The sequence below is a fragment of the Pristiophorus japonicus genome, chromosome 20, assembly GCF_044704955.1.
Source record: "Pristiophorus japonicus isolate sPriJap1 chromosome 20, sPriJap1.hap1, whole genome shotgun sequence".
NCBI lineage: Eukaryota > Metazoa > Chordata > Chondrichthyes > Pristiophoridae > Pristiophorus > Pristiophorus japonicus.
In genome coordinates, this window is record NC_091996.1 from 38397374 (window position 1) to 38852034 (window position 454661).

The window sequence follows — 454661 nt, forward strand, 5'->3', positions numbered from 1 at the left end:
GAGGGCGGGTATTACTACAACTCTAGAGACCATGAGTTTGTGGTAGATTTGAGGGCCTGGTCTTCAAACACTCTTTTCCTTAGACGGCCGAAGGCTGTGCTGGCGCACTGGAGGTGATGCTGAATCTCCACGTCAATGTCTGCCTTTGTTGATAAGAGGCTCCCGAGGTACCCTATAATAGATTGAAGAACAAGGTCAGAGAATGCGGAGTCAGGGGACAAGTAGCAGAATGGAGAGCTAGCTGGCTACAAGACAGAAAGCAGAGAGTAGGGATAAAGGGTAGCTATTCACTGTGGCAGAAGATAGGTAGTGGTGTTCCACAAGGATCAGTGCTGGGATCACTGTTGGTCACAATTTATATTAATGGTTTAGACTTTAGAATCAAAAACACAATTTCTAAATTTGCAGAAGACACCTAATTGGAGGGGTGTGTGTGTGTGTGTGTGGTGGGTGGGGGGGCGGAGCCAATACTGAGGATAACTGCAACAACTTACAAGAAGACGTTAATAAACTTGAAAAATGGGCATATAATTGGCAAATTAAATTCAACACAGATAAAAGTGAAGTATTACAACTCGACATTCAGTGCAGTACTGATGGTGCTGGCAGGCTGCAGGTCTGCTCTTATCAGCTGGCATACCTCAGTGATAACCTCTTTGTGGAAGCGCAGTCTCTGAAGGCAGGTGGGTGTCAGGCAAGTCGAGGTAAGACTGCTTCTCCTTGTACTTGCGGGGTTGTAACGTCTGGTCCTCCTCATCAGTCTGGCACATCTTACATTGGGCACATAATGCAGTGGAGCGTACCTTTGGCGATCTCGAGTCTGCTGCATGTAATTGGTCATCAAGAGAGGGTGAGAAAGGACAAGTCCCATTGCAATAGCGCTCTGTTTTCCACCGATTGGTCACAACCAATGAATGTCCTGACGAAGACACCTATTAAATTCCAATCGGTCACAGTATGGTCAAGATGTTTGGAGAGATGTTCACATCAACTCCAACGGCCTCTAGAGTACATCCGAACTATCCCGAGGTTGAAGCAGAGCAGCCTTTTAAAGGATGCGACATGTGATTTAGAACATGGCGTCCATAACGCTGTGATTTGTTCCGGTTAGTTCCACTTTTTCTGGGTGGTTTTTTGGGCGAGCGATATTGTGGGAGATGTGTGCGAGATGGTGAAAGTGACGTTGGGCGATCTCATGGCCGCTAGTTTCACTAAATATGCTCTTTACAACAAAAAAAGTGGGTGGCCGGTATTATTGAACCTCGGCGATAATTCCGTACGGAAAGTAATGCTGGGCGATATTATGGGCATTAATTTTCGCCCATTCTGATGATTCCACCCAAAAAAAGTGGGCGGGCGATATTATTTTTTCCCGGCATTACGCACATGGGGAAAATATCGTTTGGCGATAAGTTTCCAAAAAATGCCTGTCAATTTCCATTTTGTGCCAAAATGGGCGATATTTGGGTGTTATACGCCATTTCAGCGGTAAAATGGGCGTTAAGTGGGTGTTAAGCATGCAAAAATAATGGAAAATCTAGCCCTATGTCCACTGCATTTAGGGTTAGCTTTAATTTCCCCTATGTGGAAATATCCTCTCTGCATCCACATTGCCGAGCCTTCTCATTATCTTACATGTTTCAATAAGATCACCTCTCAGTCTTCTGAACTCGAATGTGTATAGGCCCAACCTCCTCAACCTATCTTCATAAGTCAAACCCTTCATCTCCAGAATCCACCAAGTGAACCTTCTCTGAACTGCCTCCAATGCAAGTATATCCCTCCTTAAATACGGAGACCAAAACTGTACGCAGTAGTCCAGGTGTGGCTTCACCAATACTCTTTACAGTTGTTGCAGGACTTCTCTGCTTTTATACTCCATCCCACTTGCAATAAAGGCCAACATTCCATTTGACTTCCTGATTACTTGCTGTACCTGCATACTAACTTTTTGTGTTTCATGCACAAGGATCCCCAGGTCTCTCTGTACTGCAACACTTTGCAATTTTTCTCCATTTAAATTATAATTTACTTTTCTATTATTTCTGCCAAAGTGGATAACCTCACATTTTCCCACATTATACTCCACCTGGCAAATTTTTGCCCACTATCTTAGCCTGTCTATATCCCTTTGCAGATTTTTTGTGTCCTCCTCACAATTTTCTTTCCCACCCATCTTTGTATCATCAGCAAACTTGGCTACATTACACTTGGTCCCTTCACTCATTCCTGGAGGATCTTTTGCTAGGAGATCATTTATTAATCCTGCTTCATTACACAGTATCAAATCTAAGATAGTCTGCTCCCTGGTTGGTTCTGCAATGTATTGTTCAAGGAAACTATCCCGGATACACTCTATGAACCCTGGCCAATTTGCTTTGTCCAATCAATATGAAGATTGAAATTACCCATGATTATTGCCATTCTTGTATTACAAGCCTCCATTATTTCTTGATTTATACTCCGTCCAATAGTGTAGCTACTGTTAGGGGGCCTATAGACTACGCCCACCAGCAACTTTTCCCCTTTATTATTCCTTATCTCCACCCAAACTGATTCAACATCTTGATACTCTGAGCCAAAATAGTTTCTCACTAACGCACTGATCCCATCCTTTATTAACAGTGCTACACCACCTTCTTTTCCTTTCTGTCTGTCCTTCCAAATTGTCAAATACCCCTGAATACTTTCTTTACATGTTCTTATATGTAACTAGAGCGTAGGACCTTCTGTGCTTGCATTGCTGCATATCACACCATGTGGTGTATTTATATACTGGTTCAGAGGTGCTATCGTCCTGCAACTCCCTGGCTCCTAACTCTGCCTCATGTCTGTACCATGTTTTCTCCTTTACTGCCCTCCTGGTTCAGGTCAGCTAATGGGATTCGATATGGAAATCTTCCTGATCTGCACCCCTCAGCCATTGGCTATGTTGAACAACTGTCAGTGTCTTTTAAGTGGGTGTGAGCATTCTAGTTCAGCAGTGAGGCGCTATGTATATTTTATTTCCGTATAGATTAACAATAATAGCTAGCTATAATACAAAATTGTCACTTATTGTTTATCAAAACAACACACACCTGCAATATAGAGTTCACAGAAAAGCTCCACAAGGGCCATTTCCCTTGCAAATAGTGACTGGATAGACCTGTAAGGTGAAGACTGGGTGACTGAATAATTAGGTGGACTGAAATCCTGCTGTTTCAATTGGCTGGCACCCTGTTGTTCATCAGTTACATGGTTGCTCAGGTAACGAAGGGTGGAGTTACTGCCTTTCAATAAAAACCGAGCAGCATAAAAGTCCGGAGGTGATTCTAGGCAGGTGTACACAAGGGTATGTTTCAGCTGTATTAAAGATATCGGTTCCCATTAACAGCAGAGTATGTGTTGAGCGCAGCAGGTTTCATTTTCTTGTTGTGAATTGTGGCTTGATGCAAGTTCAACAGGTATTTGTCAGGTTGAACTTTACTGTTCCGGGAACATCTGATGTGATTACTGGGGCAAAATTATTGATATTGTAGACTCCAGCATATACACAACTGACAGTGAAATTGTTCCAGTGCTCTGTGTTGCTAATAAGGTTTTTATTTGTTCAATAAGCTTGCATCCTGTAACGTTTACTTGTAGCTATCAGTGAGGGCTGACTAATTGTCCTTTTTAAGGCAGTAACACAAAGCTGACTGTTAAGTTTTGTTTCCCACAGGTTGAATCCAAGACCCAGACATAGTCAGATTGTGTGAGTGTTATCAAGGACACGATACCAGGTAACTTGCTGATAGAAACGGCACCCGCCAACAGTGAGTGCACGAAGGAGCAACATGGTCTGAACTGTCATTAATGGTAAGATGCTAGGGTTTCACCTTATAACTTTTATCATTTCATTTAATCTGAGGCAGGCAGAAAATGAGTGCTTTTTATTCACTGACTGCGATCGTTTCCTGCTGTCCCAGGTAAGTGCTGAGTCATACAAGGAAAGTCTGTTTTAGAAGTGGATGTTTTTTATTTAAATGAATTATGTCTTTATTAGAATGTGCAACATGTATTTCTAACTTCATGATGTCAGTAAAGTAACTTTCAGTGTTGATAAACAATAGGGATTTGTGTGAATTTATAACAAGCCTTTCATCATCATCATCACAGGCAGTCCCTCGAAATTGAGGAAGACTTGCTTCCACTCTAAAAGTGAGTTCTCAGGTGACTGAACAGTCCAAAATGGGAATTACAGTCCCTGTCATAGATGGGACAGACGGTCGTTGAGGGAAAGAGTGAGTGGGACAGGTTTGCTGCACGCTCCTTCCGCTGCCTGCACTTGATTTCTGCATGCTCTCAGCGGTGAGACTCGAGGTGCTCAGCGCTCTCCCGGATGCACTTCCTCCACTTAGGGCAGTCTTTGGCCAGGGACTCCCAGGTGTCAGTCTTTAGTAATGTATTAGACGTACAGTGGTTTTGTGTCTTGGTTTCCAATCCACTGCAGAATGCAATGCCACAATATGGGTTGACACTGGCAATTATCCATGCTGTTCTTCTGAAGCTCAGTGAAGGGAAATTGGAGAGTAAGTCAACCTATGAGACTGGCACAGTCAGTTAAGGAATGTCTTGGGAGCAAGTTACCTGCCTGCACTCTACTAATGTCAGATGTATGATGTCAGAAAACCAAAAAACCAGATGAAAAATTAAAACATGTGTCCAGAAAAATAATAAATTTACAATAACGGAAATAACTGTTAAAAGACTTTGCATCCAGTATAGGACGTCAGTTTAAATAGTTGCAATTATTATCATTTCAATTGAGGCACAAATACGCTTTTGCTTATTTGTCCTTTTTCCCTCAGTCTGCTTACTTTCCACAGGGTGACATTGTGTATTTTGTTTTCCTTTCTGTGCCTGTTAAACCTGGTTTTATCATGGAACACTTTATTGCCAAAAGTAATATCCTGTTATGGGAACGGAAGCATCGAACAAATCAGTACAGGTGCCCAGAGGTGAAACAAAAAAATGATTTCTCCTAAAATAATTCACTCGTCAACTGGCTTCATTTGTCATTTTTTTTCTCTCCCGAAGCCTGCAGCTATGTGGCCCGGAAGATGTCTGCCCTTTGTGGGCGAAAGGTACAAGATGAAGTGGCATCCGTGCCGGCACCAGCTTCAAGCCAACAGGCAAAGTGTATGTATGCAGACAACCTATTGTATCATTGTGATGTCTTCGGTACGATCTCACAAACACACAGGCTCTAAAATGGCTGATAACTTCAGGAACCTTTAAGGAGATATTTCACAACTCTCAAGAAAAATATATTCCAGTGAGGAGGAAAGGGTGCAAGAGAAAAGATAGCCATCCGTGGCTAACTAAAGAAATAAAGGACGGTATCCAATTAAACACAAGGACATACAAAGTGGCCAAAACTAGTGGGAGGACAGAAGATTGGGAAGCTTTTAAAAGCCAGCAAAGAATGACTACAAAATGATTAAGAAAGGGGAGATAGACTATGAAAGTAAACTAGCACAAAATATAAAAACAGATAGCAAGAGTTTCTATAGGTACATAAAAAAAGATAAGAGTGGCTAATGTAAATGTTGGTCCCTTAGAGGACGAGATCAGGGAATTCATGATAGGGATCATGGAGATGGCAGAAACTCTGAACAAATATTTTGTATCAGTCTTTACGATAGAGGACACAAAAAAAAACCCCAACAGTGGATAATCAAGGAGCTACGGGGGCGGGGGGTGGGGAGGAACTTAACACAATCACAATCATTAAGGAGTGGTACTCAGTAAGATAATGGGACTAAAGGCAGATAATGCCCTGGATCTGATGGCTTGCATCCTAGGGTCTTAAGAGAAGTAACGGCAGGGATAATGGATGCATTGGTTGTAATTTACTAAAGTTCCCTGGATTTTGGGGAGGTCCCAGCAGATTGGAAAACGGCAACTGTAATGTCCCTATTTAAAAAAATGAGGCAGACAAAAAGCGGTAAACTATAGACCAGTTAGCCTAACATCTGTGGTTGGGAAAATGTTGGAGTCCATCATTACAGAAGCAGTAGTAGGACATTTGGTAAAGCATAATTCGGTCAGGCAGAGTCAGCATGGATTTATGAAGGGGAAGTCATGTTTGACAAATTTGCTGGAATTCTTTGAGGATGTAGGGTGGATAAAGGGGATCCAGAGAATTTGGTGTATTTGGACTTCCAGAAGGCATTTGACAAGGTGCCAAATAAAAGGTTACTGCACAAGCTAAAAGTTCATGGGGTTGGGGTAATATATTAGCATGGATAGAGGATTGGCTAACTAACAGAAAACAGAGAGTCGGCATAAATGGTTCATTCTCTGGTTGGCAACCAGTAACTAGTGGGGTGCTGCAGGGATCAGTGCTGGGACCCCAACTATTTACAATCTATATTAATGAATTGGCAGAAGGGACTGAGTGTAATGCAGCCAAGTTTGCTGATGATACAAAGATGGGAGGAAAAGCAATGTGTGAGGAGGACACAAAAAATCTGCAAAAGGACTTACAGGCTAAGTGAGTGGGCAAAAATTTGGCAAGTGGAAAGTGTGAGGTCATGAACTTTGGCAGAAAAAAAATCAAAGAGCAAGTTATTATTTAAATGGAGAAAGATTGCAAAGTGCTGCAGTACAGCGGGACCTGGGGGTACTTGTGCATGAAACACAAAAGTTCAGTATGCAGGTACAGCAAGTGATCAGGAAGGCCAATGGAATCTTGGCCTTTATTGCAAAGAGGATGGAGTATAAAAGCAGGGAAGTCTTGTGTTATGTATTAATGCTTGGGGGTCACCAGACACCAGAGGGCGCCACAGTCGGAGGTCATCGGGCTGTATGCATGTAGCATGTGTGCTTGGTCACCTGTATATAAGCTGGGTCGGCGTCTTTGTCACGCTGGCACTCTTGGGCTGGAGTAAAGATGGATCAGGTTGCACCTGAGTGAGTTTACAGTGACCAGACTCTTGAGTCATTACAATTGGCAACGAGGTAATTTAAGATCCTACGCATGCACAATGGGCACTGTTGGAATCATGGAGGGCGAGGATTGGGCGAATTTTGTCGACCGCCTGGATCAATATTTTGTGACCAATGGCATGGAGGCAGAGGCCTACGCAGTTAAGCGCAGGGCAGTTCTCCTCACGGTTTGTGGTCCGAAAATTTATAGCCTCATGAAGAATCTTCTCTCGCCTGTACATCCAGCGGAAAAAGGATAGGAGGAATTGTATACGTTGGTGGGTAACCATCTGAAGTCAAAAGAGGGGATCATCATATCACGCTACCATTTCGACGCGCATGTCCGTGCTGAGGGCCAGGTCGTGTCAGGATTTGTCACTGAACTGCGACGTCCTGCTGAGCCGTGTAAGTTCAGGAACATGCTGGAAGACATGCTGCATGACGTCTTCGTGATAGGCATCAGCCATGATGCGATCCTCAGGAAACTGTTGGCTGCAGAGACGCTGAATTTGAAAAAGGCCATCGCGACTGCCCAGGCATGCATGACGACGGATGATAATCTGAGGCAGATATCATCAATGAGTCGGAGTTCCACAGTAAGTACTGTAAACCAAATGCCATCATCTTCGGGCAGAGCTGCTTACGCGAAACCTGCCGCTGCTCAGAGCCCGCCAACTGGTTCGATCCAGATTTCACCCTGTTGGCATTGTAGGGGCAATCATCGGCCTCATCAGTGTCGAGTTAGACAATACTCATGCAATGGATGTGCGAAAGTGGGGCATCTTCACAGGATGTGTCCACAATGGAGCAAGCGTGGTGCGGCTCACCACATGGTTGGTGAGGATCAATTCAGTGATGGTCCGGATATGCAACCCAAGGAGGAAGTGAATAGACTGTATTCGTTCCTGAGCAAGAGCCAGCCGATAGTCGTTGATGTGAAGCTGAATGGTGTGCCTGTATCAATGGAGCTGGGCACGGGTGCGAGCCAGTCGATAATGAGCCAAAGGACATTCGACAAGCTGTGGGACACTCAGGCTGCAAAACCGAAGCTGAGTCCAGTCAATGCCAGGTTGCATACTTACACTAAGGAACTCATACCGGTGCTCGACAGTGCAGCAATTGAGGTGTCATATGACGGTGTGGTTCACAACCTACCATTATGGATCATCCCACGTAATGGTCCAATGTTGTTCAGCAGGAATTGGCTCGAGAATCAAGCTGAACTTAAATGATGTCAAAATGTCAAGATGGATGATACTTCATGTGCTCAAGTATTGAAAAAGTTTCCTTCTTTGTTTGTTTGAACTGGGAATTGGTAATTTTATGGGAACCAAGGTGCAGATTCACCTGGACTCCAATGCAAGGCTTGCCTATCACAAAGCTTGTTTTGTTCCGTACATGAGGAAGAAGGTTGAAATTGAGCTTGACAGACTCCAGCGTGAATTGATCATATCACCTGTCAAGTTTAACGAGTGGGCTAGTCACATTGTTCCTGTGTTGAAGAGTGATGGCACTGTCAGGATTTGTGGAGACTACAAGGTTACGATTAACCGATTTTTGAAACAGCATCAGTATTCATTACCGAGGACTGATGACCTGTTCGTCATGCTCGCTGGTGGAAAGTCGTTCACGAAACTGGATCTGACATCGGCCTATGACCCAGAAGCCAGCTGATACTTCGAAGAAACTCACCTGCATCAACACCCATAAAGGACTGTTCGTCTACAACAGGTGTCCTTTTGGGATTTGTTCGGCTGCAGTCATATTTCAGAGGAATATGGAGAGTTTATTGAAGTCCGTTGCTAGAACTGTCGTGTTTCAAGATGACATTCTGGTCACAGGTCGTGACACTGCTGAACAATCTTGAAGTCCTACAGCATCTGGACAAAGTGAGACTAAGGCTGAAACTTCGATGTATGCATTCATGGCACCTGAAGTTGAATTCCTCAGGCGGAAGATTGCAGCTGATGGCATCAGACCCACTGATTTGAAAACTGAGGCCATAAAAAATGCACCTAGGCCTCAGAATGTGACAGAGCTGCATTCGTTCCTTGGGCTACTCAACTACTTTGGTAATTTCTTACCCAGATTGTGCACTTTACTAGAGCCACTGCATGTGTTACAAAGAAAAGGCGACAACTGGATCTGGGGTGCGTCTCAAGATAGAGCCTTTGAGAAAGCCAAGAATCTGCTATGTTCAAACAAGTTGCTTGTTCATTATGAGCCATGTAAGCGTCTTGTATTGGCCTGTGATGTTTCATCATATGGGGTTGGCTGCGTACTCCAACAAGCAAATGAATCGGGCAAGCTACAACTTGTTGCGTATGCTTCGAGAAGTCTGTCTAAAGTGGAAAGGGCTTACAGTATGGTAGAGAAAGAAGTTTTGGCCTGTGAGTATGGGGTAAAATAAATGCATCAGTACCTGTTTGGTCTTGTTTTGAACTAGAAACGGATCACAAGCCACTCATTTCATTGTTTGCATAAAACAAAGGTGTTAATACCAATGCATCATCCCGCATTCAAAGGTGAGCGCTAACATTTCTGCCTATGATTACATCATCCGTCATAGACCTGGTACTGAGAATTGTGCCAATGCACTGAGTCATCTGCCCTTACCCACAACTGAGATGGAGACGCCTCAACCTGCAGATCTACTGTTAGTAATGGATGCTTTTAAAAGTGAAGGAACCCCTGTCACTGCTCACCAAGTTAGGATCTGGACCAGCCATGACCCTATTTTATCGGTTGTGAAACGGTGTGTACTCAGTGGTGACTGATCTGCCATACCTATGGAGATGCGTGAGGAGACTAAACCTTACAACCGTCAAATGGATGAGCTGTCCATTCAGTCAGACTGTTTACTGTGGGGTAATCGTGTAATCATGCCTAAGGTAGAGAAAAATTTGTACTTGAACTTCATAACACTCATCCTGGTTTTGTCATGATGAAGTCCATTGCTAGGTCTCATGTATGGTGGCCTGGAATTGACTCTGATCTGGAATCATGCGTGCATCAGTGCAATACTTGCATGCAGCTAAGTAAAGTACCAGCGGAATCTCCGCTGAGTCTTTGATCGTGGCCATCCAAACCATGGTCGAGGATCCACATTGATTTTGCGGGCCCGTTCCTAGGAAATCTGTTTTTTGTCATAGTAGATGCATATTCTAAATGGATAGTGTGTTATTATGTCATTCAGCACGTCCACAGCTACCATTGAGAACCTTCATATCATGTTTGCTACTCACGGTTTGCCTGACATTGTTGTGAGCGACAACGGATCTTGCTTCACAAGTCTTGAATTCCAGGAGTTCATAAAACTCAATGGCATCAGACATGTGAGATCAGCTCCATTCAAGCCTGCTTCTAATGGTCAAGCAGAGCATGCTGTTCAAACGATCAAGCAAAGTATGAAATGTGTAACTCAGGGCTCACTGCAGAGACGGTTGTCATGTATATTGCTCAGTTACAGGTCAAGACCTCATACACTTACTGGGGTTCCTCCTGCTGAACTACTGATGGAGAAATCTCAAGACCAGGCTTTCTCTTGTTCATCCTGTTTTGAATGATTGTGTTGAAAACAGACGTCAAAGTCAGCAATGGTGTCATGTTCGTGTTGCCGTGTCACGTGACATCTCGGTCAACGATCCGGTTTATGTACTGAATTGGTCAAGGTCCAAAGTGGATCGCCGGCACTGTTACAGCCAAGGAGGGTAACAGAGTGTTTATTGTCGTGCTCAAGAATGGGCAAACATGCAGGAAATACCTTGACCAGTTTAAACTGCGGCACATGGATGAACTGGAACCGAGTGAGGAAGATGCAGTCAGTGACCAATCAACCATTGTTCACTCATCAGAGGACTCTGCTGACATTACTGACTCTGAACCTTCAGTCTCTGATGTGGTCATGACCACTCCCATCAGATCGGCTACTCAGCCCTCAGTCTCAACGGACTCAGAACGCTCGCCCAGAGCCAAAGTTGAACTGAGACGACCAACTCGTGAGAGGAAAGCCACAGACCGTCTTAATTTGTAAAAAGACTGTTGTTAAGATTTTAAAAGGGGGTTGTTGTTATGTATTAATGCTTCGGGGTCACCAGACACCAGGCCGGAGGTCATCAGACTGTACGCATGTGGCATGTGTGCTTGGTCACCTGTATATAAGCTGGGTGTCTTTGTCACGCTGGCACTCTTGGAATAAAGATGGATCAGGTTGCACCTGAGTGAGCTTACAGTAACTAGACTCTTGAGTCATTAGATCTTGCTACAGTTATACAGGGTATTGGTGAGGCCACACCTGGAATACTGCATACAGTTTTGGTTTCCATACTTATGAAACATAGAAACATAGAAAATAGGTGCAGGAGTAGGCCATTCGGCCCTTCGAGCCTGCACTGCCATTCAATAAGATCATGACTGATCATTCCTTCAGTACCCCTTTCCTGCTTTCTCTCCATACCCCTTGATCCCCTTGAGCCCGGATAGCTCAGTCGGTAGAACATCAGACTTTTAATCTGAGGGTCTAGGGTTCAAGTCCCTATTCGGGCGTTGCTTTTAAATCAAAATTCTCAGTTCCCTCTTTCAGACAACACCACAAAAGACAAGCCTTTCACGCTGATCTCATTCAAACTCAGGGGCACAGCCTTAAAATACAGGGGAGCCAATTTAAAAGTGAGTTGAGAAGGAATTTCTTCTCCCAGAGGGTTGTGAATCTGTGGAATTCTCTGCCCAAGGAAGCAGTTGAGGCTAGCTCATTGAATGTATTCAAGTCACAGATAGATTTTTAACCAATAAGGGAATTAAGGGTTACGGAGAGAGGGCGGGTAAGTGGAGCTGAGTCCACGGCCAGATCAGCCATGATCTTATTGAATGGCGGAGCAGGCTCGAGGGGCTAGATGGCCTACTCCTGTTCCTAATTCTTATGTTCTTATGTTAACCGTAAGGCCATATCTAACTCCCTCTTGAATATATCCAATGAACTGGCATCAACAACTCTCTGCGGCAGGGAATTCCACAGGTCAACAACTCTGAGTGAAGAAGTTTCTCCTTATCTCAGTCCTAAATGGCCTACCCCTTATCCTAAGACTATGTCCCCTGGTCTGGACTTCCCCAACATCGAGAACATTCTTCTCACAACTAACCTGTCCAGTCCCATCAGAATATTATAGGTTTCTATGAGATCCCCTCTCATCCTTCTAAATGCCAGTGAATAAAGGCCTAGTTGATCCAGCTTCTCCTCATATGACAGCCCAGCCATCCCTGGAATCAGTCCGGTGAACCTTCGCTGCACTCCCTCAATAGCAAGAACGTCCTTCCTCAGACTAGGAGACCAAAACTGAACACCATATTCCAGGTGAGGCCTCACTAAGGCCCTGTACAACTGCAGCAAGACCTCCCTGCTCCTATATTCAAAGCCCCTAGCTATGAAGGCCACCATACAATTTGCCTTCTTTACGGTCTGCTGTACCTGCGTGTTCACTTACAGTGATTGATGAACCATGACACCCAAGTCTCTTTGCACTTCCCCTTTTTCTAGTCTGCCGCCATTCAGATAATATTCTGCCTTTGTGTTTTTGCCCCCAAAATGGATAACCTCACATTTATCCACATCAAACTGCATCTGCCATGTATTTGCCCACTCACCTAATCTGTCCAAGTCACCCTGCAGCCTCTTAGCGTCCTCCTCACAGCACACACTGCCACCCAGTTTAGTGTCATCCGCAAACTTGGAGATATTACACTCTATTCCTTCATCCAAATCGTTAATGTATATTGTAAAGAGCTGCAGTCCCAGCACTGAGCCTTGCGGCACCCCACTAGTAACTGCCTGCCATTCTGAAAAGGGCCCGTTTATCCCGACTCTCTGCTTCCTGTCTTAAACCAGTTCTCTATCCACGTCAGTACATTACCCCCAATACCATGCGCTTTGATTTTGTGTACCAATCTCTTGTGCGGGACCTTGTCAAAAGCCTTTTGAAAGTCCAAATACACCACATCCACTGGTTCTCCCTTGTCCACTCTTCTAGTTACATCCTCAAAAAATTCCAGAAGATTCGTCAAGCAGGATTTCCCTTTCATAAATCCATGCTGATTCGGTCTGATCCTGTCACTGCTTTCCAAATGCGCTGCTATTTCATCCATAATGATTGATTCCAACATTTTCCCCACTACTTATATCAGGCTAACCGGTCTATAATTACCCGCTTTCTCTCTCTCCCTCCTTTTTTAAAAAGTGGCGTTACATTAGCTACCCTCCAGTCCATAGGAACTGATCCAGAGTCGATAGATTGTTGGAAAATGATCACCAATGCATCCACTATTTCTAGGGCCACTCCCTTAAGTACTCTGGGATGCAGACTATCTGGCCCCGGGGATTTATCGGCCTTGAATCCCATTAATTTCCGCTCTGATAAGGATATCTTTCAGTTCCTCATTCTCACTAGACCCACTGTCCTCTAGTACATTCGGAAGGTTATTTGTATCTTCCTTTGTGAAGACAGAACCAAAGTATTGTTCAATTGGTCTGCCATTTCTTTGTTCCCCATTATAAATTCACATGAATCCGACTGCAAGGGACCTACATTTGTCTTTAATATCTTTTTCTCTTCATATATTCATAGAAGCTTTTGCAGTCAGTTTTTATGTTCCCTGCAAGCTTCCTCTCGTACTCTATTTTCGCCTTCTTAATTAAACCCTTAGTCCTCCTCTGTTGAATTCTAAATTTCTCCCAGTCCTCAGGTTTGTTGCTTTTTCTAGCCAATTTATATGCCTCTGCCTTGGTTTTAACAAAGGATATACTTGCTTTGGAGGCAGTTCAGAGAAGGTTCACGAGGTTGATTCCGGAGATGAGGGAGTTGACTTATGAGGTTGAGTCGGTTGGGGCTCTACTCATTGGAATTCAGATGATTGAGAAGAAATGTATAAGGTTATGAGGGGGCTTGACAAGGTGGATGCAGAGAGAATGTTTTCACTGATGTGTGAGGCTAGAACTAGTAGGACATAATCTTAGAATAAGGGGCCACCCATTTAAAACTGAGATGAGGAGAAATTTATTTTCTCAGAGGGTTGTAAATCTGTGGAATTCGCTGCCTCAGAGAACTGTGGAAGCTGGGACATTGAATACATTTAAGACAGAGATAGACAGTTTCTTAACCGATAAGGGAATAGGGGGTTATGGGGAGTGGGCAGGGAAGTGGAGCGGAGTCCATGATCAGATCAGCCATGATCGTATTAAATGGCGGAGCAGGCTCGAGGGGCTGTGTGGCCTACTCCTGCTCCTATTTCTTATGTTCTTATGAACCTGTCCGGTGACCTGTTCTCTCTTTTTTTTTGTTGTAAACTGCAATGGCTGCATTACCACAGTAGTCCACTGGGTGGAGCTATATATATATTGCAATCATATTACGCTCTATAAACTGTAACGCATGCTGAACATCTATATTACTAGGGGTCAAAATTGCCCCTTATTGTGATGCCAGTTAGCAACTCTGGGGACACAAAACTCTACGCCCAGCGGGATGTGGGGGAGGGGCGTTACCGGCCCGGCACTCCGTTTTGGGTGTCGGACTTCGGCCTCAGCCGCCCTGGTGGCCTAGTGGAGGCCATCAGAGGCCGTGTAGAGTGCGCAGCGGCCCTCGCCTTTAAGCGAAGGGGAGGAGCGCTGAACCACTCCGGCGCGACACGAAGCATTCACGGAGCACTGCTGATCACACCCCAGCATCACCCCGGGACTCACCCCCAACAGGAAGTGGAGTGTGCGAGATTGCTCTCCACTTCCTCTGAGGGACAGTAATCGCGATTCCGTGGCCCGGGCGCGACTTTGGCGCCGGGTGCAAGAAGTCCCGCCCCAAGCGGGTTACCGCCCCCAGTCGGGATGCTGGGGACTTTCTCTCCTCTAGTTTAATTTTGGGCAGTCTCCTTAATTTGTGGCTTCCAATGTTTCCCTTAGCAGAGGGGTCAAAATACAGGGGACATAAGTTAAAAGTAATTGGTAGGAAGTTTAGAGGGGATTAGAGGGGAATTTTTTTCACCCAGAGGGTGATGGGGGTCTGGAACTCACTGCCTGAAAGGGTGGTAGAGGCAGAAACCCTCACCACATTTAAAAAGTACCTGGATGTGCATCTTGAAGTGCCGTAACCTGCAGGGCTACGGAACCAGAGTTGAAAAGTGGGATTAGGCTGGGGAGCTCTTTGCTGGTCGGTGCGGACATGATGGGCCGAATGGCCTCCTTCTGTGCTGTAAAGTTCTATGATTCTGTGATTTTTATGTTTACTGTAAATGCACAGGTTTTTGAGATTCCAATGTTCTTGGAATCATCTCAACAAGCTGCCATGGAACATTGGGACAATTAATCAGATGACTATTTAACTGTTTGAGCAATGTTGCTGTCAGCATGACTTTGCAGTATTCTGTTCTTTATAACAAGAACAGCCGGTTCAGGATGACTTTGCAGTGTGTTGTTGCCTTCCATTACTTAAAATAGATTAGAAACTTCTGCCAGTAACGTCTGGTCCAGCAACTGAATCATTTCTGGGAGAGAAAGGTGGAAATTATGCCTCAAAGCATTCTGATATGGAACATTAATTTTGTGATTATATTTGCAGAATTGGCTTACATTGTTCAATTAGTGGTGAAAAGCAGTGTTCGATTTAAGGAAGAAGGAATAGAGTAAATCAGCCAGCTTGCCTTTAATCTCGCAGTAGCAGTCTGACTGTGAAATGAACAATCAGATTGGAGAGTTGACATTCACTAATTCATTAGTCATCAGAGATACTACTTTGACATTGACCTCCCGAAGCTTTATAGGAGCTAAACCACTATTAAAATCATTGAACTTCCAGATATCCAAACTAGCTGAGCAATTTATTAAATCCTTAATTTGCAGTAATACTTTTTTTTTAATCCATCACTCTGATCTCTCCCTAACATTACCAACACTATTTTGGAAATGAAGGGGTATATTTTGCTCTGGAGGCAGAAATTTACAAAAGATCTGTAACTCTCCCTCACCAAGAGCAGTTAATCAGGATTTATAGCTTTATAATCTTTATGAAACAGGCCAAATTAAACATAACTCCAAGTAGCAACAGAATAATTAATTGTGCATTACAAAATATAACACTCGCATCATTATAAAACACATGATCCTTTGATTTACTGTGGAAAGCAACCTGGGGAATCTGCTAGTGCATGTATGTAAACACTTTGGCCGTTGATATTAACATGCTCCTGCCCCCACACACACCGTTCGTTTATTGTAATACCAACGGAGACCTGCATGTTTAAAATAAGAGATTTAACACTTCACTTTCTGGTTACTATTTCCACCCCATTCTTTCTCTTTCTCCATTCTTTTCTCCAACTTTTATTATTTAATTATTTTTTTCTGTTTAACCTATCTAAGCTTTTTTCTCAAACAATCATCATTGATGTTGTGGAATCAAACAGGCATATTTCCCACATTGTCTGGTCAAATCACGCGTGTAACTGAACCATTCCTGTGAAACAAGTTCAATAATTGGATAATAGAAGTGATCGATATTGAATTTACATCTATCAGGATCTGTCAGTTTGGTCCTTATTCTCTTCTCACGTAAAACTTAAGACAAGATCATGTTAATATTTCCAAAGGAACATATATTGACCTCTTTGGAATCATTCTGAACAATGTGGATAATGCATCTTGGAGATTTTAGAGTTTAAAATTGCCAGCTTATTCTTTCAGCTTTTTCAGGCCTATAAAACTTCTTGTACCTCCCCACACAACAGCAAGGTTCGCAGAACTACTTCTGCCAAATGGAAGAAAAGCTCAAGTTCTTGAAGCTCCTAAGATGTATTGAACAACTGTAAGGGATTCTCGGGGAGTGTTGTTGTGCCTTGGGTGTCTCTCTCTGGGCTTCTGCCCTCACAGCTTATGCCTGGCTTGTGAGGTACCCTGAGTGCTGCAAGAGCACCCCTGGAGAGACTCTGTCCACAGCTTATGAAGGGGGTTTTGAGACTCGTGCGTCCCCACAGCTTACGCCTAGCCTGTGAGGCACCTGTGAGTGTCAAACACTCCAAACACCTTCTTCCTAAGCCTGTGACACACAGTTGAGCGTTTTCGAGGCGCTCCTAGCTTCCCTTACACTGTTCTGACATAAGACTCACAATCAGGAGATGTAATACAATAGAATTGAGACAAGGTGATTCCAAGAGGAACTTAGACTTCCAATTTATTTGACAAGGTGTATCTCAACAAACAGCCATACACCAACAAAACAATCCCCCTAAATCCCACTAAACGGACACAATGGAAATTTTTACACCAGTTTAGCAGTACAATGCCCAATCTCCCACCTTTCCTGGCCTAACTGAGTTGGGAGTTCTGGGGACCAGAGGTTATACTCACTACTGTGCCTTTTGCAGTCTGGTGGTTTGTTTCTTCTATCTTCAGTGTCTTCAGACACTGGTTGTCCTTCAGTGTCGAGAGGCTTGCTGGTTGTTGGATCACGAGAGCAGAGAAGCAGAACACACAGTGGGTCAGAAACCCCTTATTATCAGTCCACCTCTCGTGCTGAAATCGATCCTTCCCATTGGTGGGCTTTGTGATTTTGAAAAATGCAGCAGTTTTAGATTATTGCGGGTTTTTTCCACTGCTGTTAACCTACTCAAGGTTTGAGTAGATGTTGATTGCTTTGGCCTCCTGTAGCTATTGTGTAGGCCCTTGGTTTGTTTTGGGTTCCCTAGTTTTCTGAAGGTCTGCATAATTTCCCTCCATAGTGTAAACATGGGGAAGACAGTAGTCCGATAATGGCGATGAATCAGTCCCACAGTTTTCGAGCAAGTGCTCTCCCATTGGCTTGAAAGCCCCATGCTTCGGGCTGACTCTGTCCCACCATTGGCCCTCCGGTGTCCTCCCCCGTCCAATCACTGCTCTGCCAAGATCAAACCGTCTCGGTTTCAATTCACATTGCAGCACAGACAGATCCCACAGCTTTTTTCCTTCTGGTAAAATGAGGGTTTTTTCGTCCTCCCCTACATAATCCCCCATCTGACACCACTCGAGTGTGTCAAAGTTCAGGGTGGTGAGAAAACCCTAGGTCTCCCAAATTGCCCAACTTTCCCCAATTTAACTCTAAACTGATCCCGTCGACATATATCATAATTCCTTTTAACGCGGTACAAAACACAGAATCCAACAGGTTACAATATACGACAGCAATATACATATATGTACTTAAGGTTACAGTAGTAATTGTACATTGAGTCTCATTTCAGTCTTAACCGTAAAACAAAGAAACCTGCCCTGCAAACTCCCCATGTATGAAAACGCAGTCATCGCTGGGAATAACAAAACCGCTGAAGTGTCGCAGTCAAGCTTTGTTTACATGCCTTGAGTGTTTAGCAACAGCTCCTGTCTGTGTAGTAGCCTGAGGAACTGCTTTCTTTTTCTTTTTCTCCTGAGCTTACAGCTTGTAACTAGCAGATATGCTACAATCAGGAGTTGGCCGATTACTAAGGCATGCGATCCCACCCGGATCCACGTAGGTATGTCTGCCCGTATCCCCAAATCCCACCATGCTGGGGGTTTAATCTGGGCAATCTCCCCTGCTAGAATTTCAGTTTTCTGCTCCATGGTGTAAAAATGTTTTTGAGACAAATCCACTGTCTGGAGGAGGGCTGTAAGTTTCTCAGGTAGTGGGGCAATGGGATAGCCAAAATGGGCGACATATTGTTGTAGGTGGCTGAGGTTGTTTTTGTAAAGTCCTGTCCCCTCAGTACAGATTCTCACGAGGCATGTAGTGAAGTCAAGGTCACTCTGGACCTGCACCTTTATTTCACAGCTCTGGAATGCTGCACTTGCCTGAGATCTGTCCTTATATACCTGTCTCTTCCAAGTGCACCCCTGGTGGTAAGGTATGCTGGTGGTTACAGGTCATATCTTCTTAGTCATGTATAGCATGTTAGAATACAGTTATATATAATAATGTAAGATACATGACATCGCCCTCCCCCAAGGTCTTATTGTCTATATAGGTTCAGTCTCTCATGTGGTCTACGCTCTCGCGTGGAGCGTCTGAGTTGTGGTTCAGTTGTTTGCCTTGGTGTCTGTTTTTCTTTGGGTGTGGTTGCTGGTATCTCGCCTGGGCTGTCTGTTTCGATTGGTGGTGATTGTTGTTGACTCACCTGGGCTGTCTGTTGGGATTGCCCTTTCCTCAGGTTGTTCCCTCTGTCTATCCACCAGGTGTGGTGCGAGTTCCACATTGTAGTCTGCCTCTGGTTCTGCAGTGTTGTTGGTAAATCTGCTTTTGATTTGACTGGATAGACAGAGGGAACAACCTGAGGAAAGGGCAATCCCAACAGACAGCCCAGGCGAGTCAACAACAATCACCACCAATCTACATGCCTCCAGCAGGTTTTGCCATTGTCCATTTGTACTCACCAGTAGCCTGTTTCCTTCCTTGCTCGTTACTGTCCCTGCAAGCCATTTGGGACCCCTGCCATAGTTTAGTACAAACACTTTGTTCCCTATCTCATTCCATCTCCCCCTCGAATTTCTGTCATGGTACTCAGTCAGCTTAAGGTGCTTTGCCTCAACGATTTTGTGCATGTCTGGGAGGATTAATGAGAGCCTAGTTTTTAAAGTCCTTTTCATCAACAGTTGCACGGGGGGGGAATCCCAGTCAGTGAGTGCGGACGAGATCTGTATGCCAACAGCAGTCGTGACAGGCGACCCTGCAGCTTGGGACCTTGGATTTTAAGCATGCCTTGTTTAATGATTTGCACTGCTCTCTCCGCCTGGCCGTTGGAGGCCGGCTTGAACGGTGCCGTCTTGACGTGTTTAATGCCGTAGTCAATTATAAAATCTTGGAATTCTGCGCTGGTGAAGCACGGACCATTGTCACTGACCAATATGTCAGGGATTCCGTGTGTTACAAACATGGTTGCGAGGCTCTCCACAGTGGTTGAGGTTGTGCTCGAGTTTAAAATGGTGCATTCAATCCACTTTTAAAATGCATCTACAACTTCGAGGAACATTTTGCCCATGAATTAGCCCACATAGTCTACGTGCACCCACGACCACGGTTTGGTAGGCCAGGGCCAGGGGCTCAGGGGAGCCTCCCTGGGGGCATTGCTGAATTGAGCACAAATGGTGCACCGTCGGACGCAGAGCTCCAAGTCTGCGTCAATACCAGGCCACCAGATGTGGGATCTGGCTGTGGCCTTCATGAGAACGATCCCCGGGTGCTCGCGGTAGAGCTCCCGGACAAATGCCTCTCTGCCCCACAGAGGCATGACTACTCAGCTGCCCCACATCAGGCAGTCTGTTTGTAGTGATAGCTCATGCATGCGCCTGTGAAAGGGTTTTAATTCCTCGGGGCAGGCATCGCGAGCCTCTGCCCAGTCACCGGTTAGGACACATCTTTTTACTAAGGATAACGTGGGGTCGCTGGCCGTCCAGGCTTTGATTTAGTGAGCCGTCATGGGCGAACCTGTGGACTCAAAGGCATTGATTGCCATGACTATCTCACAGTCCTGTTCGTCAGACCCTTCCGTGGTCGCCAGGGGTAGCCTGCTGAGCACATCGGCACAGTTGTCTGTGCCTGGTCTGTGCCTTATGGTATAATCGTAGAACCCAGCATGAGTGCCCACTGTTGAATTCGCACCGCGGTGTTGCCGTTTATTGCCTTGCTCTTGTATAGGAGTGACGTGAGGAGCTTGTGGACGGTTTCTAACGTGAACTTGGCCCCGAAAAGGTATTGGTGCATCTTTTTGACACCGTAAACGCACGCGAGCGCCTCCTTCTCTACCATTCCGTACCCGCGCTCCGCCCGTGAAAGTGACCTGGAGGCATAAGCTATGGGTTGTAATTTGCCCGCACTATTGACATGTTGCAAAACGCACCCGACCCCATACGCTGACGCATCGCATGTGAGAACTAGCTTTTTAACTGGATCAAAGAAAGTCAAAACACTGTTGGAACACAGAAGGTTGCGTGCCTTATTGAAGGCGCGTTCCTGGGCGTCCCCCCAAAACCAATCGCAACCCTTCCTGAGTAGCACTTGGAGAGACTCCAGCAGTGTGCTTAAGTTCTGCATAAAGTTCCCAAAGTAATTGAGTAGCCCGAGAAAGGCGCGCAGTTCTGAGACATTCCGGGACCTGGGTGCCAGGTGAATTGCTTCTGTTTTGGACTCTGTGAGGCGGATTCCATCAGCGGCAATCCTTCTGCCCAAAAATTCAACTTCGGGTGCGAGAAACAGGCACTTGGAATTCTTGACTCGTAGGCCTACCCGATCCAACCGCTTTAGTACTTGCTCCAAATTACGGAGATGGGAGTCGGTGTCCCTGCCCGTGATAAGTATGTCGTCTTGAAATACAACCGTCCCCAGGATGGACTTGAGCAGACTCTCCATGTTGCGCTGGAATATGGCAACTGCCGACCTGATGCCAAATGGACATCGATTGTACATGAAAAGGCCTCGATGTGTGTTGATGGTGGTGAGTAGCTTGGATTCCTCGGTCAATTCTTGCGTCATATACGCAGATGCGAGGTCTAGTTTTGAGAAAAGTTTACCTCCCGCCAGTGTGGCAAATAAGTCCTCCGCTCTGGGCAGCGGGTACTGGTCCTGTAGGGAGACTCTGTTTATAGTAGATTTGTAGTCCCCACAGATTCGTATGGATCCATCAGGCTTCATGACTGGGACGATGGGACTTGCCCAGTCACTAAATTCCACAGGTGATATAATGCCTTCCCGCAGAAGCCTGTCTAGTTTGTGTTCAATCTTTTTCCTTATCACATAGGGTACAGCTCTGGCCTTGTGATGGACCGGTCTAACATCCTGTGTGATGTAGATTTTGACTTTGGCCCCTTTGAAAGTGCCCACACCTGGCTGAAAGAAATGTTCAAATCGCTTTATAACTGTTGAGCAGGAGGTCCGTTCCTCTAATGACATGGCATGGACATCATCCCATTTCCAGTTTAGTTTTGCCAGCCAGCTTCTCCCTAGCAGTACTGGGGGGTCTCCGTGGACAATCCAAAGGGGAAGTCGGTTCACTGTCCCTTTGTGTGTGACAGAGAGCATGGCGCTGCCGAGGACTGGTACGATTTCTTTGGTATAGGTCCTTAGTTTGGTGTCGACCCTTGTGAGTTTTGATCTGTCTCTTTTATGCGGCCACAGTTGTTCAAATTGTTGAGCACCCATGAGAGATTGACTCGCTCCCGTATCCAGCTCCATGTTGACAGGTATCCTGTTGAGTAGGACTCTCATCATTATAGGAGGCGTCCTGTTGTAGGAGCAGCGGCCATTGATCGTGTTGACCCACTGTACATCGGTGTCCCGGGTCCTGTCCCCACCGTCTTCTGGTCCGCTTTCCGACCCATCCGATTCGTATACCAGCCGAGCTGCCGTTTTTTTTGCACTTGCGGGCCAAATGCCCTGTATATTCACAGATCCTGCAAACAGCCTGCTGAAATTGACATCCCCTTGACGAGTGCCCACCCCCACACTCCAGCACAGACTGCTTGCAAAGAATGAGCTGCATCTGGCTGATCTCTCTTGAGCTTCTCTCAGTTTGTAGTTGATTGCTTGCATTGTGGGTTGATGAGGTGTGAACGTCCATTCCTGTGGCCCTTGATGGCTTCTGACGCCACTGCCTGCTGTCGAGAGCCTGTTCTCCCGATTTTGTCTGTGTGTGGGGGTAGCAGCTTGTTTAATGCTGTGAACTTCTTGTTTCGATATTTCGTTAGTTGTCGTACCTGCTTTGTAAATCAACCTCGTTTCTTCTTCCCCTACCAAGAATGTCTGTGCAACCAGTGCTGCTGCCTCTGAGGTCAGGTTCTTGGTCTCTGAGCTTTCGGAATATGCCTGCGTGACCTATTCCTTCAATGAAAAAGTCTCTCAGCATTTCTCTCCTCAGTTCATCGGAGAACTCACATAAACTAGCCAACCTCTGAAGTTCCGCCACGAAGTCGGGTATGCTCTGGCCCACACAGCGTCTGTAGTTGTAGAACCTGTGTCTGACCATGTGTAGGCTGCTCGCTGGCTTCAGGTGATCTCTTACCAGTGTGCTCAATTCTTCAAACGACTTGCTTGCTGGTTTCTCGGGTGCCAGCAGATCCTTCATTAAAGCGTATGTTTTCGAGCCACAGCTGGTCAAGAGATGGGCTCTTCTCTTGTCTGCTTTGTCGTCTCCTAACCAGTCTTTGGTTACAAAGCTTTGCTGGAGCCTTTCTATAAAGTCCTCCCAATTGTCTCCAGCATTGTACTTTTCATCAGATCCGTTGTTCGCCATTCTGTGGATTCTGTAATCCCGAAACTCGTCGCCACTGTAAAGTCCTGTCCCCTCAGTACAGATTCACACGAGGCATGTAGTGAAGTCAAGGTCACTCTGGACCTGCACCTTTATTTCACAGCTCTGGAATGCTGCACTTGCCTGAGACCTGTCCTTATATACCTGTCTCTTGCAAGTGCACCCCTGGTGGTAAGGTATGCTGGTGGTTACAGGTCATATCTTATTACAGTCATGTATAGCATGTTAGGATACAGTTATATATAATAATGTAAGATACATGACAGTTTTGTACCATGAGGTGAATCGTGGAAGGTTCAGGGATGGGTGTGATTCTGGTGTGTACCACTTGAACCTCTGCCCTGGGTTTAAAGCAGAAGCTGCTGTACGGTATTGGACACCACCTTCCCGGTCCGTGTTCATACCGTTGGGCACTTGTGGTGACACAATATGTCCCACTGCCTACATATGCTACCTGTGGAGGCATGTGCTTAGGGGCCATTACCTCCATTGTGCAATTGATGGGCTCTGCCCCAGCTGAACCCGCATTGTGGCCTTGCAAAAGCGTTCAAGTGCTGGGGGCACAGGATTACCTGTGCTCCCCTGCTCCCACATTGTGACATAAGGTGGGACCTCTTGGAATCGAACATGCACCCCTCCACGAATGACTCCCACATTCTCCACTCGGTACAGGGTTACTGGTCGTGGGGACGCCCCCATCACGGGCATCCTGACCACCACACCCATGATGGTATGGTTTGACTTTCCACAGTCCACCGGTACCGGGTAGGCTTCTGACGCTACACGAAGTTGGCAAGGATTCAAAACATTATCATAAGGGTGCAGTGCTGCTAAGTGCTGGTTGCTGATCCAGGAGGGGACCTTTCCTGTCTCAGATCCTCGAGGTTACTCCATCCCTCTCCCAGCAACCAGGCCCCATAGAGCACGCACACCTCATTTTGGGCGATTTGATCGGAGGCGTTTCTATCCTCCCGAATCAAGGCATTTACAGCCCTGGCCTGTGCCTCCAATTGAGAGATAATCTCCTTTTAAGTGAACTGTCATTGCCACCTCTTCGTGGAGCGCGGATCCCACTACGGTATTCTTGTCCCCCAGGATTTTGCGCAGCTGATTCTTTAACCCATTTATCTGGAGGGCCAGCTGCATGTTATCCAAACTGTTTATGGCGGACGCCCCGGTGTTAAACCCCGTGAAAAAGTCATTTAAAGTGCCACGCCTCTGCCTGCCCGGTTCGGCCCTATCCCACTGTTTATACAAGTCTGTCACTTTGACATTTCCGAAGTCTAGTTCATAGAACTTCCGGAACATCTCCCGCAGCAGAGCCTGGTATAACAGCTCGGTTTCCCAGGGACACCACGTAGGTAGGCGGACTTCTGTCAGATTTAGCACCACTGATGCCACTGCGTAGTGTACCCCCTGATAAAGTAGTTTCTCGGTAGGGACCAACACTAAACCATTCCCCGGCCCTCTGGTTGTTGTCGGGCACCTGTGTGGGACGGTGGGCTTGCCCGTGGGTGGGGGTTTTCTTTCCCGAACTACAAGTTCAGTGGCGTTTACTGGTACCCGGGGATTGGGGATCACGCACGTCTCCCCGCTGCGATCCCATACCACCCCATCCCCGACATCCTGCCACCACCTATAGAAAGCAATGGGGACCCCCTCTGAACACACGCGAGTGGATCCCCACAAACACAAATAAATTCCTTGGTTATACGCCCACCATTTCTCCCAGCACACCGTGACCCCGCCAGATGAACACATGATGGTTCGGTAGGTATCATTATCCAGACGTTCCCAGTCCGAGTGTCGGTCTTCCACGTCCTCTTGAGCTTTCTGAGCCACCACCACCGTCCCAGAGGTATGTCCCCTTGGCAAGTTAGGCATACCTTCCTGCCTTCTGTCACACTCACTCTGGAAGTGTCCACAGTGATCTCCGGGCAGGGGATGGAGGCTTCTCCGTAGGTGAAGTCCTTATGGTTGGAGTACTTGATGGAGTTCGATCCCAACCACCCAGGCCATCTCCCCTTGTGGGAGTAGGTGACCCGGCCATCCGCCGCCGGAGTCCCTTCTCCTGTGGTCACTGTCGGCGCTCTGCCCCCGGAGCATCCGAAAACTAGGGAGTCCTCGGTGTCCCCTCGGTGCCCGCTGCAGATCCTTAGCGATACCAGCATCACTAACGTCCAGTAGGGAGGTGTTGACATCTGAAAGGCAAGAAGAACATGGCTTTGCCTTGAGAGACCTCTCCAGGCTCGGCCCGCGTAACATGTTCCGAACACAAAAATGCTGTACCCAACCGTCACTGCCTTACCTAAACACATATGCACACAACACAAAGTAACAAAACAGGAAAGGAAAATATATACACCGCCACCCGTCCCCGGGTGGCCAGGCTACATCCGGTCACTGTACAGGCATCGTCGACCACTCGGCTGACCGTACCCTGGGGACCAGGATGCCCTCCGCTGAGGGGCTCGTATAGTCCCCCTTAATGCGTCTTGTGCCGCCCTCCAAGGCCCTCCCGAACCCCGGATAATCGGTGGGAGACCCTTGCTAGCGCAACAGAGCACCCTCCCTGTTGTCTTTCGCCTTCTCGGTCTGGGGCGGGGAGCTAAGTAAACAGGGGACCACGGCGCCCTGGGCTGTGGCACTCTGTCACTCCTCCTTACTGTCGGTGCAGAGTCCCACGTTATGGGCTGCAATGCTATCTCCTCCACCTCCTGGGTTAGCCCCGGCTGATCCACCATGGGAAGTTCAGCTTCCCCTCAGACCTTGTTAATGGTAGAGCCTTTCTCCCTACTTCTGTTAGTGGGCTGGGAACCTCTACCCAGTAAGATAGCCTTACAGGAGCAGTGAACCATCCCCGGCTGTAGAGCTTTGGGGCCCGCTGCCTCCTCCGGAGCCTCCAAATCCACCGGGGCCTTTCTTCCCCCAGTGCCTGATTCCCTTCCCTTGCTCGTCCCCTCTGTTTTTTACCTCTTTTAGGGTCAAACAATTTGCACTGATGTGATACCACTTCACCCGGCGAGGCAATCGAACCGCATAGACCATAGGGCTAGCCTTGTCGACTATGCTGTATGGTCCCATATACAGTGGTTCAAATACCCCGACCTGGTCACCCACCTCCCAATCATGGTGACTGTGGGGTTCCAGCAGCAGCAGATTGGCACGGTGCTGTTTACCCATGTTGTTGGCCGCCTGCCAGTGAATCTGTTGAAGCTGTTCAAACAGATTCCTGACGAAGCGGTCCCAGTTCACCTCTCGAAGCTGCCCTTCGGTGAGAACCAGCGCCAACACATGCACTGGGGTTCTCATGATCTGGCCAGTCATCAGCTCATGGGGTGAGTACCCTGTGCTCTTTGACTTACTGGCCCGGATTCCCAAGAGGACCAACGGTAAGACCTCCACCCACTTGTTCGGTGAATCTCCCGTCTCCTTGCGCAGCCTTTCATTTAGGGTCCGGTTCAGGCGTTCTACGGGGCCTGAGGACTGAGGGTTGTAGGCGACATGCCATTTGGCTCTTATCCCCAACACCTTTAGGGTGGCCTACATCACCTGGCCGGTGAAGTGGCTTCCCCGGTCGGACTCCATGATTTGAGGTAGACCCCACCGAGAGAACACCTCCCTCACCAGGATTTCTGCAGTCCCCACCGCGGTAGCTGTTCGCCAAGGGAAGGCTTCCACCCACTTGGAAAACACATCCACCAGGACGAGGCAGTATTTATAACCTGGTCGGCCGGTACGGGTCCGATGTAGTCGATCTGGATCGACTGCCATGGTCCCTCTACCCGCCTGATGTGTCCCATAGACACCTTCCTTTTCTGAGGGTCTGGGTTGTTTGCAGCGCAAACCAGACAGCCCACACAGAAGTCGCGGACGTCTTCCCGGAGGCCTGGCCACCACCCTGCCTTTTCTACCCATTGCCAGGTAGATTCCGGCCCAGGGTGTCCCGCACCTGGACCTTCATGGGCCAGCTGAAGGAATTCCCTCCAGTGTTGTGGCGGCACTACCCATTTGTCCCCTTTAAACAACATGCCTTCCCGCACAGCAATATCTGCAGCACTGTATGGGCCCTCCGCCTTTTCCCCCTTTTTGATAGCAGCCAAGGCAGCCTTCAGGACCGGATCCTGCATCTGGACTACTTTAAGGTCCGGGGCTGCAGTCGCCCCTATGCTCCCTTGTGTCCCTGGCTTGCTTCTTGCTGCTGCTATCCTGCCTGCCTCGTATGGGTCCCATGGGCGACCTGTACGAGCACCTCCCCTTGCCAGCAGGTCTGCCTGCTGGTTATCTTCCCCCCGTGGCTCAGTTTTGGAGTGGGCCTTTACCTTATGGATAATACATCCCCGGTTTCTCCCACTGCAGCCATGATCCTTTCTAGCAGGGGTTTGGTCACAAGGGGCTTCCCATTCACAGAGGTGTACCCCCGGCGTGACCAAATCGCCAGATACTCTGTACATGAATTGCAAGTGAACATGCTGTCCGAGCAAATCGTGTGTGGGGTAGGGAATTCCTTGGGGTGTGTGACCACATACATCATCACCGAGAGTTCCGCCTGCTGGGCGCTCAGGGTGCATGGGAGTTTAAGAGCCAAGGCAATCCCTGCCTTGGGATCCCAAACTCCGCAGCCCGTGAGTCTTGTACCCGCGGACACTGAACTGGAGCCATCAACATAGATCTCGCAGCCTGTGGGGTGTATCCCTGCCCGAAATCCAAAGTTGATGTCCCATACCCCCTCCACAGAGCATCTATGCGGCTGCCCTGGATAGATTAAATTTGCTGCGAGCCTAGGCTCGCAGAGGCCCTTGACCTTTAAAGTCATCTGGGAGAGGAGGAGGGTCCAGCGAGTGATTCTAGCACTGCTCACTGTCCCATCCTTAATCCTCCCGTCCAACAGCATCTGCGTCGGGGTATGATGGGTGAGGAGTGTAATGGGGGATACCCCGGTAAAGATCTGAGCTCTCTTTACTGCCCAGTGGGTGGCAAGCAAGTGCCTCTCACAATTGGAGTATCCCTTTTCTACCTCCGTGAGGACCCTGGAGGAGTACACCACTGGTCTCAGCTGACCGTTTCGCTCCTGGAGCAACACTGCACTTAAGCTGTCGCTACTGGCTGCCACCTCCAGGAAGAATTCCTCCCCCCCATCAATTGCCCCTAGGGCTGGTGCTACCTGCAGGTTTCTCTTAAGACGGACAAATGCTGCCTCACAGCCCTCGTCCCATTCCCACTCGACCCCCTTGTGTAGGAGTCTGAGCAGAGGGGCGGCAGTGGCTGCATAGTCCTCGATGAAGTCCCTACAGTAGCCAGTGATTCCCAGGAAAGACCTTACCCCTGACACATCCCTAGGGACAGGGAGTTCCTGCACTGCCTTTCTTCTAGCCTCATCAATGGCCCTTTCTCCTGCCCTTATCGTCAGGCCCAGGAATTTTACTTCTCCTAGACCTATCTGGGCTTTCTTGGGGTTAACTTTAAAACCCCTTCCTTCAATAAGACCAGCAGTTCAGCCAGCAGTGAACCATGTTCCTCACTGCTGTCTGTGAACAACAACAGGTCGTCCACATACTGGACCAGCTGGTGTGGTTGGCTGAAGCCTTTTAAGCAGTTCACCATGCATTGGTGAAAGATGCTGGGACTATTATGAAAGCCCTGTGGGAAGCAGCTCCATGTATACTGCTGTTCCCGGAAGGTGAAGGCAAACTTGTACTGGTCTTCCCTCCGTACAGGGATAGACCAGAACCCGTTGGATATGTCCAACACTGTGAACGTGGTTGCGGATGCAGGGATTTCCCCTATCAGATCCGCAACCGCCGCTACTGTGGGGGCACAAGCTGGGGTGTTTTTATTCAGCACCCTATAATCCACCATAGCCCTCCAAGAATTGTCCGGTTTCCTAACCGGCCAAAGCAGGGAGTTGACATGGGTGGCTATTGGTCTCTTAACACCCTGCTCGACAAGTGAGCTTAAAGCTGTCTCCAAGTCTGCTTCTGCCTCTCGGGGAAAGTCATACTGCTTTTGCGGGCAGGCCATGGGATCCCCATCTATTCTAACCTCCACTCCTGTGACTCTCCCACAATCGTGTTTATGGGTGGCAAATGCTGCAAGATTTGCTTGCACATAGGCCCGGTACTCAGCCGGGGTGTTACCGACCAGAACCTCCAGGTCGTAACCCCCTTTTGGCTTCATTGTACACAGAGTCCCTTTTCCCTGTTTCTTATCAATAACCATGACTTCTCCCTCTGCTCCCGTGCCCACTGTGCCCCATAGACAGTGATTCCTCAAGTGTGACTAGGATCTGCCGAGCGATGATGAAATCAGCCCCCAAGATCCCTTTTCCTACCTGCTCCCAATTCATCAGGACGCACTTCCATTGTGTTTGGAGTGCTCCTAAACGAACTGCGAGCGGGACTGAGAAAAACCCAGCCTTCTCATTTCCTGTGAGCCCAATTAGTTGATATGGCACCCCGTTTGATAGAGGTGAGGTTGCAGGGTCCTCCGAATGGACTATCGTGCTGGAAGCACCAGTGTCCAAAAGGTAAGTACCCAATACACCCTCAACCTCCATCTTGACCCAGGGTTGTCCCCAGGGGTCGTATTCTAGTGGGCACAGGTATGCAGGCTGGGTCTGGGCTAGTCACGGCCTCTGTACTGGCAGGGTTGCTGGTGCTTCCCTGCCTGTTGCCGTGGCTACCTTCCCAGTCCCCTCCAGCGCTGTCCTCACTGCAGCTACTATCTCATCAAGGGATGGTGAGGAGCTCCCTCCACTTCCCCAACTCTGGGCGGCTCCTGAAGGACTTCTCCCCCCATATCTCTTTACTGGGCTCCTGCAATCCCTTTTAAAATGCCCAGCTTTCCCGCACCCGTAGCACACTCCCTCCTTATCAGACGAGCGGCCACCCTCCTGGTGCCATTCCCTTTTAGGAATCAAGTTGGGTTTTACTTCATTTACCCGACCTTTGGAGGTTTTCTCCTCCTCCCCTCCTCCATTCCGTTGGACCAGTGCCAGTTGCCTGACCACTGCTTCCTCGGTGAGGTTGGGGTCCCGGGAATCGAACCACAGTTCTGTCCTGGCCTTGAGCCAGGGCAAGCAGTTTGCCACCAGCATCCTCAGCCAGTGGCCAGTCTGTACCGCGGAAAGATTCGCCCAGTCGAGGAGCTCCCCACAGGCTGTGTGGTATACCACCCACAGCCTGTCCGCAAACGCCTGCGGGGTTTCCCCTGCGAGCTGCCTTGTCCTTTCGACCCGTTCGAAAGGACTGCTGTCATCGAAGCCCATAGCCTCAAGGATGGCCCTCTGGACCTCAGTAAATGTGCGCTGTCCCCTCCGGCATTCTGCCAGTAGGGCCTGGTACAATTTGCTGTCCAGAGAGAAGAGCAGCAGCTTGGCTGTCTCTTCCTCGTCGCACCCATTAATTTCCCCTGCCTGCATCACCTCCATGAAGTGGATAGACGGGTCCTCGCTGCGAGTGACTTTGACCAAATGGGCCACCATGGCCCTGAGTGATTGAACGCCATGGGGAATAATAAAGTCGCTCTCCAGCGCTCCCTGACCTTGGCCACCTCCCTGTGGAGGACCGTACTTGCGCTGCCTGACCGGGCACATCCGCCCTGGTTTAGGATCTTTCTGCGCTGGTCCCACTACCTCCAGCTGTCCCACCATACCCGGTGCAGCAGACAGTGCCTGGTCGCCTGATCCAGTCCTTAACCGACCCTCGGCGGGAGCTTCACATCCCTGCTGCTGAGCGGGACACATTGGTCCTGCCCCCAGCACTGGGTATGCTACTACCTGTGTGCCCCGCTCTTCCTGGTACCCCACCGGACAAACCATGGGTGCCTCAGGAGGTGGTCAGGCGTCTCTTGCCTTTGGATTCTCCTCTACCCCCCAATACTCTCCTTTGTCCCCTGTGGACCCTCCAGGTCCTATCAGGACGACCATCCCCTTTGCCTGGGATAGAGCGTGGGTGAAAGTTTTAATCCTCTACTGGCAGGGACCGTGATCTGCAAACTCACTGCTACTGGCCACTTTATAGGCTGCCTGTAAGTCTTTTAATTTATTCTCTAGTTCCCAAATTTTCTGGGTGTACCAAGAGTTCTGTTCCCGGAGGGACCCCTCACTACCCTTGGCCTCAGTGACCTGACACTGAAGATAGTCCCGGCTATTTCGGAAGGTCTCCTCCATCTGCCTCTTCCCTTGCTGCTCCTCAGCTAATTCGGCCAGCAGGTTGTCCCCAACCGCAGCCCGGATAGCAGAGAGCTCCTCTGATTTCTGAAGACTCTGTTCCAAGTCCTTCACCCGCTGGTCGAGCTTTCGGACTTGGCGGGTGAAGCAGATAAGCCAGATGGCCTTTTCCACCCTGCGGTTGTGGTCCTTCCCTGCTGTCCACTGAGCAGCAGCATCCACTGGGCGCTCTGCCCGTGTGAGGGCTTGCACCCAAGGTTTGGTGAGGTTCACCTTGCCAAAAATGTATGAGGAAATTCTCTCCTCCATTTTAGTTTCCTCTCATCACCTCATCTGTTATATTAACATCTTCTGTTTGCTTATGTCCTGCTGCGGTCACCATGTTCTGTAAGGGGTTCTCGGGGAGTGTTGTTGTGCCTTGGGTGTCTTCTCTGGGCTTCTGCCCTCACAGCTTATGCCTGGCCTGTGAGGTACCCTGAGTGCTGCAAGAGCACCCCTGGAGAGACTGTGTCCACAACTTATGAAGGGAGTTTTGAGACTCGTGTGTTCCCACAGCTTATGCCTAGCCTGTGAGGCACCTGTGAGTGTCAAACACTCCTAACCTCTTCTTCCCTAGCCCATGACACACAGTTGAGCATTTTCGAGGCGCTCCTAGCTTCCCTTACACTGTTCTAACATAAGACTCACCATCAGGAGATGTAATACAATAGAATTGAGACAAGGTAATTCCAAGAGGAACTTAGGCTTCCAATTTATTTGACAAGGTGTATCTCAACAAACAGCCATACACCAACAAAACAATCCCCCTAAATCCCACTAAACGGACACAACAAAAATGTTTACACTAGTTTAGCAGTACAATGCCCAACCTCCCACCTTTCCTGGCCTAACTGAGTTAGGAGTTCTGGGGACCAGAGGTTATACTCACTACTGTGCCTTTTGCAGTCTGGTGGTTTGTTTCTTCTATCTTCGGTGTCTTCGGACACTGGTTGTCCTTCAGTGTCGAGAGGCTTGCTGGTTGTTGGATCACGAGAGCGGAGAAGCAGAACACACACTGGGTCAGAAACCCCTTTTTATAGTCAGATTATCCAGTCCGCCTCTCGTGCTGAAATCGATCCTTCCCATTGGTGGGCTTTGTGATTTTGAAAAATGCAGTAGTTTTAGATTATTGCGGGTTTTTTTCCACTGATGTTAACCTACTCAAGGTTTGAGTAGGTGTTGATTGCATTGGCATCCTGTAGCCATTGTGTAGGCCCTTGGTTTGTTTTGGGTTCCCTAGTTTTCTGAAGGTCTGCATAATTTCCCTCCATAGTGTAAACATGGGGAAGACAATAGCCCGATAATGGCGATGAGTCAGTCCCACAGTTTTCGAGCAAGTGTTCTCCCATTGGCTTGAAAGCCCCATGCTTCGGGCTGACTCTGTCCCACTATTGGCCCTCCGGTGTCCTCCCCTGTCCAATCACTGCTCTGCCAAGGTCAAACCATCTTGGTTTCAATTCACATTGCAGCACAGACAGATCCCACAGCTTTTTTTCTTCTGGGTAAAATGAGGGGGTTTTCATCCTCCCCTACAGAATCCAGTGGTGAATGAATGATACTGTGACAATTATTTGTTTGCAACATGAACTGTGACATGTATGTAACCTTCATGTAACTGTAACCTTCATGTAACAATACTGCATACTGTATACACCTAAGAAATGCACACCTTGACCACAGAGGGTGAACTTGTGGGAGACACTCCTCACCTGGTCATCCAGGTATATAAAGGGAGGTCCCACACAGGGTCATCACTTCTTGGTCCTGTGAATAAAGGTTCAGGTCACAGAGTGACCTTGTCTGCAGAATGTGCCTCGTGTGAATTTATAGTAGTGTGTAAGGACATTACATTTGGCGACGAGAAACGGGAATCAACATTCATGAGAATGGCCACCGGTAGCACAGAGGAATGGTACTGTGTTGGTGAGGACTGGGTACGACTTTGTTGAGAGGCTCCCGCAGAGTTTTGTCACGAAGGACTGGCTGGGAGATGCAGCAGCCGACAAGCGAAGGGTGCATCTGTGGACCTAAGACATACACGCTGATGAAAGACCTGCTCACACCCGAGAAGCCAGCAGACAAAACCTTTGAGAAGCTCAGCAAACTGATCAGTGAGCACCTCAAACCGGTGAGCAGTATACAAATGGCCCAACACTGATTCTATACACACCGACGTCGGGAAGGACCGAGCATACCGGATTCACTGCGGACCGTCGGCGCTTGGCCAGCCTCTAAGATCACAGACGCCTGCAGGGGAGAAATGTTAAGGGATTTCTTTATTGAGGGCTTTGGTCATGCCGGGATTTTCAGAAAGCTAATTGAGACCAAGATCTTGACCTTGGAAGCGGCGGCGTTGATGGCTCAGACCTTCATGGCGGGGGAAACCAAGATAATATACGCTCACAACTCTGCTTCCAACGTGGCGATGGATCAGGGAGTTAACATTGTAAATGCAACTCAGAACCCCGCAGGCAGGCAAGGGCAATTCAACACCACCCAGGCAGCAACAGACTCTAGAGTGGGTCCTCAACAGAGACAATGGCAGGTTGAATGGACATTTACACCATCACAGTGGATAATGCGTCCCGGGATGGGGCCATTGACACCCACTAACAGAGTGCTCAAGAGTAATCAAAGAGACAATCAGAGAGGAATGCCTGGTAACAGCTCTTTTGTTCACAACAATCTCAGCTCATGCTGAAGGTGCAGGGGCAGACATGCTGCAAAAACCTGTAGGTTTCGACAATTCATCTGTAGAAATTCAGTGGACATTTAGCCAGCGAGGCTAATTTATGAGGCAGATGAACCAGAAGAGGGGTCTGTAAGGCAGGTTGATGTTTGGGACAAAGCAATGGATACTGAAGTTCAGCGGGTTCATGTGGCAAACATCCACAGCTCATATACCAAAACGCCACCTAATGAAGATGAAAGTCCTATTAAACAGCATCCCGGTACACATGGAGCTGGACACAGGGACCAGCCAGTCACTTATGAGTGTCCAACAATTCGAGAAACTATAACCACTCCGAGCTAGCAGACCTAAACTAGAACACATTGACACACAATTACGGACATACACCAAAGAGATTATCCCAGTGCTAGGCAGTGCAATGTTGGTGGTCACACATAATGGATCAGAGAACCGGCTGCCACTCTGGATTGTCCCGGGTAATGGTCCCGCGCTTTTGGGGAAGAGCTGGCTAGCCGAGATGAACTGGAAATGGGGGGATGTGCACGCCATTTCATCTGTGGAGCGAAGTTCATGCTCACAGGTCCTACAGAAATTTGAGTCACTATTTCAACTCAGTGTCGGGACTTTCAAAGGTACCAAAGTAGTGATACACATCACCCCGGGCACCAGACTAGTGCACCACAAAGCCAGAGCTGTGCCGGATGTGATGCGGGAGAAAATTGAGAGTGAGTTGGACAGGTTGCTAAGAGAGGGCATAATTTTGCACGTTGAAATCAGCGACTGGGCAAGCCCCATCGTCCCTGTCCTAAAAACGGATGGCTCGGTCAGGATCTGTGGGGACTACAAGGCCACTATTAACCGAGTATCACTACAACACCAATACCCGCTTCCGAGAGCGGAGGATCTTTTTGCCACACTGGCAGGTGGCAAACTGTTCACCAAGTTGGACCTCACTTCAGCCTACATGATCCAGGAACTGGCGGAAGAATCCAAGCTACTGACCACCATCACCACGCACAAGGCGCTGTTTGACTACAACAGGTGTCCGTTTGGCATTCGATCAGCGGCCACTATCTTTCAAAGGAACATGGAAAGCTTGCTCAAATCCATCCCTGAAACAATCGTATTTCAGGACGACATCCTTATCACGGGTCGAGACACCGAGGAACACCTACACAACCTGGAGGAGGTGCTACGCCGACTAGACGTGTAGGCCTGCGACTAAAGAAGTCCAAGTGTGTGTTTTTGGCCCCAGAGGTCGAGTTTTTGGGCAGGAGGGTTTCCGCAGACGGGATCCAGCCTACCGAATCCAAAACGGAGGCAATTCATCATGCGCCCATACCCGGCAACACATCGGAGTTGCGTTCATTTCTGGGACTCTTGAAATATTTCGGGAACTTTCTGCTGAACTTAAGCACATTGTTGGAGCCGCTACACATGCTCCTGCGTAAGGGTTGCGATTGGTTTTGTGTGGACTGTCAGGAACGGGCTTTCAATCGGGCGCGGAACCTGCTTTGTTCTAATAAGCTGTTGACCCTGTACAACCCCTGTAAGAAATTGGTTTTGACATGTGATGCATCATCCTATGGGGTTGGGTGCATGTTGCAGCAGAGTAATGATGAGGGCCAACTCCAACCATGCCTTATGCCTGCAGGTCGCTCTCCCAAGCAGAACGGGGATATGGGATGGTTGAAAAGGAAGCACTCGCATGTGTCTACGGGGTGAAAAAGATGCAACAGTACCTTTTTAGCAGAAGGTTCAAGTTCGAAACGGACCACAAGCCGTTAACATCCCTGTTGCCAGACAGCAAAGCTGTCAATGCCAATGTGTCAGCTCACATACAGCGATGGGCTCTCATGCTGGCTGCGTATGACTACACCATACGGCACCGGCCAGGCACCGCAAATTGCGCTAACACGTTCAGTGGGCTTCCACTGGCCACCACTGTGGAGGCAGCGGAGCAAAACGCTGAGGTGGTCATGGCTGTTGATGCCTTTGACAGCGCAGGCTCCCCCATCACAGGCCGCCAGATCAAAATCTGGACAAATAGAGATCCCCTCCTAGCCTTGATTAAGAAATGTGTCCTGGCTGGGGATTGGGCACCCGCACACGGAGCATGCCCCGAGGAGGTCAGACCGTTTCACAGAAGGATGGATGAGCTCTCCATCCAAGCCGACTTTCTACTATGGGGCAGCTGGGTAGTCATGCCCCAGAAGGGAAGGGAAGCATTCATGAGGGAGCTCCACAGCGAGCACCCAGGCATCGTGCTAATGAAGGCCATTGCCCGGTCACATGTATGGTGGCCGGGAATAGACTCAGACCTAGAACACTGGGTTCGCAGGTGCACAACGTGTGCCTAGCTGGGTAATGCCCCCAGGGAGGCCCCACTCAGCCCCTGGCCCACCAGGCCATGGTCACATATTCACGTAGACTACGCGGGCCAGTTCATGGGAAAAATGTTCCTCATAGTCGTTAATGCGTATTCAAAATGGATCGAGTGCATCATATTGAATTCGTGCACAACATCCACCACTGTGGAGAGTCTGTGTGCAGTCTTTGCCACGGCCTGCTGGACATCCTGGTTAGCGACAACGGCCCGTGTTTCACTAGCTATGAATTCCGGGAGTTCATGTCGGGTAATGGCGTCAAACATGTCCGAACAGCACCGTTCAAGTCGGCTTCCAATGGCCAGGTGGAACGTGCGGTCCAAGTCATAAAACAGGGCATTCTCCGGATTCAAGAACCCTCCCTTCAATGCCGCCTATCGCGCCTCATGCTGGCCTATAGGTCCCGACCGCATTCGCTCACGGGAGTCCCACCCGCGGAATTACTCATGAAACGTACACTTAAAACTCGGCTGTCCCTCATTCATCCAGTCCTGTCAGACATTGTTGAGGGCAAGCACCAGTCCCAAAATGAGTGCCATGACCGTAACTCAAAGGGGAGATGTATAGCAATCGATGACCCTGTATTTGTTCTTAATCACGCTTTGGGGCCCAAATGGCTTGAGGGTACTGTATTTGGCAAAGAGGGGAATAGGGTCATCGTGGTCAGACTTAACAATGGACAGATATGTCGCAAGCATCCAGACCAAGTAAAAAAAAGGTTCAGCATGGACACTGAGGAAGATCATGAGATGCTGCCCACACCACTGCCAGTGAACGAGCAACAAGAACTTTCAGCAGCATGCACAGTCCCTGCGGCCAGCCCAGACAAGCCGGAATCACCACAGGTGACAGTGACGCATACCAAGGCTCAACAAGCAGAGCCCCAACTGCGGCGCTCCACGAGAGAGCGTCGACCGCCTGAAAGACTTAATCTTTGACCCCATAAGACATTGGGGGTTGGAGGTGATGTCATGTAACAACACTGCATACTGTATACACCTAAGAAATGCACACCTTGACCACAGGGGTGAACTTGTGGGAGACACTCCTCACCTGGTCACCCAGGTATATAAAGGGAGGTCCCACACATGGTCATCACTTCTTGGTCCTGTGAATAAAGGTTCGGGTCACAGAGTGACCTTGTCTGCAGAATGTGCCTCGTGTGAATTTATAGTAGTGTGTAAAGACATTACAAACTGCTTCACCCTTATTTTGGTTTTCACTTCTGTTTAGATCCGAATGTAGATCCTGGAAAAGTGCCACTCCCAAACAAGTCTATCGACAAAGGGATGCCTCCTTATGAGTCTTCAAATGTAGAACCTGAACCCTGAGGGTAAAGAACGGCTCGGTGTAAAGGGCCTCATCTTCAGCTTCTTCCTCAGTACATTTTGGGAATTTGGCTGCTTTTCCAACAGTAAACCGTGAGAGAATCTGTTATTCTGGTACAGTGATTGATGAGAACATGTTCACAACCTCTTACTGCAGAAATGAACGTGTCTGAAAATTTGCCTGTACCTCTAAAACGGCAGAATCCAGAAATCCTCACAAGATATTATTAATCTTCTGTTACCACAACAAAGAATGCAAGTATTAAACACAGTTACATATATTAGACCTAATCACTGGTAATATACAACAAAAATTGTTTCAATTAAGTTTTAAATCGATTCATTAGCCTGGTCCACGTTATTCATACATCACTTCTGTCTTATTCAATCATCGCTTCTTTGGTGAAGTAATGATCTCGTTCACTGGGGCTTGTGAAGTCAGAACCTTGCCTCTTTTAAAAACCATTGCGGAGTGCAGTAAAAGTTTAACTGGGCGCCATAGAACTTAGTTTACAGGAAACTTTTGAGCAAACATTTCTGTCACTAATTTGATTTGTTTATAGCATTGCTGCTTTTCCTGTTTAACTATTAAAGTCAGTGTTTGTTAAAACACTGAGAACATCCTGCTCATCCACTTGGTGCAGCCATCTGTGCATTTTAGTCATTAGATTCTTTCTCTGAACCAATATGAATAGCCGCCATCACCACCACCTCAAGGAACAGAAACATTTCAAAACACTCATTCCTCCCCCCCCCCCCCGCCCCCCGGCCACACCCAACATTTTGTGGTGACGATAAAACAAGCATGGTGGTGATGATAATTTCTTACCAGCTCTTCTAATCCTGATCTTACGGTTCTGAGCGGTATGCCACAGCTGGAATTGAATTGTCCCACTCACTGTTCAGCCCAGCATAACACTGAAGGCTTGCAGGCTAAGCTCGGCCAAATATTGAAACTCACTCTCTCAATTTGTAACCAATGTTAAGAGCACTCATAATCTTAACCACTGTAACTTACAAAATAAAATGTATTTTAAACTCTTGCACTTTTAACTGAATCAATGCTTTGTTGTCTTATTTTCTTCCTGATGAAATTCTGGCATGGCCATGCAAAAACAGGTGGGAAACTCAGATGAGCTAATTTACATAACGTGAGATAAATTTGCATTGTATTTGCTTTCGTGTGGCTTTTATTACAATTCATTTCTATTTGATGTTTTTGTGCTTCTAAGGCAATAATATGGAGAATGGGCATCTGTCAGTAAACTGCATGGCAGTAATGTAATCAAGCAGTTCGAAAGCTGTCATTAGAAACAACATAGAAAATAGGTGCAGGAGTAGGCCATTCGGCCCGTCGAGCCTGCACCACCATTCAATATGATCATGGCTGATCATGTAACTTCAGTACCCTTTTCCTGCTCTCTCTCCATACCCCTTGATCCCTTTAGCCATAAAGGCCATATAAAATCCCTTTTGAATATATCTAACGAACTGGCCTCAACAACTTTCTGTGATAGAGAATTCCACAGGTTCACAACTCTCTGAGTGAAGAAGTTTCTCCTCATCTCGGTCCTAAATGGCTTACCCCTTATCCTTAGACTGTGACCCTTGGTTCTGGACTTCCCCAACATCGGGAACATACTTCCTGCATCTAACCTGTCCAATCCCGTCAGAATTTTATATGTTTCTATGAGATCCACTCTCATTCTTCTAAATTCCAGTGAATATAAGCCTAGTCGATTCAGTCTTTCTTCACATGTCAGCCCTGCCATCCCGGGAATCAGTCTGGTGAATCTTCGCTGCACTCCCTCAATAGCAAGAATGTCCTGAGTTGGGAGCAGCGTCGGAAGTGCGTGGTGAGGCCAATAAAAGGCCGTGAGGTCGGGCGGTGCGTCGCTGAGTCGGGAGCAGCGTCGAGGAGGTGCGTGGAGAGGCGTCGCTTGTGCAGCTACAGGGAGAAGGCAAAAAAGAAGTAGAAAGAAATAGAAAGGTGACGTCACAGCCAAGGGGGTAAGTGATTGGCTGGTGATTGGTGAGTAGTTTTTCTTTTTTCTCTTCTATAACAGTGAGTAAACTTTAGCATTGTTGTTGCCAATTTAAGTGTATCTAAGTGTTAAGTCATGGCAGGAGAACTCGATCACGTGATATGCTCCTCCTGTACCATGTGGGAACTCGGGGACACTTCCGGTGTCCCTGACGACTATGTGTGCAGGAAGTGTATCCGCCTCCAGCTCCTGACGGTCCACGTTGCAGAATTGGAGCTGAGGGTGGATTCACTCTGGAGCATCCACGATGCTGAGAATGACATGAGTAGCACGTGTAGCGAGTTGGCCTTACCGCAGGTGAAGGGCCCACAGCCAGATAGGGAATGGAAGGCCAGCAGAAAGAGCTGTGCAAGGAAGGTAGTGCAGGGGTCCCCTGCAGTCATCCCCCTGCAAAACAGATACACCGTTTTGAGTACTGTTGAGGGGGAGGGCAGCAGCAGCCAAGTTCATGGCACTGTGGCTGGCTCTGCTGCACAGGAGGGCAGGAAAAAGTGTGGGAGAGCGATAGTGATAGGGGATTCAATTGTAAGGGGAATAGATAGGCGTTTCTGCAACCGCAACCGAGACTCCAGGATGGTATGTAGCCTCCCTGGTGCAAGTGTCAAGGATGTCTCAGAGCAGGTGCAGGACATTCTGAAAAGGGAGGGTGAACAGCCAGTTGTTGTGGTGCGCATTGGTACCAACGATATAGGTAAAAAACGGGATGAGGTACGACAAGAAGAATTTAAGGAGCTCGGAGCTAAATTAAAAAGTAGGACCTCAAAAGTAGTAATCTCGGGATTGCTACCAGTGCCACGTGCTAGTCAGAGTAGGAATCGCAGGATAGCTCAGATGAATACGTGACTTGAGCAGTGGTGCAGCAGGGAGGGATTCAAATTCCTGGGGCATTGGAACCGGTACTGGGGGAGGTGGGACCAGTACAAACCGGACGGTCTGCACCTGGGCAGGACCAGAACCAATGTCCTAGAGGGAATGTTTGCTAGTGCTGTTGGGGAGGAGTTAAACTAATATGGCAGGGGGATGGGAACCAATGCAGGGAGACAGAGGGAAACAAAATGGAGACAGAAGCAAAAGACAGAAAGGAGATGAGTAAAAGTGGAGGGCAGAGAAATCCAAGGCAAAAAACAAAAAGGGCCACTGTACAGCAAAATTCTAAAGGGTCAAAGTGTAATAAAAAGACAAGCATGAAAGCTCGGTGCCTCAATGAGAGGAGTATTCGGAACCCAGGAGAGGACTCTGAGCTAGTTAGAGTGGGTGAGAGCTCAGATGAACAGGACCCCAAGAAAGAATGCAAAAGGCAGGAGGCAACAGAGCAGAGTAGCACTGGGGTAAGTGTAAACCACAAGGTGATAGGAAGGGACAATATGTATGAATATAAAGGAGCTGCAGGAGGGGTCAAAACTAAAAATCATGGTTTAAAAACTAGTATTAAAACACTCTACCTAAATGCACACAGCATTCAAAATAAAGTAAATGAGTTGATGGCACAAATCATTACAAATGGGTATGATTTGGTGGCCATTAGAGAAACATGGTTGCAAGGTTGCCAAGACTAGGAATTAAACATAAAGGGGTAGCTGACAATTCAAAAAGATAGACAAGAAGGGAAAGGAGGTGGGGTAGCTCTGTTAATAAAGGATGATATCAGGGCAGTTGTGAGAGATGATATTGGCTCTAATGAATAAAATGTTGAATCATTGTGGGTGGAGATTAAAGATAGCAAGGGGAAAAAGTCACTGGTGGGCGTAGTTTATAGGCCCCCAAATAATAACTTGGTGGTGGGGCGGACAATAATCAAGGGAATAATGGAGGCATGTGAAAAAGGAACGGCAGTAATCATGGGAGATTTTAACCTACATATCGATTGATCAAATCAAATCGCATGGGGTAGCCTTGGGGAGGAATTCATAGAATGCATACGGGATTGTTTCTTAGAACAGTATGTTACAGAACCTACAAGGGAGCAAGCTATCTTAGATCTGGTCCTGTGTAATGAGACAGGAATAATAAACGATCTCCCAGTAAAAGATCCTCTCGGAATGAGTCATCACAGTATGGTTCAATTTATAATACAGATTGAGGGTGAGGAAGTAGTGTCTCAAATGAGCGTGCTATGCTTAAACAAAGGGGACTACAGTGGGATGAGGGCAGAGTTGGCTAAAGTAGACTGGAAACACAGACTAAACGGTGGCACAATTGAGGAACAGTGGAGGACTTTTAAGAAGCCCTTTCACAGTGCTCAACAAAAATATATTCCAGTGAAAAAGAAGGGCGGTAAGGGAAGGGATAACCAGCTGTGGATAACCAAGGAAATAACATAAGAACATAAGAACATAAGAATTAGGAACAGGAGTAGGCCATCTAGCCCCTCGAGCCTGCTCCGCCATTCAAAAAGATCATGGCTGATCTGGCCGTGGACTCAGCACCACTTACCCACCAGCTCCCCATAACCCTTAATTCCCTTATTGGTTAAAAATCTATCTATCTGTGATTTGAATACATTCAATGAGCTAGCCTCAACTGTTTCCTTAGGCAGAGAATTCCACAGATTCACAACCCTCTGGGAGAAGAAATTCCTTCTCAACTCGGTTTTAAATTGTCTCCCCCGTATTTTGAGGCTGTGCCTCCTCATTCTAGTCTCCCCGACCAGTGGAAACAACCTCTCTACCTCTATCTTGTCTATCCCTTTCATTATTTTAAATGTTTCTATAAGATCACCCCTCATCCTTCTAAACTCCAACGAGTAAAGACCCAGTATACTCAATTTATCATCATAAGGTAACCCCCTCATCTCCGGAATCAGCCGAGTGAATCGTCTCTGTACCCCCTCCAAGGCTAGTATATCCTTCTTTAAGTAAGGTGACCAAAACTGCACGCAGTACTCCAGGTGCGGCCTCACCAGTACCCTGTACAGTTGCAGCAGGACCTCCCTGCTTTTGTACTCCATCCCTCTCGCAATGAAGCCAACATTCCATTCACCTTCCTGATTACCTGCTGCACCTGCAAACTAACTTTTTGGGATTCATGCACAAGGACCCCCAGGTCCCTCTGCACCGCAGCATGTTGTAATTTCTCCCCATTCAAATAATATTCCCTTTTACTGTTTTTTTTTCCAAGGTGGATGACCTCACATTTTCCGACATTGTATTCCATCTGCCAAACCTTAGCCCATTCGCTTAACCTATCTAAATCACTTTGCAGCCTCTCTGTGGAGAGTATCAAATTAAAAACCAATGAGTATAAGGTGGCCAAGGTTAGTGGGAAACTAGAAGATTGGGAACATTTTAAACGACAGCAAAGAATGACTAAGAAAGCAATAAAGAAAGGAAAGATAGATTACTAAAGTAAACTTGCGCAAAACATAAAAACAGATAGTAAAAGCTTTTACCGATTATATAAAACGGAAAAGAGTGACTAAAGTAAATGTTGGTCCCTTAGAAGATGAGAAGGGGGATTTAATAATGGGAAATGTGGAAATGGCTGAGACCTGAAACAATTATTTTGCTTCGGTCTTCACAGTGGAAGACACAAAAACCATGCCAAAAATTGCTGGTCACAGGAATGTGGGAAGGGAGGACTTTGAGATAATCACTATCACTAGGGGGGTAGTGCTGGACAGGCTAATGGGACTCAAGGTAGACAAGTCCCCTCGTCCTGATGAAATGCATCACAGGGTATTAAAAGAGATGGCGGAAGTTATAGCAGATGCATTCGTTATAATCTACCAAAATTCTCTGGACTCTGGGGAGGTACCAGCGGATTGGAAAGCAGCTAATGTAACGCCTCTGTTTAAAAAAGGGGGCAGACAAAAGGCAAGTAACTATAGGCCGGTTAGTTTAACATCTGTAGTGGGGAAAATGCTTGAAGCTATTATTAAGGAAGAAATAGCAGGACATCTAGATAGGAATAGTGCAATCAAGCAGACACAACATGGATTCATGGAATTCTTTGAGGATATAACGAGCATGGTGGATAGAGGTGTACCGATGAATGTGGTGTATTTAGATTTCCAAAAGGCATTCGATAAGGTGCCACACAAAAGGTTACTGCAGAAGATAAAGGTACGCGGAGTCAGAGGAAATGTGTTAGCATGGATAGAGAATTGGCTGGCTAACAGAAAGCAGAGAGTTGGGATAAATGGATCCTTTACGGGTTTGAAATCGGTGGTTAGTGGTGTGCCACAGGGATCAGTGCTGGGACCACAACTGTTTACAATATACATAGATGACCTGGAAGAGGGGACAGAGTGTAGTGTAACAAAATTTGCAGATGACACAAAGATTAGTGGGAAAGCGGGTTGTGTAGAGGACACAGAGAGGCTGCAAGGAGATTTAGATAGGTTAAGCGAATGGGCTAAGGTTTGGCAGATGGAATACAATGTCGGAAAATGTGAGGTCATCCACCTTGGAAAAAAAAACAGTAAAAGGGAATATTATTTGAATGGGGAGAAATGACTACATGCTGAGGTGCAGAGGGACCTGGGGGTCCTTGTGCATGAATCCCAAAAAGTTAGTTTGCAGGTGCAGCAGGTAATCAGGAAGGCGAATGGAATGTTGGCCCTCATTGCGAGAGGGATGGAGTACAAAAGCAGGGAGGTCCTGCTGCAACTGTACAGGGTATTGGTGAGGCCACACCTGGAGTGCTGCATGCAGTTTTGGTCACCTTACTTAAGGAAGGATATACTAGCTTTGGAGGGGGTACAGAGACGATTCACTCGGCTGATTCCGGAGATGAGAGGGTTACCTTATGATGATAGATTGAGTAGACTGGGTCTTTACTCGTTGGAGTTCAGAAGGATGAGGGGTGATCTTATAGAAACATTTAAAATAATGAAAGGGATAGACAAGATAGAGGCAGAGAGGTTGTTTCCACTGGTTGGGGAGACTAGAACTAGGGGGCACAGCCTCAAAATACGGGGGAGCTAATTTAAAACCGAGTTGAGAAGGAATTTCTTCTCCCAGAGGGTTGTGAATCTGTGGAATTCTCTGCCCAAGGAAGCAGTTGAGGCTAGCTCATTGAATGTATTCAAATCACAGATAGATAGATTTTTAACCAATAAGGGAATTAAGGGTTATGGGGAGCGGGCCGGTAAGTGGAGCTGAGTCCACGGCCAGATCAGCCATGATCTTGTTGAATGGCGGAACAGGCTCGAGGGGCTAGATGGCCTATTCCTGTTCCTAATTTTTATGTTCTTATGTCATTCTTCAGATTCGGAGACCAAAACTGTACACAATATTCAAGGTGAGGCCTCACCAAGGCCCTGTACAACTGCAGTAAGACTCCCTGCTCCTATACTCAAATCCTCTCGCTATGAAGGCCAACATGCCATTTGACTTCTTCACTACCTGCTGTACCTGCATGCCTACTCTCAACATAGAAACATAGAAACATAGAAAATAGGTGCAGGAGCAGGCCATTCAGCCCTTCTAGCCTGCACCGCCATTCAATGAGTTCATGGCTGAACATGAAACTTCAGTACCCCCTTCCTGCTTTCTCGCCATACCCCTTGATCCCCCGAGTAGTAAGGACTTCATCTAACTCCCTTTTGAATATATTTAGTGAATTGGCCTCAACTACTTTCTGTGGTAGAGAATTCCACAGGTTCACCACTCTCTGGGTGAAGACGTTTCTCCTCATCTCGGTCCTAAATGGCTTACCCCTTATCCTTAGACTGTGACCCCTGGTTCTGGACTTCCCCAACATTGGGAACATTCTTCCTGCATCCAACCTGTCCAAACCCATCAGAATTTTAAACGTTTCTATGAGGTCCCCTCTCACTCTTCTGAACTCCAGTGAATACAAGCCCAGTTGATCCAGTCTTTCTTGATAGGTCAGTCCCACCATCCCGGGAATCAGTCTGGTGAATCTTCGCTGCACTCCCTCAATAGCAAGAATGTCCTTCCTCAAGTTAGGAGACCAAAACTGTACACAATACTCCAGGTGTGGCCTCACCAAGGCCCTGTACAACTGTAGCAACACCTCCCTGCCCCTGTACTCAAATCCCCTCACTATGAAGGCCAACATGCCATTTGCTTTCTTAACCGCCTGCTGTACCTGCATGCCAACCTTCAGTGACTGATGTACCATGACACCCAGGTCTCGTTGCACCTCCCCTTTTCCTAATCTGTCACCATTCAGATAATAGTCTGTCTCTCTGTTTTTACCACCAAAGTGGATAACCTCACATTTATCCACATTATACTTCATCTGCCATGCATTTGCCCATTCACCTAACCTATCCAAGTCACTCTGCAACCTCATAGCATCCTCCTCGCAGCTCACACTGCCACCCAACTTAGTGTCATCCGCAAATTTGGAGATACTACATTTAATCCCCTCGTCTAAATCATTAATGTACAATGTAAACAGCTGGGGGCCCAGCACAGAACCCTGCAGTACCCCACTAGTCACTGCCTGCCATTCTGAAAAGTACCCATTTACTCCTACTCTTTGCTTCCTGTCTGACAACCAGTTCTCAATCCACGTCAGCACACTACCCCCAATCCCATGTGCTCTAACTTTGCACATTAATCTCCTGTGTGGGACCTTGTCAAAAGCCTTCTGAAAGTCCAAATATACCACATCAACTGGTTCTCCTTTGTCCACTTTACTGGAAACATCCTCAAAAAATTCCAGAAGATTTGTCAAGCATGATTTCCCTTTCACAAATCCATTTTTTTTTTTTCATTGCCAATCTTTCCAATTCTTTGTCAAATCACAAATGCCAGAGGTCACCTTGCACACATCAAGGATCACTCTGCGCCAATGCTCTTAGCCAAAAGGCCTAGAGCCACTGCACCGTTCCTGGAAGTACTACAATATCAGGTTCGTGCCATGGAGGTGGATGGGTCAGGCCCCCCACGCACCTCCGTGGAGGTGGATGGGTCAATCCACCCCACCCACCTCCTATTTCCAAAAAGCATAGGAGAACCACCTTCCTGATCCAGGGAGAGCCACTTTGGGGTCATGGTTACTCCCCTGTCAGGTCAGTTACGCATGATCTTAGCCAAAAGGCCGAGAAGCCTTTCACAAATCCATGCTGACTTGGACCTAGCATGTCACCATTTTCCAAATGCGCTGCTATGACATCCTTAATAATTGATTCCATCATTTTACCCACTGCTGAGGTCAGGCTGACCGGTCTAAATTTCCCTGCTTTCTCTCTCCCTCCTTTTTTAAAAAGTGGGGTTACATTGGCTACCCTCCACTCGATAGGAGCTGATCCAGAGTCAATGGAATGTTGGAAAATGACTGTCAATGCATCCGCTATTTCCAAGGCCACCTCCTTAAGTACTCTGGGATGCAGTCCATCAGGCCCTGGTAATTTATCGGCCTTCAATCCCATCAATTTCCCCAACACAATTTCCCGACTAATAAAGATTTCCCTCAGTTCCTCCTCCTTACTAGACCCTCTGACCCCTTTTATATCCGGAAGGTTGTTTGTGTCCTCCTTAGTGAATACTGAACCAAAGTACTTGTTCAATTGGTCTGCCATTTCTTTGTTCCCCGTTATGACTTCCCCTGATTCTGACTGCAGGGGACCTACGTTTGTCTTTACTAACCTTTTTCTCTTTACATACCTATAGAAACTTTTGCAATCCGCCTTAATGTTCCCTGCAAGCTTCTTCTCGTACTCCATTTTCCCTGCCCTAATCAAACCCTTTGTCCTCCTCTGCTGAGTTCTAAATTTCTCCCAGTCCCCGGGTTCGCTGCTATTTCTGGCCAATTTGTATGCCACTTCCTTGGCTTTAATACTATCCCTGATTTCCCTAGATAACCACGGTTGAGCCACCTTCTCTTTTTTATTTTTACGCCAGACAGGAATGTACAATTGTTGTAATTCATCCATGCGGTCTCTAAATGTCTGCCATTGCCCATCCACAGTCAACCCCTTAAGTATCATTTGCCAATCTATCTTAGCCAATTCATGCCTCATATCTTCAAAGTTACCCTTCTTTAAGTTCTGGACCATGGTCTCTGAATTAACTGTTTCATTCTCCATCCTAATGCAGAATTCCACCATATTATGGTCACTCTTCCCCAAGGGGCCTCGCACAATGAGATTGCTAATTAATCCTCTCTCATTACACAACACCCAGTCTAAGATGGCCTCCCCCCTAGTTGGTTCCTCGACATATTGGTCTAGAAAACCATCCCTTATGCACTCCAGGAAATCCTCCTCCACCGTATTGCTTCCAGTTTGGCTAGCCCAATCTATGTGCATATTAAAGTCACCCATTCTAACTGCTGCACCTTTATTGCATGCACTCCTAATTTCCTGTTTGATGCCCTCCCCAACATCACTGCTACTGTTTGGAGGTCTGTACACAACTCCCACTAACGTTTTTTGCCCTTTAGTGTTCTGCAGCTCTACCCATATAGATTCCACATCATCCAAGTTAATGTCTTTCCTAACTATTGCATTAATCTCCTCTTTAACCAGCAATGCTACCCCACCTCCTTTTCCTTTTATTCTATCCTTCCTGAATGCTGAATACCCCTGGATGTTGAGTTCCCAGCCCTGATCATCCTGGAGCCACGTCTCCGTAATCCCAATCACATCATATTTGTTAACATCTATTTGCACAGTTAATTCATCCACCTTATTGCGGATACTCCTTGCATTAAGACACAAAGCCTTCAGGCTTGTTTTTTTAACACCCTTTGTCCTTTTAGAATTTTGCTGCACAGTGGCCCTTTTTGTTCTTTGCCTTGGGTTTCTCTGCCCTCCACTTTTCTTCATCTCCTTTCTGTCTTTTGCTTTTGCCTCCTTTTTGTCTCCCTCTGTCTCCCTGCATAGGTTCCCATCCCCCTGCCATATTAGTTTAACTCCTCCCCAACAGCACTAGCAAACACTCCCCCTAGGACATTGGTTCCGGTCCTGCCCAGGTGCAGACCGTCCGGTTTGTACTGGTCCCACCTCCCCCAGAACTGGTTCCAATGCCCCAGGAATTTGAATCCCTCCCTGCTGCACCACTGCTCAAGCCACGTATTCATCTGCGCTATCCTGTGATTCCTACTCTGACTAGCACGTGGCACTGGTAGCAATCCCGAGATTACTACTTTTGAGGTCCTACTTTTTAATTTAGCTTCTAGCTCCTTAAATTCTTTTCGTAGGACCTCATCCCTTTTTTTATCTATGTCGTTGGTACCAATGTGCACCACGACAACTGGCTGTTCTCCCTCCCATTTCAGAATGTCCTTCAACGACTGATGTGCCAGCATTCAAGCAGTATATGATGGTCATCTGAACTTCTTGATTAGATTCTAACCTCACATTCACCTCCCGTTTCCTGCTATTAATCACGTTTGACATTTTGCTTTAGCTTTGCACCTATCATTGTCAGTTTAGACTAACGTGCAGCATAGTGCATTAGCTTGATGCAAAGCAACATTCATGAATGAGAATTGTGTTAAACCCTTTCAAATTCATGAAGTAAAATTCAAGTCCACTGCTGATTATAGAATGATTACATCTTGTTAAAATACATCCCCTTGGGAAGCTGGACCAGGGATATGCTGCCCACATTCTTTCATTAGTGAGATCCTCCTTGATAGCCTACATAGGTTCATTTTAAAACTGCAGCACTTTTTACAAAATCATAGAAACATTTTGGTTTGTTCTGCTTCGGAATAATATTTTAAGGTCATGCCAAATAGTTCAAAAACAAAACTCCAATCATTCTCTTCACACCTGTCTAGATTTCTTAGGTCACTTGAGGTAAATCACCCCGTTATATTCTCCAAACATACATGTGGAGAAACTGCTTTTACCCACATAGTTCCTCTAATTAAATTTCACTCTAATTACATAAAAAGTGATATAATTGAAGAATGCTAGGTGACTGGGTGTACAAAAATAGGATGTGTTTATTTGTATTGCAAAAATGGCCATCATGCTCCACCCTTTGTTTCTGATTGGTCCCCTTGGAGGGTAAGCCACACCCTGAAGTTTCACAGGAATGTGTAACTGGAACCACCCATCCCAAGGTCTCACTGACTTTGCAAATTGCAACTCGATCCACTTTGACTTCCTGAAGCGACAGAGGACAGAGCTCCCCAGAAGACAGCAAGGGCCGGCCAAAGTGCCTTACCACAGTCCGTGCATCCCTCCGCCGCCCCCCCCCCCCACACCATAGATGGAGCAGGCATTGTGTACAGAATGTTAACAGGTTTATTGGGTATGAAGTGAATAGTGACAATGTCGTGACTTCTGGATATCATCCACTCCAACAGGGGTTGGAAGAATGTGATCCGTCTTCCTCCCACCATGTCTTTCTTCCCCCCACCTCACCCCCATGTCTCTCTCTCTCTCTCTATCACCGCCCAGCTCCTCTCTTCCCCTCCTCCCAGCCTCTCTCCCTCCCTCCCCAGCCTCTCCCTCTTCCCCTCGCCCCCCCCAGCCTCTCTCCCTCTCCCCCCAATCTCTCTCTCTCCCCCATCTCTCTCTTTCAGCACCCCCCTCTCTCTCGCCTCTCTCTCTCTTTCGCCCCTCCCCCCCAAGCCTCTCTCTCACCCCCCATCTCTCTCTCTCACCCCCCTCCCAGCCTCTCTCCCTCCTCCCTCCCCCCCAGCCTCTCTCCCAGCCCTGCCATCTCTCTCTCTCACCCCCCCCACCTCCAGCCTCTCTCTCCTTCCCCCCTGCCTCAGTCTCTCCCTCTCCTCTCTCCCCCTCCAGCCTTTCTCTCCTCCCCCCCCAGTCCCTCCCTCTCCTCTCCCCCCCCCAGCCTCTCTCTTCTCCCCCCCCCCCAAGCCTCTCTCTCCACCACCCCCCCCCCCAAGCCTCTCTCCCTCTCTTCCTCTCTTCCCCCACCCCCACTAGCCTCTCTCTTGGCCCCGCCATCGGGCCCACGCTGGCCGGGGAGGAGAGAGTCAGACCCTCAGGTGGGGGGGTGGAGTGCTGGAGTTGGACAGATTCCTGTCTGTCAAACAAAGTGCAGTAAAATAGTTACATTGGCAAAAAAACTGCTTTTCCATCTCTGGAGCCGTGAAATTCGACCGTACACAAAACAGTTGTCCTTTCTTGACGGCTGTTAAGAGCTGAAGTGATTGACTTTGTGAATTCTCAAACCAGTTGCTTGTTGACAGACATCTTCAGCACCAAACTGGTTTTACTTTTGACGCATTTGGCACTAACTTAATCTCAGGAGAGACAAAGGATGTGGGAAATGCAATATTAGTCCACTTGGTGGTGCTCTTTCAATAGTCTGTAATGTGATGTGAGAATATTGAAGAGAAAAAAATAATCCATGAATCACAGAATATTTCCCCACAAGACAAAGGAATGCTGATACAGTAAAGGCAATTGAATAAATTTGTTTATATATGGGTCATTGATCGGGAGGATTGAACTGAGGGACATATATCTTTATTAATTCATATTTCATTACCTATGCAGTATCTCACACTCCCTGTGCGGAGACTTTGATCTGATTAGTCTGAGATAGATTGAACCTCAGGCCTCAAAGGAAGGTGCTCTCATCCACCACACCACCCAGTTCCAAAAGTGCACAAACGCCAAGTACTTGCCTTAGCCCAAGTACCCATTTACATTGCTGTTATAGTGGCCGGAATTTTAATCTGGGGGCGGGTCGTGAGCGGAGGGGGCTAGAAAGCATTCGGGAAACCCAGTGGAATGAGTTTCCTGCAGGACCTGCCGAATTTAACGGCAGGACCCGAGTAACATTTCATAGCCCTGTTTCCCACCCGCTGCCAGCCAGATGGAGAGGGAGAGGCTGCGGACGGGTAGGCCCATTGCACTAGGCCGCAGAGAGGAGGGGGTTGGTTGAGGGCTGGAGGACTGGGGCCGGACGAGCACCGTGGGGGGGGGGGGGGCGGGGAGAAAGGATCGGGGGCCAGCCAGAGGAGCATCGAGAGGTGGGGGGGGGGAAAGAGGACTGGGGCCGGAGGAGCATGGGTGGGGTGGCAAAGTTCCTAGTAATGCTGTTTTGGCCCTGCGCGGCCCCTTTAAGGGGCTGCATGCCAATCAAAATACTGCAGTTTTTACATTGAAACGCCAGCAAGCCGGCAAGCGGGCTGCATGGGTTCTCTGGAGCGTTGCGTGGCCGTGTAGCTTAAAGGGAACATTGGGGGTTGGTCAGGACAAGGAATCCGGAGGAGCATCGGGGCTGGAGAGACGTGCCCGTGAAGGTGATCGGGGGGCGGAGGGATGATCAAAGTCTGGTGGGGGGATCGGAGGCCTGGTGGGGTATGTCCAATCAAGGTGAGTGGGTGAGGCAGGGAAGCTGGATCCAGCAGGTAAGTGCAAAGATACTTACCTCCTGGAACCAGCAGGCCTCGCCTCCCTTTAGCTGACGGGTTCCCCAACGCCTGGACAACCCGACCAGCCAGAGCTCAATTTTGTAATGGTGCTTAAATCTGAGGCACGCAGCCTCATAATATTGAAATGACTACCTGCTCCCTGGGAGCAGATTGGTTGCCCGCCCCCGTGCTCCGCCCCGCCCCCTGCCCTCGCCCTCCGCGCTCTGCCCCCCCGCCCACTCCCCTATCACCGCCTCCGTTAAAACTGGAAGTAAGTAGGTTGTGGGGTCAGGATTAAGTGTTGACACTTTAACATCACCCACGCCCCCTGCCCTGCTCCCCCACCCCCACCCCCAATCCCCCTATTTTGGGGGCTGAAAATTCCCCTCCTCGTGTTTCCATCCCTTGATTTTAAAATGTTTCAGTGCTTTAAAATTGTCTGTAGCTTTTATTTCAAGGTACAAATCTGAGTATGAATATCTTTTAAAGGCCACACTTCACATGGAACAGAAACCTTGATTAAACTTTTCACGTGCAACCATGGTGTGTGCATTCGGTATAAATGACACAGCAGCTAATCACACGGATAACTTCATGCGGTAACTTCGAGCTTTAATGTGTAGGTTTATTTTTATGCCCAATGCATTCAAGCATTCCGTTTATTTTTAGTGGTTTGGCCTCTTCTTGGTATTCTTGAGGTTCGGTGTACTGCTCTGTATAAACTGGCAAAGACATGGCGCAGGGCTCTGAGCAACATGCTGAACTGCAGGCGATGGGGGCAGCTGACCAGTCACTAGAAGCCTGACGTAAACTCCACTGTACGTGATCAGCAGCTGCTGTGCCATTTCCTGCAAGGCAAGGTCAAAATAAAATGGGTTAACAGTGAGACCATGTAACCCTCATGCCTTGAAAATCTGACCCTTGAAGCCCAGGTAACTCAGTCCTATTTGTGCTTACATTTCTTGTTCACTGGATTGAATTGTGCATGTTTGGAAGGGGCTCTCCATAGGACAGCTATCTTACTGCTGGTTCAAACCAAAATCAGAATAACTAAAGATTTGCATTTATATAGCGCCTTTCATGACCACTAGACATCCCAAAGCGCTTTACAGCCAATGAAGTACTTTTGGAGTGTAGTCACTGTTGTAATGTGGGAAATGTGGCAGCCAACTTGTGCACAGCAAGCTCCCACAAACAGCAATGTGACAATGATCAGATAATCTGGTTTTGTTATGTTGACTGAGGGATAAATATTGGCCCCAGGACACTGGGGATAACTCCCCTGCTCTTCTTCAAAATAGTGCCGTGGGATCTTTTACATCCACCTGAGAGAGCAGACGGGGCCTCGGATTAACGTCTCATCCGAAAGAATACTAAGACCCATTTGTATCAGAAAATGCAAATTAACAGGAACATATATTAAATGTTAAATGTGTTCCTCACCACCTGACTCCATAGTATGGACCTGGATGATGTATGAAGCAAAACGCTTCACAACCTGTGCTGTACAGCTTACTGTGGCAGAAATAACTTGGAAGGAGAATGAAAGGAAAGAGGTAACCTAATCCCGCTTTGTATCCCAATGTAATAGATGTAATTGGATTCTACGCCTTTCCATAACACAAGTGCAATTTTCCCCACTGACCACGATTAAACCGTAAGGGAGGAGAGATGGAATTTTCACCGTTGCCAATCAACAGTAAAGCAAATTTAGCTTTCACATTATGAGATAAGAGCGCTTGAAATTAGCACCTGCGTGAAATCCTGGATGTGTTAATAGAGTCTCAATGTCACATTCTAGTTGCAGTAGGCCCTGAATGTGTCTGAAAGCTACAAGTACTTCCAAGAATCCAAACTCATTTGAATTTGTGTGTAATATATGAACATTGTAATAGAACTCCACGGGAAACATTCTGCACAAACCTAAGATTGATGCTGGGAGTTTTGTTTGAAAAGAAAGGTGCAATGAAAGGTGTTCTTGATATATTTGTTGAAAAGGTTGATCCAAATAAAATAATCCACTTTAACTTAATTTTGAAAGTCCGGTTTCTGCCGATGTCATTTACACTAACGTCAAACTCATCTCACTTACACTATCTCTAGCAAATTTAACTTATATTTCAAGTAACTATAAAATGGCAAGAAAATTTGTAAGTGTTTTTGTTAAGCTTAATATGTCTCATGTCCTGCTGTGTAAATGTCTACATGTGCTGTGCTACGATGGTTTAACATATGGATCACAGGTCGCTAGGAGGAGGATATCTGGCCTATGTTAACTCCTCGACTGGAGCTATCTATTGCAATCCTTTTTTGCTTGATTTTCCCTGTATCCTTTTATATTTTACCTTTTCAAATATTTATCCAATTTTCTTTTAAACGATATTATTGTCTTTGCCTCAATAACCACTCCCCCAATCTTGAGTCAATGACCACTTGGTGCCAATTTGCCAATTCGAGAAAGCAATCTCTCATTATTTACCCTCTCTAATTTTAAAACCCTCTTGTCCCTGATCTTCTCAGGTCCAGTGAAGTTTTCAAGCATATCTTCAAAAATGTAACCTCTCATTTCTGACATTGTTCTCATCAATCCTTGCTGTAATAACCTTCCTATAATGGGGTGCCCAAAAAACTGTGGCCTAACCAAAGTTTTATACAAACTCAACATCACATCCTTGCATTTATATTCAACGTGTCTTTGTTTAAAATCCAGAAACCCATTTGCCTGGTGAGCTACAAAGAGATTCAGATTTGTGTGGGACATCAGTAAAGGCAGAACAAACACAGCAGGCTGCTTTTTAATTAGAGGTATCCATCCCAATGCCTTGATACATTCCACATGACACTTCTATGGTAAGATTCTGGAGAATACTTTTGTTTCTGCCATCGCTGAATTTATGAGCGCCGGACTGGTGGCAAATAGTTACGCATGAAACCTGGAACCTTGCTACATTGCAGGTCATACTGGAGATGCAAATATCTCGAGCTAATAACAACAAACCTCAGTGTTCAGTTTTCGGATTTATCTTCCAATGAAGGAGTCGCGCTGAGAACAAACCTTTCCAAACTGCTAGTCTCGCACAATTCAAATGGAAGAAACAAGCAGAATAAAATGTAAACACAATAGAAGTGGAGTTGTCTGAGTGTTGTGGGTGTGCAGACTGCATATGGATCATGGTCATAGTTTGGAACACCAATAAATTACATTTATATAGCAGCTTTAATGCAGGAAAACATCCCACCGAACACCCTAACATAGGCCGTTCAACCTCCAGTTAGTCCCACTCCCCCGCACTTTCCCCACTGCCCAAGGGGCAGGTAAGGAAGGGTATTATTCAATCTGCTTCCATCACCCTTTCCGGCAGTGCATTCCAGATCATAACAACTCACATCACAAACATTTCTCAGGATGGGGAAAATATAAAGCAAAAATTAAATTAAAAGATCCATCATTCCTGCTCCACTAGCAATTCAGGATAACAAACAATAATATTACCTCAGAGGTCCCTTGAGGGACGAAACCGGTTACTTCACTGAAGGTAGCCTGAGATTTACGATTCTTGCTATTGCTGGGTAGCAGGGGTCGTTCCTCAGAGGCCACAAATATCTGGCTCTGGACGTCCCCGTGCAGAGTCTCAGTGTGTCCTGGTATCAGGTACAGATGGTTTAGCTGTTTTTGCAACTCTGACTGAAAATCAGACATAAAATTAGGATTAAAAGCAACTTGTGCAATATATCACACAAAGCGTGCTTGACTACAACTTGAAATAAAGATTTGCCGTACAAGACAAGGCGACTGGAAAGATTAGCATTGTATGACTCATTTAAAAGCCGCAGATCTGATGGAAGCACTTTTAAATGTTCGCAGAGATGAATGTTATTCAGTTATCTGTACGTGTGTCACCACTACCAGTCATTGCCAACTGAAATCACTACCAGACCACAAGTTAAACAAAGAATGGAGATGGCACACTAAAGGGGCAGGTAAATACACTTTCAGATCTATTACCCATGTAAGGTTCATGAATTTGTATATCTCAATCAAAGGATTAACAACAATCTGCATTTATATAGCGCCTTTAACATAGTAAAATGTCCCAGGGCGCTTCACAGGAGCGTTATCAAACAAAACTGACACCGAGTCACATAAGGAGATATTAGGGCAGATGACTAAAAGCTTGGCCAAAGAGGGAGGTTTTAAGGAGGGTCTTAAAGGAGGAAAGAGAGGTGGAGAAGTTTAGGGAGGGAGTTCCAGAGCTTGGGGCCCAGGAAGCTGAAGGCACAGCCACCAATGGTTGAGTGATTAAAATCAGGGATGCTCAAGAGGGCAGAATTAGAGGAGTGCAGACATCTCGGAGGGTTTTAGGGCTGGAGGAGGTAACAGAGATAGGGAGGGGTGAGGCCATGGAGGGATTTGAATACGAGGATGAAAAGTTTAAAGTGGGAATGAGTGAGCGGGAGTTACAATGCGAGCAGTAGAGTTTTGGATGAGCTCAAGTTTATATAGGATGGCAGATGTGAGGAGAGAGCTGGAATAGTCAATTCTGGAGGTAACAACGGCATGAATGAGGATATCAGCAGCAGATGAGGGGCGGAGTCGGGCTATGTTAAAGGGATGGAAGTAGGTGGTCTTGGTGATGGAGCAGATATGTGGTCGGAAGCTCACTTTGGGGTCATATACAACACCAAGGTTTCATTGGCTGATGAAGTGTTTGGAAATGCAAATTCTTCTCTCTTACCTTACATATTCTCGTTAGCATGATTTTTTTCTCTGTGAGGCGGTTGTTCATGATATTGCGGACATAATTTCAAATTCAAACCAAAAAAAGAGGCAAAGTAGATAACATTTAAAAAGGGACTAATACAGCACAGTTCACCCGATGCTTGTGCTTTGGGAGTAGGTTTGGGCTGAGCAGCCAAAAGCAGAGACACGATACACACATGGTATTGACAATGTTGATGAATCAGTTGTCAACACTGCCTGTTCATCATCTCAGCTAAGAACAATGTGTGAGGTTGAGTCACTGTGAATGAGGAGATATATAGGAAAGCACAATAAGTACTTGCTTGAATGACTGAGTAGCACAGCTGACATGAGACATGGATTCTGTTCCTGACCTTAAGTCCTAAACTGCCCACGCTCTGGCACTAACTGCTGCCAAAGTGGCAACCTCTGATATGCAGCGAGACCCGAAGGATGGAAAAATGTCAAACTGATGCATAAGGGAATTGGGTTTCTGTACTCTGCATTTAACTCTGGCAGTGGTAGATGCTGTCATGGAGGGGAGGAGAATTGTTCTATTCTTCAACACTAACATCTCTTGATTCACTTCGAAATAAGTCAAACATACATATATTACCTGGAAGAAGATATCCATCTTCCTTTGCTCTAGTAGGGTGGTCAGTATTTCTTTGCACTCCTCAAGGTTAAAATATATGAACAATAGCTGATGAAAATTGTTAAGGTTCACACTGACAAGTCGAGTCAGTGCTTACAATGTAATGTCATCGGGCCTAGTGAGGCATCACAGGCATTAATAGAAAATTATATTGGGAATTGATGTATGGGGGCCGAAATTCAGGCACGGCAGAAAGCTGGGGGCACCAACGATTTGTTACCTGGGCTTCCCGCCGGGAGCGATGGAGCTGCCTTCGGATCGATTTTCGGCACTTTGCTATTTTTTTGATGTCGGTCCGGAAGTCGGTCATAGTGGGGGCAGAAGTGCGGCGGTAAGTCCTGCTGAGTGGTGGAAGTTGGGGCAGGATTGAGTCTTCACTGCTGTCACTCAGCAGCGGAGTGATGGTGACGTCACAGTGCATGTGTTAAAGGGGAGAGATTCGGAGATGTTTTAGCTTCGACCACTGGGCCACCAGGGAGGGTTTCTGCCGGGCCAGTGGCCTGGCACCCAAGAGGGGGTGCCAGGCTGCCTGTTGGCGGCCCGGCCGAAGTCGGGGCAATAATTTGCCGGTCAATCGGGAAGTCGGCCGACAAAAATAAAAACATGGCGGCCGCGGCAGTGCGCCCTCCCCTTGAAGGGCCACCGTGCTGCCGGGCCACACTCAGTCAGGAGAAGGTGCACTGACAGAGAAAGCTGTCGGGGTCACCGCACGGCGGGGCAATGACTTTTTGAGATGAATTTGGGTCGGAGTGTTCTGGAGGTGTGGGAGAGCAGTGATGCGCACTTTGATGACGCGCTTGTGGCGGTCGGCAGCAGCGGGACAGAAGTGGTGATAGGCCGAAAAATCCCCGAGTTAAATTTGGGTCGGAGTGGCCCATCGATTGCAATAGTAAAAGATCCTCTCGGAATGAGTGATCACAGTATGGTTGAATTTGTAATACAGATTGAGGGTGAGGAAGTAGTGTCTCAAATGAGCGTACTATGCTTAAACAAAGGGGACTACAGTGGGATGAGGGCAGAGTTGGCTAAAGTAGACTGGGAACACATATTAAACGGTGGCACAATTGAGAAACAGTGGAGGACTTTTAAGGAGCTCTTTCATAGTGCTCAACAAAAATATATTCCAGTGAAAAAGAAGGGTGGTAAGAGAAGGGATAACCAGCCGTAGATAACCAAGGAAATAAAGGAGAGTATCAAATTGAAAACCAATGCGTATAAAGTGGCCAAGGTTAGTGGGAAACTAGAAGATTGGGAAAGTTTTAAACGACAGCAAAGAATGACTAAGAAAGCAATAAAGGAAAGATAGATTACGAAAGTAAACTTGCGCAAAACATAAAAACAGATAGTAAAAGCTTTTACCGATATATAAAACGGAAAAGAGTGACTAAAGTAAATGTTGGTCCCTTAGAAGATGAGAAGGAGGATTTAATAATGGGAAATGTGGAAGTGGCTGAGACCTTAAACAATTATTTTGCGTCGGTCTTCACAGTGGAAGACACAAAAACCATGCCAAAAATTGCTCGTCACGGGAATGTGGGAAGGGAGGACCTTGAGATAATCACTATCACTAGGGGGGTAGTGCTGGACAGGCTAATGGGACTCAAGGTAGACAAGTCCCCTGGTCCGGATGAAATGCATCACAGGGTATTAAAAGAGATGGCGGAAGTTATAGCAGATGCATTCGTTATAATCTACCAAAATTCTCTGAACTCTGGGGAGGTACCAGCAGATTGGAAAGCAGCTAATGTAACGCCTCTGTTTAAAAAAAGGGGGCAGACAAAAGGCAGGTAACTATAGATCGGTTAGTTTAACATCTGTCATGGGGAAAATGCTTGAAGCTATCATTACGGAAGAAATAGCGGGACATCTCGATAAGAATAGTGCAATCAAGCAGACGCAACATGGATTCATGAAGGGGAAATCATGTTTAATTAATTTACTGGAATTCTTTGAGGATATAACGAGCATGGTGGATAGAGGTGTACCGATGGATGTGGTGTATTTAGATTTCCAAAAGGCATTCGATAAGGTGCCACACAAAAGGTTACTGCAGAAGATAAAGGTACGCGGAGTCAGAGGAAATGTGTTAGCATGGATAGAGAATTGGCTGGCTAACAGAAAGCAGAGAGTCGGGATAAATGGGTCCTTTTCGGGTTGTAAATCAGTGGTTAGTGATGTGCCACAGGGATCGGTGCTGGGACCACAACTGTTTACAATATACATAGAAGACCTGGAAGAGGGGACAGAGTGTAGTGTAACAAAATTTGCAGATGACACAAAGATTAGTGGAACAGCAGGTTGTGTAGAGGACACAGAGAGGCTGCAAAGAGATTTAAAAAGGTTAAGCAAATGGGCTAAGGTTTGGCAGATGGAAGACAATGTGAGGTCATCCACCTTGGAAAAAAAAACAGTAAAAGGGAATATTATTTGAATGGGGAGAAATTACAACATGCTGCAGTGCAGAGGGACCTGGGGGTCCTTGTGCATGAATCCCAAAAAGTTAGTTTGCAGGTGCAGCAAGTAATCAGGAAGGCGAATGGAATGTTGGCCTTCATTGCGAGAGGGATGGAGTACAAAAGCAGGGAGGTCCTGCTGCAACTGTACAGGGTATTGGTGAGGCCGCACCTGGAGTACTGCATGCAGTTTTGGTCACCTTACTTAAGGAAGGATATACTAGCTTTGGATGGGGTACAGAGACGATTCACTCGGCTGATTCCGGAGATGAGAGGGTTACCTTATGATGATAGATTGAGTAGACTGGGTCTTTACTCGTTGGAGTTCAGAAGGATGAGGGGTGATCTTATAGAAACATTTAAAATAATGAAAGGGATAGACAAGATAGAGGCAGAGAGGTTTCCACTGGTCGGGGAGACTAGAACTAGGGGGCACAGCCTCAAAATACGGGGGAGACAATTTAAAACCGAGCTGAGAAGGAATTTCTTCTCCCAGAGGGTTGTGAATCTGTGGAATTCTCTGCCCAAGGAAGCAGTGGAGGCTAGCTCATTGAATGTATTCAAATCACAGATAGATAGATTTTTAACCAATAAGGGAATTAAGGGTTATGGGGAGCGGGCGGGTAAGTGGAGCTGAGTCCACGACCAGATCAGCCACGATCTTTTTGAATGGCGGAGCAGGCTCGAGGGGCTAGATGGCCTACTCCTGTTCCTAATTCTTATGTTACTTATGTTCTTATAACATGTCGACCACTTGACTCCACCACATGGCTGCCGCAAGATGGCGGTAACGGGCCTTATTCAGACCCTGAATTTTGGTCCCATGGTGTTTAACCTTGTACTCTGTAGTTTAGTGTGTTCTTATGTGCCCGTTCATCAGTTTATGATGTTTCAGAAGAGAAGCAAGAAAAAGATAATTGACTTGATTTGCCAGGAGATGAACTGCATGCTAAAAGGTTATCTTAAACCACACATTCAATGCACTTAATACTTAATTTCCTCTTTCTAAGACATGAGGATTTATGCTGTGTAGTCTTCGTTTGCTTGGGTGAGATTTTCAACTCCGCTTGAGACCGTTCAAAATTGAGCCTCGGGCCTCATTCGCATGAAACTGGTTTAGTGCAGATGCCAATCCGGAGTCCCAGTGCTGCTTGCCAGTTGGGGTTTTAGGAATTTTGGCCAGCCCCAATGTCAAACTAACCTGCAGATAGGTTCTGGCAGTGGGCCGGGGTGAGTGAGCAAAGAGATGGGTGAGGGAAGAGAGTTGTGCGTGAGCCCAGGCTGGCAGCAGCCCACAATATTTTAGCGGAGCTGGGAGGAGGAAATAATAAAGTTTGCTTGCGTTTTTGTGGGCAGTCTCCAGATATTGCTTTAAGGACCACCGGTTAGACCACAGAAGATCCGTTATAACTGCGCCCAGTTGCGCACCAATTTTGCACTGGGTCCTAAATTTGTGTCCTGTTCTCTCCCTGCCCCCAACATTATTTTTTCATCCAAAAATCTGCGTGAAATGGGTTTGAAATTTTACCCGCTTGTGTTTGCCTTTATTATCTTGTCGGAGAATTATGAGGGAAAGGATAAGGACAATCCGTTATATAAGGATCTCAGAATTCTTTGAAATATGTTTGGGGATGGTGTCAGCGATCAGCAGGGGGCAAAAGAGCCAGATATATCCTCAGTACAATACATATATTAAGGGTTGATAAGTTTGGATTGAAAGGAAATGCCCAAATATTGGTGCAGAGGTACAAGAGGGGCTTCCTTTTGAAGGCTTTGATATTGGAGTGTAAACGAGGCAACTCTACCTCAGACTGTCACCAAGAGAATGAAGAAAAAGAGTAACACAGGAGAGACAGATTGTTTGAGAAGCCAGAAGCAAGAAAGGAACAGAGATCTGATTGCAGGAGAGATCAGCATTTTAAAGGAATGTTGGTCTGAAAACCAAAATAAAACAAGAGACTGCCACAAACCATTGGTCTTTCAGAGAACGATTGCATTTCCTCACTGTTTGCAATAGTTACACGATTGATTCCAACCGAATCCAAATGTAGATCAACTCAGATCGGCACAAAAACAAAGTTACCTTAAGATGCAATGGATTTAAAGGGTTAACCAGAAAAAGACAAAGAAGAAAATATCTGAGGAACCAGGAATAAAGTAGATGGCAGTCAACTTACTGGAGACGTAACCTAGATATTGGATCGCAGACAAAAATGGAACGGCTGGACTGCAAGATTAGTTCAACCTTGCGACTGCCTGATTGGAGAGATAACACCATTTTATTTCCATTATAAATGTTGCCACAGGAAACTGACTGTTTTTGGATAAAGTGCCAATACTGAAGCCCCAAAGTGGTGCCAAGAGATGGGTGCCATGTTACCAAATACGGCACTGACTTTAAATCAGGATAATTGTCACTGCCACCTGAACAAAGCTGAGTGACTCTGTGCTATTACAATTTTGATAACCAACCATTTTTTGAAACTATGTGCTAGAACCTCCACTTTTGTGGTTATCGCCCAATATTTCCGGCGTGGGCGGTAAAAAAGGGTTTTCAGATTGCCGGCTTCTTGTCCATTCTCAAAACACCTCGTTTCCATTTTTGAAAATGGACGTTATCGCGAGCGATATAAAATGGGTGGTAGCGTTAAATTTTTTTGACCTTCTGCCGTAAAGTGTGGCCGTCCTTAACTATGGTATGGCAACGCCCGATTCCCGTGATCCTGGAGGCCAAGGGTCACCATGACATGTGCAGAAGAGGAGACAGAGAGAGAGCTCAGAGGGACTGAAGGCATGGCTGGGTGTGGTGTGGCTGCTTTGAGAAGAAGGAGGGAGACTTTAGAGCTTCACAGCAAGTAGGCAAACAAAAAGTAGGTGTTATCAACCACATATTTGACCAAATTTGGCCTATAATGGAGTGAGAGGAGGAGGCATCACAGCACGCTGTGGAGACTGACGGTGGGGAGATGGGAGAGGAGCACATTGGAGCCCGCAAAAGAGCCAGGAGGTTCTCGGACGAGGCAAATGCCTCCCTCCTGCAGGTCGAGTCACACTGGGTGATTTGATACAGGGAGGGTGTGGGAAACCCACCCCAAAGGCCTACCAGAGGATATGGACAGAGATAGCAGAGGTGGTCTCGTCGGCGACCAACGAGGTGCGTGAGGGCAACCAATGCCACAAACGATGGAACGACCTTGTGGGATCCGCAAGAGTAAGTATTACATTGATTTACATGTACTTATGTATTTATATAATTTGATTTGTAACAGTCATGAGTGACTATCAACAGGTGTGAGGTCTTGCACTTTTACCGGGAATGTTTTACTCAAAGCCTGCGGTCACGGTGTACGTCTTTAGGTAAAGAATGATAATTATCATAATAAGCATGATTACATCTGCCGGTTATGTGTTGCATCATTCTCTGTGGCAGTACCTAGCAATGATCTCATCCCATGTTGTCCTGTCATCTTTTACAGAAGAAGCTATCGATGGTGAGGTCCGTAACAGAGGCGAACGGGTGGGGGGCCACCAGTCCCCAGCGATATTACTGAGATGGAGGAGCGGGTGCTCACACTCGTGGGGAAGCACCCCTGGACAGCCACGGACGCATCTACAGACCCTGAAGTGATGCCACGTGAGTAAAGCTTACACCATTGCATGATGTAAAGTCTATAGATGCCACACCAACTCATATTCGAACAATCATGATTTTTAAAATAGTCATAGAAATAATGCTGGCCTAATGAAAATCATTGCAATGCACAATGTGTTGATGGTCATGAAATGTGATGTCTGTGATGATTTTGATAGCGGTGGTGCTTTTGTCGTGCATATGCTGTGTGTAGCGCTGGACTCACCTTATCACCCGAGCACCCACTTCTCCTCTAATAACCTCATTTGTGTCTTGCGGCTCAGCCAGCAGCATGGCTCCAGGAAAGACCACAGAGTCCAGAAGGTGGGGGCACGGGGCAGGAGTCAGCGGATGATCCTACTACATCTTGTGCTGAGGAGCTCCGATTCTCGCCTGTCAATCCACTGGGTCTGTTCTCCACAGATGAGAACGCAGACTTCGAAGAAACTGCATCGTCATGCTCCAGAAGCCATTCCACCGGAAGACCATCTAGTGGTCCTCCGGTCATTCCCGCCTCTACTCTGGAGGTACCAGCCCCAAGCACCTCACCACAGGGCACCCCATTTGTCCCCAGGACGGCGCCGACCCTGCGGAGGCCTTGTGGACGCGGCAGGTCTGTTCCACGAATGCGACATCAGAGCGGAGAGATGGTACAGATGTCCAGGAGGACTGTAGACATTGGTGACAAGCTCATTGAAGCATTGGGGGGCATATCCCAACAGCTGGCCACCATGACCAAGTACATTCTACGCATGGCGGAGTCTCTGGATGCGATAGCCAGGAACACTGCTGCCACAGGCCTCCCAGTGGTCCCCGAGCATGACACTCCACCCCTAAGTTCCGCACCACCACTGCGAACAACAGATGAGAGCAAGGACTAAGATCCTGCTTCTGCATCAGAGAATGTTACCCCCTCAGCACCCCCCGCTCCCGTACCTGTGCAACCAACGCATCTGCCTTCATCCCTCCAATGAGGCACTGCCTGACGAGCTCCTCAGCCAGGTGCCATGGAGCGAGGAGGGGAAGGGGTAGCGGTGAGGAGAAGGAGAGGGAGAAGGAAAGTGAGGTGCATGTGCGCAGGTGATGGCTGTGTTATATCTCCATCTGCGAGCATGCAATTTGTTGTAATGTATGGGGCTGGGGCCCACCCTCCTGCTTTGCCTTTGTATTCTGTGTTGCTGGATGTGTTGAACATGTGGTTTATGTCAATGGTGGAAAAAGTGGGATGTGGGCGGGGTTTGGATGTTTTTGCCTGTGATACTTATGATTTCAGACCAATGTTGGTATTAAATTTTTGTTATTGAACATAACCTTGTTGCGCATTGTCTCAGATAGCTGGACTGTTACATGCTGGTGATTCCTTACCATGAAAGGGTTAAATACAACTTAACATCAATCAACGTAAACTTTAACTGGCACCAAGGTGATGGGCACCATTGATGTCTGAGCTGCATACACACAGCAGTGTGTCAGCGTTGTCACTCACATCAGCGCTCTTTCAGGAAAATCTTTCCAATATCAGCTCCTCACATAAGAGTGGGATTTAACAAATGCCAGCCACACCATTGGCGTTCATCCCAGTTAGTTCCACTTTTTGTGGGCGTCTTTTTGGGCGAGCGATATTGTGAACAATATGTGTGCGAGGTGGTGAAATTGACGATGGGCGATCTCCATGGCTGCTAGTTTGGGTAAATATACTCTTTACAACAAAAAACAGTGGGCAGGCGTTAATATTGAATCTCGGTGTTAATTCCGTGTGGAAAGTAACGCTGGGCGATATTATGGGCGTTGATTTAATCCATTCTGCTGATACCGCCCAAAAAAAGTGGGTGGGCGGTAATATATTTTCCCGCCGTTAAGCACATGGGGAAAGTAACGCTCGCCGATAAGTTTCCTAAAAATGCTCGTCAGTTTCCATCTTGTGCTAAAATGGGTGCTATCTGAGCGTTATACGTCATTTCAGCGGTAAAATGGCCGTTGTGAGCATTAAGCATGCAATAAAAGTGGAGGTTCTAGCCCTACAACTTTTATAATTACATTATATTGCGTGTACAGAAATCAGAAAATAAAGTAGTTAATCAACATTACTGTCGCTCACATGGTCCTTAATCTACTAAAATGTCAGCTTGGCGCAGTTGGTATCTCTGATTCAGAAGGTTGTGGATTCAATCCCCTTCACAGACTGGAAGACATAATCTAAAACGACACTTCAATGCTGCTCTGCAGGAATGCTCTATTTCAGATAAAGACAGTTTAAGTGGTTTTGAAGACTCCCATGGCAGAGTGCAGGAACTAAACCAACACTACTAGAATATCTCATTATTCATTCACTGCTTAAAGGACCTTGTTATGCACAAATTGGTTGCCACATTTGCCTACATAAAACGAACTAATTTGATATAAAGTCTTAAATGAATGTCAATTATTTTCTTAAATAGTTCTTACCCAAAGCTGCACTTTATTCTGCTTGCAATTGAGAAGTGGTTTAATTAATAATAAAAAATTGTATTATATTGGACAGTTTGAAGCAAGCTAAATAAATATGGCTTTTTATGGTAAATCCTAGACATAAATGGTTAATCCTAATATTTATTTCCTACTTAATTGTAGAGATCACCATTTCATTTTTCTTACAATTTTGAGTATAGATCTGTTAATGACAAGTGTTCACAACTAAATGGTGAAAGGGATACTTGAAGTGTATTTCTGAAACCCTCCATGGCGTCTGTGACCCCCACCAATAGATTGTGGCTCAATAGCATTTCATTCACAGCAGCGAGACGCACATCACTGTTTAAATTTACCTGGAAAAGAAACAAATTTAGTGACTGAAGACCATAAACGCAAATCAAATCACTTATATGTTAAATGATAGCTGAGAAAGGAATCAGTGAGCTGGGAGGGTTTGCAAATTGTCCTTTCATCACTGGGATCTGCATGTGAATCCAGCCCAGACTGACGATCTCATCCCTCTGGTCACTGTGAAATGATGAAGTGAACTGAATTTAGTTTGTGCCAAACCAGTTCCCAGTGAGCACAAATCCAAGAAAAGCCAAATTCCCACAATTCCATACCAAATGGCAAACTCCGAGATTGAACACAAGGCTGGTGTTAGAAATGTTAAATTCATACCGTCAGAGGTTGGGGTTAAGGCACATTGTTGGGAGCTTCATCTTCTATTGAACCTATGTTGTACCTGACCTGGGAGTGCTTCCCAGCAATGATACCCCTCACCCTGACGAGCAAAAGATTGACCAAATATGAATACAAACGTAAAAAGCAACGACTGCAAAAACTTTTCAGCTGCATGGATTGTAGCCTAACCTGTAAACATTGGAGTCATAAACATCGCCCTTAAAATATAATAATAAAGTCAATATTTCGCCGATGAAATTTCAGGTTTTACTTAAAAACTACAGAATGACTCTCTGGTAAACTGCAAGATTTACTTTAATTTCAATTTCCTTCTCCTTGCAAGTCCCACAAGCCTTAATCAAAAAGCTGAGAGATGTGGACCATATACAGTAGACACCTCAAATTGCTGGAGAAATACCACCAATGATGTCTCCGCAAGATCCTGCAAATCCCCTGGGAGGACAGACGCACCAACGTTAGCGTCCTTGTCCAGGCCAACATTCCCAGCATTGAAGCACTGATCACGCTCGACCAGCTCCATTGGGCAGGCCACATTGTTCGCATGCCCGACACAAGACTCCCAAAGCAAGCACTCAACTTGGAGCTCCTACACGGCAAGCGAGCCCCAGGTGGGCAGAGGAAACGTTTCAAGGACACCCTCAAAGCGAAAGCCTCCCTGATAAAATGCAATATCCCCACTGACGTCTGGGAGTCCCTGGCCAAAGACCGCCCTAAGTAGGGGAAGAGCATCCGGGAGGGCACTGAGCACCTCAAGTCTCGTCGCCGAGAGCATGCAGAAATCAAGCGCAGGCAGCGGAAGGAGCGTGCGGCAAACCAGTCCCACCCACCCTTCCCTTCAATCACTGTCTGTCCCACCTCTGACAGAGACTGTAATTCCCATATTGGACTTTTCAGTCACCTGAGAACTCACTTTTAGAGTGGAAGCAAGTCTTCCTCGATTTCGAGGGACTGCCTATGATGATGAGGCAAGTAACCGCCGATGAGGCAAGTAACCTCCTATGAGGCATGTACAGATGCTGCCCTTCGCCCAGTGGACAAGAGGTGTGTCTTGCACTGGTCCTGGGGGTCTCAACCTCCAACCTCCCCTGTGAGGAACCAGCGAGCTTCCACCTAGAACCCTCACCGGGTGGTGTGGATAAGATTAGACATAGCACGTTGGATGATCATAGAGATGCCTCTGCACTGCAAAACCAAGCAACAGCAGTTTTCTTCCCCATACCTTCCTGCTGTATCTATCAAGGAGCAGTATAATGATGATGGTAGCAACAGTTGCACCCAGGCTCACAAGCAGGTAGAAGATCAGAATATGCATCTTGAGTTGGTGAAAAGTGGAGTATATGTTTCCCCAGGCAGTCAAGTAGAAAATCTGCAAAAAGAGAAGTGTACATGTACATAGGGAAAGTGCCCGTATCTGTGAAATCTAAACTTTGGTGAGATCATTATTACTGTGGAACATTCAATCAAAAAATTATCACATCGATTATACAGAGGTTCAAAAATGTTGGAAAGGTATATAGCAGGGAGATACCTTTCTAGCAAGTCTGCTTAACATTGGTGATACTTGGTTTATTTTGTGCAGACCTTCTTTATCAGTTTCTGTTGAATACTTTTCAATCTTACTCCAGTGCTGTCAGTGAATCAAAGTTAAAGACATAGTTAAAGAAAACCATTTAATGAAATGGCATGCTTGAAAGCTGAGGGCTGTCTTAAAGTGGGTTTAATACTTTCTTAGTAACTAATAAGTAACACACATGGGATGCTGCAGCAATTTTTGTTCATTTATGTTTCGATGTGTTTATTAATCTGTGACGAATAACTACGTCCTCTCAAACCAACCTCCTCAGCCACAGTGCTTCAGTCCAGCCATAAAACAGTACACATGATATAAGCAGTTGCACACAAATTTATGTCAGCACTGTTCAGGCAGGAGTGGAAATGGATTTGGAGCATCCCTTTTCATGATCATTTTACCCAGCGATCCAAAGAATAGGAGGCGGCACACACAGAGATATCAGCAAGGTGCAAGGATGGTGTTTATGCTTGAACACCAAAGATGTCTAGAGAGGGGACAAAGGTCAGGGAGTGGTGGAGGGATAACTTTAAATTCCTCGCTATATTTTGGCTCTGTTTATTTACTCCAGGTGGGCTATCCCCAAAATGATTTTCAGACAATATTGGCCTGAAAATTGCGGCCTCTCCAGGTGCATACGATGTCTCTTGACAGATCGCATGTATCCCCGGGAGAAGAGCCTTCGCGGGCGGAGATTTGGGCTATTTGCCCAACTCTTGCCCAGCAAATGCCTTTCAAACTCTTACGCCTGGTTAAAGCGGGCATATAGTTTACTTTTACTAGCATAAGAGTTTTAAAACATAGAAAAATTAAATGTTATTATTTATTTTTATATTAAAAACCCTGTCTATGAAGGTAAGTTTATTCTGAACATTATTAAAAAAAAATTTTATTTCAAAAATAAAAAATTCTCTCTTAAAACATTTAATTAAATGGAATTTCTATTAATTTTTAAAAAGTGTGTTTTTTAATTTATGTTGGTATTTTTGATTTTCGGGGTATTCTCATTGATAGTAATGGGAGCTCGGAGCTCCCATTACCATGAAAGAGAAAACTACATTGTAATTGATGGTCCATGCCCACGTGATCCCTGGATACGCATACACTCCTGGAAGACATGGGCCTGTACGTCGGACTGTGCAACTCGGCCTCGGAGCATAATTCTTCGTGGCTCAGGGACCACCAGGTGTTTTCGTTAAAAACATTTCAGTCGGAGGCATCCGCCTGCAGGAAGCCTCCGACGACAATGTTCGGGCCATTACTTCCTTCTGCTGGTGACAGAGTCTGACTGAGCTCCTGTTCACACTCCTTGTCTGTATCTTTCTTCTGTACACATTACTGTGAGGACTTTATGTAGACGTGATGATTTTATAATCATCAACATTTAGAATGTCAGCTGTGGCTCAGTGGGTGACACTTGCCTCTGAGTCAGAAGGTTGTGGGTTAAAGTTCCATTCCAGGGACATAGGCTCAAAAATCTAGGCTGACACTCCAGTGCAGTGCTGAGGGAGCGTTGCCCTGTCAGACGTGCTGTCATTCGGATGAGACATTAAACTGAAGCTCCGTCTGCCCTCTTAGGTCGACATAAATGATCCTATGGCACTATTTTGAAGAAGAGCAAAGGTATTGTCCCTGGTGTCCTAGCCAATATTTAGCTCGTAATCAACATGACAAAACAGATTATCTGTTCATTATCACATTGCTGTTTGTGGGAGCTTGCTGTGTGCTAATTGGCTGCCATGCTCCAACAACAGTGACTACACTGCAAAAGTACTTCATTGGCTGTAAAGCGCTTTGGGACATCTGATAGTCGTGAAAGGTGCTATATAAATGCAAGTCTTTCTTTATTTAAACAGTTTTAATCATCAATCAATAATGAGAGCAAAATTTGGAATTCCCTCCCAATAACTGTTCACATGTTTCTCTGGCTTTGGATTATTTTTAACAAATTTAGGATTGGCCTTGCTCACTGGACACATTTATAATGAGTAACTAATTCTACTTTGGAAGCTCAGAAATTTACAAAAATTTGCCTGTTATGAGTTTTATTGACGGTGTTGTTTCTAACTGGATTTAAATAAGCAGAGTGTGACCAGGTAGCGAGTCAAACGTCTCAAATAATATGGGAGCCAGACTACAAATTCCACATAATAGTGAGCATGACAACAACTTTGAAATAAGCAGTGTCAGCCTCACTGCTCTTGTGCTGAGAGATATTTACATTTAACAGTCCCTTGCAGTGGAATTTCTCATCCACTTTAAACATTCTCCCAACATTTGTCATTCAGAAGAGTCATTGAGTCCTAGATGTAGGAGACAATCATTTATTTCCAGTGGCTCTAAACGGTCGTGTGACCAAGTCAAAATTCAGAATTGGTGGTCCAGGCATTCCAAAAATCTCGTGAGAAAACTGTTTCAGACTCTCTGAGGGTAATTTTGTCTTTGCGCGATGGTGAAAAACAGGCGATAGTGAGTCGGCTGCCCAATTTACATCACTCCCGATTTTTATTTCCATTGACTTCGGGATATATGTAAATCAGGCTGCCAATTCGCTATTACCCATTTTACACGATCGCACAAAGAAAATCAGTGAAATTTTGATTGTCCTCATGAAAAACAAATTTGTTCAATTTCATATTACAGAATTTAATTTGCGTGTTATAAGGCTACTGGTCCATTTTGACAACTTCTCGTGCTCAAAATAATTAAGAGTAATTTTACTGAAGTATTACTGCAGGAATCCACTGCTTTTTTTCTTTATGCTGTGGCAATTTATAATTTCTCTTTCCCAATGCAATAAAACTTACCACAACCAGCACCAGCCTGAAGGCCCGAGAGTTAAAGAATATGTATCTTCGTACTTCTGAATCCATTAGTGATCTCTCAATTTGATTCCTGCATTCATCTGATATCTGTAACTAGGACAAGGGACAGCTTTAGATCAACGGTGAATACCACAGTTATTGAAGCAGATACATCATCATCATCATCATCATCATAGGCAGTCCCTCGAAATCGAGCAAGACTTGCTTCCACTCTAAAAGTGAGTTCTTAGGTGGCTGTACAGTCTAATACAGGAATTACAGTCTCTGTCACAGGTGGGACAGACAGTCATTGAGGGAAAGGGAGGGTGGGGAGTCTGGTTTGCCTCACGTTCCTTCTGCTGCCTGCGCTTGATTTCTGCATGCTCTCGGCGACGAGACTCGAGGTGCTCAGCGCCCTCCCGGATGCTCTTCCTCCACTTAGGGCGGTCTTTGGCCAGGGACTCCCAGGTGTCAGTGGGGATGTTGCACTTTATCAGGGAAGCTTTGAGGGTGTCCTTGAAACGTTTCCTCTGCCCACCTGGGGCTCGCTTGCCATGTAGGAGTTCCGAGTAGAGCGCTTGCTTTGGGAGTCTTGTGTCGGGCATGCAGACAATGTGGCCCGCCCAACAGAGCTGGTCGAGTGTGGTCTATGCTTTGATGCTGGGGATGTTGGCCTGGTCGAGGAGGCTAACATTGGTGTGTTTGTCCTCCCAGGGGATTTGCAGGATCTTGCGGAGATATCGTTGAAGCAGATACAAAAGGTTGCTCTTCATTTTTGTTACTAATCCTTTTCAAATGTTGTGTAAGAATGATCACTGTACTCCACAACAGAGATTTGCATTAAGAATTAAATGATTAAGCGAAATTGCTGCAAACCTTTTGGCCCAGATTTTATTGGGCCGATGACGGCGTATGCTCAGAATGGCCCCGCAAGTTCCAGGTTTCCTCATGTGCTGAGAACGCGCGAAAACCCGGATCTTGCAATCTGTCAAGTTTCTCCTTTACAGATCGCCGCATGCGCCCCAAAAAACACTTCCACTGGCGGAGAGATGAGCTATTTGCCCAACCATGCCCAGCGAATGCCCGCGAAACCCTTATCCCTGGTAAAAGCAGGCGGAAGACGTGCTACTCCCAGTGTAAGGGTTAAAATAAACGTTAAATGATTAAAACATACAAAAACATTTAAAATTCGTTCATGTAAATTTTGGGCAGGAACAAAATGTTTTTATTATTCTTCAAAAAAATGAAAATTTTATTTTAAATGCTTAATCAAAGGAGCTTTTAATTTATTTTGAACATGGAGATATTTATTTTTATTTGGGGATTTCTCATAGGTTTATGGGGATTCTGTTCGTAAATGGAATCCCCATAAGCTTATATGAGGAATCCCCCTTTTAAATTGGTTAGTCTGACCCACCTGATCCCAGGGACGCTTCCGACCCGCCTGTGCCCCTGGGATCCGTGGGCCTTTATATAGGCGTACGCCTGAAGGCCCAGGACACGAAGACTCCAAAGCTCCGGAGACACCAGGTACTCTCGGATTTTGTTTCGGTCAGAGGCGTTTTCTTCTGGTGCGCCTCCGACCGCAAATTCAGGGCCAATAAGCTGGACCTTTGAAACCAATATATACAGAGCTAGAAACCAGGCCATTGACATTCAGCACTTGTTATATTACAAGCTCTTTACTCCCCTGTTTAAAAAAATATCTTGCCTTCCCACTTGTTTGCATTTCCCTGTGAAATTCCCTTTTTAAACTGACATATACTTGCATTGGAGGCAGCTCAGGGAAGGTTCACTTGGTTGATTCCTGAGATGAAGGAGTTGTCTTATGAGGAAAGGTTGAGCAGGTTGAGCCTATACTCATTGGAGTTTAGAAGAATGAGAGGTGATCTTATTGAAACATATAAGATTATGAGGGGGCTTGACACGGTAGATGCAGAGAGGATGTTTCCCCTCGTGGGGGAATCTAGAACTAGGGGGCATAGTTTCAGAATAAGACGATGCCCATTTAAGACGTGGATGCGGAGGAATTTCTTCTCTCAGAGGGTCGTGAATCTGTGGAATTCTCTGCCCCAGAGAGCTGTGGAGGCTGGGTCATTGAGTATATTTAAGGTGGAGATAGACAGATTTTTGAACTTCAGGGGAGTCAAGGGTTATGAGGTGCAGGCAGGAAAGTGGAGGCTAAGATCAGATCAGCCATGATCTTATTGAATGGCGGAGCAGGCTCGAGGGGCCAAATGAGACCTACTCCTGCTCCTATTTCTTATGTTATGTTATGTTCTTAAATGAAAATGTTCTTGGTTACGAGGAAAACAGGTTAGTATTGGACAGGGCACTAGTTGTAATACAGTACTATACCTGAAATCCTAATCCTTTAAGTTTCCTAGCACAGGCATCCATATCAAAACCTTGGGACCAGCAATAGTTGTTGCTGGCTAGAACCAGAATCACTTGACCATTGTGAAGCCCTAAAATATGAAAAATTAAGATGTCATTAAATGGTAACCAAAGTGAGCAACATGAGAAGTCTGTAACTTATTGCTGCCCAGACACACAACTTATTTTACATTCGATGGGCGCATCTACCTAGTTCTACTTTTTATTGATCTGCATTATCTATTTATCATCTGATCACCTATGGCTGTGTTTACATGATAGGTACTCCAAAATAGTCCCTGGAACTATCAGTCTAAGGCGTATAGCAGTACGCTGTTGCAAGCCGCCATACTTTCCAATCTCAAAGATGTCAATCCAGTGATTTTAAGCCTTTCATTCTTTCATCAACATGCATTGTAATTTGGAGCCACTTGCAATCGATTGGAGACTTACATCGGTACCAAACCCAAAACTCCTTTGTACGACAACGACTATATTGGTGTATCAAACTGTAAGTGAGATTTTACAGTGACATTTTAGTAACAGGACATGTCCATTTTATATTAAAAACAGGCCTGCCTATGATAGAGGCTACTGGATTCTAAATTAATACCATGTAAACCACTGAGCTCTTGAACTGAAGCTAGCATTTATAGTACCAGCAGTTTAATTACCCATGTAGTGTTAACAATCATCTAACAAACATACACAGGGCTTGGGAACATCTACAACCCGAGTGTGTGTGTGTGTGCGACAGTGTGGCTACTCACCAGCTCATCCAGCGGTCCAGCTTTAGAGAGAGATATGCGATGTAAAGCATCTTTATGATAGCTAGGTGTCATCATGGATCGGTGCAGTGACAGGCTGACATTCCCGTCACAGGAAGAAATGTTTCAAGCCCTGAGCTCTAGAATTCCCTCCATTAACCTCTCCGCCTCTCTACCTCTGTCTTCTCCTTTAAGATGCTCATTAAAACCTGCATCTGTCCTAATATCTCCTTATGATGTGACTCGGTGTCAAATTTTGTTTGATAACGCTCCTATGAAGTGCCTTGGGATGTTTTATTATATTAATGACGCTATATAAATGCTAGTTGTTTTGTTGTATATACATAAACATTGCCTTGTTGTCCAATTGATTGAGAAGCCATATGATTTAGCTGCGAGTTTAAGAATTTTATAGTTCCAAATAGTTCCTGAAGCATAGCGTTGATCACAGGAAGAGAATGTATGGCAGAACATTCTACAGGGCCACGACTGTGGAAGGAATGCGTTTGTTGCTAGGAGGACAGCAGTCCTTGGACTAGATAGAAGTCCTTTGCCAGCCATTAATTTTACCTGTGGGATTGTTTATTCTTGGTATAATGGTGTGGCACGTAAGCTGCAGTTTCAGGCCATAAATAGGGGGGCAGTTAGTGGGCAAGTTGAGTGTGCAACCCTGGGACAAGAAAGCTGATGGCAACAGTCAAGGTTGAACCTCTTCTGGCGCTTCCCAGATTGGATAACTATCAACCTGTTCAGTCTGCGGATACATCTTGTTGGATGAAGAAAGTTAGCACATATATTGTTTCAATATATGAATTTTTTACTAAGTCAATAACTTTTGTCATGTATCTTATGTATGGTATACGATTTGTACTTGTTTTAGCATGTGAATTATATTACAGTGGAATCGACATTTTAAAAATAAAGAGGGACTAATGTGTGGAGTGTTTCATTGAAAGTTTCAAGCCAGGATACTAAAATACAAGTAGACCTTTAAATTAGCCGAACAAAAGCCACAGCTGAACGGGTGCCGCTCCTACCTGGGACCGATGTTCCCGTTAAGCTGCACGGCTGTGCTGCGCTATGAAGGTCCCGCTCAGCAGGCTCACCAGCTTTTAAATGGAAAAACCGTGCATGTGTGGCATGTTGAATGGGCCACGCAGCCCGGTAAAGGGGTCGTGTGGTCCAAAAAAACAATTAGAGGGAACATTGTCTGGGACCATGAATTTTTGACTTCTTTTGGATGCAAAGAGCCAGAAGCAAGACATCAAGATTTGACCTCAAATAAAACATAGAAACATAGAAAATAGGTGCAGGAGTAGGCCATTCAGCCCTTTGAGCCTGCACCACCATTCAATAAGATCATGGCTGATCATGCACTTCAGTACCCCATTCCTGTTTTCTCTCCATACCCCTTGATCCCTTTAGCCGTAAGGGCCACATCTAACTCCCTGGGTTTTACCCCAAAGATATACATGTCCGTTGATGTAAAAGGCACTAGTCAGCAGTGTGATGGAATACTCTCCACTTGCTTGGATGAGTGCAGCTCCAACAACACTCAAGAAGCTCGACACCATTCAGGACAAAGCAGCCACTTAATTGGCACCCCATCCACCACCTTCAATAATCATGCCCTCCACCACCGACGCACCGTGGCTGCAATGTGTATCATCTACAAAATGCATTGCAGCAGCTCGCCAAGGCTTCTTCGGCCCCAAACCCGCAACCTCTACCACCTAGAAGGACAAGGGCAGCAGGTGCACGGGAACACCACCACCTCCACATTTCCCTCCAAGTCACACACCATCCTGACTTGGAAATATCTCGCCATTCCTTCATCGTCGCTGGATCAACATCCTGGAACTACCAGCACTGTGGGAGGAGCTTCACCACACAGACTGCAGCGGTTCAACAAGGTGCCTCACCACCACCTTCTCAAGGGCAATTAGGAATGGACAATAAATGCTGGTCTTGCCCACATCCTATGAATGAATAAACAAAGAACTTTGTGTCATTTTGCACTGCAACTTCATGTCAATCTAAACTACCTACCAGAGCTGGAGTGAGTTGGATCACGTGGCCTACACCTGACCTTAAAGATCCAAGGATCTCAAAGAGAAAATCAGCCAGGGTTCTTGCCTGTTAGAATGTGAGCAAATGTGAATGCTGAATAAGGACAAAATGGGCTCAGCTATGCAAACTGGTCTGCATTTTTTGCACTCCTGCCGTTTTAACTTCTGTTCAAAATAGCAGCAAAGAACGAATGGTGCATTCATGCAATATTCAGTAAAGGGCAGCACTGAGGGGAGCAAATAACAAAGTGCATCTATCTTAAATTGGCCTTACCAAGCTTGTTAGTGTGAAGAAAACAACATTTACATTTTTGCACCTAGACACCTACAATCTCTGGCTGTGCAATTTGCCATTATTGCACAATTTGCCATTTTTCTCTGTTAGATTTAGTGACTATGGCAGTGGATTCTTTCTGAAAAATTCAGTGAAGAACTTGGTCCATAGTCTTCTACACTTTGATTTTCTTTGCCAAATGACAAAAATATTTGTACTTAGAAAATCATCCCATAGTGTGTTGCATTATGTTCCACAATTGCTATCACTAGCCAAATTCATCTGTTATGATTTATGGCCCCTATGAATTTAGATTGGGTGCAGGTTGTCCCATACCTGTTTGATGCTCGAAAATCGGGCGCAATGCATAATAATTTCTGCTCCAATGTCCCTATGGTTTTTCTCCCAGGCTAATCGCAGTAGTGTCCATGAGATTAATCTTTAATTCCAAGAAAATCCTCGAGGGACGGCAACCCTAGTTTTCAAATCTGGAAAAATAGATTGCATGTATTTTTTTTCTACGTGACCGTCTTCTTTTGACAAATGAAGTAATGCATTTTTGATAGCTTGGTGTATAATGTGCAGTTTCACAGAACAAACATTGGTTTGGTGACAATGCATAATGCTAAGAACATAAGAATATAAGAATTAGGAGCAGTAGTAGACCATTCGGCCCCTCGAACCTACTCCTCGTGGCTGATCTTCAAACTCAACTCCACTTTCCTGCACTATCCCCATATCCCTTGATTCCCATAATATCCACAAATCTATCGATCTCTGTCATGAATATACTCAAAGGCTGAGCCTCCACAGCCCTCTGGGATAGAGAATTCCAAAGATTCACCACCCTCTGAGTGAAGAAGTTTCTCCTCATCTCAGTCCTAAATGGCCAACCCCTTATCCTGAGACTGTGACCCCTGATTCTAGACTCCCCAGCCTGGGGAAACACCCTCCCTGCATCTACCCTGTCGAGCCCTGTAAGAATTAAGTATGTTTCAATGAAATCATCTCTTACTGTTCTAAACTCTAGAGAATATAGGCCTAGTTGACTCAATCTCTCCTCATAGGACAATCCCCCCATCCTAGGAACAAGACAAATAATATATACCAGTTCTGTCACAAGGTCATCGACCTGAAACATTAACTCTGTTTCTCCACAGATGTTGCCTGACCTGCTGAGTATTTCCAGTATTTTATTTAAATAATATACAGCTTAGGATGGAGAAAGTTTTCTTTTCCAGTGATTGTTGAGGCCATAGTCCCGTGAGGTGAGGTAACTGTGCTACCTTTCTCAAAGATGAGCAGGGGAGTTGTCCCTGGTGTCCTGGCCAATATTTATCCCTCAGTCAACATAACAAAAAAACCAGATTATCTGGTCATCACATTGCTGTTTGTGGGAGCTTGCTGTGTGCAAATTGGCAGTAGAGTTTCCCACATTACAACAGTGGCTACACTCCAAAAGTACTTCATTGGCTGTAAAGCACCTTGAGACATCAGGTGGTCGTGAAGGGCTCTATATAAATCCAAGTCTTTCTTTCTTTTTCTTTACTTCGATTTGTTAATAGGTTGCACCCAGGGCCTTTTTCAAACCATGGGCCCAATTTCTCTGGTGATTTGCACCGCTTTGTTGGCGCACGCTGCTTTTTTTGTTGTAAGTTTTTAAATTAAATTTTCCCCAAGGAATCTGCGCCAGCGTAACTGAGTTAGTTACGATTTTTTTAGACATGTTCTTTTTTCGTCATGGGGGCGTAACCCAATGTTTGTGCCAGTTTTTGTCAATTATGTAAGTTTGCCCAAATGCCATTTCTCTCAGGTCGGCGTATCTGACCACTCCCGAAAAACCTTCTGGCGTGTTAAGAAAAACCAGCGCACATTGAAAAATCGGCACAGAAAGACACTATTGTTTTCCAGCGAAGTTTTGGAGGAAGTCAAGAAGACTTAAATATACATAATAAAGATATATTTTTTTTAACCTTATAATGCAGTAAATGGAAGTTTGATGGAATTCTGTAACTTTTCATATTCTTTCAACTGACACGTCACCATCGAACATCTGCAAACATGGCTGGAGGGTGAGAGCGTCGGCCGGCAGAATCGGTCCCTCGCCCGGACACAAGGGCTTGGTGCTCGGCTGCAAAAGAAACCCGGGGGGGTGCGGGAATGTGAGGTGGGGGCTGTGGAAGGCGATCGGAAGGCATCACAAGACTGCACTACACATCAAATGTAGCCCGGGATGGCGGGGTGGGGGGGCGGCAGTGTTCCCGATCTGGGTGTGGTCCATACAGACCTTGGGGAGAGCGAACAAAGAACCTTGTCCTGCCTGCCTGCCATTTTGAGCTTCTTGCAAAGGTAAAATTTAAGCATGGGGGCAATACTGACAATGCCATACCTTGTGCAAGCTTTTGCATCATGGTGCTGCGGAGGAGACAATTGATTCAACGTCATCACATCAGGAATCTCAGAGCCCATAGCGTGATGGGCAGGAGGCCTTACCCATGTCCGCAAAGAAGTTGTAAGTGAGATCTGAGATTGGTGAAGGCAGACCTGCAACCTAGAAGCATCAGGAGAACTGCTTTGTCAGTTGAAGTGAAGGTTACAGCTGCACTTTCATTCTATGCATCCAGATCCTTCTAAGCTACAACTGGGGATGTGTGCGCCATATCTCAACATACAACATATGTCTGCATTCGGCAGGTGACTGCTGCACTATATGCCTAGAGGAATGACTACATAAAGTTCCCCATGACCACCCAAGCAATGCATGAAAGGGCTGTGGGCTTCTCCAGGATTTCTGGCTTCCCAAAGGTACAGGGCTGCATTGATTGTACCCACATCACCTTGCGAGCACCTTTTGAGGATTCCAAGATGTACAGGAACAGAAAAGGCTTCCACTCCATTAATGTGCAGCTCGTGTGTGACGACATGCATTGCATCATGTCAGTTGATGCGAGATATCCTGGGAGCACCCATGATGCGTTCATCCTACGCGAGAGCGCTATATCTGCCATGTTTCAGCAGCAGCCAGAAGGGCAGAGCTGGCTACTGGGAGACAAAGGGTACGACCTCGCCACCTGACTTACGATGCCCCTACACATAACCCGGACGAAAGCTGAGCGGGAATACAAAATTTCGCACATTGTGATGCGCAGCATAATAGAGAGGACCATTGGCATCATGAAGCAGTGTTTCTGATGCCTGGACCATTCCAGAGGCTACTTGCAATACTCCCCTGAGATTGTTGGTCAGTTCACTGTTGTGTGCTGCATGCTGCACAACTTAGCCATCATGAGGCAGCAGCAGCTGGTAGTAGAAGACCCACCTGCGGTGAGAATGGCTGACAATAATGAGGAGGAAGGTGCAGATGATGAGGAGGAGGAGGACGAGGCCAAGGAAGCCATGTAACTTGTAACCATATAACCTGAACCCGGAGCACAACGGCGGAGGAGGGCGGGCCGTCGTGCCCCTTTAACGATTGCTTGAGCCTTGCGCCAGCAGCTCATCCGTGAACACTTTGCTGCCTGAAGGCTCAGCGACAACTATTCCACATAGACCATGTTTACTGTTTGGACCTGTTCTGTAAAGTTGTGTTGTGTTGATGTAACAAATAATTGAAATGATTCTTGTTTACTTCAAAAGTTGTGTTAATAATGCAACAAATAATGGAAATGATTCGGTTATCATTTAAAATATATTTTATCCAAAAGTTTAACAGATATTTATACTCAACTTAACTTTAATAAAAAATATTCTAGTATCAAACTTTAAAGTTTTCAGTTAAGATCATTTACAAACTTTAAGCTCACTTACTAACTGTTAAACTTGTAAATTTACATAACTTACAAAAAACTTTTAATTTGAGAACAGTTACAACAGTAACATTAATAATAACAACAACAGCAACAGCAAAGAAAGACTGCACACATCTCTCCTCCAGCTTATTCTCAGAACGCCCGCTACACTTGGTCTTGGTGACTCCACCCCTGCCCGCAGGCGGTGGCACAGCGTTTCTCGGGTTGGTACCAAGCTTATTCTTTCGAACATCTCAGGTAATGCGCACTTCTTGATGGGGGGCGTGGGTTGACGGTAATGTGGAAGGCCTGGCTTGGGCCTCTTCAGAGGCTGTTCTAGGGATTGGAGTGTGAGTGGCAGTTGATTCTGTCAATGGGCGCGGGGTTTGGGCGTGTTCCCTTATTGCAGCAGCTAACTCCGACATTCCTTCTCTAATGTGCCCTGACCGTGTATCAACTACCTGCAACATCCACTCCCTCATGTGCACCAACATTGTATCCGCTGAAAAGAGACATTCCCTCCCGGACAGTGATCCCATTTCTCGTGAGAGTGTTGTTAATTCTCCCGACAGTCCCTATACCTCATCACCCACCCCACTGATTGTGCCCAGGAGTGATAGCATAAGGTCAATGCTCTCCACTCTCATTGCCATCATCTGAACCACATCTATTAGATCCTTCACCTCAGGAGTGTGCTGTCGAGCTCTCCTTCCCCTCCTCACCCTGGGTGTGCCTCGCTGCACCCCACCACTGGGACCCACAGCCTGGGACGGTGGAGTCATGGGTGTGCCTTGCTGCACTCCACTGGAATCCCCAGCCTCAGATGGTGAGAAACCATGGAATGTCCCATCAACACTCAAAGCACTAGTCAGGGAAGGGTCTGGCACCTCAATGGGCGGCATCTGCACCTCCTCCAGAGTGATTACAACAGTGAGGGCTTAATCCATCCTCTCCCCCTCCCCCTCACCCCCATACTCTTGGTCTGGAAGGTGGGATTGGAAGATGTTCTCCTTTCCAGGCTCATCCTCATCTGAATCTTCTTCTGCATCGTCAGGGTTGGCCTCAAGTTCTGCAAAATATAACAGAACAGACAAATGGTTAGTAGCAGAGGAGGGGGCAGGGTGGGTGGCATGAGTAGGCTCACACAGTGCAGGCAGCAGGCTGATTTGAAGGACCGCGATGAATGATAGCACATTGCATCAACCGAAGCGTAGCTGACGGACACATCCCCATGAACCGAAGCATGGCTAGCCCGTGCTGTACTTAACATTTAGCAAAGCCAGACTGTGGAATTTGCAGGACTTACCCTCTCCCTCGAATGTGGGCCCAGCTTGTGCAGTGGTGGTTGCTTTTCTCCAGGCAGGACCCATCAAAGCAGTGACCCTGTCTTCCAAGTGTGTCAGTGGGTGCAGATTTGCCGGGCCTCCTCCTGTTCGAGTTCTTTCCCTTTTGTTATGTGCCATCTTCCTCTGCAAAAATGAAAATACAACTTTTTAGGGAGGGTGTCTTTCTGCTGGGTGGGACATTTACAGCTGGTTACATTTCCATTACAATTGAAATTGTATTGAATAAATGAAAATATTACTTACACTAACTACTTGACCAAGGTCCTGCCACTTCTTTTTGCACTGGCCTCCAAATCTCGACATGGTCATCAATTGCACAGTAATCTTCTGCAAGTTGGTTCCAGCGTTTCTTCATTTCTTTGAGTGGAACTTTTATGTGACCTCTGCTGGTGTCCTGCTCGTGCCATTTGGTCTTAACCACAGTAAATAGTGCTTCCACTTTATCCTGTAAGAAATTCTTGGTCCTGCGTTGCATCTTGTATTGCAGCTCCGATGTTTCCAATGATAATTACAGTTCTCACACAGCACTCAACACTCTCACACACATAAAACTGGCTCTTTAAAAATGGCCAATTGCAGACTGGGAGCGGCACTGGGCATGCGCGCCCATGGAAATCGCGTCAGAAACGTCCTTTTTTTTCGCGCATGCGCAGAAAGGGCAGCATCGTTTTTTCGGCGCAGTCTGTAGGCTCCACCCCCGAGGCGACTAGACAGGCTGCACGGCGCCAAATTTGAAAAATACAGCGGGGAAACGTGGCAGATTTATTTTTGGAGTAGTAGACAAAGGGGCGTAACTCTGGCAGTATACCAGAAAATGGCTTTGGGCAAAATTGAGCCGCATAACTTGGTTTGTCATCTTACTTGTTTCTTTATCTGGGAGGCTGGAGCGATCTGTCGTTGTGGCAATCTCTGGGTTCTCGCTTTGTGAAGACTCTACACTGGTGGAAATAAAATGCGTAATCAGTATATTTTTAATTTTATTGTGCAACGTTACCCTCTCCTTTCTGTAGCACAATTAACAGCCAGCGCTCAATTCTGAATGGCACGAGTCTGCCAGAAATTACTATCAGAACTTGATTTGTGTTTCAAGGAGATGAATGCCTTATTTTATATTCTTCACTTGAACCCTTGTTCTACAAAGAATAATTAAAACATATTTCAAATTAAGTTTTCTTTTATTAAGAATGTTTGAATTACGTACCAATAATTACAACATGCAAGAAAAAATAAAGCAAACATACAAAGAAAAATAAAATTATCTAAAATAACAAAAAGAGAGGTTATTTTTGCATTCTATACAGCAGAATGGTAGAGGTTGAACCTCCCTTATCCAGCGCCCTCGGGACCTGGCCTCTCCCAAACGAGGAATTTTGCCGGATGAGGGGAGGTCACGTGTTTGGATGGACTGCGCCTTTAAGTGCTGTTGCTGGGGTAAGTTTGTGTGCGTGCTGATTGGCTGGACCAGCTGTCAGTCAGTCAGTCAGCCAATCAGTGTGCAAGGGACTGAGAAGAGTCAACGCCCCCAAAGGGAGTGCTGTGAAGAGGAGCGGCCCAACCCCTTAGAGGGAGCGCTGTGGGGGCAGAGGGGGGGGGAGAGCGGCCCAAGCCCCCGGAGGGAGTGCTGTGGTGGGGCGGGGGTGAGCGGCCCAACCCCCATAGAGGGGGAGCACTGTGGGGTGGGGTGGGGGGGGGGGAGCGGCCCGACCCCCCCGGAGCGAGCACTGTGGGGAGGAATGACTGGACCGAGGACTGTGACTGCAGGAGTTCCAGCAGGCGATGAGGAGGAGGCAGTTGGTCGAGGAGAAAGATTATATTTGTGAGTAGGGTTTTGACGGGTCGCGTTCTGCGCATGCGCCACCCGGCAATGGTGCCGGACGAGGGGTGGTGCTGGGTAAGGGGGTCCCGGAGAAGAGAGGTTCGACCTGTACAATGGCAACATTCAAATACAAATTCATTCATAAGAGCCAAACACTTGAGGCAAGGTTAAATCAATGAAAAATAATGGGAGGCGGTTTTGCGGTGATGCCCTTGACAAGGGTTAAGCCACAAGTGGCTTCTTTAGGCCTGATATTAGCAGCAATAATTGCAAACAGCACAAGTCATTTAATTTAAATTAGGAAAGATCTTGATCATTATTTTTAGGGCTCCAGAAGATAAATCCAACAAGAGGGAACAGGTATTGGAGGCAGACAACAAACATCATACCAGTAGGAGGATATAAGTAAGAAATAGGAGCAGGAGTCGGCCATCTGGCCCCTCGAGCCTGCTCCGCCATGTGACGGAAATGAATAGCTTACATTTATGCTGGTAATGTGAAAATTTCCCAGCGTGCCTTAAAGTAGATGTTGGGAAAATGATTCCCTGAGAAATGTTCTAGAACTCCAATTTCCTCTCCTCTCCTAATCCATACCCTTTAATCTTCTCCAATAGTCTCCTGTGTGATACCTTGTCAAAGCTTTTCTGAAAGTCCATGTACACCCATATTCACTGCATTTCCCCCATCCACCATCTCCTCAAAGAAGTTATTTGAGTTGTAAAGCAGAATCTGCGTTTCTGAAATCCACGTTGGCTGCTTCTAATTATTTTCTCTTCATCTAGATTTTTAGTAAGGACCTCTATAAAAACAAATAGGCAGGAGCGTGTAACTTCCAACCAGGGTTGAAAACTGGTATCTCACGTTTTAAAAATCATCATCATCGTCATCATCATCATAGGCGGTCCCTCGAAGCGAGGGTGACTTGCTTCCACGGCAAAAAGGGATGAGTTCACAGGTGTTTCAATGAAGGACCTAATATTCCAGATCCCGAACTACATGTTGGAGGGTGGAAGGTAATGTAGTTTTAATTGATACAGGGGAGAATTTCAACCCCTAAAAAGGGATGGGTTTGGATCAGGTGGGAAGAAAAAATGTAAATAAATCTCAAACCTGAACCCAACCCATCTCAAACCGGCCCACATCTGGTTTTAATGGAGGCGGGAAAAGGTGCCAGGCAACCAATCCGCTCCCAGGAGGCGGGCCCTCATTTAAATGTTTTAATGAGACTCCGTGCCTCAGATTTTTTTTCTCTGTTCCAGCTTTAGCACTGGCCGGCTGGGTTTCCAGGGCCTCGGGAAACGTGGCACCTAAAATGAGGTGAGGCCTGCATCAAGGAAGAGGGAAGTGCTTTTCCAGCACTGCTTCTGGGCCATGTGGAGCAGGAGTGCATTCCCCCGACCCACCAAGCTAACTTATTAACCTCCCCAGTGATCGGATCGCCCACCCCCCAACCACAATCCGATGCCCTCCCAATGTCTTTCACAGCCTCCTGCAATCTTCTAGCCTCCTGCCCCGATCTTTCCAACCTCCATCAAAGTTCCCCCAATCTCTCCAACTCCCCAATCGATGGCCCCCCTGAACCTCCGATCTCTCCGCCCCCCCCCCAATCAATGCACCCCAACCCTGATCTCTCGACCCCTCCCCAATCAATGTCACCCCCTTCCCCCCAGATTTCCGATCTCACCGGTTCCCCCCTCCATTGAAGTGCCCTCTTGATCTCTCCGGCCTCCCTCAATGTCCCCCTGACTTCTCCTACCCCCCGACTTCTAATCTCTCCTGCTTCCCCCCTCACCCCACCATTGAAGTTGCCCCTCGATGTCTCCTGGAACCACCCATCGATGTCATTCTCTCCGCTCCCTGGCTGCGGCCTGGTGTCACAGGCCTACCCACCCAACAACCAGTCCCTGAATCGGCTGGCTGCGGCAAGGAAACGGATTTCAAAAATGGTAATGAGGACCTGAGGGGAACCCATTCTTCCGAGTTTCCCGACCGCAAAACTGCCCCCTGCTCCTTCCCTGTAAATACTGGAGCCATAGTTTCAATTTTTAGACATTATTAACATTAGCAACTCCTTTAACTGTTCATCTGAGATACAATACATCGACACTGTATATAATGAATGTTAATAAGCTATTGAGTAAAGTATTGATTATAAAACAAATGCTGCCAGTACTGTTTGGGAGTTAATTGTTCACTCAAGGGGAACTTCCCGAAATCGAAGACAGGGACAATCCTTCTATAACCCTATTGGTAGTGATTTCCCTGAAATTGAAAATTCAAAATTGTTACAGGAAGGAATATCCCATTTCTCAACATTGCTGTCTGTCTAACTAAATGAATTTTAACAAGGAACATGGGTTAATTAAAAAGAAGTGCCTTTCAAATTCCCTGGGTAGCTCAAAGAATTTCACATCTATTGACGAAAGGTTACAGAGCTGAAGTAAATTCTGTTTCTCTCTCCACAGTTGCTGCTCGACCTCCTGATTTTCTGATTTTATTTCACAGCTAATGCATTACGATGTAGGCAAATATGCCAGGAAGATCCCACAAACCTTAAATTAAATAAATTACCTGTTTCATTGGTGCTGGTTGAGGATTGAATGTTGGCCAGGAAAACTTCTTTGAAGCATAGAATCGTAAAAATTTTCGGCACAGAAGGAGGCCAATTGGCCCATCGTGTCTGTGCCGGCCGACAAAGAGCTACCCAGCCTGATCCCATTTTCCAGCTCTTGGTCTGCAGCCCTATAGCTTACGGCACTTCAAGTAACCATCCAAGTAAAGCATGCAATGGGATCCTTTATGTGCATCTGAACAGGCGGCTGGGAACTTACCTTAACAGTTCATCCAAAAGCCCTCCAACAATGCAGCACTCTGAATACAACACTTAAATGTCAACCAGGATAATGTACTCGGGTCCTAAAGCCCCAACCTTCTGACTCACTAATGAGAGTCCTCCCTATCAAAACACGCTTCGGATTACATTCAGTGATATTTCTGAGGGCAATTTCCAGCAATAAAATAAGTTGTGAGTAGTTTGTGGTAAACCGCGAGGTTAACGGCTGACGTCCCTGTTCCATCGTCCATGTACAAGTTACAGCCCCTTTATAAACTATTGCAAATTCGTCGGAGAGCCCGAGACTCAACAAGTAGCAACGCACTTTGCATTCCTGAATGCTCAATACCAGAACCCAATAGTTTTCATTGAGTTTTGCCAGTCAGTTACACAGACAATTATCTATCATTGTTACATTTTACGTAATTTGGCCAGACTTAGACACAATTATCTACACAAAAAGTGTCATGTTTTGAAAATAGATTGAACTTCACTAACTGATTTAAGTGCTGATATATCCAAGTTCTTTAAACAGGTCTCAAGTGCGGGCTCAGTGATCTAACAAAGTTTGCGGACAGTGTATGATCTGACCTTTCAGCCACCGGCCACCGCGGTCCTGCTCCGCTGTATTGCGGCGAGGTGCCTCGGGTAACAAGTGCCCAGCAGCGAGCCCCGGTCCACACGCTCCACACGCCATGAGCCTCTGGGATGTGCCAGGACCCTCCCCCACTCACCCTCCCCACTGCCTGGGCGCGTCCTCTCCCAGCCACCAACGGATTGAGAGTTCACTAACCCACAACACGCCGAAATCAATCACGCCTACGCAAAATAACGCAGAAAATAACACTAGAACGCCTCTTGATGAATCAAACTTTTAAAAATAACATTTCAATAAAATGGTTTGTGACATCTGTGCATCTGTGTGTTGTTGCTCGCGTATTTTCACCCGTGGTTCATTCTTAACAATATAATTCCATCAATATCTGTTTATATTTATTTCACATGATACCTAACTCAAACTTTCATCATGTTGCATTTATTTACCCAATGAAACGACAGCAAACCTTGTTTTTGAAGAATCCAATGGCTAGATCTTCCCTGGTTACATTGCATCTACTTGGTTTGGTTAAAAGAAAATTCACTTATGTTAAGAAATAAAGCCCAAAAATAATTAACTGTAATTATCTTCAGCAAAAATATGAAAGTAAAGAAAAATCTAATTAAGGAATTCAATGGTATTTTATAACCAAGAAGCATATAAGATTCTGAGGGGGATTGGCAGGGTAAATGCTAAGAGGTTGTTTCTCCTGGCTGGAGAGTCTAGAACTGAGGGGCATAGTCTCAGGATAAGGGGTCAGCCATTTAAAACAGAGATGAAGAGGAATTTCTTCACTCAGAGGGTCGTGAATCTTTGGAATTTTCTACCTGAAGGGACAGTGGAGGCTGGGCCGTTCAATATATTCAAGGCTGAGATAGATCGATTTTTAGACTCTAGTGGAAAAGGGGTATGGGGATCGAGCGGGAAAGATCAGCCATGATTTTATTGAATGGTGGTGCAGGCTCGAGCGGCCGTATGGCCTACTCCTGCACCTATTTTCTATGTTTCTCTTCCTGAAGGTGAACTCCCTGATATAAGGAATCAACACCCACCCGTATTGTATAGCGACCACGGAATCACACAGACGAAATCTCGGTTAACTGTTTTTTATTCGAGCATGCCTGGGAAGGTCCCGATGAACACTTCCCCGATCAGAAGTTTTACAATTACATTTATATAGGTTTCTGAGGTGTGCAACCCTCCTACAAAACCACCGATTGGCCGACTGCTCAGACTGGCTCTCCCCCACCTGTCCATTTCCCATGGTGTCAACTTTGCCTCAGTTCCTCATGACATGTGAATTGACCTTGCTTCCCACGATTTGCTACCTTTCTATGCTGTTGACTCTCAGTACTGAATAACAAGGGCAGTGGACTGTATGTGTTATGTTTTCATCTTCTATCAGTCTGTGCTAAGGATCAATGCAGTGTTGACTACTTATGATGGTTCATTAACCATCAAGCTTTGCAACATAGCAAGCTTCGCTGCTTCCCCTTCTTAAAACCCATTCAAGCAAGTGTATAAGCGTGCTTTACATACATAAGCGAGTTTTACATACAAATGTTATGTATGTAAACATTACCAATGTGTAAGACTTGCCACCAGGGGGCGCACCTGTGTGAGACCCAAGGGTCACCTGCACACCCTGGGCAAGCAGGTATAAAAAAGACAGTCTACCATGCTGCTTCCTCACTCTGGAGATACAATAAAGAGACCAAGGTCACAACAGTTTGAGCTTAAGATATACAGTCTTGTGGAGTTATTCTAAATGTAACAATTACAATCGCTATAAAAAACAGGAACTCCCAAATCCTCAGAACCTTCTAACACTGATAAGCCCTACAATTCAGTTCGGGTATCGGTTTTCCTTCCCTTACAATCCTAAAGTAGGCAGTGCTGGATTGCGAATTCTTGGGACCCTTCCATAACCACCCTTACACAACCTCCCCACCCATCCATTAAAACACAAATGTATAGTAAAATGTATGAAGAAATACCATAATGCTACATTAATAAAGCAAATCATATCACAGCTTATAGATCATTAGACCTCTTTTGTATAATATACATATGCACAGGGCTCCATATTTGGCTGGGGCCTTGTAGGCCCACGCATTAAAGTGCTGCTGAGAGGGTTGTGGAGAGGCAGACGGGTTTAAGAGAATTCCACAGCATGAGGCCTAGGCAGCTGAAAGTATATCTGCCAACGGTGGTGTGAAGGAAGGGATGCCACAGTCTTGTCAAGTCCAATCCAATCAAGAACTCTTGGAAGTGCTGCATACTATTATGTAGGTGGCAGCCCATTTACCCAAGGCAACATTCCACAAGTAGGAATAAAATGGTGGTGCTTGGTGAGGGTGGAATGTTTCACAGGACACTGGAATAACCCCTTGCTGACACTCTAGTGCAGTACTGACCGAGTGCTGCACTGTCAGAACTGCTGCCTTTCGGATGAGACGTTAAACCAAGAACCCCATCTGCTCATTTAAGTGGATGTAAAAGATCCCATGGCACTATATCAAAGAGCAGGGGAGTTATCCCCCGGTGTCCTGGCCAATATCTATCCCTCAATCAATATCACTAAAACAATTATCTGACCACTAACACTTTGCTGTACGCAAATTGCCTGCTGCATTTCCTTTCTTACAACAGTGACTATACTTTCAAAGTATTTCATTGGCTGCAAAGCACTTTGGGATGTCCTGAGGTTGGGAAATATAAATACAAGTCTTTTTTTCCAAATAGTGCCATAGAATCTTCAAAATCCAGCTGAACAGCCAAACTGGGCCTCAGCTTAATTTCTCAACAGAAGGGCAACTCGACAATACAATACTCCCTCAACACTGCACTGGAGGCACTCCTCAGACTCTGTGCTCAGGACCTACTAGTCTTTAATTCACAGTTATGTTACTTGTTCCTTGTCTATTTCTTTCATTCATTGATAGTTGTTGCTACGGAATATAGCTGAAGTACTGGAGGCAGAGTGTTGGGAACAAATGCAATCAAGAAGAATGAAAGCAATTTACACATTTCAGAAAGTAAACAATCTGATATTTTCCCTGTAGCTGATGTTAGCTAGTTTTCAGTTGGAGAATCGCTAATAAAGTCAGCAAGCAACATCATTTGTCCCAACTTCAAACTCACTTCATCTCTTGCTGACAAATCCAAATCTGTCTTCTGGTCACAACAGGTGCCATTCATCTCCATCCTGGCATCTTTCAATTACCGCCAGTCAGCAATGCATCATTTTTCATCTCGTCCCCACGCCCTAACTCATTCTAAACTATGCGTGTAAAAAAAAAATCAATCCAAAGGACAGCTTCTCTAAGGAATTACTACAGGTTGCCAGCATTACTCAATGAGATTTGTGCAAACACAGATCCGAGATGTTATTGTTTAGCTCGTTATCTTTCTAAAGTGGAGTTGCAGCTGTTGTTCAGTTAATAATGTTGGAAAGCAGTTAACACAACATGGTTCTTATCTTGCTGGAGTGCTGGAGTCATCATGCTGATGCATTCAGAAGTGCTCTTGTGAAACTGGCATGAATGTACTTTGAGTAACTGTAGAGTGGGTTTGATTCCAAACCAGGGTGTATTTTACTAGACGTAAGAAATAGGAGCAGGAGTAGGCCATTCGGCCCCTCGAGCCTGCTCTGCCATTCAATAAGATCACGGCTAATCTGATCATGGACTCAGCTCCACTTCCAGAACCGCTCCCCATAACTCTTTACTCCCTTAAATCGCTCAAAAATCTGACGACCACTTCCTTAAATATATTCAATGACCCAGCCTCCACAGCTCTCTGGGGCAGAGAATTCCATAGATTTACAACCCTCAGAAAAAATGTCTCATCTCAGTTTTAAATGGGTGGCCCCTTGATCTGAGACTATGTCCCCTAGTTCTGGTTTCCCCATGAATGGAAATATCCTCTTTGTTGAGCCCCTCATTATCTTATGTTTCAATAAAATCACTTCTCATTCTGCTGAACTCCAATGTGTTTAGGCCCAACCTATCTTCATAAGTCAACCCCCTCATTCCGGAATCAACCTAGTGAACCTTCACTGAACAGCCTCCAATGCAAATATATCCTTCCTTAAATACAGAGACCAAAACTGTACGCAGTTATCCACTTTGGTGGTAAAAACAGAAAAACAGAGAGACAGACTATTATCTGAATGGTGACAGATTAGGAAAAGGGGAGGTGCAACGAGACCTGGGTGTCATGGTACATCAGTCATTGAAAGTTGGCATGCAGGTACAGCAGGCGGTTAAGAAAGCAAATGGCATATTGGCCTTCATAGCGAGGGGATTTGAGTACAGGGGCAGGGAGGTGTCGCTACAGTTGTACAGGGCCTTGGTGAGGCCACACCTGGAGTATTGTGTACAGTTTTGGTCTCCTAACTTGAGGAAGGACATTCTTGCTATTGAGGGAGTGCAGCGAAGATTCACCAGACTGATTCCCGGGATGGTGGGACTGACCTATCAAGAAAGACTGGATCAACTGGGCTTGTATTCACTGGAGTTCAGAAGAATGAGAGGGGACCTCATAGAAACGTTTAAAATTCTGACGGGTTTAGACAGGTTAGATGCAGGAAGAATGTTCCTGATGTTGGGGAAGTCTAGAACCAGGGGTCACAGTCTAAGGATAAGGGGTAAGCCATTTAGGACCGAGATGAGGAGAAACTTCTTCACCCAGAGAGTGGTGAACCTGTGGAATTCTCTACCACAGAAAGTAGTTGAGACCAATTCACTAAATACATTCAAAAGGGAGTTAGATGAAGTCCTTACTACTCGGGGGATCAAGGGGTATGGCGAGAAAGCAGGAAGGGGCTACTGAAGTTGCATGTTCAGCCATGAACTCATTGAATGGCGGTGCAGGCTAGAAGGGCTGAATGGCCTACTCCTGCACCTATTTTCTATGTTTCTAGGTGTGGCCTTACCAATACCCTGTACAGTTGTAGGACTTCTCTACTTTTATACTCTATACCCCTCGCAATAAAAGGTCAAAATTCCATTTGTCTGGCTGATCACTTGCTTTACCTGCATACTAACATTTTGTGTTTCATGCACAAAGACCCCCAGTCCCTCTGTAATGCAGCACTTTGCAATTTTTCTCCATTTAAATTATTTGCTGTTCTATTTTTCTGCCAAAATGGATAACTTCACATTTTCCCACATTATACTCCATCTGCCAAATGTTTGCCCACTCACTTAGCTTGTCTATATCCCTTTGCAGATTTTTTGTGTCCTCCTCACAATTTGCTTTCCCACCCATCTTTGTATCATCAGCAAACTTGGCTACATTACAATCGGTCCCTTCATCCAAGTCATTAATATAATTATAAATAGTTGAGGACCCAGCACCGATCCCTGCAGCACCCCATTAGTCACTGTTTACCAACCGGAAAATTTTATCCTGACTGTTTTGTTAGTTAGCCAATCCTCTATCTATGCTAATATATTACCCTCAACCCCATGAACTTTTATCTTGTATAGTAACCTCTTATGTGGCACCTTATCGAATGCCTTCTGGAAATCCAAATACACCACATTCACTGGTTCCTCCTTATCCACCCTGCTCGTTACATCCTCAAATAACTCCAGTAAATTTGTCAAACATGATTTCCCCTTCATAAAATCATGCCAACTCTGCTTGACTGAATTATGCTTTTCCAAATGTCCTGCTACTGCTTCCTTAATAGGACTCCAGCATTTTCCCAACAACAGATGTTAGGATAACTGGTCTATAGTTTCCTGTTTTCGGTCTGCCTCGTTTTAAAAAAAAAATAGGAGCGTTACATTTGCTGTTTTCCAATCCACTGGGACCTCCCCAGAATCTAGGGAATTTTGGTAGATTACAACCAATGCATCTACTATCTCTGCTAAGACTCTAGGATGTAAGCCATCAGCTCCAGGGGACTTGTCCACCTTTAGTCCCATTATTTTATCAAGTACTAGTTCATTAGTGATAATATTAAGTTCCTCCTCCCTATAGCCCCTTGATTATTCACTGTTGGTATGTTTTTAGTGTCTTGTACAGTGAAGACCGATACAAAATATTTGTTCAATATCGTTGCCATTTCCCTGCTCATTATTAATTCCCCAGTCTCATCTTCTAGGGGACCAACATTTACTTTAGCCACGCTTCCTTTTTATGTACCTGTAGAAAATTTTACTATGTATTTTTATATTTCGTGCTAGTGGCATAGGAGTGATGACAGTAACACTAGGAACAAAAAAGTCTTTTTGATCTTTTGTCGACCAATTTTCTCTCGCCCTCTGCTGATTCTTCACTACCTTCTGTGGTGTGATCCCATGTGGCAATTCCTTCTTACTTAATCCATCGAGGGCCATTTCTCACAGGACCGCAGAAAGTATGTACCTGTAGACTATGATTACTGGGAGGGAGGGGGGAGTAATATCACAGCAAGTTGTGCTCTCATCCAAACTACATACATGCACAGGGGTCACAAAATGAAAAATAACTTGCATTTATATAAATACCGTATCACAACATTCGGACATCTTCAAGCTCTTCTCAATAGTAATCTATTGATTGTAAACAGTCACTGTTATAAGTGTAAATGCAGCAACCAATTGGTAGAGCACCCCCTTGGATTTTGTTTTAACAATGGGCTCGAGATCGCAAGCCTATTTTTAAATATTTACTGTATTATCTTGCATTCAAAACCAGTTAAGTAACAGATCAAAGGGCAAAAAAAGCCACCTGGTGTAACACGTGCACTAGATGTATCTCATGTACATTATACTCAAGCCACAAACAAACTATTCTAGATTTCTGACCAAATACAGAAATAGCCAATCATTTTCACAGATGCAGCACTCTGAATAAAGTGGTTAAAATCCCATGATGTGCATGTGTAACAAAAACACAAATCTGTGTACACAATAATTTGAGGACGGTGATAGTTTTATTGCTACAGATATATTAGGAGAGAGAGAGTTATTTTCTGAACACAAAAGGGTTTACAGAAAACAAAGGTAGCAAGCAGCGTAAAACATCAGTAGAGGCAGTTCGTGGAACGATTAACTTGCTCAGAACCCGTGTGCTATAACATCGTACTGCATAACACTAAAATCAACACAAACCTGGAAAATCATTTCAATTGTCAGCTATTAAACAGCTTTAATTCTGAAAAACTCAAATCAGCCAAATTCTTATTTTTGAATTGGATTTTTATGGCATGCAGCGGAAGCATTTATACTAACTAATTTGGGACCATTAAATGATTTACAATTGCACAGGACAATTTCAGGCTCAAAGTTAGAATTTGGTCTACCTCCATGTTAGACCCAATTGGCAACACAGTATTAAAGCTCCCTATATTTAATTTTAGAAAATGCCCAACATATCTTTTTTTTTGCCCGAAATGCTCAAATGCACAGAATTATGTGTGTTACTTTTCTCTTCCACCGTCACCGCTCCCTATTTTGCTACAAATTTTCAGATCACTACATAGAATTAACTTTTGCTACATTGGTCCACAGGAGAATTCTGCACACTGACCACTTTAGTCCTGTGAACACCAGTGATACAGAGGATTACACATTCATGTTACACTATGAGCTCTAATGATCTGCATGAAAATATCCACCAATAAAAATATTTGTTAAATACCTTGATTGTCTTTTGTTTTCAATGATTTCCAGTGTTTAACATGTACTCTTCATGCAGGCTTCAAAGTACAATCTTTGAGCATTTATATGGAAACCGGGATCTACTTGGTAGATTTACAGCAATTATTTTTCATTCATTAAATGTTTAACCCCGCCTCCTTTTTTTAAAGAATAGACAACCTGTTATAGCACCATCAGTTTTGTCTGTAGAAATCTAGTGGAAATGAGGAATATTCAATAGTTTCAACATTAATAGGACACTTCACAGTAGAAACTCAAACTGCCTTTTTTTTTTCAAATTCATCTGATGCAGATTTTATTGAGAAGTAAAAATGCTGCACAAATAAGAGTTTGCATAACCATGGTAATATCACAAAATATTGCTACCCCAATGGTAGTTTGGTATTGTTTAATGGAAAACTACATTCCAGTTCTAACCATTAATGCGGAAATTTACATGAATTTCTGGTTTTATGTCACAGATCAAGGTAAGGAGGTTATTCAAGACTTTATCATTGTGCTGCTCATAATTTGCCACAATGATCTTAATTTTCTCATGTGTGTCTTTGTCTACTTCAGTTGCTGAATCCCCATGTGAGCCAAGTGCCTGGAAAGGAATGTAGAAACATCAAATGTTTTCAATTCTATAAATGACCCCTATTAAACCCTTTCCCCAGAGTTGTAAACAATATTCAAGTAGCAATACTGTTCATTAAATATTAATCGGTAACCGAATACAAGTCTGAATTCCCTTCAATCATCAAGAAAGCTGGATATTGATGGACAAAAGGAGGAGCTCATTAGATCCTGTTGACTAAGACTTGTAACTGTACCATACGGTACCAATGACAATCCAGGAACAGGACTTGGTGACATGACTAGCATGCAATGCAGAACCAGTCACATCTTGTTACAGATCTATCAATTTTCTTTAACTGTGTCATTATGAATCTTCCAGTCATCAACTGGCATACTATTCCCATCTCATTTTCAAAATCGATGTCAATGGGCCACAATTTGCTGCCAAAATAACGAGGCTAATGGCACTTTCCGTTTTTTATGCACAACTGCTACAGCAACTTAAGGGCAGATGCGTGGTAATTCGGAAGTTGCTGTCCGAGATGCCATCAGCTTCGCAAAAACAGCATCTTGCTGCCTGCCTCACCATTGAAATGAATAGAAGTTGCTGTATTTGCACAGTAGCTATCAACTAAACTCACCACAGTAAGACGAGTCTTATACATTTCAATCCAAGTACCCTTTTAACAGTGTATTATTTACTGCACCTGGGTGAAGCCGGCACGGTGCACTGGATGCAGAATCACAACTTTGGACCCCACATGCTCAGTTTCACAAGAAGACAGTTGAAATTAACTCTGAAATTCCACAGAAGGTCAGAGTTGAAAGCAATCATTAATTGAAGCTCAACAGTTTGCTTTCTCAAGAGATGCCAGTGGCACTCAACCAGCAAGCTCCTGATTTTATAAAACATTCACAACTAACAAGGTTACTGTAAATAGGCAGAGTGGGGGAATACCAAGGTGTTTAAAAACCACAATGAAAAGAAACTTGAATTAATTGAACATAGGAAATAAGAGCAGGAATAGGCCATTTGGCCCTTCAAGTCTGCTCTGTCATTCAATAAGATCATGGCTGATCTTTCCTACACTATCCTTATATCCCTTATTAGTATTAGGTGCTCTCAAGGGTTTGTAGCTTTGAACCTAACCTGCAACAATTTTTATAACTTGCACTAAAATATTTTTAAAAAGTGTACTTTAACCACATACAGCACTTTCCTTCGCTTTAAATTCCCTTTCTCTCTGTAGACGGAACTGCTCAATCTCAGCCTGAGCTTCCTCTTTTGCTTGCTTCAATCTACGGTTCTTTCCTGTAATAGAAGAACATTGTTAAGGAGACTATTAGTTTTTAAATAAATAGGGAACACTTAAAAAAAAAATCAATAGTTTAAAATAGAATTTAAGTAGATTCCGAGCTGCTGTATCTGAACATTGTTCAAAGCAAATGTTTTATAGCCAAGCCAATATTCCAATTTTGCTTCCTTACCAAGTGCATTTCTCAATCTTGAAAATGAACTCCAACAGGTTTGGACCTGTTGGTCATTTGATTAATATGAAACGTAATGCCCCAGTGAAGTCTGATACAGATCCATTGTAAGAATTGTTGCCACAGTATCAATTTATTAAAATCACTAAAGACATGGGAGTGATCTCACACTGACTGGTATCACAAGCCATGGGAACAGTGGCATGGTGCTTATGTTACTGGGCCAGTAATCCAGGGGCCTGGACCAATGATGTGAGAGACGAGAGTTCAAATCCCACCACGGCAGCTGGGGAATTTAAAATCATTAAATAAATCTGGAATATAAAACTAGCATCAGTACCATGAAATTACCAGATTGCCGTAAAAACTCATCTGGTTCACTAATGTCCTTCAGGGAAGGAAATCTGCCGTCCTTACCCGGTCTGGCCTATATGTGACTCCAGACCCACAGCAATGTGGTTGACTCTTAACTGCCCTATGCAGTACAAGGGGGCAGCTCACCACTACTTTCTCAAGGGAAATTAGGGATGGCCAATAAATGTTGCCCATGTCTCATGAACGAATAAAGTAAGTGACCTACCAATCTAGAACAACAAAATACAGCTAGAATTTAAGATTAGAGTAACACGTTACTCTAACATATACTGTCGATTAACTTGGCTCACCAATATTTGCCATAAAATTGTATATTGTTACTGAAGAGCAACTAAATAAAAAACCAATTAAAGCAACTTTACAAAAAATTTAGAAATATTCTAATTTTCTTCTATGAAGCTCAAAATCTGCAAACGATTAGAGTTTCAAAAATATATAACAAGCACATTCAAGGAAAAATGTTTGGAAGTTACACAATACTTTTGGTCTTTTACACACAAACTCCCACATTGAAGGGCTACAGAAAAAGCAGAACTTAAACATTAACCATTACACAATCTGTGCACTTACAAGGTGACTCAGCAAGCCCCAGAAATATTTCAGAGAAACACACTTGGGGAGTATTTTTTTTAAACAAACACGAGAAGCAATACATCAATTCAGAAATGAAAAGCAGATTCTGCCAAGAATGGAGTGAGACGTGAAGAAAAATAGGTTACAAAAATTATTGCGACTGAATAATTTCAGTACCAGTTCATTCAAGTTTGTAAAAATCCATTTATAACAAACTGGTCACAAATCAATCTCCAGTATATGTTGAGTTACAGCCTGGCTCCCAATCCAAATAATTACTCAAAGACTTCTGTTGCAAATGAAGCTGTGTTAGTGGGAGAGAACATAATAATCAGGCTCGTCAGAAAGTATTGGACCAGAAAAGTCCTTTCCAGTTCATCTGGCTTGCCCTGTCTAGGAAATTAAATGTGATTAATGTTCCTATGATCAATAACCCACAAACATTTGCTGTTCGGGCTCACACAAAAAATGGCCACTTATAGGCAGTATCAGACGGCAACAGGCAACCATGGAAATACACTCCGTTCATTCAAAATAATCTTGGCGCTAAAAAAAATTGACATTAAATAATTTGAATATAAACATAAGTGGTAGGAATTTAGTTGTGAAAAAATATATATTTTGGGTTAAGTGCAGTCTGCAAAACTCCAGCAAAGGGAAAAACTGGAGGAGAAAAATAAAACTTGACTGAAATTTAAAACAATCACAAGACTTCACCAAAAGTTATGTTGACAGCTTATAATAGATCCTGGATGAGTGCCACTCCAACAACATTCAACAAGCTCGACACCATCCAGGACAAAGCAGCCCACTTGATTGGCACCCCATCCACCACCTTCAACATTCACTCCCTGCACCACCGATGCACCGTGGCTGCAGTGTGTATCATCTACAAGATGCACTGCAGCAACTCACCAAGGCTTCTTCAGCAGCACCTCCCAAACCCACAACTTCTACCTTCTAAAAAGAAAAGGGCAGGAGGTGCATGGGAACACCACCACCTCCAAGTCACACACCATCCTGACTTGGAAATATATCACCGTTCCTTCATTGTCCCTGGGTAACTCTCTCCCCAACATCAGTGTGGGAGTATCCTCACTACACGGACTGCAGCAGTTGAAGAAGGTGGCTCATCACCACGTTCTCAAAGGGCAATAATTGACGGCCTGGCCAGTGACCCCCACATCCCTTGAACAAATAAAAAATGCACAGCCACAAAATACTCTTCACTGCAGATCTGAGGGGTTACAGAGTCAGTGCAGCATGAACTCTGATTGAGAAAGCTCGGCAGGAGGCCTGTTACTGGAACACTGTTGGGGGGGGGGGGGGGGGGGAAGGGGAGAGTGTGATCCTACCCCCTCCCCGGGCCCACACGGGCGGTCAGTTTCCCGGGACCCAGTAACGGGGCCCGGCATTGACAAGCCTGGAAGGGGGGCATTCCTCCCGAGCCCGCGGGGCCGGGCCCTATGCCCTGTCCCGCTCCCTGTCTCTATCCCGGGCCCGCGGGGCCTGTCCTTGTCCTGGTGCGGCGGACGGGCGGGACACTCACGCTTGCGGGCTTCGGCCACTTTCTCGGCCGCCCGTTTCTCGGCCTGCAGCAGCTGCTGGATGCCCTGTGATTGACTCGCCATCGCCTGTGCTCCGCCGCTCCGCCAGCGCCGCTCGAGCGCTTCAGCCTCACGTGATGTAGACGTGGGGACAAGCCACGCCCCCTCCCCTCCGGCACAGGCGCACTCGCTGCACCAGTGCGACGTCGCCCCCTGCAGGCAGGCAGCCTCAGTGCAGCAGGGAGAGAAGGTCTTTGAAACAGAGAAACATAGAAAATAGGTGCAGGAGTAGGCCATTCGGCCCTTCTAGCCTGCACCGCCATTCAATGAGTTCATGGCTGAACATGCAACTTCAGTACCCCATTCCTGCTTTCTCGCCATACCCCTTGATCCCCCTAGTAGTAAGAACTACATCTAACTCCTTTTTGAATATATTTAGTGAATTGGCCTCAACAACTTTTTGTGGTAGAGAATTCCACAGGTTCTCCACTCTCTAGGTGAAGAAATTTCTCCTCATCTCGGTCCTAAATGGCTTACCCCTTATCCTTCGACTGTGACCCCTGGTTCTGGACTTCCCCAACATTGGGAACATTCTTCCTGCATCTAACCTGTCTAAACCCGTCAGAATTTTAAATGTTTCTATGAGATCCCCTCTCATTCTTCTGAGCTCCAGTGAATACAAACCCAGTTGATCCAGTCTTTCTTGATATGTCGGTCCCGCCATCCCGGGAATCAGTCTGGTGAATCTTTGCTGCACTCCCTCAATAGCAAGAATGTCCTTCCTCAAGTTAGGAGACCAAAACTGTACACAATACTCCAGGTGTGGCCTCACCAAGGCCCTGTACAACTGTAGTAACACCTCCCTGCCCCTGTACTCAAATCCCCTCGCTATGAATACACCCTTCACCTTCACTCTTGCAAAGAATACAACAAACTGCACCTTGTTTTTGAGGCACCAATAAGGGGAGCCCCAGAGCCAGCAAACAAATATCAGATATAGGATGGTCCAATCAAAGACTTGCATTTATATAGCGCCTTTCACAACCACGGCACGTCGCAAAGCGCTTTACAACCGATGACATACTTTTGAAATGTAGTCACTCTTGTAATGTAGCAAACGGAAAAGAACATAAGAATTAGGAGCAGTAGTAGGCCATAGGGCTCCACCTTCCACTAAGCTGATGGCTGATCTTCAATCTCAGCTCCACTTTGCCTCCCAACCTCCATAGTCTTTGGAGAGACGCGAGTCCGGGGTCGGCGAGAGGCCTACAAAAGGCCGCGAGAGGCGTCGGGAGGTGCGTGGAGAGACGTGAGTCCGGGGTCGGCAAGAGGCCTATAAAAGGCGTGCCGGTGCAGCTACAGGGAGAGGGCAAAAAAGAAGTAGAAAGAAATAGAAAGGTGATGTCACAGCCAAGGGGGTAAGTGATTGGCTGTTGATTGGTAAGTAGATTTTCTTTTTTCTCTTCTATAACAGTGAGTAAACTTTAGCACTGTTGTTGCCAATTCAAGTTAATCTAAGGGTTAAGTCATGACAGGAGAGCTCGGTCACGTGTTATGCTCCTCCTCTACCATGTGGGACTCAGGGACACTTCCGGTGTCCCTGACGACTACGTGTGCGGGAAGTGTATCCACCTCCAGCTCCTGACAGACCGCGTTGCGGAGTTGGAGCTGAGGGTGGATTTACTCTGGAGCATCCACGATGCTGAGAATGACGTGAGTAGCACGTGTAGCGAGTTGGTCTTACCGCAGGTGAAGGGTCCACAGCCAGCTAGGGAATGGAAGACCAGCAGGAAGAGCAGTGCAAGGAAGGTAGTGCAGGGGTCCCCTGCGGTCATCCCCCTGCAAACCAGATACACCGCTTTGGGTACTGTTGAGGAGGATGACTCATCAGGGGAGGGCAGCAGCAGCCAAGTTCATGGCACCGTGGCTGGCCCTGCTGCACAGAAGGGTGGGAAAAAGAGTGGGAGAGTTATAGTGATAGGGGACTCTATTGTAAGGGGAATAGATAGGAGTTTCTGCGGCCGCAACCGAGACTCCAGGATGGTATGTTGCCTCCCTGGTGCAAGTGTCAAGGATGTCTCGGAGCGGCTGCAGAGCATTCTGGAGAGGGAGGGTGAACAGCCAGTTGTTGTGGTACATGTAGGTACCAACGATATAGGTAAGAAGCGGGAAGAGGTCCTACAAGCTGAATTTAGGGAGCTAGGAGTTAAATTAAAAAGTAGGACCACAAAGGTAGTAATCTCTGGATTGCTACCAGTGCCACATGCTAATCAGAGTAGAGGGAGCAGGATAGTTAGAATAAATATGTGGCTTGAGCAGTGGTGCAAGAGGGAAGGATTCAAATTCCTGGGACATTGGAACCAGTTCGGGGGAAGTGGGACCTGTACAAAAGGGACGGTCTGCACTTGGGCAGGACTGGAACTGATGTCCTAGGGGTAACAATTCCTAATGCAGTTCGGGAGTGTTTAAACTAATATGGCATGGGGATGGGAACCTATGCAGCGAGATGGTAGAAAGGTAAAAAGCAATAGTGGAAGGCCGAGTAAACAAAGGCAAGAAACAAAAAGGGCCACACTATATCATAATTCTAAAAGGACAAAGGGTGTTAAAAAAACAAACCTGAAGGCTTTGTGTCTTAATGCAAGGAGTATCCTTAATAAGGTGGATGAATTAACTGTGCAAATAAATGTTAACGGATATGATGTGATTGGGATTACGGAGACGTGGCTCCAGAATGATCAGGGCTGGGAACTCAACATCCATGGGTATTCAACATTCAGGAAGGATAGAATAAAAGGAAAAGGAGGTGGGGTAGCATTGCTGGTTAAAGAGGAGATTAATGCAATAGTTAGGAAGGACATTAGCTTGGATGATGTGGAATCTATATGGGTAGAGCTGCAGAACACCAAAGGGCAAAAAATGTTAGTGGGAGTTGTGTACAGACCTCCAACAGTAGTAGTGATGTTGGGGAGGGCATCAAACAGGAAATTAGGGGTGCATGCAATAAAGGTGCAGCAGTTATCATGGGTGACTTTAATATGCATATAGATTGGGCTACCCAAACTGGAAGCAATATGGTGGAAGAGGATTTCCTGGAGTGCATAAGGGATGGTTTTCTAGACCAATATGTCGAGGAACCAACTAGGGGGGGAGGCCATCTTAGACTGGGTGCTGTGTAATGAGAGAGGATTCATTAGTAATCTTGTTGTGCGCGGCCCATTGGGGCAGAGTGATCATAATATGGTGGAATTCTACATTAGGATGGAGAATGAAACAGTTCATTCAGAGACCATGGTCCAGAACTTAAAGAAGGGTAACTTTGAAGGTATGAGGCGTCAATTGGCTAGGATAGATTGGCGAATGATACTTAAGGGGTTGACAGTGGATGGGCAATGGCAGACATTTAGAGAACGTATGGATGAACTACAACAATTGTACATCCCTGTCTGGCGTAAAAATAAAAAAGGGAAGGTGGCTCAACCATGGCTATCAAGGGAAATCAGGGATAGTATTAAAGCCAAGGAAGTGGCATACAAATTGGCCAGAAATAGCAGTGAACCTGGGGACTGGGAGAAATTTAGAACTCAGCAGAGGAGAACAAAGGGTTTGATTAGGGCAGGGAAAATAGAGTACGAGAGGAAGCTTGCAGGGAACATTAAGACGGACTGCAAAAGTTTCTATCGATATGTAAAGAGAAAAAGGTCCCCTGCAGTCAGAATCAGGGGAAGTCATAATGGGGAACAAAGAAATGGCAGACCAATTGAACAAGTACTTTGGTTCGGTATTCACTAAGGAGGACACAAACAATCTTCCGGATATAATAGGGGTCAGAGGGTCTAGTAAGAAGGAGGAACTGAGGGAAATCCTTATTAGTTGGGAAATTGTGTTGGGGAAATTGATGGGATTGAAGGCCGATAAATCCCCAGGGCCTGATGGACTGCATCCCAGAGTACTTAAGGTGGTGACCTTGGAAATAGCGGATGCATTGACAGTCATTTTCCAACATTCCATAGACTCTGGATCAGTTTCTATCGAGTGGAGGGTAGCCAATGTAACCCCACTTTTTAAAAAAGGAGGGAGAGAGAAAACAGGGAATTATAGACCGGTCAGCCTGACATCGGTAGTGGGTAAAATGATGAAATCAATTATTAAGGATGTCATAGCAGCGCATTTGGAAAGAGGGGACATGATAGGTCCAAGTCAGCATGGATTTGTGAAAGGGAAATCATGCTTGACAAATCTTCTAGAATTTTGTGAGGATGTTTCCAGTAGAGTGGACAAGGGAGAACCAGTTGATGTGGTATATTTGGACTTTCAGAAGGCTTTCGACAAGGTCCCACACAAGAGATTAATGTGCAAAGTTAAAGCACATGGGATTGGGGGTAGTGTGCTGACATGGATTGAGAACTGGTTGGCAGACAGGAAGCAAAGAGTAGGAGTAAATGGGTACTTTTCAGAATGGCAGGCAGTGACTAATGGGGTACAGCAAGGTTCTATGCTGGGGCCCCAGCTGTTTACATTGTACATTAATGATTTGGACGAGGGGATTAAATGTAGTATCTCCAAATTTGCGGATGACACTAAGTTGGGTGGCAGTGTGAGCTGCGAGGAGGATGCTATGAGGCTGCAGAGTGACTTGGATAGGTTAGGTGAGTGGGCAAATGCATGGCAGATGAAGTATAATGTGGATAAATGTGAGGTTATCCACTTTGGTGGTAAAAACAGAGAGACAGACTATTATCTGAATGGTGACAGATTAGGAAAAGGGGAGGTGCAAAGAGACCTGGGTGTCATGGTACATCAGTCATTGAAGGTTGGCATGCAGGTACAGCAGGCGGTTAAGAAAGCAAATGGCATGTTGTCCTTCATAGCGAGGGGATTTGAGTACAGGGGCAGGGAGGTATTGCTACAGTTGTACAGGACCTTGGTGAGGCCACACCTGGAGTATTGTGTACAGTTTTGGTCTCCTAACTTGAGGAAGGACATTCTTGCTATTGAGGGAGTGCAGCGAAGGTTCACCAGACTGATTCCCGGGATGGCGGGACTGACATATCAAGAAAGACTGGATCAACTGGGCTTGTATTCACTGGAGTTCAGAAGAATGAGAGGGGATCTCATAGAAACGTTTAAAATTCTGACGGGTTTAGACAGGTTAGATGCAGGAAGAATGTTCCCAATGTTGGGGAAGTCCAGAACCAGGGGTCACAGTCTAAGGATAAGGGGTAAGCCATTTAGGACTGAGATGAGGAGAAACTTCTTCACCCAGAGAGTGGTGAACCTGTGGAATTCTCTACCACAGAAAGTTGTTGAGGCCAATTCACTAAATATATTCAAAAAGGAGTTCGATGTAGTCCTTACTACTAGGGGGATCAAGGGGTATGGCGAGAAAGCAGGAGTGGGGTACTGAGGTTGCATGTTCAGCCATGAACTCATTGAATAGCAGTGCAGGCTCGAAGGGCCGAGTGGCCTTCTCCTGCACCTATTTTCTATGTTTCTATGACTGTACTCCTTTATAACCAAGAGTAAACCAATTTTGATGAATGTGAAGTTTAAAGGGATACCAGTATCGATGGAACTGGACACAGGGGCGAGTCAATCGATCATGAACAAGAGGGCATTTTATAAGCTGTGGGATACTAAGACTGTGAGGCCCAGGTTGAGCCCTGTTAACGCCAAGCTTCGCACGTACACCAAAGAACTAATAAAGGTGATTGGCAGTGCACAAATTAACGTGTCATATTATGGTGCGGTTCACGAGTTACCGCTGTGGATTGTTCCAGGCAATGGCCCAACGCTGCTCGGCAGGAGCTGGTTGGAGAAAATCAGATGCGACTGGAATGACATAAAGGCTTTGTCATCGGAGGAAGATACATGTGTCCAAGTATTGGATAAGTTCCCCTCGCTGTTCGAACCGGGTATCGTCAACTTCACGGGAGCCAAGGGGCAGATCCACGTGGACTCAGATGCAAGACCTGTCCATCATAAAGTTCGGGCAGTGCCGTATATGGAGAAGGTCAAAATTGAACTGGACAGACTCCAGCGTGAAGGGATCATATCACCAGTCGAATTTAATGAATGGGTCAGCCCCATTGTTCCTGTGCTAAAAAGTGATGGCACAGTCAGAATCTGTGGGGACTACAAGGCTACAATCAACAGGGTTTCGAAGCGAGATCAGTACCCGTTACCGAAGGCTGATGACTTGTTTGCGATGCTAGCCAGAGGAAAGTCGTTCACAAAACTGGACTTTACGTCGGCCTATATGACACAGGAGTTGGTCGAGACGTCGAAGAGACTTACGTGCATTAACACGCACAAAGGACTGTTTATTTACCACAGGTGCCCATTTGGAATTCGCTCGGCTGCAGCATTATTCCAGAGGAATATGGAAAGTCTACTGAAGTCCGTTCCCAGAACCGTCGTGTTCCAAGATGACATCCTGATCACCGATCATGACTCCAAGGAACATCTGAACAACCTGGAAGAGGTTCTACTGTGTTTGGATAGAGTGGGACTCAGACTTAAATGCGCGAAGTGCATCTTCATGGCACCGGAGGTCAAATTCCTCGGGAGGAAAATCACCGCTGATCTACTGACGTGAAAACCAAGGCCATCAAGAATGCACCCAAGCCGCAGAATGTGACGGAGCTGCATTCGTTCCTGGGTTTACTCAACTACTTTGGCTGGTACGGTCATGGCCAAGGAGGGCAACAGAGTATTCGTTATTAAGCTCAAGAATGGGCAGGAAACACATGGATCAGACAAAGCTGAGGCACACAGATGAGCCAGAACAGTCGGACGAAGAAACAATCGACGACCAACCATCCCACCAGCAGTCTTCAGAGGATTAAAGGGTCATCAGTGAACCCGGAATTTCCATCACCGACCTGTTCAATAAAAATGGACTTGCAATTCCTGACACGGCCACTGCCATCCCCAACAAGTCAGTCATCCAGCCATCAGCCAACAGACCCTGCACACTTACCCAAGGCTGGAATCGAACTGAGACGGTCAACCCGGGAGTGCAAAGCACCGAACCGTCTCAGCCTGTGAAAAAACATGATAAGATCTCAGAGAGGGGTATTGTCATGTATGTACATGCTGTTTGTAGCCACCAGATGGTGTCATTGCTGGAGGCCACTGAGCAGCACGCACATAAAAGGCCAGCCATTTTGTGAGTCAGGCACTTTGGGCCTAAATAAAGCAGAGCCAAGGTTGTACAGTTAAACAGTACTCAGTTTGAATCTTTATTGCATATAATACAGAAACCGTGACCTTAATGTTAAATAAACAGTGCAAGATTAAAAAATGAAAAAGAAAAAAATCAAGGACAAAGGGATGTGATTTAAAAAAAATAATAATAAGATAAAAAGAGAGCATGTCCAGATTAAATGGAAGGAAAACTTATAAATTGAACCAATAGATGAGCAATGGGAACTATATTAACAGGAGATGGAAAGAGTACACATCACAAACGTTTCAGTGAGGGAAAAGGGGATAAATAGAGAGATGGGTCAAAGTTGAAACTAAAGGACTATGGGAAGAGCTCAACGGCAGTTTGGGTGACTGTGTCTGTGGATGTGCACGCCAAGTGCACCAGGGCATTGCCATTACCTGTACAAGGGGAAAAAACATGTTGGTGACCACGCACTGAAAATAATCCCATGATATGACTGAAGTGATAAGTTGGCAATATCCTCATGAAGCAGGCTTGACAAAGCATGAGGCCGAAATTGGTCATCCGCCAATTTCTCGGTGCTATGCCGGTGGTATGTTGTTTGCAGACGGAGAAAATGTTGCACAACTTTGTCACTATTATGGGCCCGAGTACCACTGCGACGGAGTGTGCGCGATTTTCATCAGTTTTTTCTCAGCGGTATGCCGAGTGGAGTGCAGCGGGCGGTGTGCAGGTGGTGAGTCCTTTTCACGCAGGAATCTTTGGGTCCCAAGTTGTGCGCATGCGCATGCTGCTGCGGAAGTACACCCCTCCCCCCCCCCGAGAGGCACCAACCAGAATCAACAGAGACTGCCGGCCTGAGAGCGATGTGCAGGTATGTGTGGGGGGGGGTCGCTTCTTGGGGGGAGATCACTATTTGGGGGGGAGATCGCTGTGGGGGGGGGGGCGGGGGGGAGAGACTGGGGGAATGACAGATAAAAAAATGTTCACAGGTGAAGGTGCATACCACCGACTGAAGATTGACTTAAAACCATCTTTTCCAGGGCAGTCTGCAGGGTCGGCGGTATGTTGGCGGTAAGTCATCAATTTGGCAATTTTGGGCAGTATGCCAGCGGTGTGCATGGGCGGACAGTAGGCATACCGCCCAGCGGTATGTCACTGATGAATTTCCCGCCGGGTAGTATGTGGGCGGTATGTCGGTATTTTTCGATCAATTTTGCGATTTTGGTCCGCGGGCGGTATGTCGATCAAGTTCGGGCCCATAATTGTGATAAAGTTGTGCAACATTTTCTCCGTCTGCAAACAAAAAAACAGGCTAATAACTATTAGTTTTCAAAAATGCCTTTGAATTGCAAGCCAAAACAAAATTGCAGTTCACAAATTATAGCTGTGGGTTAACAGGAATTCTTCAGTTTCAGACAATAAATTGTCACAGAGCAATTGAGCTTTTTTTGTGTGAATTACCTGAGGCATTAACTTGTTCACTTTCCCTTCATGAATCAGTGACAACACAACAGTTCATTTGCTGTTTTCACTGCCCCTTCCTGGTTTCTATTGTACAAGGATACCAAATATATTTTAATTACCAAAATAATGAAGGCTTTTGTGTAAACCAACAACATTACCACATTCTGGACTCAAACTCCTTCTCTGCAAACATAGCCCTCGCAACCATCTTCCTGGAACCTTACTGCCTGTGTTAATGGATTCAGCCAGTGATGTAACTTAAGGTTGATGCTGTCTGTATGACTTCAGTTTTTCTCTGTGCTCTTGTTATTTCTTTAAATTAATTTTATTGCACAAAGCTATAGCAATAAATTTTGAAAGATTTTTAAATCAAAAGCGATACAGGAATGCAGTTCCCATAAATTGTGACAAAGCCTACAGCATAAAAAACAGATCACTTTGTAATTTAATCCGGTTGCTATTGTGCTGCATTTATGCCGATTTACCTCTAGACTTGACTATTCCAACGCACTCCTGGCTGGCCTCTCACATTCTACCCTACGTAAACTAGAGGTGATCCAAAACTCGGCTGCCCATGTCCTAACTCGCATCAAGACCCGCTCACCCATCACCTCCTGTGCTCGTTGACCAACATTGGCTTCCAGTTAAGCAATGCCTCGATTTCAAAATTCTCATCTTTGTTTTCAAATCCCTCCATGGCCTCGCCCCTCCCTATCTCTGTAATCTCCTCCAGTCCCATAGCCCCCTGAGATGTCTGCGCTCCTCTAATTCTGCCCTCCTGAGCATCCCTGATTATAATCGCTGAACCATTGGTGGCCGTGACTTCTTTTGCCTGGGCCCCAAGCTCTGGAACTACCTGCCTAAACCTCTCCGCCTCTCTACCTCTCTTTCTTCCTTCAAGACGTTCCTTAAAACCTACCTCTTTGACCAAACTTTCTGTCACCTGCACTAATTTCTACTTATGCGGCTCGGTGTCAAATTTTTATCGCATAATATTCCTGCGAAGCGCCTTGGGACGTTTTACTACATTAAAGGTGCTATATAAATACAGGTTGTTGTTGTTGTTGTTGATTACACTGTGAGATGGTTTAACAATACCAGAGCAACTACATTTATGTCATCTTCCTCATGCAACAGTTACATGTTTGACTTTATCGCTCTGGCCACAGCCTCACTGTTGATGAAAATCACCTTGCAGATCAGAAAACATATCCCACCCACAGCCAGAATAAATCACGGCGTTGATAGCAAATGTCACTAACAGAAAAACTCCCTCCTTACGTTGGCCTTGATGTATCCAGAGGAAGCTCGGTGATACATTGTTATTCCTTCAATTTGAGATAATAACTTTCAGAAAAGCACAATAGTACACAACTATGCAAACTAAAGCTGACGACGCTTCACGGTTAGTTGCTTCTGAAAGGAAGAATAAATAAGTTATCCTGAAGAATGCTGAGGTGTTTAGACGATGAGACAACAACTGTTAGTGTGAAGTAGCAACATGCATCAGGACACAGTGTTAGGTTCACCATGATCCGTTACTCTAGTTCTGTGTGGGTGCGGCGGGGGGGGGGTGGGGGGCGGGGGGAAGGAGTTATTCATCAAGATCCTTAAAATTCTTGGGTCATGGCAAAATGCTCTTCAAAAGTATACAATCTTCAATGAAGCATTATTTTTGTTAATGTTCCTTATATAACAGAGAATATGGGGATATATTGCATTACTTCAGCAGATGAGGATCTATTTCTTCTGGATTTGGAAACATTTTACTACACGAACACAAAAATCTAAGCTGACACTCCAGTGTAGTACTGAGGCAGTGCTGCCCTGTTTTTCGGATGAGGCATTAAACCGAGGCCCCGCCTGCTCTCTCAGTGGATGTAAACGATCCCATGGCACTATTTCGAAGAAGAGCAGGGAAGCTATCCCTGGTGTCCTAGCCACAATCAATGTCTCTAAAACAGATTATCTGGTCATTATCACATTGCTGTTTGTGGGAGCTTGCTGTGCGCAAATTAGCTGCCGCATTTCCTACATTACAACAGTGACTTCACTTCAAAAAGTACTTAATTGGCTGCAAAACGCTTTGGGACTATGATATCTTGAGACACAGCAGATACACACAACCGCACAACATGGCTCCCAGGTAAGAACTGTGCAGAGCACATGGCTTTATTGTTATTACATCAGTAGTCCACTAAGTGGCTCTACAATAGGGATGTCCGGTGGTCGTGAAAGACACTATATAAATGAAAGTCTTTCTGTCTTTACATACTTTTGTATTCTGAGCATTAGCGCATGGAATATTTGTGCTCATGTTCTTTGCCAAAGAGAATTCTAATTGCAACCTGGTTACTATCACACTGAAGACAATCCTTTTAGGTATTAGAATACTACAGGCAGTTATATTGCAACAAAATGTGCCAAGTTTTAGATGATTTAACAAGCCTTTGGCAAGATAAACTAAGGAACAGCAGTGAGGAGGATCCTAACATTGAGTTTGAGGTTTTAGTGACCAGTACCAGTTGTTATCAATAGAGAGAAACAAAATGATGATCTGAAGCAACACCACAAAGCACCAAAGGTTTTGGATCACTCCCTATTGTCAGAGTATTCTGGGACAAAAGTAATTTGCAAATTTTTTTTTAAGTGTTTGTGTTTTGTCAATGAGAAGCAATCTGATAGGTGAAGGTGTTTGTAATTATGTACAGCCTTTTCATGTCAAAACTTTTCAAAGCATTTTCATACAATTCATTTATTTTTGGAGTGCAGTGACTATTGTTATGCCAATCATTGTAGGTATTGGTATTCATCATCTTTATGCTTGATAAGTTGTTGAGCTGTTATCAGTTTGAAAAATGATTAAAAAGCTCACTTTGTCTTATTTGTTTGTTTCTGATTTAAAAATATTATACTCTCAAATACAACTTGCATTTTCACAGCAACTTGAGTGACAGTCGAAGAATAGGACAGTTGACTGAAAACACATTGCAATGTGTGCAGGGAAGCAGCATGGTTAAAAGGTTTGGTGAGGGATTCTGGGGTAGGCCTTAGACAGCTGAATGATGAATGCCAAAAGGAGAGAATGTACAGAATGTCAGTGTTTCAGAGGACTATAGGGTGTAGACTAAGAAGTAGGGGGCGGATAGGATGCAGAGGTAGGGTGGGATGAGGCCATGAAAGGACCTGTAATCTAGGACTAGAATTCTGAATTTTATACATTAGTACCTAGTGGAGCACAAGCATGGTGGGCAAATTGGGCTTAATGTGGGACATGGCACAGGTGGGGTGGGTGGGGGTGCTGTTGACGATTCTGAGTTTATTTGGCAGGAGCTCATGAAGCTGGGGTGTTGGAGAAGTCGAGTCTTTACATAACACTATATTTATCAAATCATCAGCAGTGATGGAGGAAAGGTGGGCAATATTGCAGCATATTGACTGCTGAATAACCATTCTGGCCATGAAAAACATGTTATATTTGTGGAATGTCAAATTTCTCCATTATGATAAAAATGACTAGATTTTTAAAATGTTTTTATTTTGTTAATGTTTGTTTATAATATTTCAGTTTCTATTTTAACCCAATCTGTATGTCCCAATCATTATTTTGCTCTCTGTAAAATTTTTAAAAAGTGATTAATAATCAATGCTTTTCATTTCCTGGTTTGCTCTCTGTGAGAATTCTTCATTGGCTCAGAAATCGCGGTCTCCCTGGGTCCGTACGGAGTGTGTACGGACTCGGGAAGGCATCGCAAGAGCCGGTTTTCAGTGCACAATGTGCATGCACTGAAAACGGGCTTTTCCGATCCAGCTCGACAGATCCTCTGTATCTCGGGAGCGAGGATATTTGCACGGGCAGGATTGTGGGATTTACCCATATCTTGCCCAACAAATGTCCCCAAAACTCTTGCACCTGATAAAAGTAGGCGCATAGCCTACTGTAACAGGCGTAAGAGTTTTAAAACACACAAAAACATAATAAATTAAAATTGAAAAAACTCATTTTATTGGTGAAAACCCTGCCCATTACGATAAGTTTATTTTAAACCATAATTAAAAAAAACATTTTTAGAAATCAGAATTTTTTTTTCTCTAAGACATTTATTAACTTTAATTTCAATTCATTTTAATTATGTGAGGTGTGTTTTTTATTTTTTATTATGGCGTTTAGTGTGCTTGTTTTTTTCCCCATTAATAGCAATGAGAACTAGTAGATACAGAGTTCCCTTTGCTATTAATGAGAAAGCTGTGGAATACTGTACCTGATTGGCTGAGCAGTCACATGTGACTGCACCTTCTGCGTGGGAACCTGGAGGATGGGAGCGCGCTTTGCAGTGCGGGAAGAGAAGGCCTCCCCACCGGAATCCCATGCTCCTCCCGAATCGCCAGGTACTTTCGGAAAAATTCTCCGGTCGGAGGCTTTGCCTGAAAGAAGCCTTGGACCGGAATTTCAGGGCCATTGTGATTGGCTATTTAGACAGCTTGATGACATCACTGCTCGTGTACCCTGGGGATCCCCTTTTGAGAGCGTTACATTCAATTTAACGTCGAGAAACCTAAAGTTTTCGCCACAGAAATGGCGAGATCTCTGTGGGCAGCTTTATTGGAGGTCAGTGCCGAGCGTCATCACTTCACCGCAGACCGCAAATTCCAGGCCAATATAACTAAGCTACCTCTGGTTTCAGCAGCACCTAGGCTTCACAATGATGATCTTATGCCACATGTTGATAGGCCAAGCATACTTTATAACCTTCCATATCTTGTAAATTCCTTACAGTTTCTGTATTGCTTCTCCACGCCTCTCCCTCCCTGAACTCCCTGCTAATTTGGGCTAGGAACAGTAGACGAGCTTTTGAAGTTCTGAACAAAATCCCTTTTTACTGACAATTGCCAGCCTCTTCATAGAATCATAGAATCATAGAAATTTACAGCACGGAAGGAGACCATTTCGGCCCATCGTGTCCGTGCCGGCCGACACAGAGCTATCCAGCCTAATCCCACTTTCCAGCTCTCGGTCCGTAGCCCTGTAGGTTACGGCACTTTAAGTGCACATCCCAGTATTTTTTAAATGTGGTGAGGGTTTCTGCCTCTACCACCCTTTCAGGCAGTGAGTTCGAGACCCCCACCACCCTCTAGATGAAGACATTTCCCCTCAAATCCCCTCTAAACCTCCCCCCAATTACTTTAAATCTGTACCCCCTGGTTGTTTGAACGCTCCTTCCTGTCCACTCTAGAAACATAGAAACATAGAAAATAGGTGCAGAAGTAGGCCATTTGGTCCTTTGAGCCTGCACCACCATTCAATATGATCATGGCTGATCAATTTTGCAACTTTAGTAGCCCATTCCTGCTTTCTCTCCATACCTCTTGATCTCTTTAGCTGTAAGGGCCACATCTAACTCCCTTTTGAATATATCTAACAAACTGGCCTCAACAACTTTCTGTGGTAGAGAATTCCACAGATTCACAATTCTCTGAGTGAAGAAGTTTCTCCTCATCTAGGTCCTAAATGGCCTACCCCTTATCCTTAGACTGTGACCCCTGGTTCTGAACTTCCCCAACATCGGGAACATTCTTCCTGCATCTAACTTTTCCAATCCGTCAGAATTTTATATGTTTCTATGAGATCCCCTCTCATTCTTCTAAATTCCAGTGAATATAAGCCTAGTCGATCCAGTCTTTCTTCCCGGGAATCAGTCTGGTGAACCTTCGTTGCACTCCCTCAATAGCAAGAATGTCCTTCCTCAGCTTAGGAGACCAAAACTGTACACAATATTCAAGGTGTGGCCTTACCAAGGCCCTGTACAACTGCAGTAAGACCTCCCTGCTCCTATACTCAAATCCCTTCACTATGAAGGCCAACATGCCATTTGCCTTCTTCACCGCCTGGTGTACCTACATGCCAACTTTCAATGACTGATGTACCATGACACCCAGGTCTCGTTGCACCTCCCCTTTTCCTAATCTGTCACCATTCAGATAATATTCTGCCTTCCTGTTTTTGCCCCCAAAGTGGATAACCTCACATTTATTTACATTATCTGCCATGCATTTGCCCACTCACCTGTCCAATCACTCTGCAGCCTCTTAGCATCCTCTTCACAGCTCACACTGCCACCCAGCTTAGTGTCATCTGCAAATTTGGAGATATTACATTTAATTCCTTCGTCTAAATCATTAATGTATATTGTAAATAGCTGGGTCCCAGCACTAAACCTTGCGATACCCCATTTGTCACTGCCTACCATTCTGAAAACGACCCGTTTATTCCTACTCTTTGCTTCCTGTCTGCCAACCAGTTCTCTATCCATGTCAATACATTACCCCCAATACCATGTGCTTTAATTTTGCACACTAATCTCTTGTATGGGACCTTGTCAAAAACCTTTTGAAAGTCCAAATACACCACATCCACTGGTTCTCCCTTGTCCACTCTACTAATTACATCCTTAAAAAATCCTAGAAGATTTGTCATGCATGATTTCCCTTTCATAAATCCATGGCTGACTTGGACCGATCCTGCCACTGTTTTCCAAATGCGCTGCTATTACATCTTTAATAATTGATTCCAACATTTTCCCCACTATCCACGCCCTTATAATTGTATGCACCTCAATCAGGTCTCCCCTCGGCCTCCTCTGTTCCAAAGAAAACAGACGCAGCATCTTCAATCTTTCCTCCTAGCCAAAATTCTCGAGTCCAGGCAACTTTCTTGTAGATCTTGTCTGCACCCTCTCCAGTGCAATCACATCTTTCCTGTAATGTGGTGACCAGAACTGCACGCAGTACTCCAGCTGCGACCTAACTAGTGTTTTATACAGTTCAAGTATAACCTCCTTGCTCTTATATAATTTACAAAAGCAAAATACAGCGAATGCTGGAATCTGGAATAAAAACAGAAAATGCTGGAAATCTCAGTGGGTCAGGCAGCATCTGTGGCGAGGAAACAGAGTTAACGTTTCGATGGCCCTTCGTCAGAACTGGAGCGTGTTCGGAAAGAACAGATTGTTAACAAGCACTGAAAGGGGGAGGGGAAGAAAGAACAAAAGGGAAGGTCTGTGATAGGGTGGAAGGCAGGAGAGATTAGAGAGACAAAAGGGATGATGGGCCAAATTCAAATGGTAATGCCAGGAGTTAGAAAAACATTGGTTGAGATAGGGTGTGAATAGCGGGATAATGACCAGCTGCCATTAGAGACAAAGAGACAGGCTCGTGGCAGGGGGGCGGGGGCGCGGGGGAATGCGGTGGGGGGGGAAGGGAGCCCAAGATTGGCAGCGGTTATGGTCTGAAACTATTGAACTCGATGTTGAGCCCAGAAGGCTGTAAAGTGTCTAAACGAAAGATGAGATGCTGTTCCTCGAGCTTGCGTTGAGCTTCATTGGAACCATGTAGGAGGCCGAGGACGGAGATGTCAAAGTGGGAGTGGAGCGGGGAATTAAAGTGACAGGCGACCGGAAGCTCGGGGTCACACTTACGGACTGAATGGAGGTACTCCGCAAAGCGGTCACCCAATCTACACTTGGTCTCCCCAATGTAGAGGAGACCACATCGTGAGCAGCGAATACAGTATACTAAATTGACAGAAGTACAAGTAAATCACTGTGTCACCTAGAAGGAGTATTTAGGGCCCTGGACAGTGGGAAGGGAGGGGGTAAAAGGGCAGGTGTTGCATCTCCTGCACTTGCACGGGAAGGTGCCATGGGAAGGGGAGGGGGTGCTGGGGGTGACTGTGGAATGGACCAGGGTGTCACGGAGGGAGCGACCCCTTCGGAATGCTGAGAGGGGAGGGGAGGGGAAGATGTGATTGGTGGTGGGATCATGCTGGAGGTGGCGGAAATGGCGGAGGATGATCCGTTGAACGTGGAGGCTGGGTGGGGTGAAAGTTGAGGACAAGGGGAACCCTGCCATGGTTCTGAGAGGGAGGGGAAGGGGTGAGGGGATAGGTGCAGGAAATAGAACGGACACGGTCGAGGGCCAGGTCAACCATGGCGGAGGGGAATCTTCGGTTGAGGAAAAAGGAGGCATGAGTGTAAAAGGTGGCGTCGTCAGAGCAGATGCGACGGAGCCGGAGAAACTGGGAGAATGGAATGGAGTCCTTACAGGATGCAGGGAGGGAGGAAGTGCAGTCCAGGTAGCTGTGGGAGTCAGTGGGCTGTGGATACTGGTCGAAAGCCTATCCCCAGAGACAGAGACGGAGAAGTTGAGGAAGGGAAGGGAAGAGTCGGAGATGGACTATGTGAAGGTGAGGGAATGGTGGAAATTCGATGCAATTTGAATGAAATTTTCTAGTTCAGGGCGAGAGCAGGAAACGGCACCGATACAGTCATCAATGCACCGGAAAAGAGGTGAGGGAGGGGACCTGAGTAGGACTGGAACAAAGAATGTTCCACATATCCCACGAAAAGGCAGGCATAGCTAGGACCCATGCGGGTTCCTATAGCAACACCTTTAATTTGGAAAAAGTGAGTGGAGTTAAAGGAAAAGTTGTTCAAATGCGAGAACAAGTTCAGCCGGGCGGAGGAGGGAGGTAGTGGATGGGGACTGGTTGGGCCTCTGCTCGAGGAAGAAGCGAAGCGCCCTCAGGCCATCCTTGCTCTTGTAATGTCAAGTTGACCTGATGAAAGTCAATTCGCCAGACCCAAAATCCATCATAATTTTAACAATATTCATAAAATATACCACATTATAACTGAGTTACTTACAACACTGGGCATCCAGCCTTTTCACTCCTGAGTCTAATTAGATTGGAATAAGAAAGCAGGAAACAAGACAAAAACCTTTTTCTTCCCCAAAACCGTGTACAGTTTGGCTTCTCATTGAATCTATCCAATGTATTTGATCTCTTGAGAGTAATTGTTTATTTGATGAAAACTAGTTTGAAAGCATACACTGCATCAATTATATTTCTTTCCTGAACCCTCTTGCTTTGATGTGAAGCACTTTGGTGTGTTTCTTTCAAGAACTTCTGTGTTGTGTGGCATTGTGTTTTAATTTTGAAATGAGTCTTGAAACCATCCCCTGTAAATCAGCTTTCTTTGTTAATGCATAAAATTGACCTTTAGGTGCAGCACATATAACCATATTTGAAATTAATCACAACCTCATTTTTTAGCAAGTTTATTTATTCTTACTAAAATATCTGGGGCATGATTTTCCCTGGAAAGTTTAGGTGCGAACAAGCCTCCGAGGTGGCCAAGTTGGGGTCTGTAATGTATGTACTGTAAGTATGCTCACAGGTTGGTAGAGCTGTTGCATTGTGAGGGGCTTAGCCAGTCACGTGATGTTCACAAGACTCAATAAAACCCCAGCCAGTTGGGTTCGGGGGATCCACGATGGGGCAGGTGGTTGTGAGCCTGGTGGATGAACGGGTAATGTGTAGTGTGATTGTTAAACCTTTGCTAATAAACCAACTAGTTCTTAATAGAAATGTGTTGCTATGAATTCTTAAGCAAAGAGCCCATGAAGCAATACATTAGAGGGTCTTAAGCTGAAATGCTGGTTTAGGCCGCGTTTAGCGCAAGTCGCCATCTTGGTAAATGGTAAAGGAGTTGAATCTTGTGCTCGGAACGGCTACCCGGAAGATAGTTAAGGGTTTAATTGCTACTTAACTTGCTTGCTAGTGCTTATTAACGAGGCTGCACTGCATTTTGGTGGATAGTGCTTCAACTAACGCCCTCTCCCATCAGCGACCAGCTAATTGGGAGCAAACAAGTCGTTGCAGAGGATTTCGAATGCTATTTAAAGGTATATCACTTTATTCACCTGCTGCTGGAGGTTTGTGCTACTCCACCTTATTGGAGACGTTATGAGAGTTGCCAGGAGAGAGGGAGTGCTTGGTCATCTTGCTAGGGGCCCCCCTTGGTTGGCAGGAGGAATGGGAAGAGGACATGAGTCCAGGGAGAGCAGAACCAGCTGCTACAGGAGAGAGGGATAGGAGGGTGAGGTGGACTCCTCTCTCCTCCTGTCGATACAGGATATCGCTCTTCCACTGGACCCCCTCCACCAGGACATGTTCAAGAACCTGTGCGCCCTCTCACTCAGTCCCTGAGCCATCCTAAAACCTGCTGCTGCATGCCAGCCAGCGTATGCCACACCTTCACTGGAAGTGGATGCGCGGAGCTCACATATACAGCTCCATGAAAATTGCGTTGAGTCAGCGCTTGAGTGCTAACCCTGCAAATGTCTGGTTTTGCAGCTCCAGGAAAGTTCAAATTATGGCAATCAGCAATTTGGCCCAAAATTGCAAGTTCTAAAATCAGGCTTTCAAACAGTTGTGTCTTATTTGCACAGCACCCATTTACCACCTGTTTTCACCTTTGAAGAAAGGAAGACTTGTATTTATACAGCGTCTTTCAGGACCACCGGCCGTCTCAAAGGGCTTTACACCAATGATGTACTTTTGGAGTGTAGTCACTGTTGCAATGTGGGAAACATGGCAGCCAATTTGCCACAAGCAAGCTCCCACAAACAGCAATGTGACAATGACCAGATAATCTGTTTTTTTGTTACGTTGATTGAGGGATAAATATTGGCCAGGACACCGGGGATAAATCCCCTGCTCTCTTTCGAAATAGTGCCGTGGGATCTTTCACGTCCACTTGTGAGAGCAGACGGGACCCGAAAGTCGGCACCTCCGACAGTGCAGTGTTCCCTCAGTACTGAAATGGAGCGTAAGCCGAGATTTTTTTGTGCTCAAGTCCCTGGAGTGGGACCAAAATAACCCCCATGGTCTTAAGGGTCAACACAAAGCAGTCTTTGAGCAAGTTCTGCCAGGTGTTTAATGTAGACATTAGATTAGAATACTATTTTGCACTGAAGCCAAATGTAATGAGCTCTGATGACTACTCCCAATGCTACCATCTGAACCTGAACTAATTCAAAAACATTCACATTTCAGTACATATATTTAAAGATATTTAAGAAATAAAAACACTTACAGGTTTTGTACACCACCCGTTACCGTGCGCAAGAGGCGGCTAACGGGCGGCAAATGCCGACCGCCGTCGGTGAGCGGCATCGATGCCACGCCCTCTATTCAGTCAGCTCTTTGGCATAGGCACCAAGCGGCAACGCTGCGCCGGCTAACGCCTCCCGCGTGGTGACCTCATCCAGTGCCGGCTATCGCCTCCCGCGTGGTGACGTTATCCAGCGCCGGCTATCGCCTCCCGCGTGGTGACTTCATCCAGCGCCGGCTAACGCCTCCCGCGTGGTGACCTCATCCAGCGCCGGCTAACGCCTCCCGCGTGGTGATCTTATCCAGCACCGGCTAACGCCTCCCGCGTGGTGATCTTATCCAGCACCGGCTATCGCCTCCCGCGTGGTGATCTTATCCAGCACCGGCTAACCCCTCCAGCATGGTGACCTCATCCAGCGCCAGCTATCGCCTCCTGCGTGGTGACCTCATCCAGCACCAGCTATCGCCTCCCGCGTGGTGATCTCATCCAGCACCAGCTATCGCCTCCCGCGTGGTGACCTCATCCAGTGCCGACTAATGCCTCCCGCGTGGTGACCTCATCTAGCGTTGGCTAATGCCTCCCGCGTGGTGACCTCATCCAGTGCCGGCTAATGCCTCCCGCGTGGTGACATCATCCAGCGTCGGCTAACGCCTCCCGCGTGGTGACCTCATCCGGTGCCGGCTAACGCTTCCTGCGTGGTGACATCATCCAGCGTGCAATTTTGACGCCTCTGTTGCGACATTTGCTTTGTACGGGTACAAACAGGCGGCCGTACAGCCGGGAAAAAGTTGTCGTAACAGAGCGCATCTCAGGGGCAATCACCCAGAAAGGGAGGTGTTGGAGAGAAATTTCTTAACCTATAACCTTTGTAACTTTTATAATGTGTAGCCAGCTCCCCTGTCTTTCTCTGATGAATTATGGGACAAGGAGAGTAGTCAAGTAAGAAATGTATACTTTAGCAAAAAGCATGTATAGTCTCAAGTCCGGTGACCCTGAGTCATGGAGATAGGGGAAGTAAGACAATGGGCGGTTGAAGAGGCAAACAGATGTATATCGCTTGTACTAATAACAGGAAGATAGTTCCTTGTTTTTCTGCTGATGCGGAGAACTAACCCCACTTGTGCGAGCGTATGCTAGTTAACCTTTGACTTACCACAATGTAAAGATAGATTGTCATAGCATTACCATATAGGGTAAGACGTACAAAAATGTTAGATAATTGGACAATGGTGTAAGGGGGTGGGACCGCCCCCAAAGTTATAATTGTAACTTGGAAACTTCGCTCGGGGAGAAGGTGTGGCGAAGCTGCGGAGTTTCCCCACTTCTCCCAGAGCGCTCTGTACGAATAAACTGTGAAGTTTTCCTTCACTGTACTTGGACTTGGTGAGGAATTTATTTCCCTTACAGGAGGTTACTTTTTCTCTTTATTTATTTCTGCATGTTTTCATTAGTTTTAGGAGCGGGGAAATGTGCGTGTGGATCAAAGTTTTAGTTATTTTTTTCATCCCGTTCTTTTTACAGAAACATAGAAACATAGAAAAATAGGTGCAGGAGTAGGCTATTCGGCCCTTCGAGCCTGCACCGCCATTCAATAAGATCATGGCTGATCATTTCTTCAGAACCTCTTTCCTGCTTTCTCTCCATACCCCTTGATCCCCTTAACCATAAGAGCAATATCTAACTCCCTCTTGAATATATCCAGTGAACTGGCATCAACAACTCTCTGCGACAGGGAATTCCACAGGTTAACAACTTTCTGAGTGAAGAACTTTCTCCTCATCTCAGTCCTAAATGGCCTACCCCTTATCCTAAGACTGTGTCCCCTGGTTCTGGATTTCTCCATCATCGGAAACAGTCTTCCCGCATCTAACCTGTCGAGTCCCGTCAGAATCTTATATGTTTCTATGAGATCCCCTCTCATCCTTCTAAACTCCAGTGAATAAAGGCCCAGTTGATCCAGTCTCTCCTCATATGACAGCCCAGCCATCCCTGGAATCAGTCTGGTGAACCTTCGCTGCACTCTCTCAATAGCAAGAACGTCCTTCCTCAGACTAGGAGACCAAAACTGAACACAATATTCCATGTGAGGCCTCACTAAGGCCCTGTACAACTGCAGTAAGACCTCCCTGCTTCTATATTCAAATCCCCTAGCTATGAAGGCCAACATACCATTTTCCTTCTTTACCGCCTGCTGTACCTGCGTGCCCACTTTCAGTGACTGATGAACCATGACACCCAGGTCTCGTTGTACCTCCCCTTTTCCTAGTCTGCCGCCATTCAGATAATATTCTGGCTTCGTGTTTTTGTCCCCAAAATGGATAACATCACATTTATCCACATTATACTGCATCTGCCATGCATTTGCCCACTCACCTAACTTGTCCAAGTCACCCTGCAGCCTCTTAGCGTCCTCCTCACAGCTCACACCGCCATCCAGTTTAGTGTCATCTGCAAACTTGGAGATATTACACTCTATTCCTTCATCCAAATCGTTAATGTATATTGTAAAGAGCTGGGGTCCCAGCACTGAGCCCCGCGGCACTCCACTAGTCACTGTCTGCCATTCTGAAAAGGACCTGTTTATCCCGACTCTCTGCTTCCTGTCTGCCAACCAGTTCTCTATCCACGTCAGTACATTACCCCAAATACCACGCGCTTTGATTTTGCACACCAATCTCTTGTGCGGGAGCTTGTCAAAAGTGCGGGACCTTGTCAAAAGTGCGGGACCTTGTCAAAAGTGCGGGACCTTCTAGCATGGCGGCAGCTCCCCGACTGGAAATTCAGTCGGCCCGCTGAGCTCCCGCCCGAGGGTGAGTGTGCAACACATTTTAGCGCTGCTCTCTCATCTTTGGGCGTAAAAACTGAATTTAGGGCTTTGAAGCTGAACCTAACGGCCAGCGCTAAAATCAGCACTCAGGCAGTGGCACCGTCTCAAAAATGGCAGTACCGAAATTCGAGCCCTAAATACCATATTTTTTATAATTTGCAACAGCACAGAGTTCAGCTCCCAGCACACTGATCGGTAAATACACAATAACGCAGTTTTAAGACATGTGGAGATTGTCATCTAAGATCTGAAATCATTAACAAGGGTCTGTGCTTCCAGGGCAGGAATAAACAAGATAGTATAAGTATTAGGCAGTCCCTTATATCAACGATGACCCGCTTCCACACCAAAAAGGATATGTTCACAAGTGTTTCAATGAGGGACCTGATAGTCTAGGTCCCAAACTACATCCTGAAGGTTGGAAGATGCCTGTGCGTGGATTCTTTTAACGTGGGGTGGCCATTGCACACCAGCCACCACATGGGATTGACAGAGCTCGGTCTTGGTCCAGTCCGCAGCAGTGAGAGACTATTTAGCACTGCCTCGGATGTATGTTGCATTCTGAAACCACCTGAAAGCATGTTCTATGGATTCATATCTTGCCATGAAGACCAATTCTTACTCTGAGCCAATTTCATTTCTTACAGACTTGATAACTTATCTTAGAATTTGTAAACTATAAACAATAGGTAGTTAGTAATACCATTTTTCACAATGCCCCAGTCACATAATATATGTGACTGGGGCATTGTATAAAATCTGGGTGAATGTTTGTTCGGACAGAGAGCTAAAGAGACCAGCATTATAGAGGTACAGTTACTGGAGCGCACTCGCCCTCCTTCACTGTTAGACTTGATTATTTCCCTCTCTCCAAGTTAATGACTCATGTAATTTGCTCACAATTTCAAGGACAATCTTAAAAGCAATTGTGCATCCAGCCAGGAGCTGGCAGCATTTCACAACTAAAGATTACAATGGGTCCACTTGAATCTATTTAACTGAAAAAAAAATCAAATGGGTCTGTAACCTGCAGTAAATAACTGCCAGGAATTCAGCGACGCGTGCATGTGATGTGTCACATATTAACGTTCGGAACAAATTGCAGTGAATGAATGCCATTTTAAAAAGGCCTACTAGAGAGGCATGCAGGAAGAGCTAAAACAGATTACTGGGAAATTGTTTAGTAACACCTCAGTTGTGGACAAATGGGATATTGTCCAAAGCTCACTGAGGCACGTGGAGGACGAATAGAGCCGAAGATTAGCGTTAGACTGTAAAAAAACACGGCTGCAGATGGCTAAAAGAGGCAATCAGAAGTGAAGGAAGAAAAATTAGCTTCACAAAGCCGCAGAGAGAAAGGTAAGCAGTTCCGCTGGGAAGAGTACAAGAACATTTTAGAAACACGTCAAAGGTTCATCATTATCTGCTCGTCCCCCAGTCTGCTGCTGAAGTGTACAGGCAGAGCTACCTTTTTAAAGGTTGCACTCTAATTTACAGACACTCCAACAAATTGCAATCATTTTGGATTGCATTGCTCTTCGAAAGAGCTGGCGCAGACACGGTGGTCCGAATGGCCTCCTTCCGTGTTGTGCTGTTCTACAATTAGAAATTGAGGTGGTTTGCGCCTCCCGTTAACGCCACCGGAGGGCGCTAGCAGGGCGCAGATGAATTTTCGCCTGGTTGCGGCGCTGCTAACAACTCCCACTAAATTCCGTGGCAGTTTAGCGGCGACGTCAGCCGGTAGCGCCCCACTGCGCCAGCGATGATGACGCAGCGCCCTGTTTTCCCCCTCGGAACAAAAGTTGACCCATTCCCCCTGAAGCTGCGTCGGCCAATGACAGCGACAGCTTCAGGGGACATGAACGGGGCGGCCGTTAAAGCCGGGGTGAGTGGGGGTCAGTACAAAATGTGCCGACTTACTGGTCGTGGCCCGTTGCCGCTTTGAACGCACCGTCTGTTCCGCGATCTGACGGCTCCAGGTAGGGTCCGGCAGAATGGCAGCTTGAGCCCTCCCCTTTAATGAAGGGGAGAGCCCCCCTACGTGGCAGGGCAGCACCCCCCGCCCGACCCGTCCATCCCATTAGCGCCCCAGAGAGGAGGGGGAGCACGTTTCTTGTGCTCCACATTCTTTTGGGCTTGGGGGGGGGTAACCTCAATTTGGAGAGTGGGACAGGACTTCCGCCCCTGCTGCAAAAGGTCCCGACACGGATATTACCACCCCCCCAAACGGGGCACACCGGAATTTCTCGGCCTTTGATTTTGCGTTGGGAATTACTGCACTAATCAGTATGCAAATGAGCTGACCCAGGCACGAATCTTTTGCGATTGGTGTAAAAGTGGCGCAACTCACCGCATGGAAACTCACACCCTAATGATTAATAATGTGTGTGCTTCGACCTTTCACAGCACAGCCTCTAAAAGAGACAATGGGAATGGTATTTGAGAATTTGAGGTGGTTGGTTAGCAACAGGGAACCTTACTGTGACAAAATATTGTCCCATGAAAATGACCATGTGAGCCCCTGACTGAGCCATGCTCTGGGATTTCCCTCCGTTGCACACACTTCTCCTTTGAAATAAAGACTTACATTTATCATCATCGTCATAGGCAGTCCATCGGGATCGAGGAAGACTTGCTTCCGCTCCTGAAGTGAGTTTTTTGGTGGCTGAACAGTCCAATACGAGAGCCACAGATTGTCACAGGTGGGACAGACAGTCGTTGAGGGAAGGGGTGGGTGAGACAGGTTTGCTGCACGCTCCTTCCGCTGCCAGCATTTGATTTCTGCATGCTCTCGGCGATGAGACTCGAGGGCGGTCTTTGGTCAGGGACATTTATAAAGCGCCCTTCACAACCACTGGACATCTCAAAGCACTTTACAGCCAATGAAGTACTTTTGGAATGTAGTCACTGTTATAATGTGGGAAACGTGGCCGATTTGTGCACAGCAAGCTCCCACAAACAGTAATGTGATAATGACCAGGTAGTCTATTTTTGTTATGTTGATTGAGAGATAAATGTCCGTGGATAACTTCCCTGCTCTTCTTCGAAATAGGAAATGGGATCTTTTACATCCGAGAGAGCAGACGGAGCCTCGTTTTAATGTCTCATCCGAAAGGCGGCACCTCCGACAGTGCAGCGCTCCCTCCCCTGGAGTGTCGGCCTAGATTTATGTGCTCAAGTCCCTGGAGTGGGACTTGAACCCACAACCTTCTGACTCAGAGGCGAATGTGCCACAACTAACAGTGTGAGAGACTTCCTCGGGTTAATTATGGTGTAAATGCTTAAATACAGCAGACATATTCAAAAACCGGTGAGAAGAGTAAAGTTCTCTTCAAGGAATGATCAGCTTGTCGCTTTTTCTAATACTGCCAAAGAGAACAAGTTCACGACCCTATTGCTACCAAAAAGCCCTATGATTCAGGCCAATATTATTTGTACAGTTTGCAGAGGGTGAAATATGCGTTTGGAATACTCTGGGTAGTACTGTTCACTCTAGTGTCTTGAGTCAGTACTTACCATCATTCTATGGTATGGAAAAGACTTCACAGTCCTGACAAATAGCCTCGCGGTAAGGCGGTAAGGGGTCGAGTGCCCAGCAGTAGAATAGTGTCATTTGTATATCAACATTCACTGCATTTCATTGTGGGAAACGCTTTTAGATGTTTCACTGGGGGAGAAATTGCTCTTTTTCTGAGGCCCAGAAGTGCCCCCAGGAAGACAATTTTGCCCGGGAGCAGGGGGGGGGGAGGTGCTACTGGCTCCCGGGAAATTGCCCGGGTGTTTGCAGAGGTGCTTACCGCCCCGCCGGGGAGATTGCCCCGCAGCCCTCGAGGCTGGCGTGACCGGATGTCTCGCAGGGCGAAAGTTGAATGGGCGGTCGTCAGCACCTCGGGCCGACATCTTAATTGTTTTGCTGACTCTCGGGTCGACTCTAGGAAATGCTCCCGAGCGTGGTCCGGGCCGCCATCATACAGCCCGGCATTCCGAGCTGCAGGCAGTCCCACACTGCCCTGGTGGATCGGCGAGGCCATCAGAGGGGCGTTGAAGCGCGTCAGCGCTAGGCAGTGCATCCACGTAGTGCTGCAGTACTCGCCCCAGTAGAGCCCTGGGACCCGCCCCTAAAGGAAGTGGAGCAACGAGATTGCACTCCACTTCCTTTGAGGGGCGATAAGCCTCATTCAGTGTCAGGGGCCGGGTGCAGAAAGTCGTGGCCCCAACAGGTTACCGCTCCCAATTGGGGCACAGAGCATTTAGAAACATAGAAAACAGGTGCAGGAGGAGGCCATTCGGCCCTTCGAGCCTGCACCACCATTCAATAAGATCATGGCTGATCATTCTCTCAGTACCCCTTTCCTGCTTTCTCTCCATACCCCTTGATCCCTTTAGCCATAAGGGCCACATCTAACTCCCTCTTGAATATATCCAATGAACTGGCATCAACAACTCTCTGCGGCAGAGAATTCCACAGGTTAACAACTCTCTGAGTGAAGAAGTTTTTCCTCATCTCGGTCCTAAATGGCCCGCCCCTTATCCTTAGACTATGTCCCTGGTTCTGGACTTCCCCCTTTCGCCTCCAAAACTCAAGTGAAGAGGGAAGATAATTGGAAGAAAGATTCTGCAAGCTAAATGTCCGGATCCTTTGCGCTCTGGGGCGACGAGGTCTCCTGCGTCCGGTCACGATCCCCGGGTCGGGATTTGCGGCGACGCTGAGCAGCACCGTTGGGAAAAGCTGCGTCAGGTGTGCAACACCATCCGAGGTTTGACTCAAACCCAACCTGTCCACCTGGAATCGCGCCTCACAATGACCGCATGGGAAACCGGCGCACTCCAGCCGTGCCGGCGGTGGTGAGGACGGTAACGTGCTGTAACGGTAAGTGCCAGTGTTTGTTCTTTTAATTATTTTTAGCAATTTGTGTTGTGGTGGCGTGGGAAATGTTTTGGGAATGCTTTTGTTTTTTTCTAAGATTCCCCTCCCGCCCCTCCCCCCCATCCCCCCATCCCTCCCTCCCCACCCCGTCCTGTCCCCCCCACACACCTCGCTCCCCGCCCATCCCCCCCACCCCTCCATCCCCACCCCATCCTGTCCCCCCCACACCCCTCGCTCCCCGCCCCTCCCCCCCACCCCTCCCTCCCCACCCCATCCTGTCCCCCCCACCCCTCGCTCCCCGCCCCTCCCTCACCACCCCGTCCTGTCCCCCCCACCCCTCGCTCCCTGCCCCTCCCCCCGCCCTGCCCCTCCCCACCCCACCCCGTCCTGTCCCCCCCCACCCCTCGCTCCCCGCCCCTCCCCCCACCCCTCACTCCCTGTCCCGCCCCTTCCCCCCACCCCGCCCTGCCCCTCCCTCCCCGCCCCGCCCTGCCCCTCCCCACCCTACGTGAGCCCCCCGCCCCTCCCCTCAGTCCCCCGCCCTGCCCCCATGCCCCACGCTCCCCCCAGCTCCCGCCCCTCCCCTCCGTCGCCTGCCCTGCCCCCATGCCCCACCTCCCCCCCCGTCCCTCCCCCCTGCAACACCATGCCCCCGGCCCCGCCCCCACCCCTGCACCGTCCCCGCCACCCCCCCCGGCCCCCGTCCCTCCCATGCCCCCCTGCCACCCACCCCTCCCTCCCCGCCCCGCCCCACCTGCCCCCATGCCCCTGCCTCTCTCTCAACACCTCCGCCCCGCCCCTCCCCCCCGCACCCTCGCCCCTCCCCCAACGTCGCCCCCACCCCACCGCCGCCCATCCCCATGTCCCCTGCCCTGCCCCCCAACTCCCCCGCTCTCCCGTCCCGCCCCTCCCCCTCACACTGCCCCGCCTCCACCCCCCGCCCCTTGCCCCCACACCCCCACCCCCACCCCCCCCACTCCCCCCCCCGCTTCCCCAGACACAGGCCTCTCACGGAGCGCACACGGCCCAGCATTTTAGTTTGTGAGTTTTCCATTTTTGCGGCTTGAAAGTTGTACCACGCCTCCCTCCACGCTGCGCCCGCTGGCGCAGAACCCAGATTCTTTGCTAAAGAGCAACCTGTTCCCGGACGCTAACTTTCCTGCCCCGCCTCCATTTTCGCCCCGAAAACAGAGAAGTCTAAAATCCCACCCCGAGTTCCTACAGTTATCCTGGCTAATCCAGGCACTCCAATTGTCCTCGCTGAATTTGCTCTGCCACATAAACAGGGCAAATTTTAAACAACAGGAATCAGCACACTTTGCAATATATAGAAGACACGAGTTGAACATAATCTAAAGAATGGAGTAGAAAGTCGTACATCTGAATATCGAGACTATGTATGTTAACGGAAGTTAAAGTATAATGCCTGAATGTACTGAGGATGCATTAATTTATTGATGTGATTAAAAAGGGCAGCATTATTATCAGACATTCATATTTTAATGTTAACTTTGAACTGCAAGTGTCGAGACAACATTGCAAGCTCTATTTAAGAAACAGTGATAAGATCTCAAATCCCAAATCCATCTGATTGGATTGTGAAATAATGGCTAAACTCTCAACCAGAGTTGACATGTTTTCCATTTTTTATACTGTGCCTAATGAATCGGAAATGGAAGCATTATTAGCAGCATCAATAAAAATTATAGTAAGAGACAGATGCAACACAAGCCATCTTATCCGCTCACTGACGACGCTTAATAAAGCCTCAAGAGACAATCTGTTGCTGGTAGCAGGTGAGGTGGTACCCAACTCCGTGGAGAAATTGCTCATTTGCAACAATCCAAACAGCTAAATTCTGTCTTTTTATCCTGGGGGAGGTTCATGCTGAAGGGAGACAAATTGCCAGTTACTGTGAGCTGTGACTTCACTCAAGGATAGACTCCACACACAACACGTGGCCAGGAAATATTCACACCACTGGCTTCCATGCAGAAAAGAACAATCTTAGAGAAATCAGGCTAGGTAACATTAGCAAATTAAATCAGCTGTACCGTTTCCATAGATTATTCACTGCTAAGCAGAAAGTACTTTTCTTATTTTTCTTTATTTTTTTCATCAATCTTCACATTTCTAGGTACAGAGACTTTGAAACCATATGGTAAGAGTCCAAAAATTTGCGACCCATTGATGCGACATTTGGGCTAAAATTCCAGCCTCGCTGGGTGCGTACAGAATACGCACAGACCCAGTGAGGCCTCGCAAAAGCCGACTTTCGGGGCGCGATGCACACGTGCCAAAAACCGGCTTTTCCGATCTGTCAAGATTCCACATCCCTGCAGCCAGGACATTCGCACGGGCGAGATTGGGCTATTTGGCGTATGCCCTTAAAACTCTTGCGCCCGATAACAGCAGGTGCAAAGTTTATTTTTACCAGCGTAAGAGTTTTAAAACACATAAAAATAAAAATTAAACACACATTTTTATGTTAAAAACCATGTCCGCTAAGGTAAGTTTATTTTAAGCCCTATTAAAACGGTTAAAAAAAATCCAAAAAATATATATTTTTTTCTAAAACATTTAATTAACTTTAATTTCAATTAATTTTAATTCTGTGAGGTGTGTGTTTTATTTTTTTATGTTGTGTTTAGTGTGTTTGGGATTTTTTCTCATTAATAGCAATAAGTACTCGTAGATACGGAGTTCTCATTGCTATTAATGAGAATACAGTAACTGATTGGTTGTCCAGTCACACGTGACTGCACCTTCTGCGTCCGAACCTTGGGGATGGGAGCGTGCTCCGTAGTGTGGGAATTGCAGGCGCCTCCAGAACCACCAGGTAAATTCATTAAAAATTCTTGGGTCGGAGGCGTTCGTCTGAAGGAAGAGTCCGACCCGAATTTCAGGCCCATTATTGAGACAGTTGCAAAGCCTGAGAAGATATTTGTGTAATTTTGAAGTTAATGCTTACAGTTTGATATTTCCCACTAAAGTATCTTGTGCCATTTCTTTGGGTGTATGCTGGTGAACACTACACTGTCATTGGTGCAGCCAGGCGTGCTAGAGTTTTTGTTGGCTATCAAAGAACTATTTGTAACCAATAGGTTGAAACAAAGAACAGCCTGCACAATAGTGGGTGATGACTATAAGAGATGGCATCGATTGGAGTGCTGCATTTATAAGGCGGTGCACACGAGCTTTGGGACAGAGGATCAAACCTGTCACTTGGAGAAGTCACTTGGGATCTCAACAAAAACAATGTGTATTTATATAGCACTTTTAACGCAGTAAAATATCCCAAGGCGCTTCACAGGAGTATTACAAGACAAAAAAATTGAGATGGAAGCGGGAGCAGGGAGCTGGAACTGATAGATGAAATAGCCCAAACATGAAAGTAATCTTTTCTTTTGGGCACACTGTCTTTGACTGGCCTGGTGGCTTCCTGTCTTTTATCTGTTTCATATTCTTATAAAACTGAAACAAAACATTGCAGATTAAGTTCAAATTTCACACTCTTACAATAAACGACAAATGGAAATCTCCAGGCATGCCAATATAATTGCTAAATTCTGTATAAACGTTATGGTTTTGGTACCTGCATTTTAATTTACAGATTACAGAAATACTGACGAACATATTTTTTTTTTTAAATGTCAAAGATACTGTGTCTCACAATAGAATTATGGGCAAATTTAAACTGGCATCAGGGTACAGTAAGTATGCATTCTGTATGCCATGGGCAGCCACACTTCAGTGGTACTTCGTCAACTGGGGAACATGTTGAGGAGGAAAAAATACACCAGCAAAATATATTAAACACATGTACTGAAGCACAAAATAAATCAATTCCCATTCATTACATCTTGCAGTCTATAATTATTATCTGCATGGAAATGAAAACGCCAATTATTCAAAGGTCAAAAGCTGGAGGTTCCCTGTGGTGTGATAGTTGGGGACAGTAATAACCTTCACTGCCATTGTACATGCCAGAGGGCGAACTGAGCACTCGTACTTACTGTGCACTAGGGGGTGTATATCTCATTCGCAGCCTTCCTGTGGAGCCTCCACTGTTGCAGTGGACCAACTGCTTGGGATATGACCCACTGTCATTCCCTCTGTATTCACAGACTGCTCTCCCCTCCCTCTACAGCACTGCAATGTGCCCACAAATGGTGGCAAAACCCATGCTCTCTGACAGAAACTGCTGGCTACCCATCATTTCTGTCACCGCCGTGTTGGTTGTTTAAAATCTTTCGGCGTCTAACTCAAGGGCTGAAAAGGAGGACAATGCTTACTTTTCCGTTTGATTATGCAGTTTCAGGATGCTGCACGAGTTCCTCATTTATGGTCTCAACAGGCAATCAGCAGCTTTTACCTGGCTTTTCACAAATATTCATTAATTCATTGATGGAGGTGTAGGACTGTTCAGAACAATGCCACATGCAGATGAACAGCCCTAACAGCACTTTCTACAGATAGCTACAAGTTTATTTTTAATCTCAATTAGCGAGTGGAGAAATAATACAGCCCAGTGAGTAGGTTGCCAGAACAACTTTGTTAGAACATTTTAATTTTAATTTTCTATCACAAGTTATTCAGCTCATTAGCAGTTCCAATCGATTATTTTGGCTAATTGAAACCAACTCCAGAAATTAGTGTAATAGTGACATCAGATTAGAAAAGCTAGACCAGAGGACGTCTGCTGTAAGCCCAGAGATATTTTAGATACCTAACTTCTTTTCTCATCATCAATAACCTTTTCAACCACATACACTTTTCTTTTTGACTTTATGGAATTTTTCAAACGTGTGGAAATGTATGAATATCATTAATGGATTGTTGTCTATATTTTTTTTCCAGGGTATTCGATTTCTGTCAGATATTTCCTTCATTTCACTTGATGTATTGACCGATTGTTGGCTCTGCTTCCTATCCATAGCACCACATGGAGATACATTATTGGAGTGTTAATCAAAATGAGAGGACATCACGAATAACATGCACAAACTCAACTAAAGCCAAGAGTGACCTGGAACACCAAGAAACGGCTTAATATTAAAGCTAACACATATGCCACATTTGCATGAAGGGGTAAGAATTTGGGGGAGTTTTGACATAGCATCCTCAGACTCATTCCTAATGGGCTTGGCAATGTAGTTTAGCATTCTGTTAATTTTACTGATTGATGCTAATGTGGAACATTGAAATTTACTATAAAGATTTACTTGATTCCCGTATTATAGAGGGGGCTAGGAGACATCCAGAATGAGCAGAGTCAGAGACGTTTGAATAATAGACTACATCAGCACTTTCTACAGGTAGTATGGGCATAGAATCAAGCGCATCAGTGGGGCAGTTTAGAGAAGCAACAGCAACAATGGGAAACTATGGCCCAGGCTGTTCAAAGGTGCATAAAGTAGAGTTTGAGAACTTGGTACAGCAATGCAAGGTGACTGTCCCCAACCTGGATCTCAGTGACAAACAGCATGCAATAGGCAGTATCTCAATAAAAGAAAGAAAGACTTGCATTTATACAGCACCTTTCACAACCACCGGACATCTCAAAGTACTTTACAGTCACTGAAGTATTTTTGGAGTATAGTCATTGTTGTAATATGGGAAACGCAGCAACCAACTTGCGCACAGCAAGCTCCCACAAACAGCAATGTGATAATGACCAGATAATCTGTTTTTGTTATGTTGATTGAGGGATAAATATTGGGCAGGACATCGGGGATAACGCCCCTGCTCTTCTTCGAAATAGTGCCATGGGATCTTTTACATCCACCTGAGAGAGCAGACCGGACCTCGGTTTAACGTCTCATCCAAAAGATGGCACTGCCGACAGTGCAGCACTCCCTCAGCACTGCACTGGGAGTGTCAGCCTAGATTTTTATGCTCTAGTCCCTGGAGTGGGACTTGAACCCATAACCTTCTGACCTCAGAGATGAGTGTGCTACCCACTGAGCCACAGCTGACACTAGGGGTGAATCTGTATAAACTCCTGGAACCACAATTGCATTCAAGGAATAACTCCATCGGAGACGACCAATGCCAATAAAAATGATCATGACACTTACTGTCTATGCTATGGTGTGCCAATTATGTAAGAAAATCCAACCGTCATTTGCAACATGGCACGATCCCACAAATGGCCGCAAGCGTCAGCATTCAATAGACCATGTTTATCCTCCCGGCCTGTGATGTTGATAAACTGCTTGCAGTAAGTAAATGGGTTTTCCTTTCATCACTGCAAGTAGGTCATATCAGCAGGAAGCCAAATGAAGGGCTTTGCCATCTGTTGCAAAGAAACTTAGAGCCAACCTGCAGCATAAGCAGATAACTGCCAGTGTTAGTGAAGGTCACTTTAGCCCTTATCTCAGCTTTATTGTAGACCTGCTAAACTACTATCCTATGGAGTACTCTGAGGTGCCAAAGGGGACATACCTTTGGGTACCTATTTCATGCAGCATAGTGTCTACTTCATCACTCATGATTCGGAGGGCTAGGTACGCCATTCAATCACATGACCTCAGGCTTCATTATGTCACCACATTGGCTGCCCTTTCACTTAATTTTTGCCTTGCAATCCCCCTCCCGCTTCTAGCCTTGGTCAAGGCTACTGATGGATCAAACTATCTGCCAATCGATTTAACTGCCATTTAGGTCTTTCTAAAAGCTCTCAAAATATTTCCCTCCAATACCAGAACTTAGCTTGAAGAAGCCACGCTCCTTCAAATATTACCTGCACCATGATTTTCCAGTGCCTTCATTATGGCACAGGGCAAAAGCTGCACTGAGAATTGTAGATAATTGTGGAAATGAGATCACCGAGAGACATTATCTGGCTGGACTTGTATTAGGACTTAGCCATTGTGGACTCAACTTCACCAAGACCCTAAAGTCTATCGTACTGAGTGATATTTATGGTCCTTGTTATGGGACTGAGATATAACGACAGGTTTTTTCATGATTGGCTGTTTTATTTGAACCAATAAGTGCCATTTGCCACAATATAATCATCTCTTTCGTGTCCCCTTTTTGCAAGGAGGGCACGACTAAAGAAATTAGCCAGGGTCACCCAGGCACGTACGAGTCCTTGAAAAAAGAGTAAGTATTCAGAGGACCCCCCTCACCGTTGAGTATATGCATTCTGGGCCTGTGATAAGTGACCAGTCGATCCTCCGACCTACCTGCTTCCCTCTCCTTCACACACACACTGGGTGACCAAAGAGAAGGAGCACAGGTAAGGGCTGCTCCATTGTACATTTAATTGGAACACAACCTAGAACCAAGATTGCACCATGTGCATTTTTGTGAGTGCATTAAATAAAGGGGTGCACATTCCCTTGCACAGTGAGCTAACAACAAATTAAATCCTAGGAAAGTTGCCGGATGGTAGAAGATGGGAGGTGTTTAGCAGGGGAGTTCCCACCCTGGCGGCCATCTTAGGACCAAAGAATTTTTAGGACCAAAAAATACCGACGTGTTTACTGAGGCGTATGAAAGCATGGGCCTTACGCTAAACATCAACAAGACAAAGGTCCTCCACCAGCCTGTCCTTACCGCACAGCACTGCCCCCCAGTCATCAAGATCCACGGTGTGGCCCTGAACAACGTGGACCACTTCCCATACCTCGGGAGCCTATTATCAACAAGAGCAGACATTGACGACGAGATTCAACACCGCCTCCAGTGCGCCAGCGCAGCCTTCGGCTGCCTAAGGAAAAGAGTGTTTGAAGACCAGGCCCTCAAAACTGCCACCAAGCTCATGGTCTTGCAGTAATACCCACCCTCATGTATGGCTCAGAGACATGGATCATGTAAAGTAGACACCTCAAGTCGCTGGAGAAATACCACCAACGATGTCTCTACGAGATCCTACAAATCCCCTGATAGGACAGGCGCACCAACATTAGCGTCCTAGACTGGGCCAACATCCCCAACATTGAAGCACTGACTACACTTGATCAGCTCCGCTGGGCGGGCCACATTTTTCGCATGCCAGACACGAGACTCCCAAAGCAAGCGCTCTACTCGGAATTCCTTCACAGCAAACAAGTCAAAGGTGGGCAGAGGAAACGTTACAAGGACATCCTCAAAGCCTCCCTGATAAAGTGCAACATCCCCACCTTCACCTGGGGGTCCCTGGCCAAAGATCGCCCTAAGTGCAGGAAGTGCATCCGGGAGGGCGCTGAACACCTCGAGTCTCGTCGCCGAGAGCATGCAGAAATCAAGCGCAGGCAGTGGAAAGAGCGTGCGGCAAACCTGTCCCACCTACCCTTTCCTTCAACGACTATCTGTCCCACCTGTGACCGGGACTGTGGTTCTTGTATTGGACTGTTCAGCCACCTAAGGACTCATTTTAAGAGTGGAAGCAAGTCTTCCTCGACTCCGAGGGACTGCCTATGATGATGATGATGAAATCCTAGGAGAGGCATGTTACTGTTGAGAATAAACTGTAGGTTCATTTTCAGGGTTGATGCCAGCAGTTGTATCCCTTAATTATGCCACTTCAAGTCTCCAACTGTTTTATGTTTCCCTGCTGTTTTCTCTAACAATACTTTCATTCCCCTTCTCAGGGTAATACTGGTACCTTGCTCAGTTTGTGTCTTTGGATTCGAGCCTTTTTGGCACATAATGAAGGGAGTGTGATTGGACAAGGAACCCAATTAACCTTATTTAAAGATCTATAATTATCTTTCTTCATTTTGTTCTGGCCGTGGATTATGAGTCTGTAAAATTTGAATGCTGCTGCCTGACAGCCATTCCCAATATAGAACAATCCTTTCACAGTCAACCCACGGAGCAAAAATTAAATCTGGCATTGAAGTTCTCAGAGAACACTTCGGGTTCAACATTTCACACTTGTTGAATGATTTGTGAATTAAATACAAGGTATAGTAGTCCCTTGTGTTGTGTAGGTAAATAAATCCTGCTATTACTGCTCATCAATACCGTAGATTCCACACATTGGGATGCATGTCTTTTGTTTCCAATTTTCTATCTCCATTAAAAATCTGCAGTTTAGTAACATTATATTTCTTTAACGTTACACCCTAGCCCATTCCAACACACATTAAGATTGAACTCAAAGGGTCTATTTACCCACCTCGGCTCATGTTAAGTGAAAGGTTGGTGTGAGTATTGATCCCTGCTTTATACTCATACCAAAATTAGGACTGACATTGGTGAATATAGGACCTTCTTTCATATCCACCTGAGGAGCAGGCGGGATCTCAGCAGAATGTCTCATGCACTAAACATTCTGCACTCGCTCATTCCTGCACTTATGTATCCATCTACATTACCCACTCAAGTCCTGAGTCAGGTCACACTGTCACCACTGAGCCATGCTGTCACAGTGATGTGTCACTGTCTTGTGATACATTGCATACTGTTCATTAACCTATAATGTTGCATGCTTGAGGAAATAGGCTGAATCTCTGTTGGGGCCTAGGTCATGGAAGCAATTTGCATCATAATTCCCTTCTGTCTTTGAAAACAATCAGAGCACAATTCCACTTACAAAAGCCATCTTGTCTGAGGGGAGAAGCCGCAAGGTGCTATCTTGCATCGTATTACACGTACAAAATGTCATCAGAGAACAATGAGTCCTGCCTTGACAATAACAATCAGGGAATTACAATTCCCAACTACTTCTGTATTTCTGAAAACTAAACACGTGCTAGCTTTCCATTAGGTACCAGTAATCCTGAATTTAAAAACCATAAGGAGCTTATTACTAAGTGTTCTTTAATCGATATGCTCCATGTAATAGCACATGTTGTCTTACTCGAATATATTGCTTTCGAGGGCTGGATTTTTCGCTTGTTGTTGCCTCTGTTTTTGCCCCGGAGGGGCAGCAATGGTGGTGGAAAGCTCTTCCGGGTGAGTGGCCAGCTTCCAGCGCTCCGCCGGGACATTCGGGGCCGGTTTCGGCGGGGTGCGGAGCATTACCGCCTGGAAAAGGCGAGCCGGCGTGCAACACCCGATTGCGACACTCGCTCGATTTTTGGCTCTAACCCGACCCGTGGTGCTCCGCACAGCGCCATGCTGGGACTGCCTGTGACAGCGGGTGGTCCGACCTGTAGCGGCTGCAGTGAGGCAGGTAATGTCCACCTCAGGTAAGTGTGTTGGTTTTTTTTACGATTTATGTTGTGGTGGCGTGAGTTATTTATTGGGAATGTTTTTGGTGATTTTTTTTCCCTGTTTTTTTTTTCTCCCCAGGAGCGCCCTCTTCGAGCGCTCCTGGGCCAGCTTTTTAGCTCGGGTTTTTCACCTGCTCTAACGAGGTGTCCAACACCACCCTTAGCGCTCCGCCCCACATTCGGGGCCCAGCTGCCCAATTTTGCTGACTGAGGAGCAAACTGTTCCCGGGCGCAATCAGGACCGCCCCACACGCCGCCATTATCGCCCCGAAATGAACAAAGCCGAAAATCCAGCCCTAAGAGTTTATGTTTACCACATGTTCCTGTGAAGACTGACAGAATGCAGCAATCTCAGCTGGAGCGGAGAGGTCGGGGCGAAGGAACGGTGAGGTCGGGGTGAGGTCGGGGAGAGGTCGGGGCGAGGTCAGGGCGAAGGAGCGGCGAGGTCGGGGTGAGGTCGGGGTGAGGGTGCAGCGAGGTCGGGGCGAGGTCGGGGCAAAGGAGCGGCGGGAGTTCGTAGAGGGACGTGATCGGGGCCCAGGAGAGGCGAGGGCCCAGGGGCAGCACGGGCCAGCCCACACTGCGATATGTGTGCGCACTGGGTCCGTGCAGCAGAGCTGGTCTCCGGTCATCTTGGATAACCCTTGCCACTGGACCAAGACCTAGCTCTGTCAAGCCCGTGTGGTGGCTGGTGTGCAACGGTCACCACACGTTTAAAAAATCCACGCACAGGCATCTTCCACCCTTCAGGATGTAGTTCAGGACCTGGAATATTAGGTCCTTCATTGAAACACCTGTGAACTCATCCCTTTTTGGCGTGGAAGCAAGTCATCCTCGATACAAGGGACTGCCTATGATGATGATGATGATGCATCTCCTTTCCAGTAGAGGGCAATGCAGAATCTCAAACAGTAATGACAGTAAAAGTGAGGGATGCTTTCAATCAATTCACTTTACGATTTAAAAAAATAGCTAATAAAACATGAACCCATTTTTTCATGTATTTGAAAATTTCAGTCAGTTGTTTAATGTCTTCAAAAATGAGTTGGATGAATATCTGATTAGGATTGGGATTGAGGTTTAAGAGAATAAATACAGATAGTGATAAGTGAAAACTATGTGGAAGATGGTTTCTGAACTACCACGAGAGAGGCAGTAAAATATAAAGTGAAGTATCTGGTGCAAGATGTACAATGTAAGGTTAGATACATACACTGGGATTTCCCTTCTGATCAATGGAAAGGAAGGTAAATCTTTGCAGAAACTTCCCATGGGAGATCAAGTGGATTGAGTACAATAGAAAATGCATGGCCTGTGGGTCAGAGAGGTCAATTGGCCTTATCTTGTTCCAGGATTTTTAGGTCTGTGTACCAGAATTAGAGCAATTGTAGCTGGATTCATCCGAGGATGCGTGGCAAAGTTAAAGGAAGGTTAAAAAGCCTGGAAAATACTATTTCTGTTCGCAATCAAACTGGAACATCATTTTTCCTCCCAATCCACAAGAAATGGCAGTGGGCAAAACTTTGCAGCATGGGTAGTGCTGATAGCAGGCGACATCTTCCGCAGACTTGGAGTCAGTTTCTACATGTAGGCTATCTCTCTGGTCTCAAACTACATGGCCAGCATCCAGTCTTGAATGGTTTGTAACCTCCTCTAGGTAAACATTGGGAAGACTGAAGCCATTTGGCCTGGACTGACTCCATCCCCCTCCCAGGCCACTGTCTCAGGCTGAACCAGACTGTTCTCAATCTTAGTGTATTGGTCAACCCTGAGCTTCTAACCCTAAATGCTCTTCATCAAATATAATGCCTACTTCCACCTTCATGACATCATGTCTCCATCCTTACCTTGGCTCTTCTGCTGCAGAAACCTTCATACATGCCTTTGCCATCTCAAGACTCAATTGCTCCATCATCATTGGCAGTCCTTCGAAATCGAGGAAGACTTGCTTCCACTCTAAAAGTCAGTCCTCAGGTGGCTGTACAGTCCAATACGGGAATTATGGTCTCTGTCACAGGTGGGACAGACAGTGGGTGAAGGAAAGGGTGGGTGGGGAGTCTGGTTTGCCGTACGCTCCTTCCGCTGTCTGTGCTTGATTTCAGCATGCTCTCGGCGACAAGACTCGAGGTGCTCTTCCTCCATTTTGGGCGGTCTTGGGCCAGGGACTCCCAGGTGCTGGTGGGGAAGTTGCACTTTATCAAGGAGGCTTTGAGAGTGTCCTTGAAACGTTTCCTCTGCCCACCTGGGGCTTGCTTGACGTGTAGGAGTTCTGAATAGAGCGCTTGCTTAGGGAATCTCGTGTCGGGCATGCGGACGATGTGGCCCACCCAACGGAGCTGGTCAAGCGAGGTCAGTGCTTCGATGCTGGGGATGTTGGCCTGATCGAGGACGCTAACTCTAGTGCGTCTGTCCTTCCAGGGAATTTGCAGGATCTTGCCGAGGCATCGCTGGTGGTACTTCTCCAGCGCTTTGAGATGTCTGCTGTATACGATCCATGTCATATAGGAGGGCGGGTGTCACAACTGCCCTGTAGACCATAAGTTTGAGGTCCTGGTCTTCAAACACTCTCTTCTTCAGGCAACTGAAGGCTGCACTGGCTGGCCTCTCATCCACCACCTTCCTTAACCTTTATCTAATCCAAGGCTCTGCTTCCTGTATCCTATCACACACCAAGTCCTGCCCGTCCATCGCTCCCATCCTTACTGACCTGCATTGGCTCCTGTTGCTCAATGCCTCCAATTAAAAATTCATATCCTTGTGATTAAATTTCTCTATTCCCTCATCCCTCCCAGTCACTATCGTATAGTACTATAATCTCCCACTCCCCTCCCATCCCCAAACTCTCAATTCCTTTCTCTTCGGCCATTTGTGCATCCACCCTTCCCTTTGTCCCACTCTTGGAGGCTGTGCCTTCAAATGCCTAGGTCCCAATCGAGAAGTCTCCCCCCAAACCTTTCTGGCTGTCCACCTCCTGCTCTTCCTTTATGATACTCCTTAAAACCTATGCCTTTCATGAAGCTTTTGCATATCCCCTCCTAATCTCTCCAACTTTGATTTCATGTCTGTGTTCCTCATGCTACTGTGAAGTGCATTACGGAATGTTCTACCTTAAAGGGGCTGTCTAAATACAACTTATTGTTGTTATACTATTCTCCTACCCTTTGACAACTGGATCACATTCTCACACAAAATGTTTCACACTGGATAAAGTGACCTCAGCTTTTCCCCAATCTTCATTTGATGGAGCAGTTTCCTCCGACGTCACTTTGCCTCAGGTTCTCCGTAAATGTTCATGTCGGTTTCAATGGATTAAAAAAATATGAAAAGTAATGCCAATCTGATATATATTCTTGACTGTAGTATCTGTTTAAAATCATGATGGGGCTGGACAGGTTAGATGCAGGAAGACTGTTCCCGATGTTGGGGAAGTCCAGAACCAGGGGACATATTCTTAGGATAAGGGGTAGGCCATTTAGGACTGAGATGAGGAGAAACTTCTTCACTCGGAGAGTTGTTTACCTGTGGAATTCCCTGCTGCAGAGAGTTGTTGATGTCAGTTCATTGGATATATTCAAGAGGGAGTTAGATATGGCCCTTACGGCTAAAGGGATCAAGGGGTATGGAGAGAAAGCAAGAAAGGGGTACTGAGGTGAATGATCAGCCATGATCTTATTGAATGGTGGTGCAGGCTCGAAGGGCCGAATGGCCTACTCCTGCACCTATTTTCCATGTTTCTATGTTTCTATGATCCTTTTTTTAATATCCTGTGGAAATCAATTAAATGATCTGGTAAAATCTCTGGAGTAATCAGCTGCTGTGAAGCATTTGTAAATGCTCAGTAAAAGAGCGACATTCCAACATCAATATTGAAGGTGAAGGATTTTGTTATTGGCAGGCAGCATTACTCTGCTGATGGGATAACATTTTCTCCATATGTTAGCTATACATAAATTCTTGGATTAGACCGCTGAAAGTATTGGTCCAAGGACTGTACGCTGGGCCTTTCAGACAAGTGCATACTGTCCTGCTATTGATTTAAAACTTTATCCATGAAGAACTTGCAGTTCCATTTCTGAAAGCTCTTTCTGCATCAGTTGAATTTGATGTTGACTAGCTGTCACATTCAGTTCTGCCTATCTGGTGAGGTGTGAAGTCTCACTACCGTGGGATGGATTTAATTACAGGCAGTGTTGCCTTGCAATATACAACAATATAAAAAAAACATGCTGAAAAATTGTCTGCATGTTCATAAATGGAAAGTGAAGATAAATGGTCTAAAATATTGAAGCAAGTAACTCGGAGGCATCTTGTCTGAGACCATGTAAAAGTGGGGCCACCGTGTAAATTAAGAGGCAATGCTGGAAAACACTTATTTTTCTTCTTAGCCAGTCCCCCAGAGTCGAGGATGACTTGTTCCACACTATGAGTTCTCAGGTGATTGAAAAGTCCGATGTGGGGCCTACAGTCTCTGTCACAGGTGGGGCAGACGGTGATTGGAGGAACGAGTGAGTGAGGTGCTTGGGTTGTCGTGCACTCCTTCTGCTGTTTGCGCTTGACTTCCACTTGCTCCCGAAGAAGAGACTCGAGGTGTTTGGCGCCTTCCCGGATGCGTTGAGCGGTCTTGGGCCAGGGATGCCAGGGTGCTGCTGGGGATGTTGCACTTTTTCAAGGAGGCTTGAGGGTGTCCTTGAAGCGTTTCCTCTGCCCAAAGACGCAGCAGCTCAGGCAGCATCTGTGGAGAGAGAAACAGAGAAAGTGTTTCAGGAAAACGCGCTGGGCAGGCTTAACAATCCCAATCAAGGGAAATTCATTTGAGAGGCAAGGACGGAGCCAATGGGATCGGGACCTGCCACCGACATCGCCCGTGTCATGTATTCAACCAGCATTGTAACCCATGTATAATCTGACCTAAGTTGTACACTGTGAGAACAATGACCACTAGGTGGTGAACTTGTGGAAGACACTCCCAACCTGGACCTTCAGTTATAAAAGGGGAAGCTCCGCCCACTTCCATCACTTGAATGCTAAGAAATAAAGGACAGGTCACAGACTGACCTTCTCTCAAGCATGGGCCTCGTGTGCATTTATACTGTATAGTAAGGACGTATCAATGGCGACAAGAAACTGGGATTTAAACCACGCGAGCATGGCCACTAGCAGAACAGACGAGAGGTACTGTGTTAAGGAATGGTTGGGACAGAGATTCAACATTGTTAAAGCAGCACACAGTTCTCCAGGCAGACAAGGGCAATCGGGCATGCCCCAACATGTAGTCGAACCCAGAGGGGGAGTTCGACAAAGATAATGGTGATTCACACCATTGCAAGGGACAATGCAGCCAGTAATGGGGCCATCAACACCTGTTAATGGCGCACTCAAGGACAGTCACAGGGGCAGTCAGGGACGATCGACTGGCAAGGGACCTTTTGTTTCCAACAACAGCTCATGTTGGAGGCATGGAGGCACACACTCAGCCGGAGTTTGCAGAGATGAGCAAAATACCTGCAGAAATTGCAGAAATGAACACTGGGGGAAATCGCTGGAAGCTGAAGTTCAGCGAGTTCATGTGGAGCATATATACAGTTCATACACCAGGACGCCACCGATAATGATGAAAGTGCTCCTCAATGGCATCCCAGTATCAAAGGAGCTAGACACAGGGGCCAGCCAGTCCCTGATGGGTATCAAACAGTTCGAAAAGTTGTGGGCGTCCAAGACCAAGAGGCCAAAATTATCGCCGATTGACGCACAGCTACGGACATACACAAAGGAGATCATTCCGGTGCAAGGCAGCGCCATGGTAGTCATGACCCACAAAGATTTGGAGAACAGGTTGCCACTCTGGGTTGTCCCGGGGGATAGTTCTGCACTACTGGGGAGGAGTTGGTTTGCTGTCATGAACTAGGAAATGGGGCAATGTCAATGCAATTTCTTCTGTGGAGCGAGTATCATGCTCACAGATCCTGGACAAATTTGACTCATTATTTCAACCCGGCATTGGCACTTTCATGGGGGCCAAGGTAGTGATTCACATAAACCCGGATGCCAGGCCAGTACACCACAAGGCCAGAGCGGTGCCATACGTGATGCGGGAAAAGATAGAAGGCGAATTGGGCCGCTTGCTGAGGGAAGGCATCATCTCGCCAGTCGAATTCAGTGACTGGGCGAGCCCGATTGTGCCGGTGCTCAAGGCGGATGGGTCAGTCAGGATATGTGGTGATTACAAGGCCACCATCAATCGATTGTCACTCCAAGACCAGTACCCGCTACCGAGAGCGGAGGATCTCTTTGTGATGCTATCCGATGGCAAACTTTTTTCACAATTGGATCTGACCTCTGCTTACATGACCCAGGAGCTGGCGAGTGAGTGGAAGAAGCTGACCACCATCACGACAGACAAGGGGTTGTTTGAGTACAAGAGATGTCCGTTCGGGATTCGCTCGGCCACCGCGATCTTCCAACGAAATATGGAAAGCCTCCTCAAGTCGATTCCAGGGACGGTGGTTTTTCAGGACGACATCCTCATCATGGGTTATGATACTGAAGAACACCTCCACAACCTGGACTGGGTAGGGCTGCGACTGAAAAAGGCGAAGTGCGTCTTCCTAGCTCCAGAGGTAGAATTCCTGGGGATGAGGGTAGCAGCAGACACGATCAGCTCTACTGCGTCCAAGACGGAAGCGATCCAGAGAGCACCCAGACCCCGTAACACGATGGAGCTGCATTCGTTCCTGGGGCTCCTGAACTATTTTGGGAACTTTCTTCCCAAATTGAGCACGCTGCTAGAGCCGCTACACGTGCTCCTACACAAAGGTCGCGAATGGATCTGGGGGGGACAGCCAGGAAAGGGCTTTTAAAAGAGCACGCAATTTGTTATGTTCCAACAATCTGTTAACGCTATATGACCCATGTAACAAACTTGTGTTAACATGCGATGCGTCATCCTATGGTGTCGGGTGTGTGTTGCAGCATGTCAATGCCAAGGGTCAGTTACAGCTGGCAGCTTATACCTCCAGAAGTCTGTCCCAGGCAGAAAAGGGCTACCGGATGGTAGAAAAGGAGGCGCTCGCATGTGTGTATGCAGTAAAGAAAATGCACCAGTACCTGTTTGGCAGGAAATTTGAGCTGGAGACAGATCACAAACCCCTAACGTCCCTTTTGGCCGACAACAAGGCCATAAATGCAAACGCATCGGCCCGCATACAGAGGTGGGCACTCACGATAGCCGCCTATGACTATACAATTCGGCACAGACCGGGCACCGAAAACTGCGCCGATGCACTCAGCAGGCTTCCACTAGCCACCACTGAGGGGGCTACCGAGCATTCTGCTGAGATGTTCATGGCTGTTGAAGCTTTCTGAAGCGAAGGCTTACCCGTGACAGCCCGTCAGATTAACGTCTGGACAAAGAGAGACCCACTATTGTCTCTAGTCAAGAAATGTGTCCTGAATGGGGACTGAGCAGCCACGTACAGGGCATGCCCTGAGGAATTTAAACCATTTCACAGGCACAGGGATGAACTCTCGATTCAGGCCGATTGCCTACTGTGGGGAAACCGCGTAGTCATGCCCCAAATGGGCAGAGAGGTATTCATCAGAGAACTCCACAATGAGCACCCGGGCATTGTCATGATGAAGGCAATTGCCAGGTCACACGTTTGGTGGTGGCCAGGGATAGACGCAGATCTGGAACTTTGTGTTCACAGGTGCAACACGTGTGCCCAGCTGGGCAATGTGCCCAGGGAAGCCCCCCTTAGCCCCTGGCCATGGCCCGCCAAGCCTTGGTCACACATCCATGTGGACTACGCAGGTCCTTTCATGGGAAAAACGCTTTTGGTTGTAGTAGACGCCTACTCCAAATGGATCGAGTGTGACATTTTAAATTCAAGCACATCCTCTGCCACGGTAGAAAGTCTACGGGCAATGTTCGCCGCCCACAGTCTACCGAACATCTTGGTCAGCGACAATGGCCCGTGCTTCACAAGCATTGAATTCCAGGACTTCATGGCAGGCAATCGAATTAACCATGTTAGAACGGCACCATTCAAGCCAGCCTCAAACAGCCAGGCAGAACGAGCAGTGCAGATAATCAAACAGGGGATGCTCAGAATCCAAGGGGGTTCCCTACAAAGCCGCTTATCACGCTTCCTGTTGGCCCATATATCTCGACCAGACTCGCTCACAGGGTTTCCACCTGCAGAGCTGCTAAAGAAAAGGATGCTCAAAACCAGGTTATCCCTTATACACCCCACCATGGAAGAAATTGTCGAGAGCAGGCGCCAGCCACAATATGACTACCATGACAGGAATGCGAGAGCGCGATGTATTGATGTAAATGACCCTGTTTTTGTCCTAAACTATGCTGCAGGGCCCAAACGGCTCGCAGGCACTGTGATTGCCAAAGAGGGAAATAGGATTCTGATCGTTAAACTTACCAATGGACAAATCTGCCGCAAACATGTGGATCAAACAAAAAGGAGATTCAGCAACCCCGTAGAAGAAGCAGAGGAAGAACACGATGTAGAGTTCACTCCACCACAGGTGACCAAACACCGGAACCAAAGGGAGGAGAGCCCAGTCACTGTGGGCAGTCCAGATAGGCCTGAGGCACCGCAAACAGCTGACACTCAGGCCAGCGCCCAACAACCTGAGCCCCATCTCAGGCGCTCTACAAGAGAGCGTAAACCACCAGAGAGACTCAACCTGTGATCCCATAAGACTTTTGGGGGGAGGTGATGTCATGTATTCAACCAGCATTGTAACCCATGTATAATCTGACCTAAGTTGTACTGTGAGAACAATGACCACAAGGTGGTGAACTTGTGGGAGACACTCCTAACCTGGACTTTCAGGTATAAAAGGGGAAGCTCCACCCACTTCCATCACTTGAGTGCTAAGGAATAAAGAACAGGTCACAGACTGACCTTCTCTCAAGCATGGGCCTCGTGTGCATTTATACTGTATAGTAAGGACGTATCAGCCCGCGCTGGACCCACCGAGATTCGTAAAATCGCGGCCACTGAGTTTGAATTCATGACCATTAATTGCGTTTAGTGCATGTCGCTTTACTTTTTGATACAGTGCTCGAATGATCAGTTTAATTTCGTGCTAAATGCACTTTCCTTTTATCTAAAACTGAAGTACTTTATCGACTGGAATCATTTTCCGATCAGTTTCTAAATGTCATATCTGTCTTATGTTTGGTCAGTTGGATTTCAGTGTTGTTGGCTTTGACCCAAATATATTTTTCAAAGGTTTTATAGCGATATACAAAAACACAAATCACAAATACATCAGAACTCAGAAACCCGCTGATTGTTTTCCAGCATGTTCAGCTTTTATTTCCGATTTTCAGCATTGGCAGTATTTTCCTTTTGTGTAAATAACGAGCCTGTCCAGTGCCTATAATTTATGACACAAGACTCCAAAAGCAAGCGCTCTACTCGGAACTCCTACATGGCAAACCAGCCCAAGGTGAGCAGACAAAACGTTTCAAGGACACCCTCAAAGCTTCCTTGATAAAATGAACATTCCCACCGACACCTGGGAGCCCCTGGCCAAAGACCACCCGAAGTGAAGGAAGAGCATCTGGGAGGGCGCTGAGCACTTCGAGTCTCGTCGCCGAGAGCATGCAGAAAACAAGCGCAGGCAGCAGAAGGGGCGTGCGGCAAACCTGTCCCACCCACCACTTCCCTCAAGGACTGTCTGTCCCACCTGTGGCAGAGACTGTAATTCCCGTATTGGACTGTACAGTCACCTGAGAACTCATTTTTAGAGTGGAAGCAAGTCGATTTCGAGGGACTGCCTATGATGATAATTTTATTGCAGTCACATGAAGGAACCTTGCTGGCCAACACAACTGGAAGTAGGAAGAATATTTTGTCTGTCTTGTCTAGGTCCTAAGCTCTGGAATTCCCTCCCTAAACCTCTCCGCCTCTGCCTCTCTTTCCACCTTTAAGCTGCTCCTTAAAACCTACTGTCATGTATCTCACACTACTGTATATAACTGTATCTTACCATGCTATACATGACTGCAACTAGATATGACCTGTAACCACAAGCATACTTTACCACCAGGGGTGCACTTGCAGGAGACACTGCATACCTGTTCCACACAGGTATATAAAGGCAGGTCTCAGGCAAGTGTGGCACTCGACGGCTGTGAAATAAAGGTGCAGGTCCAGAGTGACCGTGACTTCAGCATGTGCCTCCTGTAAGTCTGTACTGCAGGGTCAGGACTTTACAGTGGCGACGAGTTACGCGATCACATAATCCACAGAATGGCTACCAACGGCTCAGATGAGAAATACAATGCTGGAGACAATTGGGAGGACTTTATAGAAAAGCTCCAGCAAAGCTTTGTAACCAAAGTCTAATTGGGCGATGATAAGACAGACAAGAGAGAAGCCCAACTCTTGACCAGCTGTGGCTCGAAAACATATGCCTTAATGAAGGACCTGCTGGCACCTGAGAAACCAGCAAGCAAGTCGTTTGAAGAGTTGAGCACACTGGTAAGAGGCCACCTGAAGCCAGCGAGCAGCCTACACATGGCCAGACACAGGTTCTACAACTACAGATGCTGTGTGGGCCAGAGCATACCCGACTTTGTGGCGGAACTTCGGAGGCTGGCTAGTTTATGTGAGTTCTCCGATGAACTAAGGAGAGAAGTACTGAGAGATTTTTTTATTGAAGGAATAGGCCACGCAGGCATATTCTGAAAGCTTATAGAGACTAAGAACTTGATCTTAGAGGCAGCAGCACCGGTCACACAGACATTCTTGGCAGGAGAAGAAGAAACGAGGTTGATCTATACTGCGGGTATGACAACTAACGAAACATCGAAAAGGGGTTCACAGCGTGAAATGAGCCGCTACCCTCACACACAGGCAAAGGCAAGAGAGCAGGCCTTCAACAACAGGCAGTGGTGCCAGAAACCATCAAGGGCCACATGAAAGGTTCACACCTCATCAACCCACAATGCGAGCAATCAACTATAGACTGAGAGAAGCTCAAGAGAGATCAGCCAGATGCAGCTCATCCTTCGGAAACAATGGAAGCGGTCTGTGCTGGAGATGTGGGGGAAGGCACTCAACAAGGGGGTGTCGATTTCAGCATGCTGTTTGCAGAAACTGCACCTATACAGGGCATCTGGCTTGCATGTGCAGAAAAACAGCAGCTCGGCTGGTATATGAATCGGAAGGGTTGGAAAGCGGACCAGAAGACGGTGGGGACAGTGCCCGGGACGTCGGGGTACAGCGGGTCAACACGATCAATGTCCACTGTTCTTACAACAAGACGCCTCCAATAATGATGAGGGTCCTACTCAATGGGATACCCGTCGACACGGGAGCTAGTCACTCTCTCATGAGCGTCCAACAATTTGAACAGCTGTGGCCGCACAAAAGCAACGGACCAAAACTCACAAGGTTGGACACCAAACTAAGGACCTATACCAAAGAAATCATCCCAGTCCATGGCAGCGCCATGCTCTCAGTCACACTCAAAGGGACGGTGAACCAACTTCCCCTGTGGATTGTCCCCGGAGATCTCCCAGCAATGTTGGGGAGAAGCTGGCTGGCAAAACTAAATTGGAAATGGGATGATGTTCACGCCATGTCATCAGAGGAACGGACCTCCTGCTCAACAGTTCTAAGTCATTTTGAACATCTCTTTCAGCCAGGTGTGGGCACCTTTTAAGGGGCTAAAGTTAAAATCTACATCACACAGGATGCCAGACCGGTCCATCACAAGGCTAGAGCTGTGCCTTATGTGATGAGGGAAAAGATTGAACACGAACTGGACCGGCTTCTGTGGGAAGGCATTATCTCACCCGTGGAATTTAGCGACTGGGCAAGTCCCATCATCCCCTTCATGAAACCTGATGGATCCGTACGAATCTGTGGGGATTACAAGTCTACCATAAACAGAGTCTCCCTACAGGACCCAGAGCGGAGGACCTACTTGCCACATTGACTGGAGGAAAACTCTTCTTTGAAACTAGATCTCACAGCTGCGAATATGACGCAAGAACTGACCGAAGAGTCTAAGCTACTCACCACCATCAATACACATTGAGGCCTTTTTATGTACGATCGATGCCCATTCGGCATCAGGTCAGCAGCTGCTATATTCCAGCACAACATGGAGAGTCTGCTCAAGTCCATCCCGGGGACGGTTGTGTTTCAAGATGACATACTCATCACGGGCAAGGACACCGACTCCCATCTCCGCAATTTGGAGGCTGTACTAAGTCGATTGGATCGGGTAGGCCTAAGAGTTAAGAAATCCAAGTGTCTGTTTCTCGCGCCCGAGGTTGAATTTTTGGGCAGAAGGATTGCCGCTGATGGAATCCGCCCAACAGAATCCAAAACCGAAGCAATTCGTTTGGCACCCAGGCCCCGGAATGTCTCGGAACTGTGTGCCTTTCTCGGGCTACTCAATTACTTTGGGAACTTTATGCAGAACTTGAGCACGCTCCTGGAGCCTCTCCACGTGCTACTCAGAAAGGGGTGCGATTGGTTTTGGGGGGACGCCCAAGAACGCGCCTTCAATAAGGCACACAACCTTCTATGTTCCAACAGTGTTTTAGCCTTTTTGACCCAGGTAAAAAGCTAGTTCTTACATGTGATGCATCAGCGTACGGGGTCGGGTGCGTTTTACAGCATGTCAATGATGCGGGTAAATTACAACCCATTGCTTATGCCTCCAGATCACTTTCGCGGGCGGAGCGCAGGTACGGTATGGTTGAGAAGGAGGCGCTCGCGTACATGTACGGTGTCAAAAAGATGCACCAATACCTTTTCAGGGCCAAGTTCGCATTAGAAACCAACCATAAGCCCCTCACGTCCCTACTATCCGAGTGCATGGCAATAAACGGCAATGCCTCGGCGTGCATTCAGCGGTGGGCACTCATGTTGGTGTCTTACGACTACACAATAAGGCACAGACCAAGCACAGACAACTGTGCCGGCACACTTATCAGGCTACCCCTGGCGACCACGGAAGGGTCCGACGAACAGGACTGTAAGATGGTCACGGCAATCAATGCCTTTGAATCCACAGATTCGCCCACGACGGCTCGCCAAATTAGAGCCTGGACGACCAGCGACCCCATGTTATCCTTTGTCAAAAGATGTGTTTTAACTGCTGACTGGGCAGAGGCTCGCGATGCCTGCCCCGAGGAGATCAAACCTTTCCATAGGCGCATGCATGAACTATCACTACAGGCAGACTGCCTGATGTGGGGCAGCCGAGTAGTTATGCCCTTGCGAGGCAGAGAGGCGTTTGTCCGGGAGCTCCACCGCGAACATCCGGGGATTGTCCTTATGAAGGCGATAGCCGGATCCCACTTCTGGTTGCCTGACATTGACACGGACTTGGAGCTCTGCGTCCGGCGGTGCACCATTTGTGCCCAACTCAGTAATGCCCCCAGGGAGGCCCCCCTAAGCCCCTGGCCCTGGCCCACCAAACCATGATCGCGGGTGCATGTAGACTATGTGGGCTAATTCATGAGCAAAATGTTCCTCATAGTCGTCGATGCATTTTCAAAGTGGATCGAGTGCACCATTTTAAACTCGAGCACCACCTCCACCACTGTGGAGAGCCTTAGAACCATGTTTGCAACGCACGGAATTCCTGACATATTGGTCAGTGATAATGGTCCGTGCTTCACCAGTGCAGAATTTCAAGATTTTATAGTTGACCACGGCATAAATCACGTTAAGACGGCACCGTTCAAGCCAGCCTCCAATGGCCAGGTGGAGTGAGCAGTGCAAATCGTTAAACAAGGCGTGCTAAAAATCCAAGGTCCCACGGTGCAGAGCCGCCTGTCGCGATTGCTGCTGGCATACAGATCTCGTCCGCATTCGTTGACTGGGGTTCCCCCCGCGCAACTATTGATGAAACGGACCTTAAAGACTAGGCTCTCGTTAATCCTCCCAGACATGCGTGAAATTGTTGAGGCAAAGCGCCGGAAGCTAACTGAGTACCATGACCGAAATTCAAGGGGGAGGTGGAATGAGATAGGGGACAAAGTGTTTGTGCTAAACTATGGCAGGGGTCCCAAATGGCTTGCAGGGACAGTAACAGGCAAGGAAGGAAACAGGCTACTGGTTGTACAAATGGACAATGGACAAACTTGCCGGAGGCATGTAGACCAAGTAAAAAGTAGATTCACCAACAACACTGCAGAACCAGAGGCAGACTACAATGTGGAATTCACACCACACCTGGTGGACAGACAGAGGGAACAACCTGAGGAAAGGGCAGTCGCAACAGACAGCCCAGGCGAGATACCAGCAATCATACTGAACGAAACAGACAGCCCAGGCGAAATATCAGCAATCACAGCAAATGAAACAGAGGCACCAAGGCAAACAACTGAACCACAACTAAGACGCTCCACGCGAGACATAGACCACCTGAGAGACTGAATCTATAAAGACAATAAGACCTTGGGGGAGGGTGATGTCATGTATCTCACACTACTGTGTATAACTGTATCTTACCATGCTATACATGACTGTAACTAGATATGACCTATAACCACAAGCACACTTTACCACCAGGGATGCACTTGCAGGAGACACTGCATACCTGTTTCACACAGGTACATAAAGGCAGGTCTCAGGCAAGTGTGGCACTCGAGAGCTGTGAAATAAAGGTGCAGATCCAGAGTGACCTTGACTTCAGCATGTGCCTCGTGTAAGTCTGTACTGCAGGGTCAGGACTTTACACCTACCTCATTGACCAAGCTTTTGGTCACCTGTCCTATTATCTCCTTCTTGACTTGGTGTCAAATTTTGTTTTATAACACTCATGTGAAGTGCCTTGGGATGTTTTACTACATTAAAGATGCTATATAAATAGAGGTTGCTGTTGTTGTCACATCAGTTATCATTTAAAAATATATTTATTCATTTTTTGTTTTAGTTTGTTTGTTTGCATGGATTTACAAGATATTTTGGTCTTTTTTTCCCCAGAGATCATCTGTCAATGCTGATAATTTATACAAGGTATCTGGTGCAAGAAACTAAATATGAATTTAAAACAGCTAAGAATGTGTACTTGCAGGGGTAAGATTGGGAAAATACATGTTACAGCAGTCACCGCCGATCCTTGAGACCCACCTAGTATCATTCACAAATAAAAAAATGTTCCATTTGCCAAGCATTTTATGAGTGATGATAGACTGGATTCTGTGGGATGTCAGCGGACGCGATCGGTGGCAGGTCGGTTGCTAAGTGTTTTTATCTCCAGTGGATCGGGACCCCGCTGTGAACCTTCCGCCACACGCTATTGCCAAATGTCGGGTCTCTCAGCGCTAATCAGACCTGTCACAGAGCGGCGGGGAAGACAATTAAAGACATTACTGGCTTGTTCAGAGCCACTTATCAATTGTTTTTTTCCAGCTTTTTGTATTTGACAGGTCGCCCACCGGTTTCCCGATGTGCCTAGAGCTTGTCTGTGAAGCTGAGGCGGGAGGTCACTGACCATTGAATCAGCTGATGAGTTGACAGCTTCAAATGTCAAGTCAAAGCTCCCAGCTGATTGAGAAATGTTGCCTTAGGCACTAGCTTCTCTAAATGCATTTCCACCACAGATTCAGAATGCTGCAAGTCTTTACACAAGTCTCCATTCTGTCTGACCTCATTCATAGGCAGTCCCTCGGAATTGAGGAAAACTTGCTTCCACTCCCAAAGTGAGTTCTTTGATGGCTGAACAGTCCGATACGAGAGCTACAGACCCTGTCACAGGTGGGACAGACATTTGTCGAGGGAAGGGGTGGGTGGGGCTGGTTTGCTGCACGCTCCTTCCGCTGCCTGCGCTTGGCCTCTTCATGCTCTTTGCGTTGAGACTCGAAGAGCTCAACGCCCTCCCGGATGGACTTTCTCCACCTCAGGCGGTCTGTGACCAGGGTCTCCGAGGTGTGAGTGGTGATGTCGCACTTTACCAGGAAAGCTTTGAGGGTGTGCTTATAACGTTTCCGCTGTCCTTCTTTGGCTCGTTTACCATGAAGGAGCTCCAAATAAAGCATTTGCTTCGGAAGTCTCGTATCTGGCATGTGAACTATGTGGCCTGCCCAGCGAAAATGATCGAGTGTGGTCAGTGCTTTAATACTGGGGATGTTGGCCTAGTCGAGAACACTGATGTCGGTGCACCTGTCCTCCCAGGAGATTTGCAGGATCTTGCGGAGACATCGTTGGTGATATATCTCCAGCGACTTGAGGTGCTTTCTGTACATCGTCCATGCCTCGGATCTATACAGGAGGGCGTGTATTTCTACAGCCCTATAGACCATGAGCTTGGTGGTAGATTTGAGGGCCTGGTCTTCAAACATTCTTTTCCTCAGACGGCCGAAGGCTGCACTGGCACACTGGAGGTGGTGTTGAACCTCCGCATCAATGTCTGCCTTTGTTGATAAGAGGCTCGCGAGGTATAGGAAATGGTCCACGTTGTCGAGGGCCGCGCCGTGAATCTTGATGATTGGAGGGCAGTGCTGTGCGGCAGGGACAGGCTGGTGGAGGACCTTTGTCTTACAGATATTAAGCGTAAGGTCCATGCTTTCATAAGCCTCAGTGAATACATTGACTATATCCTGGAATTCAGCCTCTGAATGTGTACAGACGCAGGTGACGTCCGCATACTGCAGCTCAACGACAGAGGTTGGGGTGGTCTTGGACCTGGCCTGGAGGCGGCGTAGATTGAACAGCTTCCCACTGGTTCTGTAGTTTAGTTCCATTCCAGCGGGGAACTTGTTGATTGTGAGGTGGAGCATGGCGACGAGGAAGATTGAGAAGAGAGTTGGAGCGATAACGCAGCCCTGTTTGACCCCGGTCCGGACATGGATTGGGTCTGTAATGGATCCGTTGTTAAGGATCATGGCCTGCATGTCATCATGAAGCAGGCGAAGGATGTTGACAAACTTTTGGAGGCATCCAAAATGGGTGAGGCCGCTCCATAGACCCTCACGGTTGACAGTGTCAAAGGCCTTTGTAAGATCGAAAAAGGCCATGTATAAGGGCTGGCGCTACTCCCTGCATTTTTCCTGCAACTGGCGCGCTGCAAAGATCATGTCCATTGTGCCCCATAGGGGACGAAATCCGCAGCTCCTCGGCACAGGGAGAAGTCGATTGAGGGGAACTCTAGCGACAACTTTCCCAGTGGCTGATAGCAGGGAGATTCACCTGTAGTTGCTGCAGCCGGACTTGTCCCCTTTTTAAAAAATGATCACGATCACTCCATCTCTGAGATCTCCCGGCATTCTCTCCTCCCTCCAGATGAGACAGATGAGGTCATGTATCCGCGCCAACAGCGTCTCTCCACCGTATTTTAGCGCCTCAGCAGGGATTCCATCTGCACCTGTACCCTTGTTATTCTTGGTGTTTTATGGCTTTGCCAACCTCGTGCAACGTTGGAGTTTCACTGAGTTGGTGGCGGGTCGCATGCTGCGGGATGGAGTCGAAAACACTCGAGTCAAAGGCAGAGTCTCGATTGAGGAGATCTTCAAAATGCTCCTACCATCGGACCCTGACAGCCTCAGTGTCCTTGATGAGTTTTTCCCTGTTCTTGGCCAGGAGTGGAGTGGGGCCTTGGGAGTTTGGACCGTAAGTGGCCTTGACTGCAGTGAAGAATCCGCGCATATCGTGGCTGTCGACCAATTGTTGTATCTCCTGTGCTTTCTTCATCCACCACCTGTTCTTTAGGTCCCGGGTTTTTTGTTGGACCTGAGCCTTGAGCCGTCTGTAATGATGTTTTGCAGCTCCCGAATTGGGTTGTTGCTTGAGGCTCAGAAATGCTTTGCGCTTGCGATCTATTCGTTCTTCGATCTCCTGATCATTTTCATCAAACCAGTCCTGATGTTTTCTGGTTGAGTGACCAAGTGTCTCTTCACAGGCACTGGTTATAGAGGCCTGGAGGGCAGACCAAGCGCTGTGGGCATTCAGCATCTCAGGGTCATTAAGGCACGCCAGATTGGCTGTGAGGCGCTGGCTGTATAGGACTCTTTTAGCTGGGTCTCTAAGTGCACTGGCATTAACTTTTTTGTGGAACTGCTTCGCCGTCCCCTCTGCTTTGGGGCAATTTTAATGTTGATGATGGATCGGATTAGGTGCTGGTCCGTCCAGCAGTCGTCAGCTCCTGTCATGGCGCGGGTGATGCGCACATCCTTGCGATCCCTGGCTCGGACGATGACATAGTCAAGCAGATGTCAGTGTTTGGAGCGAGGTTGTTGCCACGATGCCTTGTATTTGTCCCTCTGGCGGAACAGGGTGTTGGTGATGAGGAGTTCATGTTCTAGACATTTAGTCAGGAGTAGGGTACCACTGGAGTTGGCTTTCCCTACACCCTCTCTGCCAATCACACCTCCCCAGAGAGCCAACTCCAATGGTACCCTACTCCTGACCTAATTACCTCTCCCACCATTGGCAGATCGCTTCTGTCATCTCTGCTTCACCTGCCAGCTATTACATCAGCATGGGTGACCTTGAAACTCTCTCACCTTGGTCCTCAGAATCCCACCATGATCAGTCCCAACACCAGCAGCACCAGGCACACCAGCAGCACCAACAACAACATCAACCTTCTCCGCAATCACCTGATGCTGCACAGGACACAGCCATCGGCACCTGACCACATTGCTGCCTGGGAGGCCAGGGATGGCCTCAACATGGCCACATTTACTTCACTTGATGCTGTACACCCTGGCTGCCGCATGATGCACCAGGTTGACACCACCCCACACCAACACCATAAAGCATCCCTGCAATGCCCAAGCCATTCCTTTCACACTCATCACCATTACGAGTGTACCGTTATGTCTCACCATTCACTGCAACTCACTAATCACTTCCAAAGGTGCATACAAATTTATCCAAGAACGCAAAGTGTTGAAAATAATGGTTTCAATGTTTGACACAGCATTAATAGAAACTTTACATAAACATTGCATAAAACACCCAAGTATCTCCCCTTGTGTGTTGTTAGTTGGTATGATTGCATTAGAATAAGGATGAATGTGAGGGGTGACTAGTGAGGTGGGGAACTGATAATGTAGATAGAGAGGGAGGGATGGAGGTGCAAGGTAAGTTGGTGTGAGTAAGGATGTGCAGGAGTAGGGTAGGGAAGGCAGAGTGATGGGGATGTGATGAGAGGCACAGCAGGATGAGGTTGAGCGAGGCTTCATACTAACATTTCGTGATCTACTGAGATCATTGAAACGTTTTCAGCACTGTACCCAGGTCCTCCTGACCACATCGATGCTTATGCCCTCCTCTGCAATCTGCAACCAGGCTGTGGAGGGAAGAGGACCTCCCTGTGTTCAGTAACTCCCTCTATAAGCATATGGAGGGAGTCATGGGAAGGCCTGGGTGCTCCCCTGTACAGCACTTGTCAGTGTTCGCAGCACTTCAACACTGTAGAACACTGAAAGCACTAATGTCAAATTAAAGTTGGCCTTTAAGAAAACCGGTTGTTATCAAATGATGTCAGCAAACCCGCTTCCTCTAATTGGCCAGGAAATGCATTGGGCAGGCTTAACAATCCCAATCAAGGGAAATTCATTTGAGAGGCAAGGACGGAACCAATGGGATCGGGACCCACCACCGACATCGCCCTTGCTGGACCCACCGAGGTTCGTAAAATCGAGGCCATTGAGTTTGAATTAATGGCCATTAATTGTGTTTAATGCATGTCACTTTACTTTTTGATACAGTGCTAGAATGATCAGTTTAATTTCGGGCTAAATGCACTTTCCTTTTATCTAAAACTGAAGTACTTTATCGACTGGAAGAATTTTGTGATCAGTTTCTAAATGTCATATCTGTTTTATGTTTGGTCATTTGTACTTCACTGTTGTTGACTTTGACCCAAATGCATTTTTCAAAGGTTTTATAGCGATATACAAAAACACAAATCACATATTACTTTATGCTTAGACTTTCGTACTTTGTTTACCAAGTAGCAGTGGTACCAGGGGCAAGATCAGTAATTTTGTTCCCCCCTCAAGACTGTCCATGGTCCTTTTTGCAAACAGAAAGCACATCTTTATTCATTTTAACTAAAATTGCCAGGTCTTTTATATTGGGCACAAAACTAAATGCAATTTTCTCTCCCATTGTTATGTGTTAAACTATTTTTTTCCACTAACTTTACATGAAAAGGTATTGACTGCATCTTTACTGCATTCAGTATTTCCTTTTATTAATGTAAGAGTACAAGTCTGCAGGATGTGTAACGTGACATGGTGCTGTACTGTCCCTTCAGTCTTGTGCACCAGTGCACCATGTTCTTTCTCATGTACTACACTAAGTAATGTTCAATTGAAAGGAGCAAGACTAGAGGATTCCCAAAGACCTGTTTGCAATTCTGCCAGGCACCAGCCGCTGTGTCTTGTAGACTCAGACAGCCTTGCCTGTTTTGTCAGGAAAAGGCTTTTTCAATTATGGCTGCAAAGGCCTTTGGGGTGCTTTTACTACCAATGGGCAGCAAGGGACTCGTGACATCCAGAGAGCACGTCTGCTCCTATGCTTCTGTTCACATGGCACAATGGGAAGTCGAGTTCTGATTGCTGTCACAGATTTCTGAGAATAGGGACCATTGCACTACTTTGAGGGGTCCTGGGCCAGGGATTCCCAGGTGTCGGTGGGGGTGTTGCACTTTTTCAAGGAGGCTTTGAGGGTGTCCTTGAAACGTTTCCTCTGCCCACCCGGGATATGCTTGCCGTGTTGGAGCTCTGAGTAGAGCGCTTGCTTTGGGAGTCCAGTGTCAGGCATGTGAACGATGTGGCCTGCCCAACGGAGCTGGTCGAGCATGGTCAAAGCTTCGATGCTGGGGATGTTGGCCTGGGCGAGAACATTGACATTGGTGCCTCTATCCTCCCAATAGATTTGCAAGATCTTGCGGAGGCAGCGTTGGTGGTACTTCTCCAGTGCTTTGAGGTGCCTGCTGTACACAGTCCATGTTTCTGAAGCATATAGGAGGGCGGGTATCACTACTGCCCTGTAGACCATGAGCTTGGTGCTGGGTTTGAGATCCTGGTCTTCAAACACTCTCTTCCTCAGATGACCAAAGGCTGCACTGGCACTGAAGGCGGTGTTTGACTTCATCATCGACGTCTGCCCTGGTTGACAGTAGGCTCCCAAGGTTTGGAAAATGGCCCATGTTGTCCAAGATGTCGTCATGGATCTTGATAATCGAGGGGGCAGTGCTGTGTGGCGGGGGCAGGTTGGTAGAGGACCTTTATCTTACGGATGTTTAATGTAAGGCCTATACTCTCGTACGCTTCGGTGAAGGTGCTGACAATGGTTTGGAGTTCAGACTACGAGTGGGCACATAGAAACATAGAAACATAGAAAATAGGTGCAGGAGCAGGCCATTCAGCCCTTCTAGCCTGCACCGCCATTCAATGAGTTCATGGCTGAACATGAAACTTCAGTACCCCCTTCCTGCTTTCTCGCCATAACCCTTGATCCCCCGAGTAGTAAGGACTTCATCTAACTCCCTTTTGAATATATTTAGTGAATTGGCCTCAACTACTTTCTATGGTAGAGAATTCCACAGGTTCACCACTCTCTGGGTGAAGAAGTTTCTCCTCATCTCGGTCCTAAATGGCTTACCCCTTATCCTCAGACTGTGACCCCTGGTTCTGGACTTCCCCAACATTGGGAACATTCTTTCTGCATCTAACCTGTCTAAACCCGTCAGAATTTTAAACGTTTCTATGAGGTCCCCTCTCATTCTTCTGAACTCCAGTGAATACAAGCCCAATTGATCCAATCTTTCTTGATAGGTCAGTCCCGCCATCCCGGGAATCAGTCTGGTGAACCTTCGCTGCACTCCCTCAATAGCAAGAATGTCCTTCCTCAAGTTAGGAGACCAAAACTGTACACAATACTCCAGGTGTGGCCTCACCAAGGCCCTGTACAACTGTAGCAACACCTCCCTGCCCCTGTATTCAAATCCCCTCGCTATGAAGGCCAACATGCCATTTGCTTTCTTAACCGCCTGCTGTACCTGCATGCCAACCTTCAATGACTGATGTACCATGACACCCAGGTCTCGTTGCACCTTCCCTTTTCCTAATCTGTCACCATTCAGATAATAGTCTGTCTCTCTGTTTTTACCACCAAAGTGGATAACCTCACATTTATCCACATTATACTTCATCTGCCATGCATTTGCCCACTCACCTAACCTATCCAAGTCACTCTGCAGCCTAATAGCATCCTCCTCGCAGCTCACACTGCCACCCAACTTAGTATCATCCGCAAATTTGGAGATACTGCATTTAATCCCCTCGTCTAAATCATTAATGTACAATGTAAACAGCTGGGGCCCCAGCACAGAACCTTGCGGCACTCCACTAGTCACTGCCTGCCATTCTGAAAAGTACCCGTTTACTCCTACTCTTTGCTTCCTGTCTGACAACCAGTTCTCAATCCACGTCAGCACACTACCCCCAATCCCATGTGCTTTAACTTTGCACATTAATCTCTTGTGTGGGACCTTGTCGAAAGCCTTCTGAAAGTCCAAATATACCACATCAACTGGTTCTCCTTTGTCCACTTTACTGGAAACATCCTCAAAAAATTCCAGAAGATTTGTCAAGCATGATTTCCCTTTCACAAATCCATGCTGACTTGGACCTATCATGTCACCATTTTCCAGATGCACTGCTATGACATCCTTAATAATTGATTCCATCATTTTACCCACTACTGAGGTCAGGCTGACCGGTCTATAATTCCCTGTTTTCTCTCTCCCTCCTTTTTTAACGCAAGCATCATCTGCATACTGTTATTCAATGACAGAGGATGGGACGACCTTGGATCTGGCCTGGAGGTGACGGAGATTGAACAATTTCCCGTTTGTTCTGTAGTTTTGCTCCACTCCAGCGGGAAGCTTATTGAGGGTGAGATGGAGCATTGCAGCAAGGTTGATTAGTACCGTGGGATCTTTGACATCTACCTGAAGCCAGACAGGGCCTCGGTTTAATGTCTCATCCAAAAGATGGCACCTCTGACAGCGCAGCGCTCCCTCAGTACTGCACTCGAGTGTCAGCCATGACTTTGTACCCAAGTTTCTGGAGTAGGACTTAACCCCATAACTTTCGGACTGAGAGGTGAAAGTGCTATCCTATTATGCAAATGAGTTTTAAAAAATCAGAACAATTTTCATTGTCGTTTTTTTTCCATTTAAATCAGCACCAAAAGTGTTTGTCAAATCTTTTTCTCATTGGTTTGCCATTTACACAACATGATGATATAAATTACATCAAAGTGCGTTTTCCGTCATGAAATTGACATCACGCAGTGAATCAGTTGCGTGTGTATTCATTGCAATGGAAATGACTTGTAGTTGTTCGTCCTTGGTAATGGTGCTCCTGCAAACAAGAGCTGTGCCTTGAAGGGATTACTAAAGCTGACTATGGTTTATTATGAGCGAAAATATAATTATAAATGCAGGAATGATTCAGCATCACCAAGCTGCTTTCAGCTGACACTTGCTTAAGTTAAATTCTGGATTACTGGTGTCTGTGACTCAACTCCTGAAAGAGATTTTCTGTTTCAGGGTGTGTGCTGGATATTACGCCTCTATCCTGTAATAGACAGTAAATCATGGGCTGATGGTGTACGATTTCCCAATGAACACTCACAGCATGCACCAGGAATGGTGAGATGGATAATCTCCCCTTTGGTATTTACATTAATCCAGTTCCCTTTTCCCAGGGGCAGATACATGAAAAATTCAATCCAAACCAAAGAAGCATCTGTATAAAATTGCTGAAGAATGTGAATTCATTGTTGCACATTGTTAGGCTCAAGTCTGATGGAGTAATCGGTGTGACTATTTCAATCAAAATATATATTTTTTAAATGTCCAAAATGCATTGAATGGGACATAAATGGCTTGTTTTTTATTTTTTAAAGGGACCCTCCTTTTGGTGGTATTTCAACCAACAGATAATAAAACCAATTTCAGGTTTTTTAAGAGCAGCTTTCCACAGTTGCCAATATGCACTGTTCTGTTTGGGAGGGAGAGAAAGATAGATCACAGACACATCCACCACTCCTGACACTAATGTTATTGTATTGATCAGTCGGCACAAAACACTTCTTAAACCTTGATTTCATTATATTTGACTTACCACTTTCCTGCACTAATTGAGTACATACCATTGTAGCATCTTTTTGAACTGTCAGCAATAAAAGTGACTGACGTGTATCTTAAGATTTTAAGACTGTTTCATTAGTAATTCAATTGTAATGTAACCATACTAATCTTTAAGTTTTGCTGAGGTTTTCTGCACATTTTGTCTCAAATGCATTCTTATGAATTTTCAGTATGAATAGGGCTTTTCATGGGGGCGCTTTAGACAGACAGTTGCATATCCCATTCGCCAGTCCATCACTGATATCAAATAGTGGGATTATGAGATTTAAGATTTAATTCACTGATCAGAATTGCCGTAGGAACAAGATGTCTAACAGGACCAGAACCTGCAACTAATTTGAAATGTTTTAATTGCTGTGCGGTTAGCACTTTCTCCATGTTTCTATTTTCATCAGGGCTGGAAATTCCACCGGCCAACTGTACTCAAGCAAGTTGCTTTCTATCTTCAGTGGAAAAACAAGCAATTAGTGTCTTCCTTCATGTTCCATCCTTCATTGTTTCTTCCTCCGTGTTCCTGCTGCAGGTGGGGAATTTTAGTAGCCTATTTTTTTTTCAGAAGTCCTACTTTCAACTAACTGGAAAATTTGGAACAATGCCCATTGCTTGAAGATGTCCGTCCACCCATAAGATGAAGTGGGAGTTTTTACAATATTTGCATTATTGTGTTCCTAACACAGATGAGGCTGCACACAGGGAGGTTAAAGTAACAGTGACCTCAGTCTTTATTAAGACACTCCAGAGTGAGGAACAGGTCTTAGGGGCCAGTTTATATACAGTGCTCCCAAAGGATGCTGGAATCCCTTGGGACTTCAGGGGATGAGCTCCCTGGTGGTGGAACATGGGAGTGCATGCTTTACAGATACACAGCATCACTCCCCCGCCGCAAAGTCAAAGTGAAAACTACTTACAAGGTGAGGTGGTCAGGAGCATTTCTTTCCCTGGTGGACCGCCTCGGTACCAATGTCTATTCTGGTGTCTTGGCAGTGCCCTCGCTGGGCTGGCGTGTTGTTGGCCTTGCAGGGCTGCTAGGTAAGCCTGGACTTGCTGGGCTGTTGGGCACGATGGGTTTGATTTCCTGGTCCGGCGTGCTGTCGCTAATACTTTGGGTGTGTGTTGTGGGCTCGAAAAAGGTGGTGTCTGCTGTGGGTTGTTCGGGGCAGTCTGTGAACCACAGCCTCGTTTGGTCCAGATGCTTTCTGCAAATTTTTCCATTGTCTAGGTTGACCAAAAACACCCTATTCCCTTCTTTAGCTATTACCATGCCCGCGATCCACTTAGGACCATGTCCATAGTTTAGCACATACACTGGGTCATTCAGATCAATTTCCCGTGACACTGTGGCGCGACCATCATTTACATTTTGTTGCTGCCGCCTACTCTCTGCCTGATCATGCAGGTTGGGGTGAACCAGCGAGAGTCTGGTTCTAAGTGTCCTTTTCATGAGTAGTTCAGCTGGGGGCACCCCTGTGAGCGAGTGGGGTCTCATGCGGAACTGAGCAGTACTCGGGACAGGTGGGTTTGGAGTGAGCCTCCTGTGACTCGTTTAAGGCTCTGTTTGAAGGTTTGTACTGCCCACTCTGCCTGCCCATTGGAGGCTGGTATAAACGGGGCCGAGGTGATATGTCTGATCCCATTGCAGGTCACGAATTCTTTAAATTCGGCACTGGTGAAACATGACCCGTTGTCACTGACCAGTATGTCAGGCAGGCCGTGGGTGGCAAACATGGCCCTCAGGCTTTCAATGGTGGCGGTGGTGGTGCTTCCTGACATTATTTCACATTCAATCCATTTTGAAAAAGCATCCACCACCACCAGGAACATTTTACTGAGAAACGGGCCCGTTTAGTCGACATGGATCCTCGACCATGGTCTGCAGGGCCAGGACCACAAACTTAGTGGTGCCTCTCTGGGTGCGTTGCTCAACTGAGCACATACGTTGCATTGCCGTACACAGGACTCTAAGTCAGAGTCGATACCGGGCCACCACACGTGGGATCTGGCTATCGCTTTCATCATTACTATACCCGGGTGTGTGCTGTGGAGATCCGAGATAAATGTCTCCCTGCCCTTTTTTGGTAATACTATGTGGTTACCCCACAACAGGCATTCTGCCTGAATGGACAGCTCGTCCTTTCGCCGCTGGAACGGCTTGATTAGCTCTTGCATTTCAACGGGGATGCTCTCCCAGCTCCCATGCAGTACACATTTTTTTTACTAGGGGACAGCAGAGGACCTTGGCTGGTCCAAGTCCTAATCTGGCGGGCCGTGACAGGTGATTTATCATTTTCAAACGCTTCCATGACCATCAACAAGTCTGCGGGCTGCACCACCATCAACAAGTTTGCAGGCTGCGCCATTTCGACCCCGTGGTGGGCAATGGTAGCCGACTGAGAGCATCCGCACAGTTCTCGTTGCCTGGCCTGTGGCAAATGGTAGAGTTATACGCTGATAGCGTGAGTATGCTTTGTATGCGGGCTGAGGCATTAGCATTTATCCCCTTGTTTTCAGCGAACACGGATGTGAGGGGCTTGTGATCGGTTTCCAGCTCAAATTTGAGGCCAAACAGGGACTGATGCATTTTCTTTACCCCGAACACACATGCTAATGCCTCTTTCTCAATCATGCTGTAGGCTCTCACGGCCTTAAACAAGCTCCTGGAAACATAAGCAACAGGTTGCAACTTCCCCGCAACTTTAGCTTGTTGTAATACACACCCGACTCCGTACGACGACGCGTCACATGCTAGCACAAGTTTTTAACTCGGGTTATACAACACAAGCAGCTTGGTGGAGCATCAAATGTTTCTGGCTTTCTCAAAATAAATTAGTTCTTTTTTTCCGCATACCCAGTTCTCACCTTTGCGCAATAACACATGTAGAGGCTCTAAGAGGGTACTTAACTCCGGTAGGATTTTACCAAAATAGTTGAGGAGTCCCAGGAACGACCACAGCTCCGTGATGTTCTGTGGCCTGGGCGCGTTCCTGATAGCCTCTGTCTTGGCGTCTGTGGGCCGAATGCCGTCCGCCGCGATCTTTCTCCCCAAAAACTCCGCTTCTGTTGCCATGAAAATGCATTTTGATCTCTTCAGCCGCAGCCCTACGTGATCCAGTCGCTGGAGGACGTCCTCCAGGTTTTGTAGGTGCTCGGCGGTGTCCCGACCCGTGACCAATCTGTCGTTCTGAAAGACCACTGTGCATGGTACCGACTTGAGTAGGCTCTCCATGTTTCTCTGGAAGATCGCTGCAGCCGACCGAATTCCAAACGGGCATCTGTTGTAGATGAACAGTCCCTTGTGCATGTTGATGCAGGTGAGGCCCTTCGAAGACTCCTCCAGCTCCTGCGTCATGTAGGCCGAAATCAGGTCGAGCTTGATGAACGTCTTGCCTCCTGCCAGCGTCGCAAATAGGTCATCTGCCTTAGGTAGCGGGTCCTGTAACGAGAAACAATTAATAATTACTTTATAATCGCCGCAAATCCTGACTGTGCCATCACTTTTGAGTACTGGAATAATCGGGCTGGCCCACTCGCTGAATTCCACTGGGGAGATGATGCCCTCGCGTTGCAGCCTGTCCAGCTCGATTTCCACTCTCTCCCTCATCGTGTGAGGTACCGTTCGCGCCTTGTGGTAAATGGGTCGTGCCTCTGGGACCAAGTGGATCCACATCTTCGCCCCGGAAAAGTTTCCAATGCCTCGCTCAAAAAGGGAAGGAAATTTGTTAAGCACCTGGGTACATAAGGCCTCATCGACATGTGATAGCGCTCGGATGTCATCCCAGTTCCAGCGGATTTTGCCCAGCCAGCTCCTTCCAAGCAGTGTGGGGCCATCGCCCGGGACAATCCAGCGTGGCAGTTCATGCACCGTGCCCTCATAGGTGACCTTGACCATGGCACTGCCCAGGACAGTGATAAGCTCTTTGGTGTACATTCTCAGTTTCTTGTGGATGGGGCTCAGGGCTGGTCTGAATGTCTTGTTGCACCACAATCTCTCAAACATCTTTTTACTCATGATGGATTAGCTCGCACCAGTCTCCAGTTCCAGGGCTACGGGTAAGCCATTCAATTTTACGTTTAACATTATAGGTGGGCATTTCATCGAAAATGTGTGCACCCCGTGTACTTCAGCATCTGCCTCCTCTCTCTGAGGCTCGAAATTGCTTTGCTCCACCATGGACCGATCTTCCTCTGCCACGTGGTGGTTAGCAGGTTTTGCAGAGCTTGCAGCTCGTTTGCAAGCTCGTTGGAGGTGCCCCATTATTCCACAGCTCTTGCAAACATACCCTTTGAAGCGGAATGAGTAGGCTGAATGGAAGCCTCCACAATGCCAACAAGGTGTGAATTGACTTGCATTCATCCTTTGTTGCGGACTCTTAATCATCTGGGTCACCTGAGGCCTGCTGGCAGTTGCAGACTTGTGATTTCTGCCCTATACATTTCTGCTCGCAAACACAGTTCCAGATAATTTATGAACATTGCTAGCACTTGTGTGCTGAGAGATTTGTTTGGTGTTATCACTGGTGGACATAAACGCCTGTGCTATTGCAATGGCCTTACTGAGAGTTAGTGGCTCTACAGTCAAAAGTTTTCGTAGGATGGTCTCGTGACCAATGCCCAGTACAAAAAGGTCTGAGCATTTGCTCCAGGTAGCCATCAAACTCACATTGTCCTGCAAGTCGCCTTAGCTCGGCGACGTAGCTCACCACTTCCTGACCTCTAGATCGCTGGCATGTGTAGAACCGATACCTCGCCATCAGCACGCTCTCCCACGGGTTAAGATGCTCCTGAACCAGTGTACACAGCTCCTCATACGACTTATCTGTGAGTTTCACTGGAGCCAGAAATTCTTCATCAGGCTGTAGGTCGGTGCCCCGCAGACCGTGGGGAGGACCACTCTCCTTTTTGCAGCGCTTCCTTCTCCATCCAGCTCGTTGGCTACAAAGTGCTGGTCTAGCCGTTCGACATAGGCTTCCCAGTCCTCATCCTCCGAGAACTTCTCCAGGATGCCCAAAGTTTGCTGCATCTTTGCATTGGATTCGTATTCTTGTCGCCAGTTATTGTGTTCCTAACACAGATGAGGCTGCACACAGGGAGGTTAAAGTAACAGTGACCTCAGTCTTTAATAAGACACTCCAGAGTGAGGAACAGGCCTTAGGGTACCGGCTTATATACAGTGCTCCCAAGGGATGCTGGGATCCCTTGGGACTTCAGGGGATGAGCTCCCTGGTGGCGGAAAATGGGAGTGTATGCTTTACAGATACACAACATGCATTTTATGGTGGTGTTTAATATATAGTCAACTACCTTGACTATGTTCATGACAAAATATACTGGATTAATCTGATCTACCGTAACTTTTATTTACAGGCATGTATAATATAGATATAAAATTGAGACAATGTGTGATAATTAGCATCCCTTCGGATTGCAATGATCTGAGTCTCTGCTTGCATTCCTCCCATCTTCCCACGTTAGTACTATAACACTGAATACATATTATACTGGTCTTGGATTTGAAAGTGTCTGTTATCAACCTGTAAGAAATGCATTTGTGAAGTGTGGGATAAGAATTCTTACTTTAAAGTTTACTTTACAAAATCAAGGATAGTTTTACTGCACTACATAGCATCTGATTGTGGCTTTGCATTTTCACTGTGTAAGCAACCACATCTGAGGCATATATACTGCACACAAATGTGTACACTTATTAATCCTCTTCCACCAGTAAATTAGCTGTTCTACAGTGAGCTGCGATTAGCACTTTATATAGTCAGCACTTTTGCCAAACAAAATTTTTAACCTCAAAATTAGTTTTTTTGGGGCGCTTTCCCATCATTGCACCCCATCCAGCCTGATGCATTGAAGAGCTCCCACTTAGAAACTTTGTGGAAAATATTTAATCAGACAAATTCCACAGACAATGCTTGGACTCTGCTCCTCGTTAATTAGCCCTCAAATCTTCCATTGCTAAAAGCAACTTGGCTCTTCATTGCTTTATTCCATCGTCAGTTGGGGCCCACTTGATCCAGGTTGGTTGCAGAGTCAGTAAAGAGGAGGCATTCAAAGAAAAGTCCCATCCAAAAGGAATGCAAGGTCAAGAATTTGTTCATTTGACAGATTGTGCAGATACCATATGTTATGTATGTAACCCTAGGCAGCCTGTATCATACCGCCACTAGAGGGCATACCTGTTGGAGTCCCAAGGGATCCCAACATTCCTTGGGAGCACTGTATATAAGCAGGCCTCCCATGCTGTACCAACACTCTGGAGTTTAAATAAAGGAGCTAAGGTCACACTTACTCACTGTCTACAGTACTCAGTTGCATTACTTTATTATGAGCCATATGTATTTATCTTTCAATTGTTCCTCATGATTGGCTTGACTCCATTTGTTGATTGCCCATTTTAAGAGATGCAGAAGTTCCTCTGTGATGCGTGAGTGCATGCAATTTTCCCTCTCTTTGCAGGGTAGTGTTCCTTCCAGTATGGTAGGCAGCATCATAGTTCCGGCATGTGGCTGCAAACTGACAGTTTAAAAAAAATATTCATTCACAGGATTCATGTGAGCATCGCTGCTCAGGCCAACATTTATTGCCCATCCTTAATTGCTCTTGAGGAGGTGCTGAACCACCATCTTGAACCGCTGCAATCTGTGTGGTGAAGGTACTCCCGCAGTGATTTTGTCGTAGCAGTTTGCTAGAATTGAGTGTCTCGCTGGGCCATTTCTGAGGGCAGTTAAGAGTCAACCACAGTGCTGGGGTTTCGAATCAAATATAAGGATGACAAATTTCCTTCCCTAAAGGACATCAGCGAACCAGATGGGTTTTTTATGACAATCGGGTAGTTTCATGGTCACCATGACTTTTTTTTATATTCCAGATTTATTTTATCAGTCCAACTTTGGAGGTTCATTGAATTCTGTCCATAGTTCCATGCAAAGAAGAAGATCCCATCCTATGGAGGAATTTGCAGTTCTGTAAACCTGGCCTGGGCTTTCTGCTACGAGCCATCCATTGTAATAGCAAAATCAGGTTGCCGGGAGTGGAAATTGGGAATAATATTCCACTCCTAACTGGCCTAGCTCTAATTTTAAGATTGTGCCTCTTGTTCTGGATTCCCCCATCAAATAGTTTCTCCGTATCTACCATATCGAATCCTTTTATTGTTTTAGCACCTCAATTAGATCACCCTCAACCTTCAAAACTCAAGGGGATACAAACCTTGTCCTCATAATTTAACCCTATAAGCCTTGGTATCACTCTGGTGAATTTGTGCAGTAACCCCTCCAAGGACAATATATTCTTCCCAAGGTGTGGTGAGCAAACCTACGCGCAACACTCCAGATGGGATCTGACCAAGGCTCTGTACAACTGACCATTCAGAATTGTTGTCCCTTGTCTATAACATTTCAACTATCTGCAGTTTTGTGCACCCATCCAAAACTGTGCTCCAAATTATGCAACTGGATAACCTTAGAAAGGTGAGCGCAAAGCGCTTATTTCATTCAATATCAATCTGTCTAAGCATTCGGGTCACAAACACATAACTGCTGTGCAAAACACCAGTGACACATGGCTCTTCCCTTCACCCAAATAGTGACAATCCATTTTACTGTCCCAAAGCAAATTTACTGAGGCTGCAGACAGTTACATTCTTGACAAACTGGACAAAAAGATGAATGATCAACAGAAAAGGTTGGAAATACTCAGCAGGTCAGGTAGGATCTGTGGAGGGAGAAAAAGAGATAGGGTTTCAGGTCGATGACCTTTTGTCAGAAGTCCAGATGTACAACTGACCATCTCAGACTTTTTGTCCCTTGTCCCTATACTGCCTGTATTTACAGTTTGTGCAGCCAGAGTGGTCAGTTGTCCAAAGCCTTGGTCAGACGACAACTCGAGTTCTAACGAAAGGTCAGCAATCTGAAATGTTAACTCTTGGTTGTTTTTCTGTTCACGATTGCTGCCTGACCTGCTGAGCATTTCCAATATTCTCTGTTTTTATTTCAGATTTCTAACATCCGGCAGTATTTGGCTTGTGCAAGATGAATGATCAAAGCGGCTGAATTGCAGAAGGGAAATAACTCGGAAAGAAGTTTGTGACTTTTAACAGGCATTTGTGACATAACAATAGGTGGGGCAGGTTCTTTAAGAAAAAAAAGAACTGCATTTATATAGCGCCTTTCATGACCACTGGACGTCTCAAAGCTCTTTTCAGCCAATGAAGTACTTTTGGGGTGTAGTCACTGTTGTAATATGGGAAACGCATTGGGAGTCTCGTGTCTGGCATGCGAACGATGTGGCCTGCCCAGCAGAGTTGATCAAGTGTGGTCAATGCTTCAATGCTAGGGATGTTGGCCCGGTCGAGGACACTAATGCTGGTCCTCCCAGGGGATTTGCAGGATCTTGCGAAGGCATCGTTGGTGGTATTTCTCCAGCGACTTGAGTCCATGGTACTGTACATACTCGGAACTCGTTCACGGTATACGAGTCAAAGGTGGGCAGCAGAAACGTAACTAGGACACCCTCAAAGCCTCCCTGATAAAGTGCAACATCCCCACCGACACCTGGGAGTTCCTGGCCAAAGACCGCCCTAAGTAGAGGAAGTGCATCTGGGAGGGTTCTGAGCAACGCGAGTCTCAACGCTGAGAGCACGCAGAAAGCAAGTGCAGGCAGCGGAAAGAGCGTGCGGCAAACCAGTCCCACCCACCCTTTCCCTCAACGACTATTTGTCCCACCTTTGACAGGGACTGTAGTTCTCGTATTAGACTGTTCAGTCACCTAAGAACTCATTTTAAGTGTGGAAGCAAGTCTTCCTCGATTCCGAGGGACTGCCCGTAATGATGGTGGGAAACGTGGAAGCGAATTTGCGCACAGCAAGCTCCCAGAAACAACATTGTGATGATGACCAGATAATCTGTTTTAGCAATGTCGATTGAGGAATAAATATTGCACCAGGGATAACTCCTGCTCTTGTTCAAAATAGTGCCATGAGATTTTTTTCCTCCCAACTGAGAGGGCAGGCGGGGCCTCGATCATCCGAAAGACGGCACCTCCGACAGTGCGGCGCTCCCTCAGCACTGCACTGGGAGTGTCAGCCTGGATTTTTGTGCTCAAGTCCCTGAAATGGGACCTTCTCCACTCAGAGGCGAGTGTGCGACCCACTGAGCCAGGGCTGACCCAGCTTCACAAGGAAGTGTCTGCATACACCTGGGAGGCTGCACCGTGCAGACCCTCCCCCAGCCGACGCGTCCCGGTGAGCCTCCGTCTCCTGGCAACAGGCTGGGCTGCGTCATTTCCGCGCGGAATGACAGCGGGTGAAATTGACAAATGCAGCTCAGCCCGAGACTGAGATACAGAGTCGGAGAGAGAGAGTCAGCGAGAGGGGCCGAGAGAGCGGCGGGGAGACTGCGCGGAAGCGCCCGCCGCCGCCTGGACCATCAATGACACCCACAGCCAGCATCCCGGGGTGCGGGGGTCCGCGGTGACACCCACCCGTGCAATTCGGCAACTTTGATCATTCATCTTTGCAACAACAACAACAACATCGAGAGATGCCGCCCGAGGCAGCCAGCGGAGCCCGAGAGCTCCCTGAGCCCGCAAACCCGGGAGCCGCAAACTCCGGGAGCTGCCCCTGAGCTGCAAACTCCGGGAGCCGCAAACTCCGTGAGCTGCCCCTGATCCCGCAAACTCCGTGAGCTGCCCTTGATCCTGTAAACTCCGGGAGCTGCCCCTGATCCTGCAAACTCCGGGAGCTGCCCCTGATCCTGCAAACTCCGGGAGCCGCAAACTCCGGGAACTGCCCCTGATCCTGCAAACTCCGGGAGCCGCAAACTCCGGGAACTGCCCCTGATCCTGCAAACTCCGGGAGCCGCAAACTCCGGGAGCTGCCCCTGATCCTGCAAACTCCGGGAGCTGCCCCTGATCCTGCAAACTCCGGGAGCCGCAAACTCCGGGAACTGCCCCTGATCCTGCAAACTCCGGGAGCCGCAAACTCCGGGAACTGCCCCTGATCCTGCAAACTCCGGGAGCTGCCCCTAATCCTGCAAACTCCGGGAGCCGCAAACTCCGGGAACTGCCCCTGATCCTGCAAACTCCGGGAGCCGCAAACTCCGGGAGCTGCCCCCAATCCTGCAAACTCCGAGAGCCGCAAACTCCGGGAGCTGCCCCTGATCCTGCAAACTCCGGGAGCTGCCCCTAATCCTGCAAACTCCGGGAGCCGCAAACTCCGGGAGCTGCCCCCAATCCTGCAAACTCCGAGAGCCGCAAACTCCGGGAACTGCCCCTGATCCTGCAAACTCCGGGAGCCGCAAACTCCGGGAACTGCCCCTGATCCTGCAAACTCCGGGAGCCGCAAACTCCGGGAGTTGTCCCTGATCCTGGGGCTCCTGCCTTTTGCCCACCATGTCCACAGACTTGGAGCGGATGTCCCTCAGCTCCTCGGCCAACTCCCTGGTTTCGGGCTCGGGATCTAGCGGCCGATCCTTGTCGGTCAACGTGCGGAAGCTGCACAACGCCCTCAACGTTTTGCTGAACGATTACGAGAGGGAGCAATTCATCCATTGCCTCAATGTCTACCACTCCCGGCGCAACGTCTTCGACCTGGTGCAGACTCTGAAAGTGATCCTGGACAGCCCGCACAAGCGCCAGCTGCTGCCCATGCTGCGGCTGGTCATCCCCAGGTCCGACCAGCTCCTCTTCGACCAGTACACGTCCGAGGGGCTGTACCTGAAACCCGAGCTCCGGCCGGGCTCCGGCTCCGCCAGCGACTCCGCGTCCGCTCCCACTCACCTCCGCGTAAGTGCGATCACTAAACAGGGCAACTTTGGTGGGGGAGCGGGGGTGTGGAGGGGGGAGGGATGGAGTGTGGAGGGGAGGGGGGAAGGAAGGGGGTGGAGGAGAGGGTGGGGGGGTTGGAGTGTGGGGGGGTTGGAGTGTGGGGGGGAGGGGGAAGGAAGGGTGGGGTGGGGGGTGGAGGGAGATGGAGAGGAAGGGGGGGGGTGCGGAGTGGGGGGTATATAAGCCCCAAAACAAACCCCTTGGGTCAAAGTGCCAACATCCGGAACCAAACATTACAAAAAAGTTCTTCATTCTGTTCACCTATTTCCAAGTCCAGTTGTGCCTGCACTGAACTCCAGATGTTGCTACTAGTATTTATTTATCTTAAGTGCACTAATTAATACATAAATGAATGCAATTAAATACCGCGTTAAATATTTTAGTGACAAGGAGAAGGTTGAAGATCATTAGATTTTACAATGTACGTTTATATTTCCAATTTTGCTTCTCAGAAATCGCCCCCTCCCCATACCTCCTTAAGTACTGTCACCGTGAGTACTGTCACCATGAGTACTGACACGGTAAGTACCGTCACCGTGAGTAAGGTCACGGTAAGTACCGTCACCGTGTGTAATGTCACGGTAAGTACTGTCACTGTGAGACTGTCACTGTGAGTAATGTCACGGTAAGTACCGTCACTGTGTGTAATAGCATGGTAAGTACCGTCACCGTGTGTAATGTCACGGTAAGCACTGTCACCATGAGTAATGTCACGGTAAGTACTGTCACCGTGAGTAATGTCACGGTAAGTACCGTCGCCGTGTGTAATGTCACGGTGCTGTAACCATCACCTGTTCCAAACATTTGCACCCAGTTACTTAATCAGCTTGGTCAGGAAGCTCGAGTCTCATCTAAACAACAGAGCGCTGACTGTATTATTGATAGATGTGTCAATTTATTAATGCTGTAAAATCACTCACTCTTGATCCACGATATTCTGGTCTCTGAAAACATGTTCTAATAGCGCAGTGAATTGCCTGGCACTAGCTGCCTGGCATCAGCCAACCATTCAAAAGATTCTGATAACATTAAAAATAAATGTTCTGTTAAATTCAGTGAATCCTATTAAGACAACCAGGAGACCGAAGCTGATAGGAAAAAGCCAATTCTATTCACTGCAGTTAAAGCTTCAGAATAAACACATACCAGAGCGGAACAAGAATCCCGAAGACAGTTGTGTTCTGGTGGCAGAGTGACCGTCGGCTCTTACTGCTGTCGAAACAGTTCTTTCACTGGAAAAGTCGCCAATATCGTCACTCAGTATAAATGTATTTCGGCCCTCCCAGCCCATAGTTCGGGATTAATACCTGACCGTCAAAAGAATTTTCATTTTCATAAATTCTCAAAAAAGGCCCTTGGGGACTGGCGGAGATCAGTTTTTACGCCGACTGTCTCCGCCACACCGAGCGGAAATTCAATCGAAACGCGGGCAGTTTCCTATGCTGCTCACAGTCCGCCTGTTTTTGAACGAGGTTAGCAGTTGTACCAAATAGCTGAGACCCGGGAGGAGTGGGTGTTTAAAATCAGAGAGATCAGAGAACCGAGCAAATGGATGAGACATTCGCGCTGGTTCTGTTGCGAGAATCATTTGCAATGTGTCCCAGCAAGTTTCACACCATGTTAAGATGCTGGGGAAAGAGTACCGGTAGATTTCACTTCAGTGTTCTCCACCGCATTTATTTGTGGCAGTGACATACCAGAGCTTTGGCTTGGCTTATCTTGAGATTCATAGTTGCCCAGTAAATTATGACTTGCAAATGGCACAGACTGGACTCAAGCTAACAGCAATTCACACCAGTATATTACAGGCTGTTTTGTCCCTGTATACTGAAGACGCGTGGGCGCTGCATTTACTGCAACTACCTGAGACACTTAACAAATGAAGGATTCGATTACAACCAACACAAGGTGTTTTACCCTCACTATCAGCCCTCTGCTATAGCGGGTGTACAGCTCACTGTACAGCACACATGTAGGTTTGAAAGGTGCATCTGGACTGTGCACTACCGAGTGAATTCTCAGCGTTTACCTATGTACTGTATCTGCAGAAGCACAGGCAGTTGTAGCACAGTAAGTGGCAAGCAATCAATTGGCTGTGCATATATATATTTGTAACAAATTCGGGAAAGTACGTTTAAACATACTGCAATTTCATGAGAATGGTTATTGTGGTCCGAATTTTGAGTTAATCTTACGGAGAATTAGAATCGGGGCAAGTTACTCACAGCTACCAAATACCACACTGCAATAGTGAGGTGTGCCTGCTTGAAGTCCAGCCATTGTCATTGGATATATTTTGCAATCTTCCACCTGAGCCAATAGGTGGAGTATTGCACAAGAGCAGACTGCTGCACACCGGAAGGGGGAAACAATGGTAGGACTGGTCCAGGCACCGACAATGGTAGGACTGGTCCAGGCACCGATCGGCATTTGGAAGCGCTCACATTCTCTTTGCACTAATATCCTAACTCGCACCGAGTCCCGCTCACCCATCACTCCTTGTGCCCCGTGTCCTAACTCGCACCCAGTCCCGTTCATCCATCACCCCCTGTGCCCCGTGTCCTAACTCGCACCGAGTCCCGCTCACCCATCACCCCCTGTGCTCACTGATCCGTATCCTAACTCGCACCGAATCCCGCTCACCCATCACCCCCTATGCTCCGTGTCCTAACTCGCACCAAGTCCCACTCACCTATCACCCCCTGTGCTCGCTGCCCGTGTCCTAACTCGCACCGAGTCCCACTCACCCATCACCCCCTATGCTCGCTGACCCATGTCCTAACTCGCACCGAGCCCCACTCACCCATCACCCCCTGTGCTCGCTAACCCGTGTCCTAACTCACACGAGCCCCGCTCACCCATCACCCCCTGTGTTTGCTGCCCCGTGTCCTAACTTGCATCAAGTCCCGCTCACCCATCACTCCTGTGCTCGCTGCCCCGTGTCCTAACTCGCACCGAGTCCCGTTCACCCATCACGCCGGTGCTCGCTGCCCCGTGTCCGAACTCACACCCAATCCCTGCTCACCCATCACCTCCTGTGCTCGCTGCCCATGTCCTAACTCGCACCAAGTCCCGTTCACCCATCACCCCCTGTACTCGCTGCCCCGTGTCCTAACTCGCATCAAGTCCCGCTCACCCATCACTCCTGTGCTTGCTGACCTACATTGGCTCACGGTTAAGCAACACCTCAATTTCAAAATTCTCATCCTTGTCTTCAACTCTCTCCATAGCCTCGCCCCTCCCTATCTCTGTAATCTCCCCCAGCCCCACAACCCCCCGAGATGTCTGTGCTCCTCTAATTCTGCTCTCTTGAGCATCCCTGATTATAATCACCCCACCATTGGTGGCCATGCATTCTGTTGCCTGGTCCCCAAGCTCTGGAACTCCCTCCCTAAACCTCTCCACATCTCCGCCTCTCGTTTTCTTTCCTCCTTTAAGATGCTCCTTAAAACCTATTTCTTTAACCAAGCTTTTGGTCACCACACTAATTTCTCCTTGTGTGGCTCGGTGTCAATATTTTTTGTCTTTTAACACTCCTGTGAAGTGCCTTGGGATGTTTTACTATATAAAGGCGCAATATAAATGCAAGTTGTTGTTGTTGCACCCAGTCCCACAAGAGAGGAGATGGGAGAACCAAAAGGCACACGACGTGTGCAATAAATAAGTAAGGAAGTGAGTCAAGGGGAGCGTGGAATTGGCTCATTTATTGCTCTGGTGTGGTTTCTCCTTTTGCATTAGCACACTGTCCTTTTCTTCTACCGACACTGGCTTTTAATTCAGCTCCAATTTATGGAAAGAAAATCTCCCCTGTCTGCTGGTTATAAAATATCTCATGAAATGAGTTTGAGCAATTTACCATCGTTTCTAGAGCTTAGAGTGCGAAATTGACTACAATATGGCACAACACTAACGGTAAATCGGGAGCCTCCCTCAAAAAATCTATAAGGATGGAAGAGGGGACATGGAAATATTGAATTTGTACAGGTAAAGCGGTGTACTGAGTTTGGATTTATGGCAAGTTATTGGGTGCAGGCTGAAGAGAGCTATTCCCTATATTTAATACGTGTTAGAGCTGATCTTGGAGGGCTCCATTTAGAAACTGATTGCATTTTCTATCCCTCAACACATTGCCTTTCACATTGATGAGCACAAAATGCATTTTTTATTAACAAGAAATTAATCCTTTTGTTAGTCTACTTTAAAAAAGCCTCTTGCTAACCATCTGTGAAGGGATAGAAATAATTGCTGATAATAGTAGATGGATATTTAACATGTCTGCGTGCCATTTATCTGTTCAAGTTTTAATGGAGGCTTTGATGTGTTTAAAGCAAACATTGATGTGTTTAAAGCCTTCAATAAGTAGCAGAGAGAGGAATGTAATTTAAATGTGTAAAGCTTTGCTCTGCTTTTAATCACCAACCATAATTTATAGGCTTCAATTCCAAGTTAATTTTCAGTTACAAGTCAGAAACTGCTGCCAATATCAAATAACTAGAGAATGATTTTCGAATGAGATATGTGAGACTTAAAGCTGCTGCAACAACACCTTTCATAAATGTTCAACGACTAATTCATGCTAATTGAGAAATGAATACCTTCAGAAGCAATCATCTATCTAAGAAAAAACTGATATGTTATCAAAGGAAAGCACATTAAATATTAATCTTTCACTTCCTTCCCTTCCTCTCCATGAACCCAAATAAGAAAATACTTGCAGTTTATACAGCACCTTAGGATGTCCCCAAGTGCTTTACCACCAAAAAACTACTTTTGAAGGGTAGTCACTGTTGTAATATAGGGAAACATGGCAGCTAATTTGCAAACAGCAAGATCCCAAAGCAATGACATAATGGCCAGATCATCTATTTTAGCAATGTTGGTTGAGGGATAAATATTGGCTAGGACACCAGAAGAACTCCCATGCTTCTTTTTAAATAGATAGTGCCATGGGATCTTTTATATCTACCTAAGAGGGCAAAGGCATCCGACAGTGCAGCATTCCTTCAGTACTGAAGTGTCAAGCTTGATGTTCAAGTCTCTAGAGTGGGACTTGAACCTACAACCATCTGACTGGGAGGCAAGAGTGCTACCACTGAGCCAAGGCAGAACCCTAAAGGTGGAGGTTGTGGACGTGCTGGGAATATCTGCAATAGAGAATAGATGAGGGGAATGATGGCAAAACAAAACCATGTTTAGAAGGGGATAATGGAGTATATGTGAGATTGAGACAACTGAATCCTTTGATTCTTTAAGAAATTGGTTTGAAAATACAATTTAAAAAATATGAAAATTATTGAGAGACTAAAACCACAACATAATACCTTTAAAATGACAGCGTCTCTTTAGATAAAACTGTTTTGAAAGTGAGAAATCACTTGTATAGCTCTGAGTGTGCAGAGTTTCAGATTTAAAGTCTACTGTACATGTGTTTCCTTTGGATAAAGTACTATATTTTGGAATATGCTACAGTATAACAAGATACCAACATTTCTATCTGATAAAGTTCTACGTAGTGCATATCTGAAGGAATTTAAAAAATAAATATGTTACTGACAATTACATTTAATTGATTGCATTACATCCGACTTGAATATTTTATACTTATCAGTACAGTTTAGTTCTTCCAACCATTGTATTTGAGAATATGTCTATAATGCATTGTTTATTTGCTATCTCTCCTTCATTGCATGGTTCTTTTGTAATTTGCATGTTATTATTATATTCATATTGTACTGTCTCTGTACAATTATTTGTTTTTGGTTCTTCCCTCAGCCATTGGATTCCCATGTTTCCAGACCAGTACAAGTAAATTTCAGCACCGATCAGCGGACAGCTCCCTTCTATCACAGCTTGGCGATGAAAGAAAATTATGGCGAGATCAGGCAGGTGGCACTGAAAAGAAATAAAACAAATGAAGGTTTGGGCTTCAGCATCCGAGGAGGGGCTGAGCATGGGGTTGGGATCTATGTATCTCTTGTTGAACAAGGCTCCTTGGCTGAAAAAGAGGGACTTCGAGTAGGAGATCAGATCTTGCGAGTGAATGACAAGGTGTTTGATAAGGTCACCCATGGGGAAGCGGTTAAGGTAAGCCTTTCAATTGAAATAACAGTAGATGCTGATACAAGATTAACAAAACATGCCAGTCAAGCCTTTCCAATTTTTGTAAAATTCACTTTCTATTAAAAATGGGTATTCAGTATATATGTTTTATCAAAGTTGGAAGAATTCATCCGAATAGACTCCAGTTTCCACTTTGAGAAAATAAAAAGACTTGCACTTATATAGCACCTTTCAAGACCACTGGACATCCTAAAGTGCTTTACAGCCAATGAAGTACTTTTAAAAGTGTAGTCACTGTTGTAATGTAGGAAACGTGGCAGCCAATTTTTGCACAGAAAGCTCTCACAAACAACAATGTGATAATGACCAGATAATCTGTTTTGTGATGTTGATTGAGGGATATATATTGGCTAGGACACTGGGGATAGCTCATCTGCTCTTCTTCGAAATAGTGCCACGGGATATTTTACGTTCACCTGAGTGGAAAGACATCTCGGTTTATCGTCTCATCTGAAAGACAGCACTCCCTCAGTACTGCACTGGAGTGTCAGCCTAGATTTTTATGCTCAAGTCTCTGGCGGGAGACATACAAAGCTTCTGACCCAGAGGCGAGGGTGCTACCCACTGAACGACAGCTGAGAGTGAAATTCATTACAGCATGGTGGATACAATATCCAGACAGCATAGTAGCTGTATTACAGGCAGAGGTTGCATCTGCATCAGCTGAACCCTAACCTCAGTCCTAATTACATCATTGTTAGAGTCCAGAGCTGTCTAAGGACTGCCACACAATACATGCTTGTGTACAAATCATGTGGTGATAAAACAACATCCACACATTTAATTATTTGCATAATGTATACAACTTTTAATTTGTGGTATTAACACATATATGCCCACATTACTAAATGGGGAGCCATTGAATGTAAAACTTAGATCATTCATGAGGAAGACCTAATAACTCACGAGAGATGAAATTCCAAGTGAAATCAATAAAGAGTCAGTGTTCCTCACATCCCCATGTGCATAACTTCTATGTAATTATTATTTAGCGAACATGATTTTTGAGTCTAGCTAGATGGATTGCAGAGTCTTTTCTGGTCCTATACTTTTTTATGTGGCTGTAATTTATATAATCACTGGTGTCAACTGTTCAGAAACTTTAGAAGTTGATATTACAATCATTCCTGGATGAAAATGACCATCACCCTATGGCATTATCATTGCTGTAAACCATACATTTGGAGACACAAATTTTCTTAGATTCAGAAGTCAATAACTGTCTCAACCAAGGCTGATTGCCAGCTAACATCTCCCACTTTACTTAGTGCTGATTGCTACTTTTGCTTTGAGACAGTCTTTGCTTTTATATGGTCTTGAACTGAAGGAACTGGAAAAAGATACATAACATTTTAGTGAAAAAAACTGATAAAGTAACATTTTCTATTTTTTTATAGAAGACCTGTGGCAATTTAAATTTGCATTAAATAGGATTACATCAGCTGAGCTAAGTACAATCAATAAAACCACTGGAGCATTAGAAGTTCTCAAAATTATATTATTGAGTGTACACTCCATCTGCTGCAACACAAGATTTTGCAATGCATTTTAAAAAAATAGCTTTGTGGGGGTTTTTCTCATCAATTTTCTCCCACCTCCTCTCTTGAAGCCATTAGTTCCTTAACAGGGCCTATGCCACCCTGACATACCTTGCCGAAATGCCCATTATTCATATGTGAGTCTCACTCTATCTCTAATACAGGCACTTCCAGCAAGCTTTGCACTTGCTGCATAGTGATTGAGACTGAGAACCCAGCTTGAGTTTCCCATCACTATTGCAGGGGCACTGTGACCAATTCAATTAAATGGTGTTGGGGGAAAGTTATTGGTAACACAAGATGTTCCATGAACCTTGACTAGATAACATTGAATCTGTGATAAAAATGTTCTCAGGATGCTGCAACTTGATGAAATCATTGTAAACAAACTTTAATACATTGAAAATCAGTGTCTGAAAACATCCACTGCAAATTAATCTTTATATTTATTGTGTCCAAGTTAGCTAGAATCAACGATTTGTCTTTTTATTTCTGTTATTTGAGGATGGATCAGAGAATGAGTGGTTTGGGAGGCATTATGTTTCTTTTCCATTAATGTTTTGGAAAGTCAGCCTGAGCAAGATTTGAAAATAAGGGAGAAAAAGTTGATGTCTTTTTAGCAAATTCTTTTTTGTTATAATATAAGTATTAACTTCATTCAGGTGAGGTCCAGTTAAGTTGTCCTATTATCAATAATGGATACAGGTTCGAAGCACGAGTTGGAACCAATTGGATCACTGCTGATTGACTCTGGACATAGTACATTATATCGCTGTTGGGCCTGGCTTTTTGACATAGATTTCAAAGTCATGCTACATATTATTGGATATAAAAATAAAAATGGGTGATTTGAGGTCAGTCAAGGATGAAGCTGCTGGAATTTTTCCTAGAAACCCAATTTGAAATTGATTGAATTTAAAGACTAAATAAGTATGAAATTAATGGCAATAATTAATGAGGGTGTGCATGTTTATTTAACCATGAACTAAAGCTGAGTTGTTCATTAATGCAGTTTGATTGTGCGCAAGGCTATTTGCAATAACAATGACTTAAGATTCATATAGCGCCTTTAACATAGTAAAATGTCCCAAGGCACTTTACAGTGAGTGAAGAAAATGGACACCAAGCCAAGAGGGAGCAATTAGTAGGAATAACCAAAAGTTTGGTCAAAGCTGTGGATTTTGAAGAGATTCTAAAAGGAGGAGCATAAGGTGGAGAGGTAAAGGGGTTTAGGAAGTAAATTCTAGAGAGGGGATTTAGTTGGCTGAAAGTACGGCTGCCAATGGTGTAACATAGAAACATAGAAAATAGGTGCAGAAGTAGGCCATTTGGCCCTTCGAGCCTGCACCACCATTCAATAAGACCATGGCTGATCATTCACCTCAGTACCCCTTTCCTGCTTTCTCTCCATACCCCTTGATCCCCTTAGCTGTAAGGGCCATTTCTAACTCTCTCTTGAATATATCCAATGAACTGGCATCAACAACTCTCTGTGGCAGGAAATTCCACAGGTTAACAACTCTCTGAGTGAAGAAGTTTCTCCTCATCTCAGTCCTAAATGGCCTACCCCTTATCCTAAGACTGTGTTCCCTGGTTCTGGACTTTCACAATATCGGGAACATTCTACCCGCATCTAACCTGTCCCGTCCCGTCAGAATCTTATATGTTTCTATGAGATCCCCTCTCCAAACTCCAATGTATACATAAGAACATAAAAACATAAGAATTAGGAACAGGAGTAGGCCATCTAGCCCCTCGAGCCTGCTCCGCCATTCAACAAGATCATGGCTGATCTGGCCGTGGACTCAGCTCCACTTACCCGCCTGTTCCCCGTAACCCTTAATTCCCTTATTGGTTAAAAATCAATCTTTCTGTGATTTGAATACATTCAATGAGCTAGCCTCAACTGCTTCCTTGGGCAGAGAATTCCATAGATTCACAACCCTCTGGGAGAAGAAATTCCCTCTCAACTCGGTTTTAAATTGGCTCCCCCGTATTTTGAGGCTGTGCACCATAGTTCTAGTCTCCCCGACCAGTGGAAACAACCTCTCTGCCTCTATCTTGTCTATCCCTTTCATTATCTTAAATGTTTCTATAAGATCACCCCTCATCCTTCTGAACTCCAACGAGTAAAGACCCAGTCTACTCAATCTATCATCATAAGGTAACTCCCTCATCTCCGGAATCAGCCAAGTGAATCGTCTCTGTACCCCCTCCAAAGCTAGTATATCCTTCCTTAAGTAAGGTGACCAAAACTGCACGCAGTACTCCAGGTGCGGTCTCACCAATACCCTATACAGTTGCAGCAGGACCTCCCTGCTTTTGTACTCCATCCCTCTCGCAATGAAGGCCAACATTCCATTCGCCAAAGGCCCAGTTGATCCAGTCTCTCCTCATATGTCAGTCCAGCCATCCCGGGAATCAGTCTGGTGAATCTCTGCTGCACTCACTCAATAGCAAGAACGTCCTTCCTCAAATTAGGAGACCAAAACTGAACAAAATGTTCCAGATGAGGCCTCACCAAGGCCCTGTACAACTGCAATAAGACTTCCCCGCTCCTATGCTCAAATCCTCTAACTATAAAGGCCAACATACCATTTGCCTTCTTCACCACCTGCTGTACCTGCATGCCAACTTTCAATGACTGATGAACCATGACACCCAGGTCTCGTTGCACCTCCTCTTTTCCTAATCTGCTGCCATTCAGATAATATTCTGTCCGCGTTTTTGCCACCAAAGTGGATAACCTCACATTTATCCACATGATATTGCATCTGCCATGCATTTGCCCACTCACCTAATCTGTCCATGTCACCCTGCAGCCTCTTAGCGTCCCCCTCACAGCTCACACCACCACCCAGTTTAGTGTCATCTGCAAACTTGGAGATATTACACTCAATTCCTTCATCCAAATCATTGATGTATATTGTAAAGAGCTGGGGTCCCAGCACTGAGCCCTGCAACACTCCACTAGTCATTGCCTGACATTCTGAAAAGGACCCGTTTTTTCCCGATTCTCTGCTTCCTGTCTGCCAACCAGTTCTCTATCCATGTCAGTATATTACCCCAATACCATGTGCTTTGATTTTGTACACCAATCTCTTGTGTGGGACCTTGTCAAAAGCCATTTGAAAGTCCAAATACACCACATCCACTGGTTTTCCCTTGTCCACTCTACTAGTTACATCCTCAAATAATTCCAGAAGATTTGTCAAGCATGATTTCCCCTTCATAAATCCATGCTGACTTGGACTGATCCTGTCACTGCTTTCCAAATGCACTGCTATTTCATCCTTAATAATTGATTTCGACATTTCCCCACTACTGATGTCAGGCTAACCAGTCTATAATTACCTGCTTTCTCTCTCCCTCCCTTTTTAAAAAGTGGTGTTACATTAGCTATCCTCCAGTCCATAAGAACTGATCCAGCATTGATAGACTGTTGGAAAATGATCACCAATGTATCCACTATTTCTAGGGCCACTTCCTTAAGTAGTCTGGGATGCAGACTGTCAGGCCCCGGGAATTTATCGGCCTTCAATCCCATCAATTTCCCTAACACAATTTCCCACCTAATAAGGATATCCTTCAGTTCCTCCTTCTCACTAGACCCTCGGTCCCCTAGTACTTCCGGAAGGTTATTTGTGTCTTCCTTCGTGAAGACAGAACCAAAGTATTTGTTCAATTGGTCTGCCATTTCTTTGTTCCCCATTATAAATTCAACTGAATCCGACTGCAAGGGACCTACGTTTGTCTTCACTAATCTTTTTCTCTTCACATATCTATAGAAGCTTTTGGAGTCAGTTTTTATGTTCCTGGCAAGCTTCTTCTCGTACTTTATTTTCCCCCTCTTAATTAAAACCTTTGTCCTCCTCTGCTGAATTCTAAATTTTTCCCAGTCCTCAGGTTTGCTGCTTTTTCTGGCCAATTTATATGCCTCTTCCTTGGATTTAACACTATCCTTAATTTCCTTTGTCAGCCACGGTTGAGCCACCTTCCCCGTTTTATTTTTACTCCAGACAGAGATGAACAATTGTTGAAGTTCATCCATGTGATCTTTAAATGTTTGCCATTGCCTATACACCGTCAACCCTTTAAGTATCATTTGCCAGTCTAGTCTAGCTAATTCACGCCTCAAACCATCAAAATTGCCTTTCCTTAAGTTCAGGACCCTAATTTCTGAATTAACTGTGTCACTCTCCATCTTAAAAAACACTTCTACCATGTTATTGTCACTCTTCCCCAAGGGGCCTCGCACAACAAGATTGCTAATTAGTCCTTTCTCGTTACACATCACCCAGTCTAGGATGGCTGCTCTCGAGTTGGTTCCTCGACATATTGGTCTGGAAAACTAACCCTAATACACTCCAAGAAATCCGCATTGCTACTAGTTTGGTTAGCCCAATCAATATATAGATTAAAATCACCCATGATAACTGTTGAACCTTTATTGCATGCATCTCTAATTTCTTGTTTGATGCTGTCCCCAACCTCACTACTACTGTTTGGTGGTCTGTACACAACTTCCATTAGCGTTTTCTGCCCTTTGTTATTCCGTAGCTCCACCCATACCAATTCCACATCATCCAAGCTAATGTCCTTTCTTACTATTGCATTAATTTCCTCTTTAACCAGCAATGCCACCCTGCCTCCTTTTCTTTTCTGTCTACCCTTCCTAAATGTTGAATACCCCTGGATGTTGAGTTCTCAGCCTTGGTCACCCTGGAGCCATGTCTCCGTGATGCCAATTATATCATACCCGTTAACTGCTATCTGCGCAGTTAATTTGTCCACCTTATTCCGAATATTCGTCGCATTGAGGCACAGAGCTTTCAGGCTTGCCTTTCTAACACACTTTGCCCCTTTAGAATTTTGCTGTAATGTGGTGAGAGGACTGCACAAGAGGTTGGAGTCAGAGGAACGGAGAGTTTGGGAGAGGGATTGTAGGGCTGGAAGAGGTTAAAAAGACAGGGAGGGCTGAAGCCATGAAATAATTTAAACACAAGGATAATAATTTGAAATCTGAGCCAATGTAGATAGAAAGAGAGAATTTGCATTTATGCACATCTTTCACAACCTCTGGACATCCCAAAGCACTTACAGCCAATGAAGTACTTTTGAAGTGTTGTCATTATTGTAATGCAGGAACTAATTTGTACACAGTAAGATCTCACAAACAGCAATGTGATAATCAGCAGATGATTTGCTATAGTGATGTTGGTTGAGGAGTAAATATTGGCTAGGACCCCTGGGAAAATCCTCCCATGTCTCCTTCAAAATAGTGCCATAGGATCTTTTACATCCACCAGAGAGGGCAGAAAACAGCTCAGATTAACGCTTCATCTGAAAGATGGTACTTCCAACAGCATTGGTACTGTAAAGTGCCAGCCTAAATCATGTGTTTAAGTCTCTGGAGTGGGACCTAAACCCACCACTTCCTGACACAGAGACAAAGAATGCTACCACTGAGTCATGGCTTGATGATCCCGATCAGTGAGGTGGGATTGATGGGTGGGATAGCATACAGGCAGAGAGCCTTTTCCCTTTTAAAAAGTACTTTTTGGAATTTGCAACACTTTCCTATATTTTCTTCCTCCATATTTATTCCTTGAATCTATACTCTCCTCAATCCTCTCCACAAAGGTCTTCACTGGAACAGTCGTTGTTTATTCCTGGTTGGCTGTCAAACACCCATGCTTGAATGATGTAGAAAGACCCTTCACAGGTCACTTTTCCCACATAACTATCCTGTGACTGCCAGCCTCCTATCTCCCACAGGAAACTTGTATTACATTAAGAGGTCTAGTGTTGAGTGAGTTTTTATTAAACTATTGCTGCATGTGCGTGTATGGCTACCATCTGCATAGTAGGCAGCGTCCTAGTTTTCTCTGGAACCGAGGGCACTATTGGACATACTCAGGATGTACTTAACAATGTAACTGTTGTGCTAGTTTGATGGGACCCAGAGCACCCACAAGCCCATCTCACCTCCATCTGTGCAATTAAATCTACTTGCTAATGTAAGTTTACCAACCCATCTTCATAAATAGATAAGTTTACTTTAATGCACACCATGTAATGGAAAATAGTGTTGTTCAGCTCCAACTGCTATACCAGAGCAGACACAGAGCTGCTCTAGCATTAGACTTCTGACCTGAACAGGAGCTGCACCAAATAAATTGGACTACAATTTAACTGATTGACACTGGGACATTCACAAAAAATGTATTCTGCTGATAGTATAAATTTGGCATGAATATTTCTTGTAACGCAATGGCATTCGAGTCTGGAGTTTGAGCTCGGCTGTCAAATTGATGGCTCAATGCTTTGATCCATGTGTATGTTTTTGTTATTTTATAAAAATCTTGAGAAAAATTCAGCATTCTGTCAATTTATGCTAAAATATCATCATTAATGTGGATGGTGAGCTTGGTTATCAGTCAGCTCTGACATTCAGTGTGTTGACTACACATTTGTGGAGTTCATTTCGTTTCATCTGTTCTGAAATGAGGGATTTCAGTGCTCGAAAATGGAGCAACTTTTGCCTTCACCTTAAAATGCAGTTTGCATGTCAGCTCTGGCTCAGAGAGTAGCACTCTCACCTCTGAGTCAATAGGTTTTAGGTTTAAGTCCCACCTCAGGGACTTGAGCACAAAAATCTAGGCTGACATTCCTGTGATGTATTGAGTGAAAGCTGCACGGTCAGAGGTGCTGTCTTTCAGATGTTAAACCGAAGCTCCATCTTACTCTTAGGTGGACGTAAAATATCATATGGTACTATTTCAAAGAAGAGCAGCAGAATTATCCCCGGTCTCCTGGCCAATATATTTTCCTCAATCAACATCACTGAAACCAATTATCTGGCAATTATCAAATTGCTGTACGTGGGAGCGTGCAGTGGCTGCCTTGTTTCCTACATTCTAACAGTGACTACACTTGAAAAAGTACTTCATTGGCTGTAAAGTGCTTTATGACGTCCTGAGGTTGTGTAAAGTGCTGCACAAATGCACATTGTCTTAACCTTCTATCCCCAGTGTGGTTAGACAAATTGCAAAGTAGAGCTCCTCATGTACTGTTCCAACAAATTACTTCAATTCCCAGCTTCAGCAGCAGACTTTCTGCAGTATCAATGGGTCCTTTCTATTTCACACGCCATCCTAGTCTCTGAGGCAAATTTCCATCGCAGCCACATTAAACCGAACTATGATTACTCTTAGAGAATCAACGTACATTCTGGCCAACAATGGTCCCTCAACCCACATCACCAAAATATGAATAAACTTCCTATTCATCTCATTGCTGTGCTTGAGGTCTTACTGCACTCAAATAGGCTTCTATGTGTCCCTAATTAACAATAGCCATTGTGCTTCAAAATAAATTAGGGTCCGTCTTCCTCTGTGGGCTCCTGCAAGGGGAGAGATCTTAGCATGGGCCATTTGCAGGGCCTAGGGCACACCCAGTGCGGGCCCATCTCCTGGCAGAATTTGTGCTCTTGGCTCAGGCCTGCAGCTCTGCTTCTGCTTAGAAGAGCAGCAGTCAGAAGCCCCCAAGGCCTAGAGACGGTGCTGTGGAGAAAAGCCCAAGTATCTTTGAGCTGCTCCCAGGATCTCTGCAGACCCTTTGTCCTGTTGAATGTCTTGCTGCAAGTTCCAGCAGCAGTTGTTTGTTGATGCACAGTCAGAGTAAAGTGAGATGAGAAGCTGGGAACATTTACTTTGTTAAACTGGCCCAGTGTCTGGAGCAGAGTTGTCTGGAGCAGGCACTGGCCTACTTACTTATTAGGGAAGACCCAGAAATCCTAGGGCAGTGTTGGCGGAGAACTAATGCAACAGGTGGGTGTCTGTCCCCATTTCTTATTCCCTGCCGCATGGGAACTGGTCAACCTTCAGATGCAATGCATTCATTGTGTGTGAAGCACTTTAAGAGATGTTAATAAAGTATTATATCCTCAGTGAAAGGGCAGTACTGTATCCCAATTAACCCTTAGTCTCCAATACAGTACCATGGGCCGGATTTTGTTGTAAGATTAATAGTGAGGCTAACTGCACTCAATGTTATTTATGTGCAAATCGGACAGCAACTTCTGGCAACCACATGTGTGCAGTTAAAAGCGGAAATCTGGAGGTTGCTGTCCGTGATGTCCTCCTTCAAAAGCTGCGCAAAAGCGACATCTCGCACAGCACCTTGCTGTGCTGAAGCCCATAGAATGCCTATGGGCTGCTGCCATTCATTCACCACCCAGAGCAAAATCCACCCCAGTGTGTTCCTGAATTTCAAGATCTAGAGGGTAAAAATAGATAAAGGGGAGGTCCTTAAAAGGTTGGCGCTTCTAAAAGTGGAAAAGTCACCCAGTCCAGATAGGATTCATTCTAGGTTACTGAGGGAAGGAATGTTGGAAATTATGGAGTCTCTATCCACAATCTTCCTCCTTGGATATAGGGATGGTAACAGAGGACTGGAAAATTTGAAAATGTTACACCGCTGTTTTAAAAGGGGGAGAGGGATAAACCCAGCAACTACAAGCTAGTCAGCCTGTCGTCGGTGATGGGGAAACTTTTACAGAGAATAATCCAGGACAAAATGAATTGGCATTTGGAAAAATATGGGCCAATAAATGAAAGTCTGCACAGATTTGTTAAAGGCAAATCGTGTTTGACTAGCTTGATGGAGTAAGGAGGAGGGGTGATGAGGGCAGTGTGGTTGATATTGTGTATGTGGACCTTCAAAAGGTATTTGACAAAGTGCCACATAATAGAGTTATTAGCAAAATTAAAGCTCATGGAATTAAAGGGACAAGGGCAGTGTGGATACCAAACGGACGAAGGGACAGAACACAGAGAGCAGTGGTGAATGGTTGTTTTTCCCACTGGAGGGAGGTATGTAGTGGTGACCCACAGGGTCAGTGTTAGGACCACTTTTTGATATATATTGATGACCTGGGTTTGGGTATACAGGGCATAATTTCAAAGTTTGCAGAGGATACAAAACTCAGAAATGTAGGAAACAGTGAGGAGGTTAGTAACAGACCTCCGGAGAACACAGGCAGACTGGTGAATGGACGGACACAGGGCAAATACAATTTATCGCAGAGAAGTGTGAAGTGATACATGTTGGTAGGAAGAATGAAGAGAGGCAATATGAATGAAATGATACAATTTTAAAGGGGGTGCCGGAACAGAGAGACCTGGGGGTGTATGGGCACAAATCTTCGAAGCGAGCAGGACAAGTTGAGGAGGCCGTTAAAAAAGCATAATGGGATCCTTTGCTTCATTAATAGAGGAATAGAGTACAACAGCAAGGAAGCGATGCTAAACCTTTATAAACACTGGTTAGGCCGCAGCTGGAGTACAGTTCTGGGCACCACACTCTAGGAATAATGTCACGGCCTTGCAATTAAGAGGAGATTTACTGGAGGTGGTCAAAACTATAAATGGTTTTGCTCAAGTAAATAAGGAGAAACTGTTTCCAGTGGCAGAAGGGTCGGTAAACCAGAGGTCACAGGTTTAAGGAGTAAAAGAACCAGAAGCGACATGAGGACATTATTTGTACATCAGCGAGTTGTTGTGATCTGGAACTCACTGCCTGAAATGGTGATGGAAGCAGGTTCAATACAGGTGTGACATCCAAAATCTGGAAACCTCGGGACCGAGGCCGTTCCAGATTCCGGGTATTTCCAGATTTCAGAACGTCTTCGCCTGAGCCGAGGAAGGGGAAGGATGTCGGAGGTCAGGGGACACAGTCGGGCTGGGGGGTGTGGTTCGGGTCGAGTCCGGGGGAGATCGGGCGGCCGGAGGTCGGGCCGAGGCTGGGGTCAGGCGGCCGGAGGTCAGGCCGCCAAGGCGGTGCAGTCCGGATTTCGGAACATTTTCCGGTTTCTGGATGAACTCCCCGACCACCCCCCCCCCCCCCCCCCCCCCCGCATGGATTGGCACGGATTCCGGAACATTCCGGATTCCGAAACTCTGTATTTTGGACATCGCACGTGTAGTAACATTCAAAGGGGAATTGGATAAATAATTGAAGGGAAAACATTTACAGGGAAAGAGCGGGGGAGTGGGATTAATTGGTTCGCTCCATCAAAGGGACGGCGCAGGCACGATGGGCCAAATGGCCTCCTGTGCAGTATCATTCTATAATGCTAGAATTTGTATTCACGTAGTAGCTTTTTCTACATATAGGTACCAACGATATAGGTAAAAAACGGGATGAGGTCCTACAAGCTGAATTTAGGGAGCTAGGAGTTAAATTAAAAAGTAGGACCTCAAAGGTAGTAATCTCAGGATTGCTACCATTGCCACGTGCTAGTCAGAGTAGAAATAGCAGGATAGCTAAGGTGAATACGTGGCTTGAGGAATGGTGCAGGAGGAAGGGATTCAAATTCCTGGGACATTGGAACCGGTTCTGGAGGAGGTGGGATCAGTACAAACCGGACGATCTGCACCTCGGCAGGACCGGAACCAATGTCCTCGGGGGAGAGTTTGCTAGTGCTGTTGGGGAGAGGTTAAACTAATATGGCAGGGGGATGGGAACCTATGCAGGGAGACAGAGGGAAATAAAATGGGGGCTGAAGCAAAAGATAGAAAGAAGAAAAGTAAAAGTGGAAGGCAGAGAAACCCAAGGCAAAAATCAAAAAGGGCCACATTACGGCAAAATTCTAAAGGGACAAAGTGTGTTAAAAAGACAAGCCTGAAGGCTCTCTGCCTCAATGCGAGGTGTATTCGTAATAAGGTGTACGAATTAACTGTGCAGGCAGCTATTAACGAATATGATATAATTGGGATTACAGAGACATGGCTCCAGGGTGACCAAGGCTGGGAACTCAACAAGGGTATTCAACATTCAGGAAGGATAGACTAAAAGGAAAAGGAGGTGGGGTAGTGTTGCTGGTTAAAGAGGAAATTAACGCAATGGTGAGGGAGGACATTAGCTTGGATGAGGTGGAAACTGTTTGGGTCGAGCTGCGGAATACCAAAGGGCAGAAAACGCTAATGGAAGTTGTGTACAGACCACCAAACAGTAGTAGTGAGGTTGGGGACAGCATCAAACAAGAAATTAGGGATGCGTGCAATAAAAGTACAGCAGTTATCATGGGCGACTTTAATCTACATATAGATTGAGCGAAACAAACTGGTAGCAATACGGTGGAGGAGGATTTCCTGGAGTGTATTAGGAACGGTTTTCGAGACCAATATGTCGAGGAACCAACTAGATTGGGTGATGTGTAATGAGAAAGGACAAATTAACAATCTTGTTGTGCGAGGCCCCTTGGGGAAGAGTGACCATAATATGGTAGAATTCTTTATTAAGATGGAGAATGACACAGTTAATTCAGAGACTAAGGTCCTGAACTTAAGGAAAGGTAACTTCAATGGTATGAGACGTGAATTGGCTAGAATAGACTGGCGAATGATACTTAAAGGGTTGACGGTGGATAGACAATGGCAAACATTTAAAGATCACATGGATGAACTTCAACAATTGTATATCCCTGTCTGGAGTAAAAATAAAACAGTGAAGGTGGCTCAACCGTGGCTAACAAGGGAAATTAGGGATGGTGTTAAATCCAAGGAAGAGGCTTATAAATTGGCCATAAAAAGCAGCAAACCTGAGGACTGGGAGAAATTTAGAATTTAGGAGAGGAGGACAAAGGGTTTCATTAAGAGAGGGAAAATAGAGTATGAGAGGAAGCTTGCTGAGAGCATAAAAACTGACTGCAAAAGCTTCTAACGACATGTGAAGAGAAAAAGATTAGTGAAGACAAATGTCGGTCCCTTGCAGTCAGAATCAGGTGAATTTATAATGGGGAACAAAGAAATGGCAGACCAATTGAACAAATACTTTGGTTCTGTCTTCACGAAGGAAGACACAAATAACCTTCCCGAAATACTAGGAGACCGAGGGTCTAGTGAGAAGAAGGAACTGAAGGAAATCCTTATTAGTCAGGAAATTGTGTTCGGGAAATTGATGGGATTGAAGGCCGATAAATCCCCAGGGCCTGATAGTCTGCATCCCAGAGTACTTAAGAAAGTGGCCCTAGAAATAGGATGCATTGGTAATCATTTTCCAAAGATCTATCGACTCTGGATCAGTGTCGATGGACTGGAGGGTAGCTAATGTAACACCACTTTTTAAAAAAGGAGGGAGAGAGAAAACAGGGAATTATAGACTGGTTAGCCTGACATCAGTTGTGGGGAAAATGTTGGAATCAATTATTAAAGATGAAATAGAAGCGCATTTGGAAAGCAGTGACAGGATTGGTCCATGTCAGCGTGGATTCATGCTTGACAAGTCTTCTAGAATTTTTTGAGGACGTAACTAATAGATGGATAAGGGAGAACCAGTGGATGTGGTGTATTTGGACTTTCAAAAGGCTTTTGACAAGGTCCCACACAAGAGATTGGTATGCAAAATTAAAGCTCATGCTATTGGGGGTAATGTATTGACGTGGATAGAGAACTGGTTGGCAGACAGGAAGCAGAGAGTTGGGATAAATGGGTCCTTTTCAGAATGGCAGGCGGTGACTAGTGGAGTGCCGCAGGGCTCAGTGCTGGACCCCCAGCTATTTACAATATACATCAATGATTTAGATGAAGGAATTGAGTGTAATATCTCCAGGTTTGCAGATGACACTAAGCTGGGTGGCGGTGAGAGCTGTGAGGAGAATGCTAAGAGGCTGCAGGGTGATTTGAACAGGTTAGGTGAGTGGGCAAATGCATGGCAGATGCAGTATAATGTGAATAAATGTGAGGTTATCCACTTTGGTGGCAAAAACATGAAGGCAGAATATTATCTGAATGGCGGCAGATGAGGAAAAGGGGAGGTGCAACGAGACCTGGGTGTCATGGTACATCAGTCATTGAAAGTTGGCATGCAGGTACAGCAGGTGGTGAAGAAGGCAAATGGCTTGTTGGCCTTCAGAGCTAGGTGATTTGAGTATAGGAGCAGGGCGGTCTTACTGCAGTTGTACAGGGCCTTGGTGAGGCCTCACCTGGAATATTGTGTTCAGTTTTGGTCTCCTAATCTGAGGAAGAACGTTCTTGCTATTGAGGGAGTGCAGCGAAGGTTCACCAGACTGATTCCTGGGATGGCAGGACTGACATATGAGGAGAGACGGGATCAACAGGGTCTGTATTCACTGGAGTTTAGAAGAATGAGAGGGGATCTCATAGAAACATATAAAAGTCTGACGGGACTGGACAGGTTAGATGCAGGAGGAATGTTCCCGATGTTGAGGAAGTCCAGAACCAGGGGATGTAGTCTCAGGATAAGATCGAGATGAGGAGAAACTTCTTCACTCAGAGAGTTGTTAACCTGTGGAATTCCCTAACGCAGAGATTTGTTGATGCCAGTTCATTGGATATATTGAAGAGGGAGTTAGATGTGGCCCTTACCGGCTAAAGGGATCAAGAGGTATGGAGAGAAAGCAGGAAAGGGGTACTGAGGGAATGATCAGCCATGATCTTATTGAATGGTGGTTCAGGCTCGAAGGGCCGAATGGCCTACTCCTGCAACTATTTTCTGTGTTTCTAGAATCCTTATTTTAAATGTCTGATTGTAAACTAATAGATGGTCTCGGGATTGCTACCAGTGCCACGTGCTAGTCAGAGTAGGAATCACAGGGTAGCGCAGATGAATACGTGGCTTGAGCAGTGGTGCAGCAGGGAGGGATTCAAATTCCTGGGGCATTGGAATCGGTTCTGGGAGAGGTGGGACCAGTACAAACCGGACGGTCTACAGCTGGGCAGGACTGGAACCAATGTCCTAGGGGGAGTGTTTGCTAGTGCTATTGGGGAGGAGTTAAACTAATATGGCAGGGGGATGGGAACCAATGCAGGGAGACAGAGGGAAACAAAAAGGAGACAAAAGCAAAAGACAGAAAGCAGATGAGGAAAAGTGGAGGGCAGAGAAACACAAGGCAAAGAACAAAAAGGGCCACTGTACAGGAAAATTCAAAAAGGACAAAGGGTGTTAAAAAAAACAAGCCTGAAGGCTTTGTGTCTTAATGCAAGGAGTATCCATAATAAGGTGGATGAATTAACTGTGCAAATAGATGTTAACAAATATGATGTGATTGGGATTACAGAGATATGGCTCCAGGATGATCAGGGCTGGGAACTCAACATCCAGGGGTATTCAACATTCAGGAAGGATAGAATAAAAGGAAAAGGAGGTGGGGTAGCATTGCTGGTTAAAGAGGAGATTAATGCAATAGTTAGGAAGGATATTAGCTTGGATGATGTGGAATCTATATGGGTAGAGCTGCAGAACACCAAAGGGCAAAAAACGTTAGTGGGAGTTGTGTACAGACCTCCAAACAGTAGTAGTGATGTTGGGGAGGGCATCAAACAGGAAATTAGGGGTACATGCAATAAAGATGCAGCAGTTATAATGGGTGACTTTAATATGCACATAGATTGGGCTAACCAAACTGGAAGAAATATGGTGGAGGAGGATTTCATGGAGTGCATAAGGGATGGTTTTCTAGACCAATATGTCGAGGAACCAACTAGGGGGGAAGGCCATCTTAGACTGGGTGTTGTGTAATGAGAGAGGATTAATTAGCAATCTCACTGTGCGAGGCCCCTTGGGGAAGAGTGACCATAATATGGTGGAATTCTGCATTAGGATGGAGAATGAAACAGTTAATTCAGAGACCATGGTCCAGAACTTAAAGAAGGGTAACTTTGAAGGTATGAGGTGTGAATTGGCTAGGATAGATTGGCGAATGATACTTAAGGGGTTGACTGTGGATGGGCAATGGCAGACATTTAGAGACCGCATGGATGAACTACAACAATTGAACATTCCTGTCTGGCGTAAAAATAGAAAAGGGAAGGTGGCTCAACCGTGGCTATCAAGGGAAATCAGGGATAGTATTAAAGCCAAGGAAGTGGCATACAAATTGACCAGAAATAGCAGTGAACCCGGGGACTGGGAGAAATTTAGAACTCAGCAGAGGAGGACAAAGGGTTTGATTAGGGCAGGGAAAATGGAGTACGAGAAGAAGCTTGCAGGGAACATTAAGACGGATTGCAAAAGTTTCTATAGATATGTAAAGAGAAAAAGGTTAGTAAAGACAAACGTAGGTCCCCTGCAGTCAGAATCAGGGGAAGTCATAACGGGGAACAAAGAAATGGCAGACCAATTGAACAAGTACTTTGGTTCGGTATTCATTAAGGAGGACACAAACAACCTTCCGGATCAAAAAGGGGTCAGAGAGTCTTGTAAGGAGGAGGAACTGAGGGAAATCCTTATTAGTCGGGAAATTGTGTTGGGGAAATTGATGGGATTGAAGGCTGATAAATTCCCAGGGCCTGATGGACTGCATCCCAAAGTACTTAAGGAGGTGGCCTTGGAAATAGCGGATGCATTGACAGTCATTTTCCAACATTCCATTGACTCCGGATCAGTTCCTATTGAGTGGAGGGTAGCCAATGTAACCCCACTTTTTAAAAAAGGAGGGAGAGAGAAAACAGGGAATTATCGACCGGTCAGCCTGACCTCAGTAGTGGGTAAAATGATGGAATCAATTATTAAGGATGTCATAGCAGCACATTTGGAAAGAGGTGACATGATAGGTCCAAGTCAGCATGGATTTGTGAAAGGGAAATCATGCTTGACAAATCTTCTGGAATTTTTTGAGGATGTTTCCAGTAGAGTGGACAAGGGAGAACCAGTTGATGTGGTGTATTTGAACTTTCAGAAGGCTTTCGACAAAGTCCCACACAAGAGATTAATGGGCAAAGTTAAAGCACATGGAATTGGGGGTAGCGTGCTGACGTGGATTGAGAACTGGTTGGCAGACAGGAAGCAAAGAGTAGGAGTAAATGGGTACTTTTCAGAATGGCAGGCAGTGACTAGTGGGGTACCGCAAGGTTCTATGCTGGGGCCCCAGCTGTTTACATTGTACATTAATGATTTGGACGAGGGGATTAAATGTAGTATCTCCAAATTTGCGGATGACACTAAGTTGGGTGGCAGTGTGAGCTGCGAGGAGGATGCTATGAGGCTGCAGAGTGACTTGGATACGTTAAGTGAGTGGGCAAATGCATGGCAGATGAAGTATAATGTGGATAAATGTGAGGTTATCCACTTTGGTGGTAAAAACAGAGAGACAGACTATTATCTGAATGGTGACAGATTAGGAAAAGGGGAGGTGCAACGAGACCTGGGTGTCATGGTACATCAGTCATTGAAGGTTGGCATGCAGGTACCGCAGGCAGTTAAGAAAGCAAATGGCATGTTGGCCTTCATAGCGAGGGGATTTGAGTACAGGGGCAGGGAGGTGTTGCTACAGTTGTACAGGGCCTTGGTGAGGCCACACCTGGAGTATTGTGTACAGTTTTGGTCTCCTAACTTGAGGAAGGACATTCTTGCTATTGAGGGAGTGCAGCGAAGGTTCACCAGACTGATTCCCGGGATGGCGGGACTGACCTATCAAGAAAGACTGGATCAACTGGGCTTGTATTCACTGGAGTTCAGAAGAATGAGAGAGGATCTCATAGAAACGTTTAAAATTCTGATGGGTTCAGACAGGTTAGATGCAGGAAGAATGTTCCCAATGTTGGGGAAGTCCAGAACCAGGGGTCACAGTCTAAGGATAAGGGGTAAGCCATTTAGGACCGAGATGAGGAGAAACTTCTTCACCCAGAGAGTGGTGAACCTGTGGAATTCTCTACCACAGAAAGTTGTTGAGGCCAATTACTAAATATATTCAAAAAGGAATACTACTAGGGAGATCAAGGGGTATGGCGAGAAAGCAGGAATGTGGTACTGAAGTTGCATGTTCAGCCATGAACTCATTGAATGGCGGTGCAGGCTCGAAGGGCCGAATGGCCTACTCCTGCACCTATTTTCTATGTTTCTATGTTTCTATGTCCCTCGGACTGACTGATAAAATATGGATGCATTTGTCTGCTCATCCCAGTGCAAAAGATCATCATTAAAAAACAACATGCTTGATTTTAGATTCCAAATGCTTTTTAAATTCATTCACATGAGATTGTTTATTGGGAGAGCTGCAGATGCTCTGTTTAAATGGGTTTTTTATGAACTCTCTCCTTCTTGGTAGCATTCAGGCTCACCCGGTGAAGCTTTCCAAATTGATTTTGGGCATCCATGCAGCGGGAAGCTGAGGGGCCAGGTTCAGCATCAGTGAAATACCACAAGCCTTCAGCAAATAAATAATTACTGAGTGACCTTAGCATAAATTCTTTGAAGATTATAAAAAACTTTGATGCTAATATCTCTCACTAAAACATTGAATATGCAAAGCCTGTCCCATTTCTTTGAGATTTCCTGTTGTTTCGTATGAGTTCGCTATATAAATCTAGGTCCTACGTTATGCTTTATCTTCAGAGTTAAATCAGAACATTTGCCCAGCAGTATTTAAAAAATAACTTTTTTATTCAATCGCGGGATGTGGGCATCAGCATTTATGCCCATCTCTCGTTGCCCTTCAGAAGATGGTGAGCGGCCTTCTTGAACCGCTGCAGTCCGTGTGGTGAAGGTGCTCCCACTGTGCTGTTCCAGTGCATGTCCCCAGCATCGCTGCACTGCCCCACACTCGACCAGCTCCATTAGGCGGGCCACGTCATCCGCATGCCCGACACGAGACTCCCAAACCAAGCGCTCTCCTCGGAGCTTCGTCACGGCAAGCGAGCCCCAGGTGGGCAGAGAAAATGGTTCAAGGACACCCTCAAAGCCTCCCTGATAAAGTATAACATCCTCACTGACACCTGGGAATCCCTGGCCCAACACTGCCCTAAGTGGAGGAAGAGCATCTGGGAGGGCGCTGAGCACCTCGAGTCTCGTCGCCGAGAGCATGCAGAAATCAAACGCAGACAGCAGAAGGAGCGTGCGGCAAACCAGACTCCCCACCCACCCTTTCCTTCAACCACTGTCTGCCCCATCCTGTGACAGAGACTGTAGGTCCCTTATTGGACTGTACAGTCACCTGAGAACTCACCTTTAGAGTGGAAGCAAGTCATCCTCAACTCCGAGGGACTGCCTATGATGAAGACAGTGCTGTTAGGGGAGTTCCAGGATATTGACCCAGCGACAGTGAAGGAACAGCGGTATATGTCCAAGTCAGGATGGTGCGTAACTTGGAGGGGAATGTAGAGGTGATGATCTTCCCATGCGCCTGCTGCCCTTGTCCTTCTAGGTGGTGGAGGTTGCAGGCTTTGGAGGTGCTGTCGAAGAAGCCTTGGCGAGTTGCTGCAGTGCATCTTGTAGATGGTACACACTGCAGCCACGGTGTGCCATTTTCTTCTGATTTTAGGGCCATATTTCCTCTGCTTCAATACTCTGCCATAGATCAACCTGACGTTCCAGGAATGAGCATCAGGGTAAGTGATTGGATGTTTCAAATCCAAAATATCAAAAAGCAGGTAAAATGATTAGCATTTTTAGGGATTAAAATGAATTGCGGGAGATACATTGGCAGTGCTTTTCTGTAAAACTGCCAGCAGCATGTTAAATTATGCCCCATAATTACTTTGCATCTGATTTCCAATCAGAAAGGAAGACTATATTTTTATACTGAGAGCTTACTGTGTGATTGTGTATATATGGAATCGTGCCAGATTTGATTTTTGATGTTTCTTTACTTATTTGTTGAATGGATTCCACACTTGTTGGAGAATAGCATGCAAAAATAACAAGAACTTGCATTTATATGGGAGCATAGGAACAGGAGTAGGCCATTCAGCCCTTCGAGCTTGTGCTGTTGTTCAGTGAAATCATGGCTGATCCATATCTCGTGTTTTTAATGTGGGAAAATGTCTCAAGGCACTTCACAGAGGTGTCGTCAGAAATATATGGATGCTAAGCCAAAGAAGGACAGTGCTCTCACGCAGGATGTGAGCATCATGGATGCTGCCCGGAAATTGAGCATTCGCTGCCAGTATAATTTGCTGGTAGTCGACAACCAGTGGAACCCCTTGCGGTTCCTGAAAACCTCAGCATCCTGAAAAGGTGCCCACATCGCAATGTGCATACAGTCTATTGTTCCTTGCACCTTGGGGAAGTTTGCAATTCTGGAGAATTCAAGAGCCCTCTCACTCTGTGCCTCTCTGGTCATAGGGAAGCTGATCAAGTCCCTCCTGCGTGCATACAGGGCTTCAGTGACCTGTCTAATGCAGCGATGTCTCCAGCTGTGGGCTGAAAAGAACCCGAGGTGTAGAACGACAGTGCCATGGTGACTTTGACCTCGATGGACAGTGCAGTACTGATGGTGCTGACAGGCTGCAGATCTGCCCTTATCAGCTGACATACCTCAGTGATAACCTCTTTGTGGAAGCGCAGTCTCCGAAGGCAGGTGGTGTTGGGTAAGTCGAGGTAAGACTGCTTCTCCTTGTACTTGCGGGGGGTGTAATGTCTTGTCCTCCTCATCAGTCTGTCACGTCTTACATTGGGCACATAATGCAGTGGAGCATTCCTTCGACGATGTCGAATCTGCTGCATGTAATTGGTCACCAAGAGAGGGTGAGAAAGGACAGGCCCCATTGCAGTAGCTCTCTGTTTTCCACCAATTGGTCACAAACAAGGAATGTCCCGATGAAGACACCTATTCAATTCCAATTGGTCACAGTATGGTCAAGATGTTTATAGAGATGTTCACACCAACTCCAACGACCTGCAGAGTGCATCCGAACTCCGCCGAAGTTGAAGCACAGCAGCCTTTTAAAGGATGCGACATGTGATGTAGAACATGGCGTCCATAACGCTGTGATTAGTTCCGGTTAGTTCCATTTTTTCTGGGCAGTTTTTTGGGTGAGCGATATTGTGGGCGATATGTTTGCAAGGTGGTGAAATTAACGCTGGGGGATTTCATGGCCGCTAGTTTCGATAAATATGCTCTTTACGACAAAAAACAGTGGGCTGACGTTAATATTGAATCTCGGCATTAAATCCATGCGGAAAGTAACGCTGGGCGATATTATGAGTGTTGATTTCGCCCATTCTGATGATCCCACCCAAAAAAAGTGGGCGGGAGGTAATATTTTTTCCTGGCGTTAAGCACATGGGGAAAGTAACGCTCGGTGATAAGTTTCTGAAAAATGCCCGTCAGTTTCTATTTTGTGCCAAAATGGGTGATATCTGGCCGTTATATGTCATTTCAGTGGTAAAATGGGCGTTAAGTGGGCATTATGCATGCAAAAAAAGTGGAGGTTCTAGCCCCATATCTCGATGAGCTTTAACTTGACATTCGAAGCTGTCACCTCATCAGCTGATTCAATGGCTAGTGACCTCCCGCCTCAGCTTTACAATCGAGGTGTAGACACAGCGGGAAACCGGTGGGTGAGCTGTCAAATCCAAAAATCTGGGAACAAACCATCGATAAGTAGCTGTAAACAAGTCACTAACGATTTTAATTGCGTCCCCTGCCGCTACATGTTGGGCCTGCTTAGCGCTGACAGACCCGACATTTCGTGAAGGTGCGTGTGGCAGCGGGTTCACAATGGGGTCCCAACCTGTCGGGGGAAAAAATACTTTCTCACCGCGTCCGCTGAGCCTCCACATAATTCAGCTCAATTTCTTTCGAAGTACAAATTATGTTTAATAAAGTGCACATTAAAAGTCAACCCATCACTATGTAAATTCAGTGTGGTAACACAATATCCAAGTATTAAATTATTGCTAATATAATTCCCACCACAAAACAAAGTGACATTTAGAATTAACACAAAATTGAATTTATCTTAAAATGCAACTTTACATTTAGTTAACATGTCTTATGAAGGAAGGGGTCTTCCTGGTGTAGCAGCAACTAAGGCTGAAGGGAAGTCCATATTGAATATGTGCTTCATTGGCTCAACCAAATTCAGTGAAAGCACAATCTTAGGTTAGCTTAGTATCATCAATGGAACCAATTGACTTCAGAAATCATGATACTAGCTCCTGTTTGTGAGTAACTGAAATATCGCCGAGACAAGGGCATGTGAGAAGGCAATCTTTATTAGCAATCTCAATTTATATAACTATGGTTCCTTTTGTGATTTAGAGCAATGCAACAATTTCCAGAGAGGCTGTCTGAATAAAAATTTATTAGCACAAAGACTGTGATGATGTCAGTTCCATACTTGAGTTGAAATGATTGAAGTATGGGACATGTTATCACCGACAAGTAGTGGATGAAAGCTCTATTAGAATATTGGCACAGATTGCCTGGAGACTTGCGTCATTGTAAGGGCGCATCTACGTCATCGGGACCCTTGAACAACACAAAAGAGGAAATAAATAAGAGTAACTGACAGGCCGTCTCATCGTTTCCTAGGACTTTTGCGCAACTCCATCATTAACCTCGCCAAAAACTCTTGCAAAGTGATTATAGCTTCGCCCCCCATTAAAATCAATGGCTGTCGCGATTTTCCTGAATTTCAGCCAGTTTTAGCCGCTGTCATTTAAGCTTACAAGATAATAGCCCAAGTGGCCTGGCAGAGGCGGATTTATGACTGCAAGGTTGGCTTTAAGCTCTCAGTTGTTAAAAACGTATTACTGCTGCAAATATTAAACAACTAAGGTCTTTTGAGTATCCGCTTCCTGCAGCTGGGATTTTCCATTTTAATATTGCCATATGTCCGGAGCCCATTGGATTTGTGAGATGGTTTCAGAATTTAAAGGACCCCTTCTTTGCATTCCCACAGTGCTCAACCTCAGTGAAGCCAGTAACTCCGAAAATATAGCTTTTCGAAAATCTCTAATTTGCTGATCAATCACTGCGGCTTCACTCAGTGACGAGCAAACGGGTGTGCATGTACCTCAAACACATTTCAAACCCATCTACTCGGAAGAAAGCCAACAATTTATAATGTAGATTTTTGCTGTCTACCAAGATTTGTTATCTTCAAGCTCGTTTAATCCCAGACCTTTTTAATAAATTAATAATTCAAGATTAGCTTGCCCTTCTTTGCCCTCGTAATCCACAAAAATAACGGCGAATAATTACTATTATTGCTAAATGATTAATAATTAATAACCTAGCGACTTGGAGTGGCCTGAATTCATAGATCACATCGGTTGTGATACCGAGGACGATCTCAAAACTTGCAAAAGGCTCACAATGGCTTAAAATAACTCAGATTAAAGTTTATTTCAGAAGTTACACTTTCGCTCCCTGAAATCCTCCCGCGGCTCCAGCTGGAGAGTGTGCCTTCACTTTAGCAGGTAGTTTGCTGGTGAATGACTCATTTGCCGCTATGCTCACTGTGGCATTTTCTAATGATAGAACCAGCAACATTTGGAGCAAGTTACAATGGGAGCCCAAGTTGGCCATGTTTACGGTGTATGCCACTAGTCTCGCCATTGCATCATATGTGAATGGGAGTATTATCCGAACAAAGGGCCTCAAATTTTCACATTTTACTGCATTGTCGATGATGTAATGAAGTCTTTAAGGAAACTATTGAACTACTTTCCTCATTTCCCCCACAAATTCATGTAATTCGATTTTTCATACTTTACCCATCGTCGCTGGTAGAGATTAAGGAATCCTCTGCGGCAAAGATTTTATACATGAGCTGTTGTCACCTCAGTAATGTGAAAGGATTATTCTTATCCTTACTGTTCAACGCGATAAAATTTTAAATCAAATTTAAATTTCTTACCCGTGCATTTAAATTCTTAAATAGCCGCACCCCTGTAACCTTCTCCAATTCTCTCCTCCCCCCAAAGTCCCTGCCTCTGACTTGTACATTCCCCTGAATTCACCCCACCTTTGGTGATCGGGCCTTCAGCTACTCAAGCCCCATACTCTGTAGTTCACCTCCTAAACCATAGAAACATAGAAACACAGAAAATAGGTGCAGGAGTAGGCCATTGGCCCTTCGAGCCTGCACTACCATTCAATATGATCATGGCTGATCATTCCTTCAGTACCCCTTTCCTGCTTTCTCTTCATACCCCTTGATCCCTTTAGCTGTAAGGGCCATATCTAACTCCCTCTTGAATATATCCAATGAACTGGCATCAACAACTCTCTGCGGCAGGGAATTCCACAGGTTAACAATTCTCTAAGTGAAGAAGTTTTTCCTCATCTCAGTCCTAAATGGCCTACCCTTTATCCTAAGACTATGTCCCCTGGTTTTGGACTTCCCCAACATTGGGAATATTCTTCCCGCATCTAGCCTGTCCAGTCCAGTCAGAATCTTTTTTGTTTCCATGAAATCCCCTCTCATCCTTCTAAACTCCAGTGTATAAAGGCCCAGGTGATCCAGTCTCTCCTCATATGTCAGTCCAGCCATCCCTGGAATCAGTCTGGTGAACCTTCGCTGCACTCCCTCTTTAGAAAGAACGTCCTTCCTCAGACTAGGAGACCAAAACTGAACACAATATTCCAGGTGGGGCCTCACCAAAGTCCTGTACAACTACGGCAAGACTTCCCTGCTTCTATACTCAAATCCCCTTGCTATGACGGCCAACATACCATTTGCCTTCTTCACCGCCTGCTGTACTTGCATGCCAACTTTCAATGACTGATGAACCATGACACCCAGGTCTCGCTGCACCTCCCCTTTTCTGAATCTGCCGCCATTCAGATAATATTATGCCTTCGTGTTTTTGCCCCCAAAGTGGATAACCTCACATTTATCCACATTATACTGCATCTGCCATGTATTTTCCCACTCGCCTAGCCTGTCCAAGTCACCCTGCAGCCTCTTAGTGTCCTCCTCACAGCTCACACTGCCACCCAGTTTAGTGCCATCTGCAAACTTAGAGATGCAATTACACCCAATTCCATCATCTAAATCATTAATATATATTGTAAATAGCTGGGGTCCCAGCACTGAGCCCTGCGGCACTCCACCAGTCACTGCCTGCCATTCTGAAAAGGACCCGTTAATCCCGACTCTCTGCTTCCTGTCTGCCAACCAGTTCTCTATCCACGTCAGTACATTACCCCCAATACCATGTGCTTTGATTTTGCACACCAATCTCCTGTGTGGGACCTTGTCAAAAGCCTTTTGAAAGTCCAAATACACCACATTCACTGGTTCTCCCTTGTCCACTCTACTAGTTACATCCTCAAAAAATTCCAAAAGATTTGTCAAGCATGATTTCCCTTTCATAAACCCATGCTGACTTGGACCAATCCTATCACTGCTCTCCAAATGCGTTGCTATTTCATCGTTAATGATTGATTCCAACATTTTCCCCACCACCGATGTCAGGCAACCGGTCTATAATTACCCGTTTTCTCTCTCCCTCCTTTTTTAAAAAGTGGTGTTACATTTGTAACCCTCCAGTCCATAGGAACTGATCCAGAGTCGATAACTGTTGGAAAATTATCACCAATGCATCCACTATTTCTAGGGCCACTTCCTTAAGTACTCTGGGATGCAGACTATCAGGCCCTGGGGATTTATCGGCCTTCAATCCCATCAATTTCCCCAACACAATTTCCCGCCTAATAAGGATATCCTTCAGTTGCTCCTTCTCACTAGACCCTCGGTCTCCTAGTACATCCGGAAGGTTATTTGTGTCTTCCTTTGTGAAGACAGAACCAAAGTACGTGTTCAATTGGTCTGCCATTTCTTTGTTCCCCATTATAAATTCACCCGAATCTGACTGCAAGGGACCTACGTTTGTCTTCACTAATCTTTTTCTCGTCACATATCTATAGAAGCTTTTGCAGTCAGTTTTTATGTTTCTGGCAAGCTTCCTCTCATACTCTATTTTCCCCCTCTTAATTAAACCCTTTGTCCTCCTCTGCTGAATTCTAAAATTCTCCTGTCCTCTGGTTTGCAACTTTTTCTAGCTAATTTGTATGCATCTTTGGACTTAATACTATCTTTAATTTACTTTGTTAGCCACGGTTGAGCCACCTTGCCCGTTTTATTTTTTACTCCAGACAGGGATGTACAATTGCTGAAGTTCATCCATATGATCTTTAAAGGTTTGCCATTGCCGATCCACTGTCAACCCTTTAAATGTCATTTGCCAGTCTAATGTAGCCAATTCGCGCCTCATACCATTAAAGTTACCTTTCCTTAAGTTCAGGACCTTAGTTTTTGAATTAACTTTGTCACTCTCCATCTTAATAAGGAATTCTACCATATTATGGTCACTCTTCCCCAAGGGGCCTCGCACAACAAGATTGCTAATTAGTCCCTTCTCATTACACATCACCCAGACTCGGATGGCTAGCTCTCTGGTTGGTTCCTCGACATATTGGTCGAAAAAACCATCCCTAATACACTCCAGGAAATCCTCCTCCACCGCATTGCTGCCAGTTAGGTTAGCCCAATCAATATGTAGATTAAAGTCGTCCATGATTACTGCTGTACCTTTATTGCACACATCCCTTATTTCTTGTTTGATGCTGTCCCCAACCTCATGACCACTATTTGGTGGCCTGTACACAACTTCCACTTGCGTTTTCTGCCCTTTGGTATTCCGTAGCTCCACCCATACCAATTCTGTCCTATATTCAACCAGCATTGTAACCCATGTATAAACTGACCTAAGTTGTACACTGTGAGAACAATGACCACTAGATGGTGAACTTTTGGGAGACACTCCTAACCTGGACCTTCAGGTATAAAAGGGGAAGCTCCACCCACTTTCATCACTTGAGTGCTATGGAATAAAGGACAGGTCACAGACTGACCTTCTCTCAAGTATGGGCCTCGTGTGCATTTATACTGTATAGTAAGGACATATCAATGGTGACGAGAAACTGGGATTAAAACCACGCGAGCATGGCCACTAGCAGAACAGACGAGAGGTACTGTGTTCAGGAATGGTTGGGACAGAGAATCAACATTGTTAAAGCAGCACGCAGTTCTCCAGGCAGACAAGGGCAATTGGGCATGCCCCAACATGTAGTCGAGTCCAGAGGGGGAGTTCGACAGAGACAATGGCTAGCTAAATGGCAATTCACTCCATTGCAAGGTGACAATGCGGCCAGTAATGGGGCCATCAGCACCTGTTAATGGCGCACTTAAAAACAGTCACAGAGGCAGTCAGAGACGATCGACTGGGAAGGGACCTTTTGTTTCCAACAACAGCTCATGTTGGAGGTGTGGAGGCACAGGCTCAGCTGGAGTTTGCAGAGATGAGCAAAATACCTGCAGAAATTGCAGAAATGGACACTGGGAGAAATTGCTGGAAGCTGAAGTTCAGCGAGTTCATTTGGAGCACGTATACAGTTCATACACCAGGACGCCACCGATAATGATGAAAGTGCTCCTCAATGGCATCCCAGTATCAATGGAGCTAGACACAGGGGCCAGCCAGTCTCTGATGAGTATCAAACAGTTTGAAAAGTTGTGGGCGTCCAAGGCCAGGAGGCCAAAATTATTGCCGATTAACGCACAGCTACGGACTTACACAAAGGAGATCATTCCAGTGCTAGGCAGTGCCATGGTAGTCGTGACCCACAAAGATTCAGAGAACAGGTTGCCACTCTGGATTGTCCCGGGGGATGGTCCCGCACTACTGGGGAGGAGTTGGCTTGCTGTCATGAACTGGAAATGGGGCGATGTCAATGCAATTTCCTCTGTGGAGCGAGTATCATGCTCACATATCCTGGGCAAATTTGACTCACTGTTTCAACCCAGCATTGGCACTTTCATGGGGACCAAGGTAGTGATTCACATAAACCCGGACGCCAGGCCAGTACACCACAAGGCCAGAGCGGTGCCGTACGTGATGCGGGAAAAGATAGAAGGCGAATTGGACCGCCTGCTGAGGGAAGGCATCATCTCGCCAGTCGAATTCAGTGACAGGGCGAGCCCGATTGTGCCGGTGCTCAAGGCGGATGGGTCAGTCAGGATATATGGTGATTACAAGGCCACCATCAATCGGGTGTCATTCCAAGACCAGTACCCGCTACTGAGAGCGGAGGACCTCTTTGCGACGCTATCCGGTGGCAAACTTTTTTCAAAATTGGACCTCACCTCAGCTTACATGAACCAGGAGCTGGCGAATGAGTCGAAAAAGCTGACCACCATCACGACACACAAGGGGTTGTTTGAATACAACAGATGTCCATTCGGGATTCGCTCGGCCGCTGCGATCTTCCAACGAAATATGGAAAATCTCCTCAAGTCGATTCCAGGGACGGTGGTTTTTCAAGACGACATCCTCATCACAGGTTGCGATACTGAAGAGCACCTCCACAACCTGGAGGAGGTGCTGTGCAGACTGAGTCGGATAGGGCTGCGACTGAAAAAGGCGAAGTGCGTCTTCTTAGCTCCAGAGGTAGAATTCCTGGGGAGGAGGGTAGCAGCAGACGGGATCAGACCTACTGCATCCAAAACGGAAGCGATCCAGAGAGCACCCAGACCCCGTAACACGACGGAGCTGCGTTCGTTCCTGGGGCCCCTGAATTTTTTGGTAACTTTCTTCCCAAATTGAGCACGCTGCTAGAGCCGCTACATGTGCTCCTATGCAAAGGTCGCGAATGGGTCTGGGGGGACAGCCAGGAAAGGGCTTTTAATAGAGCACACAATTTGTTATGTTCCAACAATCTGTTAACGCTATTTGACCCATGTAAGAAACTTGTGTTAACGTGCGATGTGTCGTCCTATGGTATCGGGTGTGTGTTGCAGCATGTCAATGCCAAGGGTCAGTTACAGCCGGTAGCTTATGCCTCCAGAAGTCTGTCCCAGGCAGAAAGGGGCTACGGGATGGTAGAAAAGGAGGTGCTTGCATGTGTATCGGCGGTAAAGAAAATGCACCAGTACCTGTTTGGCAGGAAATTTGAGCTGGAGACAGATCACAAGCCCCTAACGTCCCTTTTGGCCGACAACAAGGCCATAAATGCAAACGCATCAGCCCGCATACAGAGGTGGGCACTCACGTTAGCCGCCTATGACTATACAATTCGGCACAGACCGGGCACCAAAAACTGCGCCGATGCACTCAGCAGGCTCTCACTAGCCACCACTGAGGGGGCTACCGAGCATGCTGCTGAGATGGTCATGGCTGTTGAAGCTTTCCGAAGCGAAGGCTCACCTGTGACAGCCCGTCAGATTAAAGTCTGGACAAATAGAGACCCGTTATTATCTGTAGTCAAGAAATGTGTCCTGAATGGGGACTGAGCAGCCACGTATGGGGCATGCCCTGAGGAATTCAAACCATTTCACAGGCGCAGGGATGAACTCTCAATTCAGGCCGATTGCCTACTGTGGGGAAACCGAGTAGTCATGTCCCAGAGGGCCAGAGAGGTGTTCATCAGAGAACTCCACAATGAGCACCCGGGCATTGTCATGATGTAGGCAATTGCCAGGTCACACGTTTGGTGGCCAGGGATAGATGCAGATCTGGAACTTTGTGTTCGCAGGTACAACACATGTGCCCAGCTGGGCAATGCGCCCAGGAAAGCCCCCCTTAGCCCCTGGCTATGGCCCACCAAGCCTTGGTCACGCAACCATGTGGACTACGTAGGTCCTTTCAAGGCAAAAATGTTTTTGGTTGTAGTAGACACCTACTCCAAATGGATCGAGTGTGACATTTTAAATTCAAGCACATCTTCTGCCACGGTAGAAAGTCTACGGGCAATGTTCGCCGCCCACGGTCTACCAGACATCTTGGTCAGCGACAATGGCCCGTGCTTCACAAGCACTGAATTCCAGGACTTCATGGCAGGCAATGGAATTAACCATGTCAGAACGGCACCGTTCAAGCCGGCCTCAAACGGCCAGGCAGAACGAGCAGTGCAGATAATCAAACAGGGGATGCTCAGAATCCAAGGGGGTTCCCTACAAAGATGCTTATCATGCTTCCTGTTGGCCTACAGATCCCGACACACTCGCTCACAGGGGTTTCACCCGCAGAGCTGCAAATGAAAAGGACGCTCAAAACCAGGTTATCCCTTATACACCCCAGCATGAAAGAAATTGTCGAAAGCAGGTGCCAGTCACAATGTGATTACCATGACAGGAATGCGAGGGCGCGATGTATTGCTGTAAATGACCCTGTCTTTGTCCTCAACTACGCTGCAGGGCCCAAATGGCTCACAGGCACCGTGATTGCAAAAGAGGGGAATAGAATTTTGGTAGTTAAACTTACCAATGTACAAATCTGCAGCAAACACATGGATCAAACAAAAAGGAGGTTCAGCAACCGCATAGAAGAAGCAGAGTAAGAACACGATATAGAGTTCACTCCACCACAGGTGACCGAACACCGGAACCAAAGGGAGGAGAGCCCAATCACTGTGGGCATTCTGGATAGGCCTGAGGCACTGCAAACAGCAGACACTCAGGCCAGAGCCCAACAACCGGAGCCCCAACTCAGGTGCTCTACAAGGGAGCGTAAACCACCAGAGAGACTTAACCTGTGATTCCAATAAGACTTTGGGGGGGGAGGTGATGTCATGTATTCAACCAGCAATGTAACCCATGTATAAGCTGAGTTGTACACTGTGAGAACAATGACCACTAGGTGGTGAACTTTTGGGAGACACTCCTAACCTGGACCTTCAGGTATAAAAGGGGAAGCTCCTCCCACCTTCATCACTTGAGTGCTAAGGAGTAAAGGACAGGTCACAGACTGACCTTCTCTCAAGCATGGGCCTCGTGTGCATTTATACTAAAGATATATCATATTCCACCTCATCCAAGCTAATGTCCTTCCTTACAATTGCATTAATATCCTCTTTAACCAGCAGCTTCGCTTCTCCAGCTCCCTCTACTCCTTTAAGACCTTCCTTAAAACCCATCTCCTTGGCCAAGCTTTTGCTCACCCCTCCCAATATCCCCTTCATTGATTCAGCGTCCATTTCTTCCTTACCCCTCTGTGCAGCACTTTAGAACATAAAAACATAAGAAATAGGAGCAGGAGTATCCATTCAGCCCCTCGAGCCTGCTCCACCATTCAATATCATGGTTGATCATGGACTCAGCTCCACTTTCCTGCCCACTCCCTATAACCCTTCACTCCCTTATCGTTCAAAAATCTGTCTCTCTCCGCCGTAAGTATATTTATACTTTGCGACATTTTTCTTCGCGAAAGACTATAGGCCCGAACTCGGTCAAAATTAACGCCCGCCCTAGTGCCGCCCAAAGGGCCGCCGATGGCCGCCGAGAGACCGGGCGGTACTTTGCCGGGAAGATCCCTCCAAAAGAGGTGGCAGTACCACCTGGCGGCAAAATACCGGCTTACACCATCAATCTGGGTGGCAACGGGCGGCAGCTCTCAATCTCGGCGGCAGAGGCGCTTGCCGCCCAAGTACCACCGAGGATGGAGTCGGGCCCAGGGAGGGGGGGAAGACCCGGAAATAAAAATCATTACAAAAAAAAACTCACCGGAATACCTTCAGGGGACCCCATCCAGGTAATTCGCTGTAAAAAAAAGTTTTAAAATATCTTCACTAACCTTTTTTTTCCGTCCTTCGTACTTACCGTCGGGGTTAGACCCGCCTCCACGCAGCCGCGCCGACTCCCGCCGACTCCCGCCCGCACCAATCTGGCATCTCGGCGGGCGGGAGGCCACTTAGGCAACTTGGCCGCCAGCAGCCGTCAGCGGGCGGTTCCCGGCGGTGCTCCCCTCCCACCCGCTCAAGCCCAAGTGGAAACTGGGAGAGAGGGGAGACCGGCAAAACTCGGCGGCAATCGGCGGCAGCACACGGCAGTGGGCGGTAAGGCCACCAATATCGGGGCCTATATAAATGTAAATTGGTGTTAATAGGGGGCTTGCCCTCATTGGACACTTAATTCTTTTTGATTTAAAACCTCTGGAAAATGTCCAATTATATATTTGTATATGTGGGTTAGTGACCTTATTGGCTGTACGATTTCATTGGATTAAACTTCGAAGCAATTTCCTGAACCTGGACTAATTAAAACATGAGCATACTGCAATCAGTCATTTTACCTATATTTTATCTCTCTTGTGTGCAGCTGAGTAATTTCGTACAGAACTTAATTTTAGAAAATAATCATTTTAGAAACAATTTTATTACTTTGAAACTGACAATATCATTTATTGCTGAAAGGGTCGAACAAATGAAATGGAGGAGCCTTTAATCTGATGAAGTAACTGGGTGGGATTGAAGAATAGCAGACCATGTCACAAAAGAACGCTTTGCGAGCCTGATGGTATATCTTTTAACTGAATGGCCTGTTTATTACTTTAAATGTCACTCATTAAGTGGTACGTCAGGCTACCACATTGATTTACAGCCATGGGATAAAATGCACTTGACTAAAGCCTGGTTAAATGTTGCAGCGTTGATTGTACAGCTGAGTAGAGAGTGCACACTGCAGGAGATCAATCTCAACAAAGCCATCAAATTCACCAGCGATTCTCTGAATCCATTAGATTTCATCACTGATAGACTTTTACCAATGAAAAATAATCCTTATCCGTAAGGGTTCTCTGTGTAACTAAAGAAACAGCTATTTCACCCAACTCCACACAATTGTGATGTCCTGCGCTGATATCTGCCATGTAAATAATATGAAGTTAATGGAAGTGTTTTCAAAAGGAAAATATGGCCACCACCATTCTGTGAAAAGGTCAACTATTCAGCCACTAACTCCGTTCCTTAGCCACTGACTCCATCCCTCTACCTAGCAACTGTCTGCAGCTGAACCAGACCGTTTGCAACCTTGGTGTCATATTTGACCCCGAGATGAGCTTCCAACCACATCCGTGTCATCCCCAAGACCACGTTGGTAACATCACTCGATTCCATCCCTGCCTCAGCTCATCTGCAGCTGAAACCCTCATCCATGTCTTTGTTACCTCTAGACTTGACTATTCCAATGCTCTCCTGGCCGGCCTCCCATCTTCCACCCTCCATACATTTGAGCTCATCCAAAACTGCTGTCTGTATCCTAAATCACACCAAGTCCAGTTCACCTATCACCCCTGTGCTCGCTGACTTACATTGGCTCCCAGTCCAGCAACGCTTAAATTTAAAAATTCTCATTGTTGTTTTAAAATTCCGCCATGGACTCGCCCCTCCCTATCTCTGCAACGTCCTGCAGCTCTATAACTCTCCGAGATCTCTGCTCTTCTCCAATTCTGGCCTCTTGCACATCTCCAATTCTAATCGCTCGACCATTGACGGCCGTGCCTTCAGCTGCCTAGGCCTTAACCTCTGAAATTCCATCCCTACACCTCTCTGCCTCTCCACGCCTCTCTTTCCTCCTTTAAGACGCTCCTTAAAACCTACCCCTTTGACCAAGCATCTGTCCTAATATCTCCTTATGTGGCTCGGTGACAAATTTCTTTTGATAAAACTTCTGTGAAGCGCCTTGGGATGTTTTATTTCAGGAAAGGTGCTATATAAATGCAGGTTGTTGTTGTTGTTGGATGATTCACAAGAAGATTAGCTTTTCACTGGCTTTAGTTGAAGGAGATGAGTATTGTAGGGCTGCTGTTAAAGTGAGGTGCTTACCCCAACAAGGCTTCGTGCTAGTAAATTTCTACTATTGAAGATGAATCCTCTTGGATCACACCTCTCAGAAGATAGATCCTGACAGCCAAGTGGAAATGCTCTCTTAATGTGTGGTGAAGAGATCCAGGCTGGTACTCAGTGATTGCTGCACAGTTGACCTTTTCAGGAGAATAGTGGTGGCCATATTTTACTTTTTAAAACACTTCCATTAACTTCATACTATTTACATGACAGATATCAGCACAGAACATCTCAGTTGTGTGGGGTTGGGTAAAATAGCAGTTTCTTTGGTTACACAGAGAATCCTATGGATAAAAATTATTTTTTGTTCGTACAAATCTATCAGTGATGAAATGTAATGGATCCTAAAGAGGGTTCTTGTCTCATCAGAACAGTTTTTCACAAAAGTGTGATTTCCTCTTCAACAAAAGGAAAATGGAACAGTGTTAGATCAATACCAGACCGATATTGGCAGTAATTGCATGCTACTGTTAGCCCTACACCACAATGGAGAGCCTTTAGGGCTAGATATACAGTCCTGACTTAGAGGGTTTAATTTCAGTGCTATTTTCCAGTTTAGCACTGTATGTTACGGTACTTGTGCTGGACCAATAGATACTCAATAAAAGGTGGCTCAGGTCAAACTAGAGTGGTAATTTGTAATACCTGTCTGCATAATAGAATGCTTTTTACTTTAAATTTCAACAGTTTAAATATTAATCATTATTTCCCGGTGTTCCAAAGTTTTCCAGCATTTGTTAAATGTACAATTGAGCAATGACAACTGAATTCGAAAAGAAGGAAGCAAAAATGCCCGTGACAAATGGTTTGTGCTCAAATATTGGCCCAAAGATTGGGGTCAGAGGCTTCCTTCGGACGAACGCCTCTGACCCGGAAAAAATCTTCCAAAGTACCTGGTGATCCCAGAGGTGCCTTTGATCGCGGTCGGAGGCCTTCACTCGCTGTGCAGCGCACGGGGAGATGACTCCCCGGTATGTACGGAAATGCTGGAGTCACGTGGGCCTGGACCACCAATCATGATGCAGTATTCTCATTGATAAAAATTGGAACTCCGTTTTTACGAGTTCCCATCACTATCAATGAGATACCATCGATGGGACCCGGGGTGAGGGACTTCAGTGACGTGGAGAGACTGGAGAAGATGGGCTTGTTCTCCTTGGAGCAGGTTAAGGGGAGATTTTAAATTGAATAAATTTAAGCGAGAAATAGTTTCTTCAACAATAAGGGGTTATGGGGAGCGGGCGGGGAAGTGGAGCTGAGTTCATGTTGAGATCAGCCATGATCTTATTGAATGGCGGAGCAGGCTCGAGGGGCCGTATGGCCTATTCCTGCTCCTATTTCTTATGTTCTTATGTTATGTAAAACCTTCCTAAAACAAGAAACACAGTATAATAAATAAATAAAACACCTCACATATTTAAAATTAATTGAAATTAAATGTAATTAAATATTTTAGCAAAAAAAATATATTTCTTGGAAATGTTTTTAAATGTGTTTCAATAGGGTTAAAAAATAAACTTACCTTAATAGACAGGTTTTTAATATAAACATGAATGATTAAATTCAATTTTTATATGTTTTAAAAGTGTTACGCTGGTAAAAGTAGATTATGTGCCTGTTTTTACCAGGCATAAAAGTTTGAAGGACATTTGCTGGGCATGCGTTGGGTAAATAGCCCGATCTCTCCCGCGCGGATGTCCTTCTCCCGGGGATGCGTAGATTCTGTCAGAAGAAATCGTGACAGATCGGAAAAGCTGGTTCTCGGCGCATGCGCGTCGCACCCCGAGAACCGGCGTTTGCGAGGCCTCGCCGGGGGTGTGCACCCCGTAACAACCCGGCAAGGCTGCAATTTTCGGCCCAGTATCTTGAGGTGTATAAGAATCATAGATTCGTAGAGATTTACAGCACAGAAGGAGGCCATTTCGGCCCATCGTGTCCGCGCCGGCCGACAAAGAGCTACCCAACCTAATCCCACTTTCCAGCTCTGGGTCCGTAGCCCTGCAGGTTACGGCACTTCAAGTGCGCATCCAAATACTTTTTAAATGTGGCGAGCATTTCTGCCTCTACCACCCTTTCAGGCGGTGAGTTCCAGACCCCCACCTAAGTGAAGATATTTCCCCTCAAATCCCCTCTAAACCTCCCAATTACTTTAAATCTATGCCCCAGGGTTGGTGACCCCTCTGCTAAGGAAAATAGGTCCTTCCTATCCACTCCCTCTAGGCCCCTCATAATTTTATAAAATGTAAAATATTTTGCCAATAAATGTGTCAATAATCAGGATGTCATCTAGATTCATCTAAAGCTCTTTCAGCTTTAGTTACCAAATGCAAACCCATGGCTCAAAGCCGGCCTCATTGTCACCCCCACATCTGGCTTGAGCACCTCAAGTGGTATCACCTCATCCGCTACATAATCAATACATCCCACTACCACAAATTAATTCTGATAATCCCAAGCTCCTCTTGACGATAACATAAGTGCCCACTCTGAGCTTGGTTCCCCCGACCAAGAATGCTCTATTGATGGAGGTGAGATATTAAACTGAAGTTCCATCTGCTTGTTCTGGTGGTTCAGACAAATGTAAAAGATCCCATGGCACTATTGGAAGAAGAGCAGGGAGTTTGTTCTTTGGCTTTACGTCCCAAATGCATCCTTTACTTTCTCTGACTCTGGTCGGGTGTGCCTCCCACTTCCTCCACTGCACAATCAGTGGCAGAGCCTTCAGCCATCATGGCCCTGCACCCTACACCCTGCAACTCTCTCCCTATATGTCTTTATCTTGCTATCCCTCCGTGGCCTCGCCCCTCCTTATCTCTGTAATCTCCTCCAGCCCCACAACCCCCCCACGAGATTCTGCGCTCCTTTAATTCTGCCCTCTTGAGCATCCCTGATTATAATCACTCAACCATCGGTGGCCGTGCCTTCTATTACCTAGGCCCCAAGCTCTGGAACTCTCTCCCTAAACCTCCCCACCTCTCTATCTCTTTTTCCTCCTTCAAGAGGCTCCTTAAAACCTATTTTGTCACCTGCGCTAATTTCTACTTAAGTGGCTCGGTGTCAAATTTTTAATCTCATAATCCTCCTGTGAAACGCCTTGGGACATTTCACTACATTAAAGGAGCTCTATAAATACAAGTTGTTGTTGTTGTTGTTGTTGTTGTTGTTGTTACCTCTCTCACTTTCAAAAGCCACTTCCAAACTTGCATCTTCATGAGGAGAAATGTTTTCACTCAGAGGGTGGTGAACCTGTGGAATTCTCTACCACAGAAGGCTGTGGAGGCCAAGTCACTGAATATATTTAAGAGGGAGATAGATGGATTTCTAGACACAAAAGGCATCAAGGGGTATGGGGAGAAAGCGGGAATATGGTATTGAGATAGAGGATCAGCCATGATCATATTGAATGGCGGTGCAGGCTCGAAGGGCCGAATGGCCTACTACTTACTGCTCCTATTTTCTAAGTTTCGATGTTTCAAGCAGTCACCTCTTTTAACGTCTCAACCTCCTGTTTGATGTCTATCACCTCTCCTGTAAAACACTTTGGGATGTTTTATTGTGTGAATGGTACCCGATAAACGCAAGTTGAAGTTTGATCTGCACTGAAGAACAAGGCGATTGATTACTGCAGTTGTGAATGAAGGAATGAAAGATAGATGGATCCATGGAAGTGATTAACATACATGCGTAGAAGGCAGAGAGGATATAAGGAATGAAAGTGGCATGCGTGGCATATTTTGCAGAAGTAAATTGTCCAGACAAGACCTGGTGTCCTGTTGCTATGGTAACATTGATCCTGACAAAATGCTGGCAGCCAGTCTTTATTTTCGTCAATAACTTTCTGGTTGGATGCTGACCACGAACCACAGTAGAAGAATTCTACATATTGTATAGAGCTACAACTACGATATGATCTTTTAACAACACCTGTATCTATTCTGGCTTGTGCTGTGTTTACAGTCAGTGCTTATTTTGAAGGGATACAGCTTGCTACATGCATTTTCCAAACTGCCATACAAAGCTCATTTTGAGCTATTCATTTTAAAAGCCATGGAATTAATGATCTGCTCTTGGTTCATGCTGTTAAATATTATGATTTACAGTATAGCCTACTAAGCCCATGTATCTGGACTTGTGTATATACTCTGTACAGCCACCAGAGGGCTCATTCCCTGGGGTCCCAAGGGATCCCATAATCCCTTGGGAGCACAGGTATTTAAGGAGGCTTCACAGTTTGGAGAGGTACTCTGGAGACCTGCAATAAAAGACTAAAGTCATACATTACTTTCAGCTCACAGTGTTCAGTCTGACTCTTTCTCCATACACTACACAAATATGATCATGGCTGATCATGCAATTTCAGTACCCCTTTCCTGCCTTCTCTCCATACCCCTTGATTTAATTTCTGATTTACAGTACAGCCTACTAAGCCCAAAAGCTTGTTTATGCTGGCGTTCCAGAACATTTTAAGTTAATGGCCTCTTTACTGCATAATTGTGCTCAATTAGAAAAATAAATGTCAATACTGGAACATTATTGAATTGTTTCCAGCGGTATTTCTGGAGTAATTGCAAGCAGAACGGGTGGAATTGCTGTATTAAAGGATGTAATCGGTTACCCTGACACATCCTCTCCAACAGCAGCTACACACACCGCAGTGGTCACCAGTGAAAAGAATAGCAGGAGTCAAATGGTTACTACCAAAAAGGAAACTGAAACTGCTAGCTTACGGGCTTGACGATTTATCCAGGTGTACAGTTCTGCTGCTCTGTTGTGTTGGTGTGGAGCGGTTTTGGCCTCTCCGCCTCTCTCCCTCTCTCTCTCCTTTAAGAAGCTCCTTAAAACCTACCTCTTTGAACAAGCATTTGGTCATCTGCCCCAATATCTCCTTATGTGGCTCGGTGTCAAATTTTGTTTGTTCATGCTCCTGTGAAGTGCCTTGGGACATTTTATTATGTTAAAGGCGCTATATAAATGCAGGTTGTTGTGGTTGTCAGGCGTAAAGTGACATTCCAACATTAGAGACCACCAATCAGAGTAAAGCTCTGAGGTGTGAACACCCCCACTCCATCTCGCACCACTTTGAATTTTTGCCGAATACAGTCAGTGACAAGCTACTGTACTTCAAAATGATTCATTGTATGTGAAGCACTTTTAAGACATTTCTGAAAGATAGGAAAAGCGCTGTGTAACGTGCAAGTCTTTCTGTTTGTCTTGTCTTTGGGCCCGACTTTCTATCATTCTCTCCGTGTCTTACTTTCTGCCTGTTTTTATTCTATCACTCTAACCCCAGCCGACAGCAAATTGCTCCACTATGCACAAATCGCACCTAAGTGTGACTTTTCTGTATTTTTGACAACACTGGCTGTGTTGTGAACAATTCCTTCAGCGTGCTGCATTTGTACAGCAGCTCCACAGCATTTTCTACACAATATTTCTCCGATAATACAGACTGTACACACAGCATACATCTTTCAAACAGAAAGTAGTTACTTACAAGTAATTGTTTTGGAAATGCATTATTTTTTTATGTGAATATCAACTCACCAGATCATGTACCAAGTATGGAACCATGACTAAAGATCTAGGTATATTTTTAACTCTTTAACTTTCTGTCCTCTCTTTTTTCTCTTTAATTTGAAATCTCAGCCTTCTTTTATCCTCCCCTCTTTTCCCACCCTGTACTGCACCACTCCTCAGCCAACTGTTGGGCGAGTAATCTGTCTGCCTGCGACCTGTGCTGTGTGATGAGCTGGTTACTCCACAAGAACATTGCGCAGTAAATTGGATTTCATTTTGTCTTTTCTATAAGTGCTCAAGTGCCTGGTCTCCACTCAGCATCTGTGTCCGGACAGAGATCAGGAAGACGCTGTGTGCAAAATCACAGGCACAAGCCCAAGTCTGCAGGGAAACAGTTTTTTCCATTTACTTCATGAGGGTTAATAAGAGCATTAAATTAGTAGGTGGAAGGATTTCATGTGAACTGCGTCAATGCGTTCCAAATACAAACAATACTATATTCTGTAAAAATACGTCAATTTACATCAAGAAAGACATGCATTTATATAGCGCCTTTTATGACCTCAGGACATCCTTATTTAAGGAGGGATATACTTCCGTTGGAGGCTGTTCAGGGAAGGTTCACGAGGTTGATTCATGGGTTGTCTTATGAGCAAAGGTTGAGCAGGATGGGGATGTAATCATTGGAGTTTAGCAGAAAGAAAGGTGATCTTATCGAAACATATAAGATTCTGAGGGGGCTTGACAGGATGTCTTCTCTCGTGGGGGAATCTAGAATGAGGGACATCGTTTTCAGAATAAGGGGCCGCCCATTTAAGACAGAGATGAGGGGGAATTTATTCTCTCAGAGGGTTGTGAATCTTTGGAATTTTCTACCCAAGAGAGCTGTGGAAGCTGAGTCATTGAATATATTCAAGGCTGAGATAGATAGATGGTTGGACTGTAGGGAGTCAAGGGTTATGGGGAACAGGCAGGAAAGTGGAGTTGAGGCCAAAATCAGATCAGCCATGATCTTATTGAATGGTGGAGCAGGCTCGAGGGGCCTTATGGCCCACCCCTGCTCCTATTTCTTATGTTCTTATGTTCTAAAAACACTTTTATAGCCAATTAAGTACCTTTTTGAAGTGTAGTCATTGTTGTTAAATGCGGCAGCCAGTTTGCACACTGCAAAGTTTCACAAACAGCTGAACACAAACATGTGATGATGGCCAGATAATCTGTTTTAATCAAGGTGTTTCCCCATTGGATCTTCATTAGATCTCAAATCAATTGCAGTGGGTCAGTATAGTGATGGTATTCATAAATTAATTTCTTCTGTAGTGGAGACCATTTGTTTGTACTGTATTTAGAAAACAAAGCTTGACCTCAAAGTATTAAAGACTTATATGCGAGTGAATAAATTGTGAAGAAGTCTGAGATACTACGGATCAGCGTAATAGGATGACAACATTGTTTCGCATTAACATCGACTGGTAATGCTTAAACTGCCTTCCAAAGCAAGAGATTTTGTCTGTGCTACTTACATAATAGGAGGCATCACTTGCTAGGCACAGGCTGGTGCTGAAGTCTGGGATCAGTTACACAAGGTTCTTAGTGAACAACAATACACGGAGATGTGAGTGTAAGACACACAAAGAAACCTTCTCAGATAGCCAGGAAACAACTTTACTTCTCGATATCATATGGACATTAATATAGTCATAATCACTGTGTAATTCTATAATTAATATCACAAACAGGCTGTATTTATAAAGAAGACCGACATTTCATTTGACACATTTGATACCACCTTCAGAGGAAGAAAATGCAACAAAGGTTCTGCCTAACAATTTGATCGCACATGGATTGAGTGAAGCTATTTTAAAATTGATGACACAAGCACATATCACCCATCACTGAGAGAAAACACCAGCTCTTACACCAGCGTAGGACACTAGGATGTAGACAAGAGATTACCTGTTTCACCCCATCCCCATCCCAGGATGGATATTTAAATGCTATTGGGGGTGGAGTGGGGTGGTGGTGGTGCGGGGCTGGGGGAGGCGGTGGGGGGATGGGAGGGGGAGGGGAGTGGCAGAGCGGGGGAGGAGGGAGGGCGGGAGGTGGCGAGGGTGCAGGGAGGGGAGGGGGGCGGTGGGAGAGGGGAGGGGGTGAGGGGGGGGCGGGGGTGGAGGGGGGGCTTTAGTAAATATAGATATTAACTTACAAAAGGAAGAGAACTGGCACAAAAACAGTCAGAAGTTTCTAAATTGTAGTTACAATGAGTAAAAAAAAATGAATTGAGAATACTCCCATTTCTATTTGTTTACAGCGTCAAAATTGGAAGCCGTTGGTATTTTTTATATGGGCTGTTATCTGCGACACTACATCGTGTTAGCTGCTCAAAGGTGTGAAAAGTCTCTCTTTGATAAATTTATTTACTTTCAGTACAGTTAGATCCAACAGGAAATGCAAGATAACTGCCAAGCAGTAACTCAATTGAGCAGTTTTGATATAAAACATAAAATTAAAGCGCTTGTGGCTGATGAATATCATCAGAACTACGAATTTAAACTACCATCTTCAATTCACTGCAGGATATTTGTGATTATTTATAATATGTCATCTATAATCCCCTTAGGGTGAAATTATTAATTTGTAACTACCTTTTATCATTACTCAGAGGATGTACTGAGCACAATAGAGGGACTCAGTGCTGGGACCCCAGCTCTTTACAATATACATCAATAATTTTGATGAAGGAATTGAGTGTAATATCTCCAAGTTTGCAGATGACACTAAACTGGGTGGTGGTGTGAGCTATGAGGAGGATGCTAATAGGCTGCAGGGTGACTTGGACAAGTTAGGTGAATGGCAAATGCATGGCAGATGCAGTATCATGTGGATAAATGTAAGGTTATCCACTTTGGGGGCAAAAACACGGACAGAATATTATCTGAATGGCAGCAGATTAGGAAAAGGGGAGGTGCAACGAGACCTGGGTGTCATGGTTCATCAGTCATTGAAAGTTGGCATACAAGTATAGCAGGCGGTGAAGAAGGCAAATGGTATGTTGGCCTTCATAGCTAGGGGATTTGAGTATAAGAGCGGGGAGGTCTTACTGCTGTGTACAGGGCCTATGTGAGGCCTCACCTGGAACATTGTGTTCAGTTTTGGTCTCCTAATCTGAGGAAGGACATTCTTGCTATTGAGGGAGTGAAACGAAGGTTCACCAGACTGATTCCCGGGATGACAGAACTGACATATGAGGAGAGACTGGATCAACTGGGCCTATATTCACTGCAGTTTAGAAAGATGAGAGGGGATCTCATAGAAACGTAAAAGATTCTGACGGGACTGGACAGGTTAGATGCGGGAAGATTGTTCCCGATGTTGGGGAAGACCAGAACCAGGGGACACAATCTTAGGATAAGGGGTAGGCCATTTAGGACTGAAATGAGGAAAAACTTCTTCACTCAGAGAGTTGTTAACCTGTGGAATTCCCTGCTGCAGAGAGTTGTTGATGCCAGTTCATTGGATAGAGGGAGTTAGATATGGTTCTTCCGGCTAGGGGGATCAAGGGGTATGGAGAGAAAGCAGGAAAGGGGTACTGAGGGAATGCTCAGCCATGATCTTATTGAATGGTGGTGCAGGCTCGAAGGGCCGTATAGCCTACTCCTGCACCTATTTTCTATGTTTCTATGTAAATTCATGAATGGCAGTGCACAAGAGGTGATAGTGATGTAGGAGCTGAAGGTATACAATAATACGTAGCCACAACTGCAGTAATAGAAGTATTTTCCAAAAAGGACTGGATTTGTCCAAATATGCATTATATATCATGTGAAAATTCTACACCACTTGAACACATTAGTGAATGAGTGATGAATTATAGTCCACCATACAGGAAAACTGTGTGTTCATAAAGGAATATGATATAGTGGGCAATTGATGCACACCAGCTTTCAGCAGTTTCCAGACTCAAAACATCTTACTTCCATCAGTCTCATGATCCTGGCCACAGCCAGTGTGTCAGCTAGTGACTCAGTTGGTAGCACCCTCGCCTCTGAATCCCAAGGTTGTCAGTTCAAGTCCCACTTCAGAGACTTGAGCACAACAAATCTAGGCTGACACTCCAGTGTAGTACTGAAGGAGTGCTGCACTGACGGAGGTGTCGTCTTTCAGATGAGACATGTTTGATCCCTCAGGTGGACGTAAAAGATCCCAGGACACTATTTCGAAGAGGAGCAGGGGAGTTATCCATGGTGTCCTGGCCAATATTTATCCCTCAAGCAACATCACAAAAAAAAACAGATTATCTGGTCATTATCACTTTGCTGTTTATGGGAGCTTGCTGTGCGCAAATTGGCTGCCGCGTTTCCCACGTTACAACAGTGACGGCACTTCAAAAGGTACTTCATTGGCTGTAAAGTGCTTTAGAATGTCTAGTGGTCATGAAAGGCGCTATATAAACGTGTCTTTCTCTCTCTCTTTCTCTCTTTATCTCTTTCTTTCTCTCTCTCGCTCTCTAACACACCCAGTGCACTGAGTGTAAATACAGGAAATTTGGGCTGCAGTACCATTGCCTATTATTTAGATAGGCGTATGGGGACTCAGTTGGGCAGATCTTGGGAAGGGCCGAAGAGCTGTTGAAAAGTGTGGTACATGGGCTGGATAGCTGGCATAAATGGTTTCTATCCCAATTTGCTGGCTAGTTAAGTCAGTCACCTCAATCTCAGGGCCCAGAAATGCTGAAAGCAGTGTGGAACTTCAGGACCTATATTGATAGTTAGAATTAAATAAAATTGGTTGCAAGAAGTTGAAATTTGTCAGACGTTTTGGGGGCACCTTAAATTCCTCCTGTCATTTCCAATATGACTTAATCATATATCATTACACATAACAATGGTCATTGCTGCCCCTTGTGGAGTTCTGAATCATACAAGAGTTGTCTGCTACCTGCTGTTGCTGTAAGTACATCCAGGCTATGTGTATCAATCTTGACAGAAAGGCTTTGTGTCATCAGGATTTTCCAATCTACAATCCAGAAATTCTTGTACCCAGTACGCAGCTAAGAGCCGCTATTGCTGATAGAGCAATTGAGTTAGTCAAGTATAATACGAGTCACATCCTGACGTACGCAACTAGTATGCCAAGAGTATCGCTGGGAAACTGTGTGACTTACGCATCAGACTTTACAGTAATCAGTAATTCATCTTGACAGCAAAAGAGACAGCGCGACAAATATTTTGCATCGGACTGTTCAGCTTTTATCTGTGGAATTTCTTTTTTTCTGTTGAGCTTAGATCAGGGGGAATGAATTGAATGCAGTGGAATTCTATTTTTAAATCAAAATGTATGTTTTCTTTCAACAAAATTGTCCCGTTTTTTTCAAAGAGCTATTTGTCATGTAGGCCACAAGAGAATTGTTCCACTGACACTAATCTGTTTTTTAACCAAAATGTTTGGTGAGTTGTACAGTTAATCCAAGCATAAAATTGTTATGAACATTTGTCAATTAAGGTTTCTTATTGAAATAATGAAATGTAGATTGGACCAAAGCTGAACTATGTCACCAAAGTGTCCTTTGTGACCTTCCGACTAGATTGTAAGAAAAGTGTGGCCTACTCCCTTCCCATTGCTAAATTAGTCCAGATCTTGTCTTAGTTAAGTAGAAAGCTTTTTTTACACAGCGAGTTGTCAAGATCTGGATGGATCCAGATTCCATAGTAACTTTCAAAAGGGAATTGAATATATATATTGAAAAGGAAAAGAAATTGCCGGGCAATGAAGAAAGAGCAGGGAAGGGGCACTAACTGGATAGCTCTATCACAGAGCCGACACATCCACGATGGGCTGAACGGCCTCCTTCTGTGCTGCAAGATTCTATGAAGGCCTTGCTGCAGTTATATCACAGAATGGTTTCTCTGGACTTATTTTCTGTCAGGCATACAGCACAATAGCACCGTGAAAGCTCGTATTCTTAATAAAACACTTTATTAATTTGCTGATTTGCTGCACTAACATTTTCCCCAAAAAATATGTGCAAGGAATATCCTTTTCAAGTCATTTTTTTTCCTCTTGTGCCTTGGTCTCCCCGGCACACACCAGCTATGGCAGAGAGAGTAGACAGTCGACCTATACCAAGACCTCTGTCACTGTGAGCCGGCTGGGAGATGTGTGAGCAAGGCCCACACCTGAATTTTCCCACTTCATTATTGGGAAGCACCTTGTGAATGTGACTGAGATTGGAAACTCCGTGCTGGCGGGCGCTGAGCTCTTTTGCTCAGCTACCTGTGACACTTCCACCAGTCTTACAGTCATACAGTGCAGTTACTAACAGGTTCAGCAAACTTAATTTTACAAATATGTCCATTTAAAAACCCCATACACGCACACATGTGATGGAATCATGTAGCCTGCTGATCTCCTGTAATTTCAAAATGGAGGTAGCTTCCATCCAACGAAGCTTTTCTTTACATAACTGATCATGCTCTAATATTGCAGTTTCTACATTTCTCCCGTTCTCCTGAGGTTCAATTGCAGAGGCACCAATAACTCTCTGGAAGCTTCTACAAGTAGTAGGCTGGACACGGGTCGAAATTGGGTACTGATGGTTTTGAGGCGGTGTCACCGCCTGAGTGCTGATTTTACCACCAGGCGTTAGGTGCAGGATCAAATGGCCAAATTCAGTTTTACGCCTACATGCTGCAACACACACCCGACCCCATAGGACGACGCATCGCACGTTAAAACAAGTTTCTTACACGGGTCATATAACGTTAACAGTTTGTTGGAGCATAACAAATTGCATGCTCTATCAAAAGCCCTTTCCTGGCTGTTCCCCCAGATCCAATTGCGACCTTTGTGTAGGAGCACGTGTAGCGGCTCTAACAGCCTGCTCAATTTGGGAAGAAAGTTACCAAAATAGTTCAGGAGCCCCAGGAACGAACGCAGCTCCATCGTGTTACGGGGTCTGGGTGCTCTCTGGATCGCTTCCGTTTTGGACGCAGTAGGTCTGATCCTGTCTGCTGCTACTCTCCTCCCCAGGAATTCTACCTCTGGAGCTAGGAAGACGCACTTCGTCTTTTTCAGTCGCAGCCCTACCCGGTCCAGTCTGCGTAGCACCTCCTCCAGGTTGTTAAGGTGTTCTTCAGTATCGCGACCCCTGATGAGGATGTCGTCTTGAAAAACCATTGTCCTTGGAATCAACTTGAGGAGGCTTTCCATATTTCGCTGAAAGATCGCGGTGGCCGAACGAATCCCGAACGGACATCTGTTATACTCAAACAACCCCTTGTGTGTCGTGATGGTGGTCAGCTTCTTCGACTCACTCGCCAGTTCCTGGGTCATGTAAGCTGAGGTCAGGTCCAATTTTGAAAAAAGTTTCCCTCTGGATAGCGTCGCAAAGAGGTCCTCCGCTCTCGGTAGCGGGTACTGGTCTTGGAGTGACACCCGATTGATGGTGGCCTTGTGATCACTAAAATTTCCTGACTGCCCCATCCGCCTTGAGCATCGGCATGATCGGGCTCTCCCAGTCACTGAATTCGACTGGCGAGACAATGCCTTCCCTCAGCAGGTGGTCCAATTCGCATTCTATCTTTTGCCGCATCACGAACGGCACCGCTCTGGCCTTGTGGTGTACTGGCCTGGCGTCCGGGTTTATGTGAATCACTACCTTGGTCCCCATGAAAGTGCCGATGCCGGGTTGAAATAATGAGTCAAATTTGTCCAGCACCTGTGAGCATGATACTCGCTCCACAGAAGAAATTGCATTGACATCGCCCCATTTCCAGTTCATGACAGCAAGCCAACTTCTCCCCAGTAGTGCGGGACCGATCCCCGGGACAATCCAGAGTGGCAACCTGTTCTCTGAATCTTTGTGGGTGACGACTACCGTGGCGCTGCTTAGCACCAGAATTATCTCCTTTGTAGATGTCCGTAGCTGTTCGTCAATCGGCGATAATTTTGGCCTCCTGGCCTTGGACACCCACAACCTTTCGAACTGTTTGACACTCATCAGGGACTGGCTGGCCTCCGTGCCTAGCTCCATTAATACTGGGATGCCATTGAGGAGTACTTTCATCATTATCGGTGGCGTCATGGTATATGAACTGTATATGTGCTCCACATGAACTCGCTGAACTTCAGCTTCCAGCGATTTCCCCCAGTATTCATTTGGCCTCGTAGGGCTTACATCGGGCCCGTCCTCCTCGTACATCAACCTGGCTGCAGGCTTCCTGCACATATGCGCCAAGTGACCACTGACGTTGCAGTTTCTGCAGGTATATTGCTGATACCTGTAAGCTCTGGCTGGGTCTTTGCCTCCACACCTCCAGCATGAGCTGGAGGCCCCGTTGTTGGAAACAATAGGTCCATTACCAGTCAATCGTCTCTGACTGTCTCTGTAACTATCCTTAAGCGCACCATTAACAGGTGTTGATGGCCCCATTACTGGCCGCATTGTCCATTGCGATGGCATGAATCGCCGTTCAGCTAGCCATTGTCTCTGTTGAATTCCCCCTTTGGGTTCGACTACATGCTGGGGCATATCCGATTGCCCTTGTCTGCCTAGAGAACTGTGTGCCACGTTAACAATGTTGACTCCCTGGTCGTTTGCCGCATTTGAGCCAAGATTTTTGTCATACATCATTCTGGTCTCGCCTCTCCTGAGATAAATGTCTGGGCTATCAGAGCCGCCGCTTCCAAGGTCAAGTCTTTGGTCTCAATCAGTTTCCTGAAAACCCCAGCATGCCCGATGCCCTCAATAAAAAAGTCTTGCAGCATCTCCGCTCTGCATGCATCTGGGAACTTACATAGGCTCTCCAGTCGCCGGAGATCTGCCACGAAGTCTGGAACGCTTTGCCCTTCTCACCGCTCGTGCTGCTCGCCGGTTTAAGGTATTCCCCGATCAACTTACTGAGCTCTTCAAACGTCTTGTCCACCGGCTTCTCTGGCGCTAGAAGGTCCTTCATCAGGGAATACGTTCTGGATCCACAAACCGTCAGGAGATGAGCCCTGCATTTGTTGGCCGAATCCTGTCCCAACCATTCCTTAGTGACAAAACTTTGCCATAGTCTCTCAATAAAGTCGTCCCAATCATCACCAACACAGTACCTCTCTTCTGTGCTGCTAGTGGCCATGCTCGCGTGGTTTAAATCCCAGTTTCTCGTCGCCAATGATATGTCCTTACTATACAGTATAAATGCACACGAGGCCCATACTTGAGAGAAGGTCACTCTGTGACCAGTTACCATTATTACCAAGACCTCGAGTGATGAAGGTAGGTGGAGCTTCCCCTTTTATACTTGAAAGTCCAGGTTAGGAGTGTCTCCCACAAGTTCACCCCCTTGTGGTCAATGTTCTCAAGGTGTACAACTTAGGTTAGCTTATACATGGGTTACAATGATAGTTGAATACATGACAGATACCTTGCCATTAGACGTCCGTACAAACCAAATATTGTGGGAGCAGCGCCAAGGGGGCATTACACGTTGGATGATGCACCACGTGGGTGGCGTTAGACGGTGCAGCGTTACCTCTTGGCCCCTGTGCCATAGAGCCTGCCCTGCCGAATTTCTCCCGAGCCGTGGACACTGCTTAACACCGACGGTAGGCTTTTGCCGCCCATTAGCCACCGAGCACCAGTTCTAACGGGTAGCGTTATGAAGGGAAATTCGACCCCTGAGTGTTAGCAGGCCATTCAATCATAGGGGGCGCAATACCTGAGCTTGATACTCTTCTCACCCAATGTATAGCCTTCGACACGCACTCTTTCCAGCAGGGGCCAGCACAGTCAGCCTGCAGAGTTGTTCCCTGGCAGTTCCGAGGTGCAAAGGCCATTTGTACATCCCCCTGCAGCCTGGCTGAGATCAATGAACTGAGCCCAGAATGGGAATCAAACCTGCGAGCTTTCGGTCTGTATCATTGGCTCCTTTACCACCAGGCAACTCGAACCATTTTTTTCATGCCTACATTAAATAATAAAGAAAGAAACACTTGGATTTATGTAGCTCCTTTCACAACCACCGGATGTCTCAAAGCGCTTTACAGTAGTCACTGTTGTAATGTAGGATGTAAATATACCACAAATTTCTGTCATTGTCTTTACATTATTTGGGCGTGCTTCATGCATGTGTGGTATTATCTTGTCCTATAGATTGCAACTAACTTTATAAACCATTATGAGCCATTAGGTACATTATCAAATTGTCCTGGTCCGACTGGCTGAGAGAGGGCAAGAACTAATAGCTCACATCGCTATTATACTTGCTTTGAAGGCAGTTCAGAGAAGGTTCACTAAGTTAGTTCCAGGGATGAGGGGCTTGGCTTATGAGGAAAGGTTGAGTAGGTTGGACCTCTACTCATTGGAATTCAGAAGAATGAGAGGTGATCTTATCGAAAGGTATAAGATAATGAGGGGGCTTGACAGAGTGGATACAGAGAGGATGTTTCCACTGATGGGGGAAACTCGAACTAGAGGGCATGATCTTAGAATAAGGAGCCGCCCATTTAAAACAGGGATGAGGAGAAATTTCTTCTCTCAGAGGGTTGTAGATCTGTGGAATTCGCTCCCTCAGAGAGCTGTGGAAGCTGGGACATTGAATAAATTTAAGACAGTTTCTTAAACGATAAGGGAATAAGGGGTTATGGGGAGTGGGCGGGGAAGTGGAGCTGAGTCCATGATCAGATCAACCATGATCTTATTAAATGGCGGAGCAGGCTCGAGAGGCCGTATGGCTGACTCCTGTTCCTATTTCTTATGTTCTTAATGTTATGTATGCACACCTTGTAACCAGCATTCTACCGCCACCAGAGGGCGCATCTGTTGCCGTCCCAAGGGATCCCAGTATCCCTTGGGAGCACTGCATATAAGCAGGCTTCCCATGCTGTGCCAGCACTCTGAAGTCAGAATAAAGAGACTAAGATCACACTTTCTCAAGTCTTCAGTACTCAGTCACACTGCTTTATCTGACACATAACAACTGGCGACGAGTAATAGATAACGAAACCATCACGCAAAAATGCAGAGAACTCTTGGTATCCTGGAGAAATTCTCAGAAGGTGAAGATTGGGAAACCTTCGTGGAGCGACTCGACCAATATTTCATGGCCAACGAGCTGGAAGTGAGTGTGAATGCGGCCAAATGAAGGGCGATCCTCCTCACCATCTGTGGGGCAACAACCTATGGCCTCATGAAGAATCTTCTTGCTCCGGTGAAACCAACAACCAAATCTTATTAAGAATGGTGTACGCTGGTCCGGGAGCACCTAAATCCGAAGGAGAGCGTTCTGATGGCAAGGTATCGATTTTATACATGTCAATGGTCTGAAGGCCAAGAAGTGGTGAGTTACTTCACCGAACTAAGGCGCCTTGCAGGACATTGCGAATTCGGTGGATTCCTGGAGCAAATGCTAAGAGACTTTTTAGTGCTTGGCATTGGCCATGAGGTTATCCTTTGCAAACTATTGACTGTTGAAACATCGAACCTGAGCAAAACCATAACGATAGCCCAGGCATTTATGTCCACCAGCGATAACACCAAATAAATTTTGCAGCATAAAGATGCATCGGCAAGTACTGTACACAAAGTAACATCGTTTTCAGGCAGGAATGCATATGGCAGAACGTACACACTTGCAGCTGCACGACCTCAGATGACTCAGAATCCGCCATCAATCGTTAATGCGAGGCAGTTAACATCTTCTTGGCGCTGTGGAGGTGATCACCGAGCCCATCAATGCCACTTCAAACACTATGCATGCAAAGTGGAATAATGGGACACCTCCAGCGAATGTGCAGACGAGCTGCAAACCCTGCAAATCACCACGTTGCAGAGGAAGATCGATCCATGGTGGATCAAACTGAACTAGAGACTCGAAGCGAGGAGGCAGAAGTGTACGGGGTGCACACCTTCACCACGAAATGTCCACTGATCATGTTAAAATTTGAACTGAATGGAATTCCAATTTCCATGGAATTGGACACGGGTGGAGTCAGCCTATCATGAGCAAAAAGGCCTTTGAGACGCTGTGGTGCAACAAGGCACAAAGGTCCAAGCTGAGCCCTATTCATGCCAAGCTGAGAACGTACACTAAAGAGCTGATCCCTGTAATTGGCAGTGCAGCAGGAGGGAAGACATTCACCAAGTTGGACCTGACCTCGACCGACATGATGCAGGAGCTGTCGGAATCATCGAAAGGCCTCACCTGCATCAACACGCACAAAGGTCTGTTCATCTACAATAGATGCCCGTTTGGGATTCGATCGGCCGCGCCCATTTTTCAAAGGAACATGGAGAGTCTGCTATAATCGGTTCCGCGCACCGTGGTTTTCCACGACAACATATTGATCATAGGTCGGGACACCATCGAACACTTGCAGAACCTGGAAGAGGCTCTAAGTCGGCTAGATCATGTGGGACTCAGTTGAAATGCTTGCAGTGTGTTTTCCTGGCGCCAGAGGTCGAGTTCTTAGGGAGAAGAATCGCAGCAGATGGCATCAGACGCCAAGACGGAGGCCATCAAGAATGCGCTGAGACCACAGAACATGATAGAGCTGCAGTCGTTCCTGGGACCCCTCAATTATTTTGGTATTTCCTACCTGGGTTAAGCACTTTGCTAGAACCTCTGCATATGTTGCTATGCAAGGGATATGACTGGGTATGGGGGAAATCACAAGAGACTGCTGTTGAGAAAGCCAGAAATATGTTATGTTCCAACAAACTGCTTGTTCTGTATGACCCATGTAAACGTTTAGTGATAGCTTGCAATGCATCCTCGTACGGGGTCGGGTGAGTGTTACAACAAGCAAACGAATCGGGAACATTGCAACCGGTCGCTTCTGCATCCAGGAGTTTGTCCAAGGCCAAAAGGACCTACAGCATGAATTGAAAAAGAAGCTCTAGCATGCGTTTACTGGATGAAAAAAATGCACCAGTATCTGTTTGGGCTTAAGTTCGAGTTAGAAACTGACCATCAGCCGCTCATATCGCTATTCTCAGAGAGCAAAGGTATTAATACCAATGCCTCTGCTCGGATCCAAAGATGGGGGCTCACGCTGTCTGCATATAATTATGTAATTCGCACAGGCCAGGCAAAGAGAACTGTGCTGATACTCTCAGTCGGCTACCATTGCCCATCACCGGGGTGGAAATGGCACTGCCTGCAGACTTGCTCTTGGTGATGGATGCATTTGAAAACAAAAAGTTACCCGTTACAGCCTGTCAGATCAGGACCTGCACCAGCCAGGATCCTTTACTGTCCCTTGTAAAAAACTGTTGTCCTCCATGGGAGCTGGTCCAGCATCCCAGCGGAGATGCATCTAAGGATAAGGGGTAAGCCATTTAGGACCGAGATAAGGAGAAACTTCTTCACCCAGAGAGTGGTGAACCTGTGGAATTCTCTACCACAGGAAGTAGTTGAGGCCAATTCACTAAATATATTCAAAAGGGAGTTAGATGAAGTCCTTACTACTCGGGGGATCAAGGGGTATGGCGTGAAAGCAGGAAGTGGGTACTGAAGTTTCATGTTCAGCCATGAACTCGTTGAATGGCGGTGCAGGCTAGAAGGGCTGAATGGCCTGCTCCTGCACCTATTTTCTATGTTTCTATGTTTCTAAGAGATTAAGCCGTTCCAGCGACGCAAAGCCAAAATGTCCATACAGGCGGACTGTCTTTTGTGGGGTAATCGCGTGGTTTTGCCTAAGAAAGGCAGGGAAACGTTTATATGCGACCTACACAGTACCCACCCAGGCATAGTAATGATGAAAGCTATAGCCAGATCCCATGTGTGGTGGCCCGACATCGACTCAGATTTGGAGTCTTGCGTGCACCAATGCAACACTTGCTCTCAACTGAGCAATGCACCCAGGGAGGCACCGCTAAGTTTGTGGTCATAGCCCTCCAACCGTTGTCTCGGATCCACGGTGACTTCACTGGCCCGTTTCTAGGCAAAATGTTTTTGGTTGTTGTAGATGCTTATTCAAAATGGATTGCGTGTGTAATAATGTCTGTAAGCACGTCCACTGCCACTATCGAAAGCCTATGAGCCATGTTTGCCAAGCACGGCCTGCCTGATGTCCTTGTCAACGACAATGGGCCGTGCTTCACCAACGCTGAATTCAAGGAATTCATGACCCGCAATGGGATCAAGCACGTTACATCTGCCCCCTTCAAGCCCACATCTAACAGCCAGGCAGAACGGGCAATCCAAACCATCAAGCAAAGATTGAAATGTGTGTTGGAAGGCTCCCTGCAGACCCGCCTGTCCTGAGTCCTGCTCAGCTACCGCACAAGACCACACTCACTCACCGGGGTTCCCCTTGCCGAACTGCTCATGAAAAGGGCGCTCAAAACAAGGCTCTCTCTAGTCCACCCTGATCTCCATGATCATGCCAAGGGCAGGCAGCATCAATAAAGCATGTACCATGATCGCACAAATTTGTGCGCGATATTGAAGTCAATGACCCTGTATTTGTACTCAACTATGGACATGGTCCCAAATGGCTTGCTGGCACTGTCTAGCCAAAGAAGGGTGTAGGGTGTTTGAGGTCAAACTTGCAAATGGACTAACTTGCAGAAAGCATTTGAACCAAACCAAACTGTGATTCACAGACAGCCATGAGCAACCTGAAGAGAACACCACCAACTTCGACCCTCCGATACACACACAAGTGGCAACAGACATCACGGTTGACCACGAAGCTGAACTCATCATCCCCAGCGGCCCAGCAAGGCCAGATGCGCAACAGCCCAGCAAAGGCCTAACCAACTCACCTGCACCTCTGTTTGTACCGAGACGATCGACTAGGGAGCGGAAAGCCCCAGATCGTCTCACCTTGTAAATAAGTGTGTGTACTATTGACTTGGTGGGGGGGGTAAGGGGGAGTGATGTTATGTATGCAACACCTTGTAACCAGCATTCTACCTCCACCAGAGGGCGCATCTGTTGGAGTCCCAAGGGATCCCAGCATCCCTTGGGAGCACTGCATATACGCAGGCCTCCCATGCTGTGCCAGCACTCTGGAGTCAGAATAACGAGACTAAGGTCACACTTACTCAAGACTACAGCGCTCAGTCACGTTGCTTTATTTAAGACATTAACACTAATGTTCTTATGAACTTATCTAGCTTTCATCCATAAATAGCCACAGAGAAGCACTGAGGTGTTTCATGTTAGAGTTGAGGAGTTCATGTTAATGAATCTTTTCAACTTTACCTCACACTTTAATCAAATCTATATTTCATATTCCAGCATGACTCATAGGGCAACATTTAGCACAAACATGATGATCTGCAAAAAAGATGGAGCTCTTTTCAAGATGAAGAAAGATTCTGGCCTTGAGATTGCACAATGGGATATTTGTAATTGAAATCTTCCCTCTTCTATTTTGACAATGCTGTTAAGTCGGTAATGTCACTATTAAGATAGTAGAGGAAGGAGTTGCATACTAAGAGCTAAGGTTTTTAATTAAGTTTAATAATGTTGCCCCATTCAGAATTTTCCAGTTATTGCTGGGGTGACTGAACATTGCAATGTGTTCTCTTTATTTTGTATTTTTTATTATGGTGGATTCTCTCAAATGCATGCACCCATCCTTTCCCCTTGCTGCCCCTCGCCCTACCTTCAAAGGCTTCTTCAAAAACTAGCTTTTTGATCCATGCTGTTTGTTACCTTTTGTAAAAATTCATTCATGGGATGTGGGCATCGCTGGCAAGGCCGGCATTTATTGCTCATTCCTAATTGCCCGTGAGAAGGTGTTGGTGAGCCGCCTTCTTGAACCCCAGAGGGCAGTTAAGAGTCAACCTTCATAGCTAGGGGATTTGAATATAGGAGCAGGGAGGTCTTACTGCAGTTGTACAGGGCCTGAGTGAGGCCTCACCTGGAATATTATGTTCAGTTTTGGTCTCCTAATCTGAGGAAGGACATTCTTGCTATTGAGGGAGTGCAGCGAAGGTTCACCAGACTGATTCCCGGGATGGCTGGACTGACATATGAGGAGAGATTGGATCAACTGGGCCTGTATTCACTGGAGTTTAGAAGGATGAGAGGGGATCTCATAGAAACATATAAAATTCTGATGGGACGGGACAGGTTAGATGCAGGAAGAATGTTCCCGATGTTGAGGAAGTCCAGAACCAGGGGATATAGTCTAAGGATAAGGGGTAAGCCATTTAGGATCGAGATGTGGAGAAACTTCTTCACTCAGAGAGTTGTTAACCTGTGGAATTCCCTACTGCAGAGTTGTTGATGCCAGTTCATTGGATATATTCAAGAGGGATTTAGATATGGCCCTTACGGCTAAAGGGATCAAGGGGTATGGAGAGAAAGCAGGAAAGGGGTACTGAGGGAATGATCAGCCATGATCTTATTGAATGGTGGTGCTGGCTCGAAGGGCCGAATGATCTGCTCCTGCACCTATTTTCTAACCACATTTCTGTGGCTCGGGAATCACATATAGGCCAGACCGGGTAAGGGCAGCAGATTTCCTTCCCTACCAGAAGGGATTTTAGGTCAATCGTGGGTAGGTTCATGGCCACCAGCAGCATGACTGATACTAGTTTTTCATTCCAGATTTATTAATTAACTGAATTTATACAAAATTCCTTCAGCTGCTCTGGTGATATTTTATCTCACGTCTCCAGATCATTTGTCCAGGCCTTTGGATTCCAAGGAAGAAGCATATAAATTTGCCAGAAAAAGCAGAAAACCTGAGGACTGGGAGAAATTTAGAATTCAGCAGAGGAGGACTAAGGATTTAATTAGGCGGGTGGGGGAGATAGAGTATGAGAGTAAGCTTGCAAGGAACATAAAAACTGACTGCAAAAGCTTCTGTGAAGAGAAAGGATTAGTGAAGACTAATGTAGGTCCCTTGCAGTCAGAATCAGGTGAATTCAGAATGGGGAACAAGGAAATGGCAGACCAATTGAACAAATACTTTGGTTCTGTCTTCACTAAAGAAGACACAAATAACCTCCCGAAAATACTAGGGGACCGAGGTCTAGCGAGAAGGGGAAACTGAGGGAAATCCTTATTAGTCAGGAAATGGTGATGGGAAATTGAAGGGACTGAAGGCCAATAAATCCCCAGGGCCTGATAGTCTGCATCCCAGAGTACTGAAGGAAGTGACCCTCGAAATAGTAGATGCATTGGTGGTCATTTTCCAACGTTCCAGGGACTCTGGATCAGTTCCTATGGATTGGAAGGTAGCTAATGGAACCCCACTTTTTAAAAAAAGGAGGGAGAGAGAAAACAGGGAATTATAGAGCGGTTAGCCTGACACCGGTGGTGGGGAAAATGCTGGAGTCAATTATTAAAGATGTAATAGCAGCGCATTTGAAAAGCAGTGACAGGATCATTCCAAGTCAGCATGGATTTATGAAAGGGAAATCATGCTTGACAAATCTTCTAGAGTTTTTTGAGGATGTAACTAGTAGAGTGGATAAGGGAGAACCAGTAGATGTGGTGTATTTGGACTTTTAAAAGGCTTTTGACAAGGTCCCACACAAGAGATTAAGGCACATGGTATTGGGGGTAATGTATTGACGTGGATAGAGAACTTGTTGGCAGACAGGACGCAAAGAGTGGGAATAAACGGGTCCTTTTCAGAATGGCAGGCAGTGACTAGTGGTGTGCCGCTGGGTTCTGTGCTGGGACCCCAGCTATTTACAATATACATTAATGATTTAGACGAAGGAATTGAATGTAATATCTCCAAGTTTGCAGATGATACTAAATTGGGTGGCAGTGCGAGCTGTGAGGAGGATGCTAAGAGGCTGCAGGGGGACTTGGACAGGTTAGGTGAATGGGCAAATGTACGGCAGATGCAGTACAATGTGGATAAATATGAGGTTATCCACTTTGGTGGCAAAAACAGGAAGGCAGATTATTATCTGATTGGTGACAGATTAGTAAAACGAGACCTAGGTGTCATGGTTTATCAGTCATTGAAGATAGGCATGCAGGTACAGCAGGCAGTAAAGAAAGCAAATGGCATGCTGGCCTTCATAGCGAAGGGATTTAATATAGGAGCAGGAAGGTCTTGCTGCAGTTGTACAGGGCTTTAGTGAGACCACACCTTAAGTATTGTGTGCAGTTTTGGTCTCCTAATCTGAGGAAGGACGTGCTTGCTAATGAGGAGTGCTGTGAAGGTTCACCAGACTGATTCCCGGGATGGCAGGATTGACATATGAGGAAAGACTGGATCGGCTAGGCTTATACTCACTGGAATTTAGAAGAATGAGAGGGGATATCAAAGAAACGTATAAAATTCTGATGGGACTGGACAGGTTAGATGCAGGAAGAATGTTCCCGATGTTGGGGAAGTCCAGAACCAGGGGACACAATCTAAAGGTAAGGGGTAAGCCATATAGGACCGAGATGAGAAGAAACTTTTTCACCCAGAGAGTTGTGAACCTGTGGAATTCTTTCCCACAGAAAGTTGTTGAGTCCAGTTCGTTGGACATCGTCAAAAGGGAGTTGGATGTGGCCCTTACGGCTAAAGGGATCAGGGGGTATGGAGGGAAGGCTGGGGTGGGGTACTGAAGTTGAATGATCAGCCATGATCATATTGAATGGCAGTGCAGGCTCGAAGGGCTGAATGGCCTGCTCCTGCACCTATTTTCTATGTTTCTATGTTTAGTCCAGTAACATAACCACTATGCTACCATATCTACATCTAACATCTACCACTTCATCTTGATCACTAAACAGCCCCTTTGTCAAGTGCCTTGGGATGTTTCACTAGGTTAAAGGGACTATATTAGTGTAAGTTGCTGTTGTCATTATTGTCCTGACTGGTTTAGGGGACGTTTTAATTTGGTGTCAGTTTGATAACAGCTTGTTATCTTGCTTTTGGCTAATTGACAGTTAAATATTGCTTGTTGTTTGCCAGCCTGAAGCCTTGAATTATGCTAATTATGATATTCTTCTGCCCTGGTTCTTCAGCATTAATCATGTTTCTACCTATCAAGAGTGACGTTTCCAGTGTTTAAAATGTGCCTGATAAATTGCTGATGCTCCTTGATCTACATTGAAAAGACTTTCACAGACCTTACCAAAAAATACCTTGTTACTGGGAATCGCCGAGCCCATTTATCTTGCTGCTTTAATTGGGTTGAGTTCTGTTCCGAATGCACTTGCACTCATAGAAACATAGAAAATAGTTGCAGGAGTAGGCGATTCAGCCCTTCGAGCCTGCACCGCCATTCAATGAGTTCATGGCTGAACATGCAACTTCAGTACCCCATTCCTGCTTTCTCTTTGTGAGGTGGCTTATGTCTCCCGTTGTTTCTCCTGCTTCTTGTATGTCTCAGAAAGATAGCAAAGGAAACTTCTATGTTAAAGTTAAAAGCCCATTTTGAATATACAATATACACCAGGGTAATTCCAGGGTGACATTATGTAAGGTCAACTGGACAGACTATTTTCCCTGGTGATTTGTGGTGTTATTTTTCGCCCGTGCCGTTTTTTTTGGCCTAAATTTAAAAATCCAAGTTTCCTCAAAGATTGTGCGCCAGCGAAACTCAGCTACGATTTTTTTAGGTTAGTTTTTTTTGCGACATCGGGGGCGTAACCTGTTGTCTAGGCCAGTTTTTCAGATTTATGCAAGTTTGGCCAACTTACATTTCTCCTCGGACGGCGTATGTGACTCTACCAAAAAACCTTCTGGGCACTTAAGAAAAACCAGCGCACATCAAGAAATTGGCGCAGAAAGACGCAATTGTTTTTATGCAAAGTTTTAGAGGGAGTCAAGAACATATTAAATATGCATCGTCAAGCTTAATTTTTTCCGACTGCAAACGCAGAAAATGGAAGTTTCATGCAATTCTTTAATTTAAGATTTTTAAAAAAGAGCCACGCCACCACCGAACGTCTCCAAACCGGGCTCAAGGGTCAGAGCATTGGCCAGCAGAATCGGTCCCTTGCCTGGACACAGGGGCTTGGGGCTCAGCTTCAAAAGAAGCCCGGGGTGAGGTTGTGGAAGCCGACCTGAAGGGATGAGAACCCTTACAATATGCAGCAAGCAACATCAAATTAAGCCCGAGGGGCTGGGTGCGGGTGCGGGGGGCGGGGGTATGGGGCGGTGTTGTGGTAGTCGAGCTGAAGGGATGAGAACCCTTACAATATGCAGCAAACAGCATCAAATGAAGCCTGGATGGGGGGGTCCCCGTTCTAGGCAAGCCTATTGCGCCTGCTCAGACCTGGGTGTGGTCCACACTGGGGCATCGACCTTGGGGAGAGAGACAACAAAGAAGCTTGTCCTGCTGTTTTGAGCTTCTTGCAAAGGTACAATTTAATCATGGGGACAATATTGACAATGCCATACCACGTGCAAGCCTTCTGCATGATGGTGCTGCAGAGGAGACAATTGATTCGACATCATCGCATGAAGAACCTCAGAGCACGTAGGATGATGGGCAGGAGGCCTTACCCACGTCGGGTATATCGAGACAGGTGTTCGTACCTGCACCTCAGTGATGCAGACTGTGTGAGAAGGCTCCTTTTCCGAAGTTGTAACTGAGATCTGAGAGTTAGTAAAAGCAAACCTGCAACCTAGAAGCGTCAGGAGGACTGCTTTGTCAGTTGAAGTGAAGGTTACAGCTGCACTTTCATTCTATACATCTGGATCATTCCAGGCCACAACTAGGGATGCGTGCTCCCTTTCTCAACATGCAACACATATCTGCATTCGGCAGATGACTGCTGCACTATATGCCCAGAGGAATGACTACATAAAGTTCCTCACGACTGTCCAGACAATACGTGAAAGGGCTGTGGGATTCTCCCCGATTGCTGACTTCCCAAAGGTACACGGCCGCATTGATTGTACCCACATCGCCTTGGAGGATTCCAAGACGTACAGGAACAGAAAAGGCTTCCACTCCGTTAATGTGCAACTCGTGTGTGACGACATGCATCGCATCATGTCAGTTGATGCGAGATATCCTCGGAGCACCCATGATGTGTTCATCCTACGCGAGAGCGCTATATCTGCCATGTTACAGCAGCAGCCAGAAAGGCAGAGCTGGTTACTGGGAGACAAAGGGTACAGCCTCACCACCTGGCTCATGATGCCTCTACGCGTAACCCGGACGGAAGCTGATCGGGAATACAACATGTCGCACATTGCAACGCACGGCATAATAGAGAGGACCATTGGCATCTTAAAACAGTTCGGAGGCTACTTGCAATACTCCCCTGAGATTGTCAATTAGTTCACTGTTGTGTGCTGCATGCTGCATAACTTAGCCATCATGAGGCAGCAGCAGCTGATAGTAGAAGACCCACCTGAGATGAGAGTGGCTGATGGTGATGAGGAAGATGCAGATGACGAGGAGGAGGAGAACGAGGAAGCCATGCAACTATCTGAACCCGGAGCACGACGGTGGAGGAGGGCGGGCCGTTAGAACCCTATAACGATTGCTCGAGCCTTGCGCCAGCAGCTCATCCGTGAATGCTTTGCTGCCTGAAGGCTCATCGGCAACTGTTCCACGTGGATCATGTTTACTGTTTGGACCTGTTCCATAATGTTGTGTTATGTTAATAGAACAAATAATGGAAATGATTCAGTTATAATTTAAAATACATTTTATTCAAAAGTTTAACAAACACTTGTTTGTACTTAACTTTAATAAAAATATTCTTGAATCAAACTTTAAAGTTTGCAGTTAAGATCACTTACAAACTCTAAGTTCACTTACAAACTTTATGGTCACTTACAAACTTTTAAACTTGTAAATTTACATAACTTACAAAAAACTTTTAATTTGAGAAGTTACAACAGTAACAACAATAATAACAACAGCAGCAAAGGCTGCACCCATCTCTCCTCCACCTTATTCTCAGACCGCCCGCTACACTTGGTCTTGGTGACTCCACCACTGCCCGCAGGCGGTGGCACAGCATTTTTCGGGTTGGTACCAAGCTTATTCTTTCGAACATCTCGGATAATGCACACTTCTTGATGCGGGGTAGGGGCAGCCGCTAATGTGGAAGGCCCGGCTTGGGCCTCTTCAGAGGCTGGTCTGGGGATTGGAGTGGGAGTGGCAGTTGATTCTGTCAATGGGCGCGGTGTCTGGGCGTGTTCCCTTATTGCAGCAGCTAACTCTGACATTCCCTCCCTCATGTGCACCGACATGTTCCCATTTCTCGTGAGCGTGTTGTTACTTTTCCCGACAGTCCCGATACCTCATCACCCACCCCACTGATGATGTCCAGGAGTGATCGTGTAAAGTCAGTGCTCTCTGCACTCATTGCCATCAGCGGAACCACATCTGTTAGATCCTATACCTCCGGAAACTGTTGAGCTGTCGAGCTCTCCTTCCCCTCCTCATCCTGGGTGTGCCTCGCTGCACTCCACTGGGACTCACAGCCTCGGACGTTGGGGCCCTGGGTGTGCCTTGCTGCATCCCACTGGGACCTTCAGCCTTGGACTGTGGGAAACCATAGAATGTCCTAACAACACTTGTACCATTCAGCAAAGGTGTTGGCACCTCAATGGGCAGCACCTGCACCTTCTCCAGAGAGAGAACAGCAGTGAGGGCTTCATCCATCACCTCCCTCTCCCCCTCACCCCTATACTCTTGGTCTGGAAGGTGGGATTGGAAGATGTTCTCCTCTTCAGGCTCGTCCACGTCTGAATCTTCTTTTGCATCGTCAGGGCTGGCCTCAAATTCTGCAAAATATAACAGAACAGACAAATGGTTAGCAGCAGAGGAGGGGCAGGGTGCGGGGCATGAGTAGGTTCACACAGTGCAAGCAGCAGGCTCATTTGAATGATAGCATATTGCATCAACTGAAGCGTAGCTGATGGAGACATCCCCATGAACCGAAGCATGGCTAGCCCGCACAGTACTTAACATTTAACAAAGCCAGACTGTGGAATTTGCAGGACTTACCCTCTCCCTCGAGTGTGGGCCCAGATTGTGCAGTGGTGGTTGCTTTTCTCCAGGCAGGACCCATCAAAGCAGCGACCCTCTCTTCCAAGTGTGTCAGTTGAAGCAGATTTGCCAGGCCTCCTCCTGTTCGAGTTCTCTCTCTTTTGTTTTGTGCCACCTTCCTCTGCAAAGATGAAAATATAACTTTTTTGAGAGGGCGTCTTTCTGCTGGTTGGGACATATACAGATGGTCACATTTACAATTGCAATTCTAGTGAATAAATGAAAATATTACTTACACTAACTACTTGACCAAGGTCTTGCCACTTTTTGCACTGGGCTCCAGACCTCGGGTGGTCACCATTGCACAGTAATCTTCTGCAAGTTCGTTCCAGCATTTCTTCATATCTTTTGATGAAACTTTTATGTGACCTCTGCTGGTGTCCAGCTGGTGCCATCTGTCCTCAATTAACATAAGAACATAAGAACATAAGAAATAGGTGCAGGAGTAGGCCGTACGGCCCTTCGAGCTTGCTCCACCATTTAATAAGATCATGGTTGATCCGATCATGGACTCAGGTCCACTTCCCCGCCCGCTCCCCATAACCCTTTATTCCCTTATCGGTTAAGAAGCTGTCTATTTTCTGTCTTAAATTTATTCAATGTCCCAGCTTCCACAGTTTCCTGAGGCAGCGAATTCCACAGATCCACAACCCTCAGAGAGAAGAAATTTCTCCTCATCTCTGTTTTAAATGGGTGGCCCCTTATTCTAAGATTATGCCCCCTAGTTCTAGTCTCCCCTATCAGTGGAAACATCCTCTCTGCATCCACCTTGTCAAGCCTCCTCATAATCTTATACGTTTCGATAAGATCACCTCTCATTCTTCTGAATTCCAATGAGTAGAGCCCTAGCCTACTCAACCTTTCCTCATAAGTCAACCCCCCCATCCCCGGAATCAACCGAGTGAACCTTCTCTCAACTGCCAATGTGTTGCTGTGAATTCTTAAGCAATGATCCCATGAAATTGCATTACCTATTGCCTCCACTTCATCCTGTAAGGAATTCTTGATCCTTGAGCCGCGTTGCATCTTGTATTGCAGCTACAATTTTTCCAATGAGAATTAAAGTTCTCACATACAACTGGCTCTTTAAAACTGGCCAAATACAGACTGGGAGCTATACTGGTCAAGCGTGCCTATAGCAGTCACCTCAAAACATCCTTTTTTTCCACGAATGCACAGAAGGGGCGGGGGGGCATCGGTTTTTTTGGTGCAGACTTTAGGCTCTGCCCCCCCCGAAGCTAAAGGACAGGTTGCGCGGTGCCAATTTCAAAAAATAGAACGGGGAAACTTGCTAGTTATTTTTTTTGGAATAGTTGGGGTAAAAAAAAACGGGCGTAACTGTGGCAATACGCCAAAAAGGCATCGTGGAAAATTGAGCCTAACTGTGTGCATGGTCATCATGTTTAGCTGGAATTAGGAAGTCCACTGTAATGTATTTGCTTCATGGTTTATTTGGTTAAGAATTCATAGCAACACATTGCTATTCAGAACTAATACAAAAGCAAAATACCGCAGATGCTGGAATCTGAAAGAAAACAGAAAATGCTGGAAATCTCAGTGGGTCAGGCAGCATCTGTGGAGAGAAACAGAGTTAACATTTCAGGTTTGTAGAGCTGCTGCATTGGGAGTGGACAAAACTCAATAAAACCCCTGTCAGTTGGGTCTAGGCCATCCACGATGAGGTATGCAGTTGTGAGCCTGGTGGATGAACTGGTAATGTGTAGTGTGATTGTTAAACCTTCGTCAATAAACCAACTAGTTCTTAATAGCAATGTGTTGCTATGAATTCTTAAGCAATGATCCCATGAAGCAAATACATTACAACAATAAAGAATAATATGCATTTCATTACTCATCCTTAACCTCCTTATTGTGTCTGGCTTTTGTGTGATAGGCCATCTTTCCTTCCCTCACATGCTGAGTTATGTAAAACTGTTGATCATACTGATACTCCTATTGATACTTTTCTTTGCAACCCAGTTATTTTCTGGTGCCCACTTAAAGGCTCATCTGTTCAGATCACATTAAACACGAGTCATTGTCAATCCACATAACCATTTCCATTCACTGCATTTCCTAAGACCAAGTCCTGTTTCAGATCAATTGTGGGGGGTTTTCTCACTCTCCTTTCTCCTCTTTCATGAAGGCACTAACTCTTGTGGAGATAAGGTTCCATGGACATAAAGTTCGACTGTTTTGACCAACCTGAGTCAAATCATCAAAATAACACGTCAATGAAATCAGTGAATGGTTAGCAAACTATATCAATAAATGACTAAATCCTCTATCTACTGCCCCAGAATGATTGTCCATCGATGGTTCTTTGATGTTGCTCATGCTATGAATGATGCACTTTTGGACAGAAGAAACATCAATGTATAATTGTGTCGTGTAGCTAACCTGCCAGTGTGATCTCACGGCACAGAATGAGATGAGCTTGAGTTGGATTTCTCTGCGATATTCTTTGTGATCAGATATTGTGGAGTAAGCTGTGCTTATATTGGCTAATAAGATATGTAACATTGTGATCAGAAAATATCGAAAGTGACTAATGAGGTGAAAGGATCTTGAAATTATACCCTCAATCCTTTTAGACACCGAGCAAATTAAACAAGCTATATGACCAATCCTTTCAAGAATGAGTCAACTCTATGTTGAATCTCCATTTATAGGAATATTAGTACATTGATTAGATTACAACGTTGCACTCCGATGTTCATTATTCATTGTACAAACCTCCTGGATTAAATAACAGCTCAGCAATTTCTCCCAAGTATCCGTTATTCCACGTGCAAGCCATTTGAAACTCATCTGTAAAATATTGGAATCTCTTAACAGGATTACAGCCTTTTCATCGCTCCCTCAAATCTGATGTTCCCATATATAACACACCCGAACCACAATTGGATGACAACCTTGTCATCATCATCATAGGCGGTCCCTCGAAGTGAGGATGACTTGCTTCCACACCAAAAAGGGATGAGTTCACAGGTGTTTCAACGAAGGACCTAATATTCCAGGTCCCGAACTACATCCTGAAGGGTGGAAGATGCCTGTGCTTGGATTTTTTTAACATGGGGTGGCCGTTGCACACCAGCCACCACACGGGCTTGACAGAGCTAGGTCTTGGTCCAGTGGCAAGGGTTAACCAAGACTAACTGGAGACCAGCTCTGCTGCACAGACCGAGCGCGCACACATATCGCAGTGTGGGCTGGCCTGTGCTGTCCCTGGGCCCTCGGCTCTTCTGGGCCCCAGATTCACGCCTCTCCTGGGCTCCAGTCACTTCCCTTTATGGACTTTTGCCGCTCCTTCGCCCCTCCTGCTGTGCTTGCCCGCACTACAATCAGCGACCTGGCTTCACAGCCGTCGCCCTCCTGCAGCAGCACGCGCTGCCCTCTGCAGTGGTATGCCACCGCACGCTGCTCCCTCCAATGGCCCCGGCCTGCTGATGGTCTTGCAGGCTGGGACCGCGCCGATTTCCGGGCCGGGCCACCGCACGCTGCTCCCTCCAACCTTGTAACCATTCATTGATAGCCATTGTTCTGTATAGACTCTAATCTTTGAGGTATTCTGGAGCAGTTTTGGGTTGAAGTCAAACAACATTTAGACACTGTGCAAGTGACTGTGCTCATGAGAAAGCCTTTGATGATCCATTCTCTAGGGTGCAATAGTACAATGGTCATCTCATTATCAAAGTTTGATGATTAAATAAGGTTGCAATCAGCGGAAATGTTTAAGATTCAAAGATCCTTCCATGTTTTGCTGTACCTTTTAGAACACGTGTGCTCCTGACTGGAAGCTGACAAGTGTTTGAAATAGAATCAGAAGCCAGGTTTGTTTCTCTGACTATTTCTCTTGCTGCTATTACACTATTAATGAGGTAAGACTGAGAAAAGACAGAATTGAAATATGATGAGTCTGTCACGATCCACGGGCGCTGTACAAGCAGAAAAAGCTGGATGTGAACAATTAGAACGGCTGGCAGTTCTGCAGAGCCGTCCCCTAGAGAAATGTGATTGTAGCACGGAGCAGAGCAAATAACATGTACAGTAACTGAAACCAAGCAGCATGTAAGTGATGTAAGTGCCACATAGATTATTAGGAATACTAAGTGAGTTTTGATACATCTTGGAAAAAAAAACTCTGAGCAAACGAGATTCTCCGCATTGATCTTTTTCATCCTGGTTAACCTTCTGAACCAAAGCAAGATTTCAGAGCTGTGATGAAGTTCGCAGACAGTATATTTTAGGTACCTCCTGGGGTTAGGAATAAGGAGAGTTTTGTCAACGTAACCTCTGGAGGTCGTGGTGGGACAGGCCGTGCCTTGCTTCGCAACGCTTCTTGCCTGAAGCATATTCTGTGTCATTATTAAACACCAGATGGGTGAAATTACCCCTTTTTATAGCTCTGTTAGCGCCTCTAGGGGGGGGAAAAGACACTTTTCGCCTGGGGAAGGGGAGCACTAACGCCTCCCGGGAAATTGCGGTTAGCGCCCCGGGTCACCGCGCAACCGGCGATGACATCATCGCCATGCATGGCAACCGCTCACCACTCTCCCCCCTCCCCTCCCAGCTGACCCCTTAATGCTCCGTGGGGGAAATTTCCCTGCGGGCCACAAGGCTGGCGGACATCCGCTAGAGCGCTTGTTAAAGGGAAGGGCATCAGCACTCTGGGCCACCATCTTTTTTTGTCTGCTGATTCTCGAGTTGGCTCATCGACGGCGGATCTAGCGTGGTTTGGGCCACCATCGTGCAGCCGGGCACTCTGCCTTGGGTGCCGGGTTGCTGGCCCCGGTTACATGCTGCCCTGGTGGCCCAGTAAAGGCCATCAGAAGCCTTTCAGAGTGTGCAGCGGTCCTCCCCTTTAATTTAAGGGGAGGAGCATTGAAGCGCATCAGCGCTATGTGAGTATCCGCGTGGCGTTTCCTTTAGCGCCCTGGTTACCGCCCCCAAAGGAGGTGGAGTGCGGGAGATTGTGCTCCGCTTCCTTTGAGGGGCGGTAAGGGCAATTCGTGGAGCGGGGGCGAGAGTACTGCGCTGGGCAATTTTGTCCAGTTTCTCCATCATTTAGGAGCATAGGAAGGAACATAGGAACAGGGGTGGACCATTCAGCCCTTCGAGCTTGTTCTATTGGGTCATGGCTGATCTGTAACTTAACTCCAACTACCTACCTTGGTTCTGTAACCCTCGGTACCCTTACCCAACAAGATTCTGTCAACCTCAGTTTAGAAATTTCCAATTGACCTTGCCTCAATATTTGTTTCTACCTGTGGAGGTACAGCAATAGCCTATATGTACATTATGACGTAGAATGGCTTACCAGCAACAGCAGTGGAAACAAAATATATCATAGCATTTAAAAGGATTTGGATGAATGTGAAAAAGAAAAATTTAGAAGAGTATGAGGAAAGGGTAGGGGAATGGGACTAAATGGACAGCTCTTTCAGTAAGCCAGCACAGGCACGATCCTGTGATTGTATCGGTATTGAATGGGGAAGCAGTGAGAGTCCATTTGATTGGACAGCAGTCGATGACCTTTTATCAGAACTGGAAGGTAAATACGAGAAGGAAAGCAGAAAGTATCAAGCACGAGAGGCATCTTCCAGTTCTGACGAAAGGTCATCGACTTGAAACGTTAACTCTGTTCTCTCTCCACAGATGCTGCCTGACTTGCTCGGTGTTTTTAGTTCAGATTTCCAACATCGGCAGTATTTTGCCTTTGTTGGAGTCCAGCACAGACCATCCAGGCAACCACCGCTGTAAATGACAGAAACTCTCGGCTTTTGCTGCCGTGAAATAGATAAACTGAATGTTGCCACAAGTGACATCCAATATTCAAGGGCGTTCTGTCGATGGATCTTTATATTTTGTGTCAGATTTCTTTATTTGTCCTTGTTCAGGCCATAGTGCCTGTAAGGGCCTTCCTGGCAGGGTAGGCTGGTGTTTTGCCCATCACTGCCACATGCCTGCTTACAGTAAGGAAGGCTCGATACAGCAATGCATCCACTTCCTGCAGGCTAGACAGTGTACCACACTGCCCAGCGCTCATATCGGCTTCCAGCTGAGAAGGCAAGGCACTATTAATATACCTTCCGTGAAATTTAGTGTCGATTTTGAAAGATATAGATTCCTGTGACATTAGAAGGACTGGATAAAATAACAAATGCTGAGAATAGGCTAACAGATTAAACAAGGTCTCAAGGTTGATGTAATGACCGAATTAATAATCTCGGTTTAACGCATTTTTAATCTCCCTGTTGCAGTGTCGTATTACTTCTTTCGAGAAGATGTTTTTAATCCTATATTCAATTAAAAGAATGACAATTCGGGCGTTTCATTTCAGACATTGAGGGTAATTTGAACCCCCAAACACAGATGGGTTTAGGTCGGGTGGGAAGTTCATTTTCTTTTAACACACTCTGAACCCACCCACTTTTAACGGAGACGGGTTGGGGAACAGACGATCATCTCATTCTCAGGAAGTGGATCCATCATTTAAATATTTTATTGAGGCTGTGGGACTCGTGGTTCGAGCTTTAACACTGGCCAGCTGAGTTTCCAGGAATTCTGGAAACCTGACAGCTGAAGAGAGGCGAAGACGCTGGATTGGGCAATTAAGTGCCTTTCCAGCACTGCTTGTGGGCCAGGAGGTTCCCCAAAGCCAACCTGTTAACCTCCCCAGTGATCGGACCCCCCACCCCTAACCCCCACCACAATCCAATTCCCTCCTGATGTCCACTACAGGCACCCTGCAATATTCTCTCCTTCCCCAATCTCTCCTGCCCCTCAACCTCTGTAATGTATTTGCTTCATGGGTTCTTTGCTTAAGAATTCATAGCAACACATTGCTATTAAGAATTAGTTGGTTTATTAACAAAGGTTTAACAATCACACGACACATTACCAGTTCATCCACTAGGCTCACAACTGCATACCTCATCGTGGATGACCCAGGCCAAACTGACTGGGGTTTTATTGAGTCTTGTGAACATCACATGACTGGCTAAGCCACTCAAAACTCAACAGCTCTACAAACCTGTGAGCATACTCACATTACACCCTCCCTCAACTCTGCTGCCTGGCCGCGGCCTGGTGCTGCAGGCCTAATCACCCGACAGCCAGCCAACCTCTCAATGTTATAAGATGCAGCAGCATTCTGAGGCAACAGGTTGACTGCACAACTCCCAATCAAACTGCCTTGATACAACTGTAGAATATTAATTGGAGATACTTAACTGTAGGGTGTTCCCCAACAGACGTGCACAGAAGATCAAAAGATATGTGCGGAAGAGACTTTAGACAGTGCGCTATTTGGACCAACTAACATTACATAGTTACATAAGAACATAAGAAATAGGAGCAGTAGACGACCATTTGGCCCCTCGAGCCTGCTCTGCCATTTAGTAAGATCATTGCTGATCTGATCATGGACTCAGCTCCACTTCCCTGCCCCCTCCGCATTACCCTTTATTTCTTTATCGCTCAAAAATCTGTCTATCTCCACCTTAAATATGTTCAATGACCCAGTCTTCACAGCTCTCTGGGGCAGAGAATTCCACAGATTTACAACCCTCTGAGAGAAGAAATTCCGCCTCATGTCAGTTTTAAATGGGCGGCCCTTTATTCTGAGACTATGTCCCCTAGTTTTAGTTTCCCCTATGAGTAGAAATATCTTCTCTGTAGCCACCTTATTGAGTCGCCTCATTAACTTATATGTTTCGATAAGATCATCTCTCATTTTTCTGAACTCTAATGAGTACAGGCCCAACCTACTCAACCTATCTTCATAAATAAGCCCCCTCATCTCCGGAATTAACCTAGTGAACCTTCTCTGAATAGCCTCCAATGCACGTATATCCTTCCTTAAATACGGAGACCAAAACTACACGCAATACTCCAGGTGTGGCCTCACCAATACCGTTTACAGTTGTAGCAGGACTTCTCTGCTTTGATACTCCATTCCCCCTTGCAGTAAAGGCCAACATTCCATTTGCCTTCCTGATTACTTGCTGTACCTGCATACTAACTTTTTGTCTTTCATGCACAAGGGCCCCCAGGTCCCTCTGTACTGTAGCACTTTGCAATTATTCTCCATTTAAATTATAATTTGCTTTTCTATTTTTTCTGCTAAAGTGGACAACATTTTTCCACATTATACTCCATCTCCCAAATTTTTACCCACTCATTTAGCTTGTTTATATCCCTTTGCAGATTTCATGTGTCCTCCTCACAATTTGCTCTCCCACCCATCTTTGTATCATCAGCAAACTTAGCTATGTTACACTCGGTCTCTTCATCCAAGTCATTAATATAGATTGTAAATAATTGAGGCCCCAGCATCGATCCCTGTGGCACCCCATTAGTTATTGTTTGCCAACTGGAAAATAACTCATTTATTTCTGTTTTCTGTTAGTTAGCCAATCCCCTATTGATGCTAATATATTACCCCCAACCCCGTGGACTTTTATCTTGTGCAGTAACCTTTTATGTGGCACTTTATCAAATGCCTTCTGGAAGTCCAAAGACACTACATCCACTGGTTTTCCTTTATCCACCCTGCGCATTACATCCTCAAAGAACTCCAGCAAATTTGTCAAACACGATTTCCTTTTCATAAATCCATGCTGACTCTGCTTGACTGAATTATGCTTTTCTAAATGTCCCGCTGCTGCTTCCTTAATAATGGACTCCAGCATTTTCCTAACGACAGATGTTAGGCTAACTGGTCTATAGTTTCCTGCTTTCTGTCTGCCTCCTTTTTTAAGTAGGGGCATTACATTTGCACTTTTCCAATCCATTGGGTCCTCCCCCGAATCCAGGGAATTTTGGTAGATTACAACCAATGCATCCACTATCTCTGCAGCCACTTCTTTTAAGACCCTAGGATGCAAGACATCAGGTCCAGGGGACTTGTCCATCTTTAGTCCCATTATTTTACTGAGTACTACTTCTTTAGTGATAGTGATTGTATTAAGTACCTCCCTCCCTATTGTCACTTGATTATCCATTATTGGGATGTTTTTAGTGACCGATACAAAATATTTGTTCGAAGTCTCTGCCATTTCCCTGTTCCCCATTATTAATTCCCCAGTCTCATCCTCTAAGGGACCAACATGAATTGGAGCCAATAGTAACGCTATCAAGGCGATTCATTTATAGAAAATTGCATTCAAGTGCAGATCCAATTCCAAAGCAAAAGTAACAAACCTCTAAATCCCTATAATAAAATTTGGAATTTGACTTTATTTAGTCACTGTAAATCAATGTCCTTGCTATAATATATGTAAGATTTGTTCTAGTCTATAAACACTCAGTGAAACAAATATAGATTAGCACATTATTGTATTGTATTACAAGTCCAAATCATATTAAGATGGGTTCATACTACCATGACCTATGACAGTGAAACTGGTGCAATTTATTAGTTAGGTCAACCTCAAGATTTATTGCAGCTCTGAAACACGGTCCAGGCTATATTATTGTTCATAATAGATGCAAACTTGATAACTAAAAAAATAATATTCAGTATTTCCATCGCAAAGATATTGTCATCATAGTTGGATTTAAAAAATATCTATCACTCAGCTAAAGTAATGATTTGGGCCAAATTGGCGAAGGCTTCACACCAGCAACAACAACCCGGGATTGGCTCCATCCAACAGATTCATATTACAACAACTTGCATTTCCATAGCACCTTTAATGTAGTAAAATGTTCCAGGGCGCTTCACAGGACTGTTATCAGACAAAATTGGACACTGAGCCACAGAAGGAGATATTAGGGCAGGTGACCAAAAGCTGGGTCAAAGAGGTAGGTTTCAAGGAAGGTCTTAAAGGAGGAGAAAGAGTTGGAGAGGTGGAGAGGTTTAAGGAGGGAGTTTCAGAGCTTAGGATCTAGACAACTAAAGACTACTAATGGTGGGGTAAAGGAAATCAGGGCTGCACCTGAATTGGTGAAATGCAGAGTTCTTGGAGGGTAGTTGGGCGGGAAGAGGTTACAGAAATAGGGAGGGGTGAGGCCATGGAGGGATTTGAAGACAAGGATGAGAATTTTAAAACCATGTTTTGATGTTATTGGTACAGTTTGAACTTGGAGTACAATGTTGTTAATGCTTATATCGAACGTGCAGTTTGCAGAGAACAGCTGCACACGTAGTAAAATGGCAAATGTCTTCTGTAGCTCAGCATAACAGTATGAATAAACAGTGACAGTACGTTTCATCCTCATCACTCCTGGCAAAACCACTACTGAGTCAATTGTTACCGGGTTGTTTTCTGCACAAATAAATACAATATTTGTAGAGTTCGTCAGGAGAGGCCCAATGATTTATAGTCTGTAAATAGAAATGACTGAGGTTTACATTAACAGTAGCATCTCTAAATTACAATTAAGGAACCTCTGTCACTGACTCAGAGTGTCCAGGGTGATGGGATGGTCCTTCAATTACTGGTAGTTATGGCGCATCTCTCGCACATATCAGAAGGACACAGGAACTGTGGCGTGGAAAGTTCTTTGTTTTGATATTGTTCATTCTCAGGATGTGGGTGTCACTGGCAAGGTCAGCATTTATTGCCCATCCCGAAGCAACTGGTGTTGGGCCTTCTTTGTGAAGTGCTGCTAATGGCTTTGATACAAGTGAGTGGCTTGTTAGGCCACTTCAGATGGCTGTTAAGAGTCAATGGTGTGGGACTCGAGTCACCGATAGGCCAGACTGAGTAAGGACTGCAGATTTCCATCGCTAAAGAGCATTAGTGTCAGCCGTGGCTCAGTGGGTGGCACTCGCCACGGCGTCAGAAAGTTGTGGGTTCAAGTCCCACTCCAGGAACTTGAGCACATTAATCTAGGCTGACACTCCAGTGCAGTGCTGAGGGAGTGCTGCACTGTCAGAGGTGCCATCTTTCAGATGAGACGTTAAACCGAGGCCCCATCTGCTCTCTCAAGTGGATGTAAAAGATCCAGGATACTATTTCGAAGAAGAGCGGGGGAGTTATCCCCGGTGTCCTGGCCAATATTTATCCCTCAATCAACATAACAAAAACAGATTATCTGGTCATGATCACGTTACTGTTTGTGGGAGCTTGCTGTGTGCAAATTGACTGCCACGTTTCCTACATTACAACAGTGGCTGCACTTCAAAAGTACTTCATTGGATGTAAAGTGCTTTGAGACGTCCGGTGGTTGTGAAAGGCGCTATATAAATGCAAGTCTTTCTTTCTCGAGTGAACCAAATGGGTTTTTAACAATAATCCAACAACTTCATGGTTACTTTTACTGATCCCGTCTTTTTATTTCAAGGTTTTTAAAACTAAGTTGAAATTCTCAAACTGCCATGTTGGACTTTGACCTGGATTATTAGTCGAGGACACTGGATTACTGATCCAGTAACACAACAATGCACTACCGAACCGTTATTTGTGACCTTGCCAGCTGCAGTGGCCCAGAAGAGGCCAGGGGATGCCTCCCATTACCCCCCGACTGAAAAAATTCACAAAATGGAGTTGATCAGGGGTCCTGCGCATTCCCAGGACTCGGCCCACTGGTGAGCCTCATTTCATCGGGTTGGTACGCCCAGGTCTGCTGGCAGGTACCCACACTGCGGATGGGCAAACTCTGATACAGGTGACCATGTTCGAAACAGATGCATAGTCCTCCTCAAAAAAGGCTTTGTGCATTTAAGTAGAGCCACCTGGGAACAACGTTCCCTATAAGGTGCGTGCACCTCTCTGCCGGTCCCGCGCAGCCCAGGAGCAACTTTTTCAGTGTAAAGTTTCACGCATGCGCAGAACTGTGAATGGGCCATGCAACCCCCCAAAAATAAGATGGAACATTGCCTGGAAGCCAACATAACTGGGCTGGGCCCCGGCTATTGTTTTGGGCCTTCTGCTCAAATCATGTTGGGAGTGTGCCAGAAGGGCTGTGAAATTTCTGGACCTTTGTTTCATTCATTTTATTTTATTAAAATAATCCAATAAAATGAGAAAGGGTTATTGTATTCACCACATTGCTCTCGTTATTATCAAAGATTGTAATAGATTTGCTGTAGCATACCAAGGTAGTGCTCTTGTAGCTGTGCAGTAAAACCACAATCAGTGTGAGACCATTAGCTGAAAGTTGTGAAGTGCAGCCAGGAAGGCACGTTATATCGGCTGGCTAACATGTTGCTCACCAGAAGAATTCTGTGCATGCGTCCTTAAAAATGTGTCTCGACCTCTGCTCCATCCGGTAAATTTTTAATGTTTTGAAAGCACGAGCATCCACTTAATAAAAACACTCTTAAAGTGGAGTACCTGAGTGCTCTTTAATAACCTGGCTTGGCTTCAAAGTGAAGTTGTAGCAGACACTGTGTGTGAGGTGGCCCCCCTCGCAGTCTCATATTGTTACAATCCACAACCTGATTGCGACCCAGTTTCTGAGCTATTGTGCCACTTCCATGTCAATGCGCTTGGGGATGCAAAAGGGCTGCCGGGAATGCACTCTAATAATCCTGGGCGAATATTTCAGTCAAAAAATCGGAATTTAACATCGGGAATTCTAATGCACATATTTAGAAGGAAAAAAATCCCTCTAATCTTAAAATGTGGTCGAGGAATTTTCATTTTCTCCTAATTCTCTGCTCTCAGTGTAAGTTAAATAACCTGCTTGATATCCATTCCTTTCGGCATTTTAAGATCTCCTTTCAATCTTCATCAGAATAAAAGATGAGATGCCTTTCACAAATGAGTATTCTGCCACCCGTTCCACTAAAAAATTTACATTTCCCCACAGGTACCCATTCTCCAGTTCGATCACTTGAAATGCTTTATTACAAATTCCTCTTATTAACCTTTTGAAAATAAAAATTGCGTAAATCATCTGCCCACCTGTTTCCAACTTTGTGCCCATGGAGAATTGAATTAACAATTCCTTGTGCATGTTTACAGTTTGATATTTAATAATATTTTAACCTTTAACAATGAATATTCCTGTTTCAGTGAGGCTTCCCTGAATATTTGCTTTGAAATTCTCTTCACATTTCAAATGCGTACAGTCCCTCAGCAGGGTTTGCAAATGTTATTCCCTTATCGAGAGGTGTTGATTTTATTAGCTTGCGTTTTCTTTCATTCCTATTAAGGTTTTCAAACCATGTGTCAACTTACATTATGAGATGACAGTGCAGAATGAAATCAATAATATAGATTAGCATGTTTCTCACAAACTAATCTATCAACTGACCAGCATTGGCACAGAAATCCTTCAGGGTTAAGGACGATGCAGTAAATTCAATTATGCGGCTATATATACCGTTCAGTGATAGAGTGGTAAAACACTTTCTCATGGCTTTATGGGAGACAATCGGCCTAGAAATTCGGCCAAGTAGCACTCATTCTTTTTGACGCTAACAGGCCTACTAAGTTCGCAACATGGCAGGCAGTAAGTGCCGTGCACGTTTCCGGCCAGAAGTGTGAGCCCCGCCATTTTGGATAAGATAGATGCATTGGCGGCAGGACCGCGCAAGAATAATTTATTCAAATTAGAGTCCTGTGCATCTTGCTGGACCTGTTCTCTATCTTTGAAGGCCCTCACGCTTGTCTCATCACGTGTTGGACTCACACGGCACCATGTGTCGCTAACGCAGGACGCCCCTCTCACCAACACTACTTAAAGGGGTCATGCAGTACTCACAGGGTCGTTGCTGGTTATTTATTTCAGGTTGCTGCTTGCCTTCTGGCCGTTTCGTTTTGTTGGTGGGTTTCATCACTCCAGGAAGTTCACTTTGTCTACACAGAAAATGTTGCTGCTCTTGCACTGTTGTGGTTATTTGCCTCAGGAATAGTTTGGTCGCAGACGTGGGTGGCCTCATAGGGCTGCCTTTGGGGCTGGAGGACAAAGGGGAGCAGCAAGGAAGACACCATAGAGCATGAGCAGCTGTCAGAGGTGGGTGGAGGATGAGGGCCATGTCCATAGAGGGTGTTCAGACTGTAGCATCTCAGCGTGGGCTGCAGTAGTCTCGGTCAGCTGACTGCGTGCTACTTTTAAGGGCATTGGCAGATTGGCGGCTAGGAGAGCAGGCATGCTGTTATTTTGAGAGAGAACAGCAATTGCCTCTTCCATGGATCCAGGTGCACTCTCCTGGAAGGGTGTCTCAGCACCTACTACGGTCCTGCTCCAGAACAGAATCCAGGAGTGACACCCCACCCCCTACAGGCCCCATCCCCTACACACCCCACCACTGCACGCCTCACCCCCTACAGGCCCCATCCCCTACACACCCCACCACTGCACGCCCCCCCCCCTACAGGCCCCATCCCCTACAGGCCACACCGCCTGCACGCCACACCGCCTGCACGCCCCACCCCTGCACGCCCCACCCCTGAACGCCCTGTCCCTGCACACCCCAACCTCTACAGGCCCCACCCCCTACAGGCCCCACCCCCTACACACCACACCAATGCACGCCCCACCCCCTACAGGCCCCACCCTCTACAGGCCACACCTCCTGCACGCCCCACCCCTGCACGCCCTGCCCCTGCACGCCCCACCCTCTACAGGCCACACCTCCTGCACGCCACACCTCCTGCACGCCCTGTCCCTGCACACCCCAACCCCTACAGGCCCATCCCCAACAAGCCCCACCCCTGCACGCCCCACCCCTACAGGCCCCGCCCCGACACACACCACCACCTACGGGCCCACGCCCTACAGGTCCCGCCCCTGAACACCCCACCCCCTACAGGCCCCACCCCCTGCACGCCCCGCCCCTGCACGCCCCCTACTTGCCCCGCCCACTGAACACCCCGCTACATGCCCCGTCCTCTGCACGCTCTGCCCCCTGCATGCCCCCCTACACGCCCCGTCCCTGAACACTCCCCTACATGCCCCGCCCCCTGCATGGCCCACCCCCTGCACGCCCCGCCCCCTGCACGGCCTACCCCTTGCATTGCCCGCCCTCTGCGCTCCCATTTTTGAACAAGATCGGCTTTCTCGGCCAATAACTCTCAATATAGCCCTGTGTGAAATGAATTGCATAGATGTTGATCAATCAATAATGCTTGGCTGCTATTTTAATATTTTATTCTTTTCCTTTGGCCTGAATGGGGTTATCCAATAATAACTCAAAATGAATGCTCATTCACTCCTTGACACGAGTCCCATTCCTTACATCTATTAAGCTAAAAAGCAGCGGAGGGGGAGGGCATGCCATAGTATTCCCACGGTAAGGTTTTCAGCTCCTCCGTGAGCATTCTGCTAAACAGTCAATTAACAACTTCTATGCGCTGAGTGAAAACAAATTGAATTGGCATTATGTTTTGAAAAGTACATTAGAAAAACACACAATGGGAGCCTGGCCAACTGTTGACCTTAATCAGCACATTAAAGAAAGACTTGCATTTCTGTAGAGCCTTTCACGAACTCAGCACGTCCCAACGAACTTTACAGCCAATGAAGTGCTTTTGAAGTGTAGTCACTGCTGCAATGTAGCTAATTTGATAATGAAAGTTATCACAGTCAAGCCACTTCTGCCCTCAGTCAAAGTTTACACACGTGCATTGCCAACCGAGGGAAACTAGGTAGCAGTCAGGAGTGGGAACACGGGATGGTATTTCCCGCTCTAAATTAGGCCCCCCCAAGTATAGGCTGGGAATCAAACTGCGAGCTTCCAAGTCTGTACAACAACAACTTTTATTTTTATAGCGCCTTTAACACAGCAGTGTTATAAGACAAAACAAATAAATTTGACACCGAGCCCATAAGAAGAAATTACGGCAGATGACCAAAAGCTTGGTCAAAGAGGTAGGTTTTAAGGAGTGTCTTACAGGAGGAAAGAGAGGTAGAGAGGCAGAGAGGTTTAGGGAGAGAGTTCCAGAGCTTGGGGCCCAGGCAGCTGAAGGCACGGCCACCATTGGTTGAGCGATTATAATCAGGGATGCTCAGGAGGACAGAATTTGAGAAGTGCAGACATCTTGGCCCCAAGTTTCGTCCCGCGGCGAAAACGGCGCACCTCCGAGCTGGGCGCCTGTTTATCGCGCCGAAAACTGCGCCTAAAAAAAACTCCGATATTCTCGAGCTCCTTGGAGCTCGATGTCTGCTTGGCGCAGCGCGCTCTTCGCAGCAGGGGGCGGAGCCTAACACTCGCGCCGATTTTCTAAGTAGCAGGGAGCGGGTACAATTTAAATTAGCCTTCGTGGTGCCGGCAACCCTGCGCATGCGCGTTGGAGCGTGCGCACACGCGCAGTCTCACACAAACATTGGCACTCGGCCATTTTTAAAAATACTGCAGAAAAAGTGAAGATTTGTTTCTTGGACCCCTGCAAAGGCTTGTAATTTAATTTTTTTTGATATTTCTGTGTGTGAGGGAGTGCTTTTAGCAGCACTGCTGAATAAATCACCTGCTGAAATCAGTGAGCTCAGCTTTTCACTGCTAAACTTGCAGAACCGGTGCTGCATTGGTGCATGCAAATTAAGGACTGTGTGTTTGGAAAAATAAGAGTGCCAATTCAACTTTGCAATAATACGTGGTGTTGACAATGCAGCACCCATTCTGCAAATTTAAATATAAAACTGTCGATGTGGCTGGCTCTCCCTGTCCAAATGGCCTCAGTCCCCCTCACAGCTCGAAGGCTGCTGCTGTATCTACGGCTGCCGGCCAGCCACTGACACCGCCCCTAAAGCGTGGCCGAATGGCCTCAAGCTCCATAAAGAGCTGCGTGTGTCAGGTTTCGATTCTTCGGCTGCCGGCCAGCCACTGACGCCGCTGATATCCTATGGCTGAATGGCCTCACATCAGTCCGCTGATTCTTCGGCTGCCGGCCAGCCACTGACGCCGCTGATATCTCATGGTCGAATGGCCTCGGGTCCATCTGGTGCTGCTTCTTCGCAGCCAGCCACGAAGAGAATGACGGCCTGCCTCAAGCACTGCAGCTCAGTTCGAAGCTTGCTGCCGCTGCCGTCGAGACACTGACGCCACACCGCTGCCTGTCTCCAACATGAAAGGTCTGCCTGAAGCACAGCAGCTCGAAGGCTGATGCTATTTCACACAGGTAGGAACATGGTTTATTTAATCTTTTCTTTGCTTATAAATTTTTATTCAGGTTGGATTTATTTGTATAATATTTGTATAAGTATAACTAAGGATTGATTGTAGAATTTAATGACTTCCCTTCCCCCCCACCTCGTTCACTACGCCTAATTTGTAATCTACGCCTGATTTTCTAAAGTGTAGACAAGGTTTTTTTGAGCGTACAAAAATCTTCACTTACTCCATTCTAAGTTAGTTTGGAGTAAGTTTTCACTCACGAAACTTTGAAATCAGGCGTAAGTGGCCGGACACGCCCCCTTTGAAAAAAAAATTCTGTTCCAAAGTGAAACTGTTCTAACTGACTAGAACTGGAGCAAACTAAATGTCGAGAATTCCGATTTCTAAGATACTCCGATCTACACCAGTTGCTCCTAAAAATCAGGAGCAAATCATGTGGAAACTTGGGGCCCTTGTGGGGTTGTGAGGCTGAAGAAGATTACAGAGATAGGGAGGGGCGAGGCCATGGAGGGATTTGTAAACAAGGATGAGAATTTTGAAATCGAGGCATTGCTTAACTGGTAGCCAATGTAGGGCAGCGAGCATAGGGGTGATGGGTGAGCGGGACTCGGTGAAAGTTAGGACACGGGCTGCTGAGTTTTAGATGACCTCAAGTTTACGTAGGGTAGAATGTGGGAGGCCAGCCAGGAGTGTGTTGGAATAATGAAGTCTAGAGGTAACAAAGCATGGATGAGGTTTCCAGCAGCAGATGAGCTGAGACAAGGGCGGAGGCAGGCGATGTTATGGATAGCTGATACACACCGGAGTAACATGCTGAGCCATCAGGGGAGCCGAGAAACCATTTCTAAATTGAACAATGGAACATTAAAACTCAATCTGCTATCTGAAATTGAGAATTGCACTGATGGAGTTTGTGGGACAGTGAGAAATAACTCATCCTCAAGAAATGGATCCTTTATTCAAAGGTAACCAGTCACGGGATGAAATGTAGCATCACTGAAAGGAAGAAAAATGAACGTTCTTAATTCAGATTATCTTCATCAAGGAAAATGGAATATGAGGAAAATGGAATGTGAGTTTAAATGCAAACCATAACTTTAGGTAAAAGGTTTTCCTTTTTGCTTAAGCTAATTAAAAACAGGTGAATGATCACCTTAATCCAAAAGAGGACGTGGACCAGTAGAGCCATCAGACTGAATCTTATCACTGCTTGGCACAGTGTAACAGGATTCCTGGACACTGTTGCCCACTGAGCCATCTCATTGGTGTTGTAGCATCTTGACATTTCTCAGCGCACGCTCGGTAGAAGCAGTGTACTCATTAGAGACAGAAATAATTCTTCAAAAAAGAATCAGTGTCTTAGCCAAACACAATATACTCAGGGCTTTTGACTTCAATTACAGAGTATTTGACCAGAGGCTCAGGAAAAGCAGCATATGTTCTGTGTAACAACTCCAACTGCTTATCGTGATATTTCTTCACCTTTATAAGCCTGCAGCGGTGATTCAAATATGTACAATAATATTTACCCTGCGAGGTTTGATAGCCGCTGGGCAAAGCAGGTGATATTTTAGGCAACACTGAGGTTCTGCGGAGAAAGTTTATTTTTTTGACTCAATTTACTGGAATCCAGTGTACTCACCAATCCCCAGCTACTACATACCCAGCTGAAGTTCATCATTCTACAAAAAGAAGCACAAATAGCTCATCAACTTGAAAGAAAGAAAGACTTACATTTATATAGCGTCTTTCATGACCATCAGATGTCTCAAAGGGCATTTATTGCAAAGGGGATAGAGAATAAAAGCAGGGAATTCCTACTACAACTGTACAGGGTATTGGCGAGGCCACATCTAGAGTGCTGCGTACAGTTTTGGTGTCCGTATTTAAGGAGGGATATACTTGCATTGGAGGCAGTTCAAAGAAGTTTCACTAGGTTAATTCCTGAAATGAAGGGGTTGACATGAAGAAAGGTTGAGCAGGTTGGGCTTGTACTCATTGGAGTTTAGAAGAATGAGAGGTGATCTTATTGAAATATACAAGAAACTGAGGGAGCTTGACAAGGTAGATGCAGAGAGGATGTTTCCCCTCGTGGGGGAATCTAGAACTAGGGGGCATAGTCTCAGAATAAGGGGCCCATTTAGAACTGAGATGAGGAGGAATTTCTTCTCTCAGAGGGTTGTAAATCTGTGGAATTCTCTGCCCCAGAGAGCTGTGGAGGCTGGGTCATTGAATATATTTAAGATGGAGATAGACAGATTTTTGAGCGATAAGGGAGTGAAGGGTTACGGGGAGTGGGCAGGGAAGTGGCGCTGAGCCCATGATCGGATCAACTATGATCTTATTAAATGGCAGAGCAGGCTCAAGGGGCCAAATGGCCTATTCCTGCTCCTATTTCTTATGTTCGCCTCTAGCTCAGCCCATTGTCACCTCCAGGCTCAATTTTTTTTAATTTTTTAATTCGTTGCCAATCTTTCCAATTCTTTGTCAAATCATAAACGCCAGAGGTCACCTTGCACACATCAAGGATCACTCTACGCCAATGCTCTTAGCCAAAAAGCCTAGAGCCACTGCACCATTCCTGGAAGTACTGCAATACCAGGTTCGTGCCATGGAGGTGGATGGGTCAGGCCCCCCACACACCTCCGTGGAGGTGGATGGGTCAAGCCACCCCACCCACCTCCTATTTCCAAAAAGCATAGGAGAATCATCTTCCTGATCCAGGGAGAACCACGTTGGGGTCATGGTTACTCCCCTGTCAGGTCAGTTACGCATGATCTTAGCCAAAAGGCCGAGAAGCGCCAGGCTCAATTACTCCACTGCTCTTGGACAGACTCCCACCATGCATCCTTCATATCCTTCAGTTCATCCAAACCTCTGTATCCTAACCCACACCAAGTCATGCTGACCCATCACCCCATCATCGCTGATCTGCACTCGCTCCCAGTCCCCTAACATCTCAAATTTAACATTCTTATCCGTGTGTTTAAATCCCTCCATGGCCCCACCCCTCTTTATCTCTATATCCTCCTGCAGTGTAATAACCCCCTACCCCCGAATGCCTTTTGTGCATCCTTCCTCTCTGCAGGCCACCATTGGCAGCCATGTTTTCAGCCACTTATGCCCAAGCTCCAGAATTCCCTCCCGAATCCCCAGTCCCTCTCCAACACCCTCTCCTCCTTTATGATGCTCCTTAAAACAAAACTCGTTGATCAAGCTTTTGATTTCCGAATCCCTCCTTTGGCTCGGCGTCGGTTTACTTTCTGCTTCTGTGAAGCACCGTGGGATTAGGCTGTTATATAAATGCAAGTTGTGTCACCCAGTGGTTTATGAAGCGATGCGACTCCCTCAGTGAAATTATAGCAATGTAATCCTGTTTGGGTATCGATTACTCTCATCTCAATGTATTAACGTTAACATGTAGAAAACTATTATTAGGTCAAAACAAAAGTTCAATCCGAGACCTAAGACACATTTGCCTGATTACATATTAACATCATTCCTGATACATTGAGAACAATGAACCAATCCTTTGCTGCTCCATGAATATTTAAATAAAGAAATAGATGTGCCTCGAGCATAGATCTTTGCAAGTGCCCTTTTCGGCTTTCCACCAGGGAGGAATGGAAAATCAGAGGTCATTAACCCCACCCTCCGGGTATTGCAATTTGTAACAAAATTAATGTTACGAGAAGCACTCATGCCGCTCTGTATCGACACTGCCAAAACTGTAATCGTAAAGATCCACATCAGTCAAAATAAATGTGTCAGACGAAAAAATAACAAATATTTTATTCAGCGGCATGAATGTAATATGTATTAAATATTATGGAGCAAATAACAGAATTAGTGTGATTGCAAAACATAATGGCCTGGAGATTCCGCTCGGTTGCGCTGGTTTTCATAGCGCAATTTGTCTGACAATCAGCCAAACCGGTGGCAGAGATCACAAAATTTCAAGCGCAAATCACACCCAGCACAAATCGAGTTCCGAGATCTTTTGTGCTATTTTGAAAAGCATCACGCGAGAATCTGGCCTGCCCACAAAGCTGGCCACGCCACTAGATCGAATTAATCACCGTTGGAAGCTTCGACTAATTGTGCTCGTTTGCAGGCCTTCGAGGAGGCTCTAACAATGCAGGGGGGGGAAATGGCCTCCTTTGTGCCTCCCATTAGCGTCTCTGGGGAGCAATAACGGGGAGCTACCGCCTTCACGACCGGGCGTGGCGAGAATACCAATGCCCGTGAAATTGCCATGGAGGTTCGCTGCGGCGGTAAGTCCCAGCGCCTCCATCTCCTGTGCCCCAGAGGTCTGACGTCATCCATTTTGTTGCAGTTTGATCAACACAGCTGTTAGAGTGCTTGGGGCTGATCATCGCAGATCGCGGCTGCCGTCGGCAACGAGGGACATCGTTGCAATACAGATCCCGCAGCAATGGCCCTTTCCTTTAAGGATCCCGGCAGCGCTGCCCTCGACATTGTGTAGCGCTGCACCGCTACCACCCCTCCTGCCGGCTGTAGCGCTCCAAGGGAAGTGGGAGTGCTTGATTTAGTGCTCCACTTCATTCCTGGTGCGCTAAATCGGAAGTTCGTGTCGGCTTCACTTGCGAGGCGCCCGGCGATACCTTTGCCCTCCCGTTAAACTTATCGGGACGCTACGCAATTTCTAGCCCTGAGCTTTTTTTGTAGGCGCAAGGTCACGAATAGGCACCTTTAAAAAGCTTTTGAATATATATTTTTTTAATTTGCTAAAAACCTGGCTACTGTACAGATCTCAGGGAGGGAGGAGAGATTGTGCATTGGCATTGGATCGTCAGGGAGGGGCGGCAAGAATTGGATCAAGGGGGAGATGAAGATCGGATCACGGGGGCCAGGGGGGAGGGGGGAGATCAAATTGTGGGGGGGGGGGTGAAGATTGGATCGGGGGGAGATCGGATCGTGGATATAATTGGAGACAGATTGTGGCAGGCCAGCTTGGGGGTGGGGTAGCATTCCTGCTGCTGCTACTCCACAAGCAGTGTTGGAAACCTACCTTTGGCTCGTTTGCCGTGAAGGAGCTCCGAGTAGTAGAGCACTTGCTTTAGGAGTCTCGTGTCTGGCATGCGAACTATGTGGCCTGCCCAGCGGAGCTGATCAAGTGTGGTCAGTGCTGCAATGCTGAGGATGTTAGCCTGCACGAGGACGCCAACGTTGGTGCGTCTGTCCTCCCAGGGGATTTGTCGGATCTTGCGGAGGCATCGTTGGTGATATTTTTCCAACGGCTTGAGGTGCCTACTGTACATGGTCCATGTCTTTTTTTTTGAAATTCGTAGCCAATCGTTCCAATTCTTTGTCAAATCACAAACGCCAGAGGTCACCTTGGGCCCATTCAAGGATCACTCTGCGCCAATGCTCTTAGCCAAAAGGCCTAGAGCCACTGCACCGTTCCTGGAAGTACTGCAATACCAGGTTCGTGCCATGGAGGTGGATGGGTCAGGTCCCCCACACACCTCCGTGGAGGTGGATGGGTCAAGCCACCCCACCCACCTCCTATTTTCAAAAAAGCAAGCATATACCTTCCTGATCCAGGGAGAACCACCCCGGGGTCATGGTGGTTACTCCCCTGTCAGGTCAGTTACACATGATCTTAGCCAAAAGGCCTGTCTCTGAGCCATACAGGAGGGTGGGTATTACTGCAGCCCTGTAAACTATGAGCTTGGTGGCAGGTTTGAGGGCTTGGTCTTCAAACACTCTTTTCCTCAGGCGGCCAAAGGCTGCACTGGCGCACTGGAGGCGGTGTTGAATTTCGTTGTTAATGCCTGCTCTTGTTGATCTTGTTGGCTCGGCAAACGAGCCAAATGTGGGCAGCGGAAATGGACACCCTCAAAGTCTTCCTGATAAAGTGCAACATCCCCACTGACACCTGGGAATCCCTGGCCAAAGATTGCCCAAAGTGGAGGAAGTGCATCCGGGAGGGCGCTGAGCTCCTCGAGTCTCAACGCCGAGAGCATGCAAAAATCAAGCGCAGGCAGCGGAAAGAGCGTGCGGCAAACCTGTCCCACCCACCCACTTCAGGAGTGGAAGCAACACTTCCTCGATTCCGCGGGACTGCCTGTGATGATGATGGGTTGGAAACCTGTTGGATCCGGCAGTCGTTGCCTCTCTTCAGCTGCTGGGTTTCTGGAACCGTTGGAAATCAGGCCTGCGGCCATTAAATCCACATGACTGCTCAACTCTGAGGCAGGCAACCTCAGTAAAATATTATAATTCATGACCCTCCCCGATTAAACCGCAAGTCGCCACGTTCGTGGCGGGTCGGGGTCGAGTTTGCCATTTTGAAGAATTTAACCTTCCTTCCCTCCCTACCCAGCCCGGGGCGGTTAAAACCTTCCCCACGGCAGCACCAGACACAAATGCATGGTGTGCCGATGTTAGTCTGTTGTGAAACCGAGCTGAATGGTCAAGATCTGCAGGGCAAGACATCACCACGTATGAAATAAATTGACGGGAAGGCAAATTAAATCAGGAACTGGTGATCAGCTGATACCTAGCTCAGTTTTCAAAAACCTTCAGTTTGTCGGTAGAGCAGAAGATTGAAGTTGGTAACAAATACCGCAGAAGGAAAGTTGGAATGCGACACAAAATGCGAGTCTTATTTACAACATGGCTTTCAGAGAAACAATAAAAGCAAGTTCAGAGGAGTACTGACTATTCTAGAATTGATAAAATAGAGAGAGAGAGAGAGAGAGAATTATGATGGGGACAGGCTGAGGCTAATGGCAATAGAGGGATTGTCCTCGAGTATTCTTCCAGAAGTGTGCGAGATATTGGCAGAGCCAAAATTCCAATGGAATTTCAGGTATTGGTGCAGTTTTTGAGTTTTGGATAGACTTGGGGGCTGAAATTGGCTATTGCCCTGGTTGGGGGAGGTAACCTCTCCGGGGACGGACATTCTGCGCCCGGCGCAGAAGTCCCGCCCCGGACGTGAAATTGTGGTTACCACCTCTCACAGGAAGTGGAGTCCAATGTCACGCACTTCACTTCCCCTAGGGGCGGGATCGAGGTCGCTACCCGGGCGCATCGCAGGGTGATACGCAGCCTCTCCACGTAGCCCTGAGGCGTTTCAATGGCCCTCCCCCTTCCATTAAAGGGGAGGGACACGACGAGCTCCGCAGGCCCTTTGATGGCCTCCACTGGGCCACCAGGGCTAAGGGGTGCCATGGCCGCAGCCCGGTACCGAAACAGAGTGCCGGGCTGAACGATCGCGGCCCAGACCCCGCGACAACATTGTTTAGCGACCCAACGGGAAAGTCAGATAGATTTTTTTTAAAAGGTGGCACATGGCATAGCGTATCCCCCCTTTAACTTTCGCTGCGCGATGGGTGTGCAGCCCAGTTCGTGACCCGCGAGGCTGGCGCAGGCATCGGTCGCAGCGGCCTCAGGCGACGCTATCCAATTTCCACCATGGGGCGAAAAGGGGTCGCCAGGCAAAGTGATGACATCAACATCGCGGGCGCAGCAACCCGGGCCGTTACCAGTGGGGCACGGTGCTAATGGATTCACGCCTCCACTAACTCCCGCACAATTTCTCCCCTTCCCCCTCCCCGGCAAAAACACTTTTGGGGCCCTAGCGCCCCCTGAAGGCGCTAGTGGGATGCACACAACAGGGGAATTTCGGCCCCTTAGACTTTATAAAGATTTGAGCGTTGTGCAGGAGACGAGATGCATTTGGCATGACCAAGCACTCTGAGCTTTGAAGCAGTGTTCTCAATGCAGGAGGCGTCATTGAAATATAAGAACAGGAGTAGGTCATTAAGCCCTTCGAGCTTGTTCTGCCAAGTCTCACTTGACATCAGAGAAGACAGTGAGGCCAGGAATGTCAATAGATAAAGATGGATTCAGGGCAAATCCATCAAAGAGCTAAGTTGTAGTAGCTGTCGGCTGGATTTACAAAGTACTTGAATAAACCGTGTCTTTTGGAATTGAAAGAAACAAGTTTTTTATTTCCCTATGAAGGAGCATGGAAGAGATTGAGATATAAAGAATAACCCATTGCAGTGTTTGTATTAAAAGCAAATAATCTGAATTCAATGGCTAAATATGGCGGAATGATCAGCACAAAAGCAGATCGGGTTGGACTATGCCTGGAACAGGTAATTGATAGGAGAGAATTTAGGGAGATTAGTGAAATAACCGTAGCCTGCAAAAGAAACAAATCCCATTGATTTTGCAGTGAGATTGCCCTTGCTTGATGATCAAACTGATATCAGTATATCAACTAGAAATACTGTTTCTTCAGAGAGTTATTCTATGCATGCCTTTTTATTTCATATAATTCAAGCAATGAGCCACACAAAAACTTTCATAGATTAAACAGCAAATAAATCACACCCAGGCTGCTCAAACTATACATCGTGCTATCAGAATCCCCAACATCTCTCTGAAAACACCGCAAGAAAATTCATCTGGATTCATATTCGATCACTAACAAATTTAAGTTACACCGTGCATTCATCGGATTGTTAAGTGCAGCTTGTGGGGCTAGATCTTATCCAGGTGGTCGTGGAATTGCACAGTTATGTTTGACCATACTTCCGATTTCATGCGCAGCAGCTTATTGAAGGTGATGGGAAGTTTGTAACCCAGCTCTGTTCTTGCTGCTGCTGATAATGACCTGCTCTCATATTGTTACAATTGTTAGTGCTGGTTTTTAAACTTACTATAGGTGGATCTCGCATTGCATTGTTAACGGTAAGTCAGAGATGTGCAAACGGTGGGGGGGGTGTAGCGGGGTTGGTAAGGGAAGGATATGAGGTTTTCACAAGGAAGGGAAAGATGGGAGAAGTGTCTTAGGATATACAAGGCAGATATAATTGTTCATTTAAAAAAAGTAAGTGTGCCTATTGTGGCATTTTTCACTCTGATTGGCAGGTTATACTCTCTGTCATCTTTGTCTCACCGATCATCTCTCACTCTCTCCTCCCTCTCCTGGTTCTCTCAATGGCTTTTTGCTCTTTTAGCTTGTCTCTCTGTCCCTTTTCTTTCTCTCTCATTGACCATTCTGTTTTGTTTCTGCCCTGCTTTATTTCTCTCTTTCTCTCTGGTCTTTGGGAGGTGCTGGTCTGTGGTGGGTACAGTTTGTGGTCAGGGGAATGATCTGTCCAGGGCTGATGGGTGCACAGGATAGCAGCGAAAAGCAATGTGAAGGGATATATTCCAACCCGTTTGCCTGCTGTCTGTTCTCTCCGCTCACACTTACAAACATTGGATTCCATTTGCCAATATTGCAGCCCATTCTCCATCTTATCGATGTCACTTTGTAGTTTCCTATGGTCTTCTACAGTTAACTCTACCTCTACACTTCGTTATTTTTTGCAAATTTCAACACAGTTCCCTCTCGGCCTATATCCAACAGTGAGCGTAAGTGGTCCAAGAACTGAAGCCTGTGGGTCCCCACTGCCCACTCCCAACTACACCGAACAACTGCTCTTAACTCCTACTGTTTTCTCCCTTATAACACATTTTTAATACAGTTTGCAATCCTTTCCCTAATTCTATACGTAATTGTGCTACTGCAAAAACATGACCCAGTCATTATTTAGGCTCACAGGCGGTGTCTTCCCAACATAATTCATTTTCTGGATCCTATTGCTGCCTCGTCAAGACGTAAATAGTTTTTTTTGCCTAGTTATGAATCTCTTATTTCATACTTGCTTTTCCGTTTACGGTCTAAGAATGATCATTAATGAGATTCAGTTTCACGCAATCAATTATTCATAATCTTGGTGACAGAACTACGTCCTGGTGTCCTCGTCTTAGCATTGTCACCTGTGGCTCAGTGGGTGGCACCCTCATCCCTCAGTCAGTGGGTAGCATCCTCACCCCTCAGTCAGTGGGTGGCATCCTCACCCCTCAGTCAGTGGGTGGCACCCTCAGCTCTCAGTCAGTGGGTGGCACCCTCACCCCTCAGTCAGTGGGTGGCACCCTCACCCCTCAGTCAGTGGGTGGCACCCTCAGCCCTCAGTCAGTGGGTAGCACCCACACCCCTCAGTCAGTGGGTAGCACCCTCACCCCTCAGTCAGAAGTGAACACAAAAAAAATTAGGCTGACACTCCAGTGCAGTACTGACGGAGGTGCCGTCATTTGGATGGGACATTAAACCGAGACCCCGTCTGCTCTCTCAGGTGGACGTAAAAGATCCCATGGCACTATTTCAAAGAAGAGCAGGGGAGTTATCCCCGGTGTCCTGGCCAATATTTATCCCTCAATCAACATAACAAAAAACGATTAACTGGTCATCATCACAATGCTGCTTGTGGGAGCTTGCTGTGCGCAAATTGACTGCCGCGTTTCCCACATTACAACAGTGACTACACTTCATAAGTACCTCATTGGCTGTAAAGCGCTTTTTTGGTACGTCTGGTGGTCGTGAAAGGCACTATATAAATGCAAGTCTTTCTTTCTGGTATAACATTACATGAATATGTAAATCTCACCATTAATTTCTGTTCTTCCCCAGGTGCTGAAAGGTTCCAAAAAGTTGACTCTGTACGTGCGCTCGGTTGGCCGTATCCCAGGAGGCTACATCACCAATCACGTCTACACCTGGGTGGATCCGCTGGGCCGAAGCGTTTCACCGCCGCCCGATCTGCTCGAACACAGGAGTAACACACTACGGAGGAAAGACAGCGAAAAGAAGAGCAACCTTCAGCTACTCCGAGACGGAGACGAGAAGAAGGTAATGCGAGAGGTGTTCTGCTAACGTCAGACTCCTAAAGATTTTTGTATTTGAAGGAGGGCAGATGGAAATGTAGATAATGTAAAAGGAGAACTATATTTGAATGCTCAGATGCTCAGATGTCAGAAATCATGCTTGGTATTGCTCTGTGGAAGTTGCATGTTGGACCATTCTCTCTTCACCTCTGGGACCTGGCTAATGGGTTGAACGTCTCCCCTCTCTGACAGTTGTAAGGGTCCTGTATGAAATGAGTTTGGGCAGTTTCAGCCTCGTGGTGTGAGTACATTGCCTACAGAAGAACATAAGAATTAGGAACAGGAGTAGGCCATCTAGCCCCTCGAGCCTGCTCCGCCATTCAATAAGATCATGGCTGATCTGAAACTGGTAACTTGGCTTGAATTTAACAGCTTGTGTTGGAGAGATCACAAGGGTGACTGTATGGTGAGCGGACGCAGAAATTACATAATTTCACGAGGAAGTGGGACTGAAGAACATAATTGAGGCAGAGTAAAGAGTGTTTTCCTCTGCAACTAACCATGCAATACCTGGCCTGGAGGTAGGAAATGCTCATACTGCGTGCCACACGAACAATGTTCCCTTCTGTACTACTTGATATCCTTCATCTTAATGAGCATAAGAATCGAATAAAATGAAAAATACTGTTACAATTTCCATATTGTGAACTATCGGTGTCTTTGATATTTGATATTTGAAAGTTGCATAATGAGGTTGAGGTGGATGGGGTATTTTTGTCACTTAACACAATAACCTCACTGATAATCATTTCTGGAAATTGGTATCTATAGATTAATCACAGATAGACCCCTCCCCCCCCCCCCTTCCCTCCTCCCGCTCCCCAGGGTTTTCTGAGTGGGTTTTATCCAATCAATGGCTGAGCCATACAGATCAGGGAGGTCACGGATTTGACCCCCTGTATGTTTTGTAGCCAGGCAGCATTAAGGACATTGTAATTGGCCTCAGAACCCAGGAGAACAATTAGCAATGGTTTTGTGCTCCTGATCGCCATCCAGTCATCGCCTCCCTGCAGGACATGCACGTGTGTGGGCATCAGCTAAGGACAGGATCACGCTTAACTCTCCTGCTCCCTACAGTTCACTCGTCCCATCAATCCAGCTTTACAATATGAATCATGGCTGTTTGGGCAAGGTAGCAGAGGATGCTGGAGCTGCACCTGAGCACCAAGTGAAGGCCTTCAGGTGGGGAGAGAATGGCAGAAATTGGCGAGGAGCAGGAAAAATAAACACGCTCAAAGAGAACTCGAGCAGAAAAAGACCAGGATCACGGATCAGAGAGAAAGGAAGGTTAAAAAAACCCTGGATAAAGGATGGTGGCTATCGCAGGTGGAGCAACAGGTGCCAAAACTTGGAGCAGCTCTGATGACATTTTCCTTTTATTCAGTTGTTCTGACAGAATGAATCAAATATTTGCCGTTGATGGAGACAGGTGATGAAGAAACAAGTGGTTTCTGAAGGAGAGGAGTGAGCCTCTCTATTGCACATTCATTCATTGACAATTCTGACTTGACTTTTCCATCAGTCACGATTTCCAAAATGAGTTAGTACAGTGGCTCTGCTCCTTGCCGTCAATACTCTGTGCCCACAATCATCTTTCAGTTAATTTTCCATCTCCTATCCCTCACCCATTATTTTTAACTTATTCTCTTACTCTTTACTTATCTCAGCTCTTCCTATTCTCTTTTTGCTATCCTTTTCCCCTTCCCTCGATGCCCGAAGCAGCACCCACCAGAACACCCCCTGCTCCCACAACTCCATCGTGTCTTTTGCTCCTGTGCTATACTCCCCCTCGATTGCTCTTTTACCTTCCTAGATCATTATTCTGTTTTAAAATGTAAAAGTGGCAAGATCCCACAGCTCAGTGTTCCTGTAACAATGTGATCTGATGCCATGCTTTGTGTGATGTCCCCAACAATGCTAACTGACTCAGCGGGGGTAAGATTCCACTGTTCATTTAAAATAACTAATTGATTGAAGCAGCGCAATGTTTCAATGTAGTACTGGAAGGGTACCAATGTCATTCAAGTGCAGAAGGCAGTTTAGAGTAGAGCAACGAGCTCCCTAGGGGGGAATTTTAAGAGGAAAGAGCGAGTGGATTTGGGAGCAAACGGGTGGTTAAATGCACTAAAAATTGACAGCACATCAGGCAGCCAGCTCTAACCCGATGACTTCCGCATTTAACTGGAGCACTCGGCTGTGTGAGAGAGACCTCCTCGGTGGAGGCAGACTGCAAATTAAACAATTTAAGAGACAATTAGGAGCTGTTTTAGCTGCAGATTTGAGGGTTAACTCTGAGGGCAGAGGTTTCCTGGGCTTCCTGGCACCCGCCTGTGAAAGCAAAGCGAGATGACACGCAAACAACCCTACGAGACCTCACACCTTCCTTGCCGAAGGGAAAGGCTTTTGCTCACAGGACTTGTCCCAAGAGTGTGCTTTCAGTAATACAAAAGCAAAATTTTGCGGATGCTGGAATTTTGAAATAAAAACAGAAAATGCCTTCACTACTTTGGAGGTCTGTTCTGCTGCCTTGGATTTTTGTGAGTCTGATCAACACTTTCCATCTGTCAATCATCATCAACAACAACCTGTATTTATATTGCACCTTTAATGTATTAAGCGATAATCACAGGAGTATTATGCGATAAAAATTTGACACCAAGCCACAAGTAGAAATTAGGGCAGGTGATCAAATGCTTGGTGAAAGAGGTAGGTTTTAAGGAGCGTCTTGAAGGAGGAAAGAGAAGTAGAGAGGCGGAGAGGTTTAGGGAGGGAGTTCCAGAGCTTGGGGCCCACGCAACAGAAGGCATGGCCACCAATGGTTGAATGATTATAATCAAGGATGCAGAGGACGGCAGAATTAGAGGAGCGCAGACATCTCGGGGGGTTGTGGGGCTGGAGGAGATTACAGAGAGGCCATGGAGGAATTTGAAAATAAGGATGAGAATTTTGAAATCGAGGCGTTGCTTAAGCGGGAGCCAGTATAGGTCAGTGAGCACAGGGTGACGGTGAGTGGGACTTGGTGTGTGTTAGGATATAGCCGAGTTTTGGATCACTCTAGTTTACATAGGCCAGCCAGGAGTGCGTTGGACTAGTCAAGTCTAGAGGTAGCAAAGGCACGGATGAGGACTTCAGCAGCAGATGAACAGAGGCAAGGGCATAGATGTGCGATGTTAGGGCTTCTTCTGAGGACCAAGATGAGCAGCAGCCACAGCACCAGCAGCAGGAGAAGCACCAATAGGAGCAGCCTTCTCCTCACCAATCCGCCGCTACACAGGAGAAATTAGATGAGCACGGCGGGTGTAGCTCACAGAAGGCGATACTCCTAACATAGGGTATATAGGCAGAGGATCAGCTTCCTGGACATGTCTGGACACCAGTGGCTCAGGAGGCTCGGGATATCGTGTCAGGTGGCCGCAGACGCTTGTATCTTCCTGGAAGAAGACGTCCTGCCAAGTGGACCTGGTGGGCACACTTTGCAAGTGACCGTTGCCCTCAATTTCCTCACTTCTGGCTCCACCATTACAACAGTGACTACGCTTCAAAAAAATACTTCATTGGCTGAAAAGTGCTTTGGGACATGCAGTGGTTGTGACAGGTGCTATATAATTGCAATTCTTTCTTTCTTTCTTTCTTTCCAGGGATCTGCAGGAAATAACTGCAGAATCTCTGAATCTGCTGCCCACAAATGTGTCACTCCAGTGACCGATGCCATGTTTGCCAGGGCCAGCCATTATGCGCACTTTGCAATGAAGGAGGCCAGTCAGAATGAGCGAGCACTCTGGCTGGCGGCTCTGGCTGGCTTCCCACAGCTCCATGAAGACTTCCATTGTCCACATGTGCCAATCAAGCCGCCCCTTCCACCCCAGATCACTCTGGAATCTTCGGTAGCCGCAAGGGCTTCCACTCCGTCAATGTTCAGTTCGTCGGCAACCACAAAAAGATCACCGTGCAGGTGGGTGCAAGATTCCAAGGCAGCTGGCATGATGCTTTTATCCTGCATCAGTCCACCCTCCCAGAGCTCTTCGGACCTCGAAGCAGAGTTAGCAGCTGGCTCCTTGGAGACAAGCCTACCACCTGAAGATTACCTAATGACACCCGTTAACAGCCCAAGCAATGAGGCCCAGGAGCGATACAATCAAACCCACATGATCACGAGAACTGTCATCGAGCCAGCAATCAGAATGCTGAAGATGCGCTTTAGATGCTTGGATAGATAGTGCACTTGTAAGGTAAGTACGTATGAGGAGTGATGTGCTGGAATCGGCTTGGGAAGGGGCTCTCCCTGCTGGCCCTTACAGAATGCAGCATTAGGTCCAGGGAGGCATCATTTAAGCGAGGTGCAGCCTTGCCACGTTGGGACTCCATCGTTGCTTTCTCTTTTATCCCACCTCGACAATCCTTCAACTTCCATCTTTGCCCCGTCCCTTTAAATATTTCAGCTGAAATAGACCCATGTGTGCTGTCATCACACCTGCTCGTGAAGCCCGGAGGTCAGATGCAAATGTAGTGGCTGGGTTAAAAAGCCCCTGGCAGACACGTTGCAGCTACTTCCGGGTTTCCAGCACGCCAGCAGACCTCCCCGCTCCCAGTGCATTGGCAGGTAAATATTCTGGCCTTAGTCAGAGGTGTGAGTTACGAAGAAAGAACGGAGAAACTTCAGCTTTTCAGCCTGAAATCGAGACATCCTCAAGGCAATCTTTTAGAGGTGTACAGGATGGTTAAAGAAAGAAAGACTTGCATTTATATAGCGCCTTTCACAACCACCAGACGTCTCAAAGCGCTTTACAGCCAATGAAGTACTTTTGGAGTGTGGTCACTGTTGCAATGTAGGAAACGCAGCGGCAAGCTCCCACAATCAGCAATGTGATAATGACCAGATAATCTGTTTTTGTTATGGTGATTGAGGGATAAATATTGGCCAGGACACCGGGGATAACTGCCCTGCTCGTCTTCAAAATAATGCCATGGGATCTTTTCTGTCCACCCGAGAGGGCAGACAGGGCCTCGGTTCAATGTCTCATCCAAAAGACAGCACCTCCGACAGTGCAGCACTCCCTCAGCACTGCACTGGAGTGTCGGCCTAGATTTTTATGCTCAAGTCTCTGGAGTGGGACTTGAACCCACAACCTTCTGACTCAGAGGCAAGTGACCTCCCAGCTGAGCCACCGCTGACACTGGTTCAGGGGATAGAAAAGGCAAATCTGGACGATTACTTGAAAGTAAATTGCAATAGTAGGACAAGGAGGCACAGATTCAAACTAGTACAATGTAAACCTAGGACTGATTTCAGGATTTTTTTTTCCATATAAACAAGGATTATCACATGGAATAGACTTTCAAATAAAGTAGTGGTTGCTCTATCATTTGGGAGGTGGGAATTATTCCCACAGCTCCAGATAACACTGTGAACCAATGTGCTAATGGGTAGGGTGGTCCAAATTGACAAGAAAGAGGAAGCTTCCCCAGTACTGGTTAACTTTGCGGTTTTGTTTCGATAAACTCCAGCAGTACCCCTGTGCACACTTGGAGGCCTGTTTGTCTTGGCTTTGCCAACCTGCGGCTCAGTTCTCTAGCGCTCTGCATATGTGGGGTGCGTTCCTATAAGGACAGAGTGTGCAGTCCATATCAGGCCAACAAAGGTTTCAGGCCTGTAGATTTTAGGCCTGTAGGTTTCTCAATGCTTGAAGACTCTGAAACATGGTGATGGGTTTCCGTACACATCAGAAACCTGGCAGATCAAAACAAAGACACTGGCATCCTCATGCCCTTTCTCCTGCTCTGTCTCCGAGTGGCAGCACAAAAAATTATGGCCTAGGAATTCGGGTCGTTTGCGCCTCCCGTTAATGCCCTTGGGCGCCAGGGCGTGATGCCTCGAATGACTCACGCTAAATTCCGCGGAAGTTTAGCGGCGGCGATAACCCATAGCGCCTGCTCCGCTGGGATGTCGACGTCATCACCATGCGCAGCACCCCGTTAGCACGCTGGACCCTAAATTTGGTATCACCTCCGAAGCTGCGGCAGGCGATGCTAGCGAAAGCTTCGGGGGTGGGGGCAGGGTGGGGGGGGTGGGTGTGTGGGTTAGCGTGCAGGACGGCCGGCCGCTCGCAAATTAAAAGAGAGGTGTGGATTATGCAGAAAAAAATTAATCCGATCGTTTGCTGCGCCCCATTGCCGCTTTGGATGCGGGGTCCTTGCCGCGATTGGTCAGCCGCGCACTCTGCTTCAGCGCCAGGCTGTTGGCATGGCAGCCCTGCTCCCTGGTTGTCCAGGGACGACCATTTTTCCAGTGCAGAGTTTACAGCTTGGGCCCTCCCCTTTAATGAAAGAAAAGGCCCCTCCTACACGACAGCGCAACACGGGCCGGTGCGTAATGCTGCACCCCGCTCCCTACGCATCCGTCCCGCTAGTGCCCCAGAAAGGAAGTGGAGCACGTTATTTTGTCCTCCACTTCCTTTTGGGGCGGTAACCCGAAGTTCACGAGCCGGGCGGGACTGCCACGCCTGCTGCAAAAATTCCCGTCTCCCGGATGTTACCCAAACGGGGCACAACAGAATTTCCCCCCATGTGTGAGAGTGTCGGAATGCTGGATGGCCCGTCTCCCCACTGTCCACGGTTTGAATCCCCTCCCATTCCAACAGTCAGATTTCTTGGACTTCGCAGTTGATGTAAGTATTCCCCACAGTATGACTTTAAGCAGAACTGTCAATATTTAATACAGTGTTCACAAAGAAATGGTGCACTGTGTGCCATAATTATTGGTTTTGATGTTGTGGTCTATACATTTTTATGAGTCTAGAGTGTCTCTTTGTTCTAATGCAAATCAGAACTGCTCTCTGCTCATCTGCCAATGTAAGTGAGGAGGATCAGCAGGCAGTGTTGGGGACTTCTTATACGGGAAAAATGATAAACTCGAACAGTTAGAAATAAAATACTGAACAACTGATGAAATATTCATGGTTGCCATCGTGAAGATGCTTTAGCTTTGAAACAAGTCAACATTTGGAATTTTCATTTTCATCTTGTTTTCACTGAAGTTTAAACTTGCAATTAAGAACATAAGAAATAGGAGCAGGAGTCGGCCACTTGGCCCCTCGAGCCTGCTCCGCCATTCAATAAGATCATGGCTGATCTGATCATGGACTCAGCTCCACTTCCCTGCCTGCTCTCCATAACCCTTTACTCCCTTAATCGCTCAAAAATCTGTCTATCTCCGCCTTAAATATATTCAATGACCCAGCCTCCACAGCTCTCTGGGGCAGAGAATTCCACAGATTTACAACCCTCTAAGAGAAGAAATTTCTCCTCATCTCAGTTTTAAATGGGCGGTCCCTTATTCTGAGACTATGTCCCCTAGTTTTAGTTTCCCCTATGAGTGGAAATATCCTCTCTGCATCCACCTTATCTAGCCCCTCATTATCTCATATGTTTTGATAAGATCACCTCTCATTCTTCTGAACTCCAATGTGTATACGCCCAACCTATTCAACCTATCCTCATAAGTCAACCCCCTCATCTCCAGAATCAACCTAGTGAACCTTCTCTGAACAGTCTCCAATGCAAGTATATCCTTCCTTAAATACGGAGACCAAAACTGGACGCAGTACTCCAGGTGAAGCCTCACCAATACCCTGTACAGTTGTAGCAGGACTTCTCTGCTTTTATACTTTAACCCCCTTGCAATAAAGACCAACATTCCATTTGCCTTCCTGATCACTTGCTGTACCTCCATACTAACTTTTTGTGTTCCATGCACAAGGACCCCCAGGTCCCTCTGTACTGCAGCACTTTGCAATTTTTCACCACTTAAATTATAATTTGCTTTTCTATTATTTCTGCCAAAGTGGATAATCTCACATTTTCCCACATTATACTCCATCTGCCAATTTTTTGCCCACTCACTTAACCTGTCTATATCTCTTTGCAGATTCCTCACAATTTGCTTTTCCACCCATCTTTGTATCATCAGCAAACTTGGCTACGTTACATGTTCACATTAAAATGTAGTACTGTAGCCAAGTGGCAAACATCAGAGTAACAGAAGGATGTAAATAGCTAAGACAGACAACACTGACTGCCGTTTAGGATATAAGCAAACCAGGAATAGTATTCACTGCTTCACCAGGATATAAGCAAATCTCACATGGCATTACTGCCTTACTGGGATAAAAATGAGACCTTTACTTCTGTCTGTCTGACTGCAAAAGCTTCTATAGATATGTGAAGAGAAAAAGATTAGTGAAGACAAACGTAGGTCCCTTGCAGTCAGATTCAGGTGAATTTATAATGGGGAACAAAGAAATGGCAGACCAGTTGAACAAAAACTTTGGTTCTGTCTTCACGAAGGAAGACACAAATAAATTTCCGGAAGTACTAGGGGACCGAGGGTCTAGTGAGAATGAGGAACCGAAGGATATCCTTATTAGGCGAAAAATTGTGTTAGGGAAATTGATGGGATTGAAAGCCGATAAATCCCCAGGGTCTGATAGTCTGCATCCCAGAGTACTTAAGGAAATGGCCATAGAAATAGTGGATGCATTGGTGATCATTTTCCAACAGTATATCAACTCTGGCTCAGTTCCTATGGACTGGAGGGTAGCTAATGTACCACTTTTTTAAAAAGGAGGGAGAGAGAACAGGGAATTATAGACCTGTTAGCCTGACATCAGTAGTAGGGAAAATGTTGGAATCAATTATTAAGGATGAAATAGCAGCGCATTTGGAAAGCAGTGACAGGATCAGTCCAAGTCAGCATGGATTTATGAAAGGGAAATCATGCTTGACAAATCTTCAGGAATTTTTTGAGGATTGTAACTAATAGAGTGGACGTGGTGTATTTGAACTTTCAAAAGGCTTTTGACAACGTCCCACACAAGAGATTGGTGTGCAAAATCAAAGCGCATGGTATTGGGGGTAATTGTTGTGTATGGAGAAAGAGTCAGACTTAACACTGTGAGCTCAAAATAAAGTGTGACAGTTTTTATTGCAGGTCTCCAGAGTGCCTCTCCATATGTGAAGAAGCCTCCTTCAATCCCTGTGCTCCCAAGGGAGCAGAGAGTCGGGATAAATGGGTCCTTTTCAGAATGGCAGGCAGTGACTCGTGGGGTGCCCCTGGCAGGGCTCAGTGCTGGGATCCCAGCTCTTTACACTATACATTAATGATTTAGATGAAGGAATTGAGTGTAATATCTCCAAGTTTGCAGATGACACTAAACTGGGTGGTGGTGTGAACTGTGAGGAGGACGCTAAGAGGCTGCAGGGTGACTTAGACAGATTAGGTGAGTGGGCAAATGCATGGCAGATACAGTATAATGTGGATAATTGTGAGGTTATCCACTTTGGCGGCAAAAACACAAAGGCAGAATATTATCTGAATGGCGGCAGATTAGGTAAAGGGGAGGTGCAACGAGACCTGGGTGTCATGGTATATCAGTCATTGAAAGTTGGCATGCCGGTACAGCAGGCGCTGAAGGCGGCAAATGGTATGTTGGCCTTCATAGCTAGGGGATTCGAGTATAGGAGCAGGGAGGTCTTACTGCAGTTGTACAGGGTCTTGGTGAGGCCTCACCTGGAATATTGTGTTCAGTTTTGGTCTCCTAATCTGAGGAAGGATGTTCTTGCTATTGAGGGAGTGCAGCAAAGGTTCACCAGACTGATTCCCAGGATGGCAGGACTGACATATGAGGAGAGACTGGATCGACTGAGCCTGTATTCCCTGGAGTTTAGAAGGATGAGAGGGGATCTCATAGAAACATATAAAATTCTGACGGGACTGGACAGGTTAGATGCAGGAATAATGTTCCCGATGTTGGCGAAGTCCAGAACCAGGGGATACAGTCTAAGGATAAAGGGGTAAGCCATTTAGGACTGAGATGAGGAGAAACTTCTTCACTCAGAGTTGTTAACCTGTGGAATTCCCTACTGCATAGAGTTGTTGATGCCAGTTCATTGGTTATATTCAAGAGGGAGTTAGATATGGCCCTTATGGCTAAAGGGATCAAGGGGTATGGAGAGAAAGCAGGAAAGGGGTACTGAGGTGAATGATCAGCCATGATCTTATTGAATGGCGGTGCAGGCTCTAAGGGCCAAATTGCCTACTCCTGCACCTATTTTCTATGTTTCTATGTTAGGTGAGTGGGCAAATACATGGCAGATGCAGTATAATGTGGATAAATGTGAGGTTATCCACTTTGGGGGCAAAAACACGAAGGCAGAATATTATCTGAATGGCGACAGATTAGGAAAAGGGAAGGTGCAACGAGACCTGGGTGTCATGGTTCATCAATCATTGAAAGTTGGCATGCAGGTACAGCAGGCGGTGAAGAAGGCAAATGGTATGTTGGCCTTCATAGCTAGGGGATTTGAGTATAGGAGCACGGAGGTCTTACTGCAGTTGTACAGGGCCTTGGAGAGGCCTCACCTGGAATATTGTGTTCAGTTTTGGTCTCCTAATCTGAGGAAGGATGTTCCTGCTATTGAGGGAGTGCAGCGAAGGTTCACCAGACTGATTCCCGGAATGGCTGGACTGACAAATGAGGAGAGACTGGATCAACTGGGCCTTTATACACTGGAGTTTAGAAGGATGAGATGGGGTCTCATAGAAACATATAAGATTCTGACCGGACTGAACAGGTTAGATGTAAGAAAAATGTTCCCGATGTTGGGGAAGTCCAGAACCAGGGGACACCGTCCTAGGATAAGGGATAGGCCATTTAGGACTGAGATGAGGAGAAACTTCTTCACTCAGAGAGTTCTTAACCTGTGGAATTCCCTACCACAAAGAGTTGTTGATGCCAGTTCATTGGATATATTCAAGGGGGAGATAGATATGGCCCTTATGGTCAAAGAGATCAAGCGGTATGGAGAGAAAGCAGGAAAGGGGTACTGAGGGAATGATCAGCCATGATCTTATTGAATGGTGGTGCAGGCTCGAAGGGCCGAATGGCCTACTCCTGCACTTATTTTCTATGTTTCTATAAGAATTATTGTTCAGACAGTTGGTGTTACTAATATTTTACAGGTGCATTAATAGGGTGAAAATTCCAATCAATGAGGTGAATGTGTTCTTACAGCACAACCTTTACTGAGGCATTAACCTATTTATTGTCAGCATTAGGTGTTCATATCTAAACTCCGCTGACTGGAATTTGTAAAAAGAAACAAAAAGGAAGACTTGGATTTATATAGCGCCTTTCACAACCACATGATGTCCCAAAATGCTTTACAGCCAATGAAGTACTTTTGAAGTGTTGTCACTGTTGTAATGTCGGAAACGCAGCAGCCAATTTGTGCACAGCAAGCTCCCACGAACAGCAAGGAAATAAATGATCAGACCATCTGTTTTAGGTGTTGGTTCAGGGAGAAATGTTCGTCAGGACACCGCGAGAATGCCCCTGCTCTTTTCTGAAATAGTGCCATGGGACCTTTTAAGTCCACCTGAGATGGTAGACAGGGCCTCGGTCCAACGTCTCATCCGAAAGACGGCACCTCTGGCAGTGTAGCGCTCCTTCAGCACTGCACTGGAGTGTCAGCTTGGATTGTGTGCTCAAGTCTCTGGAGTGGGCCTTGAACCCACAACCTTCTGATCCAGAGGCAAGAGTGCTGGCATCGAGCCACATCTTCTACCTGACTGAGTCTAACAGTGAGGGTAAAAATTAACATCAATAGATCTATAATACATTAAAGCTACCTGAGCAGGGAGCAAGTAGACAGGCAAGCTGCTCTGCGGGGACGACCTGCTGAGAATTGATTGCTTCATTAATTACTTAAGGACTAGGCTGCTGGTTTAGCAGGACTGTAAAGCTCCATCTGCTCAATCAAAGGTGAATCCCGCTGTTGACACAGTCAGCTGTGTATTTCAACTCTGCGCGGTGTGAGATAGCTGACTATCCTGTTTGTTAGTCTTGAAATCTACAGGCATTGGAGTCGGTTCTGAGATTCAGTTTGCCTGTGTGTACATTTTTGGTGAGGAGGGTAATGTCTGCTTCTTTGGGTCAGAGTCCATCTTTTGGATTACACCTCCGTGAAGACGTTTTCCTACATTGAAGGCACTATATAAAGTTGTTGTTGCAGATGGGATGATCAGTTAATTGTGACAAATTAACCTGGAATTTTCTGGAACTTTTCGGTGTAAGCGTGACGTAAGGACAGCATAGCACTATTTCTTTGCGAGGAAATTTAAGTATAACTGATTTTTACATAGGATATACGGCACAGAAACAGGCCATTCGGCCCAACCAGTCCATGCCGGCATTTATGCTCCACTCGAGCCTCCTCCCATCTTTCCTCATCTAAACCTATCGGCATAATCCTCTATTCCCTTCTCCCTCATATGCCTGTCCAGCCTCCCCTTAAATGTATCAATACCATTCACCTCAACCACTCGCTGTGGCAGCGAGTTCCACATTCTCACCACTCTCTGGGTATAGAAGTTTCTTCTGAATTCCCTATTGGATTTCTTAGTGACTATCTTATATTGATGGCCTCTAGTTATGCTCTTCCCCACAAGTGGAAACATTCTCTCTGTATCCACTCTGTCAAAAACCTTTCATAATTTTAAAGACCTCTATTAGGTCACTCCTCAGCCTCTTTTTTTCAAGAGAAAAGGGACCCAGTCTGTTCATCCTTTCCTGATAGGTATACCCTCGCATTTCTGGTATCATCCTTGTAAATCTTCTCTGCACCCTCTCCAGTGCCTTTATATCCTTTTTATAATATGGCGACCAGAACTCTATACAGTACCCCAGTGTGGTCAACACAAGTTTAGCAAAAAATTTCTCTATTTTGCAATTCTATCCCTCTAGAAATAAACCCTAGTGCTTGGTTTGCTTCTTTCGTGTCCTTGTTTTCACTGGTTTTACACTGAAGCAACAGTATGAGCGAATTCCCTTGATCATTTGCACTACGCATTGCCTGCATTGTGTCAGTATTCCCTTGGCCTGGATTAATGGCCAAAAGTTAAGTGTAGCCCAGTCCAAAGTCACCTGATATCATCGGAACTGATAGTGATATTCTTTACGAATGAAATACTTTTTTTTCCTGAAACCTGCACTCTACTTCGTCAAAGTGCTATCAGTTTTGGTACAGCAGAATTGTTTCAAACCCTGCCCCTGTGCCCCCTCCATCCCCCACCCAGTGGTCTGCACAATTTATTCTGCCTGTAACATTGTGTGTTTGCACCATATTAGGACAGCAAGAATCTGAATTCCAGTGTGGTAGCAGGGAATTAATCAATAATTCCTCTGCCCGTACAGGCACAAATCGACTATGTTACTCTAATTCTCTTTCCTCTCCTGCGATGGAACAAGATGGAAAATACCTTGACATGTCCACCCCATTATAATTTGCAGTGCAGTGTTTTGCAGGGGCACGGCTAATGAGCAGTTTGGCAGACTAATCACCAAAAGATGAACAGGACTTTGTGTGCTAGCAGCACCAGAAGAGAACTATCACTTGGGACGGTATCACCACTAGAGGTTAATGTATAGACATAGGCTAATTAAGGCCAGGCTGCACAAATTTCAAAAAGGCAATTCATGTCTGACAAATTTAATAGGGGGCTCTTGTGAGGAAATAAAAATGTATTTCAAGGATATTATTTAAATGGATTTTCAAAAAGAATTTGGTAAAGTGCTGCAAAGGTGGGTTGCTGATGAAATTGGGGAATGTGGGAGCATGGATGGAAAGTTTATTCAAGGACAGAAACCAATTCTGGCGGTTAATGGATGCTTTTGGAACGGGAAGGATGACCCGAGGTCATTATTGACATCAATGTACGCCCTAATTTTTTGGGTGGTGCACGGCCCCTTCAACGCCGATTTGGAGTTCAATGGCCGCCGCCAGCGAAATTCACCGCGGTGTTTTATCCCACGGTCTCCAGTTCCACCCCGCTGCAGCCGATCCCTCTTCAGTGCATCATCAAAGAGCGCACCGCCATATCTCCCGCATCTCCACCGAAACTCAGCTACAAAAATCTTCAGTCTGCCGAGCGGTGCCCCCCCCGCGACAGCTTTTTCTGTCGGTGCTCTGTGTTTTCAATGTGTGCGACTTGGCTGCGCGGTGGCCATTCAAGGGGAGGACGCACTGCCAGGTCGGCCTGACAATTATGCCCCCGGGTTCGGCCTCTTGGGTGCCAGGCCACTGGCCCGGCCGAAACCCTCCCTTGGTGGCTCAGTGGACTGAACTAAAATAATTGCAGAGCTCGCAGCGGCCCTCCCCTTTAAGTGAAGGAGCGAGCGTGGTGACGCGCACTCGTCATGACATCATCAGCGCTCCGCTGCTGACGGACAGCGGCGGAGATTCCGTCCCGCCTCCACCTCCACCTCCACCCTCCGCCCCTCCAGAGTGCTCACCGCCGCACTTCCGCCCCCATCGTGATCGACTTGCGCTCCGCTCGAAAAAAATGACAAAGAGCCGAATTTCGCGCAGGAGGCCAATCCACCACAGTGGCGGTGAAAACACATCGGGAGCGGTCGGTGCGACCCCGTTTCGGGTGGTGCTCAATTTCTACCCCCTCATCTCTCTTTAGCCATTTTTGTGGCCTGGGAAAACCAAACGGCCAGCGTTCCAGCTGGAAGAGAGATAAGATCTGAGGTACGCAGCCTCATTAAAATATTTAAATGAGAGACTCGCCACCTGCAAGCGGATTGGTTGTCCGCCCCCAGTTCCGCCTCCGTTAAAACCGGAAATGGGCGGGTTTGAGGTTTTTTTTTAAATTTTAACATCCCACATGACCCAATCAACCTGTTTTTAAGAGGTTAAAATTATGTTGCCTGACCTGCTAAATGTTGCCAGCATTTTCTGTTTTAATTCAGATTTCCAGCATTCGCCGTATTTTGCTTTTGGTTTGGTAGTTTGTGTAGATAGATGTCAGGCGACCCGATATCACCCAAAGTCAAAATAACCCCCTTTCATTCTAGTATTTGGAAGTTGAATCAAAGAGGAGTGAGTGGGGGGGGGAGACAGACGTTTACTGGTGCTGTTATTCCGCAGCTAACACCAGGCATTGACTTAAAGTTGTGGTGGTCCGAACTCTGACGTTGAAGAATTAAACCTGACCGACAAAATCCCAGTTAGCTTCAGCTGAATGTCCTGCAGTGAAGAGTGACCACGGACACGGAACCTGAATCCTAAATGCCTCCCTCTCTTATTTAATGATTGCAATGATGGTTTTTCGTTTACTGTGAATTGCTTTTTTCGGGGTGGCTGCAGGAGGGACGAGAGTAAAGGATACCTGTTTACATAAAATAGATCTTTGGAAGCTTCAGTCTGAATTGCAGTCTTTATATAACGTACATCTACTTTTAAAATGGGAACGTGACCGCACAACCTAATTGCGTAATCGCCCTAAACATTTCCGACCTAGATTAAGATGCGTTTACTGTGCAGCCGTTGATCTGAAACTTGTACTTCACAGCTTGAGCTTCACGTGCTTTACAAGTACGCTGTTCTTCAGTGCTCTCAGCACCGGGCTCCTTTATTGTGCAACATGGCTGTTATATTTCACACGTTCTGCCGTCACCCAACAAAATTACTGTCCGCATATGCTTGATGCTTTTTACAGCGCCTGTTAATAAACTATCGGGTAAATGTATGAATAATGTGCCAAAAATGCCAGACCTTATCACTGTCAGTTGCACGATAGAATGATCGTTAATTTATGTATCGATGAATTATTTTTAAATATGTATGTTCAGCCTGGCAATTGGAAGGGGTGAGTAAATCATAGATCACCAGATGATTGAGAAGTATAGCAGGGTCTTTGCTTTTTGAAAATGTGGGTACTTCAGTTGAGTTCATTCACACGTATGGAATTATTATCGAAGCACTAGCCTTTAGCCAGTAAATTTGTTTGGACGCATAAAATAAGCTGTCCGTGTATTAAGGAGAACATTAAAGTGAAAGATAGTGCTTTTTCGAATCAATTGAGTATGCTGGTACTCAAAGGCAGCGAAGTTGAATTTGAGCACAGGTTGTGGTGCGTCGCTTCACATCTGACAAGGATTCAGGCAAAAATAAAAAGTACTTCACAACATGGCACAGCTGTTGTCCACCAACATGTTTTCTCCAGGTATAGTGGCAGCACGCTCGCCTCTGAGTCAGAATCTTGTGGGTTTAAGTCCCAATCCAGGGACTTGAGCACAAAAATATAGACTAACACTCCAGTGCAGTACTGCGGGAATGCTGCACTGTCGGAGGGTGCTGTCTTTCGGATGAGACATTAAACGGAGATCAAATCTGCTCTCTCAAGTGGACGTAAAAAATCCCATGGCACTATTTCGAAGAAGAGCAGGAGAGTTATCCCGGTGTCCTGGCCAATATTTATCCCCCAATCAAACATGACAAAACGACAGATTATCTGGTCATTATCACATTGCTGTTTGTGAGAGCTTGCTGAGTGTAAATTGGATGTGCCTATTTGTACTGCAAAAATGGCCACCATGCTCCACCCTTTGGCTATGATTGGTCACTTTGGAGGATAAGCCACACCCTGAAGTTTCACTGGAATATGTAGCTGGAACCACCCATCCCAAGGTCTCACTGACTTTGCAAATTGTAACTTGATCCACTTTGACTTTCTGAAGCAACAGAGCCCCCCAGAAGACAGCAAGGGCCAGCCAAAGTGCCTTACCCCAGTCCAAGTACATCCCTCCCCCTGCCCCACCCCACCATTGATGGGGCAGGGATTGAATACAGATTGTTAACAGGTTTATTGGGTATGAAGCGAAAAGTGACAGTGTCGTGACTTCTGGATATCATCCACTCCAACGATGTCCCTTGTAGGGGTTGGAAAAACATGATCTGCCTTTCCTGAGTTCCCTCTCTCCCCTCCGAATCCCCTCCCACCCTTCAGTCTCTCACTCCCCCCCCCCCAGCCTCTCTCTCTCTAAGTCTCTCTCTCCCTTCCACCCCCCTTTTGCCCCCCCACCACTGCTCTCAGGCCCCCCCCATCGCTGCTCTTGGGACCCCCGAGAGGGGTCAGGGTTGGGGTCAGAACAGGAGGGAGAGAGTCAGGGCCTGAGCGGAGTCTCGGGCCTCAAGTCCTGCTTCTCGGCACCACGTGGATGGAATGATTCGGGGCCGGGGGGGGCGGCAGGTGGCAGAGCTTGACATTGGGGTGGGGCATGACAGTTGCATGTCTCTCAAAAAAAGCACAGTACAAATAGTTACACTGGTGCAAATTGGCAGCCGTGTTTCCTACATTACAACAGTGCCTACACTTCAAAAACATACTTAATTGGTTGTAAAATGCTATGGGATGTCCGGTTTTCATGTAAGGCGCTATATAAATTCAAGTCTTTCTTAATGATAGCCTTTGGTTCCATGCCTCTCCTTTTCATTACTATTTCTGTTTGGTGATTGTGCAGGTAAACCTTGTTCTTGAAGATGGGAAGTCATTGGGCCTGATGATCAGAGGTGGTGCTGAGTATGCATTGGGAATCTACATCACGGGTGTGGATCCGGGATCAGCAGCAGAAATTACAGGCCTGAAGGTACCATTATTTAATGTGCCAACTTTTTCCAAAGAGGGAATGTCCGTGTATGTGAGCTTGTACAGATCCCTTTGGATGTTTCAAATCCAGCGCCATTTACCTTTTGCCCAAAAACAAAATTATCTTTGCAGTTTTTATTGGCACCATATGTTGGAAGGCGCTGCTATGGATGTTAGGTCATAGGTTCATGCTTACAATTTCCACATTTAAAAAAATGTATTCCTAGGAAATATGTGACACTGGCAAGGTTGCATTTATTGCCCATTCCTGGTTACCCTCAGAAGCTGCTTTTGGGCCTCCTCCTTTCGCAATTATTCGAGTGGTTTGTTAGACCACTTCAGAGGAACCACATCACGTGGGACTCAACCCTCATGTAGGCCAGACTGGGTAGGGCTGATAGGATGCATTTCCTGAAGGACATTAATGAACCAGTTGGGTTTTATATCAATCCAGGAATATTCATGGCTGTTTTTTCTGGCACCAGTCCACAAATTACCAGATTTATTGATTTAATTTTACAACTTGCCACTGTGGGATTTTTACTCCCAATCTCAGGGTTACTGATCTTGTATCATAACCACTACACTGTTGTAACCTATTACAATCAGGAGTTGACAACGAGAGGGAGGAAAACCTGAAGGGACCCCACCATGGAATGTGCTTGTGCATCTCTGAGTGGTTGATTATAGAGCAGTGTTGGAAGCTGCCCAGAACATTAGAACATAAGAAATAGGAGCAGGAGTAGGCCATTCGGCCCCTCTAGCCTGCTCCACCATTCAATGAGATCATGGCTGATCTGCTACCTCGACTCTACTTTCCTGCACTATCCCCATATCCCTTGATTACCTTACTATCCAAAAATATATCGATCTCAGTCTTGAATATATGCAATTACTGAGCCTGGGGTGGCACATCGAAGCACATTGCACAGAAGGAGGCCAATCGGCCCATCATGCCTGTGCCAGCCCTTCGAAAGAGCTATCCAATTAATCCTACACCCCAGCCTTTTCCCCATAACCCTGCAAATGAGTCCTCTTCAAGCACATGTCCAAACGCTCTTTGAAAATTACTATGGCACCTGATTCCTCTGCCCTTTCAGGCAGTGTGCTCCAGACCTTAACAACCCTCTCGGTGAAGAAATGTCTCTTCGAGTTCTTTTACCTCCTGCTATGCTAATATACCTGGGACAGAGCCCATAAAGAAATAGAAAATAATTTATAAAACAAAAGCCTGATGTTGTTCTTAAAGCCAGATGTATCAGTTTATGAAATTAATTTGACAAAACTGGATTGATCGAAAGGATTTTGTCCAAATATCTTTTCTTGATAAAGCATTCTGTTTATGAGGTACTTTGACCATGGAAAGCGATTGCCTGGGGCTATCTGCTTCGCCCTTCACTTCTCACCCACGCGTTTTAATGGGTGGAAATTCTTGGCTGTTATACGCTATACTTTTGTCAGTTTAATCCTGGACACTAGTTACAGAGCACAGACTGGGATTACGGTTTCAGCGACCCTGGGTCTAAACATTTGTCTCCCCGTTCTACGCGTCTGACTTTAAACTAGTGCTTGAGGACCATCTTAGAGATTGTCCTCTCGAAAAATAGGACTGGTTAAAACTTACCGAGCTTAAGTTTTCATTTACGAAAGCTATCACTTGAATTTTAAATGGAGGAAGTCAGGCTAAAAAAGAATGGGATGCACTTTTTGCAATCAGTGAGTTGGAGAAGTTCTGCAGCAACCCCACAAAGAGTCAGAGGTAACAAGGAAATCAGAGCATCTTCAGCAGTCAAATTGCTGACAGTTGCAAGCTGCCTCGATGCTTTGGCCACAATTTTATCGGGCTGGGATTGTTCCATGCTTGCATGTCGAGGTCAGAAGAAGCTATAATTTCTGGGCCTCAATTCCATATCCAGGTCCGAATTGCTGGCTAAACCTGACAGCAATCACTGCCTGGCAGACGGGTGGGCGTGAGAATTCGGGTGGCAGAAGGCCATCGTGGATACGATCTCCAGCAGTTAGCTAAGTGTTGAGTGTCGAGTGGGGGGGGGTGGGGATGGTGCGGGGGTAGGTTTTGGGGGGTGGGGGGTAGGGTGTGGGGGGGATGGGAGTTGGGGGGTAGGGTGTGGGGGTTGGGGAGTAGGGTGTGGGGGTGTTGGGGTGTGGGAGGGTGGGGGTTGGGGTGTGGGGGGTAGGGGTGGGGGATAGAGTTCGGGGGGTGGGGTGTGGGGGCTGGGGGTTAGGGTGTGGGGGGTGGGGGTTGGGGGGTAGAGTGCGGGGGGGTGGGGGTAGGGGGGTGGGGTGCGGGCAGTGGGCGATTGCGATCAGGGGAGGGCGGGTGGGGTGCAGATGCACTCATGCTCCCTCTGGCCCACAAGAAAACCAAAAAACAAATTAAACTCCGTGTTTCTTCGAGAAAAAGGAGTAGGCCATTTAACCTCTCGAGCCTTTCAGCCATTCAGTGAGATTATGGCTGATCTGGGACATAACCCCATATACCCGCCTTTGCCCCATATCCCTTAATATAAAAATCTATCAATTTTAGATTTAAAATGAACAAATTGCCGCTTGTGGAAGAGAGTTCCAAACCTCTACCACCCTTAGTTTGCAGAAGTGTTCTTCAACTTCACTCCTGAAAGACCCGGCTCAAATTTTTAGGCTGTACCCCCCACCCCCCACCCCCCCGCCCCCCCACCGTCACACACACAGTCCGAGACTCCCCAACTAGCAGAAATAGGGTAGATAGAGAGACACTCTCAGTTCCCCTTAATATCCTGAAAACTTCGATGAAATCACCCCTTAACTTTCTAAGTTCCATGGAATACAACCCTAGTTTGTGTAATCTCTCCTCGTAACTTAACCCTTGCAGTCCGGGTATCACTCTTGTAAACCTACACTGCGCTCCCTCCAATATATCCTTCCCAAGGTGTGGTTCCCAGAACTGCTCACAGTGCTCCAGGGCTTTGTATAACTGCAGCATAATTTCTACCCCCTTGTATTCTAGTTCTCAAGATATAAAGCCCAGCATTCCATTAGCTATTTTGATTATTTTCTGTATCTTCTTATGACGTTATAAGGACCCCCAAGTCTCTTTGGACGGTCACTGTTTCTAGCTTTTCACCATTTAGAAAGTACCCTGCACTATCCTTTTTAGGTCCAAAGTGGATGACCTCACACCTAGCTATATTGAAATCCATTTGCCAGTTTTGCCCGTTCATTTAATCTATTAATATCTCTTTGTAATTGTCATCTATCCTACATGGTTACTATTGGTACTATTGCAAGGTGTGCCACCATAGGGCATTGCAGTGGGAGACTTGTAGGTTACCTGTACAGGTGTGCCAGGCCTAGAATAAAAGGCAGGCCACCAGGTGTGATCCTCACTCTGGAGTTATCAATAAAGGACTAAGGTCACTACAGTTCAAGTACAGCACATTGCCTCGTGGAGTCATTATCAGAGCATCTAAAGACATAACAATTGGCGACGAGATTACGGACCCTCACGCGAAAATGGCTACCCTTGGTACGTCTCCCACTGCAATGCCCTATGGTGGCACACCTTGCAATAGTATTAACAGTAACCATGTAGGATACATGACAATTACAAAGAGATATTAATAGATTAAATGAACGGGCAGAACTGGCAAATGGATTTCAATGGTGATGATTGAGACGTCTTTGTGGAGAGGCTCGACCATTTCTTTACAGCAAACGACCTGGCAGGTGACAATCCGGCCACAATGGCTGATAAGCGCAGAGCTATCCTGCTAACCAGTTGTGGGCCTACTGTCTATGGCCTCGTCAGGGACTTGCTGGCTCCAGCAAAGACAACGACCAAGATGTACGAGGAGCTTGTAACGCTGATCGAAGAACAATTCAAGCCCAAAGAGAGCATCCTCACAGTCAGACATCGGTTGTACACCCACCGACGGCCCAAAGGCCAGAAAATCGCAAAATATGCTGCAGACCTCAGGAGGCTGGCGGCACCGTGCGACCACCTCACCGAAGCGCTGCGGGATATCTTTGTCATTAGAATCGGCCATGAGGGCCTTCTTCATAAGCTACTGTCTGCGGATACCACAGTCACACTGCAGAAGGTTATCTCTGTGTGCCAGGCATTCATGACATCGAACTGTGGCTCTAGGCAGATGACTCATCCACAGGACTCAAACCTGGCAAGTATTGTGCACAGAATGGCGCCTTTTAGAGGTTGGACTGTAGAATGTGAACCTTCTCAGGGAAGAGAGAACAGGTCCCCGAGTCTCTTAACTCAGAGTCTGCCGAGGGGGGCTCCATGCTGGCGTTGTGGAGGGAATCATAGGGCTCACCAGTGCCGCTTTAAAGCCTTTAAAGTGTGTAAAGGCTGCAGCACAAAGGGCCACCTCTAGCAAATGTGTAAAAGAAATAGGACTCACTGTGTTGATGAAGAGTCTGCAGATGGCCATGAATCCAGCGCGGATTATGAAACGATAGGCAGAGAGGCAGCTCAGCCCCATGATGAGGTATATAGCATGTTTACCTGCACCACCGAGTGTTCCCCGTTGAGAATGGAAGTCGAGATAAATGGCATTCCAGTCTTCATGAAAGTGGTCACGGGGGCGAGCCAGTCAGTAATGAATCAAGAAGCCTCTGAGAGACTGTGGGACAATCAAGCTGAACAACCCAAGTTGGTCCTGGTTCAGGCAAAGCTGCTCACCTACACCAATGAACTTATCCCAGTCATTGGTAGTGCGGATCTAAAGGTACTCCATGATGGCGCGGTGCACAAGCTACCACTGTGGATTGTTGCAGGTGATGGACCAATGCTACTCGGAAGAAGGTGGATGGAGAAGATCCATTGGAGTTGGGAAGATTTCATCCCTCCAGCGATCGACATCCCCCGCGCTCAGAGGCAAAGCAAGCCCTCACCTGAGGTTGGATCCGGCACCAGAGAGCACAGCACAGCACCCAAGGCACAGACCGCCCAGCACGACTGCGTGGAGATGCTCCAGCTGAGATGGCCCGAACGCACCTTCCAGGCTCCAGTGGCAGGACTCCAGAGGAAGAAAATCGGACCCAGAGGCGACTTCCCAGAAGAGGATCAGAGCAGTCAACATCGTGAGTGGAGGAAAGATGGCGCCCAAACCATGAGGTGAAACGCTGAAGAAAAAGATGGCGGCGGCCAGGCCACGAGGTGCAGCGCTGATGGAGCAACACGTGGTACCGAGCGAAGAAGAGGATTGGGGTAAAGATAGCAAGGCTCTCTTGAAGGAGGCTGGCAACCCACCATACTTAAAGGGACAGTTCGCCATTCTCAATCAATGTAAGAGCAACTGTGAGTTAGATGTAAAATGTGTAATTGATGATCAGCGTTGTGTACATGCAATAAGCAAAGAAAAGTCGCGCGATCGCGATCGGAGCTATAGGTTATTTACTATGAGTAATGAAACGTTGTGCGATGTAGAATTTCAACTGTATACAGTCAATGCAGTGGGCAGACACCCATTGGGAGCACACAGGTCCAGCGGGCTACCCAATGTAGTAGCCTGCATCTCTGGGACCAGAGTTATGCACCATGGAATGTGGCCACAAGCAGCCAATACAAACAAGCCGCAGAGCAAGCGATCTCAGGAGGGCAATAGCACCGGTATCGATACCCTGCCTCTGATCGACTCCACCTCTCAGGCACTCAGGCACCAACCGAATGAGCCTGAAAGAGCAAATCGCGCTAAGGCGCAGCCCCCAGACCCTATTGCCACCAAGGCTACACTGGGAACGAAGGGTCACCCGCAACGGTTCTCCCAAATGGGACCGGGACCGGGACCAGCCAGGACCCCAAACCAAATAGCGCCCAGGCAAGTGGAATTTTCCAGGCTCTGCTTTCAATCAATTGATTGTGGGCTGTTTGCCATTATGATGAACGTTGCTCGCTCTCAGCTGAGCTGCCCTATAAGAAGATCCTGCCAGTACAGACCTGAACGCCCTCGGTCTCAATCTTCTTGTATTGATAAATCCAAAGAGCAACATAAACTTCAGAAGTACTAGACATCTCCATTGTCCCCTTGTTTGTGAAAGAAAAAAAGAGAGACTTGCATTTATATAGCGCCTTTCACGATCACCAGACGTCTCAAAGTGCTTTACAGCCAATGGAGTACAGTCATTGTTGTAATGTGGGAAACGCAGCAGCCAATTTGTGCACAGCAAGCTCCCACAAACAGCAATGTGACAATGACCAGATAAATTGTTTTTTGAGAGATAACTATTGTCTACCACACCGGGGATAACTCCTCTCTCTTCAAAATAGTGTCATGGGATCTTTTACGTCCACCTGAGAGAGTAGACAGGGCCTCCGTTTAACGTCTCATCTGAAAGACGGCACCTCTGACAGTGCAGCGCTCCCTCAGCACTGCATTGGAGCATCAGCCTAGATTTATGTGCTCAAGTCTCTGGAGTGAGATTTGAACCCACAACCTTCTGACTCAGAGGCGAGTGTGCTACCTCTGAGCCACGGCTGGCACTGTTATTAGCGCTTGGGCCTGTTGTCTGGCCACTTGTCAGTCTGACTTAGTAATTGACTCACTGATACAGCTGCAAGTATTAGTACAGTCCCTGAAGCAGTTCCATCACACGTACATTTTATGACTGTTACAGCATTGCACATAAGAATTACAACATAAGCTGCTTTCTGATGCTTGCAGATGAGACTATCTGGGGACGAACATTAAACCAGAGGTGACCCAGCTAGAACCAATTTGGGTTAATTCAGCAAATATGGGCCCAGAGGTGTATTTACGTCTCCTTTTCAAAAGGGCAATACAAATTCCTGTTTCTCCTCCCATGATCCCATGGCACTATTTTGAAGAGAGGGGAGTTATCCCCGGTGTGGTAGACAATAGTTATCTCTCAATGAAATGAGGAGAATACATTTCTCTACAGATGCAAACTGCCATTTTATCAGCTGCATCACACCGCTATCACCTTTGCCCAGAATTATAGTCGGTGCTGTGTTTACAAAAATCTTATAGCACATTCGTTTTCTGTCATCAAGGTTGGGAACTCTCATGATTTCCTGTATGCGGAACCACAACAGTGGGAAGATATAAACAGCTAAAAATTCTGTAACGGGGCCAAACAGGGCGGTAACACTTGCGCCAGCCGCAGAAGTCTCGCCTCTTGTGAGAAATTGGAGTTACTGCCCCCAAAAGGAAGTGGAGCACTAAATCATGCGCTCCATTTCCTTTCTGGGGCGGTGGCAGGGCGGACGCCTCGGGTAAGGGCTCAACGCTATGCACTGGGCCGCGTGGCACTGCCACGTAGGAGGGGCCCTTCTCTGAATTAAAGGGAAGGGCCCAAGCTGCAAACACTCCAGCAAAAAGAGGGCCTTACCTGATCCCCAAGGTAGGGTCCAGGATGCTAATGGGGCGCTGCGCACGGTGATGATGTCAGCATCGCTGGCGCAGGGGAGCGGGGCGCTACAGATTACCGCCGCTGCTAAACTCCTGCCGAACTTAGCGAGAGTCATTAGTGGCGCCATGCCCAGTCGCAAAATCATTTGTGCCCCATTAGCGCCCACAGGGGGCACTGCAGGAGGCACAAGTGACCCAAATTCCTCCCCAAAATGTTTAACTTGTCATTACAATCAAGTGTAAAATGAAAATTAGATTCAAGCCATGAATCAAATGGTTAATAGCAATGTGATTTTATGTTGTGTGACGGATGGGGGGTCTAATGATGGGGGAAGGAGGAAGAGAGAAAGAAAGCTTACTTTTTTTATAGTGTTTTTTTATATGCTAAATACATGCTGAAGTGCTTCATAGCCAATGAATTACCCTTGTGATGTAGTCATTATGTAGGTAAACACGGCAATCAATTAGCACAAAGCAAAACCCGGCAAACAGTGAATGCGGTAAGTGACCAGTTCATCTGTTGTTGATGGCTTGGGTTAAGGAAGAAATATTGAGCAGGATGTTGGGAGAACTCCCTGATCTTCAAATCTTTTATATCCACCTGAACACGCAGACGCGACATTCACGAACCAGCCTGCCTTACTGGAATTTGGCTGTGAAGAAAAACTCCCGATAAAATAAATGCTCATCACTGCTTTATTTACAGACCCCCATCCGTCACAATATTGGGATTAGTTCTCCTGGTAGACTCCAGCTATGCTATTTATTGACATTGTAAAGCTATGGTTTTTTTCACTTTATTTTTCTGTCACACAACATAAAATCACACTGCTATTAACCATTTGATTCATGGCTTGAATCTAATTTTGCATTCATCTCCATTTGTAATGACAGTGACATGTTATACTATCTCAGTACTTTCCACCGTCTGCAACTCACATATACTCTTCTGTATTATTTATGGCGCAGTGTTGGTGATTTGCTGGTGTCTTCTTCAGGGAAATACAACTTTCGCAGCAATGTGCTCAGACAAGGGAATCCAGGATTGTGGTTCCCAGCAGCACGTAAACTACACACGGAGCAGTTTTTAGCCAAAGCTATTGGAACAGGCAGGTTTCAGTTTCTGCTGCACGGTCCGATGGAGAGTGAGGGCTGGATCAGATTGTAGCAAAGAAATCGTAATGATCAAAAAACACACTGGACACTTGGCCGAGGGAAACCACTGTCTGTGGTTTTGGTTGTTGCTAAGACAGTGATGTTGGAGGTAGATGCTTATCTGGACAAAACGCCTCTGCTTTGCTGAAAGTCAGATTTAACGGCGTGGATACTAGAGGATCAATACTCTCCTGTCTTATAATGCTACCGGAATATTATAGATGTCTGTCTCCATGCGGAAGCTGTGCAGCACAAGGCTCGGTCGGTAAAGCTGTTATTGCTGCACCCAGGGCTCCATACTCTGCAGCTTCATTTTTAATATCAGCACACATCATTCCCAACATTATAAATGATCCCACACCACATTTGCGCAGTGGACTGCCGCCGCTCTTCCTTTGCAAAAGTCAAAACACTGCGGATGCTGGAAATCTGAAATCAAACAGAAAACGCTGAAACTACTCAGCAGGTCAGGCAGCATCTGAGGAGAGAGAAACAGAGTTAATGGTTCAGGTCAGGGCTTTTTTTTGGTGGGGGGGGCTTGGCTGCAATTCGGTTGCTCAGGGCCAAGCACACGCCAGTTAAGATCACCTGCTGGAGGCAGTTCAGAGAAGGTTCACCAGGTTGATTCCGGGGATGAGGGGCTTGACTTATGAGGAAAGGTTAAGTAGTTTGGACCTCATTGGAATTCAGAAGAATGAGAGGTGATCTTATCGAAACGTATAAGATTATGAGGGGGCTCGACAAGGTGGCTGCAGAGAGGATGTTTCCACTGATGAGGGAGACTCGAACTAGAGGGCACGATCTTAGAATAAGGGGCCACCCATTTAAAACTGAGATGAGGAGAAATTTCTTCTCTCAGAGGGTTGTAAATCTGTGGAATTCACTGCCTGAGAGAGCTGTGGAAGCTGGGACATTGAATAAATTTAAGACAGAAAATGAGTGGTTTTTTAATCAATAAGAGGATAAGGGGTTATGGGGAGCGGGCAGGGAAGTGGAGCTGAGTCCATGATCTTATTGAATGGCGGAGCAGGCTCAAGGGGCCGTATGGCCTACTCCTGTTCCTATTTCTTATGTTCTTATGCTCAAGGATGAGATTGGAACCTGTCTCCTAAATCAACATAACAAAAATACAGATTATCTGATCATTATCACATTGCTGTTTGTGGGAACTTGCTGTGCGCAAATGGGCTGCCGCATTTCCCACATTACCAACGGTGACTACACTCCAAAAGTACTTCATTGGCTGTAAAGCGCTTTGAGACATCCGGTGGTTGTGAAAGGCGCTATATAAATGCAAGTCTTTCTTTAAGTTATGCTACGGGTCTTGTGTTCAAGTGTATTGTAAACTGCTAGGTTTCAGCACGCATATAGCAGTGTAATGGCAGCTAAGGCCCAATCTTATCTCACCCCCATGAATCATTTATTTGTAGGGTTCATTCGACGAGCTTCCTGTTGGATATTTTTTTGTGCTGCGCTCTCTCAGTTGAACTGCTTTCTGCCTGAGCTGATCTCGGATCATCTGTAAAATGTAAGATCAGACACGCACTGAATAATCTTAGCTGTTTCCAAAGAGCTTCTGTTTGCTGCCCCAGCGAATACACAACCCTATGTTGCACGTAGCTGAGGCCTAGTTGTTACCACGGCAACTTCACTTGCAGCAGTACTGCAGACCTGCAAAAAAAAATTGGACAGTCCAGTTGTGCAAAACCTTTTACCAGGGCACATGCCTCAGTTGTTATTGTGACAAAACTGATGCATGACGCTTCTTCCTCACCAAACACACATTTGCTAAATGCATTTTCATGAATACCCCTTTGAGGAGAGAAAAATGAAGACAATTGAAAGGTAACATATTTATTAATAACTTGCTTATCCACCCCACTATTCATATCGAAACAAAACACGTGGATTCAAGGTTTGCATTCATATTGTCTGCAAATAAGGCTTTTGGCTGACTTCAGATGCTCAGACCATCACAGATATTGTTCATGAGATTGCACTATCTCAAATATAAGGCTGTTGCATTCCTCAGTTAGGTGTAAAAGTGTGTCTTTTACGATGAAGCCATAGTCCAGCCATGTCGAGAAACCTTTAGGAGGACTAACCTGGATTTTATGGTGCTGAACGCCTGTGTTTATTTGCTCGTCAATAATGAGCAATAAAATGTGGACATGCTAAATATCAGCAATGAAAACTCGATCTCACATCAGCTAGAGTTCTGGGAAATAAGCTGCAGAACTGATAAGGCTGCAAACCAAAGTTGTTTTTTTCATGTTCAGTTTTATTTTGTGTCTTCTTCATGTCCTTCGGCCCCTCCCTGCACCAGATATCATCTCCCTGTAAATAGCCTGTGCCGAGGGCTATACCAGTGCTCCTCCCTCAGCCAAGGGTTGCTTTGTACCTCCCCTTCCGTGGAGAAATGTACTGATTCCAGCCTCGGTCAGCTGACCAGGATTAAATTCACAGGCGTGAATTTCAGTGCCGTACATTGACAATCACTGACATCACCAGCCTAAGCTTCTATCTTAAAACATTGCACTTATATATAATGCTAAATCACAGAATCATAGAGTGATATACCACAGAAGGAGGTCATTCGGCCCATTGTGCTGGCTCTTTGAAAGAACTATCCATTTAGTCGCATTCCCGTGTCTTTTCCCCATTGCCCTGCATATGTGTCCCCTTCAAGTATTTATCCAATTCTCTTTTGAAAGTTATTATTGAATCTGCTTCCAAAAATAAGTAAAAGATAAATGTTTTATCTATCTTGGTAACAAATTGTAAAAATGTTGTATATTAATGGCTAGAGCCTAAAACTTAAATCTCCAAAAGGTGCTTCTGATCGAAGCTTAAATGTTCAAATGCTGGCACTTGGGCAGTTTATGTAAACTAAAATTCATGAAAAACCTGTTCGCCTTCCCAGTGTGAGGGCATTCATTTTGAAGTGAGTGTCAAAGGCCTGTGTGGAGACGTACAAGTATGGCTGGCTTCTTATCTTCTGTAGTTAGCAGTTCTCATGCCAACCTTGCTTTCCACATCACATTGGTAAGACCAGGGAGTGATCTTCTCACACTCAGTCCATAGATTCTGAAAAGCACTCCAACTGGAAGGTTTCAGAAATCCTTTGTTCGGTTCAGGAGAAAAAAAGTTGTGAGCAATAATTTAAATGCTAATTATTCTGCAGCAGTTCTTTTGCTTCCATGTAGTTATCATTCTTTCAAATAAATTCAACGGTTAGCTTTAGCCAGAACCATGTGGCCTGACATTTCCTTTCCAAAGTTGTATGGTAGGCAACCCATGTGGAACACCAGTGCAAAGTCCAACAGTGAAAGTGTAATTGTTAATCCTGTGGCATGCTAACCCATATATTCCACACGTCTGGTGATAAGTTTCAGATCATAGGAGGTGCAGCCCATGATCGTATTAAATGGCGGAGCAGGCTCGAGGGGCCAAATGGCCTGCTCCTGCTCCTATTTCTTATGTAGGTCTGTTGCTGGAAACTTCCTTTTGCCATTAGCATGAATTGAGTGTTGGAGGAGACCTGGGATGATAACACCTTAGTTCATTCATCTTAATGTTGCATCAACCCCTCCCCCCACCAACATACACTGAATGACACCATTCTCCTTCATTTGGAGGGTGAATTGTTGCATCCTGTGAACATCACCACTTACAGTCAGTCCACCTCGTAAGGAAGGTATGGGTTGATTGATTTGGTTCCCCTATATTCCTCCCCCACCCCCAGTTTGCTGCAGTGTTCCCTCCCTTATTTGCTATTTTTTCCATGTACAGCAAGCACATGAAGGTATGGCAAGCAATTAGGAAAGCAAATGGTATGTTGGCCTTTGTTACAAAGGGATTAGAGTAGAACAGTAAAAAAGTCTTACTACAATTATTCAGAACATTGTTGAGGCCACACCTGGAGCACTGTGGACAGTTCTGGTCTCCTTACGGAAAGAAAGACATACTTGCCTTAGAAGGAGTGCAATGAAGGTTCATTAGACTGGTTCCTGCGATGAGGGATTGCCCTATGAGGAGAGATTGAGTATACTAGGTCTATATTCCCCAGAGCTTAGAAGAATGAGAGGTGATCTAATTGAAAAATGTTACATTCTTGTGGGGCTTGACAGGGTTAATGCTGAGAAATTATATCCCCTGGCTGGGGAGTCAAGAACACGGGGTCACAATCTCAGAATAAGGGGTCGGCCATTTAGCACTGAGATGAGGAGAAATGTCTTCACTCAAAGGGTTGTGAATCTTTGCAATTCTCTACCCCAGACATGCACAGTCAGTGAGTACATTCAAGACAGCGATCAATAGATTTTTGGATACTAAGGAAATCAGGGATGTGGGGACAGTGCAGGAAGGTGGAGTTGAGGTAGAAGATCAGCCTTGATCTTACTGAATGGCGGAGCAGGCGAGAAGGGCCGAATGGCCTACTCCTGCTCCGATTTCTTATGTTCTTATGTGACTGTTGTGATTCAGCTCTAAGTGAAGCAATAAAATGTAAATGAGAGTCAAGAATCCAGCAGTGTGGTATTTTAGTTGCCACAATAAAACAGGAAGTATTGCTGAAGACAGAAAAGGGCTGTATATTACTTATATGAACATTAGTGAAGCTCTGTACAACATAATGAGATTGAATTGACTTTTGTGTACTTAAGGTATGATGGCTACCTCTAATGGAATTATAGACTTTACATGAGCAGTGTTTGAATACCATCATTGCCAAGATTATATTGGTATTTAAAATTGACTATAAGTTAGCTGTCAATGCCTAGCATTTGTGTAAGGCAGTGACATTTCTTGTGCTGTCATTGATCCATATTTAATTTGTGATGGTTCTATGATGTTGTTGGAAGCTGAAGGCATCGCTGGGTATATCAACAATTTTATGATGAGCAGCAAAAGATTTCTTGTTGAGAAAAATGTTTAGTGATTTTCCAACCAGCGAAATAGGATATGAATAATTTCATGAGAAACAATAAAGGGTGTCAATGATTTCCTGGCATACAATGTTGACTGGGTGAGGTATGTAACGTTATTAATCTCGTTATATATGACCAATTTTGTGATGTATATCAAAAGACATGACTGACTCGTGCTACAAGACTAACAATATGACCAAATGATTGCCATGTATGATTTGAAAGTGTATCAGATGATTAGCGCTGGTTGTTAGCTCAAATGGTTAGAGCATGGTGCTAATAACACCAAGTTCGTGGGTTCAATCCCCATCCTGACGAACTATGCTATCTTCCACCGCTATTTAAGGTGATTGGCGCCATGAGGAAAATATTTTTCATGCCGCAAGTGGGTAGGATTGAAAAGGTGGTGTAGGCAGATTCAATTGTGGCTTTCAAAAGGGATAGATATGAATAGATAGATAGATAAGTACCTGAAGGAAAAAGATTTGCAGGTCTATGGGGAAAGGGCGGGGTAGTGGGACTGGCTGCACAGCTCTTGCAGAGAGCCGGCTCGAGCTCGACGAGCTGAATGGCTCTTTCTGTGCTGTAACCATTCTATGATTCTATGATTCTTGATCATCTTCTAGAACCTATTTATTGCCATGTTATTTTTAACAGGAAATATACCATCTTGACTGGGGTCAGAGAGGAATTTTCCAGATTGTTTTTTACCCCATTTGTTTTTTTTTAAATCCTTTGTTTGCCTCTCCCAGGAGATTACATGGTTCCTCTTGGAGTCTCACCATTATGCTTTAGGCATCACATCTGTGTGCAACTGTCTTGATGGGCAGATGATTTGTTTTCCCCACCCACCATTTTCGTATATTTATGTTATATTCTAAATTTGCGGTGATAAGTTCAGGTCTGCTGTAGATACGTGGTGCAGTGGCTCCTATAAGGAAATCCAACATCCCTTAATTTCATTAGTCGATTCATACTAAAGAAACAAAGAACTTGCATTTATATAGCGCCTTTCATGACTTCGGGACGTGCATGACAGCCAATGAAGTACTTTTGAAGTGTAGTCACTGTTCCAATGTAGGAAATGCGCACACCAAGGTCTCACAGACAGCAATGAGATAAATGACCAGATAATCTGATTTAGTGATATAGGGCCCAAGTTTCGGGCTGCGCCTAGAACGGCGCAGCCCCAACCTGGACGCCCGTTTTTCATGACACAAAGTGCGCCGAAAAAAACTTACCTATTCTCCGGCTCCTTGCAGGCCCTCTGGAGCTGGGTGCGGCGCAGCACAAGCTGTGGGGGGGGGCGGAGCCAGGTCCCTGCGCTAAAATCAGTGCCGGGACCTCTGCACATGCGCGCTACAGTGGCCGCGCATGTGCAGTCGCTCCAGGCGGCCAAAACTGTGTGGGAGGGGCCCAAAGCACGCAGCTCCTAGCCCTGGCCGAATGTCCTCACTAGGGCTGCGTGGATCAGGCTGCACCTCCCACGCCCAGCTCCTGCTTCCTCCCGACCAGACCGGACCCGACTCGACTCCTGCTTCCCCCCCCACCCCCGCCCCCAGACAGGACCCAACCCCCCCCCCTCCCCCCTCCCCCCCGACCCGACCTCCGCTCTCCCCCGCCTGCCCCCGGACTGGACCGGAACCAATCCCCACCCCCGACCCGACCTCCGCTCCTCCCCGCCCGCCCGCCCCCGGACCGGACCCGACCCGACCCCCACCCCCGACCCGACCTCCGCTCCCCCCCGCCCGCCCCCGGACCGGACTGGACCCGACCCCCCACCCCCGACCCGACCTCCCCCCCCGAACACCGCCTTCCTGCCCCCCCGACCTCCGCATCCCCCCTCCGACCCGACCTGACCTCCGCTTCCCCCCACCCCCGACCCGACCTGACCTTCGCTTCCCCCCACCCCCGACCTGACCTGACCTCTACTCTCCCCCCCACCTCCGCTCCCGACCACCCACCTCCGTTCCCTCCCTCCCCCTCCACTCCCAACCTCCGCCTCCCCTCCCCGCCTCCCTCCCTCCCCTCCCTCGCTTCCCTCCCCTCCCTCCCTTCTCTCCCACCTTCCCCTCCCACCCCCTTCCTCCCTTCTCTTCCCCCCTCCCCACCCTCCCTTCTCTCTCCTCCTCCCTTCTCTCCCTTCTCTCCCCCCTCCCCCCTCCCTTCTCTCCCCCTCCCCTCCCTTCTCTCCACCTCCCCTCCCCTCCCTTCTCTTCCCCCCTCCCCTCCCTTCTCTCCCCCCTCCCCTCCCTCCCTTCTCTCCCCCCCTCCCCTCCCTCCCTTCTCCCCTCCCTCTCTTCTCTCCTCCCTCCCTTCTCTCCACCCTCCCCTCCCTCCCTTCTCTCCCCCCTCCCCTCCCTTCTCTCTTCCTCCCCTCCCCTCCCTTCTCTCCCCCTCCCCTCCCCTCCCTTCTCTCCCCCTCCCCTCCCTTCTCTTCCCCTCCCCTCCCCTCCCTTCTCTTCCCCTCCCCTCCCCTCCCTTCTCTTCCCCCCCTCCCCTCCCTCCCTTCTCTTCCTCCCCTCCCCTCCCTCCCTTCTCTCCCCCCCCTCCACTCCCTCCCTTCTCTCCCCCCCCTCCCCTCCCTCCCTTCTCCCCTCCCTCCCTTCTCTCCCCCTCCCCCTCCCTCCCCTCCCCACTTCTCTCACCTCCCTCCTCCCCCTCTCCCCTCCCCCCTCCCCCTCTCCCCTCCACCCCCCCTCCCCTCTCCCCTCTCCCCCCCCTCCCCTCTCCCCCCCCCCCTCCCCCTCTCTCCTCCCTCCCCTCCCCCTCTCGCTGGGCCATTTCAGAGGGCAGTTAAAAGTCAACCACATTGGGTCTGGAGTCACATATAGGCCAGACCAGGTAAGGACGGCAGATTTCCTTCCCTAAAGGACATTAGTGAACCAGATGGGTTTTTACAACAATCCGGTAGTTTCAAGTCATGGTACTAACTTTTTATTCCAGATTTATTTAATTAACTGAATATAAATTCCGCAGCTGCCGTGGTGGGATTTAAATTCACATCTCGGGATCGTTAGTTAAGGGCCTCTAGATGACTAGTCCAGTAACATAACCACCATGCTACCATTACCATTCACCTCGATGTAATGTCTCATCCGAAGGACAACACCTCTGAATGTGCAGCACTCCGTCAGTATTGCACTGAAGTGTCAACTTAGATTATGTGCTCAAGTCTCTGGAATGGGAACTTGAATGCACAAACTGAGAAGAGGCTGAGTATTCCATATCATAGAAACATAGAAAATAGGTGCAGGAGCAGGCCATTCGGCCCTTCGAGCCTGCACCGTCATTCAGTATGATCATGGCTGATCATTCAACTTCAGTACCCCACCCCAGCCTTCTCTCCATACCCCTTGATCCCTTTAGCTGTAAGGGCCACATCTAACTCCTTTTTGAATATATCTAACGAACTGGACTCAACAACTTTCTGTGGCAGAGAATTCCACAGGTTCACAATTCTCTGAGTGAAAAAGTTTCTCCTCATCTCGGTCCTATATGGCTTACCCCTTATCCTTAGACTGTGACCCCTGGTTCTGGACTTCCCCAACATCGAGAACCTTCTTCCTGCATCTAACCTGTCCAGTTCCTTCAGAATTTTATACATTTCTATGAGATCCCTTCTCATTCTTCTAAATTCCAGTGATTATAAGCCTAGCTGATCCAGTCTTTCCTCATATGTCAGTCCTGCCATCCCGGGAATCAGTCTGGTGAACCTTCGCTGCACTCCCTCATTGCAAGAACGTCCTTCCTCAGATTAGGGGACCAAAACTGTACACAATATTCAAGGTGAGGTCTCACCGAGGTCCTGTAGCAAGACCTCCCTGCTCCTATACTCAAATCCCCTCGCTGCGAAGGCCACCATGCCATTTGCTTTCTTTACTGCCTGCTGTATCTGCATGCCTATCTTCAATGACTGATGTATCATGACACCCAGGTCTCGTTGCACCTCCCCTTTTACTAATCTGTCACCATTCAGATAATAATCTGCCTTTCTGTTTTTGCCACCAAAGTAGATAACATCACATTTATCCACATTATACTGCATCTGCCGTGCATTTTCCCATTCACCTAACCTGTCCAAGTCCCCCTGCATCCTCTTAGCACCCTCCTCTCAGCTCTCACGGCCACCCAGCTTAGTGTCATCTGAAAACTTGGAGATATTACATTCAATTCCTTCGTCTAAATCATTAATGTATATTGTAAATAGCTGGGGTCCCAGCACTGAACCCTGCGGCACACCCTACCTACCATTGTGAAAAGGACCCGTTTATTCCCACTCTTTGCTTCCTGTCTGCCAACGAGTTCTCTATCCACGTCAATACATTACCCCCAAAACCATGTGCTTTGATTTTGCATACTAATCTCTTGTGTGGGACCTTTTCAAAAGCCTTTTGAAAGTCCAAATATACCACATCTACTGGCTCTCTCTTATTCACTCTACTAGTTACATCCTCAAAATACTCTAGAAGATCTACTTATACAGTAGCATAACCCAAGTGATGTAGCAACATATCCCTCGATATACAAATTGGATATCCTGTTTTGATACATGCCTTTATATGTACTTCTCCAATCTTTTAGTAGACAGAGTGTTAATATTTTAGTGACACATTATCAAGCTGCTTTATTTCTGAAATGGTAAGTGGATATACAAAGCAATTTGTGATTGGACTCGTGATTGAATCAATGCAACTTGTCTTTATGTAATAATATAAAATAATTAATACGACATATTTCCCCATTTCAAATTTTATTTAAAACAAATTGCTTCTAGTTACCCTTCTGAGTCATCGGTGTTTACTTGGTGTTTTGAAAGCTGACTGCCAGTCTATTCCCGCCTCTAACCTTATCTCCACCCGTTCACAACCGAAGTCAGACAACTCCTGCCTCGTGTGTGGGACCAATGATTTCCAAATACCAAGGGTGTGAGGTGATCAACAGGCTAACAGATTGTTTACTGTCTACAGTTTTTGGGAAACCTTCAATGCTGAGCTCATTCGCATTTTAACCACCTAATGGGTTCAATTATTCCCAATGCCGTTTCTTGGTGTATTTGAAGTGTAATGCCCGTTTTTTGGGGGCCTGACTACGGCAAAGAAAAAACTTTAAAGTTTCCCCGTTCTAATTTTTGAAATTGGTGCCGCGCAGCCTGTCCTTTAGCTTTGGGGGTGGAGCCTAAGGTCTGCGCCGAAAAAAAGAATATCCCCCCTTTGCGAATGCGCGTGACAGGTATTCTACGTGACAGATATGGGCGCGCATGCTCAGTACACCTCCCGGTCTGCATTCAGCCGTTTTTCAAGAGCCAGTTGTGTGTGAGAACTTTAATTCTGAGGATGAAGTGGAGGCCCTGGTTACTGTAATTGAAGCCAGATGGCATGAGCTGGACACCAGCAGAGGTCAAATAAAAGTTTCACCAAAAGAAATGAAGAAATGCTGGAACCAACCTTCGCAAGATTACTGTGCAATGGTGACCACCCCGAGGTCCAGAAGCCAGTGCAAAAAGAAGTGGCAGGACCTTGGTCAAGCAGTTAGTGTAAGTAATATTTTCATTTATCTACTGGAATTACAATTGTAAATGTGCCCACCTGTATGTCTCACCTAACAGAAAGACACCCTCTCTTTAAAAAGTTATATTTTCATCTTTGCAGAGGAAAGTGGCACACAACAAAATAAACCATTTGTCTGTTCTGTTATATTTTGCAGAACTTGAGGCCAGCCTGACGATGCAGAAGAAGATTCAGACGCGGACGAACCTGAAGAGGAGAACATCTTCCAATCCCACCTTCCAGACCAAGAGCATGGGGGTGAGAGGGAGGGTGAAGCCCTCACTCTTGTACTCAATCGGGAGGAGGTGCAGGTGCTGCCCATTGAGGTGCCAGCCCATTTCCTGAGTAGTGCGAGTGTTGCTGGGACATTTCATGGTTTCCCACTGTCCGAGGTTGCGGGTCCCAGTGGGGTGCAGCAAGGCACACCCAGGGTGAGGAGGGGACGGAGAGCTCGATGGTGCTCTCCTGAGGTGCAGGAGCCAACAGATGTGGTTCAGATGATGGCAATGAGAGCGGAGAGCATTGACCTTACACGATCACTCCTGGACACCATCAGTGGGGTGGGTGATGAGGTATCGGGACTGTCGGGAGAAGTAACAACAGTCTCACGAGAAATGGGAACACTGTCCGGGAACATGAGGGAGGGAATGTCGCAGGCAGCTGATACACTGTCGGTGAACACGAGGGAGGAAATGTTGCCGGTAGTTGAGGCACTGTCAGTGCACATGAGGGAGAGAATGTCGGAGTTAGCGGATACACTCTCGGGGCACATGAGGGAGGGAATGCCGGAGTTAGCTGCTGCAATAAGAGAACATGCCCAGACACCGCGCCCATTGACAGCATCAACTGCCACTCCCACTCCAATCCCAAGACCAGTCTCTGAAGAGGCCCAAGCCGGGCCTTCCACATTACCGCAAGCGCCCACCCCCCATCAAGAAGTGCGCATTACCCGTGATGTTCGAAAGAATAAGCTTGGTACCAACCTGAGAAACGCTGTGCCACCGCCTGCGGGCAGTGGTGGAGTCACCAAGACCAAGTGTAGCGGGCGGTCTGAGAATAAGGTGGAAGAGAGATGGGTGCAGTCTTTCTTTGCTGCTGGTGTTATTATTGTTGTAACTGTTCTCAAATTAAAAGTTTTTTGTAAGTTATGTAAATTTACAAGTTTAAAAGTTTGTAAGTGATCTTAAAGTTTGCAAATGATCTTAACTGCAAACTTTAAAGTTTGATATAAGAATATTTTTATTAAAATTAAATTAAGTACAAACAAGTGTTAAAATGTTGAATAAAATATGTATTTTAAATTATAACTGAATTATTGACATTATTTGTTCCATTATTAACACAACTGTTTGAAGTAAAGAAGAATCATTTCCATTATTTGTTCCATTAACACAACACAACATTATAGAACAGGTCCAAACAGTAAACATGGTCCATGTGGAATAGTTGCCGCTGAGCCTTCAGGCAGCAAAGCGGCACCCTCCTCTGATGTCATGCTCCAGGTTCAGGTAGTTGCATGGCTTCCTCGTCCTCTGCCTCCTCATCATCTGCATCTTCCTCATCATCATCAGCCACTCTCACCTCAGGTGGGTCTTCTACTACCAGCTGCTGCTGCCTCATGATGGCTAAGTTATGCAGCATGCAGCACACAACAGTGAACTGACCGACAGTCTCAGTGGAGTATTGCAAGTAGCCTCTGGAATGGTCCAGGCATCAGAAACACTGCTTCAAGATGCCAATGGTCCTCTCTATTAAACTACGTGTTGCAATGTGCGACATTTTGTATTCCCGCTCAGCTTCTGTCCGGGTTACGCGTAGGGTCATCATGAGCCAGGTGGCGAGGCCGTACCCTTTGTCACCCAGTAGCCAGCTCTGCCCTTCTGGCTGCTGCTGAAACATGGCAGATATAATGCTCTCGCGTCGGAGGAACGCATCATGGGTGGTTCCAGGATATCTTGCATCAACTGACATGATGTGATGCATGTCGTCACACACGAGCTGCACATTAATGGAGTGGAATCCTTTTCTGTTCCTATACATCTCGGAATCCTCCAAAGGTGCTCGCAAGGTGATGTGGGTACAATCAATGCAGCCCTGTACCTTTGGGAAGCCAGCAATCCTGGAGAAGCCCACAGCGCTTTCACGCATTGCCTGGGCAGTCATGGTGAACTTTATGTAGTCATTCCTCTGGGCATATAGTGCAGCAGTCACCTGCTGAATGCAAGTATAGAAACATAGAAGTTTACAGCGCAGAAGGAGGCCATTTTGGCCCTTTGTGTCCGCGCCGACCAACAAAGAGCCACACGGCCCTTGGTCAGCAGTCCTAGAGGTTACATATAAACCGATGACGGAAAGGCAAAGAGCACCCAGCCCAACCAGTTTGCCTCACACAACTGCGACACCCTTTATACTGAAACATTCTACACTCCATGTGTTGCATGTTGAGAAATGGCGCACGCATCCCCAGTTGTGGCCTGTAACGATCCAGATGCATAGAATGAAAGTGCAGCTGTAACCTTTACTTCAACTGACAAAGCAATCCTCCTAATGCTTCTAGGGTGCAGGTCTGCTTTTATTAACTCACAGATTTCAGTTTCAAGTTCTTTGTGGAAACGCAGCCTTCTCACAGTTTGCCTCGCTCAGGTGCAGGTATGAACGCCTGTCTCGATAAACCCGACGTGGGTAAGACCTCCTGCCCATCATCCTACGTGCTCTGAGGTTCCTCATGCGATGATGCCCAATCAATCTTCTCCTCCGCAGCACCACCATGCAAAAGGCTTGCATGAGGAATGGCATTGTCAATATTGCCTCATAATTAAATTGTAGCTTTGGAACAACCTCAAAACAGTAGGACAAAGCACTCACACCTCTTCTTTCCTCTCTTTCCAAGGTTGACGCCCTATTATGGACCACTCCCTGGTCTGCGAATGCGCAATAGGCTTGCTTAGAACGGGAAGCTAGGCATTCAATGAAGACATTTGGGGCAACAAAATCTAATGCAATTCTTGAATTTTTTATTTTTTTCAAAGTACCACCCCACCACCGAACGTCTCCTCACCGGGCTCAAGGGTCAGCCGGCTGAATTGTTCCCTCGCCCGGGCTCGGGGCTCAGCTTCCACCTCCCCTGCCACCCGGGCTTCTTTTGAAGCTGAGTCCCGAGCCTCTGTGTCCAGACGAGGGAACGATTCTGCCGGCCAATGCTCCGAGCCTCGAGCCTGGTGAGGAAAATTATTTAATTTTTCTAGACCATTTGTTATTTTTACCCTCCTTTTTTTTATTGTGGTAGTCATATACAGTTCCCAAACACATGAGCTGACTGTGAGCTGACTTCAGGGAGGTGAAGAAGACTGGGCCCTGGCTATCTTAGCTGGCAATTTTAACTTCCTTTCTGTGTGAAAAGGCCTGATTTCCACTTTCTTAGATACAGCAGGGATAGTGAACTCATCATGGGTGGGAGCTGTCGGCACAAACCTGTGTCTGGGGCCACAATGGCACAGCTCAAAGGAAGAATGACGTGCTGTACAACTGCACTATTTCAGTTTCGTCAATTCAATATTGTGCAAATAAATTGCAACAAAAAAAGGTATCACTGAGGAATTCAAAATATAATCCCATTAAGAACAAATGGGCTGTTTTGTAATTAATCGCAACAGTCGTTATTTGTAATAGTTCACAGGTGTAATGTGTGCCCCATTGAGTACGTTCACAGATTTGTGGAGCTGCTGCATTGGGAGTGGCTGAGCCAGTCACATGAGGTTCACAAGACTCAATAAAACCCCAGCCAGTTGGGTTCGGGGGATCCACGATGGGGCAGGTGGTTGTGAGCCTTGTGGATGAACTGGTAATGTGTAGTGTGATTGTTAAACCTTTGCTAACAAACCAACTAGTTCTTCATAGCAATGTGTTGTTAGGAATTTTTAAGCAAAGAATCCATGAAGCAAATACATTATAGCAGTAACTGTGAGATTTTTCTTTGTTAGGTTGGAGACCAGATTATAGAGGTGAATGGCAGAAGTTTTCTAAACGTGCCTCACGATGAAGCTGTGAAAATCTTAAAGTCTTCACATCACCTCATGATGACGATAAAGGATGTTGGGAGACTACCTCATGCTCGGACGGTAGTGGACGAGACTAAATGGATTACAAGCCCGGAGCTCAGTGAGACCGCTGCCTCCAGCGGTCCGACAGGGTACGTCCCGGCCTCATTGCTTCTGCTCTGGAACAATATTTCTAATGTCACCGCATGGTTAATGAGTCACTTGTGGAAAATAAATCTTTGTGTGTCTAAGTGAGAAGTAAAGCAATTCAGCAGAGCTGTTTGCCAAGGATGGTTTATAGGATAACATATTTGCATTCTTTGATCGTTGTTTCTGGTTGCAGCCATTTTCAAGACCTGGGGACTGAAATCTGGTTGCTAACCCCAGCTGATAACACCAGCGTTGACTGGGCAGCAGCGGCTTCACGTCAGCATTAGGCCGCGTTGTTGCCTGATGCGAAATTCGTTTCTGGTTTTTTAAAGGCATAAAGAATTGCCATCCCGCCGACGATCCCCATGGAAATCATGATGTCAGTTCGCGTGCAACGCTTCATTGGTGCCAGTCTCGCCAAATTAATTTTTGGTGCCTCACATCAGGCTTGCGTCGAACACGCCACAAAAGGTTGGCGTTCACAAGGTGGGGTAAGGATGCTGGGGCACCATTTAAACTGAGTTGCAGCTGAGGCACAGAGGTCGTGGTCAGTGCAGCGTTTGGTCCTCGCACAATGCCTAGGTGTTGGGCGTGCCCCGTCTGCTGAATACTCAGCTTGACTCCTAGGGTTTCCCAAACATTGGTGGGCTTCAGGTCATTGACATTGGCAACTCATATCTCGCTGTTACCTCTGCAACACACCGTGGCCAGTGATGGCACACCACGTCGTCTTGTGGCGACGATTCAAAGGTGCCGGCTACAGAAACGGCTTATGGCGAATGTGGGTCCATGCCAGAGGACAGGCCACAGACGTCGGGGCAGGAGGCTGTACACACGCAGGGTTTACCGTGCGCATTACTCTTACCTTGATATGTCTGAGGAACAATGCATAAGAAGGCTCTGGCTCGGCAAGGAGGTGGTGACGGAGCCTGACACTGCTGCGGCCGGAAGGGCAACTCGTTAGAGACTCGTCACGCATCGATTCCAGTGAATGATGCTAGACGAGCCGAATGACCACCCTATACACCTTGGCATATGCTGAACACATCGCTCCCCACCCTGCAAACCTCCCTGCATATAACTCTCAACACAACAATGTCAAAAATCGAAAATTCTTTTATTTAACAGAAAAACCATAGCGTGCTGTAGAGAAACACAACATAACACCATAATTCACAGAAAATAATCAAACCCACAAGACCCCTTCAAACATTCCCAGTGACATCCAAATGCAACCATTTACATGAGTTCAGATTTAAACAAGGTTTAACAAGTCCAGCATCTGTGACCTCCAACCCCAGTTGTTTAATGGGTTTTGCAGAGGGCTTTCCCATCCCTTCCCCTCTCCACCCTCCCACGCCTACTGCTCCTCCTCTATGGGGTCTCAGGGCCTGCAGCAAGGCTGCTAGTCATAGAAACATAGAAACATAAAAAAATAGATGCAGGAGTAGGCCATTCGGCCCTTCGAGCCTGCACCACCATTCAATAAGATCATGACTGATCATTCACCTCAGTACCCCTTTCCTGCTTTCTCTACATACCCTTTGATTCCTTTAGCCATAAGGGCCATATCTAACTCCCTCTTGAGTATATCCAATGAACTGGCATCAACAACTCTCTGCAGTAGGGAATTCCACAGGTTAACAACTCTGAGTGAAGAAGTTTCTCCTCATCTCAGTCCTAAATGGCTTACCCCTTAGACTGTGTCCCCTGGTTCTGGACTTCCCCAACATCGGGAAAATTCTGCCTGCATCTAACCTGTCCAGTCCCGTCAGAATTTTATCTGTTTCTATGAGATCCCCTCTCATCCTGCTGAACTCCAGTAAATACAGGCCCAGTCGATTCAGTCTCTCCTCCATATGTCAGTCCTGCCAGCCCGGGAATCAGTCTGGTGAACCTTCGCTGAATTCCCTCAATAGCAAAAATGTCCTTCCTCAGATTAGGAGACCCAAACTGAACACAATATTCCAGGTGAGGCCTCACCAAGGCCCTGTACAACTGCAGTAAGACCTCCCTGCTCCTATACTCAAACCCCCTAGCTATGAAGGCAACCTACCATTTGCCGCCTTCACCGCCTGCTGTACCTGCATGCCAACTTTCAATGACTGATGTACCATGACACCCAGGTCTCATTGCATCTCCCCTTTTCCTAATCTGCTGCCATTCAGATAATATTCTGCCTTCGTGTTGTTGCCACCAAAGTGGATAACTTCACATTTATCCACATTGTACTGCATCTGCCATGCATTTGCCCACTCATCTAACCTGTCCAAGTCACCCTGCAGCCTCTTAGCATCCTCCTCACAGCTCACACTGCCACCCAGCTTAGTGTCATCTGCAAACCTGGAGCTATTACACTCAATTCATTCATCTAAATCATTGATGTATATTGTAAATAGCTGAGGTCCCAGCACTGAGCCCTGCGGCACCCCGTTAGTCATTGCCTGCCATTCTGAAAAGGACCCGTTTATCCTGACTCTCTGCTCTTGTGTGCCAAACAATTCTCTATCCACGACAGTACATTACCCCCAATACCATGTACTTTAATTTTGCACACCAATCTCTTGTGTGGGACCTTGCCTTTTGAAAGTCCAAATACACCACATCCCCACTGGTTCTCCCTTGTCCACTCTACTAGTTACATCCTTAAAAAATCCCAGAAGATTTGTCAAGCATAATTTCCCTTTCATAAATCCATGCTGACTTGGACCGATCCTGTCACTGCTTTCCAAAAGTGCTGCTATTTCATCTTTAATAATTGATTCCAACATTTTCCCCACTACTGATGTCAGGCTAACTACTTGTTTTCTCTGTCCCTCCTTTTTTAAAAAGTGGTGTTACATTAGCTACCCTCCAGTCCATAGGAACTGATCCAGAGTCGATAGGCTGTTGGAAAATGATCACCAATGCATCCACTATTTCTAGGGCCACTTCCTTAAGTACTCTGGGATGCAGACTATCAGGTCCTGGGGATTTATCGGCCTTCAATCCCATCAATTTCCCAAACACAATTTCCTGACTAATAAGGATTTCCTTCAGTTCCTCCTTCTCACTAGACCCCTAGTATTTCCGGAAGGTTATTTGTGTCTTCCTTCGTGAAGACAGAACCAAAGTATTTGTTCAACTGGTCTGCCATTTCTTTGTTCCCCATTATAAATTCACCTGAATCTGACTGCAAGGGACCAACGTTTGACTTCTCTAATCTTTTTCTCTTCACATATCTATAGAAGCTTTTGCAGTCAGTTTTTATGTTCCCAGCAAGCTTCCTCTCATACTCTATTTTCCCCCTCCTAATTAAACCCTTTGTCCTCCTTTGCTGAATTCTGAATTTCTCCCAGTCCTCAGGTTTGCTGCTTTTTCTGGCCAATTTATATGCCTCTTCTTTAGATTTAACACTATCCTTAATTTCCCTTGTTCACCACGGTTGAGCCGTCAGTTGCTCACTTTGAGCCGCTGCTGCACCTGATGGCCTAGCAGGACGTCTCTGATCAGCTCAGACCCTAGAAGATCCGGCTGTGGACTGCATCACCTCAGCATGGGTGGCAGCACTCTGTTGTGGATAGGTTGCAGAGAGCGGCAGGTGCAAAGGCGAAATGATGCCGTCCTGAGACAACATCGTGTTCCAACTGGCCTGACGTGCTGCTACTCCCCCGGGCAGAGCCTCAGTATCTGGAGTAATCTGGGTGAGCACAGTTGCTTTGAACTGATGGGGCCCCCGACACGATGGCAGCGGTCAGTGCATCGGGGCATCAAGTTGCCTCTGCATTAACACAGACCGCGACTACAGCACACCACGGAGCTGATTGATGCCACCACGCACTGACAACATTACATTATGCAGGCCTCCAATAGTGTCAGCCTGGTGCTCAATGGCTACTGCAACGTCAGCCATAGCCCATGCCTCCATATCTGAGATCCCATGGTCTCATGTTGCATCCAACGTCCGTTGGTCTCTCCCAAGGATGGGCTGTTGAGAGGCAGCTGCAAACCTTGACGCAGACTCCTCGATCCTCACAGCTAGTGCACCGAGACTCTCCGTCGCCCTTGCCAGTGCACCCAGCAGATCGCTGTGCATCCTCAATGATTGTCTTGTGACAACCTGTAATTTGGCCTCATCAGAGTGCTGCTGAGCATCACTCAGGCGCACACTCACACTCCGGGGAGCCGGCCCCTGGGCTTCCTCTCCCCCGTGGCATTGCTACAGGCCACTGGATCCCGGAGCATCACCCACCTCCACCTCCCCGACCACACCTTCCTCCTGAAAGCTGCTTGCCCCACTCCCTGAGGCCGCTGGCTCCTGTGTGACGTCCATCAAGGTGTCCTCCTCCTCCTGTGCAACATCTCCTGCAGTCGAAGGCTGGCATGCAGTCTCAGGTCTGCCTGGTTGATCATCTGAAAGCACAAAACCAGAGAAGCGTGGTGACCTGCAGGGGACGGGGTCAGGACCAGGAAAGGCATTTGGAAATGCCAGTCTTCTGGAAAGAGCTGAAGGATTGTGGAGTCAGGGCTAAATGGCCTGTAAACGCTGCAAAGGAACTCAACATACCGTCACTGTCCCGAGAGAGTTCGGCCTCACCCACCGCACCAACTTGAGCGCCCATCAGGGCCGAGACCTGTTCCTCCAACGCAATAATGGTCTGGAGGTCTGGGTCCCCTCCGGTCCTCATCTGCTCCCTTCGATTGTGGGCGAGCTTGGCCTGCAGGATTAAAGAGAATGTCAGAGTTAGTGTCCTTCTGTCAGTCTGCTGAGTACATGTTACTGTATGAGAGTCTTCACAGGTCAAGGAAACTTAGATTAGCTGCGTGTCCTTGGTTTGCCAATGCTTGAATGAGGGGGCTAGGTCCTGAGTAATGGTGAGGCTACCGTCTTCCACATGTATATGAAGAGTGAGGAGGTAACGAGACGAGGGTGGCTGTGAAGAAAGGATGAAGAAGGTTACCAGCGCTTGTAGGCCTTGGAGTGGGTGAGGCTGCAAATGCAAATCTCGCCCCACCCACAGAGAGCACGGGGCCCAACACATTCACACTGACACAGACTGCACATTGAGCTGACAGCATTGTATGGTCGGGTTAATGTTAAAGATACTTGCCCTCCGCAGCCGAGTCATGTCATTCCACTTCCTGCGGCATTGAGTGTCTGTCCTGTGCACCGTGTCACTCGCTGACACTCAACCGTTTCCCTCCACAGGCATCGAATGCCTTGAGTGTGGCCTCCTCCCAGCCTCTGTCCTCAGTCGTTCCTGACGCCTCTCTGGGACACCAAGGAGTGCATCGATGGCGGAGTCCAGGAAGTGGTGAGTGCACTGGCGTGCTGCTGCATCGGCCATCCTCACTGTCTGACTGAGTGCGCTGGAAGCGACTATAACCACGAGGCGGTGAGGCGCCCAATCACCGCCTCGATTGAATGCAGGTGGCACCAGTATGTCTGAGGTGCAGCTCCAAATGCATTGACCAAAAATGGCAAATCCTTAACAGAAAAACATGGCAAATCATTAACCAATTTGGTAAAAATACTGCTGTTGCCGCCCTGCTTACGCCATTTATGGCCTCCAGAGTAGCGTACAACGCCATGATTTAACACTGCTATCCACTTGTCAGATGGCAAAACTGAACTTTGCAGTTCCACCCTGGCATTAAAATCTGCACTCAGCCGCTGTCACCGCCTCAGAATCGGTGATACCGAATTTCAATCCCCTTGTTGTTAGTATTATCCTTTCTGTATATGGCTACCTATGTGAGGATCAGATATTTTAATGAATACCCTCTGATTTTCAAGCCTGATCCCCGCCTACTTTCATTTCCCCCACCCAACTTTGTGACATTGCTTCTGCCCGACACAGAAATTGCCCGGTCTGAACTGGGACTGTGTTGGAGTGCAGCCTGTTGAAGGGATGTGAAGGCGTGTGTGACAGCTTCACATAGTTTGCACGGTGAAAGAAAGAATAAGAGGTGGGGAGGATAGAAGTAGGTACAAGGTATGCAACTCCCAGGAGACAGAATTGTGTGACCAGTAATTTCAAAGTGTATAAATTGGGAGAACTGCAAAGGCATTATACAGAAATAGTGTTCAGTGGAATGGCTCAGGTGAGTCTAAAACAAACTGATTGCACTATGGATTGGTGCTTCAGATAATAATTGTGGTGCTATCTCAGTCGCTTAAGTAGACAGTATTAATAAAACAGATTAATGTCAGCGATGTTGATGCTAATAAATGGAACAATTTCTCATTTCATGCACTGAATATCAGTGTCAAACCTTTCCATGTGAAGTATAATGCAACAATGCAGAACAAAATATACCCTCCACTTTGCCTCAACAACATGTCACAGCTCCAGTCTCAGAAGGGCACCCACACTCTGAATAGGATTATGAATTTATAAGTAAATAAATATAATACGTACATGTATACAATGTCATATAACATCATAATGCCTTAAAGCTCTTCCCACGGTCCCACTGGTCTTCAACTGGAGTTAGTGGGGAAACCTGAAGAACACTTGTGGAATGTTAGGACCATGGTCACCCTACTAAGAAATGACACTGAAGCTGCAGGAATGATTCCGAGAAAAGCAGCAAGGACGATTTCAGGTTTTTAATCATTTGATTGTGAAGAGAATCAGAAAGCTGGGAAATAAACACAAAGGATGAAGGTTATCCAAGCTGCTAAGATAATCAGTGAGATTGCAATAAAAGGAGATGCTGCAGGGAAGGAGATCCAGGAGACGATGACAAGCTGAGGAAGCCACAGGTTAAGTTTGAACAAATACCTGTTCATGTTTAAAATTGTCCAGTTGATGCAATTAACTGCTTCAATGTAAGTATTCAAACGGGAATTGAATCATTTCCTTATTGAATAGAGTGAAGGCGTCAGCAGTTGGAAAAATCCCATGTTCTTCTGATCTGAATGGCAGAGCAAAATAATTGGGCAAAGGACCATTTCATAGTCCATTTTTATTTTGTTATCATCAGTTACAGCACACACTTCGTTTTCCTCGCTCATCACATGCCTTAGAGAATTATTTCTTCATTAAAAAGCTCAAACATTAGGTACAGTGCCAAAAAAAAAGAGTTCCTTGAATTCTCCAGTAACAGCCTCATGATTTGACTGTAGCCATTGTAGTTATTCCGCATATGGGAGCCATTTAACGCCTCATAAACTCAGGAATTTCTAAGTTTATTGTTTAATTAAGTAGCTGTTGTGCACAGAATGACTGCCGTGGCTGTTATTAGAAATGTGATAGCTGCTGATTGTCAAGAGCACTTGAGATTCCTACAGTTATTGCTCTTGGCGCTGCATGTTTGATGTACCTTTATTGTGAGATATGTAATCAAAACCTCTAAACTTTCGTTATTTTCTTTCCAGAGTTTGAAGGAACAATCTGTGTATTAATGTTTTTTCTTCGAATAGCTCTTTATAAATGTCAATTTTAATTGTCCTGATCTCTCTCTAATATTGCCATTTTGGATGCAGCTCTCCAAGTAACTGATGCAGTTTATTTAATACTGACATCATTTACATTTAACTTCGAAAAATGTGCTTCATAATATTGGTAAATGAAATGGGTAAGAATTTCAGCGATATTGTCAGCTAGAGGCTAACTATAGCATATCGCTGCTTCAAGAAGTAGCTTGCTAAAGCATGGACATAGCTGGGTGCTGCCACTCTGAAATATTTTGGGAGATGCAAAAATGGCCTGTTGGAAAAACCTCCTCTCGAACATTATTGTGGTGGAGATGAAGATAAGGCTACACTGACATGTAGACTTATTTTCCTTCCTTTTTTTTTTACTTAAACTTTTAGGGGCCGAAATGGCCCCTCGCCTGCAGGCCTGTTACCCCTGTAAATCGGCGGTCACGCGGCGGAGTGGAGTGACCGCCGACCTTTGGTGCAATAGCTGCTGCTAGCCCATTTGCCCTCCCGAGTTTTCCCGGCAGTGCTCTGATGCCCCCCACCACTTCGCTGCTGTCGATCGGTGTTAAGCACGTCATCCGCACCTCACTTCTGTCACCACCGCGTCTTTGCCCCTCAGCTGTAGTCACCGCCCCCAATATGACCGACTTTCGGATCAAAACAAAAAAACCCAAAGAGCAGAATTTCACAAGAGTCGACCTGAACCACAGCTGCAGTAAAAACCACCGAAACAGGGTGTGAGCTCTCCATTTTGGCCGGGGGACAATTTGAACCCTTAAATATATAGAAGGGGGCACGATCAGTGATGCAATGATGTCAGCAAAGACAAATCTTTAATTCTATGCTTCATCAACTTCATCTACATGGCTGAGGCAATACAGTTATAATCAATTGTAGTTACCATTAGGGATGCAGAGGCAAATTGACTTGTATTGTAGTAATTCAATAATTCCAACTTTCTTTGAGAAATGGTTGAATTATACACAAATCAAATTGTAAGTATTTGACCTCAGCTATAATTGGAATTTAACAAGAACAGAAAAACAAATTCAGTAATACGTTTGCAGGATAAAAAGCCATCAGCTAGGCCACTGAACATAGCTTGCACGTAAAAATAATCTGTAAAATTCAACCCTCCAAAATTATCTCGCATAATAAAATGGGAGTAGTCTTGTTCAGTCACCAGAAAGTAATAGCCCTAACTGCACAAGGATAATACTGGGCAATGCAATCCCAAAAAACACCTAAAATCTGAAAGGCCTAATTTCACGTACTCGATCACCATGAATCAGAGGCTCTGCTGGTTAGTATCCTTTGTAACATGACTCTATTGCCGTCACACATTATGAGTTATGGAGCATTTATTGCAATTAAGAAAATAATGAATATTCTGAAAAATAATGGTCAGTTATTTACTTGAGTTACAAGCTGTTAAAGTTAATTACAACAGAGTTCTTGACTGTAGTTATGCATGATTTGCAGATGGCACTAAGTTGGGTGGCAGTGTGAGCTGCGAGGAGGATGCTAGGAGGCTGCAGAGTGACTTGGATAGGTTAGGTGAGTGGGCAAATGCATGGCAGATAAAGTATAATGTGGATAAATGTGAAGTTATCCACTTTGGTTGTAAAAACAGAGAGACAGACTATTATCTGAATGGTGACAAATTGGGAAAAGGGGAGGTGCAACGAGACCTGGGTGTCATGGTGCATCAGTCATTGAAGGTTGGCATGCAGGTACAGCAGGCGGTTAAGAAAGCAAATGGCATGTTGGCCTTCATAGCGAGGGGATTTGAGTACAGGGGCAGGGAGGTGTTACTACAGTTGTACAGGGTCTTGGTGAGGTCACACCTGGAGTATTGTGTACAGTTTTGGTCTCCTAACTTGAGGAAGGACATTCTTGCTATTGAGGGAGTGCAGCGAAGGTTCACCAGACTGATTCCCGGGATGGCGGGACTGACATATCAAGAAAGACTGGATCAACTGGGCTTGTATTCACTGGAGTTGAGAAGAATGAGAGGGGATCTCATAGAAATGTTGAAAATTCTGACGGGTTTAGACAGGTTAGATGCAGGAAGAATGTTCCCAATGTTGGGGAAGTCCAGAACCAGGGGTCACAGTCTAAGGATAAGGGGTAAGCCATTTAGGACCGAGATGAGGAGAAACTTCTTCACCCAGAGAGTGGTGAACCTGTGGAATTCTCGACCACAGAAAGTTGTTGAGGCCAATTCACTAAATATATTCAAAAAGGAGTTAGATGTAGTCCTTACTACTAGGGGGATCAAAGGGGTATGGCGAGAAAGCAGGAATGGGGTACTGAAGTTTCATGTTCAGCCATGAACTCATTGAATGGCGGTGCAGGCTCGAAGGGCCGAATGGCCTACTCCTGCACCTATTTTCTATGTTTCTATGTTTCTATGATTAGCAGCACCAGCTGGGAGAACTGCTGGGGGCCTCGAGCCTGAAATCTCTGTTGATCAATGAAGACATTTTTTTTAATTTTTTTTTTTAATTGTTTCAATTCTTTTTTCTTTGTGAACAGCCTAACTAGACCCTACACTGGCACATTGCTCTGCAATGATATCACAATAGGTTGTATTCTTTGTGGATGCCGAGTAACTGTCCTTGAAGTAATGAATGTAACTGAACAAGAAGCTGTCGTTCAAAATGAAAACGTGCATAATAGGATACAGGACATGAGTAATGTGGGACATGGCATGTGGTAAGTGTAGTATGCCTTGGGAGGAACAAGTGGATTTGGGTCCATGGTCCCCACCAATAGGGTTTCCCTAATGTCATGTCTGGCTCTGTTGTAGACTAATTGATAGAGACTGATTGCTGTGATTAGTCAACAACTTCATTGTGGACCAGGCTCGAGGGGCTGAATGGCCTTCTCCTGTTCCTATGTTCATATATATCATGCAATTACCAGGATGGCAGAAGGGGAACGAGATGGACCCTGTTTTCTTTAGTCCAGCAATTCCTATGTTCCTATAATGTAGCCATCATGGTCACAGTTACTGAGAAATATTTTAATTAATTAATATAAACCAGTACCATTATATTTAATTGTAAGTTACACGACAGCAACTTGCATTCATAAAAAACATTTAATGTAGAAAAATATCCTGCAGTCCTTATTCAGGTGCTTACTGTATATATAAAATAAATTCAGAATATTATATCTGCCTGCAATTCCTGTCAATTTTTGCCATAAATTCTAATATCCACATTTAGAATGAAGACTGCCCATGCAAACTTGCTCATGTCACTGAAGCTCCAGCAGGAACATAGCAACAGGAATAAGCCATTCAGCCCCTCGAGCCTGTTATGCTATACAGTTAGACAGTGGCTCATCTGTACCTCAACTCCATTTACCTGCCTTTGTTCCATATCCCTTGATATCTTTACCCAACAAAAAATCTATTAATCTCAATTGACTCGGCATGTAACTCATCAACCTGCAGGACTGAGGACCCCCTATAATCCAACAAACTCTACTTCTCTTACCAAATTAATGTGTATTTTGCTGTTATAATTTATAATACCTCAGGTGAGGAAATTATAGATCCATTAGTCATAATTTACATAAGAACATAAGAAATAGGAGCAGGAGTAGACAGTTTGGCCCCTCAAGCCTGCTCTGCCATTCAATAAGACCATGGCTGATCTGATCATGGACTCAGCCCCACTTCCCTGCCTGCTCCCCATAGCCCTTTCCTCCTTTATCACTCAAAAATCTGTTTACCTCCACCTTAAATATATTCAGTGACCCAGTCTCCACAGCTCTCTGGGATAGAGAATTCCACAGATTTACAACCCTCAGAGAAGAAATTCCTCCTCATCTCAGTTCTAAATGGGTGGCCGCTTATTCTGAAACGTTGCCCCCTAGTTCTAGATTCCCCCACAAGGAGAAACATCCTCTCTGCATGTACCTAGTTGAGCCCCCTCAGTATCTTATATGTTTCAATAAGGTCTCCTCTCATTCTTCTAAACTTCAAGAGTATAGGCCCAATCTGCTTATCCTTTCTTCATAAGTCAAACCCTTCATCTCAAGAATCAACCTTGTGAACCTTCTCTGAACTGCCTCCAATGCAAGTATATCCCTCCTCAAATAAGGTGACCAAAACTGTATGCAGCACTTACTCTAGCTGTAGCCTCACCAATACCCTGCAAAATTGTAGCAGGACTTCCCTGCTTTTATATCCATCCCCTTTGCAATAAAGACCAACATTCCATTTGCCTTCCTGATTAATTGCTGTACCTGCATACTAACTTTTTGTGTTTCATGCTCGAGGACCCCCAGGTCCCTCTGTACCACAGCATTTTGTAATTTTTCTCCATTTAAATAATAATTTGCTTTTTTATTTTTTCTGCCAAAGTGGATAACCTCACACTGTCCCAAAATTATACTCCATCTGCTAAATGTTTGCCCACTCACTTAGCCTGTATCCCTTTGCAGATTTTTTGTGTCCTCCTCACAACTTGCTTTCCCACCCATCTTTGTATCATCAGCAAACTTGGCTACATTACACTTGGTCCCTTCATCCAAGTCATTAATATAGATTGTAAATAGTTGAGGCCCCAGCACCGATCCCTGTGGCACCCCACTCATTACCATTTGCCAACTGAAAATGACCCATTCATCCTGACTCCCTGTTTTCTGTTAGTTAGCCAATTCCCTATCTATGCTAATATATTACCCCCAACCCTGTGAGTTTTTATCTTGTGCAGTAACCTCTTATGTGGCACCTTATTGAATGCCTTCTGGAAATCCAAATACACCACATTCACTGGTTCCCCCTTATCCACCCTGCTTGTTTTATCCTCAAATAACTCCAGTAAATTTGTCAAACATGATTTCCCTTTCATACAGTCAAGCAGAGTCAGCATGGTTTTATTATGTTTTTCCAAATGTCCTGCTACTTACATAGAAACATAGAAAATAGGTGCAGGAGCAGGCCATTCAGCCCTTCTAGCCTGCACCGCCATTCAATGAGTTCATGGCTGAACATGAAACTTCAGTACCCCCTTCCTGCTTTCTCGCCATAACCCTTGATCCCCCGAGAAGTAAGGACTTCATCTAACTCCCTTTTGAATATATTTAGTGAATTGGCCTCAACTACTTTCTGTGGTAGAGAATTCCACAGGTTCACCACTCTCTGGGTGAAGAAGTTTCTCCTCATCTCAGTCCTAAATGGCTTACCCCTTATCCTCAGACTGTGACCCCTGGTTCTGGACTTCCCCAACATTGGGAACATTCTTCCTGCATCTAACCTGTCTAAACCCGTCAGAATTTTAAACGTTTCTATGAGGTCCCCTCTCATTCTTCTGAACTCCAGTGAATACAAGCCCAGTTGATCCAGTCTTTCTTGATAGGTCAGTCCCGCCATCCCGGGAATCAGTCTGGTGAATCTTCGCTGCACTCCCTCAATAGCAAGAATGTCCTTCCTCAAGTTAGGAGACCAAAACTGTACACAATACTCCAGGTGTGGCCTCACCAAGGCCCTGTACAACTGTAGCAACACCTCCCTGCCCCTGTACTCAAATCCCCTCGCTATGAAGGCCAACATGCCATTTGCTTTCTTAACCGCCTGCTGTACCTGCATGCTAACCTTCAATGACTGATGTACCATGACACCCAGGTCTCGTTGCACCTTCCCTTTTCCTAATCTGTCACCATTCAGATAATAGTCTGTCTCTCTGTTTTTAACCACCAAAGTGGATAACCTCACATTTATCCACATTATACTTCATCTGCCATGCATTTGCCCACTCACCTAACCTATCCAAGTCACTCTGCAGCCTAATAGCATCCTCCTCGCAGCTCACACTGCCACCCAACTTAGTGTCATCCGCAAATTTGGAGATACTGCATTTAATCCCCTTGTCTAAATCATTAATGTACAATGTAAACAGCTGGGGCCCCAGCACAGAACCTTGCGGCACCCCACTAGTCACTGCCTGCCATTCTGAAAAGTACCCGTTTACTCCTACTCTTTGCTTCCTGCCTGACAACCAGTTCTCAATCCACGTCAGCACACTACCCCCAATCCCATGTGCTTTAACTTTGCACATTAATCTCTTGTGTGGGACCTTGTCGAAAGCCTTCTGAAAGTCCAAATATACCACATCAACTGGTTCTCCTTTGTCCACTTTACTGGAAACATCCTCGAAAAATTCCAGAAGATTTGTCAAGCATGATTTCCCTTTCACAAATCCATGCTGACTTGGACCTATCATGTCACCATTTTCCAGATGCACTGCTATGACATTCTTAATAATTGATTCCATCATTTTACCCACTACTGAGGTCAGGCTGACCGGTCTATAATTCCCTGTTTTCTCTCTCTCTCCTTTTTTAAAAAGTGGGGTTACATTGGCTACCCTCCACTCCATAGGAACTGATCCAGAGTCAATGGAATGTTGGAAAATGACTGTCAATGCATCCGCTATTTCCAAGGCCACCTCCTTAAGTACTCTGGGATGCAGTCCATCAGGCCCTTGGGATTTATCGGCCTTCAATCCCATCAATTTCCCCAACACAATTTCCCAACTAATAAAGATTTCCTTCAGTTCCCCCTCCTTACTAGACCCTCTGACCCCTTTTATATCCGGAAGGTTGTTTGTATCCTCCTTAGTGAATACCGAACCAAAGTACTTGTTCAATTGGTCTGCCATTTCTTTGTTCCCCGTTATGACTTCCCCTGATTCTGACTGCAGGGGACCTACGTTTGTCTTTACTAACCTTTTTCTCTTTACATACCTATAGAAACTTTTGCAATCCACCTTAATGTTCCCTGCAAGCTTCTTCTCGTACTCCATTTTCCCTGCCCTAATCAAACCCTTTGTCCTCCTCTGCTGAGTTCTAAATTTCTCCCAGTCCCCAGGTTCGCTGCTATTTCTGGCCAATTTGTATGCCACTTCCTTGGCTTTAATACTATCCCTGATTTCCCTAGATAGCCACGGTTGAGCCACCTTCCCTTTTTTATTTTTACGCCAGACAGGAATGTACAATTGTTGTAATTCATCCATGCGGTCTCTAAATGTCTGCCATTGCCCATCCACAGTCAACCCCCTAAGTATCATTCGCCAATCTATCCTAGCCAATTCACGCCTCATACCTTCAAAGTTACCCTTCTTTAAGTTCTGGACCATGGTCTCTGAATTTACTGTTTCATTCTCCATCCTAATGCAGAATTCCACCATATTATGGTCACTCTTCCCCAAGGGGCCTCGCACAATGAGATTGCTAATTAATCCTCTCTCATTACACAACACCCAGTCTAAGATGGCCTCCCCCCTAGTTGGTTCCTCAACATATTGGTCTAGAAAACCATCCCTTATGCACTCCAGGAAATCCTCCTCCACCGTATTGCTTCCAGTTTGGCTAGCCCAATCTATGTGCATATTAAAGTCACCCATTATAACTGCTACACCTTTATTGCATGCACCCCTAATTTCCTGTTTGATGCCCTCCCCAACATCCCTATTACTGTTTGGAGGTCTGTACACAACTCCTACTAACGTTTTTTGCCCTTTGGTGTTCTGCAGCTCTACCCATATAGATTCCACATCATCCAAGCTAATGTCTTTCCTAACTATTGCATTAATCTCCTCTTTAACCAACAATGCTACCCCACCTCCTTTTCCTTTTATTCTATCCTTCCTGAATGTTGAATAACCCTGAATGTTGAGTTCCCAGCCCTGATCATCCTGGAGCCACGTCTCCATAATCCCAATCACATCATATTTGTTAACATCTATTTGCACAATTAATTCATCCACCTTATTGCGGATACTCCTTGCATTAAGACACAAAGCCTTCAGGCTTGTTTTTTTAACACCCTTTGTCCTTTTAGAATTTTGCTGTACAGTGGCCCTTTTTGTTCTTTGCCTTGGGTTTCTCCGCCCTCCACTTTTCCTCATCTCCTTTCTGTCTTTTGCTTTTGCCTCCTTTTTGTTTCCCTCTGTCTCCCTGCATTGGTTCCCATCCCCCTGCCATATTAGTTTAAATCCTCCCCAACAGCACTAGCAAACACTCCCCCTAGGACATTGGTTCCGGTCCTGCCCAGGTGCAGACCGTCCGGTTTGTACTGGTCCCACCTCCCCCAGAACCGGTCCCAATGCCCCAGGAATTTGAATCCCTCCCTGCTGCACCACTGCTCAAGCCACGTATTCATCTGCGCTATCCTGCGATTCCTACTCTGACTATCACGTGGCACTGGTAGCAATCAGTCGAGGAGGCGGGAGCTCGGAGCAGCGCGAGTCCGGGGTCGGCGAGAGGCCTATCAAGGCCAGCGGGAGTCGAGCAGTTCGAGCAGTCAGTTGAAGAGGCGGGAGCTCGGAGCAGCGCGAGTCCGGGGTCGGAGAGAGGCCTATAAAGGCCAGCGGGAGTCGAGCAGTTCGAGCAGTCAGTCGAGGAGGCGGGAGCTCGGAGCAGTGCGAGTCCGGGGTCGGAGAGAGGCCTATAAAGGCCAGCGGGAGTCGAGCAGTTCGAGCAGTCAGTCGAGGAGGCGGGAGCTCGGAGCAGCGCGAGTCCGGGGTCGGAGAGAGGCCTATAAAGGCCAACGGGAGTCGAGCAGTTCGAGCAGTCAGTCGAGGAGGCGGGAGCTCGGAGCAGCGCGAGTCCGGGGTCGGAGAGAGGCCTATAAAGGCCAGCGGGAGTCGAGCAGTTCGAGCAGTCAGTCGCGGAGGCGGGAGCTCGGAGCAGCGCGAGTCCGGGGTCGGAGAGAGGCGTACCGGTGCAGCTACAGGGAGAAGGCAAAGAAAGAAACAAAAGTGACGTCACAGCCTAGGGGGTAAGTGATTGGCTGGTGATTGGTGAGTAGTTTTTCTTTTTCTTCTTATATCAGTCAGTAACTTTTAACATTGTTGTTGCCAATTTAAGTGTATCTAAGGGTTCAGTCATGGCAGGAGAGCTCGGTCGGGTGGCATGCTCCTCCTGTACCATGTGGGAACTCAGGGACACTTTCGGTGTCCCTGACGACTATATTTGCAGGAAGTGTATCCACCTCCAGCTCCTGACTGGCCGCGTTGCGGAGTTGGAGCTGAGGGTGGATTCGCTCTGGAGCATCCACGATGCTGAGAATGACGTGAGTATCATGTGTAGTGAGTTGGTCTTACCGCAGGGAAAGGGTCCACAGCCAGATAGGGAATGGAAGACCAGCAGGAAGAGTAGTGCAAGGAAGGTAGTGCAGGGGTCCCCTGTGGTCATCCCCCTGCAAAACAGATACACTGTTTTGAGTACTGTTGAGGGGGATGACTCATCAGGGGAGGGCAGCAGCAGCCAAGTTCATGGCACCGTGGCTGGCTCTGCTGCACAGGAGGGCAAGAAAAAGAGTGGGACAGCAATAGTGATAGGGGATTCAATGGTGAGGGGAATAGATAGACGTTTCTGCGGCCGCGACCGAGACTCCAGGATGGTATGTTGCCTCCCTGGTGCAAGGGTCAAGGATGTCTCGGAGCGGGTGCAGGACATTCTGAAATGGGAGGGAGAACAGCCAGTTGTCGTGGTGCACATTGGTACCAACGACATAGGTTAAAAAAAGGGATGAGGTCCTACGAAACGAATTTAAGGAGCTAGGAGCTAAATTAAAAAGTAGGACCTTAATAATGGACTCCAGCATTTTCATAACGACAGATGTTAGGCTAACTGGTCTATGGTTTCCTGCTTTCTGTCTGCCTCCTTTTTTAAATAGGGGTGTTACATTTTCAGTTTTCTAGTCCGCTGGGATCTCTGCAGAATCTAGGGAATGTTGATAGATTACAATGAATGCATCCACTATCTCTGCAGCCACTTCTTTTAAGACCCTAGGATGCAAGCCATCAGGTCCAGGGGACTTGTCCACCGTTAGTCCCATTATTTTACCGCGTACTGCCTCCCTGTAGCCCCTTGATTATCTATTATTGGGATGTTTTTAGTGTCTTCTACCGTGAAGTCCGATGCAAAATATTTGTTCAAAGTCTCTGCCATTTCCCTGTTCTCCATTATTAATTCCCCAGTCTCATCCTCTAAGGGACCAATGTTTACTTTAGCTACTCTCTTTTTATATACATGTAGATGCTCTTACTATCTCTTTTTATTTTCTTGCTAGTTTACTGTCATAATCTATCTTGCCTCTCTTGATTTTTTTTTTAGTCATCCTTTGCTGGTTTAAAAATTTTTTCCAATCCTCTGGCCTCCCACTAATCTTGGCCACTTTATATGCCATTGTTTTCAATTTGATACCATCCTTTACTTCCTTAGTTAGCCCCTTCTCTTAAAGTTTTTCCTACTCACTGAAATATATTTTTGTTGAGAGTTATGAAATATCTCCTTAAATTTCTGCCACTGCTCTTACATTTTAACCTATTTTCCCAGTCTACTTTAGCCAACTCTGCTTTCATACCTTTGTAATCACTTTTATTTGGGATCAGGACATTGGTTTGAGGTCCAACTTTCTCACCCTGCAACTGAATTTGCAATTCAACCATGCTATGATCACTCTTTCCTAGAGGATCCTTTACTAGGAGATCATTTATTAATCCTGTCTCATTACACAATACCAAATCTAATGTAGCCTGCTCTCTGGTTGGTTCCAAAACGTACGGTTCAAGGAAACTATCACGGATACACTCTATGAATTCTTCCTCAAGGCTACCTTGGCCAATTTGAGTTGTCTAATCAATATGAAGATTAAAATCGCTTATGATTATTGCCATACCTTTCTTACAAGCCTCCATTATTTCTTGATTTATACTCCATCCAACAGTGTAGCTACTGTTAGGGGCCTATCGACTACATCCACCAGTGATTTTTCCCCTTATTATTCCTTATCTCCACCCAAACTGATTCAACATTTTGATCTTCTGAGCCAATATAATTTCTCACTAACGCACTGATCTCATCCTTTATTAACAGAGCTACCCCACTTCCTTTTCCTTTCTGTCTGTCCTTCCGAATTGTCAAATAGCCCTGAATATTTTGTTCCCAGTCCTGGTCACCTTGCAACCATGTCTCTATAATGGCTATCAGATCAAACCTATTTGTATCTATTTGTGCTGCCAACTCATCTATTTTGTTACGAATGCTGCATGCCTTCAGATAAAGAGCTTTTAAATTTGTTTTTATACCATTTTTCCTGCTTTGACCCCACTTTCAGATTCACCTTTATGTTTATATATTCTGTCCCTTCCTGGCACACTCTGGTTATCATTTCCCCCAGTGCTACCCTGATCAATTGCCTTCTCCTTGCCCTTTGACTTTTTAAATTCCCACTCACCTGAACCCCCTCCCACTAGTTAGTTTAAAGCCCTCTCTCCATCCCTAGTTACTTGATTCGCCAGGACCCTAGTCCCAGCACGGTCTAAGTGGAGCCCATCCCAATGGAACAGCTCCCTCTTACCCCAATACTGGTGCCAGTGCCCCACGAACCAAAACCCATTTCTCCCACACCAGCCTTTGAGCCACGTGTTTAACTCTCTGATCTTATTTACCCGATGCAAATTTGCTCGTGGCTCAGGAAGTAATCCAGAGATTATTACCTTAGTGGTTCTGCTTTTTAATTTAGCCCCTAGCTGCTCATAATCCCTCAGCAGAACCTCTTTCTTTGTTCTAAAGCTCTCTTTGGGAATTGTGCCTATTGATTAGAAATTTGCAAGGTGGACAAAGAAAATCAGTTAACCACAGGCCTGTCAGTTTTGCATCATTGTGGGGAGGTTACTGGAATCTATCATCGGGGCAGTGAATGATTACGTGGACTGAATAATGAGCTGATCAGAGAGTCAGCATGGATTTGTGAAGAGTAGGTCATATCTGACCAATCTGGTTGAATATTTTGAGCTTGGTGGACAGGAAAGTGTCTATGAACGTTGTTTATATAAAGAAAGAAAGACTTGCATTTATATAGCGCCTTTCATGAGCACCAGACATCTCAAAGTGCTTTACAGCTAATGAAGTACTTTTGGAGTGTAGTCGCTGTTGTAATGTGGGAAACGTGTCAGCCAACTTGCGCACAGCAAGCTCCCACAAACAGCAATGTGATAATGACCAGATAATCTGGGTTTTTTTGTTATGTTGATTGAGGGTTAAATATTGGCCAGGAAACTGGGGTTAACTCCCCTACTCTTCTTCGAAATAGTGCCATGGGATCTTTTACATCCATCTGAGGGAGCAGACGGGGTCTCGGTTTAACATCTCATCCAAAAGACGGCGCCTCCGACAGTGCAGCTCTCCCTTAGCACTGCACTGGAGTGTCAACCTAGATTTACGTGCTCAAGTCCCTGGAGTGGGACCTGAATCTTCAGACTCAGAGGCGAGTATGCTACCCACTGAGCCACAGCTTCCAGATAGCATTCAATAAGGTTCCACATGGCATTTGATAAGGTTCCTGTCATGTATGTATGCTTGGGGTTACTAGCCACCAAGGGGCACCACTGTCGGAGGTCATTGGGCTGTATGCACGTGTGTGCGGGCCAGGTATATAAAGCAAGCCACCATGTAATGTGCGTTCTTTGGGACCGAATAAAGCTGAGCTAGCTTTGCACCTGAGTGAGTTTACAGTATTCAGTCTATCGAGTTATTACATACATAATAGTTCCACACGGCATTTGATAAGGTTCCACACAAGAGATAATTATCAGAATTGAAAGAGCATGGAATTGGAGGTAACCTTGTGATATAGGTTAGTAATTGGTTGAGAGGTTGGAGCCAGAGAGTACCTGTTCTCTCTGCCAGAAAGGACCTGTTCTCCAATAACCGGGATGTGGCAAGTGGTGTCGCCGAGGGATCTGTGCTGGTTCTCGGCTTTTCATCGTATATATTAATGACTTGGATGAAGGAGTACAGTTGCAAGTTTGCAAGTGGCACTAAGTTAGGATGCATAATAAGTTGTGTAGATAGGAGCAGGAGGCTACAAAGGGGCTTTGACAGTAAGTGAAATGATAACACATGGAGTTTAACGTGGGGAAGTGTGAGGTCATCTACTTTTGGATCCGAGAAACACAAATTGGAGTATTTTTAATTAGCCGAGCAGCTGTGGAGGAGTAAAAGGATTTAGGTGTTCATGCAGGAAATATCACAAAATGCAGAGGTTAATGGACTTTATCTCAAGGGGGTTGGAATACAGGGGGCAGGAAGTGATGCTTTAGTTGTAGAGAGCCTTGGACAGATGCCCATCTGGAGTACTGCGTCCAGTTTTGGGCACTGCGGACGGAGTTTCCTGTACCTGGGTGGGTCGGCGTTGCAGGTCGTGTTTTATTCAATGTTTAATATCAAGTTTCTGTTGTATTGTCAACCGTAAAAATCTTTGGGGCCGAAATTGCGTACAACAACCACGAGACAGGAGTTCCTGTGCCAGACGCGGAAGTCCTGCCCTGTGATCTATATTCGGCTTACCGCCCCCCGAGAGCAAGTGGAGTGCAAAATATCACGCCACATCTTCAGTGGATAGTCCTTGTCTCCAAGCAGCCAGTCAGAAAGTTTGCTTGGAGGAGCGAAGAGCTGAGGGAGGGTGGACTGGCGAAGGATGAAAGAGTCCTGGAAGCTGTCGGGGAATGTGGCACACACATGCCTGATGATCTTTCTATGGTTGCAGACCAGCTGCACGTTGAGGGAGTGGAAGCCCTTGCAGTTGTCAAACACTCCTGGGTGATGATGGGATGCCCGGATGTGTGCAGTCGATGACGCCCTGTACCCGTGGGAAGCCAGCCAGAGCGGCAAAGTCGAGCTCCCGCTCACTAACGCTGGCTTCATCAATGGCAAAGTTTATATCATTGGCTGACTTGTCAAACATCGGTCACCCGTGTGATGCATCTGTGGGTGGCTGGGCTGCGACATGCTGCAAATGTCTGCTGCAGATCCCTGGAAGCAGCCTGAGGTGAAGAAGTTGAGGGCGGGGGTGACTTTGACAGCCACAGGTAAGGCACGTCCACCCGCTCCTCTGGGCTGCAGGTCTTGCTCCAGGAAGGTGCAAATATCTGCAATGACCTGGTGCGATAGTCTGAGCCTCCTTTGGCACTGTTGCTCAGTCATGTTGAGGAAGCTCATCCTCTGCCTGTGTACCCTGTGTTGGGGGTATCGCCTCCGGCACTGTGCAGCTCTCCGCTGATGCCCTCTGTCCTGTGAAGGTCGTGTTGGTGCTGCTGGTGTGCCTGGTGTTGAGGCTCATCGTGGTGTGATTCTGAGGACCAAGGTGACATAGTATAAATGGCACCCATACTGAGGGAATAGATGGCAGGTCAAATAGAGATCAGAGGAGCAACATGTCAATGGTGTGATATGTTGAAAGAATAAGACTTAATGGCGACTTTGCTGGAAGCACTTCAGCCTGTGGAAAGCTAGGAATGCCTGAGGAAAGTGACCAGCTGTGAACTGGGATGTTTTATAGTACATTTCATGCTGCCATTTAATCAGCTGGAGCAATGGCCACTCAACTCCCACCTTAGGCTGACAGGCATGGTTGCCGAGCTGTGTGAATCCCGTGGACAACAACAACAAAACTTGTATTTATATAGCGCCTTTCACATAGTGAAAGGTCCCAAGGTGCTTCACAGGAGTGTTCGCACCTGCACAGATCCCAGAAAATTCCGGCCTGCATCTTTGGAGGGGACACAGTAGAGATTCAACAATGATACTGGTCTTTGTAATGTATTTGCTTCATGGGTTCTTTGCTTTAGAATTCATAGCAACACATTGCTATTACGAACTAGTTGGTTTATTAGCAAAGCTTTAACAATCGCGCTACACATTACCAGTTCATCCACTGCCTTAAAGGGTTAAATTATGAGGATAGGTTGTATAAACTTGCCTTGAATTCCATTGAAATTAGAAGGGTGAGGAGAGATGTAATTGAGGTGGTTATAATGATAATCGGATTTGATAGAATAGATCCAGAGGGGATAGTTTTAATCTAACATGCCGAACGGGAAACTGACGGGATTGGATTGGCCACATATTTTACACCTCGCCCGATTTTACTATCCGTTGACTTCAATGGCAAGTGAAATTGGGCAGGGTGTGTAAAACGGGCAGCTGATCCGATCCGGTCAATTTCCCACTGGGCGGGCTAGGTTAGAATTCCCAGCAGAGAAATGATTTCCTCCGGTTGGGAATCCAGAACTATAGGGTGCAAAATTAAAATTAGAGTTAGCCAGTTAGGAGTGAAATTCTATTTTTTTCTCACAGGGAGAAGTGGACATGTGTAACCCTCTTCCCTCAACAGCTCTACAAACCTGTGAGCATACTCATGGGTGCTTACAGTACAGTTAGTTAAGGGGATCAAAGGATATGGAGAAAAGGAGGGTCAGTAGAGATGAGATACAGATCAACCATGATCTAATGGAAGAGCAGAACATGCTCAAGGGCACTTATACTTTTAGGTCCCAAGAATTTGCATTCAAGACGATTTTATCTGTTGCAGATCAAACCATTTTGAGACATTTCAGCCTTGACCTTGAGTTGTTTGCCTTTAGACTGCAGATGAGAGCGATAGAAGTAAAATAACATGAATTTTGATCCTCATCTCGCTATCACAGCCATGACTGAGATTTCCACAGTGCCACACATGGTTATTGTTGAAGCTGCTCACGGATGAAAAAAAACTTAATTTCAAACTTTTATGTATATATGGGTTCTTTGATGTGCACCACTGAGCTAGCTGACTTTCTTCCAACATATTGCTGGAATGGTTAGCATCTCCAACTAATCCTGCAGAACTCTAGTAAACAATTTCACAAAATGACTCCACAGTATTTGCAAGCACAATATTAACCTCTCAACTGACCAAACAAAAGATACCTTTGAAAAACCATGGGGTAATTTTAACTTTTGGTGATACTGTAAAATGGTTAATATCGCTTGATAGAGCCCATTTTACCCCCAATGAGTTTACAATTAACTTTAATTAAAATGTGACTGATGATAAAAGTTTAGAACCTGGACCATGGATGGATTTTACTACAGTAAGCACAACCTTCCGTAATAACATCATGACATAGTCTAATCTTTTTACCTGCTGACCATTGTATAGAAACATAGAAACATAGAAAATAGGTGCAGGAGTAGGCCATTCGGCCCTTCTAGCCTGCACCGCCATTCAATGAGTTCATGGCTGAACATTCAACTTCAGTACCCCATTCCTGCTATGTTTCACTCAGACTTTGAAATCAAAAACACAATTTCTAAATTTGCAGACTTCACCAAATTGGCGGGGTGGGATGGGGGAGGGGGGCGCTAGTCGATACTGAGGAGGACTGCAATAACTTACAGGAGGACATTAATAAACTTGCAGAATGGACATATAATTGGCAAATGAAGTTCAACACAGATAAGTGGTGCGGTATTATATTTTGGTAAGAAAAATAAGGAGCTCACAGATTACTTGGAAAATAAGAATCTAAATGGGGTGGAGGAGCTAAGGGATCTGGGAATACAACTACAGAAATCACTAAAAGTAGCGATGCAGGGTATTAAGGAAATAAAAAAGCAAACCTGGCACGAGGGTTTATTTTTCGAGGGATAGAATTGAAAAGTAGAGAAGTTATCCTAAACTTGTTTGGAACCTTGGTTAGACTACTGTGTACCATTCTGGTCGTCGTATAATAAAAAGGATCTGGAATCACTGAAGAGGGTGCAAAGATGATTTACAAGGATGATACTGGAAATACAAGGTTATACCCATCAAGAAAGTATGAACATACTGGGTCTCTTTTCTCTTCAGTTTCAAAAAAGCTGATAATGCTTCTTAAGATTCTTAGCTGCAAGAATAGCATGTATAATGGATTACTTCTAGTGCCATGTTGTTTAACCAGACAGATAACTATGTAATGCACTGTCACCCTGCATATACAGATCACTAACTGTCCACTACACCTTCCCTATCTCACAGTTACTTTGCTAACCGTCCATCAATTTGCTAACTGTGCATTGCACTACTCAGATCCTGCTCAGTCACTTCATTGACTGGCCATTATATCATGCTAGGTCACCTTGCTAGGTCACCTTGCTTGTTGTCTATTATACCATCCTGCTCAGTCACTTTGCAAACTATTCACTATTCCATCCCAACCTTGCTCGGTCACTTCTCGAATTGACCGTTATACAATCCCTAACATGCTCAGTTGTTTTATGTCCACTACTCTAAGCCTGCTATGCTTAGATTTTCCATCTTGTCCTGATCTTCCCACAGTCTCTACTTCAGTTGAAGAATTGTCCTCTGTTGATGTCAAATGAAAAGGTTTAACATCACTTTTAATAACATCACGTGATCAGTCGGAATAGAATAGGGGAGCAGGGAAGAGACCTACACAAAATATTTTATTTATACTAATTTTATGAACTTAATTTAACATATCAATTGTTTGGGTTTTTTCTGGCCTGGAAAATAGGGAGTCCAACTTGTGGTTAAACGTCTTGCTATGTAACCTCAGAATGTGGAAATTAGGGGGTAGAAATTCACCCCCACTCGAAACGAGGCGCATCTTCCGTTTTTCTAAATTTGAGGATGCCGTCGATATTCGGTGCTTGGACGTTTGTTTATTGCTGTGGGCGGATGTAGTTGTTGCTATGGGGCGGAGGTGCCCTTGCAGCGGGTCAGTCGCCCCGATCGCTCCTCAGCACCACGCTAATGATGTCAATGCGACGCAGACGTGCTGCATCGCGCTCACCCGTCACAACGTCTCTCCCCTCCAGTTAAAGGGGAGGGGCGCTGCGAGCTCTGCATGTTTTTAACAGACCCACTGGGGCTCCGGGGAGGGTTTCAGCTGGGCCAGCAGCCTGGCACCCAAGACTGGGTGCCAGGCTGCCTGTTGGTGGTCTAGCCGAACCCGGGGGGTATAATTGTCAGGCCGACCTGGCAGTCGGCCGACAATAAAAAAAAAAACATGGCATTGCCGGCAGTGCCACCTTCCCTTTAAGGGCGGTCCGCTGCCGACCAACAAGGAGTGCTCTGACAGAAAAAGCTGTCGGGGGCACCAACCGGCGGCGCTGCTTCTGCGGGGCAATTCCACAAAAGGGGTATTCCCCGCGGGCCAATACCACAAATGGGATATTCCCCACGGGGCAGTTTTGGGAAGGGGTCACTGCCAGTCGGTAAGGGGTCGGTGTGTGCACACGGGAAAGTGGGCGGAGCGTTCTCCTCCACCACTCCACCTCCAATGAAGGAAAATTTACAAAATGCCAGTCAGTCCGTTGCGAGTCAGCGGCCATTCCGTGCCACTTTCAGGCGGCCAGAGGCCTTATCGGGAGGGGAAATTTCCGGCCCCAGATCTTTATTCTACAGTCCTGTGATCATAGGAGTCACAACTGCATTTATTTCACACATACCTCTTACATAGAATCCACCAAAATATCTCCAGTGACCAAACAAGGGATCAAAGCTAGAGCTAAAACTGAAATGAATAATATGTTTTAGCAACTGACGGATTGGAGGTAATGGGCTCGGATTTGCTGAGGCAAGGTATCTAATGCCATCTGCCATCAGTTAGACTGCCCCTGCACCCTTCAATTCAAAAATCTTTTGCCTTTCTGTTACTTTGACAGCAAGTTCTGGCTCAATAATTAGCTGCTCTGCACAAGTGTTATCAGCTGTTGTCAAGTACCAGCAGAGAAATATTGACAGGTAATATGCTGTCTTCCTTCCATAGTCCCACTATATTTTGAAAATGCTGCTTAACATTGTTGGTTTGGTTAAAGCAGTGCATAGTTATTTTCCAGTGCTCTGTATTTAATTCCTTGTGTCCCAGTCTTTCTCTACTAATAACACGAAAGCTATTCCAACACTACAATGGGCCATAATTTGCTACAACATCTGCAGTTAGTTAGAGTTGCCCTTGCATGTTTAGGTTTATACATTTTTTTGAATGCACAGTCCTATAGTGTGCTGATCAGGAAAGAGATCACACGGTTGTTATTGATAAATCAATGAACCCAGAGTAAAAAGACAAATTAGTTTCTAGATTACAAGAGCAGAAGATGGCAAACTAATAAATTAAGGTTATATTGTTGCTGCAGACGGTGTTGGTCAGACCCCATGTTGAGAGTGTTGTGTTCAGTTCTCGTCACCTCATCATGCGAACAATATTATTGAGCAGTTATAGAGCAAGCAATGAAGATCATTTCAGGTATTAAGAATGTAACTTGTGAGTAAAGGTTAAGGAAATCGATCTTGTCCTTTTTGAAAAGGGTTTGGGGATGATGCAACTGATGGCTGCAGGATTATAAAGGGGATTGACTCAACTTATTTAAACTGTATGGTCAAAGCTCAAGTACAAGGGGGCAGAACTAAAAATTTACGTGTAAGAAAACAATTCAAGCACAACTCTACACAAGGGTAGTAAAGTTATGGAATGTTACCAGGGCAATGACCATCTCCAACACAGAGGCTAATTACTTCCCCTTGATATTCAGTGGCATTACCATCAACATCCTCGGGGCTGCCATCGACCACAGCTCAACTGGACCGTCCACATGAATGCTGTGGCTACTGTGCAGTAAGTGATTCAATTAATTCCCAAAACATGAATCAACATTCCTTTGCCAGGTCAAAATCCTGGAACTCCCTCCCGAACAGCATTGTGAGCACCTTCATCACACAGACTGCAGTGGTTCAAAGAGAAGGCCTACCACCACCTTTTCAAGGTCAACTCGGGATGGACAATAATTATTGGTTAGCGACACCCATGACAATTAATTAAAAAGAACACTGAATCAAATTGTATAAATGGGTTAAAAAACATTATCTATGTTTCTGGACATCAATTTGAGTGAAGGGTCTGGTGAGATGATGGGTAGATGGGGTTGAGATCAATGTACAAGGCCCAGACTTGATACTTTTACTAAATTGCTATTTTGTTCTGAACCTTTTATTATATTCTTATCTGAAACCACTTATATTGGTTTCTATTTAGAAAATATTGTTGGACTTCTTTTGATCTATATCTAAGAAACTTGTTATGGTTGTATTTATGTAGAAGGTACATCTGAGTAAACCATAAAGGTTGTACATATTAGTATAATAACCATGGCACTGTATTGTTCTATATTTATATTTGATTTATAAAACATACATAAGGAAATGTATGTTAAAGAGCAAAATTCACCATTTAATACTCCCGGTTAAGAATTTCAAATATATATTTTTGTTTTGTGAAGAATTCTTTTGTTTTTTATATGTATTTTTTTCCCCACTCTCTCCTTGCCTGAAGGCAATGACTTGACTGGTGTTTTGGTTCCACGAGTGCAGAAGTGCCCTCATCTATGTCCAGTTTCCTGCTTTATGATGTAATGCTAATGAACAAATCTGGTACAAACTGTGCAACAAGAGCCAGGATGTGACGTAACAGCCACTAAGGGTGTCACTGCCTGTCTGTGGACATCTGGAAGATACCTATTTGTTAATTATATGTCCTGCTTTGCTCTATTGTAGACTTGTTGTTTGGGATTGATATTATTTTATTAGAAACTGACACACGGCCTCAAAAGAAATCGCTCGCAGTGTGGAAACGGGCTTAGACCTTCTGTAGAATTACCAGGCCAGGTGGACTATAGTTGGAGATGCCTTTGATTTGTTGCTGACTGCCATTCATTTTTAAAAACAAAAGTCTAAATTCTTGTCAAAAATGCAAAAAGTGCAAAACAAAAGTTCTCCAGCAGCTTGCTGAAGTAAGAAACATAGATGTTGGAGATTTATTCTCGCACATTATGATCAAATATAATTCATTCTTTAAACTGACTGCGATGTGCACTGAGCACTGAGCCACTGAGGCTCCTTGACTTGCAGTAGGACATTGTTATACTATTGGAACTTTGTTGCATGCTGTGACAGAAGAAAGTTATTCCACTGTGCGTTGATCTTAGTAAGTGGAAGGGTTATTTACTGTACGGAGTAGTTTATAAGATGTAACGTTGTATTTGTCTTCCAGGATTGCTGGAGAAGATTTTGGGCAGGCTGTTGCTAAGGTAGGACTTGATGTCACTTTTTCTGTGTAGAGTTACTTAATCATTTCCATTCGTAATACAATTATCCAATAATCATAAATATCGGTATATTGTTGGAGTTAAATGTTTTACATCATTTATAAAAAGGTAATTTTGTTAATGGAGGAAATATGATTTATATGATTTACATCTTGTGAAATTCAGGAATTTGTCACTTGGGAGTTATCAAGTGCATTTGCCTTATGAGAATAAATGAATAAATGTCACATTTCACTACCCTCTGTAGCATATGCTTTATGCACATTATATTCATAAATTATCAGATTTGATACAATCGTTCTTTCCATTATTCAGCTGGTGAGGGACTTTCTGTGGTCCTGTAACTAAAACGAAATCTTCTGAAGCAAACCAAGTGAATTACAAATAAAAACAGAAAATGCTGGAAATACCCAGCCAGTCAGGCAGCATCTGTGGAGAGAGAAACAGAGTTAACGTTTCAGGTCGATGACCCTTTGTCAGAATTATACACTGTTTCTTAATATAATATAATTTTGTAAATAGTAATTTTAATGTGTTCTAACACAGAGTACCCTTTTCCCCCTTACTAGTTTGGTTGTCAAAACCAAGAGTTTCACAAAACTTTGAATAAAAAGACTAGCTAATTAATATGGAAATCTAAACAGCGAATGCAGGTCAGGCAGCATCTGTGGAGAGAAAAACAAAGTTAACCTTTCAGGTCAATGACCCTGCTTCAGAACTGGAGAGTGTTCGAAAAGAGCATGTTTGGCAGTTGTGACAAAGGGTCGTCGACCAGAAACGTTAACTCTGTTTCTCTCTCCACGGATGCTGTCTGACCCGCTGAGATTTCCAGCATTCTCTGGTTTTATTTCGCATTCCATCATCCGCAGTATTTTGCTTTTATAATATGGAAATATGTTTAATTTAAAACGCACTACATTTTGTGGGTGTTCTTTCTGGAATTTTTCCAAAACGGGAGTCACAGTTGGTGTTAGGCGAATGGCTCTTTGGGTTTCGTATCCCAGTTGTACGAATGCAGTTAAGCACATGGACACTAGAGATCGGTGATCTTTCACCTAACTGCTCTCCACAGAAAAATCTAAGCTTTGTGAACAAATGTGACATTATTGCCCAGTGAGGGAAATGATCAGGGCCACTACTTTTATAATGTCTGAAGAAGTCAAATTCTAGTGTTTTGGAGATTGCATTTCACAGTCTACCTGTTTATAATTTGACGATTAATTTAAGGTGACTGAATAAATCAAATTCCATTCTTACTTGGTGGGATCGTGGAATGTTTACCAGTGTTTTGGGAATCATATTCTGCAATCCCCGCCCACTAATCCCCTCCCCTTGTTTTCCCCAATGAAAGCTAAATCATTTTGTGGCCTCGGGAAAGCCTTTCACCTAGCGTTAGGTGATTTATTTAAATTCACCCGCCTGACGTTAAAATGAAATAGTTCTGATGGGAATACATGTAACACAGACATTTTCCAAGAATCATGAAAAGCTTTCCCATGACCTTGAAGATCAAATTACAGAGTCTTTAGCAAATTCGTGTTATTGATTATATTATTGAATTATTTCTAGACTCATGACTCTAGTCTCACCACATCTCCCCCAGACCCTACCCCAACCTAGATACATTAATTTGCCATTTGCTATCCTCCGCTACTAATCCTGTAGAAAGAATGCCAAGTGCAGTTTACACTGGCTTTGAAGTGTACAGTCACTTACCAGGCCTTGCTTTCAATTAATTTGAATTATTTATCACAGTTCACACTATCATTCCTTCTAATGAGTTTGTAATTGTCTGTAACAGCATACGCATCTTGGATAAATACGCTGTAGTCAAGACAGATTATGAACTGATTTTGTGTGGCTGGAATTAAAATTAAAGTAATGTTCTCTATTTTGTGGATGAGTATAATAAAACAGAGAGCGTTTCTTTTTAACTGAGTGATCAGAATGTCCCCTCATCACCAGTGTACATCAGCTCACAGAAGCCTGTCCTTTCCTTTGAATCCTGTTCATCATACTGCTTGCTTCCTCGTAAGCATCAAGTGATCTTAGATCGAAGATTTACTCCTGGGATCTAAAGGCTGTTTTCTGCAGTCAGTTTAGGCTCCATGTAGGAAATCAACTGTATAGGGTTGCAGAACGATTGTCAGTTGGTGAACATGGGTAAGTACTACTGCAAGTCCAATAGGAGGGCATCATCATCATCATAGGCGGTCCCGCGAAGCGAGCATGACTTGCTTCCGCCAAAAAAGGGATGAGTTCACAGGTGTTTCAACGAAGGACCTAATATTCCAGATCCCGAACGACATCCTGAAGGGTGGAAGATGCCTGTGCGTGGATTTTTTTAACGCATGGCGGCTGTTGCACACCAGCCACCACACGGGCTTGACAGAGCTAGGTCTTGGTCCAGTGGCAAGGGTTACCCAAGACTAACTGGAGACCAGCTCTGCTGCACAGACCGAGCGCGCACACATATCGCAGTGTGGGCTGGCCTGTGCTGCCCCTGGGCCCTCGGCTCTTCTGGGCCCCAGATTCACGCCTCTCCTGGGCCCCTCCTGCTGTGCCTGCCCGCACTACAATCAGCGACCTGGCTTCATAGGCGTCACTCTGCAGCAGCACGCGCTGCTCCCTGCAGTGGTATGCCACCGCACATTGCTCCCTCCAATGGCCCCAGCCTGCTGATAGTCTTGCAGGCCGGGACCGCGCCGATTTCCGGGCCAGGCCGCCACACGCTGCATCCTCCAATATACATATGGAATGCTCATAAGCATAAATGGGGATTCCCTTCTGTCATTCGTTGGGTCGGCCCATCTGATAACAGGGACACTCACAAACCGCCTGAGATACCCGGGCCTCTACCCGTGGGTACCCGGCATACACCTTAAGGAGCTAGGTATTCGAAGTTACCATTTGCCCTGGACACTCTTTGGAAAGGCTGAAATAGGCATTAAATGTAATGACAGTCTTTGTTTGCTCCCATGTGTGGGCACTTACCGTCATGTGGCTACGTCCCTTTAAGCTTTCTTATCATCCCGTTACAGATTTGAAAACCACGTTTAACCCCTGTTCATACCTGATCCCTATGAACATATAGTGTATACAATCTACATCTACAGTCCTCAATACCATTACATACTGTGCTTAATCCTCATTCATGTATATCCCATAATTGTATGTGCTTCATAAGCTTAATTATTATTAATGTAGGCTGATGAGAAATCTCAGTCCTACTATTAATCGGGTAATAATGAATGGTTTGTGGTGCAGAAATTCATTTATCCCATTGCTCAAACCTGACACCTGATTAAAGGATTTGGTTACATCACTTCAGTGTCAGGATTAGACAATCAGCACTAATATTTTTACTTGTAGCTTAGCATGAGGGTTTGGTTAACTTCCTGAAACCCTTAAATAAAAGTTGTGGAATAAAGCCAACTGTACACCACGCAGTAAATTGCAACGGGAGAGGATAATAAATGATATTAATTATAAATTTATATATAATTATATTTATTATATATATTTATATGTATTATATAATTAGCTCTGGAACTCCCTCCCTAAACCTCTCCGTCTCTCTACCCCTCTTTCCTCCTTTAAGACGTTCCTTAAAATCTACCTCTTTAAACAAGCTTTTGGTCATCTGCTCTAATTTCTTCTTTTGTGGCTCGGTATCAAATTTATCTGTTTTGTCTCGTATAGCTGTTGCGTAGCACCTTGGGATGTTTTACTACGCTATATAAATAAAAGTTATTATTATTATATACAGTAAATTGTAAAATACAGCATAGTATAGATTGCAATGTACAAAATAAGGTACATTACAGTTGATGGTAAATTGCTGTGTACAGTAAATTGTAGAAAGCATCCAGCACATTGTATAAGCAACAGGCAGTAACCTTCAGCACACACTGTACAACATAGATTGTTGTTGCTGGCTGCAGTCACACTGAGGAAAGTACTGTAATTATGTTGTACTGTGAGAAAACATACTGTAACATTGTGCATTTGACACACGTGCCAGGCCCCTTTGAACACTGGTATTATGCTGCTAAGTTGCTTAGCTCATGTCATAAATCCATTAAGGGTACTAAATCCCTTTTAAATATTTAAGCCATCTTCTCTCTTCCAGTCAAGCAAATGAAAATGGGGGATAAACGGTTTTAATCTAAAGAGTTTTTCATTTGGAATACATTGATACACAACAGCACTATCCTTAAATGAATTCTAAAAATTGAGCCACCTCCTCACAGAGAAACCAGAGCTTTTAATAAACATTTAAAAGCAACAAGTCATCAGCCATTGACTCAGTAAACATTCAACCATGCACACTGATGGAGTTGACACCATGCTGCAAGGCAATCGTGATACCAGTGACCTTGCAAAGTACGGTGTTTAATCCTGCTAAATAAAATAACAAACATATTATTCAATGTTCTATACGTTGCTTAATTCACCATTGGTTGTGCTTCACTCCTGGCCCTACATCGTAAATTGATTCAATCTCTGAAGTACTTCAGATGGAATAAGCTTAAACTATTTCAAAGTATTCTCTGGAAACAAGGCAACACGGCAAGCAATAGGATGACAGTCACAAGGAACTCAGCTGTAATTAGATTAACTTGAGATTTATTTTGCAACCACAAACTAGCAGCTCAACACCAACAAACAATAGTGCATTAAGGGTCAAGGTTCACCATCTCAAAAAATTCACCATATATTCTGCCTTTGAAAACTTACTAATGCTTATACAGGATAAAAGTTTGTCTCCACCTCAAACATAAAATCATAGATTAAGAAATGTAAGTTTAATATACACTTATAATTTAATAACAAGTTATACATTTAACATGAAATGTTTATAAAAGGCTGAATATATTTTATTACTAATTTAATCTTAAATTATATTCCTTAAAATTAGACTGTTTCAAAATGTTATTTGCAGTCGCTAAGTGTGGTACCATTTTATACAAATATAACCATCCCATACCATCTGATAGGTTTTCTTTCTAACACAAAAATTGTTCTATATTGCCACATGGTGCGGAATCTGAAGCTCATTCTCACTGGGGCGACTTATTTCTTCCCAGACCCAACTGGGTGTCTGTCAGGCACAGTGCATTGGAGGCACACTGCATCGATAAGCAAAGGAGTCGACAAAGTACTCATGGCCTGGGTGACCTCCCATCCAGGCCAATCTCCGACAGTTCCTTGCACTGGAATCAGGGGTAGCAATAGGCACAAGGCTCCATTGCATTCTTGGCTACCAGCAGTGGGACCTTCTGGCTGATGTTGGAGACCAACAGCCAGAAGGTCTCAAAGCCCAAAGGTTAACCCAGGGGAGGAAATACTTTCAAATAATATGGTTCTCTTCAGGGTGCTCCACAAACCCTCTGCTGCATGGGCGGTCGTGGTGCAAGACCCACCACCTGATGTTTTGGGGGGTCTCTCTGGGCAGATTCCCCAGACCCAACAAATATACCCCTGTAAGTTCATGTGTCCATGTCCTTTGCAATATAATTAGGGTAAAACATCATGCACGTTTGAGGCATAGGTTTAAAATGTTTAAGCATTTATCCTGGCGCTTTTGATATTGCCGATATCTTTAGCAGAAATAAGACTAAATACATAAAACCAATTATTGTGTTTTGTTACCTCCAGTAGGATCAGACTCTTTTTTTGTTCTCCAGCCGTCCCTTGTTATGAAGACCCCAGGTGTTCATTTATTTCTTCTCCAACATATTTTTCTTTGTTGGCCTGCTAGTACCAATACAAACATTTATTGGCAATTCATGGGTGGTGAATAAAATACTGTGCCTTTGAGCTGTCTACATATCTGTCCTACCATACATAAGCATTCTCACGCTCCTTCAATCAATGTATTGTGGGCACATGAACGCAGTCATTGAGATACCAATGAAACTATCTCAAATGTTCTCAATCTAACACCAAAATACAGCACTTAACCACCTTTATGATTGAAAGTGGTTCCTTTGTGCTTTGGGGAAATCAGAATGTCAAACTGCAATAGTTTGCTCTGCTATCTCTCCATGCTTTACCTGCTTTATGTTGTCTTTCATAATCTATCTTCATTTTATTGCGGCTTGATTACTTTTGCTAAAGTTTGCTTTCTCTTCCACTTTATCGCTCATTCTTTCCTCTTCCATCGTGTTTCAGCTGCTCTTGGCTCACTGAGGGCAGATTCCAAGTCCAGCAATTCTGGGTCAGGAATCAGGGCAGTGGTTCATGTGTTCTGAAAAAATTCAAAGAGCTAAATTTTGTGGGGAGGGTCAGTAGGCGCGATCGGTGGTGGGTCAGGTGGGTTTTTGCTCAGCGGCTCTGGACGTACTGTGAACCCACCGCCACATGCCTTTCCCCGCTGTTGGGTCTGTCAGCGCTGAACAGACCCGACACGCAATGGCGGGTTCACAGCAGGAGAGCCAATTCAGGACATTAGTGGCTTGTTTAGAGCCACTTAAGAAGTAATTGCAGCTCACCTTCTGCATTTGACAGCTCGCCCATGGGGTCCACGTTAGTTGTGGACCACGTCTATCAAGCTGAGCCCATTGAATCAGCTGTTGAGTTGACAGCTTCAAATGTGAAGTAAAAACTCCCACCTTACAGAGATATCTTCCCTCAGTCACAAACTCTTCCTCACTGCATTTCCCTAACAGATTCACCATGCTGTAAGTCTTTACACAAGTCTCCATCCAGTCTGACCTCATTACCACTCTCACCATTGACAGATCGCTTCTGTCATCTCTACTTTACCTGCCATCTATTTCATCATCATTGGTGTCCTTTTATACTCTCTCACCTTGGTCCTCAGAATCCCACCACAATCAGTCCCAACACCAGCAGCACTAACAACAACACTAACCTTCTCCGCAATCACCTGATGCTTCACAGGATACAGGGCATCAGCACCAGACCACACTGCTGCCCGGGAGGCCAGGGGTGGCCTCACCATGGCCAGATTCGCTTCACTTAACACTGTACACCCTGGTTGCCACATGATGCACCAGGTTGGCACCACCCCACATCAACATCACAAAGCATTCCTACAAAGCCCAAGCCATTCCTTTCACAGTCTTCACCATTTGCGGGGGGGTGGTGGGGCGGTACTGTTATGTCTCACCATTCACTGTAACTCACTAAGCCACTTCCAAAGGTTCACACAAATCTGTCCAAGAACGCAAAGTGTTGAAAATAAAAGTTTCACTGTTTGACAACACATCAACAGAAACTTTACATGGACATTGCATAAAACACCCAAGTACCTACCCTTGTGTGTTGTTAGTTGGTATGATTGCATTAGAATAAGGGTGAGTGTGAGGAGTGGCTAGTGAGATGGGGAACTGATAATGTAGATAGTGAGAAATGGGTGGAGGTACAAAGTAAGTTGGTGTGAGTAAGGATGTGTAGGGTAGGGAAGGCAGAGTGATGGGGATGTGATGAGAGGCACAGCAGGATGAGGATGAGTGTGGCTTTGTACTAATGTTTCGTAATCCACTGAGATCATTGAAAGGTTTGCGGCAATGCACCCAGGCCCTCCTGACCACATCCCTGCTCGTGCCCTCCTGTGCAATGTGAAAGGAAGAGAACCTCCCTCTGTGCTGTGAGTCCCTCCATAAGCATATGGAGTGAGTCATGGGAGAGCCTGGGTGGAGTCGTGCACCTCTGTACAGTGCCAGTCAGTGTTTGCAGCAGCACAATGCTGTAGAACACTGACAGCATATTGTCAAATTAAAGTTGGCCATGGTCCCTTTAAGGAAACCGGCTGACGACGCATCATCATTGACGTCACCAGACCCGCTTCCTCTAATTATCCGTGAAATGTGGTGCGTGGGCTTAGCAAACCTAATCAAGGGAAAGTCAGTCCAGAAGCCGGGATGGAGCCAGCAGCAGGGTCGGGAACCGTGACTGACGCTGGCCGCCACGGACCCGCCGAGCTTTGTAAAATTGCGACCAAAGCATTAGATGATGACTGGATACTTGGAGCGGATGGTATATGGTCTAGAATCTTCAAGAACATTAACAATCTTCTCATTTTCAGTGATGCAACGCAAGCTGATTATGCTATTTGACATTTAAAGTAATATCAAATATTAAACAAAATGTCTTCTTCCCTCTTCTTCTGTCTCTCTTTTCAAGCTGTACACGGCAGACTTCCTTTAAGTGGATAATCAACTTGTGCAAATAAAAGAAAGTGTTGTATAAGGCTACACAGAGTGTGGCCTAATTAGAGATGTTACATTTGGAAAGAAGTAGACAGTTGCATCTCTGGCACAGTTGTTAGCTGTGGGCATTAATTAATTGGCAAAGAAATGAAAAGGCTGGAAAAGGAACAGTGTTGGGGCCTTGGGCAGAGCTGTGAGGTCCTTTGCTTTATACATTTTTGGATGAATTGAAAAAATGAAAGCCCATTGGCAACTATCGCATTCATTTGTAAAAGCAGAAACTGGACTTTATGATTAGCTTGTTCTTCTAAAGCTCCATCCCTACTGCTAATCGGATCCCATGGTGTACCTTTAGCTCTAGGTAGTGCCACGCTGCATCCAGAACTGACCCCATTTACTCGAGTCGCAGTCGGCAGGTTTTCTCATTGATTACAATGTTTGTTATAAATTTCTATACTGTAAATGTTGCCTCAATGCTGACGATTGATATTGCACATTAGCGCTGTCTTCATTTCCATCAGAACAACAAAGTTGGTGTGATACCCAAACTGGTTCCACCACAGAAACCTGCTGCCATCCAATGGGTGTCCCTCTTGCCTGCTCAGGCTAAGGTCACAACATACAGGAAGGCAGCAAGTAAGTCGCACAGAGCACCCGGTTTCCAGACGGGCAGGGTTAAAATTGGCATCCTTGTGCCTGGCTGGTAATATTGTATAACAACAACCTGCACCCATCAGATGCAAGAACATGCTTCAAAGGACATTCGGTGGAAAAACAATATGCGCCAAGTGGGAAAAATTTGGTGTTCAAGGCATGGTAGAAGAAGGGGGTTCTGAATCCAGGGAAGGAGCTGGCACTGTGTAAGGAAATGGGATGGAAGTTCTAGAGTGTAGAAGCATAATAGCTGAACGAGTGGTCACTAAAGATAGAGCAGAGAAAGCAAGAATACACGAGTAGTCCTGTGTCACGGATGGGTGGTACACATGAGCACGTAAGGCAGCAGGATGTCACTAAGATAGGGTGAGGCAAGGCGAGAATTAAATTTAATATTACATATACTAAACAATGCTCAAAAGGTAAAAGCTGTGACACTGTCGGAAGCAAAGTAGCAATGCTGCACAGCAACAGTTTGCAAGCCAATGTACGGGTGAAATCACAGATGAGTAGTTGAGTCTGAGAGGCAGCAATGCATCATGTATCAGTTCAGTACATGTCACAAATCATCTCGTACCAAGAACTGAAACATGTACCTTTATGATGTGCCAATAAATTCCTGGCATCAACTTGCCTAGCAGGATAGTCTAGCCAGGGTCTGGTGGTACTGCAGATATTTATTGAGTGCCTACTACAATTATTTGCTATAAAACTTTATCTCTTTTCTTAAGCGTCTTGCAATCCTTTTCTGAAAACTGCAATGATTCTGTTTTTTTTCATCATTCTCAGGATCTGGGCGTCGCTGGCGAGGCCAGCATTTATTGCCCATTCCTAATTGCCCGTGAGAAGGTGGTGAGCCGCTGCAGTCCGTGTGGTGAAGCTCCTCCCACAGTGCTGTTAGGGAGGGAGTTCCAGGATTTCTGTACAGCATAATGAAAATAAGTTAGTTAAATTCTATTATAATTCTATCATAGATAATTAATTAGATATTAAAACTATAACATTCATAAATAACAAATGAATAATCCTACTTTTCATTATCCTCACAATTAGTGAGAAAAATCAATTATATCTCTCAAATTTATTATGCAGATGGATAGCAGACCAAATTACTAGACACTTAGATAACTACACAATATAGTTAACTCAAGATAAAAATGGTTCTCATCCAAGCATCGAATTCTAATGTGATAAGTTATTTTCCATTCATTCCCATTGCATAGAATTCCAGGTCCAATGTAAATAATGCAGGTGTTAACCCATTTTTGTTCAATTCCCTAGTTTCAGAAGCCTTTTCTTCCACCATGCCATCAAGGTATCAACCCATTTAGTTTAAACTAGTTAAAAACTTGGTCATAATAACAGAGAAATTTCAGAAAAATGCATCTGCGACTAATAACGCACTACATGTTTTCAACGCTCTGAGCACAAAGTCTTGATTAAAGGACAAGATTTTATAAGTATTATTGTCTTACTGTCATTCCTTGGTACCTCTCTCACAAGTGTACGGTACATTTTGCAAATGTGCTCACCGTCATATAAAGCACATTTGATTGAATGTTTTTTGTAGTGTTCAGATTACATTGCCTAGTGATTGGTTAAATAAAAATATTTACAAATCAGCTATATGTATCTAATTTAAAATAGTTCTGATCCAAGCATAACATTAATTGGAGAACTATTTGTGTGATAATTAGACTTGACTGTATGTGACAAAGTGTGAGATTTGTCGTCAATATTTAATTGAGACACCGCTCTTTGTGTTATTGCTGTGAGATTGAATGTAATGATACAGAAAATTGAAGCAATGTTTCAATAGGTCTCTTCATTATTCTGACTTGCTTTGAATATTATTCTAATAAAAGGCAATTTTACAGACAGTGAAGTGGAAGTAAATTGATGTCAACAACCTACCATCAGTCCACATCATTCCATTTTTGGGTATTTGAGAAGACAGATGGATTTCCTCAACAGTCCTTAACCGGGAATAAATAGGTAGAAATTCAACTTGGGTTGTAGCGTAAAATGGCGGCATTACATTGGCTGCCCCTTGACATCAATGGCGCTGACTATCAGGTAGGGTGTACTAACGGGTGGTCGATGCGATACCACTCATTTGGCACAACCATCCAAGACAAATTTCTGTGCCAGTGCCCCAGAGTGTGCTGGTGCATGCAGCCATTTTCCATAAAGTGCCATTCAGAAGTATTGGTGTCTTCACTGCATAGTTGTTTAACTTAGCAAGGAGTAAAAGATCCACCTTAAGACACTTAAGCTGAAGTGCTCGTGCAGAGAGCCGGCACGGGCTCGACGGGCCGTATGGCCTCCTTCAGTGCTGACACTTATTACTGGCAACTGGCAATTTAAAGTCAAGCATGAGCCCCCCTTTTAAAGGGGCACACTCAATAAAGACTATGGGGGAGAAATTTGTATAGTTTGCGCCTCTTGTTATGAACGGGGTGCAAGCGATTTCTCGCGGGGGGGAAATTGTGTAACTCCCCGTGAGGCCACCGTGGGTGAAGTTTCCACCAGTCTCGCGGGTCATGAACAGGACCGCACTCTGCTTGCCGGGCGAAAGGTGAAGGGGAGATGCGGGCCCCATTTTAAAAATTACCGACTTACCGGTTGGGCCTTTCGCTAGCAATTTTGCAGCGTTGGTGCCAGTAGTGTAGAGGTGGCCCCTCGCCCCACTGCAGAGCTCGCAGTGTGCCCTCCCCTTTAGCAGAAGGAGTTCATGCCAGCGTTAAGCGGCCCTCCACATAGCGCTGGAAAATTCACACACTTAGTGTCCTGGTCCCGCCCCCGAGAGGGAGTGGAGCGGCTGACATTGCACTCCACTTCCTCTCTAAGGCGGTAACCCCAATTTCGCAGGTGGGGCATTACTGTATTTTGGCCCCTTAACAAAAAGGTTTAAAGGAAACTTAACAAATTAAATTAAGATTCTATTGCCGGTTATAATGATGCACTCCAGTCCCTCCGGAGGCGTCGAGTATGCCGGTGGACACCACGTACCCAATCTTCCTTCTGTACTGTAGCCATGCCAGGATTCCATTCTTTGACACTTGGACTTCTTTAGCAAAGTGAATTAGCAAAAGCTATTTTTTTTTTAACAATTAGAAAAGCTAATAATTCTTTAAACATTGTAGTTGCATAGCTTGCTGGTGTATCAAGACCCGATGCTGTGGAGTATTTGGGCGTGGGTTCATGTCTCCAATACTTCGCAAAGTCGGTTTTCCAATCTAAGCCATGTTGGCATAGGGACTGATTAAACCAAGGCCAGATTTTCTCTCGGTGAGGAAGGAAAGATCAAATGATTCAAATTTTAATTGAGCAATTGCGCTGTTTATGAATTTGCAGCAAGCTATTTGCTCATCTGTGTAAAGGAGCTGAATACACAGAGAGAGAAAATGATTGTGCAAGTATTAACGGTAGCATATAGCTGTTACTGGGCAGTAAAAATAGCATTGGGGCCGCTGCTGGATCCAACTCTCCATTTGTTCCAGTCCTGGGGCAGTAAATATGTAGATGCTGGCACACATTGTGTACTGTGCTGGTCAATAACTTTCCATTATGCACAGAGGGCTTCCTGTGCAGGGCATTGCTATATCCCAAACTGCAGTCTCGCTGGACAGAATGTCACAGGGTGTGCAGGCTTCTCAGAGTTGGAAACACTTTCTGTGAGTTTTTGTTTTCGGTAAAGATCTGAGGTGATGACACAATGGCCAGAATACGCCATTACATCTAAGAAAATGAGGTTGTAATGAAAGTCTTATTCCTCCACTGGTTGTCATAGAATCATAGAATGGTTGTCGCACCGAAGGAAGCCATTCGGCCTGTCGAGCCCGTGCCGGTTACAGGGCTCTAAATGAAATGAGCTTCAATCATCTACAAAATAAAGCAGTTGACAATTGTGTGCTAAGCTATCAGTTTCAGTTAGAGAACACAAGAATGGCTGGTGTAGGATATGAGCTTGCAGTGACGCAGTAAAGGAGAATGGGAACAAGCCTTCAACCCCTCAAGCCTTTTCCGCTATTTATTTAGATCCGCCATTTATCCTTCTTTGCTCCATATCGCTTGATATCCTTACTTAGCAAAAGGCTAAAAATCTCCATGTTGAAAATTTCAGTTGTTTCCCAGCATCCACGGCCTTTTGCGGGGAGAGAGTTCCAGAATGTTCTCGGGGCTTCTCCCTCTCCGTCGCCATAGCTTGGACGGAAGTTAGCATCGTGAAAGTTGCAAGAAAGTGTCCCACATTCACTGTATAGAGCACAATCATTGAAACATTCTAAAACAAAACAGTTTACGATTTTGGCAGAAAAAGACAAGAGGAAATCTTCCCCGTATCCTCGCAGTGTGACTAACACAGTATGAACACGGGCATCTTCCCCTATTGTGGTTACATTTCCCTCCAAAGAAATGAATGGCCCCAATCTCCATCTGCATTTAAGCCCCACAGGATTTCATTGTGCTTTCTAAATTGTAAAATTAATTGAATTGCAGAAGCATGCACATATATACTGTTTAGATCATTTTCTCTGGCAAAGTCCCTTAAACTTGCCTTGTTCCATAGATTCGGTTTGTGTCTTTGCTGCGAAACGAAGAGCAGAGCCCTTTGATTGTATAATAGACTACAGAGAGGTACCTAGGGAAACAGGCAGGGATCTGATGTTGGTTTAAGTCTGATTAATCCATTCAATCCCACTGCTCACAAAATCAGTTTAAAAAAATATATGTCTGCAAGCTCACACTGGTAAACAAAAACATTATTGATGCCGCATCTCTGTAGTTCATCTCATCTGGGACACTGCTTTATAAACTGGGAAATAAAATCACTTGGATCAGCTTCGGTGAGGCTACAGAGAATGTGTTCAGGTTTTTATGTGTGCGAGAGGGCACAATACTAAGCTCCTGTTACATTAAGAGCCACAACCTTCCAGTGCTAGTGTCATGTGAGAGCTGACCTCCGTGCAACCAGCATGTTACACTTATCTAGCAGTCCCAGTTTCCCCTGGAACAAAGAGAATCTCTGCATATACATGAGCTTCAGGTGCAACTGGAGCACTCCATGGGGTCCATTTTGGCACTGGGCGATAACGGCTCGAGCACCCGTTAAACACCTCGCCCGATTTCCGTCTCAGTTGATTTCTGTTATGTCTGTAGTGCACTTACGAATGACTCCACGAGGCAATGTGTTGTACTCAAACTGAGTTGCTATTGTGCATTTTACACTATTGGCCTGAGGTAAAACTACCCTTAATGAGTGCTATTCGTTAGCTTGGTGATTGGATCATTCTGCGCCCATTTTACAGGCATGCCACAGGTGCCTAAGCGTCCAATATGGTCCATCCCATGCGGAAAGTGCACCTTATTGGATTGGCAGGTGTAGAGGGCATGTGCTGCAAGAATACAAATACATAATTATAAATTTGAAATTGGTCTGCCTCAACACTTGATTCGCCACATAACTCGTGGCAGTACCAGTCAGCAAGAACCCTGCAGGAATGTTATCTAAAGGGCTTGTACCTTCCATATAGGTTAGTTGCTAATTTTAGGCTGCTCGTTAACTTTCGGGCCTTTTTTTTAGGCTATTTTCTCCGATCCACTCCTGACTTTCAGAGTTTTGGGAACGACTTTGTGCTGGTGCGGGACTGCATGTCTGCCTTGTCAATCTTTTATTTTACTCACAGGAGATCTGGCAGGTCTGCCTGTTGGGCTACAGGAGGAGGGTGAGCAGCAAGAAGAGGGGGGAGGGCCAGGAGCAGCAGTCCCCCTCTCTGCCAGAGCTGTTAGCGAACAACTAATACAAGAGCTTTACATCAGAAACATCCTTCCCCTACCCAATATAACAACAGTCCCACCATCCTTTTAAATACAGTCCTCCTAACGACCATCTGATTGGCTTCCTGCAGTCTGGTCTCATGGGCTTTGCCCTCACTTGGCTACAAATATTAACAGTACCTAATCCAGATTAAAAATAACTTTACCACAATAACTCAAGTCATAACAGTTAACTTTCTGCATTAAGAATTGACCTTGTGCAAGCCCTTAGTGCCTGCCTTGTGTGCTCGTTTACCTGCCATAGTGCTATTACGAAGTGTATCCCTCGTGGCTACAACTTGGAAGGAGGTAGTCTGCTGAGTTACCATTGAGGGCACTTCAGATGGCCATGGTGGGTGACCTTGAGCAGCTGTGGACCGCTCCTATTATTTCTTTAGGGGCTCAGTGCCAAATCTTGTTCGATAACACTCCTGTGAAGTGCCTTGGGCCATTTTATGACATTGAGGGTGCTATATCAATGCAAGTTGTTGTCTCAGACTCGACTGGATAATCTTACTTACAATATACTTTCATCAAAAACAAAATCTTTTCAGCTTTGCGCTTATTGCCTCTTTCTTTTCCAAATGGATAAAGTCCCCAAAAACGTTTTTAAAATTCAGATACAAGTGACAGGCTCTATTGCATCGTACTGTCACGGGTGGAAGACAGTTTTACATTGAGAATTCCCTGTCCTAGGCAGGCGTACAGAGCGAGATGCTGATTGGGCATGTGCCACTTAGTGCAAGGAAGAAGAAAACATGAGGTAACCCAGGCTGTTTCCACAAAGTGTGCTTTGCCTTCACCTTTTAAGTATTTTGTGAAGAAAACATATTCTAACCGCAAAGCACCAAATTGCTGAATTGAATGGCATCCCATATGGTCTGCTTCACTCAATCTGCAAGACAGCTCCTTACTGTATGGACTGAGTGTGACAAAGATAGCAAATATGCAATATTTCATGGCCCTGGTGAATGCTTGAGTTGAAGTTAATTTGGGTTTGGTGTGCTGATGCTTGCAACAAAAGCAATTGCTTCTTATCAATCACTTGTTGTATGAATCTGGTTTAATCCTGCTTGATAGCACCTTTCTTATTTGGCAGTGCTTCTTAATTTTGCCTGTCCTCGCACATTGTTAATAAAACCATCTATTATGTAGCTTAAAATGGCTGAACGTCAATAAGAAGAGTTCAGTAACATGCTCAGATATTAAGTGATGAGGCCCACTGGAGAGTAAGTGTCATTCAGTCTTTCCCCCATTGTGCAATATATTCTACAGCTAAGAAAGTAAATAAAAAGGAACATTAAAATGTTGCTATAAACAGTCAGTACATTTATAATCTTACTGTGTCAATTGAACTGTCAGGAGCCACCTTTTTCGAAGGGGAACAGATTAGATTAGTTGCCAGAATTACCAACGGTTTTCATTTCCTGAATTAAATGATCTTTCTTTTCTCACTTGATCACAGCCAATATTTTACAAAGGTCTGGCAGGGTCACAGGTCATGCTGAGCAGCTTAGTGAACCAAGCACGTGCTATGCTGGATGAACAAGCCCGGCATCTCCTCAATGAGCACGAGCGGGCGACCATGGCCTACTACCTTGACGAGTACAAGGAGGACAATGTAACTGTTCAGGCCTTGGTTATGGCCCTCTTCGAGCTCCTAAACACCCATGCAAAGGTATGCTATTGAATGTTGTTTATAATGTCATTTTCGATCAAGCGGTTTGACAAATAGAATTGACCTTTCTTCCCTCGTCATTTTCTTCCAATTCTTCTTCAAATTACTGCTTCAGCTGAGAGCTATCAACCCGATTGGGGGCAGAAGAGAGACAATTTTGCAGATTTAACCACAGCAGGCAAAGTCTTTGCCTGAATTTGTACTGTTAGAAAGAGTCGAAATGATTTTGCACAACACGTTAGATCTGTCACTCCTTGACCTTGCCTTTTAAAGTGCCAACTTCAATTCATTAAAAAGACACAGATTGTAGGCTTTAAGAACAAATAAATAGTAATTGAAGCCAAATCTCCCACTGCTACTCATGAGAATTTCGAACACTGAGGTATCTGAACAATCATCTTTGTAATTCAGTTAGGTTTTAGCTGATTCGCTATGTGATGCAACCCTTGAGAAAAGTAGGATGACCTTGCCTTTTAAAGGCATTCTGTCTGGGGGCTAATTTTAGTTATAGTAAAGCAGGTTCAGAAATTAAACCTAATAGAAATAAATTCTTCACCTCCGATCCCCATTATTTTTTAGCTAAGGTTCTGCCATACCGTGCCCCATTTTTGCTCCAGAGAACAGAATTTGACCTCTTCCTGGGCATCTATCAGTTCCATACTTTCTGTTATGTATTAATGCTTGGGGGTCACCAGACACCAGAGGGCGTCGCAGTCGGAGATTATCGGGCTGTATGCATGTGGTATGTGTGCTTGGTCACCTGTATATAAGCTGGGTGGGTGTCTTTGTCACGCTGGCACTCTTGGGCTGGAATAAAGATGGATCAGGTTACACCTGAGTGAGATTACAGCGACCAGACTCTTGAGTCATTGCAATTGGTGACGAGGTAATTTAAGAAACTTCGCACGCACAATGGGCACGGTTGGAATCCTGGAGAAATTCATGGAGGGCGAGGATTGGGTGGATATTGTCGACCGCCTGGATCAGTATTTTGTGGCCAACAGCATTGAGGCAGAGGCCTACGCAGTTAAGCGCAGGGCAGTTCTCCTCACCTTTATGGTCCGAAAATTTACGGCCTCATGAAGAATCTTCTCTCGCCTGTACGTCCGGCAGAAAAAGGATAGGAGGAATTGTGTACGTTGGTGGGTAACTATCTGAAGCCACAAAAGGGGATCATCATATCACGCTACCGTTTCTACACACATGTTCGTGCTGAGGGCCAGGTCGTGTCGGGATTTGTCGCCGACCTGCGATGTCTTGCTGAGCCGTGTAAGTTCAGGAATTTGCTGGAAGATATGCTGCATGATGTTTTCGTGATAGGCATCAGCCATGATGCAATCCTCAGGAAGCTGTTGGCTGCGGAGACGCTGGATTTGAAAAAGGCCAGGCATGCATGATGACGGATGATAATTTGAGGCAGATATCTTCGACGAGTCGGAGTTCCACAGCAAGTACTGTAAACAAAATGGCGCCGCTCTTGGGCAGAGCTGCTTACGCGAAACCTGCCGCTGCTCAGAGCCCGCCAACTGGTTCAAACCAGATTTCACCCTGTTGGCATTGTGGGGGCAATCACCGGCTTCATCAGTGTCGGTTTAGACAATACTCACACAATGGATGTGCGAAAATGGGGCATCTTCACAGGATGTGTCCACAACGGAGCAAGCGTGGTGCGGCTCACCACTTGGTTGATGAAGACCAATTCAGTGATGGCCCGGATACGCCACCCGAGGAGGAAGTGAATAGACTGTATTCGTTCCTGAACAAAACCCAGCTGATAGTTGTTAATGTGAAACTGAATGGTGTGCCTATTTCAATGGAGCTGGACACGGGTGTGAGCCAGTCGATAATGAGCCAAAGGACATTCGACAAGCTGTGGGACACTAATGCTGCAAAACTGAAGCTGAGTCCAGTCAATACCAAGTTGCGCACTTACACTAAGGAACTCATACCGGTGCTCGGCAGTGCAGAAATCGAGGTGTCATATGACAGTGTGGTTCATGAGCTATCATTATGGATTGTCCTAGGTAATGGTCCAAAGCTGTTCGGCAGGAATTGGTTCGAGAAAATCAAGTTGAACTGGAATGATGTCAAGATGATGTCCTCGGTGGATACTTCGTGTGCTCAAGTATTAAAAACGTTTCCTCCTTTGTTTAAACCGGGCATTGGTAATTTTATGGGAACCAAGGTGCAGATTCAGCTGGACTCCAATGCAAGGCCTGTCTATCACAAAGCTCGTTCTGTTCCGTACATGATGAGGGAGAAGGTTGAAATTGAGCTTGACAGACCCCAGCATGAAGGGATCATATCACCGGTCGAGTTTAAGGAGTGTAGTAGTCCCATTGTTCCTGTGTTGAAGAGTGATGGCACTGTCAGGAATTGTGGAGACTACAAGGATACGATTAACTGATTTTCGAAACAGGATCAGTATCCGTTACCGAGGGCTGATGACCTGTTCGCCATGCTAGCTGGTGGAAAGTCGTTCATGAAACTGGATCTGACATCGACCTATACGACGCAGGAGCTTGTCGACACTTCAAAGAAATTCACCTGCAGCAACACCCATAAAGGACTATTCGTCTACAACAAGTGTCCTTTTGGGATTCGTTCGGCTGCAGCCATATTTCAAAGGAATATGGAGAGTTTACTGAAATCAGTTCCTAGAACGATCATGTTTCATGATACATTCTGGTCACAGGTCGCGACACTGCTGAACATCTGAACAATCTTGAAGAAGTCCTACAGCATCTGGACAAAGTGGGACTCAGGCTGAAACACTCGAAGTGTGTATTCATGGCACCTGAAGTCGAATTCCTCGGGAGGAAGATTGTTGCTGATGGCATCAGGCCCACTGATTCAAAAACCGAGGCCATCAAAAATGCACCCAGGCCTCAGAATGTGATGGAGCTGCGTTCGTTTCTTGGGCTACTCAACTACTTTGGTAATTTCTTACCCAGATTGATCACTTTACTAGAGCCACTGCATGTGTTACTAAGAAAAGGCGACAACTGGGTCTGGGGTGCGTCTAAAGATAGAGCCTTTGAGAAAGCCAAGAATCTGCCCTGTTCAAACAAGTTGCTTGTTCATTATGATCCATGTAAGCATCTTGTATTGGCCTGTGATGTTTCATCATATGGGGTTGGCTGCGTACTCCAACAAGCAAATGAATCGGGCAAGCTACAACTTGTTGCGTATGCTTCGAGAAGTCTGTCTAAAGTGGAAAGAGCTTACAGTATGGTAGAGAAAGAAGCTTTGGCCTGTGTGTATGGGGTAAAAAAAATGCACCAGTACCTGTTTGGTCTTCGTTTTGAACTAGAAATGGATCACAAACTACTCATTTCATTGTTTGCGGAAAACAAAGGTATTAATATCAATGCATCGTCCCGCATTTAAAGGTGGGTGCTGACATTGTCTGCCTATGATTACGTCATCCATCATAGACCTGGTACTGAGAATTGTGCCGATGCACTGAGTCGTCTGCCCTTACCCACAACTGAGATGGAGACGCCTCAACCTGCAGATCTACTGTTAGTAATGGATGCTTTTGAGAGTGATTGCTCAACAAGTTACTATCTGGACCAACCATGACCCTATTTTATCGGTTGTGAAACGATGTGTACTCAGTGGTGATTGGTCTGCCATACCTATGGCGATGCGTGAGGAGACCAAACCTTACAACTGTCACAAGGATGAGTTGTCCATTCAGTCAGACTGTTTACTGTGGAGTAATTGTGTAATCATGCCTAAGAAAGGTAGAGAAAAATTTGTAGGTGAATTTCATAGCACTCATCCTGGTATTGTCATGATGAAGTCCATTGCTAGGTCTCATGTATGGTGGCCTGGAATTGACTCTGATCTGGAATCATGCGTGCATCAGTGCAATACTTGCATGCAGCTAAGTAAAGTACCAGCGGAATCTCCGCTGAGTCTTTGGTCATGGCCATCCAAACCATGATCGAGGATCCACATTTATTTTGCGGGCCCGTTCCTAGGAAAGATGTTTTTTGTCATTGTAGATGCATTTTCTAAGTGGATAGAGTGTGTTATTATGTCATCCAGCACGTCTACAGCTACCATTGAGAACCTTCATATCATGTTTGCTACTCAGGGTTTGTCTGACGTTGTGAGCGACAACGAATCTTGCTTCACAAGTCTTGAATTCCAGGAGTTCATAAAACTCAATGGCATCAGACATGTGAGATCAGCTCCATTCAAGCCTGCTTCTAATGGTCAAGCAGAGTGTTTCGTTCAAACGACCAAGCTAAGTATGAAACGTGTAACTCAGTGCTCACTGCAGAGACGGTTGTCATGTATATTGTTCAGTTACAGGTCAAGACCTCATACACTTACTGGGGTTCCTCTTGCTGAACTACTGATGAAGAGAAATTTCAAGACCAGGCTTTCTCTTGTTCATCCTGATTTGAATGATCGTGTTGAAAACAGACGTCAAAGTCAGCAATGGTATCATGATCGTGTTGCCGTGTCATATGACATCTCGGTCAACGATCCAGTTTATGTACTGAATTGGTCAAGGTCCAAAGTGGATCGCCGGCACTGTTACAGCCAAGGAGGCTAACAGAGTGTTTATTGTCGTGCTCAAGAATGGGCAAACATGCAGGAAACATCTTGACCAGGTTAAACTGCGGCACACGGATGAACTGGAACCGAGTGAGGAAGATGCAGTCAGTGACCAACCAACCATTGTTCACTCATCAGAGAACTCTGCTGACATTACTGACTCTGAACCTTCAGTCTCTGATGTGGTCATGACCACTCCCATCAGATCGGCTACTCAGCCCTCAGTCTCAACGGACTCAGAACGCTCGCCCAGAGCCAAAGTTGAAATAAGACAATCAACTCAACGTGGATTGAGAACTGGTTGTCAGACAGGAAGCAAAGAGTAGGAGTAAATGGGTACTTTTCGGAATGGCAGCCAGTGACTAGTGGGGTACCGCAGGGTTCTGTGCTGGGGCCCCAGCTGTTTACATTGTACATTAATGATTTAGACGAGGGGATTAAATGTAGTATCTCCAAATTTGCGGATGACACTAAGTTGGGTGGCAGTGTGAGCTGCGAGGAGGATGCTATGAGGCTACAGAGTGACTTGGATAGGTTAGGTGAGTGGGCAAATGCGTGGCAGATGAAGTATAATGTGGATAAATGTGAGGTTATCCACTTTGGTGGTAAAAACAGAGAGACAGACTATTATCTGAATGGTGACAGATTAGGAAAAGGGAAGGTGCAACGAGACCTGGGTGTCATGGTACATCAGTCATTGAAGGTTGACATGCAGGTACAGCAGGCGGTTAAGAAAGCAAATGGCATGTTGGCCTTCATAGCGAGGGGATTTGAGTACAGGGGCAGGGAGGTGTTGCTACAGTTGTACAGGGCCTTGGTGAGGCCACACCTGGAGTATTGTGTACAGTTTTGGTCTCCTAACTTGAGGAAGGACATACTTGCTATTGAGGGAGTGCAGCGAAGATTCACCAGACTGATTCCCGGGATGGTGGGACTGACCTATCAAGAAAGACTGGATCAACTGGGCTTGTATTCACTGGAGTTCAGAAGAGTGAGAGGGGACCTCATAGAAACGTTTAAAATTCTGACGGGTTTGGACAGGTTGGATGCAGGAAGAATGTTCCCAATGTTGGGGAAGTCCAGAACCAGGGGTCACAGTCTAAGGATAAGGGGTAAGCCATTTAGGACCGAGATAAGGAGAAACTTCTTCACCCAGAGAGTGGTGAACCTGTGGAATTCTCTACCACAGGAAGTAGTTGAGGCCAATTCACTAAATATATTCAAAAGGGAGTTAGATGAAGTCCTTACTACTCAGGGGATCAAGGGGTATGGCGTGAAAGCAGGAAGTGGGTACTGAAGTTTCATGTTCAGCCATGAACTCGTTGAATGGCGGTGCAGGCTAGAAGGGCTGAATGGCCTGCTCCTGCACCTATTTTCTATGTTTCTATGTTTCTATGAAAGCCCCAGACCGTCTTAATTTGTAAAAAGACTGTTGTTAAGATTTTAAAAGGGAGATGTTATTATGTATTAATGCTTCGGGGTCACCAGGCACCAGAGGGCACCACGATCGGAGGTCATCAGACTGTACGCATGTGGCATATGTGCTTGGTCACCTGTATATAAGCTGGGTGTCTTTGTCACGCTGGCACTCTTGGGCTGGAATAAAGATGGATCAGGTTGCACCTGAGTGAGCTTACAGTAACCAGACTCTTGAGTCATTACACTTTGACCAGTCACACAAACGTGCAGAAGTGACCTGAAATGTGATTTTCTCTCGCCTCCAACTCTCTGTGAGGAACTCTCTGGATGCCAGGCAGTCATCAGAAAATGTATATTCACTTAGCATTACTATAAAAACATCAGATTGTTTCAAAAGTAGCTTGAAGTAGGACTGGATTCATTTGAAAATAAAGAGGACCTCACTTCTACAATTCAGCTGACATCTTCGCTGACACTTCTGAGAAATTCTTTGAAGTAAATGTCATGACAAAGAAATACAGGAGATTGGCTGCACAGTTCGTGTTGTACATATATGAAGGGGAGCTGTAGAGAGCAGACAACCTGGAACTTCTCCAAGAGTTTCTTTCACAGAACTGTCTACTTTCATTTTAAAAGTATGAAATCAGACAGAATAAAGAAATGTTACACTGCAAGGGTGGCCAGAGGACAGATGTAACATGTTCAGAAATATGTTCCTGTCTCTCTCGCTTTCCTTCGCTTCTTGTGGGTTTAATGGTCTGTCCAATCACCACTTCTGAGAAGGAAATGGCACATCTAAAGTGTTATTAGCAGAATTATTTTAAAGGGGCTTTTATCTTTCTGTAGTTGAAATTTGCTCTAGGGTGGTGGATTCAAGTTTTAAACTTCAATTACAACCAATATACTATGATCATAATATTGTGAATGGAGTAAGAGTTGATATAACTCACTCATAGTTATTGAGCATAAAAATCAAATGTGCGAATGCACAGGCACTCGGGATCAATATCCGAGAATTCCCTACTCCACACCATTGTGGGAGCACCATCACTACAAGGACTGCAGCAGTTCAAGGAGAAGGTCCATCTACACCAGCTCAGAGCAACCGAGCATGAGCAATAAATGCAGCCTTGCTGGCATTGCCATATCTCAAGAACAAATTTGAATGAGCGGTTAATTTTGCAAAACTCTGCTGTCAGAGCAGGTTGGAACTGGAGCTCCAATGCTGTTGGTAATATTCTTTGACCCAAGTTTGTATCTGTCCCGACCCCATACTGGCAGTGGGGTCCTGCAAAATCACTCCTCACTTGAAGTCATCCAAAACTTGACAGCCCGTGTCCTAACTCGCACCGAGTCCCGCTCACCCATCACCCACTGTGCTCGCTGTCCCACTCACCCATCATCCACTGTGCTGGCTGACCAGTGTCCTAACTCGCACCGAGTCCCGCTCACCCATCACCCCCTGTGCTCGCTGACCCGTGTCCTAACTCGCACCGAGTCCCACTCACCCATCACCCACTGTGCCCCATGTCCTAACTCGCACCAAGTCCCACTCACTGCCCCGTGTCCTAACTCGCACCCAGTCCCGTTCACCCATCACCCCCTGTGCTCGCTGACCCGTGTCCTAACTCGCACCGAGTCCCGCTCACCCATCACCCCCTGTGCTCCCTGACCCATGTCCTAACTCGCACCGAGTCCCGCTCACCCATCACCCACTGTGCCCTATGTCCTAACTCACACCAAGTCCCATTCACCGATCACCCCCTGTGCTCACTGCCCCGTGTCCTAACTCCCACCGAGTCCTGCTCATCCATCACCCCCTGTGCTCGCTGAGCCATGTCCTAACTCGCACCAAGTCCCGCTCACCCATCACCCCTGTGCTCGCTGACCTACATTGGCTCCTGGTTAAGCAACACCTCAATTTCAAAATTCTCATCCTTGTTTTCAAATCCCTCCATGGCCTTGCTCCTCCCTATCCCTGTAATCTCCTCCAGCCCCACAACCCTCGAGATGTCTGCGCTCCTCTAATTCTGCTCTCTTGAGCATCCCTGATTATAATCACACAACTATTGGTGGCCGTGCCTTCAGTTGCACAGGTCCCAAGCTCTGGAATTCCCTCCCTAAACCTCTCCGCCTCTCTTACATTTCTTTCCTCCTTTAAGATGCTCTTTAATAACTGCCTGTTTGACCAAGCTTTTGGTCATCTGCCCTAATTTCTCCTTACGTGGCTCACTCTCAAATTTTTGACACAACATTCCTGTGGCTCACCTTGGGACGTTTTACTTTGTTAAAGGCGCTATATAAATACAAGTTGTTGTTGTTGAATACACTAATCGTGTATAGGGGTAATTATGTAGGCCCCACTGCAAGTATTGTTTAGAGAATGGGGTTATAGCCCACTTCCAATTTGCACTCGCATCTACTGATCTACCACACCAGCAGTGCAGCCTTGAGTAACTATCCCTTGTGTGTGAATACACTTCACAATTGCAGCTTTCCCCCACCTGGAGTACATATTGGGAATTTATTTGCCTACCTCTCACAATTTTCCGTCCTCTAAAATTGAAGATCATTGGGAGCAACTACCCAAGTTCTCAAAAGTAAAATACTGTGGATGCTGGCAATCTGAAATAAAAACAGAAAATGCTCCAAAAACGCTCAGCAGGTCAGGTAGCATCTGTGGAGAGAGAAACGGAGTTATTGTTTCAGGGCGATGACTTTTCATCAGAAGTTATCAGGTCCTGACAAAAGGTCATTGGCCTGAAACGTTATCGCCACACAAGTGCCAGGCAATCACCATCTCCAACAAGCGAGAGTCTAATCGATATTCAACGGCATTATCATCGCTGAATCACCCACCACCAACATCCTGGGGTGGGTCACCATTGACCAGAAACGTAACTGGACTAGCCACATAAATCATAGGCAGTCCCTCCAACGAGGATGACTTGCTTCCACCTGAGTTCACAGATGTTTCAATGAAGGACCCGATGTTCCAGTCCTGAACTCCAATTGAAGGGTGGAAGATGCCTGAGGGTGGATTTTTTTAACGTGTGGTGACCGTTGCACATCAGCCACCACACAGGCTCGACAGAGATAGGCCTTTATCCAGTGGCAAGGGTTAACCAGGACGACTGGAGACCTGCTCTGCTGCACGGACCTAGTGCGCACACATATTGCAGTGTGGGCTGGCCCGTCCTGCCCCTGGGCCCTCGGCTCTTCTGGGTCCCGTACCCTCATTTGCCGCAGCTCCGCCACAATCTCCCACCGCATATATGCACCAAACATTCACCGAACCTCCGCCACAATCACTCACCAAATCTCAGCCACGATCCCTCAATGCTGCTCCGCCTTGATCACTCTGAATACTGGGGCAACAAGAGTGGTCCAGAGGCTGGGTATTCTGTGGTGAGTGTCTCACCTCCTGACTCCCCAAAGCCTTTCCAACATCTACAAGGCACCAGTCAGGAGTGTGATGGAATACTCTCCACTTGCCTGGATGAATGCAGCTCCAACAACACTCAAGAAGTTTGACACCATCCAGGACAAAGCAGCCCGCTTGATTGGCACCCCATCCACCACCTTCAACACTCACTCCCTCCAGCACCGGCGCACCGTGGCTGCAGTGTGTACCATCTACACGATGCACTGCAGCAACTCGCCAAGGCTTCTTCGGCAGCATCTCCCAAACCCACGACCTCTACCATCTAGAGGGACAAGGGCAGCAGGCGCATGAGAACACCACGCCCTGCAAGTTCCCCTCCAAGTTATACACCATCCTGACTTGGACATATATCGGCCGTTCCTTCATCGTCGCTGGGTCACAATCCTGGAACTCCCTCCCTAACAGCACTGTGGGAACACCTTCACCACAAGGACTGCAGCGGTTTAAGAAGGCGGCTCACCACCACCTTCTCAAGGGCAATTAGGGATGTCCTACAGAGACACAATAAATGCTGGCCTTGCCAGCGATGCCCACATCCTGGAGCGAATAAAAATAAAAACTCTGTTTCTTTCTCCACAGGTGTTGTCTGACTTGCTGAGTATTTTCCAGCATGTTCTGTGTTCATACCCAAATTCTCAAAATGCACTCCTGGTGGCCAGTTCCAAAACCAGGAGAGGGCACCTGGAAAAAGTATCCTCACGCTGGAATACAAGGTGTTCATAGATGGGAAAGAAATGAGATCAAGATAGCTTTTAGAAAATCTGAAATCCTCCCTCGAGAATAGATTGAATTACTAAGGCTCTGAGATGCTGCTTTGAAGATTTGTGGCCGTGACCTCTCCCTCACGCCAAGTTCTCAGTCTTGATCATGCTGTCAAAAGCAATGGTCAAGGCATGGGACCAGGCTGCCCGCTTCACCAGTTGACCCCAGAACTGCTCAAGAACTTAAAGAGGAGGATGGGGTGGGAATATAAATGATAGGTTGAAAACAGCGTTGGTGAGGCTATGTAGATGTTGATGATCTCCTCAGCCAGTGTCTCGGATTGCATTGCCTTGGAGTATACAAGGGGGATAAAATATAAATTCAACGAAGAATAATATTGTGATACAGGCAGATCTTGTGTGAATTAGAAGGTTGCAGCTTTCAGCGTATGAGCACATTTAACGTTGTAAACCTGTGGTCTGTACACGTGCTGCACATTTAACATTGTAAACCTGGCGTTGTACTTTATTGTCTTTAGTTCTCCTTACTCTCGGAGGTCCGAGGTGTCATCACACCTCAAGATCTGGATAGATTTGATAACATGGTACTGAAACGTGAGATTGAATCGATGAAAGCTCGCCAGAACTCTAGCACCGGCACTGACTCCTACTCTGTCATGTCCTACGGAGACACAGCCTCATCCTCCGTTAGTTACTTTACATCGACAACTCTCAGTTCAGCCAGGGTAAGTGTCCAGAGTAAGAACAAGGCATTGCTTAATGCTGTGTCTATTGTGCAATTCTTCAAAAACAGCATGCTGAAATACTTGCATTTTCTGATGTAAAGATTCACTGTAATGGTATGTATTAGGGTTGAGTGTAGTATCAAATCCACATGTTGAACCAATTTGAACTTAACCAATCAATCCAGAGCACATAACCTCAACTAGTTCAGTTTGAGAAAGTTTGCGATTCTTGCAGGATGGTAGATATTGTTTAGAAACCTGGGAGCAGATATAGCCCCGGAAGTGACTCCAGGAGGGCGCTAACTGGGCGCAAGAGACTTGTCACCCGGGTGAGGGGGGGGGGGGGGGACGCTGCCGCCTCCCGGGAAAATGCCCAGGAGTTTGCAGAGGTGCGGCCATGGCAGCACCGTGTCCGGCAGTTAGCGCCCCGGCTGTCGCACAACCGGCATTGACGTCATCACCGTGCGCGGTGACCCCTCGCTGTCCCACACCGACTCCTTAACACCCCACGGGGGAAATTGTCCCGCTGGCCGCGAGGCGGGCACAATTGGAGGTCAAGGCCAGCTTCGCGGGTCGCGAAGCTGGCTGATATCCGTTCTCAGGGCGGTGCTTAAAGGGGAGAGCGCCAACGCCCTGGGCCGCCATCTTTTTATGTCAGCCGACTCTCTGGTTGGCTCAACGATGGCGGCCCTAGCATGGTCTGGGCCTCCATTGTGCAGCCCAGCACTCGGCCTTGAGCGGTGGGCTGCAGGCCCGGTCACACGCTGCCCTGGTGGCCCAGTGTCGGCCATCAGAGGCCGTGAGCAGCGGCCCACCCCTTTAATTGAAGGGGAGGGGCGTTGAAGCGTGTTAACGCTACACAGAACGTCCGCGTAGCGCTGCTCCCTGGTTACCGCCCCCGAAGGGAGTGGAACGCGGGAGATTGCTCTCCGCTTCCTTTGAGGGGCGGTAAGGGCAATTTAGCGCCGGGCGCTAAAAGTTCCTGCCCCAGAAGGTTACTGCCCCCAATCGGGGCGCAGGGCAATTTCACCCCGCAAATCTTATCCACAAAAATATTAGGAAATCAGCCATATTTCCCTCAGACTGTCTTTAGCATAGCAGTGCCAGGGGTTTGGATCAGGCTTAGGTTTGTACTCAGCCTGGCTTGTTCCATCTGAAATCTACCCTATCCCCATCCAATCGTTAATTCTTCCCTACTCTTAACTTATCCTTACAGTATTGTTATCTCATCGTCATCCTCTGTTTATTCTTAGACTTGGCTCATTCATAGCTTATCCACATTTTAGCTCATTTATACTCTTTCCAGTCAATTCTCGCCATATCTATTAGCAAAGATATTTGCCTCAGAGTCTTAATTTTATAAACCTGTTTACATTGAAGACTTTGCTCCACGGTAAATTAAGTATTAATTTTGAAAAAAAACATTTATTGGGTTAGGTCTTGACTTAGTGCGATAGTGTAAGATGGGTGATAGAAGATCTGCATCCCATTCTACATCTCTCCCAATTTTTATTTGCATTGCAGTCAATGGGTTGCTGACTCGCTATCACCCATTTTGTACTGTCGCACAAGTCGTGATCAAGCCCATTGCCTCAGAAAATCTGATCAAACTTGCTGCAGTGGCCATGACTTCAGCTTTACATTAAAATCATTTCAACTTGCAGAGTTTTCCAGCATAGCATCGGAACAACTGTTCCATCAGCCTTGGAGTTGGCTGGAAGCCATAATACACATCAGTACAGCTGGTGTGTGTCCTGGCAGAGGAGAGGTACCTGGAAAAGTCAAGAAAATGACTAACAAATGTGGTATTCCGTGTTCATTTTTATTTATATATCCAGAAAGATTGATGTCTCATAGGAGCGTGGTGCTTTAATGGTACATTTTAGCACAAAAGAAAATGTAAAAGCAGATGGACCATTTGTGGAGAAAATGCAGAATTGCTTTTTCTGGTACAATACTGTTTTCAGCTCCTGTTCATTTGTGAAGAATACATTTATGACAATTTCCCCCAATTGGAACATCTCTTGGCTGCCGCTTCACTTTTTGTGTTATTCAGTTGCCCTCAATTTTTTTGAGCTGCTTTGTCTTGCAGCAGTACAGTGCTGTTTGCAGGGCGACCCGATCATTGATTGCCTGTGGTGTCTTCGCGCTAATACGTTTTTTGTTTCTTTTCTGCTTCCATTGAAATCTGATTATTACAGGAACGCTTGTTATGGTTAATAGACCTTATGGAGGTACAGTTTTTCCTCTGTGTGATCTTAAATGATGTGGTTTCCATAATAAAGGGGGGCTTGTTATGCTTAGTGCTTTGGAGCTGCTTCTCTGTGCAGCGGATCCTGTTTGCCGTTGACAAGTAGCACATGCTTGTTTTAATGGGCTTCTCTTGTCCGTCCCAGTGTGCTGTGTGGATTCTGCATGTTTCGTTTGTCGTTTTGTGTTTTACTTTACTCTGACCAGGAATATTTCAGCGCTTTGTAAGTCAACAGTGCGACTACTTTACAAAAAATAACGGCCCACAATTCGCCACAATGGCGATATTAGAACATAAGAAATAGGAGCAGGAGTAGGCCATAGGGCCGCTCGAGCCTGCTTCGTCATTCAATAAGATCCTGGCTGATCTTTGACCTCAACACCACTTTCCCGCCCGATCTCCATATCCTTTGATCCCCCTAGAGTCTAAAAATCTATCTATCTCAGCCTACTCAACGACTCAGCATCCACAGCCTTCTGGGGCAGAGAATTCCAAAGATTCACAACCCTCTGAGTGAAGAAATTCCTCATCTCCGTTTTAAATGGCCGACCCCTTATCCTGAGACAATGCCCCCTGATTCTAAACTCTCCAGCAAGGGGAAACAACCTCTCAGAATCTACCCTGTCAATGTCCTTCAGAATCTTGTATGTTTCAATGAGATCACCTCTCAATTTTCTAAACTCCAGAGAGTATAGGCCCAATCTACTCAATCTCTCCTCATAGGACAGCCCTTTCATCCCAGGAATCAATCTAGTGAACCTTCGTTGCACCGTCTCTAAGGCAAGTATGTCCATTCTCAGATAAGGAAATCAAAATTGTGCACAGTACTCCGGGGGTGGTCTCACCAGAGCCCTGTATTGGTCATGAGCACCAAAAAAGTTAGACTGTTGGGCTTACTGATACTCCAGTGACGAATTACTTGGCTCTGTGGAGCAAAAGAACCAGCAAATTATGATGTGGCAGTACGTAATGGCATAAGTCACTCACGCCACCATTTCCTGGAATCTCTGCACCATAATGGTGGCGCAAGTTTTCAGCAAATTCAGGCCCGTTATTACAGTTCTTCGAACCACACAAGCAACGAGTAGAAGTCCATCGTACTTGCACACCCTTGAAAGAGTGCACTGAATTTCCTGCCCATTAATTTTTGACACTGGAGCCATTTCTACATAGCAGCATGATGAAACTGTTCTGATGTGCTACATTTCTTTTTGAATTTTAACAAGTTCCGTAATTTGTTTTCTCACAAAATAAAAGTGCAATATTCAATATTAAACCTCCATCTGTGTGATATATTCAGTGGTGGTAACTTCGGAATATTGTGGCACATTTGCTGAGTACAGCAATTACTTTCCAAACTTCCTGAAACTTGATGCAGTACCTTTTAGAGCAATTCACATCTGCTGCTTTCCTACTTGAAGTCCTGTGCTGTTCACTTTTCCCCTCTGCATTTGATATGTCCTTACTCTATAGAATAAATACACACAAGGCCCATACTTGAGAGAAGGTCACTCTGTGACCAGTTACCTTTATTACCAAGACCTCAAGTGATGAAGGTGGGTGGAGCTTCCCCTTTTATACCTGAAAGTCCAGGTTAGGAGTGTCTCCCACAAGTTCACCCTCTTGTGGTCAATGTTCTCAAGGTGTACAACTTAGGTCAGCTTATACATGGGTTACAATGATAGTGAATACATGACAGCAATAAATGTTCGTCACTCATGCACATGATGTGGAGATCAGACTTCAAAGCATTTTGTAACTGGAAGAGTTCATGTGCAAAGGACACCTGACATTTGCACCTTTTGTATATATGATGGGAGGAGGCGCAAGGGGAGGTCCAGACTCAGCAATGGGAAACGTCGCCTGCCTATCGCCAGCACACCGCGGAAGCATGCCTGCCATTTTAAAATATGTACTGCTCAGAAAATTATCCTTGTAAACACCAGAGCTTTTAGTTATCTTTTTAACTGAGAGCAGCACTCAGTTGTGCGATGAAACCATGTTGCACAGTGTCCTATTGAGTGCACTGTGCAGTATCCCCCCATTAACCTTTCTTATTCAATGTTTTTTTTTAATCAAATACAAGTCATATGGAGTGGATCATGTAGCAATTATAGAGCCTGCCCAATTGTCAATTTCTTTGATTGGTGAAGACCAAAATCTCACTTCATTAGTTCTATTGCTGTCCTTTATCTAAGTTCTCATGAATTTAACACCTCTAATTGACAACTATTTTGGGGTTGGATTTTCGGATCGGGTTTTTGCCGCGTTTTGACCCTCCACGGCGGAAAATGGGATGCTCAGCTGTTTTTCATCCGGTCGCAATCTTCGGGTCGGTTTTAGCAGCGGCGCTTAGAAGCTCCGCCGGGGAGAGCTGCGCTGGTTGTACAGCGGCTCGCATTGTGACACCGCTGCGAGTTTCGGCAAACACCAGACACGCACACCGCGAAACGCGCCCCGCGGTGACCACCAGGAAAAACGCAGCCCTGCCAGCGGTGGTGAGGGGGAACATCTGCAAAAAAAGTTCAGCTCCAGTTTTAATTGTTTTATCTTTTTGCAGCAATTTGTGAGGTAAGGGTGTGGGCAATGTGTGTTGAATGTTTTTTTGAATTTTTTTTTCCCCCTCCCAGGGCCCCTCTCGAGCGCTCCCGGCCCCGCATTAAATTTGCCGAGGATCCCATTTCTGTGCCCCAAAAATGGTTCAATGCCTCCCTTTGCGCTGCACCCCTGGCACAGCGCACAAATAACCAATTAATCGCTAACGTTTCCAGCACCAGCTCCGTTTTCGCCGCAAAATCGGCAAAGGCGAAGCCGAAAATCCAGCCCATCCATATCATCATCATAGGCAGTCCCTCGGAATCGAGGAAGACTTGCTTCCACTCTTAGAATGAGTCCTTAGATGACTGTACAGTCATGCTTGACAAATCTTCTGGAATTTTTTGAGGATGTAACTAGTAGAGTGGATAAGGGAGAACCAGTGGATGTGGTGTAATTGGACTTTCAAAAGGCTTTTGACAAGGTCCCACATAAGAGATGGGTGTGCAAAATTAAAGCACATGATATTGGGGGTAATGTACTGACGTGGATAGAGAACTGGTTGGCAGACAGGAAGCAGAGAGTCGGGATAAACGGGTCCTTTTCAGAATGGCAGGCAGTGACTAGTGGAGTGCCGCAGGGCTCAGTGCTGGGACCCCAGCTATTTACAATATACATTAATGATTTAGATGAAGGAATTGAATGTAATATCTGCAAGTTTGCAGATGACACTAAGCTGGGTGGTGGTGTGAGCTGTGAGGAGGACGCTAAGAGGCTGCAGCGTGACTTGAACAGGTTAGGTGAGTAGACAAATGCATGGCAGATGCAGTATAATGTGGATAAATGTGAGGTTATCCACTTTGGTGGCAAAAACATGAAGGCAGAATATTATCTGAATGGCGGCAGATTAGGAAATGGGGAGGTGCAACGAGACCTGGGTGTCATGGTTCATCAGTCATTGAAAGTTGGCATGCAGGTACAGCAGGCGGTGAAGAAGGCAATTGGTATGTTGGCCTTCATAGCTAGGGGATTTGAGTATAGGAGCAGGGAGGTCTTACTGCAGTTGTACAGGGCCTTAGTGAGTTCTCACCTGGAATATTGTGTTCAATTTTGGTCTCCTAATTTGAGGAAGGACGTTCTTGCTATTGAGGGAGTGCAGTGAAGGTTCACCAGACTGATTCCCAGAATGGCAGGACTGACATATGAGGAGAGATTGGATCGACTGGGCCTGTATTCACTGGAGTTTAGAAGGATGAGAGGGGATCTCATAGAAACATATAAAATTCTGACGGGACTGGACAGGTTACATGCAGGAAAAATGTTCCAAATGTTGGGGGAAATCCAGAACCAGGGGACATAGTCTAAGGATAAGGGGTAAGCCATTAAGGACTGAGATGAAGAGAAACTTCTTCACTCAGAGAGTTGTTAACCTGTGGAATTCTCAACCGCAGAGAGTTGTTGATACCAGTTCATTGGATATGGCCCTTACGGCTAAAGGGATCAAGGGGTATGGAGAGAAAGCAGGAAAGGGGTACAGAGGTGAATGATCAGCCATGATCTTATTGAATGGTGGTGCAGGCTCGAAGAGCCGAATGGCCTACTCCTGCACCTATTGTCTATGTTTCTATGTTTAATACGAGAACCACATTCCCTGCCACAGGTGGGACAGACAGTAGTTGAGGGTAAGGGAGGGTGGGACAGGTTTGCCACACCCATATGGAAGGACAATATTTAGTGTTAAAACATTTGTCATTGCATCTTCATAATATGCTGGAACTTCGATCACTTGTCCTTGGTGATGTGATTGTGGGAGGGGAATGGCCAGGACACTGCAAGAAATCGGTGTTCTTCCTCAAATAGCACCATGGGCTCATTAACATCCACTATAATCATTGGTACAGGCAGGCAGAGCCTTCGTATAACATCTTGTTTGAAAGCTGGCACTTCCAATATTGTAGCACTCCTTCAGTAGTGCATTGGAGTTTCAGCTTAGAGTGTATGAAAACTTTGAACAGAAAATAATCCCTTGGACATTCCTTCTCTTTTAAGGAAGATGCATTTCCACCAGTGTATGGCACTAATAACGTTTTGTGTGTATAGTTTTGAATTAAAAATTTTGAATTTAAATGTAATAAAGATTTCAGACTCACAGGTTAAATAAGTTATGTTAATTATTCGGCGCCTGACTGTGAAGATTTAAGCTATGGCTTTGCGATTTGCCTATTCATTGAAGCTGAATCATAGGGCTAGAATTTCCTATGGCTTACCGCCAGGTTTCTGGGCGGTATCGGCCATTGTGGACGGTAATCAGGTGAGCAGAAAATTATTTACCTGAGTTAAACCAACGGTTTCGAAGTCCCGCTGGGGATCGGACCGCTGGCGTACACCATCCATCGATCACCCTGGCGCGATTTTTGGCTCAACGGTGACCCGTAGGTAAGTATAAATTCTTTTTAAAAATGCCCCGAGGATTAGCGGAGCTGGGCAGTAGGTCTGCAAAAAAAAAAGGTAAGTGCTTGGTTTTTACTAATTATTTTCAAAATCTGTTGGGGTGATTTTAATTTAACGATGTCTTGGGAATGATATTTGGATTTTTTAGTTAGGTTTTTTGAAAAATTATTTTATTTTTTTGGTGTTAGGCCCAACCCGCAGCCTGGGGGTAAATTTTTATGGATTTTTCAATTTTTCACCCATTTTCTTTAGAAACCGCCCAATCTACCCTAAATTACAATTTTTCGCCCAGATTGAGGGGGTGGGGGGGCAAGGCCCATGTTTTTTGCTGGGCGGATTTAAAAACAATTTTCGGTAAGTTTTCGCCGGCGATAATTTTCCCAGCCGTGGCATTTTTTGGGGTGGCAATCGGGTGCTGGTGGGCTTCGGGGAAATTCTAGCCCACTGAATGATACAGAAGGAGGCCGTTCGGCCCATTGTGCCCATGCTGGCTCTTTAAAAGAACTATCCCACTCCCCTGCTCTTTCCTCATTGCCCTGAAAATATTTCCTTTTCAAGTGTATATCCAATTCCTTTTTGAAAGTTACCATTGAATCTGCTTCCACCCCCCTTTCAGGCAGTGCATTCCCAATCACAACAACTCGCTGCGTAAAATTTCTCATCTCCTCCTCTGGTTCTTTTGCCGATTATCGTCAATCTGTGCCCCTCAGGTTACTAACCCTCCTGCCCCGGGGAACAGTTTCTCCTTATTTACTCTATGAACACACTTTATATTTCTTAACATCTCCTTTAAATCTCCCCCTTAACTTTCTCTACTTAAAGAGAACAATTCCAGACTCTCCAGTCTCTTCACATAACTGAAGTTCTTCATCCCCGGGACCGTTCTGGTATAAACCGTTTCCACTGGCAGGTAGGTCGATAACCAGATACATAGAGTTAAAATAATTGGCAAAAGTATCAGGGGGGAGAGGAGGAGATTTATTTTTACGATGTGAGTTGTTATGATCTGGAATGTACGGTTTGAAAGGGCGGAGGAAGCAGATTCAATAATAATTCTCAAAAGGGAATTGGAAAAATAGTTGAAAAAGAAAAATAAATGCAGGGTGATGGTGAAAGAGCGGGGGAGGGGGAGTAACTGGACAGATCCTTCAAAGAGTCGGCACGGGCACGATGGGCTGAATGGCCTTCAGTGCTGTACGATTCTATGATTGACCTGACTTTAAGCACTCATTTCACGAAGAGCCTCCGTTGCTGCATAATTCTGTGTGTGGCTTCCTTTGTTGCCTTCAACAGGGCCATAATGAGCTTTAAACAGCTTTTCAATCCTTTCTTTTGGTCTTTTTACTGAAGTTTCTTAATCCTTGGCTGAAGTGGTTGGAATTGTTACACGTGCTAATCACGTACGAGTAATCTGTTTGCACTTTTGCCCCACGTGCCCATCACTTTTTTTCCAGAAATTTGTCAAACAGGGATTCTGACCCCATTTTGAGCAGTCATCAATTAAATGGAACCAGTTCGAAAATAAATTGGGACAAAGACGTAACTGTAATGGATCTCCAACACTATGAATTCACAGAACAGCTGCCGAATCACACATCAATCAGTGCTGAAAACCACAGTTTAATTTGGTTGCACTAATCACCCATGAAACTGGCATTGAAACAGATCGTTAATCATAAATTAAAAAACCATTGTTGGGCTCAGAATATTACTGTAAAGTCTGAAGTAGAAGGTCAACCTCTGGCCTGAAATTCCTCGGGTGGGAGAACGCACAACATGGGCAGGTCGCCCATGGGGAATTTGGGGTGGAACCCACACCCATGAGCTTCATTCCCATCCCAAATTCTGGCTGAAGTGGTGGAGCGGGTGGGCATGGTAGGTCTCTCACCCACTCCCCTTCTGTCTGGCAGTGTCTTTGGGGGCATCGCTGTGGACATTCCCAGAATATCCCTGAAATTCCAGCCAATGTACCATCTTCAATTGAGGGAGTGCAGCGAAGGTTCACCAGATGGATTTCCCGGGATGGCAGAACTGACATATGAAGAAAGACTGGATTGATTGGACTTATATTCACTGGAATTTAGAAGAACAAGAGGGGATCTCATAGAAACATATAAAATTCCGACGGGGTTGTACAGGTTAGATGCAGGAAGAATGTTCCCGATGTTGGGGAAGCGCAGAACCAGGGGTCACAGTCTAAGGATAAGGGGTAAGCTATTTAGGACCGAGATGAGGAGAAACTTCTTCACTCAGAGAATTGTGAACCTGTAGAATTCTCTACCACAGAAAGTTGTTGGGGCCAGTTCGTTAGATATATTCAAAAGGGAGTTAGATATGGCCCTTACGGCTAAAGGGGTCAAGGGGTATGGAGAGAAAGCAGGAAAGGGGTACTGAAGTTACATGATCAGCCATGATCAGATTGAATGGTGGTGCAGGCTCGAAGGGCCGAATTGCCTACTCCGGCACCTATTTTCTATGCTTTTATGTTTCTAATCCCAGAAAGATCTACGCCTCTTAATAGCAGACGTAAGGCCCATACTGAGCCTTTAAGTGGGCCCCAAAAGGTTTTCTGGCATGGGTAAGCAATCCCAGAACATCAATGTTGCATCTCTAAAGTTGTGTCTCTGAGCTATCTCCACAGTCAGCTCTTCCAACACTAAGCTCTGCTGCAATATGAGCAATTATGATATTTTGTTTCAGACTCTAAACTGAGGAATTTGGTAATTTTTTAATGGAATATTTAATTTTAGGACTAATGTGGTCTCAACGGATCGAATCAGCTTTCAGTGCCTCCTACATGAAATTGGGCTTCAGCCATAAAGGCTCAGGCAAAAATGTAATCGATAAATGTGGCCTAAATAAATTCACTCAGGCTTTGGGAAGAACACAGCGACCAAAAATTAAATAAATAAACGAATCCGCCCTCGACATGTTCAATCGGGCTTCAGGAGGAGCACGCCAGGCACGAATGAATGAATTAAATAAATGTGCCGCAAATACATCCAATGCCGTTTCAGTTGCAAGAAGGTCAAGCGTGAATGAATTAATGAATTAAATGACCCTGGATAATTACACTCAGCCACTGGGACATTGGCCCAGTCACAAAATTCACAACGTAATCAATTAAATGCACGTGTACTGATTGCATGAAATCAGGCTTAGGGAAAGCAGAGCAAGCACACTCCAAGGATTTGTTATTTATATTATTCTTCTTAGGCAGTTCACCAGAGTCGAGGATGACTTGTTTCCACACTAATATGAGTTGTAAGGTGACTGATGAGTCCGACGCGGGACCTACAGTCTCTGTCACAGGCGGGGCAGACGATAGTTGGAGGGATGGGTGGGTGGGTGGGGTGCTTGATTTGTTGTAGGCTCCTTCCGCCGTTTGTACTTGGCTTCCGCGTGCTCCCGGCGAAGAGACTGGGATGCTCTTCCTCCATTTTGAGCGGTCTTGGACTAGGAAATTCCCAAGAGTCAGTGGGGATGCTGCATTTTTTCAAAGAGGCTTTGAGGGTGTCCTTGAAGCATTTTCCCTGCCCCCCTGGGACTCTCCTGCCATGACGTATCTCGGAGTAGAGCGCTTGTTTCGGGAGTCTTGCATCGGGCATGCGGACAATGTGGCCCGCCCACCGGAGCTGGTCGAGCGTGGTCAATGCCTCGATGCTGGTGATTTTGGCCCGAGAGAGAACGCTGACATGAGTGCGCCTATCCTGCCAATGGATTTGCAGGATTTTATGGAGGCAGCATTGGTGGTACTTCTCCAGTGCTTTGAGGTGCCTGCTGTACGTAGTCCATGTCTGTGAAGCATATAGGAGGACGGGTATCACTACTGCTCTGTAGACCATGGGCTTGGTGCCGGGTTTGAGATCCTGGTCTTCAAACACTCTCTCCCTCAGGCGACTGAAAGCTGCACTGGTGCACTGAAAGTGGTGTTGGACTTCGTTATCGATATCTGCCCTTACTGATATGGAAAGTGGTCTATGTTGTCCAAGGCCTCGTCGTGGATCTTGATAACCGAGGAGCAGTACTGTGTGGCAAGGCAGGTTGGTAAAGAACCTTTGTCTTACTGATGTTTAATGTGAGACCATACTCTTGTACGCTTCAGTGAAGGTGTCAACCATGGGGAGCTCGTTAAGGGTGAGATGGAGCTTTGCAGCGAGGAAGATTAAATAGAGAATTGGTGCAATGACACAGCCTTGCTTGACCCCGGTCTGTACTTGTATTGGGTCTGTGGTGGATCTGTTGGTAAGAATCATGGCTTGCATGTCAATGTGAAGCAGGCAGAGGATGGTGCCGAATTTTTGAGGACAGCTGAATTTGAGAAGGACACTCCTTAATCCCTCGCGGTTGACAGAGTCGAAGGACTTTGTGAGGTCAAAGAAAGCCATGTACAGAGGTTGATGCTGCTCCCTACATTTTTCTTGGTTTGTCGCGCGGTGAAGATCATGGGGCCAAAATTCACCCCCACCCAAAACGGGTCGCATCTTCTGCTTTTGAAGTAATTTCTCCGCCGCGTTGGATGAGGTCGCCTCTTTTGCAAAATTCAGCTCTTTGTCATTTTTTTTGAAGCGGACCGAAAGTCAGTCATAATGGGGGCGGAAGTGGAGGTGGTAAGTACGCGAGAGGGGCGGAAGTGGAGGCAGCGGAGCGGGGATGATGTCATGACCCTTATGCGTCACCAAGGCTCTCCCATTCACTTAAAGGGGAGAACCTTCAGCATTGGGGAACATCGGTCCACTGGGCCACCAGGGAGGGTTTTGGCCGGGCCAGTGGCCTGGCACCCAAGAGGGGATGTCAGGTTGCCTGCTGGCGGCCCGGCCAAATCCGGAGACACAATTGTCCGGCCGACCTAGAAGACGGCCGGCAATAAAAATAAAATGGCAGCCGCGGCAGTGGGCCCTCGCCTTTAATGGCCGTCGTGCAGCCAAGTCCCACACACCGAAAACAAGGTGCACCGACAGAAATAGCTGTTGGGGGCACCGCTCGGCGGATCGAGGATTTTTACAGCTGAATTTGGCTGAAGGTGCGGGAGATCGGCGGTGCGTGCTTTGATGTCACGCTTATGACCGGTCAGCAGTGGCGGGACGGAAGTGGGGACTGCCAGAAGAATCCCCGAGCTGAATTTCGCTGGCAGCAGCCTTGGACCGGAAGTTGGCGGCCACTCAACATCGATGCTTGGCCGATTCCAGTGGTAAACGACCTTTTTGGGGAGCTGAATTTCGGCAGAATCCGCATTGCGACTCTGGGAGGAGCTCGTCAGCCACTTGGAGGAGACGATTGAGGAGGACTCTTACGATGATTTTCCCTGCGGCAGACAGCAGGGAAACTCCTCTGTAATTACCGCAGTCGGACTTGTCCCCTTTCTTGAAAATAATTACGATTACGGCATCTCTGAGATCCCCTGGCATGCTCTCCTCCTTCCAGATCAGAGAGATGAGCTCATTGATTCGCGTCAATTGTGCTTCTCCGCCATGCTTTAGTGCATCAGCGAGGATTCTATCTGTTCCTGAGGCCTTGTTGTTTTTCAGTTGTCGGATGGCCTTTTCAACCTCATGCTGGGTTAGGATTGTGCCAAGGTGGTGGCGGGTAGCATGCTGCGGGATGGAGTCGAGGACATTCACATCGAAACCAGAGTCTTGGTTAAGGAGATACTCAAAGTGCTCCTTCCAGTGCGCACTAACTACCTCTCTGTACTTGATGAGCACCTCTCCATTCATGGCCAGCAGTGGAATAGGAGTGCTTGGCCATAGGTGAACTTGACCACGCTAAAAAATCCACGCACGTCGCGATTGTCGCTAAATGCTGGATCTCCTGTGCTTTTTCGACCCACCATCTGTTCTTTCGGCCACGAGTTTTTTGTTGGACTTCGGCCTTCAGTTGTCTGTAGTTGTGGAGTTGCTTCCAATTCAGAAATGCCTTGCGTTTGCAGTTTATTAGTTCCTGGATCTCCTGGTTGCTCTCATCGAACCAGTTTGATGTTTTCTGGTAGAGTAACCAAGAGTCTCTTCGCAGGTGCTAATTATGGTGGACTTGAGGGCAGACCTGGCACTATGGACACTCTGTGGCTCTGGTTCACTGGGAGTCGTCAGGTTGGCTGGGTAGGACTTTCTTTGCAGGGCCTTTGAGTGCATCAGCGTTGATCTTTTTGTGGCAGCATTTCTGTTGTCCCTGCCGTTTTGAGGCTACGTTGATGGAGCTATCAGAGCGGATTGGACGGTGACCAATCTGGAATCAGGTCGTGCGAAGTCACCGGGTGAGGCTGGTCAGTTGAGGATGAGAAGTAAGACCAGATAGACCTGATAAAATTTGCAGAAATTATCAAGCAACTGACATAAAGACATAGTCAAGTATTTGTGCCCCAATCAATTTTAAAAGAATTATAGCTGAAAATAAATGAAATTGTAATCTTACCGTGCGTTGCTTGGCTCCCCAGTCCAGGTCGCCACCTTCACAGCACAGACCTGTCAAGTCTCCCACACTTGCAGTGCTTGTCGTGCTCTCATTATGTCGGATGTTTTAAAACCTTATGCCATTTGACAGGAGATGGATGGTTAATAACCAACTCCTCCATCGACGATTGGGACTCTCTCTTCTCCTTCTCCTCAGCAGCTGAGTGTCGACTCCTGTGGCAGTGATTTGGTGCCATTGCCGATTACAAACTTGCAAGAAGAGATTGAAGGTTGGCAAGAACGTCACTTTCTTGCGAAAGGCAGGTGCCCTCTTTTCCTCTGATAGGACAAGAACCAATCTGCACACAAGGCATTGACAGGCTCAACCTGACTGAGTTGACCTTTTACTCAACTGAGCACAGGAGGTTGGCTCTGATCTATAACCGTCTGCAATTAACAGCAGAGGCATCTTGGATGACTTAGTGTTATTCCTGAAAAAGAAAGAAACCTGTGGTTTGCATCCCTTTTCTATGTGGAACTGTGATAATTGTCAGGCAGTTAATGTCATCGTGCCACTTACTTTGCATCAGCCGTGTGACAACATGCACTGGCACGGAACCATATGTTGCACAAATATCTACTCCTGATTTTTTCTCTCATCTTGGTATGTGTTACATGCACTGTGTAAATTAATTTTAAGTGTAATTGTCATTTCAGCGATCATGTTCATGAAAACATTTGATATGTTTTTCAATGAATGTGTCAAATTGTTTGTGTAGAAACAATGTTGGATGTTCGTGTGACTGTGAATCAATGCTGAGGCCATTTAAATAACACCTTATTACATTCTCAGGATGTCACAGTGCTTTGTAGCCAGTGGTTTGTTTTAAAATTTTAGTCACCGCTGGCTATGCATCTTATTTATATGGACTTCCAGAAGGCATCCAATAAAGTCACCTCATAGGAGATTGTTAACTACAGTTGAAGCTCATGGAATTGAAGGCAAAATATTGACCTGGTTTGGAAATTGGCTGAGCGGCAGGAGTAGGGATAACGGGCAGGTACTCAAATTGGCAGGATGTGACTCGTGGTATCCCGTAGCGATCTCTGTTGGGGCCTCAATTATTCAACGTATTTATTAATGACTTGGCTGATGGGATAGAGTGCCACAAATTTGCCGATGACACAAAGATAGGCGGCCTTGTAAGCAGCGTAGAAGGAAACATAAAATTACAAAGAGATATTAACAGATTCAGTGAATGAGCAAAACTGTGGCAAATGGATTTTAATGTAGGCACATGTGAGGTCACCCACTTTGGACCTAAAAAGAATAGAACAGGGTACTTTCTACATGTTGAAAAGCTAGAAACAGTGGCGGGCCAAAGAGACTTGGGGGTCCAGGTACGTGCATCATTAATATGTCATGGGCAGGTACTGAAAATAATCAAAATGGCTACTGGAATGCTGGGCTTTGTATCTAGAGGACTAGAGTACAAGGGGGTAGAGGTTATGCTGCAGCTGTACAAAGCCCTGGTTAGATCACACCTGGAGTACTGTGAGCAGTTCTGGGCACCACACCTTAGGGAGGGTATATTGGCCTAGGAGGGAGTGCAGCGGAGGTTTACCAGAATGATACCTGGACTCCAAGGGTTAAGTTGAGAGGAGAGATTACACAAACTCGAGTTGTATTCCCTAGAATTGAGAAGGTTAAGGGGTGATTTGATTTAAATTTTCAAGATGTTAAGGGGAACTGATAGGGTAGAGAAAGTATTTCCGCTGGTTGGGGAATTCTAGGACTAGGGAACATAGGCTAAACATTAGAGCCAGGCCTTCCAGGAGTGAAGCTGGGAAACACCGGTAGAAGTTTGGAACTCTCTCCCACAAACGGCAATTGTTAATTTAAAAAATAAGATTGATAGATTTTTGTTAGCCAAACGTATTAAGGGATATGGGGCAATGGTGGGTATATGGAGTTAGAACATAAGAAATAGATGAGGAGTACGCCCATCAGTTCCCCAAGCTTGCTTCGCTATTCAGTAAGATCATGGCCGATGTTCTACCTAAACTGCATCTTCCTGCACTATCCCCATATCTCTTGGTTTCCTTAGTAACCAACAATCTATCGATCTCTGTCTTGAATATACTCAGTGACGGAGCACCCACAGCCCTCTGGGGCAGAGAATTCCAAAGAATCACAATCCATTGAATGAAGAAATCTCTCCTCATCTCAGTCCTAAATGGTCAACCTCATATTCTGAGACTGTGACCCCTGGTTCTAGACGCCCCAGCCACCGGAGACATCCTCCCAACATTTAGCCTGTCAAGCCCCTTAAGAATTTTATACCTTTCAATGAGATCAGCACTCATTCTTCTAAACTCTAGGGGAATGTAGGCTTAGTCTACTTAAACTCCCCTCATAGGACAGTACCCCCCCCCCACCCCAACCCCAAGCCAGGAATGAGTCTGGTGAACCTTTGTTGCACTCCCTCTAAGGCAAGTATATCGTTCTTTAGATAAGGAGACCAAACTGTGCACAGTACTCGAGGTGTGATCTCACCAAAGCCCTGTGTAATTGCAGTAAGACGTTACTCGTATACATCAATCCTTTATTAATGAAGGCCAACATACCATTTGCTTCCCTAATTGTTGATTTTAAAATGTGATTTCTCATGCATTTTGAATATATAGCTGACATTTTGTCCATTGGCTTTGCGTCAGTGGCTGAACGTGGGTGCAGGAACATGAGAAACAGTGTGCATTTCGGACTGCAGCCTACCATCTTTCCCCAAGGAGAGGGCAGATTGCGAAGCATCTGTGGGGTGCAGCGCACTCAGTGCATCTTCCTATGTTAACTGTCTCACATTCTGCTGTATGTCAGAGTTGTGAGTGTTTGTTTCCATAAGTCTGCATTCCTCCTCTGCTGTCTGGTAGTCTAAGTGTCATACTTGGTCTTTTGGAGAATGCAGTGTAAGGGGTGGGGGGGCGCGGTGTGGTGTGTGGGTCTCTATGAGGGGGTCAGGTTCCCTTCTGACCAACTTGAGCGGCTTCAAATCGCTCCCCCCCCCCTTGGGTTCTGTACTCTGGATTTATTTGGGGGGTGTGACAAAAGTGCAAAGGACACTGGTTTGATGCAAAGAACTTTGTTTTTATTACAGTCAAAGTAATACAGGCTTATTACTCCAGTAAGAAAAAACACGGCCAAACTTACAATCACTCTAATAAAGAACAATACAAGGAAAGGTACAAGGTCAAATTTATAATCACTCAAATAAAGTACCATACATTACACATTCAAAGGGGGTTGCAGTAAAATTATGCCTCCCACCTCCCAATACCTAATTCTAGCTAGGTTAGACTCCAGGGCAGGCAGGGACTTATGCTTACCGATCCTTTTGATAGTTAATGGTAGATGGTGATGTTCTTCCTTCCTTCAGGACTTCAAGACTTTGAGGCTGGAGAGTCTCTCCCCTCTCTCCCCTCTCTCCCCTCTCTCTCTTCTCTCTCTTCTCTCTCTTCTCTCTAACCTCTGTTGTAAACAGGGGCAGTTATATGATTTCAGTGTTCTAATTTTGCCGCCCAATCTGTTCAACATTCTTTGTATAATTTTGGCGGGCTTGGTTCTTCGTTGTAATATTTTGTCGGGCTCGTTAAAGTTGATATGTCTTGTGTGGGTTGATGTTCGAAAAATTGTTTCCTGATGGAAATATTAGTTTGGTAATTGCAATGTCCTTTTGTGCTTAGTCTTTCGCATACAGGCTGGATTGGGCCTCTTTGTGATGTATATGCTGAAATGGTTTGTCCAGACCCATGTTGATGGGGAGCTATCCCTGGGTGATTTTGTGATGGTAATGTCTCTTATGGAGGAAGATTTCCAAATACTCATTCTTCCAGACAGGTTAACTCAGTCCTCACACCCAGACAGTTCCAACAATCAAGTGGGCTTCCTTTGTTCCCTAGGTCCGCCCAGAGGCTTGAATTTGTCTTGTAAAAGTTTATAATTCTATTAAAGTTTGTAGTTTCTTCCATAAGCACTTTAGAGTTCCAAACTTTTCAGCAGATAGTCCCAAATTAAATTTCCTTTCGAATGAGCCCAAACACAGGGGGCGGGGTGGGGGTGGGGGGGGGGGGAGTTCTCGTGAATTTTGCTCTTTGCAGCAGCTACAGCTTCCAGAGAGTTCACTCATAGAAACATAGAGACATAGAAATTTACAGCGCAGCAGGAGGCCATTTCGGCCCATCGTGTCCGCGCTAGCCGACACAGAGCCGCACGGCCCTTGGTCAGCAGCCCTAAAGGTTACATACAGTATAAGGGGTGCCTCACCACAACTGCAGCACCCCTTACACTGGAACATTCTACACGCCACCCCAACTGGAGCCATGTGATCTCCTGGGAATTTTGAAGCTGCAGGAAGTATTTCATTTGGAGGGAGCAGTGCATGTATTGTTTGGTGAGATTACATTTATATCCCAGATGTTAAAAGGGGATGATATGGCTCCACTAAGGTGATACCTTTCTCATGCCAGATCTAGATTCTGTGCCTGTTAACATGCAGGTACAGCAAGCAACTAGGAAGACAAATGTTATGTTAGCCTTTATTGCTAAGTGGTTGGAGTATAAGAATAAGGAATTACATCGGGCTTTGGTGAGACCACACCTGGAGTACTGTACACAGTTTTGGTCTCCTTATTTACGGAAGGATATACTTGCCTTAGATGGGGTGCAACAAATGTTCACTAGATTGATTTCTGGGATGAGAGGGATTGAGTAGAATTGGCTTACATTCTCTTGAGTTTAAAGAATGAGAGGTGATCCCATTGAAACCTAACATTTTTTGGAAGTTCTGGTCTCCATGGTACAGATAGACAAGATTCTGGACTGTAATTTTTAGAGTTGGGCCACCGAGTAGTAATGCGGGATGTTGGATAGATCTTTATGCTTGAGGAGGTGAAAGGGGTTTCCTGGGGAGGAGAAATTGCGTAGCACCCCATTTGGGGAAGGTAACAGCCACGCGGCAGGAGTTCCTGCGCCAGGCGTTGCAGTCCCGCCCCGCTCGCGATATTGGGGTGAGACGCGCAGCACTGCTGCGTGGAAGGGCCCCCCCCCCACCCTCCCATTCATTAATGGGGAGTGCCAAACAGCCGACTCTGCAGGTCCCTTCCTGGATCATCGGGGAGCGGAGTACCGTGACATCAGCCCAGCACTCAAGCGACCGGTAAGTGTCCGATTTTCTTTAGTGCGAGTGCAACCTCCTCTTTAAATAGCGTCCTCTGAGCGCCCACAGCCCTGTACACGCCCCCTGAAGCTGTCGCAGGCGTGGCCTGGCCTCTGGGGCTAAAAATGGTCGCTGTGCACGGTGATGAGTCGTTAGCGGTGCCGCGCCTGGACTAGAAGTCGGCTGTGCACTGTTAGCACGCACAAACGACCCGAATGTCTCCCCTTAGTTTCGTGCCTGCCAATAGATATCTGGAAATGTGCCTGAATGTGTTTCTGAATTGCTAGGCTGTGTCTCTGACCAGCAATATCTGAAACTGGTCAAGGAGGCATGGGACACTTTCATTTTTACTGTGATGGATTTCCCCAGGAGGGATAGGTGTTGTTCCATCTGTCCAGGTCACAGTGTATACCAGTCTGGCCGGCGCGATGTCTTTTTATATGTAGTTTTTCGAATTTGTCAACAAAACACAAGAAGTTCTCTGCTTATGTTAATACAATTGTACAAAAAGTTTTCTGTCATCACATCAGCTAAATGGATTACAATCTTAAGAAAATGTTAGATAGGTCATTGAAGAGGGAGATTAAAGGGATATGGGAACAGTGCATGGGATTACTGTTTGTTTGAAGAATAAATACCAACACAGATTGGTTGGATCGGACAGTCTGTTTCCCTATTGTACTTTCTATGTTCAATCATCACCAGATAGGTTAATGATCGAGATTAAAGTTGTGAGAGAGTAGAAGATCTGCTCCTTGGTTTGTAAAATGTCCACCTTTCTTATCCGGGAAAGACTAATGCTGACTGTATAACATTTCTTTTATTTTGCTCTGTTCATCTATTTTGCCTCCTCAGGACTCCCTACGCCACATACCATTCCCAATTGGAGTAATGGGACCATCTGTGGTGAGAATGCGGAACTCGCTGCCACAGGGAGGGGTTGAGGCGAATAGTATCGATGCATTTAAGGGGAGGCTAGACAAGCATAGAAGGGAGAAAGGAATAGAGGGTTATGCTGATAGATTTAGATGAGGAAAGATGGGAGGAGGCTTTAGTGGAGCATAAACGCCGGCACGGACTGGTTGGGCCAAATGGCCAGTTTCTGTGCCGTATATCCTGTTTAATGCTATGTAATCTCCCCAGCACCTGCCAGTGCTGCTCATCGGGCAGTGCTGGGAGATGCCTGAGAATGCTCTTCCTGTGAGAGGAAAATCCGGTCCAGTTCCCCAGGCAGCGTGTGGAGAATAGCTGGAGGAGAAGTATAGGAATATCAGTAGTCTGTTAGAAGTCCAACATCTCACACCACCACACCTTCAAACAGGACCTATTCACCACAACATTCAGATCCTGGAGCATTTGCAATTTCTTTTTAAACTCTTCTTCCAGCAAGACAGCCAAAAGCTTTTGTGACGAACCCTTAGAAATCACAACAGGCCCTGTAGATTTGTGATATTATAATTAATGTCTGTCAGCTTAGTGTTGTTGGAATCTCTCAGTGGGAGGTTTGAACCGAGCGGCAGCAGAACAGAAATGCCATCAGTAACTGGACACAGCAGTTACAAGACTGAGTTTAGGATCTATGTTCACTCATCTTGTACCAGACCAGGGTTGTTTGAGCTGTGTTAGACATCAAGATCATTCTTTTGGATTCCTCTTGTGTGGTTTGTCAAGATTCATCAGATATAATAGTTTCAGGCAGAAGACCTGTGGTCCATCTTATAGGAATTATATCACCCCTCTCTGACTGATCCTTCTGCATTCTTACCATTTGGAAGGGCTAGACTGTCTGGGTCATCTGGTTCAGGTCCCAGGATGCAAAAACTCCACTTCGTCCCTTTACCTCAATATATTTTGGCCTGTGCCTGAAGACAAGTGCAAGCATATTCAACCTTCATAGATATATTACATCGGAGTTGTTTGTGGCCCCAGGCCCCTTGAAGCTGTTTGAGAATAACTGTGAATTAGGATAATTGTTCGGTTTTTTTAATGTCACAGGAGTCAAGTGGTTGAATTGAGATGCAACTTTGCGTACATCCTTTTATGAATGAGATGAAAGTACCCCATTGAGTGTTTGATACAAGTGCATGGGATTACAACTGAGCATTAATCAGTTTGTCCTTCCTTGGTTTATTGCTCACATCCATGGCTTTTATTGAGTGTGTATTTAATTGACGGAAGATGAGTATTACAGTAGCATTTCAGTTGTGTTGAACCCCATGAGCACACTTCATTTAAGTAGAAGCAGGCACAATGTAGAATCACATGCTGAGACAATGCATTTAGGAGGAAATATGATGGAGCACATGAATTGAAAAGTACATATTTAGGTTTCACAGCAATATTTACAGATTAATATTGTTTATGGAGCCAACAAGGACATTACCCTGGCTATACTGTAATACAGTAATTACTTGTTCTCCACTCTCATCTTTCTCTCTGCAACTGAGACCAGCAACTCATTCTATGGCAAGGACTTGTAGCAGCATGGATCCTGTTCCACCATGCATACTATCACACCCTTGTAACCTTGCCAGGCAATAGTGTTCGAAATATACAGACTGGGCTATTTAAAGTACAGAGAACATGTCTATGTTGACAAAAGGCATGGGTTACAATGCTGCCACCAACATTTCACACTTCAGACCACAATATCGATTTGGCTGTCCACTACTTGCCCTGCCCGATATTCCCTTCCATTGACTTTGATGGAAAAGAAAATTGGCCGTGGTGTATAATGAGCAGTGTATTCGATATTCCCCATGTTACACCCTCACCCAAAGTTAAAATTACCCCACCCCCATGCCTTTGATGGATTGTTCCCAGAGTTGATTCAATTACAGAGGCACTTTAGCACAGGAGTCTGCAATGCAAGGCTGTTGTGTGGAGAGCACTATTCTAATTGACGGGATATGGTCTAATGAATGAATTGACCCTGTTCTCGCATGCAGAATGACACAGATCTTGTGGTAACCAACGACAGACTGCAAGGAGATATTGGAAATCTGCCAGACATCTCACTGGTGAGTATTTTACTTGGTCTTGTGCTGCTCATCTGTCATGTAACATCATGTCTTTTCTCTGCGTACCAAATAGAATTTATTGCTTGTTTTTCAAGTTGGAGAAATAACATTTATCATTATTGTGTCTTTGTTGCTGTCAGCTAAAGAAAGATAGTAATAACAGAAGGAATATTGAAACCTGCTGTGAACAACCAGGCTGTCAGCAGGACCCTTGCTTATCTCCAGGACCGTTCCCTCTATTTAATCAAAATGTTCCAGGCAATAATTAAGTTCTGTAATATGTTTGTAGTACCATAGAACCAGAGAAATTTACAGCATGGAAGGAGGCCATTTCGGCTCATCATGTCCGCTCCAGACGACAAAGAGCTATCCAGCCTAATCCCACTTTCCAGCTCTCGGTCCATAGCCATGTAGGTTACGGCACTTCAAGTGCACAGCCAAGTACTTTTTAAATGTGGTGAGGGTTTCTGCCTCTACCACCCATTCAGGCAGTGAGTTCCAGACCTCACCACCCTCTGGGTGAAGGAATTTCCCCTCAAATCCCCTACAAACCTCCGATCAATGGCTTTAAATCTATGTCCCATGGTTGTTGACCCCTCTGCTAAGGGGAATAGGTCCTTCCTATCGAGGCCCTCCTAATTTTATATGCCTCAATAAGGTCTCCCCACCCAGCCTCCTCTGTTCCAAAGAAAACAAACCCCGCCTATCCAATCTTTCCTCATAGCTAAAATTCTCCAGTCCAGGCAATATCCTCATGAATCTCCTCTGCACCCTCTCCAGTGCAATCTCATCTTTCCTGTAATGTGGTGACCAGAACTGCACATAGTACTCTAGCTGTGGCCTAACTAAGTTTTATACAATTCAAGCATAACCTCCTTGCTCTTGTATTTTATGCCTCGGCTAATAAAGGCAAGTATTCCGTATGCCTTCTTAACCACCTTATCTACCTGGCCTGCTACCTTCAGGGATCTGTGGAATACAAACAACCTTCCGGATATAAAAGGGGTCAGAGGGTCTAGTAAGGAGGGGGAACTGAGGGAAATCTTTATTAGTCGGGAAATTGTGTTGGGGAAATTGATGGGATTGAAGGCCGATAAATCCCCAGGGCCTGATGGACTGCATCCTAGAGTACTTAAGGAGGTGGCCTTGGAAATAGCGGATGCATTGACAGTCATTTTCCAACATTCCATTGACTCTGGATCAGTTCCTATGGAGTGGAGGGTAGCCAATGTAACCCCACTTTTTAAAAAAGGAGGGAGAGAGAAAACAGGGAATTATAGACCGGTCAGCCTGACCTCAGTAGTGGGTAAAATGATGGAATCAATTATTAAGGATGTCATAGCAGTGCATCTGGAAAATGGTGACATGATAGGTCCAAGTCAGCATGGATTTGTGAAAGGGAAATCATGCTTGACAAATCTTCTGGAATTTTTTGAGGATGTTTCCAGTAAAGTGGACAAAGGAGAACCAGTTGATGTGGTATATTTGGACTTTCAGAAGGCTTTCGACAAGGTCCCACACAAGAGATTAATGTGCAAAGTTAAAGCACATGGGATTGGGGGTAGTGTGCTGACGTGGATTGAGAACTGGTTGTCAGACAGGAAGCAAAGAGTAGGAGTAAACGGGTACTTTTCAGAATGGCAGGCAGTGACTAGTGGAGTGCCGCAAGGTTCTGTGCTGGGGCCCCAGCTGTTTACATTGTACATTAATGATTTAGACGAGGGGATTAAATGCAGTATCTCCAAATTTGCGGATGATACTAAGTTGGGTGGCAGTGTGAGCTGCGAGGAGGATGCTATTAGGCTGCAGAGTGACTTGGATAGGTTAGGTGAGTGGGCAAATGCATGGCAGATGAAGTATAATGTGGATAAATGTGAGGTTATCCACTTTGGTGGTAAAAACAGAGAGACAGACTATTATCTGAATGGTGACAGATTAGGAAAAGGGAAGGTGCAACGAGACCTGGGTGTCATGGTACATCAGTCATTGAAGGTTAGCATGCAGGTACAGCAGGCGGTTAAGAAAGCAAATGGCATGTTGGCCTTCATAGCGAGGGGATTTGAGTACAGGGGCAGGGAGGTGTTGCTACAGTTGTACAGGGCCTTGGTGAGGCCACACCTGGAGTATTGTGTACAGTTTTGGTCTCCTAACTTGAGGAAGGACATTCTTGCTATTGAGGGAGTGCAGCGAAGGTTCACCAGACTGATTCCCGGGATGGCGGGACTGACCTATCAAGAAAGATTGGATCAACTGGGCTTGTATTCACTGGAGTTCAGAAGAATGAGAGGGGACCTCATAGAAACGTTTAAAATTCTGACGGGTTTAGACAGGTTAGATGCAGAAAGAATGTTCCCAATGTTGGGGAAGTCCAGAACCAGGGGTCACAGTCTGAGGATAAGGGGTAAGCCATTTAGGACCGAGATGAGGAGAAACTTCTTCACCCAGAGAGTGGTGAACCTGTGGAATTCTCTACCACAGAAAGTAGTTGAGGCCAATTCACTAAATATATTCAAAAGGGAGTTAGATGAAGTCCTTACTACGCGGGGGATCAAGGGTTATGGCGAGAAAGCAGGAAGGGGGTACTGAAGTTTCATGTTCAGCCATGAACTCATTGAATGGCGGTGCAGGCTAGAAGGGCTGAATGGCCTGCTCCTGCACCTATTTTCTATGTTTCTATGTTAATACAATCCAAGGTCCCTTTGATCCACTACACTTCTTAGTTTAATGTGTATTCCCTTGCCTTGTTAGACTTCCCCAAATGCATTACCTCACAATTCTCCAGATTAAATTCCATTTGTCACTGCTCTGCCCACCTGACCAGTTCATTGATATCTTCCTGCAGTCTACAGCTTTCTTCTTCATTATCAACCATACAGCCAATTATTGTATCATCTGCAAACTTCTTAATAATACCCCCTACATTCAAGTCTAGATCATTGATATATACCACAAAAAGCAAGGGACTCAGCACTGAGCCCTGCGGGACCCCACTCGAAACAGCCTTTCAGTCACAAAAATACCCATCAACCATTACCCTTTGCTTCCTGCCTCGAATACAATTTTTGATCCAACTTGCCACTTTACCCTGGATCCCATGGGCTTTTACTTTCGTGACCAGTCTGCCATGTGGGACCTTATCAAAAGCCTTGCTAAAGTCCATATACACTACATCATATGCACTGCCCTCATCGACCCTCCTTGTTACCTCCTCAAAAAATTCAATCGAGTTAGTCAGACATGACCTTCCCTTAACAAATCCATGCTGACTATCCTTGATTAATCCATGTCCTTCCAAATCAGGATTTATCCTGTCCTCAGAATTTTTTCCAATAATTTTCCTTCCACCAAGGTTAGGCTATCTGGCCTGTAATTACTCGGTCTATCCCTTTCTCCCTTTTTAAACAAAGGTACAATGGGGTCCAAGTTTCCCCAGGAGTTGCTCCTATTTTTTTGGAGCAACTAGATTTTTTTTGGAGTATCTTAAAAATCACAATTCTCCTTAGAGGTGTGCCTTTCTTAGAGTGGGGGAAGCTTGGGCCCTATATTAGCAGCCCTCTGGCACCACATCTGTAGCCAGAGATGATTGAAAAATGATGGTCAGAGCCTCTACTATTTCCTCTTTTGCTTCTCTTGACAGCCTGGGATACATTTCATCCAAGCCTGAGGATTTATCTACTTTCAAAGATGCTAACCCCTTTAATAGTTCCTTTCTCACTATGTTTATTTCATCTAATATTTCACACTCCTCCTCCCTGATTGCAATGTCTGCGTCGCACCCCCCACCCCCCCCCCCCACCACCATTTGTGAAAACAGACGGAAAGTATTCATTAAGGACAATAACCATGTCTTCTGCCTCCACACACACATTATCTTTATGGTCTCTAATAGACCCTACTCTTTCTTTAGTTATCCTCTTGCTCTTAATGTATTTATAAAACATTTTGTGTTTTCCTTGATTTTACTTGCCAAAATATTTTCATGCTCTCTCTGTGCTTTCCTAATTTCCTTTTTAATTGCACCCTTGCACTTTCTATACTGCTCTAGAGTTTCTACAGTATTGAGCCCTCGGTATCTGTCCTAAGCCTCCCTTTTTTTCTTTACCCTACCCTGTATGTCCCTTGACATCCAGGGGGCTCTAGATTTGTTAGTCCCACCCTTTTTCTGAAAGGGAACATACTTGCTCTGAACCATCCGGATCTCCTCCTTGAATGCCTCTTACACTGATTTACATTCAAATGGCTGTTTCCAGTCCACTTTGGCGATATATAAATATATCATTCTTTCTAGCTTTGAAAAGCATGAGTAATTCTGTGCTTATTTAGACAAGTGAAGTTAATAATCCAAATTTCAGGACGAGATGTAAACCGAGAGGTATAAAAGATTAAGGAAGGACATAGGCTAAGTCCACCTTGAGTTTCAACTGATCCAACAGTATTACACCAAGCTTTCGTTGCTCAATCAGGCTAGTTCGTCCAAGGCTGTCTTTGGTTTGTTTCATCCTCACTGTCTATTTGACATAGAGTGATGCTGATACAAAGAAAAGCACTGTGGTTCAAGAGCTGCACAAAGTCAAAGGAAAAGAGAGGCACATAGAGCTGGAGGGGAATTTTAACTCCCAAAAACAGACGAGTTTGGATCGGGTGGGCTGTAAAAATCTCAAACCCGAACCTAACTTAAACTTTAACCTGTCGTAAACAAACAAAGAAAATTTGTAAAACAAACGCATTCTGGCTCTGGAGATTATGGGGGCAACTTTATCCTAACCCATCCGACGGGAAACTGATGAGATCAAGTGCAACGCTGGCGTGACAACCCTCCCAATTTTACTTTCCAGTGAGCCAACCTGATGCTGTGGGTTTCCCGTGGCAAGAGTTGGGTTAAAACTAAACCCCTATGTGTCACTGACTGCATCTTTGGGAAGGGTGAAGAGAGAAACGACCCAGGATAGTTATAACGAGGGAAAATATGTTCTTTTTCAGTGAAAATGTATGTGGGAAGATGGCTGATTATCATGTAACAATTAAAATCATCAAGAAATTGATCAAAATAACTCTTTACATATAATGGCCCCAAATTTCCCCAGGAGTTGCTCCGTTTTTTTGGGAGCAACTTGATTTTTCTGGAGTATCTGTTTAGTTGCAATTCTGGCCATTTAATTTGCACCAGTGTAAGTGAGTTAGTTAGGCTTTTTTTAGTTTTTTTTGCAAAAGGGGGCGTTCCCAGTCACTTACGCCTGTTTTGGCCATTTAAGCGAGTTTGGCCAGCAAATAGTTGCTCCAAACTAACTTAGGCCAGCGTATGTTGCCACTTCTGTCTGCACAGAAAAACCTTACCTGGAGTTAAGGAATCAACGCAAGTAACTACATTTAAAGCACCACCAAGCACCAAACAAAGCAGAAAAAGGAATAAGCATTCAATAAAAAATCAAGAACTGAAGTTAATAATTAAATTAACAAATAAAGAACTGAAGTAAATCCTACCTTCAACTAAACTCGGCAGCGGCTGACCGTGCGGGAGTCCCTTTGGCCTGGGATAGGTGCGGGAGAATGCGGCATCTTAACGGGGGGGGGGGGGGTGGTGAGGGAGGGAGAAGGCTCAATACGGCAGGCTGTGGGGGGAGCTGGGGGTGGTGGGTCGTGAACACGGTATCTTAACGGGGGTGGGGGGTGGGGGAGGGAAGGAGAAGGCATGTGCAGAGGTCCTGGCTCTGTTTTCAGTGCCGGGACCTGGCTCCGCCTCCCCCCACCCCCCCCACTCATTCTGCTGCGCCACGCTGTGGCTGAAGAAGACCCGAGGATCGGCCAGAATTGTAAGTTAACTTTTTGGCGTACTTTTTCTTCCAGAATGTTGACGGACCTCTGTGAGGTGCGCCGTTTTTGCCGAGGGGTGGGGGGCGCGGGGAAACTTGAGCCCAATGGAACTAAAGTAGAACAAGAGGCTACGGTTGTGAGCTCCCTAACTACTGCTGTAAGTCTGCTATACCCACCCTGTTTGTAGTAGCAGTACTGCGCTTTCTAATTGAAACAGCAGGGAGTGGATTTTACAAGTAGCAGAGGCTTTGACCACTTAAATAGATTTTTTTTCCCTTTGCCTATAAGCATGGAATTCAGTCTGTGTATACACTCCACAAGCAACTTGTGAAAGTGGCAATATTTGTGGCTGAAGCAATCTATGAACTTTATACTTCATCTCTGGAATGTATAGGAGTGAGGCACTGGATAGCTGACCAAAAGAGGAATAGTGGGGAGAATGTTAACCCCCACAACCGGGTGAGTTGGGGTCGGGTGGGAGGTTAAAATGTTAAAGAACTGGAACCTGTCCTGAACCTGCCTCCAACTCGCCCAATTCCGGTTTTAACAGAGGCAGGACAGGCGGAGGACAGCCAACCAGCCCTCTCCCAGGAGGCGGGTTGTCCATTTAAATATTGCAATGCGACTGCGTGCCTCAGATTTAACCACCATTACAAATTTAACTCTGGCTGGTCGAGTTTCCCAAGCCACAGAGAACGCGCCAGCTAAAGTAAGGGGAGGACTTCTGGATCCAGGCAGCAAGTGCCTTTACACTTATCTGCTGGATGTTGCTTCCCTGACTCACCCACCCCGTGATTGGACATCCCCCCCGAGGCCTCCCAGACTCTCCTAGGCCCAATGCTGCTCTGGCCCCCGAGTACCGACCAACCCCCTGACGCTCCTCCGGCCCTGATCCTCAGGCTCTAATCCTCTCTACCCTCCCTCGATCCTCCAGCCTCAATTCTCTCTCTTCCCCCACGATGCTCCTGCAGCCAGGCCCGATGCTATTACCCCCCCTCCCCCCCCACCCAATGCTCCTCGGGCCCGGAGTCTCTGGTCCCAATCCTCCGGCTCCCGACCACCCCCTCACCCAATCCCTCCCCCAATCCCTCCCCCCTCTCTACGGCCTAGTGCTGCAAGCCTACCCACCCGCAGCCACCCCACCTCTCCATCTGGCTGGCTACGAGTGGGAATCAGAGCTTTGAAATGTTCATGTAAACGTTAAATGTGGCAGGGCCTGCAGTAATCCCATTCTCCCAAGCTTCCCAACTGCTTTCTAGCCCACCCGTTCCCGACCCACCTCCAGGTTGAAATTCCAGTCAGTGAGTGGAGTCTGGCTTGAAATAATCCCCCTGCTCAGCAATCTTCTCCTTAAATAGAAATTATTTGAAACCAAATGATTCCACCCACCTTGTGTAGTAGTGCACACAGACTGGAAGATAATAGTCAGATTAATCCACTCACAAAGAAGATTTTAACAATGGACTTTTCCACAAGTTGTTGGGGATTCTACACTCGGGCAATAGTCTGACTACTCTATTCTTTTTCACCGCATGTCATTTATTTTATCCCTGAAGATTGACACAATTAAATATGTTTAGTGTGTAAGTCTATCTTAAATAAATCAATGGATTGTAATCATAGAAACATCCTTTATTTGTACATTAACAGTTCAATTAACACTACAGTCAAATTTTCCTGCTTCAGATCACACAGAAATGGCTGGATACTGTACAGAGGGAGATGACTCATTGAAAATAAGCTCTTTGCGTTCTTCAGTTACATAATCTCCCATCGAAGGAAGTAACAAGATGTCAGTTCAGACAAGTGACGGATTGAGCTTTAACTAGTCACACTAATGCTGCTCATTGCCCAGTTTATTCTGCATAATGAGGCCATCAAACTGTATCAGCGAGCCTCCAATCAGAGCCCAGATGACTACAATTGAAAGTTCATGACCCCGCCCATCATCAGAGCAAACTATGTCCAAGGATAACCGCAGAATTTTCAGCCATTAAATTGCCACCAAGTAATTTTGTGAAATAAACTTTTTGAAATATTCCTCCACGCGTTTTCACAGTATATGAATTTACCAAGTTTAAGAATGTTGGGGAGAAGCTGCTTTTGGGCTTCTTCATTGACATGAAACACCAGTCGGGACAGAATGGTGAAGCCATACACCAAGTATGGGTTTAAGTAATATCAGCCTGTGTTACCTTCCCACAACCCCCACTGTCTTTCTTGTCCATTGGCTGAAGGCTGCTATTGATGGCTGTAGTCAGGGGTACCCTTCTCTCGGCCATATCGAATCATATAAATTACAGCACACACGGAGGCCATGCAGCCTATTCCTCCTGGACTGGCGCTAGCTCATTGCTGAAGCTATCAAATCCCATTTCACAGGTGGTTGCTGGAATTTTGAGAGATTTTTGTTTAGCCCAGGCAGGTTATAGGCAGCTTGGTAATTGATACATGTAAGGACTCTACCTAATTCTAGAACATTTCTCGCTCCATATGTTTAAGCAGTTCAGGCCTGAAGTTACTGTATCCCTTGATGATGGGGAAATATAACTCTGTCCATTTCACTCCATTACAATCTTGGTTCCAGTCAGCTGATTGCAGAGTGTCAGAAAGCCCAGAGCCTGGAAAGCCTCAGCTATTCACCGAAGGATGACAGAGGTCAACGTTCCCACTTTTAAATAATTTAGTTGCAAATGTAATTATTTTTGGTTTGCTTTCTAGGATAATGTGCAGTCATTGACTGAAAACCCTTCTAACTTTAAGCCTCCTGTACCTGAGGCTACCAGCTCTGCCTCTTCACAGCAAAAGACAATCAGAGACAGACCGAAACGGAGTTCATCGGAGTCATCACACTCGGGCCTTTTCTTCATAGCACCTCACAGTCCTTCGTTAACCACCACAAACGTTGATAGCGATGCCACAAGTGACCGCTCTTCTCTTGCCTCTGCCTCAGTTGTTTCCACAGAAGAGTCTGTTTGTACAGTACACACTAAAAACTTGAAAATGCAAATTGTGAGGAGCGAGGTAGGAGCACAGCTCTCGCGTGTTACCCAGCATCTCATTGGACCCTTTCCCAGAGTTAAATCTCCAGCACACCTGCCGCCCAATGCCTCTGAGCCCACGTCGCCATCTATTCCTCCTCCACCTCCGTACCTTCCAGCTCCCCTTCTTCACGAATCAACGGACAAGCCACATCCACAGTTAGCAGCAGCCAATCAGCACTTTGTAATGGTAGAAGTGCATCAGCCAAACAGCGAACCTGACGTAAATGAAGTTAGGGCATTACCGCAATCTCGAGGTAAGTGCCATTTTATTGTAATACTGTGTTGGGCTTTTCCCATTGATAAATAGTTTTTAATCTGTATTAATCTTCAGGAATGCGATGTTTTCAGCTAAGTATGGATGCACGTCGGTTAGACTGAACATGAATAAAGTGAGTGTCAAGATTCGCTAATAATCTCACAGAATCTCAGTGGAGATTTTATGAGTTCCTAACTAGGCTGAATGCTGTCTTTACTTAGCTGCTTTGTGTCTGTTGGAAGCTTTAAGATTGTGAGGGGGCTTGACAGGATAGATGCAGAGAGGATGTTTCCTCTCATGGGGAATCTAGAACTAGGGGGTATCGTTTCAGAATAAGGGGGTCGCCCATTTAAGACAGAAATGAGGAATTGCTTCTCTGAGGGTTGTGAATCTGTGGAATTCTCTGCCCCAGAGAACTGTGGAAGCTGGGTCATTGAATATATTTAAGGTGGCAACAGACAGATCTTTGAATGATAAGGGAGTAAAGGGTTATGGAGAGCGGGCAGGGAAGTGGAGTTGAGGCCAGGATCAGATCAGCCATGATCTTATTGAATGGCGGAGCAGGCTCAAAGGGCCAAATGGCTGCCTCCTGCTCCTATTTCTTATGTTCTATATTGGCTGTTGAGGTAAATTTGTATTGAATTAGGCTTATGATTTTCTGTACCCCGAACTGCAGGATTTAGTTTTTGCAGTGGGAACGATGATTAGTGGCATTCTTACATCATTGTATCACTAAGTGCACTTTTCTGTTTAAGCATTTAGAAAGTTTCATGCAAGACCAGACGGCTCCTCATCTTTAAGTGTAATCGGCAACGGAATGTAGAACATATTAAATATATGTCACTGGTCAGGATCATAAGAAATTGACGGGCAGGAGCAGACCAGCTGGTCCATCTAGCCTGCCCCACATCGTGATGGCCGGACCATCATGACTAAACACTTCTTCCCCCCACCTCCCACCTCCCACCCACCCCCGCAGCCATGCAATCTCCAGGGAGAGGCAAAATAACAGAGAAAAAACCCAGGGCTAATAAGGGGAAAAATATTCTGGAAAATTCCTCTCCGACCCCCTCAGGTGATGGAAACCAGTCTGGGTAATCACATGCATCAAGTGTTATCTAGAAAGACACTTACCTTCTGTAGGATGTGATCTCAGCCCCAGTCACGAGTCAGTCCAACTCCCTATTGAAGGCGACCAGAGAGTCAGCACCCAGCACACCAGCCGGCGATATATTCCAGAGGCTCACCGCCCTCTGGGAAAAGAAGAACTGTCTAACTTCCAGTCTATTCCTACTCTTACATGGTTTAAACTCCTGTCCCCTAGTCCTCCCCACTCTGTTAAACTGGAATAATCTCTCAATAGGGACGCTATCCAGCCCTTTAATTATTTCATAGACCTCTAGTAGATTGCCTCGAAGTCTGTGCTGCTCTAAAGTAAAGAAAGTCCTTGAGCCTATCTGAATAGCTGAAGTTTTTTAAGCTCTGAATAATTCTCGTAGCTCTCCTCTGGAACTTTTCCAAGGCCACGATATTACCCACCATGCGGAGAGACTAATACTGGGCACAGTACTCCAGATGCAGTCTGACCGGTGACCTGGCTAATGACAAATTGGTGTCCTTTGATTTGCACTGAATGGTTCTATTAATACAACCCAATAACCTTATTAGCTTTAGCTGCAGTGTCTCTACATTAGTCACGAAGAGATGAAACAGGGGATAAAGTAGGAATTAAAGACACCAGTGACGTGTACACTATAAATTCCCGAATGGCTAGCCACTTTAAAGATTGCCCGCCCTGCTTCTCTGTATAATAGTCATTCCAAGGCAAAAGCCGTACATAGAAGAAATAGTCATCTGTAGTTAGACCAATAGTACTGATGTTTGTGAGTCCATGTGTTGTACAGATCCGCATGCACCTCGGGATTGAGCAGAATTCATTTTCTGTCAATAACAGAAATGATGCCACTGTTCCCACCAGCTGCTGCCCTCTGCCAGTTATCTGACAGCGGGCAAACTTTCAGCGAGGACAGCGGGGTTGACGTTGGTGAAATGGGTAGCAACAGCAAAGACAGCAGTCCCGTTCCTGTGAAGAGCAAGGTCACCAAGGACTCGGCTGGGATTGAAGGCAAACCAGAGGCCCTTTCCAAACCAGTAAGTTAAGTTTCCATGCTTATTTGTTGACGACTGGGAGAATCAGCAATTTAATTTAAAAAATTAGTACAGAGAAATGAACAACAAAAAGAATACTTGCGTTTATATAACACCTTCTCACACGGCAATGTTCCAAAGTCCTTAAATACTGTAACTTTAACATAGCTAGGCCCTGGTATTATGCTGCGGTATACTAATGTACAGATCTTTAACATGTCCACTATTTTAGCCAAAGCATTGGCTCATTTATTTTGAATGAGTTCATGCTCTGCTAAAATAGCAGAGAGACGAATTTCAGATGGAAGCAGTAAGTGTTCGAGTGCGATTGAAGTAATTTCAGAGCTGCGATGTTGTGAGACTGTTGCATTGTAGATACGGCACTTGAAAAACAGAAAGGTAGGCTAGCAGCCTCAATGTATAATGTGCATGTAGTTTCTGGAAGGTGGAAAAAGTTGTGCCTGTGTTGTTGCTTGTGTCACTGAACAGGTATCTATTTATTTATTTATTTGGCTCCGTTGTGCCCGAAGCAGCTAAAGACATCTATTAAATGAGTTCTTCAGGCAACAGCAAATGGATTGCACTGCTCACATTGATTTCTTTCCTCTTATTATTATGACACATCTTTTTAATAGCATCATTGTATTGCCTGGGAGCTTCTAAAATTATAATTGCCTGTTAGAACTTTTCAAAATAATCGAATGTGATAGAAAAGGGGAGTCATATAGAGTCAGTAGGTCACAGAGGAAGCCATTCAGCCCATTGAGTCCATGCTGGCTCTCTGTGGAGTAATCCAGTCAATCCCATTCCCCTGCTCTATCCCAGTAGCCCTGCAAGTTTATTTCCCTCAAGGGCCTATCCAATTTCCTTCTGAAATCATTCATCGTCGCTAAATTAGAAGGAAAAACTTCATCCCTCAATGGATCAATGAGTTTATCCTGTGAGTAGCTTTGCCTTAGAGACCAGGAAGGTCCTGAATTTGGTCACCAATCTGTGCTGAATGAGCTAATCTTAGTTGGATAGCCTCAAAATCCTGTGGTTCAGGTGTGGACAGTTGGCCCAAGCTTTTGCTCCTGATGACAATGCAGCGACCTCCGTTATAGATGTGAGTATGTGGATGTTAGTTGAGAACATCACTGTGCTTGGCTACGATGCTTTCCACACCTCCCCAATCCCCCCACCAGCCACCCACCAAACTCCAACCCCCCCCCAAACAAAACACCCCCTCATCACCCTCCCCCCCCAACACCCAACCCGCAACACCCACCCAACACCAACCCCCCCAACACCCCCCCAACACTCCCACCCAACACCCTCCCCCCACCAACAGCCCCCCACCACCCCCCTTGTCATCCCCCTTATCACCCCCCACCAACGCCCCCACCACACCCCATCATCACATCCTCCCCCACCGACATCCCCCTCCCCCCACAGACAAACCCCACACCGACACCTCCCCCCCCCCACCAACACCTTCCCCCCCCACCGACACCTTCCCCCCCCACCGACACCTTCCCCCCCCCACCGACACCTCCCCACCGACACCTCCCTCCCCACCGACACCCCATCTCCCCACCGACACCCCCCCACCAACATCCCCCCCACCAACACCCCCCCCCACCAACACCCCCCATCAACCCCCACCAACACCCCCCCCACCAACAACCCCCCCATCACACACCCACTCGTCACCCCCCTCGTAACACCCCCACCACACCCCCTCATCACATCCCCCCACCAACACCCCCCCCCACCAACACCCCCCCCCACCAACACCCCCCCCACCAACACCCCCCCCACCAACACCCCCCCCCACCAACACCCCCCCCATCACACACCCACTCGTCACCCCCCTTGTAACCCCCCCACCACACCCCCTCATCACATCCCCCCCACCAACCCCCACCAACACCCCCCCCACCAACACCCCCCCCCACCAACACCCCCCCACACCAACACCCCCCCCACCAACACCCCCCCCACCAACACCCCCCCCACCAACACCCCCCCCACCAACACCCCCCCCACCAACACCCCCCCCACCAACACCACCCCCCACCAACACCCCCCCCATCACACACCCACTCGTCACCCCCCTTGTAACCCCCCCACCACACCCCCTCATCACATCCCCCCCACCAACCCCCACCAACACCCCCCCCCACCAACACCCCCCCCCACCAACACCCCCCACACCAACACCCCCCCCACCAACACCCCCCCCACCAACACCCCCCCCACCAACACCCCCCCCACCAACACCCCCCCCACCAACACCCCCCCCACCAACACCCCCCCCACCAACACCCCCCCCACCAACACCCCCCCCACCAACACCGCCCCCCACCAACACCCCCCCCCACCAACACCCCCCCCCACCAACACCCCCCCCCACCAACACCCCCCCCCACCAACACCCCCCCCCACCAACACCCCCCCCCACCAACACCCACCAACACCCCCCCCACCAACACCCCCTCCACACATCCCACCACAACCCCTTCACCACATCCCCTCACCACATCCCCAACCAACCCCCCCACCACACACCCCAACCAACCCCTCACCACACAACCCCCTCACCAACACCCCTCATCACACCCCCCCCATCACATCCCCCCCCATCACATCCCCCCACCACACCCTGCAGGTGCTAAAGAAAATGATTGCACCCCGTACCACACCCATCCTAATTGCCCCCACAGGATCCACTGTCTATAGCAGCGGCCAATCAGATACTGCCCGTTCCGCCTCACGGACTGAGGGGGATTTCTAGACCCCAATCTCTTGTCAACCTTCCCCAAACATTTGACAGCAGTGGGTGATGATGGCTGGAATTCTGGCTAGAAACAGGTTGGTTTCCAATCAGGTAGGAATGCTGAGCAGGACACCACAACAAACAGGTAAGTACGGGGTCCAAGGCGGGGGATGTTCGAAGCCCGGGGGGGGGCGGGGAGGGAGTTCCGATCCTGGGGGGGGTGGGGAGAGAAGGTCCTGTCCCGGGGGGGGGAGTGGGGGGACGAAATTTGATCCCGGAGGTGGGGTCTGATCCCGGGGGATGAGGTCTAATCCACATCCGGTGGGGTGGGAAGGTCCAGTACCCGGGGAGCGGGTGGGGGGCGAGTTCCGATCCCTGGGTGGGGTCCGATCCCGGGGGTGGGGAGGTATGGTCCTGTCCCCGGGGGGGGCCGAGGGAGTTCTGATCCCGGGGGTGGGGTCTGATCCCCATCTGGGGTGAGGTGGTGAGAAAAGGTCCTCTCCCCGGGGGGGCCAGGGGAGTTCCGATACTCGACTCTGGGGAGGGGTGGTGTGTGTATGGGGCGGGCCGATGGTGGGTGAGCTTGATGGACTGGGCCCCTGCTCTTCCCGGTTCACAGGAGTTGCTCTCTGAGGCTGTGCCCACCTCGCTGCAGCTATCGGGAATCCGGATCGACAGCTGGCCGCGGTAACACTTCCACAGCAGATTAAAGCGGGGTCTTCAACGCCTCATTATCATATTTAAAGTGCCAACCCGCTCCCGTCCCACCTGAGTAAAAGCCCAAAGTGGACGAGTTGGAGGTGGTTTGGGGTCGGCATTTAGATATTTAATATTTTAACTTCCCCCCTGCCCCCAACCGACATGTTAAAATTTCCCCCGATAGAGAGCTTGTAGTAAACTCACTCCATTGTGTGAACTTGGGCATCCATTTTGACAATAAATGAGCGCAAGAATGTTTTACATTCTACTGTTGTTACTTCCTATTCTTCGAGAATGCTTGGCACCAAGTATCGTTCCCTGACTGAAGAGGAGGACAGATATCTGTTCCCATGGGCACTGCAAGTTGAACGAGAGCAGTGTGGGTCAATGTGTATCTGAATACTCACATCTATGGGGCGACTTTTAATGTTGGAGTTTGAAGCACACAGTTCAAGATCGATCATGAACTTTCATCAAAGTGTGAAAAGCAATCTGTTAAATTCAGGTTAGCGGCACAAAGAATCTATAACTTAATGATGATATAGTAGTTAAATTATGAGATAAGACAGAGTATATTTTAGAAAAATAATTGGGAATCACGTGATGTGCCGGATTTTTGGCACAGTGAATGATTAAATGATACAATAATGTGCAGGCTTCATTAAACCGAGGCACGGTTCGTGCTTGCTGACGGCAGGAAGTGGACACGAAAGATGATTAAAACAGAAAGCAGTTCGATCTGTAGCATGGAAGTACAATGCAATGATATGAGTTCAAGCTGCCGGAAGGTTAGGAAAATGACCATAACAGTAAAAGAATTATTGTGTACGTAAGAAATATACAAGCAGTGACGTATCAGAAGCCGTGACATCAAAAGGACATTTAGGGCGGGATTTTAGGCATGATGTTTTTGGGGCGATAATGGCAGCCGGGAAAGTTTGCGCCCGGGAACAGTTTGCGCCTCAGTGGATAAGTTTGGGCCACTGGGCCCTGGGTCAAGGGGCGCAGCACTAAGGGAGGCGTTGTACACCTCTCTTGGCGTGAGGAAGGGAAACTCCTGAGCTAAAGAGTCGGGCCGGGAGTGCTCCCAGAGACGCCGGGTGGGGGCAGACCTAAAAAAAACCCCCACAAAAATGTACCCAAAATATTGACCATGCCACCACTGCAGAAATGGCGAGTCCATCACTCACCACTTCGCCGATGGGATGGTTGCACCACCTGATTTCCCAGGCGGTCAGTGCAGGGCGTGCTTCCATGTGGACGGGTCGGGCAGGAGCTCAAACTCGCGCCGGTATCGCAACCAGGGCGTTGCACAGGCCGTGCTGCTCCACACCGCCACTAAACGAGACTCGAGGATCGCTGCGGGGTGCTGGAGGCTGATCGCCTGCCCAGAACACCTCACCGCCGCCGCTCTGGGGCGAAACACGGAGCGCAGACCAAAAATCCAGCCCTTAATATTCAACAAACGATTACCCTAAGACTGGGGGACGTAACTTCTCTACATTATTTGTACAACTTTAAAAGTGTTGTAATTGAGGTGTAAGTGATAACATCCAAAGCCAGCTCTGTTGCTGCTTTTTCATATCTCATGAAGTCTAATTGTCAATTATAATTAATTTCACATTTCATGCTCTCCTGCGTTGCTTTAACCTGACTTTAAATCACTTCCAGGCACTTTCAACCACTTTAATGATTTCCTCAGCCATTTCACTTTTCATAATGACACTGTACTTGTATTATAAATCTTCTTCAATCAACCCTTCACCTGCCGTATTATGGGATGGATTGCCCTGTGTGCAGCGTTCCATCTCCTCCAGAACAGCATTGTTTTACTTAGCCCTCCGGCTAAAACATCATTTGTTCAAAAATTATGGTTTGGTTCATTGCTGGTGGACTTTATTATTAAATTAGACAGCTAATGATGAAAGTGGACATTCTTCTAGTTAATAGTTGAGATGTTGATGGTTCTTATGCTCTGGGAAAACTAGCATTTCTCCTCATTCTCTTTACTGCTGACTGCTTGTGATCAATAATCTTGAAGGTTTTTAATGGTTTCCTGTAACTAATGGCTGGCTGTCTAGAAACCTAGAGAGAGTTTCTTCCCCTGAAGCCTCGAGGGGTGATATAGGGATAATAGGTTTGTTTGCTGGTGGGTGTAAAGTCCTGTCCCCTCAGTACAGATTCACACGAGGCATGTAGTGAAGTCAAGGTCACTCTGGACCTGCACCTTTATTTCACCGCTCTGGAATGCTGCACTTGCCGGAATGCTGCACTTGCCTGAGACCTGCCCTTACATACCTGTCTCTTGCAAGTGCACCCCTGGTGGTAAGGTATGCTGGTGGTTACAGGTCTTATCTTATTACAGTCATGTATAGCATGTTAGGATACAGTTATATATAATAATGTAAGATACATGACATCACCCTCCCCCAAGGTCTTATTGTCTTTATAGGTTCAGTCTCTCAGGTGGTCTACGCTCTCGCGTGGAGCATCTGAGTTGTGGTTCAGTTGTTTGCCTTGGTGTCTGTTTTTCTTTGGGTGTGGTTGCTGGTATCTCGCCTGGGCTGTCTGTTTCGATTAGTGTGATTGTTGTTGACTCGCCTGGGCTGTCTGTTGGGATTGCCCTTTCCTCAGGTTGTTCCCTCTGTCTGTCCACCAGGTGTGGTGCGCGTTCCACATTGTAGTCTGCCTCTGGTTCCGCAGTATTGTTAGTATATCTGCTTTTGACTTGGTCGACATGCATCCGGCAGGTTTTGCCATTGTCCATTTGTACTACCAGTAGCCTGTTTCCTTCCTTGCCCGTTACTGTCCCTGCAAGCCATTTGGGACCCCTGCCATAGAAACATAGAAACATAGAAAATAGGTGCAGGAGTAGGCCATTCAGCCCCTCTAGCCTGCACCGCCATTCGATGAGTTCATGGCTGAACATGAAACTTCAGTACCCCCTTCCTGCTTTCTCGCCATACCCCTTGATCCCCCGAGTAGTAAGGACTTCATCTAACTCCCTTTTGAATATATTTAGTGAATTGGCCTCAACTACTTTCTGTGGTAGAGAATTCCACAGGTTCACCACTCTCTGGGTGAAGAAGTTTCTCCTCATCTCGGTCCTAAATGGCTTACCCCTTATCCTTAGACTGTGACCCCTGGTTCTGGACTTCCCCAACATTGGGAACATTCTTCCTGCATCCAACCTGTCCAAACCCGTCAGAATTTTAAACGTTTCTATGAGGTCCCCTCTCACTCTTCTGAACTCCAGTGAATACAAGCCCAGTTGATCCAGTCTTTCTTGATAGGTCAGTCCCACCATCCCAGGAATCAGTCTTCGCTGCACTCCCTCAATAGCAAGAACGTCCTTCCTCAAGTTAGGAGACCAAAACTGTACACAATACTCCAGGTGTGGCCTCACCAAGGCCCTGTACAACTGTAGCAACACCCCCCTGCCCCTGTACTCAAATCCCCTCGCTATGAAGGCCAACATGCCATTTGCTTTCTTAACCGCCTGCTGTACCTGCATGCCAACCTTCAATGACTGATGTACCATGACACCCAGGTCTCGCTGCACCTTCCCCCTTCCTAATCTGTCACCATTCAGATAATAGTCTGTCTCTCTGTTTTTACCACCAAAGTGGATAACCTCACATTTATCCACATTATACTTCATCTGCCATGCATTTGCCCACTCACCTAACCTATCCAAGTCACTCTGCAGCCTCATAGCATCCTCCTCGCAGCTCACACTGCCACCCAACTTAGTGTCATCCGCAAATTTGGAGATACTACATTTAATCCCCTCGTCTAAATCATTAATGTACAATGTAAACAGCTGGGGCCCCAGCACAGAACCTTGCGGTACCCCACTAGTCACTGGCTGCCATTCTGAAAAGTACCCATTTACTCCTACTCTTTGCTTCCTGTCTGACAACCAGTTCTCAATCCACGTCAGCACACTACCCCCAATCCCATGTGCTTTAACTTTGCACATTAATCTCCTGTGTGGGACCTTGTCGAAAGCCTTCTGAAAGTCCAAATATACCACATCAACTGGTTCTCCTTTGCCACTTTACTGGAAACATCCTCAAAAAATTCCAGAAGATTTGTCAAGCATGATCTCCCTTTCACAAATCCATGCTGACTTGGACCTATCATGTCACCATTTTCCAAATGCGCTGCTATGACATCCTTAATAATTGATTCCATCATTTTACCCACTACTGAGGTCAGGCTAACTGGTCTATAATTCCCTGCTTTCTCTCTCCCTCCTTTTTTAAAAAGTGGGGTTATATTGGCTACCCTCCACTCGATAGGAACTGATCCAGAGTCAATGGAATGTTGGAAAATGACTGTCAATGCATCTGCTATTTCCAAGGCCACCTCCTTAAGTACTCTGGGATGCAGTCCATCAGGCCCTGGGGATTTATCGGCCTTCAATCCCATCAATTTCCCCAACACAATTTCCCGACTAATAAAGATTTCCCTCAGTTTCTCCTCCTTACTCGACCCTCTGACCCCATAGTTTAGTACAAACACTTTGTCCCCTATCTCATTCCATCTCCCACTCGAATTTCTGTCATGGTACTCAGTTAGCTTACGGTGCTTTGCCTCAATGATTTCGTGCATGTCTGGGAGGATTAATGAGAGTCTTGGCTTTAAAGTCCTTTTCATCAACAGTTGTGCGGGGGGATCCCAGTCAATGAGTGCGGACGAGATCTGTATGCCAGCGACCCTGCGGTGACAGGCGACCCTGCAGCTTGGGACCTTGGATTTTAAGCATGCCTTGTTTAATGATTTGCACTGCTCTCTCCGCCTGGCTTGAATGGTGCCGTCTTGACGTGATTTATGCCGTGGTCAATTATACAATCTTGGAATTCTGCGCTGGTGAAGCACGGACCATTGTCACTGACAAATATGTCAGGGATTCCGTGCATTGCAAACATGGTTGCGAGGCTCTCCACAGTGGTGGAGGTTGTGCTCGAGTTTAAAATGGTGCATTTGATCCACTTTGAAAATACATCTACAACTACGAGGAACATTTTGCCCATGAATGGGCCCGCATAGTCTACGTGCACCCAAGACCACGGTTTGGTAGGCCAGGGGCTCAGGGGAGCCTCCCTGGGGGCATTGCTGAGTTGGGCACAAATGGTGCACCTTCGGACGCAGAGCTCTAAGTCCGCGTCAATACCAGGCCACCAGATATGGGATCTAGCTATGGCCTTCATGAAAACGATCTCCGGGTGCTCGCGGAAGAGCTCCCGGACAAATGCCTCTCTGCGTCGCAGAGGCATGACTACTCAGCTGCCCCACATCAGGCAGTCTGCTTGTAGTGATAGCTCATGCATGCGCCTGTGAAAGGGTTTTAATTCCTCAGGGCAGGCATCGCGAGCCTCTGCCCAGTCACCGGTTAGGACACATCTTTTTACTAAGGATAACGTGGGGTTGCTGGCCGTCCAGGCTCTGATTTGGCGAGCCGTCATGGGCGAACCTGTGGACTCAAAGGCATTGATTGCCATGACTATCTCACAGTCCTGGTCGCCAGGGGTAGCCTGCTGAGCGCGTCGGCACAGTTGTCTGTGCCTGGTCTGTGCCTTATGGTATAGTCGTAGGACGCCAGCATGAGTGCCCACCGTTGAATTCGCGCCGAGGCGTTGGCGTTTATTGCCTTGCTCTTGGATAGGAGGGACGTGAGGGGCTTGTGGTCGGTTTCTAATGCGAACTTGGCCCCGAAAAGGTATTGGTGTATCTTTTTGACACCGTACACCCACGCGAGCGCCTCCTTCTCTACCATTCCGTACCCGTGCTCCGCCCGCGAAAGTGACCTGGAGGCATAAGCTATGGGTTGCAATTTGCCCGCACTATTGACCTGTTGCAAAACGCACCCGACCCCATACGCTGACGCATCACGTGTGAGAACTAGCTTTTTACCTGGATCAAAGAAAGTCAAAACACTGTTGGAACACAGAAGGTTGCGTGCCTTATTGAAGGCGCGTTCCTGGGCGTCCCCCCAAAACCAATCGCCACCCCTTCCTGAGTAGCACGTTGGAGAGGCTCCAGCAGCGTGCTTAAGTTCTGCATAAAGTTCCCAAAGTAATTGAGTAGCCCGAGAAAGACGCGCAGTTCTGAGACATTACGGGGCCTGGGTACCAGGCGAATTGCTTCTGTTTTGGACTCTGTTGGGTGGATTCCATCAGCGGCAATCCTTCTGCCCAAAAATTCAACCTCGGGTGCGAGAAACAGGCACTTGGATTTCTTGACTCGTAGGCCTACCCGATCCAACCGCTTTTGTACTTCCTCCAAATTACGGAGATGGGAGTCGGTGTCCCTGCCCGTGATAAGTATGTCGTCTTGAAATACAACCGTCCCCTGGATGGACTTGAGCAGACTCTCCATGTTGCGCTGGAATATGGCAGCTGCCGACCTGATGCCGAATAGGCATCGATTGTACATGAAAAGGCCTCGATGTGTGTTGATGGTGGTGAGTAGCTTGGATTCCTCGGTCAATATATGCAGATGTGAGGTCTAGTTTTGAGAAAAGTTTACCTCCAGCCAATGTGGCAAATAAGTCCTCCGCTCTGGGCAGCGGGTACTGGTCCTGTAGGGAGACTCTGTTTATGGTAGATTTGTAGTCCCCACAGATTCGTACGGATCCATCAGGCTTCATGACTGGGACGATGGGACTTGCCCAGTCGCTAAATTCCACAGGTGATATAATGCCTTCCCGCAGAAGCCTGTCTAGTTCGTTTCAATCTTTTCCCTCATCACATAGGGTACAGCTCTGGCCTTGTGATGGACCGGCCTAGCATCCTGTGTGATGTCGATTTTAACTTTGGCCCCTTTGAAAGTGCACACACCTGGCTGAAAGAAATGTTCAAATCGCTTTATAACTGTTGAGCCGGAGGTCCGTTCCTCTAATGACATGGCATGGACATCATCCCATTTCCAGTTTAGTTTTGCCAGCCAGCTTCTCCCCAGCAGTGCTGGGGGGTCTCCGGGGACAATCCACAGGGGAAGTCGGTTCACTGTCCCTTTGTGTGTGACGGAGAGCATGGCTCTGCCGAGGACTGGTACGATTTCTTTGGTATAGGTCCTTAGTTTGGTGTCGACCCTTGTGAGTTTTGGTCTCTCTCTTTTATGCAGCCACAGTTGTTCAAATTGTTGAGCGCCCATGAGAGATTGACTCGCTCCCGTACCCAGCTCCATGTTGACAGGTATCCCGTTGAGTAGGACCCTCATCATTATAGAAGGCGTCCTGTTGTAGGAGCAGCGGCCATTGATCGTGTTGACCCGCTGTACATCGGTGTCCCAGGAACTGTCCCCACCATCTTCTGGTCCGCTTTCCGACCCATCTGATTCGTATACCAGCTGAGCTGCCGTTTTTTTGCACATGCGGGCCAAATCCCCTGTATATTCACAGATCCTGCAAACAGCCTGCTGAAATCGACATCCCCTTGATGAGTGCCCACCCCCACACCTCAAGCACAGACTGCTTGCAAAGAATGAGCTGCGTCTGGCTGATCTCTCTTGACCTTCTCTCAGCTTGTAGTTGATTGCTCGCATTGTGGGTTGATGAGGTGTGAATGGCCGTTCCTGTGGCCCTTGATGGCTTCTGGCACGACTACCTGCTGTCGAGAGCCTGTTCTCCCGGTTTTGTCTGTGTGTGGGGGTAGCAGCTTGTTTAATGCTGTGAACTTCTTGTTAGTTGTCGTACCTGCATTGTAAATCAACCTCGTTTCTTCTTCCCCTACCAAGAATGTCTGTGCAATCAGTGCTGCTGCTTCTAAGGTCAGGTTCTTGGTCTCTATGAGCTTTCAGAATATGCCTGCGTGGCCTATTCCTTCAATGAAAAAGTCTCTCAGCATTTCTCTCCTCAGTTCATCGGAGAACTCACATAAACTAGCCAACCTCCGAAGTTCCGCCACGAAGTCGGGTATGCTCTGGCCCACACAGCGTCTGTAGTTGTAGAACCCGTGTCTGGCCATGTGTAGGCTGCTCGCTGGCTTCAGGTGGTCTCTTACCAGTGTGCTCAATTCTTCAAACGACTTGCTTGCTGGTTTCTCGGGTGCCAGCAGATCCTTCATTAAAGCGTATGTTTTCGAGCCACAGCTGGTCAAGAGATGGGCTCTTCTCTTGTCTGCTTTGTCGTCTCCCAACCAGTCTTTGGTTGCAAAGCTTTGCTGGAGCCTTTCTATAAAGTCCTCCCAATTGTCTCCAGCATTGTACTTTTCATCTGATTTGTTGTTCGCCATTCTGTGGATTCTGTAATCCCGTAACTCATCGCCACTGTAAAGTCCTGTCCCCTCAGTACAGATTCACACAAGGCATGTAGTGAAGTCAAGATCACTCTGGACCTGCACCTTTATTTCACCGCTCTGGAATGTTGCACTTGCCTGAGACCTGTCCTTATATACCTGTCTCTTGCAAGTGCACCCCTGGTGGTAAGGTATGCTGGTGGTTACAGTCATATCTTATTACAGTCATGTATAGCATGTTAGGATACAGTTATATATAATAATGTAAGATACATGACAGTGGGATTCCTCTATTAAATATTAAACGTTATCTGCTGTCTGCAGCAGTCGTCGTTTCTTTTCGGGCTGCAGACAGGCTGAGTCAGTATTCTGGATTTTCGATCATCGATATAACGGTTTCCCCCTTCACAAGATGGCATTTGTGAGCTAAGTAGCTTCTTGTGTGGGGAAGGCAAAATGAGGGCTAAGATTATTTCCTTCATATTTGGGCCATATACATAAGAACATAAGAAATAGGAGCAGGAGTCGGCCATTTGTCTCCTCGAGGCTGCTCCGTCATTTAGTAAGATCATGGCTGATCTGATCATGGACTTAGCTCCACTTCCCTGCCCGCTCCCCGTAACCCTTGACTCCTTTATCACTCAAACCTGTCTATCTCCACCTTAAATATATTCAAAGACCCAGCCTCCACAGCTCTCTGGGGTAGAGAATTCCACAGATTCACGATTCTCTGAGAAGAAATTCCTCTTCATTTCTGTCTTAAATGGGCGACCTCTTATTCTGAAACTATGCCCCCTCGTTCTCGATTCCCCCACAAGGGGAAACATCCTCTCTGCATCCACCTTGTCAAGACCCCTCACAATCTTATCTGTTTCAATAAAATCATCCCTCATTCTTCTAAACTCCAATGTGTATACTCTACAATAGAAGACAGGAGAGAGACAGATATCTATACTTTGTACTGGTGATTGGAGCAGACGGTGGTGGGGAGGGGGCGTGGTGGCTGCAAATGGGAGAGAAGAAGGACCCCTCTTTAGCAACGAAGCTGATCCAATCCAAAAATAATACAATCGCCAGCTCAATGGTGCAGCCGAAACCATCAGCCCCAAAACCTGCGGGTTAAGGATATCTGTCTGCTTAACTTGCTTTGCCCGTTGTATGTCATTGGCTGTAAAGCACTTCGGGACACTCTGAGATCGTGACATTTGCACAATAAATGCAACTATCCTTCCCTCTGTTCTTTCTTTGGTTCTTTTGTTTTTGCGGTCTGTGGGTCCTTCCTTTCTTTCAATTCCTTCCTTCCTTCCGTTCTTCCCTTCCGTCATGTTCATCCTTTCCTTTCTTTCATTGCAATATTCCTTTAAAAGCAGAATCCAACGTGATCCCAGCACACAACACGTGCTCTGCACTCGCTCTGCTCAATCAATTTCATGCAACTGAATATATCAGCTGGCACTGCGGAGAGGGAAAGTTATTATTTATTAACATTGAAGAAAAAAATCAATCAGTTGTTTGAACTTAAAAAGAAAATCTCCCAGCACATGCTTTCGGCCCTGATTTTAACTCCAACGGGATTCCCCACTCAGGCCTGAGTTAAAGTTACAGTCAGGTCTCAATGGTATTATCAGGCCGTAACATGCAGAGATAATGTGTGACCCAGTTGGCTCTGGGCGTATGTCCTTGCTGCCTGCTCCGGAGAACAGGTTAAGATTGTAGATGTCATTTTCCAACATTCCATCGACTCTGGATCAGTTCCTATGGAATGGAGGGTAGCCAATGTAACCCCACTTTTTAAAAAAGGAGGGAGAGAGAAAACAGGGAATTATAGACCAGTCAGCCTGACATCGGTAGTGGGTAAAATGATGGAATCAATTATTAAGGATGTAATAGCAGCGCATTTCGAAAGAGGTGACATGATAGGTCCAAGTCAGCATGGATTTGTGAAAGGGAAATCATGCTTGACAAATCTTCTGGAATTTTTTGAGGATGTTTCCAGTAGAGTGGACAAGGGAGAACCAGTTGATGTGGTGTATTTGGACTTTCAGAAGGCTTTCGACAAGTCCCACACAAGAGAATAATGTGCAAAGTTAAAGCACATGGGATTGGGGGGTAGTGTGCTGACGTGGATTGAGAACTGGTTGTCAGACAGGAAGCAAAGAGTAGGAGTAAATGGGTACTTTTCAGAATGGCAGGCAGTGACTAGTGGGGTACCGCAAGGTTCTGTGCTGGGGCCCCAGCTGTTTACACTGTACATTAATGATTTAGACGAGGAGATTAAATGTAGTATCTCCAAATTTGCGGATGACACTAAGTTGGGTGGCAGTGTGAGCTGCGAGGAGGATGCTATGAGGCTGCAGAGTGACTTGGATAGGTTAGGTGAGTGGGCAAATGCATGGCAGATGAAGTATAATGTGGATAAATGTGAGGTTATCCACTTTGGTGGTAAAACCAGAGAGACAGGCTATTATCTGAATGGTGATAGATTAGGAAAAGGGGAGGTGCAACGAGACCTGGGTGTCATGGTACATCAGTCATTGAAGGTTGGCATGCAGGTACAGAAAGCAAATGGCATGTTGGCCTTCATAGCGAGGGGATTTGAGAACAGGGGCAGGGAGGTATTACTACAGCTGTACAGGGCCTTGTTGAGGCCACACCTGGATTATTGTGTACAGTTTTGGTCTCCTAAACTTGAGGAAGGACATTCTTGCTATTGAGGGAGTGCAGCGAAGGTTCACCAGACTGATTCCCGGGATGGTGGGACTGACATATCAAGAAAGACAGGATCAACTGAGCTTGTATTCACTGGAGTTCAGAAGAATGAGAGGGGATCTCATAGAAACATTTAAAATTCTGACGGGTTTAGACAGGTTAGATGTAGGAAGAATGTTCCCAATGTTGGGGAAGTCCAGAACCAGGGGTCACAGTCTAAGGATAAGGGGTGTAAGCCATTTAGGACCGAGATGAGGAGAAACTTCTTCACCCAGAGAGTGGTGAACCTGTGGAATTCTCTACCACAGGAAGTTGTTGAGGCCAATTCACTAAATATATTCAAAAAGGAGTTAGATGTAGTCCTTACTACAAGGGGGATCAAGGGGTATGGCGAGAAAGCAGGAATTAGGTACTGAAGTTGCATGTTCAGCCATAACCTCATTGAATGGCGGTGCAAGCTCGAAGGGCCGAATGGCATCTTCCTGCACCTATTTTCTATGGTTCTATGTTGCAATCATGGTGGTTTTCGGACAGGGAAGAGTCGGGGTGATTTTTGTCATGTTTGTGACTACAATGTAACACCACTGTATTACTGTACACACTCAACTCAGATACACACCTTGACCAGACACTCCTTACCTGATCACACAGGTATATAAAGGGAGGTCCCGCGCCGGGTCATCACTTCTGGAGTGCTGAAATAAAGAGTTACGGTCACAGAGTGGCCTTGTCCCTGGAATGTGCCTCATGTGGATTCATGCTGTAGAGTAAGGACTTTACATTGGCGACAAGAAACGGTAATTCACGACCCACGAGAATGGCCACAGGTAGCACAGAGGAACGGTACTGGGATCATTTTGTCGAGAGGCTTCAGCAAAACTTCGTTACTAAAGACTGGCTGGAGGATGCGGCGGCCGACAAGCGACGGGCTCATCTCCTGACCAGCTGCGGGCCAAAGATTTATGCACTCAGGAAGGACTTACTGGCACCCGAAAAGCCGTCGGCCAAAACCTTTGAAGAGCTTTGTAAATTAATCGGGGAGACCTCAAACTGGCGAGCAGCATACACATGGCTCGACACAGATTCTACACCCACCGACGTCGTGAAGGACAGAGCATACCGGACTTTGTAGCGGACCTCCGGCGTTTGGCCAGCCTCTGTGTTCACAGACGCCTACAGGGGGGAGATGCTCAGGGACTTCTTTATCGAAGGTATCGGTCATGCAGGAATTTTTCGCAAGTTAATTGAGACCGAGGACTTGACCTTGGAAGCGACAGCGTTGTTAGCTCAAACTTTCATGGCAGGGGAGGAAGAGACGAAAATGATTTACGCGCGCAATTCTGCCCCTAACGCGACAATGGATCTGGGAGTCAACACCATCAATGCTACTCAGAGCCCCGCAGGCAGGCAGGGGCAGTCCGACATTTACCAGGCAGCAACAGACCCCAGAGCAGGACCTCAACAGAGACAATGGCAGGCTGAACGGACGTTCACACCATCACAGTGGACAATGCAGCCCAGGATGGGGCCATTGACACCCACTAATAGGGTATTTAAGAGCAGTCAATGGTACAGTCAGCGCGGAATTCCTGGCCATAGTCCCTTTGTCCCCAACAGTGGAAACTTTAACTCTTGCTGGATGTGTGGGGGAAAACACTCAGTCAGATCTTGTAGATTGGGGAGGAGCTGGTTAGCTGAGATGAACTGGAAATGGGGGGATGTTCACGCAATTTCCTCGGTGGAGCGAAGTTTGTGCTCACAAGTCCTGCATCAATTTGAGTCACTATTCCAACCGGGCGTCGGGACTTTCAAAGGCACTAAAGTAGTGATACACATTACCCCGGACGCCAGGCCAGTGCACCACAAAGCCAGAGCGGTGCCATATGTAATGCAGGAAAAAATAGAGAGCGAATTGGACCTGCTGTTGCGAGAGAGCATCATTTCGCCTGTTGAATTCAGCGACTGGGTGAGCCCCATCATTCCCGTTCTAAAAGCGGATGGCTCTGTCAGGATCTGTGGCGACTACAAGGCCACCATCAATCGGGTGTCCCTACAAGACTAATACCCTCTCCCAATAGCGGAGGACCTCTCCGCCACGCTGGCAGGTGGCAAGCTGTTCACCAAGTTGGACCTCACTTCAGCTTATATGACCCAGGAACTGGCCGACGAATCCAAACTACTGACCACCATCACCACGCAGAAGGGACTGTTTGCATATAACAGGTGCCCGTTTGGCATTCGATCAGCGGCCGTGATTTTTCAACGTAACATGGAAAGCCTGCTTAAATCCATTCCGAGAACGATCGTATTCCAGGACGACATCCTCATCACGGGTTGAGACACCGAGGAACACCTCCACAACCTGGAGGAGGTGCTACGCCGACTGGACCGGGTAGGCCTGCGACTCAAGAAGTCTAAATGCATGTTCTTAGCTCCAGAGGTTGAGTTTCTGGGCAGGAGGGTTGCTGCAGATGGGATTCGGCCCACCGAATCCGAAACCGAGGCGATTCGACGAGACCCAGCCCCTGCAACACATCGGAGTTGTGTTCATTTCTGGGACTGTTGAAGTATTTCGGGAACTTTCTGCCGAACTTGAGCACGTTGTTGGAGCCGCTATAAGTGCTCCTGAATAAGGGTTGCGATTGATTTTGGGGGGACTGTCAGGAACGGGCTTTCAATCGGGCGCGAAATCTACTTTGTTCAAACAAGTTGTTGACCCTGTACGACCCCCGTAAACGTTTAGTTCTGACATGTGATGCATCGTCCTATGGGGTTGGGTGTGTGTTGCAGCAGGGTAATGCTGAGGGTCAGCTACAACCTGTGGCTTATGCCTCCAGGTCGCGCTCTCAAGCGGAACGGGGATATGGGATGATGGAAAAGGAAGCGCTTGCATGTGTCTATGGTGTAAAAAAAATGCATCAGTACCTCTTCGGCAGGAAGTTTGAATTAGAGACAGACCACAAGCCACTCACATCCCTGTTGTCAGACAGCAAGGCTGTCAATGCCAACACCTAACCTGAGGAAAGACGTTCTTGCTATTGAGGGAGTGCAGCGGAGGTTCACCAGACTGATTCCTGGGATGGCAGGACTGATATATGTGGAGAGACTGGATCGACTGGGCTTGTATTCACTGGAGTTTAGAAGGATGAGAGGGGATCTCATAGAAACATATAAAATTCTGACGGGACTGGACAGGTTAGATGCAGGAAGAATGTTCCCGATGTTGGGGAAGTCCAGAACCAGGGGACATAGTCTTAGGATAAGGGGTAAGCCATTTAGGACTGAGATGAGGAGGAACTTTTTCACTCAGAGAGTTGTTAACCTATGGAATTCCCTATCGCAGAGAGTTGTTGATGCCAGTTCATTGGATATATTAAAGAGGGAGTTAGATATGGCCCTTGCGGCTAAAGGGATCAATGGGTATGGAGAAAAAGCAGGAACGGGGTACTGAACGAATGATCAGCCATGATCTTATTGAATGGGGGTGCAGGCTCGAAGGGCCGGATGGGCTACTCCTGCACCTATTTTCTATGTTTCTATATGTTTCTATGTGATGATGAAGGCCATTGCCCGGTGTCACGTTTGGTGGCCTGGAATTGATTCAGACCTGGAACACTGTGTTCGCAGATGCACGGCCTGTGCCCAGCTGGGTAATGCCCGCTCAACCTGTGGCCCTGGTCCACCAAGCAATGTTGACTAAGTGGGTCCATTCATGGGGAAGATGTTCCTCATTGTAGTAGATGCGTACTCGAAATGGATCGAGTGCATCATCCAGAATTCATGCACGTCATCCACCATCGTGGAAAGCCTACGTGTGATCTTTGCAACCCATGGCTTGCCAGACATCCTGGTTAGCGATAATGGCCCGTGTTTCACGAGCTATGAACTCCAGGAGTTTATGTCGGGCAATGGCATCAACCATGTCAGGACTGCGCCGTTCAAGCCGGCCTCCAATGGCCAGGCGAAACGGGCAGTCCAAATCATTAAGCAAGTTTTGCTCAGGATTCAAGGACCCTCCCTACAATGCCGCCTATCGCGTCTCCTGATGGCCTATAGATCCCGATCGCACTCGCTCACGGGGGCCCCGCCTGCAGAGCTACTCATGAAATGGAGCTCAAAACTCGGTTGTCCCTCATCCACCCAGTCCTGATCGACATAGTTGAGGGCAAGCGCAAGTCACAAAGCGAGTACCATGACCGTAATTCAAGGGGGAGATGTATAGAAATAAATGATCCTGTATTCGTCCTCAATCACGCCATGGGGCCCAAATGGCTTGAGGGTACTGTAATTGGCAAAGAGGGGAATAGGGTCATCGTGGTAAAACTCAACAATGGCCAGATATGCCTTAAGCATCTGAACTAAATTTTTTTTTAAAAGATTCAGCATGGACACGTAGGAACCTGAAGAAGACCATGAAAACGTGCAGTGAACGTACAACAAGAGCAATCAGAGGAATGCACAGTCCCTGAGGTCAGCCCGGACAGGCCGGAATCACCACAGGTGACAGACACTCACGTCAGTGTCCAACAACCAGAGCCCCAACTGCGGCGCTCCATGAGGGAGCGTAGACCACCTGAAAGACTAAACCTATGATCCCAGTAAGACTTTTGGCGGGGGGGGGGAGGTGATGTCATGTTTGTAACTACAATGTAACACCACTGTATCACTGTATACACTCAACTCCGATGCACACCTTGACCACAAGGGGTGAACTTGTGGGAGACACTCCTTACCTGATCACAGGTATAAAAAGGGAGGTCCCACGCAGGGTCATCACTTCTGGAGTGCTGTAATAAAGAGTTAAGGTCACAGAGTGGCCTTATCCCTGGAATGTGCCTCGTGTGGTTTCATGCTGTAGAGTAAGGACTTTACAATTTTAATCTCCCACCCTCCAGGTCTCTGCTGAGCAAGAAGGGTTAAAATTGCCCCCATTGTGTGTTCATACACAGAGCCCCACAGATGTGGCTGACTGTAAAGAGCAGCAAGACAATCTGAAAAAGACAAAGGTTTCCCTTTGGAGCTTTGTAAAATAGTTTTCTGTTTCATCTGGACCGACGTGCATTTACATTTCAAAAGCTCTTTAATACTAATTATTTGACACAAGGGAACAAAGGAATTGAGGTTAGAGTTACCTGGAGGCCAGTGTTTCTTTAACTGGAAATGAAACCCAGTTTCAAAAACAGTTTGGTTTAGGCAGCTGAATATATTTGCAAATTCTCTAGGGCAGGGCTCAAAAGATGCTGTCTGCTCTGTGGGTGTGAGCGTGTGGTTATGTTTTAGTGTTGATAAGGCTATAATCACAGTCCTTTCGTTTATGATGACTAAATATGTCCATTGATTTTTTTATTACATGAAATTTTTATCAATGTACTGAGAATCAGATTCTGGGTTTTACGGTGCTGTGAAAAATGGACATTGTCAATTGTAACATCCCTAAAACAAAGAAATACCACAAGGAACACAGTGTCTGGCTCAACATTTGAAAAAACATTGCCTAGTTATTGCCCCAGTTGTGGAATTTGGCATTGTAACACAAACCTGTTTAAAACCAACTTCAAAGGTGCTTACAGTCCCTGAAACACTGCAAAGGCCTAAACAACCAAACACTGCAAAGACAAAAGCCTCAATATCACTGGGGGGAATGGTTGACAAACCTGGCACACCTGGGACATGGAGGCCCGGCCCATCTTAATGGCAGGGCCTCATTAACATAATGTAGCATGGCTCCGGCCCGCCAGCCAGCCAATGGACAGCCTGGCCGGTGGGCGGAGGGAGCACTCATGGCAGGAGGGCATGGCTGGGCCCCTTAGGGATGGGCACTGACACCAGGAAGGAAGCTCTGATTGGCAATTGGGAGGAGGAAAGGGGGCGGGGGGGTGGGGTGGGGTAGGAGGAGGGGAAGGTGGAGGGGAGGGAGGAAGAGTGGGGGGGGCGGGGGCGGAGGAGTGGGGGGGGAGGCGGAGGAGTGGGGGGGGAGGCGGAGGAGTGGGGGGGAGGAGGAGTGTGGGGAGGGAGGAGGAGGAGGAGTGAGTGGGGAGGATTGGGGTGAGAGTGGGGGGGGGGGAATGAGTGGGGGGTACTCTGGGGAGGGGGGGTGGGTCAGCAATCGGGAGCAGGGAGAGATTGGCACTCGGGTGGGGAGCTGAAGACTGGGAGGGCTGGGTGGGGGGATGGCTGGAGATTGGTGCTGGGGGGGGGTTTAAAGGCCTTGTTGGGGAGCCTGGGGGTGCACCCCTGCCCCTTCTACCCACAAGGAGAGCTGAAGGAGCCACTCACCCTGTGGAGGCAGTCGCTCCCACCTTAGCCGAGCTGTGGGAATCCCACAGTTCAGGCCTTCCCCTCGCTTTCTGTTAAATTTCAGTCGCAGCACCAATGATATCATCAAGCTGCGATGTTCGTACAGTACGTAGGCCCCCGCCTGCCTGTTGCTGGAGCCTCATCTGTGCCCTGAATTACTCACAAAATTGAAGGGGGCGGGAATGGGGCTGAGTTGCTTGATGCTGGGTGTGGGGGGAGGAGGGTTATAATCACAGTCAAGGAATCCCAGGTGAAATAGATAGGTTGCATCCCCTCATTGTATGCAAGTACAATCCTGTAGCCAGATAGCTAGAAAGCTGGTTGAATCAACATTTGGATATTCAAAGATGGGGAGGGAGAGGAAACCCAGAATTTTTCTGCAACAGACTAATCCAGGCAGCAGATAGACTGGACGGGTTAGGGCAATCAGAATATTTGGTGGCAGGTAGACGTGGTTTGTGTTAGAGCAATCTGAATACTTGGTAGCAAGTTGACTTGCATTGTGGTAGAATGGCAGACCGAACACGTAACAGCGAGGCAGAACTCGGCTCCTGCCAGACTGCCAGGAAATTTCAGTGCCAAATTGAAATTCAGGCAGGCAGTTGCACTCCATGCCTCTTCCCATTTTCCATTGGAAGTGGCTCATTATGATATTAACATCTGGCTGTTTCAAGCAAGAGGTGAAAGCTAATTTTTAAAGATCTGGATTAAATGGGTATTATTTTACCTAAGTGAGCAGTTCACAAGCAGGCTTCGTTCCTCAGAAATGCCACAAAACCATCTGCTCTGATGGCTCCACTGCCACCCCACGATTCTGTATGCTGCACGGAGTTGTGACTGCAGCAACTGCTGCTCTGCCTGCTGTGCCCTCACTTTCTCAAAGTGTTTCCTTTCTTAGTTTTCCAAAAGAAAATGTCAAGAAAAATAATAAAACAGTAATGGTTGACAGAATGGCAATATTCACCTCGAAGGGTCTTTACGTTCATGTTTATATATACATTGGCTTGTGGGCATCACTGTCAAGGCTGGCATTTATTACCCATCCCTTTCATATGGCAGTGCCGTGAATCTTCTGTTAGCCACCCCGGGTGTTAACTGAATTGTGGAAGTTGATTTTTGAACACTCTTGGCAGAAATTGGGAAGTTACTTTAATGCTGATACACGTTCAGGCCCATTCCGAATAAACATTAGGAACCGCGCAAGGTGATGCTGATGGCCACCTCGTATGCCCTGACTGAAAAACTTTCATCGGCATTTTTATATTATGCTAAAAGGGCCCAAGGAAGGGCCATCTAAATGGAGAGCTGTGAACTCCTTGTACAACACTTCTCTGTTGTATCTGCTGCTGTCCTTCTTACAGGAGGTCTGTTGGAAGGTGGAGACCCACAATTGCATTGATGCAAACGAGAGAAGCCGGCCGCAAGTTTTTACTCTTAAATGGGAACCAGTCAGGAAAATCTGGAATGAAACAGAAAATGCTGGAAATATTTAGCCAGTCAGGCAGCATCTGTGGAGAGAGAAAAACAGAGTTAATGTTTCAGGTCGATGACTCTTTGTCACAAAATCTGGGACTCTGTTGTAATTGGATGAACAAAAATTGGGGTGTTTGTATTTCATCATTATCATCAGCCGACCCTTGAAATCGAGGAAGACTTGCTTCCACTCTAAAAGTGAGTTCTCAGGTCACTGTACAGTCCAATACGGGAATTACAGTCTCTGTCACAAGTGGGGACAGACAGTGGTTGAGGGAAAGGGAGGGTGGGGACTGGTTTGCCGCACGCTCCTTCCGCTGTCTGCGCTTGTTTTCTGCATGCTCTCGGCGATGAGACTCGAGGTGCTCAGCGCCCACCCGGATGCTCTTCCTCCACTTAGGGCGGTCTTTGGTCAGGGACTCCCAGGTGTCGGTGGGGATGTTGCATTTTATCAGGGAGGCTTTGAGGGTGTCCTTGAAACATTTCCTCTGCCCACCTGGGGATCGCTTGCCATGTAGGAGTTCCGAGTAGAGCGCTTACTTTGGGAGTCTTGTGTTGGGCATGCGGACAATGTGGCCCACCCAACGGAGCTGGTTGAGTGTGGGCAGTGCTTCGAGGCTGGGGATGTACAAGTTGAACGAATGGCAGGAGAACCCACACATTGGCTGTTGAGTGCATTGTTCTAATGTAAAAGTCACTTATCACTGAAACCCAGTGCATGGCAGAGGTACCCTCACCTGATCTAAGAACAATGAGCAGAATTATTTCCATTCACATTGGTCCCTGACCTAAGCCCCATCACTTCCCACAAATTCCTGATCTGAGAATATTGATTTGCCCAATTCATGTTTCTGATGCTCAGCACACTAAGGAGCCATTCTTATTCCTGAAGCACTTTCTGTTTCAGATGCAGACTGAATGATAAAATGGGTCGAGGCGTAAATCTTGTAAATTCTGTTCTTGCTCTTTGACGAAATCCGCCACAAACAGGAACATCAAGGCTGAGGCTCTGCAGCGCAGTAGTGAATATGCTCAGGGCCTTCAGTAAGGATGTCAGTCAATACATTGCACATTGGATATCTTCCTGGACTGCAGCCAACCAGCACTCGGACGATATCTACGATGGGAAACAGACCAGGTTGCACTATATTGAAGACATGTTTTCATTGTACGTTTCTTGGGCAACTGATCTAGACTTCTCCCCACACCGCCCCCCCCCCACCCACCCCACCCCATCTACAACATTGGAAAACAATATCCCTGTCATAAGTTAAAGGAGAAGAATTATTAATAGAATTATTCCACAATCTGACATTATTATAAAGGGAAATATTTCTACTCTTACCAGCTGCCTGTCGGTTCCTCCTCATTCCGTTTTATGTTTTAAAATAGCTGGCTGCTGATTGGCAGGGAGCAAGCATTTTCTGCAGGTCTCCTTCTGATGTTACATCATGAAGTTCCACTCCAGTGACATCATGAATCATGAATGGAGCTCGCTGGTGATATCACTGAAGCTGGACCTTATAATGGCACAATCAGAGGAATGCTGCACAGAATGCATCCAGGACAAGCTGCTTGCAGCAGGCAGGTCAGAGGTTTTAGCAGTAGCTCAGTGGGCAGCACTCTCGCCTCAGAAATCAGAAGGTTGTGGGTTCAGGCCCCACTCCAGGAACTTGAGCACATAAATCCAGGCTGACACTCCAGCGCAGTGCTGAGGGAGTGCTGGACTGTCGGGAGGTGCCGTCTTTCGGATGAGACGTTAAACGGAGGTAGAGCAGGCTCAACTGCTCCTGTTTCTAGGTCTTGATAGCAGAGAGATCCACTGGCACTACAGTGCTCTTCATGCGATTTAAAACAAAGCAAAACTTGCATAGGTACCAAATCTTTCAAAAGCATCCAATTACATGTCTGGTACAACAAACGAAAGAATATGTGGTACTTAGGTAGGCTAGTTCTCCCTTATAATAACTTTTCTCAACTTACCCCGGGTGACATTTGACATATAAATTAAAGCCAGGAAAATATAAACCACCCTGAAAAGGTGACGCCTATGGTCAGCACTGCCTGGTCAAAGAGACTTGTCTGGACACTAAGTGTTGGTACAAAGAATCCATTTTTAAATATTCCTGCACTGCAGAGTTTTTTTTAAACAGCTTTTCAGGAGCAGCAAACAAACCTGAGGACTGGGAGAAATTTAGAATGCTACAGAGGAGGATTAAGGCTTTAATTAAGAGGGGGAAAATAGAGTACGAGAGGAAGCTTGCAGGGTAAACTGCAAAAGCTTCTATAAATATGTGAAGAGAAAAAGATTACTGAAGACAAACATAGGTCCCTTGCAGTCAGATTCAGCTGAATTTATAAAGGGAAACAAAGAAATGGCAGACCAATTGAACAAATACTTTGGTTCTGTCTTCACAAAGGAAGACACAAATAACCTTCCGAATGTACCAGGGGACAGTGGGTCTATTGAGAAGGAGGAACTGAAGGATATCCTTATTAGGCGGGAAATTGATGGGATTAAAGGCCGATAAATCCCCGTGGCCTGATAGTCTGCATCCCAGAAGTGGCCCTAGAAATAGTGGATGCATTGGTGATCATTTTCCAACAGTCTATCGACTCTGGCTCAGTTCCTCTGGACTGGAGGGTAGCTAATGTAACACCACTTTTTTAAAAAAGGAGGGAAAGAGAAAACGGGTAATTATAAACCGGTTAGCCTGACATCAGTAGTGGGGAAAATGTTGGAATCAATCATTAAGGGTAAAATGGCAGCACATTTGGAAAGCAGTGACAGGATCGGTCCAAGTCAGAATGGATTTATGAAAGGGAAATCATGCTTGACGAATCTTCTGGAATTTTTTGAGGATGTAACTAGCAGAGTGGACAAGGGAGAACCAGTGGATGTGGTGTATTTGGACTTTCAAAAGGCTTTTGACAAGGTCCCGCACAAGAGATTGTTGTGCAAAATCAAAGCGCATGGTATTGGGGGTAATGTACTGACGTGGATAGAGAACTGGTTGGCAGACAGGAAGCAGAGAGTCGGGATAAACGGGTCCTTTTCAGAATGGCAGGCAGTGACTAGTGGAGTGCCACAGTGTTCAGTGCTGGGACCCCAGCTCTTTACAATATACATTAATGATTTAGATGAAGGAATTGAGTGTAATATCTCCAAGTTTTCAAATGACACTAAACTGGGTGGCGGTGTGAGGAGGATGCTAAGAGGCTGCAGGGTGACTTGGACAGGTTCGGTGAGTGGGCAAATGCATGGCAGATGCAGTATAATGTGGATAAATGTGAGGTTATCCATTTTGGGGGCAAAAACATAAAGGCAGAATATTATCTGTGATATGTCCTTACTATACAGTACAAATGCACACGAGGTCCATGTTTGAGCGAAGGTCACTCTGCGACCAGCAACTTTTATTCCAGCACTGAAGTGTTGAAGATGGGTGGAGCTTCCCCTTTTATACCTGAAAGACCAGGTTAGGAGTGTCTCCCACAAGTTCACCACCTGGTGGTCAGTGTTCTCACAGTGTACAACTAGTCAGTTTATACATGGGTTACAATGACCGTTAAATACATGACAATCTGAATGGTGGCAGATTAGGAAAAGGGGAGGTGCAACGGGACCTGGGTGTCATGGTTCATCAGTCATTGAAAGTTGGCATGCAGGTACAGCAGGCGGTGAAGAAGGCAAATGGCATGTTGGCCTTCATAGCTAGGGGATTTGAGTATAGGAGCAGGGAGGTCTTACTGCAGTTGTACAGGGCCTTGGTGAGGCCTCACCTGGAATATTGTGTTCAGTTTTGCTCTCTTGCTATTCTTGCTATTGAGGGAGTGCAGCGAAGGTTCACCAGACTGATTCCAGGGATGGCTGGACTGACATATGAGGAGAGACTGGATCATCTGGGCCTTTATTCACTGGAGTTTAGAAGGATGAGAGGGGATCTCATAGAAACGTATAAGATTCTGACGGGACTGTACAAGTTAGATGCAGGAAGAATGTTCCCGATGTTGGGGAAGTCCAGAACCAGGGGACATAGTCTTAAGATAAGGGGTAGGCCATTTAGGATAGAGATGAGGAGAAACTTCTTCACTCAGAGAGTTGTTAACCTGTGGAATTCCCTGCCACAGAGTGTTGTTGATGCCAGTTCATTGGATATATTCAAGAGGGAGTTAGATCTGGCCGTTACGGCTAAAGGGATCAAGGGGTATGGAGAGAAAGCAGGAAAGGGGTACTGAGGGAATGATCAGCCATGATCTTATTGAATGGCGGTGCAGGCTCGAAGGGCCGAATGACCTACTCTTGCACCTGTTTTCTATGTTTCTATGTAACTTGGCAACAGGTTTAGATTTATCTAACGGTGTGGAAAAGGATTTAGCCAAACGTCTCCTGTGAGATTTGTCAGTCGCAGCATAATCCTAATCCAATTAAGTCATTTCCTTTAAGACTAATTAGCGATACAATTAATTAGTCTTTTTTTTTACTTGTTTGGTTCAAATCTTGTGCACATCGGAATTTATAAATTAGACTTTGCATATTATGAGAAAAATGATGGCGATGACAATTTTATTAGAATTAATCAAGTGTGACTAAAAATAACCTTCACAGAGATCCGGCAGCCTATAATTAAAAATCTGGCTTCAGGAATCATCCTCCAGCCCCTAACTGCTACACAAACACTGCTGGCTATATAGCAGCCTCCTCTTTATGCTGGCAAAGCAGATTCTGATGTTATTCGATCCTGGTTCATCACTTTTTATGCTCAAGGAAAAGACTGTGTTATTGTATTTCCCATACCCTAAAATACCTCTGGTCTTTAATCATTAACAGGGTCAAATTGCAAGAGGGGTTTCCAGCTGATACAAGGTAGTAGTGGCTATGTTGCCCCGTGTAACGATGTATAACCAACGTAGGTACAACATTTGGTGCCCGCAGTTTTCAGCAAATGTTTACACTGAAATGATGTCGAACAGCCAGTGGGGTTGGAGGCAAAGAGATATGCAGCCATTATTCAGCTATGGGGCACTTGAAATTCAAAAATAAAGGTATATCGACACTGCTCTGATTGTTGGAAATTCTGGAGTCTTTCCTCATTGAGCACAACTATACAGTTTTTCCAAGTGGAAGAATTTTTGTTTTTACATATACAGAATGATAATATAACATTTTATCATTATCACTGTTTTAATTTTTGGTCGTCTTTTTTTGTAAATTTTTTCCACCACTTTTGCCCCCCTCTCTACGTGTTAAGCAAGAAAGAAAGAATGACTTGCATTTATATAGCGCCTTTCATGACCACCAGACGCCCCAAGCTGCTTTACAGCCAATGAAGTACTTTCAGAGTGTAGTTATTGTTGTAATGTGGGAAACATGGCAGGCAAGTTTTGCACAGCAAGCTCCCACACACAGCAATGTGACAATGACCAGATAATCTGTTTTTGTTATGTTGATTGAGGGATAAATATTGGCCAGGACACCGGGATAACTCCCCTGCTCTTCTTCGAAATAGCATCATGGGATCTTTTACATCCACCGGAGAGAGCAGACAGGGCCTCGGTTTAACGTCTCATCCAAAAGTCTTCACCTCCGACAGTGCAGCACTCCCTCAGCACTGCACTGGGAGTGTCAGCCTAGATTTTTGTGCTCAAGTCCCTGGAGTGGTACTTGAACCCACAACCCTCTGACTCAGAGGCGAGTGTGCTGCCCACTTCTTTGAAAATATTAATATTTATTGAACATTTACAACATCGTGATCATCCCACTGTGTTATGTATGTAAACATTATAACTGAGTAGGACTTGCCACCAGAGGGCGCAACTGTTGGAGGCCCAAGTGTCATCTGCACACCTTGTACAAGGGAGCATAAAAGGTTGTCTGCCATGCTGCTCAAGCACTCTGGAGTTGTAATAAAGAGACTAAGGTCACATCAGTTTTAGCTCACAGTACTCAGTCTTGTGGAGTTCTTCCATACTTAATACATGATATCATACAAATCTATTCCGCCCCTCTGCACAGCCGTACCTCCAACACATATTAACATCAAAACCTGAAATTTAATTTGTCTCCTGTAACATAATATAATCTATTGTACTTTACAAATTGATCATAAAATACTATCTTTAAATTATTTTCTGAATAAAACATCCACAGAGCCTTATAATCTTTTAGTTTATATTTAAAATACTCTTTTAGGTTTATTCTCCTCCCTTTAAAAAAACAGAGCATTCCTTCTTTGCACAATCACAAATCTAGCCAAACTGAACATTACATTAATTGCCGCTCCGCTGGACTCAGGCAGACTCTCCTGCAATCCCCATCTTAAATCTTCCGAACTCTTTCTAGGATCTCCTCATCCCAAAAGGTTTCTTGCAGACACAACAGGTCCGTGCCTTTAAAACACTGCAACAACTGCTGCACTTTCTTCTCCCCCCTCAGTGCGTTCACATTAAATCGAGGCCAATGTAATCATTGCTGCTAATAAAAGAAGTGCCTGATAATCCCACCATCATTTAATCTCTGGCCCTTCCCTCCTCTCATGCTCCTTCCCAACCTTTTGGGCAGCTGTTGCTTTCTCCTGCAGTCTCCGGCTCTTTTTCACCTCCTGTCTGAACTTTCCCAGCAGTTTCAGCCTCTTCCTTACATTAAATTTAGGCCGTGGAACTGCCCCTTCTCCCTCCTTCTGCCCTCACTAACCTTTACCTTTCCACATGATGTCCCTCCCCCCATCCTCCAATTCCATATCTCCTTCCTCCTCGGACTCCTCACTCTCGAGCTCTTCTGTAATCTCCCGTCCCTGTTCCTCGTCAGATACAGAATCTCCCTTAGAGAGTCCTCCTGCTAACATGGTTTCTCCAACATAGAAACATAGGACATTAGCGTGGATGATGTGGAATCAGTATGGGTAGAGCTGCGGAACACCAAAGGGCAGAAAACGCTAGTGGGAGTTGTGTAGAGGCCACCAAACAGTCGTAGTGAGGTTGGGGACAGCATCAAACAAGAAATTAGGGACGCTTGCAATAAAGGTACAGTAGTTATCATGGGCGACTTTAATCTACATATTGATTGGGCTAACCCAATTGGTAGCACTACAGTGGAGGAGGATTTCCTGGAGTGTATTAGGGATGGTTTTCGAGACCAATATGTCGAGGAACTAACTAGAGAGCAGGCCATCCTAGACTGGGTGATGTGTAATGAGAAGGGACTAATTAGCAATCTTGTTGTGCGAGGCCCCTTGGTGAAGAGTGACCATAATATGGTAGAATTCTTTATTAAGATGGAAAGTGACAGTGTTAATTCAGAGACTAGGGTCCTGAACTTAAGGACAGGTAACTTCGATGGTATGAGATGTGATTCGGCTAGAATTGACTGACAAATGATACTTAAAGGGTTGACGGTGGATAGGCAACTGCAAACATTTTAAGATCACATGGATGAACTTCAACAATTATACATCTCTGTCTGGAGTAAAAATAAAATGGGGAAGGTGGCTCAACCGTGGCTAACAAGGGAAATTAAGGATAGTGTTAAATCCAAGGAAGAGGCATATAAATTGGCCAGAAAAAGCAGCAAACCTGAGGACTGCGAGAAATTTAGAATTCGGCAGAGGAGGACAAAGGTTTTAATTCGGAGGAGGAAAATAGAGTATGAGAGGAAGCTCGCGGGAATATAAAAACTAACTGCAAAAGCTTCTATAAATATGTGAAGAGAAAAAGATTAGTGAAGACAAACGTAGGTCCTTTGCAGTCAGATTCAGGTAATTTATAATGGGGAACAAAGAAATGGCAGACCAGTTGAACAAATACTTTGGTTCTGTCTTCACGAAGGAAGACACAAATAACCTTCCGGAAATACTAGGGGACAGTAGGTCTAGTGAGAAGGAGGAACTGAAGGAAATCCTTATTAGGTTGGAAATTGTGTTAGGGAAATTGATGGGAGTGAAGGCTGATAAATCCCTGATAGTCTGCATCCCAGAGTACTTAAGGAAGTGGCCCTAGAAATAGTGGATGCAATGGTGATCATTTTCTATCAGTCTATCGACTCTGGATCAGTTCCTATGGACTGGAGGGTAGCTATTGTAACACCACTATTTTTAAAAAGGAGGGAGCGAGAAAACGGGTAATTATAGACCGGTTAGCCTGACATCAGTAGTGGGGAAAATGTTGGAATCAATTATTAAAGATGAACTAGCAGCACATTTGGAAAGCAGTGACAGGATCGGTCCAAGTCGGCATGGATTTATGAAAGGGAAATCGTGCTTGACAAATTTTCTAGAATTTTTTGAGGATGTAACTGGTAGAGTGGACAAGGGAGAACCAGTGGATGTGGTGTATTTGGACTTTCAAAAGGCTTTTGACAAGGTCCCACACGAGATTGGTGTGCAAAATTAAAGCACATGGTATTGGGGGTAATGTACTGACGTGGATAGAGAACTGGTTGGCAGACAGGAAGCAGAGAGTTGGGATAAACGGTTCCTTTTCAGAATGGCAGGCAGTGACTAGTGGAGTGCCGCAGGGCTCAGTGTTACAATATACATTAATGATTTAGATGAAGGAATTGAGTGTAATACTTCCAAGTTTGCAGATGACACTAAGCTGTGAGCTGTGAGGAGGACGCTAAGAAGCTGCAAGGTGACTTGGCCAGGTTAGGTGAGTGGGCAAATGCATGGCAGCTGCAGTATAATGTGGATAAATGTGATGTTATCCACTTTTGTGGCAAAAACACGAAGGCAGAATATTATCTGAATGGTGACAGATTAGGAAAAGGGGAGGTGCAACGAGACCTGGGTGTCATGGTACATCAGTCATTGAAAGTTGTCATGCAGGTACAGCAGGCGGTGAAGAAGGAAAATGATATGTTGGCTTTCATCGCTAGGGGATTTGAGTATAGGAGCAGGGAGGTCTTACTGCAGTTGTACAGGGCCTTGGTGAGGCCTCACCTGGAATATTGTTCCGCTCCCTGGAACAGTGCCACTCCCTTCACCTCCACCGCTGACCCTTGCTGCCCGTTTCTTCTCTCTGGGACAATGGCGTTTCTCCACGCATCTTGCTCCATTTTGGTGTCTTTGTCTCCCTGCTCTTGTCCTGCTGCCCTTTTAAGGCTCCTGCCTCTTGCACCCTCTCCTGGTCTTGCCCACTCCTGCTCCCCAAGATGTACAACTCCCTGCCTCTCTCTGAAGTACTTACACTTAACCTGCACCTCACACCTGCCTCTGCTCCCCCCACGGACACTTGAAGGAGAGTCATATTATGGCTCGACTCTGTCCCTGACCTGTGCTGCCCTTCGCTGACTTTGTCCTTTTCCACCATACTTGGTGTGTTTTCCACCATCTCCATCCTGTTCTCCGCTCCACAATTTTCTGCCTCTTCTTGCTCTCTTTCCTCATTCCGTTCGGCGGCTGTGTCCTCCGCCTGCTCCGCTCTTCCGGCCACTCCACTCACACCTCCTGCTCCTTCTCCCATCTCCTCGTCACTCAAGGAGCATCCTTCTGCCTCACACTCACAGCGGATGGAGCCTTTGTGACACACCCCACAGCTCTCTGCCTTGCAGTTCCGAGCGATGTGTCCAGACTTGCCGTAGTTATAACAGTACAGGTCCGGACAACTTCTTACTAAATGGTCATGTCCAGGACAGTAATAGCAAACCTTCACCTGGTTATCATGCAGAACCCGGAAGTACTGCACTCCTTCCATTGTCTCGAATTTCATGCTGTAGGGCAATGACTTCACCCCCTCTGGGAACCGCACTTTTACATAACGGATTCCATCGGCTACTCACGTTCCAGGATAGTATCTCCTCTTTATTACTGAGCAAACTTTAATGTCCCACGGCTCCAACTTTTTAATCAGCACATCGTCCTCAACATAAACCGCAGCTATAAGAATGAGAACACCACCTCTTCGGAATACAGCAAAGACACATCCAAGTACTTCTCACCAACCTTCAGGCTCAGTAAAAGTTTTTCCACCTCCTCCCGGCCATTGACGGTCACTTTGAACCCAACATTCGGCTTTGGTCGGCAGGTAAAGCAACTTCCCTCCCCGCAGTCTTCATGTACCATGATATCCCAAGCTCACATCTCCTTATCCAGGCAGCGAACCACCACCGTGTTTTCTTTTCCAAACCCCCTGGAGTCCCGGCCCAAATCTTTGGGCTTTTTATTCTCCCTTCCCCCAACATTCTCTCCCCTGATTAAATTCACACTGGGAGCATTGTCCTGTGAGGGGCCCGGCACTCCAGACCCTCAGCAGCATCTGGCTGATGTTTATGGGCCAAAAAGGCCCTAAATTTAAAAAAAAAACAACACAAAAACTCACCCCCAACTTTTTACAAACTCACTCCAAATCCTGCAGTGATCAGCAGCACCTGCTCACTCCCTAGCCCCTCCCACTGAGCGAGTGCTCACTCCTAGCCCCTCCCACCGAGAGAGTGCTCACTCCTAGCCCCTCCCACCGAGAGTGCTCACTCCCTAGCCCCTCCCACTGAGCGAGTGCTCACTCCTAGCCCCTCCACCGAGAGAGTGCTCACTCCTAGCCCCTCCCACCGAGAGAGTGCTCACTCCTAGCCACTCCCACCGAGAGAGTGCTCACTCCTAGCCCCTCCCACCCAGAGATTGCTCACTCCTAGCCCCTCCCACCTCGAGAGTGCTGCCCACTGAGCCACAGCTGACACTGTGTTGCCTCCAAGTAGCTGAAACACAGTTCCATGGGCACTGGACACTGGTTCATCCACATTCCAGTCATTCTGTAGGTCTGATCCTCTATTTGTGCTGTTAGTTCACCTTGGCTGAGCATTCCTGGACCAAGGGGTGTAAAAATCAGTTGGTATTTCTGCTCCTGATTTCTATGCAAAGTGTGTATGTATGGATTGGGCTTGGTTGTGACGACAGTTTCCCAGTGCAAACCCCTGCTGACATTCAGTGGGTGAAGTGCCAGAGGAAGCTGGTACTTGTGTAATTGGAGCCTAGACAGAGTCAGCACTTTCAATAGAACTGGCGGGCACCTGAGGGGCTGGAGTGCATAATCACGACCACAAACAACATTTTCATTTCATTCGTTAAGGTTCCTTTAAACTTTTTTGGGTTAATTTACAGATTTCATTGGCTGAGCCCTTTGCTTGAACTTTCATTGGCAATTGCCAACATTTAAAAGAATCAGCTCTTCCAATAGAGACGGGAAGGAAATTTGGGAAATGCATTTTTCAGTAATACTGGATCATTCTGATTTCTGGTCATAGCTGAGAGCAGAGGAAAGAAGACTGAACTGAAATAGGGAGGCTCATTTTACTAACTGATGAATTTTTGATTCCTGTCACAGCCTGGCTTATTGGAGCCAACCTCGATGTTGGTGAGGGTCCCTAAAAGTGCGCCCACCCTGGGCATTGCCATTGAAGGAGGAGCTAACACGCGCCAGCCACTGCCTCGGATAGTGACCATACAGGTAGATAGATTATTGGACATGGAGCGCTGCCAAGCTGACACTTTACTATTTGTGATGTTATGTGTAGTGGTCAGTGAGGAATCACTCAAAACTTTATGTAAGGCAGCCCTTGCTTTCGTTCAATCAAATCAAACCCAAGAGATAGATGATACAATAAACTTTATCCTGTAACATCGGGCACCTGAGCTGGACTGTAGGCCAACTGATGCAAAATAAATCTTCTGTCTCTATGTTCAGTGAAGTTTGGATCACCACGACCCAATCCTGAGTAGTGCGTGCACACAATATGCTTCAGTTCTGCACCACTTTGTGCTCGTTAGACAAGTTTATGCGAAGGCGGTTGCATTTACATTGGTGCAGTTTGGGTGTGCGTCTGAAGTTAGAGTTGAGACATACTGAGGCTGGATTTGCTGTCGAAGGCTTCCCGCAGCCGGACCAGCAACAAATCTATGCACTTGTACCTCTCCAGTCCGGGACTCTCTGATCCGGCACCAGCCTCGTGTCTGGAGCGTGAGCGCTGTGGTCGGAGGCAGGTCCGGGTGCTGCGGGTCTGGGTCCGGGGGTGGCGGGTCTGGGTCCAGATGTTAAAAGGTGTTCCATCCCTTGACTCTGAGATCCATTATCTTAATGAAGAATAGGTATGAATGAACATGCCAGCTTCTCCCCACAATGGAGATCAGGAGCATTTCGATTCGGATTGTTTGATGTGTAGCAACCTGACAGAAAGCTTACAGAACTCGTCCAACCAACGGGAGCAAATCTGAATGAAAGACTGTCATGGAACTCACATTTTTGGACTACCAGTTACAAACATTGACCCACAAATTGCGGTCAGAGGTTTCCTGCGGGCGGATGCCTCCAACCAAAATGTTTTGTCAGAAAGTACCTGGTGTTCCCGGAGGAACGTAGACTTGCGGTCCGAGGCCTCGGTGAGCAGCCCAGCGTATGGGCCCGCACATCCCAGGAACGTAAGCGCAATCTGGGATCACGTGGGCCTGGAACACCAATCACAATGTAATATTCTCATTGATAATGATAGGAGTTCCATTTGTACAAGCTCCCACTACTATCAATGAGAATACTCCCAAAACACAGAAACACAACACAATAAATGGAAAAAAAAAACTCACATATTTAAAATTAATTGAAATTGAATCTTAAAAAAAAATTTTTTTGGGATTAAAAAAAATATATTTTAATCAGGTTGAAATAAACTTACCTGAATGGACAGGGTGTTTAATATTAAAATTAGTGATAAAATGTTATTTTTCTATGTATTAAAACTCTTATGCTGGTAAAACTAGGCGAAGGACATTCGTTGGGTTAAAGTTGGACAGATTGCCCAATCTCTGCCCCGAGAATGTCCTTCCTGCAGGAATGGTAGGGTCCGTCATTGCGCACATCGTATGCACCCGACGAAGCCGCAATGTACGGACCGTTGACTTTACTGTATAATATCTGCAGTATTTCTGTTACTTTAGTCTTGTTATTCTGTTAGCACCATTCTATGCCACATATTTAAAGGAAATTGTTTACAATTACGACACATTGGGTTAAGATTTTAGTAGATTTTTTAAAAAGACAAGTTGACAACCTCCCCATTGGGCAGAGATTGCGTATCAATGAATTGTCCGGAATAATACATCTTTTGTCTTTTTTCTCAAGAGGGGAGGATCAGCACATAATTGTGGAAGGTTGAAAGTCGGCCATGTGATTTTGGAGGTCAATGGAATCCCACTCCGTGGACAAGAACATAAGGAAGCAGCACGAAGAATAGCAGAAGCATTTAAAACCAAAGAGAGAGATTACATTGATTTCCTGGTAACAGAATTTAATGTAGCCCTTTAGGAAACACTGCTGCTGAACATTGCTGCTAATGAACTTGGAGAAACTAAGATAATGTACCCTCATTAAAACCCCAGGCTTTACAGCAGATGCAAAGAGATCATATGAGTCTCCAGGTTGAGTATTTACAGCACTCTTTGTCGAGGACCTCATGCTGTCTGGTGACTGGAGCAGAAAATATAACTCTGTGCACGTGCAGAATCCTGTTTTTGGTTTCAATATTTCCATTTGATTTCAGTTTTCGGAATGATGCCTGTGTATAACAACGAAAACATCTATCTTTTTTTAGTTACAAATGCAACGTGATTCTGCTAATTAACCTGAATCAGGAATAGTGTTACAGACTGTAATAGTATCTTAGTCGGGAGACCAACACGTTCATTTTCACTGCACACTAGGTTATTTGGAACTACTCCAAGCATAGGAGACTTTGAGAAGGCCTCAGTCAGCACCTGCTGGGACAAAGACTGTTTGTTTTTTACTGTGGGCTATTTCCTTAAGATTTCTCCGACATCGTTCTTCCCTCGCTCCGTTGCTGAGGTGGCAGAAGAGACAACAGGTTGTGGGGCACTAGATTTGTTTGCTGAGTGGTTTCCAATGAGGTGTGGCGTTTACTCTATCACGCTGAAAGGGCAGGCTCTCTGTCCGAGAGTATTCCATTCCCGTTGGGGGTGCCAATCCGCCAGGACTGCCCCGGAGTCTCCAGGAATGAAAGATTAATCTGCAATACATTGCTGCAAGCAAACCTGGAGATAAATCAGAGAGACATTGAAAAAACATTATATATTTTCTTCATTTCTTTGCACACTTTTGCTTCTTAGTTCAAAAAATATTGGAGACAGGAGGAAGTTGCTGTTTGACTGGGCGGGCTAGCAGGAGGTCATGTGATGAAACGTCCAGGAATACGTCCAACCTGAGTTGGACATCATCATTCCCATAGCAACTTCAATGTGATTGTGGATTTCTCAAGGCCAAAGTCAGTCAGTCGTGCATTGGACAAGCAATGACATGCTGAGTTGTGTTGGCTCTGTGAGGCTGCATGTATGCTGCCGATTCTGCATGGATACGAAGTGGCCTGGATACTCACCAATACCGAAGTGGTGAGTTAACCAAGAAGGATGCCTAGGGCACGAAAGCCCTTAAGAGTGAGGCCCACTCCGATTCCCGTAGTTGCCGTATAAATCCAACCGTAGGTGGCCACAGACAGATTTCCTGGGCCCATGTTACTGGTGATATACAGCTCCAGTGTCAGCAGAAATTTCTTGCTGACAAGCTTGAAACCATTTGAAGGAAAACACCACAAACACACAAACGCAGTTCACATGTGGCACAATATCCGTAGGCACTGTTTCAGTTTGTGGTTTGAAGCATTGCTCCCAAATGTAAACATATTGGGCAGGATTTTCGGCTTTGCTGATTTTGGGGCGGTAAACTTTGCGCCCGGGAACAGTTTGCGCCTCAGATATCAAAACTGGGCAGCTGGGCCCTGAGTGGGGGGCGGAGCGTGAAGGGAGGCGTTGCACATTTCCCTCAGGGTGCCAGGTCGCTAAGCAAGCGAAGATCCCAAGCAAAATCCCGAGAGGCCTGGGGAGAAAAAAACACCAGAAACATTCCCAACACACAGCCCACGCTACCACAACATAAATGGCACAAAAAAAATAAAAGGAAAAGCAATCAAAGTTACCTGAGCTGGACGTTACTTCACTGCAGCCGGTATAGGTCAGACCACCCGGGTGTCGGACTGCGGGGCATATACGGATCAGGCGGCAGTCAAAAACCGAGCTGGTATCACGCCCAGGGGTGTTGCACACGGGCTGGCCTCTCCCGGGCGGTAACACTCCCCGCCCCGGCAATACCGGCCCCGAAAATCCCTGCGGGCCGCTGGGAGCTGGCCGCCCGCCCAGAGAGCACACCGCCGCCATTGCCGCCCCTCTGGGGCGAGAACTGAGGCAGACAGCACTGGTAAATCCAATTTCTGCTGGTCACTGACTAAAGCGAAATCATGAATGTTTTCTTCATGCACATACTTATAAGTGCGCTACAATCAGCAAACAGCAGTAACCTTCCCAGTCTCTGCGCATGCTTATGTGAGCAGACCGCCACATCTCACTTGCTTAGCAAATTTGAAGATCCTATCTTTCACTGCAGTCTCCAGATTCACCGATCCCAATTTTGATTAAAGCAGCAGTGAAGCCTGCAGAGGGTTTGTGTAGAGAAGGTTGTGCTCTGTTTATATAATGCTCTGAGACATCAGAAAGTATATTCAGGGGGCGGAGCCCAGTATGTGCCGCAACCTGTGATAAATTAATATAAAGGTGTCTCAGCACCTCAGGGATCACATTGATACTTTTGTGGCTTTGATTCAAACACTGTGCATTGTTGTTAACAGAGTACACAATTGGCTTGCAACATCGTTCTGACTGTGCCAAAGTGGTGCTCGAGCTGGGGATATTTGAACTTCAGGTGACACCTGGTGGCCACTTTGAAAAGTGCAGTTGCACTTTATTAAACTAGGAGTTATTAAAGTTCCAGTAAATGGCCAAAGTGGGAGGCAATGTGCATCTAGAGCTCAGAATCAAACAGTGCAGGATATGCAATTCCGAATTTGAACAGCCGATCACCCCAGTGAATTTTTTTATTACAAAAAGAGAAAGGGGGAAACACCAGACTGTTGTCATTTGAGTGTCAGTTGTGTTTTCCCTGTAATGCTCCATCAGATTATTAACTGGTGCTGTCGATGGTGACCTGTCTTCAGCAGCAGTGTTCGGAATTAAATGAGGTGGTCTTTGGCACTATCACTGAAGGTGCAGGTGCCCCGAGCCACAGTTTACAATAAGGTGCGTGGAAACTAAGTTGTGAGTCACAGAATCATAGAATGATACAGCACAGAAGGAGGTCATTTGGCCCACCGTGCCTGTGCTGACTCTGTGAAAGAGCTGTCTAGTTAGTCCCACTCATCCTGCCCTTTCCCCATAACCCTGCAAAGCTTTCCCTTTCGACTATTTATTGCAGTACCATGCAAACAGCTGCTCGGATGTAGGTGTGTGCAAGCAAGGTGTTTTTCGTTATTCCAGTGATGTGGAATCTGTCTCACAATATAAAGGGGACTATTGCAGAGCTAGTTCCTGAAGCAGTACCAGTAAGTAGGCCATTATTCCCGGAGTGTTCATTTTAACATGCTAGTGAGCTTGTCCCAATGTTCCCACATAGCTGCTCTCGATGTCTCACATTTTAGCTGCTCCGATATTAGCGCGATTTTAATTCAGCTTTCGTATCACAGCTGCAGTCATGGGCCCAGTAGGTCTACAAGTCTACCACTAGGATAGCAGAATATAATATGGCTTTCACAGTGTTAACGCTGGGGGCTAGCTCAAGGCTGCAGGTCTCTCAGTATCCAAATTAAAATAGTACTAACATAAAAATAGCTATTACCTTGCACAGGAATATAGTTCATTAGGTGTTACTATGACAACTAATAATCTCTTCTGTTGCCATGACGAATTTTGTGCTCACTTTCTGCTTTATGTTTTATATTCTATGAATTTACAAGCAACTGTAATTTGAGAATAAGATCCTGGCATGCTCCACAATGGATGCATCTCTCACGTTGAGGTGCAAAAACCAACACAATCTAACACTCCCCCTCTCCAGGTATCCACGTTTGACCTCAAAAATGCCCTCTCTCAGAGCAGGGGACGTGCTGACATTGTAAAACTCCGAGCTCCCAGTCGAAAGATGATATTTTGAATGAAGAGCTCACCAATGGGAGGGAAACTGTGATAAAGATGCCAAAAATAAGGCAAGAACCTACCATTTTCTACATGCGTGACTCTTAACCTCCTTACTCTTTTGCCACCGACAGTTTATACAGGAATTTCGGCTGGATGCTACGTACGATTTTCCAAATACCAATTTAAGGGCTGCCCAAAAAGTACAAAGTCAAAACAGTGACCGCTCAGATTTATTTGGGGAAGACACAGCAAACATGTTGCCAGAATTGTTTTACATTGTTGAAACCAAAATGCGTGCAGCTTAAATCAAAGTGATAGCATTTGATGGAACCCAATTAGAACAGCATTTTGCTATCTGCGGTAGGCATTCAAAATTGTAAAACCTACTTTTCCCGTCATGCTCAGCATGCTCCACATGAAACCATCCCCCTATCCCCAGGCAGGAATCATTTACTTTCGGAAGAGATAACTTGGAGAGGGGAGGGCGAGATTTGGAAGGGGAAAGAAAATAATTTTTATTCCCTGTATTGCCTTCAAAAGAATAGTCACTTTACTTCAAAACAATTCATTGTGTGTGAAATGCTTTGGGACAACGTTGAAAGATATGATAATGTGCTTCAGAAATACAAATCTTTCATACAGGCATGAGTGGGGAAGTGTATATTGTCAGACAAAGCTAAGTACTACAGAGGCTTCTCCTTGGTTCATGGTTCAGGACTACTGGTCAGAGACTGACCATTTCAAAGTACTGTTCCGAACATTTCGGATTACCTATTTAAAGACTACGTATTCCCAAGGTGGGAAATGAAGGTTCCTTCTCCTCCGGATGGCACTGCCACTTGCTAAGGTTCGGTTCTTTGGGCAGTCCTCCCCGTTTCCTTCACCATCCTTGCCTTAGCGGAATTTGTGCCCCAATAGTGTCAGCCAGCGATTTAACCACAAAGAGGGCATCAACTCTGCCCTCGCTCGATGCCTGCACACATGCCCTTTCCAGGAGGGATCTTTGGGTAACCCTGGCTTTTCTTCCTTCCTAGCCCAGGAGCACTGGGGGAAAATTGCATCACTTCTACTGCCATCCCAGTTCAGTTCAGATCCTTCAGATCAAGGCCAGGGCTTTGCTACGGTTGAATTCCACACATGGTGTCGAGGGAGGGTGGTGGGAGGGACGGTACTGACCAAATTGACCTGCATTATGATAGCTCCTTAAAGAATGTATCAAACGACCCATGAAAGTATTGGGGCTGTGGAAGTATTTGAAGGAACTCAGCTTTGTCCCATCTTTACTGTGAGATGTTTCTTGTCCACTAATTTGGTGCCAGGATTGTGCAGTAAGTACTCTGCTATCGGTTTCCCTTCATCACTGCCACACCGTGTGTCAATAGGGTGACTTTTCTTTGTACGTGGATTTGTTTATAGTCGGATGAATTATTATGGCACTGTGCACTGACCTGAACTTGTGTCTATGTTGTTTGTACAGTTTATTATACAGCTTTGTAAATGGCTTATAACGTCATTATTGTATTTGTACAGGATTAGTGCTTTTCATTTTCCAATAAACCAAATAGAATACCAGCACAACCTTTTCCTGAGACCTTATTGTGGTGAATTGAAGCCAGGATCAGTAAAGAGGGGATTGTCATGAATTCACACACTGTTCCTTCACCTCTGGAACAGAGAGTTCAGACAGTCACAACCCAGGCCCTAGTAGGTCTGGGCACACATAACAATGTATGCATAATTGGGTAATGTCAATTGGATAAATAATAGTGCAGTCTTCTGAGATTGGTGTTAAGGTACAATGGCGGGATTTTGCTGTACTTAAAATGGCGAGGATGTAAACTATCCCTCCTCGTCCTCCTGGACCTGTCTGCAGACTTTGACACGGTTGACCACTCTATCCTCCTCCAACGCCTCTCCACCATGGTCCAGCTGGGTGGGACTGCACTCGCCTGGTTCCATTCTTATCTATCTAATCGCAGCTAGAGAATCACCTGCAACGGCTTCTCTTCCTGCCCCCCATCGTTACCTCTGGTGTCCCCCAAGGATCTATCCTTGGCCCCCTCCTATTTCTCATCTACATGCTGCCCCTTGGCGACATCATCTGAAAACACAGCTTCAGTTTCCACATGTTTGCTGATGACACCCAGCTCTACCTCACCACCACTTCTCTCCACCCCTCCACGGTCTCTAAATTGTCAGACTGCTTGTCTGACATCCAGTTCTGGATGAGCAGAAATTTTCTCCACCTGAATAGTGGGAAGACCGAATCCATTGTTTTCGGTCCCCGCCACAAACTCCGTTCCCGAGCCACTGACTCCATCTCTTTCCCCAACTTCTGTCTGAGGCTGAACCAGACTGTTCGCAACCTTGGTCTTACATTTGACCCTGAAATGAGCTTCCGACCACATATCCGCAGCATAACTAAGACCACCTATTTCCACTTCTGTAACATCGCCCGTCTCCGCCCTTGGCTCAGCTCATCCGCTGCTGAAGCCCTCATCCATGCCTTTGGTACATCTAGACTATTCCAAAGCACTCATAGCTGGCCTCCCACTTTCTACCCTACATAAACTAGAGGTGATCCAAAAACGCGGCTGCCCATGTCCTAACTCGCACCAAGTGCCGCTCAACCATTGCCCCTGTGCTCGCTGACCGACATTGGTTTCCGGTTAAGCAAAATTAAGGATTTCAAAATTCTCATCCTTATTTTTAAATCCCTCCATGGCCTCACCCCTCCCTATCTCTGAAACCCATCGGGATGTCTGCGCTCCTCTAATTCTGCTCTCTTGAGCCTCCCTGATTATAATCGCCCCACCATTGGTGGCCGTGCCTTCTGTTGCCGAGGCCCCAAGCCCTGCCTTAACCTCTCCTACCTCTTTACTTCTCTTTCCTCCTTCAAGACGCTCCTTAAAACATACCTCTTTGACCAAGCTTTTGGTCACCTACGCTAATTTCTATGTATGTGGCTCGGTGTCAAATTTTTTACCTCATAATACTCTTGTGAAGTTCCTTGGGACGTTTCACTACGTTAAAGGCGCTATATAAATACAAGTTGTTGTTGGATGCTTCCCGCAATGGGGATGACCACATGTGCAGGAAGTGTCTCCAGCTCCTCCAACTCGAGCGCCGAGTCTCGGAGCTTGAGCGAGGACTGGAGGCACTGAGGAGTATCCGAGAGAACGAGAGGTACGTGGATAGCTCGTTTCAGGCGTTGGTCACCCCACAGATTAAAAGGGTACAGGAGGATAGGGAATGGGTGACCGTCGCACACCAGAGTATGGCGAGGCAGGTAGTGCAGGAGTTCCCTGAGGCTATCCCGCTCTCCAACCGGTACTCTATTCTGACTACTGGCAAGAGCGGTGATGCCTCTGGGGAGTGCAGCCAGGGCCAAGTCCACAGCACCGTGGGTGGCTCAGCTGCACAGGGGGAGGGGAGGAAGAAGACAGGAAGGGCTATAGTGATAGGAGATTCAATAGTTAGGGGAGCAGATAGGCGCTTCTGCGGCAGCAAAAGTGACATCAGGATGGTGTGTTGCCTCCCTGGTGCAAGGGTCAATGATGTCACTGAGCGACTGCAGGGCATTCTGGGGAGGGAAGGGGAACAGCCAGTGGTTGTGGTCCACATTGGTACCAACGACATAGGTAGAAAGAGGGGTGAGGTCCTGAAAGCTGAGTTTAGGGAGCTAGGAGTAAGATTGAAAGCCAGGACCTCAAAGGTGGTAATCTCGGGATTACTGCCAGTTCCACATACTAGTGAGGTTAGAAATAGGAAGGCTAGTCAGATAAATACGTGGCTGGGGCATTGGTGTAGGAGGGAGGGCTTTAGTTTCCTGAACAATTGGGACCGCTTCTGGGGTAGGTGGGACCTGTACAAGTCGGACAGGTTACACCTCAACAGAGACGGGACCAATGTTCTCGCGGGTGTTTTTGATAGTGCGGTTGGGAGGGCTTTAAACTAGCTTGGCAGGGGGATGGGAACCCAGGAGCGGGCTCTGAGCTAGTTAGAGTGGGTGAGAGCTCAGATGAACAGAACCCCAAGAAAGGCTGCAAAAGGCAGGAGGCAACAGAGCAGAGTAGCACTGGGGTAAGTATAAACCACAACGTGATAGGAAGGGACAATATGTATGAATATAAAGGGGCTGCAGGAGGGGTCAAAACTAAAAATCATGGTTTAAAAACTAGTATTAAAACACTTTACCTAAATGCACGCAGTATTCGAAACAAAGTAAATGCGTTGACGGCACAAATCATTAAAATGGGTATGATTTGGTGGCGATTACAGAAACGTGGTTGCAGGGTGGCCAAAACTGGGAATTAAACATACAGGGGTATCTGACAATTTGGAAAGATAGACAAAAAGGAGGTGGGGTAGCTCTGTTAATAAAGGATGATATCAGGGCAGTTGTGAGAGACGATATTGGCTCTAATGAACAAAATGTTGAATCATTGTGGGTGGAGATTAGAGATAGTAAGGGGAAAAAGTCACTGATGGGCGTAGTTTATAGGCCCCTAAATAATAACTTCATGGTGGGACAATAATCAAGGGAATAATGGAGGCATGTGAAAAATGAACGGCAGTAATCATGTGGGATTTTAACCTACATATCGATTGGTCAAATCAAATCGCATGGGGTAGCCTTGAGGAGGAATTCATAGAATGCATACGGGATTGTTTCTGAGAACAGTATGTTACAGAACCTACAAGGGAGAAAGCTATCTTAGATCTGGTCCTGTGTAATGAGACAGGAATAAAAAATGATCTCCTAGTAAAAGATCCTCTCGGAATGAGTGATCACAGTATGGTTGAATTTGTAATACAGATTGAGGGTGAGGAAGTAGTGTCTCAAATGAGCGTACTATGCTTAAACAAAGGGGATTACAGTGGGATGAGGGCAGAGTTGGTTAAAGTAGACTGGGAACACAGACGAAAACGGTGGCACAATTGAGGAACAGTGGAGGACTTTTAAGGAGCTCTTTCATAGTGCTCTATAAAAATATATTCCAGTGAAAAAGAAGGGCGGTAAGAGAAGGAATAACCAGCCGTGGATAACCAAGGAAATAAAGGAGAGTATCAAATTAAAAACCAATGCGTATAAGGTGGCCAAGGTTAGTGGGAAACTAGAAGATTGGGAAAATTTTAAACGACAACAAAGAATGACTAAGAAAGCAATAAAGAAAGGAAAGATAGATTACGAAAGTAAACTTGCGCAAAACATAAAAACAGGTAGTAAAAGCTTTTACCGATATATAAAATGGAAAAGAGTAACTAAAGTAAATATTGGTCCCTTAGAAGATTAGAAGGGGGATTTAATACTGGGAAATGTGGAAATGGCTGAGACCTTAAACAATTATTTTGCTTCGGTCTTCACGGTGGAAGACACAAAAACCATGCCAAAAATTGCTGGTCACGGGAATGTGGGAAGGGAGGACCTTGAGATAATCACTATCATTAGGGGGGTAGTGCTGGACAGGCTAATGGGACTCAAGGTAGACAAGTCCCCTGGTCCTGATGAAATGCATCCTAGGGTTTTAAAAGAGATGGCAGAAGTTATAGCAGATGCATTCGTTATAATCTACCAAAATTCTCTGGACTCTGGGGAGGTACCAGCGGATTGGAAAGCAGCTAATGTAACGCTTCTGTTTAAAAAAGGGGGCAGACAAAAGGCAGGTAACTATAGGCCGGTTAGTTTAACATCTGTAGTGGGGAAAATGCTTGAAGCTATCATTAAGGAAGAAATAGTGGGACATCTAGATAGGAATAGTGCAATCAAGCAGATGCAACATGGATTCATGAAGGGGAAATTATGTTTAACTAATTTACTGGAATTCTTTGAGGATATAACGAGCATGGTGGATAGAGGTGTACCGCTGGATGTGATGTATTTAGATTTCCAAAAGGCATTCGATAAGGTGCCACACAAAAGGTTACTGCAGAAGATAAAGGTACGCGGAGTCAGAGGAAATGTATTAGCATGGATAGAGAATTGGCTGGCTAACAGAAAGCAGAGAGTCGGGATAAATGGGTCCTTTTCGGGTTGGAAATCGGTGGTTAGTGGTGTGCCACAGGGATTGGTGCTGGGACCACAACTGTTTACAATATACATAGATGATCTGGAAGAGGGGACAGAGTGTAGTGTAACAAAATTTGCAGATGACACAAAGATTAGTAGGAAAGCGGGTTGTGTAGAGGACACAGAGAGGCTGCAAAGAGATTTAGATAGGTTAAGCGAATGGGCTAAGGTTTGGCAGATGGAATACAATGTCGGAAAATGTGAGGTTATCCACCTTGGAAAAAAGGGAATATTATTTGAATGGGGAGAACTTACAACATGCTGGGGGTCCTTGTGCATGAATCCCAAAAAGTTAGTTTGCAGGTGCAGCAGGTAATCAGAAAGGCAAATGGAATGTTGGCCTTCATTGCGAGAGGGATAGAGTACAAAAGCAAGGAAGTCCTGCTGCAACTGTACAGGGTATTAGTGTGGCTGCACCTGGAGTACTGCTTGCAGTTTTGGTCACCTTACTTAAGAAAGGATATACTAGCTTTGGAGGGGGTACAGAGACGATTCACTAGGCTGATTCCGGAGATGAGGGGGTTACCTTATGATGATAGATTGAGTAGACTGGGTCTTTACTCGTTGGAGTTCAGAAGGATGAGGGGTGATCTTATCGAAACATTTAAAATCATGAAAGGGATAAACAAGATAGAGGCAGAGAGGTTGTTTCCACTGGTAGGGGAGACTAGAACTAGGGGGCACAGCCTCAAAATACGGGGGAGACAATTTAAAACTGAGTTGAGAAGGAATTTCTTCTCCCAGAGGGTTGTGAATCTGTGGAATTCTCTGCCCAAGGAAGCAGTTGAGGCTAGCTCATTGAATGTATTCAAATCACAGATAGATAGATTTTTAACCAATAAGGGAATTAAGGGTTATGGGGAGCGGGCGGGTAAGTGGAGCTGAGTCCATGGCCAGATCAGCCATGATCTTGTTGAATGGCAGAGAAGGCTCGAGGGACTAGATGGCCTACTCCTGTTCCTAATTCTTATGTTCTTATCCTATGTGTATGTCCAGATCTTTATTTTGCTTTCTGTGCATTATTTAAATGTAATTTATATTTCCCATTTTTTTACTTCCTGCTTTGCAGTCTGCATGGCTCAGTTAGGATTCTTTAATCTGATTGGTTGAAGAGTCTCTCTGCTGCTTGATCTGCTCACAGACTCCACAGATCCCCTGTAGAGGGCATCACACTGGATCAGATGCCCGATTACTAGAAATCTCTGCTGAAAAGCCTGTGCAATGTCTCTGGACCACTGTGCAGGATGTGAATGGCAAAAGGTGTTCATTCACTGACATAACAAAATCCAGACCATTACTGGGGCAGATCAATGGGACACTTACTCAGCGTGTAAGCTGTGCTATATCTGACTTGAAAGTGCTTAATGCTTAGTTCTCGATGATGGAATGTGAAAAGTGTCCTGTTCCTAGATTGATATCTCTCACCTGGTTAAGCACAAAAGATAAAAATGAATGGACTTGTATTTTACTGAGTAATATGTGTTTAGTGCATGTATATAAAACCCAATCCTATCCCACTGTTGCACCGTGTGTGAGTAAATCAACACCACAGGCCGCACCTGACAACAATGTTTTGAACAAATGATATCTTGTCAAGCTAGTGGCTTGCATCAGAATTTCAATCATTTTATTTTCTCTCCATCTACTGTGATGCAAATGTGTTGCTTTTTATGAGAATTTTTTTTCCCACTCCCACCAACTGGATCTTATTTTTACTGCACTTTCACTGCAAATTTTGGATTCAAACCATGAAATCTCAGTATATGGAGTGGAATCTGTCAGAAACATTCACCAGCAAAAATTCAGAACATAAGAAATAGGAGCAGGAGTCGGCCATACGGCCCCTCGAGCCTGCTCCGCCATTCAATAAGATCATGGCTGATCATCGACTTCAAATCTACTTTCCCGCCCGATCTCCATATCCCTTGATTCCCCTAGATTCCAAAAATCTATCGATCTCACCCTTGAATATATTCAGAGACTCAGCATCCACAGCCCATGAGGCAGACAATTCCAAAGATTCACAACCCTCTGAGTGAAGAAGTCCCTCCTCATCTCTTGTGTGGCCTGAGACTGTGCCCCCTGGTTCTAGACACTCCCGCCAGGGGAAACAACCTCTCAGAACCTACCCTGTCAATCTCCTTCAGAATCTTGTATGTTTCAATGAGATCACCTTTTTCAATTGTTTTCAATAAAATGTCACTGAGCATTTACATGAGAGATGCAGATGAGGAAGATTGTTTGGCCCATCCAAATAATTCATCCAGAAAGGACTGACAGCTCTCCACTCCCCATCAAAGCATCTCACTATTTCATAAATGATTTCAAGACCTTTACTTCTACTATTCTGCTCTGAAGCCCTTTCTTTGTGTAAAGAACCCCATGACCAGGGGCTCTATGGGCTGACTTTGGCCAAGGCCTTCGCCCGCCCAAGTGCCACCCACAGTGCCGTCGATGGCCGCCAAGGTCCCTGGTGGTACTTTTGGCGGGGTTTTCATCGCCGCAGTCCCCCGAAGGTCAGCGGGCAGCAAATCAACGACGTACACTGCCAATCTGGGCAGCAGCTGGCGGGAGGTCTCATTCTCACGCTTGGCGCCCAAGTGTCGCCGAGGATGGAGTCCGGGCTCACGGAGGGTCGCAGAGGTAAAAATAAAATCATCACCAACACAAAAAAAACACATCTGAGGACCTTCAGGGACCCCATCCAGGTAAGTCCCTGTAAAGAAATAATTTAAAAACGTTCCACTTACCTTTTTTTACGGGATATTGACATTCACCATTCAGGACAGAGCAGCCTGCACGCAGCGGTCCACCGCCGTCCTGCTGCCGACTCCCGTCTGCACCAATCTGGCATCTCAGTAGGCGGGAGTCTACTTACGCCACTCGGCCGTCCATTGACATTGGTGGGCGCTTCCCAGCAGCTCTCCCCTCCCGCTCGCTCCAGGCCACAAGGAAAGTGACACTGGGCGCTTCGAGCAGAGAAATGTCAGCGACAGTGGGTGGCAGTGGGTGACAATGGGGACAGTGGGTGACAGTGGGCGACAGTGGGTGACAGTGGGCGACAGTGGGGGGCAGTGGGCGGCAGTGGGTGGCAGTGGGCGACGGGGTGGCAGTGGGTGGCAGTGGGGGACAGTGGACAGTGGGCAGTGGGCGACAGTGGGTGGCAGTGGGCGACAATGGGCAGCAGTGGGCAGCAGTGGGGGACAGTGGGCGGCAGTGGGAGGCAGTGGGCGACAGTGGGTGGCAGTGGGCAGTGGGCGGCAGTGGACGGCAGTGGGCAGTGGCTGGCAGTGGGAGGCAGTGGGCGGCAGTGGGTGGCAGTGGGCGGCAGTGAGCAGTGGGCGGCAGTGGGCAGTGGGTGGCAGTGGGCAGTGGGCGACAGTGGGAGGCAGTGGGTGGCAGTGGGTGGGGCAGTGGGTGGCAGTGGGTGGGGGAGTGGGTGGGGCAGTGGGCAGCAGCAGGCGACAGTGGGTGGCAGTGGGTGACAGTGCGCGAGGCAGTGGGCAGTGGGCAATGGGCAGCAGTGGGTAGTGGACGGCAGTGGGCGGAAGTGGGCAGTGGGCAGCAGTGGGCAACAGTGGGTGGCAGTGGGGGTCAGTGGGCGACAGTGGGCAGTGGGTGGCAGTGGGCAGTGGACAGTGGGTGGCAGTGGGCAGTGGGCGGCAGTGGGCAGTGGGTGGCAGTGGGCAGTGGGTGGCAGTGGGGGTCAGTGGGCGACAGTAGGCAGTGGTTGACAGTGTGCAGTGGGTGGCAGTGAGCAGTGGGCAGTGGGCGGGGCAGTGGGCAGCAGTGGAAGGTAAAGTCATCAAAATCGGCCCCAAATTTTACATTCATTAAATTCTACTGTCATGGTTTAGCTTGGGATTCTTTCATTGTAAATTTGAGAGAAGGTAATAATTTCAGAAAATCAATAATATTATATAAGAACACAAGCAGACAGACATCAGTTTACAGTTGCCAGAAGGATGTGCTGCAAGAAATGCATTCAGTGATAAAGTTAATCGCAGAGCTTTCTGAAATGCCAAAAGATCTTGTTAAAGGGGTTTTACAAATACCTGCCCCTGCCCCCTTCAGCCAATTCCCAATCTGTGGTGGGTGATGAGACGTCTTGCTGGTATCACACATTATAAAAATCTGCCCATCGTGTGGTTTTGAGAAGATGAAACTTTTACCGGTATTCCTGCATTGTTCAGATCCCTCGGGAATTGATGGTGCAGTGTTTGCAATTTGCATGTTTTGCTGATAAGACTTTATTTTACATCTGGCTGGAATCAAATCATTTCCATCTTGCTATGCAGTGCACGCTGACAGCTCTCTCTGCTGGCTGCAAGATGCACTGAACATCTGCCAGTAGATATATCAAAATCCACCAAGGACGATTCACCAACTCTTTATAGAAATACCATCTAATTTGTATTTGACATACTTTTGATTTAATACTTGGTCAAATATTAACATCTTAAATGGGAAAATTGTTCATTTCTAGAAGTGGGAAAGTATGGTTCCTGGCACTGGGTGGTATCCATCTTCAGTGGCCCAGAAATTGCCACCGGAGACAGATGCCTCCGAACTAAATATTTTTAATGAAAGTACCTGCTGGTTCCGGAGGAATGTAGACTTGTGCTCCGAGGGCTAGCTGCACAGACCGCAATCGAAGGCGCCTCTGGGACAACCAGGTACTTTCATAAAACAATTTTGGGTCGGAGGTGTTCGTCCAAAGGAAGCCTCCAACCCAACATTTAAAATAAATAAGAAAAGCACTTCACATATTTAAAATTAATTGAAACTGAATTGAATTAAATGTTTTAGACAGAAATGTATTTTTTGAAATTTTTTAAATATGTTTTAATAGGTGTAAAAATAAACTTACCTCAACGGACAGGGTTTTTAATATAAAAATTATTGGTAACATTTTATTTTTCTTTCTTTTAAAACTCTTACGCTGGTAGAAGCAGGCCTTACGCCTTCTTTTATCAGGCGCAAGAGTTTGAAGGACATTCGCTGGGCAAGAGTTGGGCAAATAGCCCAAATCTTCGCCTGCAAAGGCCCTTCTCCCGGGGATGCGTTGGAACTGTCAAAAGAAATGTTGACAGTTTGCAAGTGCTGGATTTCGGCTCGTGCGCAATGTGCGCCGAGAACTGACACTTGCAGGGCCTCTCCAGATACGTGCACATATCGTACGCGCCCGTAGAGGTCACGATTTTTGGCCCAGTAAGTTTTCTAGAGTTGACATGTCACTCCTATTATAAGAAATCAATCCATTTGTCAGACCAGTGTCTTTTCAGAAACCAGTTCAAAACAATCCAAGTCTGTTTTTCTGCTTACTAACTGCTTTCCTGTTAATGGGTTTTGTTGTACATGAATAGAGTCTGACCAGATACTGTGAGCTCAAAGTAACGTGTGACCTTAGTCTTTTATTACAGAGTGCCTCTCCAACCTGTGAGGCCTCCTTAAATACCTGTGCTCCCAAGGGTTTGTGGGATCCCTTGGGACTCCAGAGGATGAGCCCTCTGGTGGCTATACAAGGTATATACAGATTTACATACATAACAACACTCCCCCCCCCCCCCCAAGTCAACAGTGTAACTATTTACAAGGTGAGTCGATCTGGGGCCTTTCTTTCCCTGGTTGATCGTCTCGGTGCAAATGCTGGTTTTGGTGAATCATTTGTTGGGCCCTCGCTGGGCTGCTGTGCAGCTGGCCTTGCTGGGCTGCCTGGTGTGGTGAGTCCTGCTGGGCTGCTGCGGGTGATGGGTTCTGTTTTGTGGTCAACCGCGGTGTCGGTTTCCACTGGTGTGTATGTTGTGGGGGGTCAAAGAAGGTAGGGCCCAAAGTGGGTTGCTCAGGGTAGTCCGTGAATCTGAGTTTGATTTGGTCCAAGTGTTTCCGATGAATGAGTCCATTTGAAAGTTTGACCCGAAACACCCTGCTCCCCTCTTTGGCCACGACAGTGCCAGGAAGCCACTTGGGACCTTGTCCATAATTCAATACAAATACAGGATCATTGATTTCAATTTTGCGTGACACATTTGCGCTATCGTGTTATGTACTTTGTTGAAGCTGCCTGCTCTCTACCTGTTCATCTAGATCAGGCTGGACTAACGAGAGCCTTGTCTTAAGTGCCCTTTTCATGAGCAGTTCAGCAGGTGGAATCCCAGTGAACGAGTAGGGTCTCGTGCGGTAACTGAACAGGACTCGGGATATGCGAGTCTGCAGTGAGCCTTCAGTTACCCTCTTCAAGCCCTGCTTGATGGTTTGCACTGCTCTCTCTGCCTGACCATTGGGTGCTGGTTTGAACGGGGCCGATGTAACATGTTTGATCCCGTTACATGCCATGAACTCTTTGAATTCGGCATTGGCCCGTTGTCGCTCACGAGGACATCAGGTAGTCTATGCATGGCAAACATGGTCAGCAGGCTTTCAGTGGTGGCAGCGGACGTGCTTGCCGACATTATCTCACATTCAATCGATTTGGAGTATGCATCTATAACCACAGGAACATTTTACCCAAAAACGGGCCTGCATAGTCGACATGGACTCTGGACCATGGTTTGGAGGGCCACGACCATAAACTTAGTGGCACCTCCCTGGGTGCATTGCTTAACTGCGAGCATGTGTTACTTGGGACTCCAGGGGATGAGCCCTCTGGTGGTTGTACAAGATATATACAAGTTTACATACATAACAGGTTTCACTTTCAGTTTCATTTAATTAAAGGACCTTTTTACAAGGAGCTTTCATACAGGCTCACTGCTGTGATAGTTAAGGCCAAGCTTTTCTCAGCTATAATGTTACTATGCATGCTGCAGTCCCAAGCAATCGGAGACTTGTTGCTGCACAAACTACCTCCCCGTGTGTGTTGGCAGTGTTTTAATTGGCATAACAATCGACCGTGACTGTGAAGCTGTAACTGAGATGTGTGGCTATGAATATTGGAACACTTCCTGGGGTGGGTAATGCACACAGACCTGAAGATTAGTTATTCAAACTCAGTCTGCTAATGTTGAAATAATTGGTTTCTTTATATAATCAAACATTACTAGTCAGGAAAGCCTACATTTTAATCTTTTCACATTTTAATGTGTTGTATATGTAATAGAATGGAGTTCATTAGAATGCTGGCCTGGTAATTTTATACTTAAGTAGTCTAACCTTTTAATCTCACCTGTCTTTATTTGCTCATTTTATTCAGGATGGTACCTTGGAGGACCAAATGGAATCCGTGTGCGCTATCACTAGTGCCAGCATTAGAAGTGTACCCTCTGTTCACTGATCATGAAACTGTAAACAATGATTGGCAAACGGTCTTAAAATAAGTGGCTGCAGAGATAGTGGATGCATTGGTTGTAATCTACCAAAATCCCCTGGATTCTGGAGAGGTCCCAGCAGATTGGAAAACTGCAAATGTAACGCCCCTATTTTAGAAAGGAGGGAGACAGAAGACAGAAAACTATAGACCAGTTAGCCTAACATCTCTCATTGGGAAAATGCTGGATTCCATTATTAAGGAAGTAGTAGCAGGACATTTAGAAAATCATAATACAGCAAAGCAGATTCAGCATGGTTTTATGAGAAGGAAATCATGTTTGACAAATTTGCTGGAGTTCTTTGAGGATGTAACAAGCAGGGTGGATAAAGGGGAACCAGAAGCTGTCGTGTATTTCAATTTCCAGGAGGCATTCGATAAGGTGGAACATAAAAGATTATTGCATAAGATAAGAGCTCATGGGGTTGGGGGTAATATATTAGCATGGATAGAGAATTGGCTAACTAAAAGAAAACAGAGAGTCGGACTAAATGGGTAATTTTCAGGTTGGCAAACTATAACTTGTGGGGTGCCACAGGGATCAGTGCTGGGGCCTCAACTATTTACAATCTATAATAATGACTCAGATGAAGGGACCTGTCAAGTATGGAAGAACTCCACAAGACTGTGAGCTAAAACTGTTGTGACCTTAGTCTCTTTAATACAACTCCAGAGTGCCTAGGCAGCATGGCAGACAACCTTTTATACTCCCTTGCACGAGGTGTGCAGGTGACCCTTGGGCCTCCAACATTTGCGGCCTCTGGTGGCAAGTCTTACACAGTTACAATGTTTACATACATAACACCACTCCCGCACAAAGTCTTTGATACAAATTATTTACAAGTTGAAACGATCCGGGGCCCTATGCTCCCTGGTTGATCGTCTGAGTTCAAACTCTGGTATGGGTGAGTTGGTCGGACCATTGCTGCACTGCGGCGTGGCTGGTCTGACAGGACTGTTGGGAATGGTGGGTTCATCCTCTTGATTGACAGCGAGGTCGATTGCTGGTTGGGTGTGTGTTGGTGGGTCAATGATGGTGATGTCCTCTTCAGGTTGTTCCTGGTTGTCGGTGAACCGCAGTTTGGTCTGATCCAAATGCTTCCTGCACGTTTGTCCATTCAGTAGTTTGACTATAAACACTCTATTCCCCTCCTTGGCCAAGACTGTGCCAGCGACCCATTTAGGACCATGACCGTAATTCAGGACAAACACAGGGTCGTTAACATCAATGTCACACGATACAGCCGCACGATCGTGGTACATGTTTTGCCGGTGACGCCGGGTTTCCACATGATCATTTAGATCCGGGTGGACTAGGGAGAGCCTGGTTTTGAGTGCTCTCTTCATTAACAATTCTGACGAAGCATTGGTGTTTATACCTTTGCTTTCTGAAAACAGCGAAATGAGCGGTTTGTGGTCGGTTTTGAGCTCAAACCGAAGTCCAAATAGGTATTTGTGCATTTTCTTAACCCCATATGCACATGCTAACGCCTATTTCTCGATCATACTGTCAGCTCTTTCAGCTTTAGACAGACATTTAGATGTGTATGCAACCAGTTGAAGTTTGCCCGATACATTGGTTTGCTGTAACATACAGCCGACCCCGTATGAAGATGCATCACAAGCTAGCACTAATCGTTTACACGGGTCATACAGTACAAGTAGGTTTAGAACAAAGTAGGTTTCTGAATTTCTCAAAGGCTGTCTCTTGAGATTTACCCCAAGCCCAGTCGTCACCCTTATGTAGCAACATGTGCAACGGTTCCAGCAAAGTGCTCAACCCCAGTAGAAAGTTACCAAAATAGTTGAGGAGTCCCAGGAACGAACACAGCTCCGTCACATTCTGTGGTCTGGCTGCATTCTTGATGGCCTCTGGCTTTGAGTCCGTGGCTCTGATGCCGTCTGCCACAATCTTTCTCCCCCAAAATTCGACCTCTGGCACCAGGAAAACACACTTGGAGCGTTTCAGCCTGAGTCCCACTCTGTCTAGTCGAGTTAGAACCTCTTCCAAGTTGTGCAGGTGTTCGGTGGTGTCACGACCGGTGATCAGGCTGTCGTCTTGAAACACCACGGTGCGCGGAACCGATTTCAGCAGACTCTCCATGTTCCTCTGGAAGGTGGCAGCAGCCGAGCGAATCCCAAAAGGGTACCTGTGATATATAAACAGTTCTTTGTGCGTGTTGATGCACATCAATCTTTTCAAAAAGTCAGCCAGCTTCTGTGTCAAGTAGGCGGAGGTTAGGTCCAACTTGGTGAATGACTTCCCCCCCGCTAATGTTGCAAACAGTTCATCCACCTTGGGTAGCGGGTACTGGTCTTGTAACGAGACTCGGTTGATCGTTACCTTGTAGATTCTGAACATGCCATCGCTTTTCAACACTGGAACAATTGGACTGGCCCACTCATTGAACTCGACTGCCGATATAATTCCCTCTCGTTGAAGTCTGTCCATTTCGATCTTGACTTTCTCCCTCATCTTGAGCCCAAGTTTCGGGCTGTGCCTAAAACGGCGCAGCCCATTTTTTGCGCCACAAAGTGCGCCTAAAAAAAACTCACTTATTCTCCGGCTCCCTGCAGGTCCTCTGAAGCTGGGCACGGCGCAGCACGAGCTGTGGGGGGCAGAGCCAGATCCCTGCGCTGAAAACAGTGCCAGGACCTCTGCACATGCGCGCTACAGTGGGCACGCATGTGCAGTAGCTCCAGGCGCCCGAAACTGTGGGAGGGGTCCAAAGCATGCAGCCCCTAGCCCTGGCCGAATGGCCTTACTGTGTGGATAAGGCTCACCTCCCACCCGACCCGACCCAACCCAACTTGACTCCCGCTCCCCGGACCAGACCCGACCTCCGCTCCCCCATCCCCGTCCCCCCCCCGTTCCCCCCCCCCCATCGGACCCGACCTCCGCTCCCCCCCTGCCCCGGCGACCCGACCTCCGCTCCCCCCCCGACCTCCGCGACTCTCTTCCCCCCCCCGACCTCCGCTCCCCCCCCGACCTCCGCGACTCTCTCCCCCCCCCCGACCTCCGCGACTCTCCCCCCCCGACCTCCGCGACTCTCCCCCCCCGACCTCCGCGACTCTCTCCCCCCCCTCCGACCTCCGTGACTCTCCCCCCCCGATCTACGCGACTTCCCCCCCCGACCCCCCCCAACCTCCGTGACTCTCCCCCCCCGACCTCCGCGACTCTCTCCCCCCCCCCCGACCTCCGCTCCCCCCCCGACCTCCGCGACTCTCTCCCCCCCCCGACCTCTGCGACTCTCCCCCCCCGACCTCCGCGACTCTCCCCCCCCGATCTACGCGACTTCCCCCCCCCGACCCCCCCCAACCTCCGCGACCCCCCCCCCCCGACCTCCGCGACCCAAAAGCTGTGTTCTCAGAGTAAAATTTCAACAATGTTAAAAGAAAGCACACTCTGACTCATATTTCAAAGCTCTCTCATTCTGCATTTTCCCATTCTATTAAGCATGAAATCTTCTATTTTGGTCCTATTATGTGACTAGTTTTCCTAATCTGATAGGAATGATGAGCTCAATTGGTCACGGCTGCTGATGAAGAACATTAATGCATTCAATACATAAAAACTCCAGGTTAGAAAGAAAAGCTGTCCGTTTTACGGTGACGTTCAGGCATGTGGGAGCTGTTAAAGATTAAACACAAAATAGACATGTATTTATGTAAATATGGTGTGCTTAAAAACTCTGCTCCGAAGGGTGGATAGAAACGGCAGCGTTTTAAAAGCTGTGGATCTCAGTAGATTACAGTGTGTGGAAGGCAGAATGGAACTGACATCTGGATATCCCACACCCAGCCAATTAAAGAGCTTCTTTGTGCACAGTAGCAAAAAAATAGTAGAGCAGGAACAATTAGCACATTCAGAGAGTAACCACAATAATCGTCAGTGCCAAGAACAAATGGTGAAAAAGAATCTGCTCAATATTACAAAGCATTATTATCCACACTGTCATTAGCAAAACAAAATCCCAAGTTCAAGACGTTTGTTTTTGATATTAGTCTCTGCCACACTAAACCAATTTTGATGCACAATAGGCAAATAAATGATTTTCATTTAAATAGCTTTCTACACAGTGTATTGATGGACGTTCAGTCAAACATTATATGGAAATCACTTTGATGGCAACATTTATTTTTTTTTTCTCCAGTTATCACCTGAAAATGTTTCATGGCTACTGGCAGCCCATTTCCCACAGCTCAATCTTCATACGGCAGCCGAGCTCATGAGTACTGGCAGGTTATTTGCCTGTAGAGGGCATTATAGCCATGGCCAACGATGTTCTCACCCAATGCACTCCCTTCAGACAAGGTCTCTGCATGGCAATCTGAGCTGATGTTTTTCTCTCTCCCTTGCCCAGGACACTGCGAACAATTCTAGCCACTGATGGTCACAGATCAGATCAGCTATCTCTGAACATACCGAGCATCAAACCTGGGGTGTGACTGAATGGTGCTTTTATCCAGCACGCATGTAATGATAACGTGACACTGGATGTGAATCAGCCCAATCTTTCAAATAAAATTACATCGGATTACACGGGATATACGGCACAGAAACAGGCCATTTGTTCCAACCAGTCCATGCCGGCGTTTATGCTCCACTCGAGCCTCCTCCTGTCTCTCCTCATCTAAATCTATCAGCATAACCCTCTATTCCCTTCTCCCCCATATGCCTGTCCAGCCTCCCCTTAAGTGCATCGATACTATTTGCTTCAACCACTCCCTGTGGCAGCGAGTTCCACATTCTCACCACTCTCTGGGTAAAGAAGTTTCCCCTGAA

At 46.1% G+C, this 454661-nt stretch overlaps 3 protein-coding genes, 1 long non-coding RNA gene, 2 other non-coding genes and 1 pseudogene across 8 annotated transcripts; 3 read left to right on the forward strand and 4 right to left on the reverse strand.

The window, feature by feature from the left end:
* The first annotated feature begins 3281 nt into the window (after positions 1-3281).
* LOC139232917 (uncharacterized) lies at positions 3282-38920 on the forward strand. 3 transcript variants are annotated; one of them, XR_011588101.1, is made up of 4 exons: positions 3282-3334; positions 3704-3840; positions 5062-5163; positions 37763-38920. It is a non-coding gene; the product is annotated as an uncharacterized lncRNA (long non-coding RNA). The 3 variants fall into 3 exon arrangements; XR_011588103.1 differs by lacking the exon at positions 3282-3334 and adding an exon at positions 3345-3380; XR_011588102.1 differs by lacking the exon at positions 3282-3334 and adding an exon at positions 3359-3446.
* trnak-uuu (transfer RNA lysine (anticodon UUU)) lies at positions 11427-11499 on the forward strand. Its single transcript has one exon. It is a non-coding gene; the product is annotated as a tRNA-Lys (tRNA).
* Positions 38921-46731: 7811 nt separating the features above from the next.
* Positions 46732-46928, reverse strand: LOC139233250 (U2 spliceosomal RNA). Its single transcript, XR_011588169.1, has one exon. It is a non-coding gene; the product is annotated as a U2 spliceosomal RNA (small nuclear RNA).
* Positions 46929-52792: 5864 nt separating this feature from the next.
* LOC139232736 (transmembrane protein 268-like) lies at positions 52793-87139 on the reverse strand. The gene is made up of 9 exons (XM_070863245.1): positions 87034-87139; positions 82655-82726; positions 73532-73641; positions 71177-71281; positions 68019-68165; positions 66337-66447; positions 57521-57607; positions 55657-55848; positions 52793-53011 (listed from the first exon to the last, which is right to left on the reverse strand). Exons 1-9 carry the CDS (start codon positions 87137-87139, stop codon positions 52829-52831), a joined length of 1113 nt encoding a protein of 370 aa, XP_070719346.1. The 3' UTR covers positions 52793-52828.
* Positions 87140-93952: 6813 nt separating this feature from the next.
* On the reverse strand, positions 93953-99406 carry LOC139232485 (V-type proton ATPase subunit G 1-like). The gene is made up of 3 exons (XM_070862778.1): positions 99242-99406; positions 96468-96568; positions 93953-95284 (listed from the first exon to the last, which is right to left on the reverse strand). The coding sequence occupies exons 1-3, from the start codon at positions 99321-99323 to the stop codon at positions 95111-95113; spliced, it is 357 nt and encodes a 118-aa protein (XP_070718879.1). The 5' UTR covers positions 99324-99406; the 3' UTR covers positions 93953-95110.
* Positions 99407-171246: 71840 nt separating this feature from the next.
* whrna (whirlin a) lies at positions 171247-434980 on the forward strand. The gene is made up of 13 exons (XM_070862779.1): positions 171247-171639; positions 177454-177765; positions 267667-267885; positions 285284-285409; positions 308406-308614; positions 336921-336957; positions 353092-353304; positions 363984-364190; positions 385978-386049; positions 394582-395158; positions 397115-397311; positions 430801-430923; positions 432589-434980. Exons 1-13 carry the CDS (start codon positions 171247-171249, stop codon positions 432769-432771), a joined length of 2868 nt encoding a protein of 955 aa, XP_070718880.1. The 3' UTR covers positions 432772-434980.
* On the reverse strand, positions 259734-259971 carry LOC139233305 (U2 spliceosomal RNA; annotated as a pseudogene).
* Positions 434981-454661: the final 19681 nt, after the last annotated feature.

Bases quoted from the DNA above. Each gene is read 5' to 3' on its own strand.
- LOC139232485 (XM_070862778.1), bottom strand. From the start codon at position 99,323: ATGGCGAGTCAATCACAGGGCATCCAGCAGCTGCTGCAGGCCGAGAAA. The intron at 96,569-99,241 runs GTGAGTGTCCCG...CTTCTATTACAG, and splicing joins AGTGGCCGAAGCCCGCAAGC to GAAAGAACCGTAGATTGAAG. The intron at 95,285-96,467 runs GTATGTGGTTAA...ATTCCTTTCCAG, and splicing joins TTAAAGCGAAGGAAAGTGCT to GCACTTGGCTCACATGGGGA.
- LOC139232736 (XM_070863245.1), bottom strand. From the start codon at position 87,139: ATGGCGTGTGGAGCGTGTGGACCGGGGCTCGCTGCTGGGCACTTGTTA. The intron at 82,727-87,033 runs GTCAGATCATAC...CCACCAGTGTAG, and splicing joins CGGTGGCCGGTGGCTGAAAG to AGTCTTCACAAAGCGAGAAC. The intron at 73,642-82,654 runs GTAAGATGACAA...TTCATATTTTAG, and splicing joins CCTCCCAGATAAAGAAACAA to GGCTTCACAATGGTCAAGTG.
- whrna (XM_070862779.1), top strand. From the start codon at position 171,247: ATGTCCACAGACTTGGAGCGGATGTCCCTCAGCTCCTCGGCCAACTCC. The intron at 267,886-285,283 runs GTAATGCGAGAG...GTGATTGTGCAG, and splicing joins GAGACGGAGACGAGAAGAAG to GTAAACCTTGTTCTTGAAGA. The intron at 386,050-394,581 runs GTGAGTATTTTA...TTTGCTTTCTAG, and splicing joins ATCTGCCAGACATCTCACTG to GATAATGTGCAGTCATTGAC.